Here is a 490,895-nt window from a genome sequence, read left to right as displayed (position 1 = left end):
TGTGTCAGTCCAATCCAGTGCCACAGCTCCTCATGGCAAGCAAAACAAACCCTTCCCAGTGTGGTTCTTTGGCCTCCTTTGCATGTAACAACAACTCCGAGTACAGATTGAGTATGAGTTACCATTGAATTGTGGATTGTTGTTGAATTGTGGGTTGGTTGTCATTATGTGAGAACCATGCACTATGGTTTAACTATCTAGGTCATAGAATAGTAGGGTTGGAAGGGGCCTACAAGGTGTTCACATGTAACAACAGCCCATGGGTTAACCAACCCAGGGGCTGTTAGGGAGGAGCAAGAGAGAGTGTCTGTCACTTCCACTCTTACTCAGCAACCCACAATCGGCTCCTTCATAGGTTGCTGGACATGATGTCCAAACCCATACTAGGGCTAAACAACCTAGCAGTTAACCCAACAACAAACCATGTGTTCTCTTCCTGGGTTGTTCTGGTTAACAACTGTAATTAAACCAAAGCATAGGGTTCACACATAATGACAACCCACGATTCAACGACAACCCATATTCAACCCATACTCTGGGTTATCATTATGTGTGAACCAGCCCTGTGTGTCCACCACAATTTCTGTTTTCCATTGTACAATGCTTTCTCTTTAACCAACAAAATTAGATGTGTTAATTTTTAACTGATGAAGATGGATTTGTTGCGGATATCATGACTGAATGGCATTTAAGACAGGCATCCCCAGTCTCAGTTCAGCTCTGCCCATTTGACTTCCTGTGTCTTCTCCTTCCTCCTGCAGCCCTGGGCACACCCTCTAAATCTGTGCCAGAGGATTGGGGGACCCTTGGAAGGAGCTTTGGAGGGCACACAGCGGGATGCAGGGGGACAAAAGGATGTGGGAAGTCCCATTCTGCAAATGGTAGCCTTCTGTGTGTAGAAGATTGTTTTTGGGTCCAATCCACTATTGTAATCTTACCCTACTGCCCCCAAACACAATTTCTTAGCTCAGTTACACACAGATTGTGCAATTTCACTAATTCTCTATGGGTCTGTTTGTTTCTGGGGTTTGGGCTTTGGCTGTTGCAGCATTTCATAGCAAGGGGCTTTGCATGTTGTCAGAGGATTATGTAACTATCAACAGGATGACACGTTTGTATCTATCTACTGATTGATCGATGGGTCTTTGTCCTGCCTACTGAAGCATGGAAGAGTATTGTCAAAATTAAGATCTTTCCATATGACAAGATTTCAGCAATTCACACTGTAAACCAGTGGTGCCCTCCAGATGTACGATAAGTCCCATCATCCCAGCCAGCATGCCCAATGGGAGTTGCAGCCCAACACATCTGGAGGGCACCAGGTTAGGGAAGGCTGCTTTAAACTGGACATGTCTACCATCTTGAAGTTCATGTATCCTATATCACCTTAATGTATCTGTGCTCAAAATGTTGCCGAAAGAGCAAAGCTATGTGGGAGGTGGTTCTTGTTTTCATCTGAGGGAATAAATACCGAAAAGTAAATGATTTCAAGTTACTGCTGGAATAAACTGCACGCACTGAGGTTTTTCCCCCCCAAAATGGAAATTTGGAGAGAAATCGAAAAATATTGAACAGTTATTTTTTTTAACAGTCTTTACTGATATAAAATCACTTTCTTAACTTAGAAACATAAAATTTATCATGTATAATTTGGTTTGCTCATAAAATTATCATTAAAATTAAACATTTAAATGTACACTCAGTACATTTCTGATTATTGCCTGAATAAACTATACTTTTAAATTTAATATACCAAACATGATAATTTTATGAGCAAACCAAGTTGTTTATAATACATTAATGGAGCAATCCTATGGCCGTTAGTCAGCGGCTAGATGGACATAAGATATATGGTTTTCTGGGAACTGACCTTCCCCCTGTTCCACGCTGCCTTGCAGGCAGCGCAGAACAGCTCTGTGCTCCAAAGGGGAACGCAGAGCAGCCAAAATGGGGCATTCCGGGGCGGGGAAGGTGGAAATGTCAGTACAACACATGCTATGTGTCATCCAGCAGCCTCTTCCCCCGCTCCGCCTTCCCGCGGCTAGACAGCCGAAATTGGCTGTCTAGCCACAAATGCAGGACAGGAGAAGCATGGAAGGAACGATCCCCTCTGTGCTTCTGCCCTGCATTGGATAAGCGGCCGCCTATCCCCATAGGATTGCACCCTAAGGTTCCTATTTTATGTCTGACCGGAGGGAACATCAGCAGGTAGTTCCTGAAACATCTGAAAAATCCTAGATGCCAGAAAAAAGGGTAAAAAGCTGGACGCAGAGGAAGATGTCTATAGCATCTGTTCTGTGAGGAACTGGTCTGAGTTTAGGGAAAACTGGCCTGCAGGAAAATCCATTCCGAGCTTATTTAGCTTCAGAAGACTCTCCTGCCTACCAGGAATTGTAACCAGCCATATTGAATTTAAGAACCTTTACTCATTATCAATCTATAATTTACAATTTAGTGAATTGTAAATAATTCCCCTTAATAAACATCTTAATTTTTGTTCATTCAGAAAAGTTGTCTCTAGTGGTGGCGTCAATCCCATGCCTACAGCACAGGAATCAGACTGTGCTTAGGTATAGAGGTTTATTTTGGTTGCAGTGGTTAAAGGTTTTACAGCTGAGGCAGAATTCTCTAATGGCGAGGTCTAATTGAGAAGTTTATTCAAAACTGGTGGAGAAGGAGAAGAAGAAGAAACATGGATGGGATAACCCACATGTTCCGTCATACGTGGTTGCAATGGCAGAATAACCTACGGTGTTTCTCTTACATGTGGGTTTTATAACCACATTCATTGACTGCTATAGCATCAAACCAGATCAAGCCGAGACACACAGAACAAAAGAACAAAACCCACATTGTTAAGGATGCACATTTCCTTCACATTTTATGATATGGTGAGTCTAGTCACATGCTGGGAAACTGAACATGACTTGGAGCATTTCTAAATGTCTATCAGTAAAAAACATACATTAGGGGTGTAATCCTATGCATGTTTAGACAGAAAAAAGTCCTACAACTCCCAGCTAGAGAATGCTGGGAGTTGTAGGACTTTTTTCTGTCTAAACATGCATAGGATTGCGCCCTAGATCAATAATTTGTATAAGGAATGGAAGGAATAAGTAGGCTGGATATCATCATTCTAAAAGAAAATATTTCATAATCCAAAATTGTTAAATTTGGGGGGGAGCCCCCCAAGGTCCTTGGGGAACAATGGAAAAAAATGTTTTCCCCCTAATTTTTCTGTTTTTTTTCCTGGGCCCTCACAGCTCTACACAGATACTTCTTCAAGTGTCACTGTTCTACATGTGTATTTATTTAGGAGCTCTATCACTTTCTATAAACTTCAGCATGTGAAGGGCCCCCTCTCAGCTTCTGGAAATCCTCTTAGTAAATGTTTGCTTGTGACAGCCATCTCATTTGTCTATACAGGAATCCAAATTCCAATCAAATTTTCAATTTAGTTTACCTTTGGCCTCACACTGTATGCAAACAATTGTACAAGAAGCTCTACCCTTTTGAAGTCCGAGCCACCCCACCCCACCCCACCCCGCAATCTATTCAGTAAGGCCGCATATCACTTTTAATTTTCTTATACTCTTACATGCATTTTTACTCTTAGCAATCTATAAAGTGAATGTAATTTAAAACAATTCCTGTATATCATTTCAGTTCACTGTAGGGTTGAATAGCAATTGAAATGCTAATTATATTTCCCTCTCTGCTTGGAGATCCAGTTCAACCTATATGAAAGGTGCCCAACTCCTGTACTCTTCAAGGACAGTTTGTTCTCCAGAAGTATATTTTGCCACAGAAGCTGACCCCGTTAGATTGTGTAATAAAACTGGGATGGCTTTTGGGAGCTTCTCTACACAAGCAATTTATTGCACGCTCATGATTAGTCACTCACAGAAGTTTGCGGTCCTTTATACAACATCCGGAATGTCTCCTGCACTTTCCCCCACTTTATCCCCCTTCTATTCTGCTTTCAGAAAGATCAGAGATAAGCTGTAATAAAAGGAAATGGCACGATACTGGCAGTGTGTAATGCTGGTGTAGCATAATTCAGCCAATAGATGGTGCAGTTTCTTTGAACATATAGAGCATTGCCATGCCAAGAAGGGGAGTTTTCAATTCCAAACCACGTGTTCACCATCTAAAGGAGCCCATCCTAAATCCAGAAAGACTCTGGAAGAAGAAAGCCCCGGTAAGGATGCAGGATTTTTGCTTAATGTAGAGAAGCCCTTGGATGAATACTTCAATCTTTCTAATGCTGAATCTAAAGGCACAATGTACCAACTTCATATCTGTAAAACCATATATATGAAAAAATACTGTATATATGTTAAGTCATTTATATATAGAAAGAGAGAGCTCTAGCTATTCTGCATGTATAGTTTTGTGTGGAATACAAGAAATAACTTTGCCTCTGGCAGGGGACTTTCTACATCTCTCCTGGGTTATTTAACGATCTAGAAACAATCTGGTTTAGCTTCTGTGAATGCAAGTCAGCCTTCCCTAACCTGGTGCTTTCCAGATGCGTTGGGCTACCACTCCCATCATCCCAAGTTAACATGGCCAACACATCTGGAGGGCACAAGGTTGGGGAAGGCTGATGTAGGTCATCCCTGGTGTAGAACTGCAGTAACTTCCAGTGGGTAGCTGTGTTAGTCTTTCGCAGCAAAATCAATAACAGTAGTAGTAGGAGTATGGCTCCAATGGAATTTGAGGATATTGGGGCAGGACAGATGGGAAGGGCAGGAGCATGCTAAGTTACATTGGAGCTTTGAGCACTGCCATTTCAGGGAAGCGCTAGCAGCCACTTGTTTAATAACATCAGTTTCTTTAATAGAATTCATGATTCGGGGGGGGGGGGAGCTGCTCAAGAGTGCAGTCTGCAGTCTGATCACCAGGTGGAGCCGGGAGAAGACATACCTGATTCTTCTGGAGAAAATTAATTGCCAACACCAAAGGGAAGATAATCAGTTAAGAACTGAAGGTCTGTGATGGCCATCGCCACACTGACATGCAACATCCATCAGTTGTTGCATAAAGGCAGCATATGTGATATCAAAGTGTTACTCCAGCGATCAATTTGAGATATTTGAGTTTTGGTGCCAACATGAAATAATGTCTATATGTTAAATCTTCCAAACAAATCCCAGCCACCTAATCCCAGCAGTTAAGAACACCTGCAATGAAACAACAGAATACCTTATCGTTCTACGGTATAATAAATGATATGAGACTGACTCTCCTATGTGTAGAAGCCTTGTGTGGTGCAGAGTGGTAGGTGGCAGTATTGCAACTGAAACTCTCCCCACGACCTGAGTTCGATCCCAGCGGAAGCCGGGTCTCGGGTAGCCGGCTCAGGTCAACTCAGCCTTCCATCCTTCCGAGGTTGGTAAAATGAGTACCCAGCTTGCTGGGGGAAAGGTAGTCACGACTGGGGAAGGCAATGGCAAACCACCCCTCTATAGTCTGCCATGAAAATGCCAGCATAAGCAGCGTCCCTCTAGGGGTCAGTAATGACCCGGTGCTTGCACAGGAGGAACCTTTCCTTTTCCTTTCCTCCTGTGTGTAAAGGCACCTGCAGTAGAGGCTAGAAATGGGCAATAGTTTTTAATAGAGCTGAAGAAGTATGATAAAGCCATTGATTCCCAAGACTACTGTTATTCTGCGAGTTTTTATATTTTCTTGTCCTGTTCAGTGGTGCAGCTAAAGCTGGAGGTTGGGACTGCAGTAGACACCCATACCTTGGGTGGGGAGCAAATAACCCACCAAAGAGTGGCAGGCCATTGGGAGAAGTAGGGAATGGGCCCAGAGTTAGCGCCTGCACATTTGGGACTGATCCTGGTCACTGCAGGATCCTTATTAAAAACAGCATTTTGTAGTCAAGAGGCAGCCATCTAGGCACGTACATGGTTACAGAGGCATCAGGTTGGTCGCTGTGAGAAATTGGATGACCTCTGGTCTGAGAAGGACTGCTTTGATGTTCTTAATGTTAAGCAGTGGCTAGAGGCAAGTGTTTTTATCAATGCCATCCTATGCAAGTTTGCTCAGAAGAAAGCTCTACTGTGGGGGCTTGCTTCCAATGGGGCTTACTCCCAGAAACATCTGCTGCCTAAGAAAAGCTCCCTTCACACGTTACTCGTGTGAAGGGGCAACGTGTGTTGAAAGTGGTTGCAAGGTTGTGCATCGTGTCCCATCACAATGCAGGGTGGCCTAGAAGTCAGGGTTACCCAGAGAAGGACCTCTGAGGATTTATATTAATGTTTCTTTAGGTTTATAAGGGAGAAGGCAGTTCTTTCTTTAGCAATCCGGGCCCCAAGCCATATAGAGCTTGAAAGCTAAAACCAGCGTTTTGAATTTGTTGTGAGGGAGGAAAGAAGCATTTCCAAAGGGACAGATCTGCGTTCATCTGTTGCAGCAAAAACAATGAAGAACCATGTGGAACCTTAAGGACTATGCTGCGCTCCTTGGATGAAGGTTGAGATGCAAATGTGATGGGGAAACATTTAACACTGTACAGTAGACATTCAGTAAGATTCGTTTGTTTAAGAATGGTTTCCTTTATTGTCATACAGAAACAAAGGCCACAAGGAGGGGCGTCCTCTTGCAAATTAATTTGTTCTCTGGAAGGGCTTTATTTATTTATTTATTTTTACATTTATATCCCACCTTTTCCCCTCCAAGGAACCCAAGGCGGCTTACATGGCCCTCCTCTCCAATTTAACCTCACAGCAACCCTGTGAGGTTGGTTGGGCTGAGAGTCAGTGGCTGGCCCAAAATCACCCAGTGAATTTCATGGCTGAGTGGGGCTAGAACCCGGATTTCCTGAGTCCCAGTCCAACCCTCTAGCCACTACACCACATTATCGGCTCTTTCAACACACGTTATTGCCTGAAAAAATAAGTAGGCACCAATTTACCACCCAACAAGTAGGAAAACTACAGAATTGTAAATGTGCAGCTCATTGTTGGCGTGTTGTTTTGTATTACAATGTTATTGTATATTATAAAGATTTGTATAAAAGCACTTTTAAACCTTGAACAGTTTGACTAGCTAGCATTCCAACTCTTATCATTCAGCTGCTGCAAGTGGGACATGGGCTCAGCTCCCTCTGTTGCCCTTGCTCAGCTGTTAGCTTAAGAATGGACAGCCTCTGAAAGAAGCAAGACCTATTATTTTGTCTGAAGTTCTTCCTTGCTCCCGCTCCCAGTTTTTCTCTATACTGTGTGCTGATCAGGTGATGGCTCATTCTAAATGTAATATTTTTATGGGGTTTTTAAATGAGAGTTAGATCAATCCATGACCCATGACTTCCAATAGTTCTGTAGTTTTTTCTTGCAGTTTTACTTGGTTTTACTTTCATTCTGGAGAGGAATTGTTCTGAAGAAAGAGACTTTGCTATTCAAGAAAACTGGATGGTTTTCTTTCTTTTGCTGAATCCTTGCATTTTGTTGCTTTCTTTAAAAAATATTATCTATTGCTTGGCTCCTAAGATAAATTAAAGCACAATCCTATGCATGTTTAGATGGCTGGCTGGGGCATGCTGGGAGTTGTAGGACTTTTTTTTCTGTCTAAAGATGCATAGGATTGCACCCTTAAGGACGTTCATTGAATTCCATCCCCTCCTCATCCTTCAGCCTGCTGGATTTTCCAGAAAGCCTTCCCAGAGAGCCGGAGGAGCGGGGGAGTGCATCCTGAATAACATAGGAAGGGGCACAGAGAGCTGCTGGGGATGGGGGAGATATGAAACATTCCTTCCGTTGATTTCTTCAAGTTCACTTATGTTAGAAACCAAGCCCAATTTGTGGTGATTTTCCCTCCCCAAGCAGCCTCGTGTGCCCCATCCCACACTATTCAAGGAGGGGGGCAGCCCTCGAAAGAGGTTTTTGTGGGGGCTGCAGGGGGTAAACCTTCCTTCCTTGCATTAATTTATCTTTGGATCCAAGTGTATATTTTTACTTCTTTCTGAGCTCAGGTGTATTAACATGCTCAGGTTTGCTAAAATCCATGGCAAATTCTCTGCTTGGCCTAGAGTTAGAGTCTAACTTCATGAGGCTAAGAATAATTTAAAAGCCATAAGCAGAAAGCCAATGTGGTTAGAGTGTTAGACTGAGGCTCGGGAGATCCAAGCTCTAGTCCCCACACTGCCATGGAGCTCACTGGGTGACTTTGTGCCAGTCACTGACTCCCAGCCTAACCTACCTCACAGGGTTGTTGTGAGGATAAAATGGAGAGGAGGAGGAAGACCAGGTAAGCTGCCCTGGTTTCCTTGCAAGAGGGAAAAATGTGGGATATAAATGTAACAATACATAAAATAAATAACCTAGGGAATGCAACATGGAGCAACTTCTGCCCTCAGTGGCCAGCACAGTCGCCTTATCTCTACAGGATGACATCAAGTAGTAAAGGAAATGCATCTTTCTTGACAATCAGCCTGGTCTCTCTTCAGCAACAAGAGTGATCTGGTGCTGTCCCAGCTGTCAGACATCCTACAGGGGATAGGGAGAATGTGGCTTTGTGCATTCCTTGCACCAGATGAATTGCGATTTCCCATTGTTTGATCTCTGCTATCCCTGAGGCGTCTTGGAGAATAGAAGGTGGCTGACCAGCTAACCCATCCCTCCACACACACACTTCCCCCAAGCCATCCCATAGCCATTGTATGGGCAGTAACCTCAGGCCCATTATCGCATATGGATACTTAAGAATGCATAAGGAATAGTCAAATCAGCCAGACCCCTTGAGGGAGTGTTAAACACACTAGAGCAGAAGTAGGCTAACTGGTTTTTGCAGTTAATTTCCATCTGTTTACCACACATATAACTGCAAGGAGGTCGAAATGCTTTCCTAATTTCATCACCAGGAATACCTGATGTACTAATTTCTTAGTTACAGAGCTCTCTAATGACTATTATTTAAATAACATAGAACCTGGTAGTTTGAGGCTTATGTGGGTTTAAGGCAGAATTTCAATATAATCCAGGGCAAAAGGAATTTTCTTAAAGGAAAAAAATATTTAGGGGAAACAAACACATGGCTTATTAAAGGTATTAAAAAATAGAATATTCCCAACACATCGTTCCCAGATAGCAAACAGCCCTTCCTTTCTATAAGTGAGAGGATTGGGGGAAAAAAACCGTGTTAGTTTAAGAAAAGTGGTAAGATACTTACAAATTCACTTAAGACACAATCCTATGCATTTTTAGATGGCTGGCTGGGGCATGCTGGGAGTTGTAGGCCTTTTCTCTCTCTAAACATGCATAGGATTGCATCTTTATGCATCCAAAAGCATGGAAACTGTATGTTAAGGTGCCTGCCACACTGTCTGTGCCACGTAAGCAGTAAATATGTTCTTCACTGTAGAATCTACAGTCTCGCATATTGTGTTCACTTATTTACAATTTAGCTTCCATTCACCCATGCTTTCTCTTGATCTTTCAGCTCCAGTCCTCTTCCTCTATAGCAGGGGTAGGCAACATTATACCTGTGGGCACCAATGAGCTCCTGGACGTCTTTCTTGGTGCCTGCCAAGATGGGCACCTACCCCTCCCATTTTGTTTAAGAACACACACACACATTTTCTTAATGGCAGCTGGGATTGCTATGAAATAGGTTTCTGTTGGTGATGAAAATGGTGTGTTGGAGCTCAGAACCCTCCTCTGTTTTGAACTCAGTCTTTTGGGTAGATTGCTTGTCCTTTCCATACCTCCCATGGCAGCCATTTTGTGGTGGTGCTCATGACAGTTTCTCAAATTGCCAATTGTGCTCACTGCCCAAAAAGGTTGCCTACCCCTGTTCTGTAAGCTGGGGACAACCCTGAAACTGGAGGCATGGGTCAACTGGCTGCATGGTGACTCATCTATTCTCCCTACATGCTTTCATTTGGGTTTTCATTTGAGATAATGACATATATTAATACAGACAACCTGTATATGAGGGTGGAGGGGAACAAGGAAAATGTAGATGGAACAGGAATGTCTTTTATCATTATAAAGCACAAAGAACCTCAGGCCTGGGGGCCAAATATGGTTCCCTGGGGGGTCCCAGAAGGCCATGCCTCTTCCCCTGATCCCATTCCCTTTCCCCCCAACTACAGATCATTTGGTGGTTTTCTGGCTTTGTGCAGTTCCTTCACTATTCTGAACGACTGAAATGCCTCCCCTAAGGCTTAGTTACTGGCAAAGGAGGAGGTGAGGAAGTCTTGCAGTTATGAGTAAATGTCTATAGGGTAGTACTTTGGAACAAGATCAGCTCTGTTTAAAAATTCATTAACTCAGTTATTCAAATTTACAAGCAGAGCAGATCTGATGTTCTGATCATGCTTGAATAGTTAGTTTGCTGCTTTTATTTTTGGTTAAGGATATACAAGACTGCACTATACAACTTAAAGAGGTTGGTTGTCAGAATTAAAGGCGTAATGTTTAAAAGCATATATCTTGTTAAAGATGGACATGCCAGACCCCAGCTTCAGTACTGACCCACTGAAGGAAAGGATTGGAAATAAGGGTGCAATCTTATGCTTGTTTAGGCAAAAAAAAGTTCTACAACTCCCAGCATTCCCCAAACAGCATGGCTGGCTGGGGAATGCTGGGAACTGTAGCACTTTGTTTTTGTTTAAACATGCATAGGATTGTGCCCTAAAAGAACAAGGGGAATGTGGGTATGTGGAGGCCAAGTTGCAAGCCAGCACAGTATGTGAGATTACTGAATACATGACATGGAGTTCCATGCTTTTTGATACTTGAGTGAATTTGTAAGCATCTGAACTCTTCTCCCAAACTAAGCTTTAAAAACTGTTATAGCTCAGCTGTTGTTGTTTTTCAACAGATGTTTCTGAAATTTAAGCAGATTATTTTATTTATTTTAAATATTTTTAGGCTGCCTCTTAGGGCTTACAATGTGGCTGCCAGTACACTATACACAATCAATTAATAGAAATACAAAAAAACACAATAAATACAGCAATAAAACAGTAAGTATAGTAGAACAGATAATCTTGTCCAGCATAAAAACATCAAAAGTAAAGAAAATGGATTAAAACTATTTTCACTTCAGTTCCAGTTGAACTCCATTTAAAGCCAGCAGGATCTTGATATCTTTAATCAGAGAAAGTAATGAGGGGGCCATACAAATTTCCAAAGAAATGGAATTCCATAAATGTTTAGTTAGTTTCTCTGTGCTAAATTTTGTACTGATAAATAAATTATCTTTATTTTATAAAGGGCAGAATTTTCAGACTGTATAAATGGTATAATGTTGGAAAAGCCAGGCACTTAACTGTGTTCAGTGAGACACAATCTCAAGCAAGGGAGCAATCCTTTGGCCCCTAGACATTGTCTGAGGGGTCATAGGATAGTGCGGATTCCCCCCTCTGAGGCTGGACACAGCGCTCCGACCTTGGAAGGGGAGTCGGAGATTCGATCCCCCCCCCCTCACTGCCAGTGTGGAAAGAACTGCACTGGCTGCCCTCCGAGGTTGGAGAGGGGGAAAAGAGGGGTGTTCCAGTGGGCAGGGAGGGGAGGAGACTGGAAAGGCCAGTATACGAGCTATCTTAACCATCCTCCACCTTCATTCCCTTGCCCTCCAAAGTGCCCTCGCTAGACAGGCAAAAAAGCCTAGCGAAAAATGCAATGATCAAAGGACAGGGAAGTGAAGATTGCCTCTACCTCCTCCTGCCCTGCCGGCTGCAACCTGGCAGGGCATTGGATACATGGAAGCCTCTGAGTTCAGAGGCTTCTGTCTCATGAGGAAGCAACCCATAGGATTGTGCCCTAAGTGTATATAGCAGTTTTCCCCAACCTAGTACCCCCCAGATATTCTGGACTCCAATTCCCATCAGCCCCAATTAGCATGGCCAATGGTCAGGGATAATGGGAGTTGTCCAAAACCACTGGAGGGCACCGAGATGAGGAAGGCTGCTTATAGGATTGCAGCCTTAATAAATATGCTGACAGACACAGGAAGTGTAAGGAAATATATGTATTCCTTGCTTCAGAAAAGATGGAACAGCTTAATCCAAGAGAAGTTGCACAAATAGATATTATTGACTGGAACACCACAACTGATGTGCTTAATGTAAGCTGAGCAGGCATGAGGAAACCCACAGCTATGTTTTGGCAATTTCAGTACAAATCAAGCAGATCTTTGTATCAGGTATCTAATAGAGTGTATCTAATACAAGTAGATTTCTCTATCTCTGTCATAGAAACTTTGAACGTTGTGAATTACTTCTGAATAAAATCTAAAATGTAAGATGAGTTATAGGAGAGTAATGTGCCACCTCTTAATGTTCATGTCCGTTTTACTGTACTTTCAGCTTTTCTGTTGAAGGTACACAACTGTCAAAACCCCCAGGCCTTGATCTCCTCAATTCAAAGGAGAGGAAGCTATTAAAAATAAATCAGTTATATTTCAGGTAGCTGTTATTTTAAATGAGGGTTTAGGTTCATTCTTGAGGGTTCATTTATTTAATGAATTAAAAGAAATTATAGCAACTAATTGTTAGGGATCAGCCCTAAAGCCATGGGCCAGAGATAGACTCAGGCAGCAAAGATTAAAACATGAGAGGAAGGCAGGCAGGCAGACACAGGCAGGCAGACACAGGCAGGCAGGCAGACAAAATCTGACTAATATGGAAGTTTGAGCATGACCTTTTCGATAGGGAGCTGGAGCTCATGAGAGGCAAGCAGCAGAATCATGGTTCACACTTGGGCAAGACCTTTATTAGGACCAACCAAAATGCCACAAAAGGTGGCATTAAAGCTCTCCAGAACTCTCCACCACACTTGGTGGTAAAAAGCAAAGGATGGGGGAACAAGCAGAAAAGTCCAAAAAATCTGGCCAGATGTTGTAGCCATGAAGTCTGCAGTTTAGACCCTGTCCCAAAATGGTAATTGCAGACTAAGAGCATAATCCTATACATCTACTCAGAAGTAAGTGCCATTTAATTGAATAGGAATACTCCCAGGAAAGTGAGTATAGGATTATGCTGTAAATGAATGAGTGACCCGTGGGTATTGTAGGTATCAGATTACACCCAGTGTTGTGGGCCAAAGAAGCAATGTCTGGCAGTGGAGGCTGGTGGCTCCAATGTCAGTGGGGCGGTGAATCCGCTCTGGGGTTCAGTCAGACCCAGTCAGAACTCCAAAGAAGCTACCCAAAGTGCTAATGGAGCTATCCAAGCTTCACACCTTGGAAAGCTCCTTTAAAGTTCTGACTGGTTCTGACTAAAACCCAGAGCAGATTCACCCCACTGACATCAGAGCCACCAGCCTCCACTGATGGCTGACCCCCATTTCTGAAAACAAAGGCTGGCTGTAACTCAGATCTGTCTTTTGCACTGGGTGAATCATGACTGAGACTAGAAAGCGAGAATAGGCAACGGCCATTACATGGAACCAAAACTAGCCCCAAAGAGGCATTGAGCAGATACATCTGTGAGCAGGTGTAACTCCTACAGAGTAGATAGGTTAGTCCCCTAGGCAGTCCTCACTAAGACAGAGGGCTGAGAGAAGAAACAACAAAAAAGAGTCAGTTTGTTCTGCTGGGAAGCTGAATGCTGGAGATTATGATCATGGGCTCTCATCTTGTATAAGGTAAACTGAGCTGATATTTGTGTACAACAAAATTGCAAAGGGATGCAGAATCATTTTTGTATCTTTGCTATTATAATTATATTATTATTGCAGGGCTAATACCTTGAATTATGATGCTTGAGTTAAAAATTGTGGATTGTCCTGTGGACTGAATTTTTAAAAATCTACAAAGGCGACTACTGCAATATTCAGCATCTGGAGAACCAAAGACATTTTGAGACTGGCCTACCAAAGTTGCAAGAAGAAATCTCTATTTTTGTTTGAACTCAGAGGGACTAATTGCTGCATTTATTTGTTCTGGGAATTTGTTGCATTTTGTGTGTGTGTAATTTAATTTTTACTAAAGACACCTTTGCAAGTTTTATTCTGATTAAGCCCCATAGGACCCACCCAAGTAGAGGCTATACAGGCACATCTGGATTAGGCTTTTGGATATGAGATGCCGTCTGAGCTCCAGCATCAAGGCAGCACAGAGATTAGCTAGGCTGCAGTGCTGATTGGGCCTGCTCTTTCTCCCTCTCAGCTGACACCAGGTCCTTGCATGACTCTCTTTAATTTAAATGAGACTTACCCCACATATATTCCTGCTAGATCAGGGCCAACCGTCCCAGTTAGCACCCTTTGCTGGCTGATGACAGCAAGACTAAGAACATAAGAAGATCCATGGTGGATCAGACCAAGGGTCCATCTCGTCCAGCATTCTGTTCACACAGTGGCCAACCAGCTGTCCATCAGGAACCCACAAGCAGGGCATTAGTGCAACAGCACCCTCCCATCCATGTTCCCCAGCAACTGGTGTACATAGGCTCACTGCTTCTGGTACTGGAGGTAGCACATAGCCATCAAGACTAGTAGTCACTGATAGCTTTTTCCTCCAGGAATTTGTCTAACCCCCTTTTAAAGCCATCCAAACTGGTGGCCAGCGCTACATCCTGTGGTAGCGAATTCCACTGTTTGAAGACGTACTTCCCTTAATCTGTCCTGAATCTCCCAGCAATCAGCTTCATAGGATGACCCCATTGGGTTCTAGTATTTTGAGAGAGGGAGAAAAAATTTCTCCCTATTCACATTCTCCACACCATGCATAATTTTGTACACCTCTATCATGTCTCCACTTACCCTCCTTTTTTCCATGCTAAACAATCCCAGCTGTCGTAATCTCCTCTCATAGGGGAGATGTTCCAGCCCCTTGATCATTTTAGTTGCCCTTTTCTAGCTCTACAATATCTTTTTTGAGTGTGGTGACCAGAACTGTTCCATAAGGATGTCAGAGAATTCCGCCATGGTCTCCAGAGAGGCCAGATTCTAAAGAATCCGTAATCCGTGGTGGAATGGCCTCCCCCCCCCCCCAGAATCCCCCCAGGATGGAGCTTACCTGGCAGCGGATGCAGCGGCGGTGGATGCGACGGCTCCTCCGGGTGGTCTCCCGGCCGCTGCTGGGCTGCTGTGGCCGCCATTGGCGTGGCTGCTTTAGCGTGATAGGCTATGTAAATACTTACATAGCCTATCACGGCAAAGAGCAGGGGCGCAAATGGAGGCTGCTACATCATTTGCGCCCCTGCTCTTTGCCATGATAGGCTATGTAAGTATTTACGTAGCCTACCATGAAAAAGGCAGCCACACAAATGGTGTAGCAGCCGCCATTTGCATGGCTGCCTTTTTTGTGATTGTTGTTGTTCAGTCGTTCAGTTGTGTCCGACTCTTCCTGACCCCATGGGCCATAGCACGCCAGGCCTTCCTGTCCTGCTCTCTCTCCCGGAGTGTGCTCAAGTTCATATTCATTGCATCGGTGATGCTATCTAGCCATCTCATCCTCTGCCGTCCCCTTCTCCTTTTGCCTTCAGTCTTTCCCAGCATCAGGGTCTTTTCCAGAGAGTTTTCTCTTCGCATTAGGTGGCCAAAATATTTGAGCTTCAGCTTCAGTATCTGTCCTTCCAATGAGCACTCAGGGTTGATTTCCTTTAGAATGGACTGATTTGACCTCCTTGCAGTCCAGGGGACTTGTAAGAGTCTTCTCCAGCACCACAGTTCGAAAGCATCCATTCTTCGGCGCTCAGCCTTCCTTATAGTCCAGCTCTCACAGCCATACATTACTACTGGGAAAACCATAGCTTTGATTAGACGGACCTTTGTCAGCAAGGTGATGTCTCTGCTTCTTACTATGCTGTCTAGGTTTGCCATAGCTTTCCTCCCAAGGAGCAAGCGTCTTTTAATTTCATGGCTACAGTCACCGTCTGCGGTGATCTTGGAGCCCAAGAAAATAAAATCTGTCACAGCTTCCATTTCTTCCCCTTCTATATGCCAGGAAGCGATGGGGCCAGATGCCATGATCTTCGTTTTTTTAATGTTGAGTTTCAAACCAGCTTTTGCACTCTCCTCTTTCACCCTCAACAAGAGGCTCTTTAGATCCTCTTCACTTTCTGCCATTAGGGTGGTATCGTCTGCATATCTGAGGTTGTTGATAATTCTCCCAGCAATCTTAATTCTGACCTGTGATTCATCCAACCCGGCGTTTCTCATGATGTACTCTGCATATAAGTTAAATAAGCAGGGTGACAATATGCAGCCTTGTCGTACTCCTTTCCCAATTTTGAACCACTCGGTTGTTCCATGTGTGGTTCTTACTGTTGCTTCTTGACCCTCATACAGGTTTCTCAGGAGACAGGTAAGGTGGTCTGGTACTCCCATCACTTTAAGAATTTGCCACAGTTTGTTGTGATCCACACAATCAAAGGCTTTAGCAAAGTCAATGAAGCAGAAATAGACGTTTTTCTGGAATTCTCTTGCTTTCTCCATGATCCAGCGAACGTTGGCGATTTGATCTCTAGTTCCTCTGCCTCTTCGAAACCCAGCTTGTACTTCCGGTAGTTCTCGGTTTGCATACTGCTGAAGCCTAGCTTGTAGGATTTTGAGCATCACCTTGCTGGCATGTGAAATGAGCGCAATTGTGCGGTAGTTTGAACACTCTTTGGCGTTGCCCTTCTTTGGAATTGGAATGTAAACTGACCTTTTCCAGTCTTGTGGCCACTGTTGAGTGTTCCAAATTTGTTGGCATATTGAGTGCAGCACTTTAACAGCATCATCTTTTAGGATTTTAAATAGCTCAGCTGGAATACTGTCATCTCCGCTACCTTTGTTGTTAGTAATGCTTCCTAAGGCCCACTTGACTTCACTCTCGAGGATGTCCGGCTCAAGTTCAGTGGCCGCACTATCATGGCTATCAGGGACATTAAGATCTTTCCTGTATAGTTCTTCTGTGTATTCTTTCCACCTCTTCTTAATCTCATCTGCTTCTGTTAGGTCCCTGCCTTCTTTGTCCTTTATCATGCCCGTCTTTGCACAAAACGTTCCCTTGAGATCTCCAATTTTCTTGAAGAGATCTCTAGTCTTTCCCATTCTGTTGTTTTCCTCGATTTCTTTGCATTGTTCATTTAAGAAGGCCTTCTTGTCTCTCCTTGCTATTCTCTGGAACTCTGCATTCAGTTGGATATATCTTCCCCTTTCTCCCTTGCTTTTTGCTTCCCTTCTTTCTTCAGCTACTTGTAAGGCCTCATCAGACAGCCACTTGGCTTTCTTCCAGTTCTTTTTCTTTAGGATGGATTGAGTTGCTGCCTCCTGAACAATGTTATGGACCTCCGTCCATAGTTCCTCAGGCACTCTGTCTATCAGGTCTAATCCCTGAAATCTATTCCTCACCTCCACTGTATATTCATCAGGGATATGATTTAGGTCATACCTGAATGGTTTAGTGGTTTTCCCTACGTTCTTCAATTTAAGCCGAAATTTTGCAACAAGAAGCTCATGATCTGAGCCACAGTCAGCTCCAGGTCTTGTTTTGACTGACTGTATAGAGCTTCTCCATCTTTGGCTGCAAAGGACATAATCAATATGATTTCGATATTGACCATCTGGTGATGTCCATGTGTAGAGTCGCCTCTTGTGCTGTTGGAAAAGAGTGTTTACTATGATCAGCGTGTTCTCCTGGCAAAACTCTATTAGCTTTTGTCCTGCTTCATTTTGTGCACCAAGGCCATGCCTGTCTGTTATCCCAGTGATTTCTTGACTTCCTACTTTAGCATTCCAATCCCCTATGATGAAGAGGACATCTTTTTTTGGTGTTAGTTCTAGAAGGTGTTGTAGGTCTTCATAGAACCGATCAACCTCAGCTTCTTCGGCCTCAGTGGTTGGGGCATAGACTTGAATTACTGTGATGTTGAATGGTTTGCCTTGGATTCGTACTGAGATCATTCTATCGTTTTTAAGATTGTACGCCAGTACTGCTTTTCCCACCCTTTTGTTGAATATGAGTGCTACTCCATTTCTTCTAAGGGATTCTTGCCCACAGTAGTAGATATGATGGTCACCTGAATTAAATTCGCCCATGCCTGTCCATTTGAGTTCGCTGATTCCCAAGATGTCGATGTTCAATCTTGCCATCTCATGTTTGACCACCTCCAGCTTACCTTGATTCATTGATCTGACATTCCAGGTTCCTAAACAATATTGTTCTTTACAGCATCAGACTTTCTTTTCACCACCAGACACATCCACAGCTGAGTGTCCTTTCGGGTTTGGCCCGGCCGCTTCACTCTTTCTGGCGCTACTTGGAAATACCCTCTGCTCTTTCCCAGTAGTATATTGGACACCTTCCGACCTGAGGGTCTCATCTTCTGGAGTCATCTCTTTTAGCCTTGTGATACGTTCCATGGGGTTTTCTTGGCAAGGATACTGGAATGGGTTGCCATTTCCTTCTCCAGTGGACCACATTTTGTCAGAACTCTCTGCCATGACCTGTCCGTCTTTGGTGGCCCTGCACGGCATAGCTTATGGCTTCACTGAGTTACGCAAGCCCCTTCGCCACAACAAGGCAGTGATCCATGAAGGGGTATTTTTGTGGTTTTTGTGATAGGCTATGTAATTACTGACATAGCCTACCATGGCTGGCAGCCAAGCACATGGTGGCCGGCATAGCGGCTGCCATTTGCGGCCACAGCTTGGCAGCAGCCAGAATTCCAGCTGCAGCTGGTGGCTCTGCAGAGTCGCTGCGGAGCAGAGCCAGCCAGGGAGGATTCCTGGGGGGGGACGGAGAACCTCCGCCCCCACCACGGATGGCCCCAGTGGAACCAGGTAAGTGTTTCGTACACCCCTACTGTTCCAGCCCCTTGATCATTTTAGTTGCCCTTTTCTGCACCTTTTCCAGCTCTACAATATCTTTTTTTAGGTGTGGTGACCATAACTGTACGCAGTATTCCAAGTGTGGGCACACCATAGATTTGTATAGGGGCAGTATGATGTTGGCAGTTTTATTCTCAATCCCTTTTCTAATTATACCTAACATGGAGTTTGCCTTTTTTACAGCGGCTGCACACTGGGTTGAGCTGTCCATCACAAGCCCAAGATCTCCTTCTTGGTCAGTCACCACTAGCTCAGATCTCATCAGGTTATACTTGAAGTTGGAATTTTTTGCCCCAACGTGCATCACTTCACACTTGCTTACAATGAACCACATTTGCCATTTAGATGCCCATTCTCCCAGTTTCAAGAGATCCTTTTGAAGCTCTTCACAATCCCTTTCTGTTTTAACCACCCTAAATAATTTGGTATCATCTACAAATTTGGCCACTTCACTATTCACTCCTAATTCCAGATCATTTATGATCACTTTGCAGGGAGTAACAGTGAATAAACCTGTAACATCTTGGGGCACCAGACAGAGGTGATCTTTTAAGAAAATCCACCATGCCCACTAGCACTGGGTCACCCCAAAAGGACAAGTCCAACAAGGCTGTCCTTGTGAGAGTTGTCCCTTTGCTCAACTGGAATGGAATGCATGGTGAGAGGGTGAGTCCTTTCTGGAGAGGGATCTTATCTTTGGCTTCCTTTTGCTGCCAGTTGGGATGAAGGGGGCCTTATTAATTTCATGGTGAGAACATAAGCTAATTATTTAAGGTCTAGACATGGTGAGATGATGGATTTGACTCTAGTGGTTTTGTACCCCACTCTGTTTTTCATTGTTGTTGAAGTTATGGGGGATGAAGTTACTTGTGTATGGGTGGAACAAGATATGTGGGTTTCCTTAAAATGGCCATTGTGGACCACAGAAACTGCAACAGGATACTAGAGCAAGAGTCTGCTGAGCTAGAATTCATTGACCGGTTTAATTTTGTTGCCAGATGTTTGAATCGGGATAAAGGATTCTTATTAGGGTTGTGCATGGATCCCTCGCTTCACTTAGGATGCCACTTAGGAACTTCTGAAGCAGCCCCACTTCGTTTCAGACCAATTCGAACCCAATCTACTTCGCTTCAGATCCAAAGTGAGATTCGGATATCCGAATCATTTGGATTTGACATTTTCCCATTGAACTTGCATTGGAAAAAATAAATGGCCATAACCTTTTCAGTTTTCATGATAAATTCATGAAATTTGGGGATCTGACAGTGCCCATGGAGGGGATTTGACACGCCAAATTTCAGATAGTTTGGCCTAGTAGTTTTTGTGCTAAGCATGGGTGAAATTTGGGTTTTTTTCAACAAAAGCTCTCAAAACAAAGAGCTATAACTTTTCACTGTTTCCACAGAAGTGCATGATATTTGGAGATCTGTCAGCCCCTATGGAGGAGATCCCACCCGCCAAACGTCAGACAGTTTGGCCAAGTAGTTTTTGTGCTGGGTGCAGATAAAATGTGCTTTGATCAGAAACTCAAACCAAAGGGCATAAAGGGATAATCAGAGAAGCTAGGTGTTTAAGTGGTGATTAGGAGGAGGTCGCTATCCCTAATCTTTGCTATAGGTTTCTTTAAAGTGCAAATAACCCCTCTCCCCTTTCTTATTCAGCTTCACAGCGGATGACCTCCGGCTGTCTTTGGCGGAATGGAACACACATTACCTGGGAAACAGGCTGGCAGGCAGGCTGTGCTCTGTTTTCCACACAAACTCTCAGAGCAGTAGTAGGGCACCACAAGGGCCATCAGCCTCTTGAACCCTGCATTTTCAACGAGGTTGGATGGCTGTCCAATGCCACTATCTCACCGATACAGTTGGTGATTTGGTTAGGTGTTGAAAACCTCCACCTTGTGGACCCATACTTCCCCTACCCCATCTCCTCCATGGTGGCCTCCCTCTTGGGGGTAAGAGACAGAGAGGTTGGAGGAGCTCCAGCACTACCAGCCTTCTGCTTGCCCCTGCTGCCTGTCTGCTAGGATGTGAGGGCCTCTTCTCTGAGCAAGACCAATTGGTGCTGCCTCCTTAAAGTACAGGAGTAGACTGCTGGTGGTGCAGCGCCCTGGCTTCTCCCCTGCCCCCCGCTCAACACTACCTTGCAGTGTCAGCAGACAGCAGTGCTGGGATCCACTCCCACCTCAGAGTGGTCCCACACGATGCTGCCCTGACGTTTCTGTGGAGACAGAGACTGCCTGCCTTGATTCTTGGGGGTCATCACTCAAGCAGTGGGAACAACGGAAGAGGGGTCATGTGCTGGAGTTTGAGCCTCTACCTGCTGCTCATCTTCCCCCACACCCTGGAGGATCTCCTCTTGACCTTCTACCATGCTGACGACATCAGACACCTCTGACATATCATCCATCAGCGGGCTCCCCTCTTCCACTACAGAAGGAGATGCTGCTTCTTTGGCAAGAGTGCTACTGCTGCTGCCTGCAGCAGCCTCCTCAAAGAGTGACCTCTGGGCACTGCAACTTGCCTCTGCGCTCTGCTGCCCTACTACTCCAGGACACTCTATCCGACCTGGGGGAGAGCCAGCTTGGCTACCAGTGCTGATAGTCCCAGCAGCAGCTTGCCACCCTCTGCCCCTGCCAAGATCCTGAAGAGGCCTAATCCTGGGCTTGCTTTGCCACACAGTGTAGTATAAAATTTAAATAATATATGTTGTGTAGTGCTTTGCCTATGTATTTTGAAATGTGGACTGTGTAGTGCTTTGCCACACACTGTTTGCTTGTCCACAACACAAGCACACACACACACAAGCAAAAGAAAAGCAAACACTGAACTACCTAGAAGCAAAGAGGTGGTGGCAAGCTATCTATAATCCTAACAGAAGAGAAAAGGTTTATTTCTGGGGGAGGGGGGAGAGATAAAAAAGGGGAAGGGAAGAATTGAGAATACAAGAATTGAGAAGGGTTGGGGTGGTGATAGAGGTGAGTCAAGAACAAGGAACGGATAGATAGATAGATAGCTAGACAGATAGACAGATATTCTAGACAAAAAGCAAGGGAAAACTAATGGTTGAGAATTGAGAAAGGGGGGTGGGGAAGCTAAAGAACAAGGAAAGGCAAGGAAAACTAAAGTACTTTTTAATTGGTTTTTTTTAAACAAACAAGAAAAGAATGAAAGGTAAAACCTTTTAGAGAAGGGGAGAGGGAGACAAAGAACCAGGCAAGGAAATGAGGAAATTCAAATGAAATACTTTTAAAATGTTTTTTTTTTAAATAAACAACAAAAGAAAGGGAATAGCTGAATTGAGAAAGAAGAAAGACAAAGCTGCAGTATAAATACATATGCACATCACACAGATCTAGCCAACTCTAACAACACGTAAACCAACAACAACAACTCTAACCAGCGCGCACGCTCTCACAAAAAAATGAGAGCAGGCTGATCTCTCTAATATATATCCAGTATTCTCCCCCCCACTCCACCACCACTGTCACTGATTGGAGACTGCTGTGTTAAGTTCAGCCCTAATTTGGCAACTAGAGTTGCCATTTACCAAGGCCCACCATTTCCCTGTCCCCACTCCCTCTCCACTCCCCTTCCCTGCTCCTTTCTCCTTCTCTCTCCCACTCTGACCTTTCGCAAGTTGTCTGGGAACTGCTTCAGTAGCTTCAAAGCAGACCAAGGCGCCTTGGCAATGAGCTGCTTTGCTTCTGGGCATTTCGGTGCTGTTCTGATCCACTTCGGATCACACCAAGGGACCTCCAAAGCAGCCCACTTTGCTTCGGGATTCAGGATTCTGACCAAAGCACTGCGCAGCCCTAATTCTTATCACGCTCTCGGTGTTCATTGGTGCCAGGATGTTTGTGTGATCAGCAACAACTGCCTGTGAATGATCACTATTAATAATTTCTAGAGGGAAGCTGTGTTAGTCTATTGCGGAAAAAACAACAAAGAGTCTTGTGGCACCTAAAAGATCAACAAGTTTATTCAGCAACAGTTGCACTGTAAATGACCACTGTCAATAATGCGATTGTCACCATCAGTGCTTTCTGCATTGAATTTCCTTCTGACCTTACTGCCTGCAATTCTTTCCCCCCGCCCCCCACAACATCATACTGTATATAAACCTGAAACTCTCCATTACATTCCGTGCATATGATGAAGTAGACTACAGTCCACATAAGCTTCTGCCACAATAAATGTGTTAGTCTTTAAGGTGCCACAGTTCTCTTAGTTGTATCAGCTTGTTATATGGCTGCTATTTGTATGTGTTCTTGCTGTGACAGTATTTGTATCTCTACTTGCATTTGACGCCTTGTTGGTTTTAGTGGTTTTGCTGCTTTTGTATATTGATTTTTGTTATTATTGGTTTTGCTTATACTGTTATATTTGGAATGTTATACTATAATTGCTATATTGTTGGAGCGATTAGAATTTAATATGTATTGAGATAGCATTGATGGTTTTTAATGAATTATTACTGGGGGTTTTGCTTTGTTTTGAGTTGCTTTGAATGCAATTGTTTGTAGAAAAGCAGCATATGTGTTAAAATGTAATCAGACTTAACGAGAACAAACCCAAGATTGTGGTGGTGTGTTGATTTCAGATAAGCTAAATTCAACTACCACCAACATTATAAACTGATCTGACAATCTTCTGAGCAGAGAGCTGTTGTATCATAAGGATGTACATTAGTCCAAGATGGAATCCTAGTTACAGTCAGCATCCAGTGCTTTCTGTGATGAGCAAAGATGTGCTGTGTGAGCCCTTTGTCCGGTGAATTTCCCCCTCACTGTACCTGTCCTATTCCATGTGTGGACCTGTGACAGCTGAGGCAGGGAGATCGCCGACAATGCCTGCCTGGTCATGTTAATAAGTTGCATGATAACTGAATGCAGTAATGTTGCACAAATTATGCTTAAGTTCGTTCCCTCTAGGAGGGGTATGCCAATATCCCCTTAGAGACACACAGAACTCTGAGATTCAGTCCAACACAGTTTTATTTGGCAGGAGACAAACAGCACTGTTCGGGTGGATTATCGCGGCTAACACCACAAAGGAGAACCACACCCTAGATGTTTTTGGTACAGCTTATATACATTCAGTATAATGACCTCATTAGCTATGCGGGGTGGGCCACATAATATTCATAAACTTCATTAAGCATGCCTAGTTGACATGTCTCTACGGCTGACCTGTCCTTGCAAGCTGGGCAGGAAGCGATCTAGCTGGAACTGGTTCTAACCAACTGCAGGAGTGGTGGCTACTTGGGGGGGGGGGGCTTCTCTGGCTGTACCTGATATGAAACTGTTGGTGTCAACAAGGCAGTTGATAAGACTATCTTCCTCTGGGACTTTCCACTGTAGGAGGCTGCCTCAGATGGCTGCCAATACTTTAAGATGGTGCCTCTTTGGTTCTATTAGTAACACTGATATGTGCATGTTCACCCATGCTATGTATAGCACACAATTTCCCAATAAAATAAGTATACTGCAACAGCAAGACTGAAATTAAAAATATGCAGTCTGATTCTGTGTGTGTATACTCAGTGGGACTTACTCAATAGTAAGTATGCATAGCACTGCAATCTTAAAAGGCTAATATTAGTAGTAAAGTCTAAGCAAATTAGAAACCTGGAATCAAATACTAACTGGTGATGAACACTTCTAATTTGGATTAAGTGAGAAAGATTTTGACTAGAGAAGTCACCAAACAGATGCTTTTGCTTCTTGTGAGATATTCATATCTAAGAAGGTTACTTAAATGTCTAAGGGTTGCCACATCAGACCTACCACTTCTGAGGATTTGATCTAACTTTGCTACTTGTTGTTGTTTTATTGTAGGAATGCAAGTGTACTCAGAAGTAGGTTCTAGGAAGTGCAAAAGGACTTACTCCCTAGTAAATATGCACAAGATTGTACTCTTAACAATGGAAAATATTTTTGTTAGAAAACACACTACTTAGTCTGCACAAATATTTGTGCAGCAAAAACAACCCAGTCCCGCCCCCTTAACGCTAAGATTTAATTATCTGTTTGCTGAAAATCATCTGAAAGTTCACCCTGATTTCTGAAGTCCTTCATTAAGTAATCTCCTTCTCACAGTGACACAGTATAAAAGAGCCACACCCAAGAAGCAGTTGCCTGACCCTTTTGCAAATAAATGGCCTTTCAGTTACAAATCACAGTTTCTATTTTCTTCACATAAAAACTAAAGCAAAGCATTCTAATCTGTATCCATCTGGACAACAATTTTAAAATGACAACTGGAATTTTCCTTTCCTTGGATCAAAACGCACCTAACTGTAGCACATGATTTACCAATTAAATAAGTGTATCGTAACAGCAAGAGTAACATTAATGGAGTTATTTCAACAACAAGCCTTTCTAATCAACTACATGCATTTGCGTCACTCCTGGTTAAGCTACTCAGGAATTTTAAACAGCAGTAGCCGTTTACATGCAAAATCTCTTGTGTTGCAGGGAAGAAACATGAGATGGTGAAGGCTACTTGCATTTTAGAATTATGTCTAAATAATGTGATACGGGTTGTGTTGTTTTAAAATATATTTTCAGTTCCTCTTTCTGTGTTACATAATGTTTCTGAAAATGAGAGGAAGCACAATAATTCTAATTTTGAAACATTCCTTCAGTAATAGTACCTAAAAACGTTCATAGGATTTTTCTTACAGGTGGGGAAGGGTCAGCCATTCCTTATATACAAAGATTTAAATGAATTAAAATACATTTATGTTGGGAACCCCTTGTGCAAATCTGAGCTGCGCATTCAGTATACTTCAGTGGAAAGAAAACCTGCTCTACACAAAACAATATAGAATATGTTCTCTCTCTCTCTTTCTCTCTCTCTCTCTCTCACACACACACACACACACACGTTGTACTATCTCTCTGAACTAAAAATGGTAGTATTTGAAGTTGAACCAGGCATTCCCAATCAATTCTAGGTATCCCAAAGCTGATTTTCTAGATTTGCTGAATTTATATTGAATCAAAATTAGAATGAAGAATAAACTGCAAGTTAAACTGTATAGAATATTTGGTCCGATCTAAACTTCCACACAAAGTATTTGGGAAAACTCAGCCAATGGGAGAAATGTTGAACTATAGCAGCCATATTCTCCTATAGTTCTTCTATGCGGACTTCCACCACGGTTGAGCTCATCATGTGGATAGATACCAACAACAATTGCTCAGCTTATCATGGACTGTGATCATTTGTGACTGGGTTAATTTGTGGCATCGCCATGTCTATAGCTGTCACTGTAGCTATAGTGACAGCACAGGTAGGGATACAAAATCTTGTCTGCCAAAGGCTTATGTGAATTTGCCGTATCAAAAATTACCTTGTTCTATAGGTTGAATCCAGCACTGTCTTTCCACTTACAGAAGCAGTTCCATTAGTGGAACCTGGAGGAGGACAATAATTCTCCCTCTCCTGCACCTGCAAAATCTGCTCCAAGGGGCTAGGAAACCCTCCAGAGCAGATTTTCAGACAATGTGGAGGGCTGCACAGGGGAGAAAATCCTGTCATGGTAGCAAACGTCCACTACTGTGATGTTGGATCTAACCCTATGCTATTTTGTAATGAAGAATCTAATTTGATCTATTACTGAAATCTCACCTGTTGGGTGACAAAATGTGTGTAGCACTATATTATCTCACAAGTGTGTACTTCATTCACATAAAATTGTGTCTGTGGTGAAAGATTCGGGAAAGATATATTGAGCGCGGAGTGCTGGTGGAAAAGGAAGGGTGTCTTATCTGGAAAATGCTCATTTTGCACTCTCTTTTCTCCTGATTTGTCTTGTTTTTCTTGTTTTCAAATGTATTTTTGCTGTCATTCTATTCTTGGATTGATGATTCAGCTCTTCCCAACTGAGCTCTTCTTGAGTCTTACTTTGCAGAAGTTACTCACTAAGGGAATGGCTCTTGTCAATAATTTATTGAAATTATGACAAAATATTCCATGTGTTGGCTCTTCTTCCTTTTTCACTTTTCTTCCACATTCCCCCAGTCCTGCCCAATCCACCTTGTGAGACTGCCCAGGATGGTTTGATCTGTGCACAGGGCCAACCCAATACTTCTGCTGCCTGAGGCAAATGATGAGATGGTACACCCCCCATTCCATGTACAGAAGCCAAGTGAATCTGCCTTCAACACTGGTGATGGGATAATGTCCTCCACCACACCTGAGGCAGCAAGCTGGTTTAGAACGCCCTAGTCAGGCTGAGTGGCATACACAGCTCTTGTCCTCCAACAGGGGGGAATGTCCTGATAAAATGTAAGGACGGGAAGTTAGTTATATACTGGGTCTGCTGCTGTTGCTGCTGCAGTGGAAACCTACCAATGCATGCACTGTGGTCTTTGCTTGTTCTGTTTAATTAGGCTGCAATTCACTAGTTGCTTAAGCTGTACTCTTCTGAAGTCAATAGTTGTGTTTTGTTTGTTTTTGTTTTAGCCTCTGACAAAAGGCAGCCTTGTATGGTTGTTTGTGTATGATAGTCAAAGCCTAGCAATCAATACTGTAGTCTCTATTTTCCCTAATATTTTTTAAACACTGGAACAGTGAGTGACAGAGTCCAACTGCAAACAAGACACGGATAATAGGGACACTTGTATTCTTTATAGCTAGAGCTTGACCCTAGAATCTAGGGTTATGTTGAAAAGTTGGAGCCATTAGCATCTGTTGACATGTGAACATTTGGATGGCTAACTGCCAGGCACACCATGCAGCTTAAGGTAGCTATTTCAGACTGCGCACAGGACTGTGCATCCATGCTTTCTAAAATGTTGAACCAGGGCTTCACTCCTAAAAGGAAGTGAAGATGATTTGGAAACCACTCCTTATGATTTCTGGCCCCGATTTTAACTCTGTGTTGTATTGTGGCCTTACTCTACTTAGAATATGTCTACTCTTAAGTAAGCCCCATTTGCTTCAATGGGCCTCACTTTCAGGTAAGGATTTGCAGTCTCAGACAGACTGATGAGTGAGGATTTGCTCAGTAATAAAGGGAAGGTTCCTGCATGTTCAGGAACACTTTAGCCCAGCCTTGTCCAACCTGGTGCCTTCCAACGGTGTTTGACTACAACGGGCTTCAACCCCAGCCAGCATGAATGGGGTTGTAGTCCAACACAACTGGAGGCGGCTAGGTGGGGGAAAGCTGTTTCGGGCTTATTATATTCGAGTTGAGCCCCTGACATGAACGAACCTCGGACTGTGACAGTGAAGCGTAAATCACATGCTGGCACTAACTTATTTTTCTGTAAGGAGGTGCTCATTGACGAAGTGTCTTTGGAGGGAAACAGGCTTTCAGCGTAACCGAGCAACTGCCTGGGCCAGAAATAGGAACGTTCTTTTGTTTCCTTCCTTCCTTACGTGCGTGCTTTCTGCTTTTTTTTTAATTCCCGCACTGCAAACCTCACAAGCCACACTCCGGGTTTGTGACGGGGGACCTCAGCTCAGCAGAAACACAAAACACAAACCCTGAGAGCCCCCGAGGCTGGAAGCCTCCCTCGAGGCCTCCTGCAGGAGTCATACATGCAGATTGCAAACCGAGGAGAGGAAGGGAGGGGAGGGGAGGGGGCCCGGCCCACCCGGCCGTTCAGGCGACAGGGGTCGCTGTGGAGCAGACAAGGCCCCCCCTCCCTCGCCCCCCGGAATAACGGGGCTGGGGAGAGAAAGAGGCGAGAGGAAAGCGAGGAAACGCGCTGGGGGTGGAGAAAAGAGTTCACTTTGGCAGCTTCCTTCAGGATAGAGCTGAGCGCGCGCAAAACCAAGCTACTTTCCCTCCCCCTGCTGCTGCCGCCGCCGCCGCCGCCGCCCGGCCTGAGAGAGCGCCGTGTGTACGGCGGCCAGGTACAAGAGGCGACTCTCGGCTGCGAGGGAGCGAATCGGAGAGGGGGAGGGAAAGCATGAGGCACCAAGAGGCGTCCTCCAGCCTGCCCTGAACTTCTTTTGCGCGCGTCAGCAGCGAGGCGCGCGCCGCAGGCTTGCTCCGCAGCGACTGCCGGAGAGCGTCTGCTGCTACCGCCGCCGCCGAGACGGCCTTGGGGCTGCTGCGGAAGAGGCAGGGAGCGTGTGCAGCAGCAGCAGCAGCAGGAGGAGCGGGCGGCTCCCCCCACCCCCTTGTGCGCGCGAGGCGGTGCGTGCGTTCGCGCATTCGGAGCGGCGGCTGCAGGACTGGGGAAGGTCTCGCTGCTCGCGGAGCAGGGGTTGTGCCGGCTGGCGGCTTCGCGAAGTTTGTTAGCGCCGAGGCGGCTCTGGGCTCCCCCCCCCCCGCCGCCCAGGAGAATGCATTATGAGGAGCCCTCTTCGCCGGCCTTGCAGAGACCCCGCTATGGCTGTAAGTTGCACCTTGGCGTGGACTTCTTGTCTCGGTTGCCGCCAACTGAAGAGCTTGGGCTTGGGCCAAAATGGAGCACCTGGCCTGGACGGTGGCATTTTATCCCCCCCCCCCCCCGTTCTTCGTTTTCCCGGGGTTTCGGGATGGGGCTTCAGAAGCTCTGAGGAGAGGGAGGGAGAGAGAGAGAGGGAGGGGCGAGCGGGCGCGCGCGCGGCGCTGAGACTGCCCCTGCCTCTCGGAGGGACACGTGTGGGAACGAGAGCGGGAGGTGTCCTTGGGGCGTTGTTTGTGGTGGCGATGACGGGAAACACCTGTCGTTGGAGAAACGCTGCTTGTTACCTGAGTGGCTGGGAGGGTGGGCTTCTCCCTCCCCTCCCCTCCCCCCCCCGCAGCTACTGCAGGAAGGATTCCGCGGGTCGAGGTGTCGCAAGCAGGTTGCACAGGTGTCCCTATAACTCCGGGAACCTCTTAACAAACAAGCGGGTTTTCTCCCGGAAAGAGAACCTGCTTGGTTTTTGAGGAATCCCGTTACTGACGGAGTTTCTACAGAGTCGTAAATCAGACACGGTAAAGGCCTTCTTAAGCCGAGATGTTGTACGAGTGGCGTGTATTCGTGGCGTGTATTGCCTGAGAGAAATGCCCCCGCCACAGAGTTTCTAGATAGGCTGTGCTTTAAGGCAGGGTTTCCATGCACGGAGAGACCAATCCTGTGCATATTTACTCCGAAATAAGCCCTCCTCAGTAAGCTGCTATTTTATGCAAACTCACTTTGGAGCAAGTCCTAAGGGCAGCTTCACAGGTTGACAGTGCAGTTCTCTATATGTCTGACTCAAAAGTAGTCCCCACTGAGTTAAAGGGAACTTACACCCAGATGAATGTAGGACTGCAGCCCCCAAAAGTCATTTTCCCCGTAGAGGTGTACAATGCAAACAAGCGAAACGTTATGCACAGTTGCAGGTTCTGTGCAATGGAGTGTAGACGTCCATATCTTTTCATATTTATTGGAAGTTCCTCTGTGTGTGCCCCGTTCCTCTAATTCCTCTTTTTAGAACAGGGGGTGGGGAAAGTGTGGTACTCCAGATAGGAGCAGCAGCCCAGCAAAATAATTCCTCACCATTGGCTATGCTGGATAGAACAGATGGGAGTTGCAGTCGAACGACATCTGGAGAGCCGCAAGTTCCTCACCCCTGTTGTACAGGTTCAGGCCATAGCGAAGAGCTCCTCCATTCATTTGACCTATGAGAGCCTGGAAACCTACACCCAAATATTGAAGATATTTACTATTCCATCTGATTAGGTTTGCAACCTAAAACTAGAACTTGCCTGAGTGTCATATTTTCTTCCTGAAGAGTTTCTGTGAACTTTAGTATTGGGACTGTGCTGAGATTGCGGTGTTAAAGTGCATTGACACTGCCTCACCGCTATAATTTCTAGGGCTCCTTGGCAGGGAGGAGTCTGGACAGTTAATTGCTCTGTCAGCATGGACATGCCACTGTTGAAGCTGTTACCACACCACACTTGCATATGCTACTAAACTCATGATATTGCATTAAGCAAGTACTGTATGCTCTGTCCACTCCCATTCCTTATACTAGCAGAGTTTGAAAGCGCACTTAAAACTCTTAAGAAGCCAGCATTAAAATTCTAATTGCTAGTCCTGTATATGTCTTGGGTGCCAGCCTCAAGCGGGGACCTAGATGCTAAAGCATATGGTATGTTCATAGCTTTGCTTCCAGGCCTAGGTTGTCCCACTCTGAGGAAACATCCCAAGTGACTGGTTTTTATATTGGAACTGTACAGCATCATTTCAGAACTGTATCGTTTATATCAGAACTGTACAAAAATCTCCTTACTTCAAGTACCTTTCCTCACTAGCATTGTCTTCATAATCCCAAAGTTCTGGGTTGTCAGCTTTCTTTAAAGCTTTCTGAACTGACAGCTTTCTGCTTAGCAGGGGTTTAGTGGCTTTACTGAGAGTTGCCACTAACTCCGTCAGATAACAGGAAAAGGCAACCTAGAGACAGAGTGATGGCCCCACTTCCTCTTTCTGCCCCATATAAACCTGAGTTATACTTCGTTCTGCTGTTGATATCCCCAAGAAGCCTAGATTTTTCACTGAAGTGTGTGCTGTTTTTCTCTGGCAATAATTGCCTACAGAAAATACACTACATGGCTCCACAGCAGAAGTTCAGAGTCCTCCTTCAGACTGAGCCAGGAAGTGGTTTGAAAAAAGATGTACCTTTCTGAGAGTGATAGTAACATAAAGCGGAAAACAGAGGAAACAGTTGTTCTTCTTTGGCAGAGGCAAGCTACGGGAGCAGTTTCAAGAGCAGATTTTTGTTGAGCCTCAGTTAGTTTCAGGTGTATTTGAATACTGTGCATAGTATTACTAATGATAGTAAACTGGCATACAAAGACAGAATCCAGCAATAATGGAGTAACTAATAAGCAGCCTACAAAGGGGATACTGTTTAACATTGCACGGGATCATTAAAGAAACTAAGCTCAAAGTACTGTCTTGCCCTTGCCAGGCTTTCTGGACTTGCACCTCATTTTTCTGTAACTTTATTGTCCCTCCTCTAATGTTGTGAGAAATATGTGCTGACACACAGGAAATATGCCAGCCTTATAGATTAAAATGACTGAGTATTACCATATTGGGAAGTTCAAAAACAAACAGAAAAACCGCTTCTTGGTATTTTCTGAATCGTTCTGTTGTGTTTGTGGCTGATAGCCCTCCAGATACATGTCAAAACATCAGACAAGAAGTATCTTATATTGATCTAACCATCTGATGGATTTTGCTTTTGCAAGCAAGATGGGAACTCTTAAAGTTAGATTGCAGCTCTTCTAAAGTAGTCAGTTGAGCGTTATGAATGTCAGTTATTTTCATATTTGGCAATATCCTCACAAAAAGAAGATGATATTCTTCAGATAGGGGACTGAGGCAGAGGGTGACCCCTGGTGTTACATGGCAGCAAGCACAGTGAGGGGCGGGGTCCATTTCTGACGTGCTGACACATGTACTTGTATCATACATCTTCTTGTGTTGCATGCACATGTATTCGTGTGTACATGTTGGAAATATGCATAAAATAGCCCTCAAATTCTCCAGGGTCATACACAGAGTCCACAGATGATCTGAAGCTTAAGGCCAAGTTTTTCATGTTCCTACGTTTTACATTCTGGGACTGGAATTGTACCAATAACATTATTTCTGACACTTATCTATATTTCACCTATATGTTACATTATTTGCTAAGTAGAAGATTTTGCTATCGGATGTCAATCAGACTTGAGCCAGTCTGGCTAACTTGTTCTATATTTTAAGACTGTAGGACTGCTAGATTTTTTTCGGTTGCATGAACTTTATTCAAGGGATACTTTATAAAAATTGCCACTGCTGAGACTAGTGGAATTACGATAGTGAATCTGTGCTTTGTAATTTACTATGTTTTGAACTCTTCTGAATATGAAGTTAATGAGAGTTTAAAAAATGCTGTAGTGCCTGAGGTTGATTTATTGTGTGATCATAAGAACTTCATTACATGCATTTTACTTTTGAAGTGGATTTTTTTTCTTATGAGAGCTCATGGCTTAAATCACTCTATTTGTTAAATGGCTATTTTTGTGTACTTGATTGCTTGCAACCAGTTGAGTGAATGACAATTCCAGACTAAAAGGTGACCAGACTTCTTGTATGATGGACTTTTCCCTTCCTCTCCTCCCTGCTGCATGCCCCCCAGCTCTTCTCCAGAAGTGCCACCAAGCATCCTGATCAGATTTGGGGAAGGTGCAGGGGCCTTGGGGTGAGTTAACCTGCTCTGTTGGAGGATGCCATAACATCAGTAAATGGACACACTTGGGTTTCACCCAGTGGAAGCAACTGATGATTCCTCAATGGCCACTAATGTCTGGAAGATGCCTTTTCAATGGCCTGTCAAGGCTTGTGACTACTACCAGTTGGGGTGGGCTGAGAGAAAATATATGTGGCAGTGAGAACACAGTTGCTCTGTAGCCAGCAACAGGTCTCTGTTTTTGCAGCCAGATGGAAAAAGGAGTTGGGGGAGGCTCTTATTAAATGCTGCTTGTGCTTTGGAGAGCTGATGTTGCTTTACAAACTAGCATTGTTGGGGTGCTGTCTGCTTCTCTGTGCTTAACATGTTTGCTAATTTGCTTGCTGTCGCAAGTGGCCTCCACCCTGACCCCCTGGTGAATGGTGAGTCTCAGACTTCATCTTCAGCTTGGAGTGGAAATGAGTGATCATCCCCACAGCTGTGCTGCACTTCCTAAGCCATTGGAGCACATCCAAAGCATAGTCCAAGGCCAGGGATGCTTCCCCCTTTATTTTCTTATTATATGGTACTTCATAAATATTTAATTTACCCAAGAACAGGGGAGGCTCGTGCTCAAACCCCCACTCAGCCCTGAAGCTCATGACATGATTTTGGGATAGCCACCATCTCTCACCCTAACCTACCTCACAGGCTTATTGTGAGGATACAGAGAGAGGGAGGGAAATCCATGGAGACTGCCTATTCTGTGGAGGAGGGGGTGGGCTGTAAACGCAATTAATAAAATAGCTGAAATAGAGGAATATAGCATGGAGAGGAGATCTCTCTCTCTCTCTCTTTTATGGCATGCATTTCTTCGTCCTAATGTTTACCTCTAGGATGCCATATATGGTGAATAGCTCAGGTATGTCAATTCCTCTTTCCCCCTCCTCCATTGTCTTTGTTGTTGTTTTCCCCTGACACTTTCAACAAACTCATCTGCTCTCAACCATAGACTTTTCTAGACGTAATCTACCCTACTTCAGGTTCCTTTAGTTCCCTCTTTCCCACTCCATTAGGACTAAAGCGATAGTATCTCATAGAAAATAATGGAAAAATCCAGGATTTTAGCTGAGACTGGGTAGCGCCCTCATCAAAGAAGAAGTAGCAGCAGAAGTGGGAGATCCTGTCTTTGACTTAATATGAGCTTGAAAGTTCCATCTTTGGACAATGAGATGAGTTACACTAGTATTTCCTTATCTCTCTGCTCTTTATGTCCCATAGGTCCTGCAAGTTTACAAGGACATTTTATATTTTTTAAAAAACAATTTACAAGCGTTTAAACTTATTTATGGCTAGGGAGCCCCTCTAGTATTTAGGAACCACAAACTTCTTTTGCGGTGGTGCTGTTTTGCTTCCAGGCTGATAAGCATTTGACCACCTAAATTCACTATTAGAGGGAATGAAGTGACGTGATGATAAATAAATACACAACCAAGGTGACAGGATCTACCTTGGAAGTCCAGCATGACTTAGACTAACTCTGGATCTGCTCATAGGCATGATGTTGAGGATGGAGATTGTTCCAGTGTTTGTGCTGTGCTTTGGAGGGGCTCTGAGTGTATCTAGAGGTTAAAATGCCAAGGCCGTGATGTGTACCTGCTCCAGCTGGAGAAATAGTAGGATCTTGATAGCTACAAAATGTTAGAAGACAAGCCAAAATTTGTGAACTCCAGTAAAGAAAAAGTAAAATCTCCAATGTGTTCTCCAAAAGGAAGTAAATCCTTTAATGTTGTGCCTGAATATTCTCATCAGTTGGGGAAGTGGAGTCTGTAACAGTATGGCCTAATTCTCACTGAGGTCTGTGTCTGGGCTGTATCGTTATGTGAAGGTTCAAATGACTGCTTCTCCACATAAAATAGTTCCTTTCACATAGAAAGCCAGCATTTTGGAGAGAAGGGATCTAGTTTAGCATTCTCCATGACTGCATTGATTTTGTTGTTGTTGTATGGAGGACTATTATTCAGTCATGCGAGTCCCTACCTGCATTTTGAAGTGATAAAATGCAGAAACAGGTTTACTATATCAGTGAAAATAGGCCTAAGTATAGTTTATTTCTGCCACAGACTGCAAAGCTGGCCAATTTGCATATGTGGAAGAGCAGTGCTAGTGAGTGTATGAATGTGGGTGAATAGGATGGAGCATTTGGGTGCCGTTTAAAATTAAAATACCTTGTTGTGATGGTGGTAGGAAGCATAAGGAGGAAGGCTCTGAGTAGTTTCCAGCTTGCCTCTTGGTGAGACAAGAAGATGTCAGCTTCTCTCCCCCTTTTACTCTGTTTTGTGTTTGCCCTGCCCTACACGTGGCTTGAGCTTTCTGCATTTTATTCTTGTGCCCTTTAATCCTACTTTTTGTCTCCACAGTCTTTTCCTGCCACTCATCCGCAATTTTCTATTTTTATTTTTCACATTTATAGCCTGCCTTTCAACAAAATATTCAAGGTGGGATATAAAATTAAAATGACACAAGTGTATGAGCACATGTATATTTTTACAATGTTAAGATGTGAGAGTAATAGGTAAAAACTAATTGCATCTACTCATGAATGACTATGGCAAACAGTTCTTACTAATCTCAGAATGAGTTTGGTTGCCAAATTATCAATGTCTTAGTGCATAATTTTACTGGACTTGAATGAAATCATCCTGTGGTTTCTGCATCTATCTATAATTAATGTATGAGATGCTGTATATAGAGCCTAAAGATAATTGCCTTGAATAGTTGCCACAATTTCAGTAGCAATTCAATTGTATCATCTGTGACCACTTTTCAATTTAAATATTACTTACTGATGCTTCACTTCATAGCAAGACCTGGGTGGGTTGAACTTCTCAATTCGCCATCCTGCTGTAATTCATAAAGGAGGTACTCTTAAAATTCAAAGGTTACATGTAGAGTTGAGTACTCAAAGGGCAAAGGTGTGCCACTTATGCTAAAAGACCTCTTGCCATTTGCCACTGAAATGTATTTCAAGAAGGATCTAGCCCAGTGAAGCACTTCAAAGTCCTGCTGATTACAGTGGGTTAATTTAAGCACATGTTTAGCTTTCCTTTGAGAGTCATGGAACTTAAGTCCTTAACTTGGGCTTGATGGTTGAAGTTGCAATATGTTCTCACAGTGGATAACATGACAACATTTGTCTAATTTCTAATAGATTTTCCAGCTGAGAATACCTGAATGAATACCTTCTTCCTTAAAGGAAAAAAAAAGTCAGCTGTGTGTGTACTTTCTAGGTGTACCCTTGGCACTTGGCAATTATTGTGGGTTTCTGCAAATAGTTCTCTGCTAGGTGTAAGTATTGATTGCTATAATTTTGGCAGCATTTTTATACATAGTTAATGAGTAACTGCTATACCAGGATGACCATATAATGCTGCTGAACTTTACTGAAGGAAAATCACTTAAGCACCCTTTACTCACTAAAGCAAAGGAAGCCATATTGGTTCATAACAAAAATCTTAACAAAATCTTAACATGGTCAGCCTCTGTCTTTATTAGGACCAAGCAGGATGTCACAAAATTGTGAGCAAGTTTTTAAGATCTAGAATTTTATTTTATGCTTCATTGCCTGACATAGAGTTCTAGAGAACTTGCTTACTCATTATTTATTTTGTGACTTTAGTCATTTATTTAGTTGGTCCATGGTCCCTGACTGTGGATTTTGGATTTTTTTTCTTATGGACCAACACAGTTTCCTTTCCTTTTTGTTAGCCATTTAGGAGTGGAGTTCTAAAATTGGAGGAAGAAGATTTTCTGCCGTCTGAAGAAAGAACAACTTTTTTTCTGAGGGTTTGATTTGGCTTCTGTTGACTCACTTTACCTTGTACACCATCTAAAATTAATCTCCAACTTTTCTGATATAAAAACTTTTCTGATATGTTGTTCTTCAATGCTGTTCTGTAACTAGCAAGGAACTTGTGTATTTAGCTGGAGATAATTTCAGGTAACCTCTGGATTTGATATTTTCAGGTATTGAGTATTTCTTTGTCCTAGCAATCTTAGGTGCAGTCTGAAACCTGCATATCACCTAGTAGAGCCCGATCCAATTAAGGCTTTAATGTTATACCTATTTACCTGGGAGTAAACCTCTTTCAAATCAGTGGGACTGACTTCTGAGTATATAGGATTGCACTGTAAGTCTCCAATCTCCTACTACACTCAAGACTGACTAAATGCAGACTTTATGGTTTCAGTATCAACGCAGCTTCCCCCTTGCTCATCTTTGCTTAACATTCAGTCTGATAAAGAGTTCTGGAGAACCTGAAAATTTGCTCATGATTTTGTGACATGTTGTTTGTCTTAATAAAGGTATTGTCTAACCATGGATTTTATAAAGTAATAAGTGGTTTATTCTGCAATGAGTTCCTCCCCTTAAAGCTTCCTTATATACAGACATGCTTAAACTATGCATTGAAATATATCCTTTGGGTGGGGACCTTAGGAGATGTAGGACCAATTAGAATGTTCAGTTATTCTCCCATCAGATGGTACTAATCGATCCTACCTTCCCATCTATAAGAGCAGAAACCTGGCTTCAATTTCACTTTTAAGTTGTATTTATTTATTTATTTATTAAATTTATTAATCACCCATCTGGCTGGTCACCCAACCACTCTGGGCGATGTACAGCATACAATAAAACAGTTTAAAACAGTAAAATTCTACAGTAAAAACATTTTCTAAAATACCCTGTTGTTGTTCAGTCGTTCAGTCGTGTCCGACTCTTCGTGACCCCATGGACCATAGCACGCCAGGCCTTCCTGTCCTGCGCTCTCTCCCGGAGCGTGCTCAAGTTCATATTCATTGCATCCGTGATGCTATCTAGCCATCTCATCCTCTGCCGTCCCCTTCTCCTTTTGCCTTCAGTCTTTCCCAGCATCAGGGTCTTTTCCAGAGAGTTTTCTCTTCGCATTAGGTGGCCAAAATATTTCAGCTTCAGCTTCAGTATCTGTCCTTCCAATGAGCACTCAGGGTTGATTTCCTTTAGGATGGACTGATTTGACCTCCTTGCAGTCCAGGGGACTCGTAAGAGTCTTCTCCAGCACCACAGTTCGAAAGCATCAGTTCTTCGGTGCTCAGCCTTCCTTATAGTCCAGCTCTCACAGCCATACATTACTACTGGGAAAACCATAGCTTTGATTAGACGGACCTTTGTTGGCAAGGTGATGTCTCTGCTTCTTACTATGCTGTCTAGGTTGGCCATAGCTTTCCTCCCAAGGAGCAAGCGTCTTTTAATGTCATGGCTGCAGTCACCGTCTGCGGTGATCTTGGAGCCCAAGAAAGTAAAATCTGTCACTGCTTCCATTTCTTCCCCTTCTATATGCCAGGAAGTGATGGGGCCAGATGACATGATCTTCGTTTTTTGAATGTTGAGTTTCAAACCAGCTTTTGCACTCTCCTCTTTCACCCTCAACAAGAGGCTCTTGAGATCCTCTTCGTTTTCTGCCATTAGGGTGGTATCGTCTGCATATCGGAGGTTGTTGATAATTCTCCCAGCAATCTTAATTCCGACCTGTGATTCATCCAACCCGGCATTTCTCATGATGTACTCTGCATATAAGTTAAATAAGCAGGGTGACAATATGCAGCCTTGTCGTACTCCTTTCCCAATTTTGAACCACTGGGTTGTTCCATGTCTGGTTCTTACTGTTGCTTCTTGACCCTCGTATGGTTTTCTCAGGAGACAGGTAAGGTGGTCTGGTACTCCCATCACTTTAAGAATTTGCCACAGTTTGTTGTGATCCACACAATCAAAGGCTTTAGTGTAGTCAATGAAGCAGAAATAGACGTTTTTCTGGAATTCTCTTGCTTTCTCCATGATGCAGCGAATGTTGGCGATTTGATCTCTAGTTCCTCTGCCTCTTCGAAACCCAGCTTGTACTTCCGGTAGTTCTCGGTTCGCATACTGCTGAAGCCTAGCTTGTAGGATTTTGAGCATCACCTTGCTGGCATGTGAAATGAGCGCAATTGTGCGGTAGTTTGAACACTCTTTGGCGTTGCCCTTCTTTGGAATTGGAATGTAAACTGACCTTTTCCAGTCTTGTGGCCACTGTTGAGTGTTCCAGATTTGTTGGCATATTGAATGCAGCACTTTAACAGCATCATCTTTTAGGATTTTAAATAGCTCGGCTGGAATACTGTCATCTCCGCTAGCTTTGTTGTTACTAATGCTTCCTAAGGCCGACTTGACTTCACTCTCGAGGATGTCCGGCTCAAGTTCAGTGACCGCACTATCATGGCTATCAGGGACATTCAGATCTTTCCTGTATAGTTCTTCTGTGTATTCTTGCCACCTCTTCTTAATCTCATCTGCTTCTGTTAGGTCCCTGCCTTCTTTGTCCTTTATCATGCCCGTCTTTGCACAAAACGTTCCCTTGAGATCTCCAATTTTCTTGAAGAGATCTCTAGTCTTTCCCATTCTGTTGTTTTCCTCGATTTCTTTACATTGTTCATTTAAGAAGGCCTTCTTGTCTCTCCTTGCTATTCTCTGGAACTCTGCATTCAGTTGGGTATATCTTCCCCTTTCTCCCTTGCTTTTCACTTCCCTTCTTTCCTTAGCTACTTGTAAAGCCTCATCAGACAGCCACTTGGCTTTCTTGCATTTCTTTTTCTTTGGGATGGATTGAGTTGCTGCCTCCTGAACAATGTTACGGACCTCCGTCCATAGTTCCTCAGGCACTCTGTCTATCAGGTGTAATCCCTGAAATCTATTCCTCACCTCCACTGTATATTCATAAGGGATATGATTTAGGTCATACCTGAACAGTTTAGTGGTTTTCCCGACGTTCTTCAATTTAAGCCGAAATTTTGCAAGAAGCAGCTCATGATCTGAGCCACAGTCAGCTCCAGGTCTTGTTTTGACTGACTGTACGGAGCTTCTCCATCTTTGGCTGCAAAGGACATAATCAATCTGATTTCGATATTGACCATCTGGTGACGTCCATGTGTAGAGTCGCCTCTTGTGCTGTTGGAAAAGAGTGTTTACTATGATCAGCGTGTTCTCTTGGCAAAACTCTATTAGCTTTTGTCCTGCTTCATTTTGTACACCAAGGCCATGCCTGCCTGTTATCCCGGTGATTTCTTGACTTCCTACTTTAGCATTCCAATCCCCTATGATGAAGAGGACATCTTTTTTTGGTGTTAGTTCTAGAAGGTGTTGTAGGTCTTCATAGAACCGATCAACCTCAGCTTCTTCGGCCTCAGTGGTTGGGGCATAGACTTGAATTACTGTGATGTTGAGTGGTTTGCCTTGGATTCGTACTGAGATCATTCTATCATTTTTAAGATTGTACCCCAGTACTGCTTTTCCCACCCTTTTGTTGACTATGAGTGCTACTCCATTACTTCTAAGGGATTCTTGGCCACAATAGTAGATATGATGGTCACCTGAATTAAATTCGCCCATGCCTGGCCATTTGAGTTCGCTGATTCCCAAGATGTCGATGTTCAATCTTGCCATCTCATGTTTGACCACCTCCAGCTTACCTTGATTCATTGATCTGACATTCCAGGTTCCTAAACAATATTGTTCTTTACAGCATCGGATTTTCTTTTCACCACCAGACACATCCACAGCTGAGTGTCCTTTCGGGTTTGGCCCAGCCGCTTCACTCTTTCTGGCGCTACTTGGAAATACCCTCTGCTCTTCCCCAGTAGCATATTGGACACCTTCCGACCTGAGGGGCTCATCTTCCGGCGTCATCTCTTTTAGCCTTGTGATACGTTCCATGGGGTTTTCTTGGCACGAATACTGGAGTGGGTTGCCATTTCCTTCTCCAGTGGACCACATTTTGTCAGAACTCTCTGCCATGACCTGTCCGTCTTGGGTGGCCCTGCACGGCATAGCTTATGGCTTCACTGAGTTACGCAAGCTCCTTCGCAACAACAAGGCAGAAATACCCTAACCCACCCCAAATGCCTGCCTGAACAACCACGTTTTTAATGCAGGACAGAAGCTCATTAAAGAGGGGGCATGGTGGAGTTCCCTAGGGAGGGAGTTCCACAGAGTAGGGACCACCACAGAAAAGGCCCTCTCCCTCGTCCCCACCAGTCTAGCTGTCCTGGCTGATGGGACAGAGCGAATGCCATCCGAGGCTGATCTTGTTAAGCGGCCTGTCTGGTGCTGCTGGAGGCGCTCCTTAAGATAGGCTGGGCCGGAACCATATAGGGTTTTAAAGGTCAAAACCAACACTTTGAATTTGGCCCGGAAAACAACTGGTAACCAGTGCAACTCCTTCAGCACTGGAGTGATGTGATCTCGCCGGTGGCTGCCTTTAATCAGGTGAGCAGCCGCGTTCTGTACCAGCTGCAGCTTCCGAACTGTCTTCAAGGGTAACCCCACGTAGAGTGCATTAAAGTAGTCTAAACGAGAGGAGACCAGGGCATGTACTACCGATGGGAGCAGATGGTCGGGAAGGACGGGGCGCAGCCACCGTATCAGATGGAGTTGATACAGCGCTGTCCGGCTCACAGCTGACACCTGAGCCTCCATGGACAGCTGGGAGTCCAAAATGACCCCCAGGCTGCGGACCTGGTCTTTCAAGGGTAGCCATACCCCATTCAACAACAGGTCAACATCCCCCAGCCTCCTCTTGTCTCCCACCAAAAGTACCTTGGTCTTGTCAGGGTTCAGCTTCAGCTTATTCCTCCCCATCCAGCCACTCACCGTCTCCAGACATTTGGACAGGGATTCTACGGCCAACCTTGGTGAAGATTTGAACAAGAGGTAGAACTGCGTGTCATCCGCATATTGATGACACCGCACCCCAAACCTCCTGATGATAGCCCCCAGCGGCTTCACATAGATGTTAAATAGCATCGGGGAGAGGATGGAACCCTGTGGCACCCCACAAGTGAGTGGCCACAGGTCCGAAACCTCCTCTGCCAGTGCTGCTCTCTGGTACCTGCCGGAGAGGAAGGACCGGAACCACCGCAATACGGTGTCTCCAATGCCCAACCCCTCCAGGTGATCCAGGAGGATACCGTGGTCAACGGTATCAAAAGCCGCTGAGAGGTCGAGGAGAACAAGGAAGGAGCATTCACCTCTATCCAGAGCCCTCCTCATATCATCCACCAAGGCGACCAAGGCTGTTTCTGTCCCATGCCCAAGCCTGAAGCCTGACTGAAATGGGTCTAGATAATCAGTTTCTTCCAAGTGTGCCTTCAACTGCATCGCCACCACACGCTCAATCACCTTGTCCCAAAATGGCAGATTTGAGACTGGGCGAAAGTTGTTCAAAACTTGAGGATCCAAGGAGGGCTTCTTTAAGAGCGGTCTTATCACTGCCTCCTTGACGCTGATGGCATCACTCCCTCCTCAAGGGAGGCGTTCACCACCGCCCTGATCCCCTCACCCAGTCTCTCTCTGCAGCCCATAATGAGCCAAGGATCAAGGAAGCAGGTGGTCGGCCTTACAGATGAAAGCACCTTGTCCACTTCATCAGGAGGAAGAACCGATCCCACAAAACCGGTTTGCCACAGGCCGCCTCTTGCTCACTAACTGTATCCACATTTTTCTAGCAAACCATATTTACAGTGTAACTTTCCTCCAGCCAAGTCTGAAGTAAAAAGCATACATTTTTCTTCCTGTTAATCAATTCAGACCATCAGTTACTGAAATAAAATATAACTGTTAAACTTTAACTTAAGTTTTACCTCTGTTTCTTCACACGTCTAAGTATTATGAAATGTGATTACAACAGAAAGTGCTCATAGATGAAACATACTATATATTTTTGAAGTATAGCAGTAGGTTTTAATTTAATTTAGAAACACATGCACTGTATTACTTTTTGTACCATGTAATAGACCTGAGCTGAAAATACTTGAAGTGTACGGTATGTGTGCAATATATGCATTTGTTCTGGCTCTGCAAGCTCAAATTGGTTTTATAAGTTAATTGTATTAGCAACTCTTATGTCCTTTTAGGAATGAAAGATAAGAGAATATTAAGGGCTGTAACTTAAAATATTAATTTTGAAAGTGAAGTGTAGCGTGTGATGTAGATATTGCACTTCAGAGATACAGATTAAGTGTTTTCATGCTCTTGTAAAACAAACAAGCAAATAAACCAAAACACTACATTTAGGACTGTACTTATCCATTAACTTTCCTTCATGCCAAGAACCCAAGTTAGCAACTAGTTTTAATGGGCCTTTTTTAGGAGGTAATGGAAGGTGATGGCTCCTCAAAGTGGACTTAAATGTACTCTCTTGCCTCCAAGCTGGTGACTAGAGGGGACAGATCAAATCACTGAGGGATGCAGATTTGATCTTGAGGTCTCCAGTTACTAATACCTAACTTTTGTATCAATTTCCAGAGGATAGACATGTCAGTCTATTGCAGAAAAAATGACAGCCTTGTGGCACTGGCACCTTAAATAGTAACAAATTTATTCTGGCATAAGCTTTTGCGGACTAATACTCCATTCAACTGATGAAGTGGGCTATAGTCCAGGAAGGCTCATAAGAATAAATTCATTAGTTTTTGAGGTGCCACAAGACTCTTTGTTGCTTTATCTTTTGTATGTGTTTATATGTAAACAAAGGCAGAGTTCCTTTGGAGCTAGGGTGAGCTATCCACAAACCCAAGTCAGATAGAGTTTAGTTCTTCTCCCCTGCCCAAGTTAGGGTCAGGCTGTACCTATTTACTTACAGTCTTTCCTGCGTTTGCTTTGAGTAGAACATCCTGGGAAAGGGGATATTACTGTTGCTTTCAGCTTTGATTGAATCAGAGTGATTAGTGCTTGCCCATGTGGGAACCAGAAGATAAGAACGAAGAGAACTGATAATGCTACATAGTTCACTTCTGATACAATGCTTTTAACACTTCAGTCCTATTGCTAGCCTTAAAGCAAGGCTCTTGCATTATTTTTTGGGATGTGTGTAGTTTTGTAGGTAGTAACCCATTTTTCATGAGGTGAGATGCGCAATTGTGAAGCAGTCACTGCTACCTTTTAGCTCTAGGTTTTCCTGAATATCGGGGAAAACATGGGCATAATCAAAAATAGTCATCCCCTTTCTTTTACAGAAGGGGTGGGGGCTAGCTGAGTATTAGTAAGAGAAGGAAATTACATGCTTGGCAAATGCTTCGGTTTTTCATCCTTCTCCCTCTGCCCACAAGTACTCCTTCATATTTTTTGACAGATGGGAATTGTGCCTTGCCTTCTACATGGAGAGGGAAAACCTGGATCATGTATCCAATTTTTGATACCTACTCATTCCTTTTGAATAAAAATAAATCATATTGCAATATGATTTATCACAATAATATCACACTGTTATATAAAATCCAGATTGAATATTAATAATAACAAAAACAAATAATAAAATTTTGCTTTTGCTTATGAAGCTGCCTTAAGTAACTCTGGTTTCTGGCTTACATAGTCATGGAAATAAAATGAGAAATGTCAATATCTTAATTTGTGCTTATGTTCTGCCTTACTACAGGAATGGGCAGCCTTTTTGGCTTTGAGGACCGCATGCGTGGGCTGGGTGGATGAGTGGGGGCCATGCATATGGCCCTCAAAGCCAAAAAGGCTTTGAGTGTGTCCCATTCTTGCATGCACACATCTCCGCATGGAAGGATGGGAGGGCTTAAGCCTCCCCTCCCTGTCTGCTGAGATCAGGGGATGAGGGCAGTTTTCATACCATTGTTTCCTTGCTGCTATTGGCAATATGCATCAGGAATGCTGGGGGGGGGGAGGGAAAGGCTACACCCCCTCCCCTCCCCCCCCCCAGCAATCCTGATACAGATCTCTGTTTCCCACTAATAATAGCAGTGGGGGAACAGCTATCTGTATGATGATCATTAGGGTGTGTGTAGAGGCTTTAACACCCCCCTCTCCATATATAAATACACACACATGCCAGGAATGCAGCCAGCAGCAGGGAAACTGCAATTGTTCCCCACCTGCAAGGTGATGGCTGATCAGCTGGCTATCAGGGAAAGTGTCCAGGGCACTCTTTGGTTCTGCAGGCTGCACAGAGAGTGGCCAGGGGCCACATGTGAGCAGCCTATATGTGCTTTCCTTCATCAATATGAGGACTATTTTGTCCATTCAGATGTTTTCCATTATGGAAATTCACTGCCTAGGAAGACTGACGCTGCAAGATCAAGGCTTCAGAATTAGATTCTGCAGTGGAGGCATTATTAGTTCAAATCAGCTGTGGAAATTAGGGTGCTAGTGCTCTTACTTTGTGATAATGGTAGGATTAGAGGGGTTCAATGATAGTCTCTGCCCTAGGGGTCCATAAACTCAGCTTAGGCAGCTTTAAAAAGGGATTAGACAAATTCATGGAGGTCTCAGTGGCAAACCATGCCCATTAAATAGAACTGCCAAGTCCAGAGGCAGTTCCCCTCTAAATACCAGATGCTGGAGTCAGTCAAGAAGGAAGGGCTGTTGGCTTCATGCTCCAGTTGTACGTTTCTCAAAGGCCGCTGCTGCAAACTGGACCTGACGGAACCCCTTAGTCTGATCAAATACAGCTCCTATGTAAACTTGCTGCTGGCTATGGAGGAGAGACTGACATCGTTGGGAAGGGGAATGGAAGGGTGTTGTGTTCTCTTTTGCTCCACGTTTTTCTGCTATCAGTTGACTCGCCCAGGACTTGTGATGGCATGGTTCTTCTTTCTCTGTCTGACCAGACCACAGACTAGGCTTTCACACAGCAGTAATGTAATGAGCATGAACTTTGGATGAGCTAGGTGATGGTATGAGGCAAGTAGGGGGTAGATGGAGAATGGGACACTGCCCTAACCAGTTCTTCCCTTGGCTCCTAAGTAGAATCTAGCAGTGTGAGCATGAGGTCCATTGGGTGTGAGTCAAATGCCAGTGCCAGCAGCCGTTCCAGCAGGCTCTACAGAGGGCAGAGGAGGCTGATGGCTCCAATGTCATCGGGGTGGTCAATCTGCTCTGGGTTTCAGTCAAAAGCAGTCAGAAGTCTAAAGGAAGTTCAAGGTGCTGAGCACCTTGACTGAAACCTGGACTGGATTCACCACCCCATTGACAATGGAGCCACCAGCCTCCACTGACAGAGAGAGAGAAGGGTGGAAGCAGGGCCATTTAACCGGCCTGGCTGAAAGACTACTTCACTTTTCCCTCTTCCTTTCCCATCCCCTTTTCCTTGTGTGTCATGTCTTTTTAGATTGTAAGCCTGTGGGCAGTGGTTGTCTTGTTTTACTGATCGTATGTAAACCTTTTATGGTTGAAGGGTGGGATAAAAAATACTTTAAATGAATAACTAATTTCTAGGGCAAAACTGCAAGGGGAAAACATTGCCCTAACCAATCTACACCCTTCCCCAGCTATTCCTGGATTTAAGTCTCTTGGATCAAAATTCCCCCAAATGGCAGATGGCCATCCTACATCTCTATGTTTGGAGCTGCCATACAAAAGGAAATGCTTGGGAACTAGCAGCTTCTGTGTGGATACTTTGTTGGATTTCCACATTTTGGGTAGGGAGGAAGTCCATCACAGAAACACCTCAGATGAAAATGACAGCATAATGTCACTGAAAACTGACAATTGGCTTTGAAACATCCCCTCCTCATGGCTGACTTTGTCTGAGACGGGTGAGGTCAGAAGTAATGATGTTGCTGAGTTTTGGAGTGACACAGGAGTTTGGAAATAATGAATGTTCATGTGATCTGAGCCAAAATCTCTTGGAATTTTTTATTTAAGCTTATAAATAAACCCGGGATGTTCCAAGCTGCCCCCTTCCCCAACACTTACCTTCCATCAGCACAACCAGTAAGGCGAGATAAATGGGAGAGCTGTTCCTTGGCCTTCATTAAGCCTGAAAGTCCTAATAATAGGAAGTTTCTATCTCTGGGGATTGTAGCTTGCAAGGGATTCTGTTTACTCACTTATTTAAAATATTTATATGCCACCCTACAACTAAACATTCTCAGGGCAGCTCACATAATGAACAGGTTAAAACAAGCAGTACTAGTAATTGTAGTGACTTTACAATGCATTCACATTGACAGGCTGTGTAGAGGATTATATAATTGTTTTGAAGTTGCCCCAAGGAAGAGTAATCTGACCCCAAAGTCATGGAGCCTTAATATACTGTTTCTAGCATACCTTTTGAGGCTTCATTTTCCCTTCATTTCTGTGCTGTGTGATCCTTTTCTTATTTACTTTATTTATATTTATATACCACCTTTCCACAATGTCACCAAGATGGGTGTAAGGTAAAGGTAAAGGTGTCCCCAACCAGTCGTGTCCGACTCTAGGGTGCGGTGCTCATCCCCGTTTCTAAGCCGAAGAGCCAGCGCTGTCCGAAGACACTTCCGTGGTCATGTGGCCGGCATGACTGAACACCGAGGTGCACGGAACGCTGTTACCTTTCCCGCCGAGGCGGTACCTATTTATCTACTTGCAATTTCTTGCTTTCGAACTGCTAGGTTGGCAGAAGCTGGGACTGAAGACGGGAGCTCATTCTGTCATGCAGCACTCGGGTCTCGAACTGCTGTCCTGCCAACCTTCCAGTCTGCAGTTCAGCGTCTTAACCACTAAGCCACCGCAGCCCCTTAAGATGGGTGTACAACAGTTCAAATGAAAATAATACATAAAACAATAAAACCGTATTAAACCATTCAAAACAATATAAAAACCACTACTCACAACTTAAAAAGCCAAATTAAAGGGATGTGTCTTAACACCTTTTTGAAAAGCAAAGAGAGTGGAGAACCAATCTTAGCTCTGAAGGGAGATCATTCCACAATTTGCGAGCGATGCAGGAGAAAACTGTTTCATGCATGCCCCTGCAAATGGGGGTGTTCTCAAAAGGGCCTCTCCTTTCTAGGGTAAGCAGAAAGATTTGAGAAAACATAGCTCTAGTAAAGCGGGCAGCTGAGGGCTAAACTGAGCCAGTATGGTATAATGGTTAGAGTGCTGGGCTAGGACTGGGAGACCTGGGTTCTAGTCCACATTCTGCCATGAAGCTCATTTGGGCCAGTCACTGACTCAGCCTAACCTATCTTGCAGGGTTGTTGTAAGGATAAAATGGAGAGGAAGAGGAGGGTTATATATGGGCTCCTTGGAAGAAAGATGGGATATAAATGTAACAAATAAATAAACACAAGTTAAATGTGTTTTAGCATTTAACCTGCAGGTATTTGAAAAAGGCAAATAGCACTAACCAGGTGGGGGATGATAATTATCTGGATCATTGCAGCTGTGGAGGGAGATTTCAACCCTTTCCTCTTCTGCTGTAGTCCATAGGAAAATTTCTCCTGTAATCCTCCATTGGCACCAAAAAATAACCGATTGTATGGTCTGTTGCTTGTCTTAAAGAGGCAATCCGCCTCCAACAGTTTTTTTTTCCACTTGAACTATGTATTCCTGAGTGACTGCCTAGTATGGCATTTCATTTGGGACAGATTTCTCACCATGACATATCCTTTCTCTCTAGTAGTAGAAAACCATCACTGCCTTGCATGAACAAGATTGCTTGGAATAGCCACTTGCACATTGCTACAAAAAGGGGAATGCATCACCTGCAAAGAGGACAGAAGAGGACACAGATCTGCATGCAATTTGCATGCACTAATGTATATACATAGATACACATTTAGAAAGAATTACTATAATTTAAATAGAAATACAAAGAGTTGGATCCAGACTTAGTTACAGTTAAGTAGACCCATTGCGGAAATCCGTGGCACTTAAGTGTGACTTCTTACTATCTTGTAGAACAGGGGTGGGCAATTTTGGGGGACCTGGGGGTCACTCCCCTTTGGACACCCCCCTCCCAAGAACTGCACTCATGCTGCTGAAATTTGGTGGTGTGGCAGCAGCAGCAAGAAAACCACAAGACAAGAAGGTCATTGGTTTGCCACTGAATTTCGGTGACAAACCACTATGGAATGTTAGAAGTGGCAAATGTAGCTTGTTCTCAAGCTAAATTTGTCAGTTTGATGCCTCTGTAGTGGTTTGCTGAAATTCAGTGGCAAACCAATGATATTTTTGTGTGTTTTTAAACCACTGAATTTTGGTAGCTTTGGGGGTATCAAAGGTTGGGGGCAGAGTGCGGATTCACAAATGTGAGGCTAGAGCACTTTATCCGACCTGGGATCCAGGAATCGGAAGTACCCTATGGTCACCCAGACACTGTCTAGGGGCCATAGGATTTCTCCCTTAGTCACTAAAGGCAGAGCCATACTTCATATCAGAAAATGATATTTTCTCAACCCTACCCCCTGCAGTTTGGAAATCTGGGAGGGGAATTACAAATGGCTGCAGCAGGATGAGGGCAATTTCAAAACAAATGGTGTAGAGGAAGGTTTTTTCCCCCCCATGGCTTCATAATTCAGAAATTTTACATTTCTCTTTCTGGAGTTGTTGGAACTGACAAACCAGCTGAAGCTGGCCAAAAGCACTCCATGCCACTGAAGCTACCTGGACCTCTAATAACAAGGCTGGATCTACACAGAATCTGCACAGTTGTTTATAAGGGGGAGAGCAAGCTTATCCAAAGCAGTACAGTTTCCCAGACCCAAGAACTATCTATCCACATTTCTCTGTCTTATCAGGATTCAGCTTCAGTTTATTAGCCTTCATCCAGTTCATTACGACATCCAGGCACTGGGTTAGCAGTTTCACCTACTCAGATGACAAGGAGAAGTAGAGCTGAGTGTCACCAGCATACTAATGGCACTTTACTCCAAATCTCCCAGATGAATTCAATCAGCAGCTTCATATGGATGTTAAAGAGCATAGGGGGACAAGATGGAACTCTTCAGGGACTCCATAGTACAAGTGTCAAGGGTTGAGCAGCAGTCCCCCAGTATTATCCAGAACTGACCCTGCAGGTTGGAAATCCACAAAGCTGTCCAGAAGAATACCATGAATTGTGGTTGAGAAAAGAGGCAGGAATTCTTGTCTTGTCTCTCTCTTCCCAGGTGTAATATGTCTCCAGCCCCAAAGCTAGCCTTTGTGAAACACCCACCTCACTCCACAATAGATAACTGAACCTTCTTCAGAACTAGAAACAATCCCCAGAATAGGGGAAAAGGTGCCGATGCATGCCTACCCCCCCCCCGCATTCCTTTAAATTAGCAACATAGGAGTCTTGTCAGTATAGAAAATTGTAGTGTGGTGTATTGGAGCAGAGGAGTGTGGAATGTACAGCTTTTATGTATTTGTAGTCAAGGCAGAAAGGTGGTATATAATAGGTATGGAATAGGTGGTAATGGGCTGTGGGGAGAGACTTGGATGGCAGGGATAGATGGCAATGAATTGTTTTTTAATTTGACAGTTCCTTGGTGGAAAACTTGGTGGGTGGCTCCCTGGCATCTGCTGGGTGGGGAGTTTGCCCCCCCCCACACCTTTCTTGTGTTTGATGCCCTTGTTTTGCAGCATGGTATGGGTCTTCTGCTTGTCTTGCATTTTGGGGTGGGGGTTACTAGTTATTAACTATAACAGAGCCTGAGAATCCAGAGTCCTGGAATTAGATGGGTGACATAAGTTGTGCCGAAGTGACATATCTGATTTATTTCTTTATTGGACCAATAAGCAGAGCTGATTCATATGTTATTCAGTATGGTTCCATGTAGTCTGATCCCATGTCTTACAGACAAGTTATAAATGGAGAACTATACATGAGAGGCAAGTCATTTGGAAAATTCCTATGCCCAGTGGAGGCTGATGGCTCTGATGTGCTCCACATTTCAATTGGAACCAGTCTAAAGAGAGCCAGTGTGGTGTAGTGGCAAGAGTGTTGGACTAGAAGCTGGGAGATCCGGGTTCTAGTCCCCACTCAGCCATGGAAGCTCACTGGGTGACTTTGGGCCAGTCACAGACTCTCAGCCCAACCCACCTCACAGGGTTGTTGTTGTGAGGACAAAATGGAGAGGAGGAGGAGGATAACGTAAGCCGCCTTGGGTTCCTTGCAAGAGGAAAAAAGGCGGGGTATAAATGCAATAAATAAATAAAATAAATAAAGGAGCTATCCAAGGTGCGAAGCTGGGGTGTGAAGCCCCTTGGATAGCTCCTGTAGAGTTTTGACTGGTTCTGATTGAAACCTGGAGCACTTTCACTGCCCCACTGACATCGGAGCCACCAGCCTCCACTGTTTATGCCAGTGCTGCTAGCCGTAGGTAGGTTTGGCACTGGTGTGGGTACTTCCCATAAAAAGTGCATGATGCCTCATTTCAAATGTTAATGGTGCGATGTGGCCCAGAACCATGTGGAAGTGGCGGCGCTCAAGTAATGGCTGAATTGATCCTCAGTCTTACTTGTGTTCAGATATTTCTATTTTGCAGTAAAGATGCAAAGTGCGCATGTTCATTTGGGACCCTCAGAATCTGAAAATGATTAAGTTCCCTGATCTGACATTCCTATTTGGGAAAACGAGTTTATTTCAATGGATATTTCATTGTCCATTACTTGTTTGGATAGAAATTGAAATGCAATTTAAAGTGGTTTTGGTTTTAATATAAGCAATTTAAAAGTGCAGCTTTGTGAAGCTGAAAGTATTCATTCTAAACTTAAGATCTGATCAAAAGTCATCAGGCAGAAAGCTGTTATGAATTTCTAAGGAAAATTAGATGTTTGTATTCAGTTGGGAAGACTAAAAACCAAATGACCCCTTGTGCTTTAAAAATAATTTTTCCAGCTGTGTGAGGTGGGAAATCTAAAGCTTTCCCACCAATTAACCTAACTCTAAAATTCAGCAGTTTAAATTAACTGCTTCCCAGTCCATTTCAGGGCCCAATTTAAAGTGCTGGTTTTAACAACTGAAGCTCTCAGTGGGGCAATTCGCACAATATGAGGGTTGTTGATATGCCACAGTGGCATGTTAACCACCCTGCATGCGTCAGCCTGATTTATATAATTACCCTTGCTGGCTACAGCTTGTCATAACATCTGAACTTTGCAAATCACGCAGCAACCCTGGAACAGGCCATAGGATCTGGGTGGTTTGTGAAATACCCCAACCAACCACCCTCGCCAGGTTCGGATGTCACAACCAGCCACGCCTAGGGAAGGTAATTATGTAAATTGGGCTGGCATGCAATTGGCACACACAGGGGTGGTTAACAAGCCACCATGGCTTATTAACCACCCTTGTGTCATGCAAACCAGGTCAATGACTTGGGACTAGATTACCTAAAAGATGACCCCACCCTGGCAAACCTTACGATTCTCATCAGAGGCTCTGCTCTGTGTGCCCCTGCCAAGTGAAATCAGCAGATTGTCACTAGGGAGATGGCTTTTGGTGGAATAGCCTACCCGATGTCAGGATTGTTTCTGAGCACAGGGAGTGGAATAGCAGTTCAGATTCTGAAGGAGAACCACCAGACACAGGGGAGGTGTTTTCCCAGGCTAGTCCAGACATGACTGGGCCGACTTCTCAGGTTACAAACGACCAGCTGACTGAGGATGAGGGTTCCTGTCCACACACCCCTGTGAGAGACAGCGAATAGAAGGAGGTGGGGTGTGGAGGATCGGATCTAATAGACACCAGGCGCAGATGCAGAGCAAAGAGGGAGAAGGCAGGGGTGCAACTTAGACGGTCTACCCGATTGGCCTTGCATGAGAAGCTGCGCTCAGAGACCTCACGAGACAGAGGGTCCCCCCCTTAAGTTAGGCTAGTAAGCCTGCCTTCCTCTTCAAACAGCAGGCAACTCTCTTAACTACCTTTTGAATTCCCCTGAAGGCATTCCTTTGTAGACTGAGAGTCACTGAGAATTTGCATCTGTATGACCTTGTGCAGTAGTGGATTAAAATTAGGGAATTCCGCCACGGATCTCGGTGAGGCCGACTGCCAGTGCATTCGCCCCCCCGAAATCTGTGGCGGAATGGCCTGCCTCCCCCCCGGGACGAGACTTACCTGGGGCGGATCTTCCAGGCAGCGGTGGCTGTGGCGGCTGGTCTTCCGACCAGCTGCCGCCATTTGCAGTCTTGTTGCTTTGTGTGTGTTTTTTTTTACAAGACGTGACAGGCTACGTAAAGACTTACGTAGCCTATCACATCTGGCTTAAAAAACAAAACGCATACGCAAATGTCAGTGGCTACGGCCGCCACCATTTGTGTTCCTTATTTTTAGCCGTCTTAGTCTACGTAAATATTTACGTAGACTAAGACGGCGAAAATAAGGGGAACGCAAATAGCAGGTTTTTTTTTTAAGCTAGACGTGATAGGCTACGTAAGTCTTTAGGTAGCCTATCATGGCTGACTACAGGGACGCAAACGACGGCAGCTATGGCCGCCGCTATTTGCATCCCTGCTAGCCAGTGGCTGGATGTCCGGCTGCTGGCGGAGCCGGCTGGCAGCTCCGCAGAATCCCTGCGGAGCGGAGCCAGCTGGTGAGGATTCTGGGGGGGAGGCACTCTGTGCCTCCCCCCCCCCCGGCAAGGATTCCAGGGGGAGGGACGGAGCGCCTCCCCCCCCCAGTGGAACCCGGCGGAGCCAGGTAAGGGGACTTTCGTACATCCCTAATTAAAAGCTGTATACTGAAGCCTCTGGTCTTGAAATAAAGTGGGTGCTAAAGGAATCCTGACACCCAGAGAGGCTCACTGATGAGGGGCAGAAAATTTTCTAGTGGGGAAAAATCTTATTTCATAAATTGATTAGTAAAAATGAATATATGTCAGTTGCAAATTCAATATTAGGCAAGTTTCAACGTTTAATATTTTTTGTTATTATCCTTAGCAAGTATGTGAGATAATACATATACATCATTGAAATACACATATGTCTCAGTTGAAATGGAACTAATAAATAGTGACAGTGAAATTGAACGGCAAGAACTTTAGGCATGTTAAGAACTTTAGTGGAAGAGAGTTGAACTCTGTTGAAATAGATGAGTGGCTGTCAGGATAACATGCATTTTTGGGGGGCTTCTAAAATTAATTAGTGTGTCAACAGTTTTCAGCACTATTTTTTAAAATTATATTTAAAGGGAAGTACATGCTATTGCCTTTACATTTTTACAGGTTTTCCAATAAAATGTCTACATAATATAACATTTAAATCACGTTCAGTGTGCTTGAATTTTAATTAAACAATGAGGTACGTTTAGCTTTGTTTACTAAATATGAGTAAAATAAACATGTTAAATTAGATCTAGGTTATCTGAAAATTTTCCAATGAAAATTGAAAATTTTCTGATGCAAGAGACCCTATGCAAATTAAGGGTGCAACCCTATCGGAACTGCCTGGGATATTTGTAAGCCTCCGAACTCGGAGGCTTACATGTATCCAGTGCAGAACGCCTCCTGCTCTGCATTTTAGCTAGATGGGTGTTTTTGCCCATGTAATGGAGGCTTTGGGGAGGGGGAGGGAAAGATGCTGGGGGTGGCTCAGGATAGCTTGGATCCCTACGTCCCCAGTCTCCTCTGCTCCCTGCCCACTGACATGCCTCCTTTAACCCCTCTATGAGCATGTTTTTGCGAGCTTGTAGAAGAAGCCTGTGCAGTTCTCTCTCAGTGGAAGAGAGTTGAACTTTGCTGAAATAGCCAAGTGGAAGGCAGAATGTCATGCACAGTTCGGGGGGGGGGGGGCGGGCGCAGAATTAAAGCACAGTTAATGTGATTTAAATGTTAGATTTTCCAATTCAAATTTTCCAGGAAAACCCACATCAATAAAGAGGCTCACCTTCTCTATGGACCTTTCTGTCCCTTTAGGGCTTTTAAACAAGTGTTGGATTGTTGTTTTAAAAAGCAGAAAAACCTGGGCACTCAGTGTTGAGTTGTCATTTATCCTGATATGGACAGAGCTCAGGCTTGTGGGATCTACTTCATTTTTTGATGGGAACCCCAAGGTCCACCTGCCAGAGACTGGTACAAAAGGCATACTCTTAGAATTCAAGAATTCTGAGCCAAGGAATTTGTTTCAAGTATGAGAACTGAATGGAGGCCACAGTCCTTCCACACAAAATGTCAACTCCTGGTTACTGCAGGCGTTCAACATTTATTTTATATTTATTTATTTCATTTCATTTCTGTACCACCCAATAGCCAAAGCTCCCTGAGCAGTTCACAAAAATAACAGTATAATTTAGAGCAGTGGAGGGGTGAGGGAATGAATAATTTCATTGTTACTTTGTTAAACAATTGGAAGTTGGAAATCCTGACCAATCTATGGCAAATATCCCAGAGATCTAGTAGTAGATCCAAAGCTGCCTTCTGACCATCCCTGTATTTATTCTGAAACCCCAGCTGCTAATTGGTTTTATTTCTCCTCCACTAGAAAGGAAAGGTTTTTTTATGCTGCATTCTATTGCACAAGTAGGCAACTTGTTGCTCTAGATCTTTTAGACTACAACTCCCATAATCCCAGATAGCATGGGTAATGATCAGGGTTTATGGTAGTTGTAGTCTAAACCATCTGGAGGACACGAGGTTGCCTATCTCTTTTCTGTTTTCTTTGATTTGTAATGATTGTATTATTTAATTCTTTGTTCAGTAAGTTGCCCGGAGAATGTATGTTGATAGGCAGTCTATTCAAATTTAGAAAATAAATATAATGAATCTGATGTGTTGCAGAAGAGGTCATTGGAATTCTTATAGAGAGAAACACCCTGGTGTTACCATTCCTTGCATTTTTAAAGGAAGAATGAAGGTTTAACTGCCTATACCAATAAATGGTGCACTTCCTGGGATGAGGACTAAGGAAACAATCCAAACATGTTTCTTCGAAAGCTGGATGTGCTGTAATCAGAGCAGAAGAAACCTGTAATAGCTGTTATAATTTGATATTGATTGACACTAACATTACACAGAAAGGGTCACATCTCCCTAGTTGTTAAATTGCATGTATAATAAGCTAGGAGGCTGCTGTCATTGCAGAATGCTGAGTATTGACAGCAAATCTTTCTGTACATATTTCAGGATATGGTTTTCTATAGTTGCTGTCTACAACAGTGCCTTTCATCTTAATGATTGCAGAGAAATATAAGAGCCAAATATTGTATTCTGTTAAAAAGATATCTGGGTAATATCATCAGACTGAAATAAGGCTTAAAGTTTGGGAAATTGCTTTGTTACACAAATGTAAGTTAAACCTATTCTGGACACAAATTACTGGTAACGGAGTTACCCATTAGAAGAAATCCAAAGGTAATAAGGTAACTCTGTTTTTTTCCTCCTTTTTGTCTGAATCCCTTAATTAAGATGAACTAAAAGGTCACAAAGCAGAGAGTAGGATTTTGAGTTCATAAAAATTCTTCATTAGGTTGGATGTTAAGCACAACCCACACACACCCTCAAATGTGTGTGGGAGGGAGAGAAGGAAATGTAGTTGGGCAAGATAGAAAAAGTCTCAGTCTGCAGTTTGTAGTGGTCTTTAAAATGGAATGGAGGAGGTACATAGATGTGATTAGGCTAGGGCATGCTTGGTACAAAAAAAAATGAGTCAGCACTAAGGACTACACGGCATGACTGTTTCCCATTGAAAATATGAAACGGAGCAGTTTTTTGGTTCTTTCTCTAGCACTAATTAGATGGATACCTTGTGGGCAAAGATGGAGATCTGTTTTATGTGATACACTATGAATAATCGAAATAGGAACCAAATATGAGTGATCTATAAACATTCTATATTTTGCAGGAAGATATAGTTACATGTTATTCATACTGCATGAAAATTTGCCAAGAGGCCTTAATTCTCTTCCCAAGATCTTGGCTGATCTCTTAAATCATGCTCCTTGGAATCCCTGTAGGAATATACAAAAATCTGCACATAAATATTGAAGGTTTTAACAGTAATTAATAACAAAAGTTACAGACTCTGTGCAGAGGCTGGCAATCTAAAAGACAGAACTGGGGAAGAGGATGTGTTAATGAAAGGAATAAAGAGAGAAACTGAGAAAATGTTCAGTGGACAAATGCCTGAGAGAACCTATATTCAGTTGTAAGAAAGGGTAATGCTTGCTTAACAGGAGGTAGAGCATCCCAGAAAAAGGAGCAGGCAGCGGAAGAGATAACCTTGGACTTACAAAGCAAGAGAATACAAACAGAGCTAATAAATGAAGGCATGTGTAGATGAAGGAATGTAAAATGGAATATGGTATAAAAAGGCAAACCAGTTGAGAATAGTGAAATAAGTAGTGAAGGATAAAGTAAGGAGCAGGAAAAAAGAATGGCAGAATACAAGGTAGAAAGTAGGCAAAGATGAGATTTTGGTAGAGTAGGGCTGCAATTCTATATCTGATTACCTGGGGGTAAACTGTATTTCATTCAGTGAAGCTTTTTCTGAGTAGACTTGTGTGGAATTGTGCTGTGAGCAATACTGAGTAGTCAAGATGATACAAAAGTAGTTACCTGGAGTTTTAATAGGAGTTGTAGAAACAGACAAAATTCAGAGGTTGTTAAATTGTTAATGGCACACAAAATATAAAGAAGAATAAACAGCTGGGTTACCTAGGAGGGCAAACAGTAATGAAAGGAGGGGGGAAGACTTTTTTTGCTTAATGCAGCTCTCTGCACTGCATTATAAACCACTTCTAAAACACTTTGGAGTTTCGCAAGTGGCTTGTCAAAATGTGAAGGGCTGTTAGATATTTCAGAAAGTCTTATCTGTACATGCATGGATCTAACTATGTAGCTTTCTCTGATTTTGGCCATAACTGTGTCTCTTATCTTACTATGTCTTTCCAGCAATATCTTACCAACTTTCTAGCATAAGGTTGAGTTGTGCAGGAAAACTGTTGTTTGTCTGCTATTTCCCTTCAACATTAAAAGTAAGGAAGTTTTATTCCTCTAACATGTGAAAGGAAGTTTCATTCTGTGGCTATTCTGGTAGATCGTAAAAACAACAGGGTCTTGCAGCACCTAAAAGACTAACACATTTATTCTGGCATAAGCTTTTGTGGACTATAGCCCACTTTATCAGATGCATGGAATATTATGGAGAGTTTCAGGTTTTAGTACGGGTGGGGTGGGGTTGGAAACACAGAAAGAATGGTAAATTCTTCCTTCCCTGCCACCGTTTTCCATGTATACCAGCATGAAACTCACCATATTCTCCATGGATCTGATGAAGTGGGCTATGGTCCATGAAAGCTTATGCCAGAATATATTTGTTTATATATTAGCCACAACTCCCCTCTAGTTATTAGATGGTAACACTCACCAAATTCGGTAGTGATGCAAGTGCTCCATTATTTCCAAATCATAGTCTGTTGGCACCTATGTTAAATAATGCAGACAAGACATGTGAATGAGTAGATAACCTCTGGTCAGCATGAGTAGATGTGGAGCTTGCACATGCTGTTAAGGAATTCAGTCTTTCCATTTTGCATCACTGGAATTTCTAATTATTATGGCTCCTTCAAATAACAGGATATTGTTCAAACCCAGTGATTGTTGTGGTTCGTCATATTTACATTTGCATGAGTAGACATGCTCTGATCCATCTATGTAAACTCTTTAATCTGGGTAAATAGTTCTGGTTCTGCAAAAGATATATAAAAATGGAAGCTCAAGAGAGCTTAACTGTTGTGACACCATGTCTGTGTCCCTTAGCTTGCATTCTGTCTCAAGGGACCAGTAGATTATCTGCTTATGAATCAAGATTTTTTTTAATAGGCAAAGTATCTTTCTGAAAAAGAGTGTTGTAACAATGTTGTTCTGTTTTATACATCAGGTTTAGGATAATTTTTCCCATGGTGCATCTTGACTAGGAAAGATTTCCCATGTCATTCCTGAGTAGAAAAGATTTGTAACATATCGCCATAAACTTGAGATGCAATTTAACCTGTCTACTTAGCTTTGCTTCTGGACTTTTCATCATAAGCCAACTGTTTGTAAAACTACTATTTGGTTTTTAATAGTTAGCTGGCCTCTGTCCAGTAGCAAATTACATTGGAACTGCACAGGCTCTTAATTCATGTGCTTGTGAGCTAAATACAAATTGGCTCAAGACAAGAGGTGAACATTCTATGGCTTATTTTACCAGTAAAATATTAGTGTGTCTCCCCTAAACCGTGGAGAAAGCAATAGAACAAGGCAAATACGTTTCAAAATACATAGATATATTTCATAACAGTAAGAAATTGAAAAGAGCATTTCTTTAGGGGCTTGATTTCTCTGAGGCACACACATACCACCTGCTCTCAAATCTACTAAATGATTGTGGAGTATTTTGTAGTAATTGACAGATCATTACCTTGTAGGTAATACAAGAAGTTGCACAAAATTCTTTTCTTTGAAAATTGGACAGCTACACAATGTGGCACAGGACAGCAAATTGCTGATACCATTGCAAAAAAACTGATTTTAGGATTGTATTTGTAACTGTGCTTGGTTGCAGTGTACATAACTGAGTGATGACGCTTTGTGGATCTGGTTAGTAAGATATATGCCGGATTGTACCACAAGTTCAGCTGACCTGCTCAATAGTGCCTTGGCAGACATTCATTGAGTGCAATGTGAAGATGGGCTTGTATGCTTACCTTTGTCTGGATCCAGGTGGTTATGTATAGGTAGGATGCTTCTCTCCCATCCTGCTTTTCCCAAGAATCTGATTATTCATCAGTCACTTGATCAGTCCCAATTAATTCATTAACGCTTCCAGTCTTCAGTAATAATCTAGATGTGTTTGTAGCACAGCTTAAATTTAGCAGAGTAAAATGTATTTCCATCTTGGCAGGCTGTCAGTTTTATAAAATTCCACCCTCTTTTTGCTTCCCTGCTGTTCTAGGCAGGCTTGTGTGTCTTTTGTTCTCCCCTCATCTCTCCCCTCATCTCTCCCCTCAACAACATACTTAAATACAGAGTGGGCAGATTATGGCTTTGCCACATTAGTATTTTGAATATTTTGTGAGGCACAGTTTTGTTTTTAAAAAAATGTTGCTCAAAAATGTTCAGTCCATATGCCTACCATGCACTCTACTTGCCATAGCAATGTTCAATAGTTCAGGTTTCTGTGTTCTAGTTATCTGTGTGATCTGCTTCTTCAAAGAGGAAGAGCTTTTTTTAAATTCTGAATTAGTTTTAAAAACGGCACTGATAAGAGCTGTTAAGACAGTAATACAAAACATTCCTGCTACAGTGAAAACAAGCTGGAAATGCTTCCTTAGTTTGAGGGGGTGGGGGAGGGATCCTCAAAGTGGTACAGAACAGTTTTATCATATAATTTATCATTTACATAGCACTCTTCTTTAATTGCTCATAATGCTTCAGATGCATCAATAGTTTTATAATTGCACTGAAAATGGAAATTTCACTAACACTAAAATAGATCATGAAATATAGGCTAGTGCTGTCTTAAAATATTTTCAGGACAAACAAGTTATATGTAGGCTAGTTAATGAAGACAGTTGTATGCCTGAAATAATATAAATATGGTTATTTTCCTTGTGGGGCTGGGGTGGTGGAGGTTAAAGCATGTTTACAACCCCTCAGGAAGGGTGTGAAACATTGTGCACAGGTGGTGTCTGAAAGTACCACATTTAGACCAAGAAGATGCCTGCCCGGCCATTAACTTTCTAGATTGTTTTGGTCTAATTGCACACAATTAGTCTTAGTCTGCTAGTCTGTAAACCTGGAATTCTAATAATCACTGGGTTGTGAGAATAAATGAGATCTTGCTTGCTTATCTATATAACATTTTCCTCCTCCTCCTGGAGAGCCAGTGCAGTGGATAGTATCAGATATGAAGTGAAACCAGGGTTAAAACCATTGCTGAGCTGTGAAGGTCAGTGGGTGACCTTGGCTCAGTCACTTTTTCTCAGTCTAACCTACCTGCCCATAGTTATTAAGTATAAAGTTATACAGTTATGCGTCTTGTTGAAGAAGAATTTACATGGCTTCTGCAAAGGTTAAGTCTTGTCATCTTTTAGAATTCTTTGGAAGTGTCAACAGCATGTGGACAGGGGTGATTTGGTTAATATTGTTTACTTGACCTTTCAAAATACTTTTGACAAAGTCCTTCACAAAAGACTCCTGAGCAAACTTAGCAGTCATGAGATAAGAGGAGAGATCCTATTATGGATCAGATCAGGGAAAATCTGAACTTCACACATATGCTAATAGGGTCTGAGCTGTCAGTGACTGAACAGGGAAGGGATCTTGAGGTTGTGGTAGATAGGTCGATGAAACCCTGTGTGTGTGTGTGTGTGTGTGTGTGTGTGTGTGTGTGCGCGCGCGCGTGTGCGCACGCGCGCTGTGAAAAATGCAAATTCCATATTGGGGATTATTGGGAAAGGAAACTAAAGCTACCAACATTATGCTGCTTTTCTACAAATCTATGGTGCAACCACTCTTGGAAATACTGCGTAGACTTCTGGTTACCATATCTCAAAAAAGATATTGTAGAACTGGAAAAGGTGCAGAAAAGGGCAACCAGAATGATCAAGGGGCTGGAACAACTTCCCTATGAGGAAAGGTATGGTATTTGAGGCGCTTTAGCTTAGGAAAAGGTGAGTAAGGGGGGACTTGATGGAGATGTATAAATCATGCATGGTGTAGAGAGAGTGAATTGGGGAAAAAAACCTCTCCTGCTGTCATAATACTAGAATCCAAGGTCATCCAATAAAGCTGAATGGTGGGAGATTCAGGAAAGACAACAGGAAGTACTTCAAACACTGGATAGTTAAACAAAGGAATTTGCTACCATAGTATGTAGTGATGGCCACCAACCAGGATGGCTTTAAAGGGGGATTAGAAAAATTAATGGAGAGTAAGGCTATCAAGGGGTCACGAAGAGTCGGACACGACTGAATAACTCAACAACAACAACAACAACAACAACAACAAAAGGCTATCAAAGGTTACTAGTCACGTTGCATACATATTATCTCCATATTGGTATTGCTGGCAAAAATGAGGAGAAGGATGTTATTGCATTCATGTCCTGTTGTGGGCTTCCCAGAGGGATCTGGGTGAACACTGTGGGAATAGAATGCTGAACTAGACAAGTCTTTGATCTAATCCAGCATAGTTAATCTTATGTTCTAGGACATGTAGTGAGGGTAGGAGGAATGAAGTATGCCACCCTGAGTTCCTTAAATGAAAAATGGGATATTTTTATCTTGCCCTTTTTCCAAGGAGGTCAGGATGGCATAGAATGTCATCCCTCCCCTTTATCCTTGCAACAACCCTGTGAGGTAGGTTAGGCTGAGAGACTGGGCCGTGGTCACCCAGTGAGCTTCATGGCTAAGCAGGGATTTGAATCTAGGTCTCCCTGGTCCCAAGTCCACTACAATACTGGTTCTTAAATCATGGAAATATTAGAAGTGAGAATTCTTTACCTTCAGGTTGTGATTACTTATGAAGAGCAGCTATGCAAGAAAAGAGCATTTTTCCACAATGATAATTGATGGGAAAACACATGAGGAAAATATTACAGTGTAATGAAAAATCCATGAGAAGTTTGATGGAAAACCATCAGGACTCTAATGTCCTACTTGTAGGCCTTTTCTCAAATGGCATAGTTATTTACCCCATTTTGATATGTTTGCTGCATATATGGAAATTTGAATAAAACCTTTGGCTCTAAACTGCAACTACACAGGAAGGATATTATCACAAGAGAGCTATAAACGTACCTTTGAGACTTTTCTTGCTATTCAGTAAAACTCTATCATTACCTTCTTGTACCGATTTGAATTGCCCTGTGCTCATGCGATTGTAGCTGTGATAATTGGGTTTTCTAACCCTGCAAGTTTGGACAGGCTGCAAGACACACTTTGTTTATATTCCTCAGGAGTAGGCTGCCACCATCATGCATTTTAAGGGCATCTCTACACCTGCAATTTATCTCACATTCATTATTGGCCACTCACAGACTTTGCGAGCCCATTACACGACATTGTAATCCGCCAATGATTTTCCCGCCATTTCCCCCGCCTATCCCATGATATCCCCAAACAGAAAAAAATGAGTAATTTTTCAGCTCGCAAAACAGGAGCGCCATTACCACCCTCTGCATTTCTCCCATAGTGGGAAGAAACCACTGTGTGGGGGGGGGCTATGGGTGGGTGTTTTGGTGTGTTGGGAGTGCGGTCATGATGACAATGGCAGTGATGTCAGGGTGGTGGGCATGTTGGTATAATGACCTGCTGGCTTTCTGCCATGCTGTGACTAAATGTCATGCCCCCAGTGCGTGTAATGGCTTTTTGTGGAAAAGTAGCCACCCCATGAAAAGGTAAGGAATGGAATATAACGAGATAGAAACAACTGTGTAAAGGAGCTTGATCTAAAACCAGATAGAGAAAGCCCTGGTATTGATGCGGATTTTTGCCCCCATGTGATGAACCCCTAAGAATAACTCTTAGCCTGCATATGTGAGAATACAGGCTTTTACACTTATAGAGAAACTACTTTTCCAGAGCTTCTTTAAACTCCTTAAAACAGGAATAGGCATCACACAGCCCGTAGGCCATATACCCCCCCACTGCCCCTGCTATGCCCCAAATTAAAAAATATCATTTTTAACAAACAAAACTGCTTTCCATAGTGGCCCCAGAGTTTGCAAGGATATGGAAAATCTTATGGACACCCTCCCCCCCCCCCCCGGAGTCAGGGGACTCCAAAATATCCCATTGATAACTCAATGCTATGGAATGTTGACAGACTGAGAGGGAAAAACCTGACAGTTGGGTGGAGGTGGAATGCAATGGAATGGCAGCAGAGGGAAATGATAACTGGGTAGGAAGGGAATAGAATGAAGTTATTGGGCAAGAAGGAAGGAGGAAGAGACACACAGAAAAAAGGGTCCACAGAATCATCTTATTATCTGGATAGGTCATTTCCTGGATCATAGTGAGAAGCAGTTTTAAAATGGGGGTGGAAGTGAGAGCTGCCTATACATATCAGTGGAGAAATCAAAGACTTCAATGTAGCTGGGACTGGAAACAAGTGTGCAGACCCCAGCACCCAGAAAAAAACCAGATGGAGAAAAGGAATTGCCTGGAACCCCAAACAGAAGCACTCCACACAGGAACATTTTGTTGCAGGATCCCTTTTCTCTTTCATGATGTGGAATAGAGCATGCATATATATTGAGGCTGCAATTCTATACACACTTATCTGAGAGTAAGTCCCATTGAACTCAATGGGGCTTACTTCTGAATAGATATGTATAGATTTGTACAATAGAAATGTAGTGTAGGCAATATAGGCTTTATGTTTGTGTGGTGAAGGACTGGATGTGCTTGATCTCATCTGATCTCGGAAGCTAAGCAGGGTCAGCCCTGGTTAGTACTTGGATGAGAGACCACCTAGGAATCAGGCTTCCTGCATTGAGCAGGGGGTTGGACTCAATGGTCTTCTAGGCCCCTTCCAACCCTATGAGTCCATGAGGTGTAATTGTTAAGATTTATTTCAGTATCATAGCTATGCTTGATGTGGCAAGCAGTATTTTCTCCTTGTCTCAGTCTTAAGGGCTAGGGAGGGCAGACAACTGTTCTTAAAGTCTCTGCTTCTGAAAAAAAAAAGCCCAAAAGGCTTTGACTCTGAGTTATTGAATGTGTTCAGTTTTTTAATACCTTTGGTCATGTTTCCTAATTCACTGTGCTGAGTGGTAGAGCACGTGTTTTGTATGCAGCAGATCACCAGTTCCATGGGATCTCCAGTTAAGGGCCTTCAGAAAGCAGAGCTAAGAAATACCTCTGTCAGAAACCTTGGACAGCTGCTAGTAGTCAAGGGTAGACCAGCCTTCCCAACATAATTCCCTCCAGGTGTATTGGACTCCAATTCCATCATTCCCAGCCAGCCATGCTGGCTGGGGATTATTGGAGCTGTAGTCCAACACATCTGGAGGGCACCAGGTTGGGCACAGCTGAAGTATACAGTATTAGGTTAGATGGACCAGTAGCCTAAAGGAATGTATGTTCAGCTAGATTAACAATGGCTACAGGTTTGATTAACATGGGCCAGGAGCCAAAGAACCACTTTAGGTATGCTCAAATGCTTGGGCATGTCCAGTGACGCTTTTCAAAAACATCCTATCTCTGAATGGCATTACCCTAATGCATCTCTCCCCCACCCCCTGGAGAGTCAATGTGGTGCAGAGGATAGAGCAACCTTAAATTTCTCAGTGCTCTAAATGACTGTGCCCTGGAACAGTTGGTCATGGAACCAACCAGAGGGACGTCAACCTGGACTGAATCCTAAGTGGTATCACCCAGGACCTAGTATGAGATGTGAATCTTGTAGAACCAATTGGAAACTAAAAGTAACAAAAGGCTTTCTTCAGATACATGCATAGTAAAAGACAGAGGAAAGAAATGGTGGTTCAGCTATTAAATAAGTATGGCAAAATGATAACAGATGATAAAGAAAAGACAGAAGTGCTCAATTCCTACTTTGGCTACTTTGGCTCAGTCTAATACCAAAAGAGAGTCTATGACCCCCCTGGCAAAGGCGAAGACAGAAACAAAATTCAAAGTGATCTTGATAGACTGGAGCACTGGGCTGAAAACAACAGAATGAAATTTAATAGGGATCAATGCCAAGTTCTTCACCTAGGAAAAAGAAGCCAAATGCACAGTTACGAGATGGGGGATATGTGGCTCGACAACACTACAAGCGAGAAGGATCTTGGAATTGTTGTCGATCGCAAGCTGAATATGAGACAACAATGTGATGTGGCTGCAAAAAAGGCCAATGCTATTTTGGGCTGCATTCATAGAAGCATAGCTCCCAAATCCCAGGAAGTACTAGTTCCCCTCTCCTCAGCACTGGTTAGGCCTCATCTGGAGTACCATGTCCAGTTCTGGGCACCACACTTTAAGAAGGATGCAGACAAACTGGAGAGGGTTCAGAGGAGGGCAACAAAGATGATCAGGGGACTGGAAACAAAGCCCTATGAAGAGAGACTGAAAGAACTGGGCATGTTTAGCCTTGAGAAGAGAAGACTGAGGGGAGATATGATAGCACTCTTCAAGTACTTGAAAGGTTGTCACAGAGAGGAAGGCCAGGCTCTCTTCTCAATCATCCCAGAATGCAGGACATGGAATCATGGGCTCAAGTTACAGGAAGCCAGATTCCGGCTTAACATCAGGAGAAACTTCCTGACTGTTAGACCAGTACGACAATGGAACCAATGACCTGGGGAGGTGGTGGGCTCTTCCACACCGGAGTCATTCAAGATGAGGCTGGACAGCCATCTGTCAGGGATGCTCTGACTTGGATTCCTGCATTGAGCAGGGGGTTGAACTCGATGGTCTTATTGGCCCCTTCCAACCCTACTATTCTATGATTCTATGAAACAGTGGTCACAGTGCTATCAGATTTAATATACATTTAAATGGAAAATAGCCAAGGGAATCCAACACAGTCGCATTTGACTTCAGAAGAGGAAACTTCTCCAGAATGAGGGAACTGGAAAAAAGGAAGTTGAAAGTGGGAGTCAAGAGGTTAAATTCCTTCAAAATGCGTTAAGGTGTCAGGATTGAGTCCAGGGCCTCTGCAGTTTCTGATTATTCCAATTCTGATTCAGAGCCAGAACTAAAACAGTTAGACCAAAGACCAGGGGAGGAAACTCCCCAAGAGTCTTCAGGAGTTGGAGAAGCATCTTCCCAAGGCCTTGACAACCAGCTGAGACACTGTTTTCCTGTTCTCCTGTGGGAAACCTAGTACTTTTTGAGGAGGAGGGGCATGACTTGGTGGATTCAAGGCCTCACTATTGGTTGAAGTGGGCAGAGTTCGGGAGTGGCTTGAGATGCTCTGCCAGAATAACCTCTCTTCTGAGCATATGCAATAGGGAGCCTCCCTAAGAGAAGGGCCCAAGCTACCTTGCAGGGTTCTCTGGAGCTACCTATCTTCAACTGTGTGGCAACTCCTCTTCTTTGGAAAAGACTTCCCTAACATAGAGCTCAGGATTAGCTATTTAGGCCCTGGGGCAGTCTTTGAGTTTGAGTGGTATTGTGGAAAAGCTTGCCATGCACCTAATAAAAGCCTTGACAAGTTTGAAGTGCGAGTCTCTGTTATGTTGATTGTGTAGGGGGAGGGCTGTTCACCCTGACAGCAGGTTACTCAAAACCACAATAACAGAAGCTCAGCTACAATGTATACCACAGGTTAGGAAAGGTAGCACCAAGTCCAAGAGGTCACCAGCATGGTTAATGAGCAGTGTTAAGGAAGCTATTAGAAAAAAGAGGGCTTCCTTCAGAAAATGGAAGTCTTGCCCAAATGAGGAAAACAAAAGGGAGCATAAGCTTGCACAAAGGAGATGCAAGCAGACAAGAAGATACGCAAAAAAGCATTTTGAGGAGCATATTGCTAACAACATCAAGGCCAACAATAAAAAATTCTTTAAACGTATCAAAAGCAGAAAACCATGAAGGGAGGCAGTTGGACCATTGGGTGATAATGGAATTAAAGCGGTAGTAAAGTAGGATGAGGAGATTGCTGAGAAGCTGAATGAATTATTTTCATCTATCTTCACTGCAGAAGTCATAGGACAGATACCTGTGCCTGAATGGATGTTTTCAGGAAGGAAGTCTGAGGAACTAATGAAGATAGTGGTGACAAAAGATAAAGTTCTCAAACTTATTGACAAACTGAACATTAATAAATCATGCTGCCCAGATAATATGCATCCTAGAGTTCTCAAAGAACTCAAATATGTAGTTGCTGGTCTTCTAACTAAAATATGCAACATGTCCCTAAGATCAGCCTCTACATCAGAAGACTGGAAGATGGCCAATGGAACATCAATTTTTAAGAAGGGATCGTGGGGGGGGCGGGTTTCTAGGAAATTTCAGGCCGGTTAGCTTAATGTCTGTTCTGTGTAAATTGGTTGAAATCATTATTAAAGATAAAATTAGTAAGCATATAGAAGGACAAACCCTGCTGAAAAAGAATCATCATGCCTTCCGAAAAGGTCTTGCTAACCTTTTAGAGTTATTTGAGAGTGTCAATAAACATGTAGACAGGGTGATCCAGTAGATATTGTTTACTTGGAGTTCCAAAAGGCTTTTGACAAAGTAACTCAACAAAGACTCCTGAGCAAATTTAGCAGTCATGGAATAAGAGGAAAGATCCTCTTATGGATCAGTAACTGGTTAAAGAACAGAAAGCAGAGAGTAGGGATAAATGGTAAATTCTCCCAATGGAGGAAAGTAAATAGTGGGGTACCACAGGGATCTGTATTGGGATCAGTGCTTTTCGACACATTCATAAATGATCTGGAATTAGGAGTGATCAGTGAAGTGGCCAAGTTTGTGGATGACACCAAATTATTTAGGGTGATTAAAACAAAAAGGGATTGTGAAGAGCTCCAAAAGGATTTCTCCAAATTGGGAGAATGGGCATCCAAATGGCAAATGCAGTTCAATGTAAGCAAGTGTAAAGTGATGCATGTTAGGGCAAACCCCCCCAACTTCAAGTAGAAGCTGGTGGGATCTGAGCTAGCAGTGACCAACCAAGAAAGAGATCTTGGAGTTGTGGTGGACAGCTTGATAAAAATGTCAGCTCAGTGGTGCAGCCACTGAGAAAAGGGCAAACTCAATGTTAGGCGTAATTAGAAATGGAATTGAGAATAACACTGCCACTATCATACTGCCTTTATACAAATCTATGGTGTCCCCACACTTGGAATACTGTGTACAGTTCTGGTTGCTGTACATAAAAAAGGATATTTCAGAATTGGAAAAATTGCAGAAAAGGGCAACTACTATGACCAAGGGGCTGGAGCATCTCCCCTATGAGGAAAGGTTACAACATCTGGGATTGTTTAGCTTGGAAAACAGTGAGTAAGGGGAGATATGGTAGAGGTGCACAAAATTATGCATGGTGTGGAGAAATTGGATAGGGAGGCATTTTTCACCCTTTCTCATAATACTAGAACCTGGGGTTATCCCATGAAGCTGGGAAATTCAGGACAAATAAAAGGAAGTACTTCACACAGCACATAGTTGAACTTTGGAATTCACTTCCAGAAGATTTAGTGATGGCCACCAATTTGGATGGCTTTAAAAGGGGATTGGACAAATACATGGAGGATAAAGCTATTGATGGCTACTATTCCTGATGGCTAACACTATGTCCAGTATCGGAGGTAGTATGCCTATGTACACCAGTAGCTGGAGAACATGGATGGTATGGTGCTGTGCATTCATGTCCTGCTTGAGCGTTTTCTGTGGGGAGGTGGCTGGCTGCTGTGTGAACAGAAAGCCAGAATAGATGGACTCTTGGTCTGATCCAGCATGGTTGTTCTTATGTTCCCCAACCTTCCTCTCTAGATGTGTTAGGTTACAACTCCCATCATTCTCAGCCAGCATGCTTGGATTCTGGGAGGAATTGTACTCTTCAGTCAAATTGCTTTGCAGATTATGCATAAGGCTTTTCCCCTTTGAAATGCTTGTCCTCACTCTTTTTACCTGTGACTTCCTTGAAACAGAGTCCCTTGTCTAAACACCATGATGAAGTGTTATTATATGAGATAACAATCATCTCTAGCCTTGCTTATCTTATCTTGCCTGATAGAACTGTCTGTCCTTCTTTCTTTCTGTCATTCTTGACTTATGTTGCGTACAGCTTCCATAATTATCTAACTGTAAAGCCAGCTGGGTTATCTAATCAAACCCACCAGCAGCACAGAGGCAAAATCTTTCATATAAGATAACTTTTCAGATAGATTAGTTTGTGCTATCTTGATTTACCAACAAAGAGCAAGAGGAAGGAATAACTTCACCAAAATAAACCCAGATGGCTCAAGTAAATGCAACTAATAATTTACTAAGGAAGGATGTAATCCCCTCTATTAACATGAACATTTCCCCCTTTACTTAAGTAATACATTGACTGGAGCCAAAGAGTCTTGCTTTTTGCCAGAGGTTGTTAATTCTTATTTAAAACATCTCAAACAGAAAATCCAAATTATGCATGTGGGACTAATAATAATGGTTGGGCTCATTCCCCCCCCCCACCCCCTATGTGCACTGTTTTTATTGTTTTGCATTGCTTTTATTGTTTATCTTTTTGTTAACCACCATGGGAACCAATTGGTTGAAGGGGCCAGTATATAAATACATAAAATGAATAAGAGTGTATTTAGTGCAGTACATCTCCCTTATTATCCCAAAACAATTTTTGCACATTTTTATCTACACATGATGTCAGAATTGCTCGCCTGGGTTTTTATTTGGTTTTCTTACATTGCTGGGTTTTTGTACTTACACCTATATACATTCCAACAAATGTGATGTAGTGTGAAGCAGGGGAAAGGAAGGCATTATGAGAAGTAGCCCAGTTGTGGGATTATGAAGCAGCTAGGTTACCAGAAAGGAATGGAAGAAAAAGGTTTGATAAAGGAGGAGGGACAGGGCAAAGGCCAGAAATGGGGGTGGGGGTGAACAGCATGAGCCTCCTGTTCCAAACAATCTTGGAAAGGTTTGTACCTCTTAATCAGGTACAAGTGTTCTGTGAGAACTTTGAGCAGGTGTGCTAAACAGTGATGGATAGGTCAATGCAGCCCAGATAGCACAGCTCTCTTAAGCCATCTTCTAGAGCATTTTTGGTGAAACTGCCCACTTCTCATCCATGTGGGAACAAATGATACTGCCAAGCGAAGCTACAAAGAAATCATGTCGGACTTTGAAACTTTGGGAAGAAAACTCGAGAACTTTGGGGCCCAGATAGTTTTCTCATCCATCCTTCCAGTAGTCAGAAGAGGGATAGAAAGGGAAAGAAAAATAGTCTGGGTGAATGACTGGCTACAAAGGTGATGCCAACAAGAGAGCTTTGGATTCTGGGACCATGGGCTATGCTTCCTGGAAGATGGACTATTGGCAAGGGATGGGTTGCACCTCACAAAGGCTGGGAAGAATGTGTTTGGCCACAGCATGAAGAACTTCATCAGGATGGCTTTAAACTGAATGCTACGGGGAAGGGAGACGTAAAGTTGGGGGTAACAGTAAATGAAGGCTCATGCACTGCAACAGAGAGAACAGCTCTAATAGCGCCCAATAATAGTCTTCAGAAACATGTAGGAAGAAAGCCAGACCATGAAGCACATAGTCTTCAATGTCTATATACTAATGCCCAGAGTATGGGAAACAAACAGAATGAACTTGAACTCTTAATACAGGAGGGAAATTATGACTTGATAGGTGTAACTGAGACTTGGTGGGATGACTGTCATGACTGGAATACAGCGATTGAAGGATATAACTTGTTCAAAAAGAACAGGAGGAACAGAAAGGGAGGTGGGGTTGCACTGTATGTGAAAAATACATATCTCTGCCCAGAAATACAGGAGGATTAGCTTGGTAGCCCCATCGAGAGCATCTGGGTTAAAATAAATGGAGCAAAGAATAAAAGGAACCTGGTGGTTGGAGTCTACTCCGGTCACCCAATCAAGGAGAAGGCAAGGATGAAACTTTTGAAAAGCAAATAGCCAATGTTTCAAGGAAGCATGATGTAGTAGTAATGGGGGACTTCAATTTCCCCGATACTTCTTGGGAGACAAATTCTGCAAAACATGGCCCCTCCAGGAAATTCCTGACTTGTGTGGCGGATAACTTCCTCCTACAGAAAGTGGAGGAAGGAACTAGAGGATCGGCTATCCTTGACTTGATCCTAACCAACAGGGATGACTTAGTGGGTAAAGTAGCAGTTACAGGAACTCTGGGGGAAAGCGACCATGTTATACTTGAGTTCATGGTTCTAAAGGAAGCAAAAGCCGAGTGTAGCCAAACCTATACCCTGGATTTTAGGAAACTCAGATTTTAATAAACTCAGAACAATTATAAGTAAGGTCCCATGGCAAGCGACTCTAACGAGAAAAGGAGTCCAAGATGGGTGGGAGTTTTTTAAAAAGGAAATTCTCAATTACAAACAATTCCAGCAAGAAAAAAAGGTGGAAGACAACAGAAGAAGCCAACGTGGCATCATGAAAAGCTTAGAGATGACCTGAAAACAAAAAAGCACACATATAGGAAGTGGAGAGAAGGCCAAGCAACAGAGTACAGTCAGGTAGCACAGAATTGCAGGGATGGCGTTAGGAAGGCTAAAGCTCAAAATGAGCTGAGGTTAGCGAGGGATGCTAAAAGCAACAAAAAAAGCTTTCTTCAGCTACGTGCATAGTAAAAGACAGAGGAAAGAAATGGTGGTTCAGCTATTAAATAAGGATGGCAAAATGATAACAGATGACAAAGAAAAGGCAGAAGGGCTCAATTCCTACTTGGGCTCAGTCTGCTCCCAAAAGAGGGTCTATGACCCCTGGCAAAGGTGAAGTACAGGCGGAAGGGGCAGGATTGCAGCTTGAGATTGATAGGCATATGGTCAAGGAACACCTAATTACTTTGAATGAGTTCAAATCTCCAGGGCCAGATGAACTGCATCCTAGAGTAATAAAGGAACTGGCAGAACAACTCTCAGAACCACTGTCTATTATCTTTGAGAAATCATGGAGGATGGGAGAAGTGCCAGATGACTGGAGGAGGGCTCATGTTGTCCCTATCTTCAAAAAGGGTAAAAAGGAGGAAGCTGGGAACTACAGACCAGTCAGTCTGACATCAGTCCCTGGGAAAATTCTGGAGCAGATGATAAAGCAATCCATCTGTAAGTACCTTGAAAACAATGCAGTGATTACTTGAAGCCAATGTGGATTTGTCAAGAACAAATCCTGCCAGACGAATCTGATCTCATTTTTTGATCAGGTAACCTCCCTTGTGGACTGTGGGAATGCTGTGGTCATAATATACCTCGACTTCAGCAAAGTTTGTTGAAAGTCGACAAAGTGCCCCATGATATCCTGATGAGCAAACTAGCTCAAAGTGGGCTAGATGAAACAACAATCCGGTGGATCCACAGTTGGCTAAAGAATCGGACTCAAAGAGTGCTTATCAATGGGATTTTCTCAAACTGGGGAGAGGTAATGAGCTGGGTACTGCAGGGCTCAGTCCTGGGCCCAGTGCTCTTCAACATTTTTATGAATGACTTGGAGGAGGAGGTGTAGGGAATGCTGATCAAGTTTGCAGATGACACAAAATTGGGTGGGATAGCTAATACTTTGGAAGACAAAAACAGATGTAGTAGCAGTGGGGGACTTCGATTTCCCCGATATTTGGGAGAAAAATTCTGCAAAACATGGCCCCTCCAGGAAATTTCTGACTTGTGTGGACAATCTAGATCCATTTCAATCGGGCTTCAGGCCAGGTTTTGGAACGGAAACTGCCTTGGTCGTCCTGTGGGATGACCTCTGCCAGGTGAGGGACGAGGGAGTGCGACCCTGTTGATTCTCCTGGACGTCTCAGCGGCTTTCGATACGATCGACCATGGTATCCTTCTGGATAGGTTGTCGGGGTAGGGAGTTGGAGGCGCTGCATCGCAGTGGTTCTGCTCCTACTTGGATGGCCAATTCCAGAAGGTGGTGCTGGGGGATTATTGCTCTGTGCCATGGCAATTGTGCCATGGGGTTCTACAGGGCTCTATTTTATCCCCCATGCTGTTTAACATCTACATGAAACTGCTGGGGGAGGTTATCTGGAGGTGTGGGCTGAGGTGCCATCAATATGCAGATGACACCCAGCTCTACCTCTCTTTCTCATCAAACCCAGGTGAGGCAGTGGCTGTTCTGAATCAGTGCCTGGGCACGGTAATGGACTGGATGAGGGCCAGTAAACTGAAACTCAATCCAGACAAGACGGAGGTACTGTTAGTGGGTGGTTCGTCTGCCCGGCTATTCAACCTGTTCTGGATGGGGCTGCACTCGCCCTATAGGATCACGTCTTTGATCCAGAACTGTCACTTGAGGCACAGGTGAACTCAATGGCATGGAGCACTTTTTATCAGCTTAGGCTGGTATACCAACTACACCCTTATCTGGACAGAGACAGCCTAGCTACAGTTATCCATGCTCTGATAACTTCTTGTCTGGGTTACTGCAATGCGTCATACGCAGGGCTGCCTTTGAAAACAGTCCGGAAACTTCAGCTGGTCCAAAATAGGGCAGCAAGATTCTTAACAGGGACTGGCCAGTGCGCTCCTATTATGCCAGTACTTTTCCAGCTGCACTGGCTGCCAGTCCATTTCCGGGCCCCATTCAAAGTGCTGGTATTAACATTTAAAGCCCTTAATGGCTTGGGGCCAGGTTATCTGAAGGCTTGCCTCCTCCCATATGTGCCTGCCCGGACCTTAAGATCATCCTCAGCGGCCCTTCTCTGTGAGCCCCTGCCAATGGAAGTGAGGCGGGTGGCTACTAGGAGGAGGGCTTTTTCTGCTGTGACGCCCTGGCTATGGAATAAGCTCCCTAGTGAGATTCGCCTGGCACCTACATTGTGTTCCTTTCAGCGCCAGATGAAGATCTTTTTATTTTCCCAGGCATTTTAGCATTTTAGCTTACTAGACTTTTAGCTTTGCTATTTTAAATCTGTATTTTAAATTCTTGCACTGCTGCCAGGTTTTATTGTGGTTGTATTGTTATACTGTGGTTTTAATGTTCTATATATTTTATATTGTTTTATTGTGTGCTGTTTGGTTTAAATTTTTGTGAACCGCCCAGAGAGCTTCGGCTATTGGGTGGTATTGAAATGAAATAAATAAATAAAATTCAAAGTGATCTGGATAGACCAGAGCGCGAGGCAGAAAACAACAGAATGAAATTTAATAGGGATAAATGCCAGGTTCTGCACCTAGGAAAAAGAAACCAAATGCACAGTTATAAGATGGGGGATATGTGGCTCAACAACACTACAAGCGAGAAGGATCTTGGAATTGTTGTCGATCACAAGCTGAATATGAGCCAACAATGTGATGTGGCTGCAAAAAAGGCCAATGCTATTTTGGGTGCATTAATAGAAGCATAGCTTCCAAATCCCGGGAAGTACTAGTTCCCCTCTCCTCAGCACTGGTTAGGCCTCATCTAGAGTACTGTGTCCAGTTCTGGGCACCGCACTTTAAGAAGGATGCAGACAAGCTGGAGAGGGCTCAGAGGAGGGCAACAAAGATGATCAGGGGACTGGAAACAAAGCCCAATGAAGAGAGACTGGAAGGACTTGTCATGTTTAGCCTTGAGAAGAGAAGACTGAGGGGAGATACGATAGTGCTCTTTAAGTACTTGAAAGGTACGTAAGGTACCTTTCCACACGGAGGAAGGCCAGAATCTCTTCTCGATCATCCCAGAATGCAGGACACGGAATAATGGGCTCAAGTTACAGGAAGCCCTATTCAGGCTGAACTTCAGGAGAAATGTCCTGATTGTTAGAGCAATATGACAGTGGAACCAATGACCTAGGGAGGTAGTGGGCTCTCCCACACCGGAGGCATTCAAGATGAGGCTGGACAGCCATCTGTCAGAGATGCTCTGACTTGGATTCCTGCATTGAGCAGGGGGTTGGACTTGATCGTCTTGTAGGCCCCTTCCAACCCTACTGTTCTATGATTCTATGAACATGCCTTGCTTTCCATAGCACTTTCCGGTGACATATGATTATATCATTTAAATCTGCTACAACACTGATATTGAGTGAGAGGGTTTTCTTGAAGCCACGCAGTGAGCTTCGGACAGATCATAAAATTGGATTTGGGTCTTTCATGTCAAAAACACAACACTGTTGATGTACATGCATGAGAACGGTTTCTGTGGAATGGCAGAATATAAATTACTGCAGCAATGTGTCCCATTTTATCACAATTTATCCCATGGGTACCCCACTTTATCCTGCAGCAACAACCTTCTGAGATATTTGAGTGTTCCTGGTGGAGCACGGACTTGAACCTATGACTCCCCAGTCCTACTCAAATGCTCTGTAACAACACTCTGGCTCTTGTATTGCTGTATCATGGTACCCCACACTCACACACATATCAGGTAAAAATAAAACTACAGCTGGGAGGGACTGTAAGGCGGAAATGGCTAACCACAGGAGGATTTGCATAAAAGGGGGAGGGAGTGGTAGTGGAGTAATTGAAGTATGAGATGTGAGAGGTGCATATAAGTAGGTGCAGCCTAGCCAGCTTCATCAGTGTGATCAGAATGAGCTCTGAGATCGGTTATACCTGTACCATCCACCTCCCATCCTTCGATCTACTGACCCCCACCTTCCAGAAGGAGAATGACGACCACGAGCTGAACCTCTGTTGGGGATGCAACTCTCAGCGCTGGCCAACCAGTCATTTCTCCTGAAGAGACTTCCTTGGAGTGGCTGTATCCACTGAACTGTGGTGCCTTGTGCTTGATTGCTTTCCTGGTGGTACTTCAGACTGAGAAGAAGCAGGTGGCCTACCACTGACATCTGGTCATCCAGGGCGGGCTCGTCAGCAACCACAACTTCAACCGGTTTGTCCGGCAGGCGGTCGGGGTGTGGGCCCGTCATATCTACACCGAGCTCCCCGAAGGTACAGTGGACACAGTTGTCCACCCTTATTACACCCGGGGGTCCTGAGGCCGAGAGAAGCTCCACCTGGTTATCCTGCATGATTTTGTGGCATGGTTCCTGTTTGGGAAGCTGGGTCCGGACCAGAGCGAGGACTGCGAGCGAGGGGACCAAGACCGCGGTGCTGGTGTGGTGCTGGACCAACTACGCCACCTTCGCCTCGGCCGTGCTGTGCCTGCTGCTGCGCTACGAGATCCAGTCGGAGACCCTCGAGCAGATCCAGCCTCAGGCGGCACCACAGTCAAGCGACAGCTCGGTGGAGCCGGAGATGAGCCAGAACGAGTGGCATTTCGCCAGCCTCTGCAGCTTTCTGGTGCAGGAGTGGGTGAGCATGGAGAAGGGCCTGCTGAAGGACCACCCTAACCTGTACATGAAATACCAGACCAGCACGCCTCGGCGGCCCAGCTAAAGCGGACCCTGGAGCTGGCCTGGTCCACGCTGACGGTGTGCTACACCCTGGGCAGGCTGCTGAGCTACGACGCACCCGGCCTGGATGAATCGCAGCTGTACTCCAACAAGATCTTCCAGCTCTTCTGGCTCCAGGGGTTCAACCCCCGGGTGGCCAGCCATATCCTGTGGGACTAGTCGGAGGGCAAGACGGGCAAGTGCAACACTGTGTGGTTCTATGGGCCGCCCACCACGGGCAAGAGCAACCTGTGCTCAGCCATCACCCAGGCCTCCAAAAGCTACGGCTGCGTGAACTGGAACAGTGAGAACTCTCTGTTCAACGACGTGGTGGACAAGCACGTCATCTGGTGGGAGGAATGGGTGATGAAGGCCTCCTTCATGGAGGTGGCCAAGGCCCTCCTCGGGGGGACGCCAGTGTGGGTGGACCAGAAGCAGAAGAGTTCTCAAGAAGTCAGGTCTACCCTGGTCATGATAACGTCCAACACCGACATGACCCAGGTTCAGTGTTCCAACACCGTCAACTATGAACACCGGCCCACTCTGCGTGACTGCATGTTCAAGTTCAATATCTGGCTTCCCTCTGGGTGGGGGCTGATTGAACCTGGGGATGCGAGGGTGTTCTTCTCAGCCATTCAGGTATTGGACGCCATGGAGGAGGAGCCCATCCCCTTTGAATTTCTGGTGCCCCATGTCACTTCCTACGGTGGGCCCTGCCTCCCCTTTGGTGGACCACTTAAAAGGAAGGCCCAGGATGAGGAGAAGGCAGAGCAGTGTGGGGTACCAGAGGCCACGGAGACCTCTGCTTCTCCTGGTACTTTGCCTGCTCCCCCAAACACCCCCGAGCTCGGGCCAAGCAACAGCCAGCGTGCCATCACTCCCGTGCCCAAGATGCCAGACCTGTGTTGCGCAGAAGATCCGGCCCAGCTTCCCCTGCTCATCCCGGCCAGTCAGGTGCCCCGAAGAAGCCGGCCAACCCGCACCGAGGCAAAAAGGTGAGGACTAAGCTGTTTGAGCTGACCCCCGAGGAGCGGGCAGATGTCGAGGAGCTCTGGCAGGTCTTTGAGCTCGACTCGCTGTCAGATCCCCCAGCCAAGATGGAGGTGCCTCCTGGGCCCCAGGCTGGCCCTGCTCAGCCGGATCAGCCGCTGGATAGCCTGCTTCCACAACCCCCTCTCAAGCTTCCCCTGCCGCCCGCCATCTCGAGGTGCAAGCCACCTGATGTCTCTGACTTTCTCATCGAGTATAATGCTCCCAGGCCTGGGTGGACCGAGGTCACCACCAAGACCCGTGTCAGGTTGAATGACAGCCCCTGCTGTTGGGGAATCAAGGAGCACGGGGCGGCCACAGCCGATGATTACTACCAGCCCTTTGAGCTCGATCGCATACCCAGATAGGTGGGGGGCACCCTCCTGGCCTACGAATACCTGCCGCCTACATGGCCGCCTACTCCATCGCCCCTGGCTCGGGCAGGCCCCCCAAGGCCTTCTGGCCTAAGTACAAAACCGTCCTTCTGCCAGACATCGGCCAGACCTGGGCTCAGCTGGGGATCTGCAAACCTCGTAATAGGAAACCCGGAGACCCCTACCCTCTCCCCGGCGCGCTCAAACCCACGCACAGGTAGCATTTTCAAGTAGGAATCTGGAAATGGAAAAGAGCAAAGGTTGAGTGAGTTTATGCTGCGTGTTATCCAGCTTGTATTAAATTTTTGCAAGCTGGACTTGATACTTTGCACTTACTTAAGGAATATCTTGAATTTTCCCTGTAGTTGTCATGAACTGTTTCCGTAGCTTAGATTAATTATACTGTCTGCCCTTCATTAAGTGTAACTTCTCAACTGCCTCTCTCTATCACAGTGATAGAGTTTACACAAAAAGGACAGAATGTCACAATCCATCTGAGGGGGATTATGTATTAAATAAAACTGTTTTCTAATACAGAGGAACAATAGTAAGAATGCCAAATAAACATAATTATTGGTATACAGTTTACAGCCTAAAGTGCCTAAGCTACAATAATGACCCGGTGGGGCAGGGTGGGGGGACTTCCTCCTATGGCTACATATAGTTCCCAGAAATGACAGAATTGATATGCATCTTAGAAATGATTGCCTCACCTTGGGCAAAAGACTGGATCTTACCACCAGCATCTGCCTGTTATGATTGTTCCCCTTCAAGCCCTAAGCCATTTTCTAGGAGGATTGACGGAGTAGAAGGAGTAGGCTTCTTTCAACTGGTCAAAGGGATTGACTAATGGCTTTTGAGGCAAGCCAAGGGGAGTTCATCCATCTCTTAAGCAAACAAACAAAAAAAGGTCCCCACCGTGGATGCAGATCTTCCCTCAGAGTTTTCTTGAGATCATGCCAGGATTTTTAAGCTCTGAACCATACTGATTTCTGTCAGCGGGTCTTCAGATAGCAGAATAACTCCCAGGAAGGACTATAACTGTTAAGAATGTGGGGTTGTTATTTTGTTTCGTTATCCTGCAAGTTAAAAATTTCAGATATGAGTGAAATACTTTTCTTTTAAAAATCCAAATGTTGAGATTGAATATAGCTTAGTTTGCTGTATGGAAAACATGATGTACAGTCGAATATGAATAGTGGTTGTTTGAAAAGTGTAAAATTCTTTGGATTCTTTAATACATGGTACTTAAGTAGTATACTCCTTGAATACCATGAACCCAGAGAGAAACCTATAAATATGGAAAGGGAACCAAAGTGAAAGAACAACATACTAATGTGTTTTTTTTAAAAAAAGGAGCAATAAGGATTGTGACAGGTATTGCAAGACATTCTTTTCATCTAGAAAGTATGCGAAGCTTGGATGAAGTGGTTTGCTGCTCTAGTCCTCCTTCTCTCCCAGTACTAGAACCCGGGGTTATCCCAAATGGTGGCAAATAGTTATAACCAACTTTTTCATTTTCTCTTTATATGTGTATTTCTTTATGGCAACTGGTGGCCTTTTCCTGTTGGGTACAACTGCATTTCTTAGTGTTTCTTTTTTATTTATTTATTTAATTTAATTTTATTATTAAATTTATTAATCGCCCATCTGGCTGGTCACCCAGCCACTCTGGGCGATGTACAACATACAATAAAACAGTTTAAAACAATAAAATTCCACAATAAAAACATTTCCTAAAATACACTAACCCACCCCAAATGCCTGCCTGAACAACCACGTTTTTAATGCACGACGGAAGCTCATTAAAGAGGGGGCATGACGGAGTTCCCTAGGGAGGGAGTTCCACAGAGTGGGGGCCACCACAGAAAAGGCCCTCTCCCTCGTCCCCACCAGTCTAGCTGTCCTGGCTGATGGGATAGAGCGAAGGCCATCCAAGGCTGATCTTGTTAAGCGGCCTGTCTGGTGCTGCTGGAGGCGCTCCTTAAGATAGGCTGGGCCGGAACCATATAGGGTTTTAAAGGTCAAAACCAACACCTTGAATTTGGCCCGGAAAACAACTGGTAACCAGTGCAACTCCTTCAGCACTGGAGTGATGTGATCTCGCCGGCGGCTGCCTTTAATCAGGCGAGCCGCCGCGTTCTGTACCAGCTGCAGTTTCCAAACCGTCTTCAAGGGTAACCCCACGTAGAGCGCATTACAGTAGTCTAAACGAGAGGAGACCAGGGCATGTACTACCGATGGGAGCAGATGGTCGGGAAGGAAGGGGCGCAGCCGCCGTATCAGATGGAGTTGATACAGCGCTGTCCGGCTCATAGCTGACACTTGAGCCTCCATGGACAGCTGGGAGTCCAAAATGACCCCCAGGCTGCGGACCTGGTCTTTCAAGGGTAGCCGTACCCCATTCAACACCAGGTCAACATCCCCCAGTCTCCTCTTGTCTCCCACCAAAAGTACCTCGGTCTTGTCAGGGTTCAGCTTCAGCTTATTCCTCCCCATCCAGCCACTCACCGTCTCCAGAGATTTGGACAGGGATTCTACGGCCAACCTTGGTGAAGATTTGAACGAGAGGTAGAGCTGCGTGTCATCCGCATATTGATGACACTGCACCCCAAACCTCCTGATGATAGCCCCCAGCGGCTTCACATAGATGTTAAATAGCATCGGGGAGAGGATGGAACCCTGTGGCACCCCACAAGTAAGTGGCCACGGGTCCGAAACCTCCTCTCCCAGTGCTACCCTCTGGTACCTGCCAGAGAGGAAGGACCGGAACTACCGCAATACGGTGTCCCCAATGCCCAACCCCTCCAGGCGGTCCAGGAGGATACCGTGGTCAACAGTATCAAAAGCCGCTGAGAGGTCAAGGAGAACAAGGAAGGAGCATTCACCCCTATCCAGAGCCCTCCTCATACCTCATTTTAATTGCTATAAAAGCTAAAACCCAATCATTCTTATAACTTGCATCCTCAGAACTGTATATTTCTTGCAGATTTCCTTCCTCTTACCAATAACAGTAACTCAACAGTCCACTGTGCCTTTGCATCTTACGATGTGATAGCAACTTACGAAGGTGCTATCAGATAGTGTTCAATGTTTGTTTTGTTAGAAGTAAACTTCTCTCCTATGAGGAAAGGTTACGACATCTGGGATTGTTTAGTTTAGAGAAAAGGCAAGGAAGGGGAGACCTGATAGAGGTGTACAGCATTGTGCATCGTGTGGAGAAAGTGGATAGGGAGACATTTTTCTCCCCCTCTCAAAATACTAGAACCCAATGGGGTCATCCCATGAAGTTGATTGGTGGGAGATTCAGGACAGACAAAAGGAAGTGCATAGTTAAACTATAGAATTTGCTACCACAGGATGTAGTGCTGGCCACCAATTTGGATGGCTTTAAAAGCGGGTTGGACAAATTCCTGGAGGAAAAGGCGATCAGTGGCTGCTAGTCCTGATGGCTATGTGCTATCTCCAGTACTAGAGGCAGTGAGCCTATGTACACCCGTTGCTGGGGAACATGGGCAGAAGGGTGCTGTTGTACTCCTATCCTGCTTGTAGGTTTCCCGTGGGTAGCTGGTTGGCCACTGTGTGAACAGAGTCCTGGACTAGATGGACCCTTGGTTTGATTCAGCATGGCTCTTACGTTCTTAATCCTTGTGCTGTCCTCCTCACCCCCACAAATCAGGAGCCAGCTTTGGGAAGAGGGATGCAGTAATTGCACTGTTTTGCCCACCCTACACCAAATACAGCTTTTGAGTTTGAGTGTGGGGGACAGTATTCTTTACTTGGATGCTTCGGTTTGGACTAGGATAGGTTTGGAAATGTTGCCTTGCCTGTTCTTGATTGGGACAATTTGGAATTATAGTGACATTTTATTGTAATTCTAAACTGATTGGATTTCATTTTCATTACATTTAATATTTGTATTATGCTTTTCCCTTCCTGAAGCCAATCCAAATCAGCTAATAATAGGTAAATAACAATCAATCAAAATACCAATCCAAACAATTTTTGACTGACAACATGCCTGTGATATTTGAGTCTGGAAACTGAAAACACAGCCAATCTAGAGCAGGGGTGGGCAACTTGTGGACCTCCAGATGTTTTGGCCTACAACTCCCATCAGCCCTAGCCAGCATAGGCAATGGTAAGGGTGGATGGGAATTGTGGCTCTCCAGATGCTTTAGCCTACAAGTTGCACCCCTGACTGAGAGAGAGTAGGGCCTAGGCCTGTGCAATACTCTGCCTACTTAGGCACTGGCTTCAGTGATGGATAGTGGGAAGGAGTTTGTTGGGACTGAAACTCTCTTTCCCCCTCCCTCTCCTGTCCATCAGTCTTAATGGCATTTTGTCTGCATCTTAAAAAAAAACAAGACCATTGTTCATACTCCTTCTCTAATTCAATCTAGCTGTCATACTGAAACAATCCTACAGTAGTATAAAAAGTGCATTTAAATTATAGAGGCAATGCTTATGAAGCCTCTATGTCTATGCATAATATATAATCTGACAGTTTGGAGTCACAAGGATGTTGTTTCAGGTTGAGATAAATGGATAACTGCTAAAAACAGTCATACAGCTTCCTCTCCCCTGCAATCATAAATTTAAGAAGTCGTACTGTTGTGTGTAGTTGTGAAAATTTTAATTGACAATTCCCACAGAACAGAGTGTGGAAACTTACTCTTCAATTGCGGTATGGAAAACAAATGGGCAAAAAATTGTTTAAAATACTGTGAAACTTGATTAGAGCAATTCATAGGGGATAGATCTATCAACAGTAGCTAGCCATAAAATGGGAAAATCTATGTTTAGAGGTAGTATACCTCAGGCTACAGTTTCTTAGGCTGGGCTGGGGGTGTTTGCCCTGTGTTTGGTCTTCCCCAAAGCATGTGGCTGGCCCCTATTGGAAAGAGGATGTTGGCCTAAATTAGCCTTCCCCAACCTGGTGCACTCTGGGTGGTTTTGGACTACAGCTCCCAGGATTCCTGACCATTGGCCAGGTTGGCTGAGGCTGATGGGACCTGAAGTCAGATTGAGGAAGGCTGGCCTATATGAGCTCTTGATCAGTTCTGGCAGGACTCTGATGCTAGAGTGGGGCAATCTCAATAAATTTGATAATCTTGTTCTATTCTGTTAACTTTTATTTCCCAGTCAGAGTCTTCATGGAGAAGTTGGCTATAGAGCCAAATAATTTTGATTTTTTAAAGATTTTGTTATATCTCTGTTGGAATAGGAGGCTGCTACCTAATGGATGCAGGGATGTTTAGAAGCACTGTTCTCATGCATAGATAGGAGTTTAGGAGCACATCCCATGTATGTTTGATCATGATTTACAAATCTGCCCTTGGGAGCCAATTTTATTAGAGAAGCTTTTTAAATATTTGGCCCTTGACTTATCTTTCTTGTAGTTTGTCTGCTGTCTTAATGATGCCAATTTCACTTAGTTACAGGAACTTGTTTAGGTGTGCAGATTTACTACTTTTATATATTCCCTTTCACTCGAGGGTTCTTTCAAATGTAGGGAATGTCAAATATCAAAGCAAGAGGAGTCCATTTGTTTAAAAGTGTATCTTAGCAAATAGTAGCAATTCTACATGCCAGTGGTTTGCAAAGCATACATGGAACCTCCATGGTGAAACGATTGCTAGGGCCTGTCCAATCCCTTTAAGTATTTAAAGAACCCTTTTGGAAAGAAGAACCTGATCTGGGCTTATACCAATAGATATGAAGTGGTAGCTTCGGACAGCCAATATAGAGGGGAATCATTTTCTTGCTCCCAAGCTCAGTTTGCTGTTTTAAAAAAGTTTTAGTCCAAAGTTGGGATCAGGGGTATCATTTTGACTTTCCTTTAGCTAAGTCAAAAGTACACAGTGTCCTGTCACATAGAATTTTAGAGCTGAAAGATTATCTAGGCCAACTTCTTGTTGCATTGTTGGATAATTACCACAGATCAGTACAGGTCACGGTGCCCATAAACAGCAAGTAAATTTATTGGCAAAAGTTCTTGCAGAGTTGATAGCTGCAGGTGGCTCAAACGAATGAGTCAAGCCATATCATGGAGGAAAAAGTAAGAATCTTGCAGGATTTGCAGCTTCATTTGTTATATTTACTCTTGTTTTGTGAATGAATCATTCACTTTTGATTAGATCCTTTGTCCCCTATAGAAGTGATTCAGAATATATACTCTCAAAACATAACTAACAGAGCAATTCTATGTTCCCTGAGCTTCCCAGGGACCATAGGATATAGCAGATCCCCCTGTAAGGGCTGTAGACACTACTACAACCTCCGGAGGGGGAATCTGAGATCTGGCAATTCCCCCCACTCCCTCACAGCTTCTTTGGAAACTAGCATGGCGGCTGCTCTTCCAAGGTCACAACAGTGACGGTGTTCCCACCTACAACATAGAATGTCAACTAGGCGAGCTGAGAGGCTCATCTAGCTGAAAATGTATAGAGGAGGAGGAGGAACGGGAGGCATTTTTGCCTCCATCCTCATCCCACCCTGCCTAGCTTCCTTAAGATTGCGCTCTAAAAGGCCAAACATGTGTCCTACTTGTTTTGAATCTCAAAATGTATTATTTCCTGTTGCTGTTGCTTACTGTTGTAGTGATTTAGTTGTACTGTTTCAGAGCTTGAGTTCATAATGTCCTCATGGTAGTAAGTATGAAGAGAACCTTTTTTGTTTTGCATCACACTTTTTAAAAGAATGTTTTGGGAAAGTATAATGTAGCTGTTTGGACTCAATACCACTACTTTAAAAAGTGAATATTTTCTTAGGTTAAAAACTAAATTATAACAATTATTGAAAATTAGTGAGGAAGTTAGATTTAGGGATAGAAGACAAAAGAATTCCAAATTTATGGAGGAATGGAAACCTTTTATTGAATATTGTAAAAATATTTATGGTTTAGAAATTCATATATTCTTGCTTTGCTGCTTCCTAAATTATTGGTGTAAAGATATGTAAATTTTGATGTTATGTGCTATTTAACCTATTAGATACTTAACAGTGATAAATGTATATATGTGGTGTTATGCAGGTCCTTTTGGTTGAGTAGCTAATATCTTTGGATTTGTATATCGATTGCATTATATAATGTATATTGTTTTTATGTATTAATGAATGTTATGTGTGTGTGTGTGTTTAAACCTTTTCATTGAATGTCTGTTCTTAGAATGATGTAAGTATATATAAACAATCCATAGGATGTTGACTTAGTACCTCTTGCAAGTTCATAAGCTGTTAAAAATTGTAAATGGAAAGTACTGTTTACATTTTCAGGCATATCCTTTCCTTCTTCTTGTGCTATATTTCTTTCAAATAAAACATGTTACCATATACATTTGTTTAGTGCATGGTAACTAAACATGTATGCATTAAGCTAATTTATTCAATTTATAAGGAGCAATTGCTCATCTGTAGCGGCTTCATTTTCTCTCACTAAAATAGTTGTCATGAAGAATGGCCATTACATGTAATTTGACATGATTTTGTACTTACAGCTATTGTGGATGATGAACGGCTTTCAGCAGAGGAGATGGATGAAAGGCGACGTCAGAATATTGCTTATGAGTATTTATGCCACCTAGAGGAAGCAAAAAGGTAATGATTAACAATCCTTTTATCTTAAAAGCAACTAGTTGAGATGGCTACTAGCTCCAAAAATATGGCACTCTTAACATTTGGTGTTGAGATGGACATGTTATATCCTCTTGGGATTAACTCACCATGCCTTGCCAAGCACATTTTAGAATTGAAAGAGACCATAGCACCTTGGTACAACACACATGACCATTTTGTGTGCTGATATGTAAGGTTTTCTATAAAATTTATTTAAATTTAAATAATACAATTTATTAAAAGTAGTTCTGATAAATTCATTGCCCAGATGTTCTTCAAATTAAGTTTTTTCTCCCTGTGAAAGACCTCCTTGCAATTTAGATCTTGGATCCAGACTTGCTCTTCTACGAGTGGAAGAGATCCTTCTGTTCATGGCAGGATCTTTGATCCAGTGAAGGCTCCTGCTAGTGAAAGAAGGGGAAGTGATTTCTACCCATTCCCCCTTTCCCCTGCAATCCCCCACACCACATCCAATGCTGATCCAGAGGGGTCCCCCAACCCTCTGGAGTAGTTTATTGGGGGCGACTCAGCAACCTTGGCCTAACCTCAGCCCTCAGCCTAACATCAAACACCCTCTGAAGTTCAGATCTCTGACAAGAGTGATCTGTCCCTTCCCTGGCAGCCCTCTGGGTGGAAAGGAAAAGGGAGGGAGAGGGAGGGAGAGAGAGGGAGAGGGGGGGGAGAGAGGGGGAGAGAGAGAGGGAGAGAGAGAGAGAAAAGCAGGTAATGGAAAGAGAAAAAAGGAGATGGCAAAAAGAGAAAAAGGGGTGATCTACCCACTTTTGCCTCTGGCCCTGCAGGTGACTTTGGCCTTGCTCGTTGGTGTCTTCAGCCCCACCTACCACTGACATGTGCCCCCAACAAATTAGTTGCAAGGGAATGTGGCCCTCAGCAGAAAAAAGTTTCCCCACCTCTGCTGTAGGGGGAAGTGGGAATTGGCAAAAATTGCCTCTTCCCTTTCCACTAGCACAATGGAATGTGTGGCCCTCCAGATGTTGTTGAACTGCAACTCCCATCTGTCCTAGCTAGCATAGCCAGTGGTGAGGGATGCTGGGAGCTGGAGTCCAAGAACACGGGGGGACATGTTCCCCACTCTTGCACTCGCAGGAGCATCTAGTGAGCAGAATTCTGATTATGGGATCTCTGGATTCAAGCCATTGTCTCTGGTATTGTCAGTGCTGAACTGTTGCGGAATCCAGTGCTAAGGATTTTGTAGTTTGTTGAAAAGTCAGTGCTAAGCTTCTCATGACAAAGGTAAACTTATCCCATTACTATAAAGTTCTTTTACACAAGAATAGCCCTGCTGGATCAGACCAAAGAACCAATATAATCAAGCACTCTGTCTCCAGCAGTGCCAGCTGGATAGTTTTGGGGAACTACAGCCACAGAACATTGAGGAGATATAGTCCTTTGTGTGTGGTGGAGGTAATACTGCCTCTGAACATGGTGATCCCATTTAACAGTCATGGTAAATAGCTATTGAGAAATGTTGCTCTCCATTTATTTGTCTAAAAGGGCATCAAATACAATGGGCATCAACATATCTTGTACAATTCGTTCAATAAGGGAGCAATCCTATGGCCACTAGACACTGTCTAGAGGGCCATAGGATTTTTCGGTTCCCAGAAACTCTGTTCCCCTCCCCCGCCCCTCATGGCTGGCACAGTTCTCTCCATGCCAGCTATGTCTCCACACTTGGAAATGGCAAAAAGGGGGTAGTCCTGGGGGTGGGGAGGGGGCAGTCCTAGGGCGAAATCGCCTGTCTAACCAAAAGTGCAGGGCAGTCGGAGCACAGAGGTGAGGATCACCTCCATGCTCCAACTGCCCTGCACTGGATTGTTGTCAGCCTCTGAGTTTGGAGGCTGATTACTATCTCCATAGGATTGCATCCTAAGTTAATTATATGTTATGTAAAGAAGCACTTTTCTGTACTGTACCTTCTGGGTGATGCAAGCTGATGTCATTTTGGGAAAATTATTTATTTTCTCCCACAATCATACTTTTTATAAATCTGTATCATGTCCCCCATTGGTCACTTTGCCCCCCAAAATTAAAAGTCCTCATTTCATATACATTTCCTTGTATAGGGATGATCAGTTTCTCTGATATGGTTAGTTTCCCTAGTTTCTCTGGCCCCACAATGTTGAGATGACATAACCAAAACTGACGGCATCATTCTAAATATAGGTGCATCACAGATTTTTAAAATAGCACTATGATAACTTTGACTTATTTTCAGTCCCTTTTCCAGTTTCTAATATTTGAATTTGCTTTTTCATAGTAGCAGTATGCTGAAACTGATGTTCCTTTCCACTATGGCCCCAAAATCTTTCTGGTGTAGTACTAAGCCTTTCAGACCCCATTAGTATATATATGTAAAATTAAGTTTGTTTTTGGCCTCAGTGTGCATGTGTTTGAATACTTAAGTTGAATCTTCTCTACCTTCCAATTTGTTGTCCAGTTGCACAAGTTGAAGAGATCCTATTGGATCTCTCTTCTACACCAGGCATGGGAAACCTTTGACCTGTGGGGATTCCCCATCCATCTTCTTCTCTAGGCTTTGCCTCCTTTCTCGGCAAGAAGAACTTCTTATTTCTGATCCGCTGCTCAGAAGGGACAGGGCCTGAGGAAGAAGCTGCTGAGTGATTCAGTGCTGCTTATTTCTAAAGCTTGTCCTGCTTACTTCTGAGTAAATATGCAGAGGCTTCCCCTGCTTGCGTGTGAGTAGACATGCTGTTCATGCCTACCTATGAGTATCAAGCAGAGACTTTATATCTGAGATGCTGTTTGAAAGGGCTGCTGAGTGATTCAGTCCTGTTTATTTATGAATAGACATGCAGAGGCTTGTCCTGCTTAATTCTGAGCAGGCTTAAAGTCAGCAAGTACCACATTTTGGCACCTCGTTCTTTGCCCTTTGCTCCACCCACAGACGAAATGTGGTGCTTGAGACCTTTCCAAGGTTGGAATTCAGCCCTTAGAATGAAAAATGTTCCCCGTCCGTGCTCTGCATACGTTAAAATCATGAACTACTGTGCCGTGATATTTCATGCAACGTTGTTGTGCATACAAGTGACCATGTGTATTTGGTTTTGGGAAGCATACTCAGCTTTCTTTCTCAGTATCAGTTGGATGTGCTGAATGTGACTTTGTATATATTTGTATAGTAACTTCCTCTAACCATTGGATTACTTCTGTTTAACAATTCTTATAAATATGTATCCGAAGTACACTTAATTACATTGTTCAGGAAGCATTGCCTTCTAAAAGCTTCAACTTTGAGATGATTCTGCTTCTGAAATATCATAGACTACTGTTCGTATGCTTGAGAGACTTTGTGAAGCAAGGCTGACACTTGCTGTCAACAGTAAGTACCCAGGTGCCAGTTACATTGTTTTAAAGGCACTGTCATAAAGACTTGCACTGTATTTAAGACTCCTCCTATTTATTGTTCTGCGTCTGATTTCTAACACAGCCCAGTGGGAATGTTTAAACTAATGCTACTGCACTACCAATGCCACTGAAGGGGTGGGTGTGATTTTTCAGGAGTGAAGTTGTAAATGTCATCCCCCACTATGTCTGTAATTAAAGAAAACTGGAAGTTGCAGCTGCACACTATGTTTTGAATGTAATACGTAGCTTGGCCCTGTTACAATTTTTTGCATGCTGAAAACCAGTATCTAATGATGGAATAGTTAGAGTGATATTATAGGCACTATCCAGTAAATGCTCCTGAGACTCATGCAGCCGTATTTGAAATTGCTGTGGGCTGCAGAAAGAATTACATCTTTCAGCACAAATACTTACGTCTTGTTATGAGGTGGATAGTAGTATTGTCCTGTTCACTGTCTTTAAACCATATCTTGCTTGAATGTGACTGATAACATTGGTACTGTCTTTCCCCCATGCTTTGTTCAGCAGTCAGATAGTTAATACTCTTATCATTGCATCAGTTGAAGCTTTGTGCCTCAGATGATTAAGGCTGTGTGTTTTAGAACGCCAGGTCAGTTTTTAAGGGAACACTGCAAATCCACAAACCATCCAATGATTAATGAAACATGTGTCTTAAGATTTTGTTCTTCTTCGTGGTCTCTGTGACTCACACACATGAGTTATGCACCTGTGCAGAACAGTCATTTGGAATATTTTATAGCTGAGCAAGCTTTAGGCGGGAGACCTGCCCACCCTCCTCTTCACATGTTCTGGGTGTGGCTCCCGCATCCCCCTCAGTTCTTTTCATCTGCCAGAGCAAGTAGCAGCCTTTGGAATGTTCTCCGTGTCTCATGGCCTTCCTTAAAATAGTTACAGTTGTTCTCTCCTGGGACTGCTGAGCAGAGTTTTCCTTTCTTGTTTTTCTTTTAGTTTTTCATAATCTTCATCATAGACCCTCCATCCTCATCTCTGCCCTGCAGGGTACATGACCTCCAAGGCCTTCTTCAAGACGGGAACTCGCTATGGCGGGAAAATTCTGCTGACTAGCAGACACACTTTATGCCTCCTTTGTCTGGGAGAAGGACATTGAATAGAGTCCTGTGCACACTGCCAGGCCTTCACAAAACAGGCTCGACATAACCAGATGGCTCATCTTTGTGCCCTGTTGTGGGGAGCAGGCCCTGAAGACTGCGAACTCAGCAGCACAAAACTGACCTCTTCATACTGCCTCTTCATCCATCTGCACTAAACCAGTGCCAGTGGTCTCCCTGCCCCAGCTTCGCTCTCTATGGAGGGAGCGGTGCAATTTTCCCAATCCACGAATGGCCCAAACCTGCAAATGGCACCAGAATTGACCATGCCTTAGGGCCTGCCCTCAGCTTCACTCCTCGAGCCTGTTTCTGAGGCTTTGGTATTGGAGATCAAGACCGACAAGACCAAACCAACAAAGTCTTGTAACAAGCATCTGATAGTGGCACTACAACCAGGGCCACGGATCTTCATGAAATGTATGGCTGTAGTAGCAGCATATCTAAGGGTACTAGGGATCATTGTCTTCCTGTACAGAGACAACTGCCTTTTTGTCACCCCCTCATTTAATCACTTCCCAAGCCAATGCTGACACCTTCCTACACCTTTTTCATTCACTAGGTCTGCAGGACAATGAGGAGAAATCTTGACTCATCCTTTCGCAGACTTGACAATTCCTAGGGTCACTTCTCAACTCCACACGGGTCGATGCCAACCTGTCCATCGACACTTGGCATGCTCTGTGGGGTCGTGCTGTCAAGCACAAATGGATGCTCTACAGTGCCTTTTGGGCTTAATGGCTGCAGCCACAGTGGTAATGCCTCTAGCTCCACAGGAGGCCAGTTCAATCCTGGTTCCTCCAGGCTTTCAAACAGGAAAAAGATTCACCTGGACATTTCTTGGACCTACCTTCAATCCTGACAGTCACTGGGCTGGTGGACCATCCAACTGAACCTCTTAGCAGGTCTCAGTTTCCAGCCAACCCATCCATCCATCCATCCCTCTATCCACAAGGGCCACTACAGATGCCTCACTTTCAGGACAGGGGGCCATGGCATTGTCTGCTGCCTTTCTCTGTGGTGTCCTACTTCCACAGCTATGTAGCATGGCAACCTGGGGCTAGCCATTGACTTCAATAAAGCGCTATCGCTTAGGTGCCAGCACATGGGCAGATGCACCCTTTGGCTGAGAGGTCCTCTTTATAGTTTTGGCATGAGATCCCCTCCTTTTGGTGAGTTTGCTTATCAATCACCCATGTGTGTACTTCAGAGACCATGAAGAAGAAGGACAGGCTGCTTCCCTTTAACTGTAGTTCTTCGAGCGGTCATCTATGAACTCACACAACCCACCCTCCTCCCCATTTATTGATGTGTCACTCCACTGTGGCAGACCAGGAACTGAGCAGGATATGGGAGCCATGCCCAGAACGTGCACAGAGGAGTACGGCCAGGGCTCCTGCTAATGCAGGCACATAACCCAGATGGGTGTATTAACAGATGACCACATGAAGAACTACAGTTAAAGGTAAGCAGCCCATCCTCCTTAAATGGGGAAGTTCATAATTAGGAGAAGTATTCCGTCTTGGTAAAGCTTCAGAGACATCGACTGCAATTCAGTGTCCCCTGCCCACTTACTACATGTAATAGTAAAAACAAAAACACCTCTGAATAATATTAGGGCAGCCTTCCTGAATCTGATGTCCAGATGTTTTCACTGTCAACTCATGATGGGACCTCCGCCCAGTAGTAGAGAGATGACACTGTTTTTCAAACATAATTATTATTTGTTTTGATAAAGTAAATGGGGCAGTATTTAATCTCTTGGCAACTCATCACTCCACTCTTATGACACTTAACAGTCAATCCTTTTTTTAAATACTTTTTATTCTATTTTTTATCTTTATAAATGAAATAAACAGTACCAACAACCTAATCATTATCTACAGTTTCCCAACAATACAGTATTCTTAGGAGGATGCAGCAATATTGAAAAAGAGAGAGAGAGAAAAAAAAGAAAACAAAAGAAGGAGAAGCAAGAAAGAAAATGAAAAAATATTAAAAAGTTACTTAAAAGGATTAAATTTAAACACCATTACACACAAACTTCAAATACCATTCTACTTAAAAGTTATACCTATAACACTGGCAATATTACAATTCAGTAACAGTGCAATCCTATGCACGTCTACTTAGAATAAGTCTCACTGAAGTTCCTGTGAAGGAGGATAATTTGCCCAAGGACAACCAGTGATCTCTTCTGGTTGGATGGAACTCTGAATTCATGTCAATACTTTTAATTACATCATACTAGCTATGTTTTATTTACTATAGCAATATCTATTTGCTTACTAAAGTCACAAGCCCAATCTGTTGTTGTTGTTGTTCAGTCGTGCCTGACTCTTCGTGACCCCATGGACCATAGCACGCCAGGCCTTCCTGTCCTGCGCTCTCTCCCGGAGTGTGCTCAAGTTCATATTCATTGCATTGGTGATGCTATCTAGCCATCTCATCCTCTGTCGTCCCCTTCTCCTTTTGCCTTCAGTCTTTCCCAGCATCAGGGTCTTTTCCAGAGAGTTTTCTCTTCGCATTAGGTGGCCAAAATATTTGAGCTTCAGCTTCAGTATCTGTCCTTCCAATGAGCACTCAGGGTTGATTTCCTTTAGGATTGACTGATTTGACCTCCTTGCAGTCCAGGGGACTCGTAAGAGTCTTCTCCAGCACCACAGTTCGAAAGCATCAATTCTTCGGCGCTCAGCCTTCCTTATAGTCCAGCTCTCACAGCCATACATTACTACTGGGAAAACTATAGCTTTGATTAGATGGACCTTTGTCGGCAAGGTGATGTCTCTGCTTCTTATTATGCTGTCTAGGTTTGCCATAGCTTTCCTCCCAAGGAGCAAGTGTCTTTTAATTTCATGGCTACAGTCACCGTCTATGGTGATCTTGGAGCCCAAGAAAGTAAAATCTGTCACTGCTTCCATTTCTTCCCCTTCTATATGCCAGGAAGTGATGGGGCCAGATGCCATGATCTTCGTTTTTTGAATGTTGAGTTTCAAACCAGCTTTTGCACTCTCCTCTTTCACCCTCAACAAGAGGCTCTTTAGATCACTTTCTGCCATTAGGGTGGTATATGGCCGATTTAGCGTGGAGTGAGAGCACACAGGAAGGCCTGGCGTGCTATGGTCCATGGGGTCACGAAGAGTCGGACACGACTGAACGACTGAACAACAGAGAGCACATTGGGGTCATTCATGTCACCAATCTGCAGCAACCTCTCAAAGTCATTTTAGTGCGTCGTTTTCCAGCTCCTGCACAGTTCTGCTGCAGTGTGCCCTGTCCCCCTACATTAAATCTTAGGCATGCCTAGGGGTGTTTCTGTGACCTGGCTGTGACCTGGCAGTGATGGTCAAGGGGTGGGTCTTTCCCTCTCCCCCCTTCCCTCTTTTTCCCCATTCACAGTAGGGTGCTTTTGGACACAGGCTTCCTTTCCTTACTACTTTGCAGTAGCGCTGTTTTAACCATTCACAATATTACAGTAGTGCTGTTTTCCATTCCCAATATTGCAGTAGCCTGCTTTACCCATTTACAATTTGTAGCCTGTTTTAACCATTCACAATATCACAGTGGTGGATGATCGGGGAGAGATGTGAGGTAAACTCCAGGTGCTGAATTCCGCACTTCTATTAAACTTTGCTGAGCAGGGGAATGTGGACATGGGTGGGAAACAAGCCTGTCCTATTGGCTGAGCAGCACCTACACGGTTGGTGATGTTTAATTCTACTCTTTGGACTCCACCCACCCAACCCCAAAGTATGGAGGTCTCAAGTGCTGTGTGACCCGTGAAAGTGGGTTTTTAGATAGTGTATACTCTGCTTTTCTTGCTTCGTGTGCTGCTGCTGATCCAAAGTGATTTCATGAGAATCCGGATACAACCACAAAATGCTTCAGAAACCATTGCCATGTAGATTTTGCCATAGATTCTTAATTGGTAGCACAGCCTTTCCTGACCTGGTGCTATCCAGATGTCTTGGACTATACATTCCCACCCAGCATGTCCACAGGTTGTGCTGGCTGGGGATGGTGGGAGTTGTAGTCCAAGACATGCTGTAGTAGTGCTTGTTCAACTCTTTGTTCTAAGACAGGACATCCTATACCTAAAGGATCTTTCCATAAATGCTTCTCCATTTTACTTCTTCAAGTAACAAGGAAAGATATTTCTCAACCTCTCTAGGTGCTAAGCTGCTCTTAAGTTTGGGATATGTTTCCTAATTTCACCTTGCTGTGGCAGAATGTTTTACCATTATTCTAAGTCACCTGTTCTTTCCAGTATGTGAAGTCCACTTTGAACTGTGACAAGCAAAACTGAATGCGGTATTCAAGCTAATGTCTCAGAAGAGAGGTTCTGCCGCTGCAGATTGCCATTTTGTATTCAAAAAGGTTGACTAATGGCTGTACATTTCCAAATGCCTCAGTTAATTAATAAGCTGAAGTGGGTGGCTGTTTGTACTTTCAGCTGCTTCATAAAATTACTGTTTGCATACTTCCTGTATCACAGATTTAATGAGAGAAATTTTCTGAGCTAAACGTGAAAGAAGAATTGCGGTGCTAGTTATTGTGCTTCTGTAAACAGCGCCTTCTGCGGAAGGTTACATGTATTCAAGAAATGGAAATTGCTCTTTAAATAGAGCTAGCAAATTGTCACTGCTTGATCACGGTATCATATTTAATCTTAAAGCACATTATTCCATTTAATAGGGATTTGAACAAAACATCTGCTGAAGACAAAATGTAAATCAGAAATGGCTCTGGGCTAGACTGTTTACTATTTGTAAGTCATTTCTAGAAAAGGTCATTTGACTAACGTAACAAAACCTTTTAAAATAATTGTTGGGAAGAAACCAATATTTTCAGGTTTTTATCAAGAGTCTTTAACTAGCACTAGCTTAACAAGCACTAATTTAACTTGTAATTAAAGCTGACAATATTTTTCCTGCTTTCCTAACTCTATAAGTATAAAAGTATGGAATAGAAAGCATAGCTTTTGAGTTAGGGCAGCCTTCCCCAACCTGGTGCCCTCTTGATGTTTCAGACTACAACTCCCATCAGCCCCAGGTAGCGGGGACAATTGTTGGAGATGATTGGAACTGTAATCCAAAACATCTGGAGAGAACCAGGTTGGGAAAGGCTAAGTCAGAGGAAGTGTTGAAGTCCTTATTTTAAATGAAGTCCTGTGCATGAACAATAAGGACCATTAAACAACCTGTAAGTGTTGTAAACACTATACACAGATTTCTGTCTTCCTCCTCAAAACTCCCTCCTCCCCTGCAATTTATTGTGGATTAATGTTGCTTTGCAGCAGACTTCCCTAACCTGGCACCCCCCAGATGTGTTGGACTACAACTCCTATCATTTCCAGCCAGCATGGCCAGTGTTGGCTATGGTTGATGGGAGTTGTAGGCCAACACATCTGGAGGGCCCAAGGGTGGGAAAGGTTGCTTTACACTATGTTAAGTCAACAACCTGCTTCTTCCATATTAAGCAGCCTGAGCTTTAAGATCTCCCTTGGAGGCTATACCCACTGTGTCTTGGGTTATTGGGGGAGTGAGCATGAGATAGGCATTTTTGGTTGTGGTGCCACTGAGGCTCTTGAATTCCCTTCCCATAGAGATTCTTCAGAATCCCTATTTGTTGTTGCTTAGACAAAAGCTGAAAATTATTTTAATCTAATAGGCCTTTAACATTTTAATTCAGAGAACTGAAGGAAAACCTGTCTCTAATCTAATTGATCATGAGTAAGAGCGAATTATCAAGCCTACTCTGTGGTGGGGATGAAGGCAAAGAAGCATTTGTTCTCTTCCACCTTTGTGGCTTCTCCGTGTCATTCAGCACAAGTTTCCTGAGTGGTTTGGGCCCTTTTAGGTTCTGGCCTGGTGAGAGATCTGATAGAAGTCTCTGAAACACCCTGTGCCATGTTTGCAAAGCATTTTGAGGACAAAATTACTTGTGTCTGTCATGACTTAGATTCCACAATTCATACAGTTTAAACTGTGAAGGTGTCCAGGGCATTGTCTGGTTGGATATTGTTGGATAACTTTAACTTTTTAGAGGCTGAGGATGTGGACAAGGTGTTTAGCAACCAACCACCTGTTTACAATATATTGTTGGTGAACTACATTCGGCGTAAGAGGTTCACACATTGTGCAGGCTTGTGTAACGCATTGAAGGTTTATGCATGTATAACATTCAAATAGAGCATGGAAAATTCAAGTTATGCTGGTATTACAGCTGCCTGAAGTGTGTGTGTGCATATGCTAATCCATATTCTGAAGTCGCGTCTTTCACTGGAACTCATGGATGTGACTAGAGATATACTAGACTATTGGGGGTGGGCAGTGGATTGTGCTAGTTTAGGTGACTTTAGCCCTGTGCGGTTTTTAAAATCTGGCATTTAAAAAATTGTGAAGTGCTATGGCACTTTGAGAAACTAACTGGTTGAGCAGCTGGCTTGGACAGTGACACTAAGTGAACTGAGGAGGGTAAATATACAGAAATTAAAATGGAACACTACATAGGATGAATTAGGTGAACAAGGCAGTGTAAGAACCCCGTACCAGTGGTAAGACCAAAATAGTTCATTTTGATTATGAGCTGCATACTGCATGTGAAATAGAAGCAGTATGCATATGGAAGTTGGAAAATTATATGGAGAAGATTCTATCAAATAGCCCAGATGGAACAGGTAAGTCCCACTAAAGACAATGGGATCTACTCAGAAATAAAATTGCACATTGCATCCTTATTGTGAATGACCCATCAAACATATCTTCTGAAAGAATTTCTGCTGCACAGGCTTGATGGATCCCTGATCCCATCGCTAAAGGGTCATTATTTTCATTGGATACCATTCATAACATTGTAGACATCCCCTTCAGATGTAAGCACAACCTCTTGGTCTATTTTATCCTCACACAGTCCTAAGATAAATACAAGAAGTGATTCTTTCAGATATGTTCAGGCAAGGAAGCCTGTTCTAAAAGTAGTTTTGTTTAATTGTTCTTGGGGGGAATTTTCTGTAGACTCACAGTTGCATCTGAAGCAGCTATCCATGTGATTGGTTGTTTGTGTGAATCTCTCCTACAATAGTTTTCTTGGTAAAACTAAGAATGGGACATGTCATAGAGCATATATTGAGTTAACAGGAGAGGCAAATTACATTGTTCAGAGCATACATAAAAATGTGTAATTTAGGTTATTTCTTTCCATAAGTCTCCTCCTATACTCTCGTCACTCTACTGTGTTGAGACTTTTAAAAAATAGCACCCTTACTTGGCTGCTTATTTCAAGTTGAATTCTATGATTCTATGAACAATGTAATAGTGAAAGACTTGGCAATATTTGATTTCCACCACCCTTGGTTATTAAAACATGTGGAACGTTCTTAAGTACTGTCTTATCAAGACTAAGAATTGACTTGGTGTCGACTTAAAGCAAGTTGAAACTAGGGATACTGATAAGATAATTGTAATGTAGTTGTGAAGTTCAACATTTCAGGTTTTACTGCAGACCTAGCATTACAAATGCAAACAATTAAGAACATAAGAGCAGCCCTGCTGAATTAGGTTGAAGGTCAACTGATCTAGCATCCTGATTCCCACAGTGGCCAGCGAAATCTTTCCAGGAAGCATACAAGCAGGGCTTAAAAGGAATATTGCTGTCTCTCCTACTGTTGCTCCCCAGGAACTGGTATCCAGTTGCTTTTTGCCTTTGGACATGGAGGTTCTAGAGAGCCATCTTGACTGATAGTTATTTATTTTATTTTTATTTGATACTTTCCCTTTCCAGTTCCTGAAAAGGAAGGGGGCAATGCCTGTTGTTAGCAAGCTGCTTGGCACAGAGCTTGCACAGACAGTCCCCTCAGTATCTGGCAGAATATGTGCATTCACTTTAAGAAACTCAGCCTAGAATGGAGCAAGTCAAGGCTTGGAGACATTACAGGACAATTTAGCAAGCAATCTTTCCGTGAGAGCAGCAACATTAAGTCACATGCCCAGGTCCGGATTTAGCATCACCACCTAATCAAACAGCATTAGATTAAGTGTCCCATAATAGATCTGGCATTGCAATCAGGCACAGAGTGATTTCCCTCCAGGTGTGACATTGGCCATGTTTGGATGTCACTTTAAGCCATGGGGGCTTTATAAGCTACTCACAGTAGCTTATTTTTTAAATAGTCCATGATGCCCTGCCACACGAGTGGGCTAATATGCTACTGTGCATAGCTTATTAAGCTACTGTCCATAATATGAGTCATCCCCCACCCCTGTCCTGGCTGCAGTCCTCCCACCTGAGGAGTGGCGCCATTTCACCCATTTGCAACATCACAGCCACCTGTTTTAACTTTCCACAATATCCCAATGAGACAGGAGAGGTGTGGGGTGAACTACAGGGCTTGATTCAGCGCTTCCAGAATCACCCCAACAAGGGGGTGGTGGCTTTAAAGCACTGGAAGTTTACAGATTGGGACCAAACGTCATACATAGCCTCCCTTAGTTGGGATGCACCCAATGCACCATCAAAACTCTGTGTGAGTACTCCCAAAGGAGTGAAAATCCCATGTACACCAAAAAGGGGATGGCGGCTATAAAACCTTGGAAGCTTGTAGGATCGGGACCAAACTTCACAGACAGCCTCTGTTAGTCAGGAGGCACCCGGTGCACCATCAAAACCCTGCACAATTACCTCAAAGGAAGGAAAATCCCAGGTGCAACAAAAGGGGGGTAGCCCAAATAAACCCTTGGGAATTTGCAGGATTGGGACAAAATCCTCAATTGCATATTTCCCCCTGTAGCCATTGGTGGCATTGACGCCTTCATTATCCAAAATCGACAACAATAAAGTGGAGTTGCACATTCCACCCCCACCTCCCAGACATTGGTGGCAGATCTGTTTCTGTTCGCTATAGTGCTTTAGTGCTAAAGCGAAATTGCGCAATTGTGCATCTCCCCACCCCCAATAGCCATTTTGCTTCTTCATGGAAAAGTGACCAGAGAAGGAAAAAGGGGGTGGGACCAAAACTCTCTGACAGTTTGATGGAATGGGGCAAAATTGCACAGGTGCAGTGCCCCTGCAGGGAGCTTCCAGATGGTGTAGTGGATTATTGAGAAACTGTGCTTCTTCATGGAAAGTGAGCAGTTCTTTCCCTTTTGTCTTATTTTCCCTATTCCCAAGTTGCGCAGTTTCAAAGTAGTGATCAGGGAAGCCTGTCATTGTGTAACTTTGCTGTAGTGGGGTAGCATGATAGCGTGAGGCTGTCATTGTGCTCGGGGAAAGCTGTCATTTTGTAACTGTAGCGTGGTATCAGGGAAGGCTGTGATTCTTTGGCTGTGGTTGTCCCTTGGCTGCCTGTCAGATCTCAGAAAAAGGGCTCTGCAGGCTGGAGCAGAGCGGCTGCAGCGGTTTTGACTGCTCTTGCCAGGTGACTCTGTAGGTGATAGGAATAAGCTATGCCGAACGCCGGACGACATGATAACTCACAGTGAGGTAAATAACCCATACTGCAGACAGTGGCTTTGACCAAATAAGCCATCGTGGATTTAAAAATTCCTGACAGACAACATGATAACCAGCAATGGGTTAAATAAGCCATGGTGGCTTATTTAACTCATTGTGGGTTATTGTGTCATCTGAACCCAGTTATTATCATTGACAGGGAATTTCCCAGTCCTAAGCACTGCAACTTTGAGCACAGGGCTGTCCTGTTAGGTTTCGCTCATCCTGGGCTAGCCATTTTCAGGACTCTTGATGGCTTTAGTGACAAATCATCTCAATATTTTTGTTTGGTTGTCTGAAACCAATATTGACTCTGTCTTTTGTTTGATTGTTTTCATTAGACCCAGATCCTTTTGTCTCTTTGTAGTCTTTGTTTAAACCAGATAAAAACTCAGGGGTTAAAGCTCTCGGTGTTCCTGGTCATCCCGAAGCAAGGCACCACTCTGCTGCTGAAATCATTTTGGTTGTGTGACAAGCACAATTAGTCCTGGCTGTATCTGTTGGCTCTCCACTGAAATCACTCTTAAGCCACAAAACCCGGCTTCTGTCCGAGCCTCATCAGAGCCCCTCTCCCAGAGCACCTGACCCGATGTCAGGGTGGACACTGAGCCCATAGAATCCCAGAGTAGTTCTGATTCTGAAGAAGAGCAGTCGCTCCTGGGAGAGGAGCGTGCTCCTCTTTCCCAGGACCAACAGCTGACGGAGATTCCTCCCACCAGCATTCCTAGTTTAGTTAGCAGTCCAGGGAGTGACCAGGCACAGATAGCAGACTTGGTGGATGCGCGACGCAGACGCAGAGAGCGGCGCCAGATGGAGGGCGCGGAAAGGAGGCGAAGTGCCAGGTTGGCGCGTAAACAACGGCTGTGCCCAGAGGCTCCAAGGGAAAAGGGGAGGGACTCTCCCTAGTCCTTAAGTTCAGGGGTCTGCCAGTAATTCCCTTTCAAACGGGGACCAACTGTTCCAACTTAGGGCATAGGTACTGTGCTTCTCAGATCTAGTTGCAATCGATATAGTTGTTAAGTTGTAAGAGAAGAATAAAGCTTTGAAAGAAATTCCTTTGTCTGTGTCTGGACTTGGCTACTGGTTTAGACAGAGAGAGACCTCCAAGGAGCCCTTGACACCCAGCTTCCTAAGTACCACTCTAGGCAAAGCAGCGAGCTGACTGCAGCCTTTCTCAAGGCTTCCCTTTGCTGAAACTTCAGGAGTTTCTCTCCACCCTAGAGTCGTCTGGGCAGGGAAGGATCTAATGAAATCCCAACAAAGGTATTTTTCAAGTCCTCTGTCTTCTAGAGGCCTTCCATGTAGCGGCCCTCCATCTGTAACCGCCAGCCACTTTCCTATCTTGTGCTTGAGTTAGTGTGTAGCAGATCAGTCTATTTTTGAAACAGCTTTTGGTCGGAAGCCCGACCACTTTGGTGCAGCCTTGCCCTGATTGTCCAGTGGGAAGGATCGTGGTCAGGCTTCCTTTTGGGGTCATCTTCTTGTTTCTTCTTCACTCCCATTGCAATCAAGCTAACTTTTCCAGAGAAGTTGGCTTGATATGTGATTGGAGAGGAGGAGGACTATGCAAGCTGTCTTAGGTTCCTTGCAAGAGGAAAAGAAGTCGGATATAAATGTAATAAATAGAATAAAAATGAATGTGTCCTGGAGCCCCCTTATGCACAATGGACTTTTGAAGGAGGAAACTAGAAGTGGACTATTCACAAGGTACTGGAAATTGGTGTGTGTGTGTATGTGTGTGTGTGCGCGCGCGTGTGTGTGTGTATATATATGTTTGTTGGATATAATTAACCAAAGTCATGCCCCCTCCCCTTTTATCATGGGGATGAAATAGTAGCTGTGGTCAAGGACTAGCCTTGGCACACTGCCTGTTGCTAAAGCCAAGCCACTGTAAGCTCTTCTCTCTTCCCTGCTCTTGCAATCTCACCCCTGAACCTTTCTCATTCCCCTTCTCTCTCCCAACAGCATTAGAACCCCCAATTTACCTAGCCCTGACCTCCACAACACCCTCAGAGCCATAGTCCAGCCCAGTTCAACGTGGAGCCTCCGTGCATGCCTGCAGCCTAGCCTTCCATGCACCATGGCCCTTTGTTTAGGCGCGGAGAGGACTTTTTGAACTTATTTCTCCACCACTTGAACCTGTTGCCTGAATGTCTACATCCTTCATTTTGCTTTTTGCTACATTTTGTAATATATGAACTGACCATTCTAGAGTGGATATAGTGCATGTATTTTTTAAAATGTTTTTATCTTTGTGAACCGCCCAGAGACATTTGGCTATGGGGCATATAGAAATGTTAGTAATAGTACTAATAATATAGTGCTGTGCACAGACCCCCGCTTTGCTTCAGATGATGCTTCGGACCTTCTGAAGTGGCCCTGCTTTGCTTCAGACCAGTTCGGACCCCATCTGCTTTGACTCGGATCAGAATCTGAAGTGAGATTCGGACATCTGAATCACTTGTTTTTAGCATTTTCCCATTGACTTGCATAGGAAAACACAAACGGCCAAAACTTTTTCTGTTTTCATGATATATTACATGACATTTGGGTAACTCTCAGTCCCTGGCAGGGTGGCCACCGAGAGCAACTCCACCAGTCTCTGCAGGCATGGCAGAGGAAGCCGCAGCACTGGAACAGTGCCTGTAGCCAACCAAGCTAATTCCCAAAGAGTAATCACTATGTATATTTTTGATTTTTGTACACTTAATCAAATTTCCCTGTTTTTGAAGGAGACCTATGTGTGTGCCAAGATGTGCTATGACTAAAGTTCAAAGTTCCCTTAGACAGATGCATCTCTAAATGTGTGCGAGCTTGTATACACATCAGGAGAGGACACTAGGTAACAATTTTGCATGCAGAGCAGACAGCAACCAACTGTTTTAAAGTATGGCATGTGGTATGCTAATTGCATGTTTGAGGTAATGTTAGGAGTAAACTACAGCCCCGGCCACTTTTAAAAATGAAAAGCAGCTCCAGGAGGCCATGATGCTGCCTGGAAGGGGAAACAGTGGGGTGTGGGGAAGAGAACAAGTGCTAAATCATTTCTCTACCTTGAGTGGGGGGGGGTCAGTTATTCCAAGCGCCCCCCCCCCCCCCCCGAGTTCTACATGTATATTTGCAAGGGTAATTGCATATCTATAATCCTACAGGGGCATGATGAAGCAGTTTGGAAGAAGTGATTTTGAGTTAGAAAACTTGCAAGAAAAATGTTAAGCCACCCTTTTCTACCTGCTGCTCTTCTGCTTTTAAAATCTACTCTTTAATTTTTAAAGAAATTGTTCTTTGGTACATGCATTTGTGTAACACACAGTTTGCCCATTTAGTTTTTTTCGTATTAAACATGCTTGCTGGAGAGACATATTCATAGCTGCCAGTAGTCTTTTTGTTGCCTTGTAGAGGCAGAATTTCCATTATAGGGGTTAAGATGCGTTGTGCTCTCTGGTGGTTCTTTAGTTCTTTGCTGTGATTATTATAGAGCTTTGACAGCAGAACAGAAACATGAATCTGCACTATGCCTTCCCCCCTATCAGTTATGTGGGAAATGTGGTATCTTGGTGCTGGCTCCTCAATGAACTAGTTTTAGGTGATGTGCTCTGTAAATATCCATTTCATTTTACCTGTCTGGAAAGAGCATTATTGGTAAGCTTTTCATTTTTAGCCCCTTCTCCTCCTCTTCTCCCTGCCCCCCACCCAATTCTATTTTGTGTTGTTAGGCAACAGACTTTGATCTGTTGCCACTAAATAAATATGCTTTTGCATGTGATCTCTCAGTGACAGAGTCCTAATTTCATTATTTACTCCTGGTTCCTCAAGGTCAAAGTGACATCACATGATTTATTAGTTAGCAAAATAAATCAGTGGGTAAGAGGTAAGAATTGGGGGGCGGACTGGTTATTGGCACAAATCTATATCCTGTAAAAACAGAGTACTTGCTTCACTTAGAATGCAAATAAATAGATGGACTTGACTTCTTTTTAACAAAGTCTTCGGCATTTATGTCTGCAATCTTGTCATGTGGCTTAATGACACAGTTCATTGCTGGATTTGGATTCAAAGTGCAAATTGACTTATGGTGGTCAGCAGGGCACAATTTACTGAATTGCTGCTAAAATCTTTCAATCCATTCTGTAGCTCATTTGTGATCCTATATTAATACTTTAATCTCCTTGCAGCCTGTCCTGTCTTGTGTCTCCCAGAGTGCTTGTATTTAAATAGAAATTGGGGTACCTTGGAGGACTAGATGACCTCCAAGGTACCTCCCAACTCTATAATTCTATGGTTCTAGAGTTCTGCCTGGATATGAATACTTGGCAATGGCAATTAACATTTGCAGCAGGAGAATTTTCTCCTCCAGAATCTTATAAATTAAATTCTGCAAGAAGTTCAGCAAATGAAGAGTCCCAGGATTCTGTCATTAAAAGGCAGGCATTATTGATTCACCACACAACAACATGACAAGCACAATTTTTTAATGACAAAAATGCTAAAGGACTTTTATTGTGCAATCACCCTGCCTCAAATGCAGAATTCTATGTGGGGTCCAATTGACAATATTTTCCATTTGTAAGCTTCCCATATATTCCCACTGTCTTTTTTCTTACCTGTTAGAAAACCTGTTAACATCTTTGAGGTAAAGACTGAATAGCTGCACAAAGCCTTTTGATTGGTGACACTAGGAGCCCTCTGTCTGGAAATATCCTAGTACAAAGGACTGAAAATGCATTATTTTACACTGCTTTCTCCCAAGTCCACACAAGATTTATCAAGGGCTGATTCAAGGTTTTGTCTTGTTTTTCATCTGAAGTTAACAATTTAAGAATAAGTATATTTTGAAGTAATTGCAAGTTGTCCACCAACTCAAGTCTAGCATCTATAGTGTTCTTGAAATGATATGCAAAGCCCATTGATTTATGCAGTTTATAATTGTCCAAAGCACGTTAATTGACGGTAGCTAAAATAGTCAAACTAGGGCATGAAATTACTAATGTGAGCATCTGCACTTGCCAAGCTGCCTGCCCCTGCTCTGCCTTTTTCAGACCATGCCTGAAAATTAAACTCATTGCTAATGCATTGTTGCTGTTACTGCTGTTATCATTGTTGCTGGTTTTATTGTTGGCATTTATTGTTGTTTTTATTGTTTTTATCACTTTTAATATTTTAATGGCTTTTGTGTATTTTACTGCTGTAAGCTGCCTTGGGACAGCTTCTGCCTGGAAAGGCAGCCAAGAAAAGTTTTAAATAAAATAAATAAATGTAATAAAACTGACAATTTTTGGGCAATTTCACTGTAAATTAGTCACCAGATGAGGACTCTTGCTCACAGAGGCCAAGTATTTTTGTTGCAGTCTCTTCTAAAAAATCATGAAGTAATGATATAGAATAAGCAGAGTTCTTAAGTGCATGCCTATACAAAAGCAAAAAGTATTGTTGGAAGTGCTGTGACAGTAGAAGAACTGGCAAACATCCCCTTGTTATTGTGATTCCCAAAGTTATCCACTGATGGAAACCTAATATTTTTAAATTCCAGGCTTTGATTCGAATGTGCCACTCTTCCAGCCTCATGTACTCATGTATGATCCCTAACATCTACCACTAGTAATCTAACAATCAGCCCAAAGCCTTCTCTAATTTCCTGGTTAGAAATCCCTATTATAGATGCTTCTAACATAAATACCCATTCCTCAAACTAGATATGACAATTGTGTGAATGCAATGACATGCATATTTTTTTTTTAATGTAAATCGCTTGGCATAGAGAAGCCGGAGCAAACTCAGGAATGGGAGATGCAAAAAGTTAACTTCTCTCCCTTCCATGGTCCTTACAAAAACCAGCTCTTCAAACTTCTCGTGAATTACAGATAACATTTCCTTGGGAGTTTACCTTGAAATGCATCTAGTAGCTTCAGAGAGTGTGCCCCCCCCACCCCCGGTTTTTGTATAAACCATTTGCAGAGAGAGTGTCAAACTTCTCTTCCACAGCACCATGGCCCTGAGACTGCTCAGGCTTCTCTGAAGTTGCTTTTCGTTTACATAACAAAAAACATGCTTGCTAACTGCATTCACACAATTAATGTCACATCCAGTTCAGCTGTATGTCTGTTTGTGTCAAACTCTTGGCTAAGATCTAGCTTCATAGTATGGTTCTGAGCTGCAGTGAATGTGGAACAAATATTCACAGGTCTCATGCAGCAGAAAAAGCACATGGCTTGGGTTTGTGCCTAGCTATTATTGCTTCTTTATTGTCATCTTCAAATGATCAAAGCGGCGGCACACCTGAAGGGATTCTAGAGTGCTATCATATGTCAACATCGAGGCACTCAGTGCTTTTATACTTCAAGGGCCACTCCCTGTTGAGGGAATTGGTGTTGCTGCATTCCTTATTTGTGCAAACAATAGTATTTCACTGCAGTAGTTCCTAGCCAATACCTTTACCCTACCAGGAGAGGCTAAGGACCTGGAAGCGCATCCACAAAGGAACTTCTGATATGAACCTGCACTAGCCTGAGCTGCAGTTAAATGATTTAAGATGCTGGTCTTAATGGTCTTGGGGTTGGGGCTCCTTTATATGACCATATACATGCCCAGCCAGCTGTCCCCTGGAATATTTTTTAAAAATATTTTTAAAATATATATTTTTAAATAAGGAAGTATTATGTGGTAGGTACACAGGGTAAGCACACAGGGTCAGCCCTGGCAGGCCCCACCAATGGCCATGGTTACCCAGGTGCTGGCACAGGGCCTGTTAGTTCCTCTCCCCATCAGCTGCTGCACTCTGGGGAAGTAATTTGGGCCCCCATGTGCTGTGAGGCTCCGGACTTGGAACGCAAAGTCCAGCCGTAGCTGCACCATGGGGCCTAGCTCTCACTGAAGCTGTAAATTTGTGCCTGGGCTGTACAAGGTGCTTGGGGCCCAGATGGCTGAACTCTTCACCTTTCCAAAAAACCCCAACATAAAACATCATATAAAAACTCAACGTGTCAGTCAAGAAAAGGTTTAGCTTTCTCTCTGACATGCTTATTTTCTATATGGGATGGGGGGAGGTTGTACAGAGGAGCAATTGACCATGAGGTTTATCACCTCATTGAGAAATAGGCCCAGTTTAAACTTGTTTAGTGTGATATCAGCTGAAACCCAATATCAATGTAAAGGATGAGATGAAACAACCCATGGTGTTTATTAATGTTATCTTTGTTTCCCCCACTGAGGTTCTGACTTAGCTTATAAGTGGTATCGTAGATACTCTTATTTGTGACTGAAGCTTGTGTTTTATGCCAAAATGTTTCACATTTTTAAATTTGTTTATATGTATGTATGTAAGTATGTATGTTTAAAATATATACATTTATAAACTGGATGTGCTATTGTTTGTTTTTGTTTTGAAGTGATATGTCATGCATATCGCATCGGCTACATATCAATTATCTTACGTCATCGATTTTGTAGACATTTGAAGTATTTTTTTCTTGTTCTATATGTGACTTTCTGTCATGACAGTGGCCTGGTACTCAGGGGCTAATGTAATTTGTATGTGTATTAATGCCATGTTCTTGGAGCTTGAATGCATCCTCTTGATATTGGAATAACAGGATTATTTGCTTATTTACCCATTGACACAGCAAGGTAGACAAAGTTGCTTGTAAAACTAGTTAAGCTGTTTACTTGAAGTACAACTGCAACTGGCCATGATGTAATACTGCTTAGTGTTTCTGTGAAGGACAACTCTGAACACCCTTATAATTCCAAAAAATGCACATTCCTTTTAGAACTTGGAAGGTATAGAAATTGGGCAGAACTTAAGGAATATGGTTTGCTGCAGTCTTCCCCAACTTAGTACCCTCCATGTGTTTGGGAGTTCAACTCCCATCAGCCCTAACCAGTATGGCCAGTGGTCAGTGATGATGGGAGTTGTAGTCCAACACGTCTGGAGGATACCAGGTTGGAGAAAGCTGGTTTATCCCATTCTGAGCACTTTGACATCCTGGTCCAGCAAGTTTGAGGTTTGGTTTGTAAAGGGATGCTCTGTGTTCTGAAACTGGGGGAAAAAGCCTGCTGTACACTCACTTTGTATACTTTCTGTAACTGTAGCCCATGTTGTGTAAGAAATTTTGCTTTAAAATATTTACTGAGGTAGTTATTAGTGGATGAAGAGTAAACAGATGGCCATTTCAATTAGTTCAAGGTATGTGTGCGCTGCTTAGAAATGGAACCAGTTTGGGAGGCTAACCAGGTTAATGAAGAGGGCTGTGTGGGAAAAGTTTCAAAGTTTGTGTTGTCAAAATTCCACATACGTTTGTAAATACAAAGCTCTGGAGTTAAAGAGCTCTGTGGGCTTGTTGTAAAAACGTTAGTAGTGGAGTGAAAATGCACTCTCACAAACGTAGAGATAAACTTCCTAGTTGACATTAAAATATGTTCTCTTCTGAGTGATATTAATATTTAACTCAAGTGGATTCTATCTTTTTGCCTCACGCTAATATTAAAAAGATACACTTGTTTAACTTGAAATGGACCCTACTGAAGGTGGAGTGTGCATTGACGCCCACTGATTAACATGTATCTTTGATTTGTCCAAGATATCGATGGCCCAAGGAATGTTGAAGGTTTACGAGGGTGTTGCATAGCAGATGCCTTTTGTAATTTGATGCCTAAGCAACTATTATTAATGGTTGGTAGGTGAACACTGTGGTGCCATTCATATATTTCAGAAGGATCAAGCAGCCAATGGGCTTAAATCCATTAATATACTCAAGGCTTTTTTCAGAACGTGAACTCTACTTCAGTTAAAATGTACCTTAGGAAAAACTAGAGAATATAAATTGCCCCTAAAGCTCAACGATCAACATAATCAAGCCGTTACTTTTCTCCCTTGAACTGAACCTCTTTAGACTGCTGTTATGGTTGGCTCTTTGAATGCCTCACACACACCCCTTCAGAAAAATAGTATAGCAGAGAGAAGGATCCAGCCTCATCTTTGCTATGCAGCTAGTCCCCACACACACAATACATGCCACAGTAGTTGTTCTGATTTAAGAGCTAGGTATACAGTATTTATTATAATTTGGTAGGCCTTCCAAGAGTTGCAGTAGCAAGGACACCAGGCTGAGGGCTGAGCATGCTCAGTGGCCACAGAACACTGAATGTCAGGTGGGGTGGGGCGAGACAATGCTGCGACCTCACATGACACGACAGCCCATAGGTTAAACAACCCATGGGCTGTCAGGGACAAGTGGGAGAGAGTGGGCGTACTGCCTCTCAGCTGCCTGCCACTTCCTATTTTAATTAGCAACCCATGAGCATCACCTTCATAGGTTATTGAGCATGTCATCCAAACCTGTACCCACTGGTCAAGGTTGCTCAGCAACCTACAAAGGAGTTGCTTGTGGATTGCTCACTAAAAGTGGAAGTGGCAGGTGTGTGGGAGGCAGCGTGCCCGCAAACAGAGTCATTTGCCCTGCCCTGAAAGAAAACGTGGTTGGCTGGAATCCTGAAAAGCCCCCCTCCCTGGCTCAAAGGCATTGAAATTAGCACTGAGATTGCTCAGAAAGGAACACACCAACTTGGAGTTAGATACATGTTTATTATAGGGAATGGGATGGAGGGAAAGGGAGAGTTGGATGTGGTAGGGTGTACAGAGGGTTACAAAGCTGAAATACTTAAAAAAGGAAACCAAGATACGCAGAGAGCCTTTGTACCGTACCCCAAGCAAAATAACACTAGCTAGCCTATCCTTGTGTTAGTGTTATTTTGCTTGGGGTACGGTGCAAAGGCTCTCTGTGTATCTTGGTTTCCTTTTTTTAGGTATTTCAGCTTTGTAACCCTCTGTACACCCTACCACATCCAACTCTCCCTTTCTCTCCATCCCATTCCTTATAATAAACATGTATCTAACTCCAAGTTGGTGTGTTCCTTTCCGAGCAACCGCAATGCTAATTTCAATGCCTTTGAGCCAGGGAGGGTTTTTTTTCAGGATTCCAGCCAAACATATTTTCTTTCAGGGCAGGTCATATGACACATGACCTATCCTTGTACATACCTACGCATGGGCCTCCCAGGATAGCATCCAGCCATCAGCAGGTCTGAAAACCACCAGAATGAAGGGAGATGACATGCCTTTACCTCAGCTCCTTTTTAAGGCCCAGCCCTGGCAACCCAGGGCAGACTTCCCTTAGCCAATCATTAGCTCAGCCCCAGGGTGGACCACCCCCACCCCCAAAGTGGCAGGATCTTCCCACCAAACCCAGCTGTTATCTCTTTCCCAATTAGCGAGGACTGAGAATGGCATTGAACAGGAGGGCCAAGAAGCTTCTAGACACAGAAAACACAGAAAACAGTTCCAGGTGGTTGCCTCGGACGTGACACCCGGGTCTAGTGTTATGGTGGAAAAGCAGGCTGTCATTCTTGATAATAATGTTAAGAGTTTTACTAGCACCACTATTCCACTGCAACTCACTTAATCCCGAGATCAGACTAAACCAGGCAAGTCTATCATTGTGCTTTATTTCAATTTTCACTTTGTTCTCAACATGATAGAAAAAGGGAGAGTGGAAATGTTATTTCAGACTTGGAAGAACACTTCTACATTAAGCTGTTTTTATTATTTATTCGTTAAACTTCTATCCCACCCTTCTACCAAATGGTGCCCAAATGGTTTTGCCGCCTTGCATATTTTGATTAGTGATTTGGAACATTTCTTCTGCCCTAAAAACATGCACACGTTACTTTTCCTATTCCTGTACTTGTTTAAGATATCCAAAATTAACCAGTTAAGAGGAATAAAGCAGTTGGTACAGTGAAGGTGAGCACCAGCCTCTAGAGCAATTAGGGATAAGGCCTTCTCCATAGTGGCCTGCAGCTTGTGAAATTCTGTTCCATTCTACATCTGCCAGGCCCCATCATTACAAGCCTTCAGGCAGGCCCTAAAGATTTACCTTTTCACCTTGGCCTGTAATTAAGTTAGCTTAATGGCTGTCCTTATGTAGAAGGTCCCAGCTGATTTTAATTGTTAAAATTCCGATATTTTATTATCATTTTATCCTTGTTTATTGTGTTTCATGGTTTAATTTTGTACATCACCTTTGTAGGGCTTCCCCTTAAAGGTGGCTTATACAACTTTAAATAAATATATGCAATGACTTGGGTACCCCCCCCGAAATAACTATTTTATTTGCAATGTCGATTAGTTTTTTAGCTAATTAGAACTAATTAGTTCTAATAACGCATATTATAAGGGCATAAAGGACAGTGTATTTTGATAAGTTAGAGTTTGTTGTGAGCTGCTTTGGGCACAGTTTACCATAGAAAAGTGGCATATATTAAAACTGAACTTAATCTTAATGATACTAATAAGCCAGACATTTTTCAAATTCTGTCAAGGGAGTCCTAGGATTTCTCAGATGTCTATCTGGGTTCTTCAGTTAAAAGATCAGTAGTGGTAGATGAACTTGAATGGAAAAGCTGTTTCCAGAACGGATCTTCCCTGTCAAAGCCCACCCATAGAAGCGTGTCGGGTAAGTTCAACTTTCTGGAGTGTATTTATGTGAAGGCCAACACATGGGCCAGTTGCATATGTGGACAGTACATCCTAGAATCTCCTGCAGTCCACGGGGATTCCTGAAGGCAAGTTGCCTTGCTGTGGTTCCCCTAGAAAAGACAGCTTCTGGAAAACGTGGCTTTGCAGGCAGTATATTTATTTAATTAATTTATCTATACCGCCCAGCAGCTGAAGCTCTCGAGACAGTTCACAAAATAAATACAATTCTAAATACAATTCTTATGCAAGAAGTTACTTTGGAGTTACCTAGAGAAAGCAAAGGTAAATATCATACTCCTGTTGAGGTGTAAATTGTGTCCAGTTTTAACCCTGAATAATCTGTCCTTGGTATAATTCTAGCTTTGTTGATAAGCCAACAGTACAGTTTACCTTGGTTTAGACATTGCTTTGGAAGTGTTCACTAACGCATCTGGAATCTGAATTCCTTGTCCAACTTACATTCTCATGGTGGAGCTACCATTAGAAGCCTCGTATCCACTGCCTCCCTCCCCCCCTCCCCCAGCAGAACATATTCACCAAGTTACAATGTTTATGTACCTTTAAAAGACATACTGTAAGCTTGTCTAGTCTGACGTTTTCTCTCCAGGGTCTAATTTGATCTGCAAAACCCCCCATTACTCTTTTGAAATGGTGAAAGAGAAAACATCTATTTTGGCTCCCTGAACACAGTTTGAATGCTTGCCTGGCAACTAGAATAAAAATATCTTATTATAAGCTTTGCACAATTGATGGGGAAATCAGGTGTGCAAATATAAGGTTGCTAATACCCTGTTTGCTTTAATTTCATAGTAAGACTGCAGTTGATACACTTGCCACTTGGCACAGTGGTTGAAGAATGTGTGTTCTAACACCTACTGATATAAACATTCAGTTGTCTACAATGCTCCTACGTTCAAAGAAAGAGATAGGAATGAGTTCCCCAGTACTCAGCACTGGTTTGGCCTCATCTGGAGTACTGTGTCCAGTTCTGGGCGCCATACTTTAAGAAGGATGCAGACAAACAGGAGAAGGTTCAGAGGAGGGCAAATGAAGATGATCAGGAGACTGGAAACAAAGCCCTATGAGGAGAGACTGAAATAACTGATATGATAGTGCTCTTCAAGTACTTGAAAGGTTGTCACAGAGAGGAAGTCCAGGCTCTCTTGTCGATCATCCCAGAATGCAGGACATGGAATAATGGGCTCAAGTGACAGGAAGCCAGATTCCGGCTGAACATCAGGAAAAACTTCCTGACTGTTAGAGCAATATGACAATGGAAGCAATTACCTAGGGAGGTAGTGGGCTTTCCCACACTGGAGGCATTCAAGATGAAGCTGGACAGCCATCTATCAGGGATGCTTTGACTTAGATTCCTGCATTGAGCAGGGGGTTGGACTTGATGGTCTTATAGGCCCCTTCCAACCCTACTATTCTATGATTCTATGAATTGGAAGTTGTGAACAGAAATTTCATCAGTGGATAGTACAGAAACCTAATGAGAGGAGGGTTCAGAGAGTCAGTGAAATGCACTCTCAGTTGAATTCGTAAGGTATGGTAAAAGTTCAATTAACATGATTTAACAGCTAAGACCTTCTTGTAGGTTTATTACCAAAGAGAGCCACAAACTCACCACTTTCCTTTTCTCTTGAAGAAATTAAAAAACAAAATTCCCTCACAGTTTCAGGTTTTGTATTTAGTGGGTTATCTGGACTTATTTGTAAATTAAATACTTTTTTTAATGGGCAGTACCTTAATGGGCAGTAGCTCTGTCCCAACACCTTGGGTTGAACTGGTACCAATTTCCCTTTTGTTAGCCTTGTATGTGGAACAGGGGAGATTTCACTGGAAATTCCAGCTACTACTTTCCTTCTTCAAAAGATCATAAGAGGCTTCTGGAAATATCTGACCAGCCACTGTTAGGTACTGAATGCTGGATTAGATTGATCCTTGGTGAGCAGTTCCCATGTTCCTTTTTTAACATACAAATTCCTGAAAGCATTTGTTTAAAAAACCCTCCACCAGTTGTCATGGATTAAAAACTAGAAAATGTAGTGTCCCACTTAAATTTGAAGTTAGTAAAGCATGTGGATAGGACATGTCTTGGCATAGACAGTCAACACTTTGTTCAGACAATCACTATGGGAAAAGAAACCATCATGGCTTCTCCTCCAGCCCCTGTGCGTATGCCATTTGCACAGTTCCCCACGCTGCAGTGTGAGTCGGTGTGTCTGAACCTGGCATGTGGTGGGGGTGGCTTTCTACCCACCCTACAACTTCTACTGCACATCGTGGGTTGTAGAGTGGGTATGAAGCCTCTCTGCCGCACTGCCTGCCAGGATTGGACAACACACCAACTTGCGCTGCAGTGCAGGGAATTGTGCAAATGGTGGTCGCTCATGCAGCATGCACGGGGGCTGGGGGAGAAGCCATGATGGCTTCTTTTCCCATCTTCATTGTCTAAACCCAGTCAGTGTTTGTGGTATAGTGGCTAGAGTGCTAGATTTGGACTATGGGGATGGTGCAAGCCTCCATTTGGCCATGAAGTCCACTGTGTAAATTTGTTTCCATCTCCCAGCTTTACTTACTTCAAATGGGTTAGTTAGGATTTTTTTTTTTTTAAAACGAGGGAGAAGTCATGTATATCAGCATGAGTTCCTTAGAAGAAGGAGAGGATAAGTATATAATGAAAACAAATGTTATCTCTGCATCTGGAAATACTCCTCCCTCCCCTTTGTAGAAGTATTGCCTAGTATCCTACTCTGGACTAGATCAGCTTCCCCAACATGGTGCCCTTCAGATGTGTTAGGCATGCTTGTTGGGGATGATAGGAATTGTAGCCCAACACGTCTGGAAAACACCAGGTTGGAGAAGGCAAGATTAGTTATTAAGAGTGAAAAAACATCCAAAATTGTATTTATTGTGATATTGGATCTGGCTTTTTTTCTAGCTGCTGAATACAGGTGTTCAGTACAGAAATCTAGATCATTCTTATATAAGATATTCTTATGCTTTGAATAACCTATGCAGAGAAAAGAAAGAAAAGCATCACAGCTGACTGTGCTTAGGTGTATATCATATCACTTGGGAAACATGTTTGAAAAATAATGTTTAAAAAGTAACAAGGTGAGAATTTCTCTTTCCTATGAAAAGCAACCTTATATGGGTTTTATTGTTTTTTGCCTCATTGTTTACATTTGAAACGACAATGGTAGGAAACCTGTGCTTCTGGATTTGTTACGAGGCACAGTGTACCATAAGGCAGGCATAATATTTAGACGGCTATAAGTGCTATTGTCAGTAAATGCAAATGTTTACTATTTCTTCCATTTCCCCAAGCTTCCATCACAGTGTCTTTGAAACACATCTCTGACCATGGTGAGCATTGTGCTTTGTGGTTTTTTTCTGAAAAGTAGGTGATTGATACTACTATCAGAATGTAAATGGCTTAGTTATTCTGATCATTTCAGAATACTGTTCTCGTCTGTTTTCCAGTGGAAAAAAGTGAGTATAGATTAGTCCCTTGGGCAGGCGGGTATGTGTGTGTGAGCTTTAACGAGTGACTAAATTCCTTCTACCTCTCCAGCTACCTGGGGACGTTCAATAGAAATTGGCAAAACATATACTGAACAACTTACAAATGTTGTGAAATGCAAGACACAAATTTGGGCTCCTGGCTCAGTTATATTGAGTGGTACTACCTGTGAAGAAACAACAATAATAGTGTATATCTATGTTGATCCTAATAGTATCTATTGAACCGAAGTATGATGTGATTCATCTGTGGATTCAACACTAAAAGGTTTGGATTCAATAGAAACTGGGACCAACTTGCTCAGTGTAGAAAGTAGTGTTACCATACTTGCTCAGAATATGCATTGCTAAACACACCTGAAACTTACTTTTCCATGTTCAGGCTCCCTAGGCCTTCTGGAACATGAAGGCCTAGGGAGAATTTTGCTCCAGTACTAAGAGTACCTCTTTCTTCTGTGGCCTTGGCTCTGCTCTTCCAGAGAATAGGCTGCTGTCAGTCTGGTAGAGCTGGCCTGGAAATTAGTGCCTTTATCAAATACATAGCAGCACAGCATGGATAACATTAGAAATTTTGGTTGAGGGAGCTGAGGGAGCAACACAGATGAGATAAAGCAGAATAAAAGGCAAATTGCAAGGCAAATAACTGAATGCTGTCCAGGGGCTGGGGGAGTGATTGGAGAGGGAGAAAGTGGGAGCTTTTACCTCTCCTAGTCTGCTTAAAAATCACATCAGTGGAAGGGAAGGCAGACATCTGAAATGGCAAGGGGAATCCAAATTCCAGACCACAGCATGGCTTTGCCAGCAGGGTTGTGGGATGTGAGGGTGCAAAAGCAGGCACCCAGACCAGAACTTTCAATAGAATGTTGGGAAGAATAGCTGACCACTCTCCACAAGTGTACAAAAGCCAAAAGGTGGAGATGCAGCAGATGTCTCAGCTGGAAAAGAGCTGTAGATGCCACCAGGGATTGTCCCAAATGAAGACAAACAATTAAGAGGTCCAAGAGCAAAGGGCGACTTCCAGGTGTGTGTTTTTAATGGAACATATTCTGAATTGAGGATATTTATTTAAGGGAAGGGGAGTGTTGGGAAAAGGAAGAGGAGGGAGATCAGTTTACTAAGGCCAGAACAAGGTGGTGAGCTGTAAGCAGGCATTTAAATGCACTGTGAGCAAGGCTGATCTTCCATTGCTGGTGGTCTTGTAGCAAGTGGTGGTTCTTGTTCCTTTGGCTGATGGATGGGGCCAGAGCGTTCTTTCCCCTTGCTTCTATAGTCCCAGGGCAACTGTCACTTGGAGCTGAGCAGTGACGGCGCTAGACTAGCTGCCAGCAACTGCACCCTAAGCAAACCATGCAATTGGTGCCCCCACTCCCAAACCCCAAGGGCAACCCCCTGCATCTTCGGAAGCAGAAATATTATGATTTATAGTATAATGCACCCCAAATGGTTTTCTTTTACTGAGCACTGCATTGGCACAGAGGGTCTGATAAAAACAATAAAGGAGATAAGCACAGCCCTGGAAGAAGGGTCCTTGGAAGAAGGGTCCCTGGAAGAAGGGTCCAGGTTGCATCCTCGAGGCAACCTGGCCAAGAAGGCGCTGCCAGCCCCTAGACTCAGCCCTCTGAGAGCGAAGGAACTGGCTGCTCTTGGCGGGGGGAGGGGCTCTCACTTCCAACTGGGAGCAGCAGTGGAGCAGGAGGATATCCTACGTCACCTGAGGGAGGACCTGGTGCTGTGGGTGGGTGGCCTGACTTAGCCTCACCATCCCCACTTGGTCCCAGTTTCACCTCCACAGCCTTTGTATGCACGTGGGAATTGAAAGAATGACATCTTTGTTGATGTTGTTATTTAATTTGTAGTTTTTTCCCTTGAATTTGGCACCCCACTTAACTTGGCACCCTAGGCAACTGCCTAATTCACCTATACAGACGGGCTGCCCATGGAGCTGAGTATCCTTTCTGGCAGGGAAGGGGAAGAGATTTTCCTGCTACTGCTCCTTCTCTGGATGGGCCAGGTTGGTCTCCCCTTGGCTTGACGTTATTCCTTGGAGACAGGGGGTGTAGCCTCCCATTGGCCCTTGGTTCCCTGGCTGATGGCAAAAGCCAAAGTGTGCTTCCTTCCACTCTTCAATCCCCAGGCAACTTCATACTGGATAGCTATATTTCAGTGCTAGTTGGAAGGCCACACAAGAACCCAACAGTCAGCGAGGAGAAAAGCGCTTTCCTGATCACACTAAGATGTGGAGTCCTTGGCTTTTGTGTGTCCAAGAGCTCCTCAGTCCACGTCACAGAGGACCAGAGTGTTCTCTTGTTCATGTCAATAAATAGTGGCTACTGGTCTTATAAAAACACCCTGTCCTAGAGAGCCAGCTCTTGCCAGCTAGCTATTACAGACAAGATGGTGAAACAAAATGGAAGTGTGAGGACAAGATGGAAGTGAGCTGATGCTCTCTGGTAATGGTAGTTGTCCTGCTTTAGGTGTTTCTTTACACCAGCTTTCTCCAACCAGGTACCCCCCAGATGTTTGGGCCTCAACTCCCAGCAACCCCTGCCAGTGTAGTCCAAAACATCTGGAGGGTGGCTGGCTGGGAAGGGCTGCTGTATAGTATTCAGATTTCTTTGTCATTTCATTATCAGTTGGGAGTGGATCATACCCATTCAGATTTGATCTTTTACTCTTTTTGACTGGATTGCATTTGCATTCTGTATATCAATGTCACACGCTTAGCTCATGCATTGCTTGGCCTCCTGATATCACTGGAACATTTCTGTCCTTCCTCTTCCCTTCCCCCCTTTCTGTCTGTATCTGTGTGTCCATTAACTGAGGATAATACTTCATCCATAGGAAAAACTGTACTCTGGTCCACAAAATCGTATGCCTTCTTTCACTTGCCAGTGGTTCTTGTGTGGTGTTCAAGTGTGGATTAACACAGAGAAATTTGGGATAGCATGCAACAGTTGCCAGACATACCTTTCTATTTGCCATTGGAAATATGGCATTGGCAACTGGGAATTCTGCAATTTATGTTGAAGCCTCCTTTAAGTGACAGGACTCAACAGCTTTGTGAGACAAAAAGTAGAATCATGCAGGGAAGTGGACTGTGTGGGAGCAATAGAAGAGTTGGGAGGCTGGGTAAGTGTTACCCCAGATCTGAATATGCTAGAAATGTGGCAACTTATGCACAGAACTGTCAGGGTTTTCCTTAAGAGTCTGAGTGAGTTGTGATGGACAGCTCCTAGCAATACCAATCAAAAGGCGTTGTGCATTATTCTGTCTTTGCCTCCTTAATGGATTTTTTGTGGTAAGGAAAAAGACAGAAGAAGCAGTGGGAAAACACACCAGGGTTATAAATGGAAGACATCATAATTTCAATCCTCCTATAAATTTCTGTATTTGAAGCAAGGTGACAAGGCACAATAAATGCCTTGTCTTGAAGCATCCAGAGTCTTACTCAATAGTAGCACTTGCTAGCAAAGCTGTGAATAATTTCTTACCACAATGATCCCTTACCAAATATCTCTGCATTGGTTCATTTATACATTTCGAGATTATATCTGCTGAGTCCACAATCCTTGGTAAGTTTGTTCCCATAATGACACCAAAGAAGGATTGCTTGCTTAGTCTAACAGCAGCCAGATGTGAGGTGTATATTCAGTTTGTAGATCCCTTGTCTTCTAAGTTGCCTGATCCCTAGTAGTTAACATCCACCTCTGAAATTCAACAATTCAAATGTGTTGCATTGAAATCAGTAAATGAGAGTTGAAATTAGTTAACTGTTGATGATTTACTAAGATTTTCAGGGTGTGCACTTAACTTTTTAGCATGCATTGAAATTACTGTAAACAGTTCCACCTTGTTACAAGAGTATGGTTTGTTATGCTAGTAAGCAGAACTCCCTCCCCCCACACTGAAACTCTTGAGTCACCAAATCTTCCAGAATGAAATGGTTGCCATGGTACTGTGACAGCTACCTGATATTACATTGCTAGTACAGTCAAATCAGAATTAGGTTGGAAAAGAAGGGGATAATTTTGGCTTCTATACAGTTCTTGCTAATATTTTGCAGAGTATGTTGCTATGGCATTGATTGCTACAAGCAAGAAAAATATTAAGAGCTATAGTGCCTGTATAGTTTTGTACAATAGCTAGGTTCTTACTGTTTAACACCTCACTCCTAAATGTGTAGTAGCATATCTTACTCCAGCACAATAGCCCTGAAAGACTATGGTAGTGGCTGGGTTGTTGGTGGTTGCACTAGCACAGCAATAGGTATGTTCTGTCATAATTTTAATTTATTTTCTCCTGTCCAACAAGCTTTACAGTAGGGAAGGAGAGAGAGTGTGTGTAATCCATACAAGCATCTTCATTTCTTGGGTATCAAGGGAACAGTATGGTGTCCTGCCCTTTTAATAGGCTACACGTCCTTGAAATCATGACACAAAGCAAAATATAGAATTAGCATCTTCTGTCCTTTGAAGCTGTTACAGGCAGATCACGTTCCCCAAATATGTAGAAAGGAGAGCACCTTATCTGGGCCTCTTGGGTAGGATGGAACAACCAGTCACTGACTCACTTTGGTTGGATCTCTAGGGACAGTGGAGTGCTTGATTATTGGCTTTGTAACTGCATACTCATGTCCTCCTCTAACCAAGTACATGGGCATACAAGCCTCACTGTGGAGGTAGGCACTTGAAAGCCCACACCAGGGCTCCTAGCAGAAAAGCGTGGCTTTTTTCCTAGTATGCTATCCCAAAGAACACCTACATCTTTGATAATGTGTGGAAGAGCTGACCTGAGAGGGGTAATCCCTCTCCTGAAGGTGGCCTGGGGAAGTCCAAGCAGCAGGTTCCACCTACCTCTTGTTCCACAAGAACCAAATTAAGAATACTGATCCTTGGTAGGGAACTTCTCTTTCTGTAGGCCTTCTTCCCAATAGTTAGTGAAATATTTAAAGCAAATATAGTCTTTAGTACTTCAGCACTGAGCTGAATAACTGTTACCTTATGAAACATGAATTGCTGAGAGCCGGACTTCTGATTACTGGAGAAATGAGCTTTAGGCATACTGTAATCAACAGTTATTGTAATCTTCAGCTATCATTCTTATGTGGCAACTTGCTACCACCAAAATGTGGGAGGAACGTTAATAACGAACAACATTTTCCAAGCCTTGAAACAATGATGTCTTTTTTTATGCACACATTTGGATGCTGTTGCAATCGACTTGGTATTTCTGCTTAGCGTTTGATGCAAGCCGAATGAGTAATAAGTCCAAATCTACTGAAGTAAAATAAGAAGAGTATTTTGCATTAATGTTTCAGATGTTTGAAGTGCAACCTGACACCTTAAAATATTATTTCATTAGTGTTAGTGATAGTGTTTCCATGAACCAAGGTGCTATCATACTGCTGGTGATAAGGGAATTGCATTCCACCTGTTTGCATACTATCGGTGGCAAGAAAATAACACCATTGGCTTTATAGTATCTCCAATTTTAATGCCTATAAATAAGTATCCATGATTATTCCCCCTCTAGCAATCATAATAACTGCCATTATTATAATCCACCCCCCACCCCCCATGCAAACAATTGGTAAAACACACAAAAATGCCCCACTGTTGGTAATGGCTAGAAAAAGTTCCAAGTGCCTAAGAATTACGATGTTCTTCAAGGGCCAAAACTGACATTACTTTAAATCTGTATAAAGCAGCTACATATTTTTTCTCGTTTAGGGTAGGTACAGGGGGCCAGATCCAGATTGAGACCCTAGCATGGGGGGGTGTAGGGGGACTTTTTAAGATCCTGATCAGGGCCTCAGTGTCTTCTCTAGAGTAAAAAAGAAAAGAAAAGACATAGCTCCTAGACAGAGATTGTAAAGTCTGTTTTGGCTCCTTATCGTTGGGATTTCAGATGTCAGAACTCTTGTTTCCAGGGCTAGAGCATCATGTGGCTAAATGGGAGATGTACCAAACAGTAAATGTATGGATTCTTGTGGTTGTCGCTGTCTTAACACTCTGAGAAACTGAAAGTTTGTCTTTATTCCTGTAAGCAGCATTGGGAAGGTTGTCTCATTTTGCACAAGCTGTTGAACAGTTCCCATACAGGAAGCTTTTGCTTGTAGTAGATCATTGCACTCAATATTATCATTGCATTTAATAACCGTAAAATCACTTATTTCCCCACACTTTGTTGTTGTTGTTCAGTCGTGTCCGACTCTCCGTGACCCCATGGACCAGAGCACGCCAGGCCTCCGGAGTGTGCTCAAGTTCATATTCATTGCATCGGTGATGCTATCTAGCCATCTCATCCTCTGCCGTCCCCTTCTCCTTTTGCCTTCAATCTTTCCCAGCATCAGGGTCTTTTCCAGGGAGTTTTCTCTTCGCATTAGGTGGCCAAAATATTTGAGCTTCAGTATCTGTCCTTCCAATGAGCAATTGTATCAGTCGTGATTGATACTGCTACAAAACTGAAGTAAAAGTTGGACGAACAGCTGTTGTTTGAGTAGTAAACACCGGTAAACGCCTTGAGTGGAAGATGTGAAATGCTTTTGCAGTGTGTTCATGAGATTCATGTACAAACTCATAGGAGAAAACTTTCCACTACTTGTACAAGGGTTTGAGCTTTTTGTTATGCCAAAGTGTTTTCCTTGGTCAGGCCTCAGAAGTTATTCAGCACATAACCTTAGTCTTGGGGAAATTACTGAGGAGGAGTACCTTGGAAATAAAATCCCACTGATAAGACCCATCCCAAGAGAGAATCCCAGGAGAGAATTATGGCAAACCTAGACAGCATAGTAAGAAGCAGAGACATCACCTTGCCGACAAAGGTTCGTATAATCAAAGCTATGGTTTTCCCAGTAGCAACGTATGGCTGTGAGAGCTGGACTATAAGGAAGGCTGAGCGCCAAAGAATTGATGCCTTCGAACTGTGGTGCTGGAGAAGACTCTTACGAGTGCCCTGGACTGCAAGGAGGTCAAATCAGTCCATCCTAAAGGAAATCAACCCTGAGTGCTCATTGGAAGGACAGATACTGAAGCTGAAGCTCAAATATTTTGGCCACCTAATGCGAAGAGAAAAGTCACTGGAAAAAACCCTGATGCTGGGAAAGATTGAAAGCAAAAGGAGAAGGGGCCGGCAGAGGATGAGATGGCTAGATAGCATCACCGATGCAATGAATATGAACTTGAGCACACTCCGGGAGAGAGCACAGGACAGGAAGGCCTGGCGTGCTATGGTCCATGGGGTCACGAAGAGTCAGACACGACTGAACAACAACATTGTCAGCGTATATTAATGTATTAGTCGTAAACACTTCTCTGGTCCGCAAGATGAGTAACATTTCCTGCATTGCTAGAATTCACATCCTATCTGGACCTATTGTGTTGCTGTTCTTTAGTATGTAGTGTCCTGTGTTGTTGTGTCCTTACTGATTTGGGAGGTTTGTGGGATGTGAATTCCTCTATAGATTTTATTGTGGTGGTAGATGCGTGGGGGCAAGATGGGCAGTGGTTCAGCTCTTGCACCCCCCTCCCTTAATTTGGCTACTTTGGAGTTCTGTCTTATGGCTTTTAAAGCAAGCTTTGTTTCCATGTGGTTTCTTCATACTTCTGGGCTCCAGGCCTAGATAGTGTCATCAGTTGTGCAACTTTCTTGAAGGAGCTTAGGGCATCCTACCAGAAACAAAGCAGTCTTTAAAATAGCCCAAACAATGTTAAAATCCATCAATGTCCTGATGAAACAATACAGGTTTTACTGTCTGTTTAAAACTCTGAAGGGATGGAACCAACCTGATCTCCCTCAGTGTTTCAAAGTTGGGGGCCTGCACCCCACAGACTCAAAGAGACTCTGCCTTCTAAATAAACTGACATTTTATTTAAACAAAGCCTTTTCCACAGAGCTTTCTCGAATTGTGACCTCTCTGTCCTCAGGCCAGAAGCAGTAGGTGTTGTCCTCATCCACTTCCTGCTTCCTCCCAGGAAGCACAACCCACTCAGGCTGCATCCAGCTGTTCTTTCATATTGTTACACTCAGTAGGGAGTTCCACAATTGGGGTGCTGCTGCAGAAAAGGCCCTGTGTAATGTAGTCTCTTGGTGGTGGGACATAAATCAAGGCCTCTGAACATCACAGATTATTGGCAGGCTCATATGGGTCTTTCAGATACCCAGGCCCCAAGCTGTTTAGGACTTTATAGGTCAAAACCAGCACCTTGAATTGGTCTCAGAAACAAATTGAAAGCTAGTGTAGTTGCAGGCAGTCTGGCTGCTACATTTTGCACTAGCTATAGTTTCTGAACCCTCTGCAAGGACAGCCCCACACAGAGGTAGTATAGATTACAGATAGTAATCCATCCCTGACAATGGGGTTCTTTTAAACCTGCCTTCCCACAGATCATCTTCCTCCTACAGGAGGAGAGGCAGGTGAAGAAGACCTCAGGGTCTTCTCCAGCTGGACTTTCCCCTTCCCACCCCAACAGGGCCATCTACCATCAGCTGCTCTATGGGAAGTATTCCAAGAGAGGGAGGGAAATTAAGATAATACCAGACACCTGGGGGGAGTCTACATGGAAATGGAATGAGAAGCACTTCCAGTGTTTTCATGAAATCACTTTTGGTCCATTCCAGGCGCATGAAGCAAAAAATGTGGGGTAAATACTACCTTAAAGCCCACTTTTCACAGGTTAAACTGCACTTTAATCCAACTTATTTTGCTTTTGGACAGGCAGAGTCCCGCTACTAGAAGTGAATGGCATCAACCCCATAGATACTGCTCTGAGCCAGTGAGAGAGGCTTGCTCCTGCCCCTCTCCATGCTCCACGGCTCAGGGAAGTTTAATGGAAGAGATGAGTAATGTTGGATAGTTTACCCTACACCTCTCACCCTCACATCCACTGACTGTGAACCAGCAATTTTGAAGCCAGGGGACAGACCAATGGGTGGGCAGACAGGAGGCACCTAGGTCCTGCATGGGGGAAAAGGTCTGGAATTGCCTCTGCCTCCACTTCCCCGGTCCGAACTAGGCCTCCTCCTCCTCCTCACAAATACACAGGAAAAACACACATGCAGGGGAGTATTCTGAAGGGGAGACATGAATGAATCAGGGCTGCTATCTGTGAATGGAAAAAGCACACTGCTCTGTTACTCTGAAGGGGCAACTCAGTGCGATTCCGTGATAGGGGAGATTTGTTTCCAGCCCTGGCCATGCTCCCTTGCTGTACTGGCTGTCCTCTCTCCTTCCCTTCTGGGTATTCCTTAGTTGTAGGTGTATCGCACGACTGCAGAGTTGCAGGTGTATCATGACTGTGACATATCGAGGCTGGCTGCCCTCTCTCCTTCCCTCCTGGATATTCCTTAGTTGTAGGTGTATCACGCCACTGTGAAGTTGTAGATGTGTTGCAGTAATGCGACGGCGAAATACCACAGCTGCAGGCTTCTGCTACTGGCCGCCCTTTCTCCTTCAGCTCTGTGTGTTCTTTATTATGTACTACATATAAACGGGCTACTCCACTACTGTGAATGAAACTGTGCCACTGCTATTTGTTGTTGTTGTTCAGTCGTTAAGTCGTGTCCAACTCTTTGTGACCCCATGGACCATAGCACGCCAGGCCTTCCTGTCCTCCGCTCTCTCCTGGAGTGTGCTCAAGTTCATATTCATTGCATCGGTGATGCTATCTAGCCATCTCATCCTCTGCTGTCCCCTTCTCCTTTTGCCTTCAATCCTTCCCAGCATCAGGGTCTTTTCCAACGACATTTCTCTTTGCAGTTGGTGGCCAAAATATTTGAGCTTCAGCTTCAGTATCTGTCCTTCCAATGAGCAGTCAGGGATGATTTCCTTTAGAATTTACTGATTTGACCTCCTTGCAGTCCAAGGGGACTTGTAAGAGTATTCTCCTGTACCACAGTCCAAAAGCATCAATTCTTTGGCGCTCAGCCTTCCTTATAGTCCAGCTCTCACAGCCATACATTACTACTGGGAAAACCATAGCTTTGATTATATGGACCTTTGTCGGCAAGGTGATGTCTCTGCTTCTGACTATACTGTCTAGGTTTGCCATAGCTTTCCTCCCAAGGAGCAAGCGTCTTTTAATTTCATGGCTACAGTCACCGTCTGCGGTGATCTTGGAGCCCAAGAAAATAAAATCTGTCAAAGGAGACTACTTATTGTGAAAGCAGCCCTACTGCAAATGGGGAAAAAGAGGGGGGGATGGCAGCCCCACCCCTTGACCACATCACTTGCAGGTCACAGAGGCATGCCCAGGATTTAATGAGGGGGGACAGAGCACACTGCTGCAGAACTGCTCCAGAGTCGCATTTAAGAAAAAACAATGGAGTAAAAGGTCTGCTGCTGCGGGATGGCGGCGGATTGGTGATGGCATCATCTTTCACAAATGACTCCAATGTACTCTACCACCGCATTAAATTGGCCATGTAGATTGGCCCCTGCTCCTGTTCCAGCTGGACCCTCCCCACCTCAGGCCCATCTTCCCCCAACTGCCCTGAGGGAAGGATACTATTTTTAAAAACTATTAATATTGTTCATTGTCATTTTATTATTTTTATGTTTCTTGTAAGTCACCTTGGTTGGATTTGTATCTTGAAAGGTGACATATAAATAATTGCAATAAATACATAAATAAATAAATCTTGGTTATTAAAAACCAGGTTGGGAAAGCACCCCACCACATGTATAGGGCCAGATATTAATTGAGACAGGCCCATGGTTGTCATGGAAGCCATGAAAATCCTGAGCTGCTCCTAATAAGGGGGCCTCAGCATGAATGTTAAAATCTGCCAACACACAACGACCCTTGAGTGCCATTTTCTTGGAGGAAAGGTGGGATATAAATTGAATAAATAATATGTTGGTGGGGGGTGGGGGTGGGGAATCAGTACCACTGGTTGGTCAAGGAACACCTAATTACTCTGAATGAGTTCAAATCTCCAGGGCCAGATGAACTGCATCCTAGAGTAATAAAGGAACTGGCAGAAGAACTCTCAGAACCACTGTCTATTCTCTTTGAGAAATCATGGACGACAGGTGAAGTGCCAGATGACTGGAGGAGGGCTCATGTTGTCCCTATCTTCAAAAAGGGTAAAAGGGAGGAAGCTGGGAACTACAGACCAGTCAGTCTGACATCAGTCCCTGGGATTCTGGAGTAGGTGATAAAGCAATCCATCTGTAAGCACCTTGAAAATGATGCAGTGATTACTCAAAGCCAACGTGGATTTGTCAAGAACAAATCCTGCCAGACGAATCTGATCTCATTTTTTGATCAAGTAACCTCCCTTGTGGACCGTGGGAACGCTGTAGACATCATATACCTCGACTTCAGCAAAGCTTTCGACAAAGTGCCCCATGATATCCTGATGAGCAGACTAGCTCAAAATGGGCTAGATGAAGCAACGATCCGGTGGATCCACAGTTGGCTACAGAATCGGACTCAAAGAGTGCTTATCAATGGGACCTTCTCAAACTGGGGAGAGGTGACGAGCGGGTTACCGCATGGCTGAGTCCTGGGCCCAGTGCTCTTCAACATTTTTATTAATGACTTGGAGGAGGAGGTGCAGGGAATGCTGATCAAATTTGCAGATGACACCAAATTGGGCGGGATAGCTAATACTTTGGAAGACAGAAACAAAATTCAAAGTGATCTTGATAGACTGGAGTGCTGGGTAGAAAACAACAGAATGACATTTAATAGGGATAAATGCCAAGTTCTGCACCTAGGAAAAAGAAACCAAATGCACAGTTACAAGATGGGGGATATGTGGCTCAACAACACTACAAGCGAGAAGGATCTTGGAATTGTTGTCGATCACAAGCTGAATATGAGCCAACAATGTGATGTGGCTGCAAAAAAGGCAAATGCCATTTTGGGCTGCATTTATAGAAGCATAGCTTCCAAATCCTGGGAAGTACTAATTCCCCTCTCCTCAGCACTGGTTAGGCCTCATCTAGAGTACTGTGTCCAGTTCTGGGCACCACACTTTAAGAAGGATGCAGACGAACTGGAGGGGGTTCAGAGGAGGGCAACAAAGATGATCAGGGGACTCGAAACAAAGCCCTGTGAAGAGAGACTGAAAGAACTGGGCATGTTTAGCCTTGAGAAGAGAAGACTGAGGGGAGATATGATAGCGCTGTTCAAGTACTTGAAAGGTTGTCACAGAGAGGAAGGCCGGGATCTTTTCTCCATCATGCCAGAGTGCAGGACACGGAATCATGGGCTCAAGTTACAGGAAGCCAGATTCCAGCTGAACATCAGGAGAAACTTCCTGACTGTTAGAGCAATATGACAATGGAACCAGTTACCTGGGGAGGTGGTGGGCTGTCCCACACTGGAGGCCTTCAAGACGAGGCTGGACAGCCATCTGTCAGGGATGTTCTGGCTTGGATTCCTGCATTGAGCAGGGGGTTGGACTCAGTGGCCTTGTAGGCCCCTTCCAACCCTACTATTCTATTATTCTATGATTCTGTGACTGAAACCACCTCTACCAGCTCAGGCCAGGAACTCCCTGCTCCCTCTCTTTTCCTTGTCCTGGCCGTGATTTGGATTTAAAGATGGTAGATCACTTAGTCATCACTTCAAGACTGCGTTACTGAAATAATATAGGGAGGATAAACAGATTCTGTCATATGTGCACTTTTGGTTCTTTGGTTTTGTTTTATCTGCCACGTATGTGTTTCTATACGTGTAGCAGCAGTTAAACATTTGTGCTTGTAGTAACTCTGTGAAGCTAGATGGTTCTTTAATTTTATGCATGCTATGGTTGAAGAAGGTGAGGTATTAAACATCTTGATCATACAGCTTTTAACAGTTGTGCTTTGATCATTGCACCATAACATTCCCTTATCCTGCAATTAAGCCTTTTTACTTGGCTTGTGAAATGTATTATCAGAATGGTCAAACTGTGACGTGAAAATTTCTTGTTCTGGGGCTTTTTGGGTTTAGGATGGCATGAGTAAATTTTTGTTTTAACGTGTGGTCTTGCTAGGATACAGCCGTTGCCCTGCTTGCACTGATCACAGAACAAATGTTAACTCTGTTTCAGGCCAGGGAATGATCTGAAGACATGTGGTGTAGTTCTGTTGCTGAAGCTAAGCAAATCTGGCCTTGTATACTTCCTTGATGGAAGGCCACCTGGGAACCACGTGGAAGTCACTGTGAGCTAGAGGAAGAGAGGGGTGTAAATAATCAGCTAATATAAACCCAATATTCATATGTCCTAGAGAAAAAGATTAATCTCTTTCCTCATGCTTAGTAGCATATCCAAAACCACATTTTTGATGTACATTAGGTGAACTGGTATGGAAATAGTTCTCTCTACCCTGAGAGATTGTTCAGTCATAAGTAGAAGATTCAACAATGCTGTCTCTAGAAAAAGGTTGCCTGTTTCTGTCTGATAGAAGGGGGAATCTATAATCATGTTGGACATAAACACTGTAGTTAGTATAACTTAATTCCCTTAAGAGAGCAGTAGTTCTCTTGAATCTGGACATATAATAATTCGCCTTCTTGCAAAATGCATGCCTGAGAACTCTGTCTACAGCAGGAGCAGTTGCTGTGATTATTTCCCAGCAATGGTTAACCCTCCAGTTTTCAAGTGCCCTTTTGGCTGTTCTGAATTAAGTCTGAGGTGGACTGGACATTTGTCAAGTTAGAAAGGAGCTTTAAAGGCGGCTTTGTCCCTTTCCAGTCCTGCTTTCAGTGAAATTCAATTGGGCTACGGAATCTGGCCTGTGCATTTTAGGACAGATTAATTCTAACCTGATACCATGTGTGCTTGGGAGACTTTGTTTGGAAGAAGTCCAGATGCTATGTGGCAGGAGGCCAAAACACTTTAACATGCTGTGCTGTGTCCTGGATTTGAAAGGCTGGAGAGTAGCTTTTGTTTTGTTCCCACCAAATGACAGAAATATATAGCTGCATGTAAGCACAGTAACATACACAATTATAGAAAACTCTAAATGTTCAGGATCTCTTATGTTCAGGAGCTATATGTTCAGGAGCAAGACTGGATGGCCTTGTAGCCCCTTCCAACCCTTCTATTCTATTCTATTCTATTCTATTCTATTCTATTCTATTCTATTCTATTCTATTCTATTCTATTCTGTGTTTAGGACTTGATTTATTCATAATAAAATTGCCAAAGCTTAATAACTACTCAGTAAATGAGCAGGCATGGGAAAGATTTCGTATGAACTGGTTTTCCTGCCCTGCGAACACAGTGGGGCATCATGAGGGTTGCAGGGAGGAAAATTGACCCTCAGTGACTGGGTCATGGCTTCAGTGTAAATCTGAGTAGTAGGTTCCTGGCATGAAAATCTGGTTGGGCTAGCATGAGGGGGACAGGACTCGTTCCCCTCTACATCTTGGGACTACAACCTGCATAATCCCTGACCATTTGCCATGGTGACTGGGGCTGATGTGAGTTGGAGTCCAGCCATATCTGGAGGGTCATAGTTCCCCATCCCTGGCTAGCAAATCAGAAACTGGACCACAATACTTTTAGCAAGAAATTGGCAGACTTCTTTTCTCCCTGCCTCCCCTTTTGCACTTTTCAAAAGATTGCTAAAGTTATCTGCTTATTTATGAGCCACAGATCTTTTCAGGATCTTTTGTGTGTATTCATGTAAAACAATTTTATTAGTAGCAGTATGTGGACTTTGTCCCTGCAGGGGGTCTATCTTCCCATGTGAAACCGTACTATGCTCTATTAATGCAAGCTTGTTTCCTATTTGTGAGGCTTGCTGTTTTTCTCCAGGCTTTGCAGACATTTTAACTGACACTTCACCCATTGCAGTAATAATGAAATCACTAGAAACTGTAGCATGGGGTCTGACAATAATAATCTGTTGTTGTGATAGTGCCAAATGTTGAAATAGGATGGTTTTGAAATGCACATTTTATGCAGCTTAACCCTCCCCAAGACAATGTCTTTGGCTATAGGGTGGTATAGACGTGTAATAAATAAAATGAATAAATAAAAATGTCAAGTCTGGTAAAGACCCCCTCCAGAGTTTGGGGCTGGCTTTGCATTGGTTCATTTTGTCCCCATCTGCTGTGACTTTTGCTTTGCTGTCCTTTTGCTTTACACTAGGGCTGGGAAACCTGTGGCCTTCCAGATGTTGTTGGAATACAACTCCTATCAGTCCCCTCCAGCACAGCCAATGGTTAGGGATGATGGGAGTTGCAGTTATAATTTCCCATTCCCCAGACTTACTTGGTGGTAAAGATGGTGCTATTGCACATGTTGACAGCAACATTTAGGGCTTATGGAGGCCTTGCCATAAACTCTGGCTTCTTCTGCCAGGTAAATTTAGAAAAGAGGAGCAGGTGTGGAAGGAGGAGGTGGGTTCTTGTAACTAGGTTTGAGGCTGGTGAGTACTCTAGGCCTCTCTGCTCCTGTTAACATCATCAGGGGTATGATGGTGCCTAGGCTGCAATGGGCTAAAAGGTAAAACTATTTAATTTAAAACATCAGTGCAATGCTTGCCAGAAAATCACTTTACCTGAGACCAGGCTGAATTGGCCTTGAGCACAAGGAAATGTTTGGTGAAGGGCAATCTGTTGTTATGTCTAGATTGGAAGTACCTCTCAATAGGCAAAATTAGTTACTTGATTGTCTGGGTGGGATATTGAGCAGTAGCTGGCTAAAACATAGCCTTTGTGTGCATGTTTTTTCCTTGAGTATTATGCACATTGATAATTAGACCTTTAACTTTCTGTATTAGACCTTTAGCTTTCTGTGGTTTGTTTATGACTAAACCATCAGCATTTCATTAACTTGTGCTCTTCTGTACAGAAGAACATAAAGCTTAAGCTAAAATGACACATTTTCTTTTGGAACAATAGAAATCTTTGAATCGTGCATTCTTCAATGTAATTTTCTCCCTGGCTTTGGAAAATAGCTGTCATTGCTGCCTGCCAGAAAACTATGTAACCTGTACCACTGTGATATTTAGCAATCCCTGTGTAGAATGGGGAATATTTATTTAATGTTCAAACATTTTAAAACAATCCTATAATATTCAGACAGTAAAACACAGCATAACAACACTTTTTTTTAAAGACAAGGAAATGCAGTTCACAGGCCAAAGGCTTGTTAGAACTTAAGGTGTTTGTTTTTTACACTCAGCATCTAAACACCATTAAGGAGGGTGTCAGACAAATCTCCCAGGGCAGAGAGTTCCACAACCTGGGCTCTATGACAGAAAAGCCCTCTCCTGTGTTCCTGTTAATCATAGTTCTGTGGTGGTGGGATACAAAGCCAGTCCTCTCTTAACAATCTGAGTGCATGGGTGGACTTTTATAGGAGGGGATTGTCCTGTAAGTATCCTGGTGTTCCCAAGTGATTTAGAGCTTTAAAGATAATAACTAGCATATTGAGTTGGACCTGGAAATGACCCAGAAGTATGTGAAGCTGGTAAAACAGCAGACTTGCATGCTGCAAAAAAGCAACAGTTGGAGCTTATGGCTCATGCGTTTTGCTCTAATTGAAGTATCCAGTCAGGAGAACAAATAATAACTGGGATCAAGGCAGATTTGGGTTTAGATAATTAATCTGTTTTATGATCTGGTGTCTCTTCACTTCCCCTCACCACCTGCCAAGTCTTAGGTAGGGTGAGTGATTTCAGTATTCTCCAAGGCTTCAAGATAGAATGCTAAATAGTGCACCTAATAACATTGTCTCGGGGAAATAGTACAGGTTTTGCTATATGGTCAGAAACAGAGGTCCACAAATGTTGGCTGACCGTGGTGTGGCTGCCATGCTCTTCTCCAAGAGGCAGGGCCTTGTCCCTGATATTGCACTGCACCCCTGAAACTCAGCACAAGGTCAGGTACAACCCCTACTCCCATTCCCAGCACCAAGCTTGGAGAAGGGAGGGAGAGAGAGGTTATTGCTGCATCTCTGTTCCAAGCACTTCTGATGATCTCTTTCTCTCCACTCCAAGTTCAAAAGGGGGTGGGAGCTGTGCTTGTCACATGGCACTTTCAAGGTATTTAGAGCACCTAAAAAAACAGTGGAACTGTGGGGTTGTTATCATGTCCCTTTTCACCTCACAGGCTAGGAGGAAGGCTGTGGCTCATTACACTCTCCAGAGGGGGATAGGACACTTGCCATGGTAAACTTGGCAAGTGGATTGTGGATCCCTAATCAGAAATCACTTAATGTCTATGTTTTTGAGCTGTTTACCTTTTGTGTGTGTGGCTTGGCTCACTAGTTGAGCAGTTTATTTTTTGGGTATCTTTGCTGTGACATAGCTTGTGTTTCTATTATAAGAACATGAGAAGAGCCATGCTGGATCAGACTAAGGGTCCATCTAGTCCAGCATTCTGTTCACACAGTGGCCAACCAGCTGTTGACCAGGAAAATACAAGCAGGACTTGAGTGCAACAGCACCCTCCTGCCTATGTTCCCCAGCAACTGGTGTACATAGGCTCACTGCCTCTGGTACTGGAGGTAGCACATAGCCATCAAGCCTAGTAGCCACTGATAGCCTTAGTTATGCCAGATCAGATTTATGTTGGTTAAGCAGCAGAAGGTTAATATATTGGAAGTTCTTGCCATAAAGGAGTCATCCTTGCCAGTACACTTTCTCCATATCCCTTCCAGTTTTCTCTGTGAACTGAAGCAGAAATTGACATCAGAATTGTTGCAAAGTAAACAGGAAAGGAAAAAAAACTGTTTTTCCAAAGGACATCTGTGTAGTCCCTGCTCACCCCTATTGTACACAGACATTTGTGTGTAAGGTTATCATTTGTGCATAGAGGATTTCTCTTGTGCTTGATAATACTTCAAGAAATAGACTGAAGCTTCTTGTAGACACATGTAAGAAAGGAAAGCTTAGCAGACTGACATCCCATTTGAACTGTAACATCTGTCTCGCTACAAATAGGCAAGATCATGTATATCAAACTATGGCAAAGACTTAGAAATGTGGCTAAAAAAATATACTTGTAACTATGAAATTGGAGCCTCAGACACACATTTATTGGATCACAAGAGAGCTCAAATGAAAGCTGGCTCAGACCATTCTGTGGAAGGCTGGTTTTTCCCCGGGAAATAGCCATTGGAGAATAGGTGTGGCTTGCATTTTGTCTCCTACAGCTTGGATTAATTGTAGCTTGGATAAATTGATATTCACATTCCCCATCAGACTTGGAGCAAAAATCCAGTTAATTCTATGCTAAACTAAAACAAGTAAATGGCTTTACTATTAAGATACTAAAGGATTGGGGGCTTTATATAGTCATAGTTTGGATTCTGTGGATTACTGTGAATGGGTCCATCAGTAGTTTTGCCTGAAGTGTTGCCTGATTGTCTACAAATTGAGGTAGATGGACCAACATTTCCAGTTTTCACTTTGGGCTTAGGAAGGCAGAAAGTTAAGTGTTCTAGCTGGAGGAAGCGGTAGTTTGGGGGCAGCTGCATCTGTGGCTATAGTAGAATTTGTTTCGGGAGCCGTGGCTGCGCTGCTGTAGGAGGGTTCTCTTTGTTTCCACCAGGCGATGATTACATATTTCTAAATATTACAAAGACGTCATAAATTTTTGGTGTTAATTGTCCAAAGGGAACTCAGTCCTATGTAACGATATGGTTTCAAAAATAAATACTGCTTTATATAATGGGACATGTGTTTGCACATAGTACTTCCACAACTAATTGGTGTGTTAGAACACAGAGACTGACAGCCACTGAAGTGCCATTATAGGTACACAAGTATGCCGCCTACTCAAGAAATAAGGGGTCTACTCATAGAATAATGTAACCTTCTCTCAATAACAGAACCTAAGATGTATGATCTAAACAGAGCTATTATAGAATGAAGAAACAACCAGTTTTGATTCCCTGTTACATCCTGTCACAGTGAAGTTCCTTTTAATAAGAGATTGGTTGATTTGGCTGCATGATAAAGAAGAAATAGGGAATTATGTTTTTCAAAAGTGTACAGTCCTTTTTTTACCTTTCAAAGTAAGGCAAATATTTGAACAAATCAAGTAATTTGCTAAAAAGCCAAAGTAACATTTTTTGCTTGAAATAAACTGTGTTGACTGCTGGTATAAATGTGTATTTAAGAAGCAGAGAGGGGTTAAATATGCTACACGAAAGAACGCTTGATATCTAGGGCTGGCAAATATCCTGTTGGTATGGAAGATGGGTTATGCACATGACTATCTGGTTTTGGCTGCACCACAGGCTACTTAAAACCAAATAATAAAGGGTGATTCAGATGTGCCAAACAAGCACATGGCAGGGTGCTTCCCTTTAATGGATCACTTTGGAGGACAGCTGGGGAATTATGTACTTGAATTCTTCTCTGTATTAAACGTCCTACGTGTGGAAGGCTAACATTAGCTTTCTCCTTGGTGAGCTAAGTTTTCACATGTAGGGAGCTATGTGTCAGGGTGGACACTGAGCCCATAGAATCCCAGAGTAGTTCTGATTCTGAGGAAGAGCAGTCGCTCCTGGGAGAGGAGCGCGCTCCTCTTTCCCAGGACCAACAGCTGACGGAGATTCCTCCCACCAGCATTCCTAGTTTAGTTAGCAGTCCAGGGAGTGACCAAGCACAGATAGCAGACTTGGTGGATGTGCGACGCAGACGCAGAGAGCGGCGTCAGATGGAGGGCGCGGAAAGGAGGCGAAGTGCCAGGTTGGCGCGCAAACAACAGCTGCGCCCAGAGGCTCCAAGGGAAAAGGGGAGGGACTCTCCCTAGTCCTTAAGTTCAGGGGTCTGCCAGTAATTCCCTTTCAAACGGGGACCAACTGTTCCAACTTAGGGCATAGGTACTGTGCTTCTCAGATCTAGTTGCAATCGGTATAGTTGTTAAGTTGTAAAAGAAGAATAAAGCTTTGAAAGGAATTCCTTTGTTTGTGTCTGGACTTGGCTACTGGTTTAGACAGAGAGAGACCTCCAAGGAGCCCTTGACACTATGTTAGGCAGGGAGCTGCAGCTGTCCGGAGTGCACAACTTTCTTCCTAGCCTTGGAGCTTCAGAAGCGGGCAGAGGTTATCATAGCAATTGTGCAGCGCCCCAATCCCCAACAGATCCAAAGTTGAGAAGAAGGCTCGGAGTGTTGCCTGCTGCGTTGTCAAGGTGATCAAATATTATCATGACGATGATCAGTGGTATAAAGTGTGAGCTCACTCAGGAAGCACTGCTCTCCCTTTGAATAGGCTTTGTTTGTCCTCAGTGATGGCAAAGCACAGCAGAATAAAAGTAAGTAGCATTACGATGTCCCATTCACTATATACTATTTCTGGCTAGGATCACTTTATGAAGGTGAAAGAAGCCTTATAACAATAAAAAAAAATGGTCCAGAAGATAGACGAAATAGGGGCAGCAAACAGTTTTTCAGAAAGGTGAACATTTGCATGCTGAAGGGGGTTGGGATGGAAATTTCCATTTCCGGCAACCACTAGTTTCTAACAGAAAATTGAAATGGGCAAATATTGCCTAATTTTTATCTCATAATTTTTTTTTCTCCAGCCCACTCACTCCAGTAAATGAGGCACTAACTGATAGATTGTATTGCAATGTATGTAAATTGTAAGAGCTCTTGGTGATTTAATGCTAGCTTCCTAATGCCGGAGCTCCACCATTTATTTTGAGGCTTTAGACAGCTCCAGCGATAATTGACTCATCTTGGATTCTCCTGCAGCTAGCTGCTAAAACTTCCTGCAAAACTGAAAACTGACTATTTTGTTTAGATAGAGATCAGTTGTTCAGATTTCCTGCTGCCTCATAACTAAGTTTCCTTTTGACACTATTACTATTATAGATCCAAATCTAACATTTTTGCTTTGCAGATGTGTTGTCATTGGTAACGTAAAATAGGCCTGTGAATCTGGGGCTGGCATTTTTAATTGAGCTTCTGTTACTTTTCCTATAGGATCTGAGACATACCATCCACAAATAGGATCCCTTCACCCCTATCCTAGGGCACTTCTGTGTAGCTTGCAAGCTTTAGTGAAACTCTTAAGCATCTTAACTTTCCTTTTGAGAAAAGTATGTTTAGTCTTTGTGGATGCAGAGCTTGGTTTTGGAAATAAGGTTATAAACAACCCAAGGGTGAGAAATAGGATCATGCCTCTAATTTAATTATCATGATAAAAGTATTTATGTGAAGAATGATATTATGACACCATGGTTTCCATTCATTTCCTGTGCTGATGCACTTCAAACTTTTGATAAAAGTCCAACAAAATACAGTTGCCTATATTTTTTCTGATTACTCTGTACAAACATACAAAATGGTATACACCTGCACATGATCCTTTCATATGTTATAGAACGTGCATTTTACTTTCATTAGAAATTGAGCTCCTACTTTGATTTATAATTGGTCGATTCATTTGTTTCTTTAGTGATTGTAATTTATTATTATGTATGTTCTTTTTGTTGCCTTTATTTTGTTAACCTTGTTTCAAAGTAAAATAAAATTTCATGATTAAAAAAACGTATTTATGTTCCACATGTTGAAGATAACTTTTAAAGAATATTGGAATTCCATGCCTCAGAATGTGGGCATCAACTGAATCTGTCAAGTTGATGGCTTGTGAGTTATCTACAGCCTTGAAGTTCCTTAGGTTTTACTTTTGGCCTTCCAGTTCTGAACCGGTTGCCCACCCCTGCTGTCTATAAACAAACACACCTGCATGCTTCTTTAGTTGTTGTTTACATAGATACATAAGCACACAGCAACTTTGCTTTCCTCCAGTCCACTCATGTAACAGGGTGAGACTAGTATCTTTGGTTTCATGCATTGTTTCATGCAATCTTCTACTTGAGTCCCCTAACACTTTGCCTGTCTTTATCTGCTTTTATATAGCATAATAAATAAAAATACAATTATATATTTTCTTTCTGCCAAAGCAGTCAAGGAAGCTTATAATTTAAAACAATTCGTTGCAATCTAATAGACATAATAGAAAGGGGGAAAAGATGAGGGAAGAAGGAAACAAAGCACATCAGCTACCAGTTCTTTCATACTGTTACATAATTGTGCTGTTACAGGTTAAATAGTCATACCGGGAAACCGTTTGGGGAGGTAAAGAGCCAAATGGCAATTGGCCCAAGCCAAGCTGATGCAGCTCACACACTTCCCTCTCAAAGTTGCTGGCCTGGTTTTGTTTTTTAAAAAACTAGTCTGCCCATATTCAACTTGAAAGCAAAACAGTCAACTTGAAAGCAAAAAAGAAGCAGCTGTCTTTCAGTTGATAAAATCTTCCTTCTTGTCCGGAGATGTACTTGCCACAGACTATCAGACAAGTGGCTATTTACAAGCTTGATTTCATATGTCCTCTGCTTTAATAGAAATAAATGCCAAGGCCTTTAGGTCACAAGGAAAACATTTTAGATGAAACGAGGAGTCTTGTGTCACCTTGAATAAGCATACATGGATGAGTGTCCACTTCTGTTGTCTTGGATTTCTACATCTTTCCCTAATGTGTTAGACAGGCTCTTGACTCTAATTCAAAATCCAATGCCAATGTGGATCTTGCTGAGTTATGGGACCCACATATCTGGAAGAATAGCGGGGAGGGGCATGAAGCAATCAGCCTTCTTAGGGGTTGCCTGTGGTGCACTTGGATGTGGGGGAATGGGAGAAAATAATTATGTGAATCTGCCTTTTGATTTCAAGCAATGTTCCATTTCTCCGGGACTGCTTCGTAGCTGTCACTTTTGTCCCCTGAACCTTATAAGTTGCCATTAATCTTTTTGTCCCACCAGTCTTTTAGCACCACAGCTGTGTCAGAACTTAGTAGCTCCAAAGTAGACCAAGGGCTAATTTAGGTATTTGTTTACTGTTCAGGCAAGTTCCGCTGGTCATCTCTGAGTATGCAGTCCATAAAAGTATCAGAATTGCCTGGCTGGATCAAACCAGAGGTTCACCTAGTTCAAGCTAGCATTCTCCAACAGTGGCCAGCCAGAAGCTCACAAGTACGATGTGGTGGAGGTAGTCATACACTGTTCATACCTATTGTCTGATAAGTGGAGAGGTGCTGTCTCTGAACGTGAAAAGAATTGTTTATACTTGTCATGACAGCTAATCTTTGTTCTCTAAATTATCAGCTTTCCCCAACCTGGTCCCCTCCAGATGTTTTGAATTACCACACCCGTGAGCCCCAACCAGCATGGCTAATGGTTAGGGATGATTGACATTGAAGTCCAAAACATATGGAGAGCACCAGGTTAGGGAAGGCTGGTAGATTCATGGAGGGTAAGTATATAAATGGCTATATACTCTTGTGTCTATGAAGACCATGTGCAAACTGGACAGTAACAATTGGGTGTCACCTATTTCTAAGACTTCTGAAGGCTGGAAAACATCACTCATTTCCCCCCTCCTCCCACAGTATGGAAACTGCTGCCAACCAATAACCATGATCACCTGGCTCAGACTTGGCATTTATATGTACGGTGTGTATTGATATGACAAGATTGCTCCCATAGATAGTACAGAACTCAGTGTCTGAACTATCCCTGATGTATAGCTTGTTGACTAAAATATGGTAAAAGTCTGCTTATCTGAATTACATCTGTATTGCAACAAGGACAGGGAACATGCCATTAATATTGAGCAGCAAGCCATAAAGAAGAACTGGTACACTTCAGCTCAATTGACTTATTTTTTCAGTGGAGCTTAGGTGCTACTACTACTGCATTGTGCTTCTGTCCGCAGGTACTCTGCCCACATGAGTGTCCTTGATCTGCAAGGATTAAGGGGATGGCCATGTACGCAGCATGTGTGGATGCACACTGTAGTGTGCAATAGGGATGTAGATCAGGGTTCAGGCATTGATATTTGAGGCTTTAAAAATGAGTTTATAGGGAGTGAGTATTCGCAAGGTGTTTTTTTTTAACCACTTTATTAACACACACCAAAACTGAAGAAAAGGGGAACAAAAGAAACTGATAGTTTATCTTGGCTACAAACACGATGGCCTTTAATGTGCGCAAGGATCAGAAATGTAAGTTTTCACCATTTTGCTGATGTTGCCTAAAAATTACTCACATTTAGGAGAGTGTTCAAACCAATCTTTTGAAAACAATTTTAGAGAATATGGGATAAATGTAAAACATTTCTGTTAAACAGCATGTGCAGCTGTTGCTTGAACTTGTCTGGAAAAGTCTTTGGACTATATTCAATCACAAATTTATTCTCTCAGAATCTTAGGCAAACTTGCTCCAAGGCGTAGTCAAGTACAGACTTGAGGACATGTAATTACGCAATCCCCTTCATGGATCACTGCCTTGTTGTGGCGAAGGGGCTTGCGTAACTCAGTGAAGCCATAAGCTATGCCGTGAAGGGCCACCCAAGACGGACAGGTCATGGCAGAGAGTTCTGACAAAATGTGGTCCACTGGAGAAGGAAATGGCAACCCACTCCAGTATTCTTGCCAAGAAAACCCCATGGAATGTATCACAAGGCTAAACGAGATGACGCCGGAAGATGAGCCCCTCAGGTCGGAAGGTGTCCAATATGCTACTGGGGAAGAGCAGAGGGTATTTCCAAGTAGCGCCAGAAAGAGTGAAGCGGCTGGGCCAAACCCGAAAGGACACTCAGCTGTGGATGTGTCTGGTGGTGAAAAGAAAATCCGATGCTGTAAAGAACAATATTGTTTAGGAACCTGGAATGTCAGATCAATGAATCAAGGTAAGCTGGAGGTGGTCAAACATGAGATGGCAAGATTGAACATCGACATCTTGGGAATCAGCGAACTAAAATGGACAGGCGTGGGCGAATTTAATTCAGGTGACTATCATATCTACTATTGTGGGCAAGAATCCCTTAGAAGAAATGGAGTAGCACTCATAGTCAACAAAAGGGTGGGAAAAGCAGTACTGGGGTACAATCTTAAAAATGATAGAATGATCTCAGTACGAATCCAAGGCAAACCATTCAACATCACAGTAATTCAAGTCTATGCCCCAACCACTGAGGCCGAAGAAGCTGAGGTTGATCAGTTCTATGAAGACCTACAACACCTTCTAGAACTAACACCAAAAAAAGATGTCCTCTTCATCATAGGGGATTGGAATGCTAAAGTAGGAAGTCAAGAAATCACCGGGATAACAGGCAGGCATGGCCTTGGTGTACAAAATGAAGCAGGACAAAAGCTAATAGAGTTTTGCCAAGAGAACATGCTGATCATAGCAAACACTCTTTTCCAACAGCACAAGAGGCGACTCTACACATGGACATCACCAGATGGTCAATATCGAAATCAGATTGATTATGTCCTTTGCAGCCAAAGATGGAGAAGCTCCATACAGTCAGTAAAAACAAGACCTGGAGCTGACTGTGGCTCAGATCATGAGCTGCTTCTTGCAAAATTTCGGCTTAAATTGAAGAACGTCGGGAAAACCACTAAACCGTTCAGGTATGACCTAAATCATATCCCTGATGAATATACAGTGGAGGTGAGGAATAGATTTCAGGGATTAGACCTGATAGACAGAGTGCCTGAGGAACTATGGACGGAGGTCCGTAACATTGTTCAGGAGGCAGCAACGAAATCCATCCCAAAGAAAAAGAAATGCAAGAAAGCAAAGTGGCTGTCTGATGAGGCTTTACAAGTAGCTCACGAAAGAAGGGAAGCGAAAAGCAAGGGAGAAAGGGGAAGATATACCCAACTGAATGCAGAGTTCCAGAGAATAGCAAGGAGAGACAAGAAGGCCTTCTTAAATGAACAATGCAAAGAAATCGAGGAAAACAACAGAATGGGAAAGACTAGAGATCTCTTCAAGAAAATTGGAGATCTCAAGGGAACGTTTTGTGCAAAGACGGGCATGATCAAGGACAAAGAAGGCAGGGACCTAACAGAAGCAGATGAGATTAAGAAGAGGTGGCAAGAATACACAGAAGAACTATACAGGAAAGATCTGAATGTCCCTGATAGCCATGATAGTGCGGTCACTGAACTTGAGCCGGACATCCTAGAGAGTGAAGTCAAATGGGCCTTAGGAAGCATTAGTAACAACAAAGCTAGCGGAGATGACAGTATTCCAGCCGAGCTATTTAAAATCCTAAAAGATGATGCTGTTAAAGTGCTGCATTCAATATGCCAACAAATCTGGAACACTCAACAGTGGCCACAAGACTGGAAAAGGTCAGTTTACATTCCAATTCCAAAGAAGGGCAACGCCAAAGAGTGTTCAAACTACCGCACAATTGCTCTCATTTCACATGCCAGCAAGGTGATGCTCAAAATCCTACAAGCTAGGCTTCAGCAGTATGCGAACCGAGAACTACCGGAAGTACAAGCTGGGTTTAGAAGAGGCAGAGGAACTAGAGATCAAATCGCCAACATTCGCTGCATCATGGAGAAAGCAAGAGAATTCCAGAAAAACGTCTCTTTCTGCTTCATTGACTACGCTAAAGCCTTTGATTGTGTGGATCACAACAAACTGTGGCAAATTCTGAAAGTGATGGGAGTACCAGACCACCTTACCTGTCTCCTGAGAAACCTGTACGAGGGTCAAGAAGCAACAGTAAGAACCAGACATGGAACAACCGATTGGTTCAAAATTGGGAAAGGAGTACGGCAAGGCTGCATATTGTCACCCTGCTTATTTAACTTATATGCAGAGTACATCATGAGAAATGCCGGGTTGGATGAATCAGAGGTCGGAATTAAGATTGCTGGGAGAATTATCAACAACCTCCGATATGCAGACGATACCACCCTAATGGCAGAAAGCGAAGAGGATCTCAAGAGCGTCTTGTTGAGGGTGAAAGAGGAGAGTGCAAAAGCTGGTTTGAAACTCAACATTAAAAAAACTAAGATCATGGCATCTGGCCCCATCACTTCCTGGCATATAGAAGGGGAAGAAATGGAAGCAGTGACAAATTTTACTTTCTTGGGTTCCAAGATCACCGCAGACAGTGACTGTAGCCATGAAATTAAAAGACGCTTGCTCCTTGGGAGGAAAGCTATGGCCAACCTAGACAGCATAGTAAGAAGCAGAGACATCACCTTGCCGACAAAGGTCCGTCTAATCAAAGCTATGGTTTTCCCAGTAGTAATGTATGGCTGTGAGAGCTGGACTATAAGGAAGGCTGAGCGCCGAAGAATTGATGCTTTCGAACTGTGGTGCTGGAGAAGACTCTTACGAGTGCCCTGGACTGCAAGGAGGTCAAATCAGTCCATCCTAAAGGAAATCAACCCTGAGTGCTCATTGGAAGGACAGATACTGAAGCTGAAGCTCCAATATTTTGGCCACCTAATGCGAAGAGAAAACTCCCTGGAAAAGACCCTGATGCTGGGAAAGACTGAAGGCAAAAGGAGAAGGGGACGGCAGAGGATGAGATGGCTAGATAGCATCACGGATGCAATGAATATGAACTTGAGCACGCTCCGGGAGAGAGCGCAGGACAGGAAGGCCTGGCGTGCTATGGTCCATGGGGTCACGAAGAGTCGGACACGACTGAACGACTGAACAACAACAACAACAACAAATTACGCAATAATGCATTTATAAATAGCATAAATTTGAAAGCTTTTCCTAATACAGGGTGATAGCTAATGATACATCCTGCTGTTTTGAATGCCCCAATGAGCATAAAGTTCAGTATTTAGTCACCGGGTCATTACTGACCCCTAGAGGGACGCCGCTTACACTGGCGTTTTCATGGCAGACTATAGCGGGGTGGTTTGCCATTGCCTTCCCCAGTCGTGACTACCTTTCCCCCAGCAAGCTGGGTACTTATTTTACCAACCTCGGAAAGATGGAAGGCTGAGTCAACCTGAGCCGGCTACCCGAGACCCAGCTTCTGCTGGGATCGAACTCAGGTCGCGGGGAGAGTTTCAGTTGCAATACTGCCACCTACCACTCTGCGCCAAACGAGGCTCTAAGATAACTGCACATGCTTAGAAATCATATTGTTAAGCTTTTGATATTGCTGCAGTTTACATATCTGTGTCTTGATAACCTTTAGACTGGATTATAGCAGTATGAGGGTCAATCCCTGAAGACTTCTCAGAAGCTTCAGTTACTACAGATCATAACTGCTAGCTTACCCAGCTGGACCAGCTATAGAGGGTATTGCTAACCAGCTCTTAAACAGCTATAGCAGTTGCCAGCATCAGTTCAAAGTGCTGGCCGTTACTGATAGAGGCCTAAACAGCTTGGGGACTGGTTATCTGAAGATTGCCTTAAAGCACAATAAGGCTGCTTGAACTGTCTGACCATCAGACGACTTCTTCCTTAAAGTGGGAAATTTCTAGAGGGAGGTCCTTCTCAGTCCTGATGCTTCATGTGTGAAATTCTCTCTCCTGAGAAGCATACTTGGCACCTACTCTGAAGTCTTTTTGGCAGCAGATGAAGACTTTATTTGCCCAGGCATTCCAGAAAGCTGACTATCTGATTGTAATTGTTTTATGGTTTAACCATAGCCTTTGGTTTAAGTTTATTGAATGGATGCCGCTGTTTCTGTTTCTGTTTTGTTTTATTGTTGAATGTTGTTGTATTGTGCTGTGTTTTAACTGTACACTGCCCTGTGAGGTTATGCTGTAAAACAAATATATGTGTTGCTCTACAAATATATATATTTTTTGGTGTTTTTTTTTTTTTGGAATAGTTGTTTGTTTTCAAGCAGAAACTAGGGCTGTCAATTTCATCTAAGCAAATTTCTTTATGTGATGTATTTAAGGGGTACTGAGGGGAGGGGGTGTACAAGTTAGGAACTCCAGGATTCACGTACAGATAGATCAAGCAGCAGTTACTTGAAAGAAGTTATCTGAAGTACAGGAATACAACACTTGTCATCTGAACCTGCTTCTGTAAAAGGATTAGCTGTAATGCTGTTACAAGGAAATAGAGAAAATGGAGCTGTTTAGAAGAATTCTGCAGATTTTGTGCATGCACATGTTCCTCTAAGTATTGTAAAGGAGGTCTAGTACCTTCAGAGATGTTGGCATTTGTGGCTTGATTTGAAATTAAAAGCGAAGTATAGAAGCAGGCATTTGGCAAGAACGTATTTCCATCGCTTGCTCATAAAGAAATGAGCAATACTGCCAGCTGACAGGTTTCTGAAAACACTGATACATTAAGAGACCTGAATTTATCCATAAGATGGTGAGAACTTTCAGAAGAATTCTTTTCTGATTTAAAGACTGCATTAACCTCTAGCTGAGAATGCTCCTTCCACATATTTTAACAAAACTAGTGAAGAATTTTGTGCAACTGATTAAAGACATTGCAAACAAGGTTGTGTGAGGTACAGTCATCTTTATTACATGGAAGGGAAATATTGTATTGTATATTGTACTGTAGTTTGTATTGGGGACAAACTCTTAAGAAACTGTTTTTACTGTATCTGGATGCTTGATCCATGTTTTACTAATGTTGTCCAGTTGTTTTCTAATGTGTCTATTTATCATTCCTTTTTACCACTATTGGAGTAAAGGAGCTTGATGGGTAAGAGATTAGTCTTTTAAATGTGATAGTGGTGGTGATGATGGGCACTAACTACCCTTACTAGAACTGAAAAAATGGTTCCCAGTTGTTCATGCTTATCTGACTGTGTGCAAGCAATAATGAATTTCACCCAGTCCTATTTGGACACATCTCTGTTTTGGGGTTTCCTCCAGGTGTTTTGTACTAGAGCTCCCAGAATTCCTGACTGTTGGCCATGCTGGCTGGGGCTGATGGGAAGTGAAGTCCAAAATATCAGGAGGGCACCAGATTGGGAAAGGCTGTCATAGGGGCTAGAAACATTAAATAACTTATGAGCCATGCAGTATGCATGAACTGAACATACTGGTCTATTTTGTATCGCTTGTCCACATTTAAAAGTAGCACTGATGTTTCTAAGACAGCCATTTCCTTGAGAGAGAAATCCTATCCTACCCCTTCTTAAATTTACATGCCTGCATTGAAATAAAATTCTATTGCCTATCTTTTCAGTTGGTTTGGCTTTTTTTCCACTCTGACCTTTTCTATCATGCCACTTGGGAACTCTGATTGTGGCAGAAGGCTACCAGTCTGATTAAGAGATTTAAATCATTAGTGTAATTAAGAGATGCAGGTTTTGAATGTTTATGGCAATGATGGTTAAGTAGCAAGCATCCATGATACATTCTTTCAAGTCATGGTAACAGCATAAATAAAGAGCTATGTTGCTGATACGTGTAATAGATTTAATTCCAAGAGCTGACTGCAGTCATATTTGAGTGGCTATGATCAAGTCTGAAGCACCTCAAAACTCCTCCTTCCATCTTCCTTCTAAATGGCTGTGTTTTAAAAAGTAAAACTCTTCCAGAGAAATAATGTGAATTTTAACATGTGTCAAGGCATATTTAATCCCTGCCTGTTCATCTTCTAGTTATTTGGAGGAAGACAAACTGTCATATCGTCTGTATTTTTATCCATGTTAATCAAATATTATGACTTATACACTCTGGAATATATTCCATTTGTGAGGTATAAACATAGTGGGCTGAACTGGCAAGAAGTAATTTTAATGCAATAGCTTTTTGGTAACATAACAGACTTTTATATTTCTAGATGTTGATACATCCTAACATCTTGTGTAGTGCAGCTTCTAGTGGAAATTGTCCAATATGAAGATTTATTGCTCTGTAGCTTTCTGAATAGCTTTCTGGATAGTATGTACCTCAGAGGAACAATTTTCATATGTCATCTAATGAGTCCAGGAGTATCATTTATCTACTAGAATTTATTTCATGAGATGCTGACATGATAAACATTTCTCTTGCTCCAGTAAGGAATTGATGTATTTGAAATGTCAATGTATTTGAAATAAAAAAGGCTTTAAACAGTATAAAAAGGTAAAAGGTAAAGGTATCCCCAACCAGTCGTGTCCGACTCTAGGGTGCGGTGCTCATCCCCGTTTCTAAGCCGAAGAGCCAGCGCTGTCTGAAGACGCTTCCATGGTCATGCGGCCGGCATGACTGAACACCGAGGTGCACGGAACGCTGTTACCTTTCCCGCCGAGGCGGTACCTATTTATCTACTTGCAATTTCTTGCTTTCAAACTGCTAGGTTGGCAGGAGCTAGGACTGAAGACGGGAGCTCACTCCGTCACGCGGCACTCGGGTCTCGAACTGCTGTCCTGCCGACCTTTCCGGTCTGCAGTTCAGCGTCTTAACCACTAAGCACAGTATATCCTCATTTATATCCACTCCATGGTGAGAGGAGGGAAAATGCCATACTTTCATCATCATGACAAACAACACAATAGAGCTCACAAAGAGCTGGAGATTCCCTGGAGGGCTGTGTCATGTACAGGACCCGCAAACTTCTGTGAGTGAGCAATCTCCATAGCAGGATAAAAGCCCCGTGTGAAGGAGCCCTGGATGTCCACACTGGAGGAAGCAGGTACAGCCTGCTCTGCACCCTTATTGGCTGCTGAAAGATCATATAAAAATGATGATGGTCTGCACCTGGTGGGTCACAGGATCATTGTTTTTTGAGGAACCAGACAGGAGGTGTTAAAATAGATACAACCCCCACACCAAGGGGTTCAGCATTCCAAGATTAATGCCCATATGGTGCTGTATTGACCCAACATGATGCCAACATTAAGCAACGGATTGGCGACTGCAAACCGTGCCAAAAGTTCCAGCCTAGCAGTCATAGAGAGCCTATGATTTCCCATTCCAGAATTGCCGTGGCTTCAAGTTGCATCATATATTTTTGAGCTACATGGACATTCATATCTCATCATTGTAGACTACTTCTCTAAATAACCAGAGGTTTTGCACCTTCAGGATAGGACGGCTACTCCGTAATAGCAAAAATGATGAAAGCTACTTTTTCATGCCATGGCATACCCAAGGAGATAGCGTCTGATCATGTACCTTTTGCAACTGACTGGGGTATTTTGTTGATCTGCTCCAGCCCAGGTTTTCTATAAGCCAATGGATAAGCAGAGCATACTGTCCAAACTGTCAAGCTCCTGTTCAAAAAATCTGCGTTGGAAGATCCCGATTCCTGCGTAGCCTTACTGCATCTAAGAAGCACGCCAGTCACTAGATCACAATTTGCACCAGCACAAATGTTGATGGGTCAGCTGCTGTGGAGCACGCTGCCAGCTGCAGCATTGGCTCTTGCACCATGAATCCCCAGTGGTGCCCATGTACAGCTAAAAACTTGTCAAACATGCCAGAAAAGGCCCTACAGCACTCATGTATCACCCCTTCCTTTATTGTCAGAAGGGGAGAGGGTCTGGATGCAGGCAGAAGGTGAATGGGTTCCTGCAACAGTGACATGCAGAAGATCTGACATGTTCCTATGATGTAAGGGTTAATGGAAGAAATGCTTATCGGAGGAGCCTCAGATGCCTGAGGAAATCCCATGCTTCAGCTATCCCAGAGTCTGCTTGCGGCTCACTAGAGTCTTCAGGAGAATGATGCCCTGAACTTCCAGATGCAAATCATGTCAGGAGGTAGGACCCCAGCCAGAGCCTGAAGAGTTACTGCAGCAAAAGACCACACAGACTTGAAGTGGTCGGACTGTGCACATGCCAGCAAAGTACCATGATTTCATTATGGGTTAGTGGTAAAGACATGACCCCATTGGAGAGCCCAGTGCTTGTAACCTCTGACTCCACAATCGTAAGAGAATCCTTGTTGGCTTTTTTTAGAGAAATGCTTTTAGCTGAGAAAGTGGGATGTGGTGCATTGTCTGTGAAGGGTTAAAAGGAGATTGGCTATAGCCACCGCTCCTCCCATAATTCAGTAGGTGGGACTTACGTTCTGTGTTCTCCTCCTCTCCTCAATTAGCCCTGTGTTTGTGAGCCTCAGTGCCAGTTGTATTTGCTACCTGTTTAATAAAGCTGTTCAGCGGTTCTCCAGAAGTCTGCTTGGTGCATGGTTAACAGAGAGGTGTGCGGTCACATGAGTAGTTTGCACAAGGAACTCATATAAGAATACTACAGGCCTTATTCGCACGTAACACTAACCTATGGTTTATTTAAGCCATGGTTTATTGCCCTACCCAGGGTTTGTCTGTCAGATTATTGAACAGACTGTAGTTTGTTTTTTTCAGTCCCTGGCGTGTTTGTTTCCCTCCTCTTTCATCTGCTCCCTCCCTGTATTCCAACTGCGTTTGTGGCCCTTCAGTACTAGGATGTAAGGAGGCTGCAGTTTTTTACTGCTCTTGCCTGCTCCCTCTGTAGCCTGGCATGAACCACCCACGTTTCTGGTTTCACATATAATGACAACCCATGGTTTAAACAACCCCACAGTTCATAACCCAACAACAAGCCATGAATTCTCTTTGTGGGTTGTTTGAGGTTAACAACCCATAGTTAATCTATAGTTCTGGGTTCACATGTAGAGATGTCAAATTTCTGGAAATTTTGAGGCCATAAAAAAAATGTTTTTTTCCCGGGTTTTTCTGGGAAAATTGGAAATTTTGGAAAAATTGAAAAATACTTATTTTTTTTAGCACTCTTTACAGATCCAAAGTCATTTTGTTGCTTTAAGACAGCCTTCCCCAACCTGGTGCCCTCCAGATATTTTGGACTTCGGCTCCCATCAGCCTCAGGCAGCATAGCTAATGGTCAGGAATGCTGGGCACTGTAGTCCAAAACATCCGGGGGGCACCAGGTTGAGGAGGGCTGCATTAGGAATATAAAAAAGCCTTTCTGTTCCTAATGTTATTTTACGTATGACTTAGTTTGCTCATAAAATTATCATATTATAAAAGATTTAAAAATAAACTCAGTAAATTTGTAATTCTTGTGTGACTAGATTAGAACTACATTAAATGACTGCTAATGCACATCTACTGTCAAGAATGCACAGTGGTGACTCTAATCACATGTTGGGAAACTGAGCATAAATGTCTATCAGTAAAATATACTTTAGAACAATACTTTTAATAAGGAATGGAAGAGCTAACTATGCTGGGAATCTTGCAGAGAGGATAAAAAAAAAATATTTTCCCCCACAGCTTCATTAGTTCCAGACCTTTTACATCTCTAGTCTTTCTATAAAAGTGTTCTTATTATATAGTTTTTAGAAATCATTTGTGGGGGAGGGGAGTAAAGTCAGAGTAACGATATATAAATATTTTGACTTAAATTCTAAAAGAAAATATTTCATAAAAAGCTGTTGGAAAAAACCAAAAACAGTCCTTGGAAAAAATGGAAAAAAATAGTTTTTTTCTGATTTTTTCCTAGTCTTTTTCTGGCCATTCACATCTCTATTTGCATGTAACCAATTTTATTTGCATGTAACCCACAATTAATTAAATCATGGTTTGTTGTTTCAAGAGAACTAGGCCACAGTGGCCTGTTCTGCACATGCTAAACCATAGTTAGTGGTATGGGAATGAGTCTCTTTGAGCTTGCGCACTGCTCCTTCTCTGCTCTTCCGCTGGTGCAGCCATGAGGAGGAGATCGAAAGCATGCTTAAACTGACAATAGTTCCCCATCTGATTGAACTTGAGAAAACTCTGTTTAGTTCAATCTATGGTTAATGAACAAGCCAGAATAATAAACCATGATTTGATCCTGGCTTGTTTGAACAAACCAAAGTTTAAACTAACGAGAGTTCTTCAGTTCAGATGTAATGAGAAGTTCTGGTTAGCTTAAAAGAGAATCAAAAACATCCAGTCTTCTTGTGGCCATGGCAGAGGAGCAGTGGGGGGTAGGGGGAGGCAAGGCTCATTTCCCTAACACTAAGCCATGGTTTAACACTAGGGACAAGTAAATTGAGTTGTAAATTGAATATAAAGCATTGTACCATATTTACTCTGGTTAAAGGGGACTGTTTATATTATATATTTTCAGGTGGATGGAGGTTTGTCTAGATGAAGAGTTACCGGCTACTACTGAACTGGAAGAAGGATTAAGGAATGGTGTTTACCTTGCCAAATTAGCAAAGTTTTTTGCACCGAAGTTGGTCTCTGATAAGAAGATCTATGATGTGGAACAGACACGCTATAAGGTAAAGTAGGTACTTAAGATTTGCATACAACCAAGAATAGTTCAGTAGTTGCTATGCCTGATGGTTCATAGTTTTACCATGTCAGTATGATCAGGCTAAGCACTAAGTTTGAGGGAGCCCTAGCCATGGTGCCGTCTGCTCCCAGCATCACCCTGGTGGGTCCCTCCAAGTAAGGTTGCCAGGTAGCAACAGGCAGTAGCAGGGATGGGCAGGGAGATTCAGCCCGTCACTGAGAAGAGAAGCAGCAAGGTGCAGTCACCGCTTCACCCACCTAGCACTTTTCTTTACAGCATTAGGCTGAGTGCCACCATGCAAAGAAATTTTTTTTAATCGTTTTATTTTTAAAGGGATGCTTGCAACTCAACATGTCCCTGCTGAAAAGTTGATAGATATTTCTGTTCATCGTATCTTGTTAGCATATGCTATCTCAGCAGAATCTGATGTTTCACAATACATATTGAACTATGTTCCCTGTGTGTATGAGAACATTTCACAGGTGCCCTTGCTTTTGCAAGAGAAAGTTAGGAGTCCTTAATTTTAGGAAAAAGAGATGCTGGGGCTCAAGTTTTGTCTGGAAATAGCACTCTGTGATCTGGACCTTCCCCTAACCTTGTGTGTGGGAACCTTTTGTATTTATTCAGTGACAGGGGATATGCACTCTGCACCAACTTCAGAAATGTAGGATTAGGCTCTGGCATTGAAGGCAAATGGCAGAGCCTGAACCCTGTTAAGTTCTGATTCCCCAGTTTCTTTCCTCTTTGGAAGTAGTAACTTGTCTTACAACTCTGCATCGAGTTGCACGTCCAGCAAGGTTTGAACCTGCAGCCCAGAAGGGCATATGTTGGAACAAGGAGCATAGGAAAACTATGGTAGCTATCGCCTCTTCTTTAAAAAAGCCCTACACAAGTTTCCTTTATAAAACTGAAAGGAAACTCCTTAGGTAAACTGGTGCGTTTTATGGTTAAGAACTTATTTCTATTAGGCAAAGATATAAAAGGTGCTGCTTATGCATGTGGATGTCCACATGATGTCCATTTGAGGATTATGTCTTTTGTCCTTGAGTATGTGTTGTTGTTGTTCAGCCGTTCAGTCGTGTCCGACTCTTCGTGACCCCATGGACCATAGCACGCCAGGCCTTCCTGTCCTGTGCTCTCTCCTGGAGTGTGCTCAAGTCCATATTCATTGCATCGGTGATGCTATCTAGCCATCTCATCCTCTGCCGTCCCCTTCTCCTTTTGCCTTCAATCTTTCCCAGCATCAGGGTCTTTTCCAGTGACTTTTCTCTTCGCATTAGGTGGCCAAAATATTTGAGTTTCAGCTTCAGTATCTGTCCTTCCAATGAGCAGTCAGGGTTGATTCCCTTTAGGATTGACTGATTTGACCTCCTTGCAGTCCAGAGTATGTGTAGCAGAGTGCAATTTATTTTCTTTAAAAAATCTCTGTGTTGCTAAATCTCTCCTGGGAATGTATGAAAGACAGAAGGAAGTACATTTCTGAAGTTAGAAGGAAAGGAATGGCTACCTGAAGAACCTATTCTTCTTTCTGATAAAATAATAATTAAGCTGCAGATAAATTCCAGTGATTTCACTTGTGTGTGTTCCATGGATTTTGGCATCCTCTTTATTTATTTATTGCATTTCTATACCACCCAGTACCTGAAGCTCTGTGGGCCATTCACAATGATTAAACGTTGGATCTGGTACCTGAGCATTTCATGCAACATGAATTTGAGATAGTATGTCTTAGCATTTTATTCTGTGTTTTATTTGGTAGGGGGTTGAGGACTCCTTACCTTGCCTTTTAATTGTTTGAATTGGCATTTACTTGATCATTTTGATGCTCCAAGAAATTTAAAAAAACAAAGGACATCTTCTATAGTTTGATTATTTAAGGGCGCAATCTTATGGGTTGCACCCTAGGTATTCATATGCCCCTGAACTCGGAAGCTTACGAGTACCTATGCAGAGAGGAGGTGCCTTGCGCTTGCCTCTCTACATTTTAGCTAGATGGGCGATTTCACCTCTTGAGAGGAGGCTTCGGGGAGGGGGAGGGAAGGAGACTGTGGTGTCCGTAGGAAAGATAGTAGGAATGCTGTCCCAGTCTCCTCCCCTCCCCTGGGAACACCCCTTCTCCCAGTCTCCACGCTCCATTTTACAGGCACAGAGAAGCAGTGGGCGCAGTTCTCTCCGCACCAGCTACAAGGGGGAGGGGGAGGGGTTGGGAGCACGATTTTCTGGCTCCAAGCTCAGAGCCCTGTCTATGAGCTCGGAGCCAGGAAACTGAAAAATCCTATTTCCCCCCAGATGCTGTCTAGGGGACATAGGATTGCTCCCTAAAACACATATTAGCAGTTCAGCAATGGCTTTTGGAGCGGTGTCCAGAATGATAAAAATACAGTAAAACAAATACATCATGGCAAGCAGTTAAAATCCAGCAGAACTCTACACTAAAAGGGAAAATGGGCACCAAAAATAAAATAACGATGACACCGGGCAGACCTCTCTGGGAAGTTCTAACGACAAGGTGTGAGGGGACACAAAGCTAGAGAGGGTTTGTCTCAGATCTCTACCTATCTTACTTCAGATAAAGTGATGGAAGTCTTATACTGCCAACGTTTTACCAAGGCAACTAGTGTCATACAGAACATGAACAGGCTCCTGTACATTCCAGCTGGGTCCAACTGGTTCTGCTGGGTTAAGCAAATGTGAGCTGCTTCAAAGACTTGGCATTGGGAACAGTATGAAAAGCCACCATTTGTAAAGTGGCAATTATTTCATACTTTCCTGGTATAAGTTAACCAGCATGCTCACAGGGCCGCTAGAAGAAGACTGAATGATGAAATCAAGATTCATTAATTACTTTAAAGAGATAGAGAGATAGATATTCTTTTATAGCATTATATGCTAATCCCTTAATAATGGTTTTCAGACTTGGATTTGTTGATGTGATTAATCTGAGGTTGAAGTGAGTTAAAAGCAAGGCAAATAGTTTCTGTATGTATGTATGTATTACATTTCTATACCACCCAATAGCCTGAGTTCTCCGGGTGGTTAACAAGTAGGATTTAATGATGTGCACTTACATTTTATGACTGATCTTTGGAAATAACATTTTGGGTAGAGTACATACTTTGTTAAAAGCAAGCCATGACTTGAAGTGGTGAATAAAGATGAATGTTTGGTATACCATGTGATTCTCTGTTTATATGAACAAGTATTTTTCATTCAGGATAACTCCAAATTAATAACCTCTGGCAGCCCCTTCTCTAATCACATGGCAGCATCTCTTTCTCCTTTCATATTAAAAGATCCAAACATTTTGGACTGTTAGTCTCTATGTAGAATATTTTAGGCTTGTATGTATATGTTGAAAATGGACTAGGAGCATATTAAGAAAATGGCTCATAGAAAAGTCTTCCCTTTTTCATCTGCATCTTTCTTTCAACAGAGGATCTTCTAATTTGGCTAAAGCTGTGACATTCAAGTCATTTTTGAATAGTGTTCTTGACTTTAATGAACCTCAGTAAAACAAAACATAAGAACTCTAGTAGAATAGGTAGATTGAATATTTGTAGCCCAACTTTTACTAGTTGAGAAGTTAACTGTCATATAACAGCTTTAATTGTTTAGACATTGCCTTTTCTGATTTTAGATAATGAGCTTTTCAACATGAGGCATTTATTGTGCACTCATAATTCCCTACTCACAGTTGTTTATCGGTTCTTTAGACGATGATGTGACCTTCTAATTTTGCTTCTGTGTCTAAAGAGCACTTTTGGCGAGTTCTTTTAGAGCAGGGAAAGTGCAGTATTTCTTTCTAAAAGTGAAAAAAACTGCTTTTTTATTTGTGTATTTGCTCTATTCCATTATACCACAGTGCCACCTAGAGGTTATGTAGTGGAAAAGCAGGAAAGGAAACACTGTTCATGTAGTGCTCAGATCTCAATTCTGCTATGAAACTGAAAGTAGATACAGCAGATTAACAGCCTCGTGTAGAAATGCTCATTGTTCAAAACTCCCATGTAGCTTGGGAATCTAGATGTCATTTTTGGAGTCACTAAAATAATTGAGTAACCTCTCTCTCTCTCCAACCCCCCATTTCCCATTAGCGATCAGGCCTTCATTTCCGACACACCGATAATACAGTACAGTGGTTACGAGCAATGGAGTCTATTGGCCTACCTAAAGTAAGTATTTGAATCTTGAATATTGTTGTGCCCAAGTTTAAAGTGTTTGCTAAAATTTGATGCATCTCAAAGCAACTGATAAAAAGCTGTCATGTCTTTATACTGAGTTAGACCATTGGCCTTTATAGTTCAGAACTGTCTACACTGCGTAACAGTGGCTCTTGAGGGTTTCAGATAGGAGTAATTCTTAGCCCTGCCTACAGTTGAATTTGAGACCTTTTGCATGCAAAGCACGTGTAACGCCACTGAGTGACAGCTCCTTCCCTAATGTAGAGAGAACCTAAAACCTACACTTCTTGAATTACTAACTTGTAGGAAAACCAGGGAAAGAAACCTTGAGGGAGATGGAATTCCTGTGCTGCCTCTGTTTTGCCAAAGTTTTGCCATGTTTTGTTCATGCAGAACATGAACAGGCTCCTGTCCATTCCAGCTGGTTGCAGTTGGTGCTGTTGGGTCAAGCAGCTCACATGTGCTTAGGAGACCTGGCATTGGGGCTGGAAACAATAGGAAAAGCCAAAAATCTCTAAAGAGGGAATTATTTGGCACATCCCCAGCGTAAGTTTATAAACACAAGCTTAACAAGCAAAGTCGTAGGGCAGGTGATTGAAACATGAATTAGGAAATCGCGTCTACAAAGCTTGGTTTTCCACTTCCCTTCATAGCCACTGTCTGTTCTGCCACCAGCACCACCATTTTTGGATTCTGAATAATGCTTCAGGCTCCTGTTGGGCAACTGGGTATGATGTTGACACTTCACATCATTGCTTTACCTTCCCACCCCACTCTCACCTTCTACCTTTTCATAATTTTAATTACTGGTGTTTCATACTTTTGAAATGAATGAACCAGTGCTCTTGCAGGTTTATTTCTCTCTCTCTCTCTCTCCTTCATAACCTCCAAAGAAAACTCCCTAAGCAGCCTGTTCCATTGCTGTATTTCTTACAGTTTTTCCAAACCTTTTATTTTAGATTTATCTTTCTTTAATTTGGCTGAGTACAAGATGAGACGTTTCAAGTTCTCTTTCATTTCTTAGCAGTGTTTATTGCCTTGGCCAGTGAAGAGGGGTGGCTAGGCGGAGCCAATTCAATTGTCAGTGCCTGCCGTTTAGGTCAACAGGACATAGTAAATGGTTGCAATATGCAAGGTGGGAGGTGCCAAAACCTACAAAGCCACTACCAGGGCCTTTGGGATCAGGTTTTTAGCCCTAACTCCAGGGGTGGCCCTAGACCAAGGGAAGGAAGGCGACCTGATGCCCTCCAGGCTTTTTGGGCCACAACTCTCACTATCCCTGATGCTGGCTGGTAGAGGCTGATGGGAGCTGTAGTCCAAAACACCAGGTAGACACTAAGTTGCCTACCTCTGCCCTAGACATTTCGCTGCCTAAAGAGAAGGACAAGATGATTCAAATACAGACGCCAACGAGCCTGGCGCTTGAATTATTAATACTGCATCTGAAGGCAGCAGGCTAGTTTAGAGGGTGCAGGTGGGCCACGTGATCCACAGAGCTCTGTCCTCCAACGTCTCACTCCTGCTTTTTCACTGCTCTGCCTGGCACCTCCTTGCTGCCCACTCAAAACAAATGCTGTAATGTAGCAGCAGCAGCGTGCATTAACTCATGCACGCATGCAGTATTTGCTACTTCACAGCCTGGGTTAGTTGCCTCTCTGCTTGATTAGTTGGTCAGGGGCCTTTCCCCATGATTCTGTCTGTAACGTGTTGGGGGAAGGTAACTAAATGAGGGAGCTAGCTAGTCCAAGCCTCAAACAAGCAAGCATAGCTGCTGCTGGGGTGAGGATCAGGAGGATGGCATATCCTCCTGGAAGCTCAGGAGGAGCAGCCAAGCCAACTGGCAGCACTCCACAATATTCACTTCCTGAGGTGGCCACCTTACTTTGCTTAATGGTAGGGCCGACCCTGTCCAACTCCAATGATACCCCTGAGTGCATCTCTCTACTCCCTCCATATAAGAGAGTGTATAGGAAGCTGCATTATATGGATTATGTTGGATCAGTGAGGCATTTTGTCTTAATTTGTCATACCTGAGAACCTTTAACTGGAGATGTTGTGACCTTTATGTGTACATGCAAAAACATCTTTGAGCTGTGGCCCTTGGGAAATATAGACAGTGCCCACTCCATCCCCGAGTGGCTGCTGTTCATACTTACATGAAAAACAGCTCTACTTAGAATCACTCTTGCTGTGGAGACAAAACCTTTCCTCTTCTCAAGCACTGGATGGTCCCACTTGCACTGACTGGATGCAGCCTAGAGGGTGCACATGGAGCAGAACATGTTGAATGAGTGCTACAGATGTTTGACCTGTCAGGCTTTTTTTACATTTGAGGTAACAGCCTACCATTTAATCTTTACTAGTGCATGTAGTTCTTTAATGTAGCCTTAGGGTTTTCATTCTGAAACGTTAGAGCAGGAATTGGCAACCTGGTGTTCTCCAGATGTTTTGGACTACAACTCAGTCTCTGACCATTGACTATGCTGATGGTGGCTTATGGGAGTTGTAGTCCAAAACAGCTGGAAGGCACTAGGCAACCTAGTTAGAGTGAATCTGAAATATGCACAGCACAACTGTCAATTTTTGTATACCTAAATGACTTTTTAAAATGCAGAAGTTCCATCAGGGCATGTTCTGGGGCAATAATTTTTCCAAGATAAGACAATATCAGTATATGCTGATCTGATTTGTTATGTTTTGTATCTTACCATTTCTTCAAAGAGCTGAAAGTGGCATTTTAGACTTAAATGAACCCTTGTGAGAGAGCCACTCTTCCTGAGCCACCAACAGTGTGGATGGGTGGAAGCTTTTCTACTGCTGTATTTTTCTGTGGAATTTTGTATCACTTCTACAAATGCATTGTTTCACAAAAGTAAATAGTAAAGTAAGAATAGATACAATGCCAGTCATATAAGGCAGTTCCAAAGTTGTAATTAACCTTTTTTTCAGGTGACTATCCATAAGATACACACAATGGCGATTATATACCTATATTTAATCATATAATAAATCACACATATGTATCCATCCTTTTGATTTGTGGACTGGGGAAAATTCAATTGTATATGTAATCCAAACATGCTAAACTGGATCTAATAGATTCAGGCTGCAATCCCATACATATACACTTATCTGGGAGTTAGCCCTATTGAGTTCATTGAGGCTTACTTCTGAGTAGACATGTACAGGATTGGGGTATTGGAAAACACCAGATTCAAAACTTTCTGCTCAAGTGAGCACTGCATATTATGAGCAAGAATCTGAACCTGTTTCCCATGTCAAAGTACAACACTCATCCAGTGCACCAGCAACACTTTAATGGGCTAAGTTTGATGAATGTAACATATTTTATTATTGAAATAACACTTGATGGTGTGCCTTTATTTTTTCTTTAGATCTTCTACCCAGAGACAACAGACGTCTATGATAGGAAGAACATACCTCGAATGATATATTGCATTCATGCACTAAGGTAAACAAGATTTATGCCATTTTGTCTGCACTTTGCTGCTGCTTCTTCTTTTTTAACCTTTCTTCCAAAAAGTTGGCAGTGAAACCTCACTTGATTCCAGTGATCAAAGTTTTCCAAGTTCTGAAGACAACTTAGGCATGAAAAGGTGATAGTACATACATGCAGAAGTAAACTTTTAAGAAAAAATGAAATGTATATATACTACTCTGTTAATATGGTTGTGTTTAAAGAACATGTAAGAAGCATTCCCAATCGGCGATATGTAGAGCACACAACTAATATTCCTCTTCACCCCCCAACTACTGTCCCATGCTTTTACAATTGTGTCTATGTTCCTGATACATTAGAGCAATAACACAACTGTTTGCTAACCCTGATTTGGAAGAAACAATACTACCCTGAGGAGATGCAGGTTTGCATTTTAGATTCACTTAAGGCACGATCCTATGGAGATGGCCCTATCTCAGAGGCTTACAGCCATCCAATGCAGAATGGAACGAGCAGCAGAGGCAATCTTCACCTCCACATTCCCCCCACACTCTTTATTGCACCCAGACAGGCATTTTCACCCATCTAGTGAGGTGTTGAGGATGGGGCGAGAAGAAGGCTGGGGTTATCCCTCCTTCCCCCGTCTCCTCCCCACCCACTGGAACACCCTCTTTCCCTCCTTCCTGAGGTTGCAGAGCAACCTTGGAGAGGCAGCCGGCATGGTTCTCTCCATGCCAGCTGTGGGGCGGGGGGGAGCGGGGAGCTCAGACTCCTGGGTCCAAGGTCAGAGCGGTGTCTCCAACCTTGGATCCAGGAATCTGAAGCACCCTATGGCTGCCCAGACTTTGTCAAGGGGCCATAGGATTGCTCTCTTAAATTATAGCACCATCATGACAATAGGAATAAAATGGAGTTTGCTTCTGCTGCCCTGATGCTTACATCAGTTGCTGTGCTTTAGGGGGTCATTTGGGGAGCCCCTGGGCTGCAGGCCCCTGGACTTCAGCCCCGAAGTCCAGCCCTAGTTGTGCTACTGGTTTTCATGTATGTTAGGAGATATTTGTATATTAGATTTTAGGGTTTTTTAGACCACAAAATAGTGGCAGTAAGTGGTGTTCAAATTCAAAGGGTAATTGTAATAATATAGTTTTTCCCATTAATGTTTATGGGAACATGGGAATGGGAATGGATCCAGATTAAGGTAGTTATGAAGTAGTCCAGTTTAATCAATGGGACAAGTTAGTCTCAAGGGACTAAAACATCTCTTGATCTAGATACAATCCATGATTTTTATGAGCTGTCTAAAACACCATATGCCAATTTTTCTTGAAAAACACTAGAAATTCAAATTGAAAATAAATTATGATTAATACAATAAATAAAGCAAAATGAAAGGATGACCCTCCTTATAATGCTGAAGAGTCATGGTATATAAAAACTGAAAAGGTAATTGTATTCTAAAACTATAGCATCGGATTTTTCTTACTGTGTCTCATTGCAAATTTGAAGCTATTTCCTGATGTGAATGCATGGAGCTCTTAATGTTAAGCAGCTTATAAAAAAGCGTACTAAGTTCCATTCCAGTGATGTCACAATCTTTGTTCAGATGTTCTAGTGAATGTTGAGCAAAGGGAGGGTTTCAGATGTTTATATCTGCTGGAGTACTGAAGATGGCTTAATCGATTGTTTGACTGCTATAATAAACATAGGCATGGAGTCTATCACATGCAGCTGTGCATAACTGCAATGGCAATTAGCACTTTTCCTTATATTTTTAACTCTTCTGTGCAGTATTTGCTCTGGGGATTTAGCTTTTCCAGACTAGTTGGACCTTGTTTAGGACACAGCCTCTAATCCATCGCGTGCAGGAGAAGTTGTGGTTTAGTGTCATGCTGCTACCCTAAACACTTCTACTTGGAAGCAAAAACATTTAATTTCAAAGGAACTTGGTCCCAGGTACATGTGTTTTGCATCACATGTATGTATATCTTTGATGGTCATTTGAATGTGTGAACTGCCTTATTGTACTTTGAGTTGATATAAAAAGTCTATCTTTGACAATGACAGTAGCTTTTCACACACGTGTGGAATTCAGTCTTAACCCCTGGAGTTAGTTCACTGGAGGGGGTTAGGATTGGGTGGAGTGCCCCTCTGCTGGTGGATAGACTTCATCCACCACTGTAGCCCTGTTATGCCTGCAAAAAAGCAGGAAAACCACTATCGGCAGTGCCCTTGCCAGTAGTAACTGGCAGAAGTCCTTGAAATGCAGTGTTTCAGGAGTGGGTCACCCCTAGCTTTGGATCCATTGGTTCCAAAGCCCTAAGGATGCCCTCAGCTATACCAGCCTGGAGTTAGCATAGTGAGAAAGAAAAAAACTGCCTCCCAGGTTTTGCCCTGGCATGCTGGCAGGGCTTGAGATGCCTCTGTTGATTTGCTGCTGTACTCCATTCTGATGCTGCTTTGGATTGTGCTGTCCATCATAAAGTGACAAATATGTGTGTGTGTAAACAGGGATCCAGGGTGCTTCTAGATGGAGGCATTACCAGTCAAAAGGCAATCCATCTTTCCTTCAACTGATTTTTTTTCTGGTAAGAAAAAAGGTGGAAGCAGTAGAGAGAAACCATGGGATGGTTATGAGTGGAAGACAGTTGCGTTCACACAACATGCTAACCCACACTCAGTAGTTGAGTGTGGATTGTTGAACCATGGGTTGTTTGTTGAACCATGGGTTAGCGTGTTGTCCAAACCCAGGACATTTTCCGCAGGGTAAGTTGGTAACCACCTTGAACAACCCAACAACAAACCATGGGTTCTGAAGGTGGCTTGTTTGAGAACAATAAGCCACACTGCGTGGTTAACAAGCCACCCTGTGGAAAATATCCTGGGTTCAGACACATGCCAACTCACGATTCAGCAAACAACCCACGGTTCAACAACAACCCACACTCAACCACTGAGTGTAGGTTAGTGTGTTGTGCAAACCCAATCTGGATTTCCCTGTAAAATTAGGTGAATGAGGAAAGGCAATTGTACAATAAAAGCCTCATCTGGAAGCACCCACAATGTCTTCCATATCTGTTTTCCTTGCCTATTGCAGAAATATTGTATTATATGTGAGAATTTCTGTAGCATAATTCTACTCTCAAGCCGGAAATAAGGAATATTTTTCCATTCAGATTCGGACATCTAATGCTACTATTTAATCATCACCACATGTGATGATAATGATAATGTAAAAATCAAACATGTAATTCCTATCCTGTCTGCCAATGCTCTAGCCCTGTATACAATGCTTAGAAAATCTTCAGAAGAATTCACTACATTTAACTGTCCTGACTCCTGTAAGGTACTCCTTTGTGTTTGCTAAAATCTGTGTATTTTAATATTAAATTATTCCTGTTTGATGTTTTAAAAAAACCTTTCTTAGGGAGCAATCCTGCAGCCCCTAGACATTGTCTGAGGGGCCATAGGATACTGAGGATTCTGAACTCTAAGGTCAGAAACAGTGCTCTGACCTTGGAAAGGGAGTCAGAGATCCAACCCTCAACCCTTCACGGCTGGAGCAGAAAGAACTGCGCTGGCTGCCCTTTGAGGTCAGAAAAGTGACCTCAGAGAGGGGGGAAAGGAGGCATTTCAGTGGGTGAGGCAGCGAGGAGACCACAGAGGCCAGGATATGAGCTCTCCTGCACCTCTTCCAGCCTCCTCCCCTCCCCAAGTAAAAGCCTGCCGAATGAAAAATGAGGCAGGGGGAGGATGGGGAGGAAAAGATAGCCTTTGCCACTCTTTCCATCCTGCACTGGATGATTGGAAGTCTTAGAGTTTGTGGGCTTCTGATCATCGATGGGCTTCAGAGTTTGGCAGCTTCTGAATCAAAGTTCAGTTCCTTGCTGAATGGCATAGTTCAGTCTTCTGTGCTCTTGTATAATACTGCATACAGCACACTGAGAAATACTTTCAGTTGAAAACCAAGTGCTTTCTAATAAGTCATTGTGCCATATTGTTGACTTTCAATTAGATTTAATGTGAATTCTTATTGCTAAGTTTTCACAGTTAATATTTTTTTATAAGCAGCTTTTTCTTGCCCTACCAGCTAGGTAGGTAGGGTGTGTGTGTGTGTGTGCGCACGCATTTAAATTCCCAGTACAGCTACAGATGGTTTTAAAGAAGCTTCTTAGTTTAAAGCTTAAACAGCAATCCATGTTAATAATGGCTCATATTAAAAATAGAAAAAAGAACATATTAAATACATATTTTTTTCAGTTGTGATACTCATTATACCTAAAAACATACCTTAATTGTATTAGTACTAAGATAATGTCACTGGCAAACAAAAACAAAATTCCATTGCCCTCTAGTGGTAAGCAATACTTTATCCAAAACTGATGTTCTCTCTAGACAATGGAAACTATACTACCCCATGAAAATCATATTGCTGATCCCATGTTTGTCAACGTATCAAAATGCAATGTATTAGTGACTACTAGAGTCAGCAGTTCAAGCTTGAAAACGATTCCTAGGCTCCGTCTTAATGCTAGGAAGCAACAACAGAGTTATTCAGTAATGTTGAACAGCTTTTAATAAAGGAAAATAGAGTTACTGTAGATCTTGTACATCTAAAACCACAAGTAGGAAGAAGAAGGTAGGATGGGGACTTGGTGACAGTTGACAAATGTATTTTATTTATTCATTTTATTTCATTTCTATGCCGCCCAATAGCTGAAGCTCTCTGGGCGGTTCACAAAAATTAAAACCAAAGAGCACACAATAAAACAATACAAAATATATAAAACCTTAAAACCACAGTAAACAATACAACCAGAATAAAAGCAGAATAAAACCTAGCAGCAGTGCAGGGATTTAAAATACAGATTTAAAACAGCAAAGCTAAAAGTCTAAAGAGCTAAAATGCTAAATTGTAGCACTGTAATGCTAAAATGTAAGTGCCAGGTGAACCTCACAAGGGAGCTCATTCCATAGCTGGGGTGCCACAGCAGAAAAAGCCCTCCTCCTAGTAGCCACCTGCCTCACTTCCTTTGTCAGGGGCTCATGGAGAAGGGCCTCTGAAGATGATCTTAAGGTCCAGGCAGGCACATATGGGAGGAGGCGATCCTTCAGATAATCTGGCCTCAAGCCGTTAAGGGCTTTGAATGTTAATACCAGCACTTTGAATCGGGCCCAGAAATGGACTGGCAGCCAGTGCAGCTGGAAAAGTACTGGCGTAATATGAGCTCATTGGCCAGTCCCTGTTAACAATCTTGCTGCCCTGTTTTGGACCAGCTGAAGTTTCCGGACTGTTTTCAAAGGCAGCCCCACATATAATGCATTGCAGTAATCCAGACGAGAAGTTATCAGAGCATGGATAACTGTAGCTATGCTACCTCTGTCTAGATAAGGGCGTAGTTGGTATACCAGCCTAAGCTGATAAAAAGTGCTCTGTGCCACTGAGTTCACCTGTGCCTCAAGTGACGGTCCTGGATCCAAGAGCACCCCCAAACTACCCCCATTACCATGCCCAGGCCCTGATTCAGAACAGCCATTGCCTCATCTGGGTTTGATGAGAAAGAGAGGTAGACCTGGGTGTCATCCGCATATTGATGGCACCTCAGCCCACACCTCCGTATAACCTCCCCCAGCGGTTTCATGTAGATATTAAACAGCATGGGGGATAAAATAGAGCCCTGTAGAACCCCATGGCATAATTGCCATGGCACAGAGCAATAATCCCCCAGCACCACCTTCTGGAGTCAGCCATCCAAGTAGGAGTGGAACCACTGCAGTGCAATGCCTCCAACTCCCAACCCAGACAACCTATCCAGAAGGATACCACGGTCGATGGTACCGAAAGTCGCTGAGAGGTCCAGGAGAATCAGCAGGGTCGCACTCCCCCTGTCCCTCTCCCGGCAGAGGTCATCCCACAGGGCGACCAAGGCAGTTTCCGTTTCAAAGCCAGGCCTGAAGCCCGATTGAAATGTAGGTATACTAACCTAAACCACCATCCTTTAGTTTTGAGGTCCGTTCTTCCAGGCTGCTCTTGGAACTTCCTCCTAGAAAAGCCCGTGTAATTGGACTGGTCATCTTTCCTTTCTTAAAAATTGCTTCTTTTGCAACTTTTCTTCTAGTGTTTCTTTTTCCTGTTGCCTTTATTGCCTAACATCTGCACTTGGCCAAGTTCAGCATGGGACTACATTTGCTCACAGCCTTGATATATCTCTCTTAATTCTTGCCTCCTCCTTGCTACATCATTCTAGTCCAACTTCTGAAGTGTTAAACTCCTCTAGGTAGGAACCCTTCTTCCCTTTAGTTCTAAAAAGTGCCCTGGTCACCCATTAGGCTGTCTAAGTAGGTTTGATCTGCTTTGACTCTCTTCTTATAACAACTTTGATTAGTCCCTTGTGTAATCTTAATAAATTCCCCAAACCCTTAACAGTTGTTAATTTCACATGGCAGGAAGACATGAATAAAGATGTAAATTTGTTCAGCTGTTGTCCAGATGGTTTCACTACACACATTTTCAAATGGTATTAATATAGTTTGTTCAAGCAACACTGAAATGAAAATAGGGATTCTCAGAGTGTTCTGTATACTCTCAAGTCTATTTCAGATTCCCAAAAGCATTTGGCTATTTGATGGTAAGTAAATTGATCTTGAAAGACTGAAACACATGATCTCCACATTTTATATATAAAAACAACAACATTATGTATGCTTATTTTGGGGGATATTGAACCATCTTTTACTGAAATAAGGTATTTTGATTACCGATGTTATATTTTATATGTGGCATTTAGTACTGACATGATGACAGGACATCCCCGAATATGCAAGGTCTAACTGTTTATAGGTTGCAAATTATTTCAGGGGAATAGCTGTGTTTGCCTGTCTAACAAAAACAACAAAGAGACCTGTGGCAGCTCAAAGACCAACACATATATTGTAGAATAAACTTTAATACACAACAACATATTCCATCTGATGCATGTTTATCTAATTGATTCTAATTTAATGTTTTGTCCTTTAACGCATCATTTTCCAATTTTCTTTTCAGTTTATATTTGTTTAAACTAGGAATAGCTCCACAGATCCAGGATTTGCTGGGGAAAGTAGACTTTACAGGTACTTTTAATCTTTATTTGCAACTATTTCTTGTCTCAAGGGAGCCCTACATTATTGCATTTTCTAATGACACTGTATTTATGTGACAATTTTTCACTACTCCCCCAGCATTCTCCATATTTCTGTGCTGAAGTGGGTGTAGTATAGCTATGTAAAGAATGTGCTCTGCTTTATTAAAAGATGCTAGATAACAGATCCTTGTAGTTTTCTGTGCTACAATTTTTCTCAAACAGAGGGAAACGACCAAGGAGAATTGAAGGCATAATGATGTTAAGAGCCACAGGATGTCCCCTTCCCCCAGTTGTGTGTTTATATTGTGCATGCCTTCTCAAGTAATAAATCCCAAAATGTTTTTTTGTGTGTATTTTTCTTTCCTTAAACCCCTCCCCCCACAAAATTAGAGGAAGAAATCAGTAACATGCGAAAGGAACTGGAAAAGTATGGTATACAGATGCCATCATTTCATAAAATTGGAGGCATTTTGGCCAGTGAACTTTCAGTGGATGAAGCTGCATGTGAGTTTGCCTAATAAAAGTGTTAGGGTCATTCTGACCTGTTTTCTAAAATGTGGTAATAATGTGTCTGAAAGTTGCTTTAGTTGCATATATCTGGAAACTAATTTGATCAAGTAAAGCAATCTTTTCTTTTCATCATGTTATCTAAAATATCCTAAAACATCATCCTCTGACTTTAATTATACAAAAACCTAGTGCTGTGTGTGTGAGAGAGAGACACACACAGAGAGACATACAGAGAGTCACAATTCATTTTGAGATTGTGCAGATCAAAGGACCAACTAAAGAATCTTCAGTAGAAAGTGATATTTTAAAACTTGACACAGTTGTGTAATTGTGTTATTTACTTACTGTAAACTACAAGTCAGAATTGGCTATTGGCTTCCTGCAGTGTGAACTAGCTTCAGCTGGACAACTTGGCTAATACATACTATCTATACTATAGATGGTTTTCAGCACAATCCTATACAGAGTTCAGTGGGGCTTGCTCCCAGGTAAGTGCATATACAATTGCAGCCTGAGATTCCAGTACGGATACATGTAAATCTGACCTGGTACATATCATGGCTTGTAAATAAAATTTAAAATCTTGGGGAAGGTAGAATAGCACATGCTTACTCTACAAATGTTCAATTTTCCATTTGAAATAGAAGTGCTGTTGATTTTCAACAGGGGAACATGACTGGGAGGGTGCTTTCACACTTGTGTTCTGCTTGTGGGCTTCCCATAAGTAACTGGTTGGCCAGTGTGGCAATGGAGTGCTGGATCAGATAGGCTGTTGGGTCTCATGCAGCAGAGCTCTTACATTCTTAACATTCTTCTGTGCTAGCTATAAAATGTCACCATGCTTTTTAATAGTCCTCAGTCCTATGATATGAAACATTTCATTTTAATTTTTCCAGAATTAACAAAAGGCACTTGGGCTACACTTTCAAAAGGCACTGACAGTGGCTACACTTTCACAGCACAATAAGCCAGGATTCTAGCTAATGCTGGCTTACTGTGAATGAGTGCATGCTGGTGTATGTAACTCATTAGCTCCCACTTTGATCTTCCCTGCTAGTGTGACTGCTAAACAAATCAGGAGTCAGAAGCTGTTGAATGAACCAAGGATCCTGGCCTGATGCTGTCTTTACAAGCCAGAATCTCAGACCAGAGTTTGTTCTTGGTTTATGAATCTTTGCTTGTTTGGGAGCAACAAGCCAGGATCCTGGTTCAGATGCCACACAAAGCTTCTGATTCCTGGTTTGCTTAGTGGCTGTGCTAGTGGGAAAGACCAAAGCAGGAGTAAATGGGCTGCTCACAGCTCATTCACAGTAAATTTATTGTGCAGGGTAAACACAGCCAGTGTGTGTGCCTGTACCAAATTGGAGTTTGAAAAAAGTCACACTGAACATTTACAGGATGGTCCTAGCAACACTGATGTAAACTTGAACTTTCTAAATAATGATAATACACATTTTATATAGTACTTTTGAATGTTCAAAGCACCTTGTGCATTTTTGAGGTTATAAACCTTACAAAAACCTTGTAAGGTAGGTCAATATTATGCATGTATTGCAGGCAGAGGGCCAAGACCAGTGGTGCAGTGGTAAATTTTGAAGTTCAGGCCCTCATCTTGACAGTTCCCATAGCCACGTCCCCAAGGATTGTCCAAAAATGCAGGCAACTGTGTTAACTCATGTTGACAAACCAGGTATAGCAGTTTTCATCTGCTAGGAGCAAGTTATTTTTGGTACCGAAGGACATGATTGTACATTTTGGTAAAGCTTTTTTGCATTGTGTGATAATTAGGGGTGGACGAAAGTCGCTTACCTGTCCTCGAAGGACGTTCGCGGTGGGGGGGAGGCGCTTCGCTGCTCCCCCCGCGAAGTTCTGGCCGGGGGGGGAGGCTTCCCGCCTCGGCCCGGCCGAAATTCAGACCGGGGAGGAGGCTTCCCGCCTCGCCCGGCCGTGAACGCGAAAGTTTAAAAAAAAAAAAAAACGCCCCCTGATAGGCTACGTGACGATTCACGTAGCCTATCACGGCTAGATCTGCAAAGTCAGCCGTGATAGGCTACGTCAATCGTCACGTAGCCTATCACGGGTGACTTTAAAAAAAAAAAAAAAAAGCGTACGCTAATGGCGGCCCCCATAGGGAGCCGCAATAGCGTTGCCCTTATTTTCGCCGTAGTCTACGTAAATCTTTACGTAGACTACAGCGACCAAATAAGGAACGGGAATGGCGGCTCCCTATGGGGGCCGCCATTATCCGTACACACTTTTTTTTTTTTTTTAAGTCACCCGTGATAGGCTACGTGACGATTGACGTAGCCTATCACGGCTGACTTTGCAGATCTAGCCGTGACAGGCTACGTGAATCGTCACGTAGCCTATCAGGGGGCGTTTTTTTTTTCTTTTATTGCAATGGAGGCGGCGGCGGCCGGTCGAAAGACCGGCTGCTCCCCCCGCCCCGCTCGAAAACCCGCCGAACCGCCAGCCGGACCCGCCGCCGGGAGGGACATTCGGCGAAGGTAAGTCCTGTCCCGGGGGGCGGGGGGGGGTTCGGAGGATTTCTCCCCGAAACTTGTTCGGGGGGCCGAACACGTTGGCGCTCGGCCCCCCGAAGTTTCGGGGAGAAATTCTCTGCCATCCCTAATGATAATTGTATGTTTTAGTCTGTAGAGATATAGTTGCATTATTAAGCTTTTGGATATTGTTCATTTTCACCAGTTTACTTATCACCATTACACTACATCAACCTTCCTAGTAGTTTATATTACATTTCAATTGTTTCCTTTTTCTGGAAAGAGGTTAGAGAGACAAGTTACAATAGTGTTTCTGATTCATTTTGGTCCTATTCACTGTTTTTTTCTTGGATTATCTCTTTTTTTAGGCCGATTCTTCAGTATGCTCATTTTAATGTGCTAATTGTTTCATTTTGCATAGTTTTGTTTTTTAAAAAGCTTCCATAAAATAGAAATATATCGTACATATGGTTGTAGTTATTAGGATGCTCTAGCTATTAACAGAGAAGAGAAGTTGGCAAAATATGCATGAAGGCTTTTTCCTGCTCTTGTGTCCCACCACCCCAAAATCCTTAAATCCTACAAGTTCCAGTATTCCCCAGCCAGCAGTGCTAGCTGAGAAATGCAGGGAGGGATAAGAGTTTTTTCTGTCTGAACATGCAAAGGATTGTGCCCTAAACAAGCTTTGGCACCTGTCAGGTAATCACATTATAGAAACATGGTAATGAAGAAAAACAGAATAGAACTTGGCTATTTCTCAGGAAGTCAAAAAAGTCATGAGTAACCTTTTTGCAGGGAGAGAAGCAGTGCTATTGAATGTAATAAGAGAATGATATTGGTTGGGTCAGGATTTATTGGTATGGACAAGGAAGTGAGCACACAGTTGTGATGCTTGGTGTGTATTCTATAATTTCCTTTAAAATAATCTTTAGGTAACACTTTAGGTTCTCCTACTTATTTCTGAGTAGATATGCATTGGATTATACTGTTAGGCCACAGTCTCAAGCACATTTATTGAAAGTAAGTACCGCTAAAATCAAGGATATGTCCAAATAAAGATTACTGTGGTTTTATGAAGCCTTTCTGCTTGCTGCCCCTTTTGTACAAAGTTGTACCATTGCTAAAAGTTTTACACAAGTCAAACAGTAAAAACTTTAAAAGCAAAGGTATCTGTGTTGGCCATAAGAAAAATGCCAAAATCCATATTCATAGAATATCTTCATTAGGCTCACTCAATGTCACCAAAACCTGTGCAGGCTTTTGAGATATCCTGATCTCTTCACCAGGAAAAATGTTACAAAAAGCAGGTCTGGAGGGAGGAGGAATGGCAGAAAGTGTGATGGGGAGGCTAACTTGATGTTGAAGTAATGATGTCTTCATCAGAATCTTAAGATTTTATGTATTTATTTATTTATTACATTTCTATATTGCCTCATAGCCGAAGCTCTCTGGGCAGTTTACAAAATTATAATATTAAAATACAATATACTATGTTTTAAATCCATTTACATAAAAGCAGACAGACAGTATACACAAACAACATATAACGAAAAACAACTTTGAACTTAAAAACAGTTTAACAAAAAATTCAACAATAAAAACAAGACAGCTTAAAAACAGTATACAAGAGCCAGCAAAAGGAACAAGAGTTCTAAAAAGGGAAGGCCTGCCGGAACAATAGAGTCTTTAATTTAAAGACCTTAAAAAAGGTCAGCAGGTGCATTTCAACTGGCAGGTCATTCCACAACTGAGGAGCAGCAAAGGAAAAGGTCCTCTTGCATGTGGCTGCTAATCTCACGTTAGGCAGCCACAGCAGATAGCCCTCAGAGGACCTTAGGTGGTGGATTGGGGCATAGGGGAGAAGGTGCTCCCTAAGGTAGACCATGTAAGGCTTGGAGGAGGGTTTGCAGTCTGGAGGAAGCTATAGACTCTGAATCTGAGCCAGAAGGAGACTCTGCAGAACCAGGCCCAGCCATGGGAAGCCAGGAGCCTGAGAACTCAGTGCTACCAGGTCTCCCACTGGCTTGCCAGCGGGGAATGAGAGAGAAGCAGGACACTGATATGGCCCGTCTATGTCCACAGCCGAGAGGCCTGACCTTGATGGAGGCCCCTGCTTCTTGACCAGGGGAGCCTTCCATGGGAACAGGGCAGCAGCAGGAGGTCCCCCAGGAGAGGGTGGTTCAGAGGAACAGCAGTGTCAATTAAAGAGGGCAGAGCAGAGGCATCCCCTGAGGTGCAGCAATCGCCTAAGAGGCAGGTTTCCCTGCCAGGATTGAATGTCCAGTACTGATCCTTAGTGGCTGCTCCCCTGTATTTCAGCCAGAGCCTTTAGCAGTAGTCTTTGCTAGAGGCAACACTTGGATAACCTGCAAAGCTTCCCTATGTTGACTGGACTACATGAACGTATTGGGATTTATTCTACCAGCCTGGTGCAGGACTGCATGGGGTTTGGTTTTGCTGTTAATGAACTGAACCTGGTTTAACTCTTTGTTGAGAACCGTTATCTGTGGATCTTTACCCAGGCCGTAAAGGCATAAACCTGTTGACTGGAATTATGGCAGTACATGGTTTGGGCTTCATCTCTGGGAAGTCCAGTCCTGACAGCATACATCCAAATTGGGCTCTACCAGGTGATGTGATAGTTTCAGGTTTCACCTAGAGCTGCCCCTAGGACCCTGGGAACAAGGAACAATGATTGACACCCATTTTTGGAAATAAAAGATCCAGCTGTTACTCAGAACTGTATCCATCCTTGGCAAAGTATACAGGTTACTTGATCAGTGGAAAATGGAAGTAGAGAGAAACTAGGCAGACAAAGCTAGCAATAATGTTAGATGCTATACTAGGTATATAAAAAAAAATCAGTAGAAGCCAAATAGGATAGCTTTACCTAATAGATGGAAGGGATGAACGTTCAGAGAATAAAGTCCTAGCTTCAGCTGATATAAAATCCTCTTCCTCCAGTGTAAGAGTCCTACTATGTAAAACATCTAAATTCAGTATTTTCCACATTTGTGAATGTTAATGGTATTTGTAAACTATTTGGTGACTATTCATTTGTTTGCTTAGGGAGCAAAGATCTAGGGAAATTAATTCTAAATTAAAATTAATTATAGCAAGCATCTCCTATTTTTAAATACTAGATTCTTATTGTTTTCAGTGCATGCTGCAGTAATTGCAATTAATGAAGCTATTGAAAAGGGAGTTGCAGATCAAACTATCAAAACGCTGAAAAATCCCAATGCCATGTTAGTCAATGTGGATGATGATCTTGCCCATGCATATCAGAAGGAACTTTCGGAAGCTAAAAAGAGAAAAGAAGAGAATGCAAGACTGAAGGTATACAATTTGATCTTTCTGTGTAACTAACTACAGATATGAATGTAATTACAGATAAATGTTTTTACCCTTAAAAGTAAGACAGAGGTTCATATTTGTCTGAGCATCATTACTATACAGATCCAGCCAAATGACACAAAATGGCTGGATTCAGACAACACGATAACCCACAATCAAGGGTTGAGTGTGGGTTGTTGAACCTTGGGTTGTTGTTGAAACATGGGTTATCGTGTTGTCTGAACCCAGCCACACTAACAAACTATGGTTTGTTAACCATGAACAACCCAAAATTCATAACCCAACAACAAACCATAAGTTCTCTTAGAATCATAGAATCATAGAATAGTAGGGTTGGAAGGGGCCTACAAGGCCATCGAGTCCAACCCCCTGCTCAATGCAGGAATCCAAGTCAGAGCATCCCTGACAGATGGCTGTCCAGCCTCGTCTTGAAGGCCTCCAGTGTGGGAGAGCCCACCACCTCCCTAGGTAATCTTCATGGGTTGTTCGTGGTTAACAAACCATGGTTTGTTAGCGCAGCAGGGTTCAGACAATATGATAATCCACATTTCAGCAACAACCCATGGTTCAGCCTCAACCCACCTCAACCCTTGAGTGCAGGTTATCATGTTGTCTGAACTCAGCCAATGACAGATATCTTGAATTTATTGAAGGCCTTCTAATATGAGTTGCTATGTTTGTTCTCTGTTCATGACCATCTTGGAAATGAATTATTATTTGTTTGTATACTCCATTATTCACAAACAAACACAATCAACCTCTTCTGGTTCTAAAACAAATGCATACATGTACAATGCAAAATTTGTTATTATATTTTCCTAAATTGAATGTGAGCTACCATAGAATAATCAAAATGCCATTTTGCATTTATATGACAGTTCGAAATCTCCAGGCTAGTGAAACTTCGTAGTGCCAAAGTGATTGTTACTAGCAAAGCTTTTGTTAATGAAAATCTCCTTTTGAATTCATTTAAATAATTTTATGACAATAATCCTGTCAGCATTCCCCAATAAGCAGATGTTCAATAAATAATGTAAAAAGAGAAATGATTGAACTTTTGAAGTCTTATCCAGAGCATCAGCAGAGTTGAGATGCATACTAATTTGACATGGATAGCCTTGGCAATTCCTGGTTCTGGCAAGGAGGTTGGAGTCTTCCCAGTTTACTTTCCATGAGCCTTGAGAATCTGGGATTTAACAAAGACACAACTGTGTCATTTCTAGGGTGGTGTATTGTGCCTCTTACCCCATTGTTCAACCCATATATGATTATTCCTCACTTATGTCTCTGATAAGTTCCCTGGTACAATACAGTGAATGATTACTGTTATAAATATGGTAAGTAAGCTTGCCAAAGCATGCAAATCCCTTCCTTTAAAAATAATAATAAAAAAACATGTTACTTTGTCTTCTGTGGGTGATAGTGCTGTTGTTTATAATAGGGATTTTAAAAAAGACAACAAATGGAATTAAACTGCTTTTTTGCAATTTAACTTTGCAGCTGTTCGCACAGTATGCTAACCCACACTCAGTGGTTGAGTGTGGGTTGTTTTGAACCGTGGGTTGTTTGTTGAACTGTGGGTTAGTGTGTTGTCTGAACGCAGCATGTTTTCCACAGGGTGGGTTATCGTGTTGTTGGAATGTGGCCAGGGTGGCTTGTTAACCATGCAGTGTAGCTTGTTAACCACCCTGAACAACCCAACAACAAAGCATGGGTTCTCAAGGTGGCTTGTTCGAGAAAATAAGCATGGTGAACAAGCAATGCTGGCTGTGTCCAGACAACATGCTAGTATCAAGAATGGGTATTTCTCCCCAAGAACTTGCTTTCCTTACTGACATTTCTGTTTGTACATGTGTGCACGCAAACATCAGCCTCACCTTGAAATCAGCAATGCAACCTTGGAAAGAACCTGCCTTTTGTTCAATGATAGTATTGTTGTTTTCAGAATGGCTCAATTTTGGAAGAGGAAAGAGATGTGTATGAAGAGTTGCTGACACAAGCTGAGATCCAGGGAAACCTCAACAAGGTCAACAGTGAGTAATAGTCACTCTTTTGAACCTGACGGTTCCTGAAACTTGCGAGTTTTATATTCAGGATTAATTCTACATGGAAAGTATCAGTATATTCAATTATGCTTCCACAGTACTCTGATTTTTAAAACAGGCATATTTTAATGCTTCAGCGGTTATGTGGAATTCTCTGGCAGATGTCTTGCTGTTGTATTTCTAAACTTGGGTATGTTCTTCTTAGGCTTTTTGCATTCTTGATAACAGCAGACCCATTAATTGATTCAGATCTACTTTACTGGCTCTTTCCCCTCTTCTGCTGGCTGCAAAATACTGTAAATTTTGACCCCTCTTACATGTTGCATTTCAGTCCCCGGCCCTTAGACTCCATTCAGATGTGTCCTTGCATGCTTATCCAGAAGGATTTGGTGCAAGTTTGCTTGAAAAATTGTGTGTGAAGTGGATAAAAGAAGGAAAGAAAGAAAGAGAAAAAGAAAGAAAGAAAGAAACGCACTCAGAATATTTTGCTCTCTGAAAGCATTGTTTTCCTTTCAGTTCACATAGCTTTAGCCCAAGTGAACGAGGCTATTGGCATACAAGATGAAGTGGCACTGATGGTAGGCTTGAACAGCCCTGCTCTGAGCCTGCTTGAAGTTCTGCCGCAAAATTCCTCATGGTACCTAGCACAGTTATTTGACTCTAAAGGGCAGAGAACGCAGGTAACTGAATGTAACATGCTAGCGTGACACCTTAGTTTGCCTAACCTCTTTAATTTTAATATATGATTTCAACATGATCTATGGCCCCCTTATGAATAGTGTAGACAGGCTTGCAAAACATGTTTATATATTCTATGGCAATGCACAATGTACTTTTTAGATTGATTAACTGGGAGATATCATATAAGTAATTGCTAAACCATCTAAAAGCATAATAGAACAATATATTAAATCCTAGTCTGAAAAATTAAATCATTGGAAGCCTACAGAGCTATCTGTCCAAATAAATATTTGTGTACTTTTGCATAATGAAAGTGAATATACTTGTTAAAAGTGGAAACACGTTTTTCTATAGGAAATGACACATTTTTTATGGTGACCTTGAAGCTGGTTTTCAGCCAGCAGTTCCAAGTCTGCCATCGTACAAATTATTCATTTGCCCCTTAATTAAATATATATATATAATTTACAATGAAATGTCTTTTTTTCCTAATCTGTTAGATAGCAGGGGTTCCAATTTTGCTCAACAAAAGTGAGATACAGAATGATGTTAGTGTTGCCAATGAGGAAGCAGGCTCTCACAAATTTAGTGAGTAAATTGTTAATTTTCACTTGTAGCTTCACCATATGGTTAAATTTAAGGCTGAGCAGTTATAACCATTCCTAGAATCATGTTTCACTTTAAGTTACCTGCACGGTGCCTCGTTTTGTCACTTTTGTTTTGGTGTCACCATTGCAAAGTCACTAATCAATTCAATGTTTCCTTTTTCTAAGATTGCATTCTTATTCAGATTCAGACAATGTGTTAATACACTATATAGTCTTCAAAATGAAATTTGATTAGGCCTGGATATTTTGGGGATATCAAAACCACTTATTTATTTATTTATTTATTTATTAATTACATTTCTATACTGCCCAATAGCTGAGGCTCTCTGGGCAGTTCACAGCAATTTAAACCATAAAATACAACATCACAAAACACTATATAAAACTTTTAAAAGTTTAAAAGTACCACATAAAACAAAGAAAAACTCAGCAGCAGCTACAGCCCAGGGAAGGCCTGGGTGAAAAGGTATATTGTATGTGGCTCTTTATCCTTTGCACTTTAGTATAGCAACAAACAGAATTTTGAAAGGTCATGTGCTCCTAGTATTGACAAAAACATTATTAAATAGCTAATATGCACTATTCGTGTTTTAAGGTATTGTTTCAAATAAAAAGAGCTATATTTAAGGGGGTTCTAAATTTGCAGCTGCATTTCTGTCAGTTGCTTTTCTTTGATTCCTGAAATGTTAGCACTCGTCTTCTGAAATGTTAGCACTCGTCTTCTGAAATGTTAGGCTTGAAACACACTTTCATTTCATGCTTTCTGTGGCTTGGCTTAATGGCAATTTATCCTCTCTATCATTTCACTTGGATTTATCCTTCTAACAGCTCTTTGTGTGCTATGTTTACCCAGAAAATACAGCATGGGGACAGTGTATGTTTTGATTGTGTTGCTCGCATATATATATCAAGCCCTCTGTTTTCAGTTTCTTCCAACTTATGCAATTTTGAAATGTATATCATTCACTATTTGGAATATTTTTGAAAGCATTGGCTATAAAGGAAGCCACTCAATTAAGTGTTGCTGCTGTTCACTCTAAACATATAGTATCAAGATCAAGTGGCCCTGATCAAGTGATCCAGAGGGTCCTTGTGGAGCCTCAACACAAGGGTTCCCATTTATTTCAGTGTCTGGTACAAGTCCGTATATGCATTGGAACAGTTTTGTAATATCACTGACTTCCAGTCCGAGGGTACTTTCTGGCATAGGATAATAAGAATATTTTTTTCACTTGGGGGAGAAAAGCAAAGCAAATTTTCTAGCCCTTATATTGAATGTGGCTTTGAAAGCATGCAGAAGCTCCAGTGTTCAAATGAAGGGATGTCCATGTCCTGTCTCTCTGGTTGTATCTGCCTACTCATACATTCCTTCTGCCCCTGAGAAGTTTACTTTGACAATAGTATCACTAGGGGTATGAGGTACATAGCATTAAATGGAGCAAATGTAACAAGGACTTCTGCTGTTTTTCGTCTTGCCCATAGAACTTATTGCAGTTGACAGTATCAATACTGCAATCCGTAACTGTGATCCAAATAAGACCATTGCTGCTCTGATGAAACCTGAGGCTCAGCTTCCTGATGTTTACCCATCTGCTGCTTCTGTCTATCAGACTGAACTCTTCAATCTTCAGCAGCAGAATGCTGTGGTAAGATGGAAACCAGCTGAATATCTCCTTGAAGCTGCATAATTAAGGAATAGCCATGTCTTACCATTTCAGGTTACCTGAGAGTCTACCTGTTCTAAATTGCTGCTAGTTGTATTACATAAATATTTCCTTATGATGCCAGGTGAGTTTTACACATGCGTTTTCTGCAGAGACTTCTAACCACAAATATTAGGAATTCCTGATTCTTTGGGATTAGCATTTATATAGATGTGTCTTCCCCATTATGGAAATGAGAGACAACCCCTCCCCCTTTTTTTAAAGAACCAAGATAATTGATAGCTGATATCCATTATTATATCTCCCCCATCATAGGGGTCAGAGGACACAGTTTATAAAAATGTGAATCGTGAAAGAATAGTAGAGAAGTCTAATACTTGCAGTTAGAAATGGATTTGTTTTATTTTTCAGTGTATGTAACCTTACCTTCAGAGTTCTATGCTTTTGGCAGGCTTTAATTCACAATTGTTACCCCATTTTTATGGTCCTGCATGGCTAACTTGACTAGTGGCTGCACTTCCATAGAAATGAGGGGAGAGGGAGGGGAAATGGGCCTATCCTCCAATTCAGCTGGAGAAAAACTTCCTAAACCACAGGTGGGCATGTACCCCATGGGGGTACCTGCAGCCCTCTGAGTGCCTAGTTGTCACATCCCAATATTCCCCCGCTGCCAAGTTTTGCTGCCATTTTTACTAAAAGGGAAAAACTTCCCCTGTCCCAGCAGTAGCTCATCAGGGTGCCTACAGCCGTCTTTACCACCAAAAGAAAACCTTTCCCTGCCTCTGATAGCTTGTCAGATCTGCTACTGATTTTGCCACTCACAAAACACGCCGATTTCCTGGCACTGATATCTCATCAGGGCTGCTGCTGCTTCCATATCTGATTTTGCCCTCTGATTGTGATATGAGAGTGTCTTCTACCAGATGCTCTGGCAGCTTCACCCAGTGGGCTCTGTAGTCAGATATCTTAATTGCTGCTGGTACATGAATCAGCTGGGAGAAAGCAGAGCATTTTCAAAGTGGTCCTCACTCCAAAGGGGCTACTCTCTAATCTGCCTGACAAAATTAGCAAGGAGAGGAAGGGCAAAAACAAAGGGAAGAAACAAAGAGGGCAGTGTGGTGAGGAGAAAAAATATTGCCTGCGAAAACTTTGCTTTAGTCAATTCTGTATCGAACTAAATAAATAACCTTTTTCCTTATCAATATGGAAGTGTATGAGATATCATGACAATGACCTGGTTCACATGTAATGACAAATCATGGTTAACCATGGTTTCTTGAATCATGGGTTGTCATTTTGTGCAAACCCTGTACCATGGGTTGTTAGCCACAGCTAACCCCAGAAGAGAATCTGTGGTTTGTTGTTGTGTTGTGAATTCTGGGTTGTTTGTGGTTTAGAAACCATTGATAAACCATATACCAGGGTTCGCAAGTAACGACAGCCCATGATTCAATAACAACCCATACTAACCTGATATGCAACCCATACTCCTGGTTGACATGTGAACCAGGTCACCCTGGGTAGGGCAACAAACCGTGGTTTAAATAAATGATGGGTTAGTGTTGTGTCATGTGACCCAGGCAAATATATGTAAGTTCATCATCCTTCCTTCATCAGCTACTTAAGAGTTGTATTCCATGTTAGTCTAACTTAAGTCCCATTCATTTCTATGTGTCTACTCTAATTAGGACTAACTTCTGATATAACGAGTGAATTTTCTAACCTTTTGGAGTCTTAATTTTTAAAGGTAATCTGCAGGTCCTTTTTTACATGTTGGCTTGGTTTCTATGCTGATCAGAATATGATCAGAGAGCCAGTGTAGTGTAGTGGTTAGCATGTTGGACTGGGACTTGGGAGATCCAGGTTCTAGTCCTGACTTGGCCATGAAGCTTTCTGGGTGACTTTGGGCCAATCACTGATTCTCAGCCTAACCTACCTCACAGGGTTGTTGTGAGGATGAAATGGAGAGGAGAACCATGTAAGCCGCCTTGGGTTCCTTGCAAGAGGAAAAAAGGCAGAATATTATACTACTACTACTACTACTACTACTAATAATAATAATATAATATTCCCTCAGAACTTCTTGGCTCATGATGAACTGTCTATTGCTGTTGAAATGCTATCAGCAGTAGTGCTGCTAAACCAGGCTTTGGAAAGCAAGAACATAGTGGCAATAAAGACACATCTCAGCAACCCATCCATTGGCTTTAATAACCTGGAAGAAGAGAACTTGCAACGGTAACATCTTCCATTCTAGATTCATTTCTATAAGACTGGGAGGGCTACTTACATGTTACAGGATACTTACTGTGTAGGAAATTACAGGAATCCTAGATGCATGTCAACTACTGCTTGCATACTTGGGGTATGCACGTTTAAATATTTCCACCTATTTATATTAGGTGTGTCCCACTATGTATGAAGCTATGGCAGTCTCCTTTTAAGAAATATAGTACTGGATCCATAAGTGCTTTTGCAATACATATAGTGATTGATTTATAATTATCTTCCTACAGTTATGCCGACACCCTGATGTCTATTAAGTTAGAAGCTTCATCTCAAGGACAAGAATATTTAAGCTGGAATGATATCCAGAACTGTATCGACATGGTTAATACACAAATTCAAGAGGAAAATGATAGTAAGTGTTCTGCTGTTCTGTCTAAGGCTTTGTTTACAAATGTAGGGCACAATCCTATGCATGTTTACCAGAAAATGCTGGCTGGAAAATGCTGGAAGTTGTAGGACTTTTTTCTGTCTAAACATGTATAGAAATGTGCCAGTGCAGTGGAGTACCGATAAATGTCTATTAAATTGTGTTCATTTATTCATATAATTCATTCATTCAAAAACATTCCAGGCTGCTGAGATTGCAAATTTGAAGCACAATTGATCAACAGAGAGCTGAATGTTAAAGGTTTTACAATGTAGTGGCCGCAGAGTAACCCATATTACCCGCTGAAATGGGGAAGATCCATCTCTGCCCCCTCCCCACAACTCTGTTTGGAAAACAGCCTGGAAAGACAAGAGAGGCTTCATGAGGTTAGAGAGAGTGCAGCATAGCTTCCATGTACAGTTGTCCAAAACAGAATTATTGGGAGACTTGGAGTGCTTCCAGTGGGTATCAGCAGGTCTTTCTCTGTTAATCAGCAACAGCCAGTCTAAACTGTGTTTTTACAAAGGACTCGAACATCTGCCCTGGCCAATGAAAGCATGAACTATGCTAGCACTAAAGACCTCTGTGTAGGCTCAGCATGGCTCATCTGTTGCTGGGGTATTGCTAAGGAGCAAATGGCAGAACTCAGATGGAAAACAGAATGTTCCACAAATATCTGGAGATGCAATCCCAGAGCATGGGAATCTAATTGGCATTTTCTAGTGTGTTTCACCCATGTCTTCTCCTGTGTTCCTACCTGACAGTATAAGAAAAGCTGCTTAGGGGTTACCAAATAACTGACAGTTTCTTCTTTCAGCAGGTCATTCTGAAACACAAGGAAATTTTTATTTAATGGAAAATTCTATTTAATAATAAAAAGCCAGATGAGAAAGTAGAACTCTTATTTAGACAGCAGCCTTGCATATTGATGCACGGCCTTGGTCAGGTTGGCCCAATATGTTTTGTGGGCTGAAGAGAAGGACAAAATGTCCCCCTCCCAATTTCATGTATAGGAGCTGACCAGACTGACAGTTCAATCTTACCTCAACACTGGCTGCCTCCACTGTATGAGAGGGCAGCAGGCTAACTTAGGGGGTACATGGCAGGCTGTGTGGTGCACATACTACTCTGTCCTCCAACACCTCTTATGTATGTGCTGCCTCAGGCAGCCATCTCACTCCACCTAATAATGGTAGGGGCAGCTCTGGCCTTAATGTGTTTGCCTATGTGCACACTTTGTAGCCCACTGACTCTGAACTTCATTATCTCTTGCTTAGGGATTGTAGCAATTGGTCACATTAATGATGCCATTGATCGAGGAGATCCTACAAAAACGGTAGAAGCACTGTTACTTCCTACAGCAAAACTGCATGGTGTGAAGAAAGCAAATGCATGGCACTACCAAGAGGTTCTGAAGAATGCAAAAATACACAAATGTCAGGTAGAGTTTTATCTAATACAATTTTCGTGCTATGCAAAATATTAAATGCCAAAGTTTCCTGTAACTCCTGTCCTATGTGCATGGTATAAGAACATAGGAAGCTGCCGTATACTGATTCAGACCCTTGGTCCATATAGCCCAGTATTGCTGACACTGACTGGCAGCAGCTCTCCAGGGTTTCAGGCAGGATTCTTTCCTAGCCCTACCTGGAGATGCTGGGGATTGAACATGGGATCTTCTGCATACCAAGCATGTGCTCTGCCACCGAGCTGCAGCCCCTCTCATTTACCATTACCATTATAATTTATCTTATGAATGAAAACATTTTCCCATACTGGTTATTGGCTCACTATGGCCCAGTTCATACATAACAATGACCCATGGATTGTTTGTTGTTGGGGTAAAACTCTAAGTTGTTTCTGTCTCTACAACCCAGAGTGTCGGATTTGGACGTCACAGAGCATAATCCAGGGATGGGGCATTCCTGGGTTGTTTACCAAATTGGAAACAAAGTGGAATCAGTGAGCAGTCAGGAGGCAGCATGCACACTTGCAGTCCTGACTACCCATGAGTAGTCGTTATGTGCAAACCTGAAATTAGTGTCCTCTTCACTTTTTCTGTCATAGACATTTCAAATATCCATAGCTAGCTTAGTTGGTGGCTTGCTTCTTCTTTTTCTGGGACTCGGGGAGATGGGTTTTCCAGACCCCAAACTATCAAACTGAAATATTGACACTTCTTCCAAACAATGTCTAGGTGGACAGCTTGCAGAAATGTTTTAAAATGCAAGTAATGTATGAAGAGCTTCCCACACACTTTCCTTCGATGAATAAAAAAGATGAAGTTTTCATGTAGAGCTGTGTGTGAGTTTCAGTCCTTTTTCCTTCATGGATGGTATGTGTATGAAAAGCAGCACATAAGAACTGAACCTATCTCTGTAGACTTCCCTAGTTATCAGATTTTGTCTTCAAAGCATAATCTCTTATGCTTCATAATCTCTTAACTTCTTAACTATACTGGCACTTCTAGAAATAACCCCAGAAACAAGTAGAAATGCTCTTTTCCAGATCAGGACAGGTTAGCAAAGCTCCATATTGTGATCTTCACTGACCTGCCCCATTCCAGAAATGAGCATTTCCACTCATTTTGGGTTATTGTGCACAGATGCAATAGAATATTACTCACTTTGTTTGTGTTCTGTTTCTAGCCTTTTTAATTTTTAAAAAGAAACATGTTAGGATGGCTAATAGGGTAAATAATTTTAGTTAATTAATCTGTCTGCTAAGAGATTAATTATTAACTACCTATATTTGAATAAACTTACATAATACCAAAACCCCATATAAACCTCCTCCTCCTCCTCCTCCTCCTCCTCCTCCTCCTCCTCCTCCTCCTCCTCCTCCTCCTCCTCCTCCTCCTTCTTATTATTATTATTATTATTATTATTATTATTATTGACATTTCTATATCACCCCATAGCTGAAGCTCTCTGGGCAGTTTACAGAAGTTAAAACAATAAAATACAATATACAAAGTTTAAAAGCCATTTACATAAAAGCCTACTGACAATATACACAAACAACATATAACTAAAAACAACTTTGAACAGTCAGTCATAACTAAAGACACATCCAAGACCGATTAAAACTCATCATGTGCTGCCAAATGCCTGGGAAAAGAGTTAGGTCTTAACCTGGTGCCAAAATGATAACAATGTTGGCACCAGGCGGACCTTATTGGGAAGCTCATTCCGCAGATGGGGTGCCACCTCTGAAAAGGCCCTCTCCCTCATTGCAAGCGGACCAGAGTCGATCTTATATGTGCAGACGTTCTAGTCCCAGTTATCAATCTGGCCGCTGCATTTTTCACAAGTTGCAGCTTCTGAACTGTCTTCAAAGGCAGCCTCAGATAGAGCACATTGCAGTAATCTAACTTGGAGGTTACCAGAGCATAGACAACTGAAGCCAGGTTATCCCTGTCCAGATAGGGGCATAGCTGGGCCACCCACAGAAGTTGGTGGAAGGCACTCTGTGCCACTGAGGCCACTTAAGCCTCAAGTGACAAAGATGGTTCCAGGAGGACCCCCAAGCTACATGCCTGCTCCTTCAGGAGGAGTGCAACCCCATCCAGAACAGGTTGAACACCCTCCATCTGGTCAGCAGAACCACCCACCAACAGCATCTCAGTCTTGTCTGGATTGAGCCTCATCCAGTCCATTGCCGCAGCCGGGCACTGATTCAGCACATCCACAGCCTCACCTGAAGAAGATGAAAAGGAGAAATAGAGCTGCGTGTCATCAGCATACTGATGACAACGCACTCCAAAACCCTGGATGACCATACTCAATTGTTTCATGTCGATGTTGAAAAGCATGGGGGACAAAACTGACCCCCGTGGAACCCCATATTGAAGAATCCACAGGGCCAAGCAATGTTCCCCAAGCACCATCTTATGGACCCAACCTTCCAAGTAAGAGGGAAAGCACTGCAATACAGTGCCTCCCACTCCCAACTCAGAGAGTTATCCCAGAAGGGTACCATGGTTGATGGTTTTGAAAGCCGCTGAGAGATCAAGGAGAATCAACAGGATCACACTCCCCCTGGTCATCATACAGGGTGACCAAGACTGTTTCCATGCCAAAACCCCATGCCTGAACCCAACTGAAATGGATCCAGATAATTGGTCTCATCCAACAGTGTCTGGGGCTGGCTTACAATCACCTGCTCAAGGACCTTGCCCAGGAATGGAACATTTGCAACTGGCCTGTAATTATTAAGATTTTCTGGATCTAGGGAGGATTTCTTCAGGAGTGCTCTCATCACCGCCTCTTTCAGCCGGCCTGGGACCACTCTTATTCTTAAGGAGGCATTAAATCACCTCCCTAGCCAGCCGGCTGTTCCCTTCCTGCTGGTTTTTACAGGCCAAGAGGGGCAAGGATCCAATATGGAAGTGGTTGCATGATCCAGTCCAAGCACCTTGTCAATGTCCTCGACCTGTATCAACTGAAACTCATCCAAGAAAATCAGACCAGGCTCTGCTCTGGACACCTCACCTGATTCACCAGCAGTAAAACTGGAGTCTAAGTCCTGTTGGATGCAAGAGATTTTATCTTGGAAGTGCCTAACCAGTGCATTACAGTGGGACTCGGATGATTCCATAGTGTCCTTAGGGCACAATGTAATAGGCCCTGGACAACCCTAAAAAGCTCTGCTGGGTGGCATATGGAAGAGTGAATAGAGGCAGTGAAATATTTTTTCCTTGCCACTCTCACTGCCTTTGAATATACCTGGCCATAGGCATGCACCAGAGTTTGACTGCATCCACTAGGAGTTTTTCTCCACTTGCACTCAAGCCATCTCCTATTTTGTTTCATCACTCTCAGCTCCGGGGTATACCATGGAGCCATACGAGCTCTACTCTGGAGAAGGCACTCAGGAGCGATTGTGTCAACTTCTGGGTCATTTCTGCATTCCACAGGTTGAGCAGGGCTTCAACAGGAATGCCAGCCATATCAGCCAGAATCCCGCCCCCCCAGAGCCCTTTGAAAACCATCTGGATCCATTAGCCTCTTGGAGGTGGACCATCTTAATAGCCCCCCCCCCCTTGCAGAGGGGAAAAGCCGCTGTAAGTCTAAACCTCACCAAGAAATGATCTGACCATGACAGAGGGACTGATGCAGAGACTCCTACCTTCAGATCACCATCTCCATGTCCAGTTGAGAAAACAAGGTCTAGAGTATGCCCTGCTACATGTGTTGGGCTGAAGACATGTTGGGTCAGTCCTATGGCTGTCATGGAGACCATGAAATCTTGAGCCGCCCCAGAAGAGGTGCCCTCAGCATGAATGTTGACATCCCCCAGAACCAACAGTCTGGGGAATCTCAGCAGCACACCCAAGACTACCTCTCTCAGCTCACCAAGGGAGCCTGTTGAGCAGTGGGGTGGGTGGTACACCAACAGAAACCCTAATAAGTCCCACTGACCCAACACAAGATGCAAACACTCCAGACCAGTAGTCACATGGACAGGGAGCCTGCAGAGGGAGATGGAATTCCTATAGACCACAGCAACACCCCCTCCCCAGCCCTCAAGCTTTCCCTGATGCTGGACCAAGTACCCTGGTGGTAAAAGCTGGGAGACTGACTCCTTCCCGCTCACCCACCCCAGGTCTTGGCTATCCATGCCAGATTGGCCACCTCGTCCACTATTAAGTCATGACCCATTTCAATCTGGGTTCCGTCCTGGTTACGGGACTGCATCAGCCTTGGTCGCACTGATGGATAACCTTTATTGAGAGAGGGACAGGGGGAGTGCAACCTTGTTAATTCTACTCAATCTTTCATGGGCTTTTGATGCCATTGACCATGGTATCCTCCTGGATCAATTTTGTGGGATGGGAATTGGAGGCACTGTGCTACAGGGGTCCAGTCCTACGTACGGGGCCAATTTCAGAAAGTAACGTTGGGTGACTTCTCAGCCCCTTGGCAATTGAGCTATGGGGTCGTGCAGGGTACTACCTTGTCCCCAATGTTGCTTAACATCTATATGAAGCCGTTGGGAGTGGTCATTAGGGGATTTGGAGCTAAATGCCATCAGTATGCTATCTCCCTGTGACATCTGAATCATGAGAGGCTGTGCGAGTCCTGAATCAGTGCCTAGACTCAGTAATGGGCTGGATGAGGGCCAATAAACTGAAGCTGAATCCTGGCAAGATGGAAGTCCTGTGGGTGAGTGGTTCTCGGGTCCAGGAGATAGGCTCATTGCCTGTTCTGGATGGGGTTGCACTCCCTCTGAAAATTCAGGTTCATAGTCTGGGGGTACTCCTAGATCCATCATTGTCACTGGAGGCCCAAGTGGCTACAGCGTCTCAGAGAGCCTTTTACCAGCTTTGGCTGGTTCTCCAGCTATGGCCTCTCCTGGACAGGGATAGGTTGGCCACAGCGGTACAGACATTAGTAACCTCAAGACTGGATTAATGCAATGCGCTCTGTGTGGGGCTGCCCTTAAGGCTGGTCTGGAAGTTGGAGCTAGTGCAGAATGCAGCAGTTCAGCTGTTGTTGGGAGCTGCCCGTTTTCAGCATGCAACTCCTTTGCTGAGGAAACTGCACTGACTCCTATTTGCTACCGGGCCACATTTAAGGTAGTAGTACTAGTCTACAAAGCCCTAAACAACTTGGGACCAGGATACTTGCGAGAGCGCTTCCTTCTTTACCAACCTGCCCAGTCACTGAGGTCATCAGAGGGCATGTTCCTGGTGGTTCCACATGGACCCATGGCCTGGTTGGAGTCCACCAGGAAAACAGCCTTCAGTGTGGTGGCCCCCTTCCTGTGGAATTCCCTGCCTTTGGAGGTCAGGCAGGCACCAACACCGTGTTCCTTCTGGCACTTTCTGAAGATGCTGTTATTTCAAGAGGCCTTCCTTGCGTGACCAGCCGCAGTTTATTAAATTTGACCTTATTGGGATTTGTCTTTTAAAAAAATGTTTTAACTCTTTTAACCTGCTGCTTTATTCTTTTACCTTGTGGTTCACCGTGCCGAAATCTTCTGATGTGGAGCAGTGTATAAATATAATGAATGAATGAATGAATGAATGAGGGAGGGAGGGAGGGAGGGAGGGAGGGAGGGAGGGAGGGAGGTTTTATTTTGCACCAATGTGGCATTTAAAAGCAGCATCCAGAGACCCAAGGGCAGGCTGATAGGGCAACCACCAAACCTGTGGGTGCAGGGGGGACCTGAACGGCCATTAACTGTCTGGGCCGCATTCCCCTTATCTGGCAAGTCCTCTTCACAACACCATATCTCCCTCTATCCATCACTAGAATGATTGCCCACCCCCCCGGTTCCCCCAGTTGGCCCAATATCTTCCCTCCCAGACACATATTCAGGCCACCAGAAAGCCAGGCAGAGGAATAGGGTCCAGGTCCTGCAGGGCTCACAGCTAGATGTTCTCTGGCACCTCCAGCAGCAGGCGCAGCCTTTATAGCTGGAGTAAGGTTGGGGCTTTGCCCTCCCAAAAAGACATATAGGTAGGTGTCGTTTTGAGATACTGAATGAACTATAAAATAATTTTCAATGTAAACTGCCATTTATTGCTAGTTGGAAAGCCCATATGTAATATTTTCTTATTCATTCCCTATTACAGTGATGTAGTAGAACCAAAATAGGCTCAAAAAAAAGAAAGAAACCAGTATTCTCCTTTAACTTGTAGCTCCATCAACTAAACTTTGCCCTCAGCAATATCAGTTAAAACTTGCAACGTTAAAATACATAAGTACTTGTGTATTATTTGAGTCTTGCCATTATAAAAATAGAAAGCATAAATAGTGTATGAAAATTATTTACAACTATGTATGTACAACTTCGTCAAATATCACAAAAGAGAAGTGTGTCACGTTAGTTCTTTCTGGGTTATTTTAACTGTGGTGAGATAAACACAGGTATTATCATTGATTTTGGACATCAGGAAGTAAAGGAATGGATCAAGACAACTGTTCAAACTGCTTAGACATAAAGCAATAAGATAAAAAAAATACAGACTGTCTTTAGAATTATAGTAGTAATTCACATGATGAGCAATCAATATGACATTGCTGGGTGTATAGCAAATAGCAAAAATGCTAAGGATAAGGAGACAGACTTTGATGTACCAGAGCCACTTCTGATTGTAAGCTTTGAGTGTTTGAATAATTGAAACGTAACAAAAAATAACAATACAAAGAGGAATCACGAATCCAAATACTGCCAGAGAGATGAAGTAATAGTGTTGGAAGGGTGGCAATGTTCCACAGCTGTTATGTACATCGTGGCAGGTATAGATACCTAGTTGCTTTAGCTGGTAGGTTTGCTTCATTATGACCAGAGGCAACATGTATAAGAAAACAATTGTCCATACTATCCCACAGGCTAACGTTGCTAAGTGTCGCTTAGGCAGATTCCTGTAAGTAAATGGATGAACAATGGCTACGTAACGGCTGATGCTGATGCAGGTGAGAAGTAGTGTGGAACAATACATGTTGCCATAGAAGATGGCAGTCATGATACGGCACATTGCTTCTCCAAATATCCAGTTGTTGCCACTGAGGTGGTATATAATTTTGAATGGCAGCATAAGACAGAAGAGAAAATCTGAAATGGCCAAGTTTGTGTAGAATATGGCAGTGCGGACTGATCTGATTCTGAAAAAAAGCATCCATAGAATGATGGCATTCGATGGTACTCCTATTAAAACGACAGCTATGTATACAGCTGGTATCAGTTTCATGCTCAGGGAACTGGTAAGGTACTCCATCGTGGTGTTGTTCACTTTCAGTTCTGAGACATTGGATGTCTCTGCAGAGCACTTATTTTCTTCATTGTGACCGGTGTTTTTCCTTCCTTCTATGGCAGAAGAAGGTATCTCCTCATATGTACCTTGTGGACTGCCATGGAAAGTCCTAATAGGGTGCAATTGATCATCTCGACAGGCCAGGCTGCTGTTGTCACATTTGTGATCTAAAAGTTGAAAAGAAAAATAGTTGTAGAAATTTAGATTTGAAAACAGAAAAGGATGTCATTACTGAATTTGAAAAGAATAGTGATTCCCTGAATATGCTGTTTGTAATGGGGTTTCCCCACTGCAAATAGTGATGGGTTTGACACACATAATAAGTTGGATCTTTTAAAGAAAGGAAAAAAGGACCTTGGGTATCAACTGGGGAAGCCAAGATCCCTTCAGCCATGTGATAATTTTTTATTGAAAAAGGTTTCACCTGCAAAATTGGTTTTTGTGGTCTATATGTGCTTGTTACTAACTTAAGCTGCAAGTACCACTGAGCTACGTTACTCCCTAGAAAGTATGGTTAGGATTGCAACCTTAAACTGTTTGAGTGTCCTTTAATATGAGGACAGGCAGGTTTCACTCTCTTTCCTCTAATCCAGACTTCCCAGCCTGGTACCCTCCAGATATGTTAGACTACAGCTCACAGCACAGTCATGCTGGCTGGGGGATGCTGGGAGTTGTCGTCTAACACATCTGGAGAGTACGTGGTTGGGTAAGGATGCTCTAGCAATTGTGAACCCCCACGTCACATCTTTTTTTATACTACATAGGCAAGGGGGTTCACATCACATCTTCCTTTAGTTTGGTAGGGGTTTTCTGATCAAATCAGGAACAAGTTGACAAGTGTCTGTCTCAGTCAGTACTAGTTCAAGTAATGTTCCCCCGCAGCTCAAGGTGACATGCATGGTTCTCCCCCCCACACCCCAATATTAGCCTCACAGCTAATTCCCACTCAGCCATAAAGCTCACTGAGTCCCTTGAGACTGAGAACAAATGACTGGCCCAAGGACTCTCAGTGAGCTTCATGGCTGAGTGGGAATTTGAACCTGGTTCTCCCCACTCCTAGTCTGATTCTCTAAACAGCATGGGAGGAAGTGTTTGTAGATAGTAAAAGCTATCAACAAGTGGTGACAAAATAAGGACATATTCATTCACAAAAATTTAGAACTTTTCAAACATACCTAAAGAATAATAAAATAGCACCGTACCCATTCCTCTTAATTCCTTCTAGAGAGCAAATAGGAATTCAATTTCTGTCTTAAGGGATACGAAGCAGTAATTTATGTTTTACAGGAAAAAAGCTTGTTCTGTCTAGCTTGGCAGAAGTTTTCACTACCTGTATTTAGTCCTTTCTGCATGAACACCCATTAGTGTTGCTATACCTTCATGCTGACCTTCATGCTGACTTGAACATCTCTAGTGATACACTGTCTGTTGAGGTGTCCAGTGCATTGTCTTACCCTGTTCTGTGGGATCTATTTCAGGTTTTGGAGCCTAAGGATGTGGACAAGTCGCTTGCATGTGTACGACATGCTCTCCCAACCCTTGCCTTTCATGGCTTATTCAGGCTAGCCATAGGGTACTGACCAGGTAGATTGGGGGAGTGATGAAGGAGACGGCAGTGTGACCACTCCTGAAAAAACCCTCCCTGTATCCAGAGATCTATTTCAACTATCATCTGGTCACAAGCATCCCATTCCTGAGTAAGGTGCTTGAGAGAGTGGTGACATCTCAGCTGCAGGTTCTCTTGAATGAAATTGATTATCTGTATCCATTCCAGTCTGGATTCAGGCCCTGATTTGGGATGGATGGCCTTGGTTTCCCTGATGGATGACCTTTGGGAGAGGGACAGGAAGAGTGCGATCCTGTTATTTCTTCTTGATCTGTCAAGTTAGCCATGGTGTCCTCCTGGACCACCTCCATGAGTTGGGAGTTGGAGGCACTGTTCTACAGTGGTTCAACTTGTACTTGCAGGGTCAGTTCCAGAGAATAGCATTGGGTGACTGCATCTCTGCCTTATGGCAGCTGAACTGTGGAGGGCCAAATGGCACCATCTTGTCACCAATCTTATTTAATATCTACATGAAGCCACTGGGAGCGGTCATCAGAGATTTGGGGCAAGGTGTCACCAGTATGCTGATGACACCCAGCTCTATTATTTTGTGACATCTGAATCAGGAGAGGCTATGCATGTTTTGAACTGGTGCCTGGATGCAGTTATGTTTTGGATGACAGCTAATAAACTGAAGGTGAATTCCAATAAGACAGAGACCCTATGGGTTGGCAGTTCCCAGGTCCGGGAATTGGGCTGTTTGCCTGTTCTGGATGGGGTTGTATTCTCTCTGAAGGAGCAAGTATGTAGTTTGGGGGAGCTCCTGTATCCATTTTTGAAACTGGAGCCCAGGTGGCCCCGGAGGCCCATTGCCAACTTCGGTTGATATGCCAATTATGCCCATTCCTGGATAGGGATAGCCTAGCCACAGTGATTCGTGCACTGGTAACCTCATGACAGACTACTGTAATGTGCTCTATGTGGGGGCTGCCCTTGTGCCTGGGTCGGAAGTTGCAGCTAGTACAGAATAGAGCAGATAGGGTGCTCAGTGGGACACCCAGCTATGCTGACATAAAATATGTGTTGAAAGAACTGCACGGGCTGCCTTTTAGCTACCGAGCTGAGTTCAAGATTATCTTATTGTCATACAAAGCCCTAAACAACTTGGGACCAGGATATCTAGCAGACAGCCTTCCCTTATATATACCAGCCGACCTTTAAGATCGTCAGAGGAGGCCTTGCTAGTAATTCAGAAATTAACAGAATGTCGCCACATAACACCTCGACAGTGGGCCTTTGAAAAACCCTCCCCTGTGCAGTTCAGGAGGCAGAAAATGTGGCATGTTTCAAACACCTCCTGAAAATGCATTTGTTCACTCAGGCTTTCCCTAAAAAGGTAAAGGTGTCCCCAACCAGTCGTGTCCGACTCTAGGGTGCGGTGCTCATCCCCGTTTCTAAGCCGAAACTTAGTCCGAAGACGCTTCCGTGGTCATGTGGCCGGCATGACTGAACACCGAGGTGCACGGAACGCTGTTACCTTTCCCGCCGAGGCGGTACCTATTTATCTACTTGCAATTTCTTGCTTTCGAACTGCTAGGTTGGCAGGAGCTGGGACTGAAGACGGGAGCTCACTCTGTCACGCAGCACTCGGGTCTCGAACTGCTGACCTGCTGACCTTCCAGTCTGCAGTTCAGCGTCTTAACCACTAAGCCACCGCGGCCCCTTAAGGGTTTCCCTAGCTTGTATTTAAAGTAATCACACCGCTCCATCTTACTGCTCCTTGTGTTGCTTTTATTGTAATTGGAATTGTTTGCAATATTGTATTTTAAATGTGATTTTCATATTTATATGTGAACTGCTGAGAGCTTTTATTATATTTAGCAGTAAATAAACAAACAAACGGGTTGAGGAACAGCAATTGGCTGAAAGAAGAGTTAAAACTCTTCTTCCACATGACACTTAATATTGTGTTATATTCCCCATAACCATCTCTCAGCTACTATTCTCATAGCAAAAGCAAACATGGGCAGTATGCTACTGATTGCAACCTTATAGCTGAAATCATAAGTCTTTTTCCATTCTAGACAGTGTATTTAGGACAGCAGCCTACAGTTAGCAAAAATTTCTGCACTTGGTATGGCTTAGGGCAGCTTCTGCTTCTCTTAACCATTGGCATTACTGAATTTGATCTTTTAGGCTGCAGTCCTATCCCCAGATTCCTGGCAGTAAGCTCTATTGCACTCAGTAGGACTTACCTCTGAGTAGGTATGTATATGATTGCACTGGCAATTATTCATTCCCCTCTAACCACTGTTTCTTTCAAACAGTAGCACTAAATCTGTCCTTATAATCAGCCTGTTAGACCCAAATCCCAACAGCCAGCACTTTGCAGGAATTAAATAGGTCCACAGAAGAACAGAGCCTTGTAAGGGCATTACTGAGCCCTTTAAGTATTCATTTGCTCAACTAGTTTTCTCTTTGCAATCATAGCAATCTCACCATTTGCTCAGTTATTTTTGTTTTAAATGTGTCTATGGTGCACTTGCAAAATGAAATGAGATTGGATTTTTAAAAACCCTATGGGCTGTTAAAAATATTGGAAGGATCTGTGTTGCAGGACATGTAAGGGCAACACAATGCATGACAACCAATGCTGAAAGGTAGCTATCACCAACAATGTCACCACCTGCTTCACAGATCTCTCCTACCACCAGTTTTATCAGAAGTGCTTTGCCAGTCAATGCTGGGCAGGCTTGTACTGCAGTTTGTGTTTAGAGTTGGAAAACCCACCCCAAGTCAAGTCTTTAAAGACTCAAGGCACATAAACAAAAAACCACTAGAGTGCAGTAGCTTGGCAGTTTTCTGGATTCTCTGTAATAACTGATAAATGAATTACATCCATTTCAAAGAAAACAGTTAATGTAGAAGCAGCCTGTGATGGTAGTTATATTTGAATAATTTCTTTAAGGCGCAATCCTATGCATGTTTAGACAGAAAAAAATCCTGCAATTCTCAGCATCCTTCCAGCCAGCTGTGCTGGGGTTTGTAGGACTTTTTTTTCTGTCTAACCATGTGTAGGATTGTGCCCTTATTGACACAAGGGCAGCGCTGGAAACAGTCTGCTGTTGAGCTGGGTATTTTTAGTCTGGAGAAGAGACAGTTAAGGGGAGACATGATAGTGGTCTTCAAATATCTGAAAGGCTGTCATGCAGAAAATGGAATAGAGTTGCCTTCTGTTGCTCCAGAGGGGAGAACCAGAACCAGTTATTTGAAATTGCAAGGAAACAGGCTTTGGCTAAAAATTAGGCAAAACTTCCTAATAGTCAGTGCTGATCAGCAGTGGAATAGATGAGGTGTTGGCTTCTCCTATGCTTAGGTGTACTTAAGTACAGGTTGGACTCCATCTGTCAGGGATGTAGCTACATCCTGCATTGCAGAGACTGCCTTGAGCAGAGGATTAGACTAGATGATCTCTGAGGTCCCTTCCAACTCTATGATTTTGAACACACCAAATAAAGTAGTAATCAAGTATTTTGTTTGCTCTCATCAGTCTCCTATATTTTGACTTAATTGTTTTTCTTTGTATAAATAGAGCTTCTGTTTGGCTTGTATTAATGCCCACACCACATTGGGAAGTAGATATATTGTTCTTATTAGCAATATAACGTGTTACAGGAATATTATGTGTTACAGGAATGCCAGATGAGTATTCTCCTAGGTACTCAAATGGGAGTTTTATACAAAAAAGAAAATACTGCTGTAAAGACAATATACTTTGTAAATATCCAAAGTACTTATGACCAAAAGTTAAGTTCCTGTAACTATTTCACATTCCTCCACTTTGTAATAGTTAAGAGAGGCAGCCAAGTGTTGCTAATGAAAAACATTACGTACTTTATCTCCATCAAGATACTATTGCTGAAAAAGAGATCTGCCTTATTTGAGATTTTGTTTAATAGTCTATGGTATATGACTTTGATTTGGTTAATCATCGTCAAAATAAAAGCAGAAAAGTACTGAGACACAACACAGATACCTTACCTTTTTGGCATAAACAGAAGGACAGAAAGAACAGCCCACTTGTCAATAAGAGCAGAGTTTTCATTGTGGCAATTATCAAATTTCAGTTTTTCAAAATGTGCATTTCTGCTTACTGAATGCTGCTTAACCACATTTTAGTGAAGAAAAGCTTGGAGCATCAGATCTGCTTACTGAACTCATCCGGTATGTACTAGTCTGGTGTAAACCAGCTATTTTGCTCTTTTTCTCATGTGGAGAAGAGTGTGACTCATCAGAATGAATGCAGAAGCAGGCGTGACAGTTTAAGCCTCTAGCAAACACAGAGAGTAACTTCCTTTTTACAAAAGTAAATTAACTCCTGATCTGCCATAAGTAGAGAGAAGAATAGTGTGTTCAATCTCTGGGGAATTATTTAGGAAATGTTTTGGCTGAAATTACACAAACCTGATTTAGCTGTTGCTGTGTGTATGCCTAATTTGGGATTTTAAAAAACCATAGTGATCTACAGATATATTTTAAAAAAAGGAATCTTCACATAATCTAGTAAGATCAAGGGTACAAACGTTACTTTTCATAAAATTTTATAACTTTGGGGGGAAGGAAGTACATAGTCACAAAAGCCTTAAAGGCAGTCTTGTAGCACCTTTTGATAACTAGCACATTGAGACATGTTTTTAATGCACGAAACAAGAACTTACTCCATCGTGCACATCTGATCCAAGTTTTATACAGGCCCTAAGATTAAACAATTAAAATAAGGTGCAGGCAGTCTGGGAGAAACTTGTGTGTCTGCTTCAACTGACTTAGGACTGGCACAAATATAACACTGCCAGTTGCTTAATTGGGAAGAGGCAGGAGCATTGTGAACTTTTCTCCCTGCACCCCTTCCATTCATGAGTTAAAAACCCTGCCACAAGCCACTCTTTAAAAAAAAATTTTTTTTTAGTAAGAGTTATAGTGCAATCCTGTATGTGTCTACTCAGGAGCAAGACCTATTGAGTTCAATGGAGCTTACTCCCAGATAAGTGAATATAGGATTGCAGCTTTAATATTTTTGAAGGATTTAAAAAAAAATAGTAATATGACATAAACATAGACAGGAAGCACAACAAAAACAAATAAGTGGAAGCAGACTGCAGCATCATGATCTTCACTTCATTCCTAAAAAAAGCCATGCAAAAAAATTAATGAACAAAGTTGCTTATTGCTTATTAAGTAACTTATTCCTGAACAAAAAGGAATAAGAGACTGAGAGTTCAAACCTTGAAAAGCCTTTCACACAGCCAAGATAATTATATGGTAGTTTTCACATGATGGATATAGTCATATGAAACAGCACTTGGCCACCAGTGTAAACTTCAGTCCAGATTGACAAGACTTCCTGCATTAACCTAAGATTTGGAACAAGGATTTGAAGCTAGTTTCAAATCCTGGTCTAAGTTGGAACTCTGGTCAGTTTACCCATATTAATGTTATCTCTGATGTAACACTTTATAACCAGTAAAGTCAGTGGTGATAACTTCTGTGTGAGCTGTTCTGTACATTACGCAGATTGTGGTGGTAGAACAACTAAAGGTGGGAAGTAACGATTTGAATGCTCCCTGTGTAAAAGCTTCATCCAGACTAGCACATCAGATCTAAAGCTATATGGAAACCTTTCTCTCTGATGTGCTACATCCACAACCTTTTTGTGTATAGGAACGTTTGAAAAATCTGACATTTCCCCACCACTTGTATTCTTAAGTGGCCACTCCAGAATTCTGTACATCATTCTGTATAATGTATACCATTTCTAATTCATGTTCTTTAAACTGTTAAGAAGCCATTGTTACTTAAATAGTTACACAATACATTTTTACTACATTTTCTTCCATGGCAGTGTTTATGCATCTAATCCCATAGGCCAGCCTTCTCCAGTCTGGTGGACTTCAACTTCCATCAGTCTCAACCAGCATAGTCAATTATCAGGAATTCTTGGAGTTGTTATCTAAAACATTTGGAGGTCATCAGGTTGGGGAAAGCTGTCCTAGATGTATACATATAGAAAACCTCTATCAATTGAAAATGTATAGGGAAAGATGTCATAGCAGATTACTAGATTACTGCCAGCTCTAGGGAATTATTATTTAGGAAATGTTATGGCTGAAATTACACAAACCTGACTTATTTATTTATTTATTTATTTATTTATTTCTATACCGCCCAATAGCCGAAGCTCTTGCTGTGTGTATTGCTGTGTGAATGCCTAATTTGGGATAAAAACCCATACAGTGATCTACAGATATATTAAAAAATTGAAAAAGCTTAGGGAAAGATGTCATAGCAGGTTACTAGATTACTGCCAGCTCTAACTCAAATTTATTTTTCTTAAACAAAATTCCAACACTCACTCAAAGCATAAATTTTTTCTACATGTAATCTCCATTGTAAACATTTGAAAAATTCTGCCTCATAGATGCCACTAAATCGGAGGAGGGTACACTTGTTCTTGGAATAATCTCTGAGAAGCCCTATATATGCGTATGCATGGGCCTCAACATGGATCACTTTGGTTTCCATAGTTTTGTACAGACTTTTTCAGTTTTGTTGGACGTGTTTCAGTTGATACAGCTCAAGGACGCTGACAAGGTGCTTGGACAGGTTTGTGCAACCACTCCTCTATTGGATCCTTGCCCCTCATGACTTATTAAAATTGGTTGGGAGGGAACAGCTGGCAGGGAGGTGATTAATACCTCTTTGTGAGAGGGCGTGGTCCTAGGCTGCCTGAAAAATTTCCTGGAGGAATGCTCCCTAGTCCTGGAAGATCTTAACAACTTTTGTTGTTGTCAGTCATTAAGTCGTTTCCGACTCTTCGTGACCCCATGGACCATAGCACGCCAGGCCTTCCTGTCCTTCGCTCTTTCCCAGAGTGTGCTCAAATTCATATTCATTGCATCGGTGATGCTATCTAGCCATCTCATCCTCTGCTGTCCCCTTCTCCTTTTGCCTTCAATCTTTCCCAGCATCAGGGTCTTTTCCAGAGAGTTTTCTCTTCGCATTAGGTGGCCAAAATATTTGAGCTTTAGCTTCAATATCTGTCCTTCCAGTGAACAGTCAGGGTTGATTTCCTTTAGGATTGACTGATTTGACCTCCTTGCAGTCCAGGGGACTCGTAAGAGTCTTCTCCAGCACCACAGTTCGAAAGCATCAGTTCTTCGGTGCTCAGCCTTTCTTATAGTCCAGCTCTCACAGCCATACGTTGCTACTGGGAAAACCATAGCTTTGATTAGATGAACCTTTGTCGGCAAGGTGATGTCTCTGCTTCTTACTATGCTGTCTAGGCCAGTGGCAAATGTCCCTTTCCTGGGCAAGGTTCTTGAGCTGCCAAACAGCTCCAGATTGAGATTATCTGGATCCATTTCAGTTAGGGTTCAGGGCAGGTTTTGGCATGGAAACAGCCTTGGTCACCCTGTATGATGTCAGGAGAGAGACAGGGGAAGTGTTACTCTGTCTCACCAAGAGCTGTTCAGCATGGAAACAGATTGCCTAGGGACGTGGTGGGTTCTCCTTCACTGGAGGTAGATGATCTCTGAGGTCCCTTACAACTCAATGATTCTATTCTTCTTCTTGATCTCTCAGTGGTTTTCAATACCATTGACCATGGTATCCTTCTGCGGTGACTGTTTGAGCTGGAAGTGGTGGTAGTGGGGATAGTTCATTGCAGTGGCTTCACTGCTGCTTGGATGTTTGGCTCCAGAAGGTGGTGCATAGGGGGTATTGTTTGGCCCTGTGGAATCTCCAGCATGGGGTTCCACAGGGCGTGGTCTTGTCCTCCATGATATTTAACATCTATATGAAACCACTGAGTGGGTTATCCAGAGTTTTGGAGTACGTAGTCATCAGTATGGTGATGAGATGCAGCCGTTTCTCCTTTTAATTTTCATCAGGTGAGACTATGGATGTGGTAGATTGGTGCTGGCCTGCAACAATGGCCTGCATGAAGGCCAATACGCTAAAATTCAATCCAGACAAGACCAAAATGCTATTAAGTGGGTGGTCCTTCTGACCGGGTAGGTGGGGCTTAGCCTGTTGTGGCTGGGGTTGCACCAAGTGCCTTCTACCAACTTCAGCTGGTGGCCCAACTATGCCCCTACCTGGACAGGGATAACCTGGTTTCAGTAGTCTATGCTGTAGTAACCTCCAAGTGAGATCTCTACAATGCGCTCTACATGGGGCTGCCTTTGAAGATGGTTCAGAAACTGCAGCTTGTTAAAAATGGGGTGGTCAAATTGATAATGTGTAGCAGAAGCCTGGACATACAACACCGATTCTGGCCCACTTGCACTGGCTGCCTATACCTTTCCAAGCCCAATTCAAGGGGCTGGTTTTAACCTAAAAAGCCTTACATGGCTCACGAGAGCAATACCTGATGGAGCACCTCTCCTACTGTGAACCTACCCATACACTACAATCAACATATAAACCCCTCCTCCAAATGCTCCTTCCAAGGGAAGTTTGGAGGATGACAGCAAAGGAGAGGTCCTTTTTGGTGGTAGCTCCCAATTGTGGAATGCTCTCCTCAGTGAGGTCCACCTAGCACCAATATCATATGAAAGGCAGGGTACAAATAAAATAAACGAATACATACATAAAATGCAAGCCCTCTCCAACTCAGTGCTATGCTATACGAGTACAATTGTGTCTGTTACGGAAATCAATATGCATTCTAATTAGAATATCTTATCAGAAGTGACTCAAATGTTTACAATCCCCCCCCCCCACAATCCTTTTGAGGTTCTAGCTTTTGCAGTTGACTTATACTGATATTTGCCTTTGCAGATTTGTAAAAATTGCAATTTGTGCAATTTGTTAATTGGCACGCCAAATTCTAATGAAAACTAGCTTTGTTTTATGTAAATGGAAAAAATGATATACCTTTTAAAAGGATGTGTTACCTCATCTTCAAAATGCAATAGAATTCCAGCTCTGTTTATATGTTTAAACTGAATAAGTATGTGTGCGTGTGTACGTGTTAAAGTTCACAGTGGTTTCTTTGAATGATGAGGCTTCTCTGTACACATGCTTCCTTTTCACTGGATATATCCTGAAATAGGTTTCTTTCATGGTCACTGACTCATCTTCCGGTGTATGTTTTATCTAATACATTCAGTGTTTTGCTCTGGCAATAAATTATAAACCCACATCTCTACTGTTAGATAAAATTATTAACATACCAAACAATTTGGGGTTTGTGGCAGGTTCAGATACAGTGCTAGAAATAGAAAAGTTGATGTTAACCTCCAGTTCCTGGCTTCAAGAGCAAAGTGCACATACCTCAGACTTCCATGTACTGATGCTATCCAGACTAGTGTGCCTCACATAAGCAGAGAGCACACTTAGGTCCCTGCAGAACACATAGTGCACTGTTACTCAGAATAGTTCAAGATAAGCTGAACTGAGTATGTGTATGTGTCCTGGAGAAAATCCTAAAATTTAAGTTATCCTTGCCTTTAGTCCCATCCAGGTCCGTAACTTTCAGAAGTCCCAACCCCATTCTTAATCACAATCTTTCAGAATGGCTTGGTAACCATGGATGCTTTGAACTGACTGAATTAAGACTTGATAAACTATTTTAACGTGTAGTGCATCTTTCTGTCTTCTGATCCAGGAATCTCATGATGATTCATCACTCCTTTGGCTAGGTGAGATACAGAAAGGAATTGATGATGCTAACAGAAATTTGGAAGATGCATCAAAATGTAAGCACTCATCTGAATCATTACATTGGACTTTTTATCTTTATTTTACAATCGAAAATTCAATTTCACTTGACCATTCTGTCTTGTGAAGACAAACTGTCATGATAGCTTGATGGAGTGAAGGGGTTTTCAAGTACAAAGCTTTCTTAGTGCCTGGCAGCAGAGGCAAGCATATCAAATCATTGCACAACTTCCCTTCATGTGACTTTGTCCTCAGTGACCCAAATATTTACTCATTTCCTACCTTAGTAATACAGAATTATGGATGGATCTTCAAGCTAACAGCAGTTCCTACTGATGATTCAGCACAAGGGACTAAAGAGAAGTCAAGTGGGGCTTTCAGGTCCAGAGAATATGTCTGATCAATGGGGAACTGAACAAAAGCAAAAGTTTTGTTGGTGGATGCCAATTTATTTATATTTTTACTGCATTTTATCCTGCTTTGGGGGCAATTATTGTCTCCCAAAGTGGCTCACATCAATAAAAAAAAAACAAGGCAGAGCCTGCCATCAGGTTTATAAGCCCAAATGACAAGACACATAAGGGTAGGGGAGTGGAGAGGAAGGAAAGAGGACAGAGATCAGTTTCCGGAGGCCAGAACAAAGGGATGGGCCATAAGGAGGCATTTAAATGCACTTCAGGCCAGGCTGATATTCCCTTTGTTGTTCCTGCTTGAGTAGCATTTGGTGGTTCTTGTTCCTTTGGCCAATAGATGGGCCAGAGTGTTCTTTCCTCCCCACCTCTGCAGGGCAACTTTCAGTTGGAGCTGAATGTTCTTTCTAGCAGGGATGGGGAAGTGAGCTCCCTTCAACTGCTCCTTCTCTGGCCGATGGATGGCCCAGATTGGTTTCCCCCTTGGCTTACTGTTATTTCTGGGAAACAGGAGGTGCAGCCCCCTAGGCCCTAGGTCCCCTGGCAGATGGCAGAAGTCAGAGCGTGCTTTCCTTCTGCTCTCCAGTTCCAAGATAACAAAATTATTGAAGAGATCTGGGAACCACTGGGCCTTCCAGTGAGGCTGACATGCTGAAGGATGTCACAGACACTGTCTTAAAGGGCAAATAGTTTCTTTAGGTTAAACAAATCTGTGCAGCATAGGAGTACGTATTATATTCAGTGTTGATGCCATTGACTTCATTTGAACTACTCTGGAGTAAATTGCTGGAGGACTGTATCTTTTATTTGTAAATTGGATTGTTTCGTTGTCTGAGGTCATACAGATAGATTTGATATGGCAGATTGCAGACTACATAGAGCGTAAAACACAGGCCTCTGCATGTAATGTGATCTATGTTCCCTGTCCATAAATATTTTAATAACAAAGTAATGGGAGGAGCAGTCAAAACAGAGACTAGCATCCTGATTTTTGTAATAAAACTAGATGATCATTCACTTGATTTAGACGTTTTATTCCCCATATCAACAACTAGGCATGGATACTTTGAAGAGAAAAATAAGGGTGTGACAATATTGCATATACAGCAACCCTTTTAACTGTATGACTAACAGTTTTGAAATACCAAGTTTAACCGAGTTTTTTTGTCTGCAGGATTGTTAGCAAATATTTATTAGTTGGGCTGATAAGCTATTCACAGAGACAAATAAGAGTTTTTTCAGAACAAAATATTGCAAAGTACTATACAATTGTTAAACAAGTTGTAAAGGAACTCTAAAGTAGATTTTTTGTGTTTTTGTGTCAAATAATATGCATATTGTAGTGCTGGTGTTAGTTTGGGCCAATCCTGCATTCTTACTTAGTTTGTACTCTAATGGCTTCTTAGTTGAAGCTTATTATAGCAAGTTAGACATAATGGTGGTGACAGATCCATTTTGTTTAACTCAGGTCTGCCATGATCATGTAGAAACAGGAAAGATGGAGTCCACTTTAGGAAGCAAACTGGGCATGCAAGTGAGAGGAGTTGAACCTTTCTGCCCACACCTTGGCTCCCTGCAGGTCATCTCCCCAAGCACTTTCCCTTCAGCTAGGCTTACTTCCAGTATTGTAGCCCAGGTAGGAAGAAAAGTGCTTCTAAAGAAGAGCTGTGTGTAAGAAGATTCAGCTTCTCCTACTTACATGCCCCTTTGGTTAAATTGAATCCCTAACTGTCACCCCTTTCTACATGGCAGTGGCAGATTTTGATTTGGTCATAGTTTGAGTCCTCAGCCTCTCTGCTAATGCTGTTTGAAGGCTCTTGCCAAGCTCGGTCAGCTGAACTCAGCAAATTCAGAGTTCATGGTTTCCTCAAAGAGTGACACCAGTTCCCATTCTTAAATTCAGCATTTAATAACACACACACACACCCATACATTCATACAAAGCTACAGAGAATGAAGTATTAATGGGCATAAACTACTGAAGGGGATAGAGGGAATATTGTTGTTTAATTTGGGATGAGACTGAAAGAACTGGGCATGTTTAGCCTTGAGAAGAGAAGACTCAGGGGAGATAGGATAGCGCTCTTCAAGTACTTGAAAGGTTGCCAAAGAGAAGAAGGCCAGGATCTCTTCTCGAACATCCCAGAGTGCAGGACACGGAATCATGGGCTCAAGTTACAGGAAGCCAGAGTCCGGCTGAACATCAGGAAAAACTTCCTGACTGTTAGAGCAGTACGACAATGGAACCAATTACCTAGGGAGGTGGTGGGCTCTCCCACACTGGAGGCGTTCAAGCCGAGGCTGGACAGCCATCTGTCAGGGATGCTCTGACTTGGATTCCTGCACTGAGCAGGGGGTTAGACTCGATGGCCTTGTAGGCCCCTTCCAACCCCACTATTCTATGATTCTAATTTAGGCTCTGCTTCCCAAACTGAAAACTCTGATGATCTGCATCTTTAGTTTTTGGAAGTAAAATACCAAAAACCACTTGTTGCATTCCAGAACCTTGTGTTTCAACCCTCAGTGCTGAACCAGCTAATCCTTCCTGTTCTGTGTCAGAGTTTGGCATGCCACCATATCCCTTTCTACTTTCTAAACAATATTCTGCTTCTATTGTCACTAAGGGCTAATGTAGGATTTTAAAACAAGGCCTAGGATGAGATGTAATTCAAAGGGAAAAAATGCAGCTGCTGTTCATAGGCAGGAATTCTTTCTACATTGTGTATATACCCATGTACACACACATGCACACCTGCCTTGGGAGTGAGATTTCTTGATCATGACTGAAGGCATTCAAAATAATAGTGAGTGCAACAAGCAAGGGTGTTCTCATTAGCACTACTTTGTTGTAGGTTTCTTACTTGGGACACATTAATCTCTGGCAGTAATAAGGTGCAACCATTTTAATGCATTCTAACAAGGGCATTTATTTGAGGATTATAATCGGGGCATCGTTAGGAGAGGGTCACCTGCGCATGGCCCCAGATCTTTTTGAGCTGTGCCCCGGATTGTTTCAGCTGTCCTAATTGCCTTTTTTTTTTTTTTACATTTCCCCATTGACTGGCATTGGAAAACAGAAATGGCCATAACATTTTTAGTTTGCATGATAAATACATGAAATTTGGAGACCACGTAGCACCCATGGAACTGATTGAACCTGCCCAATTCCAGGCAGTTAGGTCGAGTGATGTTTGTGCTAGTCACAGGTAAAGTTTGCTATTTTCAAGAAAATCTGTCAAAGCAAAAAGCTATAATTTTTTTGTCTTCCACATAAGTACATGGAAATTGAGAACCTGAAAGCCCCCATGGAACTGATTGAACCTGCGAAAGTTCAGACTGTTAGGTCCAATGGCTTTTGTGCTAGCCACAGGTAAAATTTGCTTTTTTCAAGAAAATCTTTCAAAGTAAAGAGCAGTATATTTTTGTGCTTCCAAATACATGCATGAAATTTGGGGACCTGGCAGCCCCTATGGAACTGACTGAACCTGCCAAATTTCAGACAGTTAGGTCCAGTGGCTTTTGTGCTAGGCATGCATACATTTTCCTTTTCTCAGAGACTAAAACAAAAAGTAAAAAACTGTCAAGCCACACGAGATTAGAGATTCCAATCAGAAGGTGTTTAAGGTGACCATTAGGAGGTCACTATCACTAATCCCTTATAGGTGTTTTTTTTTTTTGAGGTGCAAAAAACCTCCCTCCCCTTACTTTTCTGTTCTTACATGCCCATTGTTGGGAGCTTGCCCGCAATGAAATTTTGAAGAGGGAGAAGGAAGGGAAGAAAGAGCTCCACATGAAATACTGGCATTTCACACAGCATCTCATTTTACTGCCCCAAACTGGAACCTTTGGATTCTGCAGAAGTTTAGTAGCTTCAGTACAGCAAAGGATCCAGTCAGCTTCCACAAACTTCTTTCTCCCCCTCCACTTTAATTTCTCCGAAATAGCTGTAGGACTCAAATTATTTCAAAAGGAAGATTAGGACTATGTGGCTTCATGATCAAGGAACTGCGGAGGCTTTTAAATAGGTTCTACAGTTTAAAAAAAAAAAAAGCTAGAAAAAGCCCTCAGCCACCTCACCTCCACAGCCTTCTAAATTCCTCTGAAGTACTACCTCTCTGAAAGGAGCCACTTGGCTTAGCGAATTCTGTCTACCACACCCCCTTTCCAATCACCATTCTTCTTTTCTTCTTCCTTCCCCTATCCTGTTCTTTCTTTCTGTTCTTTATTCCACCCAAAGCATATCTTGGGGAATTTTTAAAGAGAATTCTCTTTGGTGGGCAAGAGAAGTTCTGAACTATATTTGACTTTATACAAACAGACAAGAGGGTTGGTTTTTCTCCTTCTCACTCAGGTCTTTGAGAAAAGTGGTTGCAGAGAAACAAATGTGGGGCTGGTCTGTTTGTCATTTGCCATTATCCAGAAATAGGAAGGGCTGTAGCTCAGTGGTAGAGCACATGCTTGGTATGCAGAAGGTCCCACATTCAATCCCCAGCATCTCTAGGTAGGTCTAGGAAAGAATCCTGCATGAAACCTTGGAAAGCCGCTGCTGCCAGTCGGTGTCAACAGTACTGCGCTAGATGGACCCAGGGTCTGACTCAGTATAAGGCAGCTCCTATGAACAGAAAGCTTTAATAAAAAATAGGAGTTTGGGGTTTGAGGGGAGATAAATACTGCTCACTTATACAAGCCTATGTATACCTGCTCAGAAGCCCCATTATGTTTAATGAGGTTTACCTTCAAAAATGTGCATAAGATTCCAGCACGAGTTACTTTTGCAGGGAGGTTTGCACCCTGATGTTCTGCAAGTTTACTCAGAAATAAGTCCTGAGTTGTGAGCATGGTACTGTAGGCTTAATACAGTGCCTACCCAATTCCGTCTAATGAATTGACTACCCTTTCATCTCAGTGCTATGCATGTTTTGTCATTTATGTTTGTTTGGGTTTCCCTCAGTGGTGAGGGAAAGGCACTTAGTACTTGCTCAGGATTTCTCCATAACTTAACCCTAGTTTTGAAAACAGACTCATTAGCTGAATGAGAGCTTGTGCATAACAAGGAGGAGGTAGAGAGGAGTTGCATAAAACAAGAGATCTGTTTTTATGAAGAGTTGCTGGAGGATGGAAGGATGAGGAGGGATGGTTGCATGGAGGGGAATAGAATTGGTAGGAGGAGAATGTAAGTGCTCAGTGGTGAAAGAAAAGCATTCTGCATATGCTCAGAGGCACTCTCTGTTTAAGAACATAAGAAGAGCCATGCTGCATCAGACTAAGGTCCATCTAGTCCAGCATTAAGTTCACACAGTGGCCAACCAGATTCCCACAAGCAGGACATGAGTGCAATAGCACCTTCACACCCATGTTCCCTTGCTGCTAACATTGGTGAAATGTAAATACATTCTAGTAATTCTAAATTTGCATGCATGTATATCCTTCAGGAACTTTTCAGGTTTCTTGCCTGAGGGACACCTCTAATGACCTGTGCATTTTCATACAAACTTACCCAAAAACTATTGGGGAAGGAGTGAAGGGAAGGGAAAGCAAATCATTCCCACCCCCAAATTGGATAACTCCCTTTTCACATGAACTGCTGCACCTATCCTTCTGAAACTTTGCTGGTTTCTTACTTAGGGACAACTCTAGGCTGTCTGTATTTTTCAGAACAATGGTCCACAAGGAAAATAGGGAGATAAGTATGCCCTCTTTTGGAGACCTCAAAATGTCAAGGCCACTCTTGCACAAAAACTCTTGTGGCTATCATTCTGAAATTTGGCAGACATGATCTCCTCTGATGGGGCAATGAATCCTAATTTTTTAATCCAATTCTTCCAAGTAATAAAAATGTTATTGGCAGTTCCCTTTAAAAGAAAATCAAAATATAAACTCTGCACCTGTTTTTCTGACATTGGACAAGTGTAATCCCCTTCTAGGGGGCTACTATGCCTGAAATTATCATCCAGTTCTGACCAAGAGAAAAAAAGTTACATTTTTTTTCTAATTTCCCATGGTAGTTAACAGGAAGCATAAAGACTCATTTGTCCAAACCTTGTCTCAGGTTTGGTGCTGAGCTGAAGTGGCCTGACTACAAATTGGCTAGAGCAGAAGTGGGATGTTTTCCAAAACCTTCAATCAGGGTCTGAGTTGAAGTGTGTGTGGGGGGTGTCAGTGCACACTTTGTATATATGTATGTAATCTATATACACATGCAAGAACACCACATGCACACGTCACACACACACACACACACACATACACTAGAGGTGCAGTTAGACTCGGATATGTGATTGATAGATAGATAGATAGATAGATAGATAGATAGATAGATAGATGATAGATAGATAGATAGATAGATAGATAGATAGATAGATATGCAAACTTATGTTATGGGCCTGTGCCCTGGGTCTTTTAAGAACCTAGCAATAGTCCTGATTATAATTAAAATGTTTTCTAGTTTTGTCATAACTATTCAGTTTGATATATATTATTCATCGCGGTGAATCCCATCCTTCAGTTTTGGGCTTGTTCAGTTTGTTTGCAGTTTCTTGACACCACTTGATTTTTAATGCATGTAGAGAAAATAAAGCTTGTCTTTTGATTAATTTTGCTATATTGAATCACTTTTTAAAAAACTGTTTGGACTATATTCCTCTCCCTCATATGAAAATTATGATGGTACAGTGGATAAAGAGATTGCCTTGGAACTGGAGAGTTTGGTGTTCATGCCCCCCATCTTTGCCACATAGAGGCCCTAAATTCCCCAAGTGTAAATGGGAACAGTACAGACCTGCCTCATACATTTGTTGTGAGGGTGAATGCAGTAAAGCTTGTAATGCACTTGGCAAGTTAAAACACCACTTTGGGGCTTAGCGCTCTTGAAAAATGTAGCCAAACTATTTGGTATGGAATTGCCAACTTGAATAAAAACATGATCACTGTGCACAATGGAGGTTGTTAATTCTTACTATTCCTGTATGTCAAACCCCTATACCTTGATAGTCAAAAGACTGCAGCTTGACCTGCTGTTCTTGTCCTGGAAGGAGAGACATGAACTTTGAAACAAAGTACTTATCTCTATTCGAGTAGAACTTTGCTCCCAACTCTGGAAGCCAAATACACACCTAGCAAGTCACATTCTGGAACATACAAACTATATGTATGTTTACTTTAACTCTCAACTGTTTTATATATTACCTTGTAAAAATGACTTATTCACCAATCATCCCAAAATAAGAGAACTTTGAAGGTGGGAGGAGGTGGGTGGGTGCTGAATTTTGAACATTGCTGTTTCTTTCATCAAGAGACAGAATTAACTTGAGCCATTCTCCTCAGATTTAAAATCATGTGGTTAACCTTCTAGTAACTATATCATTTCAGATATAGGTAAGGAATGTCATGTTTGCTCCCCAGCTTAGAAAGCAGTAGAGTGGTGGAGCCAGGACTCATAGGGGTACCTGCACGTTTTCATTAGCAGGGATGCTGACATCATCGCTTCCACCCCACCCCAGGATTTCCTGCTTCCTCTGGGCTAAGTTGAAATTCTCACAGTAGCTGGGGGAATTCTCACATTTTCCCAGCAACAATATATTCCCTGTTGTAATGCAAAGCAGTTTGTGGTGGCTTGGTCTTGCATAGGCAATTAAGACCCATTAGCTTTACAAAACACCTGCTCCTAGTGGAGATGAAAACTGCTGGTTTGTTAATAAGAATCAACACAGCTGCCTGAATTTTTGGATTGCCTTGGGGGATGGCAATGGGGACTGTCATGATAAGTGGCTGTGCTTCAAAATTTATCACTATACCACTGTTAGAAAAGCATTCCTTTATTGAGAAAACTAGCACATCTGGGAGGAAGCTAGGCAAGAACAGAACCCTTCCCTTTGGCTAGTTAGCTTTCTAGAGGAAGGTTTTTTTTCCTGCCTTCAGGGTGGGTGTGGAGGAACAATTACGCCATTTCCCATATCCATTCTGATGTGAAACAGTCAAAAACAGGCTGCGTACAATGTGCTGCTTCTAAATGTGTAAGCAGACCCTAAAACGACTGTCATAGTTGCATCTAAAAAGCATTGCTCTATGCATCTGGCATATGTATCTCTCCCACTTGCTTCTGGAAACTGTAATGCATTCAAAACCAAAATTCCTAGTTGAACCAGACTTGTTTGGTGAGATTCTGAGCTCCCTGAAGCAAAGTGGGATCCCCTCTGAAGTGACCAGAACCGAAGCTTCACGTGTGATCTGGCACCTCAGAGGGCTGCAGAAATGCAAGCACAGTCTGCAAAAAAGGAAAAAAGTCACTACTTTGCTTTTGCTTTACCATACATGAAAAATGCCGGGGGAGGGGGAGAGCAGAAGTTGAATGACTGACAGGCCTACTGTCTAATCACAGGGAGTCGTTCACCAGGGAGCTCTCCACTCACTGTGCTTGTAGGGTGAGATCTGAGTCTTACAAAATCCTTTGCTCATGGCTGCTCTTTGCTCCTTTTACTATTTCTGCCTCAGCTGAGTGCAGTAACACGTTGAAGAGCTTTGCATGAAAGGCATTGTTTGTGGCTGGCTTCTGTAGTTCCTCCTTCTTGATTCCTTATCCATCCAGTTCCAACCATCTTCGTTCTGTTCCCAGTCCTTTTCTTAAATCTGTCCTTTTCCATTCCATTCATTTACCCTGAACTTTCTCAAGAAGTTAAATTTCATTGCTTCTTGCTGTTTGTTAGTCTGTCTTAGAATTCATATGATAAAGACTGTCACTTTCCTTCCCTGCTATTTCCCACCTCCTCCCCCTTTTTGTCCTTAGTTCTATAGGTTCTATTTTGAATCAAGTGTTGTGTCTCTTCCCACTCCAAAACCAAAGTTGATGGTGCCAAATGGCCGGCACTTATAGTTCTGTAATTAGGCAGGTTCTTATCAAGGGGCGGCTCTACAATGTCTGCTGTTTTCATAGCAATATTCCACCAAACAAAAGGTGGAATTTGGTGAGTGTTTACCACCCCAAAACTGTAACTATACCCCCTTGCACCACATCCTTCCACTTATCTGCCAGAAATTTGTTAGGCTTTATCCCCAGAGAAGGGGGAACTATGTTAAATGTCATCTAATTCTCCCCAAAAGCAAATGTTATAGGCACTTTCCTTCTTTAAAAGAAAACTAACATTTAAGGGAGCCTAGTACCAAAGACCCTGCACCTATTTCTATGAAATTTGACAGGCTTCATCCTCTAAGAATGGTCTACTATGCCTGCAGATTTCATTCAATTCTGTTAAAAAGTAAAAACATTGAATCTGTTTGTGAATTTCCCAAGGAAGTCAGTTGGAGACATGAAACTTCACTCATTCTGAAACTCGTTTTGGGCTCAGACCTGAGTCAAATTGAGCAGCTTCCAAATCTCTCCAAGTAGAATGAGGCTGTTTTCCAAGGTGCCAAGTCAAGGTTTGAACTGAATCTTGTGGTCCCCTGGTATAAACTCTGAAGTTTATGAACAGGTTTGTATGTTAAGTATTATCACTAAAAGCTGCCAAGTCTGTTTGACTAGAGAGAACAATGGCTCAAAGGAGCTGTGTGTACAACATGGGAAAACGGTGCCTTTCTTGACTAATTTCCCACTTTTTCTTAAAAACTACTGTGCCCAGCTTTGAACAGGATCACTGCCTTGTTGTGGCGAAGGGGCTTGCGTAACTCAGTGAAGCCATAAGCTATGCCGTGCAGGGCCACCCAAGATGGACAGGTCATGGCAGAGAGTTCTGACAAAATGTGGTCCACTGGAGAAGGAAATGGCAACCCACTCCAGTATTCTTGCCAAGAAAACCCCATGGAACGTATCACAAGGCTAAAAGATATGACGCCAGAAGATGAGCCCCTCAGGTCGGAAGGTGTCCAATATGCTACTGGGGAAGAGCAGAGGGTATTTCCAAGTAGCGCCTGAAAGAGTGAAGCGGCTGGGCCAAACCCGAAAGGACACTCAGCTGTGGATGTGTCTGGCGGTGAAAAGAAAATCCGATGCTGTAAAGAACAATACTGTTTAGGAACCTGGAATGTCAGATCAATGAATCAAGGTAAGCTGGAGGTGGTCAAACATGAGATGGCAAGATTGAACATCGACATCTTGGGAATCAGCGAACTAAAATGGACAGGCATGGGCGAATTTAATTCAGGTGACCATCATATCTACTATTGTGGGCAAGAATCCCTTAGAAGAAATGGAGTAGCACTCATAGTCAACAAAAGGGTGGGAAAAGCAGTACTGGGGTACAATCTTAAAAATGATAGAATGATCTCAGTACGAATCCAAGGCAAACCATTCAACATCACAGTAATTCAAGTCTATGCCCCAACCACTGAGGCCGAAGAAGCTGAGGTTGATCGGTTCTATGAAGACCTACAACACCTTCTAGAACTAACACCAAAAAAAGATGTCCTCTTCATCATAGGGGATTGGAATGCTAAAGTAGGAAGTCAAGAAATCACCGGGATAACAGGCAGGCATGGCCTTGGTGTACAAAATGAAGCAGGACAAAAGCTAATAGAGTTTTGCCAAGAGAACATGCTGATCATAGCAAACACTCTTCCAACAGCACAAGAGGCGACTCTACACATGGACGTCACCAGATGGTCAATATCGAAATCAGATTGATTATGTCCTTTGCAGCCAAAGATGGAGAAGCTCCATACAGTCAGTAAAAACAAGACCTGGAGCTGACTGTGGCTCAGATCATGAGCTGCTTCTTGCAAAATTTCGGCTTAAATTGAAGAACGTCGGGAAAACCACTAAACCGTTCAGGTATGACCTAAATCATATCCCTGATGAATATACAGTGGAGGTGAGGAATAGATTTCAGGGATTAGACCTGATAGACAGAGTGCCTGAGGAACTATGGACGGAGGTCCGTAACATTGTTCAGGAGGCAGCAACGAAATCCGTCCCAAAGAAAAAGAAATGCAAGAAAGCCAAGTGGCTGTCTGATGAGGCTTTACAAGTAGCTCACGAAAGAAGGGAAGCGAAAAGCAAGGGAGAAAGGGGAAGATATACCCAACTGAATGCAGAGTTCCAGAGAATAGCAAGGAGAGACAAGAAGGCCTTCTTAAATGAACAATGCAAAGAAATCGAGGAAAACAACAGAATGGGAAAGACTAGAGATCTCTTCAAGAAAATTGGAGATCTCAAGGGAACGTTTTGTGCAAAGACGGGCATGATAAAGGACAAAGAAGGCAGGGACCTCACAGAAGCAGATGAGATTAAGAAGAGGTGGCAAGAATACACAGAAGAACTATACAGGAAAGATCTGAATGTCCCTGATAGCCATGATAGTGCGGTCACTGAACTTGAGCCGGACATCCTAGAGAGTGAAGTCAAGTGGGCCTTAGGAAGCATTAGTAACAACAAAGCTAGTGGAGATGACAGTATTCCAGCTGAGCTATTTAAAATCCTAAAAGATGATGCTGTTAAAGTGCTGCATTCAATATGCCAACAAATCTGGAACACTCAACAGTGGCCACAAGACTGGAAAAGGTCAGTTTACATTCCAATTCCAAAGAAGGGCAACGCCAAAGAGTGTTCAAACTACCGCACAATTGCGCTCATTTCACATGCCAGCAAGGTGATGCTCAAAATCCTACAAGCTAGGCTTCAGCAGTATGCGAACCGAGAACTACCGGAAGTACAAGCTGGGTTTAGAAGAGGCAGAGGAACTAGAGATCAAATCGCCAACATTCGCTGCATCATGGAGAAAGCAAGAGAATTCCAGAAAAACGTCTCTTTCTGCTTCATTGACTACGCTAAAGCCTTTGATTGTGTGGATCACAACAAACTGTGGCAAATTCTGAAAGTGATGGGAGTACCAGACCACCTTACCTGTCTCCTGAGAAACCTGTACGAGGGTCAAGAAGCAACAGTAAGAACCAGACATGGAACAACCGATTGGTTCAAAATTGGGAAAGGAGTACGACAAGGCTGCATATTGTCACCCTGCTTATTTAACTTATATGCAGAGTACATCATGAGAAATGCCGGGTTGGATGAATCAGAGGTCGGAATTAAGATTGCCGGGAGAATTATCAACAACCTCCGATATGCAGACGATACCACCCTAATGGCAGAAAGCGAAGAGGATCTCAAGAGCCTCTTGTTGAGGGTGAAAGAAGAGAGTGCAAAAGCTGGTTTGAAACTCAACATTAAAAAAACTAAGATCATGGCATCTGGCCCCATCACTTCCTGGCATATAGAAGGGGAAGAAATGGAAGCAGTGACAGATTTTACTTTCTTGGGCTCCAAGATCACCGCAGATGGTGACTGCAGCCATGACATTAAAAGACGCTTGCTCCTTGGGAGGAAAGCTATGGCAAACCTAGACAGCATAGTAAGAAGCAGAGACATCACTTTGCCGACAAAGGTCCGTCTAATCAAAGCTATGGTTTTCCCAGTAGTAATGTATGGCTGTGAGAGCTGGACTATAAGGAAGGCTGAGCGCTGAAGAATCGATGCTTTCGAACTGTGGTGCTGGAGAAGACTCTTACGAGTCCCCTGGACTGCAAGGAGGTCAAATCAGCCCATCCTAAAGGAAATCAACCCTGAGTGCTCATTGGAAGGACAGATACTGAAGCTGAAGCTCCAATATTTTGGCCACCTAATGCGAAGAGAAAACTCCCTGGAAAAGACCCTGATGCTGGGAAAGACTGAAGGCAAAAGGAGAAGGGGACGGCAGAGGATGAGATGGCTAGATAGCATCACGGATGCAATGAATATGAACTTGAGCACGCTCCGGGAGAGAGCGCAGGACAGGAAGGCCTGGCGTGCTATGGTCCATGGGGTCACGAAGAGTCGGACACGACTGAACGACTGAACAACAACAACAATGGTAGCACTGGAACTCAGTTTTTTATTTCTAAAACAAGAGACTGTGAGACTCAAGAGCAGTGATAAGGAGAGTGTGGAAGAGGAAGATGAGGGTTTTTTTATATGGGGATAAAAAACATGCCTATGAAAGTTTTTAAAAGTTCTATTGATTTACATGTTTTTTAAAGTATTACTTTAAATGCTTGTCTGAAGGCATGCCTTCTGCTCTGGTCACATTCCAGACTAGTCATGATTATTCAGGGCTAAGAAAACACGCTCTGCATATGCTCAGACACTCACTCACTTGTAACATATCCTGATGCTGAACTGGAGGGCAAATCTCCTAACTTCCATGAAGCCCTTTTTTACTACTTAGAAATTACAAAGGACCCTTAAGAAAGTTTACCACCACTACACATATTCTGAAGTAGTTCAAAGAAACCAGTTGTGGGGGGGCAGGAGGGGGGGGTCTGGCAAATTCTGTTTGGATTCTTGAATGCTAGTTTCCTTCTTCCCCTCCGGGCAATACTATGCAATGCAGAAACCTATTTCCCACTTAAACAAAGATGGCTTTAATTAATTCTTTTCTGAATTAAGAAATACTTGACCCATCATACACAAACATAATAACCCAACAGATTCCAAAACTATCAGGATTCTTCAGATGTCCTAGCTACTGCTGGCTCCAGATTTTGTAGGGCCCTTGGGCAAGACACCCTCAATGGGCCTCCTCTCTCAGTGAGTCTACCATTGCCACTGTTGTCTGCTGCTACTTCTCCTCCTCTTTCTCTTCATTGACACCACTTGCTTGCTTAACGGGCAGGGAGCCAGGAAGCAAGTAGGCAGTGGCATCTACCACTACTCCTTCTGTCCACACTATGATTGTCTGGGCCAGAGCAAGAGGCAGATGAACAAGCAGGTTGCAATGGTGAAGAGGTGGAGTAACTCCAGAGGGTTTTTGTTAGTGGGCCCCTGCTGGGGGAGTGGGCCCTCAGCAGGTGCCCAACCATGCCTATCCTTGACACTGGCTGTGGTCCTAGGCAACCAGAAGTATTTCAAAACATGATCTCGGTTTAAGGGACCCTTCCTTATATGCAACTTCCTCCACAGGAATTATGTCACAGTGACTTTCACAACCTTTAAAAAACACTTGAAGAACATCTGTGCAAATGTCTTGTAAACCTCCTGAGTCATCAGCATTTCCCATATCCAGAAGAATGTGTGCAATTGACAACTGTCTCCAGTGTTTCTCTTTTTGTGTGCTTAAAACTGAGGGTCATCTGAAATCCATATATCACACTAAATAAACTTATCATTTACACAATAATCTGAGCATATTCTGATGTTTCGCTCTTTAAATTATTTATTGTTTTATACTGTTTAAATTGATTTTATCTGTATGCCGCCCTGAAATCATAATGGTATAGGGCGGGATACGTATGTATGTATAAATAAATAAGCAAAGCAAAACACAAGTGTATTAAGCATGTGTGTGCATGGTAGGGGTCCCCATTTATCTTAATGTATGCAAATCCTTTCCCTCAAATGAAATCAAGTGGCAAGTCCTCGTGGTCAGGGGAACCCAAGCATGCATTAGTGCTCCCTTGTCAGTTATCATTCATTACTAGGGAATGGTGTTTTTATATTGTGCTACAAACCTATACAAGGCTGAAACTTTCTATAATGAGTCAAAGTTAGATTTACCAGAGGTAGAAATGGAGTACATGCCATGAACAGCCATTCTTCTTTTCTTCAACTCTGGGGAGAAAAACTAGTGCCTGTCTCCATCCCAAAACAGCCTGTCTCCATCCCAAAACAGCCTGTCTCAATGAGACCTAAAGCAGAGGTGCAGAATTTCTCTCAGTCTGAGAGCCAAATACCATTTCAGAGAAGCCCGTGGGGGCCACATTCCAGAGTGGGCAGAGCCAAAAGCAAAAGGATGCAGGGCCAAAATATCAGCATATTTTAGCCTAAAGCAATTACTGCCAGTTACTAAAGGTCTTTCAGCCTTTTAGAATAGGGGAAAAATGCACAAAAGCTGGGAAAATATCAAACTATCAGTGGTTGGGAGAAAGGAGAGGGGGCCAGGGGAAAGGGGCATGGCCATTTGGGGAACCCTGGGGGTTTAGATTTGGCCCGCAGGCCTGAGGTTCTGCACCCTTGTCCTAAAGGAAAAGTAGTAATGTGAATTGGGGCAAGATAGGGTTAAGAGGGAAAGGAATATGTTTCACAGTCATAGTAAGGTTTTTGTATGTATTGTAACCCTTGCAATTACTTCCTACACTTGTGTAGGTCCTCCTTTGCTTCCCTGGAAAATACCATTGTTGTATATGTAACATATAGTTGGAAATGCATAAGTTCTAACATTTAATTTGATTCTGCCCCTTTTAGTGGCTATTGGGACAACAATGATAAACCAGTGTTTAGAAAAAGGAGGCTCTGCACAGATCATCACCATCCTACAGGCTCCTATCTTCAATTTAAGAACTGTCCCAGAGTGTGCTGAAAGCTACTACAATAGTCTATTGGAAGCCAAGAGTCTAAAAACCAAAGGTAATACCCTAGCCTAGCTCAGTGTGCACAGCATAGAATATATTGAAATGTCTAGTTTGTAAATATTTTGTATGTTGCACAAGCAGCCTATCTACTCTGTTGTTACTTTGGCATATGCTTATATGAGCATTTAAAGATAGGTTGTGTGTTTGCTGTTGTGTCTCATAGCAACACTTGAAATAATTTTGAAAGGTCTTCCTGGATTCTTTGATTTGGGAGAATGTCAGTTAGACACAGGAGAAATGGAGGGTGGAGCATTTGTTTGTACTTTGGAGATTTTAATCTCAGTTACAAACGAGAGCAATCCTGCACATAAACAAGAGGAGTTGCTCACATTTTATGTTTGTTTCTGAAAAGCTGCCTCTGGAGGAGGCTTGGCATTCCCAGAATTCCTGCATTCCAGAGTTGCACAACTGTATTTGTTCCTGCCCACATTCACTGGTAGTGCTGCCTTTGAGTAATGGTGGTGGTGGTGTGCACATGTGTTTGTTTTATAACAACACCACAAAAACATTATGAACCCCATAACTGAGGAACCATTCTTACTTCAAACGTAGGGGAACTGTTTTATTGGGTCAAACCAGTGATTCATCAATCCTAACATCCTGTTACTCTCAGTGACTTGTTTGCTTCCTGTGAAGCATCTGGAGCATGTGTTGGAGAGGATTACTGCAATGTCACAGTGACTTTCGTAGCTTCTGAAGTGTGCTTGAGGCATGATTAGCGTGCAGACAGCAGCTATGAGGCATCAGCTTCATTTTGTTCCTGCTTTACACCAGCAGAGTGTATGTGTGTCCCTAACTATTCAATTCCCATGTGGTTTTTGATGCTGGAGGCGAATAGAAAAGATCCCTACATATGACAGTGTTACCATTTCCCAAATGTGGTCCTACTCAATGCCTGCAACAAAAGTGAGTCAGGCACCCTGTTCTTCATTTTCTGTTAACTACATGTAGGAAGGCCTGTGTTGTGTGTTTAAACAAACCTATGTCAAGAAACTGTTTCAGAACCCTTGCCCTGTCTCAGAAAGCCTTTCTCGCTTTCTTTCTTTCTTAATTAATTAATTAGATTTCTTAATCACCCATCTGGCTAGTCACCCGGCCACTCTGAGCGATGTACAATAATTCAACAGTTTAAAACAATAAAATTCCACATTAAAACATTGTATTTCTAAAAATGCCCTCACCCACCTTAAGAATAACACTCCCTTAGTAGGGCCTAGTGAATGTTCTGAGAACACCTGTTGCTGCAGCATTGCTGATGCTGAGCAGGTATCTGCCTGATCAGTAATCTGGATGGGAGACCACTGGGAAGCCAATCTAAGAGCAGGATGTATGTACAATAAATAAACTCCATAAGTAACTTTGGAGTCTACATGCACACAATGTGAGTTTGTGGTAGCGTGGAGGCAGAAGTCTTTGCTACTTGACAGATCAATGTAGCTGATTAGCTTGAGTGTGGAGGTGGCAATGTGGATCAGTTTAAAACATACTTCATGTTTATGTCCATAGGAACTAGCCGTAAGACTCTCTTGTAAAGCAGGCAGACCAAATGAAGAACCAGGGAGTAGGACTCTAAGAAATAAAAACCTTATAAAAAGACCATTAGCCTTTGCTCCTAGCATGAACAGTAGAGACAAGGGAAGGGGTACAAAGCCATGACAACTGTATAGGCTGAGCCAGGAGACAGAGTTTGGAATCTATCAAGACAGGATAAGGAGAGATAAGTTAGGAAAGAGTTTGCATCTTTCCTGACAACTATTGGTGCCTTTCTAGGGAGGACTAGCTCATGCTCTGAGAACGGTTGCTGTCTCTCAGCTTTTCCCAACCAGGTGCCTTCCAGATGCTTTGGACTTCAACACCATCAGCCTCAGCCAGCATGGCCAATAGAAATGATGACAGTTGTAATACATCACATCTGGAGGACCCCAGACAGGGGAAGCCTTCTCTAGCAGAACAACAGCTAATGGCTGCTGATACCCCTCTCCTCAAAACATGCCCAAGGTTATTCTTTGGATTTGCTTACACTTGTTGTTGTTCAGTCATTCAGTTGTGTCCGACTCTTCGTGACCCCATGGACCATAGCACGCCAGGCCTTCCTGTCCTGCGCTCTCTCCCGGAGTGTGCTCAAGTCCACATTCATTGCATCGGTGATGCTATCTAGCCATCTCATCCTCTGCTGTCCCCTTCTCCTTTTGCTTTCAATCTTTCCCAGCATCAGAGTCTTTTCCAGTGACTTTTCTCTTCGCATTAGGTGGCCAAAATATTTGAGCTTCAGCTTCAGTATCTGTCCTTCCAATGAGCATTCAGGGTTGATTTCTTTTAGGATTGACTGATTTGACCTCCTTGCAGTCCAGGGGACTCGTAAGAGTCTTCTCCAGCACCACAGTTCAAAAGCATCGATTCTTCGGCGCTCAGCCTTCCTTATAGTCCAGCTCTCACAGCCATACGTTGCTACTGGGAAAACCATAGCTTTGATTAGACAAACCTTTGTCGGCAAGGTGATGTCTCTGCTTCTTACTATGCTGTCTAGGTTTGCCATAGCTTTCCTCCCAAGGAGCAAGCGTCTTTTAATTTCATGGCTACAGTCACTGTCTGCGGTGATCTTGGAGCCCAAGAAAGTAAAAACTGTCACTGCTTCCATTTCTTCCCCTTCTATATGCCAGGAAGTGGTGGGGCCAGATGCCAAGATTTTAGTTTTTTTAATGTTGAGTTTCAAACCAGCTTTTGCACTCTCCACTTTCACCCTCAACAAGAGGTCTTTAGATCGTCTTCGCTTTCTGCCATTAGGGTGGTATCGTCTGCATATCCGAGGTTGTTGATAATTCTCCCAGCAATCTTAATTCCGACCTGTGATTCATCCAACCCGGCGTTTCTCATGATGTACTCTGCATATAAGTTAAATAAGCAGGGTGACAATATGCAGCCTTGTCGTACTCCTTTCCCAATTTTGAACCAATCGGTTGTTCCATGTCCGGTTCTTACTGTTGCTTCTTGTCCCTCGTACATGATCCATGTGAAATGAGCGCAGTTGTACGGTAGTTTGAACACTCTTTGGCATTGCCCTGCTTACACTACTGGTTATCAATTCTTAAGAAATATTTACATATCTCTGTGAGGATGTAGCAGAACGTGGTGTGCAGGTTATCTGAAGCATGAATCTTCCACGGATTGTGCACTTCTGTCCTTGCCACCACAGACTGTAATGATGTTAAATGTAATGATGTATAATGTATTATTGCTTTTAAAGGGTGTTTTCACTGTTTCACTATATTCTTATTTGATTATGATTTTCATGTTCTAAAATTTTTGTAAACTGCATTGATTGATTGGTTTCTGAAAGGCGGTATAGAAATACAATCAATCAATAATATGTCAAAGAAGTATGAAGGGGAGGATGGAAGCACATTTATGCTACTTGGGCTATATGAAAGCAATAACAATACTGCCATTCAACACCTTTAGATCCTGATGAAGGCCCTTGGATCAATTTTTTAATGCAAGGCTGCTACAATTATTACTTCAATGTGGAAACTAGAGAGGATACTTGTGTCCCACCTGAAGGAATTGTACCAAAAACGTCTTGGCTGACTGGTGAAGAGATTCAGGTAGAACATTGTTGAAATAATGGGCTGTGGTTTTTTGTTTTTAGTAAAATGATGCTGCCATTAGTTATCAAAAATACTGTTAAGGTGGAGTGGGGCAAGTGTTAAAACTCGGTGGCAAAAAGGATACCATTCTTTCATTCTGAATAAAAATATCTCAATGCCTAATTTCTGTTGCTATTTTCATACAACTTGTATCACTCAGGGAGCTCTACTTCTATATATTTAATCTTAATGATGCATGCTAAGATTTGCAAGTATTTATCAAAGTAGTAATGCCTTCTGCATATTTAGAAATGTTCATTTAATTTCTAAAATGCCTATTTAAAAACCTGTTCCAGATGGGGAACTCAGAAATGAACTATAAACTTTGTCATGATTCTAATTACAAAATTAACATTTAAATATGTTTGAGGTAGCAATAATTCCTGAGCGCTGATAGACAAGTCAGCTGCTTCATATTATTTCTTTTTAATTGGGAACTTGCAACATGATCAAAGTTCTTAAATAAACATCCACTGCTTATTCTAGTGCAGCTTGCATGAGATGGTAGCTTGTACTGCCACAAATATCCATTCTTATGAAAATAAATTTACAGCTGCTGCAAGGATGCTGTGGTGGATTGTTGGTGCTGTGTAGGGATGTCAGAGAAATTTGCAACAGAATCAAATGAGTTTGTATTTCTATGGATCCAACCTGCGGATTCTGCAACGGACCATCTTTTTCCAAGTCACACGGATTCCGAGGACTTGCAGTTCAGTTTTTTACTTTTGGAGAGGATTTGCACTAATCAGCATTAGCACTACTGTGCAAATGTGCTAATCTTCATTAGTTAATGTGCATTAGAGCTAATTTGCATTAACTAATGAAGATTAGTGCATTTGTGCAAGTGCACATAAGCACTAATGTGAATGATCACAAATAGAACAAAATTGTGATAACGGAAAATGCCTGGCAATCCACAAAACACAGACGGAACGGATTTAACAAAATCTGTACATCCCTACTGCTGTGTCAACAAAGGTTTCACACATCCATAGCTTCAGCTCTGTTTTGAGCCAACCTCTTAAACTGAGCTTTAGCATTTACATTTGCAGGTGTGGGAATAGCTAGTTTCCTGTGGCAAGTAAGAATTGCTTCCAGGAAGGAAGATATTGTTTACTGGAAAAGACCTGGTACTTCTGGGCCACTAATGTGCTATGAACGACTGGCATAAGTTTGTATGGGTAGGCAGGCAAGTACTCTTATTTTGGGGGCCAGTAACCTTTATGGACTTACTTGCAAAACATACCATTATGGTATGTTTTCATTATTCCCTCAAATGACTGGTGTCTTCTGAAAAAGCAAAAGTTTACTACAAAAACAACAGACCACAAGTCTGGCTTCTGCTAGATTTTTTTCCCCCTCAACTGGGAAAACATGAAAGATGTTTTACACACTGGAGAACCATGGAATTGCAGGGTGTATTACTAAATCATTTGGCAGCATCTTTAAAATAAGTCCCTCATGGTATAAACACCCTTGTGGAGTCCACATGATCAGTGCAGTTTTTATGGAATTGCTGTGCCAATCCATAGTGAAGCAATATGAATTTCAGAACAAGTGAATTTCAGAACAAGTGTTGGAACTAGCAACATGCTCTAAGTTCTTAAATAAACATCCACAAGGAATTTATAATGCAATCAAGCAGGCAGGGATGGGGAGATGGACAACGTTAGGGCAGGCTTTGACTTGGCTGGCAGCTGGAGTGCAATTAGGTGCTGAAATCGTTTGACTTTTGCTTGGCTATTTGAGTTATGACTGACCCCTTACATTATCTCCCCGCCCCCTTAGAACATTGTTGGCCAAATTACGTCAGATTACAATCGAGAACAGCTGTGGTTTGCAAATGAGGACCTGATCATTCAGCTGCAAGCTAAAGCAAGGGGATTCCTAATCAGAAAAAAATACAAGGAAAGAAAAGCATATCTCCATGCCCAGGAGCCATCAGTCATAAAAATACAGGTACTGTCATCCATTGTAGCCCCACTGCTGTTTCTGGCTGTTAACGAACAATAACCTAATAATAGGATTAGGTAAGTGTAGTGCGTACATTAGAGCCTGTGTTGCCTCATGTGCGATGACTATGCAATGAACAAAACTGCTTTGAATGGCAGGGCCAGTTGTATGATGAGTCAGCCTGATCAAGATGCGTCAGGTGGTAGAATGGGAAGAGTGGTGAGCTGCACCGCTCTCCCCCACCAAAGGGCCCACTGCTTTTTGTTGGGGGCCCACTGGCTGCCTGCTTAGCCGGACAGCTCAGCTGGCTGGCCACTCGCTCCCACCCTCTGGCTGCTGCTCTTGCCTTGTGCCCCAGCCATGGGTCTCCTGAGAATGAGCAGCCAGCTGGGTTGGCTGGATGGCTGGCCGGCCGGAAAGGCAGAGAGGGAGGGCGGGTGGCAGTCAGAAGAAGCAAGGTGGTGGCACTGCCACCTCGCTTGAGGCAGCAACATGCCATGGGGCCTGTTGAATGGAAACCATCAGGGTTTGGATATACCCTCTTTAGGACTGCAGGGTATCAAGGAAGCCTGCATGGCTAGCTGCTGGTTTCAGTGGACCCTTGCAGTAATCCCAGCAGGCACTATAGTTGCCCTGGCCCAGAAGGACCTCTATGCTGTGCCTTGTGTGCTCGCCTAGGATTCACATTGACAGAGGATGCAGTGTGCACCCCTAATGCTATGTTTTACAAATTTTTTTTAATGCTATTCTACTTTTGAAGAACTACAGACCAATGAAATCATGCATATCATAACTTGCATAAACAGACCAGCTTTGTTTATCAGAAAAGCCATTTCCTCCAGAATTTTAATAGAAATCTCTTCTATGAGCTGATTCCAAACCCTTGGAGTTACTCTGGAATAGTTTCTATCCATTCTGAATGTGATCTAAACAGTACAATAGAACGCCTTGAACGAAGACTGAGGTGTGTGTTAGTGGGGAAGTTCACTAGCTGGATGTTCATAAACTAGATATTGATTTATTAAATATTTTTATCTCACCTTTCTGCTAAAAAATGCTCAAAATGGCTTTAGAATTGATTTGAGAATTGTTCATAGTCCTAATGTTTTGATTTTTAAAAAATGAAACAACAGGCATCCTGGAAAGGATATAAGCAAAGGAAAAACTACTCTGAAAGACTTCAGATGTTGCAAAGAAATGTTGCTTCTATTATCAAAGTAAGTACTTTTTATATTTGGAGAGCAACAATGCTAACTTCATGATGATAAAACCTTGTGCCTCCTTCCATGTGGAAACTCCATTCAGGAAGTGTTGTGGGGGAGATAACTACAGCAAGAGATGCTTTCTGACCAAATGATGGGGTAGGACAATGATCAGATTGGATAATATATGAAAGCATTATATCAGGGGGGCTGGTGGCTCCAATTTCGGTGGGGCAGAGAATCCATTCTGGGTTTTAGTTCCAATGAGCCAGAAGTCTAAAGGAGCTACCCAAGGTTCTGAACTCTATCCCCAAAATGTGTCCAGCATCTTGGATAGCTCCTTTCGACTTCTGGCTGGTTGCAACTAAAACCCAGAATGGAATTTCCACCCCACCAAATTGGAGCCATCAGCCTCTCCTGCATTATATGTCAGGTTCCACACCATTGGTGAAAACTAGCATTGTTCTTAGAAATGGCTGCATACCTGGGAGATCTAGCTTTATATCCTATCTTTTCCAGTGAGTCTAAGTCTTGCTCACATAACTCTTTAGATGCCCACACTTTATATTAACTTGCTACTTGGCATGTTGTTTGTTCAGTCCAGTAAGTTCATATGTATCTAGTAGTAATCTCAAAAAGAACCTCATATTTTAATTGCATCTGTAACTGTACTTGGATTTTTCTGGGCAGAGTGGACTCCCCTAGGGAAGTTTGTTTGTTTGTTTGTTTGTTTGTTTGTTTCATTTCTATACCACCCAGTAGCCTAAGGTCTCTGGGCGGTTCACAAAAATTAAAACCACATAGTGCAGCATAAAACAATATAAAATATGAAAGCTTAAAACCACATATAACAGTACAACCAGAATAAAACCTAGCAGCAATGCAGAAATTTAAAATACAGATTTAAAACACCAGAGTTAAAAGATTATGAAGATAAAATGCTAAAATACTGGGCGAATAAAAAGGTCTTCACCTGGTGCCGGAAGGAGTACAACGTAGGCGCAACGTAGGGAGCTCATTCCACAGCCAGGGTGCCACAGCAGAAAAGGCCCTCTTCCTGGTAGCCATGCACCCCACTTCCTTTGGCAGGGGCTCCCAGAGAAGGACCCCAGAGGATAATCTTAGGGTCCAGGCAAAAGTTTGGTTTTAGTTCCCAGTTTTTATATTTTTTCTAATTCATTATTGGGAAAACTTGTTTAAATGGGACAGATATTACTGAAGACAAGAAGCTGTTTGTTTGTGCTCTGTCTATATCTAATAGCTGATATTGTGTGTATGCAATTATACTTCAAACACACAGGATACCTGCGGTGTTTGTTTGGAAAATAGCTAAAATACTGAGTAAGCGGGGCTCTGCATAGTAGACTAGAAAGGTCCTGTCAGCCTTCAGCAATCTGTTCTGTTTCACATGTCTCAGCTAAATCTCCACCACTCTCCTCTGCTACAGCCTCTGTCTCAGGCAGGCCTCCACCACTCTCTTAGCTCCTCTTTATCCTCCCATTGTAAATGTCACAGTGGTGTGCAGCTTGCACATGTGAGCTGAGGTCACTGATGACATGGCAAAGGTTGCACAGAGCATGCTTTATTGCAACTACAGGTTATACTTTTAAGAACTAGATAATATCAATGCTTCTCATTGTGGAGATTATTGAGAATGTGCACAATTGTGCAAAGTATAGTCAAGAAGAACCCTAAGAATATCTCACTTGGGAGAACCCATGTGGTAATCATGTCTGTCTGGCACTGTAGGCTGATGAGTTGAAGCTGGAGAACTTGCCTCTCCTTAATACGCAAGAGGTTTCAGTGCAGCAGTGTTAATATTTAGTTTAGTTTTTAACTTGAGATGTGACACTTATATGTGTTACAGTCTATGCAAATTGTACAAAATGACATGCAATTTGTGTGTGATTTGTGAACACATTATTTTTATTAGGGGAGGGGGAGAGAGAGAGAGAAACAGAATAAAAATTAAAACTGTTCAAAGCTTTTAAAAATATCTCTTCATTCTTATTTGACTTTCAGATTCAGTCGTGGGTCAAAATGTGGTTAGCAAAAAGAGCATTCAAGGAACGGATGCAATACTTCAAAGATCATGTAAGGACACCCCCCCCCCCCGATTCCTTCACGAATTTATCACAGGTCACGGCATTTCCCCTTTACCGTGAGGTTGTGGAGGGGAGAGGGGAAAAGATGAAAAACCATGCTTGAGTTTGTATTCTCTACAGGTAGATAAAAACTATATCCAGACCGTTTCCTGTGCAGTGATGTCTAAAAATCTGGCTCTCTTTCAGGATAAAGACATTGTGAAAATTCAAGCATTCCTTAAAGCAAACAAAGCTAGGGAAGACTACAGAATATTGAGTAAGTGCTGAATAGTATTTTCTGAACAGTAAGTAAGTGAGTGGACACGTGGAAGTCTTACAAAAACCAGCACAAATGTTGCAACTGTTTTGAGGAATTTTATTTACAATGAAATGTCTAAAGTCCTTGAGACTAATTTCTAGTATGTTTACTTGACTTATAGCTGGTTCTGAAAATCCTCCTTTGAATGTCCTACGCAAATTTGCTTACCTCATGGATCAGAGTGATTTCGACTTCCAAGAAGAGCTAGAAGTAACTAGATTAAGGGAAGAAGTGGTCACAAATATCCGATCTAGTCAACAGCTAGAGAAAGATCTGAACCTGATGGATATCAAGATAGGATTGCTGGTTAAAAATAGAATAACTCTGCAGGTTAGTGAACTTTTGGTGACTTTGTAACTTTAAGAACTGGTGCCTGAATTTGCTCCCCACCACCACGTTTTCCTTCTGTCTTTTAAATTGTAGCCCTGCATGCAAGGACTGTCTTGTTTCTTGTTGATTTCAAGCCTTTTTAACTAAAGAGCAAAGTAAAAAAGTATTTTAAATGTAGTTAAAGGAATGGAAATTTGGTTAATACTTTCCTGGAAAGAGTGGCTGTGACTTCTCTGGGGTCTTCTGGAGGATCCTTACATGTTTCCTTACCTTGGCAGCAGGGTGTGTGTGTGCACGCGCATGTGTGTATGTAATTTGGTAAACTCTTAATGTGGTAAAAGTTGAACTAAACTTCTAATTATTAGTTATAATGTCTAAAGTGTGCATTTAAGTCCTTGTTTACATTTAATTAATGAAGAAAGCATTGAATTTGTAGTCCACATGGCAAGATCCCTCAAATGCTTAATAAATAGTAAACTACGTAACTTTACCAAAATATATTTAGCGAAGAAGTGTGGATTTTGCTAAATTAACAATTGCAGTTTCTCAGGAAGTTACACTAGGCCAAAGTGGGAAGTAAATTTCTGAAACTATGATACCTGAGTATTATGAAAATGAGGTGTCGCATTAAACATTTTATGCCCTGCATCCAACCAGCCTCTGTTCTACCCTCTTTAATAGAAGATTGCATATAATTGCAGTACCCTGAAGCCTGATACTGCCTAAATGCCTGATACTGCCTCTTCCTCTTCCCCTTTCCAAACCTCAGTAAAACTGTCTCTCTTCCCCCATATGGAACTGATAAGCTGATGAATGTCTGTGGCTGCAGTCTCTAGCCAGACTCCATGCGTTGACCTCCTGCCTCTTTAGGGTGTTTTTTTTTTTATCATTGTTGAGGCACTCAGAACCTTGGTGTGCACGTTTTCTTATAATACTAAACTTAAACTTATAAAAAAGATGGCTAAATATTATCTGCCTGTAACAGAGAGCTACAGTTGCCCCAAATGTCCAATCTCTAGTGTTGGCATAGTTTTTAGGGTTCTTGTGGAACTGTAGTTCTCATTTGGCTTAACACTTGCATTCTCCTTTTTCTCTGCAGGATGTTGTTTCACATAGCAAGAAGCTGAACAAAAAAAGCAAAAATCAGGTGGAAGAGATGGTGACTGGGGACAAGCAGGGCATCAAAGGCCTGAGCAAAGAAAGGAGAAAAAAGCTGGAGGCCTATCAACACTTGTTTTACCTCCTCCAGGTGAGTATGGTGGTTAAGGTTTCAGATTAAACATTTTCATAACTTGTCTCCCACCTGGAAGATGCCAAATTCCCATTTTTATCATGGTGGCGTGGGGAGTTTTCTCCATTCCACTTTTTGAATCCAAACACAAATTAAACTAGCGCCAACAAATGCCCTCAATTCCTGTTCACTTGTTCGCAGATTCACCATGTAAATGAAATGGAAGCTATCATTTATTGGCTCTGTATTAGAAAAGCAAAGTAAGGCTGCAAATCAAAATCCTAAATGGATTGTTTTTGTACAGTTATCTTGTTTTGCTTTAATAAAGCACTTGTTAGTGTTAGAGCCCTATGGTCTGCCTTAACAATCATACTTACATTCTCCTTTCTCCTGTCCTGAAGGCTGCTCATTCATGCACTTTGCAGACATTGTTCAAACCTTAATGACAAACTTTCTCATCATACTAACTTTAAAATGGTTGGCAATCATAGAGATGGATTGTAAGAGCTGCAAGTGGAAAGAAGCACACAGAAGGGGACTTCCTTGCTGTCCTCCCCACAGCAGCCCGTGTGGCCCCTTAAAAGGCTGTTCCCAAGGGTCACGGGACCCTCTGGAATGGGGTGCTGCTGGGGAGGAGGGAATCAGCTAAAACCAGATGGAAGCACCTTATACCAGCCAGTCCCTCCACCTCCAAGCAGCCAGCCATGCCTCCCCATCCCTGACAATCACCTGACTCTCAGTGCAGCTCTATAGGGAATGGGGGTGGGGGCAAGTCCCCTCCATGACCTTCCTTGTACTCAAGGTTATTAAGATCCAGTGCCAAGAGGCCTTATCATTCTGGGGTGTGGGTTTCTTACCACATTCCACACAGATTGCCATAGCATCAGTCTCTTTTCCAACAATATTGTTTGAATTAAGAGTGCAGGTGTCCAGGAGTGTGATAAATCTGTATTTTGTGATCATTTGCAGCTAATGGGGAAGGATAATAGTCTTTAGTTAATGCGACGGAAGTTTGGATAACAGGGATGTTTAGTCTGGCAGGAGTGGGGAAAGCCAGTGTTCTGGCAAATGTGAGCATTTTGGAGCTTAAGCAGTGATACATGGGAAGGAGGTTTAAAAAGTGGAGTATTGAAAGCTAGAGGTGTATGTTCAGGCCAGGCAGAGACAATGCTGGCAAAAGGATTTTGGCAGGGAAGATGTGGAAAATGTTTAGAAGCCAACCACCAGCGCTGTCCCTTTTCAAAACTGAAGGGGTGTTTTGCGCAGAATTAAGGGTGTGGTCCCTGGATATCTGCTGGGTATTGACTCTGAGTTTCTGAATCATTTGGTGATTGACCAGGAAAGCGATCTTGGGGTTGTGGTGCACAGGTCAATGAAGATGTCATCCCAGTGTTCAGCCGCTGTAAAAAAGGCAAACTCCATGTTAGGCATAATTAGAAAAGGAATCGAGAATAAAACTGCCAATATCATACTGCCCCTGTACAAATCTATGGTGTAACCACACTTGGAATACTGTGTCCAGTTCTGGTCACCACACCTAAACAAAGATATTGTAGAGCTGGAAAAAGTGCAGAAAATGGCAACTAAAATGATCAAGGGGCTGGAGCATCTCTCCTTTGAAAGAAGGTTACAACAGCTGGGATTGTTTAGCTTGGAAAAAAGGAGGGTAAGGGGAGACATGATAGAGGTGTACATAATTATGCATGGTATGGAGAACATGGATAGCGAGACATTTTTCTCCCTCTCTTAAAATATTAGAACCCAATGGGTTCATACCATGAAGCTGATTGGTGGGAGATTCAGGACAGATAAAAGGAAGTACTTCTTCACACAGTGCATAGTTAAACTATAGAATTCGCTACCACAGGATGTAGGGCTGGCCACCAATTTGGATGGCTTTAAAAGCAGGTTGGTCAAAATTCCTGGAGGAAAAGGCTATCAATGGCTACTAGTCCTGATGGCTATGTGCTGCCTCCAGTACCAGAGGCAGTGAACCTATGTACACCAGTTGCTGGGTAACATGGGTGGGAAGGTGCTGTTGTGCTCATGCCCTGCTTGTGGGTTCCCGGTTGACAGCTGGTTGGCCACTGTGTGAACAGAATGCTGGACTAGATGGACCCTTGGTCTGATCCAGCATGGCTCTTGTTATGTTCTTATGAGTTTGATGCCTTTGAATAGCCTGAGTTTGTTCATGTGAACTTTAGGGATTTCTGTAATTACTTCCACAGTAGATTTAGTTTTTGAAAGAAAAGCTTGTCATCAGTTAGCATAAATGGCAACTGAGCTAATAAACATTATTACTATCATGTTGACTACAAAGACTTTTGCTGTCACAGATGCATTTGTAACAAATATGAAACTATTCAGATCTGGGAAGATAAACCAGAAGGTTTTTGCATTAGCAGGGGCATAGTATAAAAGAATAATAATGTTGATATTGGGTTATTTTCCTATTTATTCTTTACTGTGCTACTTACAATCTTCTGTAAAGGAGCTTTCGATCGTTAGCAAGCTTGAATTAGTGCTGCAAAAAATTCAGGTACATTAAGGACACTTTAGGGTTCTCAATGCTAATAAAGTAGGCAGTGGAAAACTTTATTATGTTTTGTTAATGTGCCATTATAGTCATTCTAATATTCTTTCCATAGACTAATCCAACTTACCTGGCAAAGCTGATCTTCCAGATGCCCCAGAATAAATCCACCAAGTTCATGGATACAGTTATCTTCACATTGTACAACTATGCTTCTAATCAGCGAGAAGAATACTTGCTTCTGAAGCTGTTTAAAACTGCTCTAGAAGAAGAAATAACGTGCGTATATTAAATGACCAAAGGCCCCCATCTTTAACTCTACTTTCTATATAAGACTTTTTCTATAACTTGTTTGCTCAAACAGAATTAGAAACTGTTAAATTTCCTTCTAGCTTCTTTTGTAGACACAGTGGATTTTTTGTGGCAGGGAGAGCTGTAGAGTTACATCCTAGTTAACTTGCTATGTTGCATCATATTAACTAAAGCAGACTCGCAAGCTGTAAATCCTAACAGAAAGGGTTTGACCATAAGCTGTATTCCGTATTTCCGCTTCAAAAACATTCCTTCATTTTAGTCAGCTTTGCTTTGAATGGAATACTGTTGATGCAGAATTGTGTATTGTTTTTTTGAAAAGCAATAGGTCCTATTGAGGGGACAAAATGCAACAAGCCATTATGTTTGCTGTGTTCAAAAGTCACTCACAAAGGCCAGTATCTAATGGGACACTGTGCACCCTGCCAATTCCATTGCGTCCCTACTGATTATTTTCCTCAGGTGAGACCCACCACTTGCGCACCAGAGATGTAGCGCTTCCAGGAGCAAGGGGGAAGAAACGGAAACGCTCGTTTCTGGAAGGGGACAGGTCAGCAGAGCTTTCATAAGGGAGCTCTGCTGACCTGCCCTGATCCAGATATGCTTTTCCTCTCATTTCAGGGCTTCCTATAGGAAGTGTTAAATTCCCATCACGCAAGCAATGTGTCCCACTTGTGCAGTGGAATTGGAGGGAGGGGCTGCTTGCACAGCAGCCTCATTTGATACTGTCCATAGATTTGATATATTCAATCAGAATGTAAGAAGGTATTCAACCTGTTCTGGAGGGGGTTGCACTCCCCCTAAAGGATGAGGTTCGTAGTTTGGGGGTGCTCTTGGATCCAGAATTGTCACTTGAGGCACAGGTGAACTCAGTGGCACGGAGCACCTTTTATCAGCTTAGGCTGGTATACCAACTACGCCCTTATCTGGACAGAGATAGCCTAGCTACAGTTATCCATGTTCTGATAACTTCTCGTCTGGATTACTGCAATGCGTTATACGTGGGGCTGCCTTTGAAAACGGTCCAGAAACTTCAGCTGGTCCAAAATAGGTCAGTAAGATTGTTAACAGGGACTGGCCTGCGAGCTCATATTATGCCAGTACTTTTCCAGCTGCACTGGCTGCCAGTCCATTTCCGGGCCCGATTCAAAGTGCTGGTGTTAACATTCAAAGCCCGTAACGGCTTGGGGCCAGGTTACCTGAAGGATCGCCTACTCCCATATGTGCCTGCCCGGACCTTAAGGTCATCATCAGAGGCCCTTCTCCGTGAGCCCCTGCCAAAGGAAGTGAGGCGGGTGGCTACTAGGAGGAGGGCTTTTTCTGTTGTGGCACCCCGGCTCTGGAATGAGCTCCCTAGTGAGGTTCGCCTGGCGCCTACATTGTACTCCTTTCGGCGCCAGGTGAAGACCTTTTTATTTTCCCAGGCATTTTAGCTTTCTAAATTTTTATCTTTGCTGTTTTAAATCTGTATTTTAAACTCCTGTACTGCTGCTAGGTTTTATTGTGGTTGTATTGTTATATTGTGTTTTAATGTTCCATATATTTTAAATTGTTTTATTGTGTGTTGTTTGGTTTTAGTTTTTGTGAACCGCCCAGAGAGCTTCGGCTATTGGGCGGTATAGAAATGAAATGAATAAATAAATAAATAAATAAGTGCTGGTTATTTTTTTACTGCAGTTCCAAAGTAAACCTGATTCAAGATATTGTTACGGGAAATCCTACTGTTATCAAGATGGTTGTTAGTTTCAATCGAGGAGCTCGTGGGCAGAATACTCTGCGTCAGCTGTTGGCTCCAGTGGTGAAAGACATTATGGATGACAAATCCCTAGTCATCAACACAAGTCCTGTGGAAGTATATAAAGCATGGGTAAACCAATTAGAAATGCAGACTGGAGAGGCCAGGTAAGTGTCCAACATAGGTAGATAAAACCAAATCTAATTTTTCAATTTCTTTAGGTTGCTTATGAAAGCAGGAGAGAATGGGTGGGAGGAGGCAACCCCCCCCCCCCAAAAAAAAGAAGAGGCTTGCCTGAAGCGGCTAGAAAGTGGTAAACTATTATGAAGAATGCCCACCATTTTCAACCATAGTACTTTCTCAGGCACTAAAATAATAGATAAATTGTTAACATTAATATATGTTAAAATTAATATGAAGTTGTTAAAAACAAATCATAAGTATGTGGTCTTCAAATGAAAGATATGTAACTAATGTTGCACAAAGAACTTACTATATAGTCATGAAACATATTCAGAAGCATCGAAGGATGGCCAATGTTAAGCAAACTTAATAAGCTATATATATTCCCTCAATTGTAGCTATGCAAGGGTGGCCCTTCCATGAGGCAGGGTGAATCCTTAGGCAACAGATCCCAAAAGACAGTGGGTTTTGCCCCAGGAGGACTGCACACCCCATCTCATCCTTCAGAAAGCCATGCTTTGGCCACTCTCCTGCACAGCTCTCTGGAGTATCACCTGCCTGTGCCTCACTTTGAGGACCCCTCTGAGTGCAGCTTCAAGTGGGTAGACTCTCTGGGAAGTCCTGCCAGCTGCTCAGAAGAGAGGGCGGCCAGCACAGCTCCAGCATGGCCCAAATGCCTTGCTGTGACGGGTCCTTCCTTAGCAGACACTGGCAGGGACATTGGCAGGGAGGTAGTTGTGGAGATTGTCTGTGCTGCCACAGCACACATAGTCTCCAGGGCCACCCACTGGCCAATGCCTTGCTCTAAGGAAGGACCCATCACAGGAAGACATTGAGGAAAGAGAGAGGCCTGCCACCACCGCTGCCACCATTGGGAGGAGGAGGAAGAGGGCAGCGACTGCCATTTGTAAATGTAGGAGGACTGGTGGTGGAGGAGGAGGAGGAAGGGAGGTGGGCCATCATGGCTGGCAAGGGAGAGAAGAGAGGGCACTGGTGGGGAGGGGAGGAGGGTTATCCTTGATGTCATGGAGGGGGTGAGCAAGCTGACGCCACCACCATCACTGTTGTGGCCAGGGGGACAGAGACGGTAGCAGAGAGATGTGGAGGGGTGTGGGCAGCATCCACTGCCATAATCATCATCCCGGGAGGGGGTGGGAGGGGAGAGAAGAGAAGAGAGGGCAGCAGCACAGACTCCCACTTCAGGCAGTGGGAGGTGTTGTGCCAGCCCTGTAACTATACTGTAAAGTATTTGCTATGTCTCCCAAAGTAATGGAATATAAAGCTCTTAAAGCATTGTGACTAAAAAAAACTAGTGTAACTAGCCTGAAACAAAGGCAGTGGTACAGTTAGGTAATTTTAGACCCTGGACTTCATGGTATTGCTGTGGCACACTTTAGATGGTAATGTATATGAATTCACTTCAGAATGTGGTGAGCCGGCCCCACTGCCCTTGGCAGCCCTCCTGGACGTTTCGCTGAGTGGGGTCCTGGACTTCTGCCCCCAAGTCCTACCCTGATGGCACCACAGTTCAAAGAATGGCTCCCCATTTATGGAATAATCTCCCTGATGAGGCCCGCCTGGTGCCAGCTTTGTCATCTTTTTGGTGCCAGGTTAAAACTGCCCTCTTCTCTCAGGCATTTGGCAGTGTAGAATGAGTATCTTGGTTGTCTCTGGCTGATTGTTTTACATTGTTTTAGATACATGTTGTTGTTGTGTGTTATTTGTTCTATGTCATTATGTGAATGGTTTTATATTTTATATAATGTATTTTAATCGTTTTTAATTTTTGTGAACTGCCCAGAGAGCTTCAGCTATGGGGCGGTATGGAAATATAATAAATGAAATGAAAGGTCTCGAAAGTAACTTAAATTCAGATAAAAATAGATACTGTTGTATGATATAAAATAATAATAGTGCAGAGCATTCTGTATGAAGTCCCAGTAAGTTCATGGAAACTCCTGTATGGACCTTATGAGTCCAGCAAGAAAGCAAGGGAGAAACAGGTTCTCAAAAGTGCCTGAGTTCATTAAAGCTGAATGTGTTTCAGAAATGTAACTTTTTCTTCTTTGAGAAAATGGATGTTTTGGCTCTACGTCCTCTGAGCCACTGAGCAATACCAACTCTTTTTAATGTAATTTTTAATGTACTGTTAGAAAAGTGGTTCTTGTGCTCTGTATAGGTTACTTTGTCTCCTCTCCCTCTCTCTCTTTTTTGTAGCAAATTACCTTATGATGTAACAACAGAACAAGCATTGACACATCCTGAAGTGGTGAATCGACTAGAGTCCTCAATTCAAAGCCTCAGAACAGTAACTGATAAAGTCCTCGCTTCCATATTTTCATCTCTGAACTTAATGCCGTAAGTGCAGGGACCTAGGAGAACCTTGATGGAACACACACACATTTTCTCACACTTACAGTATATGTGTGTATTCAAATGCTTGTGTAAAGAGAGAAAGAGAGAATAGAGGGGCGGGGGGAGACAGAAATATACAAGGTATTTTTAAAGCATTCTTGTATTTTCTCAAACAACCTAGCTTAAATATGGTTTGATTCATAATAACACTTCACCAGCAGAGGGGAGTATTCCCTCTACATCACCAAACCCCGTTACTTTATATTTAATAAGCACTCATACTGTAACTTTCTTTTGTGTGTCTGTATTTTGTTTTGGTGCCATCTTGTTTAGTTCTAAAGTTTCTAATTCAATGTTTTGTTTCGGGGGGGGGGGGTTGGTCAACTTGAATCAGTTGTTTTTCATCCTAAGTCTCTCTCCATTATTTTTTCTTTTGCATCTGTTTTTGCATGTAGTTATGGAATGAGATATATAGCCAAAGTTCTGAAGAACTCGCTCCATGAGAAATTCCCAGCTGCAACAGAAGATGAGCTATTAAAGGTAGATTTGTGAGGGTGATTTGTCAGCATCCTTGTACTTTCTAATTTTGGTGAGAGGGAAATTGCTTTACGCTGGGGAACAGGGTATGACAGAGGGATAGGAAGAAGTTGCCCAAACTGAAGGATTCTCATCAATGCTGATGGAGATTGACACATATATGGAATACTTTCCCAGAGAGTGTTCTATACAAGGTGTCAAACTTCCAAGAGCCCATTTTTTCACTCTTTTAAATAAGGTGAAATTTCTCCCTAATTTGTCCATCTCCACTTTTGAGCATCTCTTGTCTTAAGTGCTAGGAGCCTGAATCAACATCCCTGCCCTGAACCTCCTATATGAAGCTTAAAATGTGGTGTTGTGGCCAGGGTAGGAAGTGGCACAGGATAACAATGGCTGTTCCTGTACTGACTGCAGGATTAGGGAAGAGTTCCAGTGCTAGTGTGAGGGAAGCAGCACTAATGCCTAATTGTATAAGCTACTGCTGGTAAATCAACGCTGTTAAACTCAATAAGTGTTTTGGCTTGAATTTGGTTTATCAAAAAAATACTTTAAAAATGTATGACTCTAATAGTAGCATTAGAACAAATAAATAAACACATTCTTCCATTTGACATGTTTTGAAGATGCTTGTAAAAAGTATGAGAATGTGACATTTTATCCAAGCAGAATGCTCCTGGCACAGACTTACTTCCATAACGGGTCACAGCTGCCCTGCTTAGGGTGCAGTCTCTAACACTGCATGATCAAAGGGTGCAGTGCTTGACTCAAAATATTTACATTGGGGTGAAGATGGTGCTGTCTGTATTGTTTGTTTGTTTGTTTGTTTTTAAATCCAGGAAAAGGAAGGGAAAGGTTCCTCCTGTGCAAGCACCGAGTCATTTCTGACTCCTACAGGGACACCGCTTGCGCTGGCGTTTTCATGGCAGACTATAGCGGGGTGGTTTGCCATTGCCTTCCCCGGTCGTGACTACCTTTCTGCCAGCAAGCTGGGTATTCATTTTACCGACAAGACCCAGCTTCTGCTGGGATCAAACTCAGGTCGTGGGGAGAGTTTCATTTGAAGTACTCCCGCCTACCACTCTGCACCACACGAGGCTCTTTTAAATCCATCTTTTCAGAAATTTTACTTCCAAAATGCATTTTCCTAAACTTCAGTGATAATAGTGACCTTGTTATAGTAAGACCAGTATTGCTGCACTCAACAAGTGGACAGCAGTATCATTTCTGGTAGGGCTTATACGTCTGGGTTGGGGGAGGGGTGAAATAGGCAAGGGCACCTGAAGGGTGCTCACCCCTGTTTTAAGGTATACTTACAAGAATAGTCAATGGTTGTCATGGCATATCATCTTATTCTCCCCATAATCACATAGTAATTAGACTTTGTCTCTAGCGACAGCTCTTACTTGTGAGCTTGCACTGTCTCAGTAAGTTGGAAACTCTGACATCAAATTGCCACGTTTTCCTGGAGGAAGTGTCCATATAGATTACTAAATAACTGAAGGTGAGGGTGTCTTTGTCAGTGACTCCCCACCACTGATGAGTGTCAATCATCAGTGGAACTCTCAAAAATGGGATGCTGTTTTCCTGGAAGTTGTATATTGGTATTGGGGAGAAGTTCAATATTTGGGTATTCTTCAAAGCTACAGTTTTTATGTATTCTTACTGAGAAGTACATCCTATGAACACAGTAGGACTAACTTCCAAATAAGTGTACAAGGAGTCAGTATGCTAAAATCTTGACAAACATTTGAACTTGGGAGCCAACTGAGCTGTTGTTCAGTAAGCTTTTACTTTTTTTCAGTAAGCTTTTGCTTGCATTATTCAGTAAAACTGAAATTTCTACTTGTTAGTACCAGCACTGAGTGACCAAAAACGTATCATTCTGCAGCTGAATTGAAACTGTATATAAATGCTGGCATTAATAAGCCTTCAGAGAGAGTATTCTTTCTCCTTAAAAGTATGTTAAGCATTTGCATATTTCAAGGATGGAAAGAGATTTAAATTCCCTGAAAAAGGATATAAAGGGCTTTTCTGGATAAGGCTTTTATTGTGTGCTCGGCATGCTTCAGTCACAGAAGTTTACGAGGCTTTCAGATATCATCATCATTCTCCTGTGTGTCTCCTGTCATTTCTAACCACTTTCCCAGTTTTTTTCTGAATGGGGAAATTGCAGTATTTTAGAGGATCACAAAACCAAACTGACACTATCCACCAGGGTAGTTGTGCCATTCTTTGTTCTGATATGTGTTGTGGGGAGTGGCAGGTATTGCATTGTCTTTGTGTAGGAAGATCCTGCTAGGCTCTGCCTACCTAGTGTAAATGCTAGATAGCAATACTGCTGTGTGGAGGACCCATCAAAATCTTACACACATTCCAAAAGCAAAAGTAGCAGTAGGTAGCAGGTTAAAAAGTCTCATCTAGAAAAGCTCATAGGTTTTGACTGAAGGAATGGTGAATCTTTTAGCAAATACAAGCCTCTGTGACTTCACTGTTTTTAAAAGAAAATTGTGATGTACTGCCAGACTTCCTGTTGTAAGAAGCTGTCCATTGTATCTCTTCATTCCCAAAATCAGATAAAACTCAGAGCAGTTAATTTCAGTAAAACTAAATTTATTCACCAACTGGGGAAATGTGTGCGTTTTGAATTCAGACTGATTAGAAACTGAGCATTTGGAAAGACCTGTAGAGGAGCCATCCTGAACCTGGTGCCTTCCAGATGTTTTTAACTACAACTCCCAGCATTCCTGACCATTAACCATGCTGGCTGTGGCTGATGGGAGTCGAAGGCCAAATCATCTGGAGGGCTGCTGTAGAAGTACCATGAGTTCACCTTGCTTACTTCCTCTCTATGTATTCAGATCTTTTGTATTGTGTTTCAGACAGGCATCCTCTATGTCTAATAACTCTATTGCCAAACGTGCAGAGAGAATTCCTGGGAATGATTATTGTTTTCTGTGGTGGGGAAGGCTGCTCTATGGTGCATTGTATACTGTTCTAAAGCATCCATACTGTTTTCAGACACATTATGAAGCTATATGAGTCATAAATTTGACCCAGTAAGGCTTTTGCTGTATCACTAGGCTTCCCCCCTCCCCCCCGACAGCTTGTGTTATACAGCCAATAATCATTGTGCTTAAGGAGTGTTACCAGTTGGGTAGGATCAAATCTGTGAATAAACATAACCAAGGAGAAGACCTGTCTAAAAATGTTTTTCTCCCATAGATTGTTGGAAATCTCCTATACTATCGGTTTATGAATCCAGCGATTGTTGCCCCTGATGGTTTTGACATAATTGACATGACAGCTGGGGGCCAGATCTATCCTGATCAGAGGAGAAATTTAGGCTGCGTGGCCAAAGTCCTTCAACATGCTGCTTCAAATAACCTCTTTGAAGGAGAAAATGCACATCTCTCATCGATGAATGGTTACCTCTCTCAGACATATGAGAAATTCAGGTCTGTGCTGAAGTAAATAAGGGCCTGTACATTAAACTGCGAGATGAACCTATTTTAGATGGGTAGTCCCATTGCTCTAGGTGTGTTGTAGACTTCCAGGTATTCACCTTTCCTGCTGTAGGTAACAGCATACATATATTATCTTCTGTGTGCCTTGATAATTTCCTCATTATTCCAACCAGTCAAATTAATTCATTTGCACTGATTTTTTTTAATGCAAATTTACGCCCTCACCCCCAACATGCAGTTATCATGTAATACACAGGTTATGTTCTCCTCGAGCATAATAACCACATAATATTATATTAAGGGGAGTATTTCCCTGCCGGGGAAGAGTGGTGTATTTATCTTTGCTGTTTCTTCAAACAATAGTAGGAAATGGTGTGTGGATATCATGCTGTAATGTTTTGGGAAAACTGCATACTTTGCCCCAAGTAAATTTACTGTTTGGGTGATGTCAGCACTATATGGAAGTATCCTTGAGTTACAGTAAACTGCAATTTTACTAACAGCTGTATGACATAACTTAAAATTGTATTATACAGCTGTCCATCAGCTGGGATATTAGATCAGTTGGCAGTCACTCAGGTTACAACGGCCTCCTATTTCAGTGCATTTGATATTCATCCTTGAAACCGTAAATAATGCAAGATTTCGTTTAATTTTAAATATATATTTGTACCCTACCTTTTGACCATATGGTCCTCAAAGTGCCTGTAGTCTACGTAATACCTCACAGCTGCCATATTTTCAAATATGATTGCCACTGTGTTATATACCTTCTGGATGATTAACTTGTAATAATTATCACATTCTAATATACTCAAGATATACTAGGTGTTTTTTCCCCCATGGTCATTTAGGCTGCAATCCTATAGCCACTAGACAGCAGCTAAACAGCTGTAAGATTCTTCAATTCTGGGAACTTACCTCTAAGGTCAGTTCCCAGAACACCACCTCCCTGCCCCCTCGTAAGAGGCGTGGTTCGCCCTGGGCTCCATGCTCGGAAGAGTAGCGTGGGGCGGGGCTAAAGGCGGTGGTCTCAGAGGCAGGGAGGCGCGGGGAGCACGGGCATGCCAGTACGATGCTTCCTATGCGTCGTCTGGTTTCCCCCTCCCCCTGCTCCAAAGTCCTGCGGCTAGACTGCCAAAATCAGCCATCTAGCCACAAATGCAGGGCAGCTGGAGCACAGAGGAGAGGTTCCATTGGATTGCATTGCATTGGATAGGCAGTCACCTCCAAATTCAGAGGTAGCCACCTATCCACATAGGATTGTTGCCCTAGTAACAAGGGAAATTATTGTCACTTCCTGTGGAAATAACTTATTTCGACCTCATGCGCATTGACAGCTTCATATTTGAATTTCAGTCTGAATATCACGGTAAAAGTACAAATGTAGGCTGTGATCCAGATGCCTGCTCTGGGATAGGACTGTTCCTGTCATTAGTGCAGTTCTGTTGTAATTTATAGATTTTAGCCATGCACTCAGATCTAGAAAACAATGGGAGTAGCAAAAGGTTACATACCCATAGCTGTATCTAGTTGAATGACATTGTAAATGGGATTGACATATGAAAATCCCTGTAAGGTAAGCACTTACGTGTGCAAAACTGTTCTGCTGATTTATTGTAGTCTCTCCATCATATGGCAGCCTGTGGAAAAATGCATTGCTGCTTGCAGAACACTGGGGAACAGTTCATAAGCTTAATAGTAAGCTTACATTTTGGTTAAGACATTGTATTATTTAAAGCTCGTCTTGCGAAATTACATTTTTTCCTCCTCAGGAATTTTTTCCAAGCAGCATGTGGTGTTCCTGAACCTGAAGAAAAATTCAATATTGATGAATACTCTGATATGGTGACTCTTAGCAAGCCAGTGATATATATTTCTATCGAAGAAATTATCAACACTCATTCAGTAAGTGGGTGCAAAGGGGAAGCAAAAAAGCTTTGAAATAGTAACTACTAAATCTGAGGAGTGGGGGATTTTTTGAGTGGGAGACTGAAAGTTGCAAAATTAAGCTAACATATATATGTTGAGAAGCACCTTGATAATAAATGCATCTAACTGGAAGCAAGTTCCTATTGAAACTAATGGGGTTGAATAAATATGTGTTAACATCAGTGAGGCTGTAGTTTCTACTCAACTATATCAATCCAAAGTTTTAAAGAGCATTTTATTGCCCTGTACATTATAGGAGAAATTGGGTTGGGTTTTGCATTTCCTTTTTTCTCAGTGTCAAGGAGTTACACCTTTGGATATCAAAAAGGCAAGTGGTGTCCACCATCCTTAATATTGGAAGAGGTTGCAGGAATCTCCTTCTCTGGTATTAATAAAGCTTTGTGTGTTTTATTGTGTAATGCTTCTAAGTTTCTTGATATGAAAAGTGAGGTTTCCTTTGAGAAAATGAAGGAACAAATCTCACAAATTCTAATGTGTTTTGAAACTGCTATTACATCATGGAAACAGATGATTTAGGATAAAACTGGTGTTCTGTGAATTGTTTGTGTTGGATAAGGAACAGATGAATTTCAGGAATAGCACTTTTTAAACATGACTCATAGCATCTTAATCTTGATCTGTACCATATGGTCCTTTCAAATGATCTATACAATATGACAACTCCTAGAATCAATTTCTCATAAGAACAAAAACAAACCCTTAAGTACTTTCAATCACTTGGTTTTATTTAAAGGTACTGAATAGTGTGCATATTTCCTTTATATGTCATAGTGACTAACTTGCAAACAATACAACTATGCAGTGGATATTTTGTTTTTCAGTCTGTGTATATTGAGGCTTGTGTAAGATATACAGACTAAACTGCTACTTCAATGTGAATGTATAGGATTAAATTTAGCCATGTGTTTATGTTGTCAAGTAAAACATTTTGAAAGTTAAGCAACAGCTGAACTGCTGCTTTTTATTTCTCTTGCTCTTGTGAATTTTTCTGTATTATGCATTAAATAATTATCTCCACGGAACAGTTGCACAGGGGGAAACTATTCCATTGCATAGCAGTAAAATAAACCCATTTCTTGATTTTTAAACTTCAAATAATTGCTTTTGCAATATGAGCTGCTGTATGTGTGTTGAGAAACTGTTTGTAATAGAATGATTAGAATAATTGGATGCAGAAATAAGTTCCCTATTGATGTATCTCTAGGATTTGCCTGAGTTGTAGTGCAAAGAACCTTCTGCTTCCTAGTTTTCTAGGAGCTACAAGAATTTTTAGTGCTTTATAGCCCTGTTAGTCTATAGTAGCAAAACCATGAAAAGTGCTGGAGAACTTTAGACTGGCTTATTGTGCAGTGTAGATAATAGCCTGCTTGTTCAAATGAATTAAGTGGATTGAAAAGGTGGTAAATTCACTATAAGATGGATGATACTGTGCTATAATAGATATATTGATTGAACAGTCTTTCCCTCTCTCCAGGGAACTCCAGCAATGATTGTTCTGAGAAGAGCACAGGGATATCTAAGGAGCAGCAGGATATAAAGTGTAATAAAACAAACTAATTTAACGGAATCATTTGAAAAAGATATGACCTGTTAAATTGATACATTGGTTTTAGAAGTCTGAAGCATTAAATACACCCAAAAGTAACAAGATGAGGACTTGCAAGAATAGGAATACAAGTCATGCCATATAATATTTACTAGAATACAATTGTGAATATAATGGACAATCAAACAGGAGACAACAAGTATTGTATTGATGACAAACCCATATAGAACCCTAAAAAAACAACAACAATCAAAATAGCTCTATTTCTGCAGTTGTTTTTTGCAGTTTGCAATTCATCTCATTCCAAAAATGGATCTGCTTAAATAGAAAGACGCTAGAATACCCCAGAAAACTAGAAAGATTCCTGCATTGGCTTTTCAGTTCTCAGTTTTAATGTCTCACCTTTACCTTTGTCATGTTTTGTATAAAGAGTGTGCTACTTTGTCCTTATAAACAGGCAGGCAAATATCATAACCATGGCGGGGAGGGACCATTAGGTTTTATTGCTTTAAAATAGTAGGTATTCATAGGTGTGGCTGTTTGCAGAAAAAGCAAATCTTGGAAAATGCTGAACAACTATAGTGGGTTTATTATTATCACTGTCTTTTCTCATAAAACAAATACAATTGCTTGGGGTCTTGGCAATTGTGTTTGTGTTTTCAGAAAAATGGAAGATGTAGAAACAGGCAAAGCTAATTGCAGGCAATCCTTCAGTCTGGTCATACCATTCTCACTTATCTGTGAATCATCATATATTTCAAGCATGATTTTATGACCTTGTTCCTTGTTGTTGAGGAAACACAGCTGCAGCACTAATTGTTATTTATAGAGTCTGATGTAGGTCCTGTGATGAGAATGCTAATAGTTGCTGACATAGGAAAAATATGGGTGAAAAATTAGCAGAGAACATTTTAATAGAAACACTGGACTGAGATCCTTGTTTTACTCCTTTCATAAGTGAAAAGAATATTCAGCTATAGCAGCTTGTACAACCTCTCTGAATATTTCTGAGTCTGGAAGGCTTATTAAGTGGTCTCCTGAACCTGATTGAAATATTTCTGCAACTACTCATTTGGAACCTTGCAGAAACTAAAGTGTCTGTTTAACTCCAAGCAGCCTTGGATGAAACTGATTACTTGGACCCATTTCAGACTGGCTTCAGAGCAGGATACGGAGTTGAGACTGCCATGGTCACCTTGGTGGATGATCTTCACCTGGGAATCAATAGGGAGAGTGCATCCCTGTTGATTCTTTTGGAGTGGCATTCGATATCATTGACCATGGTATCCTTTTGGATCACCTGAGAGAGTTGGGGGTTGTGGGGCACTGCTCTGCAGTAGTTCCACTCATTTCTGTCAGGATGATTCCGGATGGAGTTGCTTGGGGATAGTTGTTCCTCGAAAAAGGAACTACTATGTGGAGTCCCTCAGGGCTCCATCTATGTGAAACTGCAGGGAGAGATCATCAGGAGGTTTGGGGCTGAGTGTTATCAGTATGCTGATGACACCCAAATCTCTTTCTCCTTAACATTTTTATCCAAGGAAGGTATGGCTCCTCTGAATGACTGCCTGAAGTTGGTCATGGGCTGGATGAGGGAAAACAAGCTGAAGTTGAATCCAGGCAAGACAGAGGTGCTCATTGTGAAGGGTCCTAATTCAGGTATTGAGGTTATTGAGGTATGTCAACCAGTTCTGGATGGGGTTGCACTCCCCCTGAAGGAGCAAGTTAGTAGCTTGGGGGTGCTTCTTGACCCAACCCTGCTCCTGGCACATCAGGTGGAGGCAACGGTGAGAAGTGCCTGTTATCAACTTCAGCTGATAACACCAGCTATGCCCATTCCTGAAACATGTGAACCTGGTACCAGTGGTTACCAGTGGTTACCTGGTAACCTCTAGGCTTGATTTCTGTAATTCACTGTACTTGGGGCTACCTTTATATTTAGTTCGGAAACTTCAGCTGGTACAAAATATGGCAGCCAGGTTGGTCTCTGGGACATCCCATGGAGACCTTATTACACCAGTTTTAAAATCTTTACACTGGCTGCCAGGTTTTTTCTGAGCAAAATATAAAGTGCTAGTTCTTACTTTTAGAGCCTTACATGGTCTAGCTCCAAGGTACCTTAGGGAATGCCTTCTCCCCTACATCCCAGTCCACCACCTAAGGTCCTCTGAGGGCTCTCTGCTGCAGCTGCCTAATGTGAGATTGGCAGCCGCATGCAAGAGGGCCTTTTCCTTTGCCGCCCCGGGTTGAATTGCGCCTGCTGACCTCTTTGAAGGTTTTTAATCAGGTGTTAAAGAGTCTTATTATTCCAGCAGGCCTTCCCTTTTTAGAACTCTTCCTTTTTGGCTTTTGCTGACTTTTGTATACTGTTTTTAAGCTGTGTTGTTTTAAGCTGTGTTGTTTTAATGCTGGATTTTTAAAAAAATATTTTTAGTTCAAAGTTGTTTTTAGTTATATGTTGTTTGTGTATACTGTCTGTATGCTTTTATGTAAATGATTTTTAAACTTTGTATATTATATTTTAATGTTTTAACTTTTGTGAACCGCCTAGAGAGCTTCGGCTATGGGGCAGCGGTATAGAAATGTAGTCACAAAAAGTTTTAGGAATAATCCTGTAGATTCTGGTATGAAAAGCACATGGTAACCTGCCAAATAGAATAGCTAAAGACAAAATATAAAGCATGGTATCCAGCTAGTGTCCCTCTGCTGAAGGAAGGTATCTATCAGCAGAACAGAGGGGGATGGAATTTGGGGTGATTTCTCCATCCTTCTGCATCTCCGTGTGTGTGTGTGTGTGTGTGTGTGTGCGCGCGCGCACGCACACGTGCACACTGATTGGTTTCGGATGATCATGGTGGGGGGAAGAAGCCACTGTGGCTTCTTTCCCCATGCGTGCTGTGTGTGCGACTGCCATTTGCAGAATTACCCATGCCGTTGTCCAAATCTGGCACGGTGCACGGCAGGGTAGCTTCTTACCCATCACTACACTAGTACACTTACCCATGGCTTGTAGTAGGGGGTGGGTAAGAAGCCACCCTCACCACACACCGTGCTGGGTTTGAATGACACTGCATCGCACACAGCATTGTGGGTAATTTTGCAAGTGGCAGTCACACATGGGGGGCAGGTAAAAGAAGCCACGGTGGCTCCCCCACCCAATTCTGATAGTCTGAACGTGACTGCTCTGGAGTGTTCACCAACCCTCTAGAGCATATTTTGAGGGATGGTAGTTGGATAGTACTCAGGATCTATTCATGCTCTCTTCAATGAAACAAGGCATATTGTAGGACTGGTAGCCTTGCAGTGTGGAAACAGGGAAATTATTAAGATGCCATCCTTTTTTTCATGTACTCTGTAAAGCAGGGTTGGGCTGAAGTTAGATCTCCAGATGTTTTATATTTCATCTCCGAAGTCCCTGCCAGCATGGCTAATCGTCAGGAATGCTGGGAGTTGAAGTCTGTCTGGAGATCTACTTTCTGCCCTCCCCTGCTGTAAAGCAAATGCTTGATGGTAGGTTGTTGTTGTTTTTTTAATCGGTAACACTTCACATTATTTTTGTGCTAAAGGAGTCCGTTCTCTGTCAGTCTTCCCCAACCTGGGGCCCTACAGATGTGTTGCACTACAACTCCCATCATCTCCAGCGAGCATTGCCAGTGTTGTCATCCAGCACATTTGGAGGGCATCTGGTTGGGGAAGACTGACGTAGAGAATTGTCTCTATTCAGAAAAGACCTTTGGCACAAAAATAATATGAAGTATTAGGTTTTAATAAAACAACAACTACTATCGAGCATTGCTTTGCAGAATACATTAAAATGGATTGTGTCTTAATAATTTCGTTGTTTCTACATTGCAAGGCTACCATTCCTACAATATGCCTTGTATGTTGTATATTATATTACCTTACTTCTGAAGCTGGATTATGGAAGCTTTAATAAAAAATAACTTTTCTGAAATGCTCTCTGATGATGTTGACTTTTTGTGGGGGGTATAAGCACACTGCTTTCAAAATAGCCAGAGCAGATTTTTAAGCAACAGGAACAGTGATGCAACATTGCCTGTCCCTTAATTATGATTAAGAGATCAGGAGCCTACTATAGGATTATACTTCTGCTCTCTTCCCATGTGCACAAATTCTTCCCAACATTTATTTTCTAAACTTAAGTGTAAAATGTTGACTCTACCAAAGGATTGAAGAAAATATAAATGTTATGATTAAGTGTAACTGTGGCACAGGAAACTGCAATTTGATCTATATCTTGCTCATGTTAAATGAGGATAGTTTTCCTCCCAACTTGGGTAGCATGTGAATTTTGCATTGTTCTTCAGGTGAAATACTACCATCTTCACTGATTTCCCCTAACCCCGCCCTGTGATGTGACCTGCAGATCTTACTCATGGTTCCTTTTCTATTTTCAGTTTTGCAATTCTACTTATATCATGATGTATTTGTGTAAATATCTGCATGTGGAAAAATGTCAGATTGTTTCAATAGTTTCAACAAAGGCCATCTTCTTTACAGCTGTTGCTAGAACATCAAGATGCCATTGCTCCTGACCAAAATGACGTCTTAAATGAACTCCTGCAAGGGCTGGGGGAAGTTCCTGATGTGGAGACCTTCCTTGGTAAGCTAACACAACACAACAAATATGTAGTTAAAAGATTGGACCTAACCTAGACATGTGTGTAAAAGAAGTATAGGTAGTGAACATAGGAAGTAATTTTGGTTAATGCAGATCTTCAGATTTTTTTTAACGATCAGCTAGTCCTTGGGACCCCTTCATGGATCACTGCCTTGTTGTGGCGAAGGGGCTTGCATAACTCAGTGAACCTATAAGCTATGCCTTGCAGGGCCACCCAAGACGGACAGGTCATGGCGGAGAGTTCTGACAAAATGTGGTCCACTGGAGAAGGAAATGACAACCCACTCCAGTATTCTTGCCAAGAAAACCCCATGCAACGTATCAAAAGGCTAAAAGATATGACGCTGGAAGATGAGCCCCTCAGGTCGGAAGGTGTCCAATATACTACTGGGAAAGAGCAGAGGGTATTTCCAAGTAGCACCAGAAAGAGTGAAGCGGCTGGGCCAAAGCCGAAAGGACACTCAGCTGTGGATGTGTCTGGTGGTGAAAAGAAAATCTGATGCTGTAAAGAACAATATTGTTTAGGAACCTGGAATGTCAGATCAATGAATCAAGGTAAGCTGGAGGTGGTCAAACATGAGATGGCAAGATTGAACATAGACATCTTGGGAATCAGCAAACTCAAATGGACAAGCATGGGCAAATTTAATTTAGGTGACCATTATATCTACTACTGTGGGCAAGAATCCCTTAGAAGAAGTGGAGTAGCACTCATAGTCAATAAAAGGGTGGGAAAAGCAGTACTGGGGTACAATCTCAAAAACGATAGAATGATCTCAGTACGAATCCAAGGCAAACCATTCAACATCACAGTAATTCAAGTCTATGCCCCAACCACTGAGGCCGAAGAAGCTGAGGTTGATCGGTTCTATGAAGACCTACAACACCTTCTAGAACTAACACCAAAAAAAGATGTCCTTTTCATCATAGGGGATTGGAATGCTAAAGCAGGAAGTCAAGAAATAACGGGGATAACAGGCAAGCATGACCTTGGTGTACAAAATGAAGCAGGACAAAGGCTAATAGAGTTTTGCCAAGAGAACATGCTGATCATAGCAAACACTCTTTTCCAACAGCACAAGAGGAGACTCTGCACATGGGCATCACCAGATGGTCAACTCCGAAATCAGATTGATTACGTACTTTGCAGCCAAAGATGGAGAAGCTCTATGCAGTCAGTAAAAACAAGACCTGGAGCTGACTGTGGCTCAGATCATGAGCTGCTTCTTGCAAAATTTCGGCTTAAATTGAAGAATGTAGGGAAAACCACTAAACCATTCAGGTATGACCTAAATCATATCCCTTATGAATATACAGTGGAGGTGAGGAATAGATTTAAGGGATTAGACCTGATAGACAGAGTGCCTGAGGAACTATGGACGGAGGTCCGTAACATTGTTCAGGAGGCAGCAACGAAATCCATCCCAAAGAAAAAGAAATGCAAGAAAGCAAAGTGGCTGTCTGATGAGGCTTTGCAAGTAGCTGAGGAAAGAAGGGAAGCGAAAAGTAAGGGAGAAAGGGGAAGATATACCCAACTGAATGCAGAGTTCCAGAGAATAGCAAGGAGAGACAAGAAGGCTTTCTTAAATGAACAATGCAAAGAAATCGAGGAAAACAATAGACTGGGAAAGACTAGAGATCTCTTCAAGAAAATTGGAGATCTCAAGGGAACGTTTTGTGCAAAGACGGGCATGATAAAGGACAAAGAAGGCAGGGACCTAACAGATGCAGATGAGATTAAGAAGAGGTGGCAAGAATACACAGAAGAAAGATCTGAATGTCCCTGATAGCCATGACAGTGCGGCCACTGAACTTGAGCCGGACATCCTCGAGAGTGAAGTCAAGTGGCCCTTAGGAAGTATTACTAACAACAAAGCTAGCGGAGATGACAGTATTACAGCTGAGCTATTTAAAATCCTAAAAGATGATGCTGTTAAAGTGCTGCACTCAATATGCCAACACATTTGGAACACTCAATAGTGGCCACAAGACTGGAAAAGGTCAGTTTACATTCCAATTCCAAAGAAGGGCAATGCCAAAGAGTGTTCAGACTACTGTACAATTGTGCTCATTTCACATGCCAGCAAGGTTATGCTCAAAATCCTACAAGCTAGGCTTCAGCAGTACATGAACCGAGAACTACCGGAAGTACAAGCTGGGTTCCGAAGAGGCAGAGGAACTAGAGATCAAATTGCCAACATTCGCTGTATCATGGAGAAAGCAAGAGAATTCCAGAAAAACGTCTCTTTCTGCTTCATTGACTACGCTAAAGCCTTTGATTGTGTGGATCACAACAAACTGTGGCAAATTCTGAAAGTGATGGGAGTACCAGACCACCTTACCTTTCTCCTGAGAAACCTGTACGAGGGTCAAGAAGCAACAGTAAGAACCGGACATGGAACAACCGAAAGGAGTACGACAAGGCTGTATATTGTCGCCCCGCTTATTTAACTTATATGCAGAGTACATCATGAGAAACGCTGGGTTGGATGAATCACAAGTCGGAATTAAGATTGCCAGGAAAATTATCAACAACCTCAGATACGCAGTCGATACCACCCTAATGGCAGAAAGCAAAGAGGATCTCAAGAGCCTCTTGTTGAGGGTGAAAGTGGAGAGTGCAAAAGCTGGTTTGAAACTCAATATAAAAAAAACTAAGATCATGGCATCTGGCCCCATCACTTCCTGGCATATAGAAGGGGAAGAAATGGAAACAGTGACAGATTGTATTTTCTTCGGCTCCAAGATCACTGCAGACGGGGACTGTAGCCATGAAATTAAAAGACGCTTGCTCCTTGGGAGGAAAGCTATGGCAAACCTAGACAGCACAGTAAGAAGCAGAGACATCACCTTGCCGACAAAGGTTTGTATAATCAAATCTATGGTTTTCCCAGTAGTAACATATGGCTATGAGAGCTGGACTATAAGGAAGGCTGAGCACCGAAGAATTGATGTGTTCGAATTGTGGTGCTGGAGAAGACTCTTACGAGTCCCCTAGACTGCAAGGAGGTCAAATCAGTCCATCCTAAAGGAAATCAACCCTGAGTGCTCATTGGAAGGACAGATACTGAAGCTGAAGCTCAAATATTTTGGCCACCTAATGCGAAGAGAAAACTCCCTGGAAAAGACCCTGATGCTGGGAAAGGCTAAAGGCAAAAGGAGAAGGGGACGGCAGAGGATGAGATGGCTAGATAGCGTCACCGATGCAATGAATATGGACTTGAGCACGCTCCGGGAGAGAGTGGAGGACAGGAAGGCCTGGCGTGCTATGGTCCATGGGGTCACGAAGAGTTGGATACAACTTAACAACTGAACAACAACAACAAGTCTTTGGGATAGAAGCAGTGGAATTATTCATGTGGCTCCTTTTATTTGTTCTGTGAAGTGATGTTGTGGCTTTCTGGACATAATTGCTGTTGTTTATTCGGTCAGTCGCTTCCGACTCTTCGTGACTTCATGGACCAGCCCACGCCAGAGCTTCCTGTTGGCTGTCGCCACCCCCAGCTCCCCCAAGGTCGAGTCCATCACCTCCAGAATATCATCCATCCGTCTTGCCCTTGGTCGGCCCCTCTTCCTTTTGCCTTCCACTTCCCCTAGCATCAGCATCTTCTCCAGGGTATCCTGTCTTCTCATGATGTGGCTAAAGTACTTCAGTTTTGCCTTTAAGATCATTCCCTCAAGTGAGCAGTCTGGCTTGATTTCCTGGAGAATGGACTGGTTTGATCTTCTTGCAGTCCAAGGCACTCTCAGAATTTTCCTCCAGCACCACAGTTCAAAAGCATCTATCTTTCTTCGCTCAGCCTTCCTTATGGTCCAGCTCTCGCAGCCATAAGTTACTACGGGGTATACCACTGCTTTAACTATGCGGACCTTTGTTGTCAGTGTGATGTCTCTGCTCTTCACTATTTTATCCAGATTTGTCATTGCTCTCCTTCCAAGAAGTAAACTTCTTCTGATTTCCTGGCTGCAGTCAGCATCTGCAGTAATCTGCAGCCTAGAAAAACAAAGTCTGTCACTGCCTCCACGTTTTCTCCATCTATTTGCCAGTTATCAATCAAGCTGGTTGCCATAATCTTGGTTTTTTTGAAGTTTAACTGCAACCCAGCTTTTGCACTTTCTTCTTTCACCTTTGTCATGAGGTTCCTCAGCTCCTCCTCGTTTTCAGCCATCAAAGTGGTATCATCTGCATATTGGAGATTGTTAATGTTTCTTCCAGCGATTTTAACTCCAGCCTTGGCTTCATCAAGCCCAGCACGTCGCGTACAGATTCCTCAGGAGGCAGACAAGATGACTTGGTATCCCCATACCACCAAGAACTTGCCACAATTTGTTATGATCCACACAGTCAAAGGCTTTAGAATAGTCAATAAAACAGAAATAGATATTTTTCTGAAACTCTCTGGCTTTCTCCATTATCCAGCAGATATTGGCAATTTGGTCTCTAGTTCCTCTGCCTTTTCTAAACCCAGCTTGTACATCTGGCAATTCTCGTTCCATGAATTGCTGGAGTCTACCTTGCAAGATCTTGAGCATTACCTTACTGGCATGTGAAATAAGTGCCACTGTTCAATAGTTTGAACATGCTTTGGTGCTTCCCTTTTTTGGTATGGGGATATAAGTTGATCTTTTCCAATCTGTTGGCCATTCTTGTGTTTTCCAAATTTGCTGCCATATGGCATGCATCACCTTAACAGCATCATCTTGCAAGATTTTAAACAGTTCAGCTGGGATACCGTCATCTCCTGCTGCCTTGTTATTAGCAGTGCTTCTTAAGGCCCATTCAACCTCACTCTTCAGGATGTCTGGCTCTAGCTCACTAGCTCACACCATCAAATCTATCCCCGATATTATTATCCTTCCTATACAGATCTTCCCTATATTCTTGCCACCTTTTCTTGATCTCTTCTGCTTCTGTTAGGTCCTTGCCATCTTTGTTTTTGATCATACCCATTTTTGCCTGGAATTTACCTCCAATGTTTCTAATTTTCTGGAAGAGGTCTCTTGTCCTTCCTATTCTATTACCTTCTTCCGCTTCCGCGCATTGCTTGTTTAAAAATAATTCCTTATCTCTTCTGGCTAACCTCTGGAATTTTGCATTTAATTGGGCATATCTCCCCCGATCACTGTTGCCTTTTGCTTTCCTTCTTTCTTGGGCTGCTTCCTGTGTCTCAGCAGACAGCTATCTTGCCTTCTTGGTTTTCTTTTTCTTTGGGACGTTTTTTGTTGCATCCTCCTGAACAATGTTGCAAACTTCTGTCCATAGTTCTTCCAGGACCCTATCTACTAAATCTAGTCCCTTAAATCTATTCTTCACCTCCACTGCATATTCATGAGAAATATTCGTGAGCTCATATCTAACTGATCTGTGGGTCTTCCCTAGTCTCTTTAGTCTGATTCTAAATTGTGCAATAAGAAGTTCGTGATCTGAACTACAATCAGCTCCAGGTCTTGTTTTTACTGACTGCATAGATGTCCGCCACCTTTGGCTACAAAGGATGTAGTCAATCTGATTTCGGTGTCGACCATCTGGTGAAGTCCATGTATAAAGTCGTCTCCTAGATTGTTGGAAGAGAGTGTTTGTTATGCACAGTGAGTTGTCTTGGCAAAATTCTATCCAGCCTATGTCCTGTTTCATTTTGTTCTCCCAGATCATGCTTGCCTGTAATACCAGGTGTCGTTTGACTACCCACCTTAGCATTCCAGTCTCCTGTAATGAAAATAACAACTTTTTTTTGGGCATACTATCCAGTAGGTGCTGCAGATCCTCATAGAACTGATCTACTTCTGCTTCTTCGGCATCTGTGGTTGGGGCGTATATTTGGATCACTGTGATGTTAAATGGCTTACCCTGAATTCAAATTGAGATCATTCTGTCATTTTTTGGATTGTATCCAAGCACTGCTTTAGCCACTTCATTATTAATTATGAAGGCTCCTCCATTTCTTCTGTGGTCCTCTTGTCCACAGTAGTAGATCTGGTGGTCATTTGATGTGAAGTGGCCCATTCCAGTCCATTTCAGTTCACTGACACCCAAAATGTCTATATTTCATCTTGACATCTCCCCAATAACCACATCCAATTTGCCCTGGCTCATAGATTTTACATTCCAGGTTCCTATGGTGTGTTGATCTTTAGAACATCGGATTCGTTGTTCACCACCAGCACCATCGGCTGCTAGCCGTCCTTTCGGCTTTGAGCTAGCTGCGTCATCACATCTGGGGCTAGTTGAACTTATCCTCTGTTCCTCCCCAGTAGCATTTTGACCATCTTCCGACCTGGGAGTCCCATCTTCCGATGGTATACCGACATATCTCTGGTTGTACTGATCCATTTAGTTTTCATGGCAAGAATACTGGGGTGGGTTGCCGTTTCCTTCCCCAGGGATCGTATTTAGTCTGACCTCTCTGCCATGACCTTCCCGTCTTGGGTGTCCCTTCACGGTTTAGCTCATGACGTCATTGAGGTGCTCAAGCTCCAGCACCACGACAAGGTAACGATCTCTTTGCTGGACATAATATAGTGTCATTATCTCAGTTCAGACCATTATCACTTCTAGATAGCCTACATGTTTTGATGTTTTAGCTGATTTATGTTTTAATTCTGTTGTAAGCTGCCTTGAGCTATTTATGAGAAGGTTGTCTAAGAAATTCAAATAATAACAATAACAATACATTTTTTCCCATTTTAAGAATATAACATTTACTTACTCTGGTATAGTCCCATCTGGGCTGCACTATGGCCAGGGAAGGGGGAGTTTCTTCCTCCCTTGAAATCTATGCATCAGAATGAATGAATGAGGGGCAGTGATGCACATCCTTGTCAAACTATGGCCTGGCAGACTAGGTAGAAACTTGGAAACTTCCTGTTGCATTTGTCTCTCTCCTCCCCATCTGCCTTCACAATCTGCTAGGACAGAAGGTGGCTACAAGAGGCTCTATTGGCCTATGACTGAGAACTCAAAGCTGCTTATTTGTTCCCTTAACACTTAGCCCATCCATTCAGATTCTCTTTAGGAGGAGGAGAGGTTGGGAGGAAGCCTTTGATCCTCTCTCAGTGTTGCAGTTTAATGAAAATGTGTTCCCTCCCTCTAGAACTTGCATTACAGTGTACAAATTTCAGGAGTGGGATTGGTAGAGCTACATTCAGGAATCAAACTTGTCCTAGTTTCTATCAGGCTGTGGCTGAAGTCCCCAAAAATCCCCAGTGTTAAAGATCTCTGGATCATTTTTTTTTTAAATTGGAGCCATGTTTTCCCATTTTTTTCCTAACTGCATGTGATGCTACATCACTTTAAACAGTCCCAGTTCCATAGCTCTTTAACAATGTGTGAGTGTGTATGTGAAAGTCAAAGCTTTTCCAGGAGATGGCTAATTATTAGCAATAGCACAGGTGCATCTATAACAGGCTGTTAAATATCTCTGTGGATAATTAGTATTTTGTATTTAAGGCAACATTCACGAACCAATTTTTTTTAAAGTTTTTCGTCCATATCACCACAAAAATATTCTTGAAAGTGTATGGGCAATGTCTGGCAAAAAATGTCAGAAGGTTTCCCTTTAACAGAATGTCTCCGTTTAACAGAATGTCTCCCTTTAACAGAAAGGGAGGTGGGGTTGCACTGTATGTGAAAAATACATATCTCTGCCCAGAAATACAGGAGGAGGAGCTTGGTAGCCCCATCGAGAGCATCTGGGTTGAAATAAATGGAGCAAAGAATAAAAGGAACCTGGTGCTCGGAGTCTACTACTGGCCACCCAATCAAGGAGAAGACAAGGATGAAACTTTTGAAAAGCAAATAGCCAATGTTTTAAGGAAGCATGATGTAGTAGTAATGGGGGAGTTCAATTTCCCCGATATTTGTTGGGAGACAAATTCTGCAAAACATGGCCCCTCCAGGAAATTCCTGACTTGTGTGGCGGATAACTTCCTCCTACAGAAAGTAGAGGAAGGAACTAGAGGATTGGCTCTCCTTGACTTGATCCTAACCAACAGAGATGACTTAGTGGATAAAGTAGCAGTTACAGGAACTCTGGGGGAAAGCGACCATGTTGTACTTGAGTTCTTGGTTCTAAGGGAAGCAAAAGCTGAGTGTAGTCAAATGCGTACCCTGGATTTTAGGAAAGCTGATTTTCATAAACTCAGAACAATGATCAGTAAGGTCCCATGGCAAGCAACGCTAACGAGAAAAGGAGTCCAAGATGGGTGGGAGCTTTTAAAAAAGGAAATTCTCAAGGCACAATCACAAACAATTCCAACAAGAAGAAAAGGTGGAAGACAACAGAAGAAGCCAATATGGCTTCACAAAAAGCTTAGGGATGACCTGAAAACAAAAAAGGACACATATAGGAAGTGGAAAGAAGGCCAAGTAACAAAGGAAGAGTACAGGCAGATAGCACAGAATTGCAGGGATGGTGTCAGGAAGGCTAAAGCTGGTACAGAACGCGGCGGCTCACCTGATTAAAGGCAGCCGCCGGCGAGATCACATCACTCCAGTGCTGAAGGAGTTGCAGTGGTTACCAGTTGTTTCCTGGGCCAAATTCAAGGTGTTGGTTTTGACCTTTAAAACCCTATATGGTTCTGGCCCAGCCTATCTTAAGGAGTGGCTCCAGCAGCACCAAATAGGCCGCTTAACAAGATCAGCCTCAGATGGCCTTCTCTCTGTCCCATCAGCCAGGACAGCTAGACTGGTGGGGATGAGGGAGAGGGCCTTTTATGTGGTGGCCCCCACTCTGTGGAACTCCCTCCCTAGGGAACTCCGTCATGCCTGCTTTTTAATGAGCTTCCACCGTGCATTAAAAACGTGGTTGTTCAGGCAGGCATTTGGGGTGGGTTAGGGTATTTTAGAAAATGTTTTTATTGTAGAATTTTATTGTTTTAAACTGTTTTATTGTATGCTGTACATCGCCCAGAGTGGCTGGGTGGCCAGCCAGATGGGCGATTAATAAATTTAATAATAAATAAATAAATAAATAAATAAAGCTGAGAATGAGCTGAGGTTAGCAAGGGATGCTAAAAACAACAAAAAGGCTTTCTTCAGCTACGTGCATAGTAAAAGGCAGAGGAAAGAAATGGTGGTTCACCTGTTAAATAAGGATGGCAAAATGATAACAGATGACAAAGAAAAGGCAGAGGTGCTCAATTCCTACTTTGGCTCAGTCTTCTCCCAAAAGAGGGTCTATGACCCCCCTGGCAAAGGCGAAGTACAGGCTGAAGGGGCAGGATTGCAGCTTGAGATCGATAGGCATATGGTCAAGGAACACCTAATTACTTTGAATGAGTTCAAATCTCCAGGGACAGATGAACTGCATCCTAGAGTAATAAAGGAACTGGCAGACGAACTCTCAGAACCGCTGTCTATTCTCTTTGAGAAATCATGGAGGACGGGGGAAGTGCCAGATGACTGGAGGAGGGCTAACGTTGTCCCTATCTTCAAAAAGGGTAAAAAGGAAGAACCTGAGAACTACAGACCAGTCAGTCTGACATCAATCCCTGGGAAAATTCTGGAGCAGATGATAAAGGAATCCATCTGGAAGCACCTTGACAACAATGAAGTGATTACTCGAAGCCAACATGGATTTGTCAAAAACAAGTCCTGCCAGACAAATCTGATCTCATTTTTTGATCAAGTAACCTCCCTTGTAGACCGTGGGAACGCTGTAGACATCATATACCTCGATATCGGCAAAGCTTTCGACGGAGTGCCCCGTGATATCCTGATGAGTAAACTAGCTCAAAGTGGGCTAGATGAAACAACAATCCGGTGGATCCACAGTTGGCTACAGAATCGGACTCAAAGAGTGCTTATCAATGGGACCTTCTCAAACTGGGGAGAGGTAACGAGTGGGGTACCGCAGGGCTCAGTCCTGGGCCCAGTGCTCTTCAACATTTTTATGAATGACTTGGAGGAGGAGGTGCAGGGAATGCAGATCAAATGTGCAGATGACACAAAATTGAGTGGGATAGCTAATACTTTGGAAGACACAAACAAAATTCAAAGTGATCTGAATAGACTGGAGCGCTGGGCAGAAAACAACAGAATGACATTGAATAGGGATAAATGCCAAGTTCTGCACCTAGGAAAAAGAAACCAAATGCACAGTTACAAGATGGGGGATACGTGGCTCAACAACACTACAAGCGAGAAGGATCTTGGAATTGTTGTCAATCACAAGCTGAATATGAGCTTGTCATATTCCATAATGTGATGTGGCTGCAAAAAAGGCCAGTGCTATTTTGGGCTGCATTAATAGAAGCATAGCTTCCAAATCCCGGAAGTACTAGTTCCCCTCTACTCAGCACTGTTTAGGCCTCATCTGGAGTACTGTGTCCAGTTCTGGGCACCACACTTTAAGAAGGATGCAGACAAACTGGAGAGGGTTCAGAGGAGGGCAACAAAGATGATCAGGGGACTGGAAACAAAGCCCTATGAAGAGAGACTGAAAGACCTGGGCATGTTTAGCCTTGAGAAGAGAAGACTGAGGGGAGATATGATAGCACTCTTCAAGTACTTGAAATGTTGTCACAGAGAAGAAGGCCAGGATCTCTTCTTGATCATCCCAGAGTGCAGGACACGGAATAATGGGCTCAAGTGACAGGAAGCCAGATTCTGGCTGAACATCAGGAAAAAATTCCTGACTGTAAGAGCAATACGACAATGGAACCAATTACCTGGGGAGGTGGTGGGCTGTCCCACACTGGAGGCCTTCAAGATGAGGCTAGACAGCCATTTGTCAGGGATGCTCTCACTTGGATTCCTGCATTGAGCAGGGGGTTGGACTCGATGGCCTTGTAGGCCCCTTCCAACCCTACTATTCTATGATTCTATTATTAAAGTAGAGCCATGTTGAAGACTTCTTACAGTCAGGACAGGCCTTCAGTGCCCAGCAGGTCCTAGCCCCTTCCCATCCTCATGACTAGCGCAAGCAGAATAAATTGTGTAAATTATACAACTATAAGCAAATCTGCTAATTTTGCGCAATTTCTACATAAAGGTTGCTGTATTTGTGTTGCTTTGGTACAGTTTATTTTTTTTAATGCACAGAGTAAAGTTACCCATGGCTGTATTGTATCAATTTTATCTATGTTTTTGTTTTATTCCAACATTAATCTCTCTACGACCGTAAGCATAAATTTAAAGGCATTAAAAAAATTTCTTCCCTCTGCAGGGGAAGGAGCTGTTGATCCCAATGACCCTAACAAGGAGAACACTATAAGTCAACTTGTTAAGACAGAGATTTCTCTTTCACTGACCAGGAAATATGATTTACGGGAAGGTGAAGAACAGGACATCAAAGGCTTGATGATGAAGTATGTTTCTGTAAAATGTAGTATTAGCAAGGCTTTTGTTAAAATTAAGTATTTTAATTTCTTATTAATTTAACAGTTAATTAGGTGCTACAGAACACCCTTTATTCCATGTAAGCTTTAGACAGATCAGTGGAGTTTGTAGCCAAAAGTAGATACTTATGGTACAGAAGATTTTAAACCCACACAGGGAATTGTATGATACAATATCAAGCTTTACAATATTTTCTTAATTGGCGGCAAACCCTTGGTTCAGGCCTTAAGTATACAGTAGCACAGTAGAACTTCCATGAATTTATGTTCAGCACAATGGATATAATTGCTAGTCAGCAAACACAAAATCATCAAATAATTTAATTAAGAGACAATAGCCTGTTATACGTTCTGAAGCAATATCTGCACTGTTTATCAGCAATAATTACTGTGCATGGTGATGACTCAAAAAGAAACATTGGGTTTGTGACGATATTCAGATGCATCTTTATAGTAAGATGCTCTTGGAAAAACCACAGAAAGAACACACAGTAACTGTTCCATGATAAGGTTGTATGAAAAGGAAACTGAATAGCAGGATATAGATTAGACTTTACAGGAAACCAAAGGAAACATCTGCCTTGGATTTTACACTGCTAAAAAGGGTACTGGAAGTACTGTCTTGAACAACAAAAATGCAGGCCTATATTCTGAGTAAATATGGCCAAAATTAAGTTAGGCTTTTATCCTCTGTTGTCATTTATAAACCAAGAGAACAGAGCTGTTTAGCCATGTCCTACATAATTTTTGCAAGTTCTAAAGTCCTCCCACACCCACTCCATATTTTAATCGTTTCCCTGTGGTAAGGGAGAACTAGGATTCTCTGGCAGCCTTGTCTATTTATCTACTTTACTCTTCTTCATCCCACCCCCACTCCAAGTTCTATGCCCATGGTGGTGGCTGCAGGGAGCAGTATTACGTTTCTCAAAAACTCTACCCGATGTTATAACTAAACAAATTTCAAGCTGGCTTCCATGAGTTCAGTTAAAATGACAATAAACAGATGGCACTGTTTTTTTAAAAAAAATCACTAACAGTACAGTTAATAAAATAGCAGAAAGAAAATAAAACAATACAAATAACAATAAAACCTACAAACAGTAGCATCAACTCTAGAGTCATTAAAAGTCTGGGCATATAAACGATGTTAGCTTATCTCCTAAATGTATCCAGCTGGGCAGTACCAGGTAAGCAGGACTGAGGAGCATTCTTTATTTGTAGCATTTCAGTGTCAGTTCTACTGAAAGTACCCACAGCAACATACAATGTAAAAACAATAAAATCAACAGTAAACATAGCGTTATGCCCTCCCACACAATTTCTCTGAGTGGCGAGAGCATCAGGGGCTCAAGCATTAACCCGGGGTTTTACTTCCTTGGAATGAGGTCACTAGAGGCTTCTGAAGTTTTTGTGATACATGGTTTATTTACACATATGTACAGGATGAGCATAAGTCAAGGCTCAGAGCATCAACACCCCAACATCAACACTCCTCCATTAGATTTCTGTGAGGGCCCACTAGTTCTGTCACTTCCATTCATAAAACAGATATTTTACATGGAGTGAACATTGCCAGCAAAAAGAGCTTTTGGTTTTGCTTATATTTAAACCCTTAAGGGTGCAATCCTATGCATGTTTAGACAGAAAGAAGTCCTACAACTCCCAGCATTCCCCAGTCAGCCATGCCTGGCTGGGGAACGCTGGGAGTTGTGGGACTTCTTCCTGTCTAAACATGCATAGGATTGTGCCTTAAGACACTAAAGCTGAAATCCCATGCACACGAACTAGGAATAAGCCGCACTGAACACCATGGGATTTTTCCGAGTAAACAGGCATAGGACTGCATTGTAAAATGCCTTTCTGTGAAATCAAATTGTTTTAATTTTTCCACTAAGGACAAAAAGGCTTATTGTTGATGTGATAAGAGCCCAGCCCGGAGAGTCACTTGCAAAAATCTTGGAAACACCAGCATCTGAACCTCAGGTAACTAACATCTTTCGTATGATTCTGAAGACTTAATCCTGAGAGAGCATTGTAAAAAACAAGTGTATGGTTAATGAAAGCTAGCTCTTTCCCTTCCAGTGAATAAATGTAACTGAATATTATCTACTCATTACATTTATATACTGCCCTATCTCCAAGGGATTTCGGATGGCACATGTGATTCTTCTCTTCCCCCCGCCCCCTCCACAATTCCAGTTTTATCCTTACAACAGCCTTGTGAGATAACTTAGCCTGAGAAAATGTCAGAGGCCCAAGCCCAGACTTTATGGCTGAGTAGGGATTTGTACCTGGGTTTGTCAGAATTGACTCAGGGAATCTAGCCACTACACCACACCAGCTCTTGATAAAGTTTGGATAACCTCTCTCTAAATAGGTCAGCTTGCAAACATAACTATTGCAAATAGCTTTTTACAATCACTGGATCCACAGCTTTCTCCCATTGTAGAATGTCAGCTCTAGTATTTTAGTGATTTCTGTTGTGACTTCTCCAAATGCAAATGTTTAAGATTTCTTTCTTTATTTAGTACATTTCTAATCCACCCAATAACTAATGTTCTCTGGTCAGATTACAGCCAGTTAAAAAACTAAAATGCCATTTTAAAATGCAGTGAAAAATCTACAATTATAAAAACAATAGGTGAAAAAAAAACCTGAGGGGTTCAGATCACACTTCACATCAGGTGTTTCCTGCATATAACCTCAAAATGCTTGGTTTAACAAGTGCAAAATCCCATGTTGATGCTTCACTGAATGCTCCAGGATATTTTGATGGGCTTTGTACATTAAATGAAACATTTTAACTTAAGTTTATTTGGCTATGTAGCAAAAACAAATAACTGTCTGGGAAAATGTGGGAACTATGTGGGAATATTTGTGTTTTAAAATCTTTTATGTATTTCGGGATTGTCAATCTTCAAAATCTTCAAGAATCAGTGTAAGGAAGTAAACATACAATGAAGTGCTTGTGAGATATTTTTGGAATACTATATAAGCAAGAGAAAAGATTTGGAGTGGGAGAGACATTTCTAGAAGACCCATAATTACAGGAAAGGCTGCAGGAAATTTGGAACCAGTTCTGGCTGAAAAGCAGAAAAAAACAGTTAAAGAAATAAACTGGGCACATTTAAACAAAAGAAAAGAAAGCTAAGAGAGGATACGTCAGAAGGAGGGTGACCATCATTCATCCTATCCTCCTCAGAATAGGGTAAGAAACAATGGATTGGATCCAGACTTTGTTTTTGTCAGCAAGAACACCCCTGAGTCGAGTTTCGCTAAAGAAGTTTCTTGTCAGTAGAAACAGATTTGGTGCCCTTGCCAAGAGTTTGGCATCCACTGGACTGGATGGTGCTTTATGTATCTTCTAGCTACTGGGTTCCTGCACATGGAACAGGAAAACTGCATGCTCAGTCCCAAGCAGTGACCCGAACACACAAGCTTTCTAATCCTTGTAGGAAGGTCATACAGCTGTGAGTCTATGAACTATACATAGTTAATGTGCTTCCTTATTTGTATAAAGGTGTAAACTGCTCTTTCTCTTAGGAAGCTGAGCACTTAAAAGTAATAGAAAAACGTGCAATTTTGGATTCTAAAACTCCAGAGAAAATGAAACACAGTCGATCTATTCTTGAAGAAGGGCAGCTACCGTTAGAGCAAAAGAAAAGGAAAATCCAGAGGAACCTCCGGACACTGGAACAGGCTGGACTGGTTTCATCAGAAAATAAGTACCAAGAAATCATCAATGAAATAGCAAAGGTTGGTGGAATATTGTTAAACTTCTCCAACTATTTCTCCCCTTTCATCCTGGATATTAGTTCATGCTAAAGAGAAAATACTGTCCCAGATCACTGCAATCTGTATTATAGAGAAAACTGTACTACAGCATGCATGAGGATAATTCAGTTAACTTCAATTAATAAATGAAAGTTATGGATTGCATGCACAGAGTAGTATTTGTTGGTCAACTTTCAAATATATTAGACATTATATTTCTACTATAGCTCTACCAACTTTCAAGTTCTGTCTATGTACATAGTGCAGGGCTGTCTTAATTAGCTTAGTAAAGAACTATTAGTAACAGAAGTAAACAGGGGGATGGCCAGCATGGTATAGCTTTAGTATCATAGAATAGTAGAATAGTAGGGTTGGAAGGGGCCTACAAGACCATCGAGTCCAACCCCCAAAATTAGTACTTAATTTCTAGGAAAAAGGTTGTTGGAGTTCAAGTCTGTTTAGAAACAACATACTAATTTGGAAAGCCCCCCCCCCCAAATTTATGAGGACTCTTTCAGTTATTCAGTGGTAAGTGAAATGCAGACTGCATAATGGCTGTTCCATGTATGTTTGTTTCATATGTCCCAATATTGAGCCTTTGTAGTGGCTTATGGCACTTGCATATTACTGAGGTGTTTTCAATATTTAAGGTCACAATTCTATGTATGTTTAGCCAGAAAAAAGTCCTAGAACTCCCTGCATTCCCCAGGCAGTCCCTAAGTAAGTTTTATGTAGTTTCCCCAGCAACTAAATGAAAAACCTGACTACATCTGTAAAGGTCAAAACCAGTATTATATATTTGTTTTGAGGCTTAGGTTTGCAGGATTAAAGAGAGAAATCATTAATGAATTACTTTTTTCTCCCCCAAAAATCCTTTAGGATATCAGAAATCAAAGAAGATACAGACAACATCGAAAAGCAGAATTGGTGAAACTCCAGCAGACATTGAATGCGCTCAATTCCAAGAAAGCTTTTTATGAAGATCAAATAAATTATTACAACACTTACATTAAAACCTGTTTAGATAATTTGACAAGAAAGTGAGTGATTTTGTTTCTTTTAAAGAAAGTTCAAAGCGTTACCATCACAGATGGAAAGCTTCATTGTTATTGAGTTATAGCATTAACTAAAACCAAAACTGTCCCATGCTGATCAGAATATATGAGTTGGGCTGGACATCACTAAATAGATTACTGAATGTTTAAATAATGCAATGAAAAATCTTTTAGCAATAAGACTTTAGGATCATTCTGTATATTTTTCGTATAAATAACTTCATTTGTGAAGCAACTGATCTGTGCTATGATCTCTGATAGTATTTATCTGTTGGAACAGGTTACCAAGAATTGGTTATTCCATCCATCCCTCCTAAGCAAGTAATAAGAACTGATTGTGCCAGCAGTCTGTGTGGTGGTACAGCCCTAGTTGGTGGATGCCCTAGGGTAGGAGAGGGGAACCTGTGGCTGTCCAGAGTTTGGACAACTCCCATCTATTGGCCATGCTGGCTGGTATGATGGGAGTTGGGAGCCCAACAGTAATCTTAATGGCCACAGGTTCCTCACCCATACCCTAGGCCAGGGTGGGCAAATTGTGGCCCCCCTGATGTTGTTGAACTGCAGCTCATGTCAGTCCTAGCCAACAGAGCCAATGGTAAGAGATCATGGGAGTTGCATTCCAATAACATCTGGAGGTCACATGTTCTCCATCCCTGCCTTAAGGGGTAGGACATCTTGTCACCCAGGCAGCTGGACATCCTGAAGCTCCTTGCTCATTCAGGCAGCAGTAGTGACTAATGAAAGCATGGGGGTGGGGTGATGATCCATTCCCCAGTCCTTTGATAATACTTCTTTTAGTCATTAATACTATTTTCTCAGTGATGTTCCTAGTAAACCTTATGGGGGAAAAATTGTGGCTGCCTTTGTTCTTAAAGATGCAGTGTAGGAGAGAGATTAGTGTGATAAATTGTTCAAAACTTGAACCCAAGAACTTCAGCCTTTACTAAACAAGAGAAGGGAAAATACTCTGCCTGCGTGGGCTAACATCTACATACATCTTTTCCATTTTACAGAAATTCCCGGAGATCAATCAAGTTAAATGGAAAACAAGAGGAGAAAGCAAACAAGCTTAAGCATATTTCACTGAAGTACACAGCAGCAAGGCTACATGAAAAGGGGGTTATACTAGGAATTGATGAACTTCAGCCTAACCAGTAGGTTTTGCACTGGGTCTGTTCAGAGTATTAGCTCTGCCAGTTACCTGTTAAATTGTTTGGATTAAATATTTAATAACTTGGTTTTGGATTTTGAATTTTAGAATTGCTTAATTTCATTTGTGTTTGTAATTTTTAACTCAATAACTTTTTAGCATACAATATCTATGTAAATGATAATTTTTTTTCTCTACTAAGATTTAAGAATGTGATGTTCGAGATTACCCCTGGTGAAGAGGTGGGTGACTTTGATATCAAAGCTAAATTCCTGGGCGTGGAGATGGAAAAGGTGCAGCTCCATTTTCAGGTCAATCTTCTTTTTTTAATTATAAAATAACTTGTAAGCCATACGTGTGCTTCATTTTCTAGACTGAATTTATGGGGGGCGGGGATAGCCAAGGATCCAAAGAGCCCTGAAACTTGTGTACCTTGACAGCCCCCATGCCATATGTCAACACATTTTCAACACAACTTTTGAAATGAAGAAGACTTTCCAAAGTAGTTTGTTTTTTTTTTTTTAAACACAAAGGTCTCTGGTTTGAAAAATAAAAAGTAAAAATCTCACTAGCCATGCCCAAAGTAGTTCTTTGGAAATTTGCCATGGTTGTTACTCATTTGTTATGAGACATCCAAACATCTTTCCCTCCATCTAGACTAGAGCAACATATTATAGTGTACTGTGTGGAAAGAAATTGTGCAAGTGTCATGGGCATTGATTAGATAACTCCTGTGTTGTTGCTAGCAATAATCTTTACCATCTCCCAGTGCTAATGCACAATTTTGTGAAGTTTCAAAAATGTTTACACAATTTTGTTTTAGAGGTGGGCTGGTAGAAAATCAGCAATACCCTATTGCTACCACTCACAGTGCCTTACTATTTGGGGAGCACTTTTGTCTTGGTTTCTTGTTCAGACAATGCCCTACCCCTTTCCAATGCTGAAGCACGTATCTTGGCCACATTAAAGAAAACAGAGCAGGGAACACAGACCTACAACCCATTCTAGCAAAGGCTATTCAGGGCCATTTGACTACCTTCCTAGATAAGGGCCAGTGCATTACAAATACAGGAAGAGGTCTAGATTTTTAAGTTGTCTTGACATGTTATTAATAGAAGTGCATAGAAAGTTGAATGGAAGCTAAGTGCTATAAATGAAGCAAGCTCTTACAGGTACTTTAACCTTAGTATTATGTAGTGCATACGGAGTGTTCAGAACATTTCACATATATGTTATCACAGTAATGCAATCCAATAGCACTAAGTTAAGCTGTTATTATCCCCATACTGCAGAGGAAGGGAAGGGCACCGCAGCTGAGAATTAGTGGCTTCCCTGAGGCTCCTTGGGGTGCAATGCCATGCATGTTTAGACAGAAAAAGAAGTCCTACCTGTGTAATTCTGGGAGTTGTAGGACTTTTTTCTGTCTAAACATGCATAGGATTCTACCATTAGTGAGTTTACAGTTGATATTAGATTTTCATTGGGAACCTCAGCTCACCCTTTTATACCTACTACACTGCACCATTTCTTGCTCAGCTCCAAGTCATTTGAATGGATTATGCCTATTGTCATCTTACTATTGAGATAATACTCTTGGACTGTTAATGAGTGAATTTCCAGAGGGGTAGCCATGTTAGTCTCTTGCAGCAAAAACAACGAAGGGTCTTACAGCATTTTAAAGTTGAATTATGCCCACTACCCACTTCACAAAAAGCAGATGTGTTACTCCTTAAGGTGCTACAAGGCTGTTTGTTTTTACTAATTAATTAGTAATTTTCAAAGTGCAGCCCAAGGAAGAAAGTATAAGTCTGCATCTTTATTGGCTGAGCTCTACCACTGCATTAATGGAGAAAATGACCCTATCAAAAATGAGGATTTGTGGTCTCATACAAAGGAGCTGAGTGCATTTTAATATACACTTGTTCTATGTGCTTGTTGACTGTGCCTGATTTATTCTTGCTGTATCAACTAACTTACGTATGGTTCTGAGGCTTTTGTTTTATGTTTAGTTTTCTCTGGATTTGAAATAAGTGTTGAATTTTGACACATGCAGCACTTGGGGTGAGGGGATTTTTGACTGTGTTTACATTTTTACTACTTTTCCGTATAATTATATGCATTTTAAGGCACCCTATTTAAAATGTGTTAAAATATCTAGACTTCCAAAAAGTTACTTAAATAATTTTCTTCATTATTATAGGATTTGCTTCAAATGCAGTATGAAGGCGTCTCTGTAATGAAAATGTTTGATAAAGCTAAAGTGAATGTAAACCTCCTCATATTCCTGCTGAACAAGAAATTCTATGGAAAATGAAGACTGATGATATCGTGGACTCTCCTTCAAATCAAGTCCAAGTTCTGGGTCTTCGTGTTTTAATTATTTGAAGCTATTATACAGCAGACCTTTCTTCAAGGAAGTCCAGAAGAATGTACTTACGTGCCTTTTTCATCCTTTGATAATACAGTAGTAAAATAAGAAAATACAAATCAACTTAAAACGCTTCCAGATTTCTGTGGTGTTGGTACTCAATTTAAAAAGATGTAATTTAGTGGCATCCAAAAATTGTGTGTCTGATTTTTTTTAAATATGCAGGGCCTTTATTTGAACAGCATATATAGGAATCCTTTCCCACTAAAAATTATATACCCTAATTACCAAATATAGTTCCCTTTATATGATTATTCATAAGAAAAATAAATCCTAATTTGTGTGTCTAATAGCTGTAGCAAATATTTCTTAAATGCTATGGTGTTTTTCAGAGACCTGTCAACTGTAAAGTGAATTATTGTGCAATTCAAAGTTTTTATAGGTAATTATAAATTTAACATTTACTGTATAAAATATATATTTTTCAAGTCATTCCTACTAAAAATGCACTACTGTCTCATTGAAATCTTCTATATACAGCCTTTTAATTTAAGTATAAAGGGGCAGTTTGAACAGTGATCAGTTTTTTGCAATGTACTTGAGGTATTTTAAATAAATAAATTGTGCCTGTCTTTTTTTTGTAAGAAAAGAAAAAATCCACAAATAAAATGCAATAAATCAGCATCAAGTTGGTTTTTAAATGTTTTCCTTTCAATATTATAGGTAGTTCTTTAATTCCCAATGTGTGTGTGATTAGTAATTGTTGTGTAGTGCTACTGTGACTGGTTGTGCAAGAGCAGGAACCTCAGGAGTTGTCTGAAGAAGATTCCTATTCCATTTCCAAAGATAAGCTACATCCCCTAAATTCTGGGGAGGCTTGGGAGGAGCAGGAATTGACTCCAAAGCCAAGGTAGCATCCTCCTCATCCCCTACCTTCATCTCACAGTAACAAGGGTAGCATTTCCCACCATCACCAAATGCCTGCATTACATTTCTCACAGTGAATTGCTGCCCCAGAATGAGAGTGTGTGAAGAGAAGTGAATCACCTGGTTCAGGGGTGCCTGAGTGAATGGTTCAGTGGAGGCTGGTGGCTCCTATTTCAGTGGGGCTGTTTTAGTCAGAACTCTAAAGGAGCTATCCAAGGGGCTGGCCCCAATCCCCAGAATGGCCCCAATCCCCTTGGATAGATCCTTTAGAGTTCTGATTGGACCCCAGAGCAGCTTCACAGCCCCGCTGAAATAGGAGCTGCTAGGCTCCACTGGAATGGTTTTATTAGACTGACAAAATAAAAGACATTCAAAGGGCCTCTTTGATGGAATATTGGGATATAAGGTAGAACCATTAAAATCTACCAATAAAAGTGGCTTTTATTTTTATTTATGTATTTATTACATGTCTATCCCACCTTTTCTCCTCTTCCAAGGAATTTACATTTTAACAGTGGAGGCTGGTGGCTCCAATTTCTATAGGGCTGTGAATACACTCTGGATTTCCGTCAGAACCAGCCAGAACTCCAAAGGAGCTATCCAGGGTGCTAAACCCCCATTTTGGAGATTGGGTGCAGTACCTTGGATAGGTCCTTTAGAATTCTGGCTGGTTCTGACTGAAACCCAGAATTGGTTTACAGCCCGACCGAAATCGGAGCCACCAGCCTCCACTGCATTTTTAATTGAGAGAGAGATGTAAACCCTCTGGGAGCAAGATAGAAGGACAGTACGCAGACCCTGGAAAAGACGCCATTCTCGTCCTCGTTCCATACCGAGCGGGGGTCTACTTGGAGGGGGCCGGCAGCGGGCGAACCGATGGCGGAGGCGGGAGGCGGATTTTGCTCAGGCTCCGTCCTCCCGCCCCGGCTTTGGGGCGGTCGTTATCTCTGCGGGCCGCCTCCTCGGCGGCGGGCGTCCTCGGTCTCCCCGTGGCGCTCGCATCGCCCTTTTCTCCCACGGACTTGCTCGCCGCTGCCGCCGAGGACTCTTGAGGCGGCCGGAGCTGGATGCGTGGGGCCGCTCGCTCGGTCCTTGCCGCGTGAGGAGGCGGCCATGGGGCAGCCGCTCGTCGTCCTGCTGTTACTGCTGGGCAGCAGCGCGGTGCTCTCCCTTCCGTCGGCGCGAAACGGTAGGCATGAGGCGGGGGGCAACGGAGTTCTGGGTGGACATGGAGGAGGGTGGGAGGGGGCGGCAGGCCAGCCATCTTTCTGGGCAAGATTCCAGCGCTGCTGAGGGGGCGAATCGGGGCCACGGCAGGCACCTCGGTGGGACTCCTCTTGATCCTGAAGACCCCTCCTCAGCCGGTCGAGTTTGCAGCAAACTCAGGCTGCGGCCCCGCGTGGATAGCCTACATTTCCTGGAGAGCCAAATCCCATTGATAGGCGGCGCAGCGCCGCCGGGAAAAACCGCGTGTCGTGTCGTCGGACTGGGATTCGGCCAGCCTCGGAACCGCTCTTCCTCCTCCTCCTCCGCGCCCGGTTTCCGTGTCCTTTTCCCAGTGCGCAAAAGTCGGCGACTTTCTCAGCTCCCCGAGGTGAAGAGCGCGGCGCTGCTCGCGGAGCGCCTGCAATATATGAAGGAAATAGTCCCGACAGAGCAAAGGTGGCGGCAGGAATGCATCATGTTACTCCAGTGCGCCTAGAGGATTGCGGGGACGGGAGACATTGTGTTGTTTTTTTGCGGGGGGCTCTTAGAAGCCTCTTCTCTCCCCCGCCGCCTCGCCATCTCTAGATTTATGACATTTGCGTCTAGACGCTCTGCGGCATCCTTCCTCAACCTGGAGCCCTCCAGATACCCTGGCTGGGAGTTGTAGTCGTCCAACACATCTGAAGGGCACTAGGTTGGGGAGGGCTGCTCCAGAGCGTAATCTTAGGCATGCCTACTCAGAAGGAAATCCCATTAAGTTCGGAGGGTTTTGTACCCAGGCAAGAGTGCACAGAATTGCAGCCTACAATTCCCATAGAAAACAGAAGCTTTGAAGCTTTTAGCAGCTTTTCTAGATTCCTGGGGTCACCAAATTCTGCTGAATGGAGGGGGATTCAAGACAGTCAAAAGGAAGTATTTCTTCAAGGAGCGCATAGTTCTACTATGGAATTCGCTAGCACAAGAGGTAGTGATGGCCACCAACTTGGATGGCTTTAAAAGGGGGTTGGACAAATTTATGGAGGACAGGGTTATTAATGGCTAATAGTTATGATGCCTATATATCACCTCCATTATTGGAGGCAATGTGCCTCTGTATACCAGTTATTGGGGAACAGCAAGGGTAAGGGGACGGCAGAGGATGAGATGGCTAGATAGCGTCACCGATGCAATGAATATGGACTTGAGCACACTCCGAGAGAGAGCGGAGGACAGGAAGGCCTGGCGTGCTATGGTCCATGGGGTCACGAACAGTCGGACACGACTTAACGACTGAACAACAACAAGGGTGGAGGCTTGAATAGCAAGGCTCTTGCACTCATATCCTGCTTGTGGGTTTTCCACAGGCAGCTGGCTGGACACTGTGGGAACAGAATGCTGGACTAGATAACTTTTTTAATCCAGGCTGCTCTTATGTTTTGCTTGTTAGGGAATAACTTCCAGAACTACATAAGAACAACAGAAGGTTGAAGTCCTGCAGAGTCTTTAGGCTACTTAAATCTCATTAATATCAGTGGCAGTAAGCAGCCAAATGGCAGTGTTACAGTCTACTACAGCACTATCACGAAAGAATAGGATGCAGAACATGAGGAGATCCATTGTTTGACCTGCCATGTAATTTATTTTTTCACTTCAGTAATTTGAAGCATAGCTTGTTCATTATGCTTATTTTCTTCATCAAAATAAGTATATTGCTCAACAGGAAATATTTTCTGATTTTTGTGTATGTTTACTATAATCATTAATTCTAAGTGTAACAGATCCTGTGCTGGTCATTTGTGCTATCTTTTGAAGACCTGAAAAGTTGTTGTAGGTTCACCTACTGCACCCTTGTATTTAACAACTCACCTGATAGCCATAGGTAGAGATGTAACATTTCCGGAAATTTTGAGGCCATGGGGAAAAAACAACCACATTTTTTCTGTGTTTTTCCCAGAAAAATTTGAAATTTTGGAAGAATGGAAAAAATAAGTAATACTTATGTTTTTTAGCACTCTTTACAGATATAAAGTCACTTTGTTGCCTTCCCCAACCTAGTGACCTCCAGATATTTTGGACTTCAGCAAAATATCTGGAGCCTCAGACAGCATGGTCAATGCCCAGGGCACTGTAGTCCAGAGGGCACTAGGTTGGGAAGGGCTGCCTTAGGAAGATAAAGCAGCCTTTTTGCTCCTAAAGTTATTCTATGTATGACTTTTTTATGAGTTTGCTCATACAACTATAATTATATTTTAAAACCTTTAAAAGTAAACTCAGTAAATTTGTAATTATTGTTTGAATAGATTAGAACTACATTAAATGACAGCTAAAGCATCTAACCAGAAGAAGCCCAGAAACACAGGACTCTATAGAATAAAACCCAAACTGTCAAGAATGCACATTTACTGTGAAAAATGCACAATGGTTACTCTACTCTCATGTTGAGAAACTGAGCATAAATGTATATCAGTAAAAGATCAATAATTTTAATAACGAATGAAATAACTAACTGTACTGGGAATCTTACAGAGAAGATTTAAAAATATATTTTTCCCCATGGCTTCATTATTTCCAGACATTTTACATCTCTAGTCTTTCTATAAAATTGTTCTTATTACATAGTTTTTAGAACTCATGGGGGGGGGATGTGTGAATTTACTTTAATTTCAGTAAAGGCTGAAATTTTTCAGAAAAAAAACAAAAATGGTCCTTGGAAAAAAAAGGGGGGGATGTGTGTCCCCTCCCATTTTTCCAAATTTCTCCCAGGCCTTGACATCTCTTGTCATAGCCAACCAGAAATTCAAATGCAGGCAAGTGCCTGTATGGCTTCATCTCTTCCACCCGCCTTGGTGTCTGCGCTAGCCTCAGAGAAAAGATTGCCCCATCCTCAGAAATGCACCTTCATGGATTTCGCCTTGTTGTGGCGAAGGGGCTTGCGTAACTCAGTGAAGCCATAAGCTATGCTGTGCAGGGCCACCCAAGACGGACAGGTCATGGCGGAGAGTTCTGACAAAATGTGGTCCACTAGAGAAGGAAATGGCAACCCACTCCAGTATTCGTGCCAAGAAAACCCCATGCAACGTATCACAAGGCTAAAAGATATGACGCCGGAAGATGAGCCCCTCAGGTCGGAAGGTGTCCAATATACTACTGGGGAAGAGCCGAGGGTATTTCCAAGTAGCGCCAGAAAGAGTGAAGCGGCTGGGCCAAAGCCGAAAGGACACTCAGCTGTGGATGTGTCTGGTGGTGAAAAGAAAGTCCGATGCTGTAAAGAACAATATTGTTTAGGAACCTGGAATGTCAGATCAATGAATCAAGGTAAGCTGGAGGTGGTCATACATGAGATGGCAAGATTGAACATCGACATCTTGGGAATCAGTGAACTAAAATGGACAGGCATGGGCGAATTTAATTCAGGTGACCATCATATCTACTATTGTGGGCAAGAATCCCTTAGAAGAAATGGAGTAGCACTCATAGTCAACAAAAGGGTGGGAAAAGCAGTACTGGGGTACAATCTTAAAAATGATAGAATGATCTCAGTACGAATCCAAGGCAAACCATTCAACATCACAGTAATTCAAGTCTACGCCCCAACCACTGAGGCCGAAGAAGCTGAGGTTGATCGGTTCTATGAAGACCTACAACACCTTCTAGAACTAACACCAAAAAAAGATGTCCTCTTCATCACAGGGGATTGGAATGCTAAAGTAGGAAGTCAAGAAATCACCGGGATAACAGACAGGCATGGCCTTGGTGCACAAAATGAAGCAGGACAAAAGCTAATTGAGTTTTGCCAAGAGAACACGCTGATCATAGCAAACACTCTTTTCCAACAGCACAAGAGACGACTCTACACATGGACATCACCAGATGGTCAATATCGAAATCAGATTGATTATGTCCTTTGCAGCCAAAGATGGAGAAGCTCTATACAGTCAGTCAAAACAAGACCTGGAGCTGACTGTGGCTCAGATCATGAGCTGCTTGTTGCAAAATTTCGGCTTAAATTGAAGAATGTAGGGAAAACCACTAAACCATTCAGGTATGACCTAAATCATATCCCTTATGAATATACAGTGGAGGTGAGGAATAGAATTCAGGGTTTAGACCTGATAGACAGAGTGCCTGAGGAACTATGGATGGAGGTCCGTAACATTGTTCAGGAGGCAGTAACTCAATCCATCCCAAAGAAAAAGAACTGCAAGAAAGCCAAGTGGCTGTCTGATGAGGCTTTACAAGTAGCTGAGGAAAGAAGGGAAGCGAAAAGCAAGGGAGAAAGGGGAAGATATACCCAACTGAATGCAGAGTTCCAGAGAATAGCAAGGAGAGACAAGAAGGCCTTCTTAAATGAACAATGCAAAGAAATCGAGGAAACCAACAGAATGGTTGAGACTAGAGACCTCTTCAAGAAAATGGGAGATCTCAAGGGAACGTTTTGTGCAAAGATGGGCATGATAAAGGACAAAGAAGGCAGGGACCTAACAGATGCAGATGAGATTAAGAAGAGGTGGAAAGAATACACAGAAGAACTATACAGGAAAAATCTTAATGTCCCTGATAGCCATGATAGTGTGGTCACTGAACTTGAGCCGGACATCCTGGAGAGTGAAGTCAAGTGGGCCTTAGGAAGCATTACTAACAACAAAGCTAGTGGAGATGATAGTGTTCCAGCTGAGCTATTTAAAATCCTAAAAGATGATGCTGTTAAAGTGTTGCATTCAATATGCCAACAAATTTGGAACACTCAACAATGGCCGCAAGACTGGAAAAGGTCAGTTTACATTCCAATTCCAAAGAAGGGCAACGCCAAAGAGTGTTCAAACTACCGCACAATTGCGCTTATTTCACATGCCAGCAAGGTTATGCTCAAAATCTTACAAGCTAGGCTTCAGCAGTATGCGAACCGAGAACTACTGGAAGTACAAGCTGGGTTTTGAAGAGGCAGAGGAACTAGAGATCAAATCGCCAACATTCGCTGCATCATGGAGAAAGCAAGAGAATTCCAGAAAAACGTCTCTTTCTGCTTCATTGACTACGCTAAAGCCTTTGATTGTGTGGATCACAACAAACTGTGGCAAATTCTGAAAGTGATGGGAGTACCAGACCACCTTACCTGTCTCCTGAGAAACCTGTATGAGGGTCAAGAAGCAACAGTAAGAACCACACAATGAACAACCAAGTGGTTCAAAATTGGGAAAGGAGTACGACAAGGCTGCATATTGTCACCCTGCTTATTTAACTTATATGCAGAGTACATCATGAGAAATGCCGGGTTGGATGAATCAGAGGTCGGAATTAAGATTGCCGGGAGAATTATCAACAACCTCCGATATGCAGACGATACCACCCTAATGGCAGAAAGCGAAGAGGATCTCAAGAGCCTCTTGTTGAGGGTGAAAGAGGAGAGTGCAAAAGCTGGTTTGAAACTCAACATTAAAAAAACAAAGATCATGGCATCTGGCCCCATCACTTCCTGGCATATAGAAGGGGAAGAAATGGAAGCAGTGACAGATTTTACTTTCTTGGGCTCCAAGATCACCGCAGACGGTGACTGTAGCCATGAAATTAAAAGATGCTTGCTCCTTGGGAGGAAAGCTATGGCAAACCTAGACAGCATAGTAAGAAACAGAGACATCACCTTGCCGACAAAGGTCCGTCTAATCAAAGCTATGGTTTTCCCAGTAGTAATGTATGGCTGTGAGAGCTGGACTATAAGGAAGGCTGAGCGCCGAAGAATTGATGCTTTCGAACTGTGGTGCTGGAGAAGACTCTTACAAGTCCCCTGGACTGCAAGGAGGTCAAATAAGTCAATCCTAAAGGAAATCAACCCTGAGTGCTCATTGGAAGGACAGATAGTGAAGCTGAAGCTCAAATATTTTGGCCACCTAATGCGAAGAGAAAACTCTCTGGAAAAGACCCTGATGCTGGGAAAGACTGAAGGCAAAAGGAGAAGGGGACGGCAGAGGATGAGATGGCTAGATAGCATCACCGATGCAATGAATATGAACTTGAGCACACTCCGGGAGAGAGCGCAGGACAGGAAGGCCTGGCATGCTATGGTCCATGGGGTCACGAAGAGTCGGACACGACTAAACGACTGAACAACAACAACAAGCAGAGGAGGAATGGATCATTCTGACCCTCCTTCTGTCATTCCCCTTGGAAGAAGGCAATATTTTTCTTAGCCTGCTAAGAGACTATTAGCCTTTGTTTCTTTTTCTTTTGATATGTCTTTTTTTTTAAAGAAAAACAAAACACAGCAACAACAGAAACACAACAATAATACACATACACTAAAATATCTCTTAAGATTGTAAGATATCTACCTTTGGCTCCCCTTAGACAACAAATGATGATGATGATGATTATTATTATTATCATTATTATTATTATTATTATTATTATCCTCTAGTTCTTCTCTTAGTTGTATATCATACATTGAGTTCACAGACATTATCTCCTTTCTCCTAATTTTAACAACACCAGAAAAAAGAGAATCTACCATCTCAAAGTTCAAAATCCACATACATAGATATAATTTTTCTCTATTTCTTGTACAAATTCTATAAAAGGTTTCCAATCTAACATAAATTTAGTTGTTGACCCTTCTTTAATTATAATAAAAAGTTTTGCCATCTCTGCCTGTTCCATCATTTTCATGATCCTCTTGCTCACAGTTGGTATTGTTTCATTCTTCCACTTTTGTGCATACAATAACCTTGCAGTCATTGTCACGTAGAGAAAGGGGGTTCCCCCCTTCTCTTTTACATATTTATCTGTTAGTCCCAATAAAAAAGTTTCTGGCTTTAGTTCTATAGTAGTCTTTAATATTCTTTGAGCTAAAGACTGTATTGGTTTCCAAAATGTTTTAGCTTTTTTACAAGACCACCATAAATGATAACAAGTTCCTTCCTGGTCTTCACATTTCCAACATTTTCCAGAAACACCTTTATACATTTTAGACAATTTAAACGGTGACATATACCATCTATACATTATCGTATAAAAGTTCTCTTTAAGATTTGTATATAACGTAAATTTTCAGTCTTCTCCCCACATATTTTCCCACTCTTCCATTTATATATTATATAATATATTATATATTATCATACAATCTTTTACTTGTTCATCCTCTGTCTCATACCATAACAGTAATTTATACAGTTTAGCAATAACTTGTTCATAATTTGTACACAGTACTGTTTCAAACTCAGATTCTGTTTGTTCAAATCCACCATTTTTCTCATCTATTTTAAACCTTTCTTTAAGTTGCAAATATGATAACCACTGACATACATGTTGTTCAGTCGTTAAGTCGTGTCCAACTCTTCATGACACCATGGACCATAGCACACCAGGCCTTCCTGTCTTCCGCTCTCTCCCAGAGTGTGCTCAAGTTCATATTCATTGCATTGGTGATGCTATCTAGCCATCTCATCCTCTTCCAATAAGCTTTCCCTTGATTTTAACATATTCCCCTTGTAACAGTTCCAGTAAATCATTATATCTTATCCATTTATGCATACTATCAAATTCTCTTCTATGCATTGCTTCTTGTGAAGATATCCAACGTGGTATTTTTTGATAGAACCTTAATTTATATTTATTCCAAATTCTTAATACAGCCCTCTTATATAGTGATTATTAAAATCTACATTCACTTTTGTTTTATCATACCACAAATAACCATGCCACCTGTATCTTAATTCATGTCCTTCTAGTTCTAAAAGTCTTCTATTTTTCAACGTCACCCATTCCTTCATCCACATCAAGCAGCAGGCAGAAAAATTGGTTTTAAAATCTGGTAATCCCAAGCCACCTCTTTCCTTTGCATCTTGTAAAATTTTTATTTTAACTCTTGGTTTTTTTGCTTGCCATATAAACTTCGTTATATCCCTCTGCCACTGCTTAAAAGGTAAATCCGATGTAATAATGGGTATCATTTGAAACAAAAATAACATTCTAGGTAATACATTCATTTTGATCGTTGCAATTCTTCCCAAAAGTGATAGTTGTAATTTTTCCCATTTTAATAGGTCTTGTTTAATTTCATTCCACACTTTAACACAGTTATTTTGAAAAAGCATACAATTCATATTTGTCAAAAGGACTCCCAAATATTTTACTTTCTTTTCAGTTTGGAAGCCAGTCTTATCCATCAACTTTTTTTTCTTGAACATTCATATTCTTTGTTAAAATTTTTGTTTTCTGTTTATTAACTTTGAACCCTGTCACTGCTCTAAATCCTTTTAATTTTTTCATTTCAGAGAGCTTCGGCTATTGGGCGGTATAGAAATGAAATAAAATAAATAAATAAAATAAATAAATTAAAATTTCAATTCCCTTTAAAGGTTCTTCCAACATAAACACCAAGTCATCTGCAAAAGCCCTCAGCTTATATTTCTCCTTTTTAATCTTTATTCCTGTAATTAGATCATCTTGTCTTATATCTCTGTTCAATAATTCTAGAACCAATATAAACAACAGCAATAACAATGGGCAGCCTTGTCTTGTTCCTCTTTGTATCTCACAAGCTTTAGTCAGATCCCCATTTATAATTATTTGAGCCTTTTGATCGGTATATACCGATTTCACCGATTTTATAAAGTTGTCTCCAAAGTCCAGTTATTCTAAGGTCTTAATTAAAAAATTTCCAATTGAGATTATCAAATGCTTTCTCTGCATCTAAGAAGATCAGAGCTGCTTGTTTTTCTGGATGTTTTTCCAAATATTCCACCACATTCAAGACCGTTCTTACATTATCTCTCATCTGTCTTCTTGGTAAGAAACCACTTTGGCCCTCATGTACAAACTCCTGCAATATTTTCTTGAGCCTTTCTGCCAAAATTGTTGCAAATATCTTATAATCATTGTTTAATAGTGAGATTGGTCTGTAGTTTTTTGTCGAGGTTAAATCCTGTCCTTCTTTAGGTATTAATGTTATATATGCTGTTTTCCAGGCTATTAGCCTTTGTTTCCATGCTATTAGCTCTGCCATGGCCAGCATGGCACCTGGAGCTACTAGCCTCTTAGCAGGTTTGTACACTTTTTGGTAACTTTTGTGGGCTTATTTACAACGCTGATCTACTATGCCAAAAAATTGTTTTCACTGCCTGAATTTATTGAACAGGAACTTTAATCCAAACTCTTGTCTTAGTTGACAGAAAGTATAGAGATATAGGAAATCTTGCTGGTTGCTTATCTTGCTTTATTGTTGCTGGGGGTTTTGCTGACTAAAAGAAAAACTGTTGACTTTTTAAAAGCTGACACTGCTTTTGGTGACTCGCTTTATCACCAATGAACATTTCATTCCAATAAACAACTTGGGCCAAATTGAATTTTATCATCAATGTTATGCCTTTGGATATATACATACATCTATATGCACATTTACTACAAAGTTAATTTTTTGTGAAACATATGGGAGGGAGGGACTTTTTCTTAAATTGGCCATTACTGGCTGTTCCTTAGGATACGAGTTATGATTCATACATGGGTATGAAGAATAACTTCACACTGGTCCTGTTTCCTACCACTGGTTGATTCTGACTGTGAATTCCTATGACAAAAAAGGCATGTTGTGCGAATAGTTTGAAGTTTTTTCTGACAGTCTCTATGAGTCCTGTTACAGGACATGAGTGCATTTGGGTGTATGTGCAAAAAACAACACCAAGTTGAAATGAACAGTAGAGACTGAAAGTTACATAGTTTGAAGAAGAATGTTGGTACAAGGAGGACATAATGTATACATGGATAATAAATTTAAGTTGGAGGTCACAAGAGGCCCTATTAGCCCTTTAGCAGAGTGACATTTTACCAGTCTCCCCAAAACAGTAACGGGAGGATAGTGCCTAATTGTTAAAGACTGTCAGACATTTGGGGCTAAAGATAATAGAACAAATCCTAGTAAAAAGTATTGTAGAGGGGTGTCTGTAGGTACCTAGAGTACCTAGTTTTACTGTTACATAGTATGATGTTGACTTTGGATCCCAGAAGGGAGGTCCACTGACCTGTTCTGATCTGGAAATAAGTGTTTCCACTCATTTCTGAGGTCATTTTTAGAAGCAACAAGGCCCCGTTGTGCAACTGGTTGACCTGCAATTGCAACAGAACCAGCTGAGGCAAAGAACCAGCTGAGGCACCCTCCTTGGTATGTTTCTGCAGGCAGGCAAAAACTTTTTTGGGGGGGGATAGATTGTCTGGACCTGTGAGAATATTGTTTGTATTGTTGCTGCTTTTTAAATTCTGATATTTTATACAATTTTAATATTACTGATGATTTAATTATATTTTTAACGTTTGTATATTTCTATCTATATGTTTTAACTGTACAAGTTTTTAATGTTGTAAAGCTGCCTTGAGTCCCAGTATTGGGAAAAAGGTGGGATATAAGTAAATATAATAATGAAGATGATGATGTAGCCCTGTTGGATATAATTTTACTTTTGCCTGGTTTTATATCATTCCAATTGCCTGATTTAACTATAGTATCCATTCATTGCATTACAAATTAATTTTATGAAACAGATTTCTAAAACTGAAAAATTTTGTTCAGAAAAATATAGCAGAGGAGATTTGCCATCAGAGCTCACTTGTTGCTTGTGTGTTTTGTCTTTGTTTTGCCCTATATCAATTATATTTCATGGTAGCTTACAATCATAAAAGAACACAATAAAAATAAGTACGTTCAATAAAAGTACAATAAGGGAGCAATCCTATGGCCGACCTTCCCCCCCTCCCACACTGCCTTGCAGGCAGCTCGGAAGAGGAGCACAGAGTGGCAAAAATGGCACATTCCAGGGGGCGTTCCAGGGTGGAGAAGGCAGAAATGCTGGTACAACATATCCTATGTGTCGTCCGGCAGCTGCTTCCTCCGCTTTGCCATCCCGCAGCTAGATAGCCAAAATCAGCTGTCTAGCTGCAAACGCAGGGCGGCTGAAGCACTGACGGGATGATCCCCTCCGCATTTCTGATGTCGTGAATTGGATAGGCGGCCACCTCCGAGTTTTGATGCGGCCGCCTAGCCTCATAGGATTGCACCCTTTAATACTTATATGAAGATTTTTGTTATGTAGCCTTTATGACTGCACTAAAAACAAACAGCATGGAGCGTGATATTAAAACAACAACAACAAAATAAGCAGGACCAGATTAAGGGATCTGTTTTATGACTTTTAATTTTGGTCTTTAGTCAGGAGCTACTATTAGCTTCCAACATTCAGATTTGTGGCCTACTTTGAGCCTTCAGGGTAGGATGGACCATAACTTCAAATAGATTTTTCTCTCCAAGATATCAGAAATGAGATATTCGGCAGGGTGGGGTTGATGTGAAAGCAGAGCAAATTGATATCACAGCACTTGGGGCTAAGAGATCATTTTTCCTAAGGTCAGAGTAGCTGGCTTGTTTTTCACATTTAGTAGGAGCTACACTCCCCCCCCCCATTTCGAGCCCTCTTTTGTTTTACTAAATGTTTTCCATGGCCTTCAGTTACCTTGTTCCATATTGCACGGACGTGGCAAGGTTTTGATCGTGGGAACTCTTTTCACAGAGCCATTTTCAGACTTTTGCACTCAGTATGCAAAGATCTGACTGGAAGCCATGCCTATGGGAATGTTGCGGGTAGGGCTTACTTATGCATCCCCAACCTCCTTCCCACTTTAGCCTGACATACATACCAGCAAATGCTTGCACGGGGCTCTTTTCTCCAGTTCTACAACTGTCACCCAACCAACTTTTCTTCCTTTGCTCTCCATATTCCATGCCCCTCCCTTCACCAATCCAGTGTTCTATGCCTTTGCAGGAGCAGGTATTGCAATGCCTGCAGAAGACATGCTGGGCATGAGCTTCTCCAAAGCCTATGGAACATGTGGCCAACATAATTTGAAATAGTCTGAAACAACATGATTTTACAACTGTATGCTAGTCTTGGGCTCTGTTTGCTGTTTCCATCTCAGCCGATAATACAGCAAGGCAGCTAACCAGCTATACTTGTGTTTTGCTATTAAACTATTTTTGTTTTCTTCTTCCTCTATAATAAACTGCCTTTATTTTAATAAGCATTTTGTTAAAAGCCCAGATGTGTCTGTTTGCACCTACAGTTTTTACAAAAGAACTTGCCCGGTGTTTTGGTTACTAATTTTTGGATAAGTGCTTCATGTCCAGAGCAAAGGGAACCTAGAACCTTTGTTGTTACTTTGGGCCTTAATGTTAGATAAAAAGTTCTTGCTTCCGGTTTAGAAGAAAAGGATGCCAGGCAGGCAGCAGTGGATCCAACACTATTTTATTGAAACGTTTTGCAAAACGGGTGCAGAGCAGTCTGGACCCCGAGACACGTGTGCAAAAGCCTTTTATACCATATCACTTCTATTGTTCTTGCCAGTAACCAATGAAACAGTCAGTACATCAGCTTACCAAGTCAATAGCCAATAAACAATCAGTATCAGCTTACCAAGCCGTTAGTCATGAGCGCGTCATTATGGTTCTCCTTTTGGCTCCGCCCACATTTTTCCCGCCACTCAGGCTCCTACGTAACTGAGGCACCAACGGTTATGGAGTCTCTTTTTCTAACAATTCCCTCCTTTAAATCTTTACTCATGTCTTAAAGCGTTTAAAACGGAGCCTCTTTATTGGTACAATAAAGCAAGAGCATCTGTTTTGACAGAGCGGTTTCTATCAATCGCTGGGATAAGCCTCTGACACAGGGGATAATGCAGCAACCAAATAATACCAGAACTCTTACTACCACTACAAGCGAGATAAGGATTGAGGCTGCTAGGTGTTTCCATTTTCTAAACCACTTTTCTAACCAGGCGGTCACGGGGTTGTTAATTTCTGAATTCTCAGCTAACTCCGCGGATAAGGCGGTGAGGCTCCGCAAGGCCCTTGTTACTGTGCTGTCTGGGGCAGTGTTGTTAGGGATGAAGGTGCAACATCGCCCACCTAGCATAACACATACCCCTCCTTTTTCTGCTAACATCATATCAAGAACACGCCGATTTTCCTAGGCCATTTGGCTAGTGGCATCTAGTTGCTCAGCCAATCCCTTTACAGCATCACGGGTATAGTTTATTGAGAGTCTGGCACTCCTCTTCTCCCCATGCGTTAGGGTGCTGGAACAAATGGATCACACAGGTGAGGAGGGAGGGAGTGTCCCATCCCAGAGGAAAAGGCAGTACCCTTGACCGATCTTCCTGCAGCACAAATAAAACAGTCAGACTTATTTAAGGAATTCGCGGTGTACTTTACCCATTCTAGCCACACATTATCAGTTTCTTCTGTTATTGGGACCCCTAATCTGGCTTTCCAGGGACGCTTTTCTACCTCAGGAATTTGCACCAAAGGTGGTTTGGGAGACGCAGGTGGTCGAGGGTCTCTTTTGACGGGGATTAGTTTACCTTCTTTTTCTTTTGCCTTCCGTATTTTGACGGTTTGGTGAACCTGTGATGGACTCCACTCACCTAACCCCCATTGAGGAATAGTCCTCACACTCCCTGGTTCTGGTAGCTCCCCTCTGCGGAGGCAAACTGTGCTACTTACTGGTAGAGTGCCTCTCTTTTCACCAGTGTAAAGTGGCTTAATCAATTGTACTTTATTATTTACCCCTATTACAAGTGGTGGATTTCTTGGACTTATAGTACTCCGCTCCCAAAGAGGACCTATAGAATGCCTCTCTCCAGTGCCCATTTTCTTGGCAACAGTTCCTTGTTGCCCCGGCTGTTATGCAGGAGAGCAACATCAGGATCCATAGCCACTTTATTTTAACAATAGTGGTTATGTTATCAAGCCCAATTGAGTCGGATCCTGGCCTTTTTTAGGTGCCGAGATTTATAAACAAGAGGCAATTGTGGCTCCTGGATGGCTTCTTCGCCTGTGTCCCTGGCAGCTTCCAGTGGGGTGCCAGGGAGCAGAGGACCGTTGCCCGTGTCCTCCTGTTCTCTCCGGGTGACAGGACGAGGCAGGGGTCGTCTGAATGGCTCCAATTGACTGCAATGTGTCTATTTGCTAGAACCTACAAGTTTTATACATGAATGGTTGGTTGGTCCCACTAGGTAGGGCCCTTCCCACCCTTCCTTTAAAGCTTCTTTATTTTACTTTTTCAGCAATACTTCATCTCCCGGTTGGAAGAGATGGATGGGGGCATCCAGCGGCAATCTCTGGAACGGGACAGAGTAGGCTCGTAGCTGTGAAAGAACAGACTGTAGAGAAGTCAACTGGCCCCTTAACATTTGATCTCCCATTTGACCTCCTCCCTCTTTCTGCAGTGTACCTGAGGCGGGAATCCAAACATTCGCTCAAAGGGGGACAGCTTTATGTCTTTTCTTGGCATTTTTCGAAACTTTGTTAGGGCTATTGGCAGAGCCTCAACCCAAGTGAGTCTTACCCCTTGCTGGAACTTGGTTAGAGTCTCCTTGAGACTCTGATTGGTTTTTTCAACCTGCCCACTCGCCTGGGGTCTCCAGGGGCAGTGTAAGTGCCACTCTACCCCCAGGGCTCATGCCAACCCTTGCGTAACAGCTGAGGTGAAATGTGAGCCCTGGTCGGATTCTATAACTTCAGGCAAGGAGAACCGGGGCACCACCTCCTGTAACAACTTAGCAACTACAGTTTTTGCTTGACAGTTTCTGCATGGGAACGCTTCTACCCACCCTGTCACTATTACAAGCAAATACCTGTAACCCCTACACGGTGGCATTTCAGCAAAATCAATCTGTACCCTCTGGAAGGGATAGTACGCGCCCATGGTCGCCCTCCTTTTGGTGGAGGGGGTGCCCTGGGGGAGTTAGTTTTCTGGCAGACCTCGCAGGTTGTGGCTAGTCAATAGGCGCGTACAGTTAGGCCAGGAGAGACAAATAGCCTCTTGCAATAGTCCATCATGGGTGATGCCCCAGGGTGTCTAAGAGAATGATGCACTTGTTCTAGGATAGCTCCCTGCAGGGTCTGCGGGAGAAACAGTCTTCCATCCGTCATCTGGATCCATTTATCGTCGCGGGGACTCACTTCTGAATGTCCCTTGGATTCCTTCCTTGGCTGCTCTCTTTGCGGCCTCATCTGCCCTTTGATTTCCCCGCTTCCACTTTTCTTCTCTCTCCCTTCCATGGGCTCGGACGTGGATAACAGCTACTTGCAAGGGTAGTTGGAGGGCATCTAGAAGGTCCACTATTAAGCCGCCATTGGCTACCGGGGATCCATTTGCTGTAAGGAATCCCCTCTCCTTCTACAGTTGTCTGTGAGCATGCACAACGGCAAAGGCGTTTTTGCTGTCGGTGTACTCGCTTCCCTTTGCCTGCCTGCAGGGCTCTTGTTAAGGCTACCAACTCAGCGGATTGGGCGGAGAAATGAGGAGGCAGTCATTCTTCGTGTACACTCTCGTCTTGGGTAACGACAGCTGCTCCCGTGTAACGCTTTCCATCTAACATGTAACTAGTAGGGATGCACGAAAGTCACTTACCTGGTCTCACAGCTTGCTTCGCGGTGGGGGGGAGGCGCTTCACTGCTCCCCCCGAAGTTCAGGCCGGGGGGGGGGAGGCTTCCCTCCTCACCCAGCCGAAATTCAGGCCGGGGGGGAGGCTTCCCGCTTCGCCCGGCCGAAATTCAGGCCGGGGAGAAGCGCCCCGTCTCCCCGGCCGCGAACTTCAAAAGAAAAAAAAAACGCCCCTGTGATAGGCTACGTAACGATTAACGTAGCCTATCACGGCTAGATCTGCAAAGTCAGCCGTGATAGGCTACGTTAATCGTCACGTAGCCTATCACGGGTGAGTTTGAAAGAAAAAAAAACGCGTACACAAATGGCAGCCCCCATAGGGAGCCGCCATTCGCGTTCCTTATTTGGTCCCTGTAGTCTACGTAAAGATTTACGTAGACTACGGCGAAAATAAGGGCAACACTATTTGCGTTGTCCTTATTTTCGCCGTAGTCTACGTAAATCTTTACGTAGACTACAGGGACCAAATAAGGAACGCGAATGGCGGCTCCCTATGGGGGCCACCATTAGCCGTACGCGCTTTTTTTTTTTTTAAGTCACCCGTGATAGGCTACGTGACGATTAACGTAGCCTATCACGGCTGAGTTTGCAAATCTAGCCGTAATAGGCTACGTTAATCATTACGTAGCCTATCACAGGGGCGTTTTGTTTTTTTTTTACTTTTCTTATAATGGCGGCAGCGGCAGCCGGTCGAAAGACCGGCTGCCGCCCCCGCCCCTGACGAAGACCTGCCGAACCGCCGCCGGGACCCGCCGCCAGGAGGGACATTTGTGAAAGGTAAGTCCCATACCGGGGCGGGGGGCGGAGAATTTCTCCCCGAACAACCTTCAGAGGACCGAATGCGTTGGCACTTGGCCCCCCGAAGTTTCGGGGAGAAATTCTCCCCCATCCCTAGTAACTAGACCCGTCTACAAACAGATCTTCGGCTCCCTCTATTGGTTCATCTTCAAGATCTGGCTGGCCTTTGGTGTCTAGGTCTAGTACTTCGAGGCAATCATGATCTGGGAGCCCCGGTCTACTTTTGCCCTGTATTGTCAGCAGCAGTGTGGCGATATCGACTTGGATTTGGTATGGCCAGGGCAGGTGGCGACACAAGGGCAGCTTTGAGACTGAGGAAAGACTTATTTATTTCTTTTTAGTCCATTTTCATTTATTTAATTTATCTTTTTGCAGCGCCTCATATAGCGGTCGCGCCGTCTCCCCATCCATGTAGACAAAAGGGTGGGCAGCTGGCTGGGGTTGAGGCACATGGAGATCCACCCAGGAGGAGATTTTACATCTCACAGAGTTGCGTTAGGGCAGGGCCCCTAGAGGTCTTCATCACCAATGCCCTCAAAGGCGTAGTTGCCATGGAAGTTGTTGGCCCCAATGTCAGCAGAAGAGCTGGAATGGCTGATGGCACTCAGACTGATGGAGCCCAGTTTGCTTGAGACCTTTGCAATAGACTCCCTGCTTGCATCAGGAGAATCCAAAAGAGGGGGAGCCTTTACTGCTTGCTGGCTGCTTAGTCAATAAGTCCCTTCTTAACAATGCCACCGGACAGGAGGGGGTACAGACAAACGCGTGTTTTAGGTGTGTTTTCCTAACCTTGGTGAGCAAGGGATGAGAGAGGGGCACTCGGGTTGCCCTTCCCTCGACCCCCATTATGGTGGTAGATCCCCCACTTCCCGTTGGTAGTCTGCTAAGGGGGAGAATGGACAAGGCGGCCCCTGTATCTACAAGGGCATCGTAGGAGCGGCCCCCAACTTTAATTTTGACCATGGGGTCCCCTCTTGCCTCGGAGACGGCCAAGAGGGGGCCGGGCCCCTGTCTGTCCTAATTTCTTGTTCATACAATACTCTTTGCTCTTCCCCTCTACTTTCTTTCTCTTTCTGTTTTAGGGCTTCACAGTCTCGCTTTCAGTGTCCAATCTTTTTATAGAAGGCACTGATCTTTTCCTAAGGGAGGCCCTTTTCTGTTCCCCTTTCCACCCTTCTTAACCCCTCCTTGCTCTGGCCTGAGAACAGTAGCGAGGAGTTTTGCTTGCCTCTTGTCTTTCATAAACTTTCTGAACTACCTCTAGTAAAACACTTAGGTCAGCCGCCAATCCTTTCTCAACCTTCTGCAACTTCTTTCTGATGTCTTGGCAACTATTTCCCACGAACTGAGTCGTGAGAATCCTTAAATTATTTGGGTCATTCAAGTCAACATCAGTATACTTGGCGAAGGCTTCCTTTAGCCTTTGGAGGAACACAGCAGGAGGCTCGTTTTTGTCTTGTTTTAAAGTCAGAGCTTTTTGCAAATTGGGGGCCCTCCGCGCAGCTTGTCTCATGCCTGCTAAAATGAGCTGAAAATACGGCATGCCTCTGCCTTTGTGCAGCGGTGGCTAGTCTCCGATCAGGCTGTCTTAAAGGCAACACCGCTGCTATCTCATCTTCGGTCACAAGGGGAGCTCCTCCCTAAGCTTGGCGCGCATGCCGGCAAGAATAGTCGGTTTCTGACTAAGGAAACAAGTGTTTAACAACATCTGTGTGTCGTCCCAGGTAGAATTGTGTGTAAGCCTCACATTTTCTATTAAGGACAACAATGGACCGGGGTCCTCCTCAAAGGGAGGATTGAACTGTTTCCAATTGTACAAATCAGATGTCGTAAAGGGAACGTAAACAAACATTGTCCCCTGTGGGTGTTGGGCGGTAGGATCGGGGACCTCTCTAATACGGAAAGTCAATTTTACTGGTGGCTGAGGGTCCTTTCGTAAATTGTAATTAGGCCCTCCTTTGGTTTCCCCCTCTTTATCAGGCGCCTTTTCCTGGGTTCGAGGCCCCCAAGCACCCTTCATCTCTTTAAAATCTTTCTCGAGGGCGTCCAAACAATCTTGGAGAGTGTCCTCGAACTCAGTCATAGACCCAATCTTGGGAATTTTTAACGGTTGCAACTCTTGGGCAGGCTCCCTTGGGGGAAATGGAGGCTGGGGCGGGCATGGTCCCCTCATGACAGCCGTCCCGTAGGGAGGAGGAAGCAACGGATCCTCAGGGGCCGTAGCTACCACCCTAGGTGTTCCCTTCCTCGTCAATTTTTTTCTCAGTTATCAAAGGGAGGGCCAAGGACATACATTTAACTACCCACAGGGCGGGCCTGCCGCCGAGGGGTACGCAAGTTGCCCATGAATCAATATAGGGGAACTGATCCCAACTTCCCCTTTGCGTTACTATTATGCGCACAGCAGATACCAGGGTTGGGTCAAAAGACCCCTCGGGTAGCCATTTGGGTTCTAATACCGGCCATTCCCGGGCACAAAGAAGGACAAGTCGATCCGTCATCTTAGTTCCATAATCCTGCTTAAAATGTGACCAGTTGCGCAAACAACACTCCAAGGGCGTATGGGACTCTTCCGTGAGCCTCGATTGGGACCCGCCCATGACGGTGGGATTTCACTCAACAAATCTCGCGCTTTGCCCTCCTCTGACCCAGCCTGTCGCCGAGACAAGGAAATGCAGATCGGGGCTCCTCACTCGCTTCGCCCGTAGGCATCTCACACAATCACAAACACACCACCGTCCCGCGTGTGTCCCCTAAAGTAAGCTGTTTCACTTACCCCGAGGCCTCCTCTGTCCCGCCCGCAGCCGCGTCCAGCTGCCTATTGATCCACTGCCGGTGCCAAAAAGGAGTGATCACGTCTCCCTCTCTCTCTGGCGTTGGTCCCCAAGCGCCTCTGCCACCGCCGTCATGAGGAGAAGGCAGTGTAAAACAACCGCCTGTGGCCACTTCTCCTTCGCGGACCCTCAGCTCAGCGCGAAGGGGACGCGCCCTGAAGCAGGATCCGAGTCACGGCACCAAATTGTTAGATAAAAAGTTCTTGCTTCCGGTTTAGAAGAAAAGGATGCCAGGCAGGCAGCAGTGGATCCAACACTATTTTATTGAAACATTTTGCAAAACAGGTGCAGAGCAGTCTGGACCCCGAGACACGTGTGCAAAAGCCTTTTATACCATATCACTTCTATTGTTCTTGCGAGTAACCAATGAAACAGTCAGTACATCAGCTTACCAAGTCAATAGCCAATAAACAGTCAGTATCAGCTTACCAAGCCGTTAGTCATGAGCGCGTCATTATGGTTCTCCTTTTGGCTCCGCCCACATTTTTCCCGCCACTCGGGCTCCTACGTAACTGAGGCACCAACGGTTATGGAGTCTCTTTTTCTAACATTAAGACTATACTTTTCCATTAGTCCTTGCAATTGAGGCTTGAACTACATAGTCACTCCCACACAAATTCAACAGTGAACTTAAAAACAGTACAAAACAGAGAGGAAATGTTACAGATATGTCTTTGGAACATGAGCAGCTAGGCCAGCATTCCCCAGTCTGGTGGCCACTAGATCACCTGGAGCTGATGGGAGTTGAAGTACAAATCATCTGAAGGGCACCAAGCTGGGGAAGACTGAACAAGGCTAATTGGGGTAAGCAGCACCTCATCATTACCGTGTGTGTGTGTGTGTTTGTGTGTGTGTCAGACAGACAGACAGACAGACAGGATGGCTGTTTCCATCCAAGTAGGTGAAAATAAGTACCTAATCTGTGGGGTTGGAATTGGCTGTCAGTGGCTGGATCTTTTTTGTATAATAACTACATATACTTTGTGCCTTAAGCTCCAGTAGCCTCTAGCCATGTGCAGACTGGCATTTTATGAATGCTATTACAATACCAAATGCAAGTCATTACTAACAGGTTTGGCCTTGGGTTTGCCTTTCAACATAATCCGTATATTTTGTACAGCCGTTGGCACTGTTTACTCATGAGAATACTTTTTTCAGTGTCAGATAGCACGATCCTATGCATGTCTACTCAGAAATAAGTCACATTGTGTTCAATGAGGCTTACTCCAAGATAAGTATAAATAGGATTGTAGCCCTAAGGTATATTTCTTTAAATGCCTTTTTCTTGAGAGTAATTCAATGTCTTTTTTTTAGAGTTGTTCTACATCATATACATCTGGAGTAGGTTTAATATCAGGAGTAATTAAAAGTAAATACGTCTTAAATGTAAAAATCTGGTTAGAGGAATGTACCAAATTCTAGTTGTCATTTGGCTAAAAAAAAACCCATGCTGTTGTCAGAGGCAATTGTTTTATGTAAAATACAAATGATTAAACTATGGTTTCTCTTCTGAGTCACCTAGTCTCTTCTGGGATCATGTGTCAATCTGGGCATAAAATAAAATGTGTCAACATTTTAGTTAACATGGTGCTTTATTTAAAATTGAATTTTCTAAGAAAGGAATGTCTATGTCAATAAAAACAAGTAAGAACTAGATTGTATCAGGCCAGCATAACATCATGTCTTGCCAATTCACACAATTATATGCGCTGCTGTGTTACACATCTCTGGCCTAACCACACTTAAGCCTCATAATTTCAGTGTTTGTTTGAGAACTTGCAATTTTGTATTCTAGATCTAGAATATAAAGGCCTTTATCACTTTTATGGGAGGAAAATCCACTGAGATCATGTTTCGGGCTCTCCCATTTTTATGTATGATTAGTGCTGAATGATCAAAGTGCACTCTACTGAACTTGAATGGTAATGCGCTCATACTGTGAGGCTGCTGAGAAGTCATGTGATTTTTAATCTGTTCCTTTGTAGTATGAATGGCATTCTTATCAATGGTCTGAGCTTTCCTTTCATGGCTGTTCAGTAGCCTGATGGACACTGGTTTAGTAAGCAGGCTAAATTGCAAATCCCCTTAGGGGAACAGACTTGTCATTAGTTGCTTTTCATGTACTATGCACATTACTAGGTTTTTCACAATATTATTTATTGTGAAAATAAATTAAGACATAATCTTAATTAAGATTTTGATAATCATGATCTTAATTAAGACATAATCTTAATTATGCCGCCTAACAACGATACTTCTTTTGTGGAGCCATATTGGCAACAGTGACTTAACATTTCCATCATTTTTTCATTCTACCTGGGTTGTTGGTCTACTTTCTTTTTCTTCCTTTCCTGTTATTCTTACACACGAGAAGAGCAGATATAATTTTTGGCAAAGGACAGAAAATCAATACGATGCCTAGAATGCTCTCTTTTTTTCTAAGCAGCCTGTTCCTTACAATATGGACCCTGTTCCAGTACATTCAGGGGTACCCAAACTTTTTGAATTGGTGGACACATTTGGAATTTTGAGAGTGTCATGGGCACTCTCAAGAAGTTATGGGGGCACCTTTTCTATTCATAAAATGGCTGCAATGGTGGGTATGGCCAGTAACAGAACACTCATTTCCCAGAAGCCAAACTGGTGAGATGGAGGGCACAGTCCTATAGGGATATTTGGCCACCTCAGAACTTGGAGGTGGCTGACTAACCAATGTAGGGTGGGCAGAGTGCGGAAGGGATCTTCTCCTCCGCACTCTATCCACCCTGCATTTGTGGCTAGACAGCCGATCTTGGCTGTCTAGCTAGGATACCTCAGAGCAGTGGGGGTGGGGGAGGCCAGAGGCTGCATAGGAAGTGTCATAACTAGATCCATTTCAGTCAGGCTTCAGGCCTGGTTTTGGAACGGAAACTGCCTTGGTCGCCCTGTGGGATGACTTCTGCTGGGAGAGAGACAGGGGGAGAGCAAGCCTGTTGATTCTCCTGGGCCTCTCAGAGGCTTTCGATACCATCAACCATGGTATCCTTCTGGATAGGTTGTCTGGGTTGGGAGTTGGAGGCACTGCACTGCAATGGTTGTGCTCCTACTTGGATGGCCAATTCCAGAAGGTGGTGCTGGGGGATTATTGCCCTGTGCCATGGCAATTGTGCCATGGGGTTCCACAGGGCTCTATTTTATCCCCTATGCTGTTCAACATCTGCATGAAACTGCTGGGGGAGGTTATCCAGAGGTGTGGGCTGAGGTGCCATCAATATGCGGATGACACCCAGCTCTTTCTCTCTTTCCCATCAAACCCAGGTGAGGCAGTGGCTGTTCTGAATCAGTGCCTGGGCTGGATGAGGGCCAATAAACTAAAACTCAATCCAGACAAGATGGAGGTACTGTTAGTGGGTGGTTCGTCTGCCCGGCTAGGTGATATTCAACCTGTTCTGGATGGGGCTGTACTCACCCTAAAGGATCACGTTCGTAGTTTGCAGGTGCTCTTGGATCCAGAACTGTCACTTGAGGCACAGGTGAACTCAGTGGCACAGAGCACTTCTTATCAGCTTAGGCTGGTATACCAACTACACCCTTATCTGGACAGAGATAGCCTAGCTACAGTTATCCATGCTCTGATAACCTCTCATCTAGATTACTACAATGCTTTATATGTGGGGCTGCCTTTGAAAACGCTCTAGAAACTTCAGCTGGTCCAAAATAGGTCAGTAAGATTGTTAACAGGGACCGGCCAAGGAGATCCCTTCCAGCTGCACTGGCTTCCAGTCCATTTCCGGGCCCCATTCAGAGTGCTGGTATTAACATGCAAAGCCCTTAACGGCTTGGGGCCAGGTTAACTGAAGGATTGCCTCCTCTCATATGTGCCTGCCCAGGCCCTAAGATCATCCTCAACGGTCCTTCTCCATGAGCCCCTGCCAAAGGAAGTGCAGTGGGTGGCTACCAGGAGGAGGGCCTTTTCAGCTGTGGCCCCCCAGCTCTGGAATGAGCTCCCTAGAGAGGTTTTCCTGGAACCTATGTTGTACTCCTTCCAGTGCCAGGTGAAAACCTTTTTATTCTCCCAGTGTTTTAGCATTTTAGCTCCCTAGTCTTTTAGCTTTGATGTCTAAAATCTGTATTTTAAATATCTGCATTACTGCTGGCTTTTATTCTGGTTGTGTTGTTATATTGTGGTTTTAATGCTTTTATATTTTATATTTTATTCTTCATTTTGGGGGGTTTAATTTTTGTGAACCTCCTAGAGCGGTATTTTTTTTTTAAGTATCACCTTTTAGATTTCCCACATATTTTGTAGTATGTTTTTACAAAATAGATTGCTAGTCCTGCATGTTTATTTTGACCCCAATAACAAGACCTGATTTGCTAATAGGGTGGCTTTCAGATGCCGAACTAACAAACCTGCCAAAACTCCTATCTAATTTCTCAAACACAGCAGCAATGGTATGGAATAGGAAAAAAGTTAACTGAAAAATTTCCATTTTTAAAAATGCATTGCTTCATAATACTAGTAACATAATGACTTTGTTCATACAGAACAGTAGGATTTGGTGACAAGTCATGGGTTAAGTAAACTGCAAATTGCAGAAGTACACGCTGCACATGAGCTGCTTCCAGTTTTCAGCAAGAACCTACAGATGCAGCATTTGTAAGTTGTTACTGTGACATCCAAACATGGGCACTTTGGGTTGTTTATGGGTTAAACAATCCTTAACCCAAGAACAAACCATAGGTTAACTTTTGGTTGCTTGATCCACAAACAGCCCAAAGTGCCCAGGTTCGGATACCATGGTCGTAGGTCATGGACAAATGCATCAGTTGTAGGTTGTTGCTGGAAGCAGCTTACAAGCAGCGTGCATGCCTGCAATTCATGAGTTAATTAACCCAAGATTTGCTGCTGAATGCCACCGTTTCGTGTGAACAGCCCCAACAAATGGATATAATACCAATCAAATTGGGCAGTTCCAAAGTTGTATGTCTTTCATGTAGATGTCAACCGAAAATGAACAAGCATGTAATTAGTACTGGAGTACATTTATCTATCTTAAGGAAATTTGAAGCTCAGTGGCCTTTAGGTTACTGAAGCTATGAAAAGTTCATGATTCTCTGCAAGGCATTGTTTAATTATCAGAAAAAAATGTTTTTAGAATTTGAATTATTGCACTGAAACATGCACTTAAATAGTCTGGAGAAATATCTAATTAATATTCACTGAATAATAGGATCTGTGTCAATGCTCTGTTAGAATTCCAAACCTGGTGGATGGGAATTCCTATTTTTATGTTGTAATGGCATCTAATAAATCAAACAAGGTCAAGAAACCAAGGTCAAGAATAAATCAAACAAGGTGATTTATTACACATATCAACATGGAAATTACTTAAACACTTTCATTTTAAATGTAAAAGGAAAAGAAAAGGGTAGTAGGAAGTAGCATGATAATCTTACAGGAGATCTGAAAAACAGGAAAATGTAATGTTAGTGGTATTGAAATGAACCTGTCTTTTAGAGTTCTCTAAACCACACATATTATAGTTCACAGAAGTAATTTCTAATGTATATATGTTAACTGACTGTTATACCTAATTATCATAATCTTAATCTCTTAGGATCTTTTCCAGAGAATTATAGCATTGCAAGATCCTTCCCCATTTCAGTAGCCGACGATTTTGAAAAGATTCCATTGGAAGACATTGATGCTGAGAATGGTTTGGAACTTGGATCAGGATCTATCAGTCAAAGAAGAAAACAAATACCCTTGGTATATAATATGTCTAAAGAAACTGAGCAATACCTGACTAGTGGATGGCTGACCCTTTTTGTTCCTTCTGTCTACGCACTAGTTGTCATACTGAGTCTTCCTCTGAACATCATGGCAATTCTTGTGTTCCTGATAAAATTGAAGGTGAAAAAGCCAGCTGTGGTCTACATGCTCAACCTGGCTTCTGCAGATGTACTCTTTGTGAGTGTGCTTCCTTTTAAGATTGTCTACCATTTCTCTGGAAACAACTGGGCATTTGGACCTGAAATGTGTAGTTTTGTCATTGCTACCTTCTACAGCAATATGTATTGCTCCATACTGCTGATGATGGTGATAAGCATCGATCGCTTCCTGGCAGTGGTGTACCCGATGCAGTCTCTGTCGTGGCGCACTTTAAGGCGTGCCTCTATGGTGTGTGTCGCCATCTGGCTTGTAGCCATAGCTGGGGTGATACCTCTGCTTACCAGTGACCTCACACGTGAAATACGTCACTTAAACATTACAACCTGTTATGACGTACTGGATGAAAAGTATCTTAAAGGATATTACCTTATTTTTTTCACTATTTTCTCTTCACTTTTCTTTTTTGTGCCACTAATTGTTTGTTCTGTTTGCTATGTCTGTATCATCTGGTGTCTTAGTTCTTCGAACATTGCTGCAAAGCAGAGTAAAAAGACACGGGCTTTACTCTTGTCTGTAGCTGTTTTCACTATTTTTATTATGTGTTTTGGTCCCACAAATGTTCTCTTGTTAGTTCATTACATCCATTTTTCTTACAAAAACTATGTGGGAGATATCTATTTTGTCTATCTTCTCTGTGTCTGTATTAGCAGTATAAGTTGCTGCATTGATCCTTTGATCTATTATTATGCCTCTTCTGAATGTCAACGACATCTTATCAATCTCTTGTGCTGCAAAGAGAGCTCTGAACCCTGCAGTAGTAGCACCAGTGACCAATTAATGACTAGGACCAGCCGAAGGGGAACTTGCACCAGTACGCTTGGTAACAGTGTCTACAGGAAGTTGTTAACATAATCTTTTCTGGACAAATGTACATTTTGTGCACTAATGCTTTATAGAGCTCTATTTTCAAGATATTGTACTGAAAAATATTAGCATGCACACATTTTTCAAATGATTAGTATATGTTCCTTACCATAATACCTGTCATTATGAGAGATGGAGTTTGAGAGGAAGGGAGAGCAAAGACCCTAAGGAGGATGGTTACAGTGTGTGCTCATATGTGTATGTGTGTGCACATCTGCATACACGCTTTATAGCCAAATATACATTGCATCTCTCTCTGTGGTTTCTCTGTTGGAAAGAGCAAGGCAACCACAGAGCTTTATTTTTATCATTGCAGGGTGAGATAAACCTATCCCTTATGACCCCAGTAATTTTGAGTGAAACCTGCTACTGTTTGCATAACCCTACCATCTCGCTGGCATAATGCAGGGGTGCACAAGCTTTTTGGCACGTGCACATACACACACTCATGCATGTTCTCGCACACACAGACAGACATTGGAACTGGAAGATAAGGGGAGGGTTCCTCTTGCTAGCACTAATGCTAGCAAGGAACCCTCTTCCTTACCTCTGATCTCTCAGCAGATATCGGAGTTAAGGAAAGGATTCCCTTCCTAGTGCTAGGAAGGGAAATCCGAAAGAGTGCTGCTACAGTTTTTTCGGTTGGTGACAGATGGGGGAGGGGGGCTTGGCAGACTGCCAGAAACAGCTTCGAGGGCTGCGGAACACACTTTTTGCACCCCGGCATAATGCCATCCTGGTTCTATTTTTGGTCATGCTGTTGCGAACTAGCTTTGTGATGGAATGTTTCAAACACCGGGTTTAATCTCATTGGATTCATCAAAAAACTTAGTAAGTTAGCTTAATTGAGGTGAAGTTTATGTTTTCACGGAGTACAAAAGGGGACATTAAGGAATGATAGCCATATATATGAATTTAAAATGGATATTTTAAATATGTATCTTCATTTTCATAAATATAGCATTCTAAATGTATGTTTTGCTACTTTGTGTGGATAATATAATGTATGTTTCACCAAATGGGAGATGAAAAATAACAGTGCAGTCCTATACATGTCTACTTAGAAGTAAGTACCATTGTGTTCCGTTGGGCTTATTTCAATTCAGCAGCCTGTAAGCTGAAAAGAAGTTATCTGCTTATAATGCAGGAGATGCTCACAACATACTAACACTTTCTTTGGGATGTATTGCATTACTCTTTGAAGTGCATTGTTTTCCATTGGTTTACTATTTAAAGTCACAAAGTGTGTTTAGTTGGTTTTGGTAAGGAAATGAAAACATGTTATAGGAGGAATCTGAAATTGACTTCCATTTTCTTTCCTGTTGGGTGAAATATACATCAAAATACACTTATGTAAAATAATGTAACTGTACTTTATGTAGCTACATATTTTCATTTTTATAGATGTACAAATATTAAAAATGTATAAATACTTTGCAGTCTTGTAAATAATATTGTAATATATTTCTGAATTAACCAAATAAATTACTCTGTAGTTTTGCTTTGTTAAACTATAATGCCAATGTTTCATATTTTATTTTCTTATTTTTGAAAACTGAATTAAACCCAGCTATTAATATATTTATGACCTGTATTTGGTTGATTCGTGTGTTAATCCATAATGCAAGTTTACCATATATATCTCCAGTCTGATATCTGTTCACTTAAAAATTATTGCTCTGAAACCAATACAACAGAACATTTGAGTTATTATATGGTTTTAAAAATCACTTTGCTTACATTGCACCTATTTCGTTATATTCACCTTCCATGCTTTTATGTCTTATGCCTTTTGGGGGATGCTGTGCTGAAATTTTTTTAACCATTCTCATTCAATTCGCTAGAAATCATTTTTGAAAAGAAATTCAAAGGAGAATAAAATGTTGGTGAAAATCTCATTAATTAGGTTTGGGGTTCTTATGCTTACTTTACTTATCAGGTGGCCAGTCATCTCTCTGGCAGCCTGTAGCCTCCTCAGCTTCCTGCACTTTAACTAAAGCTCTGGGGAAGACGTGCAGTAATAATTCCCATAGGGCTTTTTCAGAGGCCAATCTAAACAGAAATGCTTTGTGAAGCAATTTGGGCAAAATTCGCATTTTCATGGAATCAAATTAGCTCATTTCACGGTATGCGCAGTGCTGTATGCCTCCGCTTTTGTGATGTATACAGGAACTGAATCTGCATTAGTTGGGGTGGTGTGGGCAGGTCCAGCCGCAAGTAGGAATGAACGTCAGCAGTGGCGTAGGTGTGGGGCAGCCAATGAGTGGAGGCTTGATCCCCCTCCCTCACGTGTTCAAAGAAGTGCAGTGGAGGACTTGTCTGCGAGTAGATGTTCATGACATACCCTGCATACACACACATTTATGAGGCGGGCAGGCAAGCAGGCAGCCCAGAGAATGAGCAGGAATCCAAGAGGTGCTGAGAGCAGAGAATGCGGAGCCGGCGAGGAGGGAGAATGACTAGCATGTTGTCTTTTATGTATATTAACTGCCTAATCAACAGGCTCCCCTCCCCGCCCCCCCACAAACAAACACAGGCTGAATGAAGTGCTTCTGAGTACATGTTCATGAAAATCTTCCACCCTGGCATCCAAACTTTCTTAGCTGTGCAGCTTCGAATCAACAGGCATCCACCGTTTCCCAGCTGTGCTCCTTCGTAGCTGCGCAGTTTCAAAACAGCAAGGCTGGCTCCCCCCACCCACTCCCAAGCTCATAATTATTTAAAGCGAGAGGCAGCAACTGAGCCCATGTTCACACCAGCACAGTTTCAAAGCAGCAGGGCTGCTCCTGAACTCGGCAAAGTGGAACTGAAGGCAATAAGTTACTTCCAGGTAGACATGTTTACCCCTCTGTTCTCCCCACACCCCATGCTACTTTCCCTTCCACCAATCAGCGCCACTTCCACCAGCCCGTGCCAAAGCCAGCTGAGGTCACATGGACTCCCGAACAGCACGGAAGCCAGTGTGATAGGAAAATCTGACACAAAATGAGTTTGAAAACAAACCGGATTTAGGAAAAGAAATGCCGGGCTACCTACGTAAAGCAGTGTGTGTAATCTGACACTATTGATTTGGGGGTGGAGTAGAACCGAAGTAAAAGCCCCATGTAGATGGGGACCAGATCAGGAAGTGTAGGCAGCCTGATAGGGATACAGGGCAGCCTGTAGGCAGCCCAAGTGGAGGGATGCTGCAGAGTAATGGAGAGATGTGTAATAGAAAGAAAAAACACATACACAGCACCCTTAACCATCTTATAAAAAACACCAAGAGCAATTCAAAATAAAGTATAAAATGACCTGAGAATGAGGCAGGAAAAAGGGAAGCCTCTTTTATGGGGGAAGAAAACTTTCAGGAAGTTGGAGGACAGATTTTGGCACAGCACTAGCTCTACCTCTTCCCTGGTGCTGGACACAACCCTGCCTCCCTTATACCTGCTTCAGGGCTTTCAGGGAAGGAGCGGTATTCTAAGCACATGCGTTAGAGACAAGATGTATCCACAGTCATCCCTCAGAAATGTAATGTTGGGAAGACCCTGGGGAAGGTGTTGAACCTGAAGAATGACAAATAGAACTGAGCCACAATTTCTCAGGAGACATTTTTCTCAGAAAAGTTCTGACATTTTTTCTTTTCTTACCTCCCCACCCCTTAGAAATAAAAGGCCACTTAGCAGAATTTTCTCCAAATTTTCTTCACTATTTTTGGGGGTGGTGGTCACTTTTCATCTCATCCACTGCATACCTCTCACACACACGATGACCCCGAACAAATAGGTCTGGGGCATTGTGGAGGTTGTAAAATGGCAGCCAACACAGTTCCTGCTGTTGCCAACTTGAGGTGGCAGCACAACCCTTCGGAAAAAAAGCTGTACTACAAGCCCTGACAATGGTGGGCCTACCTGTGAGAACCCTTCGGATAATTTTTCCTTGCCTTGGAGAAATTCAGTGAAATTGCCTGCCCTGCCCCCATTTCTTTGCCTACAAACAGGCTCTAGTCAGAATAATGGGTGTATGGCTTGCTTTTTTGTAAACCTTGCCCTCCTAGAGCAAATTTCCTTGTAATTTTTCAAGAGTGTTGTTCAATTGTACATTTTGGAACTGATACTGGAAACGGTTTGTATTAGGGCTGCACAGTCCCCCCACTTCGCTTTGGATGCCGCTTCAGATCCTCCAAATCAGCCCTGCTTCGACTTGGACTGATTCTGACCCCCTCTGCTTCAACTCATTTCTGGATCCGAAGTGAGATTCGGATATCCAGATCACTCGGTTTGGGCGTTTTCCTGTTGACTTGCATGGGAAAACACAAATGGACATAACGTTTTCAGTTTTCCTGATAAATACATGAAACTTGGATGCCTCTCTGCCAACATGGAGGGGATCCCACCTGCCAAATTTCAGACAGTTTGGCCCAGTACTTTTTCTGCTAGGTGAAGCTGAAATTTGATTTTTTCCACAAAAGCTCTCAAAGCAAAGAGCTATACCTCTCAGCCCCGTGCTGCTGCCTCCTCTTGCCTGCTCTGCTGTCTATGGCCGTGTTTCCACAACAATGGAAGGAGAAGCTAATGGAGTAGTACTGGATTTTTTTAAAAGGAATCAGCTTTGCTGCAATCCATGCAGGGCTCCATGAGCAGGTTCTCTGGAGCAGTCAAATCACTTCAGAGAACATACCTGTTCACCTGGTTGGGGTGGGGGTTGGAGTGAATGTCATCTGACTGGCAGGGGCTGCTCAGCCAATAAGAGAGGCTTCCCCCCTCTCCCCTCCTTTCCCCTGAAAGTGCAGATGCACCTGTATTCCAGGAGCAAGCCACGTTGACCACAATGGGAGTTACTTCCGAGTAGACACACATATGCTTGTTCTGGGAAAGATGAGAAACCAGCCACCATTTTAACCCACAGGACCCCTATAACAAAGGGTCAAAGTTTCTTCATAAGGCAATAAACCAAACAAAGGAGAATCAGAATGTCGAGATCGCGCTGTACCTTGTCAATTCAGGGGGTAAATTGCTGGTGGAAACACCCCCAAGGATTGCTAGCTGTCTCCTGCTCACAAGGAGGAGACAACTAGCAAGCTATCGGGGCGTGGATTCTCACATTCCTAAGTAACACCACCAGAATGGTCTCTGTCTCTGAAACACAGCTGTTTTTCACCAGTTATTCAATCTTCCCCCTCCTCCACCACTGTCACTGATTGGAGATTGCTGGGTTACATTCAGCCCTGATTTGGCAACTAGAGTTTCCATTCACCAAAGCTCTCTTCCTCCTCCTCCTCCTCCTCATTTCCCCCCTCCCTCCCTCACTGAACTTTCTCAAGTTGATACCTTTGGCACCAGGCTGTCTGGGTTGCTCAGAAGAGATCACCAAGTCAGACAAGGTGCTTTGTATACAAGCTGCTTTGTTTCAGGGCATCTCGTCGTTGCTATTCTGCTCTGTCTCATATCACACGGAGGCACCTCCGAACCAGCCCGCTTTGACTCATTATTTCGGCTTTGGACCGAAGTGGTGCACAGCCCTAGTTTGTATGACTATTTGTACAACAAACAAACAAGGGACTAACCTAGCTGAAAATGGACTACTCTGGTATTTGCAGTATCATTTGTACCTGTACTACAAAAGGTTTCAAAGTGTGTGTGTGTGTGTGTGCGCGCGCGCACGCACGCGTGTGTGTGTGTGTGTGTGTCATAATGTCAGTGTGGGTTAGTCTTATCAGTGTGAATATGAGCCAATGGAATTATATTATTCTTCAGTCTGACACATTGTGCAAACAACACTGAAATATGTGTGAAAGTAGTTTAGCATATTGAAAATCTGAATTACAGAAAAACATTTTCTGTAAGGGGATACTTGGCTCAGCAATACTACAAGCAAGAAGGATCTTGGAATTGTTGTAGCTCACAAGCTGAATACTAGCCAACAATGTGATATGGCTACAAAAAAGGCAAATGCTATTTTGGGCTGCATTAATAGATGTATAGCTTCCAAATCCTGTGAAGTACTAGTTCCCCTCTACTCAGCACTGGTTAGGCCTCATCTTGGGCACCTAGACGGGGCATTCTGGGCACCGCACTTTAAGAGGGATGCAGACAAACTGGGAAAGGTTCAGAGGAGGGCAACGAAGATGATCAGGGGACTGGAAAAAAAGCCCCATGAGGAGAGACTGAGAGAACTAGGCATGTTTAGCCTTGAGAAGAGAAGACTGAGGGGAGATATGATAGCGCTCTTCAAGTACTTGAAAGGTTGTCACAGAGAGGAAGGCCAGGATCTCTTCTCGATCATCTCAGAGTACAGGACACCGAATAATAGGCTCAGGTTTCAGGAAGCCAGATTCTGGCTGAACATCAGGAAAAACTTCCTGACCGTTACAGCAATATGACAGTGGAACCAGTTACCTAAGGGGATAGTGGGCTCGCCCACACTGGAGGCATTCAAAATGAAGCTGGACATCTGTCAGGGATGCTTTGACTTGGATTCCTGCATTGGGCAGGGGGTTGGACTCGATGGTCTTATAGGCCCCTTCCAACCCTACTATTCTATGATTCTATGACTTTATTATACCTGTAAAAATCTTACTATATTTTACGTATAGTGTTTTCCTAGAAAAGCATTAAACTGGATTATATTGTACACAACAAACCCTTTCCATTGCAAGCAGACTAACAAATCAGCCATACTTCCACAAGCCAAGACAGCAAAACTTTATTCACACTTCCTTCTCATTGCGGGTCAAGAATGAAAAGCACATGTTCATGCATGGTTCATGGAAAAAAGAGCTGCCTGGTTTTTCAGGTATAAAATCCAGGCTAAAGAAGAAGAGAGCAGATAGCGTGCCAAAACTGAAAAATTAGCTGCATCCCATTTCTTGTGCATGATGCCTGGTGCACAGTGCTGGCAGCGGTCACCAATGTACAAGTGTGTATATGTGTGAGTACACTTGCTACTCATCATGCATGTTAGTGGGGCTAGGATCCTATGTGAACTTAGTTAGGGTTCAATGCAGTAGGACCTACTCAAGTGCCTCAAACTCAACAGAAGGGACTCTCGGTCCCCCATGTACCCTTCACATACACCAAATCTCTGCAAGGTGGTGGTGGTGGTAGTGATGATGATGATATACTTTATTATTATTATTATTCCTAGCCCTAGAAACCACTCTTAGTGTATTTCTATACAGTAAGATGGGGAAAATATGATAGAAGATGCAAGTCTTCATGTTCTATTTATGTATTTAGACAATTTCTATACCAACCTTCATTCTCAGAGCAGTGAACAAAAGATTTGATAAAATAGTCTCCATCTATTCCTCTTGATATATTGGCATCTTATTTGCAAAAGCTAACAATTCCCAAGCATAGAAGAGCTTTTTATAGAGTAAACAATTGAATGCACAATTGAATGCGCTACCTTCAGCATTACTCAAGGGTCATTTCAAGAGAACCCCATGGTTTATTTGGTAAATAGAAAGATGCAGCAACAGCAAGGCCTACAGCCTACACATGATATGAAAGTAAAAGCCCCTATGAGGCTGGGAGCTGTTCCCTTGTGAACAGTTTCCCCCAGGGAGTCTATTCTCCTTAACATCAGTTGCACTGATCATGTTACACCCATTGCAAAAATGTGTATGCCTGTGGGGCCATGACAATATTGAAACACTGGCTCATATATGGTTATTTTGTTTGTTTTATAGAGATTTGTGGAAAGTGTTAATTACTCCATGAGTACTATCACTCCTAAGACAGTCTGATTTTTATGTGTCTTTCCCCCTCGCAGATGGGGACAATCTGGTGACCATTTGTTCTTAAGCTGCTCTCAAGACCAGGTTCTCTATGGCAGGGATGGGGAATCTCCTGCTCATGGGCCTAATCCAGCCCACAGAGGTTCTCCATGCCGCATGCAGAGGTCCTGAGGAGTGGGAGAGAAAGGAAGGCTTTCTCTAGCATGGGGAGAGGAAACCCCACTCTTATCTCCACATCACTTACCTGAGATAACAGCAGGGGTTTCTTCTCCCCATGCTAGAGAAGACCTGCCTTTCTCTACCACTGGGAGGGGCTGCCTTTGTCTCTGCGCAGAGAGAGGCCTGGAGCCATTGCTCCTACCTCTGTCTACACAGAGAAAAAGGAGTTTCTCTGTGCAGAGAGAGGCAGAAGCAATTGTTCTGTGCCACTCTCTGCAGCGAGAAACTTCACTATGATGCCAGGTGGTGGGGCTTCAGGGAAGGGTCCTCCCCCTAATATCAACTGGTCCCCAGGGGTGAGCCAGTGAGCAATCCACCCCCCAGGGTCTAAACAGTTCCCTACTGTTCCCTACCTGCTCAATGATGCTCAATGAGAGCCAGTGTGGTGTAGTGGCTAGAGTGCTGGACTGGGAATCGGGAGATCTGGGTTCTAATCCCCACTCGGCCATGGAAGCTCACTGGGTGACTTTGGGCCAGTCACAGACTCTCTGCCCAACCCACCTCACAGGGTTGTTGTTGTGAGGATAAAATGGAAGAAGGAGGAGGATCATGTACGCTGCCTTGAGTTCCTTGGAGGAAAAAAGGCGGGATATAAATGCAATAAATAAATAAATAAATAATGTCTTCATTTATTATCATTTTTAATTGGTCATTTTGTCTGTTTAGTTGTATGCTTGTATTTTGTATATGTCAACTTGCAAAGATTTTTCCAAATAAATTTCTATCTGTCTTAATAAGACAGTTAATATGGTCTTATGGCTGTTGGCTGTTGAAACGGTCGGATATGACACAGAGAAATGTCAGGCCAATTTCTGTGTGTCATAATCACAATCTACCATGCTCACAATATTCTGAGTTGCATCTTTTACCATTTTATCTACATGGCTAGAAATGTCAGTTGCATGCACCATTTACATTTATGTGGAGCTGGTCACACTCCTGTGACATTTGGCTTACACATCTCCCCTACAGTCAGATGTGTAAACCATACCCACATTGGAAGTTTAGGCATCTGAATGGATGGAGAAAGATGCCAATTCTCTTCAAATAAGAAGTGTCACCAGTCAAATGAAGAGGTAAGCATGCCTTCAACTGGCAGTGCTGCTTTAAGAATGTCCAAATCTACCCTAAGTTTCCCCTACACGTCTTTTCAAACAGAAAAAAATAATAGCACTCTTCAGATATTTGTCTGTGTGTGTAGAGGGGGAAACGGGATCACAACTGCATCCTTACAGTTGGTGCAACATCTGAAGTAGCCTATGCACTTACAGACATGCACAGAGACCCTGCCTATGGGTGTGTTCTGATGAACTGAACAGAGGATTCTATGAGAACATCACTGGATTTTTAGCTCTATTTATTTTTTCCAGGCAACTGTATTTGGCTGTCGCTGTGCCTTTTGCCCACCAGAGGTTGCCATTGCTTCAGCAAAGCTGATGAGCCAAGCTGAGCCAAGGGAGCAAAGGGATCGGTTTGGACGAGTTTAGGGATGTACGAAAATCACTTACCTGTTCGCAGATTATGCTGATGGTGGGGGGGGGGAGGCGCTCCGTCCCTCCCCCCGGAATCCTGGACGGGGGGGAGGCGCTCCGTCCCTCAACCCAGAATCCTGGACGGGGGGGAGGCGCTCTGTTCCTTCCCCCCCCTGGAATCCTCCTTGGCCGGCTCAGCAGCCGGCCAGGCCCAGCCAGGCCAGAGCCGTCTGCAGCCGGATTTCCGGCCACGGAGGGCTCTGGGGAAAAAAACAAACAAATCGCGTACGCAAATGGCAGCGGCTATGGCCGCCGCCATTTGCGTTCCTTATTTTTGACGTCTTAATCTATGTAAATATTTACATAGACTAAGATGGCGAAAATAAGGGGAACGCAAATAACGTAGTGGATGCTATTTGCGTTCCCCTTATTTTCGCCGTCTTAGTCTATGTAATTATTTACGTAGACTAAGACGGCCAAAAATAAGGAACGCAAATGGCGGCGGCCGTAGCCGCTGCCATTTGCGTACGCCTTTTTTTTTTTAACCCAGTCGTTTTAGGCTACGTAAGTTTTTATATAGCCTAAAACGTCTGGGTTTAAAAAAAAAAAAAAAGGCGTACGCAAATGGCGGCGGCCATACCCAGACGTTTTAGGCTACGGAAAAACTTACGTAGCCTATCACGGTGTAAAAAAAACACAACAACCTGCAAATAGTGGCGGCAGCCTGTCGGAAGACCAGCTGCCGCAGCTGCTGCCACCGTAGCCGCCGCCACCCGGAAGATCCGCCCCAGGTAAGTCTCATCCTGGGGGGATCCGCGGGGGGGTGGGGGGGCAGGCCATTCCGCCACAGATTTCGGGGGGCCGAATGCACTGGCATTCGGCCTCCCTGAGATCCGTGGCAGAATTCTCTGCCATCCCTAGACGAGTTAGCCATTAAAAGTAACCTTGGCAGCAGTGGTGCAGTGTCATGGCTGTGCTGTCCATTTATCTATCGCAGGGTTAAGCAACTTGTGGCCCTCCCAGTGTGTTGGCCTACAACACCCATCGGCCCTAACCAGCATAACTCAGTGGTGAAGGATCATGGGAGTTTTAGGCCAAAACACTGGGAGGGCCACAAGCTGCCCACGCTTGATCTCTTGCCTCCTCTCAGAGACATAAATAAAGGGAATGATGGGAACTGGGAATTCTATAAACAAATAAAATAAGACGGTCCTGTTGCCTTCTTCCATTTGAAATATAAAATCATGTTCTATGTATCAAGAAAATTCCATACAATAAAATTAGCACCACCTCTGAAGTTCTGATATGACAAATCCTTTTTCCTAATGCATTACAAAAAGTATAATGGAATCATAAAGTTAGAAGGGACTATTTAGGTCGTCAAGTCCAACCTCCTCACTGCAGGAATTCAGTTTAAAGCATCTCTGACAGATGGCTGTCCAGTCTCTGCTTGAATACCTCCAGCAATGGAGAGCCCACCACCTCCATAGGCAGATAGTTCCATTGTCTGACTGCACTGACCATTGGGAAGTTTATCCTGATGTTCAACCAAAATCTGCCTTCCTGTAAGTTAAACCTGTTATTTCGTGACCTACAATCTTGGATGAGAGAGAACAGGTCGCAGCCCTCTTTTGTGTGACAACCCTTTAGGTTTTAAAAGTGCTGTCACAAGCTTCTCCTCAACCTGCTCTTCTCAAGGCTAAACATATCCAGTTCCTTTGATCTTTCCTTGTACGACTTCCTTTCCTTTCTTTCCTTGTACAGCAAGTTGCTGCTTCTCCCCCTCCCAAGTCCCAGGAGGGGGAGAAGCAGCCATTTGTGTACAGCGGGGTTGCTGTGCATGAGTCTCTCCTTCTCTTCCCGGGCTGAGAGGAAAAGGAGAGACTCATGCACAGCAGCCCTGCCTCTGTGTGGGAATGGCTGCTTCTCCCCCTCTGGACCAAGGAGGGGGAGAAGCAGCCATTTGCGCATGGTGGTGGCAGTGCCACTGCTGGTGGGGAGTGGGTGGCAGTGGTGGGGACTCCCGCTGCCGCTGCCCACCACCGCCATGCTCAATCCCCTCATGCTTTCCTTGCTGGTGTTGGCAAGGAGAGTGCAAGGGTTTGAGCACAGCCATGCACAGCAGCAGTGGGTGGCATCAGTGGGGACTCTTGCCTGCCTCTGCCACCACCATGTTGCACAAAAAAAGACACAGAGTTCCCAGGTTTCCGGGCGCGGCTTGCAAATGCAATCTGAGCCAGGTCTGTTGCAGGGCTCCATTGGGCCCCCAAAGAGCTGAATTTGCCCATGATGGACAACCTTACCATTGATGCAACCTAAAAATGCATTTGCCATTTTTGCAGCCACACCACACTGTTGACTCATATTCAGTTTATGATCGACTACAACTCCAAGATCCTTTCCACATGTACTAAATCAAGCCAGGTATCCCCCACATGGTACCTGTGCATTTGATTTATTTTTCCTAAATGAAGAACTTTGCACTTGCCTCTGTTAAATTTCATTCTGTTATTTTCTGCCTGGTAACCAATCAAAATCATTTTGAATGTTGTTTCTGTCTTCTAGGATTAGCTATCCCACCCAATTGTGTGTCATCTGCACATTTGATAAGCATTCCTCTCACTTTTTCCTCCAAGTCATTAATAAAAATGTTAAGGAGTACAGGGCCCAGTACCAAACCCTGCAGCACCCAACTCAATACCTCCCTCCAGTTTGATGGGGAACCATTGACAAGCACTCTGAGTATAGTTCTCCAGCCAGCTGTGGATCCACCTAGTAGTAGTGCCATCCAGGCTACACTTAACTAAGGGTGCAATCCCATGCAGATAGGCGTCTGCCTCCGAACTCCGAGGTGACCGCCTATCCAAAGCAGGGCAGGAGAAGTACGGAGGGGATCATTCCCTCTGCGCTTCTGCCCTGCATTTTCAGTTAGACATTTCTGCCCTCCCCACCCTGGAATGCCCCCCAGGAACGCTCCATTTTAGCCGCTCCGCACTCCTCTTGCAAGCACGGAGCACGGGGCTTTTCTGCACTGCCTGCAAGGCAGTGCGGAAGTGGGGGAAGGTCGGTTCCCTGAAAACCAGATATCTTATGGCTGTCTAGCTGCTGACTAGCAGCCATAGGACTGCTCCCTCCCTTGCTAATCAAATGGGGGCACTTTGTCAAATGCCTTGCTGAAATCAAGATATATTGTGTCTATGCCGTTTCCATGACCTTCTAAGGGAGTTACCCAATCAAAACATGGAATAAGATTAGTCTGGCAGGACTTGTTCTTGCCACATCTATGCTGGCTTCCAATGATCATTGCATCCGTGTTAAGGTGCCTACGGATTGAGTGCTTTATAATCTGCTCTAGAATCTACTTCCCAGGTATTGATGGCAGACTGATTGGTTTATAATTCCGTGGATCTTCTTTTTTGCTCTTTTTGAAGATAGGGGCAACATTTGCCCTCCTCCGATCCTTTGGTACTGCACCTGTTCTCCAGGATTTCTCAAAGATAATACATAGATGCTCTAAGAGTCCATGTCATTCTGAGCTTTAGCCTGACACCATCTCAGCAATTCCAAACTATCCTCCTGTACACTTCCTTAGTGACCTGTCCCTCCTTCTACCTCCCATATGTGTCCTTTTTGGTTTTCAGATCATCACTAAGTTTTTTCTGTAGCCACATTGGCTTCTTCTGTTGTCCTTTTTTCCCCTTCCTCATTGAGATTGTTTCTGATTGTACCTTCAGTATCTCCTTTTTCAGGAACTCCTATTCCTCTTGAATTCCTGTTAGGTTTTCCTGCCATAGAATCCTACTTATCATTGCTCTCAGTTTATTAAAATCTTTCCTTAATTCCACAGTACACATTTGACTACACTCAGCTTTAGTTTTCCTTAAAATCAAAGACTCAAACATTACATGGTCACTTTCCCCCAAAGTTCCCGCTATTTTTGCCTCATCAGTTAACTCTTCCTTATTGGTCAGAATCAAGTCAAAGGTGGCTGATTCCCTCATTCCTTCCTCCAACCTCTGAAGGAGAAAGTTGTCAGCAAGACAAGGAATTTCCTGGAGACACCATGCTTGGCAAGGTTTGTCCCCAAACAGTTATCAGGGTAATTAAAGGCCCTCGTTATTACTACTTCATGCTTCCCTGGCATACCAGCAATTTGTTTTTGGAATGCATCATCCACATCTTCTCCTTGATACAATACTGGGTACTACAGTATTGTTTTTATTCCTTCCATTTATTTTAACACAGATGCTTTCAACGGAGCCACTGTCAGGGTGGAAACTGAGCCGATAGAACCCCAGAGCAGTTCTGATTCTGAGGAGGATCAGCAATCCGTGGGAGAGGAGCCAGCTCATCCCTCACAGGCACAGCAGCTGGCAGAGATTCCTCCTGCCAGCATTCCTGAGATAGATAGTGATCCTAGCAGTGAGAAAGTGTTGGAGGGGGGCTTGCTAGACGCTCGACACAGACGCAGGGAGCGACGAGCAATGGAGGGCGCAGAAAGGAGGCGTAGCGCCCGTTTGGCATGCAAGCAACGGCCGCCTCCCGTGGACCCAAGGGAAAGAGGGAGGATCTCTCCCTAGCCCATAAGTTCAGAGTCTTCAAGTGATTCTCCTTCAAACGGGGATCAACTGCCTACTCAGAGCATAGGCCAGTCTGCTGTTCCTTGCTTAGTTGCTGGTGATTAGCATCTGAAGGAGTCATTAAGCTGTAAAAGGATTAAAGCCTTGAAAAGAATCCTTTCGTCTGTGTCTTGAGTTGGCTATTGGAGTGTACTGAAAGAGGCCGCTAGGGCGCTCCTGACAGCCACCATGTTCATTCTCTTGAATTTTTGTGCAGGTGTATACATCTCTAATATATAGTGCTACTCCTCCCCATTTCTTTGGCTTCTGTTCTTTTTTTAACAAGTTATATCCTTCAGTTGCTATATCCCACTCATGGGAGTCATCCCACCCAGTCTGTTTTGCCTATGAAGTCATATTTACCTTCTTAATCAAGAGTCAGCCTACTAGGTTGACATGCACTAGACAGAAGCCACCAAATTCAGAGGTTTATGAGTATCCAGTGCCTTCCTGGGCTGCTGCCAACAGGGTGGGAGGAGCAACAGAGATGATTTTCACCTCTGCATCCTCATTTTAATTTTTCCCTGCTAGACAGACCTCTGAGCCCATCTAGTGGAGTTGCTCTAGCAGTGGTGGGCCCAGTGCTGGAGAGTCCACAGGATACAGCAGATCTTGGCCTCTCCTCCTTCCTACCCTCTTCCCCCACTGGCACCCCCTTCCCTCCCCCCCATCCTCATCTGAAGTCATGACAACAACCTCTGAAGCCAACATAGAGCTTTCTGCAGTAGATGGGAGAGAGACAGAGGTGAAGATCCAAGTGAGGATTTTCATCTCCAAGACCATAGCTCTGTCTTCAGGCTTGGAGGCAAAACTCCCAAGTATCCTATGGCCCCTCAGACAATGTATAGGGAGTGGAGGATTCCTCTCTTAATTTATTAAGTACATTTATATCTTGGCTTTCTTCCTTTATGGAATTCAAGTGGACATGCATGGGATTCCAAGATGGTCTCCCATCCAGGCAATGGCCTGAGCCAGACCAGCAAGGTTACTTGATTTCAGGGGTGGACAAAAGGTAGGGATGGAGGAGAAATTCATTTGGTTCACATTTTGATACAAACACCTTATTTTTGTACTTTCGAACCAATACATGAACCAAAACTCAGCTTTCTTTCAAAATTTGCACTTCTCTGAATTTTGCAATAAAGTTCTCCAATCATAGAAAAATGCATATATTAGTGAAAATAATGTTGAAAAACATTTTTAAAATAACAATAGCAAATAACAAAAATAACAAAAAGTTTCTCTCTTGCTGCTGAAACAAAGAATGGTTGGGGAGAAACCAGGAGTGGATTTTTGTGTAATAAGGCTAAGAGGTTGTATTGATCCGGGGTCCTGATTCTTTCATGTCCCAGTCAAAATAGATTCTTTGAATTACCAAGATGAAACTAGACCACTTATGACATCATCTAGCTGGCCAAAACAGCTCCCAGGTGAGCTGTAAAGAACTAGCCTGTGTGAAGGGCTTCTTAATTAACTATAAAGCTGCTGGCTAGGCAGCAGGTCTCTAGGTGGCTACACAGGTCTCTAGGTGGCTACCAACAGCATATTGGAATGGTTTGAAGTCCACCTTATTACTCACTAAGGAATGCACTACAGAGGTCAGTTCTGGTAATGAAACCAAATTTCTTGGCTGATCATGTTCTCAGAGGTACCTTCACCCTTCTTTAATTCCAAGGGCGCAATCCTATCATCGCTAGTTAGCGTCTAGACAGCCATAGGATTTTTGTGTGTGTGGGGGGGGAACCGAGCTCAGAGCCAGCGCTCTGAGCTCAGTTCCCAGAAACCCGACTCCCCACCCCTCCCCTGCTGCCTCATAGGCGGTGCGGTTTGTCCCTGGCTCCGTGCTCGCAAGAGCAGTGCAGAGTGGCCAAAAAGGGGGCATTCCTGGGGGCAGGGAGGGGACGCTGGAAGTGCCGTTATGACACTTCTTATGCACCATCTGGCCTCCCCTGCCCCCCTGCTCTGAGGCACCCTGGCTAGACAGACCATATCCAGGAACCTTTCCCTAATACAGGGTAGGCAGAAAGTAGATCTACAGATGTTTGGGGCTTCAATTCCTGACCACTGGCCATGCTGGCAGGGGCTTTTGGGAGTTGAAGTTCAACACATCTAGAGATCTGCCTTCCACCCATCTCTGACCTAATATATTTAAATACTATATCTGGGCTTACTTTTTGTTTGTTCTGACAATAGCATTTGAAATGGCATAAAATGGAACCTTAGTGAGGTGTCATGGATAGGTTGTTGTATTTGGAAGGGGAAATATAGTTGCAATGACTGCTCAGCCATGAAGCCCTCTGGTTTTGGACAAGACACTTTTACTCAAAGTCATTATGATGAGAAATGAGATTAATACTAAAGCACTTTGTGCATTGAGAAAGTACTCAGGACAAGAAAAATAATAAGTTCTGTTCAATAATTAGGTTTATTGTTCTTTTTGTCTGGAAACGGATATGTTCAATGCCACAACAAATGCATCTGTATCCATTTCACCCATCAAAACTGTGCTTTTCAGAAATATTTTGTTTTTGGAATGCCTTAATGCCTCAAAGATCAAGAAAGGTGATGAAGCACTTAGAGATTTCTTCTTATTACTAGAAAACCATTCAATACCATCATGAAGGGGGAGCCAGAAGGGAGAAATTAAAAACCCACTGCTGCCTCTTATCTTGTCTCTCAGTGGATTGAAGTGGTGCAGTTAACTCTTGAGTCCCTGGTTGTTTTAAGCTAACATTCAAGATGAAACTGGATGAAGGAGTGAAGAGTGGCGTCAGCTCTCTCTGAATCCTTGCTCAGTGGGGCAGAGCAGTCTCTTTTCATGTATATCCCTACGGTTTGCTCTTAAAGACCTAGAACCAGAAGTCCAGGTGCCTCTCTGGGGGAGAAATGGAGCTCTCTCTGAAGATACCGCTTCCTCTGCTCAGTATCCTCTGCACCTTATCCAGCGCAGCAAGAGCAAACAGTGAGTACATGTCATTGTGGTTCATCAATGAGCTGCCTTGACAAAAGTCCGGGGTGGGGGGAGCTCTGCTGTATTTCTTATTAATTATGCCCTCTTCTTTTTTGGTGGAATTTCACCTTGTCTGAAATACTGTGCTTAAAGTGTAAGGGCGGATGAGAATATCCTTCAATGAGGAAGACTAGCTTCTCAGTGCTTTGGGGATGTTCTCAGATATATGTGCATATAAACATTATATATTTAGTTTCTGATCTGAAAAGGAGCCATTCTAGCCCAAAATTCTTTAGAGTACCCCCAAATCTCCTCCTCCTCCTCTTCTGCACCATCTGTGCAAGGAGGTTATATAGTCCACACAAAATCCATTACTTCTTATTCTTTAAGGCACTCTTGGAACACATTGAAGGGTGGGACAGAAATGCTTGCAATAAATAAATGTCTATAAAAATTGTGCTCTACTTCAAAGAATTCCCACCCCTATCCACCCCCCCACACACATACATAAAATATTATATCTCATTAGAAATGCAAGATTTATGAGCTTTTCAGCAATTCCTGGCCAAGTCTTTGCAACTTCATAATGCTGGAGCCACCTGTCTCCTTCAGAATCTGGTCTCAGGACTGCCTTCCTTCTCCTCAGGACTTCCTTCAGCACATACTATTTTTAGCAAACAGGGGCATGGTTATCCAAACTGCATTGGCTACACAGGCAACTCTGCACATTTGGCTTTTATTAATGGGGAAAGCCTTCTGTTTCAGGAGGAGGGGCAATGTATGTATGGGAAGCCTGCAAAGTTCTGTTCTGGTGCAGAAGGGAAGACTGAAATCAAGTGGGACAAGAGGGGTGATCTGGACGTGACTTTATGCACTAGCTACCAAATCAAGAGGCTTAGCCTTAGGAATGCTTGCAAGGGTACCTGCAGCAACCAGCATTCAGCTGACCCTGATTGCAACTGAACTTAAGAAAGTGAGTTGCATGGTAAGTCCAGCTCCTGAAATCTTTCTTTGTACAGGTACCCATCACTTTCATTTCATTGGCATTCATTTCTCAAATGGAGAGCCATTGTGAAGTAGCAATAGAGCGTGAGCTTTTCTACACGAGGCTGTTAATCAGCTGTTAATCTGCTGCATCTACTTCCGGTTTCATCACAGAATTGAGATCTGAGCAGTACATGAGGAGTGTTTCCTGCTCTTCCACTACAAAACCATTAGGTGGCACTGTGGTGTAACAGAACAGCACAAATACACAAGAGGAAATAGTGCTTTCTTTTGCTTTCATGATTAAATGCCACATTTTCCCTGCTCTAAAAAGACTCACTGAAAGTGCTGGTTAGACACAGAAGTGAAACTGGAGGGTCACAACATCATCTGAAGAAGCCATAAGCAACTGTGAGTAGGGAATGATGACTGCATGATAAATGCTTCATGTAGAAAAGCCCAAGTGTCAGACTAGGAGACGTAGCTCCAAATTCCCACAAAGCCACAAAGTTCACTGAGGATGCAATGCTATAGTCCCTGGGAGGACATCTCAGGGGCTATATGATATGTTGGATCTCCCCCTCTGAGGATGGAGAGAAAGATCTGCCTTCAGAGAGGAGATTTGACTTCAGAAACTCATGCTATGGAAACCTCCATGGCTGGTTCATGTCTGACATTGGAACTCCAATGTCAGAGAAGGTTGGACAGAGGTGTGCTGGGGTTGTGCCAGAGGAGGCTGTATATTTGCGGGATCCAGGCCTCCCTGTTCCCAGAAGCAGCCCCAAAGCATTGGCAGATCTATGACATTAATTCCCTCCCATGGAAGCCAATAGCAGGAAATCTGTAAAACAAACAAGGCTGGAGGGGGGTGGGGGAACCCTCTGCTTCTCCCTCACATCTGCCCTGCTGGCATGTAGGGCTTTGGATATGGTGGTTCATCCAGTTGAGGATCTCCTCAAGGTAGAATTGTGCTGTGAGTGACCTTGGGATGCTCAAAGTATCCATCAGCTTATTTTACCTCATGGCATTGGTGTGAAAATAAAATGGGAGGAGAGAAACAGTTACTGAACTCCCTGAAGTCATGCTTGAAATGAAGCAACACTATGAACAGCACTATTTATTAGGTAGTTTAATATTCGAAATGTAAAGGCTTTCAACATGCAGAGTTTGAACCACGGGACATAGAATTAGAAGCACTCTCAGATCTGTTCTGAGGCAGAAGCAGCAGAAGAATGCAGTCAATGCATTCTGTCACTCTTATGACTGAACTGAAGGTTACTGTGTTTTCAGCAGGTTGAACTAACTAAAATTGTTGATTTATAGTGAGGAAACGAGTGCTGTGCTGAACCCTGTCCCCTATTTTCAGGAACTTTTTCTCTCCTTGCGAAAGAGGCATTGTTTTTTCTGCCTCTTTCTCAGGAAGGGGGAGAATTTTGGAGAATTTTCTCCTTGAGGAGGGGGACAGGGTTTCCACATACCGTTTTTTAAGTGTAGGCGATTCATGAGGGGTCTTCTTTCTATTTTTTATTTTTGTAAAAACACCCCCTGCACTTCTAGGAGCTGAGGACTCTTCTCCAGTCAGGAATTCTTCCTGAATGCCTATTGGAGAGGGTGAGGTGACATGGTCTCCTGGGAGTTCAAAAAGAACTGCTGGGCTGTAGAAGTGGCCTGGGTTCCCGCAAGTGCAGGGGGTGTTTTAAAAAACAAAACAAAATAGAAAGTAGACCCCTCGAGAATTGCCTACACTTAAAAAGGTATTTGGAAATCCTGCCCCCCTCCTCAAGAAAAAATTCTCCAAAATTCTCACCCCTCCCAGCCTCTTTCTCCAGAGTTTTCTCTCCCCCCCCCCAATACCAAAAATTGAAGAGTCAAAAGTTTTGGCACAGCACTAAGGGAAACCCAATGCGAGAAGGCTTGGCAACATTAAGGGTGCAATCCTATGCATGTTTAGACAGAAATAAGTCCTACATCTGCCAGTATTCCTGGGCAAATTGACAAATGCTGGGAACTGCAGGACTTATTACTGTGTAACCATACACAGGATTGCACCCTAATTCTATCAGCACTTGTACATTTTAAAACCCGAATCAGATTATGCAAATCTATCTTTTGCTCAATTGTATTCTGATGAAATTAGTTCTAATAAAAACTGTAACACAATTCATAGTGGTATTTCTATATTGGTTCTTCTTTCAGATTCATCAGATGAGCATATTCTTTCATATAAGCCTAAGAGCCTTTTGCCCATTTTGGTCATTCCCCAAACCGGGAATGACTTGAACATCCAATATAAAAAAAGAGAGCACATTCCTGCAGCAAAGGACACTGAAACATACTTGACTGATCCATGGCTGACTCATTTTGTTCCTGTCATTGACACTCTTGTGGTTCTATTGAGTCTCCCTTTAAACAGTATGGCAATCCATATGTTTGTGGTCAAAACAAAGCTTAAGAAGCCAGCAGTAGTGTACATGCTCAACCTGGCTTTTTCTGACGTACTCCTTGGGAGTGTGCTGCCTTTTAAAATTTTCTACCATTTCTCTGGAAACAACTGGGCATTTGGACCTCACATGTGTCAATTTGTCGCCACGACCTTGTCCTGCAACACGCATTGCTCCATACTGCTGATGACTGTGATAAGCATCGATCGCTTGCTGGCAGTGGTGTACCCGATCCAGTCTCTGTCGTGGCGCACTGCGAGGCGTGCCAGCATGGTGTGTGTCGCCATCTGGCTCGTAGCCATAGCTGGGGTGATACCGCTGCTTACCAGTGACCTCACGCGTGAAATACCTCAGCAAAACGTTACTGCCTGCTTTGATGCCCAAGTGCTTTCTCTTGCTATGAACGTTCACTATTCCTTTTTAGTGTTACCTATTTTCTTCTTCTTTATTCCATTATTAATCTCTACCACCTGTTACGTGTGCATTATAAGGAAACTTGCTTTATCCAATGTTTCTGTAAAGCCAGGAAAGAAGAGACGTGCCATCCTCTTGACTGCAGTGGTCTTGTGTTCTTTTATTGTTTGCTTTGGTCCAGCAAATGTCCTTTTGCTGGTGCAAGGCTTTGGGCAAAAGCAACAAGTGGAGAGTCTGTACGTTGCCCACGTGCTGTGCATCTGTATTGGTACGATCAACTGCTGCATCGACCCCTTGATCTTTTATTACGCCTCCTCAGAATGTCAAAAACAGGTCTGGAATCTCCTGTGCCAAAGAAAACGTTCCAGCCTTGACAAAAACCTTCGGAGAACCAACAGCAATACAGCAACCTTTCCTAGTGGCTTGGATCATTTGTCTCTTGCATAGCACTTTATAGGTGAATGTCAGTCTGGACCTTTCATGTCACAGATGTGAATATCAGTTTGCAGCAGCTCGCTTCAATGTCTGTGAATTTCTTTCAAGTCTGGGTTGGGTCAGAGTCGCTGGGGAAGGGAGGAGCTGCAGTTTTTTTCTCCAGTGACGCCAAAGCATGTGTGTGTCTCCCCACATTATATGCGTGTGTCTCTCCCCACCCTAGTATGTGTACTGAAAAAGTTGTGTTCCCCTACCATATATATGCGGATATATTTATCTGATGTTGTTTTTATTATATTTGTTCATTTGTTTTGTTTTGTTTATAGCATTGTTAAGTCGCCATGTGAGGGCTTACCCTAAAGGCAAGGCAAAAATAAAATAAATATATGTTCTTCACTCTCCTGCCATTTATTCATGCTCTATAATGCAGTCATGGAGATGACCTCAAGAAATAATTTCAGCAAGCTCACAGTACAAATAACTCCTTTAACCAGCCTTTCCAAATCTGGTGCTTTTTAGATGTGTTGGACTACCATTCCCACAATCCCCCAGCTAACATAGCAGATTGGAGAAGGCTGCCTTAAACCTTCTGTAGAGTTGAGAAGGGCAGGTTGTGGCAGAGTATCCTCTGCAAAATCTGGCTGCCCTTTAGAGCCGTTTTTATATTCCTGGTACATACGAAATTACACTAGATGGCACCAAATGCTAAAGCTTTATTCCCCTGTGCACATTTATTTGGTGTATTTCTTACAAGTAAATAAGAAGACCAGGCTGCATGTGGCTTTGAAATGTCACATCTTGGGTTGGATACAGATTGACACTGGATCAACTGCACTGGTGGACATGGACTTCCCTGCCCCTTCTCTCCCACAGCAGCCCTCCAATCCTCTGAAAATACTACATAGTGAGTTCTGTGTCTGTTTACTCAGAAGTAAGAAATAAATCTTGCTCCCCTGCAGTCATCCTTTAACACATCCCAGTGCATACAGAGCCACTGTGTATTGCTAAAGCATTAAAGAGCTCTTTTGCACTTTAGCTCTTTAATGCTTTAATGATATACTGTGGCTCCATATACATGGGGTACATGGAAGGAGCCTCCTCGAAGGTTGTTGTACAATCGGGCGTACTCTGGTAACGGTGCATTGCACCAGCTAATCCTTCTACCACGTGATCGAACTGCAGCTCGGCGGTGTGGTGGTGGCTACATTTTGGCGGAGCGGAGTTTGGTCTGGACACGACACGACCACAACCACGACTCCATATACATTGAGATTGACTGAAGGGGAGTAAGATTTATTTCTTACTTCTGAGTAAACATGCATAGAAGGGGGGGATATGTTAAAGATTAAAAGCAGGCCAACTAAGGTGAACGAGTGTCCCCACTACTGCGGTATTGTGAGGGGGTGCTGCAGCACTCCTGGGGATTTTCTCAATGGGAAAACTACTTTGACTGGGGAAACGAGAGGGAATGGGGTGGTCCCACTCCTTTTACCACGTCACTGCCAGGTCACAGAGGATTTAATGCAGGGGAACATTGCACACTGTGGCAAAACTGTGCAGGAGCTGCATTTTAGGAAAAAGACGCAGTAAAAGGACTTTCAGAAACTACACCTTTTCCAGAGGGAAGCTGCAGCTTTGCTGTGGATTGGCGAGAGCATCATGTGTTGTTAACAACCTCAAAGTGTTCCCACTCCTCACTAAATCGCCTGTGAAGACTGGCCCTGAGTAACTGGAGGAGCCATTTTGTCTCTGGAGCACAGGCATATAACTGCATGTGCAGTGAGCGAACAGCGGGGCACTGTGCAGTGCGCTGCCTGACGCTTCTCACTCTGCAGCTGCCAAGGTATATTTCAAACTGTTAATAACATACTGTAGGACAGTTATGCTTTTTGACTATATCTTTGACCAAAAACGCAAACACTGTCTTAGCTGAGAAATCAGAGGAAAACAGGATTATGCAATGTGGAGATGCAGAACGGCCGCCTTCCTCCTCATCCCCAGTTAGCGAAGACTGCTTCAGACAGTGATCATCCATCTGAAAATAGCACACACCTGTTATCAACTGTGAAATGTTGGAAGATGTGGAGAATACAGTGAGGACCTTCTCCTTTCTCATTTGAGCCGCAGATGCTGTGGTGGCACCAGAATGGGGTACAAACCAATGCAGCAGACTTCCTGTTCGGTTTCCTTCTGGATTCCCTTTCCACGGTTTGAGTACCACATACTTAGTTGTCCCTCTTGCCCTCATGATCTATTACAACATGGAACAATATATTTTTGCTGGGAAAATTACCCCCACCCCCCATTCCCCAGCTACTGTGGGGGTTGCAGCTAAGCTCACAGGTAAAAGGGAATTCTATGGGAGGGAGTGTAGTAGAAACGTGGATGGCCATTGTTTTCTCAAGGAGTCAGTGATGCACGACAAATTCCCTTGGCCATGTCTAGATTTCCATTTGGGCTTGTTGCTGCTAGTGTTTAGCTATGATTCTAGTTCCCAGGGCCAATTATCTGTTTGAGACTGAATAGCTTGAAAGGCAGGTAGATAAAACTCTGGCGAAGTCTCAAGGCTAGGCTACTTGTTGTTAGCAGAGTAGCCAGGATGGAAGTTATCTATGCTGGGCTACTGCCAAACATTCTCAAAGCCACTGGATGATGTCCAGAATAGGAGGGATCAATGGACTAGTATACAAGGGTCTGTGACTCAATGGTAGAATACTTGCTTTGCATGCAGAAGGTGGCAGGTTTGATCCCAGGCATCTCCAGGTGGGGTGGGGGAAACTCCTGCTTGAAACCCTGGAGAGCTGCTGCAGCCAGTCAGTGTCGACAGTATTGGGCTAGATGGACCCAGGGTCTGACTCAGTATAAGGCAGCTTCCGATATTCCCATGATTCCCAGGGACCCTCTCAATCCAGAACCTCAATGTAGGCTGATCAGGAAATGGGTTGCATAGCAGGCCTAGTGGGCTCTGCTCGTTGCTGATTCTGAGAAGGGGGTTCCCGGTGACTGAAGGGATGTATGTTTATGATCTTGTTGTGTAGATTGCTGCAGTTTTGCTTTCTCTTGCTTTATTTACTCCGTTAATTTTCTTCTGTTTAATACATCTTTAGCCAGTGGAGGCTGGTAGGTCCGATGTCAGTGGGGTAATGAATCCTTTCAGTCAGAACCAGTCAGAACTCTAAAGGTTCTATCCAAGGTGCTTCTGGAGAGCTCCTTTAGAGTTCTGGCTGGTTCTGACTGAAACCAGGAGCAGATTCACTGCCCCACTGACATCAGAGCCACCAGCCTCCACTGTCATATTTATTTATTTATTATTATTAAATTTATTAATCGCCCATCTGGCTGGTCACCCAGCCACTCTGGGCGATGTACAACATACAATAAAAACAGTTTAAAACAATAAAATTCTACAATAAAAACATTTTCTAAAATACCCTAACCCACCCCAAATGCCTTCCTGAACAACAACGTTTTTAATGCATGACGGAAGCTCATTAAAGAGGGGGCATGACGGAGTTCCCTAGGGAGGGAGTTCCACAGAGTGGGGGCCACCACAGAAAAGGCCCTCTCCCTCGTCCCCACCAGTCTAGCTGTCCTGGCTGATGGGACAGAGAGAAGGCCATCCGAGGCTGATCTTGTTAAGTGGCCTGTCTGGTGCTGCTGGAAGCGCTTCTTCAGCCTTCATCCATTAGTGTGTTTGTTGTATTCTGAATCCTAAAAAGAACTGTTGCCTATTGGCAACACGGGCGGGGGGGTCGTGTCCCTGTGGGCCCTGGTTAGGTACAGCATGAAATAAACAGAGATGATTGTTCAGCAGAGTTCAATGAAGTGGTCCTTGGTGCGAGACAAGAGTGCCCCTATTTCCACCTGAGAAAGACTGGAGGTAACTTTTCTTGTTATTAAGGTAGAGTTTAATTGAAGACAGGGGCTATTAAAATGAATAGAAGTTTGTTTACCAAACCAGATTCTTCTTTAAGATCACCACCAGGGTTCAAACTGCATTATGGCTGCACTGAAGCAAAATGCCATTTTCTTAGGCAGACAGAATACATTGTACTCAAGTGTGCGTGCAGAAGCTGTGTGGTCCTAAACGACTTACATCATGGGTGCAAAATCTAAGTGGTTCTTTTGGCTTGTAATCTATCACATTCATTTACAATAATAAACTCCTTAAAAGGCATTGGAAAAGGAAAATCTCTCCCTTGTAAGTCCATCATTGCATTCTTTCCTACGCAGACTAGCTTCACTGTGTTCCACATTGACCTGGACATTTTGTATTCTTTTTGGAACATATATGTAACTAATTTGACTTGGTAGCAGTTTGATATTATGTACGTTTGGAATATTAGATGCTCATGGGGGGGGGGGGAATGACCACCTACAGCAGGGGTAGGCAATTTGAGAAACTGTTGTGGGCATCATCACAAAATGGCTGCCATACGAGGTGAGGCTAGTCACAAGTGACCTGCCCCAAAAGCTAACGACAAGGCAGAGGTGGGGTCTGAGCGTCAACACACTAAACAACTCCTTGGAACCCACACTTCTTAGCGCCAACAGAAACCTATTTGTTAATTTAAAAAATGTGGGAGGGGTTGGGCATCTTGGTGGGCACCAAGAAAGGTGTCCAGGGGCACACTACGTGAGCACCATGTAGCCTACCCCTGAGCTAGACAGGGACAGCATCCTTCTGTACTTCTTATTTTAAAAACATGTTATAGTCAGAGGACAGCTGAATAGTATGTACATGGTTAGAGATGCTCATTTTATTATTTTTACTTTAAATATATATTATCCTTTTCTACAAACAAAATGGTGCTTATTCCCAAGTCACTGCGTTTAGCACCAGGGCAGCAAAATCAAACTTGAATTTATTCCTGTAGTTATGATAGCGCCATGATTTAAGTGCCTTTAAAATGTGAAACTGCTCATGCTCAGAGTATTCCTTTATAAAAATCAGGATTAGCAAACAGATTTTTTCTTTTTTGCTCTAAAGTACTGGGAATGCCAAAGCAGTTGAAAGTATGGAATGGCAGCAGGAGATGATGGGGAGAAGATAAATGTCATTGTGTACTTCACAATTGAAGCAATACACATGGCTGTTTAAAGCCCTTTCCCCAATAAAACTATTAAGTCCAGGGTCCAAAATGACCTAGCTGCACCACTGTCCCCATCAACCGGTGTTCAGATCTAGACTGCCTCTTAACATGCAGGTTCTATTAGCTAGCATGACTAATGGCCTTGATAGTCCTATACTATGTGAATTCATACAATCCCATTTTAAAACCATCTAATCCAGCAGCCATCACTGCAGGCTTTTCTATACCAGGGTTTTATCTTCTGGAGTCTTTGAGGGATTAAGATTGGCTCCTTTACATGGGCTGACACATGCTGTTTTTCGGGGGGGTTCTTTCCCTGCAAGTTCTATATGTTTCTTTATACAGCCACTAGATGGCGCTGTGGTATAGTGCAATTACGGAAGTTCATGCAGCCATTAAAGTGCTTCATCGTGCTTCTAGAGGTTGACGACATCATGTAAAGGACCCGCAAACCTCCATGAATGACCAGTCACAAGTGCACAATAAAAGCCTCATGTAGAGAAGCACTGCATCTTGTGGCACCAAAGTGCTTCCTTTTTTACTGTCTGGAATCTACTGCTGATCAAACGCATTGGGTGACTCTGAGTTCTAGTGTCTGAAGTGTTTCTCCACACCCTTTATAACTGTACATACTTCTAGCATGTCCCTTTACCACCATCCTGCTTTCTACAAAAGCCCCAGACATTTTAGCCTTTCCTAGTAGTGAAGGTATTAAAACATCCCAACCACTTTGTCCTTTTCTGAAACCCTTTCCCAGTTCTAGGATAGCCTTTTGGAGATGGTGCTTCTGTATGTGGTGTCCCAAATGCAGCCACACCAAAGATTTCTGTAAAGGCATTAACACATCTGAAATCAATCATGCAGAGATTGTGTGCTAGGGAGCCAAAACTGGTCCTTTTTCAGATAAGCTTGATCTTCTTTCTAAATAAACCCATAAAGAAATGTCTCTCCTTTGGCATAGGCACTAAAACATATGAAGTGGGTAACAGCAAAATCAACTTTCTTGTAATGGAATGCAGAAAATTTATTGCTTTTCTATTTGGCAAGCCTGGTGCTCTGGAAAACATACAGAGAGTGAAACTAGGGCTGTGCAGGGACTCCCCAATCTGACTCGAAAGCCGCAAAGCAGCTTCCGAGGTGGGCGTGATTTGGCTCAGGCAGATTCGGGGGGCCCTCGACCTGCCTTGGCCCCAACCCGAAGCGGAGTTTGGATGGCGAACCCCACTTCAGGTCCCCCCCGGCACCCCCATGCGCCCCCCTGCTTCTTACCTGGGTCGCCTCCTCTTCCATCACCGCCGCACCACCGCCTTCTCTGCGGCCACTTCTGCCTTCTCCGCTGCTGCCTGCCACCGACAGCTCCTGAGGCCTGGACGCACGGCAACTTTTCTTGCAGGAAGTCGCCATTTTTAAAAGTTCCAGGAGGTTGCCATTTTAAAAATGGCGACTCCCTGCAAGAAGACGAGTCGCTGAGCGTCCAGGTCTCAGAAGATGGTGGTGGGTGGGTGGCGGCAGCGGAGAAGATAGGGGCGGCGGTGACAGAGAAGGCCTCAGGAGCTGGTAGTGGTGGGCGGCGGCAGCGGGAGCACTGCACCGCTGCCGCCTGCCACCAACTCCTGAGGCCTGGATGTGTGGCAACTCTTCTTGCAGGAAGTTTTTAACTTCCAGGAGGTTGCCATTTTAAAAATGGCAACTCCCTGCAAGAAGACAAGTTGCCTCGTGTCCAGGCATCAGGAGATGGTGTCGGCATTGACAGGCAGCGGCGGAGAAGACAGCATTGGCATTGGAAGGTGGCAGCGGCAAAGACAGCAGTGGCTGCAGAGAAGGCAGTGGTGGCGCGGCATCAGCGACAGAGGCGGTGATGGCGTCAGCGAGGACAGTGATGGTGGCGCCAGCAGTGGCTCAGGTAAGGACCCGGAGGTGCCAGGGGGGTGGGCTGGGGGGCCGAAGCTCCGAAGCGCGCTGAGAACTTCGGAGAGCCCCCGACCCGCTTCAGGTCACTTCATGCCCCCTCCACTTGGCCTTGGAAGGGGAACAAAGTGACCTGAAGCAGCCCGCTTCGTCTTGGGGTTTGGGCCTCGGGCTGAAGCAGTGCACAGCCCTAAGTGAAACCATTAAAGTAGAAGGATCTCAGTGAATCCTCGTTCAGGGGAAGTTGCTTTGCATGCGTACCCCTGAAGCCTTTCTTAGAAACTTGGAAACAAAAAGTCCAGGTTCCTCTCTGGGGGAGAAATGGAGCTCCCTCTGAAGATACCGCTTCCTCTGCTCAGTATCCTCTGCACCTTATCCAGCACAGCAAGAGCAAACAGTGAGTACAACCCAACATGCTTTCTCCATGAGATAACATTTGTAGCTTTAACATGACATGTATTGATTAGGTGATTATTGGGGGTGGGGTGGGGAATGTCACCCTCTCCTCCTAGTCCTAGAAATAGTGCTGTGCAAAAAGAACCAAGCTGAACAGTTAAGAGTAGAAGAGGAGCCGAGGCGCAGCTAGGGCTGGAACTTGGGGCTAAGGTCCAGGGCCCTGGGACCCCCAAATGCAGGAAAAAAACCTTCATTTAATTCCTGCAGGCACAATGGTGCTATGATTTAAGTGAGTTTAAAGGGCAAAGTTGCACATGCACAGAGTGTTTTTATTTATTTATTTATTTTAAATCAGGGTTAGCAAACAGTTTTGTTGTTGTTCTAACATATCAGGTTTATACAAGGAGTTGTAAAGCTGGGGAGAGGTAACGAGCAGGGTACTGCAGGGCTCAGTCCTGGGCCCAGTGCTCCTTAACGTTTTTATTAATGACTCAGATGAGGAGGTGCAGGGAATGCTGATCAAATTTGCAGATGACACAGAATTGGGCAAGTTAGTTAATTCCTTGGAAGACAGAAACAAAATTCAAAGTGATCTTGATAGACTGGAGCGCTGGGCAGAAAACAACGAAATGAAATTTAACAGGGATAAATGCCAAGTTCTGCACCTAGGAAAAAGAAACCAAATGCACAGTTACAAGATGGGGAATACTTGGCTCAAAAATAGTACAAGTGAGAAGGATCTTGGCGTTGCTGTCGATCACAAGCTGAATATGAGACAACAATGTGATGTGGCTGCAAAAAAGGCCAGTGCTATTTTGGGCTTCATTAATAGAACTATAGCTTCCAAATCCCAGGAAGTACTAGTTCCCCTCTACTCAGCACTGGTTAGGCCTCATCTGGAGTACTGTGTCCAGTTCTGGGTACCACATTTTAAGAAGGATGCAGACGAACTGAAGAGGGTTCAGAGGAGGGAAATGAGGATGATCAGGGGACCGGAAACAAAGCCCTATGAGGAGAGCCTGAAAGAAATGGGCGTGTTTAGTCTTGAGAAGTGAAGACTGAGGGGAGATACGATAGTGCTCTTCAAGTACTTGAAAGGTTGTCACAGAGAGGAAGGCCAGGATCTCCTCTGCATCATCCCAGAATGCAGGACATGGAATAATGGGCTCAAGTTACAGGAAGCCAGATTCTGGCTGAACATCAGGAAAAACTTCCTGACCATTAGAACAGTATGACAATGGAACCAATTACCTAGGGAGGTGGTGGGCTCTCCCACACAGGAGGCATTCAAGATGAAGCTGGACAGCCATCTGTCAGGGATGCTTTGACTTAGATTCCTGCATTGAGCAGGGGGTTGGACTTGATGTTCTTATAGGCCCCATCCAACCCTATGATTCTATGAAGCATGGTGGTTGGTGTGTGGAGAAGAGAAATATTAGTTATGTGCTTCACAGCTGAAGTAATACACATAGCCATCTAAATAGGCCCCCATAAGATCACTAAGGTCCCATCTACATGGGGAATTTACTCTGGTTGTACTGCATGTCCCCGCCCCAACGATAGTGGTACATGATGTATGCCCCTCTCTGTAGCAAGCGTGGTTTTTCATGCTGTAAAACCTGTTTGTTTTTTGCAAAGTTGTTTTCTGATGGATTTTTCTGTCATGGCGGCTTCAGCGTGGTTTGGGAGTCTGTGTGACCTCAACTGCCTTTGGTGCAGGCTGGGGGGAGCAGTGCTGATTGGCAGAAGGGAAAGTGGCATCCTGAAAGGGTGGACACAAGGCGGAGAGAGGGCAAAACATGTCTACTCGGAAGTGACTCATTCTCTTCAATTGCACTTTACCAAGTGTGAGCAGGGAGAGGGGCTGGGAGAATCCCTTGCTTGCTCTTTTTAAAATGTCCATACAAGCGAATGTGCACATAGGTTTAATGAGTTTAAAGGGTGATTGCCCCAAGTGACCTTTCCTCCTGCCAAGAAAAGGTGGATACAAGGGGAGGTGTTAGCAAAACATGTCTACTCAGAAGTAACTAATTCTCCTTGACTGTACTTCATTGAGCACGCGAGCGAAGAGAGGGGCAAGGAGCAAGCCTTCACTCATTTGCTGCCCCGCACCTACACAGCCGATGACGTTCAGTTCTACTCACAGTTTCCCAACTATTGTGGTTTCAGGTGGTGTTTGCTCCATGAAAGCAGATTTTTTTAAAAAAAAAAAATGTATACATCACTTTACTGGCTACATTTCCCCTGGGAGGAGCAAACCCGACATCATGAAAATCCAGATTTAAATGGAATCATCTCAGAAAGCATCTCTGTATAGATGAGGCCTAAGTCTAGGGTCTAAAATTACCTAGCTGCACTACTGAAGAGGAGAGATTATATGGAACTGTTGTACTAGGAAAAATTTTCTTCTCTGCAATTATGAGATGCTTTTGAGTGTGTCTACATAATGATTTGGGGTTGTTGTTTTTACTCTAAAAGGGATCATTCTCCAGCTCCAAATGACGTCGTAATGTGCATTCAGGCTAGCTCTTTTTTGAACAATCTTCCTCTGATCTTTCAGCAAGGAAGTGATGAACTCCCCGCAAGTTCAGCGCTTTGTCATGATTCATGTTCTACTTCCAAGAGATTTCTTTCCATGACAAACATTTATTTAGTACTTTGTTAGAGAGACAGAAGCTTGTTACTAATAGTCTGAACAGAACAAGCTCTACAGATACCTCTTTGTGGCCCTTTTAAAGATCCTGTTTCACGTCTTCCCCACCCTATGCTTTTTCAGCAAACGGAATCAAATTGCATGGCGTATGAATATGAACACAATTGTGCAAACACAGCGTTTTAAGGGCAGAGGCTTCAATATCATGGGGGAAAGAAGAACCTAAGTACGGGCAGCGTTCAAAGATCTGTTGTGAGACTGGGGGGAAAACACTGACATGAAATGTGACAAGAGTAACCTGCACATACCCTGATATGCCAATCATCAAATCAAGATATTAAGCCTCAAAAGTGATTTCAGGGGAACCTTCTGCAGCAACTTGGTTTCCTCTGGTCGTGGCTGCAGCTTAACCTATGGCAGTGGGTGGTTGCATGACATCTGAACCCAGAAACTCTGGGTTGTTTATGGGTTAAACAACCCAGAGTTAACCCAACAGTAACCCATGGTTTGTTGTTTGTTTCCAGGGTTTCCAGGTTCGGACATCCCACAACAACCCATAGTTCCTGGGTTGTTTATTAAAAATGGAATTGGCAAGGGGTGCGCTCACTCACTCCCATGTGCCCTGGGTTGTTTAACCCAGGAATTGGCTGTAATGTGTGAACTGGCCCATTCTCTTGCAAGGGTGCTTTAATAGATTTTCATTCCATTGGCCTGATTTGCACATAATGCTATCACATGGTTTATTGAACGCATGGTTTGTTGCCCTACTTAGGGTTTGTCTGGCAGATGATTGAAGGAACCACAGTCTGTTTTCTCAATCCCTGGGTTGTTTGCTTCCCTCCTCCTTCACCCGCTCCCTCTCTGTATCCCAAATGCCTTTGCAGCACTGCAGCACTGGCATGCAGAGCAGCAGGGTTTTTTAACTGCTCTTGCCCGCTCCCTCTCTAGCCTGGCAAAACAACCCATGGTTCTGGATCTTCACCTAATGACTACCCATGGTTTAAACAATCCAGAGTTCACAACCCAACAACAAACCATGGGTTCTATTTCTGGGATGTTTGTGGTTAACAAACCATGGTGAGTGGCTGGGTTCACACATCAGAATAACCCAGAATTCAACATCCTAAAACATGGGTTAGCATTATGTGCAAACCAGGCCACTTTCATTCATAGTTCATTGCACCTAATTTCATGACCTTCATAGTATAAACGTAAGGAACAATTTACATGAAAGTTGTTTCTTTAAAAAATAGTATTGTATTATCAGTACTATTTATTAGCCAGATCATGTTCGACATGTAAGGACTGTATATACAAGACTTGGAGTACAGGAAAGAAGTAGCCTAGATTTCTGTTCTAAGGGTCAAAACAGACATTACTTTAAAGGTGTAGCTAGCAGCTACACCTCTTTTTATTTTTTTACTCTAGAGTAGGCACAGGGGGCCCAATCCAAACTGAGACACCAGCAGGGGGAGGGGCAATAAGAGGGGCTTTAACCCCCTGTTATGGACCCAATCTGGATCAAGCCTCCAGTGCCTGTAATTTTTATTGCAAAATAGCGATCCAGCAATGCACAGTCATCATATGCTCTCTTATGGGTGAGTTTAAACATTGCTGCATTTTCAGATATAGAGGCATTTATATATTTGATTTGTGTATCACTTCATCTTTCAGATTTATCCTTGGATGGCCACCAACTGCGATTTTTTTTCACTTTCACAGAAATAATTATTGAAAACGAGTTGAACAACTACAGTCAACCAATAAAACAGGCTGTCATCTCAAAAGATGCTGAAAAGTACTTGACTGGCCCATGGTTGACTCGTTTCGTTCCTTCAGTCTACTCTGTTGTGCTTATATTGGGTCTTCCTTTAAACATTATGGCAATCCTTGTGTTTGTGGTCAAAATAAAGCTCAAGAAACGAGCTGTAGTCTTCACGCTCAACCTGGCTTCCACTGATGTACTCTTTGTGGGTGTGCTGCCATTCAAAATTTTCTACCATTTTTCACGCCACAACTGGACATTTAGACCTGAAATGTACCATTTTGTCACTGCCACTTTCTATTGCAACATGTACTGCCCCATACTGTTGATGATGGCGATAAGTATCGACCGCTTCCTGGCACTGGTGTACCCGATGCAGTCTCTGTCATGGCGTACTGTGAGACGTGCCTGTGTGGTATGTTTTGTCATCTGGCTTGTAGCCATTGCTGGGGTGATACCTCTGCTGATCCTAACTGAGCAAACAAAAACAATACCTCAATTAAACATTACTACCTGTCTCGCACTACATGTCTCTGTTGTTATGAATATGTTTTGGTATTATTTTTCTGCTTTATCTATTTTCTTCTTTTTTATACCATTATTAATTTCTGTGACCTGTTACGTGTGCATTATAAGGATGCTGTCTTCATCAAGTGGTGCTGCCAAGCCAGGGAAGAAGAGACGTGCCATCCTCCTGTCTGCAGCTGTCTTGTGTTCTTTTATTGTTTGTTTTGTTCCAACAAATGTCCTTTTGCTGGTGCAGAACATCTGCTCTTCACCTGAGCAACCCCTTGAGAGTCTGTATTTTGCCTACATCTTGGTGGTCTGTATTGGTACCATCAACCGCTGTCTCGATCCCTTAATTTATTATTATGCTTCCTCAGATTGTCAAAGACAGCTCTGGAATCTCCTGTGTCATAAAAAGCATTCTGATCTGGAAAAAGGCAGTCAGACAACACGCAGTAATACAGCAGCCTTGTCTAGTGGTTTGGATCATTCGTCTCAAGTGTAGTGCTTTACAGTTGACTCTGGTGGTGTACACTCATTCATAAGCATAGCCTTGCATGTCACAGATGTGAATGATTGTCCCCAGTCACTCACTTTAATTTCCCTGCATTCCTTTCTCTAGAACAGGCGTGCAGAACCTCAGGCCTTGGGTTTCCACCTGGCCCTCCTGGGGTCCCAGTCTAGCCCCTCAGGGTTCCCCAGATAACCACAGTCCCTTCCCCAAAGCATAGCCCCTTTCCTCAACCATTGGATTGGTGGTCTCCCAGCCTCTGTGCATCTTTCCCCTTCCTACAAGTTTGAAAGGCCGCTCCGAAGGCTTCATTTCTGGCAGTAAGAGCTGTAAGTTAAAATACGCTGGCATTCTTGGTAATTTAACACCACCCCTTTTGCCTTTAGCTCCGCCCACTGCTGGCATGCAGCCCCCAAAAGCTTCTCCAAAATGGAATTCAGCCCTTGATCTAAAAGAGATTCTGCATAGTTCTGTGCTGAAAATTTCTCCCACATTTTTTCTGACCATTCTCATTCAATTTGGCAGAAAAGAAATTGCTTTCAAAAAGAGAAGAGAAGAAAATCAAAGGAGAAGAAATTTCAGAGAAATTCTCATGGGTTGGATGTGGGGTTCTTCTGCTTACCTTACTTATAAGGTGGCTGAGAAGTGTGCATGAGTGTCCTGTCTGTCACTGTAGAGTAATCTCTGTGGCAGCATGTAGCCTCCTCGGCTTCTTGCACTTCAGTTAGAGCCATCATGAGGAAGACATCATGAGGCAATTCCTCACATGGGCCTTTTTCAGCTAAGGAAGTGCAGGTGACCTGGGAGGCTGCAGAGCAATGGGAAGATGTTTAATAGAGAGAGAAAATGCACACAGCCCCCTCAGCCACTTTGTGGTTATTGGGTAAGCTCAAAAATACCAGCAAAAGAAATTCAAAATTCTGCCTCAGAAAAGTGGAAGTCTCAACACAGTTGATGCTGTTGCCACTTAGAAGCAGTGCAATAAACCACAAACCCTTAGGGAAAAAAGAAAGAACCTGTGCTACAACCCCTGCCAATAGTGAGCCCTATCTGTGAGAAACTGTTGAAGAATTTCTCCTCCCCTAGGAGAAATTCGGTGAAATTGTCCCCCCAATTTCTCTGCCCACAAATAGGCTGGATAATTTTGAGAAGCCATTTGTGCACAGCCCTTGTTCTGCACCCCGCTCCAGAATATTTAAGTTTCTCTTCCATTCATATCTCAATGGCTAGTTCAAATCATGCTTTTTCTACAACTGCAGTTACGATTAAAATAATATCTGTCCAGATATGTAGTTGACTCCTATGAGGATCACATGTAAACAAGCTCTATAGTTGTAAAATTATTTTCCTTCTTACATTGTGTTTTTCATTATATTTCTTGAGACAAAGATTCACTTTTCCATTCTAATTTGTTTCGGGGTTTAATTGCCACAACAGCCTTCTGAAACTGGAAGGTTCTATCACTCCCCTTTGACAAGGGCACGTTGGTCGCACTGGATGGGCCATTTCACATGATAACTGGAGCCCACTGTGGCTTATTTAATTATGTAGGTGGCCATTTTGAATATTCAACCACCAGCGGGGGGTTGCTATGGTTTCTTGTGTAGTCCAAACGCAGTCGGCAGGGTTTGTTTGAGGGTTAAACAATCTTCAAATAACCCTACAATGGACCATGGGTTGTCACAGAGTATGAATGTAACACGTCTTGTTGACCCGAATTCATTGCATTTCATAGGAGTACGATTCATCATAATCTGTGTATGCTAACTGTAAGTGATTAGTAATAGATGTATTACTAATGTAATTAGTTCCGTGTGTGTTGTGAGATAACTGTGATTACAGGAATGCATTCCTAGAAATGGGGGAAGGAAGTTGCCACAAGTGGGTTGGTTAAGTATAGGAAGCAAAAAGCCACTTTGCTTAGGAGAGATACCTACTGGGGTCAATAGAAAACCTGGCTGTTGTTGTTCAGTCGTTCAGTCGTGTCCGACTCTTTGTGACGCCATGGACCATAGCATGCCAGGCCTTCCTGTCCTCCTCTCTCTCCCAGAGTGTGCTCAAGTCCATATTCATTGCATCGGTGATGCTATCTAGCCATCTCATCCCCTGCTGGCCCCTTCTCCTTATGCCTTCAATCTTTCCCAGCATCAGGGTCTTTTCCAGTGAGTTTTCTCTTCGCATTAGGTGGCCAAAATATTTGAGCTTCAGCTTCAGTATCTGTCCTTCTAATGAGCAGTCAGGGTTGATTTCCTTTAGGATTGACTGATTTGACCTCCTTGCAGTCCCGGGGACTCGTAAGAGTCTTCTCCAGCACCACAGTTCGAAAGCATCCATTCTTTGGCGTTCAGCCTTCTTTATAGTCCAGCTCTCACAGCCATACATTACTACTGGGAAAACCATAGCTTTGATTATACGAACCCTTGTCAGCAAGGTGATGTCTCTGCTTCTTACTATGCTGTCTAGGTTTGTCATAGCTTTCTTCCCAAGGAGCAAGCATCTTTTAATTTCATGGCTACAGTCACCGTCTGCGCTGATCTTGGAGCCCAAGAAAATGAAATCTGTCACTGTTTCCATTTCTTCCCCTTCTATATGCCAGGAAGTGATGGGGCCAGATGCCATGATCTTAGTTTTTTTTAATGTTGAGTTTCAAACCAGCTTTTGCACTCTCCACTTTCACCCTCAACAAGAGGCTCTTGAGATCCTCTTCGCTTTCTGCCATTAGGGTGGTATCATCTGCGTATCTGAGGTTGTTGATCATTCTCCCAGCAGTCTTAATTCCGACCTGTGACTCATCCAACCCGGCATTTCTCATGATGTAATCTGCATATAAGTTAAATAAGCAGGGCAACAATATGCAGCCTTGTCATACTCCTTTCCCAATTTTGAACCAATCGGTTGTTCCATGTCTGGTTCTTACTGTTGCTTCTTGACCCTCATACAGGTTTCTCAGGAGACAGGTAAGGTGGTCTGGTACCCCCATCTCTTTCAGAATTTGCCACAGTTTGTTGTGATCCACACAATCAAAGGCTTTAGCGTAGTCAGTGAAGCAGAAAGAGACATTTTTCTGGAATTCTCTTGCTTTCTCCATGATCCAGTGAATGTTGGCGATTTGATCTCTAGTTCCTCTGCCTCTTTGAAACCCAGCTTGTACTTCCGGTAGTTCTCAGTTCACATACTGCTGAAGCCTAGCTTGTAGGATTTTGAGCATAACCTTGCTGGCATGTGAAATGAGCGCAATTGTATGGTAGTTTGAACACTCTTTGGCATTGCCCTTCTTTGGAATTGGAATGTAAACTGACCATGGATCACTGCCTTGTTGTGGCGAAGGGGCTTGCATAACTCAGTGAAGCCATAAGCTATGCCGTGCAGGGCCACCCAAGACAGACAGGTCATGAGAGAGTTCTGTTTTGTCAGAGAGTTCTGACAAAATGTGGTCCACTGGAGAAGGAAATGGCAACCCACTTCAGTATTCTTGCCAAGAAAACCCCATGGAACGTATCACAAGGGTAAAAACCTGGCTACATTGAGAGAAATAGGAGTAGTGGTGTGACCAGATCTGAAACTTAGGATGAGGTTATTAGCATAGGGCCTATGAAAGACCAGGATTTGATCTGATTGCCCAGAGAGATCCTGGGAGAACAAGAAGCCTTCCAAACATGATTACCTAAGCTCTGCCAACTATGCTTGCCAAACAGGTAACTATGAGATCTTAATGATGACTGCTTTGTCAGTTGAGAGGAGTAGAACTTTAATTTTACTAAGAAATATGCTAGCTACTATTTCTGTTATGCTTTTAATCATCCTAATTGCATTGTATGTAGTGATGTCTTTTGCTTGTTTCATCATTTCAAAGTTTTGCTATTCTCTAATACTGTTTGAGCAATAAATATATATTTTGTGGTTCCAATTTGTGTTATTTGGCTTGAGAGGGGTTTCAGGGACCACAAGCCATATAAATTCATTCTGGAAGGCCAGAACACTCAGCTGAGATTCATTCATAGTTTTCTCTTTTGGTCATGTGAGTTACAGGCACACTTGTTCAAGTAAGAGAAATGAGCTAGTCAGATGGAGCGGGAATGGGTCTCCCATCTCAGGGTTATTTGAGGGTTGTTTGACCCTCAAACAACCCCTGCTGCCCAGGTTTGGATGACAAGACAAGCTGCGGTCAGGGCCTGAATACACAACTTGGTATCCCCATGCCATGGCTCATCATGGCGTAAATAAGCCATGGTGGGCTGCAGTGATCATGCAAATCAGATTAATGTCTCAGACTGGATGAGGCAACCGAGATCTATGATCACATCATTTCCATTAGATAAGACAGGAAGTGGAACTTTGGTGTCCTGCTGTATTGGCCCCAGGAGCGTAGCCAAGTCATTTGTAGTGTTAGAGGGGCCTAGAGATCCATAATGCTTGCTTGTTCATTATTGTTGCAATTCCCTTGCTAGTAAGCCTCTGAGCATGTGCAGATGAGTCAAAGGGCCAATAACAGCCTTCTCAGAACATTCCTTGCTAATGAGGAGAATGTCTTATCACTGATGTGCCTGAGAAGCAGAGTTTGTTTAGCTTAAAGCTACAGGTGGCTGTGCTGAGAACCCAGTGCTGTTAGTCCATTCTGGGGATGCCCGCTGGGGGCGCTTGCTGCTGTTATGCTGCTTATTGCTAACATGTATTGTATAAAACCCATTTGATCCAATGGTTCAGGGTTCAGAAACGCTGTCTGATCCAAACATTGGGTACGCCTGTGTGTTGTAAGTTACCCAATAAAGTCTCCTTGTAAGTAAACCTTTGAATCTGATTTATCACTATCTTAGCACCTCTAACCTAAGAGTTCAATGCCCACGGCTGGGGCAATATACCCGCATAGCTCTTTGTCAGCCTCCACAATTAGGAGAGGCGGAATGAATTACAAGCAAAGAGCATTTAGTGTTGCTTAAGAGCACTCAGAGTTGCCTAATGTAAACAGGCTGCTGAATCCAAGTTTTCTTGGCTGAGAATGTGAGTTATCTAGCTGACTGCAGAATTTAGTTTTTGGAGTGCAAGCTATATAACATAGCCATGATCCTATGCAGCAGAGCAGTGAAGAATGTCTGTCAGCGGTTTAGCTTTTCTTATTAAATGTCAGAGTTAGTCCTGTACAAATAAAACTACTTGTTAATCTGAAGTCACAACCATACTCATGTGCATTCCATTCTGTAAAGGGAGCCTCATTATTTGACAGTCCAGCAACCATATAACTTGCCACATATGTAATAAATAACATAATAAATGTACGACCTTGACTCAGAGTTGCATTCCGGCATCTCTGTCATAGTGTAATCATTTCCAGAGGGCAGTGTAATGGATCTGCCACAGAAGGTTGGTGGCATAGTTCTCAGTGTGCTCAAAATGATTACTGAAGAAAATGACTATTTCCCACACACACACGGACACACGCACAAAAGCTGTCTTGTCTTAGAGCTGGAAGCCACAGGCAATTAAGCAAGTTGCATAAAAGGTAATTCGGAATCCAGTGAATTAAATACATAATAAGGTAACTGGTACCAATAGAGAAGACACAAGCAAGTTCACAATGAATTCTGAGTAGCTGGCATAAAATAATGGACAAGTTGACCTGGATGGTATCAAATGAGAAAAAGTTGAGTTAAAGCCCTATTACTTGGGCCAAAAAGTTATTTGAGTATAACTTGAATAGCTGTGAGATGTATTGTTGTTGTTGTTCTTCAGTCGTTAAGTCGTGTCCGACTCTTTGTGACCCCATGGACCATAGCATGCCAGGCCTTCCTGTCCTCCTCTCTCTCCCGGAGTGTGCTCAAGTCCATATTCATTGCATCGGTGATGCTATCTAGCCATCTCATCCCCTGCTGGCCCCTTCTCCTTATGCCTTCAATCTTTCCCAGCATCAGGGTCTTTTCCAGTGAGTTTTCTCTTCGCATTAGGTGGCCAAAATATTTGAGCTTCAGCTTCAGTATCTGTCCTTCTAATGAGCAGTCAGGGTTGATTTCCTTTAGGATTGACTGATTTGACCTCCTTGCAGTCCCGGGGACTTGTAAGAGTCTTCTCCAGCACCAAAGTTCGAAAGCATCCATTCTTTGGCGTTCAGCCTTCTTTATAGTCCAGCTCTCACAGCCATACGTTGCTACTGGGAAAACCATAGCTTTGATTATACGAACCTTTGTCAGCAAGGTGATGTCTCTGCTTCTTACTATGCTGTCTAGGTTTGTCATAGCTTTCTTCCCAAGGAGCAAGCATCTTTTAATTTCATGGCTACAGTCACCGTCTGCGCTGATCTTGGAGCCCAAGAAAATGAAATCTGTCACTGTTTCCATTTCTTCCCCTTCTATATGCCAGGAAGTGATGGGGCCAGATGCCATGATATTAGTTTTTTTTAATGTTGAGTTTCAAGCCAGCTTTCGCACTCTCCACTTTCACCCCCAACAAGAGGCTCTTTAGATCCTCTTCACTTTCTGCCATTAGGGTGGTATCGTCTGCATATCTGAGGTTGTTGATAATTCTCCCAGCAGTCTTAATTCCGACCTGTGATTCATCCAACCTGGCGTTTCTCATGATGTACTCTGCATATAAGTTAAATAAGCAGGGCAATGATATACAGCCTTGTCATACTCCTTTCCCAATTTTGAACCAATCAGTTGTTCCATGTCTGGTTCTTTCTGTTGCTTCTTGACCCTTGTACAGGTTTCTCAGGAGACAGGGAAGGTGGTCTGGTACTCCCATCTCTTTCAGAATTTGCCACAGTTTGTTGTGATCCACACAATCAAAGGCTTTAGCATAGTCAATGAAGCAGAAATAGACATTTTTCTGGAATTCTCTTGCTTTCTCCATGATCCAGTGAATGTTGGCGATTTGATCTCTAGTTCCTCTGCTTCTTCGAAACCCAGCTTGTACTTCCGGTAGTTCTCAGTTCACATGCTGCTGAAGCCTAGCTTGTAGGATTTTGAGCATAACCTTGCTGGCATGTGAAATGAGCACAATTGTATGGTACTTTGAACACTCTTTGGCATTGCCCTTCTTTGGAATTGGAATGTAAACTGACCTTTTCCAGTCTTGTGGCCACTGTTGAGTGTTCCAAATGTGTTGGCATATTGAGTGCAGCACTTTAACAGTATCATCTTTTAGGATTTTGAATAGCTCAGCTGGAATACTGTCATCTCTGCTAGCTTTGTTGTTAGTAATGCTTCCTAAGGCCCACTTGACTTCACTCTCGAGGATGTCCAGCTCAAGTTCAGTGACCGCACTATCATGGCTATCAGAGACATTCAGATCTTTCCTGTATAGTTCTTCTGTGTATTCTTTCCACCTCTTCTTAATCTCATCTGCTTCTGTTAGGTCCCTGCCTTCTTTGTCCTTTATCATGCCCATCTTTGCACAAAACGTTCCCTTGAGATCTCTGATTTTCTTGAAAAGATCTCTAGTCTTTCCCTTTCTGTTGTTTTGCTCGATTTCTTTGCATTGTTCATTTAAGAAAGCCTTCTTGTCTCTCCTTGCTGTTCTCTGGAACTCTGCATTCTGTTGGACATATCTTCCCCTTTCTCCCTTGCTTTCGCTTCCCTTCTTTCTTCAGCTACTTGTAAAACCTCATCAGACAGACACTTTGCTTTCTTGCAGTTCTTTTTCTTTGGGATGGATTGAGTTGCTGCCTCCTGAACAATGTTATGGACCTCCATCCATAGTTCCTCAGGCACTCTTGTCTATCAGGTCTAATCCCTTAAATCTATTCCTCACCTCCACTGTATATTCATAAGGGATATGATTTAGGTCATACCTGAATGGTTTAGTGGTTTTCCCTACGTTCTTCAATATAAGCTGAAAGTTTGCAATAAGAAGCTCATGATCTGAGCCACAGTCAGCTCTAGGTCTTGTTTTGACTGACTGTATAGAGCTTCTCCATCTTTGGCTGCAAAGGACATAATCAATCTGATTTCGATGTTGACCATCTGGTGACGTCCATGTGTAGAGTCGCCTTTTGTGCGAGTGTTTGTTATGATCAGCGTGTTCTCTTGGCAAAACTCTATTAGCCTTTGTCCTGCTTCATTTTGTACACCAAGGCCATGCTTGCCTGTTATCCCGGTGATTTCTTGACTTCCTACTTTAGCATTCCAATCCCCTATGATGAAAAGGACATCTTTTTTTGGTGTTAGTTCTAGAAGGTGTTGTAGGTCTTCATAGAACCGATCAACCTCAGCATCTTCGGCCTCAGTGGTTGGGGCATAGACTTGAATTACTGTGATGTTGAATGGTTTGCCTTGGATTCGTACTGAGTTCATTCTATCGTTTTTGAGATTGTACCCCAGTACTGCTTTTCCCACCCTTTTGTTGACTATGAGTGCTACTCCATTTCTTCTAAGGGATTCTTGCCCACAGTAGTAGATATAATGGTAACCTGAATTAAATTCACCCATGCTTGTCCATTTTAGTTCGCTGATTCCCTAGATGTCAATGTTCAATCTTGCCATCTCATGTTTGACCACCTCCAGCTTCCCTTGATTCATTGATCTGACATTCCAGGTTCCTAAACAATATTGTTCTTTACAGCATCGGATTTTCTTTTCACCACCAGGCACATCCACAGCTGAGTGTCCTTTTGGCTTTGGCCCAGCCGCTTCACTCTTTCTGGCGCTTCTTGGAAATTCCCTCTGCTCTTCCCCAGTAGTATATTGGACACCTTCCAACCTGAGGGGCTCATCTTCTGGTGTCATATCTTTTAGCCTTGTGATATGTTCCATGGGGTTTTCTTGGCACGAATACTGGAGTGGGTTGTCATTTCCTTCTCCAGTGGACCACATTTTGTCAGAACTCTCTGCCATGACCTGTCCGTCTTGGGTGGCCCTGCACAGCATACCTTATGGCTTCGCTGAGTTATGCAAGCCCCTTTGCCACAACAAGGCAGTGATCCATGAAGGGGTAAGATGTATTATTCCAGGTCAAAAGTGTACTTTTTTTTTTGTTTTTTTGATAAGTTTTTGCTTATCAATTAATGAGCAAAAAATATTGTGTAAGGTATACAAATCAGAAAGCTTTATAGAGAGAAAAATGTATAGACATAGGTTTCATTGGCAAATTTTGAGTAAGGAGTTATCTTCTCAAAAGTATAATTCAAAATTTATCATTTCTAACCTGAAAGGTGTACATATAAGCCTTTTATGTATGTTCTAATTTTTTAAACAATGTTTAATAACAATGAAATAATTAAGGCTGTGAGATCTAAATTATGGGACAGTGGATAATATTAGTTATGAGTTAATTTCCACCCCAAAGAAGTATAAATATATGCTGATTTTAGAATGCAGGAGCTTCTTATTAGCAGCTCACCAGGACTGTGTACCTGTCAGCTGAATAGCCTATTCAGTGTTGAATGGGGAACTTGGTACATAGAATGAGATCTCTCTTTTTTCAGGTATTAGGACTAAAAGTCTAAGAACAACAAATGTTTTAAAAGTTCTGTTTCCTGTTAAGCTATTAAGACCTAAAGAACTTTAGCAGTGCTCTGTTTAACAACAAAGATGTTTTTAAATGCACAATATATTCCAAAGTGATGCTACAAGTATATTTCTAAAAAAAAAATGAAAAAGATTTTCCTTTTCAAATTCTTGTTAGTACAAAACCAAAATTGAATCCATCTAAAACAATTTTTGCTGTATAAATTGTTTGAAGTGTATTGATCAGGTATGGGTAGTTAACTGGCAGCCAAAGGCTTCCTAAATACTGGAACTCTGTACTGAAAACACTCAGCAAAGGCCAAATCCATGACACTGGAGAAAAGGGTGTGGCAATTTGGGCAAAATGATGGAGCCCAAATACCAAATATATCAGCTTAAACTTCTTACTGCCAGGAACTAAGCCTTAAGACAAGCACTTCAACCTTTTAAAATGGGGCAGGGGGAATTGCAGCAAAAGCCAGGAAACCACCAAATGATCAGTGGTTGGGGAAGGGATGGGGCCTGGGGAAAGGGGTGTGGGCATTTGGGGAACCCCATAGGTCATGGTTGGATCCTCCCCCCCAAGTGCATGATTTGGCTCCCAAGCCTGAGGTTCGACCCCCTCCCCCGATATATATGGAAGAACAGACCCTCTCAGGGCTGGCCAACCAGCCCTATGTATTGGCATTAGGGGTAATCTGGATAGACTGTTCCTCCCAGTGGAGGCTGGTGGCTCCAGTTTCGGTGGGGCTGTGAGTCTATTCTGGTTTTAGTCAGAACCAGCCATAACTCTAAAGGAGCTAGTCAAGGTGCTGAACTTAGTTGGGACCATGGTTCATCACCTTGGACAGCTCCTTTAGAGTTATGGCTGGTTCTGATTGAAACCCAGAACAAAGTCACAGGCCCACCGAGATCACAGCCACCAGCCTCCACTGGTTCCTCTTACTCTAAGGGTCCCTGGCCATAGTAGGATTACACTCCAGGTCCTGAAGTTAAGTGATGGCTTGTGTCCTATTTCATTTCCGATCTCCTTTAATAAAATGTGAACTATGAAAACATAAGGTTTGTTTGGATGTTGAATCAGATCATAAGAACAACACATTGTGAAATGATGGATTAATATTCCTAAAACCATGCTGCCAATTGAATTCCCATCAACTTCAATAACTCTTGAAACAGGCAAGGACATATGAATAAGGTGCCTGATTCCAGGAACAAGAACACTGAATAGACCATTCTTCAAATGTATGCAGACAGGAGCCTGTATCATGCTCTCTTTTCTGAGCCTGGGAGTAGCATGGAGATTCACTGAAATTCTGTCATCATGCCTTCTGATGTAATTGGGTTTCCATTCACTGGCCTCTGTTAATTGCTTCTACAAAATGTTCTAAAACTTCATAACTATGTTTTGAATCTGCATGACAAAATGGCATTGTGAATGAAAAACTAGGGGGAAATAAACATAATTTGTAATGACACTAAGAATTCTCAGGGGTATCTATAAATGTCAGCAGAAAGCCCTTATGCAGGATTATACCTGAAGATATGCAAGAAGTACAAGTCTGCTGCATCAAGGCTTTCAGTTTCCAGAAATGGCTTGGGCTTTTGGTAGGGTTGATAGGAGCCTGTTTGACCAGGATGGAAACGTGTCTGAGTAACAGCTGAATTTTATATTTCCAAAATGGGGGATTTAACATTGGGGGACCTGGGGGCACCTCTAGGTCCAACCTTGTAACTATCATATGATTGGCAGAGGCTAATTTGAATGTCCACAGACCTGTTCCCCCCCTTTCCCCCCTTGAAAATATGTCTGAGTATCAGCTGAATTGTATGGATTGGATCCATAAAAGACTGACCCTGGATCAGCTGTGCCCTCCAGCCCCCTGAGAATGCTACACAGAGGGTCAGGGGGCCCTGCTGAATGGGGAGCACAGATGGGGCGTGAGATTCCCCAAAACTCAGGAGGAGAGAACTTCTGCATGCGGATCCTTCCTCTTATGGAAGGCAGATCCTAGATCCAACCCATTATTTCCAAAATGGGGATCCAGTTTTTCCCCCCTTTTTTTCTCCAATGACCCTAGGGTAGGGGTGTACAGAACTCACCTTCGAGTCTGCTGGGGGGGTCCGTGGGCGGGGGGTAGGCGATCCGATCCTGCCTGGCCGGCTCTGCTCCGCGGCGAGCCTGCAGAGCCACCAGCCGGGTCCGTCCGCTGCTTGTCTTCAGATGCAAATGGCGTCCAGCATAGCAAACGCCATTTGCGTCCCTGCCGTTTGCTGTGATAGGCTACGTAAATCCTTACGTAGCCACGTAAATCTTTACGTAGCCTATCACTTTTGTCCACTATGCCGGATGCCATTTGCGTCCGAAGACAGGCAGGAGCAGATGGGACAGGCGGCAGCGGACAGCTGGCAGAAGGTAGGATCTGGCCCTGCGCGGATTCCCCGGGTGGCAGAGGTTAGTCTTTCATTCCGCCGCAGACTCCGGGGGGGGGGATTCTTAGAATCCGGCCTCATTGGAGTCCGTGGTGGAATTCTCCGCCATCCCTACCCTAGGGGCAGCTTATGGTCCAAATTTGTAACCATAACATGAATCTGCACGTGAGCCTAATTTGAATGTCTGCAGACTGCTCCTGCTCCAATTCATCTTGGGACTTTGAAAATACAGACATTGTGACTTCACTATCAAAGCAGGGTGTGTGTGTTTTCTCTGCCCCCCCAACCCCCCTCCCATGCTTTTTGTAACACTTGTCAGTTTATTAAGATTCCCAGCTTCTGCAGCAAGAAGAGAAGACCCTTCTGCATTCTGTAATGAAGAGTTAGAGGATCACAGGCAGCGATCCTTGGTGTGAGCATAGAGACGTTACAAGGACATAGCAGTGTTCTTTGAACAAGGAGAATGAATGAAAGCCTGTTTGCAAAGTCACATTCTTATTTCAAGATCGCAAACACGGAAGCTGCATAATGGTCACATTTAATTAACACACAATTTTTGTGTGCAGGCCTGGGCCAAAGTAAATTTTGCTTAGAAGAGAGCGGAAAAGGCCACAAAAGCTTCAATCCTAACATGGATGTAATACATGAGCAGTTTTATTCTGCTTTCTACTAGCCCTGTAGGCTGTGAGATTAATTTCCTTATAAGGCATTGGAAAACAGGAAGCAAGCATCAGTAATTCCTTAACTGCACAGGGCACAGTGACGTGTCTTCAACCACACACTAGCTTCATTGTCTTCTCTACTGAGTATGGCATATTCACCTTATTTTTCAGGACAAGTGGCTAGCTAGATTATATAACACAATCAACCATTTTCATATCAACAATTTTTATAGAACCCATTTAAGACACTGGAAAAGAAGAGTTCCTGTTTATCTTTAGCATGCCTCTAGGGGAGGTCTGAAATCGAGGAAAGCAATAGAATGGGAAAGACCAGAGATCTTTTCAAGAAAATCGGAGATCCCAAGGGAACGTTTTGTGCAAAGACAGGCATGATAAAGGACAAAGAAGGCAGGGACCTAACAGAAGCAGATGAGATTAAGAAGAGGTGGAAAGAATACACAGAAGAACTATACAGGAAAGATCTTAATGTCCCTGATAGCCATGATAGTGCAGTCACTGAACTTGAGCCGGACATCCTAGAAGGTGAAGTCAAGTGGGCCTTAGGAAGCATTACTAACAACAAAGCTAGCGGAGATGACAGTATTCCAGCTGAGCTATTTAAAATCCGAAAAGACGATGCTGTTAAAGTGCTGCACTCAATATGACAACAGATTTGGAACACTCAACAGTGGCCACAAGACTGGAAAAGGTCAGTTTACATTCCAATTCCAAAGAAAGGCAATGCCAAAGAGTGTTCAAACTACCATACAATTATGCTCATTTCACATGCCAGCAAGGTTATGCTCAAAATCCTACAAGCTAGGCTTCAGCAGCATGTGAACTGAGAACTACTGGAAGTACAAGCTGGGTTTCGAAGAGGCAGAGGAACTAGAGATCAAATCGCCAACATTCGCTGGATCATCGAGAAAGCAAGAGAATTCCAGAAAAACGTCTATTTCTGCTTCATTGACTACGCTAAAGCCTTTGATTGTGTGGATCACAACAAACTGTGGCAAATTCTGAAAGTGATGGGAGTACCAGACCACCTTCCCTGTCTCCTGAGAAACCTGTACAAGGGTCAAGAAGCAACAGTAAGAACCGGACATGGAACAACTGATTGGTTCAAAATTGGGAAAGGAGTATGACAAGGCTGTATATTGTTGCCCTGCTTATTTAACTTATATGCAGAGTACATCATGAGAAACGTCGGGTTGGATGAATCACAGGTCGGAATTAAGATTGCTGGGAGAATGATCAACAACCTCAGATACACAGACGATACCACCCTAATGGCAGAAAGCGAAGAGGATCTCAAGAGCCTCTTGTTGAGGGTGAAAGAGGAGAGTGCAAAAGCTGGTTTGAAACTCAACATTAACAAAACTCAGATCATGGCATCTGGCCCCATCACTTCCTGGCATATAGAAGGGGAAGAAATGGAAGCAGTGACAGATTGTATTTTCTTGGGCTCCACAATCACTGCAGACGGTGACTGTAGCCATGAAATTAAAAGATGCTTGCTCCTTAGGAGGAAAGCTATGGCCAACCTAGACAGCATAGTAAGAAGCAGAGACATCACCTTGCCGACAAACGTTTGTATAATCAAAGCTATGCTTTTCCCAGTAGTAACGTATGGCTGTGAGAGCTGGACTATAAGGAAGGCTGAGCTCTGAAGAATGGATGCTTTCGAACTGTGGTGCTGGAGAAGACTCTTACAAGTCCCCGGGACTGCAAGGAGGTCAAATCAGTCAATCCTAAAGGAAATCAACCCTGAGTGCTCATTGGAAGGACAGATACTGAAGCTGAAGCTCAAATATTTTGGCCACCTAATGCGAAGAGAAAACTCTCTGGAAAAGACCCTGATGCTGGGAAAGACTGAAGGCAAAAGGAGAAGGGGACGGCAGAGGATGAGATGGCTAGATAGCATCACCGATGCAATGAATATGAACTTGAGCACACTCCGGGAGAGAGTGCAGGACAGGAAGGCCTGGCGTGCTATGGTCCATGGGGTCACGAAGAGTCAGACACGACTTAATGACTCAACAACAAGGGGAGGCCTTCTGAAGGTCCCAGTCTTGCACCCCCAGGGTTCTCCGGGCAGCTGTGCCTTCTTCCCCTAGCCCCATCCCCTTTCCTCCAACCACTGATCATCTGACGGTTTCTCACCTTTTGTGCAGTATTTGTGCAGGCATTGATAGACTTATCCATTACAAATCTTTCCAATCCCTTTTCAAAGCCGTCTAATCCAGGGCCCATCACTGCATTCTTGTGGCAGCAAATCCCATTTTAATTACGTGTAACGTTTATCTCTCTGCTTTCTCCACACCATGGACAATTTTATAAATCTCTGTCCTGTCCCCCATTGTCTTTCTGTATACTGGAAAAGTCCAGGCATTTTGGCCTTTCCTTGTAAAGAATATGCTCCAATTCATTGATAATTTTGGATGGCCTTTTTTGCACATTTCCCAGCTCTACAGTATCCTTTTAAATGTGGTGATGAGAAGAGCAACGGTCTTCCAAAAGTGGCCATCCCATACCACATATACAAACACTATGATCATGGACACTCTTCTTTACAGTGACCATTGCAACATGTCTGAATCTTCAGGCTCAGCCCAGTGTATCTCATCACCTCAAGCGAGGCGGCGGTGCTATAGCGCCCCTCCTCAGCTGCTGCCACGGCCGCACCCACCCACCCACCCACTCGCTCACTCACTCACTCCTGCCTGCCTGGCTTCTCCTGCTTTGCGCCCCTTACCAGCCATGGGGCTCCTGCGAGAGCTCTGCAGCCACAAGCCCCACTGCCCATGGTAAGGAGATGTGGTAGTGCATCCAGCAGGTTGCTTTAGGGGGCCCTGCTCCCTAGAGCAGCTGGTGGGGCTCTCCAAAGCACCCACTGAAGGAGACAGGGAGGCCGCAGCGGATCCTCCTAGATCTTCCTGGATCCCCCGCATGGGTGGGAGGAGAGCAGGCAATTTGCTGCTCTTCCTGGTTCGCCACCTGATCCAGGCATATGAGTCTGTATAGTGGTAGGGCTGGCCCTGGAAGTCATGTAGTAAGTAAAGTAATGTTCCAGGGAGCTATAAGTGGGTGTGGTTTATCATTCAGAGCAGCTGGATTTCCTAGGCTAAAAACATAAATAACTATCCCTTCCCCAAGACAGAAATTGCCTTTCTGGTAGTGTGACGTTTTCCTGGAAGACCGTTAACAGGAAATGTTGTGAATGTCTCACTGAGAAGAAAGGTCTGGTAGGCAGTAATATTCTGAAGAGGGAAGGAAAAGAAACTGGAAGAGAGACTTGTGGAAATCCCAGTTGTATGTATAAAGTACATTGCAAGCTGAGGCAAAAGTTAATATACATTTTTTAGGTCAGGGGTGGGCAGACTTCAGGCTTGCAGTATCGACTTTATTTATTTACTGGAATCCTGAGATCCACCAATTGGCACCTGGCAGGAAAGAACTTCACTTAGAATGCTGACCCCCTGGAATTTGTTTTGAGTGCCAGAACTGAACTGAGCTCACAGTCCTTCCTCCAAAGTCCCACTTCTACTTATCCCAAGTTTTTTTCATTTCAGCACTATTATTTAAGGCGGAGCAAGTCATTTTGTTGATGCTATTGTTAAACGATTGGGAGACAGAAACCTTTGCCAATCTATTGCAAATCACCCAGAGATCTAGCAATTGATTCAGATATACCTCCTGCCCATCCCTACCTTAGGTAGAATAGCAAAGATAATGTGTTGTCTTACTGCATTTTTTAGCAGTAGTAAGTGCTTTATGGCAGAAAGCTTCATGCTAGCACATATGAGCTCAATCATCTTTACAACAGTTTTGCAGCACTGAGATTCAGTTCTATACACACTGCTTTCAGGCAGTAGCCTATTGCTTTCATCTCAAGGGTACAGATGGAGCTAGGCCCATGGTTCAAACTGATATACATGGATTTTGAGACCATTTCTAACAATTAAAAGTATCTGATTAAGCACTGGCATGTTTTGGTGTTTTCTACTGTTCTTATCAGTTGAAGGTGGTGGCTCTGATATCACTGGGGAAGTGAATCCACACCGGGTTTGAGCCAGAACCAGTCAGAACTCTAAAGGAGCTATCTAAGGTGTGAAGCACCATGGACAGCTCCTTTTGCATTCTGACTGAAACCTGATTCACCGCCCCACTGACAGTGGAGCCTCCACTGGTTCTCATAACACAACAGAGGTCACTTGTAGTTTCAAATTAGGGGATTGGCAAGTAAAGCTTGAGAACCCAAACATGTTTCCTTACATTTAATTGGCCTTCAACCTGAAATTAAATTGAATGGCAGTAGTTTCAGGACAGACAAAAGAAAGTGTTTCTTCACACAATGCAGACTGATGTGTGGCATTTGATACCCAGGAGGTGGTGGTGATGGCCATTGGTTTAGAAAGCTTCAAAAGGGGACTAAATAAATTGTGTATGATAGGTCTATCATTAGCAACAGTCTTGTGGCACCTTGAAGACTAACAAATCTGTTCTGGCATAAGCTTTCCTGGACCATAGCCCACTTCATCAGATGCATAGAATATTATGGAGCGTTTTAAGTTTATATACACTACATATGATATGTTGCGGGGTGAGGGGGATAATTGTAAATGATGAGGTCAGAAGGGAAGTAAATGCAAAAAGTGACAATCACATTCTTATCACAGTGCAGTTATTGCTGATAACACAAATGCCCAGCTAACTAGGTAAGACAATTAACACATATTGTCTGATAAAAATCCTTTACTCTGATTCAAGCCTCTGGCAATAGAATTGTCAGGGTGGAAACTGAGCCAATAGAACCCCAGAGCAGTTCTGATTCTGAGGAGGAATAGCAATCCATGGGAGAGGAGCCAGCTCATCCCTCACAGGCACAGCAGCTGGCAGAGATTCCTCCTGCTGGCATTCCTGAGATAGATAATGACCCTGGCAGTGAGAGAGCACTGGAGGGGGGCTTGCTAGATGCTTGACGCAGATGCCGGGAGCAACCACAGCTGGAGGGTGCGGAAAGGAGGCGTAGCGCTCGTTTGGCGTGCAAGCAATGGTCATGTCCCGAGGACCCAAGGGAAAGAGGGAGGAACTCTCCCTAGCCCATAAGTTCAGGGTCTTCCCATAATTCTTCTTCAAACGGGGACCAACTGCCTAACCTGGAGCATAGGCTACTCTGCTGTTCCTTGCTTAGTCGCTGGTGATTTGCATCTGAAAGAGTCATTAAGTTGTAAAAGGATTAAAGCCTTGAAAAGAATCCTTTTGTCTGTGTCTTGAGTTAGCTATTGGAGTAGACTGAAAGAGGCTGCCAGGGCGCTCCTACAAGAATTAAACCTGTTGATGGGCTCAGCAGTGTCTCATTCTAATCTCCCTTTGAGATTTCTTTCCTCCACAATGGCCACTTTATGTGTCCAGAGAGTTTATCATTCATTGTGATACCTAATCGAGCCTCTAGGTTCAGAGACAGTATACTTCTAAAATACATGTTTTAAGGGACAATGTGGGGAAGCTATCGCCTTCGTTACTGTGTGGGCTTCCTGGAAGCATCTGACTCGGCACCCTGGGAAACACAGTAGATGGACTGATCCAGAAGTGCTCTTCTTATATTCTTGAGAGGACATCTTTACTTTCCAAGGTGGCTTCCCAATGGCCTCACCTATTGGCACCATTCCCCACTTCTTTATTTAATACATCATCTCTTCCAGTTCATCCATTTTATTAGAAGCAAAGTGCCTGCAAAAACTGTCTATTTAAAGGTTAATACTGTAGGTAGGAACTACCTGGCTCCTACTGGTGTTTAGGAGGTAAAACTTGCAGTATGGAGGTCTTAGCAGCAGAGGCTGGTGGCTCCAACTTCAGTGGGGCTGTGAATCAATTCTGGTTTTCAGTCACAACCAGTCAGAACTCTAAAAGAGCTATCCAAGGTGCTGAACTCTAAGCTCAAAATAGGTTCAGCACCTTGGATAGCTTTGGCAGGTTCTGACTGAAACCATGAATGGATTTACAGCCCCACTGAAACTGGTGCCAGCATCCTCCACTGTGTCTTAATTGCAGCAGTGAAAACCACCTCTGGGTATGTTCTATAATGGATAAATCTGGTTCCTGTGCATACATGCATGGATGATGCCTTTCCTCTGGATCTGGAGAATACTCCAAAAAGCACATTATAACAATAAGCATGGCTGTAGCTCAATGGTACAGCATACACGTTCAGTTCCTGCCATCATCAGGTAAGGCTGGGAAGGATTCCTGTCTAAAATCCTGGAGAACCGCTGACATTTAGACAATACTGAGCTAGACAGACCAGTGGGCTGACATAGTACAATGCAGCTTCCTATCAGGGCCGGCCCTACCATGAGGCAGAGTGAGGTGGTTGCCTCATGCAGCAAATAGCCAGCAGAAGACAGGGCTGTGCATGCATGCAGCGTGCCCTGTGCCCCCTAAGCTAGCCTCCTGCCCCCAGGTGCAATGCTATGGAGGAGACTGTACCATCACTGGTGTTGAATAAAAGATTCAACTGCCAGTCTGGTCAGTGTTTGTATGGAGGAGGAGTTTTCTTGTCCTTCTCAGACAGCAACATCTCTTGGGCAAGCCCTGCTTCCTGTGGTGAGTTCCTGTTATCAGCTGATCTTTCTTTCTCTTGGGAGGCTTATTCGGTCACAGGTTGGGAACTTCTGTCCTGTGTGCATTCCTTCATGAATTTGCCTTGCCAAACTGGGACGTCTGCTTCTGGCTATTTGAGGACACAGCACTGGCTGTGATTCTGTTTTTACTGAGATAGAAAAGCCTGATAAGACTGCACTGCTGAGGAGCGGCTATATCACACAGGATTCGCTGGATAAGAAAAGGAGCTTCTGCAACTGTAGGCTCAGGATTATAAGGGCCTACGAAGAGCCCTGCTGGATCAGACCAATGGCCCATCTAGTCCGGCATCCTGCTCCCCACTGTGGGCAACCAGATGCCGCCAGGAAGCCCAGAAGAATTTTACTTATTCAAAATATTTATAGGCAGCCTTTAAGGGTAAGACCCCTTGCAATGAAGAGTTGGACAGTAGCAGTAGTGTAGTGGCAAATTCGGAAGTGCGGGGTCCCTTAGTCACAGTCACAGCCGCGCCCCCCCACAGCCGCGCCCCCTTCTAAGATTATACAACCTTGTAAGATACACAGCCTTCAACTGGGATCCAAAAACAGTGCAGCTGAGAGTAAGGCAGGGATATTTCAGTTGGACATCTGAGAAAAAATGCAGGGGTGTTAATCTTTTTCACTCACTCACTCACACACGAACATTTTAGGTTTTCAAAATATGATACTCTATGGAAGCTTCACCCTCTCAACTCAGCCCTCATGGACAGAGCCCTTGTCATTTAAACAGCCCCTTTGCACACTCCCTTGGAGCCCCAACATTACCCATTAGCCTTCCCTAAGCTCCTTCATTGTATCTCTCCCCTCCCCCTCCAACAGAAACGTCCACACACCCAGCTGGATTGAACTACACACACACACACACACACACACACAGTGGTGTAGTGGTAAATCTGGAAATGCAGGCACTCATTGTGACAGTCTCCAAGGGCAGTCCAAAAATTTCAGGCAGCTGTGTCAATCCATATCAACAAACCAGTTCTAGGAGTTTTCATTTCAACCAGGAGCATGTCTTTGGGAAAGCGGATAGGTCTTCATTGCCCATTCCAGACCAAGTCATCCCAAATACTTTGCATTCCAACATGGTACAATATATTGTTGCTTGGAAAATTCATTCCCCCCACAACTACAGTGAGGGTCGCAGCTAAGCTCAGAGAGAACAGGGAATTCTGAGGGGGGTGGCAGATGACGTCAGAGTCCCTGCTAATGAAAAAGTGTCAGGGCTGCATCCCTGCAAGCCCTGCCTCCACTACATCACTGGACAAAAGCAATCTCCTGCTCTTGCTCCCCAGCATATGGAGTTTAGTGAGCGAATGCCTCTGAAAGCAGTTTCCTGTAGCCATCATGGTAATAGACATTGGTCAAAGTGAAGGATGGAAGCTAGGCAGACAAATGGGGATGAGACATGTTTTTCTATAAAAACGTATCTGAAATATTGTCTCCTCCTATATATGCCTGCCAGGATCCTAAGACAATCTTCAGGTACCCTTGACAAATGAGGTGAGGCAAGTGTCTACTAAGGAGAGGGCCTTTTCAGTGGTGGCACTCTAGTTGTGGAAAGCCCAGAGGCTCATCTGGCTGCCTACATTGTGTTCTTTTGGTGCCAGGCAAAGACCATGTTATTTTCTCAGGCTTTTTAGTTCTTCAGTTTGTTTGTTTGTTTGTTTATTTATTTATTTAAATTTATTAATCACCCATCTGGCTGGTCACCCAGCCACTCTGGGCGATGTACAACATATAATAAAACAGTTTAAAACAATAAAATTCTACAATAAAAACATTTTCTAAAATACCCTAACCCACCCCAAATGCCTGCCTGAACAACCACATTTTTAATGCACAGTGGAAGCTCATTAAAGATGGGGCATTACAGAGTTCCTTAGGGAGGGAGTTCCGCAGAGTGGGAGCCACCACAGAAAAGGCCCTCTCCCTCATCCCCACCAGTCTAGCTGTCCTGGCTGATGGGACCGAGAGAAGGCCATCCGAGGCTGATCTTGTTGAGCGGCTTGTCTGGTGTTGCTGGAGGCGCTCCTTAAGATAGGCTGGGCTGGAACCATATAGGGTTTTAAAGGTCAAAACCAAAACCTTGAATTTGGCCCGGAAAACAACTGGTAACCAGTGCAACTCCTTCAGCACTGGAGTGATATGATCTTGCCGGCGGCTGCCTTTAATCAGGCGAGCTGCCGTGTTCTGTACCAGCTGCAGCTTCTGAGCCGTCTTCAAGGGTAACCCCACGTAGAGTGCATTACAGTAGTCTAAATGAGAGGAGACCAGGGCACATACTACCGCTGGGAGCAGATGGTCGGGAAGGAAGGGGCGCAGCCGCCACATCAGATGGAGTTGATACAGCGCTGTCCGGCTCACAGCTGACACCTGAGCCTCCATGGACAGCTGGGAGTCCAAAATGACCCCCAGGCTGCGGACCTGGTCTTTCAAGAGTAGCCGTACCCCATTCAACACCAGGTCAACTTCCCCCAGCCTCCTCTTGTCTCCCACCAAAAGTACCTCGGTCTTGTCAGGGTTCAGCTTCAGCTTATTCCTCCCCATCCAGCCACTCACTGTCTCCAGACATTTGGACAGGGATTCTCCAGCCAACCTTGGTGAAGATTTGAATGAGAGGTAGAGCTGCGTGTCATCCGCATACTGATGACACCTCACCCCAAACCTCCTGATGATAGCCCCCAACGGCTTCACATAAATGTTAAATAGCATCGGGGAGAGGATGGAAACCTGTGGCACCCCACAAGTGAGTGGCCATGGGTCTGAAACCTCCTCTCCCAGTGCTACCCTCTGGTACCTGCCAGAGAGGAAGGACTGGAACCACCGCAATACGGTGTCTCCAATGCCCAGCCCCTCCAGGCGGTCCAGGAGGATACCGTGGTCAACGGTATCAAAAGCCGCTGAGAGGTCAAGGAGAACAAGGAAGGAGCATTCGCCCCTATCCAGAGCCCTCCTCATATCATCCACCAAGGCGACCAAGGCTGTTTCTGTCCCATGCCCAAGCTTGAAGCCCGACTGAAATGGGTCTAGATAATCGGCTTCTTCCAAGTGTGCCTTCAACTGCATCGCCACCACCCACTCAATCACCTTGCCCCAAAATGGCAGATTTGAGACTGGGCGAAAGATGTTCAGAACTTGGGGATCCAAGGAGGGCTTCTTTAAGAACGGTCTTATCACTGCCTCCTTGAGGGCTGATGGCATCACTCCCTCATCAAGGGAGGCATTCACCACCGCCCTGATCCCCTCACTCAGTCTCTCTCTGCAGCCCATAATGAGCCAAGATGGGCAAGGATCAAGTAAGCAGGTGGTCGGCCTTACAGATGAAAGCACCTTGTCCACTTCATCAGAAGGAAGAAACTGGAACCGATCCCACAAAACTGGTTTGCCACAGGCCGCCTCTTGCTCACTAACTGTATCCACAGGGTGCGGAGTAACACTCCTTATCCGATCAATTTTATCCGTAAAGTGCCTTGCCAAGGCCTCACAGGAGGCCTTAGAATGCTCCAGTGGTTCCGGAGCCACAGGACCGACCAGGCTCCGGACCACTTGGAACAGCCTCCTGGGACAGCACTCTGCAGACGCGATAGAGGCAGCATAATATTCCTTTTTTGCTGCCTTCACCGCCACGTGATAGGCTGAAAATACAGCTCTAGCCCGTGTCTGATCGTCTTTGGAGCGAGACTTCCGCCTCCGGTGCTCTAGCCGTCTCACCTCCTGTTTCAGAGCTCGTAACTGCGGAATGAACCACGGTGCAGTTCAAACCCTGTTCGGGAGGAGAGGGCGTTTCGGAGCCACCCAATCTAATGCCCCAGTGATTGCGGCATTCCAGCCACCCACCAGGGTCTCGACTGAGTGGCCGTTGGTGTGCTCCAGAGAATCCCCAAGCGCGTTCAGGAATCCATTCGGATCCATAAGACGCCTGGGGCGGACCATTTTAATGGGTCCTCCACCCCTGCGGAGGGGTTGTGGAACCGAGAAGTCCAACGTCACCAGACAGTGATCTGACCATGACAAGGGGGTGGTGGATATACTCCCGACTTCCAGATCACTCCCTGCTTCTCCAGAAACAAACACAAGGTCTAGTGCATGACCGGCCACATGGGTGGGCCCAGTTAGAATATGGTGCAGCTCCCAGGAAGCCATGGTCTCCATGAAGTCCCGAGGTGCTCCTGTGAGGATGGCCTCTGAATGTACATTAAAGTCCCCCAACACCAATAAGTTAGGGGACTGCACACGCACATCAGAGACCACCTCAAGCACCTTGTCCAGGGAGTCAGTCGTGCAGCGGGGTGGACGGTGCAGCTCCCAACCAGTTTGGGTTTTAAAGGCACAATCCTATGCATGTCTAGACAGGAAACAGTCCTAAAACTCCCCAGCATGGCTGGCTGCGGCATGTGGGGAATTGTAGGACTTTGTTCTGTCTAAACATGCATAGAATTGCATCCTAAATGTGTTGCTCCATTTTTAGATTGTTACCCTGCAGCTGTTTTTGTGCTGTTTTTATTCTGTTTTAGAGAGCAGTCTTATGGCTGCTAGGCAGTGTCAAGACAGCCATAGGATTTTTCTGGTTTGGGGGAATGGAGCTCGGAGCCAGGGCTCTGAGCTCGCTTCCCAGCAACCATGCTCCCCTCCCCCTCCGCCTCATACTCAGGATGCTTCTTCCCCGTCCCTGCGCATGTAAACCACAGTGTAGAGCAGGCAAAAAGGGGGCGTTCTTGGGGGCGGTGCTATTCGTGACGACACTTCCTATGCACCATCTGCCCCCCCACTCTGACGCCGCCAGCTAGACAGCCAAAATCAGCTGTCTAGCTGCAAATGCAGGGTGGCTGAAGCGCAGAGAGAGGATGCTCCACCCACCCTGCGGCTGACTATCCCGATAGGATCATGCCCTAAATTATTACAAATTTTATATTACGTCTTTCGTGTGTATTTCCCCAAAAGCAACTGCAAAATAAGAGAGAAGCAGCTGCTTTTTTGTTTGAAAGATCTATTAGAGAGGATAAGTGGCTACCACAGAATCTGGATTTTTCACATTAAACAGGGTTGCAAAATAAGAGTGGTCATAAGAGTAAAGGTTGTAAGGCAGCCTTTCCCCAACCTGGTGCCCTCCAGATGTGTTGCACTACAACATAGCTGGCTGGGGATTCTTGGAGTTGTAGTCCAACACATCCGGAGAGCACAAGGTTGAGGAAGGCTGGACTTTAATTTGTTTCTATTGAACCTGAAGATGTGTATGTGGCTGACACTAGATCAGTATCCGGATGGAGTCTGCTTCCTGGCAGCCAAACCGGTCTCCTCCTCTCCCTTGTATCACGCAGTCACTTCCACTGTCCTTCCCTCTTACCGGTTGGTCGACCACATGGATGGCAGGGCCTGCGGCCAGCCCCGCAGTGCCTGACAGAAGCAACAAGTGAACCAAATAAATTGTCTGCTGTATGAAGTCCAGAGTTCATTTTATTGTCAGCTCAAGTTCAAAGTTCATTTGAACTTGAGGTTGCTTTATAAATTTTGGGAATGCCTTAAAAACTAAGCAGAATTCACCACTTTTATATAACAGGGTGTTGTTTTAAAAATAATTCTTCTGGGAACAGAAAATTGCTGCTGTGATTCACTTGAAAGGAGGGAAATTATTTCAGGGTGTATCATTTCAGCTCCCAACACCATATATATGACCATTTTTACTGTAATTGCTAAACCGATGGCGAAACACTGGCATTATTAATTCCTATTGTTAATGTTTACATGACTATTAAATATTGGAGCTGCTGTTTGCAGTGGTAATAAAAGCAGTGGTACATGGAGATACATTTTTGTGGCCATGTTTAATTTTGTTACATTTGCATCCTGTCCTTCCTCCAGGTTGGTCAGAGAAGGATTGAGCCACACAACACCCCTATGAGGCAGTTTAGACTGAGGAGCTTGCTCAGGAATTCCTAGTGGTCCAGCTAGGTCAGTACTGACTACTGGGGGAGGCTGGTGGCTCTGATGTTAGTGGGGCTCCTTTACAATTCTGACTGGTTCTGACTGAAACCTGGAGTGGATTCACCAGCCTCCATGGCTGACTACTCTGACTGGAAGCAGTGGCTCTCCAAGGTTTCAGACAGGGGTGTTTCCCAGCCCTACCTGCAGATGTCGAGGATTCAACCCAGGGCTTTCTGCATGCAAAGGATGTGCTTTGCCCCTGAACCATAGCCCCCTCTCATGTCCACACTCTACACTCCAGTCACTGCATCCCTCTTGCCTCATATGTTTTTTACATGTCATCACTGATCAGTGAAAGCATGGGTGTTGGCTATCACAACCAAGTAAGAGCTTACATCCTGTGACTTCAGAGCAGCTATTATTGCCATTTGGGAATCGCTTGTCACTTAGTTTGGGTGCAAAAATATTCCTTTCTTCCTTCAGAGTATTTACTTATATGTTGCTTTTAAATTTAAAAAGTATCTGGAGTTGCTTAAGAGGTAAAAAAAAAAAGAAAAAAGTACACTACTAGATTAAAAGTTAAACAATAAAAATTGTTAAAATTCACTCACACAGATAAAACAGGTACAAACTGCCAAGACGGTCAATAAATTAGCTGCCAGTAAAATCAATAAATTCAATAAAACAGCAGAAACTCGTTTCTATCTTGAAAGCACAAGTAATGAGGGGGAAATGAGGATGCTTAACAGCCTGGTTAGAAGAAATACTTTTTATCTTATTGGATATATCTCATCAAATCAATAACAAATTTCTCTAATTTCTCTCTCTGTAGGACATTTAGAAATATGCAAAGTAACTGACTGAAATCTATCTGAAATACGAAGACCTGCTGAAATGAATGGCAGGTGTTTAAGAGCATTAATCACACCTTTCTTCTATACTGAATGTGAAACATATAAAAACTCTATAGACAATTGTACACAAAATAAAAATAAAAGAGGCAATCCTCATACTCTTTAACAACATCATCCCCTGCTTTATATGGTGCCAGGAAATTGCTGACCATATAGATCTGATCCTATCTGGAAAGGGAATTTCCAGAATGCATTTCTGGAGGGCATCTTAGCCAATGACATGACATCATTTCTTTAGATCTGGTTCTTGTTATACTTGATAGCTGTTCCGTGTTCTTTGTATCTACCACCCTAAAAATAAACAAACCATTACCCGGAAAAGTTCCCTTCTGGTGATGCTTTTTTCAAAACTCTAAGCTTAGACATGCGTCATTCGCTAGATGACATTTCCTTTCACATCTTTGAGATAGTATGAAACTCAATGAGTTTTCAAGAGTGTTGTACTGATGGTAGATAGATTCCAGATAGATTAGTTAGTTTAGCTGATGCAAAATGCGGACAGCCTGGTCCCCAGATAGTTTTGTATTAGCTCTTTGCAACATTTACACTGTAGACACTGTGCCTGAGTATTTGGCATTTCCAGCTCTCGTTTATGATGTTATCGTACAAACTAACTCAGTTTCAGTTCCTTCCACAGTTATGCTTCTCACTAGGTTGCCTGAGCAAGTCACCATCTCACAGAGGTACTGTGAAAATAAGATGGGAAAAGACTATAATGTAACCTACTTCACAGGGCTGAAAGGTCCGCATAGTTAAAGCAATGGTATTCCCCGTAGTAACCTATGGCTGCGAGAGCTGGACCATAAGGAAGGCTGAGCGAAGGAAGATAGATGCTTTTGAACTGTGGTGCTGGAGGAAAATTCTGAGAGTGCCTTGGACTGCAAGAAGATCAAACCAGTCCATACTCCAGGAAATCAAGCCAGACTGCTCACTTGAGGGAATGATCTTAAAGGCCAAACTGAAGTACTTTGGCCACATAATGAGAAGACAGGATATCCTGGAGAAGATGCTGATGCTAGGGAAAGTGGAAGGCAAAAGGAAGAGGGGCCGACCAAGGGCAAGGTGGATGGATGATATTCTGGAGGTGACGGACTCGACCTTGGGGGAGCTGGGGGTGGCAACCGCCAGCCAGAAGCTCTGGCAAGGGCTGGTCCATGAAGTCACGAAGAGTCGGAAGCGACTGACCAAATAAACAACAAACACAGGGCTGGCACAACCCCGCCCTGCCACTGGCCGGGGTGGTGGTGGTAGAGCACAAGCTGTCACCATGTGCTGCTGCCAGGGGCAGGTGGGGGGCCGTGAGCTGCTACTGTGTGCTGCCGCTGGGGTGGGGCAGCATGATCCCCCACTCTGCACTGCTTCTGGAGGGGGGAAGAGGAGTGTGAGCCACTTCCAGCTGCTGCCACTCACCTTACTCTCAATAATTTGCTCTAAGGGGCCTTTTTCAAGCAATGCATTGGCAGGCAGGTGGCCCTAGAGACAGCCTGTGCTGTGGCAGTACAGGCAATCTCCAAGGTCACCTCCCCACCAATGCCTGCTCTGAAGAAGGACCCCTCAGAGCGAGGCATGTGAAGACCCGTGCCAGGCACTGTCTTGCTGCAGCTGGCAGGGCTCTCCAGAATGGCCACCCAGCAATGCCTCACTTTGAGAGGCATAGGGCAGGTGGCAACATTGGGGCACCCATGGGTGGGTGGGCAGGATCCACTGCCCTTCCAGTTCTGCAGCCTGAGGCAGGGGATTCATCCTGCCTCAATGGAGATTCACCCTGCCTCACTGGAGAGCCAGCCCTGATGCACAAAGCCCTTGCAGTTTGAGGTGGAGAAGGATCTAGAGAAATTATATTACACGGGTTCTGCAGGCATTGTGCTCTGTTTGCTTACCTATCCTTAATCTCCACAGTGGTGTGCTCAGGAGAGAATGTGTAAAGAGTTAGGGCCAGACTAAGGCCCTCTTGAAAAGTACCCTTAGGAGGGGGCAACTTCACTGGAGAAGGGATGGAAAGAATGGAATGCTTAACCCTTCTCCTGACAGTCATTCCAGGCTTTGTTGTTGTTTATTTGGTCAGTCACTTCCGACTCTTCGTGACTTCATGGACCAGCCCACGCCAGAGCTTCCTGTCGGCCATCGCCACCCCTAGCTCCCCCAAGGTTGAGTCCATCACCTCCAGAATATCATCCATCCACCTTGCCCTTGGTCAGCCCCTCTTCCTTCTGCCTTCCACTTTCCCTAGCATCAGCATCTTCTCCATGGTGTCCCTTGGGTGTCCCTTCATGGTTTAGCTCATGACATCATTGAGGTGCTCAAGCTCCAGCACCACAACAAGGTAACAATCTCCTTTGCTGAAGCATTCCAGGCTAGGCTAGCCCTACCATTAAGCAGGGTGAGGTGGCTGCCTCAGGCAGCATATTCTGGGTGTCATGAAAAGGCAACAAATGGTTAATTTCATTTACTGCTATTGCACTTTTACTGCCAGAACAAGGGAGAAATTGCTGCAGGATTTTCTGCCTCAGTTGCCAAATTCACTTGACCACCCTAGGTACTATGCATTTGACTTGGAGGTGGGTACTATTTGTTGCTGTGCTTCAGGCAGCAAATTATTTGGGGATGGCCTTGAACTTACCCCACCCATCCATCCACACACATTCTTACCCCTCTGGCATTCCAACACCACTTTCACCAGTTAGCCTGTAACACTGGCAGAGATTAAAACAACAACAACAAAACACTGGGGATGGGATTGAGAGCACTGAGCACTTCCCTTCCCTCCCATTCCTTTTGATGCAAATGAAAATTAACCTTCTGGATTTCCTTATAGCAGGCTAGAGCATCACGTGTAGTTTGTCTCTTAGGCAGCCCAGCTTAGTGAATATATATGCTTAGGTAAGTTAATAAGCAAGGAATGCAATTTATTGTTAATGGTAATCAGTTACCCTTTAACAGGTTTTAACTGTAAATATACCTAAAGGATTAGGGAGGAAAGGAAGTCAAACTTGAGCGACTTAAGAGTACTTTTCAATGATTTCATCACCGTAGTGCTGTTTAAGGAATACAATATAGAACATGGGAAAGAATGTTTTGGGGAGAACTTCTGGATCCAAGTGAAACAAAGAATGTTGTTTAATTATAAATAGACCAGGTGAGTTAACCAGGCAGCCCATGCCCACCAATGATTTAAACAGAGAGGATGTTGGTATTAGTCATTCTGAACAGTGATTAAGCAGACAATATAAATAATGTAAAATAAAACACAGGTGTGAACTTCAGAGGTCTTTGGGGAGGAATTTATGGCCTGCCTTTTCTACTAGGTGCCTAGACAGCAATTTAGAACCACATCTTGTCCCCATGTTGGGTTATTTTGATTCCAACAGACATTATCTACTTTAATTGCCTGTATTAGATATAAAGCTGGAGAGCCAGGATCAAGATCATTCACATTGTCATTGAGAGGTTGGGCGGTGTGTGTGTGTATTGTACAAAGGATGTGCCTAACAAGAACTTTGTGGCACAGCCTAAACTATTGCTTTACCTTCTTCAATATGTCACAGTAGCTGGGTGCATTGTTCCTGGGTAGAAACATTGTCCATGAAAGTTGGTAGCTTTAATTCTAGGTAGAAAAGTGTTGAGTGTATGTTACTAAAACAAGTCATATATTCATATCTTTCTAGGCAACTGAAGACGTCTTCCTTTAACAGGAATATTACAATTATAAGGATCTGTCAGGGATGTGATATAGAAATATTCTATATTCTGCTAAATTATATATGTGCTGTGCAACAGCAGTTTTCTTTTCTTTTTTTCTTTTTAATCATAAGATGTTAAGCTTTATCTGTTTTAAATTACTGATTTTTGACTGCTGTGTTAATTGAGAAATCCAGGGTATTCAAATTCTGGGTTTTTTTCCACATCGTATTATTATTCTTAGCAGGGGAAGCTGGTGGCACAAGTTTCGGTAGGGCAGAGATTCCATTTTGTGTTTTAGGGCGCAATCTAGATAGGCTGTGGCCTCCTAAAGCAAGGCAGGAAAAGCATGGAGGGGATTGTTCCCTCCATTCTCCTCTTGCTCTGCAGGGCTGTTCTGCACTGCCACAGAGGCAGCGTGGAAGTGGGGGAATGTTGGTTCTCCAGAAACCGACCTCAGAGCACGGGTTCCGAGGGTGGTTCCCAGATAACGGCATATCCTATGGCCGTCTAGCCACTGTCTAGCGGCCATAGGATTGCTCCCTTAGTTACAACCAGCCAGAAGTCTAAAGGATCTATCCAAGGTGCTGAGCCCTATCCCCAGAATGGGTCCAGAACCTTGGATAGTATTGTAACTAAAACCCAGGATGGAATATCTGCTCCACTGAAACTGGAGCCACCAGCCTCCCCTGATTCTTAGGAATAGTTCAGTGTAACAAGAAGAAAAATTGACTTTGTTCTGGTTAAAGCAGTTACAGGCACTTGAAAATAAATGTTAGTGTTACCTATCCATTCTAGAATGTCTGGGTTTTAGGAAACTCTTATGGCGTATGATTGGTTAACAGAATTTTATACAACTATACCACTTAAATTCCAAATTGGAATTGTTTTTGTCACTACTTTGCTTTATTGTACCAAGCTGTGATACATTTTATCAATCCCACAGGGCTGCTTGGAACACTGAGGAAGTTATGCTGTTAATCCTCCCCACGCGTAAGTATGCCATGTCCCCAATTTTAATCACACACCCCCACACACAAATACCACATCTTCCCTGAAACTATATTTCTGTCATGGGGTGATTTCATTTGCCAACTAACAAAAGTAATAGAAACCACTGCAAAAAGTATAAACAACAGCTTTGTAGCAAGACTGTTATGGATATGTCTAAGTAAAGGCAGTAGTCCTGCTCAAGGGTGATTCAAAAATAGTGACTCACTCCAATTGTTAGAAAAAATGCTAAGGCCACTCTCCGAAACATACTTTCTTGGGATAGTAAATCCTATTTATTGTTCACTGCTTGGATATTTTATTGGATGTAGAGCGTTATATAAATCTTGTAGTTTTGTATATTACTTCTGTGTAGATATGTATAGGATTGTGCTGTACCTGTTGTGAATCCTAGATTGGGGGCCAGATAAAAGTATTCCTCCATCCTTGCCTTGTGAAGGTGGAAGGAACAATTTAGACCTTGACCCCAATCCAAATCTGGCCTATGGGATTTCTATTAGTGGTGTGTACTGATCACAAGAATCAATTCAGACCCCAATTTGGTGTGTTAGAAAATAGCCTGATTTGATTCAGGCTATTTCAGAGCTGCTTTGACTCAGATCTGAATCTACATTTAGATTTGGAAATCCAAATCTTCATGCCCCGCCCCATTGACTATCATTGGAAATCAACGAATGGATATATCTTTTTGTGTGTGTTTCTTAGAACTGGATAAAAGTCACACCCATAATAGCACCTTATGTGGGGATTACATCTGCCACATTAAAGCCAAATCGGCACAGGGGCTCTATGCTAAGTGCCTTTAAATTTTGATTTATTTGTTTTTTAAAGGGAAATGCCAATAACTTTTTTATTTCTTGGCAGAATTGGGTGGACTTGGCAGGGATACCTGCCCCTTCTGAGGGGATCACACCTACCAAGTTTCAGATGAATAGTTGCATGGAGCTTTGTGCAAAAGCAACCATTGCAGTTTGGGGGGTTCTGAAAAAGAATGTGTGTTTATCCCATTTTTTTGTGGGCAATTGCAATAAAAATGACATACAGAATACAGGTAGCCCTAGTTAAAAGACCTACAAAATTTCAGAGGGATAGGTGCAGCATTTTTTGTGGAAGGGAAGTGTTCAAATTTGGAGGGGGGGTTAAGTGATTCACTTCCCCTTAGACCCTTCCATGGGTTATTTTAGGGGTGGGCTATTTATACAAAAATGGCATATGTCATAGAAATGTCTCTAGACAGAATCTCAGAAGGATTCTTGCTTAGGGAAGTTTTGATGAAATAAAAAAGTGGGGTTGTATGTTTTCTGCTCAGATGGCCCCAAAGCCACCGAAAGTGCAATAGGACCGGGGTGGATGAAGCTGTGGAACATATAGTGGCAGAGGCAGAAGGACTTGAACATTCAGCATTTTCCAAGCAAGAATCCAATGCTACACCTTTCCAGGTCCCACAGACTCCACAAAACCCCCTTTTAACATTCCTGCTCCTGCAAGAGAAAACTAGCAAAGAGAACATAAGCACATAAGGAGAACCCTGCTGGATCAGACCAAGGGTCCATCTAGTCCAGCATTCCATTCACACAGTGGCCAACCAGCTGCCCATGGGAAACCCACAAGCAGGACATGAGTGTAGCAGCACCCTCTGATATATTACTGTGATATATCACTTCAATATCCCTCCCACAAAGCACTGGGATTGGAGAGCCCTGGTAAAACTGTCATTAGAAGCTAGAGAGGCCAGTCACAAATCTTCACCCCCTGCTCTCCTCCCCCCTGCTCTTGACACCCTGGTATTTTCCTTATATGGCGAACGTGGGAAGGAAAGTATTAAATTTTGGAGACACACTGCCTGTGTCTCTGAGGCCCTCCAAATCCCAAATCTTCATAAATGTTCAGATTCAAATTCAGTCTGCTTTGGAGGAGCCTCACTTCAATTTGGATACCCCCTGAATCTGTTCAAATCAGCCTGGCTCAGTTCAGGATTCATTCAAATCTGAAGCACACCATGAATTTTTGTCTTGGGTTGGAGAAAGCAAAAGTCCAAGGCAGCTCAAACTCATTTAACTATCAACAATATGCTTTATTTTGTTCCTTAGCTGGAGGGTGTGTTTGATGTTATTGTAAGGATTAATATACTAAGTGGACTTAGCTCTGAGTAAACATGCTTAGCATGGCTCTGTCGGTTTCATCCACCTTTAAAAAAAACATACACACAGACCAAGGGTACCGCCTTGACAACATCCATTGTGTGATAAGGATGATTTTATTACTATATTTTGTAATTCTGTGAAGTTCAGAGGTGTTTCCCTCTAGCTTATGGGAAATCTATCATCTATCCCCATTTTTTTAAGTTGGCAAACTACCTCATGATATTATTATTATTTACTCAGAAGATTATTTCACCCTATTCAATATGTGTTGTAGGATATAATCTTTTGGCATACTGTGTTGTGAAAAAATGTGCATGCATGCAACATAGAATATGGATTGTGCCTATGTAGAACACTGCACATGCCTCTTTGCATGAAGAACGTAACATGTGCAAGTGGGACCTACAACAAAATGTTGCCATTTGGACTGCTCCTACTCAGGATTCCAACCCTCTGGCTACGCCCTATTCTATGCAAACATTTTGGTTCCCACAAGCCTGCTGATACCTCCCTCTTGTGCATGAGTGGTGCCGTTTTGGCTACATAAGGATCCACCTCGGAGAATGCTATCAGTGTATAGGGTGATTGGCATAAGGGACCATAAGAAGAGCCATGCTGAATCAGACAAAGGGTTCATCTAGTCAAGCATTCTGTTCACACAGTGGTGAACTAGCTGCCCCCGGGAAATCCTCAAGAAGGACATGAGCAATAGAGCACCCTCCTGCCTATGTTCCCCAGCAACCTGTGTACATGGGCATACTGCCTCTGATACTAGAGGTAGCATAGAGCCATCAGAATTCATAGCCATTGATAGTCTTCTTCTCCAGGATTTTGTCTAATCCCCTTTTAAAGCCATCCAAATTGGTGGCCATCACTACTGTTGCAGAATGTTACCCTTCTGCCAGGCTCGGCCAGAGAACAGACACCAACTTTTGTTTGAGCTGAGGTTTATTACCAGAATGCTAAAGTGTGGTGCAGTCAACAGTTACCAACACGGCCCCTCAGGACTGAACCCAGAACAACAGGTGACGTTGGTATTTATACAAACAAGTAAACAGGGCACATGACGTAAGCTTTGGTCACTATTTGGTGCAGTGCTGAGTCAAGGGGCTACAACCTTCCTTCAAAGGAAGTTTTCCAGTTTCCAGAGACAAGGGCCCTGCTACACATTGTGACTCATGCACACTATGTTAATCAGCCGCTGTCCTCTAGCACTAATTCATTCACTACATCCTTTTGCTGACGTGACTCTTGGCACCTCAGCAACCCACTCCTATGCTAACAATGCAAGTGGGATTTTTCCACTTCACTACATTTTGTGGTAGCGAATTCCATAGTTTACCTATGTGCTGCGGAATAGTACTTCTTTTTATCTGTCCTGAATCTCCCACCAATCAGCTTCATGGGATGACCCCAGGTTCTAGTATTACGAGAGAGGGAGAAAAATATCTCCCTACCTATCCACTTTCTCCACCCCATGCATAGGTTTGTACACCTCTAACATGTCTCCCCTTACCCTCCTTTTCCCAAACTAAACAATCCCAGACATTGTAGCTTCTGCTCATAGGGGAGGTGCTCCAGCCCCTTGATCATTTTAGTTGCCCCTTTCTGCACTTTTTCCAACTCTACAATATCTTTTTTAGGTGCAGTGACCTCAATAATTCTCCTCCCTAAAATCTAGAAGGAAAGCAAGCTTCAGTGTGTAATTAATGTAATCTTGTTGTCTATCTGGATTAGATCAACTGGATTCTAAAATGAAAGAATATCTTAGCCCCAGTTTCTTTGTGGCTTAGACAATGCCACTGATACCTTTCAGCTCAATTATCTCTGCTCCAGAGCTCCATTATATGCTAACAATAAAACATGTGTTAAAAGTTGTTTCTTTCTGCTTTCTTGGGACTGATATTTGAATGTCAGGGTTTTTCTTCAGGCTAAATTAATCATCACTTTGCAAATGTAAGGCCCCAGTTCTCCAGGACTAAGCCCCATTGAACTCAAAAGGACTGACTTCTGAGTAGACATGCATAGGATTGTGGTATGTCTACTCTTTCGATGTGTGGGAGAAAAATCAAAAGCTAGATTTGAGCCCATGCTGAAATGTTTGTTGTAAAAATTCCTAGATGGTCCTTCATCCAAAATGTTTTCCAGGGTGGTGTACTAACATAAGGGGTTGAGTCCAAGATTGTCATTCCACCAGTGGAATGGATACTGCTGGTGGAACACGACTTCCCTGTCCTCTTCTCCCTTCTGCTGTCCCCCATGCACCTTCCAAATCTCCACTGGGGCTACAGGACCCTCTGGAACAGATGTGGAGGGTGCACAGGGGACTGCAAGGTGGAGGACAGGACAGGGAAGATCCATTTCACTGGTAGAACAATGATCTTGGGTCCAGACCCCAAAATTCAATACTAAAAACAAATGATCAAACATCATCATGATAACACTGAGAGGAAGTAAATAATAAAACTATGCAGCCAGTAAACAAGTGCCGTCAATTAAAATGCAGTCAGTGTAAAATGGATTGACAGTAATTCCAGAAGGAGGATTTGCAATTGCATTTCAGATTTGCAATACTTCTTGTATTTTTATATCCCGCCTTTTTCCCCTCTTGCAAGGATCCCAAGGCAGCTTACATAGTCCTCCTCTTATCCATTCTGTCCTCACAATAACTCTGCAAGGGAAGGTAAGCAGAGAGTCAGTGACTGGCCCAAAGTCACCCAGTGAGCTTCCTGTCCGAGTGGGAACTAGAACCCAGATCTCCTGAGTCCCAGTCCAACACTCTCACCACTACCCCACACTGGCTTTTTTTGTGTGAGCTCCACCTGAAGTGCATTTTAGTCCTCTGTCCTACCATCACCTTTTGACTTCTTCTGCCTGTACAGAAGCATGTTTGTATTTGTGTTGGGGGGACCGTATCATCAGCAGAAGCTGGTGGCTCCAATGTCAGTGAGGCTTTGCACCTTGGATAGCTGCTTTAGGGTTCTGACTGAAACTCAAAGTGGATTCACTCCCCACTGACATCAGAGCCACCAGCCTCCAGTGCTTACCAGTGTCACCAGTTTCCTCTTCTGCCCCTTTTCCCATGAAACTGCCAAGCTTGGGGCCTTGTAATTCCCACTGATGCTGGGAAAACTTCACCCCTCCAATTATCCCTGCTGCCATTGCTGCTGCTTCTCTTAGGAAAGGTGAGCAAGTGGCTGCTGTTGTTCCTTCAAAAGTGCAGCAGGTTGGAGTGAGCCATAATAATTTTTAAAAAAGAAAAGAAACTGGGAAGGCAAAGGTGAAACTGACACCACCTTTGTCAGTCAGGGTGAGCAACCTTTTCAGCCCCTAGGGCCGCATGCTGTGCTAAGTGGTGGGTTGGGGACTGCATGGGCACATGCAGTCCCATATGTGTCCACATACACAGGGGATAAGATTGCTAGAGGAAGCAGAAGCTAAAGCCTCTTTCCTGCTCCCAGCTGCTTTGAGTCATTGAGAAAGGGGGAGGCTTTAGCCTCCTGCTCGCTGGGAATCTGATGGGTGTATTTGTTTTGGGGACTTGAGGCCAATCCCACCCCCCTATCCAGCAGTCCCAGCTGCTTCCGATTGCTTAAAGTTTCGCTTCTTTCCTCTCCCCTGTGATTCTGGCTAAACTTTAACTGGCAAATAGGAGAGGGAGAAGAAAATGGCAGTCAGATGGGCTAGAAAGATACATATGGGATTACAGCCCAGTCTGACAAAAGACAGCGTAGGCCAGCATCTAGCGTAGGCAAGTCTTTAAAACAGAAAATGCTTAACATGGGAACAGGGGTAAATTATGTGTGCTCACTGAAGTGGGGAAGAGATTCCCCAGTGATAAGTGAAGTGCTTTAAAATATCCATGTAGTTTCAGCCTGAGATTTATTTATTTATACACTATATCTTTAATATGCATTTATGTACTCAGTCAATCCCGGCTTTCTGTGATTAAAATGAAGCTCAAGGTGGGTTGCAAATAAAAATAACAAATTAAAAACATTCCTAACAACTTCATCAACAACAACAATAAAGAGCAATAAAAACAGAACATTCAAATACATACATACATCTCAGCAGCAGCAAGCTAAAAGTACAGGAATGCAAGTCTGCTGTGGGATCCCAGCACTGCAAAAACAATTCATCTGACACAAACTACACATTATGCTCAAAAGTGTTTAAGGAAGGCCCATAGAAACTGAAATAATGAAACAAAAAGAAACATTTTAAAAAATGAAAAGCAGAGTTCAGAGGCTGCAGTTTAGAGGCGGGGAGGAGAGAAAGAGAAGAGGAAGCTTTTTAGCCCCTTTCCTGTTGCCCCTGCCCTTTTAGCTCCTTCTTGCCCTTCCGCCTTAGCAGATTTCTCCCCTTGAAGTGCCAGCTGGATGTTTACCCTTGTGTTTGTCCTTGGTGGGGAATTTGGAAAAGAGAAAGAAGCTGAGCAACCCCATCTCTCTGTACTCCTCCCCTCAGATCCCACCGGGCTCTCTTCATTCACCCTAACAGCATGATCCCATGCATGTTAAAGTCCTGCTGTGTTAAATGTAAGACTGCTTAATTTTTTCCTCTTCCATTCCCATCTGTTTCTCCTTGTGTGTGTGTGTGTGTGTGTGTTCTTAGACTGTAAGCCTGCATGCAAGGGACTGTCTTGTTTTACTGATTGCATGTAAGCTGCTCCAGGAGTCTTTTTGGCTGAGGAGTGGGATGAAAATATTTTAAATAAATAAATAAATAATGCTTACTCTAGTGGCGCAGGTAGGTCATTTTAGACCCTGCACTTAATGGTATTATATGGGGCCTGCTTTAGATCGGGGAAAAAAAGTGTGGCAACTCTGCTAAAAAACGTTTCTGAGCATGTGCAGAATTTAATGTTTTAAATTTACTTAACACCTTATGGCACCATCATAACTACAGGAATAAAATTATGTTTGCTTGTGTTGCCCTGATGCTAAAAACATTCACTTGGAAGCAAGAACCATTTTGTTGTAGAAAGTGATAATATATGTTTTAAGCAAAAATAGTAAAATGAAGATCAATAACCACAAACATGGCCACCCCACCCCCTAACTATAAAATATTTCCCCAAATAAGAAAGAACAGATGCTGTGGCAACTATCCTCAGCCCTGGTGTGCTCTGGTATGCCCATGATGACCCAGGTACTCGTGCCTGGCCTGTTAGCCACCACCCTCATCACCTGCCACTCTCTGGGGGTCCGAGCTGCGTGGCTCTGGAATCTGCCCCAAGGTCCATCGCTGTAAAGTGTGTACAGAATTGCAGTCTAAAGGTGCAATCCTATGCATGTTTAGACAGGAAAAAGTCCTACAACTCTCAGCACTCATTGAGGCTGATCAATTATACCAACCCACAATCCATGTTTATAAATACTTATTATCGGTGAATAAATATGATACGTATGGTCTTAAGCAGGAATGGAATAGGGAACTGGATTGTCCCATTTTGCCTAATCCATGGATCTCTGTTTTAGTGTCTGTATCTGAAGTGTCTAGGGATCTCAGGTTACATTTTACTCAGCAAAAACTTTTGTTCTGTGCCTATTGGATGCCACGTCTCTTTAACGCTTCTTTTAAGCATATGTTTTGGCAATGCCCTATAGTTGCCTCCTTTTGGGAGGTGGTTATTATGTAAATAAACTTTGTATTGGAACACGCTTTAATATTTACTGATGTACATGTCCTCTTAAATTATCTACCTGCTTCATGGAAGTTAACCCACGGTCAGCAGAAATGGATTCTCCACACCCTTTTGACAGCTAAAAGACTGATACTACAACATTGGAATGATAAACGCTCACCTCCTATAACACAATGGACTGAGGAGCTAAGAACACTTTCAACATTTGAACATGTGGTATTTAGACACCACTTGTGAATGGATCCATATGGATATTTGGTCTGCCTTTGTCGAAGTTTATGTATAATTCTTAGAATGCTGTATTTTCATATACACACACACACACACTTCATAGGCATGTCCTATATATTCAAATGTTGTTGTTGTTCAGTCGTTCAGTCGTGTCCGACTCTTCGTGACCCCATGGGCCATAGCACGCCAGGCCTTCCTGTCCTGCGCTCTCTCCCGGGGCGTGCTCATTCAAATGTATATAGGGGCATTTTTGCCTTCTCTTACGGTTGTGTTTGTTGCCTTGACATTGTATAACAAAAGGTAATTTTAAAAATGCGTGGCTGGAGGGGAAGGGAAGTCCTGCAACGCCCAGCGCGCCCCGGCGAGGCTCGTGCCGCGGCGATGGGGCGCGTTCCCCCGCTCCAGCACGCGGAGGCCTGTAGCCGAAGCAGACGAGCAAGTCGCTCGGGGCGCAATCCTAGCCACGCCTGCTCCGGCCAGGAGCGGGTCCCCGGGAGTCCAGGGGGCTCACTCCCAGGTGAGCGGGCCTCGGGGAGCGCTGCCGCACGCGGGCGGGCGGGGGCGCCTCCGCGGCGGACATGCGCGGCTGCGCGCCAGGCGCAGAGCTCCTCTGCTGTCGGCGGGCTCGTCCCGCAGCCTCACGGCGCCGCCGAGGAAGAGGAGGCGGGCGGCGGCCCGCCGACGCGCCGCGTTCCCGAGCGCTGAGCTCAGCCGCGCCGCGCCCAGCTCCGCCGGGCTGCCCCGGCGCGGCGCGCCCGGCGCGCGGGGGCGGGGCCGCGAGGCTGCCGCCCCCAGGTGCTCTCGGCTCCGCCCCCCGCGTCCGCCACTTCTCCCTTCTAGGTAGCGGCGAGAGCGCAGAGGCGCCGGCGAGCGAGGAGAGGCGGAGCGCGGGCCGCCGCAGCCGCCTGGCGAGACTCGTGCCGCGGCGATGGGGCGCTGCAGCCGCGCTTGGCTGGGGCGCCTGGTCCTGGGCGGCGCGCTGGCGCTCGGGGCTGCTGCAGGTGAGGAGCGGGAGCCCGGCGGGGCGAGGGCGGCGGGGCGGGGAGCCCAGGGGTCCGGGCTGCCGCCCTGCTCTTGAGGCGGCCTCCCTCTCCAGTCGTCCTGCCCGCAGCATCGGAGCCCTTCTCTGCCCGTGGCCGGCCTGAAAGTTCTGCGCGCGGGAGCCGAAGAGCCGGGGGGGGGGGGGCAGTTCATCTGGTTTGCGGGACTTTTAAAGACAAGTATAGACTGCTTTTTAATTGTTTGCTTGTTAAGGGGGGGGGGCGAGGAAATTCAGGAAGGGCCAGCTCGCGCCTGGCTGCCGGCCTGGCCCTTGCTGCCCCGGGCAAAAAGTTGAGTTCGGCGGGGTGGCTGATTCCCAAGCGGGCGTGTGCGAGGAGGGGGTCGTAGCCACAAACGGGCTGTGGAGGCCCAGATCTTTCCCTCCCTGCTGTGGAAGCTGCCGTTATTCCTCGCCGGATAGAGGGGGGCCTCTCTCGTCCTTCAAGCGCTGAGCCTGGTTCCAGCGCAGGGGCCGTGAAGGAAGGCTTCCGAGCGGACGCGGGATGTGCTCTTGACTCCCGAGTGGCCCCAAGTGGTGTTTGACCAAAGAGCTCCAGCGGGAGGAGCTTTCGACGCGCCTGGCTCCGAGGAGCTTCTCCGCGTTGCTCCGTTTGCGCCGAGGACACGCTTCGCGGCTCTCCGGAATGCAGCTTGGAAAGCCACGAGCTGAGAGCAGACTGGCCCTTGTGGCGCCTTTTGGATGTCTGTCCAAAGGTACACCAGTCGCCGGGCAACAGGAGCGGGATGGTGCCGTGGCACACATGTCCCGCTTGTGGCTTTCCCGTGGGCAGCTGGTTGGCCACGGTCCGAACAGAACGCTGGACTAGATGGGCCTTGGTCTGATCCAGCAGGGCTTCTGGAAGTGCCTGACTTTAACACCTGGCGCCCTCAAGAACTGTGAGCACGGTTAACTTCTCACTTCCTGTTACTCTACAAGGCAGGATTACTGGCCCTTACTGAGAATGGGAACTGGCTGTTGTGCGCGGCTTTGTTCTCTTTGTCAGTAATGGTGCAATCCTGTGCATGTTTACACAGTAAAAAAAACTAAGCTGTTCTCAAAAGACATCTTTGAGAGTTGAGACTCTTCGCTGCAACTGTGAAGGTTAGCGACCTTATGTAAACCCTGTATCTTCGCAATGCTACTAGCCCTTGAGAAATGTGGTGCTCACTCCAAATTAGGGATGTACAAAAGTCACGTACCTTGAACGAAAGTTGATTCACGGTGGGGGGGAGGCGCTCCGTCCCTCCCCCCCGAAATTCTGGCCGGGGGGGAAGCGCCCCATCCCTCCCGCCGCAAATCCTGGCTGGCCGGGAATGCAAATGGCGGTGGCCGTAGCTGCTGCTGTTTGCGTCCCTGCAGTCAGCCGTGACAGGCTACGTAAATGTTTACATAGCCTATCACGGCTGAGTGAAAAACAACAACAACAACTGTGCATACACAAATGGCGGCGCCCATGGGCGCCGCCATTTGCGTTCCTTATTTTGGCACATCTAGTCTACGTAAACATTACGTAAACATTGTAAACATTTACGTAAACTGAGTGAAAAAAAACCCCCGTGCATACGCAAATGCATTCCTTATTTTGCGTTCCTTATTTTGGCACATCTAGTCTACGTAAACATTTACGTAGACTACGGCGAAAATCAGGGGAACGCAAATAGCATAGCGTCTACGCTATTTGCGTTCCCCTTATTTTCGCCGTAGTCTACGTAAATGTTTACGTAGACTAGACGTGCCAGAATAAGGAACGCAAATGGCGGCACCCATGGGCGCCGCCATTTGTGTACACACTTTTTTTTTTCACTCAGCCGTGATAGGCTACGTAAACATTTACGTAGCCTATCACGGTATTTTTTAAAAATCTAGCCGTGATAGGCTACGTAAATCTTTACGTAGCCTATCATGTTTTTTTTTTTTAAACTTGGAAATGGTGGTGGCGGCAGCTGGTCAGAAGACCGGCCGCCACCAAACCACCGCTGCCGGAGCTGCCGCTGCCAGGGAGATTCACCCAAGGTAAGTCCCGTCCGGGGGGGGGCAGGGGGGGCAGACCGTTTCACCACCGATTTCGGGGGGCCGAATGCGCTGGCATTCGGCCTCCCTGAGATTCGTGGCGAAATTCTCTGACATCCCTACTCCAAATACATCCATCACATTGTTCCTTATAGACAAAAACTGCTTAAAACTCTTTAACGACCTTGTTTGCTCTACCTCTGACGTAACAAATTTAAAAGTCCAAGTTTAGAATTGCCTTTGAATATGGAACCAGGAACTATTTGTTAAAGATGAATAAGTATAGAGCAGCTTTCCCCAACCTGGCCGTGCTGGCTGGGGGATGATGTGTGTTGTAGTCCAACACATCTGTAGGGCACAGGTGTGTGTGTGTGTGGGGGGACTGGTATAAAGTAAGTGCATTTGTGTACATTTCTAACATGAATTAGGGGTATATAGGCAGAAATCCTTGTGGATTGAGGAGTTTCTTATACCTATTAACACTATTGTGCATTTGAAATGATTTTATAGTCTTATCTCTTTCTGAAGGCTAGAGCCAAAGAGATATACAAAGTTGGAAGGTATTGTTTTTCTATTGGGCTGACCTATTCTGAGAAAAACATGCAAAATCTATACCTATTGCATTTTTAACTCTTAACCATTAGTTCTCAAGGAACTCATTTCCTGAATTTTTCGAAGCATCATCCTTTTGATATTAGCAAACTATTTCCATCTTATATTAAGACACAGAGAGGAGATTTTGGGGAGCAGCTAGAGGATCAGTGGAAATTCATATGGAAGAACCCTTTGGCCATATGATGCAATATAGCTGTATTAGGCTTTGGTACAGAATGTAACTTTCATTAGCTTGTGTAGAATGTATAATCTGAAAGGCTGGGACTTCTTTCATGCCTGCTGGGGATGTCTTGTGGAGCAAACATTCTGGGACTTAATCCTACAGAAATGTTGCAATCTTGAATTTCACAATAGGAAAAACTTCTATAATGGTCTTACTGTAACTTGTTGAAGAAAATGCTCATTTTTGTCCTCATAAGGACTTCCTCTTTTGCCTACTATCTGCTGATGATATTGCCTGAGCAGCAAGAGGGAGGCAGTTCAGATATCTGGATAAACAAGGTATGGGAGGTCATAATCATCCATAAATTAAAGATGTTCCAGATGCTCAGCAACAAGGAAAATAACCATCTTTTCTAGCAGTGTAGCTTTCCTTTTTCTTCTGTATTCTCCAAAAGAATGAGATTAGATCCTGGAGCATTTCAGTGTTGAAATGGAAGTAATTTTAAGACATGTCTGGCAGAATAAATGCATGGCTTTACCATCATTATCTGGACAACTTTTACCTCTGTCAGGCCCCTCTGTCATACTTTACTTTTGCTTTATGCCCATCTAGAGTTAACATTTTGGAGGGTGTTATCATATCATCCTTGTTATGATTTTCTCTTGTATATTTGAAAATTTCTGGAACTTTATATAAAAAAGAAGTCCTCTCTGCAGCTTTTAATTGCATTATGGTGTTCTTAATTGCTCCTTCTGTTTCTCCTTTCATTGTAAAACCTTTATTTAAATCTAAATGCCTCTTGTGCTTAGTTAGATGCAGGAAGCATAAGGAGGGTAGTTAATTCAGGTCTACTGGATGGCCATTTTCTATGCCTTCTATGCATTTAGAACTGGGGTGCATAACCTTTTTGTCCCTGAGGGCTGGATTGGGTGGTGCTACGGGGCTGCTCATGCATATACTACTATAATGTTGTAACAGTATGAAAACACACTGCTTTAACGTCAGTAAGTTGAGTTGGCAGCTGTCTAGAGCAGGAGAAATTATCCGCCTTTGGTTTGAGCTCTGTGAAGCTCTATGAGATAAAATGCAAGCTGTGCCAGCAGATTAAGCAGCCTCGTTTGAAAAACTATTCAGATTACAATACTGCCACCGCGTTTTTTGTTGAGTCTAAGGACGTTATTTATCTGAAGAAACAACTCATATGCAAAACAGGATTACACCGGATTCCTGTAAAGACTTTTTGGATGGACTCTAAGATCCTTTGAACAAACTATAATATTAATACGTATATACCTGTGATACAGATGCTTCTGTTATCTTCCAATATATGTACAATTGTATTCACATTGTTTTCATATGTACAATTATATTGTTCCAACAACAATCCTGTTTTTAATAGATCACTAACACCCACTACGTTCATTGTGTGTTTTCATATTGTTACAACATTATACTAGTATTACCTGACCCATTTACAGTTGTGTGCTTGTTCACTAATTTCTTATCAGTTTTTACAACTGTGGCCCTTTTTTGTACTTTGCTCATGCATATACACATGCATGTATCCACACACACAAGAATCCATGCACACAAGCCTGGCTAGTGCTAGCAAGAGAAACCCTTCCCTTATTGCCAACCTCTCAGCAGGGAGCAGAGTTTCCATAGCTAGTGCTAGCAACAAAATCCCTTATCGCTAGTGAGAATTTGGAGTTAAGGGAAGAGATTGCTTTGCTAGTGCTAGCAATGGAAAGCCTGAGTTTTCTCTTGTTAGCACCAACAAGGGAATCCTTCCTTATGTTCAATCACTCAGGTATTCCCTTGCTAGTGTGGGAAACCCTAGGCAGGGATGGGGTGCCTAGTGGGCTGTTAGAAATGGCTGGCTGGGCTGCACTTTTTCCCCTTGTTTATGTTGTGATCTTGTTACACTTTTTTTAATCAACCTGAGCATTTATCTAACAAGAAAAAAATATTATCTCTTATTTTGACATATGACTCAGTGGCTTGGTTTGCACATAATGCTAACCCATGGTCTATTTAATCCATGGTTTATTGCACTGAGAGTTTGTCTGGTAGATGATTAAACAAACCATGGTTTTTGTTCTCAATCCCTAAGTTGTCTATTTTCCTCCTCCTTTGCCCACTTCCTCCCTGAATCCCAGTTCCCTTTGCAGCACTGCAGTACTGGCATGTAGAGCAGCTGAGGTTTTGTTTTCACCATTCCTGTCTGCTGCCTGGCAAAATAACCCATGAACAGCCTATAGTCCTGGGTTTGCACATAACAACAACCCATGGTTTAAACAACCCAGAATACACAACCCAACAACAAACCATGATTTTTCTTTCTGACTTGTTTGTGGTTAACATGGTTTGTTTGTGCATCCATGTTTACATATCGGAACAACCCAGTCTCCTAGAAACCATACCAAGGGTTAACATTATGTGTGATCCAGGCCAATATCTACAGATCTAAGACCTGGCTTTGTCATGTGTTTCCACAGTACCTGCTCCTTGCTATCATCTCTTTTTCAGCAGAGGCTAATAAAGAGGGCTAGGAAGTCTGACATGTTGGCTATACACACATACTGCCCCGCCACTGATGTACACATGAAGCTTTTGAACTTAACACCAAAAAAGGTAGGGCCTGCCATCTAGGGATGTACGAAAATCACTTACCTTTCGGGGATTATGCTGATGAGGGGGGGGAGGTGTTCCGTCCCTCCCCCCCCGGAATCCTCACCGGGGGGGGAGGCGCTCCGTTCCTCCCCCCCCCCCCCGGAATCCTGGCCAGCCGGCTGTGCTCTGCAGCGATTCTGCGGTGCCGCAGGCCGGCTCCACCAGCAGCCGGACATCCGGCCGCTGGCTAGCAGGGATGCAAATAGCAGCGGCCATAGCCGCCGCCGTTTGCGTCCCTGCAGTCAGCCGTGATAGGCTACGTAAATCTATGCTATTACGTACGTAATGTATGCTATTATGTACGTAAATGTACATGTATGCTATTATGTACGTAAATGTACGCTATTACGTGATAGGCTACGTAAATGTACGTGAATCTACGCTATTTGCGTTCCCCTTATTTTTGCCGTCCTAGTCTACGTAAATGTTTACGTAGACTAAGATGTGCCAAAATAAGAAACGCAAATGGCGGCAGCCATGGCCGCCACCATTTGCGTATTCGCGTTGTTTTGTTTTTTTTAAGTCAGCCGTGATAGGCTACGTAAACATTTACGTAGCCTATCACAGTGATTTTTTTAAAATCTAGCTGTGATAGGCTACGTAAATCTTTACATAGCCAATCACTTTTTTTGTTTTTTTTTTAACCTGGAAATGGCAGTGGCAGCAGCCGGTCGGAAGACCAGCCGGAGCCGCCGCCGCCAGGAAGATTCGCCCAAGGTAAGTCCCGCCCCGGGGGACGGGGGGGCGGGTCGTTCCGCCACCGATTTCGGGGGGCCGAATGCGCTGGCATTCGGCCTCCCCGAGATCCATGGCGGAACTTTCGTACATCCCTACTGTCATCCAAGGAGCCTACAATCTATAACTTAAGAACATTGGTCATTCTAGCTCGGTAGTGGCTCTCTAGGGTTTCAGGCAGAGGTCTTTCCCAGCCACATTGACCCTGGGACCTGCTCTACCACTGACCTGTGGCCCTATTTGATAGTGGGAAGAGAATGTAAGGATGTGAGAATTACTCAGACTTCATTGTAGTTGGGGGATGAGATACACTTTTTAATGGAGTTTCAAGCAAATGGATGAGATTGATTGACAACCGTGTATCATATTTTTGGTTTCTGAAATAACATTCACTCCTAGTGCTAAGGATCTATATTTGATTCAGTGGGAACCCGCTCAGTGAGTGGGTGTAGGTGTCTTGCTGACCAAGGTGTAATGAGAACTCTGCATTATGCTAATATGGAAAAAGCTAGACTCCACCCCTAGTTCTTGAGGATTTTGCAATAGTTAGTTTAAAAAACAAGGAGCACTCTGTAAAATTCCATATGTGGGAAGGGGAAAGGGAAATGTTATAAATGGAATTGGAGTAGCTTCAGGTTGGGACTTACTCAATGAAGGTATGGGCAATATTTCCGGAGTTGATGAGAATATGGGGTGGGGTCAGAAAAGTATTTTTCTCGAGCTTTCCTCCCTCCAGCACCTTCTACTCTTATTTGTGCACACACTGACTAGGCAAGTGAAAGCAGGCTTTCCATTCTGGTTTTTCAGGTAGTTTCAGGCATGACCTGTACAAAGCATGCCCTATTCGTATAAACAGAAAGAAACTAGGTTTGCCTAAATCGCTAATTAATGGCTGAGCCTCTGACCCAATGAGTCCAGTTAGCACCCAGTAGTGATGTCCAACCACACTAAAGCTATGCATTTAGGTGTTTAACAACTTTACTGGCAGAGGGTTTGGTCCTCTGCTTGGTGCTTGGGAGCAGGTGGCGAAGAGCTCAACTTAGTTTCCATCTGCTTACGTGAAGCTTCGTGTTATGAATCAGTCATGCTGTTCCCAATGCTGTGTTTGTTTTATAACACTGGTGCAGGGGTGGGACACTTGCAGGGAAGTCCAACAGGCTTTTCCTGCCTGTTGTTGTGTTCCCAAACTCAAGGTTGAAACAGTGGAGGCTGGTGGCTCCGATGTCAGTGGGGTGGTGAATCCACTCGGGTTCCATTCATCACCCCACCAGCCTCCACCCCACCAGCATCCACTGGATGAAAATAAATAAGCCCAGCCTGGGGCATAACTGGTTGGGGACCAGTGAAGTGTAGTGGTTAGAGCAGCCTTCCCTAACCTGGTGCCCCCCAGATCAGTTGCACTACAGCTCCCATCATTTCCAGCTGGTTTGTTGGCTGGGAATTGTAGGAGCTGCAGTCTAACCCATCTGCAAGGCATAGGATTGAGGAAGGCTGATTAGCATGTTGGGCTAGAACTGGGGAGACCTGGGTTCAAATCTTCACTCAGGCATGAATAGGGTGACCACGCATCCCCTTTTGACAAAGGACCGTCCTCTTGTCCAATTACTGTTTAAAGATAAAGAACCATAAGAACTGTTGCCCATCTGCAGTTATCACCTAAGCAGCAGACCAAACAAGCAGGCACACAGGTCACCTGGTCACAGTCTTCCACATTAGGGCGAGAGATGCTATATTTGTTTTTAAAGTATAATATTGTTTTATGCTGTGCTTTGTGGTTTTAATTTTTGTGAACTGCCCAGAGAGCTTCGGCTATTGGGCAGTATAGAAATTAAATAAAAAATATTTCTAAATTTGCATCTATACATATAAATTAGCAATGTGAATGGTATGCAAATCTGTGTCCTTTTTTGTGATGCATTTATTCTTTTTTAGCAGTTCTTAAGTGGCAACCCTAAGCTAGCCATGAAACTCACTGTTGCAGTCTTAGGCCAGTTACAGTCTTTCAGCCTAACTTACATGTGAGGATAAAAGGAGAGGGGGAGCGAGAGACACCAACCTGAGCATGTTGGAGGGAAGATGTGATAAAAACATAAGATAAAGCCAAAATAGCCACCGAGGGCTTTTGTGGGGATGATTGACTGGCGCAGCAAGGTATAAGCCTTCCCTTCTGCCCACCAGTTCTTCTCACCTTGGAAAAATACAGGTTTGAAAATATGCATTTGTCCAGGTAATGTGGAGTTTTATCCCTGCTTGCTCCTTCACAGAAAACAAGCATGGCAGGGTGATGTCTGGGCTAGAACTCTTTTCCTTGACATACAACTTTAATAGAGCCTTTTTGAATGGAGGAGCATTTAACCATGTGACCCCCCACCTCAGATGAAGTGGTATAGCCCAGACATAAGTTTACCACCTCCAGTGAGAACTGGGCCGAAGTTACTTCACACTTGCAAAGCTTGTGCCATGCGTTTCATTGGCTTAGTTGTTTTCTACAATGATTGGGGCCTTCTAGCACAGCCTCCCCCAACCTGGTGCCCTCCAGATGTGTTGGCCTACAACTTCCACAGTCTGTCTGGGGGTTTATGGGAGTTGTAGTCCAACACATCTGGAGGGCACCAGGCAGTGGTGTTCTAAAACATCACCAGAAAACAAACAAAATAATAATTTTCTTTTAAAAGAATCCTACTGCACTAGGATTGCTGCTGGTATCTCTGTTTGTATGTGTGTCTACTGCCAAGTGTAACCGTTTTAAATAGTGAATGGATTCTTAAAAAGTGTTTGCTCTTTCAGGCCTGCTACTCTGAGCCATGCTAGATGTGACAGGGCTGTATGTATCCTACACATGAGAGGATCTTGAATGGCTGAAGGAGAACATGGGAGAGACTTGCTCAGCTGCTCCAGGCAGTCTTATTCCTTCCATGTAGAACCTAAAATGTGGCAACTCCAGAATGTTTTGCTACCCAGCAACATACAGCTTGGTTTACTGGCTCTCTCGCTGGAGTCAAGTTTGTCAAATTGCCCCCTCAGTTCAGTGGTAGTATTGTCCAGTAGTAAATTGAATTATAGTATCAAATAAAGTATTCTTAGTATTACGTGTTGAGTATTCTTAAGTGTTATTTCATTATATAGGCTACATGGTGTGTGTGCGTATGCTTAACCAATAAGTAGCTAGCCTAAAACTCTTGCTTTATCTTCTTTTTAGTGAGAAATGAAACGAGCCTGTCAAAAGGAAGAAGTTTTATTGGTCATAAAACCAATTCAAGCAACACCTCTAGAGAATACAGTATAGATGAATTTGCAACCAAGATCCTTACTGGAAAGTTGACTACAGTTTTCCTGCCCATCATCTACATTGTTGTGTTCATCATTGGCTTACCAAGCAATGCAATGGCTCTCTGGGTCTTCTTCCTGAGAACAAAAAAGAAGCATCCAGCAATTATCTACATGGCTAATTTGGCCCTGGCAGATCTCCTCTTTGTGATCTGGTTCCCTCTGAAGATTGCATACCATGTTAATGGCAACAACTGGATCTATGGTGAAGGCCTGTGCAAAGTACTTGTTGGGTTCTTTTATGGAAACATGTACTGCTCCATTCTTTTTATGACATGCCTCAGCGTACAAAGGTATTGGGTCATTGTGAACCCCATACTGCACTCAAGAAAGAAATCAGAAATTGCTATTGGAGTTTCAGCCGCGATATGGATACTAATTCTGCTTGGCACCATTCCACTATATCTTGTTGACCAAACTGTTTCTATTGCTAACCTCAACATCACCACTTGTCATGATGTCTTGCCTCAAGCACTGTTGGCTCACGACATGTACAACTATTTCCTCTCTCTAGCCATCGGAGTCTTCTTATTCCCCGCCATTCTCACTGCTGTTGCCTACATTCTCATGATAAAGACTCTGAATGCTTCAATTACAGATGTAAACATTGGGAAGAAACGCAAAAGAGCCATCAAGCTCATCATTACGGTGCTTTCCATGTACTTGATCTGCTTTGTGCCTAGCAATGTTCTACTTGTGGTGCACTACTCCCAGATCAAAACCAATGGCATCAGTAATATATATGCATTGTACATCTCAGCACTATGCCTTTCTACTCTAAACAGCTGCATCGATCCATTCATCTATTATTTTGTTTCAAAAGACTTTAGAGATAACCTTAAAAATGCTCTTCTCTGTCGAAGTGTGCGTACTACAAAGAGGATGCAAGTCTCCCTCTCTTCAAATAGATACCCAAGGAAATCCCCCTCTTATTCCTCCAGTTCAAACACGACTAAATCAACGTACTAAATTTGTATGTAGAAGAAAGGAAAATTTGGACTGGCATTGGCAAAGTTCTGTATATTTTAAAAATGGACCTTGCAATCCTGTCTAATTCATAGTAGGACTCTGTCATAGTAGGACTAACAAACTGCTGTTTTTTCTTTGGGCTCTTGAATGGTATATACTAACATGCTTCAGGAAAAACAAAAGTAGCAGAACACCTGATGTAGGTACTATTTTAAAACACACACACAGCAGAAGAATTCTGTTTTTGCAGGCCAGGAAAGTAAAGAGAACTTTCCATGTAAATGCTGATAGTCCAGTGGGCTGCTACTAATACCCAGGCATATTGTATCAAAAGACAGTGGCAGTCTTACATAATAGCTGATCTTTATGTAACAGTGAAATGGTCTGAGCTTTGAGGGCCATGCTCCTTGTTCATGAGATACGAGTCTTGCAACACATGGGTAGGAGTATGTAAACCAATCATTCATGTTTGCCAAACCTGTGTATTGCCAATCCAGAATGCATGAAGGCCCTGGGATACTGTATTATTCATGTCCATGTGACTGTTGTTTGCACTGAGATATATACGTAAATATTTTATGTATACGCACCCTTTTATTTTAAATGTGCTGAGAATATGCAGTGTGACTAATATGTAGTCTTACTGTAGCATGTAACTGTATGCTTTTTTAAAGAAGAAACTGTACTTTGCAGCAATATTGTACACTTTTTATAAAGAGGTACTTTTAATATACTCCAGTTACATTCTTTATCATTTTAAGGTTTAACCTTGCAGAGCTCTTGGAGATATGATGGTTAGTGTGAACTCAGCTTCATTTGGCCAACCTCTTTCTTGAGTCTAATGTGACATTTCTGTCCCCCACCCAGCCATGAACGCACAGATTTAAGAAACATTCATTCAAAGCAGTGAGTGGCTGAATACCAGGGCTGGGGAGATTATCATGATGTAGCAAAAACACTGCTCTATTCTAGTTGTTAATAGTACTTTCTGTGCTGAGGGGTGTTCAGTCACTCTGCTCCTTCCATTGTTGTTGTACTAGACTTTAGTCATAGTCGGTTTATTCGTATACTGCATTTTTCAAGCAGTTCACAAAAAACCCAAATTCAGTAGCCATAATTATAAAACATTACAATATAAACTCAATTACAGTTCATTATAATTGAATGGTGGCGGAAGTCTCGCTCCAAAGGTGATCAGACACAGGCTAGAGCTGTATCTTCAGCCTATCAAGTGGCGGTGAAGGCAGCAAAAAAGGAATATTATGCTGCCTCTATCATGTCTGCAGAGTGCTGTCCCAGGAGGCTGTTCCAAGTGGTCCGGAGCCTGGTCGGTCCAGTTGCTCCGGAACCGCTGGAGCATTCTAAGGCTTCCTGGGAGGTCTTGGCAAGGCACTTTGCGGATAAAATTGATCGGATTAGGAGTGTTATTCTGTGCGCTGTGGAAACAGTGAGCAGGAGGTGGTCTGTGGCACACCGGTGTTGTGGGATCAGTTCCAGCTTCTTCCTTCTGATGAAGCGGACAAGGTGCTTTCATCTGTAAGGCCGACCACCTGCTTACTTGATCCTTGCCCATCTTGGCTCATTATGAGCTGCAGAGAGAGGCTGGGTGAGGGGATCAGGGTGGTGCTGAATGCCTCCCTTGAGGAGGGAGTGATGCCATCCGCTCTCAAGGAGGCAGCGATAAGACCACTCTTAAAAAAGCCCTCCTTGGATCCCCAAATTCTGAACAACTTTCACCCAGTCTCAGATCTGCCATTTTAGGGCAAGGTGATTGAGCGGGTGGTGGCGATGCAGTTGAGGGCACACTTGGAAGAAGCCGATTATCTAGATCCATTTCAGTCGGGCTTCAGGCTTGGGCATGGGACAGAAACGGCCTTGGTGGGTGATATGAGGAGGGCTCTGGATAGGGGCGAATGCTCCCTCCTTGTTCTCGACTTCTCAGCGGCTTTTGATACTGTTAACCATGGTATCCTCCTGGGCCACCTGGAGGGGTTGGGCACTGGAGACACCATATTATGGTGGTTCCGGTCCTTCCTCTCCGGCAGGTACCAAAGGGTAGCACTGGGAGAGGAGGTTTCGGACCCGTGGCTGCTCACTTGTGGGGTGCCACAGGGTTCCATCCTCTCCCCCATGCTATTTAACATCTATGTGAAGCCGCTGGGGGCTATCATCAGGAGGTTTGGGGTGCGGTGTCATCAGTATGCGGATGACACGCAGCTCTACCTCTCATTCAAATCTTCACCAAGGTTGGCCATAGAATCCCTGTCTGGAGACGGTGAGTGGCTGGATGGGGAGGAACAAGCTGAACCCTGACAAGACCGAGGTACTTTTGGTGGGGGACAAGAGGAGGTTGGGGGATGTTGACCTGGTGTTGAATGGGGTATGGCTACCCTTGAAAGATCAGGTCTGCAGCCTGGGGGTCATTTTGGACTCCCAGCTGTCCATGGAGGCTCAGGTGTCAGCTGTGAGCAGGACAGCGCTGTACCAACTCCATCTGATATGGCGGCTGCGCCCCTACCTTCCCAACCATCTGCTCCCATCGGTAGTACATGCCCTGGTCTCCTCTCGTTTAGACTACTTGAATGCACTCTATGTGGTGTTACCTTTGAAGACAGTTCGGAAGCTGCAGCTGCTACAGAATGTGGCGGCTCGCCTGATTAAAGGCAGCCACTGGCGAGATCACATCACTCCAGTGCTGAAGGAGCTGCACTGGCTACCAGTTGTTTTCTGGGTCAAATTCAAGGTGTTGGTTTTGACCTTTAAAACCCTATATGGTTCCGGCCCAGCCTATCTCAAGGAGCGCCTCCAGCAACACCAGACAGGCCGCTCAACAAGATCAGCCTCTGATGGCCTTCTCTCTGTCCCATCAGCCAGGACAGCTAGGCTGGTGAGGATGAGGGAGGGGGCCTTCTCTGTGGTGGCCCCCACTCTGTGGAACTCCCTCCCTAGGGAACTCCGCCATGCCCCCTCTTTAATGAGCTTCCGCCACGCATTAAAAATGTGGTTGTTCAGGCAGGCATTTGGGGCGGGCTAGGGTAATTTTAGAAATGTGATGTTTTTAATGTTGAATTTTATTGTATGAACTGTTTTATTGTTGTACATCGCCCAGAGTGGCTGGGTGACTGGCCAGATGGGCAATTAATAAATTTAATAAATAAATAAATTTAAAACATCAAAATGTTAATTAAGCATAAGGCATGTAGATAGGTTTGTTAACAGTATCCAGCACCAATAATATCAGGTTTATACTCACATTAAGCAACTTGCTCAACAGTTCATGTTAAGAAACCTAACACTTCATCCACATTGAACTCAGAGCAAAAAAGGAAAAGATCTATCTGTGTTACGTTATGCTTGAAACAGTAGTAGTTTGTATGCTGGTATCATATTAGAGCCACCACCAGAATTGCTAAACCAACAAGCACGGGCTTCCTTCTCACCTGGCAACCTGGTCTGCCCACAAACTGGGCAAGGAGGAGAGATGCAAATGTATTTTGTAGGCTCTGTCAACAGGCAATGGAAAAACCGAACAAGGGGCTTTTCATTCAATAAGTGAGCGATCCTATGGCCCTGGGAGAGTGTCCCAGGGGCCATAAGATTCTTCAGAGATACTGCTATGACCTCAAAAGGGAGACTCCAGTATCCGATCCCTGCCCTCTCACAGCTGCCACAGAAAGGACTATGCCAGCTGCTTTCTGAGGTCATAAATGCAGCCTCGGACAAGAATCCTATGGTTGCCCCAGCCCCATTCCTCCTTTGGGTGGGCTCAGAGGCCCATCTAGAGGAAAAAGGAAACAATAGCAGCATGGAGAAGCAAAAGTTTCTGTTGCTGCTCCTGACCTGTTAGCAGTAGCCTGGCAGGGCACTGGATTCACGGACGCTTCCAGAGGCTTCCGTCTCACAAGCGCACAACTCATAGGATTGCACCCTAAGTCTCTTATGGGGTAAGGTGAGATTGAGGAAATCAAACCATGCCTCTCTTTACCAGTTCTTCCAAGTGTTGGTGGCACTGGTGATTCTGCCTGGACATGGTACAAGGAAATGCAAATCTGTCTCTTCTCATATATGTGGACAAGGCTTTGCTTTGAAAAATCAACAAAGGTAACAGATTTGTAAATCCAGGTAATACTATGTCGATATTTTCATGACTCGACAAAAAACTAGTGCTACGTTGCCTGATACTGGTACCTAGGAACTTGTCATATTTTCTTTTTATAATGTATAGGCTGCCTTTTTCCGCAAAGCAGACACAGGGCAGCTTACAAGAAAACAAAACAGCATGACAAGAAGATTAAAAGAACAACAACAATTGCAACACTACAGAGCAGAAAGAAGCAATAAGACAATATATCCTAAAAGGCTTTAACGTAAAAAGTCCACTGTCTGAAGGGCCCACTTAAAAGTGGGCAATGAGGTAGCCAAGAGGACCAAACAGACCCCTATGGAATGACCTTCCCTGAAGCTGGTGCCACAGTTGAGACAGGAATATAGGAAGCTGCCTTAAAGGGAGTTGGACCATTGGTCCATCTAGCCTAGTATTGTCTACACTGACTGGCAGCAGCTCTCTGGGGCTTCAGGCAGCATTTTTCTCCCCTACCTGGAGGGGATTGAACTTGGGGCCATCTGCATGCAAACCATGTCCTCTCCCACTGATCTACGGTCCCTCACTTGTTCCCTCCAACCAAACTTCTCATAGTGCTGGGAACCACAAGAAGGGCTGCATTTTGAAAAATGAATTCAACCCTTAGATATTTTTAAATCTTTCCATTACTGTCTGTATGAGCCACAGTGCAAAAATCTTAATGATGCATCTGGACTTAGTCATGCATCGAGTAGAACCACTGAGATCCATGGGACAAGTTACTCATTGATCTTGGTGGATCTACTCTATGCATGTCTAAATCTGGATCCAAGCCACTGTGTTCAGCCCAGTTTACACTGATGTGATTGTTAACTTTCCTAATTAATCTTTTCTTGACTCCTTAAAGCAGTAATTCCCAACCAGTGTGCAGCAAAATTAAAGGCTTCCATAAGCCCAAAGCAACCCATCTACAGAGGAAGTTGCCCATTGCTGCGGAGGCCAAGATACAGCGAAGTCTCCAGCAGCTGATGAAAATGAGACAAGGTCAGAACCTTGTCTCATATTCATCAGCTGCTGGAGACTTCGCTGTATCTTGGCTTCACAGTAAATGAATCATTCAACCTCTCCTGATTGTAAGGACACAATAGAGCTACCCACCTGCCCTTGCAGGAGTCTGCCAGCTGTATTTCAGCATGACTCACTACTCCAGGATGCCTCCTGCTAGATGAAAGTCATGCTCAGAACCATGACTCATGGAGAAATGCAGGAAGGAGTGGGTTTTTTGGGTAATTCTTGCTCTTTCTCAGTCTAAAGGCAACAATGAGCTGTTTAATTCACAGAGAAAATGTGTCTTGGGAGTATAGGAAGCACTGTTATTTTTAAAACACTTGCAGGTACTGCTGTGAGTCTGGCACTACTTCAGATGTGAAAAGGGAACATTTAAGAACATAAGAGTAGCCCTGTTGGATTAGACCAAAGAAAGGCCCATCTAGCACAATACCTTGTTTGCCACAGTAGGCAACTAGATGCCTCCTGGAAGCCCACAAGCTGGCCGTGGAGGCAAAAGTCTTCTCTACTGCTGTTGCTCCTTAGGCTTAGGAACTAGGACTTGGAGGCATATAGCCATCGTAACCAGTAGCCACTGGTAGACATCCTCCATGGTTGAAAAGAATATTGAAGCTGGGACCTTCTGCAGGTAAGCATATGCGTTACTGCTGGATTCTGGTCTCTCCCAATTTAGTGGGTGAACAAATTTAAAGAGCTCTTTCAGAGTTGCCCATGGGTTCTTGAACAATTCAGTCCTCATGAGATTATTGCAGTGGTATTGTTTTTCAAGAAAACCTGAGATATGGGTCAAAGCTTGATTTAAAGGAGCAGTGAATAATGGCACATTTCTGCTTTGGCTCTTTGGCTAGTTCTTTAAATTTGGATCATGTCCTAACCAAGAAGCATAAGGTGGCTAATATATTAAAGTATGACATAAAGATTAATCTTACCAGATGTCCTCTTTAAGTAATTTGGTCCTTTTCTCAATAATGTGCAATTGCTTTTCCATGCTTTTCTCCTCTTAGTTTTCCTCAACCTTTCCTGCTCCATATATGATCACTTCTTGACAGGCCTGTTTCTTTTTTGTCCTCTGGTGTCCTCTTTTTTGGTGATCAGAGCTGGCCCTACCTTTAGGCAGAGTGAGGCAGTTGCCTCAGGTGTCAGATGCTGGGAGGTGGCAGCAAGGTGTTGGAGGATAGAGTTGTGAGCCACACAGCCTACTCTGCACCCCCTAAATGGCCTTTAGGTGTGGTAGAAGATGCTGTCCTATTGCCAGTGTTAAAGAAAGATTCAACTACCCAGTCTAGTACATGGAATGAGAAAGGGGCAGGGGACATCTTGTCCTTCACTTCAGGCAGAAACATTTCTTGGGCCAGCCCTGTTTGTGATACGTAAGTGGCCAAGCTAGTTAGATACTGAAAACCCTTTTCTTTGTGGCTGTGCTTCAAATATTGTCTCATACATAATGTACAATATACAGAGGGTGTTTTCCCTCTGCGTGTTATTTTAGTTAAATATGTAGGATTTATCTAGCATTTTTCAGTTTCCAAAGTGTTTTATAGAATTATCTTAGTGATCCTTATAATGGTCCTGTAGGACAGCATTGATTCCATATAACAGAGGGGAATTGGCAGCACCACGTCTGAGAGACAGAGGCTCCCTTAAGCCCATCTAGGAAGTTCATGTCTGTGTTGAAATTTGAACTGGGAATCTCTGGCTCAGACAGTCCACACTCGTAAGCTGCAATCCTATGAACACTTATTGGGGAGTGAACACATTGAACTCAATGGGACTAATGTCTGAGCAGTACTTGGCACAAGGTTTTGGAGGCCCTCTGGCCTGGCACCCTCAGTGGGCACCCTTAATCTGCAAGAGGTGGGACATACAAGTGAAGAATTCTCTTAGGCTGTATCTGATCTCCCTGGATACCCTGTGCAAAGTGGAAATGGTAGCACTATTAGGGCAATGGGGCTTCTGCTGGCCTTGGGGACCCTGGCAAATGCTCAACTGTGCCGTTCTCTGGAGCCAGCCCTGTTTCTGAGTAAACATGCATAGGATTGGGCTGTTAGTTACTATGTCATGCAGTTGAACTAAATTGTAGTTAAAATAATGTTACCCTGTAGGTGACTTAAAATGGGATTTCTGCTGTCAGGAAATATGAGTGGATTACTTTGTGCCAAAAACTGCCTGTGTTGGTAGTTTTGTAGGTATGGTACTCCCGCCACCCATATATGTGCATGTATGAAAGGGCTAGGGCTGATCTACATTGCGCCTGCCATCGCAACAAAGTCAGGGTCCTCACATTAAAATATGATTATCCACAGTCATCCATTTACCCCGTTGAGGTTCTTGATCGAATGCGCGAGCTCGGTTCACACTTGAGAGCTGTGCTGTTTTCCTGTTCTTAAAGACGGCGGCTCTCTTTGGAGGAGCAGAAACTGTCCCTGTTTCTGCTGATTCCCTGTCCACTGTCCCTCTCTTCCTCTATCCCTTTGTGTGTGTGCATGTGCACATGCGTGCGTGTGCGCGTGCGTAGGGATAGTACGAGCATCCTGTTGGGCCTCAAATCCCGGTGAGAGCTTGTCCCTTGCTGCCCCCACTGTAGCAGGTGGGGATGGAGGGAAGAAGGAGGCACCTATCCTCTTCTCCCCCCCCCCACGTGCTGGAGGCCAGGGCGAGAGGCTGGGGAGTGTCTGCCAATGCTCTTTTCCCCACGCCAGCCCTTTGCAGCCAGCGCGAGGAAGAGGGGCGATGGCACCCAGCACTCAGCTTTGGGGGCGGCTGCTACTGTCTTCGAAGCTTCAAAGCTGTGCAGCTTCGAAGGCTGTGAGATGACATTGCATAGGTTCCTCAGCACTGAAAGCTTTATCACCAGCAAGGAAATGGCAGGAGCTGCATGCTCTTGTCTGACCTTGGAAGCTCAGTAGGGTTGGCCCTGGTCAGAATTTTCGATGGGACACCGCCTGGGAATCAGGCTTCTTGCATTGAGCAGGGGGTTGTTCTCTCCCTTCAAATGACACTAACTTTTACCTCCTTCTATCCCCTGCTTTGGCTTTTTTTTTTTTAAAGTAAGGATCACAACTGGGTGTCTTTACACATGCGGCCTTCCCCCACACCCCCCCCCCATTCTCCCGGTAGCTTAACTGGTGCTGTAATGTTTTCTTGCTGCCCCAATCCTGGCTACTCACTTACTCAGGAGTAAGCCACATATAACTCAATGGAATTTACTACTGAGTAGACATAAGATCACCCTGTAAGTCTGCAAGCCTTGAGTAAGCCCCATTGAGCCCCATAGGGTGCTCTGGAACAAAAGAGGATATTGCTTCTGAGCTTGGTGGGGTGGGGGATCAGAGCTGTCGTACCCTATTTCAGCTATTTCTGCTATCAGGTCTATATGGTTCCCCTGCCAGCCTGTGTGTGTACTGGGAGTCCAACAAATACAAAACAAGCCAGAGGAATTTGACACCTGAAGTTAGCCCTTCCAAGGTACATGTTCCTGACTGCTCAGGCACTTTGCTACCTGATATATATTCCAGTTCTACAGTTGAATGTTTTCTGGGTTGAGCAAATTCTCTTGTGTGGCCTAACAGGATTATGTAATGCATAACACAGCACTTGGAGATTTGCCTGCTTGCAGAAAACAAAGGGAGGATTCTAGACTACACAAAGTAGTAGGCAGATGCTCTATACTTACTTAGTCAAAGCAAGAATGTTGTAGAGCAAGATTTGTATTGTTCCTTGCTACAGGCTTCATGTCCTTATCAATACAACTGGATTGGATCCAGACTTAGTCATACTTAAAGTAGACCCACTGAAATCAGTGGGACTTGTTAGTCATGATGCCCACCTAAGGCCCCCCCCCCTCCCCGGTATTTGGGAAGCATCAACTGTGATGTGTTTTCGGTGCCCGTCAAAGACCCATCTCTTATTTTATTTATTGATTTGATTTATACCCTGCCTTTCTACCCAAAAAAATGGCACTCAAGGAAAATTACAAAATAAATTACAAAAATAATTTAAAATAGATTAAAACAATAAAACACATTAAAATACAATAAAAACATAACAATTGCAGAATAAAAACAGCACCCAATCCTGAGACCCACTTACAGGCCAAAGGCTTTCTTCAATAAAGCAGTCTTTGCCTGCCGGTAGAAGAATAGCAGAGAGGGAGCAAAGCGAGCCTCCCTTGGGAGGGAGTTCCACAGCCTGGGAGTGGCTACTGAAGGCTTCTTCACCCAGGCCTTCTCTGACTGCCTGTGCTGACCAATTTGCTGTCCTGTCTTGACTTTTCTATTTTTAAATATTTTCTCTGCTATTAAAATACAAGCATCATGATAACATAACAATGAAGAGTCTTGTGGGACCTTAATAACTAACAAATTTATTAGAACATATGAACATAAGAGCCCTGCTGGATCCGACCAAGGGTCTATCTAGTCCAGCATTCTGTTCACACAGTGGCCAACCAGCTGTCGACCGGGAACCCACAAGCAGGACACGAGCACAACAGCACCCTCCCACCCATGTTCCCCAGCAACTGGTGCACATAGGCCTACTGCCTCTGGTACTGGAGGTAGCATACAGCTATCAAGACTAGTAGTCATTGATTCTGATAGTCTTCCAAGTGCCACAAGATTCTTTGTTGTTTTTGCTGCAATAGACTAATATGCTGCCCTCTGGAAACTGTATTTTAGAGCGCAGTCCTACGACATCCATGCCCAGTGCTTGTAAGCCTCCAAACTCAGAGGCCTGCAAGCATCCAGTGTAGAGTGGGGGGAGCAGCGAAGGCAACTATTGCCTCTGCCACTCCTCCTGCTCTGCATTTTCGCTAGATGGGGTTTTTGCCCGTCCAGCTGGGGTGCCGTGGAGGGGGAGAGAAGGCGGCTGGAGAGGCCCGCGGATACAACATAACCCAGGCCCTCCCAGCCCCACCCACAGGACCCCCCCCCATAGCTCCTTTAGAGTTCTGACTGAAACTTGGAGTGGATTCACCACCCCACTGACATCAGAGCCACCAGCCAACACTGAGGCTCCATTGAAACAGAGCCAGCACAGTCCAGGCTGGATGACAAAAGTTACAAAAGCAACATATGTATATTGTAACACAACATGTAGACATCCTCTTGGTGAAAAACTTCTTAATGACGTTTTTCTTCAACTAGATGTGCTTTGAAATTACCCCCCCCCCATGCACCTCCAATTGGTTCAAGTGGTAGAGCACCTCCTTTGCATGCATAAGGTCACTGGTTCAATCCCTGGCATCTCCAGGTAGGGCTGGAAAAACTGCCTGAAACCCTGGAGAGCCGCTGCTGCCAGTCAGTGTTGACAATACTGGGCCAGATGGACCAATGGCCTGACTCGGTATAAGGCACCTTCCTGTGTTCCTGTGTCAATGTAAAAGCAGTTTCCCTAACAAATAGATGACGTATAGCTGCAAGAAACAAAAAAGGGTGGGGGACAAACAAACAAATCCAGCGATTAGACTATAAGAGCAAAAAGTGATTCCCATCATGGAAGGAGCTCTCTTGACACACCTGGCCAAAATTCTTAACTGCCTTTCCATTTTCATAGAACATGTGTTGATCCCTACACAGATGCTGTTGTAGGTGACGTTGCCTATTCAGGTATCTACTAAGTTAAAACATGAGTGAATCTTGTAGTGGAGTTTTCCAGTCAAAAATGTACACATAAATATGTATATTAGTGAAAATAACATTAAAAATGCATTGGTTAGGGAGATTGCTTGCAAAAAATGTGTATACTAAGCACAGTTGGGTGTAAAAATGCATGTATTAGGAGAAATGTCCACAAAAAATGTGCATATATTTTCATGCGAACTTAAAAAAAAAAAAAAATCCTGAAGTTTGGCATGAACCAAATTTAAGATTGCAGATATGCGCAGAGTTTGGTAGGAACTGAATTTAAGACTGGGACAGTGAGAAAAATTGTGTTGTTGTTCAGTCGTTCAGTTGTGTCCGACTCTTCGTGACCCCATGGACCATAGCACGCCAGGCCTTCCTGTCCTGCGCTCTCTCCCGGAGCGTGCTCAAGTTCATATTCATTGCATCCGTGATGCTATCTAGCCATCTCATCCTCTGCCGTCCCCTTCTCCTTTTGCCTTCAGTCTTTCCCAGCATCAGGGTCTTTTCCAGGGAGTTTTCTCTTCGCATTAGGTGGCCAAAATATTGGAGCTTCAGCTTCAGTATCTGTCCTTCCAATGAGCACTCAGGGTTGATTTCCTTTAGGATGGACTGATTTGACCTCCTTGCAGTCCAGGGGACTCATAAGAGTCTTCTCCAGCACCACAGTTCAAAAGCATCAATTCTTCGGCGCTCAGCCTTCCTTATAGTCCAGCTCTCACAGCCATACATTACTACTGGGAAAACCATAGCTTTGATTAGATGGACCTTTGTCGGCAAGGTGATGTCTCTGCTTCTTACTATGCTGTCTAGGTTGGCCATAGCTTTCCTCCCAAGGAGCAAGCGTCTTCTAATTTCATGGCTATAGTCACCGTCTGCGGTGATCTTGGAGCCCAAGAAAGTAAAATCTGTCACTGCTTCCATTTCTTCCCCTTCTATATGCCAGGAAGTGATGGGGCCAGATGCCATGATCTTCGTTGTTTTAATGTTGAGTTTCAAACCAGCTTTTGCACTCTCCTCTTTCACCCTCAACAAGAGGCTCTTGAGATCCTCTTCGCTTTCTGCCATTAGGGTGGTATCGTCTGCATATCGGAGGTTGTTGATAATTCTCCCAGCAATCTTAATTCCGACCTCTGATTCATCCAACCCGGCATTTCTCATGATGTACTCTGCATATAAGTTAAATAAGCAGGGTGACATTATGCAGCCTTGTCGTACTCCTTTCCCAATTTTGAACCAATCGGTTGTTCCATGTCTGGTTCTTACTGTTGCTTCTTGACCCTCGTACAGGTTTCTCAGGAGACAGGTAAGGTGGTCTGGTACTCCCATCTGTTTCAGAATTTGCCACAGTTTGTTGTGATCCACACAATCAAAGGCTTTAGCGTAGTCAATGAAGCAGAAATAGACGTTTTTCTGGAATTCTCTTGCTTTCTCCATGATGCAGCGAATGTTGGCGATTTGATCTCTAGTTCCTCTGCCTCTTCTAAACCCAGCTTGTACTTCCGGTAGTTCTCGGTTCGCATACTGCTGAAGCCTAGCTTGTAGGATTTTGAGCATCACCTTGCTGGCATGTGAAATGAGCGCAATGGTGCGGTAGTTTGAACACTCTTTGGCGTTGCCCTTCTTTGGAATTGGAATGTAAACTGACCTTTTCCAGTCTTGTGGCCACTGTTGAGTGTTCCAGATTTGTTGGCATATTGAATGCAGCACTTTAACAGCATCATCTTTTAGGATTTTAAACAGCTCGGCTGGAATACTGTCATCTCCGCTAGCTTTGTTGTTAGTAATGCTTCCTAAGGCCCACTTGACTTCACTCTCTAGGATGTCCGGCTCAAGTTCAGTGACCGCACTATCATGGCTATCAGGGACATTCAGATCTTTCCTGTATAGTTCTTCTGTGTATTCTTGCCACCTCTTCTTAATCTCATCTGCTTCTGTGAGGTCCCTGCCTTCTTTGTCCTTGATCATGCCCGTCTTTGCACAAAACGTTCCCTTGAGATCTCCAATTTTCTTGAAGAGATCTCTAGTCTTTCCCATTCTGTTGTTTTCCTCGATTTCTTTGCATTGTTCATTTAAGAAGGCCTTCTTGTCTCTCCTTGCTATTCTCTGGAACTCTGCATTCAGTTGGGTATATCTTCCCCTTTCTCCCTTGCTTTTCGCTTCCCTTCTTTCCTCAGCTACTTGTAAAGCCTCATCAGACAGCCACTTGGCTTTCTTGCATTTCTTTTTCTTTGGGATGGATTTCGTTGCTGCCTCCTGAACAATGTTACGGACCTCCGTCCATAGTTCCTCAGGCACTCTGTCTATCAGGTCTAATCCCTGAAATCTATTCCTCACCTCCACTGTATATTCATCAGGGATATGATTTAGGTCATACCTGAACGGTTTAGTGGTTTTCCCGACGTTCTTCAATTTAAGCCGAAATTTTGCAAGAAGCAGCTCATGATCTGAGCCACAGTCAGCTCCAGGTCTTGTTTTTACTGACTGTATGGAGCTTCTCCATCTTTGGCTGCAAAGGACATAATCAATCTGATTTCGATATTGACCATGTGGTGATGTCCATGTGTAGAGTCGCCTCTTGTGCTGTTGGAAAAGAGTGTTTGCTATGATCAGCATGTTCTCTTGGCAAAACTCTATTAGCTTTTGTCCTGCTTCATTTTGTACACCAAGGCCATGAAAAATTAGAGAAATCAAAATTGTTAGATTCATAGTCCATCTCTACAATGACACATTACATTTATATGTCATAAGGGCTCCCTCTCCTGCTTATTTTTTATATTACAGGTTCCTTGCAAAAAGGCATTGGGAAATAATTAATGATCAGTTCCAATACTTTGATATTTTAATGACTTAGGCAAGATTTCTTCCTTAGATTGATATCTCACATCTTGGTCAAAATCTTCGACATATAACAGCTCCACCAGAGTAATGAGTTTGTATGCTTGGCATTCCCTTTTCACAAATCCACTCTGGACCTGTAACTTGCTCAGCCCCTAGCTAAGAATCCCACTTACCACCTTCCTTTTCTGATTCTTCAGGAATTCTGCTCTCTGGGGCCTGACACATGCTTGCTGCTCACTAATGGGCTTCTTGCATCTGGACCAGTCATGATACAAAAAGAAGGAATGGGGAGGGAAGAGGAAAATAAACAATCTCCAGCACTAGTTCTTAATATTAAATGGTATTTACAATGACCAGCTGGAATGGAAATCATTCAGGAAGAGGAGCCTGTCCTAGTTCAGCTCAAGGCTGAAGAGGGGGCCGATTTGAACCCGTGGCACTTAGTGGAAGGGTAGGGTCAGTAGAGCAAAGTCAAGTCCAGCCAGGCCAGGCAGGGTCATAACTGCTATAGTGTAATTGGACAGAAATAAGGCACTGAAACCAATAATAGCACAGTGGATGTGAACTCATTTATTTGCTTGTTGTCGTTCAGTCGTGTCCGACTCTTCGTGACCCCATGGACCATAGCACGCCAGGCCTTCCTGTCCTGCGCTCTCTCCCGGAGCGTGCTCAAGTCCATATTTATTTGCTGCTGGTACATAATTTGCCTCCCGCTGCTGCTTCTCCTGAGTTGCAACTTTAGCATGCATTATTTACATTTTTGTCTCACTTGACCTGTAATGTGGACAATTTGAAGCAAGTAATGGCAATCGCTCTTGGGTGCATCCTTCAGGACCACTTGTGGTTTGATTTGTCCAATTTATTATAGTCCTGGTTTGGTGCTGGAGCATACTGTGAAGTCTTGCAAAAATCCTACTTAGGCTATGGTGGCTGTGTACTATTTGCATGCCATGCATCTACATGGTGAGGATTTAAAAAGTGCTTCAATGGTGTGCCAGAGTCCCCTCCCCAAAATGATAGCCATCTGGACAAAACCTTAGTGATTTAGGATTCTTTAAATGGTTTGGTTTTTAAACTGCTGCCCGAAAGCACAGGGATTATTTTGTCTCCTTATACTATGTTTTTGCTGATGGATGTTCACATCCTAGCTAGGCCATAGGTATTTCCTAACCCAGGGCTAGAGCAGGAAGGCCAGGTCCCTAGTCTGTAGATATCAACCAACTAGGTCCTTCAGACAATCCAAACATCATACTGTTTATTCTGGGGAGGAGCATCAAATAGCACTGTTTAAAAATGCCAAAGTCCAGTCTATAAACCCTGAATAAGCAAGCTCTCTGGCTTCCTGCTGACATCCGTGCCATGATAGCAAAGCTTTCGAGCACATACCTAAACCATGGGCTGCCATGTTGTGGGCCTTGGCAGCAAATACACAGTCAGAGCGCCTTTCACCTTCGGCTTCCTCTTCTATAGGTAGTTGTAATACTTCACACATAGATGAGAGTAGTCTAACAGAAAACACCATCATTGTTATTTGGTCATGTATTGATTTCAGTTTTGATCTGAGTTTCAAAGCAGAAGCCTTTGCAAAGAATATTTCTTGGGGCAGGCTGCTCACAGTGACCTGGTTCACACCATCGGTGGTACCCACCATAGCCCAAGTAAGCCTTCATGGGCTGCAGCATGTGTCAGCTGCCACTGCGGATATTCAAGCCACAGCAGGCAGTTGCTGCGGCTTATCATAATGTGTGAACCCAAGCAGCGTGGCTTGTTGCCTTGGGTAACAAGCCACCTAGAGCCCATGGGCTGCAGTAGGGTTCTGGAGTGGCTTATTTAACCCAAGGTGGGTGCTGGCGATTGTGCGAACCGGCGCACCGTCTTGGTTCTGCTCCATCAGCCAGAACATAGGAACCCAGAGGCGATGCTGGCTTTGAGGAGGTTCCAGGCAAGTTGCTTTCCCAAGGACCCCTGCTAGCCAGACCTCCTTTTCTCTTTTCCTGTTTTTTAACCTGGCAGTGGAGATGCCTGGCAGCTCCTCCTCGCCCAGCCCTGCTGAAAAAATGGAAGCCCTGTGGCAGTCCTGCAGCATGCCATTTGAATTTAACATGTTTTTCCCCTTAACAGTTGAATAGTAGTGATCTGAACCAATCAGATGTTGCCTTTGGGGTAACATGGCCAATGAGGACACAGGACCAGCAAAAGGATGGTCTTTATATTACTCCTGTGCCCTCATTGGTCATGTCCCCACGAAGGCAGCATCTTATTGGTTCAGATTGCTCCTACTCTAACCTTAGGCGGGGGGGAGAAGTGTTCATTTGAAATGGCATGCTGTAGGGCTCCAGCCTTGCCCAGCCAGCTGCTGAACCATTTCCTTTTAGAGGCAGGAGGAGGCGCTGCCATGGCTGCCACCTTCACGGGGTCATTGGGAGCCTTTCTGGTGCCACTGCAGGAACCTGTCTTATGATGTGTCAGACTGTTGGTCCAGCTAGCCCATTAGTGTCTGCACCGGGGGGAGACAACATGGTGCCCTCCAGATGTTTTTGGACTATAACTCCTACAATGCCATGTTGGCTGGGGCTTATAGGAGTCGGAGTCCAAAACACTTGGAGGACACCAGGTTGTCTAGACCTGGTGTGCACTGACAGGTAGTTGCGCTCCAGGATCTTAGGCAGAAATCTTCATCATCACCTGTTACCTGATGATTTAACTGGAAATGTCAGGGATTGACCCGGGGATTCTCTGTTTGTAAAGCAAGGGCTCTACCCAGTGGAGGCTGGTGGCTCTGATGTCAGTGGGGTTGTGAATCTGCTCTGGGTTTCAGTCAGAATTAGTCAGTTCTGAACCAGGTGCCAAACTGTGGAGAGCTCCTTTAGAGTTCTGGCTGGTTCTGACTGAAGCCCAGAGCACATTCACAGCCGCACTGACATCGGAGCCACCAGCTTCCACTGGCTCCACCACTGAGCTACGGCCCTTCCTTGATACTTACAAGCAACCCTATCAGCACAGCATCAGGCTTGCAAAGCTGGTGAGGGCCTAAGTTGCACTTACCTGCCCCTCCAAGGTGGGTACTGAGCTGGGAGAGGTGTTGCCATGTCCCTGCTGAGCATCACAGTCCGGCGGTTGGCTGGGAGGCGTTTCGCTTGGGAGGCAGCTAGTGAGCCGGTTGTTCTCCCAGCTTTGTCCCAAGTTAGTTGCTGGGAAGGAGGCACGGAAAGTGTACAAGGTGTACACTTCCCATGGTTCTCTTGTTGATTTTGCTGTGCTGGCAGCTTCAGGCTGCGTGTTTAGACAGAAACAAAAGTCCCACAACTCCCAGCATGCTGGCTGGGGCATAATGGGAGTTGTAGGACTTTTTTTCTGTCTAAACATGCATAGGATTGTGCCCTAAAGAATTTAGTTTTTAATTCAGGGTTTTAACTAGATAGATTTCACTTCTGCCTATTTGCCTCCAGCAAGAAAGCTTTACATGCTTTCTCAGTAGCACCAGTTAAATCTGAAGCAGTCAGTAAACAGCTCCAAGCACAAGGGGGAGCCACACTCCAAAACAACATTTCCAGCTACAGATGTACACGTGAACTTTACCAACGTTATAAGCTTCTTATTCCATATCCTTAAATATCAACGTTCCAGTGCTCCGTCCTGCCTTTCACATTGAGCGTCCCCCCACCCCACTAGAAGTATGCTGTCCTAATGAAGTATAGAATGCAAATGATGTGTTCTCCTGTTTAATCCAACTGCTTCAGGAAGATCCAAACTCTTTTGACCAATTAGTGGGTATGGGAAAATTCACTTTCCTAGCCCTCAAACTGCAAGATGCTAGATAAATCCAGGGGCTTCTCCCTCATCCCTACTGGAGCTTCAATTGCAGTTGATTGTGTGTGTGTGTGTGTGTGTGTGTGTGTGGTGAAACAGGTCCAGCATCAAGGGTAGGCATGGTTGGGCACCTGCTGAGAGCCCTCCCCCCAGCAGGGGCCCACTGACAAGAGCTGCCAGGAGTTGCTCCCCCTCTTCATCATTGCATCCTGCATGTTCACCTGCATCTTGCTCTGGCCCAGCCAACAGAGGTGGTGAGAAGGAGCAGTAGATGCCACTTCCTGCTTGCTCACTGGCTCTCTGCCTGTCAAGCAAGCAAGTGGTAGCAATGAGGAGGAGGAGGAAGAGGAGGAGGAGGAGGAGGAGCAAGAGGCACTGGTGCCAAGGCCGATGGCCATTCACTGAGGGAGGGGGCCCGTTGAGGGTGTCTTGCCCAAGGGCCCTGAGAAACCTGGAGCCAGCACTGGAGGCAAACACAAGGTAATGGCTGAGGGAGAGCCGTGTGTCTGTAGACGTGCAGAAATCACATTCCCAAGAGCTTTGCAAGCATCTCCTCTCATGTGAACTAGCTCAAGACACACCACAAAGTAGGAAAGATAGTATCTCTAGCAGTGCCGCCACCACCTTCCAGGATTCGTGCTTTCTGAATCACAGCCCTAAGTGCCAATTAGTAGGAATACCTAGGATGGCCACTTACACAACACCAACAAACGAGGACAGACATTTGCATAAAATGTGCATATGCTAATTTATATTTAGAGATGCATATTTAGAAAGAATTACTATAAGGGTGCAATCCTATGCATGTTTAGACAGAAAAAAGTCCAATAACTCCCAGCAAGCTGGGAATTGTAGGACTTTTTCTGTCTGAAAATGCATAGGATTGTGCCATAATTTAAATAAAAATACAATCATATCACCATAGTGGGGAAGCTGTGACCAGGTGGCCTGTGTGCCTGCTCAGTCTGCTGTTGATGGGCAACTTCTTATGGTTCTTTTTCTTTAGAACCATAAGAACTTGGACTTGGATGTTTAAACAGAGGACACCTTCAAATAGAGGACTGTCCTCTTGCAGCCCTTCAAATAGAGGGCTGTCTCTGTAAATTAGGACACATGGCCAACTTAGGAAAACCATTTTTAGTGTACTTCCCAGCGAAGCAATAAGTGGGCGGCAGCATGTCCAGCGAAAGAGGACTGGTTGTTTTTCAGATACATTTTGTGTGTGAATTTTCCGGCAATCATTTCATGTAGAAGGAGATCTTTTAGATCTGTTGAGCACCTGTACATCTCCAAGACATTTGGAGTCTGAAAAGAACATACTGAAGGCTCAGCTTCACTTCTGAAGTGTGACACAGTTAACAATCTCGCTATTATGTTTAGATCTGTACCTTAATAACCCAATGACATGGTGTAGTGTAGGGATGGGAACCTTGGTGTAGCTCAGCAGTAGCGTGCACGCTTTGCATGCGGAAGGTCCCAGGTTCAATCCCCAGCATCTCCAGGTAGGGCTGGGAAAAAATCCTGCCTGAAACCCTGGAGACCTGCTGCCAGTCAGTGTTGACAATACTGGGCTAGATGGACCAAGTGTCTGACTCAGTCTAAGACTGGATCTGCAGAACAATGGAATGAGAAGTGCATCAGGGAATTATCTAGGTTTTCATAAAATCAGCTTTGGTCCGCCAGGGACACACAAAGCAAGAAAAACAGAGTATATAGCATATCACTTTTTGCTATATACTGAAGAACCGCTTTTCCAGTCACACAGGGCTTGAAATGTTGGGGTTGGGTGGGCAGAGTCTGGGAGGAGAACTAAATGCCATCAACCTGAGAAGGGCCACTCAGCAAATGAGAGAGGCTTGTTTCCCACCCCTAGCTTCTCCGGCTATAATGAATCAGAGAGCAAGTAATACCAGTTCTGTAACTAGCCTGACTTGCCCATTCATCAAACTGCTATGCCTCGATGGGACTAACTAGACTGCCTTGCTCATGCATAAAATTACCACCGCACTATTCCTTCCCATCAGAATCGTGATTTGACTTGCTCGTACATAAAAGTGCCACAACACTATTCCTCTCCATCAGAATGGCATTTACCTCAATGGGACTAACTAGCCTACCTTGCTCATGCATAAATGCGCCATAGCGTTATTCCTTCCCATCAGAATGGTGGTTTTCTTCCAAGGGACTTGCTGCCCTCTTTAGGAGGAGGGGGGATGGTGGCTTCCTCCGCCCGTGCCTGATTTAGGAATGAGAATCCGCAGAGAGTGGAGCTGCTACTTTGCTCCCCGACCTCACCATCCCCACTACCTCTTGCTTGCTTGCTCCCTCCCTGGCTAGCAGATTACTCCAGAAAGGCAGGGTGCTTGTTGCGAATGGGCAAACAGGCTACAGCAGGAGGTAGGAAAGGAAGCCTCCAAAAGCCCCTTCTGTAAATGGGGGTGGGGGGAAGGGGCTGGAAGGCGGCCCCACCCCTTGACCATGTCACTGTCAGGTCACAACCACATCACAGAGGCACACCCAAGATTTAATGCAGCAGGACCACTCAGGAGCTGCTTTAACTTGAAAAACTGGAGTAAAAGGAGTTTCTGAAAATGCGGCTTTTCAGGACAGAAGCTGCTGGATGGCTGTGGATTGGAGATGACATCATGTGATGTGAACGACCTCAAAGTTCTCTCACTCTGCACTAAATCAACTGTAAAGATTGTCCCTGAGTCAGCTTCCTGATGTGTGACCCTCCAGATGTTGTTGGCCACTGGTGAGGAATGATGGAAGTTGCAGTCCAGCATCCTGAGTCTAGTGGTCACACTAAGACAGTGGAGATCCAGACTGAAATCCCCACTCAGCCTTGAAGCTCACTGGGTATCCTTGGGCCAGTCACAATTTCTTAGCCTAACCTACCTCACAGGGTTGTTGTGAGGATAAAATGGGGGACGGGAGTGCATACACTGGCCTGAGCTGCTTGGGGGGAAGTGTGAGGTATAAATGTAATAAATAATAAGGCCAAGCACTGCAACCCTCTTGTTCTGTATTTGTGGTACTTATATTCCCAGCGGCTGGCTTCCTCCTAGCAACTAATTGGATTTCCGTCCTCCTTATTTTAATGAAGCGGTAGCTTTTCTGCTCTCAGCTCCTTACCGAATGTTCAGGGAAGGCAGCCGGCCTCAGGAAGGCCACCTGGGGAAAGACACCTACACCTGTTGACTGATAACAAGCAGTCACAAATACGGTGAAAGAAGCCAGGTGTCAGGGCATTGGTCATTGGTGATTTCCCTCTAGAAGCTCAGGGGAAACTGGTACACTAGAGTGGGACACTCAGGATAAAGTTGAATACAGTCCGTTGTTCCTGCTGGAGACAATACTGTATTTGGCACTTCTTTCACTGGAACAGGTAGGGGAGAACACCTGAATGCTGTGTTTGAATGCTCTTGCTGTATGCCTGTCTTTCCTTCACCCTATCAAGAAAATGTATAGCAGCTCAGTATGACTATAGCGGGGTGGGGGGTGGAGAAGACCTCAGTCTTGTGTGGGATCTGTTCTGGGTTGTTGGTGGTGTGTGTGTGTGTGTGTGCTTACTAGATCCCCAAGATCCACCAGCAGGAGCCAAGTGTTTGTGTAGTTGTTCAATGGGGGGCAGACCTACGCTCAGAATATTAAAAGGGCAACGGGTGTGTCTGACCATATGCTGAGCCCAGGGATTTATTTTCCATTAGCAGAACTGAGCTCTCAGCCTTTTCACACAAAAATACACTCCCAGGGTTGGATCCAGATTTAAGCTGGATCAACTGTGCTGGTGGAAGTGGACTTCTCTGCCCCTTCCTTCCCACGGCTGCCCCTCCAGCCTCCTGGAAATGCAGACCCTACTGAAGAGAGTGAGCTGTGGCATTTGGGGCAGGAAGGACCTTTGGCGAGCAAAGCCCTTCTTCTCATGGAGGGCCCTTTCTCTTGCAGAAGGCAGATCCTGGATCCAACCCCATGTTACCCCCCCCACGCAACTTTTCTTTGTTTCAGCAGCCAGAGAGAGACTTGTTTTAATTGTTGCTGTGGTAAACTGTTGGGAGTCGGAATCCCTTGCCAATCTTTGGCCAATAGATCCTGAAAGTGGAGGCTGGTGGCTCCAAAGTCAGCGGGGCTTCGAGTTTCAATCAGAACCAGTCAGAACTCCAGAAGAGCGATCCCAGATGTGAAGCTGGGCTGTGAAGCACCTTGGAGAGCTCCTTTAGAGTTCTGACTGAAACACAGAATGGATTCATCACCCCACTGACATCCGAATCACCAGCCTCCACTGGAACCTGATCTACCTTATGCCCACCCCTGGAATACAGCACGCAATAGGTGAAAATTTCTTCCTGGATTTATTTGATAAAAGTGCTCTCCTACATTAGCATTGCAAACAGCAAATATTCTCAGCACCAGAGAAGTTTGGGTCCTATGTATTGCTTTTCTGGGCAGCTGTGTTTATCCCTTTACATATCAGGAAATGATTGCATTTCATGCAAGGTTGCCATAAGTCTTTGCTCCTTATCCATTTGCAGCATGCCAACACAGCTGGAGGGTGCGATGGATACCTTAATCAGGGTCTTTCACCATTACTCAGCAAAAGAAGGGGATAAATATAAACTCAATAAAGGAGAACTCAAACAACTCCTGACCAGCGAACTTACTGACTTCCTTGCGGTAAGACGGAGTCATTGTTCAATCTTTTTTTGCTGATTATTTATTGGGAAGGAGAACTGAGGAGGCAGGAATAGCTATTGGAGGATCCTTGAAAAATATTTCATGTACCCTTTGTTCACCCAGACATGCAATCAAGCCTTTTCTGCAACAGCAGCTGTACTGTGCAGACAAATTGATGCTATATGATGCCACATCTAGGGAAATGTGCTCTGGTGACCAAGTTGTGAGGGCTGCTGATTACATTATTATTAGAAAACTTAGCAGCCAGCACAGATACAATGTGATGTTTTGATGGGGATGGGAGACACTTGGGTTCAAGCCCCACTGAAGTTATGAAACATGCTGGTTAGCTTTGGGTAAACGTAATGCCATTGTTCAGCTGAGTATATTGTCTGGCCATTACATTTGCCTAATAACTGGTATAATAGAACACACTTTGTGAGGGCCAAAACAGACATTACTTTAAATCTGTGTCTAACAGCTACATCCCCTCCAATTTTTACTCTAGAGCAGGAAGGTAAGGGGATTGGCCTCACATGCCTACTGTAGGATATAAATAAATGAAGGATATTGATTTAAAGGTAGGCACAGATTTAAAATAATGTTTGTTTGGGCCCTGAGTTGGGGCTATTACACAGTAAGCTTCCTTGCCCCCACTTGCAAATGCCCTTCACATGGATCAGCCATGGAGAAACTCTGTACATAATGGCTGCAGTTTATATGGTGCAGCGAAGGGGTGGGTAGGAAATTCTCTATGGTGATTTCTGTGGCAATCAAACATAACATCTCGACTAGTGGTGGGGTGATTTCATGTAAGGTCTACTTTTTTGCTGTCTTTTGTTAAACTAGAATCCCTTTTGTCCACTAATATGTGAGCTTCAGAAATGAATTCACGAAGCAAGTGTGCACACTCAAGCTCTCATAACAGTTAGAGCATAACTCACCTGCACTAAATGACCCTGAGTGTAATGTTCGTGCTTAAGAAGCGCCTTGTTCTTTCCGACCAAGATCTATCTATTTCATCCAATATTGTTTCCAAGATCCCTAGTAACCAAAAACATGGCAGGGGATCCCCTGGTAGACTTGCCCCTGATATACAGTAGCTCTAACCCAGCTCATGGGGATGTCATAAGGATAAATATAGTAAGAATTGTAAAATACTTTATACACAGGGAAGTGATTCATATAGAGTTGTATTGTATTTTTTTCTATTTATTTATGGACCGCTCTTCAGCCATGGCTCTCAGGGTGGCTTACAATAAAACCACAAAGGAATTATTTAAAAAAATCCAGCACAGCATACAAATCACAACAGGCACTTAAACATTCAGCATAAAAGACATAATAAGAGAAAACAAGACTAAAAGACCTGGACCAACAGAGAGTTTTCAGTTGGGGCAGAAAATAAAGTGAAGACAGTGCCAAGCAAACCATTTTGAGAAGAGAATTCTAAAGGTGGGGTGCCACAGCTGAGAAAGCCCTGCCTCTGGTCACCAGCTCCCTGAGGTTGTGACTGAGTGTCACTTTATTTCACATCATCCATCTTACTACAATGGAGATTCAACCCCGTAGGGAGACAGGAGTAAAAGGCAGCTGAAGGTGATGCTAAGCACATCCCTTGTCCCCTGTTGCCACCTCCCGTTTTCATCTTTGTGGTTCCTACTGTGCAATTCCCAGTGCCTAGAACAGTCTCCTCTTTGTACCTGTGAAGCTAACCTGCATCCTTCCCTCCTTCAGATTCCTCCTCAAAACATGTCTTGCAAAGCCTTTCCTAGATCAGAAGTGGACCAATTTGTATGCTTACCAAAATGAATTCAATTTTTGAGATGCTCCCTGGGCCTGCATTTCGGGGGGGGGGGGGATCAAAGGCAAAAGGAGGTGGGACCAAAATAGTGAAAAACCTGCATATTTTAGCTTAAAACTCGTACTACCAGTAACGGTGTCTTAGGAGAGGCAATTCAACCTTTTAGAATGGGGAAAAGACCATGCAAGCCAGGAAACCACCAAACAATTGGTGGTCAGGGGAAACGAGGTGGGGCCAGAGGAAGGGGAGTGGCCCTTTCTGGAACCCGGGAGGGCTGAATTTAGCCCGCAGGATTGAGGTTCTATATCCTCTTCTTAACCAAATCCCTTCTGTAGATCAGACAGGGCCAGCCTATATACTGAATGTATAGGACACTGGCCATAGGCGCTGTGTCTGCAAGTGTTGCTGTGTGGCCAGCTGATTGATGGCCCTGCTGTGACTTCCAACCCATACCCATGTGGGCGCTTTCTTCATCCTGGACTCAGCTGTTCAGTTTAAGAATGTAAGAATTGCTATGCTCTGTCAGACCCAGGTCCATTGAGTTTGGCATTTTGTTTCCAAGAGTAGCCAACCCAGATGCCTTTGTGAGCTTACAACCACACAGCATGAAAGTGATGGCCGTCCTCAGCTGTTTGCTTTCAACATATGGCGCTTGCAGCTAGACTGCCTAACTCGGGATGTTGGAGAAATACACAAAAGAACCAAATGAGTTCAGATTTTCATGAATTGGGCCCACGGATTCAGTAGTGGAATGGCTTTCCCATTGTTGGGCAGATTCCGCAGACTTGCAGACTGTTATTCTAATTTCCCGCATTTTGCACAAATTTTGTCATGGAAAAATATGCAAAATTTAAAAAACAAAACAAAACCAGGCCAAACATGCACATTTCCCCCTTAGGCTAAAGTGTGAAAATGCACATTTTGGGGGAATTTGTGTATTTTTGCACATGCAAATTGGAAACAAAAAAAAATCCTGGTTCCATTGATAGGCAGATGATGGAATGAGAGGTGCAAAACTCAGATGGAACAGATGTTACACAGTCCGAACACCCATATGCCTAGCACAGCCTTGTCCAACCTGATGCCTTCCAGATGTTTTGGACAACTCCCAGCATTCCTAACCTTTGGCCATGCTGGCTGGGCAGATGGGAGTTGAAGCCCAAAATACCTTGAAGGCACCTAGTTGGGGAAGGTTGGACCAAGACATAGTGTGGCTCCATGGTACAGCATGTGCTTTGTATGCAGAAGGTTCCAGATTCAACCCCGGCATCATCTCCAGTTCAAAGGATCAGGTAGCAGATGATGGGAAAGGCCTGAGACCATGCAGAGCCACTGCCACTCAGAGAAGACCAGCCTTCCCCAACTAGGTTCCCTCAAGGTATTTTGGACTTCAGTTCCATCACCTCCAGCCAGTATGGCCAATGGTCAGGAATCCTGGACATTGTCGTCCAAAACATCTGTAGGGTACTGGGTGGGGGGAGGCTGGAGTAGGCAATACAGGGTGAGATGGACGAACAGTCTGACCTAGTAGAAAGCAGCTTCCTATCTTCCTAGGTGTTTCTATCATGGTCTCTGTCACAATGGAACTCCACTGTTCTGGAGTACTAAGCCAGTTATGTCCGGATGCTGGGAACAAACCACATGACATGGCTGTACCTTCACTTTGCTAAAACTGGGATAGAAGGCTGCTGGGCTGTGGTTGCAATGAGCCGCAGGACTCAGTCTCCAACGGACTCAAATCAACTCAATCTGACTCAAGATCAGCTAGAAGGCACAGTGTTGGAGCCCTGTCAGGGTGTTCAAAGGTCACATCAGCACTGTGGGCAATGACTGTCACAGATGTTCGCTTTGAAGGGAGAGAGTCCATTTTCATTAACAGTGTGTAGACAAAACCATTCCAAAACAGAAAATAGAATGGCCAATTAGCTGTAATAAAAACTAATGGTTCAATATCTTGCTCCTGATTAGCCGGTTGTGGGTCTATTCATCAACATCAAATTTATAACTACAACATGGACAATGCAAAGGTGAGAGTCATTAGTTTAAGCATATGTACAAATGTACGTATTAGAGATGAATCTATTAAATGAGCTGTAACTAATTTGGAAGGTGAGTGCCAGCCTCTGCTTTCCTTCCTAGCTGACTTTTCCTTGCCTTTCTTTCTCTTGGTTCCTTCTTACTCCTCCTCCCAGCCCCATGGGCCCTCTCTGCAGTGGAGGCTGGTGGCTCCAATTTCAGTGGGGCTGTAAATCCAATCTGGGTTTGTCAGAACCAGGCAGAACTCTAAAGGAGCTATCCAAGGTGCTGAACCCTACCCCCCCCCCAAATAGGTTCAGCACCTTGAATAGCCCCTTTAGAGTTCTGGCTGGTTCTGACTGAAACCCAGAATGGATTTACAGCCCTGCCGACATCAGAGCTACTAGCCTCCACTGCCTTTCTGTGCCCACTGCATCATATTTGAAGTTGCATCATAGCCACAGGGCGCCATCCCTAAGCTTCCTCCAATCCTTCCCCTCTTCCCTTCAGACCTATTTAGCTGTCGCCATGTTGTTTAGTATTCTTTCCCCCATTCCTTAGTGTGTAGTGTGTTGGTTGCTAGGCATGCAAATAGATCTGAGATGAAGGTGTGGATTGGAGCAATGGCTGCCAATGTCTCAGTGGTACCGATGCCTCTCCAAAGCAGGGAAAATTACTGTTCCCTGATACTTTGCCTAGGGAGAAGAGACATTTGGGGCATTTTTCTAGGTGAAAGCATACAGGTTCTCTAATCACAATCCTCTCCTCCATCTCCCCTTTCTGCCCACCCAAGCAAAGTGGTTCAGGAAGAGCAGATGGACAGCCAGACTGACAGAGCTGTGGCACGTTATTAAAGAACAGCCTTCCGCAACCTGGTGCCCTCCAGATGTGCTGGGCTGCAACTCCCATCATTCCTAGCCAGCACTACTTTGGGGAAGGCTGTTATAGAAGATAGCCCAAGAATATGCTGATGAACATTAGCCAACACCTGGAAGTGTTCTGTTCTTTAAGTTCTTCTTCAGGGCCTGGAGCTGCATCGTGTTTTATTCACAGGCTGATTGGAAATCCTGAGGACTCTAAATATAGTTTCCTATCTGTGCTGAGCAGAGGGATTGCTGAAGAGAGCTTTTGCTTCAGGACAATGTGATTTGTGCCCCTCTATTTTGTTCCTAAATTATATGCTACTGTAATTCTTGTATGAGAAAGAAAGAAAAGATCTGATATATAACTGGCATCCTGTAGTCTATTAATCCTAAGGAACCTCGTAGTCTTAAAAATTGGCAGCTCTGTAAAAGAGGAAAGAGAGAGGGAGAGAGAGAGAGAAGAAAGAACCTGTCATCAGTCTTCTTGGATTGGATTCTCTTTGTCCTGTGTACCATTTTATTAATCGTTAGTGGCCCAGTCCACAGAGCAATTTTTATTGATTTATTGATTTATTACATTTTTATACTGCCCCATAGCCGAAGCTCTTTAGGCAGTTTACAGAAGTTAAAACATTAAATACAATATAAAAAGCTTAAAAGCAATTTACATAAAAGCACACAGACAATATACGCAAATGACATATAATTAAAAACAACTGTGAACAGTCAGTCATAACTAAAGACACATCCAGCACTGATTAAAACTCATCATGTGCTGCCAAATGCCTGGGAAAAGAGATAAGACTTAACCTGGTGCTGAAAAGATAATAATGTTGGCACCAGATGGACCTCATCGGGGAGCTTCTTCCACAGATGGAGGGCCACCACTGAGAAGCCCTCTCCCTCTTTGCTGCCAGTGCAAGCTCAATTTGCTTCAGACCTTTGCAGATTAGACAAAAATAACAGCTCATATGGTTTAAGTTAAGGCAGGAGTGTAGAACCTCTTTCAGCCTGAGGGCCAAATTCCATTTTGGAGAACCTCTCAGAGGGCACATTCTCATGGTGGAGGAGGGGCCTAAGGGGCAGGTCCAATAGCAACGGGGCAGGGCCAAGAACACAAACATATTTTAGCTTGAAGTTCTTACTGCCAGAAACTAGGCCCTGGGAAAGGCAGTTCAACCTTTTAGAATGAGGGAAAATGGTACAAAAGCTGGGAGACTACCAAGCTATTTCTGGTCAGGGGAAAGGAGGTGGGGCCAGAGAAAGGGGGCATGGCCTTCTGGGGAATCCCAGAGAGCTGGATTGGGACCCCAGACAGGCTGAAAGTGGCTCGCAGGCCTGGGTCTCTGCACCCCTGCTTTAAGAGCATGTCCACATGTGAGCTTCCAATGATCCTACTGGTATGTAGGGCGTTTTGCACACATGAGGATTAAAGCAGGTTCTGCTTCTGTTGGGTTTGTAATGTGAATGAAAAAAATTAGCCAGAAAGTTAATGCACATTACCAGTGACTCTTCTCTGCTTTCCCTTATACATGAACAATGGTCATAACCTATTTGCCTCCATGGCATCTGAGCTGTGGGGTTCTGCAAGATTTAATCTTGTCTCCCATACTGTTTAGCAGCTATATGAAACCACTGGAAGAGGACATCCATGGATCTGGAGTGAGGTGTTATCAATATGCTGATGATACCCAGCTCTATTTCTCTGCGTCACCTGAATCATATGAGGCTGTGAAGATGCTGAACCACTGTCTGGGCTCCGTAGTGGGATGAATAAGGGCCAATAAACTGAAACTGAATCCTGACAAGATGGAGGCACTGTGAAGCAGTGGTTTCCAGGTCCAGGAAGTTGGTGTTCAGCCTCTTTAGGATGGGGCTGCACTCCCTCTGAACGAGCAAGTGCACAGCTTAGGGCTGTTTCTTGATCCAACATTGTTATTAGAGACCCAAGTGGCCTCAGCGGCTTGGACCACCTCTTACCAGCGTTGACTGGTTTGCCAGCCGCAGCCTTTCCTGGATAGGGGTAGCCTTGCCACAGAGATTCATATCCTAGTAACATCCAGGTTGGATTATTGTAATGCATTCTATTTGGGGCTGCCCTTGAAAATGTTCTAGAAACTTCAACTTGGGCAAAATTCAGCAGCTAGGATTCTGACATTCATCTCGATGGAATCATATTACACCAATTCATATGGAATTATTGTCTCGAAGCGCTGGTTATCACCTTTAAGGGCACAATCCTATGCACGTTTTGACAGAAAAAAGTCCTACAATTTCCAGCATGCCCCAGACGGCTGGCTGGAGGGATGCAGGGTGTTATAGGACTTTTTTCTGCCTAAACATGCATAGGATTGTGACTTAAAGCTCTGAATGGCTCGGGGCCCAAATACCTGAAGGACTGCCTCCTCCCATACTCTCCATGCATTAAGGTCTTCAGAGGAGACCCTTCTCCAAGTATCACCAGCGGGAGAAATACACTATGAATTTACAAAAGAGAGGGCCTTTTCTGTGGTGGCACCCCAACTTTAGAATGCCCTCCCAAAGGAGATATGATTGGCACCAGCTTTGTTTTCTTTTCAGCACCAAATTAAAATATTCACTTTTGCCCAAGCATTTTAGAATGTTAACATTTAAAAAGTATAAATATAACTGATATGTCATTTTGTTTAGTTTGCTGGTTGAAGAATTGTTGCCACTTTTTTTAGCCTTTTAATTTCTAATTGTATGGTTTTTATACTGGATTTGTTTTTTAAATGTTGTTTACACTGCTCTGGGATTTCTAGTGGATGAAGGATGGTTTATAAACGTTAAAATAAATAAATAAATAAAATAGCATGAGAGAGGCTCAGATTTAAGATAAATGTGTGAAAATGTTCTTGGAATACTTTCACAAGTACAGTAGAACCTTATTTATCAGAATGATCTCAGGGTTTTTTCCAACTGTGTTGTTCTATTGCTAGAAGCAGTAAGGTTACAGTGATGTGATCTACAAAGGTGATACAGTGAACTGTGATAAATCAGAGGTTTAGATTAACCAGGATTCAGATAATTAAAGTTACTGCAATATTTTTACTTCGGAGAATTAGCTGAAAAACCCAGGCTAAAACATCTAGGCTGAAATCCCATACCCACTTTCCTGGGAGTAAGCCCCATTGAACTCAATGGGACTTACGTCTGAGTAGGAATGGATGGATCATTCTACTCCCAGTCCATGTTAGCTTTTCCAGTTGTTCATTCATAAGTCCATTCCACACAATTTCCATATCAATCTGCTTTTTTAAAAAAAGAAAAGAAAAAAGGCACAAAGATTTGCTGTATTATTGTACAAATTTGATCCTAAAATATGCATTTTGTACACTTTTTAACATAAAATACACATTTTATAGGTATTTTCATACATTTTTTGAGCTGAGAACTGTATCACAAAATTCAGAGAAGTGTGAAAACTGAAGGCTATAACTACATATTAGCCTGAGCAAATCAGGTTGGTTTGCATAAAAATGCAGACCAAACAAAATCCAAGAGCATCCCTCCTTCTGAGTAGACACATACAGGAGTGCACTGTGAATCAATTTCATTAGTTAGGGTAATTTATTCAAAACTTTTTGCTCAACTAAATTGCCTCCAATTAATTAGGCAACAGATTTTTAGGATTTTCTTCTAGGTGAAAAATCCTAAGTGGCATGGGCATTCTTAGATGAGGTATTCCTTCTTCTCCCCTATGTACAGGGGAGTACCTTTTTGTAGGGATGGACAAATCTGAATTCTCCTACATTTGATTTTTTTTCAATCTCAAGTTCTTTCCATCCCATTTATGAAGACATTTGCAAATTTTTGCAGCTTTTTGCAAATTCTTATCAAAAAATGAACTGAGCAAAATTCTTACCCACCTGCTGACCAAATTCGATGTGCACAGTTATTCCCAGCATAGAGAGGCCCATCTTGTCCCTGCCTGCCATATAGTTATTAAAGATGAGGCGCCTGTCAGAAAAAAGAGGTGGCAATCTTAATTCAGCACCACAAACGTGGTTGAATGCACAAGGGTTCAAATCCAGACTTTTAAGAGCTAAGCACTGAAAGCCTCTACCTGGATGGACAAATCTTCTATTAGTTTCACTTTCTCCCACGTTCAGATTTCTTTGACCTCAAATTCTTTCTAGTGCCATTATGAAGAAATGTGTACATTTTTGTAAGTTCTTATAAAAAAAAAACTTACAAACCGAATAAAATTCTTTACAAACCGAGTAAAATTCGCACCCATCCCTACATCTTCATAAATGGTGCCTGTTGCCATATGCATCTGCATAGTTTAAAAACAAGATATGCTTCTTCCTTCAGAGGTATTGTTTTATTCATATGCAAACAACCCAGAGAGCCAGTGTGGTGTAGTGGTTAGAGTACTGGACCGGGACTCCGGCGATCAGGATTCTAGTCATAAAAGCCACTGGGTGACTTTGGGCCAGTCACTGTCTCTCAGCCTAATCTACCTTATAGGGCTGTTTTGAAAATAAAATGGACAGGAGGAGCAGTATGCAAGCTGCCTTGGGTTCTTTGTAAGAGGGGAAAGGGTGGATATAAATGTAATAATAAATAATAAATGAAACAATTATTGATTAAAACTCCTGTGGTTGATCAACTAAGATTTCTTTAATTAGTTGTCAGCCCTAGGGAAAAATGTGTTAACATTTAGCTTCTTAACTAATTAAACTGTTGGAAATATTAGAAATAAACATGATGCTTATTACAAATCAACACTGTGCAAAGCCACATCATCTTTTTGTTGTGACAAATACAGGCTGCAGACACTGTTGTGGCAATGGTAAATGTCACCGTTCATGTTAAAACTCCCTTAAGGATTGTAGATAGCATCTGCACATACCCTCAAGGAAATACAAAGAAATCTCTAACGTAATTCCTACGTCTCAGAAGGTTTTGTAACCAATATCAGACCAATATTAATATCTTTTTGTTGTTGTTGCCTTTGTAGTGTCAAAAGGATCCTCAATTGGTTGATAAGATTATGAAAGATCTTGATAGCAATAAAGACAACGAAGTGGATTTTAATGAATTTGTGGTTCTGGTTGCTGCATTGACTGTCGCATGCAATGATTTCTTTGAGGAGCAAATGAGGAAAAAGGGAGAATAGAAATGGTAGGTGACATATGTTTAATTCTCACTCTGCAAGACTTCTCTTATGTCTAATGGTTAACCTCATGGGATCAACAAAGATTTGGGATATTATGAAATTCCTGGAAAAGTTATCCTTGGGGGTAGGTTCACATGATTGCCGCAGCCCACTGTGGCTTACTTAACCCTTGCAGAAGCCACCCTTGCTAGGATCACATGACACGAAAAGCGACGGCACCTGCCTACCGTGGCTTGAATATTCAAAAGGCCAACCAGGACCTACTGCAATCCACCAGCTTCAGTGATCGTGTGAACCTGGTCTCAGCTTTCCTGTCACTTCTTTGTGTAGAATGTTCATCCAAGCCTGACATGCCAAAAATATAAAAGATGAAACACCAGAAAGACAGTACTGTGGAAAATACAATGCCCCAATAAAAAGTGCTATTGTTCAAACCACACCAAGTAAGGATGGTAAAGCTTGATCTTTAACTCCTAATCCTCGTGTAAAAGGACTTAGAATGGGAATTCTGTTTTGTGTGGGAGAGGACACCAACTGAATAAGCCAGGCATGGGAAAACTATAACCTATGACTAACTTGCATTCAGTCCAAATCCATCTATTCCCCTGTCTCCTTCTCAGCCTACTGTGGTTTATGTGACAACCTTTTAAATCCTTTGCTTGTGGACTCCAAGAGCAGAAACTGCAACACAGGCCTTAAGTCCGATATTTGGTTTGGCCTTCAGCAGATACTTAACTGGAAGAGGATTCTGTAGGCCACAAGCCTGCCTGGAGGGAAGTGCTCAGTTTAAGGCATGGAATGGCCCCCAAAGAATCAAAGAACCTTCTTATCCCCTGAATGAGCACGGAAGTGAACTTAGTAGAAGCCTTCTCTCCCCCTCCCCCTGCAGAGTCCCAAACCACCCAAAGACTGTGGGCTGTTCTGTGCCTCATGCTCACATGAAATCTTGACAGCAGAGCAGTGCGCAAGTACATGCCATCAGATACTGGGTGGCCATTAGGATGCTTTCCTTCAGGTTGGGGCCTAAAGATGGCGGTAGGAGGGGAGGGCTGGCTTTGGCAATGCAGGCTTCCAGGTGTACTTCCTCCAAGCCTAATATCCCCTTGATGAGATTCCTTAAACTGTGAAAGAGGACTCAACCCTCCCAATTTAAGAGATCACAGGGAAGGAGGAAGTGATTGGGGAGATGTGTTCCCGGGCCAATTCCCTACCCCAGAAAGGTGCTGCTCAGTTTCTTACACAGGTGAAGAAACCCTATGGCATCTTTCAGCTAGCGTGGCACCTTATGCTTTGCCAAAAAAGAGGAAATGCATTACCAGAGAGGATAAAAGGCAGCACAGATTTACATAAAAAGTATAGGTTTTGCAGGATTTACATATAATTTGCATTTCTAAATAAAATTTAGAAATGATAGGTTGGATCCAGGGTTGGGCTTCCTCAAGAGGAGGAGGGCTTCCACCAGAGGAAGGGCTCTGTTTGTGGAAGGTCCATCTCCCTGATTTTGGGGGATCCTCCCTCAAACACATGCATACACACCAGCTCACCCCATTCAGCAGGATCTCCTGACTCTCTGTGTTGCATTTTCACAGGGCTGGAGGAGCTGCCATGGGAAGGAGGGACAGGGAAGTCCTCTTCTTTCAGCACAACTGATACAGTGTAAATCTGGATCCAATCCAATTACTATAATTTGAATAGAAATACAATACATCACACCAGACTGGGGAAGGCTGTAACCAGGTGACCCGTGTGCCTGCTCAGTGTGCTGTCAGGTGCTAATGTTTGAGGGGCAACTTCAAGGCCCCTGGGGTCTCCCATCTTATGGTTCTTTATCTTTACAATGGATAGACCTCCAAATGGAGGATGTCTTTAAATAGAGGACTGTCCTCTGTAAAGGAGGACACATGCCCTCCCTACTTTCAACAACTGAGGAAAGAGAACAGGAGGAAAGCAGGGAAAGCATTGGTTGAAGGATGAAGGTGAACGGAGCAGGGAGTTGAGTGAAGGGAGAGGAAGGGAAGTAGGTAAATGGAACAGGTTAGCTGAGGAGAGGAGGAAGACCAATTTGACCTCTCTCCACACATATCTTTTGAATGGCAAAGGGGACTTGCATTTTAAAGGACCTCATGAGGGAGATGTCTAGTGAATGCATGTCTCTATGCCAAATGCCCTTCCACACGACTGTTATGGCTGAAGCATTGAGAGGGACATGTTCTTTCATCCCCCTTCAGTCCCAGTGCCATAGGAGGGATGGGGGTCTGAGCACTTTGAGGTCAGGGGAGAAAATGTCTAGCCCAGTTTATCTCTTTAGCAACTGACAAGCCTCCACAATGGCTTCAGGGCCAAGGGGTAGGAGCAAGCTCACACCCTTCCTCTTCAGCCCCTGAAGCCACCATGGGGGCTGGTTTGGCATTTCTCTAGCCTCTTTGCTCAAGATGGACACACCCCAGTTCAAGCAGAGGTGTGGCTGAGGCTGCGCAGAAAGCATGGGTGGATTGTGGAGAGGTATGGTAAAAACAAAGCAACACAACACCTTCTTTTTCTGCCATGGCCTGCTCCTCCCCTCCTGCGGTGCACGGCACTAACCCTTCCTTGATGTTTTGTTGCAGGAGCATACTGGTAAATTTGAACTGATAGCTCAACCCATCCACAATTTTTTTTTTCATGGAGGTTACGATACAAATGGTTGCTAGTCATGAGGCCTAATATTGCCTCCATTATCAGAGGCAGTGTGCCCCTGTATCCCAGTTGCTGGGTAACACAAGTGGAAAGGTGCTGCTGCACTCATGTCCGGCTTGTGAGCTTCCCATTTGGTTGGCCACTGTGGGAACAGAATGCTGGACTGGGTAAGCCTTTTGGTCTGATCCAGCAGGACTCTTCTTATGTTCTTACGTTTAATTTATGAATTTCTATACCACTCTTCCTCATTAATAATCCTGGGTGGTTTATAATTAAAACAACAACAACAACAATATAAACAATATTGTGAAGTTTTGGTTGGTCCTAAAAATGGTATTGCTTGGCTGTTTATCTCTTTATATACAGTGGATATTTGGAATATAAATATTGAATGTTAAATACCAATTCAGGACAACAAAATAGACACAGATGTGTTGAACCAAGTCCCAACAGCTGCTTTCTATAGAGAAAAGCAATATCAAGATGTTGTGGTAGTGACTGGAGAAGCTGGAATAGGAATGCTGAGGAGAAGTTTCCCTGCTGGCCATCCTTTGCTCCCCAACAGCTGTTTGCCCCAGCATTCCAGAAGTGAATGTGCCTTTACAAACACGTTTGGAATACTGTAGTGCGAAAAGTAAGGTGCAGAACTATAAAGTTTTGTGATTCCTTCTTCCCTTAATTAGCTCACTTTTTCAGCAAGCCAACCCCAAAGCCTAGATTTAGAAAAGGAACAGTACCGTATTTTGTTGTACTGCTGAGCCTTAAAGCTATGCTACAAAAACAATGTGAATTATCTCCAGTGTGGCTGATCAGTGTCTAGATCATTAGGTTTACAATGTGGGAATCCCAGGTTCAAATCTTGGCCCACCTGAGAAACTGGATGACATTTGTTAAATCACTTTCTCCCAGTGTAACTTATCTTGTAGGATTGTTATGAGGATAAATGAAATAACAGCAGCCAAATCACCCGGAGCTTCATAGAGGAAGGACCAGATTAGAGAAATGTGGGAGCACTGGATTTTGTCTGGAACTAGGGTGGCCATGTGTCCTACTTTACAGAGGACAGTCTGCCATCGGAAGGGCTGCTCAGTCCCAGTCTGGTTTAAAACTGAAGAGCCATAAGAAGGGAGCGCAGGGGCCTTGAAGTTGCCCATCAACAGTTACCACCTGGGTAGCAAACTGAGAGGGCACACAGGGCCCCTGGTCTCAGTTTCCCTGCTATAGCAAGATATATTGTATTTCAATCTAAAATCATAGTAATTATTTTCAATTTTGCATCTATACTTATAAATTAGCATATGCAGATTTTATGCAAATCTGCACCACCTTTTGCCCTCTTTGGTGATGAATTTTCTCTCTTTTGGAGATGCATAAGTGGCCACCCTAAGAGTTATGGGTGTGGATTCTGCCATGAATGTTCTGGGCTCGAAATAGGAAGCCGAAGCATCTGCCAGGCCTGCCCATGCATAGGTGGATTAGATTGCTCCAGGGCAGGAGTGGGCAACCTGGGCCTCTCCAGATGTTTTGAACTACAATGTCCATCAGTTCCAGCCAGCATGGCCAATAGTCAGGGATTATGGGAGTTGTAGTCCAAGATATCTGGAGGATACCAGGTTGCCCACCCCTGCTCTAGAGCAGCCTCCCCCAACCTGGTGCCCTCCAGATGTGCGGGGCTGCAACTCCCTTCTTTCCCAGCCAGGATGGCCAATGGGAATTATGGGAGTCGTAGTCCAGCACATCTGGAGGGCACCGGGTTTGGGGAGACTGCTCTAGGCCATCCTGTTGCAACCTGGCTTGAAGATATCACTACCTGTCTTCCAATCTGTTCAAAGATCTATTGGTTTTCAGATCATATGGAGCATATGATCTGAAAACAGCACATGCAGCTGCATCCTGTATATTAAATGTAATGTGTAGTTTGATCCTCAGTGCCAGTGGTCATCCAGTAAGTTTTAGGGTTAATCAGGGATTTGAACCCAGGTCTCCCCGGTCCTTATCCTAAACTGTACACACACAGACCCTACTTTTGTAACCACATTGGGATGGTTGGGGTGCAACCCAGCTGTGGGTCCCAACCCATGCTGTAGGACACACATCAGAAGTTCACTATTGTTTCCTATTGTCAATTACTTTAGTATGGTATCTGTAGGATACCAGATGTCAGTGATGCTCTATCCTATGAATTTATATGTGAAATTCATGTTTAGTATACCACGTTTTAAAATTGGACCATTTGGGTAGAATCCAAAAGGGCACTTCCACCCCTGCTGATTCCCTTCCACCCTGCCATTTCCCTTCTGCAAGTGGTGGGTCCCACCAATTCTGTTGCGCAAGCAAGACCCACCACTTACACAAGGGAGATTTGGTGCTTCCTACAGGAAACCCTGAAAGAAGCAGAAACACTTGTGAACTCTGCTGACTTGCCTCCTTCCACAAGCGAGTGTTTCCACTCATTTCTTGTTGCCCCAGAAGTGCTAAATTGCTGTTGCACAAGCAGTAGAGGCTGCTTCCTCAACAGAAGTGGTGGGGGGTACGAGAATCGGTGGAGGCATAAGCACCACATTGGATTCTGCCCTGTGCTTGTGAAATTTAATACATTGGCATGCAGAATGTGATGTAACAGTGTTCACAAGAATAAATGAGGCCTGCACCGGTTTTATGTAACATTATAACCTCTACATGTTCTTCAAAGGGCTGGATGTGCCTGATCTCGTCTGATCTTGGAAGCTAAGCAAAGTCAGCCCTGGTTAGTTCTTGGATGGGGAACCGCCTAGGAGGGGGTTGGACTTGATGGTCTTGTAGACCCCTTCCAACCCTATGATTCTATGATTCTAAGGATTTTTTTATTGCTTAATACCTATTACATCTCCATTTGTGTTGGCAGGTTGCAATCACCTTTTGGACAGGATGGGAGACAGCAACTTTGACTGAACCATGATCTCACCTTTTGATTTCACCACTACTGGTGTTTCACTTCCCTTTCTGCTCCAGCAATTAAAGCTTTCCTAACAAAATTCCCTCAGTTGTTGTTGTTGTTTTAATATCAGTGCACACAATTGCTGTAAGTAACTGACTGGGTTTTAAAACCCATTTATCCTATGAATGAGCTGTTTCATGGGCTAAATGGGTTTAAAAGCCAGCCAGTTACTTACAGGAATTGTGGATGTAAATAGATGTAAATATGGCTGCTGTAGGTGCTGTACCTTTAAATTTATCACCACAATGCATCTTGGGTGTTGTATTGTAGGTCACCCCTTGATATGGGCAACCAGTTCCGTTCCACTGAATCCTGAAGAATGGTGGAATAAATGACTCAGAGCCATAGAGTAGCTGCTTAAAAGTTTGCCCTGTAGTGCCTATACTCTGTGAGGTGGCAGTGAAAAGGTGAGAACCTTGAGGTTAAGCATTAAGTGGCCACGTATGAATCGCCAAAAAAGAGGACAAAAGAGGACATTGATTCGCATATGCTAATTGACATCTATAGATGCAAATCTAGAAACAATTATAATGTAAAGAGAAATACAGTACAATTCACCATAGCGTGGAAGACTGCAACAAGGTGACCTGTGTGCCTGCCTGTTCTGTCTGCCATCCAGGGCTAACTGTTGATGGGCAACAGTTCTTATGGTTCATTACCTTTCAACTGGAATTGGACAGGAGAGCCCTTCAAACAGAGGATGGTCCTCTGGCAGCCCTTCAAATAGAGGACTGTCCTCTGTAAAAGATGACACATGGCCACCCTACCATTCTGAGCAGATGTGGAAAGGTAAGACTACAGCCTCCCCACATGGTACAGGCACTTCGCAGCAAAGTTCTAAATGGTTAAACTTTTAAATGGCCCTTTGAATCCATCCATAGGTCCAAATGCATCAACAAATAGCAGCAGAAATGTTTGTTTCCTCCAGACGCTGCTTGCATAGTTGAAGGGGCACAGGGAGAATACAACTCCCAATCAGCTGTTTCCTGGTGAGAAAGCCAAACACTGGGATGAGGACAGAGCAATGTCAAGGCCTTAAATGCCTCATCTGGCCAGGAGTCAGCTTGAGTGTGGGAACTTGAGGTAGTGCCAATGGAGGCTGATGACTCTGATGTCAGTGGGGCAGTGAATCTACTCCAGGTTTCAGTCAGAACCAGTCAGAACTTTAAAGAAGCTATTCAAGGTGCTTCCACTTCTGCACCTTGGATAGCTCCTTTAGAATTCTGACTGGTTCTGACTGAAACCCAGAGTGGATTTACCAGCCCACTGACACTGGAGCCACCAGCCTCCACTGGGTAGTGCCATCCTTAATGGACCGTAGTGCCTCATAGCACAATCATGCTTCATAGTACCTGTCAGGGTTGGATCTCAGCCCATAGAGTCCCAAAGTAGCTCTTATTCTGAGGAGGAGATAGAGTCCGTGGGAGAGGAACCCCCTCAGATTTCAGAGGCACAGCTGGAGGGGGAGCCCCCCTGCTTACATTCCTGGGAGCGATACTAACCCGGGCATGGAAAAGGAGGGACAACTTGAGCTTTTATATGCGAGATGCAGGCGCAGATACGAGTGAGAGGTTGCGGGAGCCGAGCTGAGGTGCTCAGCCCATTTGGCTCGATGTCAGCAGCTGCGCCCCGAGGCCCCACGGGAAAGGGGGAGAATTTCCCCTCCTGCTCCTTAAGTTCAGAGAGTTGCTGCACTTTTCTCCAAATGGAGACCAACTGACATCCTAACCCTTAGAAACCCCTGGCAGGCTGTTTCTTTGTATTTCCTCTGAGTCTCAGGCAATTCGTATCTGTAAGCCTCATTAGGTTGAATGGAAATAAAGCTTTGGAAAGCAGCCCTTTTGTCTGACTGTTGATTCTGGCTATTGGAGGGCTCAGAAGAAAACAGGGGCATTCCTGACAGTACCCTTCCAATGGCTGAGTGTTGCCCAGCTTTTTTCTTTTTCAAGGCTCATCTAAAGAATCCTGTGTGTTTACTTGAGACACTCCTGCCACACAATCCACCTGGCCCTGAGTCTCCTTTCTCCATTTGTCTTTATCTTGCATTTGTCTGAGCATACCCTGCCAGCTGCTTAATGCATCTATCCAAAAGGTTTACCCACACCATTTGTGGGTGTAGCTCAGCCTTCCCTTACCTGGTGTCCTCCATGTGTGTTGGACTGCATCTCCCATTTGCTATGTTTGCCATGAATTATGGGAATAGCAGTCCAACACATCTGGAAGGCACCAGGTTGGGGAAGGCTGTTCTGTGTTTAGAATTATTGGGTTTATTGGGCATGGCTATTGTTACAAGGATGGTCCTGGTTCTGTTGAGTGATTATCCCCCCCCCCCCGACATTTTATAATTTTCTTCTTTACTTTTACTGTAATTTAAATAAATGGAAATAAAGTACTAGACAGAGGCTATGGTTTTGGGATTTGTGTATATGAGAAATATTCCACATATTTAATGGCAAGACATGCATTCAAAATGGAAAAACAGATTGATGGATTGATTGTACTTTTAAACTGCCCAATAACCAAAGTTCTCTTTCATGTACAACGCATTAAAAACGTAAGAAAAACATTGTAAAACAAATCAATAAAAACTGAGTAGAATAAAATCAAGTAGCAGAAGTTAAACCCATTCCAGCCATCAAACCAAATTAAAACCAGCAGTAGAATAAACTGCTGAAAACACTAAAAATTTAAACACTTCTTAAAATGCCTAGGAGAATAAAAAGGTCTTCACCTGGCACCAAAAAGACCATAAAGTAGGTGCCAGGTGAGCCTCTCTGGGGGAGCATTCCGCAAATGGGGTGCCACCAGTGAAAAGCTCTATTTCCACAGCCCCCTTATTCTCCCCCCTAGAACCATGTATTTTACACTGTGCAGCGTATGTGCATCCTTGGTGTGCATCCGTGGGGATGATCCATCTGATAAATATTTAGTAGGAGTGTGTGCATGTCCATGTGTGCACTTCCAGCTGAGGCTTTTAGTGGGCAATCAGCCTGTCTCATTTATGGAGTTTTACATGGGGTCCAGATGACATTGCTTTCAGTTTGTAACCCTTCCGTGTTTTCCCACCACTACATCTGCCTTTTTTCTTGCCAGAAAAAAAAATGGTAAGGAAGAAAAGACAGACAAGTTGCACAATGCCTTTTGACTGGTAGCACAAAGAACCCCTTGACTAGAAGCATCCTTATAGCGCAATCCTATGCATGTTCAGACATTGAAAAACCCTACAGTTCCCAGCATTCCCCAGCTAGTGCAGCTGGCTGGGGAATGCTGGGGGTTGTAGGACTTTTTTCTGTCTAACCATGCACAGGATGGTGCCCTTAGTGTGTTACATGCACGTGTGGGAGTATTAGTGTACTTCCACATGTCTTGGAAAACTGAAATGTGGTGTATACACAGTTGAAGACACACTGTTGGTTAGAAAAACTTGTAAATGGGACATGTTTCCATTTTGGTCCCAAAACAAAGGGCTCAAAATGTATGCCTACATGGCTGAAGTATTTCAAAAATAGCCAGTGAGCTGAAATTTGCTACACAGCTGCCATAGTCCAAGATAGCCTTGTTAGCAGAAAAATCTGCAGATGGAACATCTAATGGTCAAAAAGTGGGCCATAAATTTTACATCATGATAGAGATCAATTTTCAGCACAGCACTACTCTAGTTACCATGGCTGCCTGCCCTGATAAGACAAGAGGAGGAGAGGAGGGAAGCCTCCCTCCTGCCCTTTAGCTTTGTCTAGACTAGAATACACACCACTTCTCTAGGCAATCACAGTGGATTGATTATGGGAGTAGCGAAGGCGTTTGCCATGCCAGCATCTTGTCTTGTGTGGATCTAGTGTCACAGAAATAACCTGAAAACACATCAAGGTCTCTTCACTAGATGAAGTGGGGCTTATATTCTCATAAACAAATCTTCGGCTGTAGACATATTGCAATATCAGCAGTTGAATATGGTCCTGCATACTTTTGGGTGGATGTGTTAGATTAAAACTGGCAATGGTTATATCCAATAATAATAGTGGTGCACAGTTATGCAAGCACAAGACTTTTTTGCCTTATTTTGGCTTTCAACAGATTTATTTGTTTATGGGAATTCTATCCCATTTTATCACCAAGCAACTGCAAGGCAGTTTACAATCAGACTAAAAACAAATAAAAATAACATTATAAAAGATTATGGGTTCCACATTTAAGCTGGACCAACCGTGCTGGCGGAAATTGACTTCCTCACTGCCTCCTTCCCAAGGCAGCCACTCCAGCCCCCTGAAAATGCTACACAGAGAGTCAGGAGACCCTGCTGAATGGGGCGAGCTGTAGTGTGTGTGTGTGGGGGATCCTCCAAAATTGGGTAGAGGGGCCTTCTGTGAGCAGAGCCCCTCAATTCAGGGAAGGAAGGTCCTGGATACAACCCAAGAAAAACAGGACTAGAAAATAAACTGAATTTTAGTTTCCTAGATGCTTTTGTTTTCTGTTAACATAAGTAAAAGGTTAAATATAATACCACAATATAATAATAACCAAGTAGGCTGGGCCCACCCTTTAAAATAATCAAGTAGGCTGGGCCTGCCCCAAATCCCACCCCTAGTATCCAGGATGGAGCTAACCTATTGATAGGGGAAGAGCTATATGTGGAAGGAAGGGGGCAGGTATATTTGTGTACACTGTCTTCAAAAGAAAAGCTGTAACCCATAATTCTTTGTTCTAGATATGACAACGCTATCTTTTCTATTAGCAGGATCAATTGAAGAGATGGAATGAAGGAGGCAAAGTCAGACAGAGATTGGAGATTTATCTGCTGTCTTTAATTAAATTGCTCCATGATCATGAATTTAGACTAGCCTCCTTCTTTGAACAATGAAAAGAGTGCTCGCTGCGAGGGCTTATCCAAACATCCTCAGCCCTACCATTAAACTCTTAAGTTAAGAAAGTAGTCTATATCAGAGAGTCTACTTGAAAAATCAATAGAAAAGCAAGAGCTATTTATGGTCTAATATCCTTCTCCTTACATGTGAGACCAGTAAAAAAACCAGCAATCCCAAGCTAGTGCTTCTTAAGCTCCTGCAAGATTTTGGTTGTGTTAGGCATCCATAAGTTGCTCAGAAAACAAATCATACCACCTCTAAGCCTACAGGCACTGACATTTGCTTTTTTGTCTGTTTAAATTAAACTTTAAGTAGCACTTGGGGAAATTACCAGATTAATGCATTCCAGTATGTGGCAAGCCACCGTTAATAAGGCCTTTATCATCACTGAGTGCTGTACCCAATCAAAGATCATGATAATTTGCCCGATGACGTCAATGTGCGGCCGCTAACTTCTGAATCCTGCAGTCCTTTCATGCATTGACTCTCCAACTCCAAGTACATCCTTTTCAGGGCAACACCTCCTCATCCTCCTGCATATGAGTAGCATTGTGGATGTGTCAAATGGCCAAGGGACATCAAACTGTTCAAGGTGAACTGGTACATACCTCATTCAACCCCAGCATTAAAAATGGGAACAAATATATGGTGGTAGCTGGGGAAGAAACTGGCAATGTGTTTGAAAGGATACAGGCAGGTTTTGTTTTCCTACCCTCCAATTGAATAACTGATAGTACATTAGTACAGCAATTCAGTCTCATTAAAATAATTGAAAAATGAATGTATGAGACAAATTTTATCATGACAGTCATGAAGCTGCTGTAGTAGTTACAGGAATGAATCTGCCTTGCATTTAAAGGAGTGCACCATACATGCAATGTTCTCAGCCACTGTGCTGTGAAATTAGTTTTGTTACTCACATGAAAATAATGTTGTAGTTAGGTTCGTGCTGATTACAGAATGTGTTTATGATTCATTTTGCCTGTTTCTTTCACAGATCTTTAAAAGCTTCCTACTGTGTCTCCTTGTAAATGTTATAATTGGGCATACATGATATGCTCATGGGGGAATAATCTTCTACTTCACTTATATTTATAGTCTGCTAACTTTTAAACATGATAGACACTTTTTTTTCCCCTTAAAGGCCTATAGCACCACAGCTATTCTGAGCCACTTCACGTTTCAGATAAAGGACTACATGATTGAATACTCCTAATGTTAAAAACTCACTAGCATGAACACTAGTCGAAAACCCATGTCCATGACACACTAGTTTTCTATAGTCGAAATCCCATGTCCATGACACACTAGTTTTCTAAGTACAGAGAGATTTTTATGGGGGAAAGTATTAAATCGTGATTAAATCTTCTCTCTCCTGGGATCTTCTTCTCTGAAATGGTAATGCCGAAAAGGCTTGCACCACCTACTTTAAAAAACAACAGCAACAACATGTAGATGGGTCCTTACTGACATGGGGTTATTGACATTTATTGACAAAAATAATAGGCCTTCAGAGTAGGCCATCATGTTGTAGCTGCAGAGGGAAAGAGTGGCTAGAGCATCACTTTGGAGGCTGGTGTATGACCAGCAGAACTTTGCAGAGGCTGATTAGGTGATAGGCCTGTACCAGTTGTTGTTGCTCAGGGCCGGCGCTACTATTAGGTAGAGGTGGCCACCTCAAGCAGCAGATATGGGGTATCATAAAAGGACAGCTAATTGTTAATTATTTGCTTCATTTTTATTGTGCTTTCACTGCCAGGGATGGGTAGAGGTTCTTGTAGGGGGTTTTGTTTTGTTTTTGGCCGTGTGTGCTAAAATAAACAAGGGCCACTGTGGGGCTGCACCCCCTATCTCCCAGGAGGAACATCATGGCAAGGAGAGACACCCTTGCCCCATACATCAGCCTGAGAGCTGCCACTACAGTGCAGTTCCCTGGCACTACAGACTCTGGCCTCATCCATCAGCCAGAGAACCAAGGGCCACTGGGAAGCTGAACTAGTTTTCCTTCTTCTTCTCCACCCCCTCCCAATTCCTTTTCGTTTTGTGTCACGTCTTTTAGATTGTAAGCCCGAGAGACTGCCTTAATATTAATCTGTGTAGGTGTTCTGGGAGCCTTTTTCAGCTGAAGAGCAGGGTAAAAAATGCTGCTAATAAATAAATAATAAATAAACCTGGCTGGCTTTGGGTACTGTGCACCTTGATGTGGGCATGTGGGTGGGCGCCAGTTGCTGCTCTACCTCAGGCAGCAAAACGTTTTGGGCCAGCTCTGCAGTTGCTGGCCATTCAGCAGCTCTGTGCCTCTATTGCCACTGCCTCTACTGTCACCATGCAATGCCTTCTGGCAAGGGAATGGTGCCCCCCCCCTCACTTGTCATCCAGCAGCAGCCTCTTACTGCCTCCACTACACCTCACCAGCTGCCACTAAGAATGGATATAGAGGCTTTTCTACATGAGGCTGCTAATCTGCTGTATCTACTTCCAGTTTCATCACAGAATTGAGATCTAGGCACTACACGAGGAGCATTTTCTTTCTGGCTTTTCCACTAGATAACCTCTTGGTGGCACTGTGGTACAGTGCAATACACAAGAGGAAATCGCACTTTCTTTCACTTTCACATGCCTCATCTTCTCTAAAAAAGTCTAAAAAACTTGCTGAAAGTCCTGGTTAGACATACAAGCGAAACTAGAGGGTCACGACATCATTCAGCTTGGGCTGATTCGGGCCCCCCAACTCACTTCAGCCTATGAAGCCAAAGAGGGATTCAGACATCTGGATCCTGCTTCAGCGCCCCCCCAACACACTGCCCAGCCTCCACCTGTGCCCTTGTTCTGGGGGGAAGTGCTGCCACAGGGGGGGCAATGGCAGCTCTGTAAGGGGAGCTGCCACTGGCGGTGCCAGGGGGAGCCACCACTGCAGGTGCTGCCAGGGGAGCTGCTGCTGCCACCAGCTCCTAGGTCCTCTGGACGTGTGCCGGCAGCTGTCTTGTTGTTCCAGAGGGGGGAGCCATTTCCAGAACAACAAGACAGCTGCCAGTGTACATCCAGAAGACCCAGGTAAGGAGCTGGGGGCTGGGTGTTGGTGTGGCAGCTGGACTTCGGGATCGCTCTGAAGTGCACCAAGGTGCTTTAGAGCCACCCTCTTTGCTTCAGGCCACTTTGTGCCCCCTCTGCTTCACCTCGGAGGCAGTCTGAAGCAGCTCACTTTGATTCGAAGCTCAGGCTTCAGGCCGAAGCGGTGCACAGCCCTACTACATATACAGTTACGATAATGTTATTAGCATCCTGTCCTGTGATAGGTGTAGAAGCTATTCCAAAGGAGCTTTATTTTTGTCTTCCTCTAAGTATATATCAAAAGGAGAAATAACTGGTGTATGTCAGATACACCATGTCATCCATCTCCATGTGAATAGAATGGAAGACGGTCAACTATCACTAGGTATACAGGTCCTCCAGGCTACCATTTCAAGCTATAAATATTTGTCTTAAAGGCCACTTGCAAACTTGTAGTGGAGGTAGGAACTAGAGACCAATGCATGGAATGAAGCCTCTGTTTGATTTCAGCCATTTTTTTCTGCATGCATCCCCTGTAGCCAAAATTAGTCATTAGCATATCTTAGGTTCAAACAGAAAGAAAAACATCGTTTACTCATTCTTGGAGAGAGCATTGGGATGTCAGAAATGGGTCAATCAAGAGCCATTGCATATTATTTTGTTTACTTATATCTCATTTCAGTAAAACGTTCTCAAAGTGGTTTATGGTGTTGATTGATAAGGGGACTCTTTTTGTATGGTGATATGACATTATCCCCATGTCTAATAAGTGGTTTTTGACTGGCAGTGTAACTATTAATGAGTTTTCCATTATTCAGAGATAATTAGGTCAGTTGCATAACATTGTATTGTAGTTTCATTGTTCCAATGAAAATAAGTACTACTATCAATGTTATCTTCTTTTTGCCACAAGTTACTAGATGAAAGATATCCTTTTTGTCTGATGTTCTTTAGTTTATTTTCTAGGCTCATTGGAGTCTGGAACTTCTGCTTAGTAACAGTACCTCAGGATGCAATGATGGAATTGCATCCTAAGGGAGCAAAGTAAGCAAACTTCAAGTACAGGGGAACAATGTAACATAATACACTCTTGAATAATGAAATTCATAAAAATGCAAATTGATGCCCTCTTTTGTTCTCTTTTTGGCGACGCATTTTCTCTTTTTTGGCAACGCTTAAATGGCCACCCTCTATTTGAGTCCCAAGCCATGTAGAGCTTTAAAGGTAAGTACCAGTACCTTGAATTGGGCCCAGGAGCAAATAGGCAACCAGTGCAGTTAAGACTGGAGTGATATGAACAAACCTGAATGCTAAAATTCTGGCAGCCTGATTCTGCACTTATTGAAGCTTCCAAATTGTTGTCAAAGGCAACCCTACATATAACACATAACAGTTATCTGACCAGGAGGTTAACAGATCATGGATCACTGTGGCCAGACTATGCTTGTCCAGCAAAGGCCACAGCCAGTGAATGAACTAAAGCTGGTAAAGGGTACTCCATGCCACCAAAGCCACCTGGGCCAGGAACACTCCTAAGCTGCAAACCTGCTCCTTCAAGAAGAATGCAACTTCATCCAAAACAGGTTGAACACCAACTCCCTGAATATGCGAACTATCTACCCACAGTACCTCTGTCTTGTCATAGAATAATAGAATCATAGAATAGTAGGGTTGGAAGGGGCCTATAAGACCATCGAGTCCAACCCCCTGCTCAATGCAGGAATCCAAGTCAAAGCATCCCTGACAGATGGCTGTCCAGCTTCATCTTGAATGCCTCTAGTGTCAGAGAGCCCACTACCTCCCTAGGTAACTGGTTCCATTGTTGTATTGCTCTTACAGTCAGGAAGTTTTTCCTAATGTTCAGCCGGAATCTGGCTTCCTGTAACTTGAGCCCATTATATCTTGTCCTGCACTCTGGGAAGATCGAGAAGAAATCTTGGCCTTCCTGTCTGTGACAGCCTTTCAAGTACTTGAAGAGTACTATCATATCTCCCCTCAGTCTTCTCTTCTCAAGGCTAAACATGCCTAGTTCTTTCAGTCTCTCTTCATAGGGCTTTGTTTCCATTCCCCTGATCATCTTTGTTGCCCTTCTCTGAACCCTCTCCACTTTGTCTGCATCCTTCTTAAAGTGTGGTGCCCAGAACTGGACACACTACTCCAGATGAGGCCTAACCAAGTGCTGAGTAGAGGGAAACTAGTACTTCCCAGGATTTGGAAGCTATACTTCTATTAATGCAGCCCAAAATAGCATTTGCCTTTTTTGCAGCCGCATCACATTGTTGGCTCATATTCAGCTTGTGAGCTACAACAATTCCAAGATCCTTCTCACTTGTAGTATTTTTGAGCCAAGTATTCCCCATGTTGTAACTGTGCATTTGATTTCTTTTTCCTAGGTGCAGAACTTGGCATTTATCCCTATTAAATGTCATTCTGTTGTCTTCTGCACAGCACTCCAGCCTATCAAGATCACTTTGAATTTTGTTTCTGTCTTCCAAGGTATTAGTTATCCCGCCCAATTTTGTGTCATCTGCACATTTGATCAGCATTAACTGCACCTCTTCCTCCAAGTCATTAATAAAAATGTCGAAGAGCACCGGGCCCAGGACTGAGCCCTGTGGTACCCCGCTCATTACCGCTCCCCAGTTTGAGAAGAGCCCATTGATAAGCACTCTTTGAGTCCGATTCTGTAGCCAACTGTGGATCCACCGGATCGTTGTTTCATCTAGCATACCTTGAGCTAGTTTGCTCATCAGGATATCATGGGGCACTTTGTCGAAAGCTTTGCTGAAGTTGAGGTATATTATGTCCACAGCATTCCCACGGTCCACAAGGGAGGTTACCTGATCAAAAAATGAGATCAGATTAGTCTGGCAGAATTTGTTCTTGACAAATCCATGTTGACTTCAAGTAATCACTGCATTGTTTTCAAGGTGCTTACAGATGGATTGCTTTAAATGCTCCAAAATTTTCCCAGGGATTGATGTCAGACTGACTGGTCTGTAGTTCCCAGGTTCCTCCCTTTTATCCTTTTTGAAGATAGGGACAACATTAGCCCTCCTCCATTCACCTGGCACGTCACCCGTCCTCTATGATTTCTCAAAGATAATAGACAGTGGTTCTGAGGGTTCTTCTGCCAGTTCCTTTATTGCTCTAGGGTGCAGTTCATCTGCCCCTGGAGATTTGAACTCATTCAAAGTAATTAGATGTTCCTTGACCATATGCCTATTGATCTCAAGCTGCAATGCTGCTCCTTCAGCCTTTACTTTGCCTTTGCCAGGGGGCTCATAGACCCTCTTTTGAGAGACGACTGAGCCAAAGTAGGAATTGAGCATTTCTGCCTTTTCTTTGTCATCTGTTATCATTTTGCCATCCTCAGTGAATGGTTGAACCACCATTTCTTTCCTCTGTCTTTTACTATGTACATAGCTGAAGAAAGCTTTATCATTGCGTTTAGCATCGCTCGCTAACCTCAGCTTGTTCTCAGCTTTAGCCTTCCTGACGCCATCCCTGCAATTCTGTGCTACCTGTACTCTTCCTTTGTTGCTTGTCCTTCCTTCCACTTCCCATATGTGTCCTTTTTTGTTTTCAGGTCATCTCTAAGCTTGTTGTGAAAACACATTGGCTTCTTCTGTTGTTTTCCACCTATTTTTCTTGTTGGAATTGTTTGTAATTGTGCCTTGAGAATTTCTTTCTTTAAAAACTCCCACCCATCTTGGACTCCTTTTCTCGTTAGAGTCGCTTGCCATAGGACCTTACTGATCATTGTTCTGAGTTTATTAAAATCAGTTTTCCTAAAATCCAGGGTACGCATTTGGCTACTCTCGGCTTTTGCTTCCTTTAGAACCATGAACTGAAGTATAACATGGTCGCTTTCTCCCAGAGTTCCTCTAACTGCTACTTGATCCGCTAAGTCATCTCTTTTGGTTAGGATCAAGTCAAGGATAGCGGATCCTCTAGTTCCTTCCTCTACTTTCTGTAGGAGGAGTCAGAATGCAGCTTCAGTTTGTTGGCCTTCATCCAGCCCGTTACCAAATCCATATTGTCCAGCCAGGTGAAGGGCTGCCTGAGGCTGAAGAGTCATGTCAGTGTGGACTGCTGGGATCAAATGCAGTGAAAGAATTAATTCAGTCACCAGGGAAAGCTGTGCTGAGAAGTGTCTTTAGTCAATGATGGACCTTCAAGACAGTTCCTTGGCTGTTGTCAAGTCTGACTGGCTGCTAGAATGATGGACACAATAAATGACTCTCAACCACCCTATGGTAAACAAAAGAAATCATATCACACCTACTGGATTCCTTCCTTTAGTTCTATGGGCCAATTTATAAAACCAAGCTGTTACATTGTTACATCATCTAAACCTAATGTCATAGAAGCTCCTTCATATCATGACTTCCTTGGATTGGATCCAGATTTAAGCTGGGTCAATGGCATTGCCAGAAGTGGACTTCCCTACCCCCTCTAGTCCCCTGAAAATGTTGTACAGACAGTAAGGAGAGTAAGGAGACCCTCCTAAATGGGGTGAGCTGTGGTGTATGTGGGGGAGGGGGATCCCCCCAAACAGGTGGAGGGACTGTCCGCAGATGGAGCCCTTCCTCTCATGGAAAGCATATCCTGGATCTAACACTTTGTGCAGAACTTCCAGTTTTGACCACAAGACCACAAACCAGAAAGGGAGTTTTGGGAAAATCACAAATTCTGAACTAGATTTATGATATAGAATCCATACTGCTAGATTGAAGATGACTACAGTCCTTAGATAGGAAACCAGGCAAGTATTCCTACCTTTTGGAATGCTGTCAACACCTATTAAAAATGTATTTTTTTCCCATTAGGCATTTCCTGATCATTAAACATTGGATAATACCACCTTGGATTTTAAGTGTTTTTTAATGTTTAATTTGTATTTATTGTGATGTTTATTTTGTTTTATTTTTTGTAAACTGCTCTGAAATCTCAGATAAAGCGATCTATAAATATTTTTAAATAATAAATTATATGGTTATATCCGGATTTTCATGAAATTGCTTTGGTCCATCAGGGGCACATGAAGCAAGAAAAGCAGAGCAGACTAAACACCTGCTTTCACGGGTCATGCAGCACTTGAAACCCCCATACTTTGGGGTTGGGTGGGCAGAGTAGAACTGAACATCATCAACTACATAGGTGCTGCTCAGCGAATGAGAGAGACTTGTTGCCTGCCCCTGTCCATGCTCCCCTGCTCAGGGAAGTTTACTGGAAGCCCTGAATTAAGCCCCTATAGTTTATCCCATACCTCTCCCCTCACCCCTCCACCACTGGGATATTGTGAAAGATTAAAAGATACTGCACTAATCCGACAACCTACATAATCTGAATGGGTGAGGCAGCTACTGTGCTATTATGAATGCTTGAAACAGTGCTACTGCACTATTATGAATGTGAAAAACAGGCTACGTAATCTGAATGGGTAAAGCAGCTACTGTGCTGTTGTGAATCCTTGAAACAGTACTATTGGCAAGGGGGAAACAGACTACATAGTTTGAATGGGTAAAGTAGCTACTATGCTATTGTGAATGCTTGAAACAGAACTACTGTGCTATTGTCAATGGGGAAAACAGACTACCTACTGTGAATGGGTAAAGCAGCTACAGCTTTTTTTCTGAATGATTGAAGCAGCACTATTGTGATTGGGGAAAACAGTGTACATAATCTGAATGGGTAAAGCAGCTTTTTTCCTTAAACACTGCCCCTGAGCAGTTCTGCTGCATTGTGCCCCATCCCCCCACATTAAATCCTGGGCGTGCCTCTGTGACCTGGCCAACCCTCCCCGCCCCATTCCCTCTTTTTCCCCATTGACAGTAGGGTGCTTTTGGACATAGGCTTTCTTTCCCACTTAGCACTAGTATACGCTGTTTCATCCTTCCACTATATCGCAGTAGTGCTGTTTTCCAATTCACAATATGTAGCCTAGTGCAGTAGCCGCTTTACCCATTCACAGGATGCAGCTTGTTTTTCCCATTCATAACAGCACAGTAGTGCTGTTTCAATCATTCAGAAAAGCACAGTAGCTGCTTTACCCATTCAAACTATGTAGCCTGTTTTCCCCTTGACAATATTACTGTTTCAAGGATTCACAATAGTGCAGTAGCTGCTTTACCCATTCACCATATGCAGCCTGTTTTCCCTATTGACAATAGCGCTGTTTCAAGCATTCACAAAAACACAGTAGCTGCTTTACACATTCAGATTACATAGCCTGTTTTTCACATTCATAATAGTGCAGTAGCACTGTTTCAAGCATTCATAATAGCACAGTAGCTGCCTCACCCATTCAGATTATGTAGCCTGTCGGAATAGTGCAGTATCTTTTAATCTTTCACCAGATCCCTATGGTGGATGAGAGGGAAGACATGTGGAGTAAACTATAGGGGCTTAATTCAGTGCTTCTGGTAAACCTCCCTGAGCAGGGGAGTGTGGACAGAGGCGGGAACAAGCCTCTCTCATTCACTGAGCAGCACCTATGGGGTTGATGACATTCAGTTCTACTCTGCCCACCCAACCCTGAAGTATGGGGGTTTCAAGTGCCTGGTGCCCCGTGAAAGCTAGTTTTTAGTAGGGCTGTGCACCGCTTCTATATGAAGCCCAAATAACGAGGCAAAGTGGGCTGATTCGGAGTGTCTGTATCATGATAAAAAGTGGGTCAGACCAGCATCGAGGCACCCTGAAGCAAAGCGGCACCTCCATGAAGTACCTCATCCACCTCGTATATTCGGAGCTCTTCTTATGCCTTCTGAGCAGCCCAGACACGCTGTCTCCAAAATGTATCAACTTCTGAAAGGTCACGAGGAGGGGCGGGGGGGGGGAGGAGAGATGGTGCAGAAGCGCCAAATGTATCAATTTGAGAGAGATCTGGCCACTGGGGAGGGGTGGGGGAAGGGGAGAGGAGATGGAGGAAGGAGGGAGCTTTGCTGTGAGTCAGCCTCCATTTGCTCGTTGTGAAAGGTGGTGTTACTGGAGAGGAGAGGACTGTCTGAACGTTATTTGGCTAGAGCAGTGGTCTTCAAAGTGGGGTGCATGCACCCTGGGGGGGACCAAGGTGATTTGGGGTGCGCAAGCCACCTGATAACTGAGCAGCCTCCCGCTGCCCTGACAAGCTCCCATTGTGTGCAATGATGGTGGTGATGGTGGCGGCAGCGGGGGCAGCAGCAGGATGGGACAGAGCTGAGAGGGAAGCTCCATGGCATTCCTCTCTCTGCTCCAGTCCTAGCCACTGGGAGTAACTGCCTGGGTCTCTGCCAGGTATGGCAGAGGAAGCCTTAACCCTTCCCACTCACCTTTGGCAGAATGAAGCTGAGAAGAAAGCACATGCTATGGGGACTGGGAAAAGTGAGGATCCATGAAATCACAAAGGGATCCTCATGGTTTCATATTATTTTTAAGGGGGACACCCACAAAACCACCATCCAATCACAGAGCACATCTGTCTCCGTGGACTGAACCAGAAAAATTACAGATTTGCCACTCGTGGGCACAGCCACAGTGCAAAAACATGGATCCTTGGCAGGGATCCTCTTGATTTCATATGATGTTTGCAGAGCAAATCTCCCAGACCACCATCTATCACAGAGCGTGTCTGCCTCCACAGACTGAATCAGAAAAATCATGGACCTGCTATTCATGGGCACAGCCACAGCGCAGGGCTCCCCCCATTCCCTGGAACAAGTTGGCTGCCAGAGCGTGTCCAGAGGGCCTAGGAGCTGGCCGCAGCAGTGGCAGCAGCCCGCCCTCATTGCAAGCTTCAGCCACTGGCCTCACTCAAGCCTTAACGCGCTCCTCGCAAGCAAGGAACCTGTGAGGGCTTGAGCAGAGGCAGGAGTCGGCCTCCAGCCAGCCACCTTTCCCTCCTTGCAAGGAAGGGAGAGAGCGCAGTTGGAGGGCAACTCCTGCCCTCGTGCCTGCGGGCAGTTGGCGGGCTGCGTTTGGCAGCAGTTTCCCCGGCAGTGCCTTCCCCGGCAGTGCTGGCAGTGGCTCCCCTGGCAGCTGCCCCCTCCCCCACAGAACAAGGGCCCAGTTAAGGACCTGGAGGCTGAGCAGCATGTGTGGGGGGGAAGCGGGATTCAGATGTCATAGGCTACAGTGGGTCGGGGGGGGGGGCGAATCAGCCCAAGCCTAATTGGGCCTGCTTGGAAGCCCCAAAGTAGCTTCCGAGTTGGATTGGAGGGTCCATGCACAGCCCTACTTTTTAGGTAGTGTATACTCCGCTCTCTTGCTTTGTGTGCCCCTGTCAGACCAAAGCGATTTCGTGAAAATCCATATATAACCAGAACTTGGAGCCTGCTCAGTAAGTGACCTTGGCCTGGATTTAATTTCTCTCTCTGTATAACCCCTTTTGCTTATGCTGCTGGCTTTGCTATTTGCTACTTCAGATCTGACGAGGACTGTTTGTGGACTCCAGCGTGGCCTGCCCCTCTGGTGTACCTTCAGCTACTGACTCCCCAGACCCCAGCCCAGCCTCAACACCTGCAGGGGGAAATGGGACACAAACCAACCCATTGGCCTCAAGCTAAAGAAAGTTAGTCATACTGTCAGGGTGGAAACTGAGCCCATAGAGCCCCAGAGCAGTTCTGATTCTGAGGAGGAACAGCAATCCGTGGGAGAGGAGCTCGCTCATCTCTCACAAGCACAGCAGCTGGCAGAGATTCCTCCTGCCAGCATTCCTGGGATAGATAGTGACCCTGGCAGTGAGAGAGCGCTGGAGGGGGGCTTGCTGGACGCTCAGCGCAGACACAGGGAGCGACGACAGATGGAGGGCACAGAAAGGAGGCATATTAAAAATTTGTGAGGTTTCCAGTTTAGCACAAATTACCCAAACCTAACCCTTTTGGAGGCTATCAGCATTATCAGCTATGCTTTAATGATGTTTTCTCTGACTCAAGTGTGAAAGCCTACAGAGTATATTCAGAAGTGAGAAATAACAACTAATACAAGTTGCTGAAAATGTAGAATTAGCATAGCTCAGGGCACAGCATAGAGACATGCTCATGAATTTTCCTGGGGCTACTGGTTGGCCACAGCTGGGAAGCGGAGTAAGACTGACACACATGGGTGTGACAACGAGCACGACAACTCTTACATTCCTGTGCTTTAGCACAGAAAGCTAAAAGGACCACAGAAAGTTTGTGTACTGACAAATTGAGCCAAACACAGGCGTTGGTGCAACTAGGACTGGATCTTGGGGCTGAAGTCCAGGCCCCCGCAACCCAGCAGGGGAGCCCAAATGACAACCTTAAGAGCAGCAGGTGGTGAAAGCATCAGAAGCAGACTCCATTTTGTTGCTATAGTTATGATGGGCTGTGCTTTAAATGAGCTTAAAATGTGAAGATGCACATGCTCAGAGTATTTCTTTATTTTAACATCAGGGCTGGCAAACAGTTTTTTGTTGCCCTGGTTTTGTTCTAAGATATCAGGCACGTCAAAGCAGTTGTGAAGCATGGAATAGTGGTGGTGGGAAGAAGAGAAATGCTGGTTGTGCGCTTCACAACTGAAGCAATACACAAGTCCATCTAAAGGACCCCCAATAAGACCATTAAGTCCAGGGGTTAAAATTCCACAGCTGCACCACTGAACAGCAAAGCAAACTGATAGAAGGACCAAACCAAATGCTGGGGGAAAGCTACTGCAAGGGTCCCCACATTTTGAGTAGGTGGGCACATCTGGAATTTTGAGAGAGTGCCATGGGGACTCTCACAAGATGGCTGCCAAGGGAGAAGCATGCCCATTCATAAAATGGCTGCCATAGTGGGCATAATCAGACACAAAACACTAATTTCCCAGGATGCAAGGTGGTGGGACTAAAAGAACCTAAGTACAAGACAGAGGTGAGCTCTGAGCTCCAAAACAGAAAACCACTCTTCTGAACCTAAATAAAGATGTTGCTGGAGGGCAGCACTTTGCTTTGCAGCAAGCCAGATTCCCTTTTTTAATGTTTTACTCAAGAAAACCCTTAAGAAATAAAATAAAACCCAGGAGGGGTAGGGACCCTGGCAAGCACCAAGAGAGGTGTCTGTGTGGGCATGTTGGTGCCCATGGGCATCATGTTGGAGACTCTAGAGCCACTTCAGGGCTTCTGAGGTGGGCCCAATTCAGCTTGGGCTGATTGCGGGGGGCAACCCGCCTCAGCCTACGAAGCTGAAGCGGGATTCGGACATGCTCTGTGATTGGATGGTGGTCTGGGGGATTTGCTCTGCAAAAATCATATGAAATCAAGAGGATCCTTGACAAGGATCCATGTTTTTGTACTGTGGCTGCACCCACGAGTGGCAGATCTGTAATTTTTCTGGTTCAGTCCATGGAGGCAGATGTGCTCTGTGATTGGATAGTGGTTTTGTGGGTGTCCTCCTTAAAAATCATATGAAATCATGAGGATCCCTTTTTGATTTTATGGAGCTTCGTTTTACCCAGTCCCCATAGCACGTGCTTTCTTCTCAGCTTTGTTCTGCCAAAGGAGAGTGGAAAGGGTTAAGGCTCCCTCTGCCATACCTGGCAGAGAGACTGGGGCAGTTACTCCCAGTGGCCACAGCAGAGGCAGGCTAGGACTGGAGCAGAGAGAGGAATGCCGTGGAGCTTCCCTTTCAGCTCCCGTCGCATCCTGCTGCTGCCCCCCCCACCACCACCACCATCACTATCATTGCACACAATGGCAGCTTGTCAGGACAGTGGGAGGCTGCTCAATTATCATGTGGCTTGCGCACCCCAATAGATCATCTTGCTCCCCCCTTTGGATGCACCCCACTTTGGAGACCACTGCTCTAGCCAAATAATGTTCAGACAGTCCTCTCCTCTCCAGTAACACCACCTCTCTCACAATGAGCAAATGGAGGCTGATTCACAGCAAAGCTCACTCCCTTCTCCTCCTCCTCTTCCTCTTCCTCCTCCTCCCTCTCCTCTCCCCTTCCCCCACCATTCCTGGTGGCCAGATCTCTCCCAAATTGATACATTTGGTGCCTCCACATCCTCTTGCCTTCTCCCCTCCCTCCTCGTCCTCCTGCCCTTCTGTGTGATCTTTCAGAAGTTGATACATTTTGGAGACAGCAGTGGACAAGGCACTTTGTGGAGTAGCTGCTTCGCTTCAGGGCATCACGGTGCTGGTCTGATCTGCTTTTTATCACAATGAGGCACCTCCAAATCAGCCTGCTTCACCTCGTTTTTCAGGCTTTGTACAAAAGCGGTGCACAGCCCTAGGGATAACTGAGTTTTGTGTCAAGATTTGTATAATTCAAATATATGTTTCCCCATCCTCTTGTAACAATTGAGATCTCCTGTTTGAGGTAAAACCTTATAATGCTGCCTACAGTAAGCTTCTGAGAATTTATTGTAGGTGCCATGAAAATTTCCCCAAATCTTCAGCTTAATCTCCAACGAAAACAAATCAACATGGCTTTAATAGCCCCGGGGTTTATATTTGACAAGGGGTCGTTTATCTGTAACTCGCCCTCTTTCGAACTGAAGTGGTGAAAAGGTCACCTTGATGTTGCTAACACCGTATAGATGACCAAATAACACAAAGGAAAGGGGGAGGAGAGGCACTGAAAGTGTGCTATTGGTGTAATGTATTCCTTTTTAGTAGGGCTGTCAACCTATTTTTAGGTTAGAACTTTTAGGTGATTAGCCACCTGCCTTTTAACCTATTAACTGATTAATGGGGGGGGGGAATCCAAAATCCACAGTTGGGCAATACCTTTATTAGGACCACCCCAGTAATTATTAATGCAGTGAATGATATAGATAGTCTTCAAGAAATCTGTTGGCCACACTCACCATGGCAAGCATGGTACGACCCGTCCTCCCAACGTTGATGCTGGAGAGGTGGGCGGGGATCATCTGGCAGCTGCATGCACTGAACCAAAATTGGGAGGAACCCTGGGGGTTGTCTGACATCTGTGTGGCCAGGATGAAGAGCCTTGGCCACCCAAAGCCAAACTGCTGGGTTGCCTCTGCCTAAAGTCTGCCTTCCCAAACATGTCTACTAACAAAAACCCCTACAGCACCCAGTCAATCTGTCCACATATAAATAAAGAGGTTAATAGTGTTTTGTAAAACTAAATAATGAGTTCTCTATAGTGCCAAAAAGATGGATAGAAAAGCTCAAATAAATAGTTGGGAGGCATGCAAATATTCCCATATTTCAATGTCTTTTTATATTCGGGGCCCCACAAATAGAGGATTTTATTCATTACATATTCTGTTGTGAATTGTATGCTGGTCCCAGAAAAAAAGATTTCTTGCACCTTTCTTGGGAGGAATGTCTATTAGAACTTTGGCTGAGCAAATGTGTAAGCTACTTGTAGATATGGATCTCTCTGTAACCAAGGAGGTTGCTTTATTTGCTTTGGCTCCTTAAAAGATTAGAGCAGCAAAGGTCCTAAGAACCATTGCTGTGAGCTGTGCATGTGAATGATTAATTTTATTGGCTTGTTCAGTCTTTTTGTGGTGTGCATAACTGTCTCTCTTCTGGTAAAATTGAAAGAACCCATGCTAACACGTAATAACATTGACTGACTGACAAAACAAAGTCGTTTCTCTCTTGTAAAGGGAACTAACCAATCCTGTAAGGCCACTTTCCCAAACTTGGTGCTGTCTAAGTGGGTTGGGACTGCAACTCCCCTAATTCCCAGCAGCATGACCATTGGGTATTATGGGAGTTGTGGTCACAACTAGGGATGTCAAATAAATCCACAATGGATTCTAATGTGTTTGGATTTCTATGAATCTGACCAGCAGATCCTGGAGTGGAGTGGCTTTTTCCAAGTCACACGGATCCTGTGGATTTGTGGACCATTTTTTTCACTTTTGTGGGAGATTTGCACTAACTCTCATTAACCAGTCTGGATTAGCTAATGCAGAATAGCACATTTGCACAATTGTACATTAGCACTGATCTGCATTTGGCAAGTAGAATTAAATTCTGGTAAAAAAAAAAATCTGATTCCGTCAAAGAGCAGAAGACAGAATGAAAGACGCCTGATGATCCACAAAACACAGATGGAACGGATTTAACAAAATCCATACATCCCTAGTCCCAACACATCTGGAGGGCATCAGGTTGGTGAATGCTACTGTAAGGGATGCCCTGCCACATATGGGGAGCTACAGCAGGAATTTACCATACAAAAAACAATGTTTTCATACCTCAAGAAGAGCTGCACCACCAGCTAATACAGTAGTGAGTTACTGATGGGCAATTTCCTAGTGTAGACGAGGTCTCAATAAAGTGTGGGGGGGGGGTGGCTGGGGGGAGGGGATGGCAGGGGAAAACTAGATTATTTAGTTGCCTGCAGCAATGTTAGTGTGTTTTATTAGATTATACAGTGTAATATTAACAAATGAGCCTCCCAAAAAGTGCTAACAAGAATATCTTAACAAGTGATAAGTGACACCTTATTCATTTTGCCTAAGGATATGGCTAGCACGAAGGGCCATAGTTTACTGTGATGACGTTGTTTTTGTTTCTACTTGTGTTTCTGAAAAACATGGCTTGCAAAATAAAACTGGAAAATATTGATCAATTTTTAAGCACTGTGAGACCAATGAAATTGACATGGCTCTGTGGAATAGCTTTGGCTTTTCTCCTGCCCATCCACATGGCTGACATGGACCATTGTGAGACCAGTGCAGGCTATGGAGTCTACAAAGCAGGCTTTCTGCTTTTCAGTGCGTGCGTGTCTCAAGGGGAAGAGGACCTGCCTTTACCAGAGAACATTTGTGGCTCACAGATTGCACTAAGGAGGATATGTGTTTGTTTGTTTTCTCCCTAGTCTTGTGATCTTGACAGATGTTAATGTGGAATTTGTATGCTCTTCCTTCAAGCCAGCTCAAAGCATGCCTGGAGTCACAGCCACCAACCAGGCTAGGACCTATTTTTGACTGGCCTGGCAGAGTTGCCATAAGATTCCAGTGTATTTGCCTACAAAGGAAACTGCTCATGTATTGTAAAGGCTTCCTTTAACTAACTGCTGCTTGGGAAAGGGCATGGGCAAAACAATACGACTTACATAACAGCAAATGTATTCAATTCTGTGGCGCATTGCATTCTATCTCAATGCAAGGAAAAAGTCACCCGCTTAGTTTCTGCATGCCAGGTTGCTGTTTAAAGGAACAGAAGCAGCAACTGTGAAAAGTATTGGCAACCCATTACATTTTTCATGACTGGCTCTTGATTTTGTGTACTCAAAAGCACCAAATAATGTTGTGAAGTGCCTACTCACAGGAACCACAACCCAACAGGAGAAATAGGGTGGCTGGCAGAAATCACTCTTTTCTTTTGACTCTCAAGAGCTACTCCGCAGAATTTCATGAGTTTGCTGTTCTGCCAGCTGTCCATATTCTAAAGTGCTAATGGTCTGGATTGCATGTTACGTACAGAGGACCATCATGCTTTCGACACCGAAAGAAAGGAAAAGGCCAAGAAGTCCTTAGGGAATGTTCACAAGTGCTAATCAGCATGCCTTTTAGCCTGGAATGTACCACTTGTGTGATAGCAAGTGCGACAGAAAACAGTACAGACCCATCATTTTTTAATTGAATGTGCTTCCTAATCAGTGTAGGTGTTGCCCAAGGGCTCCAAGTCCTAATGCAGTTGAAACTGGTTTTCTAGTATCAGATTGAATGTGGTCACCCCTCTGTGCCTTGGCAGACAAAAATAAAAAGGCCTTGCACCACAGAGATGTTCAGGGTAGAGTGACTCTTCCTACCTGCACTGTAACCCTACCATACACATCAGAGTTTTTGTTGGGTTTTTTTTTTTTAGCATAAATTCATGGCTGTTTCATAACCCCATGTTTTTTTCCTTCCTGACTGATGCTGGAAATGCCAAACTGATTTAACTGTCACTTGTGAAAAAGCCATTGGTCTGAAGTTTTCGTTCCTGTTTGCAAAACCTGTGAACATATCCCTTCCACAACCCCAAATGCGAATGCAAGCAGAAGTGCAATTCTCAGGGTTTTGTTTTTTTTTGACATTTCCCAAACTTGCATTTGCATCCGAAATCTGCATTTTCATGTGTTAGCCTATGAGAGGGAAGGTGCACATTTTGGGTGTGCACTTTTAAAAATGCAAATTTTATCCAGCCCCCCCCCCCCCCCGATGCTCATATTCAGGAACATGAACAAGATGAAACAAGCTTCAAGGAGGAATTCAGAAAACCTCAATGAGCTTGAACATTGCATGTTTGCCCATCCCTAGTCTGAAGTACTAGAAGATTTTTTGATGGTGCTGCACCATTTTCCATCAAGACTTGCCAAGTTTCTCCATATGAGCATAAAGAACATATGAAGAGCCATGCTGGATCAGACCAAGGGCCCATCTAGTCCAGCATTCTGTTCACACAGTGGACATTCAAGCTGTTGACAGGAAACCTACAAGCAGGACATGAGTACAGCAGTATCCCTCCCACCCATGTTCCCCAGCAACTGGTGTACATAGGCATACTGCCTCTGATACTGGAGGTAGCATAGAGCCATCAGGACTAGTGGCCACGGATAGCCTTCTCCTCCAGGAATTTGTCAAACCCCCTTTTAAAGCTATCCAAACTGGTGGCCATCACCACATCCTGTGGCAGCGAATTTCATAGTTTAATTATGTGCTGTGTGAAGAAATACTTCCTTTTATCTGGCCTGAATCTCCCACCAATCAGCTTCTTGGGATGACCCCAGGTTCTAGTATTATGAGAAAGGGAGAAAATTGTCTCCTATCCACATTCTCCAAACCATGCATAATTTTGCACACCTCTATCTTGTCTCCCCTTACTCACCTTTTTTCCAAGTTAAACAATCCCAACTGTTGTAACCTTCCCTCATAGGGAGATGCTCCAGCCCCTTGATCATTTTAGTTGCCCTTTTCTGCACTTTTTCCACCACTACACTATCTTTTTTTTGATGCAGTGACCTGAACTGTACACAGTATTCTAAGTGTGGTTGCACCATAGATTTGTATAAAGGCATTATGATATTGGAAGTTTTATTCTCAATTCTAATTATGCCTAACATGGAGTTTGCCTTTTTTTTTTTTACAGCAGCCACACACTGGGTTGACATGTTCATCAAGCTCTCCACCACAACCCCAAGATCTCTTTGCTGGCTGGCCACTGCTAGCTGAGATGCCATCAGGCTATACTTGAAGTTGGGATTTTTTTGCCCCAGTGTATATCACTTTACATTTGCTTACATTGAACATCATTTGCCATTTAGATGCCCATTCTCCCAGTCTGGAAAGAACCTTGGCCGCTTCACTGCTCACTCCTAATTCCAGATCATTTATGAACACGTTGAAAAGCATTGGCCCCAGTACAGATCCCTGTGGGACCCCACTATTTTGTTGTTGTTCAGTTGTTCAGTCGTGTCCGACTCTTCGTGACCCCATGGACCATAGCACGCCAGGCCTTCCTGTCCTGCGCTCTCTCCCGGAGCATGCTCAAGTTCATATTCATTGCATTGGTGATGCTATCTAGCCATCTCATCCTCTGCCGTCCCCTTCTCCTTTTGCCTTCAGTCTTTCCCAGCATCAGGGTCTTTTCCAGAGAGTTTTCTCTTCACATTAGGTGGCCAAAATATTGGAGCTTCAGCTTCAGTATCTGTCCTTCCAATGAGCAGTCAGGGTTGATTTCCTTTAGGATGGACTGATTTGACCTCCTTGCAGTCCAGGGGACTCGTAAGAGTCTTCTCCAGCACCACAGTTCGAAAGCATCAATTCTTCAGAGCTCAGCCTTCCTTATAGTCCAGCTCTCACAGCCATACATACTGGGAAAACCATAGCTTTGATTAGACAGACCTTTGTCGGCAAGGTGATGTCTCTGCTTCTTACTATGCTGTCTAGGTTTGCCATAGCTTTCCTCCCAAGGAGCAAGCGTCTTTTAACAGTCACCATCTGTGGTGATCTTGGAGCCCAAGAAAGTAAAATCTGTCACCGCTTCCATTTCTTCCCCTTCTATATGCCAGGAAGTGATGGGGCCAGATGCCATGATCTTCGTTGTTTTAATGTTGAGTTTCAAACCAGCTTTTGCACTCTCCTCTTTCACCCTCAACAAGAGGCTCTTTAGATCCTCTTTGCTTTCTGCCATTAGGGTGGTATCGTCTGCATATCGGAGGTTGTTGATAATTCTCCCAGCAATCTTAATTCCAACCTGTGATTCATCCAACCCGGCATTTCTCATGATGTACTCTGCATATAAGTTAAATAAGCAGGGTGACAATATGAAGCCTTCTCGTACTCCTTTCCTAATTTTGAACCAATCAGTTGTTCCATGTCTGGTTCTTACTGTTGCTTCTTGACCCTCGTACAGGTTTCTCAGGAGACAGGTAAGGTGGTCTGGTACTCCCATCTCTTTAAGAATTTGCCACAGTTTGTTGTGATCCACACAATCAAAGGCTTTAGCATAGTCAATGAAGCAGAAATAGACATTTTTCTGGAATTCTCTTGCTTTCTCCATGATGCAGCGAATGTTGGCGATTTGATCTCTAGTTCCTCTGCCTCTTCGAAACCCAGCTTGTACTTCCGGTAGTTCTCGGTTTGCATACTGCTGAAGCCTAGCTTGTATGATTTTGAGCATCACCTTGCTGGCATGTGAAATGAGTGCAATTGTGTGGTAGTTTGAACACTCTTTGGCATTGCCCTTCTTTGGAATTGGAATGTAATCCCTCAATTGGGAGAATTTACTATTTATTCCTACTCTCGGCTTTTCTGTTCTTTAATTGGTTACTGATCCATAGAGGATCTCTCCTCTTATTTCATGACTGCTACGTTTGCTCAGGAGTCTTTGGTGAGGGACATTACTGCAAGGTGTATGATTTTTATGCTATTTGTTATTTTATTTCTGGGGTGCAAACTTGCCCCAACAAAGGCATTTTTGCAATGTTTTTCTGGGTTTTTCTTCTTTTCTTTGTGATTTTTACACTGTGAATCTGTGGGCTTTATGCCAAACTGGGAATGGAGGCAAAGAATGGAAGAGAAAAACAGGCTTTGTTGTAGGTTGTTCAGTATGGATACTTTTTCTCCAATTGTAACAAATGGCTTGAGGCTAATACAATGGCAGCAGGCTTTCAACTGTTCAGCACAACACTTCATTATATTTAATCATCAAAAATGTTACCATCTGCGAACTAGCCTGTAAATGTATAATAGTACTATTTCTTCTCATAAATGTAAGCATCATTTTGCATTTCTTTGGTTCAGAAAATAATTTGTCTAATTTTATTTTATTTCCAGTTCTTTCATATTCAATAAATAATATCCGTAAGCCATGAAGACCTCCTTGTTCCAAAATCTTCCTCATCTGTATTGTTTAAAGCTGCACATGCAACTCTCAGCTCCTAAACTGGTATTGTCCCTATAGCTAAAGAGATGAAGCGAATAATGGCTGGTCACATTTGCAATTAGAGGTCACTGCTGTGTGATATGACATACTCCATCTCACAATTTCTTCCACTTTACTCCTGGTTCCCATCGATACTGTGCCAAGGCCCTTTGGAACCCACCTAAGAAGCCCATCTGTGTCCTGAAAGCAATCCTAATATGCCCAACTTGCATGTACCAAGCCATTGGGATGCTTATCACACTCCTCTAGGTAGCTCCTCTTGGAGTATTTGCAGCCACCCTGCCTTGGTTTTCCAGGTTGAAGGAGCAAATGCTCTCTGACACCCAGAAGCTATTGGATTTGCTGGCCCCCCATACTTAGTTCAACTACTAAGTACTAAGAGCCCAAGATGTTGTCCTCTGTGCATGGTTTTAGAATGCAATTCATGATGAAAAAGCAGGAAAAATATTAAGAAAATATATAATGGGTTGAGGTGAAGTGAAGTTAAGGAAAGTGCAATGCTAAAATAACAAAAAGCAATTTCCAGTCTCTGTCCTTAGGGTTCACTCTTCCAAGTGCTGTGAGAGGAAGCTTTGGGATCTTACTGTCAGTGGCACAAGGAGTGCTGGATCCAGGTTTTTGAGGGCCCGTGGGCAACACACCTCAAGGGGCCCCCTCCCTCAGTGAATCTACTTTCTCACCAGCATTGTCACCAGCTGCTCTTGCTCCTCCCTCTCCTCCTCCTTCTCATCATTGCTAGTGCTTGCTTGACAGGCAGACAGTGAGCAATGAGCTATATACACTGAAACATGGGCAATTTACTGTCTTTTAAGGGTGTCCCAAAGCTGCTAATGGAGATGGCCAACTTCATTTTACCTAATGGTAGAGCTGGCCCTGAAGAGAAACACACATGCAAAATCCTTTATTCCTTTCAGAGATGTTGGTATTGTTCTATGAGGTCATGTTCTGTTTGCCCAAATGGGCGCTTTCCTCCCTTTGCCAGCTCCAGGTTTTTGAGGGCTCTTGGGCAACACACCCTCAGGGTGCCCCTCCCTCAGTGAGTCTACCATCTCACTGCCCTGGTCAGCAGCTGCTGTTGCTCCTCGTTCTCTTTCTTATCATTGGTGCTGCTTGCATGTTTGACAGGCAGAGAGCCAGTGAGGAAGCAGGCAGAGGCATCTGCTCCTCCTCCTCCTCCTCACCATTGTTCGGGCTAGAGGGAGAGGCAGGTGAACAAGGAGGTTGCCATGGTGAAGAGGACGAGCAACTCCAGGGGCTCTTGTCAGTGGGCGCCTTCTGGGGTGTGGGCCCTCAGCAGGTGCCCAACCATGCCTACCCTTGATGGCACATCAACTCAGCTGTAGAGCTGGTTTGCCTTCACAGAGGTTAGTCTTTGGCAGTATAGGCTGTTATGAGGTACTCAGCTGGAGGAGACCTGCAGTGCTTGCTTTTGTCAAAAGCTCTTCTTTTACATTTCTTGGGATTTGAATATTCATTTGCTGCACAACAATGATTCTTTTTATAAACCCTAGCAGATATAAGCAAGGCTGCAGACAGGATCTTTGCATGATTGTTGCCGGCACAACATGTAGTAATGGCCACCAATTTAGATGGCTTTAAATGGGGGTTAGATACATTCCTGGTGGAGGAGGCTATCAATGGCTACTAGTCCTAATGGGTAAATGCTACCTCCACTACCAGAGGCAATATGCCTTTGTACACCAGTTGCTGGGGAACATGGGTGGGAGGGTGTTGTTGCACTCGTGTTTGGCTGGTGGTGCCTTGGTCAATAGCTCGTTGGCCACTGCATGAACAGAATGCTGGACTAGATGGACCCTTGGTCTGATCCAGCACAGCTCTTCTTATGTTCTTATGTTCATATCACCCATGGAACCTGCAAATTTGTTTAGCACAAACAATGGCTAAAATGTCATGGGAGGGCTGCTTTGAGGCCTGTACAGAAAGCATGCCACAGTAGCAAGCATACTCCTCTGTAGCATTTTAGTGGAGAAAATGAGAGTGACAATTGTGGAAACTGAAACTAATCCTTACAGATGTTATTCCACAATGACATGTTTTGAGAGAACACTGGCCTCAGCAAAGAGATGCCCACAGAAATGTCTGTCTATAAATTCCACTTTATCTCCCCCTTTTTTTGAGCCATCAGCTTCCTGGCTCCAGAACCTATTCCTTTAATTTGAGTTCAGAATAATATCTGATAAATAAATAAATTACAGACCCTTAACTATGTTACCTGATGTGATGCTAAGTATACCTTTTAGGCTGGGGTTTGTGAATGCAAGTGCAAAACCAAAATGGGACAAGAGCCTTTTTATAAAAACAAAAACACCCAATGCACATTCTATTCAGTGTATGGTTTGCATTCACTTTAGATGCTAGGAAAGCAATAAATCAATAAACAAAATGTAAGCCTCTCTTGTGAAAATGGTATCTGTCTAATTCCAAGGACGATATGTGGGTCTTCATTTGTGCTAGGTATGAATGTTTCTCACAGTAATTTTTTAAAAATGTCATCAATAGCAACATTCCTGTGTCCCTTCTTGCACTGGATTTAATTATGTTACTTGCAGTAGCATAATACCTGGCGTTCCTGCAACCAGAATTAAAAATGGGCACTTTGTGTTATTTTGGAACAGAATAGAAGTGGCATGAGTATTGGGCCATTTCTAATTTTTACTCTCTTATCAAAAGAATCCATACATTTCATGCTACTTTTCTATTCTATCAGGAAAGTGTTATAAGGGATAAGTAACTTAGGAAAAGAGGGTAGGTGGAAGGGATCTACAAAGACTTGTATACCTGTTCTTTTGATGATTACTATAGCAGGTTTATTAATCCACACAGGAATTGCAAATGTTTCGGAAGAACATGAGACTGGACAAGTGTCATGCTGTTTAAGACAATGATTATTTATTATCCATAAATACTATAGTATATCTACTATGGAAAAAATGCTTGGATAATTATTTTCATGTATATTGACAAGAAGTAGGAAATCCATAGATGAATTTCGTCATGGGAAACTAAGATGAGAAAAAAGGGGGGGAAAGGGGCCAGACAGTCAGCTAACAGCAAGGCTAGTCTGCAGTGCATAGAAATGTTTGCTCTGCATTAGATACTAGGTTAGAGAAAAGCTTTCTTTGTACTTCCTCTGCCCCTGAAAATCAAACTTAATTTGAATCAAGGCTTAGCCCCAGACCTGATTTCAGTTCCAAGACAGAGTGATTGATAGCAATCCCTGGGAAAATTCTGGAGCAGATGATAAAGCAATCCATCTGGAAGCACCTTGAAAACAATGCAGTGATTACTCAAAGCCAACATGGATTTGTCAAAAACAAGTCCTGCCAGATGAATCTGATCTCAATTTTTGATCAAGTAACCTCCCTTGTGGACCATGGGAATGCTATAGACATCATATACCTTGACTTCAGCAAAGCTTTCGACAAAGTGTCCCATGATATCCTGATGAGCAAACTAGCTCAAGGTGTGCTAGATGAAACAACGATCCGGTGGATCCACAGTTGGCTACAGAATTGGACTCAAAGAGTGCTTATCAATGGGACCTTCTCAAACTGGGGAGAGGTAACGAGTGGGGTACCGCAGGGCTCAGTCCTGGGCCCAGTGCTCTTCAACATTTTTATTAATGACTTGGAGGAGGAGGTGCAGGGAATGCAGATCAAATGTGCAGATGACACAAAATTGGGCGGGATAGCTAATACCTTGGAAGACAGAAACAAAATTCAAAGTGATCTTGATGGCCTGGAGCGCTGGGCAGAAAACAACGGAATGACATTTAATAGGGATAAATGCCAAGTTCTGCACCTAGGAAAAAGAAACCAAATGCACAGTTACAAGATGGGGGATATGTGGCTCAACAACACTACAAGCGAGAAGAATCTTGGAATTGTTGTCGATCACAAGCTGAATATGAGCCAACGATGTGATGTGGCTGCAAAAAAGGCAAATGCTATTTTGGGCTGCATTAATAGAAGCATAGCTTCCAAATCCCGGGAAGTACTAGTTCCCTTCTACTCAGCACTGGTTAGACCTCATCTGGAGTACTGTGTCCAGTTCTGGGCACCGCACTTTAAGAAGGATGCAGACAAGCTGGAGAAGGTTCAGAGGAGGGCAACAAAGATGATCAGGGGACTGGAAACAAAGCCCTATGAAGGGAGACTGAAAGAACTGGGCATGTTTAGCCCTGAGAAGAGAAGACTGAGGGGAGATATGATAGCGCTCTTCAAGTACTTGAAAGGTTGTCCCAGAGAGGAAGGCCAGGATCTCTTCTCGATCATCCCAGAGTGCAGGACACGGAATAATGGGCTCAAGTTACAGGAAGCCAGATTCCAGCTGAACAGGAAAAACGTCCTGACTGTAAGAGCAATACAACAATGGAACCAACTAGCTAGGGAGGTGGTGGGCTCTCCCACACTGGAGGCCTTCAAGACGAGGCTGGACAGCCATCTGTCAGGGATGCTCTGACTTGGATTCCTGCATTGAGCAGGGGGTTGGACTCGATGGCCTTGTAGGCCCCTTCCAACCCTACTATTCTATGATTCTATGATAGTTAAGAAGGCAGTGCCTTTGAGCATGTGAAGAGCGCTTTGCTTCCCTCCCTTGCACCTGAAAATAGCTCCTCCACACATTTAGGATTAAGGGGGAAGGCTGCCAGGCCAGAAAGTGTGACTCGCAGACAGCCCGGATTGCCAGCAAACTTTCCTAGGAGAAGTCAAGCAGGGCTGCCAGTGTTGGGAGGTTTCCCTTCCTAGTGCTGGGAAATTCTGGAAGCGGACGAGCCAAGGAGAAAGAGCTTTCCCGGGGGCTTTTTGCCGCCCTCTCGGCCAAGCGAGCGGGCACGAGTGGCGCAGGCAGCGGCAAAGGCGGCCCCTCGTCATCGCCACGCACTTTGCCGCCCTGTCAAGAATGCAGTTACCATGGGTTACGCTGTCAGTCAGGGGGCAGGGTCCTCCTCTTCCCCAGGGCTCTATAAAAAGGATCTGGCAAAGAAACGGGGGGAGCGAGCCCCGGACGCGCCGCCGCCGCCGCCGCCGAGCAGCACAGGCAGGAGAGGAAACTTCAGCACCACCCCGGCGAGGACCAGCGGCGGCGGCGGCGGCGGCATGGCTCTCCGGCTCCAGTGTCGCCTCCTCCTGATCTTCTTGGCGGCCCTCGACGGGGACAGCCGGCTCGTCCCGGTGAGCAGAAGGCCCGCCGGCTCTGCCGCCCCTCGCCTCGCAGCGACCTGGGCGCCCCCTCTGGCCCTTCCTGGCCCAGGCTTGGCATGGCACCTCGCCCGGGCGAGCGCGTGGCTTGGGCAGGAGGGAGAGCGGCGGAGGCTGGTGGTTCCGATGGCGCGGGCGGTCGAGCCGCTCTGGGTCTCCATCAGAACTCTACGGGAGCTGTCCAAGGTGCTGGACCCTAACACACACCCCAATGGGTTCAGCACCTTGGATAGCTCCTCTAGAGTTCTGGCTGGTTCAAAGGGAAACCCAGAGCGGACCCCCCCACCCGCGTCGGCACCACCAGCCTCCGCCGAGAGAGCTGCTGGTGCTGCGCCCCTCGAGGGGGCTGACTTTGTGCCTTTTGCGTCCCCAGGTGAGGGGCGAGGAGGAGCCGTTCCTGCTGCTCAACGCGGAGCTGAAGAGGGAACTCTCCGAGGGGCAGATCTACCGCCGGGCGCTGCGTGAGTTCGGGTTGGAGAAGGCGGGGAGTGCCTGGCGAGCCAAGCTGCCGGGGGGCGGGGAGCGGGGGGCGCTCCGGGCTCTTGGGGCAACGCAAGGCTTAGGCGATTTGGCTAGGGCAGCCTGGCGCCCTGCAGATGTGCTCAACTACAAATCCCATCATCCTCAGTCATGCTGACCTGGGGATGATGGGATTGGGGAAGCTGAGTTGGGGACTGGAAGCCGAGTAGGTCAACCCTGGGGAGAGAGATGGGTGGATTCGGGGTTCCTAGGGAATGGGTGTAAAGAATGAGCTAGACATAGTGTGGCATAGTGCAGGGTGATGACTTTGGCCAGAGATGATGGGAGTTGTAATCCAACACAACTGGTGGGATCCAGGTTGGGGAAGGCTGGTGTAATGGCTAGAGGACAGACTAGGACTGGAGGGTCCTGGGTTTGAATCTCTACTCCTCCACGGAATTCTCTGGGTGTCCTACAGCCCGTCAGTCGGTATCTCTCAGCCTACCCTAGGCAGGAGATTCATATGCGTGCTGCCCAAGCTCCTTGGAGAATGGATGAGTTCAAGGCTATGGAGGGAAAGCAAGGACGAGGTGAGAATTAATGGGAAGTAATTGTCATGGAGCCCCTTTTTGAACGCCTGAGCTTAGCCTCGGTAAGAATGAAGATGAAAGTGCCTTTGTGCATGTGCAGACTGCCTTCCTAGGCAAGGTTCCTCTGTCTTAATAGAACAGAGACAATGGCATTGCTACATGGATAGTTTTCAAGCTGCACAGTAGTAGAGAACATTTTGGTAAGCACAGATTGCAGAAATCCCCTCTTCTAGTCAGCTGTGAGAAAACTCTTGTCTTCTTTGGTATCTGATCACCCCAAGCTTCCAATACACAAACATAGCTGGCATCCCTTTATCTGGAATTAGGGGAGGAGAGCCAGGGCTTCCCCTTCACAGGGCTCAGTTCCAGGATAGGTTCCTACTCCAGTATCTCCCCCCCCCCCATGCTTACAAAGGAATACTGTTAAAATAAGCGGTTAAGAAATAATTTCAGAAGCAAATGATGATGGGATTTAAATTTTTGAACCCAGCTCCCCTGCCTGCAGTGCCAGCAAGAATGCAGATATGGTTGTGATGAGCTTATTCAGATCGGTGTGTGAGGGATGCCGGAGAATGCCCTGGATTGAGAGAAAACTGGCTGAGGGATTCTGAGAGTTGCAGTCCCACACATGTGGAGGGCACAGGGTTGGGGAAGGGCCTAATGACTGGATGATGCTGACCTAGATGACAAAATCCAGCAGGAGAGGCAGTTGAGGAAAGGGGAGGAAGAAAAGGCTGAGCTGAGATTTGGCTGCTGCGGGCTGTAATGGTGCCCTTTGGGAAGGAAGGGGATGGAGCAGAAGTTGGCAAAGGGAATAGACTGGGTTTACTGCTTCATTGAGAAACTGAGGGCCATCTCTTCCTAGAAGTCATGCTGTCTCTTCTGGAGTCCCCCTAGTGCCTATCCTAACTCTGTCAGTGCTGGGTTTGGTTCTTTTGTGTTGAGAGGAAATCACTCCACACATGCTCTGAGGCATGGTCTTCTTCATTGCTGTTTTACTCATGCCAATGGTGAGCCCTTCCACGTCCAAATGTTTTGGACTACAACCTCAGCATTCCTGACCATTGGTCACATTGCCTGGGGCTGATGGGAGGTGAAGTCCACAACATCTGGAGGGCACTAGGTTGACGTAGGCTTCTGTAAACCATTCCTTTAAAGGGAGGATTTTGAATGAGACACTTCAGGGCAGAGTGAGGAGGCAGTGATGGGGAAGAAAGATGTGCTAGTGTACTATTCCTGCTGGTGGCATTTTTGTGAGAGCATCTTTGGGGCAGAGAATTTTGATTTGTTCACTGAGGACGGATGGAATGGAGCCGAAAGACAGATCATGTATGACAGCTCACTTCATAAAATGGATGAAATTATTCTCAGTTGGCAGGTACACATACAGAGAGAGGGAGGGAGGAATGGGTATGGAGGGGGGAAATGGTAAACAATAGGGCCAGAAGACCATGAAATGCAAGAGAAAGAGTTCATGACAAGACAATTCTGTGTAAAGCAGGGATAGGGAATCTGTGTCCCCCCCCCCCCACAGATGATACCAGGGTGCAATTCCCCTCACCCCTCACTACAGGCTATGCTGGCTATGGCTGTTTGGGAATTGCAATCCAACAACAGCTGAAGGGCCACACATTCCCTACCCTTGATGTTACGCTTAAATGTGTACAAAATAAGCACAGTTTACCTTAGAATCATAAAATCATAGAATAGTAGGGTTGGAAGGGGCCTACAAGACCATCGAGTCCAACCCCCTGCTCAATGCAGGAATCCAAGTCAGAGCATCCCTGACAGATGGCTGTCCAGCCTCGTTTTGAATGCCTCCAGTGTGGGAGAGCCCACCACCTCCCTAGGTCATTGGTTCCATTGTCGTATTGCTCTAACAGTCAGGAAGTTTCTCCTGATGTTCAGCTGGAATCTGGCTTCCTGTAACTTGAGCCCATTATTCTGTGTCCTGCATTCTGGGATGATAGAGAAGAGATCCTGGCCTTCCTCTCCGTGACAACCTTTCAAGTACTTGAAGAGTGCTATCATATCTCCCCTCAGTCTTCTCCTCTCAAGGCTAAACATGCCCAGTTCTTTCAGTCTCCCTTCATAGGGCTTTGTTTCCAGTCCCCTGATCATCTTTGTTGCCCTCCTCTGAACCTTCTCCAGCTTGTCTGCATCCTTCTTAAAGTGCGGTGCCCAGAACTGGACACAGTACTCCAGATGAGGTCTAACCAGTGCTGAGTAGAGGGAAACTAGTACTTCCCGGGATTTGGAAGCGATGCTTCTATTAATGCAGCCCAAAATAGCATTTGCCTTTTTTTGCAGTCACATCGCATTTTTGGCTCATATTCAGCTTGTCATCTACAATAATTCCAAGATCCTTCTCGCTTGTAGTATTGTTGAGCTACGTATCCCCCATCTTGTAACTGTGCATTTGGTTTCTTTTTCCTAGGTGCAGAACTTGGCATTTATCCCTATTAAATGTCATTCTGTTGTTTTCTGCCTCATGCTCCAGTCTATCAAGATCACTTTGAATTTTGTTTCTGTCTTCCAAGGTATTAGCTATCCTGCCCAATTTTGTGTCATCTGCACATTTGATCCGCATTCCCTGCACCTCCTCCTCCAAGTCATTAATAAAAATGTTGAAGAGCACTGGGCCCAGGACTGAGCCCTGTGGTACCCCGCTCTTTACGTCTCCCCAGTTTGAGAAGATCCCATTGACAAGCACTCTTTGAGTCCGATCCTGTAGCCAACTGTGGATCCACCTGATCGTTGTTTCATCTAGCCCACTTTGAGCTAGTCTGCTCATCAGGATATCATGGGGCACTTTGTCGAAAGCTTTGCTGAAGTCGAGGTATATGATGTCCACAGCATTCCCACGGTCCACAAGGGAGGTTACCTGATCAAAAAATGAGATCAGATTAGTCTGGCAGGATTTGTTCTTGACAAATCCATGTTGGCTTCGAGTAATCACTGCTTTGTTTTCAAGGTGCTTACAGATGGATTGCTTTATGATGTGCTCCAGAATTTTCCCAGGGATTGATGTCAGACTGACTGGTCTGTAGTTCCCAGGTTCCTCCTTTTTACCCTTTTTGAAGATAGGGACAACAGTAGCCCTCCTCCAGTCATCTGGCACTTCACCTGTCCTCCATGACTTCTCAAAGATAATAGACAGCGGTTCTGAGACTTCTTCTGCCAGTTCCTGCATTATTCTAGGTTGCAGTTCATCTGTCCCTGGAGATTTGAACTCATTCAAAGTAATTAGGTGTTCCTTGACCATATGCCTGTCGATCTCAAGCTGCAGTCCTGCCCCTTCAGCCTGTACTTCACCTTTGCCAGGAGGGTCATAGACCCTCTTTTGGGAGAAGACTGAGCCAAAGTAGGAATTATGCACCTCTACCTTTTCTTTGTCATCTGTTATCATTTTGCCATCCTTATCTAATAGCTGAACAACCATTGCTTTCCTCTGTCTTTTACTATGCACGTAGCTGAAGAAAGCCTTCTTGTTGTTTTTAGCATCCCTTCTTAACCTCAGCTCGTTCTCAGCTTTAGCCTTCCTGACGCCATCCCTGCAATTCTGTGCTACCTGCCTGTACTTTTCCTTTGTTGATTGGCCTTCTTTCCACTTCCTATATGTGTACTTTTTTGTTTTCAGGTCATCTCTTAGCTTTTTGTGAAGCCACATTGGCTTCTTCTTTTGTCTTCCGCCTTGTTGAAATTATTTGTAATTGTGCCTTGATAATTTCCTTCTTTAAAAACTCCCACCCATCTTGGACTCCTTTTCTCGTTAGAGTCGCTTGCCATGGGACCTTACTGATTATTGTTCTGAGTTTATTAAAATCAGCTTTCCTAAAATCCAGGGTACGTGTTTGCCTACCCTCGGCTTTTGCTTCCTTTGGAACCATGAACTCAAGTATAACATGGTCGCTTTCCCCCAGAGTTCCTGTAACTGCTACTTTACCCACTAAGTCATCTCTGTGGGTTAGGATCAAGTCAAGGATAGCCAATCCTCTAGTTCCTTCCTCTACTTTCTGTAGGAGGAAGTTATCCACCACACAAGTCAGAAATTTCCTGGAGGGGCCATGTTTTGCAGAATTTGTCTCCCAACAAATATCGGGGAAATTGATGTCCCCCATTACTACTACATCATGCTTCCTTGAAACACTGGTTATTTGCTTTTCAAAAGTTTCATCCTTGTCTTGGCCTTGATTGGGTGGCCAGTAGTAGACTCCAACCACCAGGTTCCTTTTATTCTTTGCTCAATTTATTTTGATCCAGATGCTCTCGATGGGGCTACCAAGCTCATCCTCCTGTATTTCTGTGTAGAGATAAGTATTTTTAACATATAGTGCAACCCTACCTCCCTTTCTGTTCCTCCTGTTCTTTTTGAACAAGTTATATCCTTCAATTGCTGTATCCCAGTCATGAGAGTCATCCCACCAAGTCTCAGTTATACCTATCAAGTCATAATGTTTCTCCTGTATTAAGAGTTCAAGTTCGTTCTGTTTGTTTCCCATATTCTGGGCATTAGTATATAGACATCGAAGACCATGTGCTTCATGGTCTGGCTTTCTTCCTACATGTTTCTGAAGACTATTACTGGGTGCTATTAGAGCTGTTCTCTCCATTGCAGTGCATGAGCCTTCATCCATTGTTACCCCCAACTTTACATTTCCCTTCTCTGTGGGATTCAGTTTAAAGCCCTCCTGATGAAGTTCTTCATGCTGTGGCCAAACACATTCTTCCCATCCTTTGTGAGGTGCAATCCGTCCCTTGCCAACAGGCCATCTTCCAGGAAGTATAGCCTGTGGTCCCAGAATCCAAATCAATCTCGTTGGCGCCATCTTCATAGCCAGTCATTCACCTGGAGTATTTTTCTTTCCCTTTCTATCCCTGTTCGAACTACTAGAAGGATGGATGAGAAAATTATCTGGGCCCCAAAGTTCTTGAGTTTCCTTCCCAAAGCTTCAAAGTCTGATGTGATTTCTTCGTGGCTCCACTTGGCGGTATAATTTGTTCCTACATGGATGAGAAGAAAGGGATACCTGTCAGTGGGCTTTTTGAGTGTAGGCAACCCTTCAGTCACATCTCTAATCTGTCCTCCCGGAAGACAGCATACCTGGCAAGTCCACAGGTCTTTGTGACATACTTGGGTTTTGATCCCATGCAGCAAGGAGTCTCCCACTGCTACTACTCCTCTCTTCTTTTAGCTGTAGGCCTTGGGTTCATCGCCTCTGCTTGGCTGACCTTCGGCCTCTTGCTCGCTCTCATGCAGGTTCCCCTTAATTCTTCCTCTGTAGGCTGTCCTCCATTCTCATCCTCAAGTACCTGGAAGCGGTTCCCTAGTTCCACTGCCTCCACTGGTGCAGAGTGGCTTCTAGTTCTTCTGCTCCTAACTATCACCCTTTTCCAAGGAGTATCCTCTCTTTCATTTTTCCTCGCCTCAGCATTTTCCTCTTCTGCCTCAGCTTGCTGTTGCTCTTCCAACTTCTTTGCTTTGCTGCTGTAGTTCCACTGTTCTGTCCCATAATGCTTCATGTTCTCTTATTCCCTGGAGGGTCACCACTCGCCACTCCAGTCCTCTTACTTTTTCTTCCAGCAGCGTGATCAACTTGCACTTGTTGCATATGTAGTCCATGTTCTCAGGCAAGAAAACAAACATCGCACACACCTTGCAGGTCACCACCACTGGAGAGTGTTGTCCTTCCATAGTTTCTTTTCCCATTTTGTGTCTAGCTTCCTGGTTGTTCTAGAGTAGCCTGTGCCTGGTCCTCTACTCACTGCAGGTTAAAAACAGAGTCCCACTGGTATGGAAGTGTGTGTAACAAGACAAATACATTTTAAAAAATGTTAGGGGCCTCCCCCTTGACCTCCCCTGCCAAACTCTCCTGGCCAACTCCTGTTTTCTCCCCCTGTCTGCTTGCTCTGATCACTCACTCTCCGGGAACTTGCTTGCTTCTGTAATCCCTAGACCAGCTGGAGCAGCTTCCTCTGCTCTGCTCTGCTCTGCTCTGCTCCACTGGGAGGCTGGAAACAGACTGAAGCTTCCTGCCCACTCAGCTACTGGGAATACTCAGGCCACACCCCCCCAATTAATTGAAGCTCTCAGGAGCACCTGGTGACCTCACAGCCACTCAGCAGGAAATGGACAGCCCTCTGGGCTTCCTCCAGCCCACTTCCCTCTTTGCCTTTGTCTCCTTTGTCTCCTCTGCCACTACAGCTCCCCTGGCCAACTCCTGTTTGCTCCCCGTTTGCTCGCTATGATCGCTCACTCTCTGGGAGCTAGCTTGCTTGCTTCTGTAGTCCCTAGACCAGCTGGAGCAGTTTCCGCTGCTCTGCTCAGCTGGGAGGCAGGAAACAGACTCATTAAAAAGTAGACTTTTTATTGGACTAAGTTAAGAACACATGAACTCGCCTTGTCCCAGATTGGGATGTCTGTCCATCTAGCCCAATAATGTGTACTCTGATTGGCAGCAGCTCTCTGGAGTCTTGGGCAAAGGTCCTTCTCATCAACCTCTACCTGAGTTCCTTTAAAGTGGAGATAGAGGGATTGAACCCAAGACCTTCTACATGCAAAGCAAAGAACAGACACCTTCCCTGAACTATGGTCCTTCCCCAACATCCACCTTCTATAGATAAGAGAGTGCAGCCTTTCAAGCCATACAGTGTGCGTCAGCCCCCCGCCCTCAGTGTTTTTCAAAGTGGGTGGTGGTGGAGAGAGAGAGAGAGAGCACAAAGTACACTTTATGTCTTTCCCATGCTTAAAGAGCACTGCAAGAGACTGGAGCACTTGGAAGCTTGAAAACTTGCCATCTATTGCACTAATTCAATATCGTCTTCTTTGCCTCTTTTATTTTCACCATTGCTCTTCAGAGTGTAGTTTTATGTTGATAAGCAAGTGGGGTAATGGTCCCAAGAACATTTCTTCCAGTCGATGGGTCTTTTCCCCCATGAGAGCGGAGTGCGGGGAGGGGCATAGATCAGTGGTAGAGCCCCTGCTTTGCATGCAGAAAGTCCCAGGTTTGAGCCCCAGGAACTTCAGGTAGGGCAGGAAAAACTCCTGCCTGAAACCCTGGAGAGCCACTGTCAGTCAGTGTAGACAATACTGGGCTAGAGGCACCAAGGGTCCGATTCAGTATAAAGCAGCTTCCTATGGGATGTGATGGCAGTCACAGGTGAAAATCTCATATCACATGAATATTCTATGCACCCCTAAGTCATTACCTCTCACCCTCCTCCCCCAACTGCAATGTGGAGATACTAGTAAAGATGGACTTCACGGGGTTGTTGCTGAAAGCTGCTCTAGAGCTGCACTGCTCTAAAATTCAAAAGCATCATATAAATCAGGAATGGGGAACCTCTTTTAGCCTGAGGGCTGAATCCAACTTTGGAGAAGCTCTTGGGGGCTGCATTCCAGCGGTGGGTAGGGCTGAAGGGAAAAGGGGTGGGGCAAAAGTACCAAAAAATTCCACCCCACACATTTTAGCTTAAAGCTCTTATTGTCAGTAACCAAGCCTTCGGAGAGGCATTTCAATCTTTTAGAATGGGGAAAAATCTGCACAGAAGCCAGGAAACCACCAATGATCAGTGGCTGGGAGAAATGGGGGGCAGAGAAGGGGTATCCCAGAGGGCTGGATTTTGCCACAGGGCCTGGGGTTCCCCACCACTGGTATAAATGCTGTATGTGAGGGCCAAGCTGCATGTTAGACCCAAATATGTATGACTGTAACCTCTTTTTGTTAGAGGGAAAATTACTTCCGAAGTGTGATGGAGAGTGAGAAGGCAGTGGGCAGGAAGAGGGTGATTAATGTTTTCCCTACTGGAAATCACACCCTCCCAGTGGTTTTTCCCCATGGGGTTTCAAATCTGAATAGCCACAGGGAGAAAAGTTATTGCAGGGTGGAGGACTGAAGTTGTCAAACTCAAAAATGGTCACCAAGCTCCAGTTACACCAGTATGTGTGTAATACAGGGGTAGGCAACCGTGTGCCCTCCAGATGGTTTGGCCTACAATTCCCATCAGCCCCAGTCAACATGGCCAAGGGTCAGGGATTATGGGAGTTCTAGTGCAAAACATCTGGAGGGTACCAGGTCAGCTAAGCTTAGTGTAATATGTAGCTTGCCCCTTAGTACTGTATGTAGCTGAATCTTGAACCAGGAGCTGTTTATGGGCCGATTCCCCCTTTACAGATTGAATTTGGACACTCAAGTGTAAAATTCATGCAACTCTCATTAAGTGTGAAGTGTGTGCTTGTGTAAAACTAAGTGTGAGTTGCTTTAAAATAATCAGAAACGGGGATTCTTTCTCTATTGCCACTTCTGAGTATCTGAAAGAGATATATACCTAATTTTACATACATGTATCTCTCATATTTGAGATTGAGCTTGCATACTTTGTACTCTTGGTATCTGCAGTTGGGTACAAAATGTGACATGCGAATCAGCCCGAGAGAAAAGAGGAATCACTGTGTTGTCTTTGTTCTCATCTGAAGGGTGCATCGACATGCTGAGCATTGAAGGACGGTTCACCTTCACTGCGGAGCAGCCCCAGCTGCATTGTGCAACCTTCTTCATAGGAGACCCACAGGAATTCATCATGTTAGACTTTGATTTCGTCAACATTGACTGTCAAGTGGGAGATTTTCTGAAGGTATGAGGTTTGCAATAACTGATTGTCTGGACAGGACTCCAGACAGTGTGAGCATGTGCAGCATAGCAGAAGAGAAACAAATATCCAGAACTGACCACAAATTGACTCCTTTTGGAAAAAGAGAATTTCGCATTGGAAATGTGAATTGATAGTGTGGGTCAAAATAGTGTCTGATGGTTTAACCCAGGGGTGGGGAACCTCAGGCCTGGGGGCCAAATCTGGCCCTCCTGGGGTACCAATCCAGCCCTCCAGGGTTCCCTAGAGGGCCCCCACCCCCTTCCCCTGACCACCAATCATTTTGTGCTTTCCCAGCTTTTGTGCAGTTTTTCCTTCATTCTAAAAGGTTGACATGCCTCTCCGAAGGCTAAGCTACTGGCAGTTGCAGCTTTAAGCTAAAATATGCTGGTATTTTTTGTACTTTGGCCTGGCTCCCTTTTGCCCCCCCCCCATGGCCTTCTGCCCTGCCTACTACTGGAATTTGGCCCCTGAAAGCTTCTCTGAAACTGAATTTGGGCTGAAAGAGGTTTCTCTCCCCTGGTTTAACCCCTCCTTGAAAGTTTTCCAGGATATAGTTAATCATAAATGTGGCAAGTGGAAGCACTCACAAATTATTTATGCTAAATTCCCCCCTCTGCAGGTCTGCTCATGGTGGGTTTGCTTCTTAATAGTATTGCAGAATGTTACCCTTCTGTGGGGCTTGGCCAGAAAACAGATACCGCCTTTTGTTTGAGCTGACGTTTATTACCAGAACACCAAGGTGTGGTGCATTCAAGAGTTGCCAGTGTGGCCCCTTGGGACTGAACCCAGAACAATTGGCGAATTTGGTATTAATACAAACAAGTAAACAAGGCACATGACATAAGCTTTGGTCAGTATCTGGTGCAGCGCTGAATCAAGGGGCTACAACCTTCCTTCAAAGGATGTTTTCCAGTTTCCAGAGACAAGGGCCCTGCTAGGCGTTGTGCAGTAAGTCATGTGCAGTAAGTTAATCAGCTACCATCCTCTAATTCAATCACTACCTCTAGCACTAATTCAATCACTACGTTCTTTTGCCTACGTGACTCTCAGCACTTCAGCAACACATTCCCATGCTAACAATGCAAGTGGTATTTTTCCATTTCAATAGCCATGCATTTATTTTATTTCATTTTTATTACATTTACTCCCCTCCGCCCTCCAAGGATCTGAAGGTGGTGTTCATGGTTGTCACCCCTCTGACATTTTATCCTCACAACAATCCTGTGAGGTAGGTTAGACTGAGAGAGTGTGAATAGCCCAAGACCAGTGAATGAACTTTGTGACTGAGTGGGGATTTGAACCTGGGTCTCCCTGGCCTTAGCACAACACTCTTACCACTGGCTGTCACACCACACTGGCTGTCATGGGTGTGAGAGTAAGTTATGTTCAACTTTTTTTGTCACCAATTATATTTCATTGATAGAAAGCATTAAAAAATAAAACACTTTTTTTTAAAAAGGTCACAGAATACTGTGACTTTAGAGGGGAACTTTGTGAAGTAGAGTCTAGGCCATGAAAGCATAATAAATTTGTTAGTAGCAGTGTTAGTCTTTTGGAATCCAACAATGTTAGTCTGCTGGAGTAAAAACAACAAAAAGTCTTGTAGCACCTTGAATGGTCTTTGAACTAGGCATCTCTACACCAGCCTAAAATCCTGCATTTAAAACGGGACTTTCTGCTTCCATTTTAAATGCAGGATCACAACTGACTCCCTTTACACGCGCTTCCTTTCCCCGCTCCCCTCCCCACTCCCCGTATCTGTGTCTTCCATTATCTTTCACTGATCTCACTCCTCTTCTTGCCGATTTTCCTCTTTTCACGGAGGGAACTCAAGCAGAACACAACGGGGTAATTTGATAGCTCATGAGCTGCAATCTATTTAAAAACGGAACAAAGGGCTTTTAGTGCAGGAGACGCCTGGGATGATCACTGCGTCATGTAAAGAGCCTGCAAACTTCTGTGAAGGAGCAATCGCAATTGCAGGATAAAAGCCCGGTGTGAAGGAGCCCGAACACTGCTGCCCTTGTGGAAATTGTTACAATAGTGCCTATGACATTTGCAGTACCACCTGGCAAGCTCGTTAACAGAGGATTGGATCCAAACTCAGTCATGCTTATGGTGAGAGCCATTTAAATCAAGGGACTTCAGTTAGTCATGACTGGTTTCAGTGGGTCTACTCGAGGCACGACTAAGTCTGGATCCAAGCCCAGGAATGCTCTATCTAGGGGAAGAACTTTGTTCTCCCAGGAACAAAATGCAGCACATCCAGTGCTGGGAAAATGTCTCTTCAATCAAAGCCCAATCTTGTAAGTGTCTAGACCGCATGCAACAAATAGATAAGAGCTGTGCATTTGTTGCAGCAAAAATTGTTCTTATGGAAAGGCCTGAAGTGGAGCACGTTAGTGATTGATAAGTAAATATAATGAGTTAGCCATTCTGTCAATGCACTTGTCTGACTGATTCAGGGTGATCTGAGCTAAGAGCAGCAAGCATTTGTTCAGAGAGCAAGGCAGCATATGCATAACTCACTGCTGAATGCAAGAATCTTTGGATTTCGGAGGATCTTTGGGGAGGGGAACAGGAACCAGCATCTGTTTCTTTGTGTCTGGCACAAACTTCAAAGTGAGACAAAAACAAGAGCAACAGCTGAAAGGGAGCCTGCCATGCTAATAGTGTCACTAATTTGACACTGCATACTGAACACTCTGATTGCGCCAGGTTTAAATGCCAGGCTCCAGAAATGTGTCCCTTCTAATTAAGCACAATTATTAAAACATTTCATGTGGAAAACGACGGAGAATGTCAAAGTAATTAACTACTGCTGCATAAAGTGGTGACTTATGATTGATGTTAATGCCAAGTCATATGTGGAACAGATTGGTCAACGTTGTAGATCAGCAGTAGGAAGCAGCGTGGGGGAGCAGTCCCGCCGCAGCTACTAAAGATGACAACAGGGGACTGTTCTTTAACAAAAAGGGTCACCACCCCATCACTTCATCAACCAGCCTCAAACACACTGATAAATATAGACCATGGATTAAAATTCTATTTTCTTATCCATATTCATGGAAACACCAGTAACTATTTAATGCTTGATGTGAACAAGCACAGACAGTTGTACAAACTTGCTCTGATAGGCTCAAAATAGAAAAAGGAAGAACCCAAGAGATTTTGGTGCCTGACATGGAAAATCCAAATGGCACTCCCCTGCCCCCCTGCCAGCTAGAAAAAAAATACTGAAACATGGGTAATTTACTGTCTTTTAAGGGTGTCCCAAAGCTGCTAATGGAGATGGCCAACTTCATTTTACCTAATGGTAGAGCTGGCCCTGAAGAGAAACACACATGCAAAATCCTTTATTCCTTTCAGAGATGTTGGTATTGTTCTATGAGGTCATGTTCTGTTTGCCCAAATGGGCGCTTTCCTCCCTTTGCCAGCTCCAGGTTTTTGAAGGCTCTTGGGCAACACACCCTCAGGGTGCCCCTCCCTCAGTGAGTCTACCGTCTCACCGCCCTGGTCAGCAGCTGCTGTTGCTCCTCGTTCTCTTTCTTATCATTGGTGCTGCTTGCATGTTTGACAGGCAGAGAGCCAGTGAGGAAGCAGGCAGAGACATCTGCTCCTCCTCCTCCTCCTCACCATTGTCCGGGCTAGAGGGAGAGGCAGGTGAACAAGGAGGTTGCCATGGTGAAGAGGACGAGCAACTCCAGGGGCTCTTGTCAGTGGGCGCCTTCTGGGGTGTGGGCCTTCAGCAGGTGCCCAACCATGCCTACCCTTGATGGCACATCAACTCAGCTGCAGAGCTGGTTTGCCTTCACAGAGGTTAGTCTTTGGCAGTATAGGCTTTTATGAGGTACTCAGCTGGAGTGCTTGCTTTTGTCAAAAGCTCTCCTCCTCACCATTGTCTGGGCTAGAGGGAGAGGCAGGTGAATAAGAAGGTTACTATGGTGAAGAGGAGGAGCAACTCCAGGGACAATTGTCAGTAGACCCTTGCTGGGGTGTGGGCCTCGGTAGTTTCCTGACCATGCCTACCCTTGGCAAGATCCTGGTTCCTCCTAATACAAATAGTAGCTGGGGAAGATTTTCCTCAAGATGGTGGTGGGGAGGTTCCCCTGTACCTTCAAGATGGTCAGCTTAAACAGAGCTGGGTAAGACCTGGGACTGAGATAAATGCTCTCATATTAAACTATTAAGGGAGCAATCCTATCTAGATAGGCGGCCGCCTCCGAACTTGGAGGCAACCACCTATCCAAAGCAGGGCAGGAGAAGCACGGAGGGGGATCGTTCCCTCCACGCTTCTCCTGCCCTGCATTAGCAGCTAGACAGGAGCACAGAGCGGGAAAGGAGGCTGCTGTATGTCACGTAGGATGTGTCGTGCAGGCAGTTACGTTCTCCCTGCACCAGAACACCCCCAGCCATGCCCCTTTCCGTCCGCTCTGTGCTCCTCTTGTGAGCACGGAGGATGGGGCTGTTCCACGCTGCCTCAGAGGCAGCACGGAAGTGGGGGCAGGTCAGTTCTTTGGGAACCGACCTCAGAGCACAGGCTCTGAGGTCAGTTCGTGGAAAACAACATCCCCTATGGCTGTCTAGCCACTGTCTAGCAGCCATAGGATTGCTCCCTCCGATCTTGAAATCTTTACTAATAAGGAATGTTTAAGGACTATTGTTCTTTAGCTTAGGCTATCCCAGCCTTCTCCAACCTGATGCCCTTTCAGATGTTTTGGACTACAACTCCCAAGATTCCGGACCACTGACCATGCTGGTTGGGACTGATGGGAGCTGAAGTTCACACATCTGGAGGGCATCAGATTAGGGAAGGCTGGGCTATTTCATGTATTGGTGTGATGTTTTATTGGATGAAGTACACACACACACACACACACACACACACATATAATATATATATAAATGAAAAATAAATTCCAAGATTTTTCCCTCACTAATTCTGGTTAGTAACCCAGAATTGTACTTGGCAACGGATGCTTTTTGTATCCTTTCTTGAAGTATATTAATCAGCTGCAGGTGGTTAACTGGTAGCCCAGGACTTCCTAAAAAAGAACCAGTGTGATGTAGCGATTAGCGCATTGGACTGGGACTTGGGTGATCTGGGTTCTAGTCCCCTTTCGGCCATGAAGCTCACCGAGTGACTTTGAGCCAGCCACTGACTTTCCGCCTAACCTACCTCACAGGGTTGTTGTGAGCATAAAAATGAAGAGAAGAACGACCATGTAAGCTGCCTTGGGTTCCTTGCAAGAGGTAAAAAGGCAGGATATAAATGTAATAATGATAATATAACTATACTATATATTGAAACTATAAATTGATAACATTAGCAAAGTAGGATCAATAACTGGAGTGTGTGAACCTGAGTCTGTGTATGGAATGCCAAACCATGATATAATATTACATGTGAAAACTGTAGCGCACTGTGTTTACTATTTCAAGACTTATTTTATGTTATTTATTTATTTATACACTTATTTATAGGCAGCCTTTTAGGACATAAGGTAAAATCTAATGTTGCATGCATGGACTTCTGCCCATGTACCTGAACATTCCCATCCTCTCCTCCCCTTGCAGTGCCATTCCCACCACCACCCCAAAATCAGAGGTCCCCCAACCCACTGGAGCCGTTTTTGAGGGCATGTGAGGGACTGCAGGGACTTCCACTGACAATAGCCATTTCATTGGTGGGAGGGGCACTTTGGATACAACCCATAGTCCTTATAAGGCAGCTCACATAAAAATAAATAGCATAAAATACAATAAAACAAAACTACAATAAGAACCAGACAACAGCATAAGAATAATTTTAAAACATAGTTCAGTTAAACGAGATAGATAAAATAAAAATACTAAACTCCTTGAGTCATTAATTTTAAAACTAGAGATAAAAAGACCTCACTGATGAAAAAGTGGCTTAAAAGAATTTTTTTTTTAAAAAAAAAAGTCTGTTTAAACATTTGCAGCGTTGAGGCCATAGGCACCTTGGTAGGGAGGAAATTCTACAACTTACCACACAATCCCATACAGGTCTACTCTGTTGTTTTGACCAATTAAAAAAAAAATCCAGTCCATGCCTTATCACTACAGTTGATTTAAAAAGAAAAGCATACAATAGTAAACATTAAAGTTACTGTTTTTTAAACCAATTATTGGGATAGCTGGATTCTGACACCAAGAAATCAAATATATTTACTTTCTCACTGGAAGAGGAGGGGGTAATCCCAACGAAAACTATCCCACCCCCATAGCTGGTATTTGTCCTGCGTGGGAAAACATATAGATACCATATGGCAGGAGTGTTGAACCTCTTTTGGTCCAAAGGCCTAATTAAATTTCAGGGAAGCTCTCAGGACTTGCATTCCTGTGGTGGGTGGGGCTGAAGGCAAATTGGGGTGGTGCCAAGGAAAGGGGGCAGGGCCAAAATACCAAAGAAGACCAGCCTACTTTAGCTTAGAATTGTGCGTCCTGTTCTGGCCTGAGCAGAAGCCCATGGCGATCAATACCAGACAGCAAGAGGCAGGGCAGGGCTGGGCACCCAGGAGATCTCCTAGCAAGCAACTTGCTCCAACAAAGGCTGAATCTACACACAGCAGTTATACTGTTATCATAACTATTGGTACACATGACACCAATGGGCATCAATAGTTATGATAATGATATAACTGCTATGTGTAGATTCAGCCAAAGTCTGAGGCCAGACTGAGGCCTTTATGCTACAATCCCAGGGCTCCTTCATACCGGGCTTTTATCCTGCAATTCAGATTGCTCCTTCACGGAAGTTTGTGGGCTCTTTACATGACGCCATGACCCTCCTGCACTAAATGCCCTTTGTTCCGTTTTTAAATAGATCGCAGATAATGAGCTATCAAATTACCCCATTGTGTTCCGCTTGAGTTTCCTTCCTGAAAAGAGTTAAAGCGGCAAGAAGAGGAGTGGGATCAATGACAGATAACTGAAGACTCAGATAAGGGAGGGGGGAAGGGGAAGGGAAAAGGAAGCACATGTAAAGGGAGTCAGTTGTTATCCTGCATTTAAAACAGAAGCAGAAAGCCCCATTTTAACTGCAGGATTTTAGGCTGGTGTAGAAATGCCCCCAGACATTTACCCTTTCCTTCAGAATGGAAGCCTTAAAGGGACAGGCCCCTGGCTTGTAGCCTAGCACTCCTCCATCTCTCCAAGAGTCCATGCCTGGCACACTGCTGGTGTCGGTGCATTGGCTCCCTGGAATGTGGGGCTGTTGTAGATGAGGGTGCTGGTCAGGTCATAGGGCTAGGCTTAGGAAGCTTGGGCTCAGGGGGCTCTGGCAGTTCTGCAGTGGTGCGCAGCCTGGAGTTTCCTCTGTTGGCACCACTGGATCTTTGGCTTCAGAGTCCATGTCACTGCTGGACTCCTGGGTCATGATGCTATAACTGCCAGTAACTAAGCCTTAGGAGAGGCATTTCAACCTTTTAGAAGGTGGGGGGGGGATGCACAAAAGCTAGGAACCCACCAATCAATTAGTGGTTGGGAGAAAGGGGTGTGGCTGTCTGGAGAACCCCAGAGGGCCAGATTTGGACCCCAAGTGGGCCAGATTCTGCACCCCTGTATGTTTTCCTCTGCAGGGCAAAGTGCGGGTGGGATTTTCATCAGAAAATCGTTGCAGAGGAAAGGGTTAAGCCCCCTCCACTCTGCAATCCCAATCCCAATTGCTCCACCATGACTGCTACTTAATCCTCCTATTGAAGGATCTCTTACATCATGCCTAGTTGTGCACTCAGAAGTACATGGGCAGAGCCTGTTATATGGTTCCTTCCCACACAAATGTTAAGATCCCTGCTAGATCAGCAAAATGTGGATTGATCTTCAGGCTTCCACTCTAAACTCTTAAGCCATTCATTCTTGAGCAGTCATTTAATTTCAGTGAGATTTCTCTGGAACAGCTCGCTTTGTGCATTGTAAACTGTGAGCATCTCTACACTAGCCTAAAATCCCGCATTTAAAACAAGACTTTCTCCTTCCGTTTTAAATGCAGGATCATGACGGGCTCCCTTTACACGTGCTTCCCTCCCACCCCTTCCCCCTCCTTTTCCCCCTCATCTGAGTCTTCTATATGTTTCATTATACAGCCACTAGATGGTGCTATGGTTTAGCTCCTGTTACTGCAGGTTTTCCACTTTTCACCAAGGTAACTCAAGCAGAACTCAAACGCTGTAATTCGATAGCTCATTATCTCCAATCTTTTAAACAATGGAATAACGGTCATTTAGTGCAGGAGACACCCTGGAGGTTAACAACATCATCTAAAGGACCTGCAAACTTCCATCAATAACCACTCTCAATAGCAGGATAAAAGATCCATGTGAAGAAGCCCTATATTTCTGTAAGGCAAGATCAGCACGAAGCTTCACATGTAAGGGATTGAGATTGTGCGTTGGGAGATGAAGGCAGCACAGATGTTACTTGGGGGCCACTTTGTGGTTCTGGGAATCAGAATGCAGAATGTAAACCCTAATTGTCCTCTGTGTTGCTGCATCCCTCTAGGTGTTTGATGGCTGGATACTGAAAGGTGAGAAGTTTCCTAGCTCCTTGGATCATCCTCTCCCCACCTCCGAAAGATATATAGACTTTTGTGAAGGGGGCAGCATCAGGAGCACCATCAGGTCGTCGCAGAATGTGGCCATGATCTTCTTCAGGATTCATGACCCAGGAAATGGATTCACATTAACAATAAAGAAAAAAACCAACTTGTTCCGTAAGCTTTGTTTCATGTTACTATCTGAGTAGAAAGAAACAAAAAGTGCGGGGAGGGGGGGAATCTCTGAGTCAGGAAAAATCAAGGGGCCTACATCTACATGAGCAGTGCTGTGATAAAAGCACCCTATGGTCCAGTCTTAAGATTTGCTGCACCAGAAAACCAATGCCTAGAATAGTTAGTATGTGCACTGACTGCTGTCTCATAATATGACAAGGGAGAGCCATTATTCTGACATTGCAGGTGATTAGGGCAGTGCAAATGTTAAGCATCAGGGTGCCAACCATTTTTTTCTGAAATCTTCCTGAATCATATACTGTAAATGGAGATAAATGTGCCAGTTTCAATGGTAATCATACTGGCTGTTGTGCTACTTGATCAGACTTGCAGTTAGGTAATTTTGGACCCTGGACTTAATGGTCTAAGGGGTGGGGGGGAGCTTTAAATGGAGATGTATTACTTCAGTTGTGAAGGACACAACTAACATTTCTCTTCCCCCTTCAACTGCCATTCCATGCATTAAAGCTGCTTCTACATTCCTAATATATTAGAACAACAACCACAACCCTGATTTTTAAAAAAACTCTGCGCTTGTGCAGTTTTGCATTTTAAACTCACTTAAATCACAGCACAATCATGACTACTTGAATTTCATTAATGGAGTCTGCTGTTCTCTGGGTGGTTATTTTGAGGGAGGGGGGCTGGACCTTGATCCAGCCCTAGCTGCATCACTGTACTTGCCTAGGACTAAATAATAGTTTTCAGGCATGCCTTCAAATGTCTAATAACCTGCACTTTCATTCTAAGACACTGGCTTATTGGACCAAAAGAAATATTTCATGTGTCCAATATTTATTTACTTTTACGAAATATTTCTTAACTGCCCTTCATCCACAGGATTCCAAGGAAGAGTACAAGAGTGTGAATAAAATGATTTTCACAAGGCATAAAAAGACAATTTACAAAACAATAGCAACCATAACAATACAACAATAAACAGAAATAGGGGGCAGCCTGAATAACACAGAATGAAAGAGCAGGCAAACCTTTCATCTAAAATGCCTGGCCAAATAAGAAAGTCATCACCTGGTGCCAAAAGGATTGTAGTGTCAATGCCCATCAAGCCTCCTTGGGAAGGGCATTCCAAAATCACATTGCTCCCACAGACAAGCCTTGATCCAGAGGCTGGTTTCCATATTTGAATATGGGCAGATTTGGGTGGACATGTGATAAAGAATAGAATCCCTGTCTTGAAATAAAATAAGAGTACCGTATGCCATTTGAGAGTAAGAAAGGAATACATATAGGGCCAAGGTATGAAGAAGGTAGATCTGGATCTATCGGTGGACTGCTGTGTGATTTCGGTAGATCAGAGCAAGGACTCCTAACTCCCAGTTGTTTAACAATAGCAGTAACAAAATGGCTTCGTCCCACCTGCCCTAAATTATACTGTTGAAATGAAAAAAGCTTGGGGTAATCAGGAATGGATTTTAGTGTGAAAGAACTGAGAGATCCATCCAATTCTGGTACTCAAAACTAATTCCTGGGCTCAGAATTTTAAAATTATAACTGCATATCTTTTGTACCTTGTTCTAACTGGTGGGTTGCAAGTAAAAAAACAAAGTTGATCCCACAGACCTGAAACCTGCCAGCCCCTGATTTAGTGCACAGCTCAAATCAGACTTAAGCTGCACTCCTATACACACTTACCTGGGAGCTAATTGGAGCTTGCTTCTGAGTAGACATGTATAGCATTAAACCGTTAAGCTGCTTTAATAGTTTTTCCCTTATGGGAGTGGGGGATAGTGATCTATGTCAGAACACTTCCAGAGCCCATAAAAAGCTATACTTCTCAACATTCTTTTGAAGAAACCATGATAGTTAAACTGGCATAAAGTCAATATAGGTTCATAGTGTAGATATCCCCTTATATCCCCCAAGATGTTGGGGATGTTCAGATCTCCTGCATCTTTACAGTTGTCCAAAATGCACATTTGGGGGAGTGCAATTCAGACTAGAACTATGGCACTGGGGAGAGAGAGGTTAGTACATCACTCCTTGAAGCTGCTATTTGTTAGGGGGAAAATATGGCTATTCACAAGTTTTCCGTAATGGGGCACATCACAGTTTGGGGGGATTATATCATGAAAATGGTGCAGAGGGAGACAAGGTTAACTCCCCCACCCCTCTTCCAGTGTCACGGTCCCAATCTGAATTAAGGCCCTTAATGTCTACTTTGGCAGGAGAGAAATGAAGGGTTCAGAAATCCCAATCACACATGACCCTAATCTAGTTTGGTCCTATGACATCCGATAAAAAGTCTGCATTACTTTTTGGTGAACAGATTGTGACTAAGTAATTCTGTGTCTTTCCCCTGTACTAAAGCTTGCAATGTCATCTCTCAGACCCCTGCTGGAAGGTTTACCATGGTCATTCCTCATCAGCACAGAAATTGCAGCTTTTCCATAATCTACCCAGTGGTGATAAAAATATCTGATCTTATGTTGGGACACTTGAATGGCCTCCACTTAAACGTGAGTTGCCAACTTCTTCATAAGCGTGTTACATGAATCATCAGATTGTGCTGTGAGTCCTATATATAGGGGTGTGTGTGTATGTGTGTGTGTTACTAGTACTTATTCTGAGTGACCCATTACGTAAAGATAATAAACCTGCACTTACTCTGGATGTACAGCTGTTAACATGCAAGGGGCATAGGAATTTGTCTCCAAATTGGCAAATACCTCCTACAGATGAAATGGGCTTTTCCTATGTTGGAAGATCTCCTAGTATAATGCTAGCAACGAATTACCAGCTTAACCTTCTAACCAGGGCCAAAATACATGCAATGGGTGAAGTAAAGGTGTTTGTCCATCAATGGTGTTCATTCAACAGTGGATTCCCCCTCCCACCACAACAACCCATGTGTTCCCAAAATCTGCTGTGGAGGTTTGAAAGAGCCTCCAGAGCAGATTTGTGGTTGTGCAGGGGACTACAGGGGAGAAGAAGAAAAAGAAGTGCTCTTGTTCAAATAGAAGTCCACTCATGCGAAGTTAGATGGAACTCTATCTTTTACTGGCAATCAGTCAAAACTATACATTACATTAATTGTGTAATATGGAGCTGAGGCTTATCTTTTTTTTTATACTCCAGAGGATGTGGGCCCAATTCAGATTGGGACCATCATGCATTGGGAGGGGAGGATTAAACTTCCTCTCCTGTTTGCTTCCCACGCGTGGGTTAAAAACAGAAAAAAGTCTCCATTGTTACCAACAGAGGCTTTTTAAAAAAAATCCCCAGGTGTTTGTTGAGAGGCAGTCAGGAAGCAATTGGTGGGGTATGGAAGTTTAATCCTCTCCTCCCTGTGCATGGTGGTCCTGATCTGAGTCAGGCCCACAAGCATTTACTCTAGAGTAAAAAAAGAAAAGAAAGATAAACCTCAATTACAGGCTACACAATTAATGCAGTGTGCAGTTTGACCCTGTGAAGATTCTTTTACCCATGTCAGTTATTTGTTATGGGGGATAATAAATTGCAATACAACTTTAACTCAAGGGCAGCTCCTTTAAAGCATATCAAAAAATTTAATAAGCATAAGACATGCCAATAGGGCAGTTAACATTATCAATTACCAATAATATCAATATTATACTCACATTATAAACAGTTCACTAAACAGTTCATGTTTAAAAGTTGTAACAATAATATGCCTCAGCCACATCAAACTCACAGCAAAGAAGGGAAGGAAAAAAACACAGGGCACTTCAGAGAGCCCACCCCCAAACAGCAGGAAGTATTTCTTCTATATTCCCCACCTGTACTTTCTAAATGCTTCCCTGCAGCCCTTAATCTTTTCAGTGGCGCTTCCTCAGCAGCAGTATGTTAAGGGCGCAATCCTATGCATGTCTGTCTAAACATGCATAGGATTGCACCTAAGACGTCTAATGGCGAACAGAGTGCTTGATTTCAAACTAGAACATCAATAGCCAAAGCTAAAGCAGCCTAATTTTTCAGGTGAATCTCATTTACTAAAATAAACGTATAGAGAAGTATTTGATTTATTCAACAATGTTACACATTATTCTACCCTCCCCCTCTCTCAGAAACCCTCTGCAGGCTGTGGTGGAGTAGGAGATTTTGTGGAGCTGTTGGGAGGAAATGGGTTAGATCCCTCTAAGATGTCCCCCTTAGCAGATTTATGCCACTCTTTCCATGGCCCTGGTGAGTTCTTTTTTAAATGTCTCTCATTTAAATGTTACCAAAGACTGATATAGGAAAAAAGACAACTACAAAATCTGATTTCTGAATACTCCAGTTCTACATATTTTTGCTGTTATTTGACTGCAACCCTGGCATACTGCCATGCTCTGGGTTGCCCTCTGTACTCCCACTGCTGTCCTAAGGTAAGGGGGAATTTTATTATGCCAATGTGGTTCTTGGATTATTACTTCTCTTGACTGAGGTCTGAGGCTTGGTATTCAGAACCAAAAATATAGCATTGAAAAGTGCTGATTGGAGATAACAGCCAGTCCACACCTGGGGAGAGGAGATGGGGTCCTGGGGAGAGAGGCTGGCCAGCTGGATAAGTGTGTGTGTGTGTGTGTGTACACGGATGTGAATGATATTGATGGGGTGTCTCAGGGTGTGTGAAAAAGGGGGTGGCCAACCCCACTTTAGATGTTGTCCATGGCCTGTAGTGGCAATCCAGCCCTCAGGCTAAAACACTCCTGTTTTAGCCCATCAGGGAATCGTGTCAAGAGATTACATAGCCAATCAGTTTGTCTGTGTGCTAATGTTACTGAGGATAAATTTAAGCCCATTCAGAGTGAGGGCAATATGTCTGGAATGAGTGAAGCATTTAATCCCTTTTTGAAACAATCACTGAAAAATGGATGAAGCAGGGTGTTCTTTGATGCTGATGAACATATCAGTGAAAATTGCCCCCTTGCAGTAATGCCCAGGTGAGCTGTAGTATGGTTGGTTCTATATAGGATGATAAGGTGTTGCATTGGGTGAACCATGTCCAAGAGCTCATTGAAATACAATTACGCATCCAGGGAGACATCTCCCTCTACTATCCATACGTGGTGTTCAGTCCATGTGGAAGCTGGTTCTACCCAACCTTACTGGATTGGGGCAAAACACATGCATTTTAGGAATTTGTATCTGTATAACATACAGCTGATAAAGTAGTGGCGCAGTCCATTCAAGTTCTTTCAGATCTATAATCATATATTTTATTTTATTATATATGTTTTATTAGTGATTGTAAGCTGCCTTGAGCGCCATTTGTGGAAGAAAGGCAGGGCAGGGTAATATCCAATCAATCAATATATTTTCAAATGATTTAAAACAATACATCATTGTTGATGTAAACAATGTTTACACACATTTGTTTATGTTTACCAATTCCAAACATAACAAGATGCTCTTTCTCTTTGACTAGCCCAAATGAAAATTGGCTGCGACAACACTGTGCTGAGAATGGTCTCCAGTGGCAAACATATCAATCGTGTCACATTTGAGTACCATCAGCTAGATCAACATGAACTGGAAAACAGAAAGGAGAACAGCCTTGAAGATTTCTGTTTTTCAAGTGTTTGAGAAGCCGTACAGCTGTACTCTTGGTTGTAATGTCGTGTTAATTTTGAGCAGTTAACTTTATGAAACCTTTCTAGTGTATAAACACGTATCTTTTCATACTGAATCATTATTTCCATGATCAGAACAGTATTAATCCTAGCATTTGCAATATATTGTCTTCAAGTGTATTTTTAGTAAATCCAATACACACAAATTTGGATTCCAAAAACAACACTTATGTACGTGAACATCCAATGATTCAAAGCAAAAGAAAAGCACACACACTGGATCAGAGTGCATGTTTCCAAATAATGCAAGGATGATTTCAAACACTTGCACAACTTTTTGTAATTATTTTGAGTGCACATGCAAAACTTAGAACACCATAAAGTTCACATAGCAATTTTCCCTATTTTGCATCAGCTGCAAATCTAAAAACATACAGAAAGAGAAATTACACTGATTTTGTAAGAGAACATTCTGTATTAGTGTGTGCAAAATTAATTGCTTGTTAACTTATCAATACAAATGTATAATTAGTTGTTTTTAATAAAATTTATAGCATGAAAAGGTTTTTCTTCTACTGGTCCAGACATGAATAAATACATTCAAAGTATTGGCAAAATCTATTTTTTCTGTGCAGGGTTTCCTTTGTGAGCCTTGTCAACTAGTACGTTGCCTTCCTAGAAACAATCATTGTGGATTTCTCTCAATAAAGAAAAGCCTGCAGGTCATTGCAGTTACATTAATGTGGATATCAACTAAACTTGTACATGAAAAATCTAGGGTTTTTGTACTAGTCTCTAATTCTGTAAAATTGTGGGCAGAAGCATCCATGAACAGAGACGTTTATACACAGGTATGTTTGTCCCTGGTCATTGAGGTAGCTGTGGGAAAGTGATGTTTTGCTGGTAATGCAGCAAGATAACATTTCCAGAGATTCCCTTAATTGTTAGTATTCTCACATACTACTTTGGTTCATACAAACACGCCAATCTCACATCTTTTAGATTTGGATCTACTGGTCTCTGGGTGATTTGCAGTACATTGGCAAGGATTTCTGAATGGCAATAATGTAACACTAGCAGCAATTTATAACCAAATTATAGTGGATTTCTGTGTGGAAGGAGCTCCATTCAGTTCTGGTACTCAAAACAAATTCCTGGGCACAGAATACTTTTAATTCTAAGTGTATGTCTTTTGCACCAGGCTATGGCTGGAGGACCTTTGGGTTCTAGTGAAAAACAAAGTCGATCCTGCAAGATTGACAATACACCCACCTTTGTTTAACAGAGCTGCAAGTGCAGAAAATATTTATCTTTAGATGAGCTCCTCTAAACTAGGGATGTTGGAGAAATCCACAACAGATTCAAATGAGTTTGGATTTCTATGAACCAACCTGCAGATTCCACAATGGATAGGGTTTTTCTGAGTCACATGGATTCCATGGACTTGCAGATCTTTTTTTAAAAAAAACTATTGGAGGATTTAACAAATTTGCACTTCTGCTGGTGCACATTAATGCTAGTGCGCACTTGTGCAGGTGGAATGAAATTTTCCTACATCCCTTAAAAAATCCAATTCCATCAATGAGGGGACGACAGAACGAAAGACTGTTCTTTCTGACAATCCACAAAACACAGAACAGATTTCACAAAATCTGTACATCCCTAGTCTAAACCCCAAACCTCTCCTCTGGTCCAAGCTTTCAGTCAATATGTACAGGAGAGAAGGATCATGCCTGCTGGCCCTGCTGCCAAGGTCCATGCATTGGGTGGTACATTTAACATATATGTATATTTTTTCCCCTTTACCTTGCAAACCAAGATATAGGTAGAATCCATAAGCTGCTTGGAGGTTTTCTTTATAATTCTTCACCATAACAGATTATATTTAGTCTCTTTCCCACAGCCTGAGGAAAGGCTTTGACAAATACTGCTGTGTTTGTCCCTGATTAGTATATAAAATAAAATCCCCCCATGTTTTATAACAGTCAGATGTTTTGCCTTTGCCTTTGGCTAGTTTCAGCTGGTATGCCAATTTTTCTGCCATGGCTATTTGCCACAGTTCCATATACCAAGATTTCAATGTTAAAAGTTCTGCAATTTTCCAGCTTTTAGCTATAACTCTTCAGCCTGCCAGCTGACTGAAGCGAAATGGCCTGCAAGGAGCCACAGTTTGCTGTACTGTGTTGGGTTAAATTTCTGCCAGTAATTTAATCCATTCACTTTGATGAAGAGACCAGGCAAACACACTGTTTAATGGTGAAGGAAGAATGTTCTATCATATCCTCTGGAGGGACCTACATTTTCATGAGTTAGAATTCCATCCCTGTCTTGCAGTTTCTCCATCAGTCACATCCCAGGAGCTGGAGCAAGACATGGGTTCTGGAACTTCCTCAGCCCTTTACAGAAGGTATGCCTGAATAGAGTACAGGAACACATGTAGAAGGGGTGGGGCCACACACGCCAATCCTGCTCCCAACTTGTGTTGCATGGGGAGATATGCAGGGGGCTTCTACTCACATTCACTTGAATGCCAGCAGAAGCTTTCATGTGATTGGGAAACCTACTTTATCACCGTCCCTGATTGTGCAAAGGGTTTTACTCACATTCAAGCAAATACAAGTAGAAGCCCTCTGCAAACCTCCCCACTCAACATGGGGAGATTTGGGACTTAGGGCATGAGTGAGTGCAAGCAAGGGCATTAGGGCACAGCCAGCACATGCTTCCCTGTGCTTCTTATGCATGTTACTATATCCTTTTCAGGCATAATTCAGGCCTGAATAGGGCTCTTGTCATGCTAGGAATCATGGTAGGCAAAATACCTTTGGTTGAATCCAGGAATTGCCTTCCATGAGAGGAAGGGGCTTTCCATGAGACAAAGGTCCATCTACCAGATTTTGGGGGATCCGCCCTCCCCCCACCCTACCCCAACACACATACACCAGCTCACTCCATCCAGAAGGGACTCCTGACTAATGTGTAGCATTTTCAGGGGGCTGGAGGGGCTGCTGCGGGAAGAAGGCAGTGGAGACATCAACTTCCGCCAGCATAGTTAATCCAGTTTAAATCTGGATCCAACCCCTGAGATTATAGGTGACCATAATTCCTGGGCTTTCCCATCAGTGGACTCTGGGAATTAATCTCCCACTGTGGGCATCTCTACACCAGCCTAAAACCCTGCATTTAAAATGGGGCTTTCTGCTTCCGTTTTAAATAGGGATGTCAGAGAATTCCGCCAGTACATTCGGCCCCCCGAACTCCATGGCGGAATGGCCTGCCACCCCCCCGCCACCCCGCAGATCCCCCCCAGGACGAGACTTACCTGGGGCGGATCTTCTGGGCGGCGGCAGCAGCTGCAGCGGCGGCTGCGGCGGCTGGTCTTCCAACCGGCCGCCGCCACCACCGCCGCCATTTCCAGTCTTGTTTAAAAAAAAAAAAAAAGACATGATAGGCTTCGTAAAGATTTACGTAGCCTATCATGGCTGGGTGGGTTTAAAAAAAAAGATTTACGTAGGCTAAAACGGTGAATCAAAAAGGGACGCAAATAGCGCCCGCTACGCTATTTACGTTCCCCTTTATTTTCACCGTCATAGTCTACGTAAATATTTACGTAGATTCAGACGGCCAAAAATAAGGAACGCAAATGGTGGCGGCCGTAGCCGCCGCCATTTGCATACACGGTGTTGTTTTTTTCCCCCCAGAACCCTCCGCGGCCGGAAATCCAGCTGTGGACGGCGCTGGGCTGGGCTGGGCCTGGCTGGCTGCTCCGCGGAGCTGCCGTGGAGCACAGCTGGCCATCGAGGATTCCGGGGGAGAGGAACGGATCGCCTCCCCCCTGTCCAGCATTCTGGGGGGAGGGACAGAATGCCTCCCCCTGCCACCATCAACATATTCCGCGAAAGGTAAGTCACTTTCGTACATCCCTAGTTTTAAATGCAGGATCACAACTCCCTTTTTCACCTGCTTCCTTTTCCCACTCCCCTTTCCCTCTCCTTCTCCCCATATCTGAGTCTTCCATTATCTTTCATTGATCTTGCTCCTCTTCTTGCTGCTTTTCCTCTTTTCATGGAGGGAACTCAAGTGGAACACAACGGGAGTAATTTGATAGCTCATTATCTGCGATCTATTTAAAAACAGAAAAAGGGGCATTTCATGCAGAAGATGCCTTGGAGGGTCTCAGCATCATGTAAAGAGCCCACAAACTTCCATGAAGAAGCAATCTCAATCAAAGGATAAAAGCTCGATGTGAAGAACGCCTGTGTCTTCTAATGCCAGTGACTCCTCCCCTTGAGAAGCCCTCCTTAGGACCCAGAGTCCTGCCTTTGCCTAGCACCTGATCCAGAGTGACAGCTATCACCAGTGGATTAAGGATAGCCCGTTAGTTCTAGGTGACCTTCACCAGGAAAAGAAAGCCTGAGACATCAACCCCTCTAAAGCAGGCTTTAAGTTTTAATTAGACTGCTGACTTTATTGTCAGAGCTTGTCACTGAATCATAGAATCATAGAATAGTAGGGTTGGAAGGGGCCTACAAGGCCATCGAGTCCAACCCCCTGCTCAATGCAGGAATCCAAGTCAGACCGTCCCTAACAGATGGCTGTCCAGCCTCATCTTGAAGGCCTCCAGTGTGGGAGAGCCCACCACTTCCCTAGGGAATTGGTTCCATTGTCGTATTGCTGTAACAGTCAGGAAGTTTTTCCTGATGTTCAGCTGGAATCTGGCTTTCTGTAACTTGAGCCCATTATTCCGTGTCCTGCACTCTGGGATGATCGAGAAGAGATCCTGTCCTTCCTCTCTGTAACAACCTTTCAAGTACTTGAAGAGCGCTATCATATCTCCCCTCAGTCTTCTCCTCTCAAGGCTAAACATGCCCAGTTCTTTCAGTCTCTCTTCATAGGGCTTTGTTTCCAGTCCCCTGATCATTTTTGTTGCCCTCCTCTGAACCCTCTCCAGTTTGTCTGCATCCTTCTTAAAGTGTGGTGCCCAGAACTGGACACAGTAGTCCAGATGAGGCCTAACCAGTGCTGAGTAGAGGGAAACTAGTACTTCCCAGGATTTGGAAGCTATGCTTCTATTAATGCAGCCCAAAATAGCATTTGCCTTTTTTGCAGCCACATCACATTGTTGGCTCATATTCAGCTTGTGATTGACAACAATTCCAAGATTCTTCTCGCTTGTAGTGTTGTTGAGCTACGTATCCTCCATCTTGTAACTGTGCATTTGGTTTCTTTTTTCCTAGGTGAAGAACTTGGCATTTCTCCCTATTAAATGTCATTCTACTGTTTTCTGCCCTGTGCTCCAGTCTATCCAGATCACTTTGAATTTTGTTTCTGTCTTCCAAAGTATTAGCTATCCCGCCCAATTTGGTGTCATCTGCACATTTGATCCGCATTCCCTGCACCTCCTCCTCCAAGTCAATAATAAAAATGTTGAATAGCACTGGGCCCAGGACTGAGGCCTGCGGTACCCCACTCATTACTTCTCCCCAGTTTGAGAAGGTATCATTGATAAGCACTCTTTCAGTCCGATCCTGTAGCCAACTGTGGATCCACCTGATCGTTGTTTCATCTAGCCCACTTTGAGCTAGTTTGCTCATCAGGATATCATGGGGCACTTTGTCAAAAGCTTTGCTGAAGTCGAGGTATATGATGTCCACAGCATTCCCACGGTCCACAAGGGAGGTGACTTGATCAAAAAATGAGATCAGATTCGTCTGGCAGGACTTGTTTTTGACAAATCCATGTTGGCTTCGAGTAATCACTGCATTGTTTTCAAGGTGCTTACAGATGGATTGCTTTATCATCTGCTCCAGAATTTTCCCTGGGATTGATGTCAGACTGACTGGTCTGTAGTTCCCAGGTTCCTCCTTTTTACCCTTTTTGAAGATAGGGACAACATTGCCCTCCTCCAGTCATCTGGCACTTCACCCGTCCTCCATGATTTCTCAAAGAGAATAGACAGTGGCTCTGAGAGTTCTTCTGCCAGTTCCTTTATTGTTCTAGGGCACAGTTCATCTGGCCAAGGAGATTTGAACTCATTCAAATTAATTAGGTGTTCCTTGACCGTATGCCTATCGATCTCAAGCGGCAATCCTGCCCCTTTAGCCTGTACTTCGCCTTTGCCAGGGGGGGTCATAGACCCTCTTTTGGGAGAAGACTGAGCCAAAGTAGGAATTGAGCACCTCTGCCTTTTCTTTGTCATCTGTTCTCGTTTTGCCATCCTTATTTAATAGCTGAACAACCATTTCTTTCCTCTGTCTTTTACTATGCACGTAGCTGAAGAAAGCCATTTTGTTGTTTTTAGCATCCCTCGTTAACCTCAGCTCATTCTCAGCTTTAGCCTTCCTGACGCCATCCCTGCAATTCTGTGCTACCTGCCTGTACTCTTCCTTTGTTACTTGGCCTTCTTTCCACTTCCTATCCTATTCCTGTCCTTTTTTGTTTTCAGGTCATCCCTAAGCTTTTTGTGAAGCCACATTGGCTTCTTCTGTTGTCTTCCACCTTTTCTTCTTGTTGGAATTGTCTGTAATTGTGCCCTGAGAATTTCCTTTTTTAAAAGCTCCCACTTATCTTGGACTCCTTTTCTCATTAACTTGCCATGGGACCTTACTGATCATCGTTCTGAGTTTCTTAAAATCAGCTTTCCTAAAATCCAGGGTACGCGTTTGGCTACCCTCGGCTTTTGCTTCCCTTAGAACCAAGAACTCAAGTACAACATGATCGCTTTCCCCCAGAGTTCCTGTAACTGCTACTTTATCCACTAAGTCATCTCTGTGGGTTAGGATCAAGTCAAGGAGAGCCAATCCTCTAGTTCCTTCCTCTACTTTCTGTAGGAGGAAGTTATCCGCCACACAAGTCAGGAATTTCCTGGAGGGGCCATGTTTTGCAGAATTTATCTCCCAACAAATATCGGGGAAATTGAAGTCCCCCATTACTACTACATCATGCTTCCTTAAAACATTGGCTATTTGCTTTTCAAAAGTTTCATCCTCAGAACCACTGGCCTTGGTTCTGACTCTGGCTCTCTTATTTCCCTGTCTCTGGTCCTTCCTACCTCTCCACCTCTTGAAGCGTGCTTAAGGGCGCAATCCTATAGGGATAGGCAGCCGCCTCCAAACTCAAGAGCCGACCGCCAGGGCAGGAGAAGCACAGAGGAGATTGTTCTCTCCGCGCTTCTCCTGCCCTGCATTTGCGGCTAGACAGTCGATTTCGGCTGTCTAGCTGCGAGAAGGTGGAGTGGGGGAGGAGGCTGCTGCATGACACATTGGATGTGTTGTACCGGCATTTCCGCCTTCCCCGTTTTGGCTGCTCTGTGCTCCTCTTCCGAGCGCGGAGTATGGGGCCATTCTGAGCTGCCTGCAAGGCAGTGCGGAAGGGGGGGAAGGTTGGTTCTCCAGGAACTGACCTCAGAGCTCAGGCTCCAAGGTCAGTTCCTGGAGAACCACATATCCTATGGCCATCTAGCCACTGACTAGCAGCCATAGGATTGCTCCCTTAAACTGTTAGCTACTAGTTACAGCTTGGAACAACTGAGTTCCTGAACTAAGGCTGCAATCCTAAACATGTTTACTAGAGAGTAAGCCCTACTGAACACAGTAAAGAAACATACATTGGATTGTGCTGCAAAGGTACTGCTCCAAAACTCTGTGTTGCCATCGGGCAATGGTCTGCCTTCCAGGGAAGCCAGACTTGTGATAAACCCCTCTGCACAAGAATGGGTTGCACCATTGCATGTGGCTTGCTGCCATTATTTATTTATTTAATAAATAAATAATTTATTTAATATCCTACCTGTCTGCCAAAAATGGTGCTCAAGGTGGCTAACAATGAAGTCCAGATTAAAAAACAAACTCTTAATTAGAACGTAACATGAAAACAAATAAATTAAGAACACAATTAGGATGCAGTCTTATGCATGTTTAGACAGACAAAAGTCCTACAGCTCCCAGCATTCCCCAGCTGACATGGCTGGCTGGGGAACACCGGGAAATGTAAGACTTTTTTTCTGTCTAAACATGCATAGGATTTTATCCTTAAAAACCCAACAATAAACAGCACCAACCAATTATATCCCCCTCCAGCAACTGTATCAGTATCAGAGGCAGTATGCCTATGTACACCAGTTGCTGGGAAACATGGGTGGGTGGGTGCTGCTGCACTCATGTCCTACTTGTGGGTTTCCTGTGGGCAGCTGGTTAGCAACTGTGTCAACAGAATGCTGGACTAGTTGGACCCTTGGTCTGATCCAGCAGGGCTCTTCTTATGTTCTTAACAGACTAGTTATATGCCAAAGACCTGTCTGAATAAAAACGTCTTTACCTGCCAGCAGAAGGACAACAGAGAGGGGGTAACCTTGCCTGTCTAAGCGGAGAGCTGCAGAACCTAGAAGCAGCCGCTGAGAAGGCCCTCTCTCACGTCCCCACCAAAAGTGCCTCTGATGGTAGCAGTACCGAGAGAAGAGCCTCTCCCAAAGCTCTTAAAACTCATGCAAGTTCATATGGGCCACCTCATAGCATGGAAGGCCATTTGAATCTTTAGTTATCAGAAGCAATAAGCAAGGGGTGTGGCTATGAGAAGCTACATGTGAACCTGAGGTAAGCTTTGAGATAACCATAATTAGCACCCTCTAGGCTTGTGTCATTTGTTTGTCTAAACAAGCCTAGACATAATGTATTTTCTCCCCTTTCCCTTGTGTATTTCCTTCCCCTTGATGAACTCAGCTACAACCTCTTACATCCGCAGTGCTTTCCCTTACAATGTAAGTTAGATGGTACTTCGAAGAAGTGAATCATTACAATCATTTTTATTTACAGCCTCTTTACTTCTGGTATCTGAGGAGATTTTCTTGTTGAGAAAGTGACGCACTTTCCCACTTTTCCCACTTTGTCTTGGCTACTTATCTCTAAAAATCAGCAACTACTAATCACAGCAGCTATGGATTTTGTTCGCACATCATTTCCTATAAAAGGAAATGCAGTATATAACACGTGAGTCACTACAAAATGAACAGCTTTCATTATCTACGGCTATTTCAAACTAAATTGACATTTACGGAATGACAAAAGGCATGGTGCTGCTTCAAATCTGCTCTCTCTCTCTGTAAAATAGTAGAGAGAAATTTAATATAATGCTTCTTAATGGCAAAGCAGTAGTTGCCTCTGCAGCATTTTTAAAGCTGAAAATACATTTATTCCAGAAGAAGACATGATCTTTGTCTTGGATCCTGAGAAGCGCAAGTGGAGATGCAGGGCTTTCCTTCCTACTTCCTCTCTGCAGCCCTTTGAGCCCTTGAAAAGCCACACCTGAGGGTCTGGGGGAACTCCCCAGAATAGTATGGGATTTGCCATGGAAGGAAGCCAGATCCAGTGTGTGTTTGTGTGTGTGTGTGTGTGTGTGTGTGAGAACTGAAGCCTCCCTCAGTAACTCCCCCACCTGACCTCCACAGGCAGAGGCACCACCCAGAGAAGGGCCTCAGAGGTGATCTTAGCATATGGATTTATTTAAAACATTGTAGGAATATCATCATCATCATTATTACATCGCATGAAAGAGCTCTAAAATAAAATAGTGACTCAGTTTAAATCCATCCATTCTGTGATGGATTTTATTAATTAGAATCATTTGTTAGCTACCTTTCCATATGCTAAAGGCATAAATGGTTTATGGTGCCATAGATGTATTTTGTACAGATTTAACTGTTAGCTTGACTTTTGTGACTTCATCCTAACCTCTTAGGCTGCAATCCTGTGCACACTTTCCTGGGAGTAAATTCTACAGATTTTAGTGGGTCTTACTTTGGAGTAAACCTGCTTGCGATCGTGCTGCATATCAGCAAGCCTTTTAAGGTGTACAAGGATCTACATAAATTATCTGAATAACTTTTTCCCAGTAGAGATTACTTAGCACACAAACACTGAAAAGGCACAAAGGTCAGGCAGTTAGTCAGAGAACCAATTAAATGTCAGAGGTTAAAGTTTTTACTGCTGTGTTATATGGAGTGCTTCCAGATTGGCAGAGGCTTCTAGTTCTTCTAATTGTTGCCCTACTGCTGTAAATTTGATTTTTAAAATACTACTACCAATATGAAAGGTGATAGACTCATTTGTCTGATGTCACCACACGTGCCAAAGGCACACCTCTTCAAGGAAGATAGAAGAGCAGCACCAAGTTGATCAAACCTACTGTTCCAAGCTTTCCAAAAAGGGTTTTATTTTCTGCAGTCTGAGAAAAAGACGTGAAGGAGCATGGAAAAAAGCACAGCAGACCAATGATTTGATGACAATGTCAAGTAGATGACCTGTAAAAAGTACATGAACAGAACAGGGCTATTCCACATTAAATAACTAGTGTGGAAGCACCCATAAGATCAAGACTCCTTTGTCTTCTTCTAGTTCTTCTTCTTCCTCTGATTGTTTTTCCTCATAGAACTGTTCTTATTAATGCAAGAATAAGGCTGCATTCCTGTACCCAATTACCTGGGAATAAGTGCCACTGAAATCCATGGGGCTTACCTCTGAGTGGACTGCGCTACAAGTAAAGTAGTATAAACAGTAGCTCTCATGTATATTTAATTCATGTTAGTTAAAACATCTAACCTGATTTAGGCTGCAACCCTATATAAACATGCCTGGGAATAAGTCCAATTGAACTCAATGGCACCTACATCTGAATATATATGTACAGGACTACAATGTTAGACTGCAGTACTATGTATATCTACCTGTGAGTAAGCCGCATTTACCATAGTAGGACATACATCTGAGTAAACATTTTGGGCATTATCCAACGCTCCAACTCCGCTTATGCAATTGACACAGCATTAGCGTGAGCAACCTCTTCTGCAGGGGTGCATAACCTCCTTCAGCCCAAAGGTCGAATTCCATTTTCGAAAAGCCCTTGGGGGCAGTATTCCACTGGTGCCAAAGGCAAAATGGGCAGGGCCAAAAAAACCCAAATACCAGCATATTAGCTTAATGCTCCTACTGCCAATAAATAAGCATTAGGAGAGGCATTTCAACCTTTTAGAATGGGGGAACACCTGAACAAATACCGGGAAACCACCAAATACTGTTTATGGGAAAGGTGGTGGGGCTAGGGGAAGGAGAAATGGCCTTCTGGGGACCTCCAGAAGGCCAGATTTGTCCCCTTGGCCTGAGGTTCTCCACCGCTGGTCTAGTGCAATGCCCATACCAAGGCTTGCATGATGGGTCTTCCGGGGACACCCGTCATGCCAAAATACACTATTGGTGTTGTGCTTGAGGCTGCTTATGCTACATCAATGGTGTAAATGGAGTGACAGTGTTGGATATTGCCCTCTATTTTATTTAAGAAAGTTATAAGCCACCTTTCAGAATAAAATATGCTTCCAAAGAGGCATACAGTAAATAATAAAATCATGTTAAAATACATCAATATGTTTTTAAAATAATACACAACAAAACATTAATAAGTAAAGAATACAATCATGTCATTTCAGCCAGCTATTCCACCTTAAAATCCAAAAACAATGGCCACTGAGAGCAAATTCAGATTTAACTTTCCTCTCAGTTTAAAGCAGTCAGAAAGGAAAATGATTTTAGAGCCCATCTAAAATACAACAGGGAAGGAGCTAATTGTGAGCTTTTCTACATGATGCTGTTAATCGCTGTTCGGTTTCTTTGCAGAACTGAGATCAGAGCTCTAGACAAAGAGCTTTTCCTTCTTATTTTTCTTCGGCATAACCTCAAGGCAGCACTGTGCTATAGGGGAATATGGCAAGCAGGAAAATTCCTTTTCTTTCACTTTCAGAAATAATACCCCATTTTCCCTGCTCTAAAACCACCTGGGAAAGTGCTCTTAAAAACCAGAAGCGAACTGGAGGATCACAACGTCATCCAAAGAAACCATAAACAATCATGAGTAGGGAATCACGAGTGCACAATTATTGCCTCATGTAGAAAAGCTCTGTATCTCCTGAGGAAAAGAGTTGTATAAATGAGGGGCCACCACTGAGCAGGACCTCTCTCTTGTGCCTGCTGACATAACCTCCTCTTCTGGCAGGCAAATGAGGAGGGCCTCCATAGCAACTCATAATGCTCAGGCAGGTTCATATAGGCATAGGCAGACCTTTAAGTAACTTTCATAGAGTTTCACTGTCAAGCCTCCATTTGAAACACCCACCCCGTCTTCTACATGTAAGTGTGTTTAGAATTGGGTCTTACACTGCAAGGCAAGGCAAGGCTGCCTAGTTGAGACTTACGTTCCAAAACAAGAGTCTTGGGTTTTTTAAAAGTAGGTTTGACAACTGAAGAGCAAATACCTTTGAGAATGGCAATGCAGACAAATCTTAAACTGCAGTCTTACTACTTGTGAGAGTGGAAACTGCTACAGTTTCCTACAGTAAGGAGGGGGTTGAGAAAGGACATTGCACAGAGATAGGATAAGAACTGCATACATTCCATTCATCCTTCTATTTTTACCAATGCAAATTATATGTTATCTTCTACCCTTCATGATTACAAATCACTGTGGCTATTGTTGTCAGATCTTGAGTAGCTTCATTCACTTCTTCCATGAAGCCCATTTCTCAGTCTCTTTATGAGGTTTGCTTTTTTAATTGGAAAGCACTCCCCTATTCCCAAAAGAACAATGGCTCTTCCTGGGGTCACTGATGTCGATAGTCACTCTTGGAACTGATAAAAGCATTATTGTCAAAACTTTGTCTGAAAGAAGCATCCAACTTGAATATGTAGTTCAATTTGTTTCTTCGCCCTCTCTCTAAATCAGTTCTTACTTCTTCTCTTTGATTAAATTACTTTTAGGGCACAATCCTATGTATGTCTAGACAGAAAAAAGGCCCACAACTCCCAGCATGCCCCAGCCAGCCACTAGCAATAGCATCTTTATGGCGTAAAACTCCATGGAAGTTGTAGGCTTTTTTCTGTCTAAACATGCATAGGATCGCGCCTTTAGTATAACAACAAGCCAGGGTGGCACATTCTAGAGCCTGATACGGCAGCCTTCCCCAACATGGCGCCTTCCAGAGCTGTGGGACTACAATACCTATCATCCCAAACCAGCGTGACCAATGGCCGAATCAAAACTAGACTTAAGAATAGCACAACAATGAGGAAAAATTACTTGTGCTTCCTACTGATAAATTCATTTTTATTTGTACTAGATTTGGTCTACAGCTGCAAAAACTAAATTTTGGAACAAACATGCCCCCAGGCCCAAAGAAGGAAAAAATACTACTAGCAATAGCATCTTTATGGAGTAAGATATCAGTAAAAGGGGCAGTTTAATTACATCCTAGTGACATTTTGTTGAAAGCAAGTTGAGTTTAGGTAGATGCTTGCTGGATAACTGCTAGTTTTAATTAAATCTTCAGTTAATTATTCTGTGGTGTAGGGACTAAAAACATGTACGTTTTTTCCTTCCACTGCCAAGTGATATTTTTCCTTTATTTATTTGCCGTTATGATTGTGGGAATAGTCTCACATGGCTTTAGATCACAGTTTAGCTATTATGATGTCTCTGTTTTCCAAAGCATGAAAAGCATAAAATGCACCCTCACGTTTTGAACACAGAACCAGTCCAGCAGCTCAACAAGTTGCAACTTGTGGACCGGAGATACATTAGTGGTATAGGCCTCCACTGGGAAGGGCTTTTTAAAGATTGTTGCCATGACATTGCAACAGGTCCCAAGTGGCACAGTCTTAATTGGGACCTGGGAATGCCTTCGTCAAGCATACACTTATTTTCAGATGGGCACCTTAGGATTTTCATAGGACAGTTAAAATCACTTTATCTTTTCCAACATTATCATTGTTATCATTATATACTGCCTTATCTGCTAAAAAGCCATCAAGGTGGTGCACAACAATTTAAAACAATAAAACCCTGCAAAAATAAAAACAAGAACATTTAAAATAGTAAAAACATTAAAAACTACACATTTTTAAAGACTAAATTGAAAAGGGTCTTTACACCCTTTCTAAAGACCAAGAGAGTGGGGGCCAATTATAATTCTTGAGGGAGCACATTCCATAGTTTGGGGGCAACACAAGAGAAAGTCCTTTTGTCCCAGATAATTCAAATCCCTGATTACATTTTTAGGTCAACAATAGTTTCAGAGCTATGCAATTAGGAGTCCAAAGTCTTATCAGTCCTTTATAAAATTAACAGCGCAACCCATGCATGCTTACTTGGAAATAAGGCCCACCCTGCTCCCTGATACATTTGTCTAGAATTGCAGCCTAAAGCTTTAAAATTGTATTGATATTTCTAGTCTGCAAAATGCTGAAGTGCTTGGTTGAGAGTATATCTTGCTTAAATGAATGTGCAACAGAGTTCTGCAGGGGTCATCTGGGAGTTCTCACCTTGCCCTATTAGGAATTGCTCTTTTCTCCAAACTATCTCCAAGAGATTTCCTACTGCTATTAAAACACCATAATAATTTGATGGAACTGTTTGAGGTCTAACATTTGCTAGGCTGCCTATAAATAACATGTTTTTAACCTTGTTTATTGCATGGCTAGGCTGCAATGAATAATCAAGAATGAAACAGTACCGTTCATGAGGTCTCCCAATCTGCTCTCTATGCAGCACACTTCACACAGGAACTGAAAATGGGGTGCATAAATGGAAGAAACAGTGGGAAAATATGGGATAGTTACAAGTGAAGAGAATATCATCTGGACCCCCATAAAATTCTGTGGATGAGGCAGGTTGTGCGCATGATAAAAAGCCTTACCTGGAGGCACTCCAAAGTGACATGTTTGTGAGGGTCTATTGTTGCTTTTATGAGAAACTTCACTTGCAATGTTAAAGGCAGTAATATGGTTCCTTTCTTATTACTGGCTCCATGGCTCTTTCTACAGCAGGGGCAGGCAGACTTTGGGCTTGTGGGATGTACTTTGTTTTTTATTAGAAACCTGAGTTCCACCAACCAGAACCAGGTACAAAATACTGGGTAAAATGAGTATTACATATGCTAAGATTTAAGGAACAGGGAGCCTCGGAGCACGTGCGCAGCCCAGGAATTTGTGATCAGTACCAGAACCAACCTCACAAGTCCTTTCACACAAAAATCCACTGCTGGTTTCTCCCCCGGCATTCTTTTTCAACAACCTAATTTACGGGCAAACACTTTTAAAGTGTTGCTATTGTTAGACAACTGGGAGTCAAAAACCCTTGCTGATCTACTGCTAATCACTCAGAGATTTTCCAGGAGATCCGGAACAACCTTTTGCCCATCCCTGTTCTACACCCACCACCCCACGCTTGGGATAAGAATAAGCCTTGTCAGAAAAATTGCCTGTATTTCTCGTTAGAAAAACGTCAGTGGGAGTTTCTTCTTCTAGGGCAACCTTCCCCAACCTAGTGCCCTCCAGATGTTTGAGACTACAACTCCCGTCTTTGCTGATGATTGGCCATGCTGGCTGGGGCTGTTGGGAATTGCAGTCCAAAACATCTGGAGAGTACCAGATTGGGAAAGGCTGTTCTAGGGCAAGTAACAATTAGTAATTCTCTTTTCTTTTACCGAGAAAATTATGCAATAGTGCTATGATCCTTTGTTACTTAACAAGGCCTTTTCCCAAATGTCTTTGAACAAATCTCTTGGTTTTGCAGTCTTTCTTTTGCAAAAACAAAGCTTTTTTCCAGGGAAAAATAAAACCAGTCACATGCTCTTGTCATCAAGAAGTTTCCTTTAGTCAGTCTTAGATATAATCTTGCTTCATTGTTCTATTTCTGTGTACCAAAGATTTTAAAAACAAAGCAAACACACTGTATCTTATGGCACATAGCTGTCACTGTAATACCAGTGCCTCAGATGAAGCTTCTTCCATCCACCTTTATATAGCAGCATCATATGTTATTATAGTATCAGCTTCACAATCCATTTCACATTTGCTGCAGTGCTGACTTTTCTGCTTGAAATAATAACTGTGATGTCTCCACTAAAGCAGATAAGAGTTTCTTCAAAATGTAACTTTAAAAAAACCCCAAACACCTTAGTGTCTTATTAATCTAATGTTTAGAAAAAGATATCCTATACCCTGATCCTACGAGCAGCTTCCTCAGTATATAGCAGGTGATGCAAGCAATATGTGGAGATATATAAGTATTATTATGATTTCCTTTTCAGAAATATTGGGGCTTGAGTCCAACCCCACTTATCAGTGCAGAGGCAGCCTGTGGGGCTCTCTTGTTGGAAGTTCCCACCTACCCTTGCCAGGCTGTCTCGCCCTTCACTTGCACACCATCCATTTGACTTTCAGAATTAAGGGCTGCCCCAAACTAATACACAAGATTGGCATGCTGGCTATGACTTACAACAGGTGTGCAGAACCTCTTTCAGGCCAAGGGCCAAATGCCATTTTGAAGACGCTTTCTGAGGCTATATTCTAGTGGCTGGGACCAAAAGTTAAAAAAAAAAAAAAAGCCAGCATGTTTTAGCTTAACAGAGGCATTTCAATGGCTGGGAAAGAATGGGGGGGAAACTGCACAAAATCCAGCAGATCATCAGTGGTTGAGGGAAAGGGTGTGTGGCCATCTTGGGAACTCTGGAGGGGCAGATTGGGACTCCAGGAGGGCTGGATTTGGCCCCCTGAGGTTTTGCACTCCTGAGGTTGAGGGGGTGATGTCCTGGAACATAACAATAGTAAAAAAAAAATAAAAAAATGGGGAAAGTGTGTGTGGAAACGCATTTCTGAAATGCATTTCTTAGATCAATTACTGAGGCTGTATGGTCCTTCATAACGTTCTACTGCCTTGCTCTTAAATTCCATAGCCAATATGCTGAATCCCCTAAATTATGCTTTCCACAATATAGCTCCTTACCAAGACCTTGCATTGTATAAAGCTCATGTCATCTTATTATGGAGGCAAAGGCCCCTCTGACTTTTCTCAGTTGCCTACCAAATCATGAGTAAAAATTATTAGAAAATCCAAAAAAATAAGACAACACAAAGGTCAAAGATCAATAAGAAAAGCAAAGGGCCATCAGGGACCACAATAAAGGGGGGGAATAATCCCCCCCCCCCAGCAACACATCAAATGAGAGAAAATAAAAAGCCACAGGCATGTAATGCAGGAGAGCCCATAGCAAGAGGGGGGAGATTGTGGGTCCTGGCCCATCCCTGAATAATCAGCATTCTTTTCTTTTTTTTAAGTAGGCCTGTAGCCCTTTTATATGTGGAGATATAAGTAAAAGTGTGTAGGCAGTATTCTACTCAATTGTTCACTAAGAATAAACTTGCTCTCATCTTCCAGTTTCCTGGAACTTATATAGAAAGCTGTCTTATACCGAGTCAGACCATTGGTCCAGCTAGCTCAGTATTATTTACACTGATTGGCAGCCACTGTCCAAGGTTTCAGACAGGTCATTTCCCAGTCATAACTGGAGATGCCAGAGATTGAATCTGAGACCTTCTGTATGCAAAGCATTTGTTCTACCACTGAGCTACACCTCTTCCTTAGCTTTCTGGCCAATGGGTTGTATCCAGCTTTTATTCCGCAAGCAGAAGCAATAAGAGAAGACAACTTCAAATACAGCCAGCCATGATGATAAAAAGCCGCATACAATAGCAGCAGAAACCAAATGGAGTTTGATTCTCCCACTTGTTTAGTGCTCAGTCCCAGCTGATAGAGGGAAGCAAGAGGTGGGATGGCACATCACCTGTGTGCCTGTATGTTTTTGCTAAGGGGGAAATAGCACCTTGGGGGGGGGTGAGAGAGAGAGACAGAGAGGGTGTTTCTACATTAAGGAAAAAACCTGCAAAAATCCACATCCTTTCTGGAGCTTCCTGCTTTCGGTTTCTTTGCGGGATTAGGAAGGGCTCCTTTACATGGCAGATGTGTGGTTTGAACTGAGAGAGTGCCTTCCTCCCTCCCTGGCACGTGTGCAAAGGAGCAGGTTGGGTTCTTGTTTCCGTAGCTTAACTCCTGCTGTACTCTTTTCTCACAGCCCCCAAGAAACCTCTGACTTACTTCTGAGTAGACATAAGATTGCCCTGTAAGTCTGCAACCCTCGGCACACTTACATGGGAGTAAACCCCATTGAACTCAGTGGGACTTTCTTCTGAGTAGACATAAGATTGCTCTGTAAGTCTGCAACCCTCAGCACACTTACTTGGGAGTAAGCCCCATTGAACTTAATGGAGTGCTCTGAATCAACAGAGGACACTGCTTCTGAGCTTGGTGGTGTGGGGGATCAGATGTGTATCCCTTCATTGCAGGGAGGCATTTTACCCTCTTCTCCCTCCAACTGAGAAATGTGCTCAAGCATTTACATGGCAGACACCTGAGAATCGAGGAAAGTCCATCCTCAGCAAGACTTGAGCGGAGGCAGGAGTTGCAAGCAACAGGCGATTCTTGCCCTCACACATGTCAAACCTGCTCCTGCATGACCCGCTCCCATCCTCAATGCCTTTGTTACCCTGACTGCGCATGCCCCCAACAACTGAAAAGAAACGCCCACAGCAGGCAGATAAAGCGGTTTCTTCCGCTACTGGAGAATTTCATGGGGAGGTCATGCTGCTCCTGTTCTGTGGGCTGGAAAAAATACCACATTTATTGCATTTGGGGAAAGCACAGGATAGGCTGGGGGGAATTGCGGGAGACACCCGGGAGGGTAATGGCATCATCTAAAGAGCCTGCAAACTTCCACATCTCAATAGTAGGATAAAAGCTCTGTGTGATGAACCCCAGAGAAAGAGGGGTGCCATTTTTATCAGGAAATTGGAAATGGCAGAAGTGGAAAAGTCCTTGGTCCCCCATCTCACTGAATTTGAGACCTAGATCTCACATATGAACACCAATAGGTGCTATTTGCAAAAAACTTTAAAGAGACGGAGATGCATTCACACATCTCAGTGTTAATGTGTAGTTTGGGATTCAGGGGAGGATCCAATGGTGCACTAATGTTGCACTAGTGTAAGCCGATGCTTGCACAACATAGCTAGTGCAACAGAAAAAAGCAGCAATTTGCTGCCGAAATTTAGTGTCACTGCTGAATTTTGGCAACAAATTGATCCCTTTTCCCATTGTGCTAGTTACATTGTAAAAGCATCGATTTGTGCTAGCTTGGGATGTATGAGAAATCTGTTTAAGTTTGTTTTTTATCAAGATTTACCCAGTTCACACTTCCCAAAGCAAACATCGACTCGAATGCAATCTGCAGTTGAAGCCTCTAGATTTTCGAGTTTACAATGTGATTGGCAGACCCAAAAAAATTACAAATGACAGCACGCATACATAGGAAAATATGCATACTTTTGAAAAATGCACCCAAACACGCTTTAATAAATGGGAGAAGAATGTGCAGATTTCAAAGATGTGCATAATTATTTGGAAATATGTGCACAAAAATACACACAATTTTTAACACAAAAAGGGAGAAAAACAAAGAGCGCAATCCAGTATGGACACGAGATGGAATGAGCTTTGAGGTGGAATTTGGAGAACTTTGACAAGCTTGAGTTTTGCTTGTACGCACATCTGTAATGTTACTGTAACATCGTTCATGCTAGCACTGGGACACCATTGGATGCTACTCTCAGTCTTCAAGAAGGCCTCCATTCAACAGCCGAGCAGTTTGTCCTCTGCAGAGTTGCAGAAGAGCCAATGCTCTGGCCCAGATGACAATGGGAAAGAGCAATTATTAAGGCATGTTTGGGCGCTGGCAGTAAGTGCTGTTAGAAGGAAAACTCCCTTCTCTGTTTATATTTGTATACAACCAGAAATTACAAAAACAGCATTAGTCTCCACTTCTAGCATTGCTTCCTCCAAAGAAACTGACCCAGTAAAGCTAGCCGAGAACTTATCACTGTTCAGGGAAGTGGGGAAGCATCAAGCCTTTTGTAACCCAAATTCCCTCAGGTTAAATGTCTGAAGGGAGGTAAATTGTACCTTTTCCCACAATGACAGCATTTAACTCCCACCAAACTTGGATGACGCACCCCAACTAGCCCCCACATATGTAAATTGTGCCTTCATAACATAAACCTCTGTTTCCTGCTTATCATTGTCACATGCTAAAAGTAAACTGTCTGTGTACATAGCTGCAAAGACGCAGTTAATCCTTTTTCATAAACCAAAGGGGGGGGGTGTTTTGGAAGTAGTTACTCTCATCTCCTCCTATATGTGTTGCGTAAGCCCTGCCATTTCCATGAATAAATACTACTAAGAATATCTTACTTCCACTAACAGTATTTTAAAATGGGGATGTTTACAGCCAAGGCCTAAACTAGAAAAAGAGGTGATGGTATGGGGGCTCCTAGTCTGTAAGGGAGTCCATTTTATGTATTCCACTAGACTCAAGTGAATTCTAATATGGCACATGACAACATAAAAAATAAACATTAAGCCATTTATTTATTTATTTATTTCATTTCTATACCGCCCAATAGCCGAAGCTCTCTGGGTGGTTCACAAAAATTAAAACCGAACAGCACACAATAAAACAGTTTAAAATATATAGAACATTAAAACCACAATATAACAATACACCCACAATAAAACCTAGCAGCAGTGCAGGAGTTTAAAATACAGATTTAAAACAGCAAAGCTAAACATTTAGAAAGCTAAAATGCTAAAATGCCTGGGAAAATAAAAAAGTCTTCACCTGGCACCGAAAGGAATACAATGTAGGTGCCAGGCGAACCTCACTAGGGAGCTCATTCCAGAGCCGGGGTGCCACAGCAGAAAAAGCCCTCCTCCTAGTAGCCACCCGCCTCACTTCCTTTGGCAGGGGCTCATGGAGAAGGGCCGCTGACGATGATCTTAAGGTCCGGGCAGGCACATATGGGAGGAGGCGATCCTTCAGATCACCTGGCCCCAAGCCGTTAAGGGCTTTAAGCCTTTTGGAGTGTCACATTGCTCATATGTATGTGCTTCATCTTAAGACAGGGGAAAACAGCTGAAAATTTACATGTGTACAGTTACGGTTCTGCATTCCTACTGCCATGTCCATAATGATCACTTTAATGTGGTGTGCATAAGCAAGTGGAGTGGCAATGGTGAAGATGTGTGAAAAATTTCTGTGAGATTATGAAACACCCAGGGTTGGAATTAGCAAAGTATCACAGTGAGTGTATATTTGTACAAAATAAGTTTTTAAAAGTAATGAAAGATGCAGAATCTGCGCAGTTGCTGGAATGATGAATATTGCAAGCCATTTGTCCACATTTATCACAGGAAAGTTAGTTCCTCTTTAAAGGGGTACTAACATTCACAACAAGAAACTATAGGAACTGGAGGGTGAGCAGCTGTTGCCATAGGAGACTGGGGAATTTTTTGTACTACCTTACTCCTATATCCAAGGTTGGTGAGATCAATTCTAGCAGATGGGACAAACATTAGCGCTGGTGGAAAATCTCAGTGTTCCCGTGAGATTTTTGGGAAGGATGGAGATGAACATTTTATACAGACTGCCAAGGTAGTTTACTGCTCTTCCAGACCACTCATGAAGGGAAGAAA

General features: G+C 43.6%; 6 protein-coding genes, 1 long non-coding RNA gene and 2 pseudogenes across 9 annotated transcripts; 7 read left to right on the top strand and 2 right to left on the bottom strand.

Moving 5' to 3' along the window:
• Window positions 1–28,950: 28,950 nt before the first annotated feature.
• Window positions 28,951–264,681, top strand: IQGAP2 (IQ motif containing GTPase activating protein 2). Of its 3 annotated transcripts, XM_084833429.1 has the most exons (38): window positions 28,951–29,135; window positions 85,556–85,655; window positions 149,510–149,666; window positions 153,775–153,852; window positions 157,257–157,333; window positions 164,364–164,431; window positions 164,833–164,946; window positions 170,614–170,792; window positions 172,756–172,843; window positions 173,372–173,535; window positions 174,037–174,124; window positions 175,627–175,790; window positions 177,886–178,046; window positions 178,325–178,449; window positions 179,742–179,905; window positions 198,442–198,532; window positions 214,110–214,271; window positions 217,736–217,878; window positions 219,709–219,879; window positions 221,007–221,090; window positions 223,098–223,169; window positions 223,301–223,436; window positions 223,600–223,808; window positions 224,908–225,057; window positions 227,688–227,851; window positions 229,562–229,786; window positions 232,020–232,160; window positions 232,613–232,697; window positions 235,917–236,149; window positions 237,934–238,066; window positions 244,179–244,281; window positions 255,465–255,606; window positions 257,532–257,619; window positions 259,180–259,392; window positions 260,290–260,450; window positions 261,479–261,619; window positions 261,818–261,926; window positions 263,816–264,681. In XM_084833429.1, the coding sequence occupies exons 1-38, from the start codon at window positions 29,084–29,086 to the stop codon at window positions 263,927–263,929; spliced, it is 5,049 nt and encodes a 1,682-aa protein (XP_084689555.1). In that variant the 5' UTR covers window positions 28,951–29,083; the 3' UTR covers window positions 263,930–264,681. The 3 variants fall into 3 exon arrangements, with proteins under 3 accessions (XP_084689555.1, XP_084689557.1, XP_084689556.1); XM_084833431.1 differs by lacking the exons at window positions 173,372–173,535; window positions 174,037–174,124 and having other exon boundaries at window positions 223,367–223,436; XM_084833430.1 differs by lacking the exons at window positions 173,372–173,535; window positions 174,037–174,124.
• On the bottom strand, window positions 185,839–193,004 carry F2RL2 (coagulation factor II thrombin receptor like 2). Its single transcript, XM_084833433.1, has 2 exons — window positions 192,816–193,004; window positions 185,839–187,395 (listed from the first exon to the last, which is right to left on the bottom strand). Exons 1-2 carry the CDS (start codon window positions 192,877–192,879, stop codon window positions 186,293–186,295), a joined length of 1,167 nt encoding a protein of 388 aa, XP_084689559.1. The 5' UTR covers window positions 192,880–193,004; the 3' UTR covers window positions 185,839–186,292.
• Window positions 264,682–265,655: 974 nt separating the features above from the next.
• Window positions 265,656–293,908, top strand: LOC146352191 (proteinase-activated receptor 1-like). The gene is made up of 2 exons (XM_084833432.1): window positions 265,656–266,099; window positions 290,810–293,908. The coding sequence occupies exons 1-2, from the start codon at window positions 265,787–265,789 to the stop codon at window positions 291,994–291,996; spliced, it is 1,500 nt and encodes a 499-aa protein (XP_084689558.1). The 5' UTR covers window positions 265,656–265,786; the 3' UTR covers window positions 291,997–293,908.
• An 18,481-nt stretch (window positions 293,909–312,389) lies between these two features.
• Window positions 312,390–313,277, top strand: LOC146352190 (proteinase-activated receptor 1 pseudogene; annotated as a pseudogene).
• Window positions 313,278–325,075: 11,798 nt separating this feature from the next.
• On the top strand, window positions 325,076–326,092 carry LOC146352189 (proteinase-activated receptor 1 pseudogene; annotated as a pseudogene).
• A 39,585-nt stretch (window positions 326,093–365,677) lies between these two features.
• Window positions 365,678–379,529, top strand: F2RL1 (F2R like trypsin receptor 1). Its single transcript, XM_084833426.1, has 2 exons — window positions 365,678–365,822; window positions 375,259–379,529. Exons 1-2 carry the CDS (start codon window positions 365,750–365,752, stop codon window positions 376,353–376,355), a joined length of 1,170 nt encoding a protein of 389 aa, XP_084689552.1. The 5' UTR covers window positions 365,678–365,749; the 3' UTR covers window positions 376,356–379,529.
• A 2,243-nt stretch (window positions 379,530–381,772) lies between these two features.
• On the top strand, window positions 381,773–415,766 carry S100Z (S100 calcium binding protein Z). The gene is made up of 4 exons (XM_084833425.1): window positions 381,773–382,132; window positions 398,309–398,450; window positions 408,121–408,284; window positions 413,840–415,766. Exons 1-3 carry the CDS (start codon window positions 382,095–382,097, stop codon window positions 408,277–408,279), a joined length of 339 nt encoding a protein of 112 aa, XP_084689551.1. The 5' UTR covers window positions 381,773–382,094; the 3' UTR covers window positions 408,280–408,284; window positions 413,840–415,766.
• LOC146352187 (uncharacterized) lies at window positions 385,198–393,208 on the bottom strand. Its single transcript, XR_014787623.1, has 3 exons — window positions 393,012–393,208; window positions 389,503–389,708; window positions 385,198–386,917 (listed from the first exon to the last, which is right to left on the bottom strand). It is a non-coding gene; the product is annotated as an uncharacterized LOC146352187 (long non-coding RNA).
• A 29,430-nt stretch (window positions 415,767–445,196) lies between the features above and the next one.
• Window positions 445,197–470,059, top strand: CRHBP (corticotropin releasing hormone binding protein). The gene is made up of 7 exons (XM_084833424.1): window positions 445,197–445,386; window positions 445,787–445,874; window positions 454,939–455,096; window positions 463,638–463,848; window positions 466,234–466,382; window positions 467,952–468,069; window positions 469,295–470,059. The coding sequence occupies exons 1-7, from the start codon at window positions 445,312–445,314 to the stop codon at window positions 469,450–469,452; spliced, it is 957 nt and encodes a 318-aa protein (XP_084689550.1). The 5' UTR covers window positions 445,197–445,311; the 3' UTR covers window positions 469,453–470,059.
• The last annotated feature ends 20,836 nt before the right edge of the window (window positions 470,060–490,895 follow it).

This window comes from Heloderma suspectum, chromosome 2 (assembly GCF_057233095.1).
Source record: "Heloderma suspectum isolate Gila_16-S chromosome 2, 16-S_ref, whole genome shotgun sequence".
Taxonomy (NCBI): Eukaryota; Metazoa; Chordata; class Lepidosauria; order Squamata; family Helodermatidae; genus Heloderma; species Heloderma suspectum.
The sequence above is the reverse complement of the archived record's forward strand: the minus strand, read 5'-3'. Positions and strand labels throughout refer to the sequence as shown.

Excerpts from the sequence above, each read along its gene's own strand:
- LOC146352191 (XM_084833432.1), top strand. The coding sequence starts at position 265,787 with ATGGCGGAGGCGGGAGGCGGATTTTGCTCAGGCTCCGTCCTCCCGCCC. Across the intron at positions 266,100-290,809 it reads CCTTCCGTCGGCGCGAAACG|GATCTTTTCCAGAGAATTAT; the intron begins GTAGGCATGAGG and ends TTAATCTCTTAG.
- CRHBP (XM_084833424.1), top strand. The coding sequence starts at position 445,312 with ATGGCTCTCCGGCTCCAGTGTCGCCTCCTCCTGATCTTCTTGGCGGCC. Across the intron at positions 445,387-445,786 it reads GGGACAGCCGGCTCGTCCCG|GTGAGGGGCGAGGAGGAGCC; the intron begins GTGAGCAGAAGG and ends TTGCGTCCCCAG. Across the intron at positions 445,875-454,938 it reads GATCTACCGCCGGGCGCTGC|GGTGCATCGACATGCTGAGC; the intron begins GTGAGTTCGGGT and ends TCTCATCTGAAG.
- F2RL1 (XM_084833426.1), top strand. The coding sequence starts at position 365,750 with ATGGGGCGCTGCAGCCGCGCTTGGCTGGGGCGCCTGGTCCTGGGCGGC. Across the intron at positions 365,823-375,258 it reads GGCGCTCGGGGCTGCTGCAG|TGAGAAATGAAACGAGCCTG; the intron begins GTGAGGAGCGGG and ends TCTTCTTTTTAG.
- IQGAP2 (XM_084833429.1), top strand. The coding sequence starts at position 29,084 with ATGCATTATGAGGAGCCCTCTTCGCCGGCCTTGCAGAGACCCCGCTAT. Across the intron at positions 153,853-157,256 it reads AGTCTATTGGCCTACCTAAA|ATCTTCTACCCAGAGACAAC; the intron begins GTAAGTATTTGA and ends TTTTTTCTTTAG. Across the intron at positions 214,272-217,735 it reads CAAGAGTCTAAAAACCAAAG|ATCCTGATGAAGGCCCTTGG; the intron begins GTAATACCCTAG and ends CAACACCTTTAG.
- S100Z (XM_084833425.1), top strand. The coding sequence starts at position 382,095 with ATGGTTGAAAAGAATATTGAAGCTGGGACCTTCTGCAG. Across the intron at positions 382,133-398,308 it reads GAAGCTGGGACCTTCTGCAG|CATGCCAACACAGCTGGAGG; the intron begins GTAAGCATATGC and ends ATCCATTTGCAG. Across the intron at positions 398,451-408,120 it reads AACTTACTGACTTCCTTGCG|TGTCAAAAGGATCCTCAATT; the intron begins GTAAGACGGAGT and ends TTGCCTTTGTAG.
- F2RL2 (XM_084833433.1), bottom strand. The coding sequence starts at position 192,879 with ATGAAAACTCTGCTCTTATTGACAAGTGGGCTGTTCTTTCTGTCCTTC. Across the intron at positions 187,396-192,815 it reads CTTCTGTTTATGCCAAAAAG|ATCACAAATGTGACAACAGC; the intron begins GTAAGGTATCTG and ends TTCAACTTTTAG.